This window comes from Vulpes lagopus, chromosome 4 (assembly GCF_018345385.1).
Source record: "Vulpes lagopus strain Blue_001 chromosome 4, ASM1834538v1, whole genome shotgun sequence".
In the NCBI taxonomy this organism is placed as follows: Eukaryota; Metazoa; Chordata; class Mammalia; order Carnivora; family Canidae; genus Vulpes; species Vulpes lagopus.
Window position 1 is genome coordinate 129,594,149 of NC_054827.1, and position 525,723 is coordinate 130,119,871.

Sequence of the window (525,723 nt, forward strand, 5' to 3'; positions counted from 1 at the left end):
GACAGATATTGAAGGATTTCTATCAAAAGTTGCTTCCTAGGATGGCTCCCTCACCTCTGAATCCAAGGTAACATGTTCCCATTACATCCCTTCATCCTTCTATCCCCTATCGCAAAGCCCACACCAGGCCCCAGGAAGCCAGGCTAGCATGCTCATTAGCAAGCTCACTCTCAATGCCCCCCCACTCCCCCCAAGAATGGGCTGAGGAGCAAGTTCTGGTGGCTGACAGCCCTACAGAGGGAGATACAATATTGAAAGAAACTGGTGTCCAGTTTCTCTAAGGAATATACCTGTGCACAAACCAGTCTTCCATTCTCTTCAGGTCTCCTAAAAGAATTCACCTACTTAAAAACCGACTCCTGTATGATCCCTTTGCTTTGAGAGAAGACTCACAGGAGAGCTCTGCTGCTGCTTCTGGATAAAAGCAGGTCATTTCAGCCCCCAGGGCCCTCCCCAGTGGCGATAATCAGAGCAAACTCTGCCTCTGCTTCTTTCCAGTCAGTGACCAGCCTACTGGAGACCTCCTGGGCTTCATGGTAGAAGGTCAAGGCAATTGATTCTCAGTGGGAGGATGCAGAGCTAAATATGGGATTTGCACTTAAAAGGGTATATTCCTTCTGTGAAGGAAACTAGTCCCCCAGGACATTCCTTAAGCTCTGGCTCTGAACTTCAGCCTCCCAGCTGGTCCCTCCAAGTCCCACTAGAGTTGGTTTGTGCATTGCCCTTTACTTTGAGCTGATGACCACTCAAAACAATCTCCCTGGAATCTCCCCTCCTCAGACAGGTTAAGGTCAGGTTGGGCCTGGGCTAGCAACCATTTCCTCTCCAAGCTCTGGCACAGGATGAGAGCCTGCTTACCACATCTTCTGGCCAGAGAACACTAGAACAGAGGACCTCCAAACCCTTGCCAAGTTGCTCCCAGCCACCACCTCTTCATGACAGCTAGGTGAGCCAGAGAGGATGATCACAGGCAGTAAGACATGCTGAGATGACCCTGAGAAATATACCCACCTCTGGACAGTAGCATGGCCCTATCTAGGGGGTTTGGTGTGGGAATGCTGATAGCACCAACTCCATCTGATGTCCATGCAGTGACCACTACCCCCCCCTTTGGGTCTACATATAACAGGTACCATGGAGATTAACATATGCCCCAACTGGAATCCAGGAAGCCTTGTTCTGATCTTCCTTAAAATGGTTTACTAGAGATAACTTAAGTTTCTTCCCCTCCTCCACTCAGGTGCTAATGGTACCACAGGATCTGTGCAGTCCTCTTGTTCTATAAGATCTAGAGATTAAAGTCCAGACTTGGTGGAAAATAGCCGCCACGTGGCCCCTAGGTTGTCTGCTACTCAGCCCCCATTAGTAAGTTACCCTGAATAAGACTGCCGAGAGTGTAGAGTGGCTGAATTCATTTTTCAGTCTTAAAATATTGTTTAGAGGGTACTTTACTGTCCCCTCTAACAGTTGGGGGCACATGCTTCTCTTTGACAGGAGTACCCAGCTATCAACTAAGAACTTGGGAGTCGTCCTTTCCTGGATCCAACCTGTAGGTGGACTAGCCCTGGTGACGTTTGTGCTCCGTGATTGCTAGAGCAGCAAGTGCTGTAAGGCCATTTTCTTAGTCTAGGCAGCATCCCATGATCACTTCAGTATAATCACTACCTTAACTGCTTCAGAGGGGACTCAGGACAGCATCTGGTGAACAGCAGCATGCAGAGTCCAGGAGATCATGCTGCATTCATGTTATACTGTGTTATGCACATTTATAAGCTCTTAAAACTGTCACACAACAGGATAAAGTGGTTTCTGCAGTTCACTTCCTTCCTTAGCAGTAAGGGATTAAGAATTAAAAGGGTTGGAGATGTGAGGGCACAGCAGCATTTACACTTTCCATTCTAAGACAGAAAAGCAGGAACAGTCTAGACAAAGTCTAACCTTGACAAATCTGATCCATTTTCCATGGAATGGCTTCAGTTCATATTTAAGATCTGTAGAATATATCTGTTTTAACATGAACAGCAAAAACGGAATAGCCTAACAAGCCAGGAAAAGGGGCCATTTTGTCAAACCCATTGCAACCTGGCACAAGTGTTAAATTTCAAGGCCTATGATGGACAAAAGCCATGATGCTTAAAGTCCTTGTTAGATGCTTAAGTCAGGATTTTACATAAGTTTAGTCTGATCACAGTTCACACTAAAGAAAATCTAGGAAAAAAAAAAAATCAGGCTTGACTTATCACAAGTGACCCTGATGAACTTGATTGACTTGCAGGTTGCTCTTAGCCCCTACCCACCTGGACCCCACAGAAGTAGAATCAGCCTCCAGACATGTGGACACGTGACTGAAGAATGAAGACCAGCAGAGGAGATCTGAAACAAATTCTGGTGTCCTCTGGCCACCCTCAACTACCTTTCCTTTCCTCTGGGCAAGGGGCTTAATAGTCCTCTCCCTTTGTCTCTTGGCCAATAGTTTCATCTGACCAGCATAAACACTGGCATCTCTTACTCTTCAGTAAGGACTACTCAGGAGACAGGAGTTTCCTAGAACAGTGAATACAGATTGAAGGAGGACAGCAACTCCTTGGAGATTGAGTGCCAAGGTGTACACACCCAGAGATAAGGAGGTTTCATATTTAATCTGGGAGAGTGCAAGTGATCAGGCTGTGCAAGATTTCCTTATTCTGCATGGCCAACTGACTTAGGCAAACCATGCCTGTAGATGAAGGTACATGTACAGCTTATAGTTGAGGATGATCTACAAAAGGGCCAGTCTACTTCTTAGGAGTATTGAGGATTTGGGACATCCCAAGTCTCTCCTGGCAGGTGTTCATGATTGTACTGTTATTGTAATCAGAAGACCCTTACATAGCTCTTTTCTGGGAACATCCTTCACCAGAGAGGACAAGGGGGTCCAGCCACAGATGATCACCCAGGACCTCCTGGGGTACCCAACAGACTTGCTCCAGGGCCTGCTCTTGACCACTCATCTAACAAGGCTAGTTACAATGCTTTAGAACTGACCCCTTCACAAGATTACTATAACAGTGTAGAGGTTAAGCAGCCAGTCCATCCAAAGGACTTTGGGAATGTGATAGAAGCACTCAAGTCTTGATTTTAAAAAAATAAAGTGGAAGTTTTAAACTTTGTTCCTAAGTCACCAGACGGATCTACCTTCAGGGATCAAGGACAAAGTCTAGAAAGATTCAAGAGTGACAGATCAGCATCATGGTGAACCACTCAAGGCTTAATATTGCCTGCCTCATGAAGTTGGGCAGGAAGAGGACTGATTAAGCTTTCAGTGGTCTTCGACTCAAACAGCCTGTGATTAAGTGTCCTTGAGGTAAGAAAGGATCTGGACCATCCAAGTGGGTCATTGGGCTTCTTGATCTAGATACTTGGAAAGCAAATAGGACCTTCTGAGGTGCTGTTCAAGTATAAAACCCCAAGGAGTGATTTTTATCAAGGCAGGGGGGTAAGTATTCCCAAGAGACCTCAGGAAGAACTCTTCCAGAGAACCACCTGCAGGAACAGTTCATGGTTTGGCAGTTCCTCAGAATACTAAACATGGAATTACCATCTGACCTAGAGATTCCTGTTAGGTAAACATTCAAAAGAATTGAAAACAGGGGCTCAAGCAGACACCTGTGCTGGATCACCATTCATCACAGTACTTAACAGCCAAGATATGGAAACCCTAGTATGCATCAGATGAATACATAAAGTGTAACCGACAAGATTGTTCATCCAGAATAGTCAATGAAGTTTATATGTTGGTCTAACTGGCATGGACCTTGAAAAAAAATTCAAAGACAAAAGAGTTGTCTGAAGTAATCTGAAATCTTGAGCGCAATAAACAAACTAGATTAGAGGCTTCCAAGGGCTGGGAAGCAGAGGCAATGGGAGTTTAATTGTTGTAGGATTTCTTTGTGGGATGATGTACAAACATCCCTAATTTGAAAATTTGCTCAGCATGGAGAATCTAACGCCCCTGAAAGATGGTTCTGTTGGCAAGTTGTGCTATATTTCTTACCACACACACACACACACACACACACACACACACACAAAAGCTACTCTTCTATTGGGGTGAACTATTTTTTAAAGCCTACCTGGTAGAGACTAACTTGTATGATGGGATCTGGAGGTAGTGCCTTTGGGAGGGAATTAGGTTTAGGTTAGGTCAAGTTGGTAGAGCTCATATGACAGGATTACTGCCCTTCTATGGAGAAGGGACGGGAACTCCCTACCACATGAAGGCACAGCAAGAATGCGACGGTCTTCAAGCCAGGAAAAGGGCCCTTACCAATTTGCCAGCACTTTGACCTTTGACTTCCAAACCACAACAGAGAGATCCATTGTTTAAGCTACTTCGGTCCATGGTATTTTGTTATAGAAGGCTATAGGAAGGTTAGGAGATTTCCTCTAATGTTAGGATCTGATGTGTGAGAAGTTTAGAGGTCAGCTTTTCCTTTAGAAAAGTAACAAGATGGCCCTGAAGAAACTTGGGGTGGTGGGGGGGGAACACCTTAGATCCAAAGAGAAGGCTAAAGGCTGAACTGCTGTCCCAACTACTGGAGAGCCAGATAAGGATACCGAATCTCCGTTTATAAGGAACAGAAGCCCAGAAGAGGCTGGAGGCAAGCCAGTACCTTTAGGAATAAGTTAAACCGGAATCAACTTCTTGATCCAGGCATGGTGTTAGCTGGTTGAGGATTAGAACTCCAGTGGGAGCCCAGTCACAGGAGGTTTCAACAGTTTTAGGACTTACCTTTAAGAGCTCCTCCAAGTCTCACTGCAGATTAGAAGGAAATTTTTGTGCTTTCAAGCAGGCAGAGGGCAGAATAATCATTCTGGAATCTACTCAGCTCTGTTTAACAAGGCCTGTAAACTATTACCAAAGCTTAATTCATCTGAATAATGGACAGTACACAACCCTCAGTCCCTTTAAGAGGCTTTCTAGCTCATCTGAAAGGTACTTGAATGGTGGGCAAGAATTTTCCAAAGTTAGTGGCAGACAATAAGCCAGATCCAAGAAACAGAAATCCAAGATAAAGGCCAAGATATTTATGCCTAGCCATATCCCATTCAAGTCTCAGGAAGTTCAAGACAGAGCAAACTTCAGAAGTTCTAGGATAGACAACCAAGACTGAAGAGAAGGGCTATGAGCCCGATTCCCCACCAAGAACCTGGTGAGGGGTTTCCCCAGCCATGTTCCTCTTATGTGCTCTGAAGCTGTATATCCCCTTCATGAGGAGACAAAAGTCCATGATGGCAACCCCCTGGGCTAAGACCTTCACCAAGCTGTATGGGGACTGCTCAGTGAAAAAGCTACAAGAGGAGCCTCCCCATGCACAAGGCCTGAATGCTTATTAGAAAACACTTCCTGCAGATAGGACATGATTACTTCTGCCTAGAAGTAGCAAGTAGAAGAGCGGAGGGACCAGGAGACCACTTAGCACCCAGCCCCCTGATCCTCATATCCCATGTGGTCCCTGTTAAGTGGTACTTGGTTGGGAACAAGTCCTAACAAAAGAGACCTTAGGACATCTGATCCTAGAAGTCCCTGGCTTGCTGGGACATTAAGGGACTAGAGTTAGGAGGCAGGCATGTGGAACACAGGAGGTTACAAGACTACCCCAGCTGGGTCCAAGGCATGAAAGGATTTATTTCCACCAACTGAGACCAATAACCAAATGGTTCATGGACTAAGTACAGCAACTTTACCCAGACTTCTTTCATTTGCTTTAAACTTCCCGGAGTCTCCTCTGGGGAGGTAAATTTGAGGCTTGCTGTCCCATCTCCTTTGGCTGCCTCTCAAATAAACCCTTCCCTCGCTGCATATTCCATGTCTCCGCAATTAGCTTTGCTTTGCATCAGGCAGATGGACTGAGATACACTCCTTCCTCAGCCTAAACTAGCTCAGCCTGGCCCTAGAGTTCAGGAAAGTCTTCACAGTGTGTGCCAGGGCAAGATTGAAGGGAACTTCACTTTCATCCTTACATCAACCTGGTGAGTTCACAAATATCCAGGTTAATCCTGGCCCAAGCCCAACCTCTGCTCCCTGGGGGTCCTGTTCACCACAGTCCAGGGGTGACCCTTAACTATAGGAAAAAGGAACCTGGTCCAGGAAGAAGTCCCATCTCTCAGAAGGTAAAGACCTGCAGGAGCGAGGTACTCCATTTTCCAAACCCAGAAGCTGATAGGTTTCACAACTGAAGGAGAACCACTTCCTGGAAGGTCAGTGCCTATAACCAACATCTAAAACCAGCAGCTCATTATGGACTCCATGGGACTTCTCCAGCTGTCCTAGATACGGGACCACTGATGTGCAGGACTCCCCACTTGCAGGTTATGGACCTATACATGAGTCCAGGTACATGAGGAATTGAGAAACAAGCCACAACTGAGTGCACTAAACTTTAATTCAAAGGAATCTTGCCAACTCAGTGGTGTCTAACTTGACCATATAAAAAGTGAGTCACCCAATGCACAGATTGCCATCCAAAAGTGAATGAAGACTCCTTGGCATCAAATCTGACATCACATTTGTTAGGGCAGATCTTAATGCTTCTTTAATTTGTGAAAGCGAGTAAAGAAAACCTCATTGCAAACAGAAGGCCCTGAGGGGTGCTTTTACTCATTACTACTCGCTGCCATTGGCAAACCCCAGCAGGAAGCAGCTTTACCTCCACACCAGCACAAGGAGCATTTCCTCCTTGCCTACCAATAACCCAGCCAGCAGGATCACCACAGCCTGAACTCCAATGGACTTTCATTCCAGATATCCCCTCCTGACTTCTACAATAAGGGCTCCTCCTCTTTCTCTGGATTTGTGCCTGTTGCTTGCTTATGGTTTGTGTGTCCCAAATTGTAATCCTATTCCTGAAAAGGATTAACACTTTGTTGGTAATCTGGCTATGTTAAGGTTGACTGATTACTGAGGTGTCTGCTGAATCTTAGTAGCACGGACCCCAAAGTGTCCTTGACATAGAAAGGATCTTGACACTCTAAGTTGGGGGGCAGGGAAGGCTTCTCTCTGGATCCGGATACTGAAGTAGTTATCTTCTTTCAGTGTGGAATTTCAAGCATGAAACCAAGCAGTGGATTTTGTCACCTAAGGGGGAAGGGGGTGTTATTCCGAGGACCCTAGAAAGATTTTCTACGTAGACCTACCTCCCGAATTAGTCTAAAGATTTGGCAGTTCCTCAAAATACTAAGTATAGAAGTACCTTACAATGAAGCAATTCTGTTATATACCCACGGAAACTAAATCAGGGACTCAAGCAGGTAAGTATCAGTATCAGTATTTACTGTATTCACAGGATCCAAAAGGAGGAGACAAGGGTCCTTACTATGGAGGAATTTATGTGCATGCGAGGGGTTTCTCAGCCACTGAAAGGAACAAAGTGCTGACAGATGCTACAATACTGATAAATCCTGAAGACAAAGTGAAATAAACCAGACACAAAGACAAGTGTGGTCTTTTTCCACTTCTACCAGTGTCCAGCAAGGAGTTATCAGTTGTACTGCTCATGTGCCCTAAAACCACATATTCCACAATGGTAACAAACAAGAACCCACGAAGAGGATGGGCCAGACATAAGGCAAGCTATCTGGCGATACCTCAGTAACAGAACTACAACAGTCATTCCTCCATGCATTAGGTCTGACTACACATTTGCAAACCCTTGCTATTATTCTCCGTGATTTAGACATTCTTCCTTCTACCTCAATTCAATGAAGTGGCAACATGACCCAAAAGCAGCATATGAATATTAGAGCTGAGAGAACAATCCTTAAGAAAATCCTGGTACCAGCCCTGGAATTCATAGGTCTCTTGTGGATAAACCATAGGCATTTCTGGCACTGGGGTTACAAGACAACCCCAATGAGGTCTGGCCAAGGACCAAAATGAGACCCCATATTTCCCAACCTCCTGTGCAACCAGTGTGTACTCAGTCTTACCTGGATAAAGACTACTATTTGGGGTGGGAGGGAATGAACAGAGGAAAACCTTGTTTCCTTCTTGAGTCATTCATGGAGGGATACACCAGTGAGCCACAAAATAAAGCCCAGTTTAATCCTGAGAACAGAACCTAAACTGAACCTGTAGTAAACCCCATCTACAGGGAAGCCCCACACTGACAAGTATGCCTGCTTCATCTCCTCTGGCACTATGAGGGGACACCACTTAATACAGGAGGAGCCCCATTCCCATAGCCCGGCAACTTAAGGCCATCAGTGATCCAAGGTCTGGAATCAAAAAAACAACTTGGCATCAAAGGCCACTGCTTTACCCCATACTGATTCTGTAGCTGATAACTAGACAGGGACTAATGTAATTTCCATGGGTGAGGTTTACACTTCACTTCCAATGAAGACCAGTATAGGTAAAGAGAAAAAGCAAACAGGGAATTAGAGGCTAGCAAAGACTAGTTGCTGGAGCTGACAAAAATAAAGCACCCTCAATAGTCTACATGGAGGGTTCCAAGTCCAAGATGGAAGAGTAAGAGGCCTTAGTTTTGTCTGGTCCCAAGAATTCAGCTAGATAGTTCTCAAATAATTCTGAACACCTGCAAACTCAGATCTAAGAAAATAGCTGCAACTCTACAAATAGAAAAGCAACCACTTTCTACAAGAATGACAAGATAGAAAAGCCTAAAAGAAAAAAAAAAAAAGCGGTACTGACTGCCAGGGACTTAATCAGTATCAACATAAGACGTCAAACTAGTTTTAGAACAATTATAATACTCTCTGGGCTTGGGGGGGGGGGAAGTATAGAAGATGCTAGAGAATCCCTTTCTAGAGAAGAACTAAAGTCTAAGTTTTATAGAAATCTAATCATGATTCACAGAAACATGAAAAACTGTTCAAAACCTTTAGGATACAGCAAAGGCAGTCCTACGAGGGGAAACAAAGGTCTCCAATATACAACCTAACCTTACACCTTAAAGATCTGGTGAAAGAATAGCAAATAAGCCTAAACCCAGCAGAAGAGAAGATTAGAACAGAACTCCATGAAATAGAAACCAAAAGAACATTAGAACAGAAGAGCTGGTTCTTTGAAAGAACATCGATAAGCCCCTCATCAGATTGAAGAGAAAGGACCCAGATCAAAAATCATGAAGAGGAGAGATCACAACCAAAGAACTACAAAATTGCAAGAACATTATGAGCAACTATATACCAGCAAATTAGGCAATCTGGAAGAAATGGATGCATTCCTAAAGATCTGTAGGCTACCAAAACCGAAACAGGAATAGGATATTTGAACAGACCCGTAACCAGCAAGGAAATTGAAGCAATCTTCCAACCAACAAGAGTCCAGGGCCAGATGGCTTCCCAGGGGAATTCTACCAAACATTTAAGGAATATTCTTCTGAAGCAGTTTCAAGAAACAAATGGAAGGAAAACTTCCAAACTACGAGGCCAGCATTACCTTGATCCCAAAACCAAAGACCCTACCCAAAAAGAATTACAGACCAATATCTCTGATGAAGTGGATGTATGCCAAGAGTCTCACCAGGATGTCAGCCAGTAGAATTCGGCAGTATGTTAAAAGGATTATTCACCTCTACGAAGTGGAATTTATTCCTGGGCTACAAGGGTGGTTCAGCATCCACAAAGCCATCAATGTGATATATTAAGAGGACAAGAACCAGATGATCCTCTCAATAGATGCAGCAAAAGATTTGACGAAGTATAGCATCCTTCCTTAAAACTCCTTACAGTGTAGGAATAGAGGGAATACATTCTCTATCATAAAAGCCATCTACAAAAAACCCACAGTGAAATTCTCAATGGGGAAAAACTGAGGAACACAGCAGGGACGTCCGCTCTTACCACTGTTCAACATAGTACTAGAAGTCCTAGCTTCAGCAGTCAGACAAGAATAAAAAGGCATCCAAATCAGAGAAGTCAAGCTCTTCACAAAGGACATGATCTTTTATGTGGAAAACCCCCGACAAAGACTCCACCCCAAAATTGCTAGAACTCCTACAGGAATTCAGCAATGTGGCAGGATATACAAATGCTCAGAAATTAGTTGCATTTTTATACATGAACAATGAGAAATTAAGGAGTCGATCCCATTTATAGTCGTACCTAAAACCATAAGATACCTGGGAATAAACCTAACCAAAGAGGCAAAAGACTGGTATTCAGAAAAGCTATAGAACATGTGAAAAATTAGAACAGATGGGAAAACATTCCCTGCTCATAGGTTGGAATATTAAGATGTCTACGCTTCCCAGAGCAACCTATACATTCCAACCAACCCCTAACAAAATACTATCAACTTCCCCACCCCCCAAGTTGGAACAAGTATTCCTAAAGTTTGTATAGAACCAGAAAAGGCCCCAAATAGAGGAATGTCGGGAGAAAAAAAAAGCTGGTGGCATCACAATCCTCGACATCAAAACAGTATAGTACTGGCACAAAAAGATCAATGGAACAGAATAGAGAACTCAGAAATGGGCCCTCACCTCTGGTCAAGTCTACAACGAAGCAGGAAAGAATATTCACTGGGAAAAAAAAGACTCCAATGGTGTTGGGAAAATTGGACAAAGGATGGAACTGGACCACTTTCTTATATCATACACAAAAACTCAAGATGGATGCAAGACCTCAATAGGAGACAGGAATCCATCAAAATCCTGGAGAACACAGGCAGCAATCTCTTAAACCTTGGCTACAGCAACTTCTTGCTCAACACATCTTCAAAAGCAAGGGAAACAAAGGCAGAACTGTTGGGACTTCAAGATCGAAAGCTTTTGCACAGCAAATGCTCAACTGAATTAAAAGGCAACCAACCTATGGAATGGGAGAGAGGATGTTTGCAAGTGATATCAGACAAAGGACGAGTATCTGAGATCTATAAAGAACTTCTCAAACACCCCTAAAAGATTGGAGAAATGACTGTTCAGGTCTTCTGCTTAAGACAACCTACAAATGGCCAACAAGCACAAGAAATGTTCCCGCATCACTTGGCATCAAGGAAACAAACCACAGTCACGGGATACCACCTCACACCAGTCAGAATGGCCAGAACAACTCGGGAAACAGATTGGTAAGGATTTGGAGAAAGGGGACCCCCCCCCCCTTACACTGTTGGCGTGAATGCAAGCTGGTTGCAGCCACTCTGGAAAACACTCTGTTTTTCAAAACTTAATAGAGCTACTCTAGGACCCAGCAAGCACTACTAGGGATTTACCCTAGATACACAAATGTAGTGATCTGAAAGGGCATTACAGTGTTCATAGCACTAATATCCACAATAGCCAAGCTGTGGAAAGAGCCCACCCGTCCAACAGATGAATGAAGATGTGGTACATATACACAACGGAATACTACTCAGCCATCGAAAAAGAAATCTTGCCATTTGCAACAACATGGATGCAACTAGAGGGTATTCTAAGCAAAATAAGTCAGAATTATTTCACTCGTGGAACTTAAGGAACAGGATCATAAAGGAAGAGGGGAAAGTAAAGGTCAGAAACTGCAAGATTCAATCATAGGAAATAAACAGGGTTGCTGAAAGGGAAGGGGTGGGGAGATGGGGCATCTGAGTGATGGGAATTAAGGAGGGCACATGATGTAATGGGCCCTGGGTGTTGTTAGACTGATGAGCCACTGACCTCTCTACCTCTGAAACCAACAGTTTGAGTTTAGAGACAAAAAACCCTTAAAACCCTAGAATGGTTCTCTTAGTAGGAAAAGAGTCTGGATGGAAAAAGTCGATGAAAGGCCTCTCCATGATTAAAGCTCTTTAATGAAGTGCAGAGATCAGAGGAGAGGTGTCTAGTTGTGAGAGCTGATCCAGGCAGTTCACAACGAAGAGCAGAACTATCTGGTGAATAGGAACAGTTTATGGATGGAGGGGATTAAATGCTCAACTAGCAGAATGCATATAATGGGCCAATAGGCCCCCTTCTAGGGACCAGATCTATGATTCCATTTTTTTTCCCTACTCATCCCCCTTTCCTAGCACTCCCACAAAGGAGGAGAGTGTACACCACGGAGAACAAGAGTCAGGAAGGGTTGAACATCCAGGAGTTTCCATGCCTGACACCAGGTGGTCATCTAACAAGTAGCAGCTTCATCCCACTCGTGTGGGAACTATTAGGTGTCCTTGGTTGAGCACATTGTCCATCCTGAAGGGTGAAACTTCAATTTGATCAGGGGAAAAAGGGCTCTCCTTCGGAGGGTCCTTAATCACTCCTTTAGTCAACATACTTTGCAAATCCAGGGATCCATCATAATCTGCCTGTTCTTTGGTGTAGGTCACAACATCTATATGCTCAACACCCCTGGGGATTACTGTTGAAAGGTCTAACGTCCTAAGCTAAGATGGAAAGGAGTTGGTCATTTTTAAGTACTAGAGGCACAGCCATCAACACACTATGCATGTCCTTATTAACAGTCTGCAGAGACTCCAGCTCAGAAGGTATAACAGTTATCAATCAAGTGAGATGAGAATCAGCATGTCCTGCAAGTTCAAAGATGGCATGAGTGTAGGAATTCCACATCCACTAGGGCAACTGCCAAGCCAAGCATGCTGCCCCCAAACCAGCTGCTGTATTCCTGCCCAGTGCCCCCATCCCGAGCAGCTGGCCAAAGCCTACATGAGATAGTGTCATTGGTCACAGCCCTTCAGGACATCAGGGATTACCAAGAAATCCCCTGAACTTATTCCCCAAATCTTTCTAGGCAGCCCAAGAAGCCCCTCGGACTGTGGCCCATCCCAGGCCTTGAGGTGCAGCGATAGGCAACTGCAGGAGGCAAGGTCTCCTGGCTTCACCTATTTAGAAGCTTCCATATGTATGCCCCTGGGAACACTGGGCACCTAGAGGCTACTGTTCATCTTACCAGGGGGGTCTTCAACTTTGGACGCTTTGTCCTGGGTAAGGTTCCACACATATACAAGTGTGAAAGTGAAAGGCTAGGGAGGCCATTCTTGTCTTCCCTATTTTCGACCAGTTACTTTATCTGTGGGACTCTCCAGTATGGTCACACTGGCCACCATCCCCTTTCCTTCTGTTTAAGGGTTAATGTGCCAATTTCCATCACAGCCCAGAACTTAGAAACTCAGTGCCAGTTTATCAACTCCAACTACGACTGGATGCAACCCCCTCCTCCCTCCTTTGCTCACAACTCTAGCTCCTATGGGTGACCCGGTCCCAAGAGCCCCCATATCCACCGACATGTCAAGATATTAGCTCCTGATTTATGCCAGGCACCCAGGTTTTAAAATTGCTCCTTAAAAGTTCTAGGACAGGTTTGTTGGATAGGACCTGATAAGGACACAGGTTGGCACTAAGCTCACTCAGTCACGATTCTCACAGGAAGGACTTGGGAGGCAGGATTCCAGACGGCTAGGCCTGGTTAGGTACGATGGGAGGCACTTCCTAAGTGACTTACTAGGAGAAACTGCCGCACCCTTCTAACCCACCTTGCCCAGTTGGCACAGCCCTCCCAGGATCGGATGTCTGATCCCTCCCCATTCTACTTTGTCCCAATCCTAGTACAATCTTGCAGGAGGGGTTGGTGGACCACTTAAGCTCTGTGCTGTGCAGAGCTGGCCACACTCCCCTGCCTGTGTCTCCTTCAGATACCCTGTCACATCCAGGGCTCCTTGTTTATAGACTAGGGCCCCTGGCTAGTGGAGAGACTCAGATACAGACTTCAAGAACAGGGGTGTCAAACTAAAAGCCCTACATAAAGGGAGGTATTTGGAGAAAGTTGGGCAGGGGGATGTTCCAAAATGTTAGACCATGAGAAACAAAGCCAACCTTCCCCTGTAGCTCTCAGAATGGGGGAGGAGGGGGTTCATTTTTAAAGGAGGCATTTATTCTTACTACAGTTCTTTTGAATTTGACTTTCTCCCTTACAGCTCATTCAGTTGAATACTTCACTTGAGCCCATCACAACCTAATAGGACCTAGATGCTCATGGCCAGATTGTGTTTTTCCTTATGGTCTCCCTGCCCTCCCACCTCCATTGTATCGGCTAAATGTTCCAGGACACCAAATCAGGTTTGGAAGGCAAGATGAACAAATGTCATGAGTAAAAAGGAAAGTTAGAATAGCATCCACTGCCCTCTGGGCCAACCTTATATCTGTAATCCATGGCCTTCTCAGGGCATCTTCATCCAGAGTGGAGGGGTTTTAATCTGACGCTAGAGAATTAGGCATGGCAGAGTTCCTGTGGAGAAATGGCCAAGGATGCAGGACTAGAACTTAAAACCAGGGCAAATTAGCTTCATCGAGGGGCTATCAGCACAGGAGTACAGTCCCCAGAAGTCCTATCTGACCACCAAGTCTTCAAACCAACGCACACTGGCCCCTTCCTGTCTTCCATCTTAACGTCTTTTATATAACCAGTTAAGGAGTAGATTCTGTGACCCAAACACCATCTAAAGGGGCTACACAGGATGGGAAGCTGGCTTCCCTGGGGAGCATGCTCTCAGCCTAACGGCATCTTCGTTGTAGTCTTGCAAAAATATTTCTCAACGGTGAGTCTGACCAATTTCTTTACAGCCAACAGTAAGAGACCAACATGTTTAAACCCCCCAGTTGCTCTATTCAAAATTCAGATTAACAGATGCTGAGGGCATCCCCACATTGAGACCATGCTATCCTCCCAGTGAGACCAATACACACAAAAGGGAACCCCTCGCCATTCAGCATACTTGGTCCACCAAGTTTCTTCCCAATGAGAGCAGATTCTGCCCCCCCCCCCCAAGGGATGCAGGACAATGCAAGGCAAGAATTCTTCTCCACGGTGGAGAGTTGCAGGTCTGAAGAGGATAAGGACCATTCAAGGTGTTCAGTTACTGCATTCAGAGTTTGTCTCCCAGGGAGCCCTCTGTTCTAGTGAGTGTATACCAAAAGCTCCTCACACTGATAACATTCAGGGTGTTTCCCTCCGTGAGTTATGCCTTGTCTCCTACAAGTAAAAAGCCCTGAAACCAGTTGCATTCATAAGGTCCTCTTAATCCAACACAGAGGAAATTGGTCTCATTGATCCTGAGACTCCAACACCATAGTTTAAGCATCTCTGTATGGTGACTGGTGATAGAGGCCCAGGAAGGCCCTAGCTCTGGTGAATTTAATAGTTGTGCCCCCATAGGTAGCACCACCTTAGCTGCAGCCCCTGTGAGACAAGCTAAGTCTTAAGACTGGCACAGATTGGGGACAAACTGGTTACCGAGACAGTATGTTCACTTGAACGAGGTCGTGAGGCCACCCCAAGTCAGCTTCTCAGCTACTCGAGCAAAGGATGGCACACCCAGAGATCCCAGACCAGGGACACCAAGGCTTAAGAGTGGTACCTCCATCATCCTGGAATGACTCCCCCTGCCTTGGCTCACAGAGCCAGTTTAAGTTGTGATCACTGCATCACCAAACAGGTTTCTCCAGCTAAGTTCTATGGTCAGATCACACTGAATCTATTTCACTGTGTCAATCTACCAAGAGCTCTGAAGATACCACCCAGTAGTATTCCTGCTCCATTCCAGGACCTCTTCTATCTTAAGTCTGACTTTTCTCATTGAGCATGGCCCCAGAGGAATCAGACTTGGTCAGTAGAAGATCCAGCTGAGCTCCTGCCTGGGCCACAAGCTCTGGTGTTGTGTCCTGGCTTCCCTACCTCCTCAAGCCTCTGCAGATTCTGGCAAAGAGACCCTCCTCAAAATTAGGGTGTAGACAGGTGTCTTAACCTAAGCCTTTCTCCCCCAGCCCAGCTAGGAGCCTTGGGCTGAAGGGTTGCAGCTAGAGACATATTTGATGCTCTAGATGTTAAAGACCCCAAATGGCTGTACAGGTTAAAACCAGTTGTAGCCACAGTAGAGGCTAACTTCACCCAACACTGCCACAGAGCAGTCCTTATACAGCCCATAGCTGCTAGTCATTTGAGCAGAGATCACCTTCGTAGCCACACCAAGAAGTACAGTCTTCAAATTGGCCTTCAGGGTCAACCCAATGACGACCAGGCACTTGGCAAGCAGTTAATAAAAGTCATATTATCCTGGAATCTAAGCAAGCTGAGCTTTACCATTACAAAATGGATTCATCTATTGGCATTGTTAGGAGTTCCTTGAGTGCATGGCCTTCTAGAGACCTCAAGGGCAAGAGGATGGTTTGGATTTAGGCAATAACACTTCATCCCAAGTACAGGAGGCTGACTGGGTAAGCTTCCATGAAGCATACTATAGGACCTTAAGGGCAGCCACATAGATCTGACACTAAGAAAACAAGAGCCAGAAGCCAGGGCACACAAGATTGGCCTTCCTTCCCAGAGAAGCCAATTGTTCTCACTACCAGACAATGGTGATTAAGAGGAGGTCAAAGGGCAGCAGTTCCCTCCTGTAGGGTGTGGGGGGTGCCCTATTCCCCCCTCCCATAGGGAGGTAGCTACTTTTTGACCCTTCACCCCTAGTATCCCTGGATTCCCCAATCACAGAAGCCAAGGAAGCTTCTCCTAGAGCTTAAGACACCACCCAAGACTCCAGCACCAAATTTCTAAAGAATCCCCAAGAAACAGCTAGTCCTTTAAGTCAGCTGAAGTCCGCACTTAGAACCCTACCAGTTCTCAATAAGCCAACATGCAGTCCCCTATGAGCATTTAAAAGAATGCTGGGCACAGCTGGGTTTTCTAAAAATGCACATAGCAACTGCCAAAACTAGCAAGATCCTCCTCTCCTCTTAACTGTACAAAGCAGTGAGAAGGCCTTGGTTCTATAGGAATGGTAAACAAGGAGCAAAACTCCCTAGAAACAAGGGTTTAAGTTCAGAATTTCAAGACCACTTTCATTTGTGGTTCTCAAAGTAGTAATTCAGTGGTCTATTCCATGGGTTCAGAAGTATTACAGAGGCGATGCACTCAGTGAAAGTCTTTGTACCCAGACTGGTCTATGCTGCCAAGTCTTCTCACTAACCTAGGGACCACAGTGGTTTAGGGAATCAAATGCAAATCGCCACCACATGCAGACACTGCTTTCGTCTGGATACTTGACATTAGTGAAAGACATGAGGCAACCATAAGGGGATCAGTGCCTATTCCACAAAGTCCCTATCCATCAACTTCAACTTGGCCGTGGCCACAAGAGAGCCAGATACTCCCAGACTCCAGTCAACTATAGATGATGTCCCTATAGGTGCACTAACTTGGTCCCTATTCCCATGCTCGTTTAGCACAGTCTACCCTGCAGGGTCAGCACAATGTTGCCAGGAGAATGAGCATTTGCTGCCAGTCCCTAGGGATGTGAGGATGCAGACGGTCCTCAAGCAGTAGTCTGGTGAAATTTCCTTGCCCACCACCTCCTGCCCCCCGCCCTCAGGAAAAGCACATGCCTCAACCAGGCCAGCCCTGCCTTCCACAGCCCGCTCTCTGGGTAGTCTTCTAGGACAGTCCTTGGCCCCTGCACCTTCCCCTGCAGCTGCCAGCCTTCATTCTACTTACCTTCTGTATATTCCTTGGCTGGGAATATCTGCATATCTCAGCACCTAAATTTGTAATTCCAAAGCTATTTCTGCCATAGGGGCATCTGGGTGGCTCAGTGGTTGAGCATCTGCTTTTGGCTCAGGTCGTGATTCTGGGGTCGTGGGACCGAGCGAGTCCTGCATAAGGCTCCCTGCTGGGAGCCTGCCTCTCTGCTTGATGTCTCAGCCTCTGTCTCCCATAAACATCTTTAAAAAAAAATTCTCCAGATCACAAGAGGTAGGGAGCAGCCCTCCCCAATCTGAGCTTACCCACCGTTATTCCATTGGTTATGGACTATCATTCCTTTTGCCACCCCTACAAGTCATCAACCTCCTTTCCCACGAGGGAATCCTGGCCAGGGCAGCAGTCAGTCACCAGCACCTAGACCTTGAGTCCTTACACAGACTAGAGTAGATCTAGGAACAAGGACTTAGGCACCAGAAATCCATGGGCCCTCATTGCCTGTTTAGCTGAGAGGTCTTGGGTTCTCAGCACCTCATCTGAATGTAACTTTACAGGTATAGTCCATGTGGACTTCTATTTGGAAAGCAGTGTGACAGTTTACAAAGCACTTCATCTTTAAGCCCCAAAAGCTAGTACACATTGGTGTGGTAGAGACTTAGTGATACGTTCTTTTGAGCAAAGAATGCATCGGAGGTGGTTCAAGTTCCTGTCCATAGGGCCAGAGGAAGTTTGGTACATGAAGTTCTTTTGAGTTAATCTGGAATTAGGCAAAATAGAGGACAGACAAGACCAAGTTCTCTTTGAGTCATTTGTGCATACAGTACTCCTAATGCAGATGATCAGAAATTGCTTTCATTTAGAGGTCTTGGGATCACGTTATAGATTTGGTCATGTTAGTGACTTGGTTTGCCATGGGAATAAGGGGCTAATTTGGCTGTAATAACCAGTCTGGAGCTAATTTGTTGACAGTGAAGATTTCTTGTATACTACTGCAGCACCATTAGTTCAGCCAATTCCCTTTACATTAGGCATATCTAGCCATTATTCTTAGTGAGCCAGTCAGAGGGAGTTGATTTGCTGCCTAATCAGACTGCTTTATAGGAAGTAGCTTTGGGACTCTATGTCCACTCTCCAACTTTAGGGTTAAAGCCAGTTCTGTCCAGGTTGAGAGTTTAGAAGTCCACTGTGCATCTTAGGTCTAGATATCTACATCAAGTGGGAATAAAGCAAAGCAGAAAATATTAGCATTTATTCACCCATAGCCATGTCCCAGGGCCCTCCTCTGGATGCTTAAATAGAAGTGGTTCTTCTAGTCACTGGGACATACTCCAAAAACCAAAGACAAAGACTATGGCACAGGGTAGTATACACAAGGATGTTATCACTTCAAGTTTGAGCTTCCAGTGTTAGGCCCAAACTCCCCCCCCCCCCCCCGCCCCCAAACACCCCTGGTAGCTGAGATTCCTCTGCAGACTTAAGGAGCTTGAGATGAAACTATCTTAGAGTCCGGAGGCCTGGCTGCAGGACTTTGCCTAGCAATCAAACAGCCGCTCTTGAAGACTATCACTACGTGTTTAACATAAGTATTTAGAAAGCTGCTAATTACAATTTCAGGCACTATTAAAGAGTACAGGTTAGCCCCAGCTGTCTTACTCCCTTATACATGGCAGGGGTCCTGGGAACTGGAGTTCGCAATTGCTGGTTCAGACGAAAGACTAACATTTAGCATACATGAGGCACATAGACCACGCACTTGATGCTTGAGGTCTCAGTGCTTAGGTACTAAAGGACTCACCACTCCTGGTGAAATTGGGCACCCCTGGGCTCAACTCACCCACCTGGAGGTTAGTTCTGTGCAGTACAGTCTAGCACGTATCTGTGTGGCTCTTGTACATCCCTGCTGCCACCAGCCTCACCCTGCCTACTCTGATGATCCTTAGCTGGTCCTCCCACTTCCAGCCTTGTTCTACCCAATGCACTCCACAAGGCCAGAAAAGTGGCCTCAAAATCTGACCTTCATCCTGTTTAACATATCCTGAGATGCTCCCTTCAGGGCCACAAAGATAGTCTGAACTTAAGACCCTCAGAGCCTTTTAAGAAAGCTTTAGGATCCCCCCTTGCACCTTCTCTGTGCCACTTCTATTACCAGCATTAATTGGGATGGACTGAGCAGTTTCCTGTCGGATACATAAATTCTTCCTTAAGGCACCCCACATACTTTTACTGGTCCTTCAGGTTTCAATTGGAGTCGTTTCTCCTGTGAAATTTCCCCAACCTTCTTAAATTGAGGGCACAAAGCCCCATGTTCCCTTGGCACTTCCAACTCCCTGGCATGGTGCCTAGCACAATAAGGCACTCCTGTTCTTCCAAGTTCCATACTTCCAGTACAACAAGCTTGTGATTATGCTTTATCCCATGACACTCAGTTTTACAGAGGGCTATAAAGCCCAATGCACACTAAACACTAGAATATTGTCCATTTAACTTTTCAATGGACACAGCCTTAATGCAAAGGGTATGCAGGTCTTTCATCTACTGTAGATGTATGGAAAAGACTTGGAAACGTCCATGTGTTGGTTTAATTCCTCAACAGTCAAAAATGATACTCAAGCATTTCAGTACTAAAAAAATAGGGTGGTTGTTGGGCACCAAGGAAGGGTTGAAGTCAGTGTTTCGTGAACCAATACTGAAATACCATATTCCACAATAAAGAGACCTTCACTGGAATGGCTGACTTTGTATCTGCTCTATGACTAAGCTCTTGTAGCTAAGTAAGCTATGTAAGCTATGAACATTTCTTAACACTTAGAATTTAAAAGCTACTCCCCATTGATTTTTAGTTGGAGAATCATTCAATTATCTACAACATACTTGGCAGACACTAGCTGCATGGCTAATGTGCACATGTCCTACTGCCTGACCTTTGTCATCTCTAACCTGCAGGGGCAAGTGTCTCAGGACCTACACTCACTCTCCCCTGTGTAAGTTCACTGAAGCTAACAGCACCATCCCCCAGTTCCAGGTGGGAGGAGGGAGTCTCAGATATTCAAATATCTACCAATCCTGAGAACTAACACCTGTAGCCCAAAGGCATTTAAAGATTCAAGACTCCTGTGTCTGGACAAGATTAGAAAATCTTGCTTTAAAAAAAACAAAAAAACAAACCAACAATCCAGAGAACTTTTCAGTAAGCTCTACACCAAACATGGGGCTTGAGAGCATGACCCTGAATATTAGGAGTCCTCAGCTTTTGCAACTAAGCCAGTCAGCTACCCCTATATAGCCAAAGCAAACTTGGAAAATAGCCAAGCTGGAGGCCTCACGATTCTGGATTTCAAGCGGATATTACAAAGCTATAGTGAACAAGACAGTAGGGTACTGGCATAGAAAGACCCGAGTCAAGGAAACCGAAAACCCAGACGTGAACCCCAAAACTATGTGGTCACTTCATCTTTGACAAAGCAGGAAAGGGTATCCGATGAGGAAAAAAATATGGGCAACCCAGATAGCAATATGAAGGCTGATACTGGGCCACTTACACCAGACACAAAAAAATTCAAGATGAATGAAAGACCTAAGTGGGAGGCTTGAAACCGTAAAAATCCTAGACAACACAGGAAGTAACCGGACATCGGCTGCAGCAACTTTCCAGGTGTTATTTAGCAAGTATCTTCTCCAGGTGTGTCACTTAGCATCTTCTCCCATTCTGTAGACCTTTCCTTTGCTATGTACAGGTTTTATTTTGATGAAATTTGCTTTTGTTTCCCTTGCCTTAGCATAAGGGGTTTAGTATAACTTCTAGAACTCCAAGAGGACCCAAGTAGTCCGATTAGAAATTAAGACAGGAAAAGACCTCCAGATGGCCAATAGAAATGAGAAACACCACAGATCAGGGAACTAAAAGTCAATACCACAAGGAGCTGCCCCCTCACACCTGTCAGAATGGCTAAATCAAGAAACAGGTGCTGGCAAGGATGCGGAGAAAGGGAAAGTCTACTGCACGGTTGGTGGGAAATGTAAACTGGCGCAGTCACTGACAAACAGTATGTAGGTTCCTCAGAAAGTTCATAGAAGTACCTAGTGATCCAAGAGTTGCACTACTAGGTATTTACCCAAAGGATACAAAAATACCAATTCAAAGGGATACATGCATCCTAGTGTTTATTGCAGTATTATCCACAATAGCCAAATAACGTAAGTAGCCCAAATGTCCATGGATAGATGAATGGATAAAGATGTAGTATATGTATACAATGGGTTACTCAACCAGCAAAAAAATTCTTGCCATCAGCTATGACATGGAGCTAGAAACCAGATGCTAGTCATGCCCGAGTATATATAGTGGTACTCAGTTAACTTTGACTCCAGAGTCCACTCCATCTCCAGCCTCCCTCCACCCTGCAGTCTCTGTAGAGCAATTGCTTGTAATAAGCATTACAATATGGAAATCAAGTTCTTGTACAGAGGCCTACTGATCCAGTCCCAACACCACCATTGGTAGGTATAGAACCTACCCAGGCAGAACAAGAGGCCAGGAATTCCTGGGCCCAGTTGGTCTTAAACTGAGGACACTGAGGCCAGAAAGCAGCTCCTGGCCATCTAGGAGCTGGCTACCACCAGCCTGCAGCTGCACTTGAATGCAGAAGTTCCTTAGTCCTACAGGCATGGCTGTGAAAGCATGGGGCTCACAGCCCCAGAAACCAAGTAGCTCCCAAACAGGACAGTGTTCTGGTGCTGGTTTAAAAGGTCACTCTAAGCTGCTGTATTGGAATATTTTATGATAGAAGCCAGTTCAGGGATGGGATGGGGACTAGTCATTTGATCATTTCCTTGGGGATCCTTTGGCAGGACACCTGTCCATCGATCTGTCTGTTCCCTAGTTGGTGGTTTTCAAGGGCAGGTTCTCCAAAATGAGTGGCAGACTTCTAGCGCCAATGCTAAAGTCCCTGCCAAAGTGCATGCCTGCACACTCAAGCATCTTGGTCTTTTCCCTTCTAGGGGGCCTCAGGCCAGCAGTCAAGGGCTCAGGGAGGGAAGACCTGCAAGCCTCTTACCTACTTTCATGTATTGAAGTGTATTCCCCAATGATCCACTCAAGGCTTTCCTCCCATCCTGCAGAGGGAACCATCAACTATCACCAGATGGAGATGGTCTGTTGCTTAAGTCCCTCAGCTTGTAGTACTTGACTACAGCAGCTCTCGTAGGTTAATACACCTTTGCCAGCCACATGCAGATCTGGACAGTGGGCCCCGCTTTGGGGGTTGGGTGGTCTATATAGAAACACTTGACCAGTTGGAGGAAGCAGAGGACCTGTTTGCAGAATGCAGGCACAAGGGCTCAGCTATGCTTGTTTGGCCAATTCCATTAGCTGAGCTACTGGTCTGAGCTAGTGGATTCTACGGTTTGCTGGAATGAAAGAAAGTTGCCTATTGTGAGTTTTGTGTTCCTGGAATGGTCCGGTTCACTTATTATATCGGGGGTGGGGGAAACAGGGAGAGGAACAAATCTAGACTGAATGAGCTCAGAGCCTGATGTGGGGTTCTATCTCACAACCTTAAGATAACCTGAGTTGAAATCAAAGTCAAATGCTTAGCTGACTGAACCACCCAGGTGCCCCTGGTTCATTCATTTTTCTTAATAAGGATGGTAGCTGGGTTCTGGAGAAAGCAGACTCAAGCTTGAATCCTGGCTGTAGACCTTTGCTTGGGAACTTGGGCAAGCCCTAACCTTTGAGCCAAAGGAGAGTATGCAAGGGAGGGCCTGACTCACAGGAACTGCTCCGAAGTTCGAGGCTAGGGAAGTCTGCAGTTCTAGCAAGCCTTACAGGGAGGGAGAGTTGAGGACAGGACTCCACCTGCCCTCAGGGCACCATTTCAGCCACTGTGCTGAGTATCAGACAGCAGAGAAGCAAAAATAGCTGTGTTCATTCTACAACTCCAGAGTTTAGTGCAAAGAGCAAAGACAGGCCAGGAAGTGGTGGGACCGGCCCAGAGCCTTCTCCACTCCAGAATGGACCCGGAATGAAGCATCAAGGCCTTGTACTGACACCTGGAAGCCGATCTAAGGGTTTTGTTGGGAGTTAGCCAAGTAACTGCAACCAGATTACCCAAAGCCAGCCTAGGAGTTTAAGCTTTAAGGAGTTACTTAAATAGGTTTTTAAGACACTAATTGATGCTTTGGAATGCAATGCAAATTCAGGTGATACTCTTCATTGGTCTGGTGGGGCCTTTTGTTCAATATTCTAAGAACATGTGGTCCCTATTCAAGTTCACTGTGGGTGTGAGGAGGCAAGTCAATCCAGCAAGCAGAGGAGTAATGTGGCCTTAGGCGAGTTCAGTTGAACAGACTGGCCTAGAACTGGAGCGTACAGGGAAGGCTCAGAAACCACAAGTGCAGCAGCCAGATGCTGTGCAGAGCAGTGCTACAGAGTCCTCCAGGTGGGCCCTGTGGCTAGGAAGGGAGCCAGGCAGAGCTACTGGAGAGTAGGACAGGGGCCGGGTCCCCCAGGGCCTTCGAGAGCAACATATGTCCCAAGCTTACATCTTAAGAGACAGAAGATGCCGGGGGTGCTGACAAGGTTTGAGGTTACTCTGGCTCCAAGTGGACACAGCAGTTAGGAAGTGGTTAAAGCAGCCCTATGGCAGGTGAGGTGGGTGGTGGTGGTCTTAGTCTGGCTTGGCCTCAGGAAGTGCCTCCAGGAATATTCCTACAGAGATGCCAGGGAGACAGTTGGTAATGGAGGGGAGGTGCTGGGATAAGTAGCTGGATGAACCACGTAGAGCAGGAGTCACTAGGATACTGACATTCAGAGTCCCTACTAGAAACCCAAGGCAGGTTGTTAGGAGGTTGTATTAAGGTGTATGTATGCAGAACCCAAGGAAAAGTGCTGGAACCACAGCTGATACTACTCCGTTATTACTGAGCCCTCACAGCTGAGACCACCAAACAGACCATCCCAGAGATGAACCAGAGGAATAATGCTGACGTCTCCCCACCCCCCCTTCAACCCTGGTAATCTTCTGCCAAGTCCTGTCTGTAGAAGGACTGTGTTTAAGCTAGGACCAGGATCCCCACACAAACTTCGGGTCCCCAGGTTAGCAGAATTTCCTAAACTAGCAGCAAGATCTTTTGCCAGGGTTTTGAGGTGGTTTTGCTTAAGTCTCCTTTTTAAACAGCATTAAGCCTGAGACCCTGTACACGTGTTAGAGTACCAGCTTGCAAGAGCTTGAGGTTAGTGCCAGTTTTACTTCCACATACATCCTTATGTTAAGCATCCTAGGGGTGAACTTAAGTCCACCTGTTCTGAATCCAAGTCCCATTAAAGGCTGATAATTAAATCCTGGTTTCTCAGGATAGTTACAGCCACCACTTGTTGGACTACTTGTTTCAGTAGTTACCCTTTGGTATGAAGGCTTAACCTTCCTTCAGGGTCCTTCGAGTTCACAAGACTACCCTCCCATCCATGGTTTCTTGATCGAAGATCCCATGTGGGGTGTGAGGTCAACCATTTGAACATCTGTGTGCCAGGTGTATACTCCGAATGTTTCAGAAGAATCAGGAATATGTTCCTAAGGGCTGGAAGCTTGGAATTTAAGAGAAGGTGGTCAAAGAAGCAAACCTGCATGGAGCAGGTGACACTGGAGCAGTTAGGTACTTGGGAAGAGTAATTTGAGGTAGAAAAATCGCCCAAGGCCCTGCAGGCAGGGAGCATTCCTGGAGCAACAAGGCGGACAGTTTGCAAGAGAAAGAAAGGAAGGTACAGTCGAGGGCAGTAGGTGGAGGCTTTCCTAACCCTTAGACTCAGCCCTTAGGGCCCAACCAGCCTTTTTTTTTTTTTTTTTTTAAAGGCTTTAAGCTCTGGAGACTTGAAATTCCCATAGAGTTTAAGGTGAAAAGTAGGTTTCAATTGAAAGGCTGCAACCTGGATAGCAGACGGAGGTGAAGGTGGGGAGGGTAGGAGCCGAGCAGGCCAGAGAGCAGACACCTGCCTAACTAACCCAAGGGCGCCTTCAGAGCTTGGCCCCGTGGGACTAACAGCCAAGGAGGCAAGAAGGGATTTGTCCAGACGGATTTTGAGAAAGAGGGACTTTGAGAAAAAGAGGCGTAGAAAGGCAAGGATCACCCTCCAAGGTTTCCCGCTGGAAAAGGAGCCTTCGGGCAACACCCGCCCCCGGTTAACTTAACGAGGAGCCGCTGCCTCCTCCTTCTGCCTCACTGATCAACGAAAACCCTGTGGCTTCCCTTCGCTCTCCTTGGCTTTTGCTTTCCCTAGAAGTCTCGAGATGGGAGTTCAGGCCCACCCAGGAGATCCCCAAAGTTTCCGCTGCCATCGGCTGTGTTAGCTCCCCCAGGTTCTTAAGAGCAGCAGCAGCTGAGCGGCGCCCGGAGGGCCGGCTGCGCAGACACGAGCACGAGAAAGGCCCCCCGGCCCCGTCCCGGCCCGACCCCGCCCCGAGTCCCCACGCGCCGCAGCCCCCGACCCAGCCTCGGGCGGCCCGAGCGCCACCGCGGCCAGAACCCGTCTGACGCCCGCCCGGCCCGCGCAGCCCCCTTTTCACGGGGCCGCGTGGGACGTCACTTCCGGGGCGGGGCCGCGCGGGGGGAGGGGCGGCCCGGTCCGCGCAGGCTCACGCGGGCTGCGGCCGCCGAGCCGAGCGCTTGACTATATATGGTCAAAGCTGGGGGCGAGCCGCGCGCGGGGCCGCGCTTCCGGGTTCGGCGCGGCGGCGGCGGCGGCGGCGGCGGCGGCAGCGCGCAGGGCAGGGCGCGAGCCGGCCTCGGAGCCCCGGCCTCGGACCGCCCCCTCCGCGCCCGGCACGCCCGGCGCCGCCTTCCGGCCCCGCGTCCCCGGCCCGGCCCGGCCCCGGCAGTGTGCTTCGCGGCGCGGGCGGCCCGGAGGCTCGCGGTAACAAGTGGGCGAGGATGCCGTACGAGATCAGTAAGTGCCGCGCCCGCTGCCCCGGGGCGGGCGCCCCCCGCCGGGCCCCTCGGCCGTCGGCGGGGCGCGGGGGCGGGGCGCGGGGCGCGGGCCGCGGGGGGGTCGGACGCGAGCCGGCGACGGCCCCGCCGCCCTCGGGGCGCCCGGCGGCGACCCCCGGCCCGGGCGCCCCGGACTTGCTGCTGCAGGCGGGCCCGTGGGAGCCCCCGGAGCCCCCGCCGCCCGCAGGGCCCGGCCCGGGGCGCCGACCGGGAAGTCGCGCGGTCCCCTGCGCTCCTGCAAACAGGCAACAGGTGACCGGCTGCGACCGGCCGGGGCCCCTCTCGCGTGCGCTCCCGGCGCCCCGGCCCCATCCCCAGCCCGGCCGGGGGCGACGCGGGGGCTGCCCCTAACGCGCCCGCGTGGTCCGTGTCTCCGCAGAGAAGGTGTTCGCCAGCCTCCCCCAGGTGGAGAGGGGCGTCTCCAAAATCATCGGCGGCGACCCCAAGGGCAACAATTTTCTTTACACCAACGGAAAGTGCGTCATCCTAAGGAACATCGACGTGAGTAGCCTCTGCCCACCTGGCGCTCGGGCGGGGCGCCGACCCTGGGCGCAGCCCCCAGGTTAATTCCCCTTCCCCTTCCCCTTCCCCTTCCCCTTCCCCTTCCCCTTCCCCTTCCCCTTCCCCTTCCCCTCCGCCCCCGCCCCCCAGGGTCTCCCGCCGGAGCCGGCGGCCCGGGCCGGGGCGGACGCCACGCCCCCGCAGCCCGGGGGGACCACACCTCGGAAGCCTGGAAGGCGGTTTTCGAGCTCCCCCAGGCCCTCTTCTGTCGGTTCTGGGGAAACTGAGGCTCAGATTAGCTCAGTGCCTAAGTATGGGGCCCCGGATTAAGGGGATCAAACACGCCCGGCTAGCTGCCGCCTGACCTCGGGGCACTTGCTGACTCGGGCCTCCGGGCCTCCGAGTCCGTGTCCTCATCTGTAAAATGGAGGTGGTGAGATGAGGCTCCCCCCGCCCCCACTTCCCTCTGACTGCCTGGGCCCACTGACTGAGATGAGGCGCCCCTCCGGCCCAGCACGCCGGGCACACCCCAGCGCTGGGTAAACGGCGCGTATGTATGATGGTCGTGAACACCCAGGGTCTCCGCGGCAGAGCCAGGACTCCTGCGCAGGCCGCTGCGCTCCAGCCCGGTGTGAGCCCCAGTGGAAAATCAGGAACCAGTTTACTCCCGTGAGTCATTTAGACAGACGTCCTGTACCCAGGCCCGGAATGCTTCTTGAGCCAATGTCGTGGGAAATCCTCGCAGATTCCTCTTACTCCTCTGTAATTACTGAAATGGCCCAGCCTGCTTGTTGGTCTCCCCACTGCTGCGTTCGCACACTGAGATCTTTCTTCTCCCTTCCTCAGCCTGAGTTGTAGAATGGGGGATGGAAGGTGGAAGTGCCAGCACAACCATCGGTGGGGGGAGGAGTTCTCCTGCCCAGCACTTAGGGGTTGGGCCATGCGCACAGTTTGTAGGTGGATGATTTTGATTGGTCACGTTCCCAGGGGTTGTCAACTTAGATTCACATTTGTTGTGATTACCCTTAGTTGGGTTGGGATTGTTGCTCTCAGATGCACTTGCCCTCAGGGGCCTCGCAACTGGCTAAGGGAGTAAAGGGGGTCTGTGGGCCTCGCCTTTTTTCCTGACCTGTGAAAGGAGAGCTCTGAGTGGTCTGAAGTGCTGCTGGCCCTCCGGTCATCTCTGGGTGATCCAGCCTGTCACTGCTGTCCCTCTGCTGAAGGACCGAGCTCCAGGTGGCAGTTGCAGTCCTGCCCCTGGTTGCTGGGCACCTCATATGAAAGGGTGGGCGGGTGTGAATGTTCACTGAAGGTGCTAAGAGCTCTTGTGCTAGTCACACAGATTCCTAGAAAGCTGATCTGGCCTCCCTCAGAACTGAGGGAAACCTCACTAGGGACTTAGGTGGGAGTGATCTGGAGCTTTCCCGGGTGAAGTCCCAAGATTTTGAGTAAATAAAAGTTGGATGGCCCTAAGCAGGTACTCACTTGTAGTCTGGCAAACAAAATGGACTCAACCATTCTCAGATCCAGCAGGGGGGCTCCCGGGTTTGGCCCTGACTGACGATCCCCTGACTGACGATCATGCACGTGTCGTGGCGGTCTACATGTACTTCCAGGGGGGAGGCCTCACGTGAGGTACCTACTGTGTGTCTGGTGCCGTGAAGGGTTCTTGCACTGCAGCATCTCCTGCAGCCCTGTGGGCCCATCGCTCTGCAGAGGGGTCGGGCCCGCAGGCAAGGGCGGCCAGTCATGGGAGCTGCTTCCCAACCGAGAAATAGTTCTCAGCAGTGCACAAGCACCCCCTTTGCAAACGTTCCCCAGCGTGTGAAAGCCATTCTGCTCGTTCTTCCGAGGTCTTTTTTTTTTTTTTTTTTCATGGTACCCCAGAGTTTACCATTCTTTCTTGAGGGCATGTCTCCTTTCCTCTCCTATCTATATGTAAGTTTCTGCAGGGCCAGGACAGCATGAGATGCTGCTGACGTGTTCCTCTTCTGGATGTAACTCAGGCACTTAGGCTCTTGTAGGATTGGGAGCCATTGGTACTTAGTTAACGATGGACACCATTTTTATTGGGGCACAGCATTCCTGGGAAAAAGACACAAACCCTTAGGAACGTTCAGGCGATAGGAAGGAAGATGGTCTGCCTATAATACAGGCTCAGCAGGGAGAGGAGGCCTGAAAGAAAGGTTGGGACCAGGTGAGGGAATGTCCCAACACCTGTCTGCTTGGCTTCCCCTACTTTGATGTGTCCAAAGCACGTTCAGGTTTCCCACATGTCCTTCCCCCAAAACAACAGTGCCGTTCCTCTAGCTGTTCAGGCCCCAAACCTTAGCCTTCTACTTGATTTCCCAAGTAGCTTTCTCTCCCATCCCGTAGTAGTTCATTCTTTAGTGGATCCTGGAGACTACTTTCAGACTAACGTCAGAACTGACATTTTTTCTGCCTGTTCTGCTTCCACCCTCATCTAAGCTACCATCCTCTCTGGATTGCAAAACAGAAAACCCAGACTGGTCTTCCTGATTCCATGCTGGCTCTCCTCCAGTCTCCTCTCAGCACGGCTGGACCAGTTATGTCACATATCTGTCTCAGGATAGGATATAAGAATTAACAGCACTCCCATCCTGGCCTTCTCTGCCCCTCAGTGCTAACCCAGAACGAGCCAGGAAGCAGGCCAGCACATTCTACAACTACGTGTGCATCTACCTATCTTCTGTAACTAGACTGGAAGCTCCTCGAAAGCAGCCCTTTGTTCTCCTCTGTTTCATTTGCTATTGTGTTCTCACCCAGGAAAGTACCTGACACATAACAGGTGCTCAATAGGTTTATTCATTGGTCAAAAGGCCTTGAAAGCCAAGCTGTGTCATGGAGATAATAGGCAGCCATCGAAGGTTTTACTGCTGAAAATAAAAGTTCAGCCGGCTTGAGGTTGCTGGACTTAATACTTTGCAGCATTTCCCCCTTCTTTCAAACCAAACAGGTATCTATGCCCATGTGACTTCCCAGTTGGAGCCACTGCTGTCATCCATTGTGTTGACTTAAAAGTTATTTTGTGAACCTAGCATAATGGTATTTCATAAGCTTGTAGAAAAGAGTGTTGCTTACCTATTTGCTTTCAATACATCTGTGGCCACACAGAATTAAAAGCATGCAGTGATGTAGCCATCTAGGAAGAATAATCCAGAAGGGAGGGCCTGGTATATTTCCGTGAGGCCAGCATGCCACTCACTGCCCCTACCTGTTCTGCAGAGACAGGCGAGAGTTACTCCCAATGGCAGTGAAGGAGCCTTTTCAGGATTCTGAACTGCCCAGCATCATGGTCCTGTAATAAAACAGCTTTGGCAAATGAACTTCCCAGCAGAGGCGCCTCAAAAGCTGCCAGAAGCAGCCAGCAGACCTGCTACAAGGGCAGGTTTGGAGCTCCCTTTTAAAGCAATCCAATCCCTAGATTCCAGAACCAAAACGTATATTTGAGAAAGTGACATATAAAATCAAATTCCAGGAAGTGAACTATCTGTTGCAGTTCAGCATGCTCTGCTTCAGAGCGCAGCATGAAACGCAGGGTTGTTGAACTTGAGTCCTGGGTTTCTCCAGGAGCAATCTGCTGCCAGCCATGTGCAGAAGGACCACCTGTGCGTGCCCACCCCCCGGGGGGTGGGGGGTGTACATGAAGGGACAGATGGCTCAAGAAGGATTGACATCGTCCCTTCTGTCTATTTGTACATGCCTCCTGAGTCCCTGCTGTGCGTCAAGGAAGGCCACCAGCCCTGGGGGGAGCACAGATACAGAGGAGGCCCCTCCTGCATGGAACTCCTGCTCTTGGGGGGTAGTGAAACCAGCTTCCAGGTGACAGAAGGGAGTGATGTATTTGGTTACCCCCTGGATGGGAGACCACAGGCAGCATGTGCACGAGGTTGAACCAGTGAGGACACGGGCTCAGACAAGGCCACGGAGCTGTTTGGGGCCCAGCTGGAGCTGTCACATGGGCAGTCATGGCAGGGGTTCCCTGAGCCTTACCTGGCCCAGGACAGGCACTTCCTTTCCACCCCCGGCCCAGCTGCCTTGCCCCTCCCTCTTCTGTACGAGTACTTATCAAGCATCTGCTTTGCTAAGCCCAGGAGCCTGTCCTCAGAGCTCGGTCTAGTGGGGAAAACCGACATGAGGGCATGGATGGGACGGACACTGCGGGGAAGCGTGGGTGCTGTGGGGCCCTCACTACAGGGTCAGTACTGTCAGGCAGGTGAGGCGGGCTTGGCTAGAGGTCCCCGGCAGGGGTTGTGGACTTCTGGGGCTGGAGCCCTGGGTGTGAGGGAGCTGAGAGTGTGCAGGGCCCAGGGGTGGGGGGCTGGGCAGCCCTGTTGTGGAGGCCACCAGGACAGTTAAGAAATTAGGCTGACTGCAGGGCACCTGGGCAGCTCAGTCGGTTAAGCATCTGCCTCTGGCTCAGGTCACAGTCTCAGGGGCCTGGGTCAAGATCCACATCAGGTTCCCTGCTCAGGAAGGAGTCTGCTTCTCCCTCTCCCTGTGCTGTTCCCTCTGCCTGTACGCACGCGTGTGTGTACTCTCTCTTAAATAAATCTTAAAAAAAAAAAAAAAAAAAAAGATGAAGCCGACCAATAATATGACCAAATCTGTAGTAGAGATTGTTCTATACCTAAGATTTGAGGTTTAAGATGAACACACTCAGCAAGTGCCTAACAGCTGATAGAACCAATCCTTGGCTCTTGGTGTTTCCCACACACATTCACTAAGCTCGTCCTGCTGAGCCCTGCCCATGGCCACAGTGCCCAAGATTTAAATCCGTGGTTATGAGGAGATTTTGCCCCAAGCTCCACCCCCTGAGAGATATTTGGCAATGTCTGAAGTTATTTTTGGGCTACTAGTACCTATCTGGTAAGTAGAGGTCAGGGATGTTGCCAGGTGTCTCTCAATGCACAGGACTGAGCTACAGGTTACCGGGCCCAAACTACCAGTAGTGTTGAGATTGAACCTTGGTGGGTAACTTTCGAATGCTCTGGTTAAGCATTTTAAAAAAGAATGTCCCGTGTGGCTTGGGAATAAGAGGGAAGATCCAGTTTGCCACGGAGCAGCAGGGAAGGTTTTTGGAGAAGGGAAACATTTGAGTTGGGCTTTGGAGGCTGAGTAAGAGTTTTCCAGGAAGAGGAAACTGTCCAAGTCAGAGACAGCAGAGACGAGAGACAATATACATAGGGAACCATGTGTGCACAGAGTGTGCACAGAGGTTGGAAGACCTCTGATTTGTATGCTCTCAGCACAGTTATGGGCTCCTGCACGTGGTTGGTGGTTTTGATGTGTTTCTTACCCTGTTCCCATTCGTAGAGGTAGAGAGAGGGACATCACACCCTTGGAGGTTAAAGAAAACAAGGTTGCAGCCTCATGCTTGAGGCCAGCGGAGAGGTGGTCCTGATTCCTGTTGGGTGGTGGAAGCCAAGCCTGTCCTGGGATGGCTGGAGATGCCTGTTTGGATCCCCATGCGATCCTGACCCTGTGACTGTGCCCCCACCAACCCATCACCCCCCACCACGGGGCCTTCTTACAGATGGTAGACTTCTGGAGTGGAAAGGGCTGTTTGTGCTTCTCTTCTAAAGTCTCAGTGGTGGAACCTGCCCAGCTTTGGTGGTGATATACCCCCTAGGAAGACCTGGATCCCAAGCTTTGTTCTACTTGCTAGTAGCTTCTACCCCTGGTTTTATCTTTGCTCCCTGGGATCTTATCCAGGAAATGGCTGTTCCTCTCCCCCACACCATCCCAGTGTGGGCGCTCCGGGCACTTAACCCCTCCTTCCCCCCTGCCCATGTTCAGCTGGTCTCCAGGGAACACACACTTAAGGCCAGTCCAGCATGCAACCCGGAGCACTGGCTCTGGTAAAGGAGCTCATGTTGGTTGAGCGCATTTTGTGCTGGGCGGTGGCCGAGCACTTACTGTACTTTATCCCATTTGGCTTTCTTATCTGTAAGAATAGGGACACGAGTCATGGGGTCACTGTAGGATTTAGCTTAGTTCATTTACAAGTATCCCTAGGGCCTCATGCTTGAGGCCAGCGGAGAGGTGGTCCTGATTCTGGACCCCTAGAGGGTCACCTGGGCTGAGATGGTACACATTGCCCTCCTTTTCACAGCTGCCCTATTGGCTACAGACTGTCTCCTAGAGATGTGGCCACCGAAGCCCCAGGAGGTGCTGGGAACTGTCCCCAGGCAGCCTCCCCCAGACTCCCCTCATGACTGCTCAGGAAGGCTCTAGGAAGAAGAGGGAAAGGTGGGGGACAGGCGGGGAAGTGCCAGTGTCCTGTGTGCGGGGGTCCCTGTGTTAAATGTGATTTGCTCCCGTCAGGAAAAGGTTGAGCTGGAGGCAGGAGGAACAGTCCCTTGGGGAGTGGCAGACCATGAGGGATTCCTGAGTGGCCCCACATGGTTCTGAAATGCTCAAACATCAGCCACATTGATGTGCTCCTCTGAATCAAAGAATCCGGCTAACGATGGTACCAATCATAGGTAAGAGACTAGAACTGAGGAATAAAGGCTCTTACCTGGCTTCAGGTCCCCACCCCCACCACTTACCAGCTGGGTAGCCTTGGGTACATCACCCTTGCTGTACCCAGTTTGCTTGTGAAGTGGGTTGCAAGCTTACCTTCCTGTGAGGCTTTAGAGGAATCAACAGAGTGAAACTTCCACAGAGCACAGTGGTTCAGGAATGGTTCTTGGGGTCCAGCCAGCCTGAGTCTTCTGGGGCATTTGGAGGCAGTGGTGTTGGATCAGATGCAGGCCCTGTTCTCTGCGGAGTCTGTTTAGTGAGAAGCCATGTGGGTGTAAGAATGGTACAAGGAGGAAAGTCGTAAGGCTGAAGGGATGGGAGGTGAGGCAGGTAGTGGGCATTCAGGGCTGGAAGAGATAGTTTCCAGTTGGAGCAGCAGGAAAGGATTCTTGGAGGTGACTTTTGCCTGGGTGGTAGAAGATAATTAGAAGGCGGCATTGAGGACTAGGAAGGAGGGAAGGCATTTCAGGTGGAGGCAGATGAAGAGAAGAAAGTCACTTAGTGATTTCACGGAGGGAGGAGTGAGTCATAATGGACGATGGACTTTGGATTGCCAGTTAGGACGCCAGTCCTCTGGGCGAGCGGGAGCTTTGAAGGTGGAATGGGGAAGTGCTCACTGATTGCTACTGATCGCAGGTCATATTTGTATGAAGCATTTGCTCACTACTGGATGTCTAGGGCCAGCTCAGAGGGGGTGCAGGGAGTTCTTGGAAGGAGTAAATGAGTCATACTTAGGTGTTCTTTCTCTCTTCAGAGGCAGCAGGGGTGGAGGGGGGGGCTCAAGCTTGCCGCTTGAAGCACACGTGTCTGCACGAACCCCACACAGGGTTACTGTGCAGTACTTTGAGTTTGTCCTTAGTCATCAATGAACAGAGGTCCCTGCAGATCGTGTCGGATACCCAGGTCCAGCTACCAGTGAACTGCTTTTAGGAACTAGAAGTATTTGGAAAGCCAGTGCTCTGAATGAAATGCAATCCTCCCAGAAGGTCACACTCACTTTGTCTGGTCTGAGTTTGGAGGAGCCCAGGACACTCTGGAGGCACCAGGGACCAGCAGCTGCTACAGGAGAGCACAGAGGCCCTTCTCAGAGTGCCGTGCCAACAGCTTCTACACTGGTCTGTCAGGGAGGCCGCACTGTGGATGGTGTGGTGACCTCTGATCCCTCCTGAGCCTGAGAGGACATAGGACCTGAAAGAGCTTTGGGGAGCCGGTGGCTTAGGTAGACACTGCCCGAGGAAGGGAGTTTCAGCATTCCCTTGGTTGATGTCTTGAGTCTCCTCCTGCAGGGTGGAGATTGGGACAATGTGGGGCATTTGGGGTCCTTTTCTGTTTGACAAGATTGTCAGAAGGAAGTCTGGTCCTGGGGAGGGGCCTCCACAGGTAGGAGCCCCCAGGCCGTAGTCCACAGGAGAGAGGGCCTCCTCGGGTTGGCCGTGGTGCCTCCTGTCACCTGGCTCCCACTGTGGCCAGAATGCCCTCACCTTGCTGTCCCTGCAGGTGTTTGTAGAGTCTGCAAGGCATGTGATAGGCCAGCCGTGTCCCAGAGTCTTTTGTCACACCTCTGACTGCATCTTTTCCTGTCTTCTGTGAGGCTCCCTGACCTCCCAGGCAGTGGGCGTGGGATGGGGGATGGGCAGCATTCTGGGGCTTATGCCAGGATCTCACTAGCCCTGAGCTATGCCCCTCACTTGGCAGTATTGCTGAGTGCCCACTGCCAGGCCCTGAGCTAGGGGTGGTGCAGGGGAGGGGCTTTGGTCTGGGAGGGCAAGCCTGAGGGGGGCCGGAGTGGGGGGTCCTGTGTGTGGTGCGGGGTCTGAGAAGAGTGCAGGCAGTGCGATTGGGTCTTGCAGCTCCTGAGGGAAGGATATTAGGCAGGGAAACAAGGTAGTCGGAGGTGGGACTTAGAGACAAGAAATAGAGACTAGTGGTACTAGTGTAGTCCCCAAGAGGGGTGGGAGGAACTAGATGGAACCTGGGGAGGGGGGCGGAAAGAGGTGGGTTTGGGAACTGTCAGAGAAGACTGGGCAGGGCTGGGCCAGGCCTGGGTCAGAGACCAGTCAATGGGAAGCTGTGGCGGGCTGTGTCAGCCAGCCCACATCCCCTTTAACACCCGTGGGGCCTCAGGTGCCAGGGCTACCCATTTTTTTTCTCTCCCTATAGAAGTGCAGGAAGTCCTGGGGGAGGGGTACCCCAGCTTCAGCACCCCTGGCTGGATGACTTCAAGGCATTCCTGAACCACCTCCCCAGGCCTCTAGGGAGGGGAGCCCCTGCCGTAACAGGAATATTCCTGTTACGGCAGGTGCACCCAGAATTGGCTTTCTTCCCTTTACTGGCTCATTTTCCTTCTTCCCTAGCTCTGGCCAAATAAATTACTCATCCAAGTCCTATTCTTCCCTGAGGCAGCAGGGGAGGGAGGATGAGTGAGGGGAGCTGCTGCCGCACCCTCACCCTCCCCACCCCCCATGAGGCAGGGAGTATTGGGTCCAAATAAATCCTTGTGCCTTGTAGACCTTAGTTGATCTGGAATGAGCTTGACTGGGCAGGACAACAGTGGGAACAGGAGAGCTGTCCTTTCTGCCTCTAGAAGCTAGCCTCCTTGTGTCTGCTGAGCAGAGGTGGAGAGCTTGCCACCGACTGCGATGAAGTCATTATGTTCAGCTTGGAGAATCTGGCCCCCTCCCTCGCTGGCTCAATTGTATTTGCAGTGCAGACAAGGGAGATGTCTCATCCAGCCTGGGATTCTGGTGCTGAGCCTGCTGGGGATGACCTTGGGTGTCCCCCCCACCCCCCCACCCCCCCGCACTTGCCACTCTGACCATTTAGGGGAAGGAATGTGTAGGGGCAGAACTTCTCCCAGGGGCATTGCCTACTCATCTTGCATCCTTGACCCTGTGCCCTCGGAGCCCACCCTTTTAAAGGCAGAGCCCAGTGGGGCTGAGTGCCAGCATAGGCAGTCCGTTGCCCATGGGACGTGTTTCTCATATGTAAAGTGGGCTGTTGGTACCCACTGTGTAGGATGTAAGATCCCTCAGTCAGCCTTGAAACAGATGCTTGGAAAGGATCTCAGTAGGGGTGGCCTGTCCACATTTGGTCAGCTTCTTTGCTGGCCACCTTCTTTGGAAGGGATCTTGTCCATGTTAGAGTGTTAGAATAAAGCAGTAATCTGGGTACGAGTGGGTTGGATTAGGGACCTGTCTACTGGATACCAAGTGTCTTTGTTTTATTGAGGTGTAATTTACATACAGGAAGTTTCATCTGCTACGTGACAGTGACAGATATGTTCAGTCCCATAACCACCAACTCAGTCCTGACACAGAACCTTTGCATCATTTCCAGAAGTGCTCTCTTAACCCCTCACCATCCGGGGTTGCTTCCACACCTAACACCTGGCAAGGCCCAATCGGTTTTCTGTCCCTTAAAGTTGGCATTTTCCAGGATGTCATAAAAAAAGGAGTCCTGCAATCCGGTGTTGTCTTTTGTGTCTAACTTTTTCACATAGCATAATGCCTTTGAGGTGCACTGGAGCTGCTGAGCGTGTTGGTTGGTTGGTACTATGTTCCTTTTTGTTGTCTGGGCTGGGGCACAGTGTTTCTTCAAATGCCTGTTGGTAGACATTTGGGTTGTTTCCAGTTTGGAGCTGTTAATGAGTAAAGCAGCTATGAATCTGCATGCATGTGTCGTTTTGTGGATACATGCTTTGTTTTCCGGGCATAGGCCTGAGGGTGGGATTGCAGTTTTTATATGTGGTAAGTGTATGCTTAACTTGATGAACAACTGGCCAAACTATGTTCCAGTTGCATCCTTTTACATTCCTACCAGCAATCCATAAACTTCCAGTACCCTGTGCCCCCCCCCCACCCTTGACACCCCACCTCCCCACCATCCTTGCCAGCATTTGGTGATGTTGGTCTTTTAATCTTGCTAATTCTGGTGGGTACGTAGTGGTACCTCGTTGTAGTTTCAATTCGCTTTTCCCAAAAGGCGAATGACATGGAGCACGTTTGCGTGTGCCTATTTGCCATTCACAACAATCCTCTTTGAATACCTGATACCTTTCTAATTTCATAAGCAGATATTTATCCTGAGATGGATTAATTTAGGAAGTATGTATATTAAGTGTCCACTGCATCACATAATGATGAGTGTTAAGTCTTATGGGTGAAAAGGACTTGGTAAACTTTTCTCTCCCCCCAAAAAACCATTAATTGAGCACCTACTATTTGTGAACTGCTCTGATGGTTGAAGAGATAAATAAATGCACTTGAAGCTGGTCACAGAAAAACTAATTGGAAGAGATAATAACAAGGTTTGGGACTACAAGATTTGGGACTACAGGTTTCCCCACTATCCAAAACCAGAGCATTCTATGAAACCTTACATGAGCGAAAATGGACTAAAGCAAAGAAGCAGTTACCGTTACTTTATACAAAAAAAATTGAGCATTTTTAGACCCCCCAAAAATCACCTATCCTGGTTTTTCTGATACCTTAGGACACATCTTGCTAACAGATGCACCAAATAAATGGAGGTAAAGCCCAGGTGCTTCCAGACACAGCTTGGAGGTCTGGCAGCTTGATGCTGAGATGCTGAGTGGGTCTCCTGGCGAAGGAGCCATGGGCGCCACTTGGCTGCTCCCGGGTGCGTGCTACCCTATACCGGCTCATCTTGCCACAAAACCAGTGCTGAATGCTAGTTGGGCTTTTTGCCTTTCTTCGTGGAAGTGAAAATCCTTTTCACTTTTCCACAGAAATCCTGTGGATTTCTTTCGGTTAGTGAAAATAGGTACTAATGTAGGTCTTTGGAAAAGTAAAGTTGGCATAGAGCAAACTTTGGAAAAGCAGGGGATACTTGTATCGTGTGTCATAACTGCCGTAGGGACATGTTAAATGCTTTAAGGGCACAGAAGAGAGGCTGTCACAGTAGCCTTCCTGCAGGAGATGGCTCTTCAATTAGGCCTCATAAGTAGGTGTGGCCCTGGCCAGGGGAACAGCATTTGCAGATAGACATGGCACTAACAGGAATGCCAGAAGGTGACTGGTGTTGGGTGGGGGTAGAATTTAGGGTCATCTTCTCCAGTCTCGGTCTGGTAGAATGGGGGATGTGCGGATCCTGTAGCCGGAAGGCTGAGAATAGTACAGGCTTCTGATCTTGTGGTCAGGTTGGGGACAGGTGAGGACAGTTGAGGGTCAGGCTAGATGTGCCTGCAGCAGCTGCCTCTGAAAAGCTGGGTGTCCACCCTGGGACCTGATGTGCCCTTAGCCTCCAGCCTGTGGGAAGCTGCCTCTTTCAGGAGCATAGAAAGCCGACAGTGGGAATTGAGGCTAGATGACCGACTCTTTATTCCCTCCTCAAGAAAGCCCGGCTGTAGAGACAAATTGAGAGCCATCTCAGTACGTGTGTTTCAGGTTTGCTGAGGCCACTCGACTGTGTGTGGAAGTGGGGGCGCCACAATCTACTTTTAGTAAATTAGATGTTAAAACCTTCTCGCTGAGTAGTGACGGTGCTTCTAGTCCCAGATGCTGGCCTTGTTTTTGCTGTGAGTCCAGCCAACCTTCCATCTGTGCTACAAAGCGAGTAGGAAGTCCACATTTCCCCGCAAAGGTTGGGACAAGGGGAGGCTCCCAGCCCCACGCCCCACCGTGCTTGCTGCTGGAGCTCAAAGCCAGGCCTCCGCCTCAGGCTGTGCGCGGCTTGGCAGCTGGGGCGGAGCTGCTTCTGAACAGGGGGACCACACACAGGTGACTCAAGAAAGCAGCCGCAACTGGAAGCTTCCCATAGAGAAACGTAGAAGAGTAGACTTTTTTGCAGTGAAACTTCATGTGTGTACTTCACAGATATGTAATTCACACACATTTGTGCCATGTCAAGGGCAGAAAAGCAAAAGACCATCATCTCAAGTTCATGACAGCCGTAAACTAAGGAGAAAGAGTTAGAACCGTAGATTTCTATGACCCAAAGATAGGCAGGCAGGCGGCAGGTGCGTGGGCAGGTAGTCGTACCGCTGGGATTTTTCTTTACGGAGGTTTTGACTTAAGTGCGTGCGTGTGTGTTAATTTTAGCCCCCAGATCCACTGATCGGGAGAGTGGGAGGCAACTGACTGCTTCTCCGTTCCTTGTGTTCATTCTGGTCTCCTCCCTGCAGAACCCAGCCCTTGCTGACATCTACACGGAGCATGCCCATCAGGTGGTGGTGGCCAAGTATGCACCCAGCGGGTTCTACATCGCCTCTGGAGGTACCTGTGTGCGTGCGTGGCTTACGGATGCGTGTGATGTGGCCCAGCAGTCCCTCCCAGGCAAAACCTGGCTCCTGGCTTGTCCGGTGGTGGGAGGTGGAGAGGGAGGGAAGGGGAGTGGGGGGCGGGGAGGATAGAGGAATGTGGGGGGGGGGGTTGCAGCAGGTGGAGCCAGTGTAATTAGTTTCATTTGAGGCTGACAGGAAAGCACATAAGCCGCCAAAGAGCCCCATTGCAGAACTTTGTCATTGGTGGCGTTCCAGCTGCTTCCAGCTCAGAGGTCAGCAGAAATGCTCCTGTGAGGTTGGCCAGGGGCCTTCACGGGTAGCTGTACCATGATGTTTGAGAGCTCATTTTGTGTGTGTGTGCACGCGCGTGTGTTTTCTGAATTGTGGCTTTGTCTGGTGTCACCTTTATTCATTAGCTGCTCCTTTCGCAGTCCCTGTCAATGCTGGCCTCAGGCAAGCGCTCCATTTCACTCTGGTCTGGGCCTTTGCTCTCTCTAGCCTGGCTTTTGTGTGGCTCTGTGGGAGGCTGGCTAGGAGGAGGGACACAAAGATCTTTACCACGTTGGATGCTTTGTTCACCCACTTCTTTGAGGTAGATGTGTTACCATTTACAGATGAGAGCCAGGAATCACAGAAGTTAGCGTGGCTTACCGGTGCCTCCCATTTATTCACCCATTCATTCATTCACGCGCTCAACAGATACTTGCTGCTTTGCCGGTGCCCGGCCCTGTCTCTGGCGGGCCTGGGCCTTGTCAGCCTCCCCAGAGAGGAATGAATTGCTGAGAGAACTAATATCCTGCCGAGAGAGGAGGGCTGGGATTCATGTGCCCGAGGGGCTGGTCTGTCCTACCGTTTGTCCCTCCCTGCTTGGGAGGCACTGGGAGGCATACCCCTGGAGGGTATGTCCCTTACTGCTTGGCCTTCCTTGAAGAACTTACCTTCCTGGGTCTCCCAGAAGCCGGACAGAGGTCCCCAGAGGGGCAGCGTATACAAAATGCCTAGGAGGGTCTTGTGCTGGTGGCACCTGACAGCGGGTGATCAAAGTGTCTTCCACTAAACCCAGGACATGCCAGGGAGACAGGCATGCTATGCTGGCTGCTGGCTAAAGCAGGCAGTCAGGGTTGTGTGTGATGGGCTTGGCTGGGAGTCTGGCCCAAAGTGGGCACTTAATGATGTTGGTGTTTAGATCTACTCCAACTCCATCTGTAAAACTTGCTCTAATTTATATGCCTTGATTCATTTTAGCTGTGCATTTTTTTTTTCCGGCCCTGCATGCCAGCAAAATACCTTTTCCTTGAAAGCCCCAAGACGTAGCCTTGGTTCCTTTTAAAATTATGTCGTCTTCTCATGAGAGAAGTGTGGTTGGCGAGGGCCCCACTGCCTGTTTGGCGTAGCTTCTCTGCCCTGGCACTTGGAGCTGCAGGCCCGGCTGCTGAATCACTTGGGAGCCCAGGCCTGCACTCCTGCATCCCAGGGCACGGTGCTTCATCTACCAGAAATCTGGGCTCTTCACATCCTAATGCTAAATCAATGAGGCAGGCTGGCACAGAGACCATTACAAAGGGCAATTCACATAAGTAAAGGATCAGTTTGACATTTTTTTCTCATGAAAGCACCCTGATTTGGTAGAGGAACTGAGGGAGGTTTGGGCTGCATGCAGAGATCATATTTACGTTTCTAGCTGGTCCTTTGAATTGAATGAAGACCAACCTTCACTGCAGGGATTAGGTCCTGGGCTAAAAATAGTGTGATTGTGTAGGGTTTGGAGTGAGAGGAGGGAGGCTGAGAAAGTGCTATGCTCTCTGGCTAAGTGGGTTACCTGTTACCTGGGGTTCCCCTGGGGTTGAGGTGGGAGTCCCACCTCTGGAGGCCTGTGGCTTGCTCCCAGTTGGGGTTCCAGCCCTCTATGGGACCTTTAGATTCCTGTAAGTCTGATGGTCGGTGTCTGTACTGAATGATGGAACCTTCCAGAAGGTCTGCTGTGTGAGAAGTCCATGCCAGGGGCTAGGCCCCCAGCCCTGAACAAAGTGGTCAGTCTTTGCCCTTGGATTGACATGGCCCATGGTACCCTGTTGTCTCATGCAGAGCCATTTCCAGGGCACATCCAGTTCCCTTTTTCTAGCCCTGTCTTCAGTGCTAGTGGTTTATGCTGCACGCTCAGTCCCTTGGGCTGAGAGTCCACCAGGGCTGTGAGTCCCAGGCTGCCCTCAGAGTAGTGCACCCAGGCTGCAGAATGGCAGATTTCCTAGAGGCGGGGGGCAGGGGGGGTAGTTAAGGGTTGTTCAGGTGAGGAACGTAGAGGAGAGACCAGGCTGCGGAGCTGAAGAGCAGAGGCCTCAGCAGGCACTGGAAGGCCCATCTCGCTCGCTGCTCCCCGTTGCTACCCCACCATGTTGCTAAGCTGCTGAGGAGAGGGGGCAGGGGGCAGGCTCACCCAAACCTTTCCCCCTTGGGGCGGTGTATTATCTGGAGGGGGAGATGCCTTCCCAGCGGTGAACAGAAGGTACTTGGTCCCCGTTGTCTCTGGCCCCGGGCAGGTGTCTTTATTATATCCCCGGCACTTAGCACGGGCCTTAACACCCGTGGGCACCTAGTCTGTTTTGTGACTGCATGGGGGCTGCCATCCTCATCGGGGCCCAAGTGCCTGGTCTCCAAGCCCCACTCTCTTTCTGGCCCCAGCTGCTTCCAAAAAGAATAAAGTGTATAAAAGCAACCTAAGTGTCCCTGAATAGATGAACGGATACAGAAACTGTGCTGCATATGTATACGATAGAATCGTGATGCAGTCTTAAAGGAGGATGAGATCGTGCCATCCCAGACACCATGGGAGACCCTAGAGGGTATTAAAGTAAAATAGACTGGGAAAGGCAAAGACTGTATGATTTCACTTAGGAGTGGAATCTAAGAAAGGAAAAAGAACAAACAAAAGCAGAATCAGACTATAAATACAGAGAACACACGGGTGGTTGCCAGCAGGGAGGGCCGGAAGGAGGGAGAGAGACATGGGCTTCCAGGAATGGGATGAGGGAGCCTGGGGATACAGGGAGCAGGATGGGGAACACAGTCGGGAGATACATCGGGTCAGATGGCAGTTACACCTGCTCTGCGCGCAGCGTAATGTATCAGCCTGGCGAGTTCACTAAGTTGTACACCTGAAAGTATGGGCCATTGTCAGCCCTCCTCAGAAGGGTTCATGGGGCAAGCAGGGCCCATGGGGCAAGCAGGGAGGCAGTGGGAAGATGACTGGTGCCAGCCTGGAGAGGAGCCTGAGCCCCCCCGAGGAGCAGGAAGTGGCTGGCAGGGCCCCGGGGAGGCAGGAAAACTGGCTCCGTCCTGTCCAGGAGGGTGGGACCCCGTCAGCCTGAGCTGTGGACGCTGATTCCGCTGGGCTGTAGAGCCCCTTGGACCAGCCTGAGCCTGGCTGACCACACGGTCTAATGTGTGCGTGAGTGTGAGCACAAAACCACGTGCACACGTGTGTCCTTCCTGCACACACACGGTGCTGCTCCTTTTCTGATGCTCTAGCCTCTGCCTCTTGTCCTTTCCCACTGGCCTGTTTATTAGGGACTTACCTAGTTCCAGGTCATCTTTGGAACTCACCTCCACCAGGCAGCCTTCTTGGACCTCACCCGGAGAGGCCGAGGGCCCCCGGGGCCCCTCAGGTAGTGCTCCTCACATGGCAGTCAGTCTCCCCTGGGTGAGTCCGGGTCTCGGGTGGCCTGCAGAGCAATGGCCAGCTTGCAGCGAGCACCCACAGCATAACCAAGTGCTAGGCTGAGACTGCACATATGCTAACTCGTGTTCCCTTCTCTGCAGCAGTCTGCTACCCCCACCCCAGGTGGCACTGTTGTTTCTCCTCTGTTAGGTGCAGTTGTAGGGGTAAGGTGGTGTTTGCCACCCATGGAGGGCCCTGCAACCTCTGTCTCCTCCCTCAGCTCTGCGGCCTGGATGGGAAGACAGAAGCTGTTCTGTGCTATAGTGGGCCTGGGGATCCTGGGAACCCACGGGAGCCTACCAAAGAGAGGACTTGTCCCCAGACCCAGTCTGGCCTGAGGATTTAAGCCTGAGGAGTTAGTGTAAAATCCTCCATCCTCATGCTAATTTGGAAAGGGCTATGTTGGGTTTGGTCTCAGATCTTGGTGACGGGATCCTGCTGGGAAGGGAAGGGTGTGCCTCTCCCTCCCCATCTCGTTCCTTTATTACTAATCCCTGAGGAGAGGCCTGGCTTCTGATCTGCCTGTAGTACCACCCTCCTGGCGTGCCTCACACTAGGATCCTGCTCACACCTCAGTCATCTGGGCTGTGGGATGCGCCTTGCCCTAGATGCTGTAGATGCGGGGGTGCCAGCGGGAGGGTGCAGGCAAGGCGCTGGAGGGGAGCCCAGGTGGGGGCTGCATGCAAATCATGGCCCGCGCCAGCCACACACAGCTCTGCTCCTTGTTAGCTCAGCCACTGCGCCGGAGAGGCAGCTGTCACTAGTATTGTCGTCACATTTGGCAAACGAAGAACTTCAGTCCCAGACCTTAAGAAAGCTGCCCAAGGCCCTTCTACCATTTTGATCCCCCCTTGAGATTACTAGCATTTTAGAACCAGACTGCTTCCTGATGCCTTGGGGTGTGCCTTGGTGTGTCTTGGCTTTCTGATCCCGCACAGGGCTTGTCATTCAGCTGATGGCTGGTGAACTGCAGAGGCCCAGAAGTGGTCCTCACAGAGGCCACAGGCTCTGCTTGACCAGTGGTAGATTTTGCTTACCTGAAACAGGTTCCTCTTCCCAGCTGCAGCCTGGGGTAACTCCAGCAAGCCTGTGAACCCCTGGACAGCACTGTGTGGGTGTGCCTTGTGCCCACATGGCCCTGGCCCAGTGATGAACCTGGCTCTCGCCACCCTGTTGTGTCCACAGATGTATCTGGAAAGCTGAGGATCTGGGATACCACGCAGAAGGAGCACCTCTTAAAGTATGAGTATCAGCCTTTTGCTGGGAAGATCAAGGACATTGCTTGGACAGAAGACAGTAAGAGGATTGCAGTAGTCGGGGAAGGAAGGGAGAAGTGAGTCTCTGGCCTTGGCCCCTCCCTGCCCACGTGTTTTGTCTTTGCTTTCCTCCTGGGTGTCCTGGCTGGGAGGGGAACAGTGACACCTGTGCCAGCCTGGACCTGGACAAGTGTGTGTGCATTCCCACGGGGCCTGGCCTCTTGGGGCCCAGGCACATTCCCTCTCTGTCTCTGACATCCTTGGTTCCTCACCTCCTGGAACATTCACGCTCCAGTCAGCAGGAAGGGAGAAAGTGGGAGGGAGCCTGAAGAACATCCTTGGGGTCCCTCCCAGCAGACCACACAGCCACACATGCTGCAAGGGGTTTGGGCACGTCCCTAAAGGTGGTGCAACCTTACATAGGAAAAGGGGACAAGTGGAGACAGGGTAGGGTGGCCCTCGGCAGTGGCTGTACTCAGGGGTCCAGTGACAAGCAGGGTCAGTACCACGGGTCAGGGCCCCTCCAGGGCACTACGGCTGTGGCAAACACTTGGACCTGGTAGGCACGCCCCTCGTTTCCCTTACTCAGAGGCTATTTTTACTGTGTGCTCCTGCAGGTGGCAGTTCTTCCACTGTTTCCAGGTCATCTGGTCCAACCAATTCCGTTTTCATTCAGTCACAAAGTAACCTCCGCAGTACATTTTAATTGGGTGTCCGCTGACAGCAGGGTATCCTCTCCTTTCTCAGAGCGATGGCAGCTTGTAAATACTGCCCAATGAAACCGTTAGGAAATTGATAAGCCCTGGCAAGTGTCTGTAGGGGACTGTCCACATGGGAGGCTTGTTGGCCATGGACCACGTAGACACAGACATCCAGTCCCTGCCAGGGGCGCCCGTGCTCGGATTCTTTGACAGATACGGCACATAGCCGAAACCACGGTGTGTCCAGCCGCAGCTGTGGTGGGTCTCCCCTCCACCCCCAAGCTTTGGCCAATCGGCAGCCCACATCTCCCCCATCACTCCCAGCGCTGATTGTTTTCTTCACGTGGTCCTCTCTTTGGGTACAGGTTTGGAGCCGTCTTCCTATGGGACAGTGGTTCTTCCGTGGGCGAGATCACAGGACACAACAAGGTCATCAATAGCGTGGACATCAAGCAGAGCAGACCGTATCGGCTGGCCACGGGCAGTGATGATAACTGTGCCGCGTTCTTTGAGGGGCCACCATTCAAGTTCAAGTTTACAATCGGCGTAAGTGGGACTGCCCCCTGGGGTGGTTTGCATGTGAAACCAGCAGTCTAGGCCTGCAGATACCGATGGCAGGGTTGTGGGCACGTGCCATTGATGCTGTGATGTGTGGATGGAAGTGGGGTTTATAGGGGAGCTTCAGGTGATGGGGGGACAGCACACTAGCCCCCGGCCCACGTGGCCCTGTGCACAGGCCAACAAGGGTGCTTTCAGCAGGGAGGGGCCCACCCTGGGAGACCTTTGTGTTTCTGGGGTTGCAGGGAGGGCGCATCTCTGATGCCCTGTGATCAGGAGAGCATACAGGCCTAGCAGAGCCTTTGTTAAAAAGGGGTAACCCAGGCTTGGCTCCGCCAACTAGAGACCTGCTGAGCCTCCCCAGTGGTGGAGCTGGTGAGCTTCAGGGACACCTGGACTTATCTCCTCTGGTGAGATGATGAGAGCAGGGTCACAGCTGGAATGTGACATGGAATGTGGAGAGTTAGATGCTTTGCCTGTAGAAGACGCCTTAGAAGAGTGTCCCAGCTCTGAACCTCCTCCCTGGTTGGATTGAGGGTCAACCTCAGCCTCACTTTTCCCATCTACAAGGTGGGTGTGGGGGACATCGATATTAGTGCATTTTAACCATGAACTTAACTGCACAGGGCTGCCTATGGTTCCAGAGCCATTCCCTGTCCTACCTCATCAAGGATTAAATGAGAAAATATCCTAAAAGTGACTCAGTAGGGACTGTTTACTTGGACGATTGAATGCAGTGATTCATAAACTGAGGGCAGGGTGTGGCCAGAAAGGATGATGCTGCTTCCTGAGCAGGTCCCCACAGGGTAGCACTCGGGCCGTGGTCAGAATTTCCAGTGCACACCTCAGCTCAGGTACAGCAGGGCTCTGCGGGGTCCCCTGCTGGTAGTGAAACAGACTCCATTCCATCCCCAGGGCCCCTGAGCCAGGGCCAGGCTGGCTGCGTGGAAAGCACAGCCAAGTTTTCTGTGCCCTGCGGGCTGTGCAGCTCGGAGGTCCTTTTGCCGTGGTTCTGTGGCTGCTGCCCAGTTGGTGGGCGGTGAGGGTTTTGTCCAAGGCTGTGGTTCAAGGTCAGTATTTACTAAGTGCAGGTTAGAGGTACTGTGGGATAAGTTAGATAACTGAACAGCCTGCCTGGCACCCAGGAGAGGGAGGAGTAGGGAGATAGGACATTTTTGTGGCAACAGGAAGCTGTCTCCCCCCGCCCCGCCCCCCCCCCCCCCCCCCCCCACACACACTGTTTGATTTCATTTGGTTGATCTGGGCCATAGGCCGGTGGGGCTTGAACCCCCACCCTGGGGGAAGAGGAAGATCACTTCCTCTTAGCAAATGTAAGCAGAGCCAGGTTTGAGTCCAGTCAGCGAAAGCCTGTCACTTCACCATACTGTCAGCCTTCTTCTTGTGCTCTCCTGGGAACTTAGCCGGAATATTCTTTCTCTTTCTGGCTTCCTTTCCAACATGAGAGCACGGCCCAGGGGTGTCAGGTACAGACATTTGCCCAGCTGGCACCTGTGTCGAGGATGGGCACACAGCCTTGCCCTCAAGCCTGCCTGTGGAGCCTGTCACCCATGGGCCCTGCGTAAGGACTTGGCTGCAGACCAGGAGTGGGGGACACTGGGTGGCAGCCCAGCGCTGCAGCTGTCTGTCTCTGTGACCCCTGGATGGGCTAGTGGTGTGTCTGGGTCCCCTCAGGAGATGGGACAGTGATGGCCCTCTCCCTATGGCCCCACAGAGCTGTGGGAAGATGTGAGATGCTGGTGAACGCCTGAGTGTCCATGGGGAGTTCTCTGGGCTTCTGTCAGAGAAGATTCTAACAGACTCAGTTGGCCAGTGTATAATGGATGGGAGAACACTTGGGGCCCTCCACACCAACCCACAATGCCTTGTAAATTGTTGACAACCGTGTGGATCAGTCTGACTTACCCACATATGTCTGCCCTGGACCCTGGAAACCCCAGGGTACAGCTGTAGTGGATGAATGGCTGCCTGCCTGTCTAGGCTCCAGCTCCTTGCTGTCTTCCTTTGACCGTGTTTAACACTGTGAGATAAGGGGTGAGCATGTCCGGAGCACAGAGGGGTTGCCCTCAAATTGCTGCCTTGAAAAAGAGTAAATTGTGCTCTCAAGTTCAGTATATGCTAAAGTAAAACGTTGGTGGTACAAGTACCCAAGGGGAAGTGAAAGCACTATTTCAGACAAACCAGAGTGACCATACATTCTCAAGTCAGACCACTTGTCCATCCTGCTGGCCTGAGTGGGGGTCGAATTGCTTTTCTTTTTTATTCTTGAGTTTACTGGCTTAAACCGGCTCCTCACGTGGTGCAGAGTGAGCGTAGACTTCTGGTTCTTCCAGAGCTGAGTCATGGATCAGCTTCACCCAGACTCTGCTAGGCCCTCAGGCGGTCAATTAGTGTTAGTTTTCCTTTTGCCTAAATGTGCTGTGGGCTCAAGAGGCTGCAGGAAGATGGGATGGAGGACCCTTTACACGGAATAGGCCCCGGCCCACCCACGTTACAGATGCCGTGGGCCACCTGGGGAGGTGGCTTCCAAGGGTCATAGGAAACCATATGGCATGGAGTCTTTGGGCCTCACTGCCTCTGCCTCTAGCATTCTGTGGACAAGGTCCTTTGGGGGACCTGAGAAAAAAGGGGCAGGTAGGCCCTTACCTACTCCTGCTTCTGCAGCAAGAATTTCTCCTTGCCTCTCTCGGCCCTGCAACAGATGCTTGGCTAGCTTGCCCGCCTTGTCTGTGCACCTAGCCCTCGGGGGCATTGGACAACTTTGAGTGCTCCTCTGGCCTTGTGCTTCCTCTTCTGTCGGCCGAGCAGGTTGGCTGCTGGGACTGATCGTGGATGCCCCTTATGGAGCAGGCCCTTGGGAAGACTGTGTCCCGTCCCACAGCCAGGCGTTACGGTCAATAGGATAGTTTGTCTCATTCAACGATTGCTCAGTCGGCACTCAATTACTTTGGGCCCGTTTGTCTAGTCTATGGCTGTGTGATCTGAAAGTGGAAACTTCCAGTCTGTATTTGTGAGAGCGGACTGAGCACACCTATGGCAGCGGGGACACCTGGTGTGTCCTCTCCACCCAGGCGTGCTGTGTGGTGTGGTCGGCTGCTCCCGGAGTGGCTGTACCCTGCCACCTACGTGCTCTCACCTATCACAGGTGGCTCTAGGTGCGGGTGCCCCACTTCCTTCTACACAGCGGAGGTGAGTTGAGCTAGAAATCCGTCTTGGCTATTATTAGAGGCATTGCCTTTCTAGACAGTTAATTAAAATTGGAGCTCTGATACGCAGGATTTTCTGGTCCTATTTTTCCTGTTTCCTGACTCACAATGGGGCAGAAGCAGCAATGTCGTTCCTTCAAATTGTATCAGGTGCCTGCTTTGTCCTGACCCCAGATGGGGCCCACACAATACCCTGCCTCATCCTTAGCCATTCTGCCTTCCACCCTTGCATCTGCTGGTCTTGCTTTTCAGAGAGCCATGGGTACATTAGTGCTGGTCATTCTGGGGGTTGGCAGGGCAGGTCTCCTCCTCAGCAGGCTGTGGCTGATGGCAGGGGAGTGGCCTGGCCAAGCTCACATGGACAAGCTTCCTGTCCCTTTCTCTAGAGCAAAGTGGTAGCTGAACTGGCCTGTCCAGGTGGCAAAAGAGGCAGGCAGAGGAGGGGGGTCACTTCTGTGCTTCTCAGCCAAGCTGAAGCAGATGAAGGATGTGTTGCTACCCCTCCAAGCCCCTTACGGGGAAGACTTCACAGAGTGAGGGCGAAGCCAGGTGTGGAGGGGACCGTCCACTGAAGGAAGGTGAGGCCGTTTCAGGTGAAGACGGGAAACCATTTTCAGAGCACCAACTATGGAGCTTGTGCTGACCTCAGGGAGGATGAGGAGGTGCACACAGGCATCAGAGCCTGTTTCTCCCTCCATGAACTCATGACAGGGAACAAGACAGGTGGGCAGGGCATTTCAGTATGTTAATAGCAATTGTACATCCAGGGGACAGCTGAGGCCAGTGAAACCAGGGAGGGCTCCCAGAGGGGACACCTGAGCTGACACCAGCTCGTCTGCCTGTGCTCGCTGGAGTCAGGCCATGGAGCCCAGTGGTGCTCTGACCCTATCCGTGACATGGGCTCAGGTACATTACTTATTACCTAATGGCTTCAGGACTCTGTTCTCAGTGTCAGGAAGGGGTGACTGTGGGTCAGGTGATGATGGGGGAGGGATAGTGACAGCAGGGGGTTCTAGGGAGGATCCACTGACTCGGTCCCGCCAGAGCTCTTGTTGGCTGTGACTGATGGGAGGGCAGGTGTGGACCAGAAACCGAGGGCCTTCCACATCGGGGGATGGCCTGCAGGGTGGTGCTGTGACTCTTCCAGGGAGCATGAGAAGGGCCAGGGGCTGTGAGCCCTAGCTCAGTGGGTAGTGGCTGGGCTGGGCCACCAGAGGAAGCCTGGCATGTGTCTGGACCCTCCCTGTACCTTACCCCTCAGACCCTTCCTTCTTTGTACTCAGGCCTTACCTCCCTGTGGAATAGGCTATTTTTAGCCCTCACTTTTTTGGTTAATGGGCTGTTCCCGGCTGTTTCCCTTTAAGTGGGCTATTTCAGGAGCAGACAGTAGTTTCCTGCTCATTTGGACTCTTGGCTCAAGCTGCGGGAAAAGCTGACAGAGAGGAGTTTCTAAAGCTAGAGACCTTGGGTTCACATAGCACCTAGTCCCGGGGAGGGGGGAGGAGGGGTGCATCTGCTGTTTCTGGCCCTCACCAAACCCAGGCTTGCCCAAAAGGCTGCCTTGTTCCGGGGCCTGAGGAGGGCCATGCCATGTCTCAGCAGAGGATGGCCACAAACCCTTCATACGCAATGCTCCCTAAACATCCGGGATGCTGAGTACTGTGAGGAACCAGATCCAGAGAGATGGAGGCAGATGATCAGGGGAGAAGGCCTTTCTGAGGAGAGACAGCAGCATCATAATGGGATTACTCTGGCCACTGGGTGGTTGTGGGCAGGTGCCGGGCTTGGGTCTCTTCAGGAGGGCATCCTAACTTGTGAGCTGGGCTTGGGGTATAGGAACATTCCTGAAGCCAGGGAAGCAGCAAAACTGGAGTGAAGTGATCTGCTCCATCTGTTGTGTATTCTTTGGGCATCCCAGTTTTTGGGGATAGGATCCCTACTTCCCTGGGTCATCTGTGGCCAGCTCCCTTGTAGCCTTGGGTGGATGGTACCACGGTGGTATTTGGCATTTGACCAGTAAGGATTGGACCTGGGTGGCTCTGCCACAAGGCGCCCGGCCTGCCCAGGCCCCAGAGGCAGTGCAGTCGAGTCGAGAGTTCTGGAAGAGAAACAAGAGACTCAGGTTCTCTCTGACCCTGGTTGTCTCCTAGGAGGAGCCTGGAGGCTCCCCAAGGCCTGTGCAGCAGTAAGGTGATGGGTGACTGGGGCAGTGTGGTGGAAGCAGACAGTCAGGAGGGCTAGAGAGATCCTGGTTTCGAAAGCAGATCCGTTCCACTGTGGTTTGGATTGGTGGATTGCACCTGCTGTGAAACATGGAGCACAACACCTCAGGGCAGGGAAGGTCAGCCTTGACACAGATGAGCACAACCAGAAGCTCAGGTCCGTGGCCTTGCTGTCACCCTACAGACCTGGCCTGGTTGAGGCTAGGAGGCAGGTGGGTGGCATGTTAGTAACAGGACTGCTCCCAGTGGTCACAAAACCAGGGCCACATTCAGGCTGAAGCCACTAGCCACCCCCCCTACCCCCCCGCATCTCTGTCACAGGCACTGATGACAATGCCCCAGAGGATAGGCTCTTCAGTCAGAGCACGGTTCAGCCCCACAACAGTGCTCGCTTAGAGGAGGCAGGACAGAAAGCCAGCTTGTGTGGATCACCAGTGTCACGGGGCTCAGAGTGCTCAGGCTTTTCTGTGTCTGCCCCTGCAGGGGATCCCTCTGAATGACATGAAGCGTTAGCTGCTTCTGGCCTTGTCAGCTGAGGGAAGTGATGGGATTGCTGAAGAGCAGGATGCGGGGCTGGCTTTGTGCACCAGCTCTGGACCAATTGCCATGGGGCCCAAGGTGCCTGGCCTAGAAGTATCAGCGGGTAGAGATGGCAGTCTCGTGGTTCCACGGGACCAGAGCTACCTACACCAGGGAAACTCCAACTTAGGGATGACTGTTCTGCTCCCCCTCCCGGTGGGCCTCTGCAGACACATGGATTCCTCTGATCCTGGCTCTGTGGCTCACCTCCTTAGGGTCCTGGCCCCCATTTCTTATTCCTGGCCTGGGTGTCTTCACCAGTGCAGCGAGCATAGTGTCCTTGGAGGGTTGTTATTACAGGAGCGCGACAGATGATGTGTTTACCTGTTAGTGTCCTGGGGCCGCCATAACAGAGTACTACAGACCAGGGGCTTCATTGGGAAATTATTCCCAATTCTGGAAGCCAGAGCCTGAGATCAGGTGTTAGCAGGCTTGTGTTCCCCTGACTCCTTCTAGATTCTTTTCCCTCGTCTCCTCCATCTTTACATGCTCTTCCCTCCCCACCCCCTGCCTGTGTCTGTTCCAATCCCCCTCAATTGGGACACAGTTGCATTGTGTCCCACACCAGTCATTGCATCAGGGCCGCCCTACAGACCTCACTGTAACTCGATTGCATCTGCACAGACCCTGTTTCCTAAGGAGGTTTCTGTGCACAGGTTAGCACCAATTCATGATTCCTCCTCGAACATGACCCAGACAGGTGTAAGCCTTTCTGAGAGCAGCTTCTGATTTTCGCTCAGTGCTTGGGCTTGGAGGGCGAGGTGTGGGCAGGGGATGGGCGGCGGTGGTCTTCCTGAGGTTAGGTGTTGATACCTGCCGAAGCCCTTGGCCCTTCCTACCTTGAGGAGAGTCAGTAGTTTGCTAAAGGGGGCTTGCAGGTGGGGAGGGGGCGGGGGAGTGTTTGGAGGATATTCTCTTAGGCAAACCCTTGATGGAGGAAAGTGAATTTACTTATTTGGGAAAGGGAATCATTCCTGGAGATCATTTGGAGTCTTACTCCCTGAAAATGCAAGACCATTGTTTAATTTCTTCGGAACCTCCCTAGGTCTGCTCCATCCTGATCCCTGATCCCACTGGGCACCTACTGTGTGTTGGCTTGGAGACTCAGGGAAGAGGCCTAGGGTTCTGGGCTGGGGATGAGGATGAGGGGAACCCAGCATAGCGACCAAGCGTGGGGAGGGGAGGCCTAGCGGGGGGACAGCCTCCTGGCACAGATGGGCCTGGGCCAAGGCAGGCAGGCTGAAACAGACCTCCCAGTGAGTCAGGAGCCGCCTCGGGCTTGTGTAGTGAAACTCGGAGGTCTTCCCATGGACTCCCACTTCACATTGGCAGCCGGAGCAGATGTTTGAAGCAGACTGCATAGTTCATAAGGAAACTCCTAGAACCTCCTGTCATCAGGTGAATAACCGTATGCATATGCTTTCCCGCAGGACCACAACCGCTTTGTCAACTGTGTGCGATTCTCTCCTGATGGGAACAGATTTGCCACGGCCAGTGCAGATGGCCAGGTGAGGCCCGGGGCCCGGTGCAGTGGGGGCTCATCTGACCGCCTCCCAGCTGTTCCAGGCAGACAGACCTCCCAGGAGGGACTAGGACTCTCCCCTCATCCCCCTCCTGGAAGCGCTCGGTTCCTGGGCTGTGTCATCACAGTGTGGGATTTCCATTTCTCTCCTTTTAAATGGAGCTGGAAACTCCGCCTGTTAGCACGTATTTCAGATTCCTTTTTTAAGAGTCACGGTAGCAAATTCTTGACGGTAGAGCCAGGAACAAGGAAGAACTCATTTCGAGTTCCAGCTGGTGAGAGCATCCTCCCACCTGTGACCCACATGTGTGTTATTCCTTGAAAGATCTACATCTACGACGGAAAGACAGGAGAGAAAGTGTGTGCCCTGGGAGGAGACAAGGCTCATGACGGAGGCATTTACGCTGTGAGTACGGATCTGTGTTGTGGGACTGTCTGTGACTGTGGCGGGGCCCAGGCCATGTTTGCAGTTGTTGGCTCACAACTTGGGAGATTAAAAGCGTGAAGTGTGAGGGGCATTGAGGTAGGGGCGGTGGGAGAGTGCTTCAGGGGCACACAGAAAGGGTGTCGTGGCCTCGAGAAACCAGCGCTAGGAGCCGGCACCTGGACACCGGTCCCTCCGGGTCCCTCCTGGGCTTGGCTTCTCCCTGCTCAGAAATGGAGGTGGTGGGTGGGCTGCTTTCAGAAGCCCCTTCCCCCTCTGTGCTTGCTGACATGTAGCCCATGGTTTCATTTGAGTAGATCAGTTGGAGCCCTGATAGCACCCATTTGCTCTCTGCTTCCGGAGACAAAACCTCTAAGATCTGGGATGTCAATGTGAACTCTGTCGTCAATACGTTTACAATGGGCTCCACCGTTCTGGACCAGCAGCTGGGCTGCTTGTGGCAGAAGGACCACCTCCTCAGCATCTCCCTGTCTGGGTACATCAATTACCTGGACAAGAACAATCCCAGCAAGCCCCTGCGGGTCATTAAGGTAAGGCTGCGCCAGGCAGGGGCTCTGCCTGGAGGGGCTGGCAGAAAGAGGTGCACACCCAGCGAGGGAAGGGGAGAACCTGCGTGAGGCTGAGTGGGGCACCAGTGGCCCTGGGGGTCTGGTCACGGGCAGGGTGCCAGTTGCTTTGGAATGTGTGAGTTTAGCAGAAAGAGGCTAGGGGCTCAGGCCCTTGGGCCATGGGGATTGGGACAGTGGCCCTCACCCTGCTATCAGGAGTCCCTGTGTCCTGAGGAGAAGAGCCAGCCAGGAGGGAAGGGCTGCATGCTGAGGTTCGGTCAGATGGCTGGTCAGCTGGGGAAAAGCTGGCCGTGGCTCCTGGAAGGTGTTTGCGGGCACACTGCGGGCGGCACAGTATTGGGACTGACCTCAGGCGCGGTGTCGAGGGTCTTCTGCCTCGTCTCCCCCTCCCCCCCCAAGGGCACAGTCCATGTAGGGCGGTCAGCAGGTCGCAGAGGCAGAATGGCATGTTCTCAGCCCATGCCACCCCATCTGTCTGTCTCCACAGGGTCACAGCAAATCCATCCAGTGTCTGACGGTGCATAAAAACGGCGGCAAGTCCTATATCTACTCCGGGAGCCACGATGGACACATTAATATCCTTTGACTCACAGAGCTGGCTCCAGGGCCACTGGCAGGAGAGAGGGGACTTTTCTGTCCCCATGGAGCTGGGGCCCCAGCCAGCCAGGTGGCGGCAGCAGGGCTCCAACCAGCCGCGGCTGCTCAGGCACACTGTGTCCATGTTGGGGGCCCCTGGATCCAGGCTGCAGCCTCCACCTGCTGGGTCACTTCTCCCTGTGCAGCAGTAGGTGGCTGTTCAACTCTGAAGGGAGCTGCTGCTCCCACCCGAGCCCCTAGTACTGCCCGGTCCCTCTCACAAGCCATGAGCCAGGAGTCTGGATTCAGTAGGACCTACAACCTGTCAGCACTGTCCCCATTTTAGAAATGGAGAACAGAAGCTCAGCATGTTCAGGTGCCTTCCCCAGAGTCACACCACTTGTCGGCAGCAGCTGGGACTGGGACCTGCATCTCCCTTCTCCTGGTGGGGTATTTGTGGTCCCAAGAGAATTTTCCCTAGAGGCATGTGAAACTGCCCCTAAGCCCCCACTGTGTGTTTACGCCCCTGGGGCTGGTATCCCCCTCCTCCCAGGACTGCTGTCTGTAGAGTGGGGTGCAGGTAGTCACCAAAGGCGCATCATCAAGCAGTTCTCTTCTGCTGCCCACAGTGGGGCCCTGGAGCTGCGTGAAAGGCCTGCACCTGTATGGACCGTGTCCTAGTCCACATGCTTCTTACCTCCTGGCAGGGGTTGTCCAGGAACCCCATGTTTCTCACCTCTGCAGAGCTGAATTTTCCCTGTGGGGCTTCACAGTTTCCGCAAGAGAGCTCCAGGCTAGGGAGGTCTCCCTGCAGTCCTGGGGTAGGAGGGCAGATAAGTCACCCTCTAACCCATAAAATGTAAGGAGGGGAGTGTTGGGGGATAGGGGGGTGCATTAACATGAGGGGCAAAGAAGGCTCTGCAATCTGCCCCTCCTGGTGCAGCATGCCAGTCTGCAGTCATGCTGTCTCAGCTGCCCTGCCTTGGCTCCCCTCCTGGCGCTACACCTCCCCTTCCAGATCTTCCCCAACTCCAACGCCAGTGCACCCTGGCATGACCTCTGATGCTCTCAGACATTTATGTGTCCTTGGGTATCAAGTGCTGGGGTCTCTCTCACAAGAACATGTCCGCAGTGGAGCATGCCCGTGGCTCTCGAAAGGTGACAAGAATCTTCATTTGAAATGAGATTTCCAGTTGTTTCTGTGGAAGAAAAATCTCATCACTTAAAACACCCCTCTTACCTGAGCACCTCCGACTCCGTCTGTAAACCAGCCCTGCCTGGGTGTGTCAGCTCCAGGATGCTACCTGGCGGCACCTGGCTGGCACCCACTGAGCAGGGCGGGACAGCCAGCCTCCTGCAGACGGTCGTGAGCTTGACAGCACGCCACAGAAAGCAGAGTAAACATGGGCTCAGCTGTGCAGCGCCCAGTGAGCAGCTGTTCCCTCACTATGGGAGCCCATCATGGGCACCTTGTGATCTGTGGGTACCCCTAGCTGGTAGGGATCTGCACGCCTCCTTCCTTGGCTCCCTTGGTCTTGTGCAGCACTGCTGCAGGAGGTCCAGTTCCGGCCTACTGATGGACTGGCTGTCTTGCAGCTTCACCGGAACATCTGTTCTGGAACTCAGACCTAGACTTGCCATGTAGACTTCCCCTCGGGCCCTGTGCTCACAGTCCTGTCCCAAGTAGGCTGCCCTGAATGCGGGACAGCCAGGCCTTCCCGGTGGGGCCTACCCTGAGTCCAGGAGACTGCTCTTCCTTAACCCCCGCCCCACATTACTGGGATTCAGAGACAGGGGAGAATGACTCCTTTGCTGGGAAGGGCCACACGAACCAGGTGTCCAGGATGACGGTGGACGAATCTGGGCAGCTGGTGAGCTGCAGCATGGATGACACAGTGCGGTACACCAACCTCACGCTGAGGGACTACAGGTGAGGGTGGCCGGGGGCCGGAGCATACCCTGGAAGAGGAGCCTTTTGCCTGCACTGCATGCCGCTCTCGAGGGCACTTTGCTCCTCTCACTGCTCCCCCCCCGAATACTACTCCTGTGGCCAGGCCCTGGGCCAGGGGTCAGGTTAGAGTCCGGGTGACCCGTGGGGATGGTGCTCAGTCTAGCCTCTGCCTGGGAAGCCAGGTGGAGCATCTCAGCCCACATGCCCTCCCTGTTCTGTTCCTCATCAGCAAAGGAAGGTAACAGGAGATGGACGAGAAGGCCCGGCGTGGCCCTCAAAGGCTTCTGACACATGGCAGGTGCTCTAAAGGACAGACAGGCACCCAGGCAATCCGTGGAAGTGGCAATGTGGTTTAGCTTGGCTCCGGTGCCTTGGATTGGCCATCTTTGGAGCTGGGGTAGTAGCTGTTAGCAAATAATCTATAGTTTCCTGTACACAGTGAGGAGGACGGAGAGCAGGGTCTGACTCGTGGAAGTATGGACTGGCACTTGTAGCCCCCACGCCCTTGCTGTCCTCAGTATACAGACCCCTGTCCTGGGCTTGCCTCGCTTGAGGCAAGAGGGGCAGAGAAAGCTCTGCATGGGGGAGGACGTGTTGGCGGCCCTCACTAAGGTGCTGCATGGGCCTCACTTGCCTGGCCAACTGGGCGTTAATTATGAGTTGGTCGAGCTTTATGAAAAGTGCAGAAAGTGTCCCAGAACCTGGTAACCAGGCCCTGGCCTTCCTCTTCATGCTGCCCTCTGGCGACCCTGCATTAGCACAGCCCCCATGAAAGCCTTCCCACTGCACATACTGCCTCACAGGACAGGGACCCTGAGGCTGAGCCATGGGGACCCCCCCCACTTGGCCCAGTCACATGGGATTTTCCTTAGTTTACTATTTTCAAGAAGTTTGCACGTGTGTGCGCATGTGTGTGGGTAAGATTTTTCCAAGAACGTGTTTTCATGGTATTAGCCAAAAACGAAGACACGATTTTCATCTGTGAAACCATTGATTCTTCCAAAGTATCACCCTACTGAGCTGAGTGGCTGTGACCATGGGAGTAGGAGGTGGGCTCAGTTCCTTCTCCACATAGGGATTGCCAGGGTGTGGCCAATGGACACAGGACGAGATCAGGAAGGGCTTTCCCAGGGGGTGGTGGACAGCCCTCACACCACAGCAGCAGAGGAGCCCCCCCCTTCCCCACTTCATCGCTTTCTCTACCCCCTCTTCGCTCCACCCCCAGCCCCTGCAGGATTTCTCCTCTCCCTGGAGCTGGGAGCTCTTTCTCATGGGTCCCAGGTTTTAGCACCTGGCTCCCTCGGTGTGGATGGAGCAGAATCTCCACTCGCCAAACCCTGAGTTGCTGTGGGTGTGCAGCGCCGAGCCCCCGTGAGCTGGACGTAACGCCTTTTCCCTTGTCTCCACCAGTGGTCAGGGAGTTGTGAAGATGGACGTGCAACCAAAGTGCGTGGCTGTCGGCCCTGGAGGCTATGCTGTAGTCGTGTGCATCGGGCAGGTACGGTCCACTTCAGCTTGGCTGGAAGGAGTGGCAGGGCAGCTGGGCGTTGCTGGTGGGCGGCCGCATCTGACGTGTGTCCTCCTCCAGCGTCCTGTTCGGTGGGAGCTCTGATGCGTGTCTGCCCGAGCACCCCTTGCATGTGTGTTCACTCAGTCTGGGAGGCACGGGGTCCTCCCCATTATACACATAAGGAAACAGGCACCGGGAGGGTAAGTTCTTGCCTGGGGTCTGCAGCTGACAGAGGGCACAGCTGGGATTTGAACCCAGGCAGCCGTCAGGCATCAGCCTCCTTGTGTGTCTGTCAGCCCTTGGGGCCTGCTGGGGGCCCAGCAGGAGCAATGCTGTCTTTCCAGCCCTGAGCCTCGGAGCTGTGTGACTCCATGTGTGTTCCTCACCTTCTCTGAGCTCTGGTTTTCCGCTCCCTGACAGCTCACAGGGAGGCTTACGAGGAAGTACACGCGAGGCTCCTTGGAGCCTTTTGTAAACGAGGCTGAGGCGGACAGTGATCTGGCGCACCCGGGGCCAGAATGGGATTTGGAATCCCAGCTCTGCAGCCTGGGTTCTCATTCAAGGCACATCCCCACACCTTTCCTTTGGAATTTCTGGAACAAAGTGCCCTTGGCTGAGACCCTGGCATGACCACTGACTGCATAAGCATACTGTTCCAAAGGAGGTGGCATCTGTCAGTAGACCCGGCATCTCAGGGTATAGATCAAGGAGGGCAGGTGTGATCGAGCCCCTGATGGGAGGACAGACAACCCTGCTGAAGAAAGCTGCCATGCAGGGTCCGCCACCCCTCCTCCATTCTGTGCACTTAATTGCTCCGGGGAGGCTGGTTTTGTGTGTGTCCTAGATAGCAGGAACTTCTGCCAAGCAATTACTGCCAGCAGCCTGGATGGGTCAGTGGGGGAACGGTTGGAATGAGTGTGCAGAGAGCCATAGCAGCATGGGGGCTGGGGGAGCTCTGAAAGGCAGCCTTCTAGAAGCACGGGGGCTGGGCTGCCTCTCCATGGGGTAGGCTCCGTGTCTCGGACCCCAGTTTCCTGTCCTGAAAGGCCCTCCAAGGCTCACGGCGCAGGAGTGCACGATTGTTCTGTGATGTGCCACTGCTACCCTGGCTCTCTGCCCACCCTGGGTAGGAGGCTTCTGTAGAACCCCTCCTTGCAGGTCCGAGGATCAGCAGAATGTGCTGGGAGGGGCCCGTGATTTTAGCTCAGGAAATAGCTAGGTTCATGTCTCACCTCTTAGGCGAGTGGCAGCAAATGCTTGTACCCCTGGTGCTTAGCTGTCAAATGGGTAAATCCACTTCCTGAGTCATCCAAGGGGCTGGCGAATGTTTCTCAGCCTGCATTTTCAATAGTAGATCTTATCAAGGGTGCTGCCACCTGTCTGCCTGGGGGTGGGGGTGGGGGCCTGCCTGCCTTTTGTGGGGCAGCTGGTAGCTTGGGCAGGGGTACAATGGGATGAAGCCAGAGCTGTCACAAATCTAGGCCATGCTGTCTGGGAGTAGTCCAGTGAGCTAGGAGCAGGAGGGGGAGAGGCACGTGGGGGGAGGGCACAGAGGGCCTCTTCTGTGGGCACCAGAGGGCAGAAGGTACCGGTGGTAGCCAGGGATTCTGAGTCCCAGCTTGGTTTTGAGAGTTGAAAGGTTTTGGGCCTATGATTCTCTCTGTACCTTGTTTTCTCTTCCATTACAGGGGTGGGGGAGGCGGTGATCCTGTCATCTCCAGGGGCGGAGTGTGTGTAGTACTATTAGCATGTGGCACACGCTAAGTGGAATTTAGCTGCTATTTTTGTTTGCTTTTATTAAGGACTTTTTTTATCCAGGGAAGCTGAGGCTTAAGACAAAGCTGTTCCCACAAGCAGCATGCGGCTGTGGGAGGATCATGCCCTAGTTTGTCTGTGTGCAGGTCCTCATAGGGTCTGGACACCGGCACACCTCAACCCTGCATGGGGACCCTGTCCTGCGCCAGCTGGAGTTGGGGAAGCAAGCAGGTGCTGGCTGGGGAAAGCCCGCATAGGCGTGGTGGGCTGGGTGCCTCCAGCCGTCTTGCTATCACCATCTCCTCCCACCCTGCTTCCAGGGACGAGGCGAGCTCTCGTGGGAGGCTGGTTGGGAGCAAGGAGCTTCTGTGGACCTGGGGCCCAGCTCTGCTGTCCGTTCTCGGCACCCACACCTGGGACCCTGTTTTCTGTCTGGAAGACGGATACCAACAGCATCTCCCCAGCTGTGGGAGACGCTCACAGGGGCGCACACAGGATGCTACAGGGCAGAGCTGCAAAGGGGGTTTCTTTAGACCTGGAAAGCCAGAAGTTAGAATCCTGCACTGTTCATTCCCTGTGTTGCTTTACAGCCTTGTTCTTCGCTTGTGTGAAGAAACGCTTATGTTCTCTAGAACCTCATGAGGGCGCCGTCCCACAAAGCTTGTTTACTGGGTAATGAGAGGAAGGGAAGTTCAGGTGTCCAGTGGCTTCCTGAGAAGTCAGTGCTCCTGGTGATGACAGGAGCCCATCCTTACTATGATTCTGTGACTAGGCACAGTCACTGTCCCTGATGGCTGATGAGGGAGGAAGTACCATGCAGGGTCACAGGGCCCCCACCTCCAGCAGGCTCCGGGTCAGAGCCCGTAGCTGGGCCGAGCGGTCTGTCCCCAGCCTCAGCACCCTGTCCCGGGCCTTGGCACCCTGACCGCCGTCTGTGATTTTCAGATCGTCCTGCTCAAGGATCAGAAGAAGTGCTTCAGCATCGACAACCCAGGCTACGAGCCCGAAGTTGTGGCAGTGCACCCCAGTGGTGACATGGTGGCTGTCGGGGGCACGGTGAGTCCCTGTCCCTCACATCCTCTGCCCCTGGCTGTCAGGAGGTTTGGGGGTGACATGCGCTGTGTGAGTGTCAAGCTGTCCCGAGGTAGAACAGGAGGGAAGTGGTGGGAGAGCAAGGGTCCAGCCCTGAGCAGGGGCTGGCCTGGGACGGTGCTGCTTGGCCGTCAGCCGCATGAGTGCTTGGGGCATGCGTGACCTCTCTCACTGAGCGAAGACCTGCATGGGTGAGCTGGGCTGGCTGGTTGCAGGTAGGACTCTGGCTAGAAGGTTCCTAGCACTGGCGAAGCAGCACTAACCCAGTGGTTCACGGCTTTCCTTCACTGCTGACATCTGTCCTGCACAGTGTGGACTCCTGCTCCCCTCAACTGAGAGCCGCAGGGACCCAGTGGTCCCTGCCTACCAGGCCGAATCCTTAGTGCTTTACAGACCAGCTCCCTTTGTTCCATCTGGCCCCAGGGGGCTCAGGTGCCCTGATAGAGGGGATTCTGCAGCCGAGATGACCGACCTTCGCGCCCCCAGGAAGGAAGCCAGCATTGAACAGCACCTGCCGTGCCAGAGGCCAGCCCAGGGGTCACTTGCAGGTGCTTCCTATGAAACCACCTGCTCCCCAGCCACTCAAAGACCCCTGAGGCCAGCTGCCCACCAAGAGGCCCATGGCTGTTCTCACAGAGCCACATGAAGGCTGATGAAAGGCTGGTATGTGGGCAGCGCTTTGCCCAGTACCTGGCCTGCGGGATGCGTCAGCTCTGCGCTCGCTGGCCACTCCAGTTGCTTACCAGGCAGTCCCGCCTCCAGCCTCAAATCATCCTTGATACCCTGCACCCAGCCTGTAGAAGGACCAGCCAGGCAGGCCACTGGGTGTTCTGACTGCAGGTCAGAGTGCCTGCTCAAGTGGGTGAGGGAGCCCATGGACGCCAAGTCAGCCACCACTGCCCAGACACAGAGGGCAGGGCTCATCGTCCTTACATCGTAGCTTCTCATCTGCTGTCATCCTTGGTGGCAGTAAGACATGTGGGCTTTACCGTTTCGCACCCACGTAAGCTGTTTCCAGGGTCAGATGTGTCCTGTCTGTGGCTGCCCCTCCATGGAGTGCTGCATCTCCCTATCACGCAGCCCTACCCCTGGACTGGGCAGCAGCCCCACTGGTTCCCACGGTTCCTTGGCGCTGCTCTCCTGCACGTGCTCTGCCCGGACACTGTCCCTATAGGCCTGCACCCCAGTAGTGCTGCTGGTCCCTTCGGGGCCCGTCACCCTTTCTTGCCCGAATACCTGCCCTCTGGCATGTCTTGAGAAACAAAATGCCTTCCCTTTTTCAGGGAGTTGTTCATAGCTGTGGTCCTGGGGCAGGAGGTCACAGTGAGACGTGGGGTTTGAACCTGGTGTTCCCCCTTGCAGGGCCATAGCACCGTGCTCTGCTTCTTTCTTTGACCTGTTACTTTTTTTCACTTGAAAAGAGATGACTATCTTGTTGTCCCTTCAGCTACCACCTCAAGGTCTTGGCAGCTCTCATCTTCCTGGTGCTCTGTGAACCATGGGCCTGTGAATCTCCGTGATCACACAAGACACATCTGTGCTTGTACCAAGTTTCCCCTTTGTCCCACACACACTAGTGGTCTCCATTGATTTTCATGGCATTTCAGCAAGTGGGTGTCCCATCGCTTAGCCTGGTGGTGGACATTGGTGGCTTGTGCCTTCCGTGATGACCTCTGTGTAGTCTGTGAACATAGCCATTTCCTTCCTTGGAATGGTTTCCTTGTGGGCAGTTTACTCGCAAGACCTGGAGCCCAGACTCCTGCTGTGGGTAGGCATCAGGTGGGCTTGTCACTTCCAGGGCATCTGTGCTCAGAAACCCTGCAGGGCCGACTGAGCTGTTCCTCTTGTGTTAGAGGCAGAGCCAGGGCTGTTTCGTGGACATAGCTGGGAGACCTTGGATTAACTTTGCCTCTCTGACAGCTCAGCGACCCCAAGAGGGCAGGCTGGTCCTCGATCGGCCTCCCAGGGCAGCCTTGGGCACTCACAAGGACACCACCTGTCCCTCTTCCTTCTGTCTGCCCATCATTTTTCAATCCCAGAACCTGGACGAGGCTCTGGAGGCATGAAGTTGGGTGTTCCCTGGCCTGGAGGAGAGGTGCCCAAGGGGTGTCAGCCTGGCTAGGCTCCCAGCACAGGCGGAACTGCCAGCAGAGCTGTCAGACACCCCTTCAGAGGCTCTGGCCGAGGAGAGCTGGGTAGAGATAGATGGGCATCCCGGGCTCCAGGGGACAGCCCATGGGCTGAGTGGCACAGGCCCTCTAAAAGAGCAGGTGTGCCTTCCCTATGAAGAAGTGCCTGGGTCACGACAAGGATGGGAGACAGCAGGCTGGACAGAGGGGTCTTGGTCAGAGAATGAATCTGTGCCCAAAGGAACTTGCTGGGTGCTGAGAAGGGCCGTGTGGCCGGAGGGGACAGAGCCAGACCAGGGGCCCTCACTGGAGCGCTTACACATGTATAGGTGGTTCTCCACGTTTGGCCTCTGGATACCTGGATTAGAACTTACTGGAGTGTTCATGAAAAAGGGCAGTCTTGAACACCCAAACATGCAGAATCAGAATTGGGGCGCCTAGCATTCAGCATTGTAGTGACCTTCTGGAGTAATACTTTCATGCACTGCTGAGTACACCGTGGGAGCTGCTGAGAGGTCTTAGGGGGGCGTCTGGAGCGTGTGCGCGCGCGTGTGTGTGTGTGCGCGCGCGCACATGTGTACATTCCTCTGTGTGCTCCCCCAGTGAGCACATCGGGAAGTGACTCACCGCCCCTCTGTCCTGCAGGACGGGAATGTCCGCTTGTACTCCATCCTGGGCACCACGCTGAAGGACGAAGGCCGGGTCCTGGAGGCCAAGGGCCCCGTGACCGACGTGGCGTATTCCCACGATGGCGCCTTCCTCGCCGTGTGTGATGCCAGCAAGGTGGTCACGGTGTTCAGTGTTGCCGACGGCTACTCGGTGAGTGGATGGGCTGCGGAGAGCATGGCTTCTCCCTGCTGTCATCAGCATTTGCAGAAGAACTTGTGGCTTCCTTGCTCTTGGAGCTGAATGCTGTGGGACGAGGCGGCGTACCCTGTCGTATAGGACCTGGTGGTTTTGTTAGTGGTGTAGAACAGCCGCCAGGAAGTTAGGGCCCTGGGTGGCAGCGAGGCCTGCTGTGAAGACAGGCTGGTTGGTCCACCTGGGCTGTCTGGCTAAGTGACTTCCTGGCTTTGGGGACCTGGTTTTCTTCTCAAGTCTCATAGCCATTTAAAGTCTTGTGAAGATGAACTCGGATCATCCGGCACAGCCTCGTGTGGGGGCACTGGGCAGTGGACTGGCGAGGGCAGACCAGGGTGCAGAGACACCTGGGCGTCGGAGGGCAGCCGAGGGGCGAAAGCCTTCCATTTCATCATGGAACAGACTTGGCAGTGGGAGCTGCACCCCGGTTCACAGACTGAGCTTTGTTAGGGGTTCAGTCACTTGTTGGCCAGAGTGGGGGGTTGCAGGATGGAGGGTCTCCGGTCCCTGGGACCTGCACCCCATCAGTCCCCCAGCACTTGGATGGTTTTGGAATGCAGCAGAGGCAAAAGAATTCACCACCCAGATCTTGCCATTAACATCTCCCTGTGTTAGGTTACCCATCCGATAATCTCGATTCTGGGTGTACTTAAAGTAAATTATAAGCATCCATACACTTCCCCATAAATTCTTGTGCTTATATGTTATTAACAAGAGTTGAGGGTTTTGGGGGTTTTTTTTGTTTTTAACCTATCTGATACTATAATGTTAATTCTGACAGAAGGAACAAGTGAATGTAGGACATAAACCTGTAGCCGAGACCTCCATCGGCCTAATGCCCCGCCTCCCAGGAGGTTTCCTTCTGTCCCTTAACTGCATTTCTCAGATTTTGTGTTTAACTCATTTTAAGTGATTTCCTTCATATACAACTGAAGTCTTGTTGAGGGCATGCCAAGTCAGCAGTCTACAGAGTGGGATCAACAAACACAGCATGAAACAGGCAAACTGGAGAAAGAAAATCATCAAGTCGACCCTTTCTAGGGATTAAGAAAATGGAATGCCCTGAAGAGAACATTCCTAAAGCGTCCTTGCCTAGCTTGCAGAGTCCTCGCTCTGGGCTGCAGAGTGGTGGGTGGGTGTCGGGTGGGGAGGCCGGCCTCCCTCTGCTGCCCCAGACACTCACTGAGTGCCACCCACCCTAGGCGGGGGCTTGAGCCCTCATGTCTGCACTGCTCTGTCTGCTGGCTGGGCCGAGCTCGGTGAAGGAGAGTGGGCACACCTGGCACCACAAGCTGCGTGCTGTGATAGAGGCCCTCTGGGCTCCCGGGGCCGCAGTGGCTGCTGCCTGATGCTGGGCCGCACCCTCGGGCGCCTCATCACGGAGCAGCGGGCACCTCAGGTCCTCATGAGGCCTCCGTGAGGCGTGCCAGGTGCCTGGCAGAGAAAGCACTGCATAAACATCGGCCCTGGTGGTGGTCACTGTGGGCCGGGGGAGATGACCTGCGCCACTCCGGCCCAGACCCTGACCTGCTACATCTCTGTTCTCAACCCGCCACTAGGAGAACAACGTTTTTTATGGACACCACGCGAAGATCGTCTGCCTGGCCTGGTCACCAGACAACGAGCACTTTGCTTCCGGTGGCATGGACATGATGGTGTACGTCTGGACCCTGAGTGACCCCGAGACCAGGGTCAAGATCCAAGGTGACTCTCGCTTCTGCCTCAGCTCCTTAGAGTGGCTGTCCCCGGGGCACGAGGGTCCCATCTGTGCTTCTGGGCTCTTGTTCTGTGGGCCCCTACTAGACCCTCAGAGGGATGGAGGACATGCACGTTCCTAGCGTGTGGGCAGGTGGTCTCTGTACCCCAGGCACGTGCCTTAGCCCATGAAGGGGGGAGGGTCCCTCTTGATGTCTGTTTCTTAGTCCATAACAAAGTACCACAGCCTGGGCAGCTTATAGACCACAGAATTATTGCTCATGGTTCTGGAGGCTGAGGGCCCAGATAGGGGGTGGGCAGTCCCAGACTTCTCATGGGGCCTCCCACACAAGGAAGGGCGGTGCTCCACAGGGCGCATAATGAGGCACTGATCCCCTTCGTGCCCTCAGCTCTTTCTTGGCATACACTTTTGAGGGGCAGACACAGACATTCAGACCCCAGCACTCCTCTCCCCCGCCCCACCCCTGAATTAACTTGCTGACCAGGTTCTCTCCACAACCGGCAGTGCCCAGTCAGAGTGTAACAGAGCCTCATGTGCACTTCACATTTTTTTAGCAGCCCCATTTAAGAATAGTCTCACCTGTTTGTTTGTTGGTTTTTTTTAAATTATTTTTATTATTTTTACTTTATTTTAAGATTTTATTTATTTATTCATGAGAGACACAGAGGCAGAGACATAGGCAGAGGGAGAAGCAGGCTCCTCATAGGGAGCCCGATATGGGCCTCCATCTCAGGACCCCAGGATCACACCCCGAGCTGAAGGCACATACTCAACTGCTGAGCCACCCAGGCATCTGTTTTTTGTTGTTGTTTTGTTTTGTTTTGTTTTGTTTTGTTTTGATAGTAAGTTTTATTTAGCCCAACATACATTTTCTACATGTAACATTTCTTCTACATTTCTTCTACATTTTTCTACAATAACTCACTTCAAGGGCTCTAGTCACATGTGGCTCATGGCCCCAAGAGGGACTGCACCTGTCCAGGGTGGATCAGAAATCTTCCTGTCCCGGTGCCACCTGTGACCGCACTTCTCTCCTGAACCACTCCTCCCTGGCCTTCATGTGCTGTCCACTCCCCATCGTCCTTATCTACCAAATGGGCAGCCTTTGGCATTAAAACAAATGGGATGATTTCTATTTAAAAATCCATCTGAGTCCACCTCTAAGGCCCCTGGCACCTGCTGTGGAGGGAGGGCACGGGCAGGCTGCAGCCCCAGCCAGATGGGAGGGCCAGGCTGGAGGCGGTATAGGACACATTCTCTGGGGCCTGCTGGTGTGTGAGGCTTCTAGTAAGACCCAGCAAGGTCACGATGCAGCTGGAGTCCGTGGGTAGAGGCGGAAACCTGAGGGGGAATCTGGTCATCTCTGGTGCACCTCTTACAGAGGGGTATTTCTCAGGGTATTCTGGTCACTGGTCCACTTCTTATAGAGGTTTCTCAGTCTTTATTCATTGTCTCTCCATCTTATTACAGCAGATGGACGAGGAAGCTGTGTATTTTCTGTGCATTGTTGCTTTATGCATCAAAAGAAAGACTTTTCACCCCTTTGTGGGAGGAGCAGTTTATCTCCCAAGGGACGTTTCTGATTGTCGGGATGGTACTGTGTCTGGGAGGGAAAGCAGGGATGCTGGGCTGAGAAGACCTGCACCCATCTTCCATCTTCCAGATGCTCACCCTTCTGTGAAGAGGGCCAGGGGTCTGATGAACAGCAGCCCACAGTCAGCTCTGAGGGCCAGTTGTTGGTGTTGGCACAGCTTATCCTGTGCCCCTAGTGTGGGGCATTGGGGGAGCGGAGATGCTGGGCTTCCCTTAAGTGCCTGCTTTCTCCCTAGATGCGCACCGTCTCCACCACGTCAGCAGCCTGGCCTGGCTGGATGAGCACACGCTGGTCACGACCTCCCATGATGCCTCCGTCAAAGAATGGACAATCAGCTACTGAGGAGCCCCCTCCTTTGGACAGACCGAATCAGGGACTAGAGCTTAACCGCAGCAGAACACGTCATTTCTCTAAATATTTCTGTAATGCGCCCCCATGCCCCCCACCCGCTCAGGAGGGAGGGCCTTCACTCGAGTGCCCTCGTCTCTCTGCAGGGTGTTCCTATCTGTACACGTCCTTCTGAAAGCTTTAGACAGTGACAGTTTGCACATGAAAAATAAAACAAGCACTTAAAACAACTTGTGGAGCGTAACTAAAACCCCCCCACCCAGCCCAGCCCCGGTGCAGAACATTCCAGAGGCAGAGCCTTGAAAGCACACAGACCCGCCCCCGCGGCTCTTGCTGTCTGTCCGGGGAGGCCACAGTGGCAGGCCGCCCCCGACCTGCAGAACGTCCTGTGCTGGCGAGACGAGGGGGCGCCCGTGGCAGCTCAGCAAAGCCTGGGGTTCTGTGTAGAGCAGGTGCCGCTCGGGGCCGGGGCGCGTGTGCCACACCATGTGGCGGCCTCTGCAGCCAGCGGGGCACACTCGTGAACCTTGTATTCACTGTCAGTTTTTGTGCTTGATTTCTAAGAATGGAATTGTGGGATTTTTTTTTTTTTTTTTTTAATGTATCTTAACTGTCGCCTGTCCGTGTTTACAGGCTAGCGCACCGAGGGCACCACTGTCTCCGGGTTTTCGGAGCCTGAGTTAGCCAGACCCGGGTGTCTTGGCCATCGTTTTGCTCTCCTGCTCTGATGTGTTCCTGTCTTTCTTTCCTCCTTCTGCCCCCAAGAGCAAAGGTTAATTTAAAGGCAGAGGTGACGTCACTGTAAACTAACCTGTCATGGTTTTCACCTTTTTTTTTTTTTTCAGTGCAGAAATTAAAAGTAAGTATAAAGCACGGTGATTTGTAGTTTTTTTGCGTGTGTTGGAATTACTGGTAAATGTTGGCTGAGAGCAATCGCTCCCTTTGCACTTGTGAAAACACTTTGAGCGCTTTAAGAGATAAGACCAAGAAGTGATTAAATGTCTTTCTCTTCACTGTGGATCGCTGACTTTGTGTGGCGGGCGGGGGGGGGGGCCTGCGAGGGAGGGGACGTGGAAAGCTGTGTCGGACCCTGTGGCTTCTCCCCGGCCTGCAGCCTCAGAGGCATAAGGTTCAGGAACCCGAGTCAGAAGAGAGAAACCCCCAGGAAGGGACCGTGACTTCTGGATCCTCATCCCAACTGCCAGAATGCTGTGTGACCCAGGCCACCTCACCTCCCTTCTCTGGGCCTAAACTTGTTTGTAAGCTGAAGACCTTGTACCAGATGTACCTAGATCCCACCTGATACTCCGTTCTGGGGCAGGCTGTGCCTTTTTTGGTACTGCCTTCAAAAGTAAGGAATAACATGCATTTAGGCATTGAAAAACCATTCCCAAACATTCATATTAATCATGAAAGATGATCTTGGCTAGAAAGATAACATTAACATTGTAAAGATGTCTAAATTTGCAGTTCCAATAAAAAACGTTTCCCCTCCTGGTTTCATCATACTATTCTACAACTCATATATGAAATGGACCTAAGAAAGGAAATGAGGATTAAGTGTTAGTCTAGAGCTGGAGCTGGAGCTGCCACAGACGAGTCCAGAAGTGTACTTCATGCCTGTGCATTTGGATTTGGGGACAAACGGCTTTTCATTTCACATCAATGGGAAAATGGCAAATTACTTGCTGAACAGTGAAGATTCAGTTACGTACCAATCTGAAAAAAGATTGCTTACTTGTCCTCACACCAGACTAAATTAAAAGTAGATCCAAGTTTTAAATTTTAAACAATGGAGTTTAAATAATACTAGGAGAAAAGTTCAGGGACTTTGTGTCACTTCAGACATGAGTGTAAGGATGACAAAAACTATAAGGGATAAAAGATTGATGCATTTAACTTTTTTTTTTAAGATTTTATTCATGAGAGAAGCAGAGGGAGAAGCAGGCCCCATGCAGGGAGCCTGATGTGGGACTCAATCCCAGAACCCCAGGATCATACCCTGGGCCAAAGGCAGTCGCTAAACCACTGAGTCACCCAGGGATCCCCCTTGACTAATTTTTAAAAGTGTATTGAGGCAGAAGAAAAAACTCTTGGTAAACAGATTTTTAAAACATGGCAAATGGCACACTTTCTACACATGCGAGGCCAAAGGCTGTATGTGTTTTGATGCTCAGCATAATTTCCCTTGAGTACATGGAATTTTTCAAATGGAAGTTTATCCATACATGGGAAGTTTTCAAAATCTGTGATGGAAAAATAAGTCATAAAATAATGCATATAAAGTCACCACAGTTATGGAAAAACATCACAGGTGAGGATCTTTGAAACCAACACTTTCAGATTGAGAAGACCAGTGAAGCTGGGGGCCAGGAGGACACCCACCAGCCAGCCAGGTGTCCCCTCCCTCAACTCCACTCCTCACTAGAGGCTCTTTCTAAAGCATAACTTGCCCCCAAGATCCCTACTATAGGAGGGAGACCTTCATGCTGCACCCTGTGACTCTAAAGGAGAATGGAGCGTACTTCCAGGCAGGGGTTGTTAAAGGCTGGGTGTATCCATCTCTGCTTCCACCCCTGATGTCAGAGATCACATATTCCAGAAAGGCTTGGCCATAGATGGAGGAGGGCCAGCAAGCCTGCAGAGGGTGGTGTGAACAAGTAAACCTTAATTCCATCCATCCACTGAGGTTTCGTTGTTAGCACAGCAGAACCCATCCCAAGCTGAGTTAACGCAAACAAAAACGAATGGTCTGCATGTGGGGACCATTCGTGTCTACAACAGTATGCATCAACTTCCACGGCTGTAAGATGGGGGTAATGGTACATGTCTCAGGGTCGTGTAGGAATTATGTGAGATACTCCAGGTAAAGCCAAAGTCGGTTTGGCCCACAGTAAATGCAGTAACATTATTGTAGATGTAGAAGGAAGTTTGCCAAAACTAACATATAGTAGTTGTGTGGGACACCAAGTTACCATCATCAAATGGAATAATATACAATGAACTGTGACCTGTGTCCTAGGAGGAAAATCTCAGGAGGGAAACAGAGGCAGGCTTCCTGGAGTAGGTGTTCTCTTGAAGCTGGGAGGAGGCTTTCAGAAAGCCAAACAGGAATCAGGTTGTGGCATCCTTGAAAAATATCCAAGAGTATTTGATATCATCATCCAATGTTCTTGTTTGGATTCATTCGTCTCTTCTATGGAGATAAGTATAAACTTCACATTCTTTAATACCAAAATCACTATTTTTTAAAAGATTTTATTTATTTGAGACAGAGAGAGGCAGAGGGAGAAGCAGGCTCCATGTAGGGAGCCGGACATGGGACTCGGTCCCGGGTCTCCAGGATCACGCCCTGGGCTGAAGGCGGCGCTAAACCGCTAAGCCACCAGGGCTGCCCTATTTTTTTTTTTTTTTTTTCTATTCTTGCATTAAGCCCCAGGTTTCTGTGAGAATCCTGTTTTCTGATTTTCCCCTGGCTATCACAATCCTGTCTAATATCAGGAGTTAGCAGCCACTAGGAAACAGAAACTGAGAAGGGAAGTTCTTTTCATAGGTTTACTGTAAGCCAGGATTGCAAGGGCTGCAGGACACAGAAAATCTCAGGAGAGGAAGAGGAAACAGCATCAACAATATACAGCTTTCCCCGAGATCTGGAAGTACAGCGTGGCTGTGGAACTTTTCCTGAGCTAAAATGGCCAAAAGCAAAGAAAGTTACCACTAATCTCTCCGAAATTTTTTTCTTTTTTTTTTTTTAGCATTCCCAGACCCCCAAATAAAACCTCCCTTAGGTGCTTTTCTGCTACTTAGGACACACCTTGCTGACATGCACACGGCACGGGGAGGTGAAGCCGGGATGCTCACACACAGCTCAGCTGGCCGGGGCGGAGATGCTGAGGGTACTTCCCGGGGGGTGCGGGGGGCGCCAGTCCTCGGCCAGGGGCGCGCTGCCTCCTCAAGGCTCCTCTCACTGCAAAACCAACGCTGACCGCTACTTTTTTGCTTTTCACCATTTTTCATAGAAGTGAAAATCGGTACTAATGTTGGGTTTTTCCCAAAAGCGAAGGGACATAGCACAAAGTTTGGAACAGCGAAGGACACCTGTTTGTGCTTTCCACTTGATGAGGTGACGTTTGGGGCCATCCACTTGCCTTCCTGCTCCTTCCTGAAGACCTTGTCACCACAGAAGTGTTCCTCCTAGGTGACTCATAATTCATTAATTTATCACCAATTTTTTATTTCTTCATGTATCATCATTTTAATAGAATCAATCCTTCTGTTAATAAATATCGATATAAATTAAAATTGTTGATACAATTAATTCCTAACTACTAACTAATTTTGAAAGGTAAAAAGAACCTTAGAAACCATTGACCTGACAGGTCCTGAGACTTTAGAGATCCCACGTCAAGGTGTGTGTGTGAAAAAACTCTCTTGCCTGAGCCAGACTAGCTCCAGTGGCCCTAAATTGGGCCTTTTAATTTGGATTCTGCTGCATTTTGTAATTGTGTATCTGATTGGTGTATACCTTCCACATCCTGGTTGAAAAAAAAAGAAAGAAAGAAAAGGAGGAAGATGACAGCCCTCTTGCCGGTCGGACTAGCGCCCCGCAGGTAGATGGCAATCACGGTGGGGGAGATGTGGGAGCCACTCCATCAGTTCACACCACAAAGCAGGTCTTCCCAACCTGATGGGTGGGCCAGTACTCTCCTTCCCATGTTCAGGCATGCGGAATCGAACTGGAGGCCAGGTGGTTTGCAAGGACTCAGGACACAGAGTGCTGGAGCTGGCTGCCCCCCCAGGCCTCAGGCTGAGCACCCCAGAGGGCAGGTGCCACTGCTGCTGCCCGAGGACAGAACAGACCGTGGGGCCGAAGTGAGCAAAGGGACTTGCCTGGAGGCTTGGCAGAGCAAAGGAGGCCGCCGTTGGACAAATTAAGCTTGAAGCCTGCAGAACCAGAAATAGTAGTATATTCCCAGGACACACCTTCAGCATCAGATGCTGATCAGAAGAACAGCTGTGAGTTCCGGATCTGCCTCCCCCTCTCAAGGGATCCGGGACAAGCTAAGCGTCCACCCTGAGCCTCCAGATATAGAATGGGCATGGCGAGATGCAGGGAAGCCAGATTTAGGGGTGACTTGTATGAATAGTAGGATGATTGAGGTACAAGTGCAGGGAACGATTATCAAGGACTTTATCCGGGATGTGTATTCTTGTATAATAAATAAATTAGCTCGAACTAGTACAACCTTCACAGAAGATCCTGTTCTATATCCCCCGTTCCCCCAAAAGAAACTGAAAGAAATATTGGCTGGAACCATCGTGTGGCCACATGGAGAGCCACATAAGCAGTCCGCAGGTGAAGACTGACACCATCTTACTGGCAACTGAATTATCATCATCAGCTTGCTTTCTATTTTTTTTAAGATAGATTTATTTATTTATTTATTTATTTGTTTATTTATTTATGATAGACATAGAGAGAGAGGCAGACAGAGACACAGGAGGAGGGAGAAGCAGGCTCCACGCCAGGAGCCCAACGTGGGACTCGATCCCAGGACTCCAGGATCGTACCCTGGGCCAAAGGCAGGCACTAAACTGCTGAGCCACCCAGGGATCCCCTCAGCTTGCTTTCTTATGATGTGGTCATGGATTAGACATCCCGGCATACCAAGGATGATAAGTCTGAGATATCTTATTTTTTAAGGGACTAGGAAGTGGGAAAGTTCACCCTTCTGGTCGCTCTGGGAGAACCACAAATGGCCTTGTCTTCCAACTTTTTGTTCATCCTAATGTCCTTTCCATGACATGAAAGCAGGGCAAGCAATGTGCCCCAAATAACTTGTATTTTTGACAATTATGCTTTCTTTGATTTAATCCTTCCTTCCCTGGCTCCCTCCTTCCTCCCTTCTTTCCCTTCTCTTCCTCTCTTCTTCCCACCTTCTTTCCTTTCCATTCTAGCATCCAGTTCATTGGGTGTGGGAAACAACACCAATAATATTTGAAGGTTGCAAAGTACTGTTCATCAAAATGAAGCCAATACTCCAGGTCTGGCCAAATGAAATGGTCGCACACCACAGTCCTTGGGCTGGGAGGAAGGCTGCATTTATCACCGTCTTAGCTACAAGACGCAAACACATTTCTGGGTTTAGGTGTCACAGACATCCTAGAGAAACACCACCCACTCACTTCTTGACACACAGATGTACCAATTCTTTGGCTTCTGCTGATACAACTTGTGAAATCTTCTCTGACTGGTTCTTACCTGTTCCAGTTTTTTCATCTTGCTTTCAATCAGAGCAAGTTTCTCCCAGACAGCTTTCGCTGCTGCCACTCTGCACAAGCAATGTCAACGCCAGCCCTCCAGCAGGCCACGTGCCCACATCTGGCTCTCTTGGCCTCGACACTATTGACAGTTTGGCTAGGATGCCTCTGCGTTGTGCTGGACTCTCCTGTCCACCTTGGGGTGTGTGATGGTGTTCCTGGCCTCTACATGCTGGATGCCAGTAGCACCCCGTGCTTCAGTTGTGATGACCCCAAATATCTCCAGACATTGCTAGTTCGGACAACAGGGTCCCTTTTTATTTTGAAAGAGCTAGGGATTTCTTGTTAGGAAGAAGAGCTTTACAACTCTGTGATCCTAGCAGCTTAATTCTCTGAAAAAGAGCATGAATAAGATATTTGACTTCTTCATTCATTCATTCAAAATCCACTCAATTACTTATTCACTCATGTATTCAACAAAGTATTCATTGATCGTATTATGTACCAGGCAACACATTGAGCTCTAGGGACATACTCAGGTTTGAGGTTAAAACACTGTTTGTCTTGTTTCACTGGGTTTCTAGAGAAGTGAGGGTGAGTATAAACAGTAGTGTTCTGGTAGAGGACACTCAAGGAGGGACATAGGGCCCAGCCAGGTGGGTGGGGTGGGTGGGGTTTAGAGCCTGCCTTCCATGTGAGGAGCCTGGCTCCTTTAATAACCACCTCTCACTCCCCCTGCCCGCTTCCACGTGGAAGCCCTTCTCCCATTTCTGGAGACCTGCAGGTGTCTCTGTTTCTGCCACCCCTGTTGTAGTGCTCAGCTGAAAACAGTAGAGAGCAGGTTGAGATCATGGCTGGGCCAAGGCTAAGCCAGCCTGCTGAGATCACTGGAATCTGGAAGGGTAACTGGCTTCTGGCAGAGAGACCAGGGAAGCAGCACATTGGCCAACACGACAGGCAGGCCCTCCTTCCCACACCGCTGCTACTTTCCCAGCATGCAGTCCTGTTTCCTGGCTTTCTGACCTCAAAGAAGTTGGCTGAATCAATGACAAAATGGCCAGAGTTGGCTAAAAAGGATGTTTTTTCTATAACTGGCCTTTGTTGTCAGACCTGCTGAGCACCTCAGGAGGAATGCCATCTCTCTTACTTCCTGCAAGCCACTTCCGTCATTAAGAGCGTGGGGGAAATGGCTTTGCAATTAGTATCAGGTGAGTTGGAAGGGTCAGTTGCTCCCGGTATGGACAACCCAAGGTCCCATACAAATCCCTCCTTGCCAGCAAATAAATGGATGTTATTATACTAGCTCATGGTTGGGATGAGATAGGGCTTGGTTGATGGGGCACAGTGACCTGGCTTCCCACTTTCCCAGCCTGATCAAAGCTTCCCTTGTCTCAATTTCTTCTCTTGGGAAAAAAGTAGTAAATTACAAAGATTTGTTCCAAAGAGGTGCTAAGAGGTAGTATAAATTTAGTTTTCTTCTTCTCCCCATGTCCCCAAGTCACTTAGCTGGTATCTCACTGTAGGCAAGCTCGTCCCCACTTGTACCCCAAGTAGCGTACCCCAAGGAAGGGTCAACTCAAGGGAATGTGTTTACTCACATAATGGGGCTTTTAGCTAAGTAGGGTTTCTCAAAGTGTGGTCCAAGACCACCTGCATCAAAACTCCTTCTAAAAACATGGATTTCCACTGTGTGGCAGTGTCTACTGGAATTAGACACATATCTACTCGGTAGCCCAACGATTCCACACCCAAAATGTAGAATGAAAGTCTACATTTCGCAAAAGATATGGATAAGAACATTTGAGCAGTGCTATTCAAAAAAGCCGCAAGCTGAGGTCAGCCTGGGTGCCATCAACAGAAGAATGGAGGGGTTGTCCACATTCAGGGATAAAAGTGAACCAATTACCCTTCCAGGTAACAACCTGGAATTCATCTTGTAAACATGTTGTGGAGCAGGAGAAACTAGACACAAAAGAGTGAATACAATATGGTTCCCTTTATGTGAAGTTTAAGAACAGACTAAGTTATCCACGTTGACAGAATAATGGCTACTTGGAGCGAGGGTAGGGGTTATTGACTGGGGAGGGGTCTTTGGGATGCTGGAAGTGTTCTTCACCTGGATCTGAATGGTGGTTAGACAGATATACACATATGTGAAAAAGCACGTATACTCAGGTGTGTATGCTGGTATATTACCTGTACCCGTATACCATATGTATTCTAGGGTGCGGATATACTGTATGTGCATACGGGTATCATGTGCATTGAGCTCTATGCTTAAGACTTATAAACTTTACTGTTTGTTTCACACACACTTCCCAGCTTCATTCCAGACCTGCCAAAATGAGAATCTCTCAGTATGGAGCCTGGGAATCTGCATTTTGTATATTCAGTGGTATTGATCACCGTGAAAGCTGATGACCAGCATCGTAGGCTGTGGAGCATGTGAGAGAAGTGGTTTCGTCATTTCCACAAATCACACCGGAACCCCTTTTCCCATCTGGGTTAAAATGTTTTGAAATTCTTGTAAGTCGGTCATTTGGGAATAAGATTGGCATGAGATTTCTCACCTGGAGATCTCATACTAGGATCCCGTGAACAAGATGGTCCCAATCTCCACCCAGGACAGAAGCCACACTCTCATGGAAATTTAGGCAACTCTTTTCCACTTTTCCTTAAAAATGGAAAATTGAAACCAACCATGTGTCCTTCTAAGTCTTAATGGATAATAATACATATTTATGTATTTTAAACTTATAATCAGTCTGTACATGAATCTGGGTTCTTGCCTCTTCCCTCCACATGCTACATAATCCCCATGTTCAGCATTATTAATAAAAGGAGGCAGGTAGGGCTCTCTTCTTTATGTGGTTTCATTGGATCCTTAAAACAATTCTGTGAGCAAACCTGAGACTCAAAAGGACAAATCAACTTGGCAAAGGTACACAGCAAACAAGTAGTGTCTCTGGGATTTCACCCTGATGTGTCCAACTCCACTAAAAACCGCTGTTGCATTACTGGGAAGAGTCTACAATTCCAGTGTTGTTTTTATTTGTTTTAACTTAGGGCCATGAGAATTTATCTTTGTCATTAAAGGCTATAAGTAGGGCAGCCTGGGTGGCTCAGCAGTTTAGCACCGCCTTTGGCCTAGGACGTGATCCTGGAGACCTGGAATCGAGTCCCATGTCAGGCTCCCTGCACGAAGCCTGCTTCTTCCTCTGCCTGTGTCTCTGCGTCTCTCTCTGTGTGTCTCTCATGAATAAATAAAATCTTTAAAAAAAAATAAAGGCTATAAGTAAACAATCAGATGCCTGCATCTCATCCAGCAAGTGGGTACATATGCTGTATTTCATGATTCCCCTAATATTTACTCTGTTTCCATTTTTGCCATTGCAGATGTCTTGATGAATGGGTTTTAACATCAACTACTTCATTTACCATTTTTGGTTGGGAAGGATGATCACAAATGGAATAACTAGAACACATTTTTAAGATGTAGGAACAATCTTACCAAACTGATCTCCAGAAACATTCTAATAAATTTGCATTTGGCCCAGGACGAAAACAGTGAGGGAACACCTATCTCATTCCACTGTTTGCCAACCATAACTCCCACTTTGCCAATATTGCGCTGCAATTCCACTTGCTATAGTGAGGTTGATATACTTATTATTTTTGATATTTTTACTATTTCTGCTTTTCTTTATATTAATCTTTTAGTCTTTGGATTGTCAGTGTGAGCTTTTGATATATCTCAAAAGGTTAATACTGTTTCATATTTATTGTAAATGGTTTATGGATTATTCTTTGTCTTCTAACTTTGTTTAGGTTGCTTTCTGGAAAAATGAGTTACATCTTTATGCAAATATTTTTTATGCAGTCAAATTTATCAGTAAATTTCATCATGATTTTTTTATTGCTTTTTTTAAAATTTTATTTATTTATGATAGTCACACAGAGAGAGAGAGGCAGAGACACAGGCAGAGGGAGAAGCAGGCTCCATGCACCAGGAGCCCGATGTGGGATTCGATCCCGGGTCTCCAGAATCGCGCCCTGGGCCAAAGACAGGTGCTAAACCGCTGCGCCACCCAGGGATCCCTTTTATTGCTTTTAAGCTAAAACAATCTTAGGAAATTTATTACCAAATCAGAGGAATATTCACCTATATGTTCTTTTGTGTTATATTCCACTTTTTATCTACACATCAACTGATCAGGAGTGCACATATGTGCACACACAAACAGAAGCATACTGCGAGGTTAGGATCTGTCTGGATATTTATTAAATAAGTAAATATAAATATTAAATAAATTGCTAATTTATTGGAAATTCCCTTTTTAAAAACAGTGTTAATGATGTTACCTTTAATTTATATTAAATTATTAGGCATAGCTGGGTCCATTTCTGGTATATTTATTCTCTCATTCCATAATCCATTCTTGTAGCAGAATTGCATTAGCTTTATAGTCTTCTAGTATCTAGTAAATGGATCTATTTTATTTTTTCCTTTTTCAAGATATCTTGTCATTACTTTCTTTCTATGTATTCTTCAAGATCAATTTCAAAGTTCCTTTGTCAAGTTAAAAATTACCCCATTGACCATGTCATTATTATTACAGAGTTAGTTGTGTGTGCTTGCCAAACATATCCCATTTAGTGATACTTACATAGATGGTAAATCTATGAAGAAAAGCGTAGGAAAGATCCAAACAAAAATTAGGATAGTGCTTGCTTCTGGGGAGGAGGGAAGTGATGTGTTAGGAAAGGTACATTGAGTCTTAAAGTATTGGTAGCAGTCCATTGCCTCACTCACGTGGTGGTACATTAGTTATCTATTGGTAATGACAATATTTCCCCCAATTCAGCAGCTTAAAAATATATACATTTGTTGTCCCGTGGTTTCTGTAGGTCTGGAGGGCTATAATCAAGGTGTGGTCTTATCTGAGGCTCTACTGGAGAAGGAGCTGGTCCCTGGCTCATGTGATTGTTGACAACACTTAAGTTTCCTACTAGCTACCATGCTGAGGGCCTTAGGGTCTTGCTGGCTATGGACTAGAGGCTGCCCCTAGTTTCCAGCCATGTGGCCAACTCAGAAGGGCAGCTCACAATACAGCATATTATGGATGTTACCATCTTCTGTAACACACACACACAATCACATATGCTCCCTCACTTTTGTTATATTCTCTATGTCTAGAGGTAGGTCACAGGTTCTACCCACACTCAAACGGAGGGATCACACAAACACATGAAAGCCAGATCATAGGGCCTTCTTAAAAGTCTATCCACCCTAGATGGTTACATGGGTGTTCATTTAATTATTTATTAAACTGTGTGTGTGTGTGCACGTGTGTATAATATTTCTAAACCTGTGATATGTTTCACAATTTAAGACATTAAAAACTGTAAAGTATGTTTTTTGATCAATTAGTTTGGATCTTACTGTGCCCAGGAACAGCCAAGCAAAAAGAATCTCATGGCATAGGTGACTGAATCTGAAATGAAGTGGGGAAGTGACTCAAGTGCTCAGGAGAGCTAACTTTTTCCTTTTGAGATACTTTGAAGTTGCTACGAACTCAGAGGGCACTCTGTATTGTACTTGGGACTTTTTGAATTGTTTCAAAATTATTTCGATGCCTAGTTTTATTTGAAAAAAAAAAAGGAAATTGCTTTAACTTAAACTAACTTAAACAAACTAATTGACAAGTTTTACAATATTTACCATGTGCACAGACCATGTCTCCAAAGGTTAAATCTTCTCTAATATCCCTTAATAAAGTTTGGTGGTTGTATTCATTAACCTCCCTCACCTCTTTTGCTAAGTTTATTCCAAGTGTTTCTGTTTTTGTTGCTGTTATGAATGGGATCTTTGTCTTTAAGTATGATTTCTGCTTCCTGTTGCTTTTCACCAGGAAAATGACTGAATTTTGGATATGTACCAAAATTTTTGTTAAATGACTGTTTTATAACAAAAGTCTCTATTAAATAACTAATGGCTCTGCTCCCATATTAATTTTAATTTCTTTTTTCTTGGGTTCTCTAGGTACATCGTGGTGACATCTGGGAACTCTGGCTTTTTTTTTTTTTTTTTTTTTTTTGCCTCCTCTTTACCAGTGGCTATAATCCTGATTTATGTCTCCTGGAAGCAAAGTTCTTAAAATATGTTAACCTTCAGAGTCAGATAAATCCAAGACTGTTAACAGCTTTCTTGGGCAAGTCACTTAACCTCTCTGTGCCTCAGTTTCCTCTTTCGTAGCCTGGGACCATCACGGACTTTTCTGAATTGGGTAATTGTGAGGATAAGAAAAATACCTACTTTTAGCGTAGTATTTGCCTCAAAATACAGCACATGTTAGATAAAATGTAATTGTTACTACATTTTAAGAGGAGCTTACATGAAAATGGCAAGAGACACCCGGGTTATTAATACCGAGCCGAGTGGTGGGAGCAGGCGTAAATTGATGTATGATGGATGTTGCATTTCCTTCCTCCAAGGAGCCATGCTAGGTGCTTTCCAAGCATCTTCTTCATCAAGCAACAGCCTTAGGGAGGTGTAATGGCTATTCTAGCATCGCATAACTCACTTGGAGGGAAGTGGGACTCAAGCCCAGCCCGCCTTGCTGCAAAGCCTGTGCTCATCGCTGCCGGTCTATTCTGCGGGGAGCATCAGACATTCATTCTGCCCAGGGGCTCTCCACTTTGGTCAAACGTTAGGAGCATCTGGGGATCTCTAGCAATGTATCCATGTCTGAGCCCCACCACAGACTAAATGGATCTGGCTCTTTGAGTGTGACTCCAACATTGCTATCCTCTCAAGGCTCCCTAGGAGATTGTAATGGCCAGGGTTGAGGACCACTAATGGCTCCAGTGTGGCCTCTATAACATTGACATTTCAGGCAGTAATCATGGAAGTCTGGAAGTCTGGCCCCACATTTCCAGATGAGTTCAAGTTCATCCTCCCTGTCTTTGCCATAAACGAATCCATCCTTGTTGCCTGTGAGGATTGATTCTATGCACCAACATAGCTGGGCCACAGTGCCCAGATATGTGGTCAAACACTGTCCTAGATGTTTCCATGAAGGTGTTTTCTGGATGAGATTAACATTTAAATCAGTAGACCTCAAGTAAAGCAAATTGCCCTCCATAATGTGGGTGGGCCTCATCTAATTAGTTGGAGGCTTTCAGAGGAAAAAGACTGACCTTCTTTGAGCAAGAAGGAACTCTGCAACAGACAGTCTTTGGGCTTGGCCTGCAACTCTCCTCTGAGTCTGCAGCCTGCTGGTCTGCCCTACAGATTTTGGACTTGTGCTTCCACAAATCATAAGAGCTGATTCCTTGATACACATCCTATTGGTTCTGTTTTTCTGGAGAACTCTGACTAATCACTACCATAAAGGAAATTGACCTCTTATTCCACACAAACATAAATAAAGCACCCTACTTTCATTTTCCTTTGAAAAACTGTAACTAGAGAAGGGATGACACAGAGCCATAGATTTTCAGTCTAGTGGAGAATAATACAGATCACTCGGTCCAACTGAAACAGAGGCATGAAGGTAGAAATAACCCTGGGATTATTCTGGCCCTCCGGAGACAGTCGGTAGTGTCTGGAGACATTTTTGTTGTTGTCACGAGGTGGGTGGGGGATGAGGGACAGGGGTGTGGGTGCAAGGGTGCTCAGGCACCAAGTGGGCAGAAGGGCCGGCGATGCTACTAAACATCCTGAAATGCACAGAATTATTGTTTAAGCATAACTACCCAAGTTGCGAAACCCTAGTTAGGATGGAGAAAGAGTTAGTCATTAAGGAAATTAGCTTCTCACCCTGTGAGAGGAAGGAGGATTGCAGTCAGATCAGGAAGGAGTCCTAACGAGGCAACGGGAGTCTGACGGGCGGACTGGACAAGTAGGCAGGACAAATATTACTGGAAGGGCCAAGCAACTTCAGGCAAACTCTTGAGAAACCAGCCCTACCGTGGAGGTAGGCCTGGGAGTCCAGCCAGCGGGAACCTCACGGGCATGATGTGGCTCAAATCAGGCTCCTAAGCGGCTGTGAGCTCAGACGTCCCCAAGGCGCCAGGTCTGAGCACTCGACCAGAGGCGGTGAGTAGCTGTCTTGTGTTTTGTGGCTGCAGCTTGTATGGTTGTTTTAAATATCGGGGAGCCCTGTGAGCAGAGCTGGGCGGCCGGAGCTCTCTCTCTCCAGGGTGCTGACGACGGAGGCTTCGCATCCTCGCTTCTCGGGAACTGGGCTACCCGGGGTGGCCGCCGCCTGTGATGTTCTGAACACAAGGCTGCGCCTAGACAGCCAGCGCTCAGTAAGCGTGTTTTAAAGCAATCACGAAGAAGTGGAAAAGGTGAATTCGCGATAAGCAAGTGGCACTTCAGTCCCTTCATCTGTAAGGTGGGGAAGTGGTCGTGTAAAGCCAAGTGGGATGATCGAGTGACGGGAGTGAGAGAGTTCACGTCCTGGAGGATGTTTCCAGGATGGCGTGAGAAACAAAGAAAACCAGAAAAAGCACAGCTGCATTGAGATGAATGGCAACCAGCACACACGCGACCAACGCAACAGAAGCAGGTTGGACATGCGTGTTGGAGGGCACGTGAATATCCAGGGAAGCCTTTGAATTAACCGTGAGCTCCATGTGAGACAAGTGCCCTGTGCCGCTTTTAATGAAACTCGAGATTCCACTGGAGCAGAAGAGGAGCTGGAGGGAGAGGCAGAGCTGGCCTGCTCCGTCAGGCCACCACATCCGAGGGCACAGCTGGGGGACTTACAGGGACTGCTTGGCAGAGGGACCCAGGGCCCTATTCACTCATTTATTCATAGGTGCATCTGGCAAACAGGACTGCTGCATTCCCCATAGCTGCTGTAACGAATTACCCCAAATTCAGCAGCTTGAGCAACATACATATGTTATCTTAAGGTTCTGGAGGTCAGGAGTCCGAGATGGGTGTCTTCAGGCTAAAATCAAGGTGTGAGCAGGGCCACGGTCCATTCTGGGGGCTCTCAAGGAGCGTGCATGCCCTTGGCCTCATAGCTTCGTGAGGATGCTCCTATTCCTCGGCTCAGGGCTCCTTCCCCATCCTCTGAGCCAGGCGGGGGTGGGCAGGCTCCTTCCCACATCACAGCTCTCTGTCTCTCCTCTGCTTCCCCCTTCCATTTTTAAGGATCTTTGTGATTACATTAGGCTCGCCTGGATAATCCAAGATAATCTTCCTATACTAGGGCCAGTTTATGAGCAACTCTAATTCTATCTGCGACCTTAATTCCCTTGTGTCACATAACCAAACCTAGCCACAGGTTCAGGCGATTCACGCGTGGAGTCATGGGTGGGGAGAGAGAATCGTCATGCAGTATTCTTTTCCTAAAGATTTTATTTTTTTATTCATGAGAGACAGAGAGAGAGGCAGAGACACAGGCAGAGGGAGAAGCAGGCTCCATGCAGGGGAGCTCGATGTGGGACTCGATCCCAGGATCCCGGGTTCACGCCCTGAGTTGAAGGCAGATGCTTAACCACTGAGCCACCCAGGCGCCCCTCGTCACGCAGTATTGCAGAAGCAGACTCGCACAGATCAAATCTGTGTCCTTTGAGGGTCAGCGGTATATCTCCGATGCACAAGGAACTTCTGGAAATTACCCAGAAAGACAGGAATAACGATGGATGAATGGGGAAGAATATTGATGAGCAAATCACGGCCAGGGAAACAGGAAGCCAAACTGATGCTTTGAAGAGTTTCCACTGAAGCGAATTCCCAGAGGCTTGAAGATAAAACCAGTGCACCCATTAGACTGGTTCCAGTGGGAGACTGGGTGACTCACTGCTGAGTGCAGGCCCCCGTGTGTGAGGCACAGGAAAGGCTACTGTTAGGGACAATGAGGTCTGAGCAGGTGATGCTCAGTGTTGGGGGGGATGCGGGCGTGGGTACCAAACTCGCCGGAGATGAGGATGTGGCTGGAGCAAACTTTCTGAAATTAAATAAAGTCGTTATTATCTAGAGCCCAATAATTGGAGCCAAGCAACCCCCGCCCCCACCCCCCGAGCCCACAAGGGGACATCTATGAGCACATTCACTGCTGTGCTGGCCCAGAGCTGCAGGCTGGCGAGGTCTCCGTCCCGGGGTAATGATTTCCTAAGTCCAGTGAAGAAGCTGGTACCATTTCTCCCATTTTACAGATGAACAAACTGAAGCTCAGGGAAGTTAGAGTCACTTGACCAAGGTCATACTGCTCATAAATGACAAGGTGGAGACTCACATCCCTGTTCCCAAGTCAGTGTATTTGTCCACGAGACCATCCTCTCATGACAGAAGAGGTGGGATTGTCGAAAAGCCCTCCTTCCTGTCACTCTCAGCCCTCCTTCCCATCTTGTATTCCTTCCTTTGTTCCAGATAAAAGCAAGAGAAAAGGCAACAATGACAGGAAAAAGAGATCCGGAAGGAGTGAGGGTAGAGGAGTCAGTCAGTTTGCCCTCCTAGAGCTCTGACGTACCCTCACCACCCCCCATGATATTTTGCATAATAAAAATTCCTAAAAGAAAACTAACAACGAACACATATTAAAAGCCCAGTTTACGTCTCTGTTGGTTGATCCTCACAGCAACCCCGTGAAAGCTTTACAGGAGACAAGAACAGAGACCAGAGAGGTTAGGTAACTCGCCGGGGTCACACAGCTGGAGCAGGAAGCCCGGCCGTCGGAGGCTGTGCTCCACTCCTGCAGGAAGCTGGGTTAGTCTGGGAGCTGCGCCGTGAGGCAGGCCCACCAGCCTGGTCTGGTGCCCGCTCTGCTCCGGGCCAACTTCATTTTGGATGGGTCACTGACCCACCCCCAAGCCTTGGTTTTCGTGGCATCGGGTATGGGTGAAGACGGTGTTCTCTCCTACTGCTGTTATGAGGTGTAACATCTGCAAGGTAATCAACAAATGATTGTCAGTCATGTGTCATTGTTGTGGAATTAATTGCACACGTGTTCCCTCAAAGGAACAGAGCCAAAGGCACCCAGACAGAGTGTGGGAGGCTGTGTTCTGTGTGCGGGCCCTTTGGGGTGGCCAGAGGATCCCCAAGGAGTGGATGTTGGAGGGAGGGTGGTGATTGCATTTAGGAAGCAAGTGAAGGAGCGGGGGTTGAGGCTCCGGGCCCTGGCAAAGAGACCAGGTGGGTTCAGCTGACTTATGCGGGCCTGGAAAATCCAGCCAGGGTTGGCTCTGGATGCTTGAATGAGGGAGAGAAAGACATGGGAGAGAGCCAGCCCCCAAGCTTTGGCACCTGACAGATCTGACTTAGAGTCTCTCCTCATCTCAGCCCTCGTGTGACCTTGACACCTTCCTTAGACTTTCCTTGCTCAGACAGGGGCTCTTGATGGTACCCTTACAAGGCACCTGGAAACTCTGGGAGATGAGCTCAGGCCTGCAGGGTGCCTGGCATGGGCAGTGGCTCAGAAAGCCCCACCTGCCCTGCCAGCTGAGGGCCCAGAACACAGGGGTCTGAGCTCAGCTGGCCTTGGACGGAGTCTGTCCTCGTGACCACAGACAGTGGGCCCCATTCACCTGCTTGGGTTTACTGATTTCTTCTTTACAAAACCAGGAAGAAAAACTGGTGATGTTCCTTGGCAAATCCCCCCAGGGCTTTTGGTCTATGCAGTTAATTCTTATAATAAAGACATAGTCTCTCTCTCTCTCTCTTTTTTTTTTTTTTTAACTTGACTCTTAGAAGATCAAGATGGGTTTTTTAATGAAATGTTAAAAGTCAGAATTGGGAGAAAATAGCACCAGACAAAAGAGGGGAAGACTCTAAGATTTTATCTGTTTCCCTGTGTTCCCATCTTGCTCCAGCAGAGGGATAGAGCGTGTTTTTCAGCGGACGCATGCGTACAACAGACAGCAAGGACCAACATCGTGACTGACCTTATAAATGGAGCACTGGTTCTCTGGAGCCCTTGCAGCCTTTCCCCAAGAAGTAGCCAGGCTTCCATTTTCATACACGAGCATTTAAATAGTGGAAACAGGGAAAGGAAAATGAGTCATCATAAAGCATCATGGGAGGAAAGCATTGGGATGGAAGAGCTTGTCAGATGTTCACTAGATGGGCCGATGGGGTGCGTTCCTATGTCCTCTTTGGGCCTCCAAGTGGACAATCTGCACGGAAGGAGCCTGGATATAATTTCCTGGCTGAGGACCTCGGCTCTGCTCTCAGTACTGCTCCGATCTCCAGGATGACAGTCACTGCCAATGATTAACAGGCAGCGCACTGGAGCAGACCCTGGCAGGAAGGTCATCTCAGTGCAGGCTCCGTACCTGGCGGATTGCCTCTCCTTCCTCTGCACCCTGGCGCTGCACTTCTTGTGACTACATTTGACTTCATAACCTGGTGTTTGGAAACATGGGTATAAGTGCTTGGTGCTCGTGGTGTGGGCTGGTCCTGTCCGTATCTGAGTGCTGCTCGAGAACACGCTCCAGTAACAGTTGAACTAGCCTTTAATTGCACCTTTAGAACTAAATCACTGAACTTTTCTTGGGCACTTTCTATAAGTCAGACACCATGCTGACTGTATGGGGTGTAGTAGTGACAGAGACAGACACACAGTCCTTGTTTGCCCCCAAACAAGGACACAGCAAACACCAGGCAGCAGCAGAGTGATCAGAAAGGGTGACAAGCTCCAGGAAGGATGCAAACCAGGGGCTGGATGGAGAAGAAAGGCAGGGCTTGGCGCCAGTGTAGAGAGGTCCCCCAGTGCAATGGGAAGCTGGCGATGACCATACCGGAGAGGTACTGAGAGCGGTGGCAGCCGGGTGACAGAAGAAATGATGTTGAGAGACAGTTTGGGTCTGGAGCCAGTGAGTATTACTGGTGCACAATGAGGTTGAAAAGGAAGCAGAAGGAACCACGATGCTGCTAAGGTTTCTAGCTACCCAAGGAAGGTGGGAGAGCTGCTTACTGAGATGTTGGGGCAATGGGGGACCCAGGATGGGGGATAAGTTTGGGAAATTCAAGAGTCTATGATCCATCCAGGTGGTAATGTCTAGTGCACAGTTGGATGTGCCAGTCTGGAGCTTAGGGGAGTGTTCTGGATCAGATAGACAAATTTCAGAGCTGTCAGCCTACAGATGCCCTGGCCTTCAACACGCAAGTGATCTGGCTGGGAGCAGTGTTTGTAATGAACTGTAGCCCGTATCACAAAACCAGGATTTACATTAGACAAAAAATCAGGCAAACAGAGGGAAACCCACCAATTCTGTAGCAGGGAGAGGGGTAGTGTGAGGAAAGGACTTTTGAACTGAATCTTGAAGGATGAGTACATGGAACAGACATCTAAGCTGAGGGACAGCCTGGGAAATGACTCATAATCTCCAGAGAAAGAGGAAATGGTGCATGCAGCATGGGTGGAGAGCCAGGAAACAGGGTGCTAGAGAGTTATGTGTAAGGGCCAGCTTCCGGAGAGCCTTGTGTACCACACTGCGTGTCCCACCTCAAGCAAAGTGGATGACCAGGTGCACCACCCGAAGCTCTGGCCATGGGAGCTGTCCTCCAGCCATCGTCTTTCAGGCCACCTCCGAGTTCCTGTAGGTCAGCAGTAGACCATTTTGGCTTGCACCCATGCCAAGCTGATGCACCCATGATCCAAGCTCAGATGACTGTCTTGCTCTGTCCACTGGTGTTATGGAATGAATTTTTGTGTCCTGCCCCTCACCCCAATTCCTCTGTTGAAGCCCTGACCTCCACCATGACTGCATTGGAGATGGGGCCTTTATGGGAGTGATTAAGGTTAAAGAGGTCATAAGGGTGGGCTCTGATCTGATAGGATTAGTGTCCTTGAAGAAGAGACACCAGGAAGTTGCCCTTTCTCCCTCTCCACCATGTGAGGACACACCAAGAAGGCAGCCATCTTCAAGCTAGGACAGCTTTCACCAGAACCCAACCCTGCTGGAAACTTGATCTTGGACTTTCCAGCCTCCAGAGCTGTGAGAAAACAAATTCCTGTGGTTTGTGCCACACATTTATTGTATCATTGTTATGGCAGCCTGAGCAAACTAAACTGGTCAAAGGGAATTTCTCATAAGGCCAAAGGTATGCACTATGGGAGAAGCATCAGCTAGCTAAAGGAGAAGCAAAGCCAAGGGAGAAGCATCAGCTGAGGGAGAAGCATCAGTGCGACAGAGGCAGAGGACCTAGGGTCTGGGGCACCTCTTCTTGCAGTTTGCTTGTGCTCTCTGCACCTTCAACCCCATGTGTACCACCTCCAGCAGGGCCTACCCAATCCCAGAGAATGTCAAGGTCATGAGTGGCCACATGCTCAGATGATGTGTCATGCTCAGATACAGTTTCTACCAAGACCCAGCAGCCATACCAGAAGCTGTTTTCAGACAGTGCACAGTTCTCTGCTGCAGATGCTATGGCCTTGCTCTAGACCCTTGGTAGTCTGTCTGCACTGTGACTCTCTGCAGAGATTCCATGTGGCATCCTTCTCCACAGAAGCTTATGGTTCTGTGGGACCTGCTGGGCTGGACAACACAGGGGCAAGGCTGCTTATGCCTCTCCCTGGGCCCACTACACAGGCTTTCCCTACCTTGGGTCTCGCTCAAACCTTCCACATCTGATAAATAGGTGATCCTTCCATGTGGAATGTGTGTCTCTCAGACCTGGGGAGGGCTGTAAAAGGTTGTACTTTCCCAGGGGTAGGAGATACAGGTACAACACTTTGTCCTTTAGAGGGATTTTCCAGCATGCCCCAGACCAGTGAACCCTAGGAGCTTCAATTATATGACCCTTGGCTCTTTGGATCCTAGACCCTTGGATCGTACCTGGTTTACTTCCCCGCTTTGGGAATGAATATGCTTTACCAAGTCACACAGAATTAGTACCTCAAGCTTTTCAAGTGCACTTAACACAATGCCGTCGTCATGGTAAACCACTGCGGTGTCCTGTGGAATGTCCGGATGGTCTAAGTCCTTTCAGAGTACATCACAATAACAGAAGAATGAGTTGATCCCTAGAGGGAGACTATACGTGGGTACCATTTTGTTCCATGTAGACATAAACTGCTTCTGATCCTTCTTTCTGATCAGCATAGAAAAAAATGCTAGTTGTCAATTAATAGCTGCATTCCACACACCTAAGGCTGTATTAATCCACATGAGAATACTTGCCATATCAGGAAGTAACCGCAGTTGGTGTTCTACTACTTGCCTAAGTTTCCAAAGTTCCAGGGTCTTCTTCTATTATCCATATGGTTCCTGTAAGGTCACCCTGGTGAACCCAATGGGGATATGATAGGGACCACCACTCTTGCATGCTTCAACACTCTGAGGGTGGCATTGACCTTTGCAACATAATAACATAACAAATACTATGAATATGTAATATTGTTTCTCATTTATTGTCTTGGCAGGAAGTGGAAGCTCTTGGACTTTCTTATGCAATAACTCTCACTCTGGGGGATCCCTGGGTGGCTCAGGGGTTTAGCGCCTGCCTTTGGCCCGGGGCATGATCCTGGAGTCCCAGGATCAAGTCCTGCATCAGGCTCCTGAAGCCTGCTTCTCCCTCTGCCTGTGTCTCTGCCTCTATCTCTCTCTCTCTCATTGATAAATAAATAAAATCTTAAAAAAAAATAACTCTCACTCTGCAGATCAAAGAACCCATATAAGAGTTCTTCCAATGGTCCATGCATCTTTCCTAAACATATTCAGGACCCAGGGAAATGACCACAGGGTGGTATTGTCGACTCAATGTGCCCACTGTGTGACATACCTGGGCCAGGACTATACTGACTACTTGGTTCCTGTATAGCTTATTCTAATGGGGGACTGTGACGATGCTGGACATCAGCACCAACCCAGATCCTGTATCCAGTGTCCAGTTGCTAATTTTCCCCAGTGTACAGTTACCTGAGTAAATGGTCATAACCCCTTTGGGGATTAAATGAGGGAATCCCTACCATATCCCCTGGCTTTCCCACCTGAAGGCAGGAGGAGGTGCCCTTGTATCAGATAGTCAGTGGCTGAGTCTGGGGACCGCCCCAGCCATCTGCTGGAAGTGAGGGGTTCATGAGGGGGTTACAGGATTAAGGCAAGTAAAGGAGACTTGACAAACACTTTATGGAGAGTGAGATGCCAGGAGCGTTGACCTATTCGAGCATGGCACCATGTTTTAGGGATGAAATCCACAAGCTAGGCTAGCTAGCCCATCCACAGAGACAGTGGAGAGTCGGCCACCTAGGCTTGGGGTTCCACCAGAAAACCATGAAGAAGGATGGGGAAAAGAAGGGTTTAGGACACCATAATGGGACCTTGAGTTAAAACCTGGAATTTGACTCAGATGAGAATATTATAGAATAGGGATGGCTGCCAGACCTCGAAGAAGCTGGAGACCATGGATCACAACAGTCAGAAATGGAGCAAGATGAATACGTGTTGGATTTGCGTCCTGTGGCTGCCATAACAGATACTGGTTTTCTTGTGGTTCTGGATCTGATGCTCCACCCGTAAGGCTCACCCGCCTTGCCTCCGCCTACTCTTGGCCCTACCAGATTCTGCCTTTACCTAAAATGTTATTATTTTGTTCATCATAGACATAGTGACATTTATTTTGACTTTTTAAAATGTTGCATTAGATATTTATCTTGGTGATTGAGGTTTTTGGTATCTCCTGAGATTTTGCTGCCAAGGCCAGTGCCTCGCCTACCTCACCTCAGCCCCAGCTCTGGGAGAAGGAACAGCTACAGCAGTAGAGGAAACACAAGAGCATATTGTCTTGGAAGCTGAGGAAAGAAGGTTTACCAAGAAGCTGATACAATAGGATGAGTGTCAACATCAAGCCAGACAGAGAAGGTCATAAATTACACAATCTCATTTATCTGAGCTGGTTGTACTATTGAAAAAGGGAAAATACCCTACATGACCAACTGGTTAAATGGTACACGGCCGTCTAAAAGAATATAAAACAACCATTAAAAATGATGTTAATCATGAAGACAAATATTCTGGAACGTAAACTGGAAAAAGCCAGATGACAAAGTATAAACAATGTATAGAAACAATCATATGAAAAAAAAAAAAAAAGAAACAACCATATGGACCTATACGTGTGCAGAGTAAAAGCAAAATAGTTACATACACGAAGCAAAGAGTGCTTCTGTATATGATTCCACTTATATGAAACTACAGGGTGCAAACTAATCCACAGTGATGGAAAGTAGAGTAGTGTCTACAACGGGTTCACAGATGCATATTTGTGTCAAAACTAATATAACAGGGACCCTTAAAAATATAGTAACACAGAAGCAGCGATACTCTTGTTTATTGATGTATTTTTACACTGGGTCAGCACTGTGAGAAGACATTTCATATGTGATGTCTTTTAATCCTGACACGAAGTTTGTGGGTTAAGTATCATATTTTCCATTTTACAGATAAAGACATTGAGACTTGTACAGTGTCATGCAGTGTGTGAGAGCAGGAACGCAAACTTTGCTGGCTCTCATCTCTGGGCTCCTAATTGTTGTGCTATGTATTTGGATAATAATAGTAACCCCACCCCCCAACAGCTGGCTGGGAGGGACCCATAGATCCTTGGGAAGGGGTGTTGTGGCCGCCTCAGACAGTCTATTGGAACAATATTATTGATAAATAAATGTTAGCTGTTGCTAACAGCTTGGAACTCACGATCCATCCTTTCCATTGATAACCAGCAAAGACTCGGTGCCTTAGAGATGGTGAATGGATATGACCATTCGGAGCTTCTCAAAGAACGTATTTTAGGAATGCTCGCCTTCCAGAAGTACCTGGCCCCTGCCGAGCCAGGCTGCGGGAATCTCTGGTCCAGAAACTTGCCCTAAAAGAAATCCATACCATTTTCATATTTTCCCCTTTTCTGCTCTCATCACTGCCACCCTTGTGATTAAAAATGTCAATCAGTAAAGGATGAGACTGCCATTTTAAATTCGTCTCTGAGTCACTGGGCTCAGTAGGGACTCGGTGCTGGCAGCCCCAGGTGCAGAGTCCTAGGACCCGATGAAGGAGTCGTTAGTTCCACCTGGCTGGGTTGGACGCATCTAGGAAGGAGCGTCAGCTCCTGATTTGGATCAGGTGGCGGTGGCCAGGCAGAGAAGCAGAGGAGGTGGGCCGAGGCACACAGGCCAGGTTGTGTCACACACTCGCATGGCAGAGTCGAGTAAAGGCAAGCAGGTGGCACCTCATTCTGCAAATCCACTGCCTGGGTCTCCCTGAATGCTCATGCCTGGACTCAGTGGGGAAAGTGGGAGGATTCATGAATGAGGTCTGCTATGGCAGGCGCAGGGGACATGTTCAAAAACCCTGCCTTTGCTACTTCTTGGTTAATGTAGGCTGGGAAGGGAAACTGAGACCAAGTGGTTGAAGGTTTGCATAGTCTGCTGAGAATATAGGCTTTTCCTACACCAAAGATTTCTAGCTTAGTTTCTCCATTTTATTTTATTGATTGATTGATTTTTAAAGATTTTATTTATTTATTTATTTGAAAGAGAGAGAGTGAGAGAAAGAGAGCACAAGTGGGGTAAGGGGTAGAAGAGGGAGAAGCAGGCTCCCCACTGAGCAGGGAGCCCAATGTGGGGGGCTTGTTCCCAGGACCTTGGGATCATGATCTGAACCAAAGGCAGACGCTCAACTGACTGAACCACCCAGGTGCCCCAGTTTCTCCATTTTTAAAACAGAAAATACCATAACCAGAAGATTTCAGGGTAGAGGTTGAGGATTTATTTATTTTTTTTTAGATTTATTTATTTATTCATGAGACACACAGAGAGAGGCAGAGACACAGGCAGAAAGAGAAGCAGGCTCCATGCAGGAAGCCTGATGTGGGACTCGATCCGGGGACTCCCTGAGCCAAAGGCAGATGCTCAACTTCTGAGCCACCCAGGCATCCCAAGATTGAGGATTTCTTGAAAAAAGCAACACTTAGGTTGAGTTCAGAGAGAGGATTATGACCCAGAGAAGCAGGAGGGAGGGAGGAGTATGTTCTGGATATACTCATTCTCTGCTGGGAAGCCTTCTGAGCAGTAAGGAGGCAGGCCAGGGCCGGGCAGACCCAGGGCTCTGGCAAAGCCAGGCTGTGGTGTCACACCAGGGCTGGTGTACAACCACACATCTATCTGACTTACTCATCTCATCTGTTGCCAGACAAACAACCTTAGTAATATCTTATCTAAAGTAATATCTTAGCTTTCTAGTAATATCATGTAACACAAGAGATGGAAGTCAATCAGGATAAGCCATGAAGAGTAACAACTTGATTTTCACGGAGCACAGGATGAAGAAAAGGGGAAATTGAGTCAGACATTCAGAGAATCATTGGCTCTCAAAGAGGTTGGAGAGAAGAATGTGTTATCAAAAAGGATGGGGGGCATGGGTAAGGTTTCCTTAACTGCTCCACAATGCCTGACTCCGAGTTTTTCTGTGTCACAGCGCTTGTCCTGCTCAGAGAGAATCGAATTTTCCTTTCCAAAAAAGGGAATCTCGGCTCAGCAGGCTTACAAATGTTGCCCAGGGTCATAGGGCTAAGTCCTCAGAATTGGAACCCTGCCTGGTGTGTCTGAAGCCAGAGTCCCTGTGTTGCACTATCTTCCCGCAAGACCCTTCCTGGAGAGTGTGAGGGAGGATGACAGTGCCTTTCCAGCCTGGTCTGAGGACGTGGGCCACATGGTGACCGAAGCAAAGCCAGGTCCCCTGCTCCCCGAGCACCAGGCCTAGTGTTCCAGACCCAACGTGGGTTGTGGTCTCCTGTCATCCTTGGAACCGCCATGGGAGTGGGTCACACTATTCCTGGCCTCACCCTGTTCTAAACCCCCATCATGTCTCATGTGGATCAGACTGTGTCTTCCTGCATCCACTTCATCACTGTCATCCCCCTGGCCCCCAGTGCTAACACCCCAGCGCTGCATGGCGGCCTGAGAGACTGGCCTCATTGTCCCCCTCAACCCCCTGCCCAGGTTTAGAGACCTTCAATCCTTCCCATTGCTCTTAGGATTCAACCCCACATCCCTAACCTCATCTACAAGGCAGGCCAGGCCCAGCACCGCAGTCCCTCCAACCGTCACACACAAGCACCTTCCAGCCCAGGCCTTTCTGCCTGCTGTCCCTTCCCCGTAGACTGGCACACGACCCCCACCCCACAGACACGTAGCAGACTGTCACTTCTCAGCTTAGGTCAGAATCTCCTGATGCCTCTTATACCACCTTACACCATTTTCTAGAATTTTTCATAATTGCACCTAAGCACCTATCCAAGTGTGTGGTTGTTAATGTCTGATTCCCCATGATGTGTAAGGACCAGGAAGGCAGGGTCCTTCTTTGCCTTGTTCAGTTCTGAGACCATAATGCCTAGAACACAGTGGGCCTGACATGGAGCGGGTGCTCAGCACACACCGTTGAATGAATGAATGAGTGAATAAACTGGGGCATGAATGGGTGAACCCCAAACAGGACAGCTGCATGTCTCCTCTCCAAGCCCCTGTTTTACCTCTGTTAAAGTATGTCGGAACATTCTATGTCTGTGACTGTCCCCTACCCCCACCCATGGTGCATTCCGAGGTGCCAGGAGCGAAGCCTTATTCATCTCAGTATCCATGGTGCTCAGGGTTGAGAACAAAGTCAACCTCAGGATATGTGGCATCTTCCTCCTCTGGCTCTGCTAAGTAGCCACGTCACTCTGAGTCATTTGTTTCTTCATTTCTAAAATGAAGTTCTGCAGCATGATTCCCCTGATCCCTTAATTACTGGGGCTGATAGTCTAGGATTTCGTAACCAGAAGCATTTACTGTTTCCTTTAGAAACAAAATACATTTGGGGAATTCCTGTTAGCATCCTGCCGTGCCCAATGAGAGGTGCTTTGGAACCCCTCAGAGAGTCCATCTCCAAACACAGAGCTGTCTTGGGGCCCAGGGAGCAGAGAGGCCTCCCCTTACTTACTTTGGAAAACACACCACACATCCCACTGGTCTTTAGCTGGTCAGGAAATCTGAAACTAATTAGATAGGATCAGTAAGCAACTCAGCCCGATTTCAAAATGCTTTCGTGCAATTAGGCTTGGCCAGGAACTAAAGGTCATAAGCCAGCCTATTAGCCACAGGAACCATTGAATAATAACAAATCTGATCTTTATAATGCTGCTTAAGGCTTGACTTCTCAAACAGAGACGAGGTTTTATTCCTTTTTTCTAATCTGAGAAGAGACCAGAGGGAGTTAATGGCAGGGGTGAGCGTGGAGAAACTAGCCTGCTTGTGGAGCTCATCTGCACCCCCTTGGCCCCCGATGCCCCCCCCCCTTTGAAAAGCCTCTTCCTCAGCTGCTGTCACAAATCAGTACACGTCTAGAGTCCCGTCACCCCTCAATCCAACCCCGCTAGGAGGTAGGGTTGCTCACTTCTCTGTCCCGGGCACAGCAGACAAAGAGTCCTGTTTGGGATCTGGCAGGTAGCGTTGGACTCTTTGAACTCACTCTCAGTAAGTGAAGAGTCAGCATTTGTTCCTCTAAGCCTCAGTTTCCAAATGTGTAAAATAGGGATGATAATGACCTCCCACAGTGGCTTGCTGTGGAAATCATGAGGTTACTCACATGACATGGCCTGGTGGAGACTAACACATGTGAGAAGCTCAATGAGGATAATTCTTTTTTTAAAAAAAAATATTTTATTTATTTATTCGTGAGAGACACAGGCAGAGAGAGAAGCAGGCTCCCTATGGGGATCCTGATGGAGGACTCGATCCCAGGACCCCAGGATCATGACCTGAACAGAAGGCTGACACTCAACCACTGAGCCACCCAGGCATCCCAACAATTCTTTTCTTGGATGCTGACCTAAAAGACCAGAGGGCCTTTATATTTATCTAGTCTAGGGTTTCTCAAAGTGTAGAACTCAGGATACACTTTAGTTGTTCGTGCACGTGAAAGCTTTTATTTACACGCTTATTTTAATGTCCATTAGGTTGCGTGAGTATCATTGCTTAACGCCATGGTCCTTAACCACGGCCACACATTACAATTGCCCAGGGAGCTTTTAAAATGCTCCAGCCCAGAGCAGGGCCTGACTTTGAGATTTTAGACAACATTCTGCAAGCACATTTCACATTAATGTGAACAGCCAGGATGAGAACTACTGGCTTAAGGCAAAGCTCGGTAAAAAATAGAAATTACTCAAAGTAGCATATCAACAAGGCAGCCAGCTAAGGCTGACGTTGGGGAAACACAGATAAGCCAATATTTTTTGAGGGCCACATGTCAGGATCAGCTGCGGGTGGGGTGGTTTGGTGCTTGTTAAATTTCAGATGCCTTGTCTCCTGCCGGGTCCATTAAATCAGAATCATGAGGGGTGGACCTGGAAGACCTTTGTTCTCATCAGCCTACCTGGCCCTGGTTCTCTGGAAGGCATTCAGGAGTCACTCATTTTGTAAAGGTTAAGGCCATGCTCTGAAGGAAGGGAGACACTCTGTGGTCCGCCCAACATAAGAGAGAGGGGGACGCTGACCAGCTGATGTCAGCCAATCACACTTTGATACTTGGGGGGTATTGAGCCAACACTCACTCCAGGGCAGCAAGGGACACAGATGATGTAATTCTGGGTTCACTAGGGGGTAAGGCTTCCCTGAGTGTGTCCCACCCAGTTCCCTAGGACTGGAAGGAGGCAGAAAGGCAGGATGAATGCCCCTTCTGGGAGCAACTGTAAGAATCTGTGCAGCAAAAGTGTTTCCTAGGTGGTAACTTTCAGGTAAGCTTCATGTTCAGACAGGTAGTGGGATAGTGAATAACTCCCCTTCTAGAACCTCCAAATTTGCTGCCCAGAAGGCATGGATGGATCATCTGGAGAATTCCAAACCTACTTATCTCTGCTGTGCCTGGTCGCAGTAGGAGCTGGGAGATTGTGGAGGAACTGAAGAGGAAGGGAAACCCTTTCACACTGAGTAAATCCCCTGGCAAGGGTCTACACTAAAGGCAGCAGGCAAGCCAGTGTCTGAAGCTCGAAAACGGGTTCTTGCAGGATGATCAGGGGGATGGGATGCAAGAGTGGATCTCAGGCTCTGGCACAAGATAGGGAGCTGATAATAACAAGTGGTTACTTGTCACAGGACAGACGTGGTGCAAACTGACTTCCCCCTTTGCTATGCAGTCAGTGCTCGCTAGGCTGCAGAGCCCAGCTAGCTTGTTTCAGGGGCTCTCCTCGGTGCCTGTAAAATGAGGCTTTCAGTTTAACTCAGTTCAAGACACCTTGGCTTGAGAGCATTCCAGGAAGTGCTGGCCTCTCTTGGCTAGGATGAAGCCATGTGGGGAGGGGGTTGTAACCTGTAATGGGGCCAGAAATGGGGGGGACCTCTGTTCCTTTGAGCATCCCTTCTCGGGGTCTCATCCAGTAGAATCCTACCTGGTGGCAGCTCTTGATTTTATTCTAGCCTCTGTCCTCAGGGATGGTACTTGCCAAAGCTGCTTCATGGGTTGCCTTTGAAAACAGATGAGATGATATAAACTAGTAACCAGAGTAAATAATAATCTTATTGAATGTAACAATTTACTTACTTACGTACTTCCTGGTGGGTGGATGGATGGCTAGATGGACGGGTGGGTTGGTTGACCAATTATGATGACTTTGAGAACTGCAGATGGGAAGAGCCATGGGGAGCTTTGTTGTCATGGGAGAAGTAGGGAGTGTCCTAAGCTGAGAACCAAGAAATGCAGTTTAGTTGTGACTCATTTACGACTCCTTGTGTGACCTCCGGTTACCTCTCTGCCCTTTGGTCTTCTCATCGTTAGTATAATGTGTGGGCTCCCCACAAAATTCTAGGGAGGACTACCTCTGATGATAAATGTGATAAATCTATAAATTGCAGAGCTCTATAAAAACGTTACTTTTTCCAGTTATTATTTAATTTGCATTATGTCATCAGTTCCCCACAAAGCACCTGTGACACAGGGGAGTAGCATCTCCAAGTCCAGAAGGTGCCAAAGACATCCTTTCACATCGCTAATGCTAGCTTTGCTTGAGGGGTCATTTCTGGGCCACCCAGCCACATTCCTGCAAAGATAAACCCAAGTGGGAAAAGTGCCCATGGGAGCCAGGAGTCCAGACACCCAGAGTGAAATGGAGTCCACAGTGCCTGCAAACCATCCCTGAGGGAAATGTCCACCATGACTCCACCTCCCTCTCCACTGGGTGGTTCTGTCATCATGCATTCGTGATTTCTTCGTATATTAGTTCCTGTTTTGTCCATTTCGTTTTAGTGTCAGCGCCCTTCTACTCTTCCCAGAATCAAGTGTGTCCAGAACCGTGTCTGTTCCGGGAGCTGCCAGTCTTGGAGGGGGGTGTGTGTGGGCTCAACTGTCTCCCCCCAAAATCACGTTGAAGTCCTAACCCCCAGTATCACAGAATGTGAACTTAATTGGAAATAGGGTCATCACAGATGTAAACTGGTTAAGATAAAGTCTTCCTGGAGAAGGATGGGGCCTAATCCAAGATGACTGCTGTTTTTATAAGGAGAGGACACACAGGGAAAGGCCAAGGGAGGACATGCATGGAGGCTGGCGTATGGCTGCGTGCCAAGGAACGCCAAGGGTGGCCAGTGACACCAGAAGCTAAGAGAAAGCGGAGCAGCTTCCCCCCTAGAGCTTTCAAGGCAGCACAGCCCTGCCACACCTGGCCTCAGATGTCTAGCCTCTAGAACTGGGAAAAAATAGGTTTCTATTGTTTGAAACTCCCCGGATCACACAACGCGAGGTGATGAATGAAGTCAAGGAACTGAGGGCTCTGATTTCCAGCCCTGCCTCAACTGCCCACACTGGCCGTGCCTCCTTGGGGAGGTCTCTGGACTGCACATTTCCTATCTGTGAAAAAGAGGGAATTGTGTCGGGTCAGTATTTGCCAAACTTGCTGATAATTAGAATTACTTGGGACACTTATTAAAATTATAGCTTATGGGGCACCTGGGTGGCTCAGTCAGTTAAGCGTCTAGCTGTAGTTCAGGTCATGATCCCAGGGTCCTGGGTTGGAGTCCTCCACGCTCAGCTGGGGGCCTGCTTCTCCCTCTCCCTCTGCCTCCCCTTCCTGCTCATGCTCTCTCTCTCTCTCTCTCTCTCAAATAAATAAATAAAATCTTTTTGAAACGTAAAAACATAAAACTATGGCTTATTAGACCTTTCCTCTGGATTTTCAGAGTCAGTGGGTCTGGGGCAGGGCCAGGAATCTACATTTTTGAGAAACTCCAGATGGTAGCAGTAACTGGCACTTTGCAGTCACTGCCTTCTCTGGTGTTCTAGGCTTCTCAAGGGTGAAGCTTTGCCTCTTGACCCCATGCCCTCTATTGCAAGCCTACCATGGATGGTGCGTGTTGAAATCTCTGTCCCCTACCCAGACTGCAAGCCCAAGAGGGCAGAACCACATCTGTACCTCCAGCACGTTGCCTGGAAGACAGCCAGTGTGCCTAGGAGTCATGTACTGAACCAAAGGATAAATCATCTTTCCTGCAGACGTCCCGCTCTGGCATGTGTGATCAAGGACCTTGCAAGCTCTTGTTCTCAAGCTGCAGATGTGCCTCCCTGCTGCCAGTCTGGACCAGTCCCTGACTCCAGTCCACTCTTCATGCTTTTTTGGAGGAACACAAATTCAGTGTTCTACTACATTTGCAGACGCAGTTCTAAGTCACTGGATCCTACGGAGTGAGTTCCGGGATTCTTCCCATTTTATAGGTAGGGAAAAAACTGAGGCTTCCAGAGTTTGAGTGACTTGCTCAAGGTCACAGCCAGTGTGGAGGCTCTGATCTAACTTAGGGGGTCCAGTGTCAGCACCTAGATCTCTCTGTCCCACCACCGTCCCACCACTCACAGTAAACCCTGTGCCAAAGGGATCTCATCCAAGCAACTGGACCAGCCCATCTTTTGTCCCGCTTTCCTCTCTGGAAAGACCTGTCAGGCTTCTACCCACTTGCTGCACTCTGGTAGCTCCTCTCCCTGTTGGCCCTTCTCTCTGGGCTGTCCTGCCGGAAACTCCGTTCCTTCCTACACGGAGAGCTGTGCCTCTGGGGAGTGAGCCTCTGGTGTGCGTGGCCATCATAGCACACGTTTTAACTATTGTACCTCGCCCACCCAGCATAAGCCCTCTCTTCCTTCGTGTCTTTGCTCACATGTGACCTCCTGGGTGAAGGCTTCTAGAACCATATTTTAAAAATTTGCAATGTCCACCCCACAGCCCTCTATGCCCCCTTCTTTGTGTTTTTTGCATGGCACCTATCCCAATCTAATAAACTATCATTGAATTACACGTGTGATCTACCGTCTGCCTCCCCTCCCTCGAATGTAAGCTCCACGAGGACAGAAGTTTGCTCTGCGGGATTTCATGGGTCCACTCCCAGTGCCAGGAACAGTGCCTGGACCACAACTCGCACTCTCCCAGGGCTCGCCCAGCGACGAAGGAGCACGTGCCTCAGTGCTGAGTGTGTCTCCCTCCGACGACTGTGAGCTCCTTTCAGGAAGGACTTTATCTGGTTCATGTCTGGACCTCCAGCAACGAACTAAGGGCCTGGCTCTTCGGACAACCTCAGGAGGCCTTGCCCAAATAAATGAATGAGGAAGTGAGTGATCAAATGAGTGAATTAGCAGGTGGATTTCTTTTCCAGAGTGGTTTGCTTTTGGCAAAATGCAGCGACTACATTTCCACTCGTAGCCTCGCCTGTGGCTGCTCCTCAGGCTGGAATGCACCCCAAACACCACCTCGGGGACATTTATAGCCTTAGGAGGTCATTCGGGGTCGTACAGGTGGAACGGAGGGGCCCAGCGCAGCTAGCCGGGGCATAGCACCATCCACTGGATGTCAGTCTCTACTCTGCTCCTCCCTTGCTCCTCTGCTTTCCTCTTCCCTGGAGGGAGAACTGGGCTTCCCCTCACTTTGTGAGAGGAACTTCCCTCCTCACCCCAACCCCACACAGGAAGTGCCTTCTGCTTGCTCAGCCACCTCCAGCAGCGCATGTCAGGGAACAGAGAGAAGGAAGGGGGCGGTGCTGCAGGTGACTGTCCACCCCCCCACCCCCCCACCCCCCCACCCCCGCTCCCAGAGCCATCCTGGCCCCATGGCAATTGGATGTGCTGTCCTGTGTTTTTTCTCCCCGTCGCCTCTCTTGGGCCCAAGCTTCAGCAGACCCAGGAAAGCAATGGTCCACCTCGGAGGGCTAAGGTGCTTGTGGGCGTCCCCTCCAAGTCCACTGCTGGTTCTCCACCCTGAGCATTGTCACAAGCCAGGGAAGGACTGCTTGCTGGCTGGAAGAGAGGTGAAGGGGGAGTCTGGCAGAGTTGAAGCTCACAAGCTGGTGCTCCTGTTGGGCGAGCAGGTCCTCTCTTGCTGCAGAAACCACTGGGCATTTCCCCTCCTTGGTGCAGAGGAGTGGACCCTGGGGGCTTCCCTGGAGCAGTGAGGAGTCTGTGCTGCTTTGGCAGAGGGGTGAGCCTGAATGCTCGATGCACAGCTCAGAGGATGTGCAGCGGGGCCAGGGAGCTGGGACCGGCAGCCAAGGCCCCCAGGTCAAGAGGATCTCAGGAACGGTCATCAGTCTGGCTGGGAAGAAGGCCTGTAATCTCAACCTTCAAGATCAGAGCCAGCACAGGAAACAGATTCAGAACTGCTAACTGTACAATTCGAAAGAACACATAGATTCTCTTCATTTTTTTTATGCTTCCTTAACAGTTGCCTAATTAGCTCGTTGGCCTGATTCATCCTTTTCTTCAAAGAAACAAACTGTCTTGCTCCATTCTTTGATCTATTCATTCCTTTAAGTAGCATATTGATTTCTTCCCATTCACTCTTCTGCTAATTAATTAATTAGCTAATTAATCAATGCAAGATATTTATCAGGTGCCACATTTCAGGCTGTATTCTAGGTGCCAGGCACAGCGGTAAATGTGACTGGATGGCTGAGTAGGGTTTCAGGAGGAAACCGAACCCACTCCAGACAATTCAAGTGACTTACAGAGCTGGGGGTAGGGGTACAAGAACAGCTGTAGAATGGCCAGGATCCCCAAGAGAGCGATAAGCCATTGCCGCTGTCCCTGAGGGCAAGGCAAAGAAGTGGCATTGAGAAGCAAGGGTGGAGGAAGGCCCCCTGCAGGGACGTGTGTTTGGTGTTTGGGGACCCCATCCCCTCAGCTATTGCCAGAGCCGCCAGATTGGCAGTGGGGGAGGGAGTAGCAGGGAAGAAGTGCCCACCTCCTTCTCTTCCCATCCTTTGGTTTCCAGGGCTGATAGCTAGTTTCATGGAAGTTGACCAATGCCATCCTTCAGGCTTCCCAGGGCAAGAGCAGGACAGAGACCGTGAACACTGGAGCCAGGGAGGCAAGGAGAGTGACCAGCCCAAGACCCATTCCCAGCTGCCTGGGCTACACATTCCAGCTGCAGGATGGTGATCAACAACCAGGTAAATATTCAGCACATGCTGACTGGTGCCAAAAGAAAACCAGGGCGGGATAGATGGAGGGTATGCGAAGGTGATGAATTATGAACTTGGGTTTCATATCAGGTGATCGGGGGCAGGGGGGCTCCCCAATGGATCTTATTTGAGTGGAGACCAGAGGGAAGAAAGTTAGGAGTTCTTTACAGACCTGGGGGAGGGTGTTCCTGGCAGAAAGAGCAGAGGCTCTGAGCCAAGAGTGGAACAGAGCCACTTGAAGGCACCAAGGGAGCCGGTTGACCAGAGTGGACAGGTAGGTGGAAGGAAATGAGGGGGACAGAGTCAAGTATGAGTCATCAGGGTCAGAGGCCGTAGCCCTTGCTAAGGCCTGTGAATGTAACCCTGAGCCAAGGGGGTCAGCAGCTATGGGGTGGGGGAGGCATTTTCTGAGCACAGGGGGACCAGATGCAGCCTACATTATAAAGAGCACATAGCTGCTCTGTGGGGAAGTGGGGGGCTGGGGCAGGGGGAGTGGCAGGGAGAGCAGACAGAGAGCCCTGGCAGTGGCTCCTCCCAGACCTGGCAAGACAGCTTGGACTAGGGCTGAGAAGTAGGAACTGATGGGGGGAGGCGGTCAGATCCTGGATCCGGGAGGCGAGGTGTGGACGGCAGGTAGGATGGCGATGTTCCTTACAGGGATCGGAAGACTGACTTTGGAGGAGCTGGTTTGGACGGGGAGCAGGGGAGGGGGGCCGGCTGTGGACCTTGCGAGTTCGAGATCACGGTTATCCAGTCAGGTGTGCTGATTGGTCACGGCCCTGCCAGGGCCCGCCCTGGCCTCAGACACATGACTCCCCTCCAAGTGCTTGCTCGGCTAGGAACTGACCTGGCCACTTCATCGGCTTCATTTGGTCACCTTAATTCTGAGGATCCGTTTAGGACCCAAGTAAGTGTCCATGTCACGTGGGCTGGCCAGGAACGTGGGACACCTGGGCTGGGATTTAGTCGTGGGAGTCGTCAGCATGCAGGTGGGACCAGAGCCGCCCAGGAAGCCAATGCAGAGAGAATAGGGCGAGAGGGAGGACGTGGCCCCAGAGAAGAACGCATGGAAGGCGGCCAGGGAGGCAGGAGAGAACCAAGCAGCAGCTCCTCGGAGGAGCGCTTCCAAGTCTCGGGAAAATCCCAGCCAGCTGGCGTCTGGCCCACAGCCCTTCCTTTGACATCTACGGGCCACACGCCGAGTCTCCCTGCAGATCACAAATTCACCCAGACCTGCTCCGGGCCGCCGGAGGCTGCTCCATTCTTGTTTGTCAACTCTGGTCAAGTTGAACAAGAACCTGGGAGAAACTGAATGAACAGCTAAGTATAAATACTTACTTGGACCCTCTGAATTTCATAAGTGGTTGACTTGTAAGTGCTAAAAATAGGCACAACTTACCAGTCTCTGCCAGGTGTGCAGTATTAGGTCCACACATTAATCCCCACGGAGGGACATGTGGTCGTGTTTATGATACAGACAAGGAAGCTCAGCTCAAGGAGGTTAACTGAATTCCTTACGCTCACACGGTTGGCTGGTGGCAGTTGGGGTTGGAAGCTGGGTCACTGTGGGTGTCAGAGCCTCGCTCTTCCAGCCTAAACCAAACCCATGAGCTGAAGGAGGATCTCAATCTTCGGACGTTCCACTCCACTTTTTTTTTTTCTTCTTCTTCTTCTTTTTTTTTAAAGATTTTATTTATTTATTTGAGAGGAAGAGAGAGAGCACAGAGGGAGAGGGAGAAGCAGACTCCCTGCTGAGCAGGGAGCCCGATGTGGGACTTGATCCCAGGATCCTGGGATCATGACCTGAACTAAAGGCGGACGCCTAACCAACTGAGCCACCCAGGCGCACCCCACTATTTTTTCTTTTTTAATAACAAGCTGGTATTTCAAGCTTACTTAAAATGGTGATCAAACCATTGATCATGCTTCTCTCTAAGGGCTTGAGAGGTCAGAGTAACAGTTCCATGAGGGCTCCTGTCAGACCCAAAAATGAAACCAAGCAAACACGTGATAGGCATTCACGGAGAGTTCTGGAAATATGCAGAAAACATGGGGAGCAGGCAGGAGAACAACCTGGTTAGGGGGTCCCTGATCTCCCACTGCTGGACACTGAGTGCCATTGCCACGAGACTCTCGCTAGATGATGCTTTGCTTCCTTGGTGGTGCTCGCTGCTCTGTGTCAAACTCAGGCCCAGTGCTGGTGCGATCCCCTCCCCGGCAGCCAGTCTAGGCCAAACACTCTTGACAGAGGTTTCTGAGGGCAAGAGAGAGCTCAGCAGGCACTGCGGCTTCTCTGATCAGTTCATCACCAAATATACATTAAGTGCCTACTATGTGCTGGACTCTGTTCTGGGCGCTGGGGTAACTGCAGTGATAAGAGACAAGGTACCTGCCCCCCCCCCCATGGAGTTGCATTCTGCAGGGGAGAAAAGACAGGAGCCCCAAAATAAATAGAAAAGAGAACTTCATGTATTACATAGGTTGAAGGAAATAAAAGGTAAGAGAGAAAGAGGGAAGGAGGGAGAAAGGGGACAGGGAGATGGAGAAGGACTCAGAAAGGGAGGGAGAGTGGGAGGGACAGGCAGACAGGCAGACTTGGGGTCAGGCTGGGTTCAGTTTAGGCAGGGTGATGCGAGAAAGCCTTCCTAAGGAGACGTGCAAGATAAGACCTGAGGGACAAGAGGGAAGCAGCCCTGTAGAGGTTTGGGGGACAGATCTCTGGCCAGAAGGAGCAGCCGGTCAACAGACCCCAAGACAGCAGAGCCTGGGTGTTTCGGAGGACGGGAGGAGGCCACAGTGAGGGCCATGTGGAGGCCGAGGGAGAGAGTAGAGTGAAAAGTTGGAGAGGCAGACATGGACCTTGTCACTGGGGCCCCTCCTGACCTTCTCAAGTCCCACAGCTGGTGGGCAGCAGAGCCAGGATCGGAAGCCATTTGGGGAAGAAGCAATCCCTTGCTCTTCTCGTATCACTTGGTAGAATGAGGAGGGTCTGGCTCTGGGTGCAGGGAACAGCAAGCCAGGACTTGTTGGAGGAAAGCCACGGGAGGCTGTAAGCAGGGTGGGTCCTACCCCCGGGTGTTTGCAGAGGAAGTCACTTCTGCGCCACTGCATGGAGAGTATCTGCGGAAGGGGGGGTGAGCCGGGCAGCTGTCGGGAGGCTGTGGCAGGTGGTGCCCCAGGGACAGCTGTGCCATCTGCCCAGGATGTAGTCTAGAGCCCAGGTGGCGAGAGTTGCTGGGATTCGGGCAGGCACCAGGAGGGGATTTAGAGGGAGGAAGGAGTCTGCTTTTTGGCCTGGGAGGAGGCTGGACTAGGAGAGGCCTGACGAAAGAGGGGATCTGGGCAGGGCTGTCGGAAGTCCAGTGTGCATATGGAAGGGTTGAAGGTGACAGATGAGTCTGGATGAGGTTGCCCAGGGTGAGAGGGTAGAGTAGAAAGGAGGCCATTAGGCTGGGTCTTGGGCTGCTCCACCATTGGCGGTCTCTCAGGGAAGGAGGAACAGCTGGGCAGACTAAGGAAAAAGCAGCTAAGGGAAAACCAGGCCAGTGTGTTGATGGGAAGACAGGACAGGGAAGTTTCTAGAAGGACCCAGAAGGAAGAGGAATGGTCACCTTCATCAAAGCTGCTGAGAGGGCATAGGGGATTGGTGAGGGACTTTGGAAGATTGATGGCCTCAGTAAGAGCAACTTGAGCTGTGTGACAGGTCAAAGCCTCTGCTGGAGCAGACTAAGGAAGTACAGAGTAGAGACGGTGAATCCTCTGGGACATTTTAGCTATGCCAAAGAGCAAGGAAATGGGGTGAGAACAGAGGGTCATGGGGTCAAAGGAAGGTTTTTTTTTCTAATTGAAGTGAACTTCAGGGAACATAAAATTAACCATTTCCTACATCCACAGTGTTGTGCAGCCACCACCTCTGCCTAGCTCCAAAACATTTTCATCTTCCCAAAAACAAACCCATTAAATATTGGCTTCCCATTGGCCCCCTACCCCAGCCCATGGCCACCACTGACCTGTCTTTAGTGTCTGTGGATTTTTCTCTTCTGCACATTCCATTTAAATGGAATCATGAACAGGTGAATGTTTGTGTCTAGGTTTTTCACCTCAGCGTAAGGGTTTTCCAGGTTCTTCCACACTGTAAACATGTATCAGGACTTCATTCCTTTTTTGAATGAATAATCCATGTGTGGATACATCACAGCTGTGTGTCCATTCATTAACTAATGGACGTTGGGATTGTTTCCACATTGCAACTACTGTAAATAGCACAGCTTCGAGCATTCATGTACAAGTTCTGTTTGAACACCTGCTTTCAATTCCCTTGCATATGGACCCAGGAATGATCTTGCTGGGTCACAGAGTAATTCTATGTGTGCTCTCTGACAAATCATCAAACCGTTTCTCACGGTGGCTGAAGCAGTTGACATCCCCACTAGCAATGTAGGAGGGCTCTAGTTTCCACCCCCCCAACCCCCCATCCTTGCCAACACTTCTAGATTGATTGATTGATTGACTGATTTGAGGGGGGAGGTACAGAAGGGGAAGGAGGAAGCAGACTCCCTGCTGAGCGTGCAGCCCAATGCGGGGCTCCATCTCATCACCTTGAGGTCATGACCTGAGCCAAAACCAAGAGTCAGATGCTCAGCTGCATGAGCCGCCCAGGTGCCCTCCTCTACTAATTCTTAGTTTAGTTTTTGTTTTTTGATTGGTGATATCAAGACATCTTTGTATTTAGCCTAGAAAGATTCAGTAGAGAAGGAGAAATTGATGATACTGAAGGGAAACGGGATAATTGCTGGAAGAAGACCCTTGACTTGGGACGCCTGGGTGGCTCAGCGGTTAAGCGTCTGCCTTTGGCTCAGGGCATGATCCTGGAGTCCTGGGATTGAGTCTTATATAGGGCTCCCTCCGTGGAGCCTGCTTCTCCCTCTGCCTATATCTTTGCCTCTCTCTGTGTGTGTCTTTCATGAACAAATAAATAAAAGCTTAAAAAAAAAAAGACCCTTGACAAAGTGAGAGGGATGTGTCTAAAAGACCCAAAATGGCAGATCCTCCGATGTGAGAAGTCTTTTGGATGCTGCACTGCCAGAGAGAGAGAGAGAGAGAGATGTGTCTGACACCAAGGTCTCAAGGCTCACTCTGATGGGATTGTCCTCTCTGGTGAGGGGCTTCCCCAGAGAGCAGCAAACAGAATGTGGGTGGAGGGTGGAATTGTGGGTCTTGCTTTAAATGTTAATTCTCGTCTATAAGTCATGGTGCTTTAGGCAAGTGGGGTGACTTCAGGAACCCCAGTATGCTCGGCCATAGAATGGAGCTAACAAGAGCTTAGTGGCTGCTCTTAGGATTAAATGAGGCTGCGTATAACCAGTAGGCGCTTACTAAATGCAGATCCTGTCCATTGGCTCATCCTTCTGGCTCGATTGTGAATTATCCGATGAAAGTAAAAGATTTATCCTTTGCAGACTTCTCAGTATCTAGCATTGTATTGGCCACGTAATAGGTGCTCCATAAACACTGGAAAAAGAATAAATAAATAAACAAGAATAAAAATAGTGATCAACAAAGAGACTTCCCCAAACAACAGCAATACTGGGTGCTTGCTACACGGCAGGCAATTCCAAGGGCGGCATCTCATTTGGCCTGTATTACATGACCCTGAGATGAGCATTCCCTTATCCCCACCTTGCAGGCAGGTGACTTGTCCCCTGTTACCTGGCTGGGGAGTGGCAGGCTGGGATTCAAGGTCTGACATCAAATCCCAGGCTCTTAGTCATCACATTATACTATCTATCCAGATGCTGCTAAACCAGCAGTTGAATAATCCTGGCATTGAGAATGACTTGCTGCAGCTAAAAAGAAGTCAAGAGAGTGGTCCGGTGACTGACTGGGGAAAGGAAGGGCTGGGCACCAGCTGGAGAACTGCGGGAGCTTTGGAAAGACTAGGGGAGCGATCGCATTGCCCAGGTGTGTCTGCACTTCCTTATGCACACCCCGGGCACAGGAATCCTCCTAGTGTGTCAGCCATCGGAGGGTGGTTGGTAAAGACACCTGCAGTAGATGCTTCGCAGGGGTCAGGTGATTTCTTCTCGTCCTCCAGGGCACCCTTTTGTCAGCCTCAGGGTTGGGAAACTGGGAAAATGGGATTAGCCATGAGCAGGTTTCCTGGGTGCTCTGAACTGACACCAAGAGAACTGGATGGGCTGTTCCAGGTGTCCCGAACAGTGCCACCTCCCAAAACCTAAGCACGTGTCTGAACCAGGCACAGGGTCCCTTTTTCCCTGGTGGGTGGGACTCCCGGGTGCCCATCCTCACTTCCTATATCCTCAGCTCTCTGTGAACTGGTCAGGAGGACGCTGTCGGGCTGCTTGGGTTCCTCATCTCTGTCCCTCACGTTTCTCTGCCCCTCCAGCCCTCCACTTATCTCAGAGTCCCAAAGATGGAGTAGGATTCCCAAGTGGGCGTCTCTTTCAAGCTAGAGGGACAGGTCAGGAGGACATCGTGGTGTTCCTAAAAGAACGACAATGGCAGTGCCCCTGGGTACAGCATGTCAGAGGCGATGGCTCTCATGTATGTCTCCATGGGTTCATGGTTCTCCTACATCGACAGAGTAGCAAGTGCAAACACCTCGTCCCACTCACTTGGGCTTAGGACCCGATCAACATGCATCCATTTGTGTCCTGCTTTATAGCGGTTGCGTGTCATGTCACTTAACCCTCGCCACCGCCTGGGCAGGTTGGTCCCGCGCTGGCCACATCGTCATGTTAGCGAGAAGCCCTCGACACCCAGGGAGGTCGGTCCGATCATCAGCAGTGGCTTCGAGGGAATACCTCTGCCTTTGACTCTGGTCCAGAACTTGTTGACCCTCACCTGGCATGTTTTTAATAAGCTGAACTAGCCATCACTAGTTCCCTGTTAATCATTTATCTCTCGCCCACCCGAGATAGGCTTCACGGAATGTTTACAGTAACAGCTGGATGCTGTTTAATCATTAATGCTGCTTTCTTTCCCAATTTCCCAGGCTTATATCAGACTATATGGGGAGCTGGGTTATCTATGAGGCATGTTCTCTTTGCTCTTTAGACTGTAACAGGCCAGGGAAGCCCCAGGAACCGGGTGAGTTATGCTCACACACTTGGATTGGCTTTGGGGATGTTTAAGAGTCGAGACTCTCGCAGAGCAGCTGGAATAAGGCAATTGAAAAGCGAGGGATTTGACAGTCACTTTGGTGAAGATTAAGTGAGAGAATGCACGCGAAGGGCTTAGCATGGTGTTTGATAAATGTTAACATGAAAATGAAGTTGATTATGAGTGATTATGGCGAAGGCAATCATTCCAAGGGCTGCTAATCCAGTAATCTCCATCTGCCTTTCCCCTTCCTCCCCCCTCCCTCTCCTCTCTCCCCTTCTCTCCCTCTCTCTTCAAGCTGCCCTATTTTCCATATTCCTGTTCCATATGTTTTAGGGTTAGCTTTAGCTCCATGCCAAGGTCAGCAGAGACTTAACCCTGAAGATTAAGGATGAAGTCACAGCCAAGTATTACTCAATCGAAAATGTGGAGGGAGTAGGAAGTCTGTGGCATTTCCTGTCCAGAGCTGTCAGCCAGGGGCTGGTTGGCACCACAGGGCTTGCGCAGCAGGGTGGACAGTGCACAGAGCAGCACCTACAGGCACTTCAAGGGAGGTGGCCTCCAGCTCACACGAGCCAGCTTTGGGAGAACACGACCCCCTGTACGGTCTGCCGACCTTCTGTGGTGTACTCTGTCAACAGGCCCGTTTCTTTGCCTCTGCCCTTCCATCCAACACAGGCTTACGAGTGAGGATGTGACATGAAGCTGTCTGGGCTCCGATCCAACCTCTGTGACAGGTTAGGTGAGTGAAGGTACTTCTCCAGGCCTTGCTGACTTGATTTCCATCATGACTGGCCATAGCGATCCACACATGGTGCCTTGAAGGTTTTATGATCGGTAGCAGAGGTGGTTTTCTAAACATTTAACCCCCGGCACAGCCAAGGCAGGGGCCAGATAGCTAGGAGCCGAGTCCTGGTGCTCTGCTATGGTAGGCATGAACTCTGTAGCTGCTGGACTCTGGCAGGTGGGCACCTGGGCCAGAGGCAGGGCTATTCATCAGTGGGTGCAGCACACTTTGACCTTTAAGAACCGGCATGGCCACACTAGTGGACACTTATCAGAGTGTTAGATTAGAACAGCAGCTATTTCTGCACTATTACTGGAGATTGAAAAGACAGGGAGGGAGCTGGCAGTTTCAAAACCTCATGCCCAGAGCTTACATTTATACTATATTTATTCATTATTCTATTCAAGCCTTAGAGAATTATTTTGAGGCAGTTTAGGGTTCTCTTCTCATATACCCAATAGTTTCCCCTCTTTTTTTCTCTTAATAAGTTCTAAGACACCATTTCAGAATGGTGTTTCACGAGGCTCTGACAAACGAAGTGCCTTATGTGTGCTCCACAGAGGCCATTTGCTGTGAGTTCAGTGACAGTGGTGATCACTTAGCATTTATTATGTGCTACGTCTATCTGGACTCATTTGAACTTCACAAGGGCCTGTGAGATACGTCCTGTTGCTGTGCCTCACTTGACATAAAGAAACAGAGGTACAGAGAGGTTAAGTCACTCGCCGCAAGTCACACAGCTAGTGAGCTATAGGGCTGGTGTCTGAACTCATGGCTCCATGCTGCCTGGGGTGCAAGCTGACTGCATTTGGCCTCGTGCTATGTCTGTGGGCAGCTTCCTACCTGGGACATGACGTCTCAGGGATGGATGAGGTCACTGTCAGCTCTGTGGTGGTCTCTGTAGGGTGAGGCACAGAGTCTCACCTTCATGCTCACCTCCTCTATGCGACTGTTCCTTTTGAAATCTGAATCACTTCCTTCTGTGTATGGGAAGGAGAAAAGGCGTTCTAGGCTGAGGGGCAGCCAAAGGAGCATGAGAATGGCCTGCAAAGGGAGGTCCAGTGGGCTGGAGCATCCCGGGGTGTGTGCTGGGATGAGTCAGGCAGGGTCCTCCAGGGGAGGGCCTCGGACATAACATTCGAGTGCTGGCCACAGAAGCTCACCAACCAACATACTCGTCAGGCTACACAGATGACTTCTGGATCTCAGAGCCCGTCGTCCTCTAAGAACTAAATATTCTTCCAGAATTGTATTTTGTATCTCTACTTGGCCACTTGATACCTTATGGACTTAACTGAAAAAAAAAATTTAAATTTAAAGCAATTTTTAAAACTTGCTTTTTCTAGTTACAGAAGTGGAGTTTTTCCAGTGTCAAAAATTGGAAAAACATAGGAAAAGAAACCAGATAAAAATGGGCTAAAATACTATGGCCAGGTAGAAACTGCTGTCTGTTTTGCTGCTTCCAGGGGGTCTATTTTCTCTGCACATAAATATGTGATGTGTCCTCTGCTCACCTCAGCAGCCTGGGGCTCCTGCTGCCCTGTGCTGGGCCAGGACCCCTTGCCTTCTCCATGCTCCAGGAGCATTCTGTATGCTCCTCCCAGATTGGCTCTTCTAGAATGGAAGCTCCATGAGGGCAGGGCAAAGTCTGTCTTCCTCTTACCTAGGTAGTAGGGGCTTAGTGAATAATTGTGGAATAAATAATGTATAAACATTTAAAAATTTTTTAATTTTACATTAAAAAACACATGGGCAGGGCACCTGGGTGGCTCAGTGGTTGAGCATCTGCCTTTGGCTCAGGTCATGATCTTGGGATCCAGTCCTGTATCTGGCTCTCTGCAGGGGGCCTGCTTCTCCCTCTGCCTGTGTCTCTGCCTCTTTCTCTGTGTCTGTTATGAGTAAATAAGTAAAATCTTTTAAAAATAAATAAATAAATAAATAAATAAATAAATAAAATTAAAAAACACATGGGCATAGTTTAAGACCTTATATCACATAATAGCATGGATTTATTAGTAAGTGCATCTATTTCTAATGCTAATGGATATTCTTTCATAGATCCTCCTCTGCTTGTCAAGTAAGATTATGAGCATTTTCCCGTGATGTTAAATATTCTTTAACATATTTTATAAATGCTACATGAGTAGCATAGTTTCCATATATGGATGTACCATAACTCATTTAAACTTCCCTGTTAGATATTTTTCCTTTCTTTTTTTAAAAAAATGATTTTATTTATTTATTCATGACAGACACACACACACAGAGAGAGAGAGAGAGAGAGAGAGAGAGAGAGAGAGGGAGAGGCAGAGACACAGGCCGAGGGAGAAGCAGGCTCCATGCAGGGAGCCTGATGTGGGACTCAATCCTGGGTCTCCAGGATCACATCCTGGGCTGAAGGCGACGCTAAACCACTGGGCCACCGGGGCTGCCCCTAGATAATTTTTTCTATTGTGAATACCATTTGTTAACAATCTCAGGCTGAAATCTTTGTCCACGCTCTTTATTACTCCTTTAGGATAACTTTTTATACATGGAGGGGTTGGGGCCTACATATTTTTATGGCTCTAGAAACCTATTTCCAAACTCCAGAAACCTGCCCATTTTTCTACTTCTGACCTGCCAGGGATTCTGGTTACAATCTTGGTGAATGTTTCCAATTTGACAGGAGAGATTGGCATTTGGTTTTAATTTACACTGCTTTTATTTTCATGTCTTGAAGACAGAAATTTTGGTGTTTCCAAGATGTGTGGCACCATAGGAATGACCATCTGAACAAGAATGTTCTGGGGAGGGGCCTGTATTGAATAAGCAACATGGCAAGCATGGGAAACACACCAGCCCAGCCATCCTTCAGATGGAGACAATGAGGCCAGAGAGGAGTATGGAGGCGCCTAGATCTCCAGGGGAGCTGTCTGCACCACACCCCCCACCCCATCCTAGTGTCCTCACCAGGCAACCCCTCCATTTGGAGCCACCTCCCCTAATTATGTATTGGTGACAGCAAGTGTCTAATGATTTCTTTCTTTTTTCTCTTTCTCAGGAACAAGGAAACCCAATCCAAAATCTGAAACATAAGCCATGAAGCTCAGTGAAAAGGACTCAGCACATTCCAAAGAAAGTGATTTGGTGAAAGAGAAATTGGTCAGTCCTGGTTTCCTTCTCTCTCCCTGTTCTGGTAACACTGGGGCAGTCCCTCCTGGCACCCTCGCTGCTCTCTGGGAGATTTAGATGGAGGCAAGGTCAGGCAGAGAAGAGAGAGCAGGGGATAGAAGTAAAGGTATGTGGGAAGTTGCCATGTGAACAGGAAAGCATGTGGCTTGAGGAGGTACAGGCCACTGATTATATTGTACTTTGGTTGATGATGATTATACTGTCTGCTGGTGGCCTTCGGGACTTGAGCGAGGGTCCCCCACCCCAGAGATCATTTCACAATGAGGGAACACAGATGTGTGACAGTGATGATGTCTCTATCCTTGAGGATATGCTGAAACCCGTCCCCCTGCCCCACCACGAGGCCCAGTCCACCTGCTCTCTCCTCCAGGACGTCCTGGGCACTCAGAGAGGCTCTTACTCCTCAGGACTCCTTGGGCCTTTTAATCCAGACTCAAAAACCAAAGCCAGTGGCACCTGCTCTGGTCTGGCCCTTTACACGGGTCTCTCCTTCGGTTCTCTCAGCCACACAATGGTGAAGATATCACTGCCCTTGTTTCACAGGTGAGAAACTGCAGCTCAGAGAAGGATGAAGCCACTTGTCCAACGCTCCATAGTTAGAGTGAAGGGAAGCCAGTCTTGAACCCTGGTCCCTCTGTGCCTCATCTGTGATGGGTGCAGAAGCAACCAGGACTCAGAAGAAACTATGTCCATATTTTTAATAAACCTTATTAGCAGGACAAATATCAATTCAGGTGTATTTATCAAACCACCAGGGAAGTGTGGAATTGGAAGACTGAGAGTGACTGTCCCCACCCACAGGTGTGAAACGGAGCTTCAGGGAGGCTCAGCCACCATCTCAGGTCATCCAGGGATGTGACAGTGATTCCCTCCAAGGACACACTTATATCAGGTTGCGTCAAGGCTCTGCTGTCTAGGCATTTGGTGTAATGAAGGAAGGGGATTAGTCATCTTAATAATTCTGCTTAAATGATATTCAACTAAAAAAAAACTACCCCCCAATTTTTTTTCCTTTCCTGGTGGAAAATTTTATCTTGTCCAAGCTGATTTTCTAGCTTTAGGACATCATCCAGAGGATAGTTTGAGTTCCGTTCCAGGAGTATCTACCTGGCCCCTTCCCTGAGCCAGGTGAGAATCCAAAGAGGCTCAGGACACTGGATTCCCCTAGTCAGGCCACCAGGACAAAGCACCACATGCAGGGGGCTTAACACCAGAGATATACTTTCTCACAGTGCTGGAGGCTGGAAGTCTGAGATCAAGGATGTGGGCACAATTGGTTCCTTCTCAGGCCCCTGTCCTTGGCATGTAGATAGCCATCTTCTCCCTGCATCCTCACATGGACCTTCCTCTATGTGTACCTATGTCCTAAGCTCTTCTTATGAAGGTATCAGTCATAATAGATTAGGGTCCACCCTAGTGACATCATTTTACCCCACTCTCCTCTTTAAAGACCCTGTCCCCAAATGCAGTCACATTCTGAGGTACTGGGGGTTAATGGTTCACCTTATGAATTGCGGGGGGGACCTAGTTCACCCCATAACAGACACACAAAGTCCCTGCCCTTGGTGAGCTCCTGTCCGGAGGCACAGGCCCACATGAGGACAGACAGTTATAAGTAAGGATGGTCACAGCCAGTACAGTTGTGAGCATCATACAGAACACAGAGGGGCGGGGGGGGGGGAGCCAGGGGAGCTTCTGGGGTGATCTGGTGAGAGATCTGAGTACTGATGGATGAGCAAAGTCATGGGTAGTCAGAGGGCAAGCCTGAGCAAAGGCCAGGAAAACCTGGCATGAGTAGGTACTCAACAAATAATGGTGAATGGGTGTGTGCATGCAGGATTAAGTATCAGAAGAGGATGATTGTGTCCCAGCCCCACGACACCTGGGAATATTTGTCTAGTGACCACATCCTTGATAGAGTTAATTTTCTCAGGGTCTGCTGGAGAGCATGGGGCTATAGGCCAAGCAAGTATGGGAATGGCACTGCCTCTCCCAAACTTCACTTCTTCCCTGTCATGTCAGCCTAGCAGCTCCTCAGATGGCTGTTAGAGGACTCATGATATCAAGGGTGTGAACACATTGGGCCAAGGGCAAATTAGCATAGACATGTTCTGGAGGTGAGGAGGAGGGTGCTTGGGGAACAGAGAAATCTCGAGTAACTGTGGTCCAGCCCAATGAGCTGTAACACATCGTGCTCAATGCCGAGAGACCAAACATGAGCACTGGAACAGGCCTTGGCAATTGTCCAGGGACATTGACCTGGCCCCCAACCTCCTTTTACCACCGAGGACACTAATACCCTAGCAGGGCTCAGATCTTTCTACACAGAGTACACATGATGGCCTTTATTTAGAAAAAAGTGAGAGCATTTGGGTCCAGATATGGCACATTATCTGGGGACAAGGTGACTTAAAAAAAATAATGAGTATTCATTGCACGCTTGCTGTATGCTGTGTGCTGTCGTACTTGTGTGGCTCTTCTACATGCTTTTCGAGTATAAACTCACAGAATATCCCACAAGTGAGTCTATGAGGTGGTGGCAGGGTTGTGCCCATGTTACAGAGGAGGACATTGTACCACAGAGAGCCCAAGTGACCTGTGCAAGGGCTCACAGGTTGTAAGTGGCTGAGCGGAGGCTCAACCCCAGGCAGTGTGCCACCACGTCTGGGTTTTAAACCACTAAGCTGTGGCAAAGCAAAGGGACAGCTCCTATCACCTTCACCAAGGTGTCCCAGAAAGTAGAGCTGTTTGCCATCCGGAAAAGCCCTGGGAATTTGAGATCACTCTCCTGTCCCCAGGAAGGAAGTGCAGTTAGCAAGAAGCCCAGGCTCTCCAAATAGCTGGAGCGCTGGCCTGGAACTTGAGCTCAACTTTTAGGTGTGTGACCTGGAGCAAGACACTGCTCACCCCTGGGTTGGTTTGTCGATAGGCTGGGGAGAGAAGTTATGGAAGAGGAAGTCTTCAGGCCAAGCACTGCCTCCAGGCTGCTAGGCCAAGAGGGGACATGAAGTCTGCACATGTCCAGTCTTAGGAGATGGGATAGCCTGTGGTGCAGGGCTGGACCAGGGGCAACCGCTGGAGGATGGTCTCCTTCCACCCCTGGGATCTGCATACCCTCTGGCATCCACCCTCAGAGCTCTAATTCAGCAGGTCTTGGATCAGGGAGGTTGAGTGAGGAGAGGTGTACAGGGACAGCTCTGCCAGGGGCTCGCGTCCACACTCGGAGTCTGCCGGTGGCTGGTGGCCGTGCTGTGCTCCACTGGCAGGGCCTTTAATGCTTGCTGGCTTTGGAAGTTCTCACAGCACAGGGGTGTCCCAGACACCAGGGACCTTCTTCCTTTGGTAGTTGAACTTTAAAAAAAAAAAAAAAAAGAGTTTATTTATTTATTTATGAGAGACACAGAGAGAGAGGCAGAGACACAGGCAGAGGGAGAAGCAGGCTCCCTGCGGGGAACCTGATGCGGGACATGATCCCAGGATCATGACCTGAGCTGAAATGCACATGCTCAACCACTGAGCCATCCAGGCATCCCTGTAGTTGCACATTTGTGTTGACCTCTTGCTCTTGGGGCCTACTGAGTTTTCAACCCCACTGGGGAAACATGAAACAATTTTAAATGGCAGAGAGTGGGGGAAGATCACTTGATTCAGTTTGAATTTTAGCAAGATCAGGTGAGATGTCCTGTTAGTCACGATGAAGCCAGAGATAACCCATGGAAGGGCCTGAGATAAGGGGGGGAGAGAGGGAAGGAGGAAATGGAAATGAGGATGGACTTAAAGTCCCCGTCAGGACCGCACCCTGTAGGTCCCCAAGACACAGGGAGGCAGCTGTCCTGGCCCCTTCCCACCACTTCCCGTAGCTCAGGGTCCAGCCATGCTCAATTATTTTGTTCCTCCGCCTACCTCCGCCTACCTCATCTATGCCTGTGGGTCTTGGTTCAATGACCCGCCCCCCATCCCCACCCATGCCCCTTCTCTGCCTGCATATTCCCCGGGCTTACTCAGGAATCTCCTCTTCCAGAAAGTCTTCTGCGATCCAGCCCTAGTTTCAATGTCTGCGATCCACTAAACCTAGTTTGCTTGCTTCTTGTGTCTTTGTGGGCTTGATGCCTGCCTGGCCTTCTAGGGCTTCTGCATTCCCCAAACATACCATCACCCGCTGGCCTCTGTCCCTGCTCTCTGCCTCTGGGAGCAAATGGCCAAGGCACACTGTCCTAAACTGTCATGATTAAAGATACTTGTCTGACATCTGGGGCAAATTGGCCACATGGTGAATTAATTCTCATGATGTCGAGTATGCATTGAGGGCTCCTGCCTCCTTATTGATTTCCCTACAGGGGCAGGCGAGAAGGTCTTCCCCCTCCAGAGCCAGTGCTGAGTGAGCAGGACAGTGGAATGGCCAAGTGGCAGATCATTTTTCTTCCAAACCCAGAGCCTCCCCATTTGTTCCAAAGCTGCAGGGCGGCCATGCCCACGTCCAGCAGGCTGCTCAGGGGCTGTGTGTTTTCTGTTTGAGCCTCAGAATAACTACGGGATGGACAGTCCCGGATGGATCAGTCTTCTCATAAATGTGGTAGCTCAGAGAAGCAAAGTGACTTGGCTAAGGACAGGGTTAGAGAGGCAGGGTTGGGGCCCCACCAGGCATCCCCTGCCATCAGGGACGCTCCGTTCTGTCCCAATCCTTAGACACCCTGGGTTTATGCCCAGTGCTCCCTCTCTGCACGCTGGCCTTGCTGGGAGGGAAAACCAGAGGATTCGTGAGAAGGCAAGTTTCCCTTCCATGACTCTTGGGTTGCCCCTCTGACTGGGAGCGGGAGACAGCCCATGGTGCCCATTTCCTGTTCATACGAGACAGAACTGCCGCATTTCCTGCCGGGTCCCCGCCCCCTCGTGGACTCTGCCTCTTGCTCAGAGATGCCCTGGCCCGGCTCACAGCCTGCGGAGCATGGACTCCCGGGCCCGGGCTCACCCAAGGGCTGCCAAGCGTGGCCGCACCCCAAGAGGGACGCCGGGCAGGAGGACCAGAAAGGTAAATGCAGAAACAGGCCTGTGGACCTGCCATGGGGCTCAGAGGCCCAGCGTGGGAGGCTGTGCCTGCCTCCCTCTGCTGCCTGAAAGGCCTGGGGCCCTGGTCCCCGTGACCTTGGCTGTGGAGCTCTGGCTCTGGGGCTGCAGTTTCCCTCTGGCAATGTGCCTGTGCTTACGAAATGAGGCCACGGCAGAGAACTGCCTTGCACAGGCTGGGTGGCGTCCCCTTTTCCCTCCCTGCCCCCACAGCAGGTAGCCTCTGTCCCTGGGGCAGGTGATGAGAAGTGGTGGGGACCTGCTGGCCAAGCAGGGGCAGGGGTCCTGGGAGAGGCTCCCACCTGCCCTGTCTATCCTCTGATGGGTGTGGACAAAGGGACAGGGATCAGGGCTGGAAGCAAGGGGCCCAGGGACAGATAAGTGACTATGGAGCATGGGCATTTTGTCTAAAATGCAGCTTGTTCTATTGCTGAATCTGATACAGTTCAGCCTCCTCTTACAAACAGTAAAAGATTCTGGCCCCATAGCTGGCAATGTCCATCCCGGTGGCTTATAAACCCCTTTTCTCACCTCCATCCGATCACTAGCATTTACTGAATACCTTCTCTGCAGTAGGCATGGTGCCTGGAAGCAAGACCCCCACCCTCAAAAAGTAAGACCCTTGCCACTGACCAGCCTCTGCCGCTAACGCTCATGGGCACAGTGTTAACTCAGCGTAACAGCCTAGGGGGTGGGGTCTGTTATCATCTCCACTTTCAGATAAGAATATTGAGTCACAGAGCAGCGATGTACTGGCCCAAGGTTACAGGCCTAAGTTGCAGATCCCAGGTAAGACGGAGTTGAATCAAAGAGAAACGTAGGGCAGCCTGGTGGCTCAGTGGTTTAGCAGTGTCTTTGGCCCAGGGCCTGATCCTGGAGACCCGGGATCGAGTCCCACATCGGGCTCCCTGCATGGAGTCTGCTTCTGTCTCTGCCTCTCTCTCTCTCTCTCATGAATAAATAAATAAAATCTTAAAAAAAAAAGAGAGAGAGAGAAAGAGAAACGTAAACATGAGGAGTTGGAGCTTTCAGAGAAGAGGCTGGCAATGGGCCTTAGATACAAAAGTCTCTAGAAGGGGGAATTTCAGGCGTACAGGCTAGGCCAAGAGAGACGTTGGCATCTGACCTGAGCAACAGCCATTCTGGGTGGCAGGCTGCAGCAGAAAGAGTAAACAGCCCTTCTGAACACTCCCTGTGTGCACGTAACATTCTAAACATCCTCATCCAGCAACACAGTGAGTCCGCAACAACCTGCACAGCCAGTGGTGTTATTAGATCCATTTTACAGCTCGGCAAGCTTGACCGAGAAAGGTTAAGAAACTGGCTCAGGTTCTCACAGCTGAGTGGTAGAACCATCCAGCACCTCTAGCACTGCCCCCCATGCTAGAGGAGACTACTGAGGTGGGCAGAGCAGGGAGTCGGCTATCGGGGTCCAGCTTTCCCTTCCAAACAGTGTTTGACTGACACAGTTGCCTGAACTGTGGGCCTCGTCTGTTTTGTTGCCGGTGAATCCCTGGAGCTTTATCAGGGCCTGGCCTGATAAGCACACATGTGCTAGCAGAGATGATAGCAGAGAGTGGATTCTAAGAGCACCTGGGTCCCCTCCATCTGGAGAATGGCCCATATTCCCCTGGCCAGCTTAGGATGGCAATTGCTCCCACTGCCAGCTCCTGCCAGCCAGGCAGCTTTTGCCAGGGGGCCTAGATGTTTCTGCTCATGGTCCTGTCTTGATTGTGACCATCCTTGGATGAGGCCAAAGGAGAGGATTACATGGAGGCAGATGCCTCGTTCTCCGGGCTGAGGCCTGTATCTCTCTAGAGGTCCTTGTCCTGAGGTGCTCAGACTGGCCTGCAGATCGACAGCTGAGTCTGGAACAGCACGTGCAGTGCTGTGTGTGCGTGCATGTGAGCGTGTATGCACCTGTGCAGCTGTGAGCAGCCTCAGGCCCTAGACACTGTTCCCAGATGGAGAGCCGGTGGGGGAGAGGCAATGGGATACAGGGGGACACTGCATGGGCTCCAGCCCCCATCCCAGACAGCACCACGGACCCCTCTGTGCCTGTTTCCTCACCTATAAAATCAGCATAACATAGTACTGATCTGAGGATTCCATGAGACAGTACCCCAGAAAGTGCTCTGAACAATGCCTGGCCCACACCTCTTCTAAGCGCCAGCTGCTACTGCCGGTGGCTGAGTCTGGCTTTGCTTTTTGCTCCGATGTGGTTCAGAAAGTGGCCAAATTCAGCTGACATAATAGTGTGTGGCTGCTTGCGCAGCACCCGCTAAGGGCGTCAGGTCTGCGAGTGCCTGTCTGTTGCAGCCGTCAGAGGCGAGCCGAGCTCCAGGCCTGCGTGGACAGAACTCACCCAGGACGCCTGCCTGCGCAGGTGGGCCCAGACAGGCAACGCACCTGCGGCAGCCTCCCCAGACCAGGGGACAGCCCGGGTACGTCCGGTGGGCCCCTAGCTGTGTGCCCGACTGCCGGATCTGACGTGCTGTCCTCTTCCTTCCCAGGACTGGTCCTGCTTGCTCCTCGTGGCCTCCTTCGTGGGCGCCTTCGGCTCCTCCTTCCTCTACGGGTACAACCTGTCGGTGGTGAACGCCCCCACTCCGGTGAGTGCCCCGCGGCTGCGGGATGCGCCCGGCAGAGGGCGCTGCGGCCACGTGCAAACTTCGGGTGCTACCTGCCCAGCCGGCTGGTACCTGATGCTGCAAACCTTGGCAGGCTGGTTCTGTAGCAGAGGGTCTGGGAGAGCGGGAGAGAGCCAGAAGGGGAGATGGGAGACACAGAAACAGTGGTGACAGCACGGGGTGTTCAGATCCTTGCCGAGTGTCCTGGGAGAGCGCAAGGCAGGGAGGGGGGGTCTTGGGAGGCCCAGGGGCTGATCCTGAGGGACTTATTCCTCTGCATAGACTCCGAGGAGCCAGAGACCTCATGCATAAACATTTTCCTGATGTTCTTTTTGTGTTTATGGCTTTTAATCATAGCTAGAGGTCACTTGGGTATCTGTTGGGTCAGATCGATTGTTGGCTTTTGTGTCTGGAATCAAGACATTAGGCATGTCAATCAGGAAGAAGAGGCTGTAAAGCAACCAAAGGTGTTTATTTGGGATCTTAGGGTTTGCAATGTGAGAGGCGGGGAGAGGATGGAGATTGACATTGCGCTTGGAATTGCAATGGGGAGTGCAGGGTTATAAGGGCAGACCCCAGGAGGCTGGGTAGCTCGTTTTGAAGGAGTTGCGATTGGTGCTGACAGAAGAGTTTAACTGACCACCTAACGCAGGATTGGCTCTGGAGCAAACGAGTGCTACCTTCTCTCTATTTCAGTCCACAGTAGAGGAGGTCTTCCAAGAGGTGGCCAATGTGCAAGTGGCAAGTCATAATTGATAAAAGTCAAGACTTCATGGTGTTCCCAGAATTCAAACAGGAGTCAATAGGCTCTGCCTCCTCAATATTCTCCCCACCCCATTCTGAGGGACTCTCTTAGCAATACTTACTTCCCTTTTGGAATGTCCTTTTACAAGTGCGTTTCCCTAGGCCCTCCTAATGCCTCCCTGCCACTTTGCTGGTTTGGTTTGGTTCTGCCTACCTAGACTATTAGGTCTAGGTGCTACCCATTCCTGGGGGTGCTGGCTTCTGTTTGACCTACCTCCACCCTTTGGGGGTAGGGTGAAGGATGTGGGGGAAGGCTTCCTGGAGGAGATGATGCCTCAGTGTCATCTTAAAGGCAGAGGAAAAGTTGGGATCTGTGAAAGGTTTGCAGGAATGCAGGTGTGATGCAGTTGGAGCACAGGAGGCCTTTTGGGGAGCATAGGGCAGGAGCTAAAGGAGCAAACAGAAGCCAGATTAAAGACTTTCCGGGAGGCTTTTCAGGCTTTTCCTTGTTTGGGGGTCCAGTACCTCCATGTGCAAAACTGGACAGTTGGGTCTCAAAGGGTTCCCAGGAGCCCTAGGCCTTTTTAAAATTCAGATATCTTTCAAAAGTCCCACTATTAAATGTCTTTAATAGCTGGTTTGTCCAAACTAGGAAAATAAAAAACAGTACCTATATATGTGACAGAAATATAAAAAAATAATTACAACTTTGAAATCTAGATGTAGATGTTTATTATTCTATTCCCTTACTTTTCTATGCATTTGAAAAGTTTTAAAACATAATGTCCAAAATAATTACATCATTACATCTCTACAAATGTGTCTACATATATGCAAGAAGAGGGAAGTTTCTAAATCATGCTACTGAGCCTGTCCTGTTCAATGTTGTCAGCAACTATGTGGACAATAATATAGGAAGGACGTCTATGATGTTTCTTGGTGGATGAGCTAGAAGGAAAAATGAATGTGTTAGGAAATGACACATGTTAGAGTCATGGGCCAGGACAGTTCTGATTTCTGTGTTTTGTTTGTTTGTTTGTTTGTTTGTTTTTTACTCTGTTAACTCTTGTACATTTTGGGGTTCTGTGTAAGTTGATTTGAAAAGCGGATTCTGACACTAAAACCACTTTGAAAACCAGGGGCCTCAGCGGCCTCCTCGAATTCTTGCAGCAATCAGTGGCTTTGACTTTGTCATTGTGCATCATCCCGACACGGGGACCTGATTTGTCCATACTTGTCTTTAAAAGAAGATTAGAAGTTTACACTCTTGCTTTATCTTGACCGTTCAGCAGAAACTCCAGCAGAGGGTGGAAGACCTTTGCACTCATGGTTTGTGGAGCAAAAAGCCTTGTGAAACTTGAACCCTGAATAAAATGACGTAGGCAGAAAAACCTAAGTTCACACAACAACATTGGGCAGAAGAGGCAGGATCAATTCGGTCATTCATCCATTTACAACTTGTTTGTAATTAATAAACCTTATTTTTTAGAGCAGCTTTAACGCAGTTTACAGCAAAATGGAGCAGAAAGTTCAGAGAATCCCCCCACATCCCTTTCTGCCCACCCCCCATGCACTGCCATCTCCGCTATCAACGTCGGGCACCAGAGGGGTACGTTTGTTGTCATCAGTGAACCTGCCGCGCTACATCAACATCACCCAAAGCCCACGGTTTACATTGAAGGTTGACTCTTGGGCTTTATCTTCTATGAGTTTTGACAAATGTAGAATGACATGTACCCACCATTGTGGTATCTTACAAAACAGTTTCACTACCCTAAAAATCCTCTGCTCTGCTATTCCTTTTTCTCTCCCTACTAACCCCTGGCAACCACTGATCTTTTTACTGTCTTCATAGTTTTGCTTTTTCCAGAATGTAATGCAGTTGGAATCACATAGTATGTGGCCTTTTCAGACTGGCTTCTTTCACTTAGGATTATGCGCCTGAGCTTCCTCCATGTCTGTACATGGCTCAAAAGTTAATTTGTTTTTGTTTTTTTGTTTTGTTTTGTTTTTTAAAGCTGAATAGTATTCCATTGTCTGAATGTACTAGTTTCTCGAGCCACTCATCTGCAGAAGGACATCTTGATTGCATCTTTGCTTTGACGACTATGAATAAGGTTGCCATAAACATCCATGTGCAGGTTTTTGTGTAGACAGAAGCTTTCAGTTCACTTGGGTAAATACCAAGGAGCATGATTGCTGAATCACATGGGAAGAGTATGGTTAGTTTTGCAAGAAACTGAGAAGCCACCTTCCTAAGTGGCCGGGCGGTTTTGCATTCCCAGCAGCAATGCGTGAAAGTTCCTACTGCTTTCCATTCTCACCAACATTTGATGTCGTTAGTGCTTTGGATTTGGGATCTTCTAAAATAGATGTGTCCTGGTATCTCATTGTTTTCAGTGTAATTCCCTAATGACACAATGATGTTGAATACCTTTTCATATGTTTTTTGAAAAGACAGGAATATCTTTTCATATGTTTACATATCCCTTTTGGTGAGGTGTCTGTTCAGGTCTCTTGCTCATCTTTTTTTTTTTTTTTTTTTAAAGATTTTATTTATTTATTTGACAGAGAGAGTGCACAGGCAGGGGCAAGGGGTAGAGGGAGAGGGAGAAGCAGGCTCCCTGCTGAGCAGGGAGCCCAATGCAGGGCTCAAACCCAGGACTCTGGGATTATGACCTGAGCTGAAGGCAGATGCTCAACCAACTGAGCCGCCCGGGCTCCACTTGTCTATTTCTTTAATTGGATTATTTGTGCTGTTATGGTTGTGGGTTTTTTAAGAGTTTGTTGCATATTTTGGACAACAGTTCTTTATTAGATGTGTCTTTTGCAAGTATTTACTCCCAGTCTGTGGCTTATCTTCTCATTCTCTTGACATCGTCTTTCCCAGAGCAGAAGTATCCAGTTAGTTGATGAGGGGTATTTCAGTGTCTGAATATAATAACGGTTCATCTATTTTTCCTTATAGGTCTCTTAGCTTTTGCCTTATGTACCCTCATGCTCTGTTGTTAGCATATACACATTAAGGCTTGTTATATTTTCTTGGAGCATTGGTCCCTTTATCAGTATGCAATGCCCCTCTTTTTCCCTATTAACTCTCCTTACCAAAGTATTCCCTGTATAAAATTAATATAGTTATTATTGCTTTCCTTTGATTCATGTCAGCATGGTGTATCTTTCTTCATTCCTATGCTTTTAATCTGTATGTGTCTTTATATTTTAAGTAGGTTTCTTGTAGACAACATATAGCTGGGCCTTGTTTTTTGATCCACTCTGACAATCTCTGTCTTTTAATTGCCATATTTAGTTCATTGACATTTAAGGTGATTATTGACAGAGTTGGGTTAATAGCTATATGATATGTTATTGTTTCCTATTTGTTGTGCTTGTTCTTTGTTCCTATTTTTGTCTTCGACACTTCTGCCTTTTGTGGTTTTAACTGAGCATTTTACATGGTTCCATTTTCTCTTTCCTAGCATATCAATTTACCTCTTTTTTACCTCTTTCTTTTTTTTTTTTTTTTTAACTTTCTTTAGTGGTTGTCTGAAAGTTTGTGATACACATTTTCAACTAATCCAAGGCTACTTACAAATAATACTACCTTGCTTCACTAGTAATAACACTTCACTTTATAATAGCAAAATATTTATAATTCCTCTTTCCCACCCCTGTACTATTCATTTCACTCACACATAAGCATTTTATATAGATAATCAAATACATTGCCACTATTATTGTCTTGAACAAACTGTTATCTGTTAGATTAATTAAGAATAAGAAAGAAGGGGCACCTGGGTGGCTTGGTTGGTTAAGTGTCTGACTCTTGGTTTCAGCTTAGGTCACAATCTCAGGGTCACAAAATTGAACCCTGCATCAGGCTCTGTGCTCTGTGTGGAGTCTGCTTAAGATTCTCTCTCTCTCTCCCTCTGCCCCTCCACCCTCAAGTAAATAAATAAATCTTTAAAAAAAATGAGAAAAAGTTGTTCATTTTACCTTTACTTATTCATTCTCCTGTGCTCTTTTCTTTATGGAAATCTGTGTTTCCAAGCTTTATCTGGTTCCTTCTCCCTGAAAAACTTCATTTGACACTTCTTGCAAGGCAGATATACTGGCAACAAATTCCCTCAATGTTTGAAAAAGTCTCTACCTCTCATTCACTTTTGAAGGATAATTTTGCAGGATACAGAATTCTAGGCTAGCAGGGTTTTTTCCTCCCCACCTCAGTATTTGGGTATTTTACTTCATCCTCTTGCATGGTTTCTGAGAAGTTGGGTGTGATTTTTATCTTTTATCTGCTATAGGTAAGGTTTTTTTCATCTGGCTTCTTTTAAGAGATTTTTTTTTTTTAATCTTGGATTTTCTGAAGTTTGAATATAATATGCCTGGGTGTAAAATTTTTTAAATTCAATTTGCCAACATTAGTTTCAGATGTAGTTTTCAATAATTCATCAGTTGCATATAACACCCAGTGCTCATCACATCACATGCCCTCCCTAATGCCATTACGTTTTTGTTGTTGTTGTGTTTTTTGTTTGCTTGTTTGTTTTTACATTTATACTGTTTGGTGTTTTCTGAGCTTCCTGAATCTGTGGTTTAGTGTCTGACATTAATTTGAGGAAATTCTCAGTCATTATTGCCTCAAATGTTCCCTCTGTTCACACCTCTCTCCTTTCTCCTTCGTGTGTTCCCGCTATGTGTATATTACACCTTTTGGACTTTTACCACAGTTCTTGCATATTCTGTTCTGTTTTTTTTTTTTCTCTTTGTTTTTCAGTTTTGGAGTGTTCTGTTGTCATATCTCAAGCTCAAAGATTCTTTCCTTGGCAGGGTCTATTCCTCATTTCTGTTACTTGATTTTCACTATTGGTTGATCTTTACCATTTCTTTTTGGTTCTTTCATAGAATAGCTATCTCTGAACTTACATTGTTCATCTGTTGTTGCATATTGTCTTTTCCCAATTAAGCCTTGAGCATATTAACCAATTAAAAAAATTCCCAGTCTGATAAGTCCAATCAATATTCCTGCCTGCCATATCTGACTCTGGCTCTGATGCTTGTTTACTCTCTTCAAACTGACTTTTGCCCTTTAGTATGCCTCATAATTTTTTCTGAAAGATGGAATGATGTACAGGGCAAAAGGAACTGCAGTAAATAAACTTTTAGCAGTGTAAGCCATGAAGGGAGAAGAAGCATAAGACTATAGTCTTATGATAAAGTCTCAGTCTTTTGGCCAGCCCTTAATCCTAGACTATGAACTTCATCAGTGCCTCTTAGGTCCTGCTTACTCCCTCCTTAGGTGAGACAGGATGACTAGAGTAGGCTTGAGTTGGGCATTTCCCTTCACCCAGATAGATTAGGTTCTGATAAAACCCCAACAGGTAGATTAAGCTCTGGTAAAATTGTTTCTCCGGAGGGCAGGCCTTGCAAAGAACAGAATGCCTTGATGTATTTCAGAATGATTCTTTTCCTCTCCTCTGCTGGAAACACGAGGGGATTTCTCTTGGATATTCGCCATGAGGATCTTTGATAGAGTTCTTGGTGATAAAACTCACAAAAGTGTATGCAGGGGCTGTGACTAGGCACCCCTAGAGTTTTAACTCTGAGCTATGTCTACACTGAGCCTCGAGCAATTTGTCAATCACAGTTCAGGTTTTCCTACCCTAGTATTTTTTTCCTTCAGGGGTTTATGCTATGGATTTTTGCTCTAGTAAGTTGTGATTCTCTGTCTGTCTGCCTCTTCAAATTTCAGGACAGAAGTTTGCCCTCTGACTTCATTTCTCTGATTGATCTAAGAGTTGTTGATTTTTCAATTTGTTCAGCTTTTTACTTGTTAGGACAGATTAGTAGCTTCCAAGATTTTTACATGCTGGACTAGAAACCAGAAGTCTCTTTTAACAAATATTTACTGAGAGCCTACCAGGTGTTTAATGTTGGTGATCAGGAAAGGCAACATGGCATTTGAGCTGAGTCATGAGAGATGGGGGAGGATTTCCATGGGCTTCAGGGGGAGAGCCTGAGAGCTGAAGCATATCCAAAGGCCTGGCCATGCTGAAATGCTAACATGTTGGGAATAGTTAGTAGAGGTGTAATATGCTGGTATCCAGAGGAAATAGGGAGATGGAATGGAATAAGAAGTGGAAAAGTAGGATGGAGCCAGAAGCAAAGGGCTTCAAATCTTAAGCAGCAGATTGAGATTTAGTCTATGGGCCCTGGGGAGCCATGGCAGGTTCCTGAGGTGGGGGAGATATGACTTATCTTTTAGAAAAAAAGAACTTTATTGTCAGTGGGAAGAACAGAAGGGCCCAGAGCTTGGAGGTATTTAATGGGAGAGACGATGAGCTGAGTTGAGAGGGTTTGATAAGTCATCCTTCTAATTCAGGAGAAGAGATTTCTGAAGATCTACACATGGTTAGGGTGGCTTTTAAATTTCATAATATTAATAATAAATTTTAAGACAACATCAATAACAACACACATGAAAATATCACATGTTAGGTGCCAGCCCTTCCTCCAAGCACTTTCCATGCATTTGTGCCATGCACCATTATGACAGTCCTATGAGGTGTGTTTCATCATTATCCTCATTTTATAGACGAGAAAACTGATGTGTACTGTTAACTGGCTTGCTTGCCCATGGGCACACACAATAAGTGGGTGCCAGAGTATGACTCTGGCCTGTCTGGCTTCAGGGCTCACATGCTCGAGCATTAACAGTGTCCAGTTTTAGGTAAAAGTTTTGGGTTTCTTCATCACTGGACATATTTTTAATCAGGTTCTTTTCTGTGCCAGCCAGATTCACAACATGAGACGTAATGTTGTGGCTCTACTTTTGTGGCTAGCATGCCCTGCACACTGTTCAGTCATTGTGACAGTGTGAGACATTTTTAGCCTGGTGTCCTCAGGCTTTGGGGACCATGGCTCATTATACACATTTTAGAAGGGCCAAGAGAGCCCTAAATGCAGTGCAGTGCCCAGCCTGCGTAGACACAGAGGCCTGGGAAGAATCACCCTTAACTGCTTTCCAAGATCTACTCTCCACTACTGAGGGGGACACAGAGTTGATCACTAGCCTGTCATCTCTGCAATAAAATGCACATGCCAGGCACATAGAAATTCTCATAGACATACTAGCATATTAGTCTATTCAGGCTGCTGTAACAAAAATGTCACATACTGGGAAGCTCAAACAACTGACATCTAATTCTCATGGTTTTGGACGTTGGAACTCTTCAGTCAGGGTGCTGGCATGGTCAGTTCCTGGTGAGGAGCCATCTCCTGGCTCACAGGTGGCTGCCTTCTCATTGTTCCCTTGTGGCAGAGACAGTAAGCAAGCAAGCTCTCTGATGTCTCTTCTTATAAGGGCACTAACCCCACCGTGAGGGCCCCATTCTCAGAACTTCATCCAACCCTAATCACCTCCCCAAAGCTCCATCTCCAGATACATTCACACTGTGGGTTAGAGCTTCAACTTGTGAATTTGGAGAGAACACCATTGAGTCCATAGCAGTTAATTGTTGACTTTCATAACCATGTCATGGATGAGGAAACAGAAGTTAAAAGTTTAAGCAACTTGCTCAAGGTCACACAGCTAGGAGGTGGCAGGTGGCAGAGCTGAGATTCGTACTCAGATCTATCTGAATCTGAGACCCATGCCGTTTTGGCCACTTCACTATCCACCATTGCCAGTCTCCAGAAGTCAGGCAATGGGGGAGCCTCAGGATGGTAAAAAGGCAAAGGATGATTATGGGGAAGGCCTAAAGGACCCACAATGAGCCCAGTGGGCTGTTTACCTGTGATACCTGCTACCAGAATGACTGTGCGGGCTTTGTCTATGGCAACTCTGGAGTTTTAGGGATCAGTTCTGATGATATTGGGATGGTATCACCACTAGAGACCTACCAGTACCTGAATCCTGCCCTTAATCCCTACTTCCTAGGGGCTCTCCTCAGAGAGGGCTCTACATCTGACCAGTGTGAACCAGAAGAGAAATGAAGGACTGCTTTTGTATTGGCCAGGCCAGCACCGAAGCCCTCCCCTACTCACTCCCATGAGGTTGTGGGTCAGGAATCCCCTTTTGTGCTCTGTCTGAAGGGGTGACACAGGTCCTACCTGACATTTCATTTCTCTCTCATGTTACTACTCAAATGCAGAGAGGATAGGCAGGCAGTAAATCCCCCTGTACCTGGGCTGGGTGTTCACCTTGCTTGTATCATGTGGTTAGGTCTTGGAGATGGCAAGATGGAAGGACACATGTTCTTGTTTTCAAGACCAGCAGTAGTAATAAGATGTGCTGAGCAGAGATATGAACGCAGGGCCAGGGAAGGACATTATTCTATCTGGGGAGGGCAGGGGCTGTGGCTTGAGGGAGAGAGTACAGGGCTTTCTGGGAATGGTGAAGAGCTGGGGTTCTGGACAGCAGGCTCTCAGGGGTGGACGGGGAGGAGGCTGGGAAGGGAGCCAGGGCCAGGCCAAGGAGAGTTCCAGAGGCCAGAACAAGAGCACTGGCTAGCATTGCCTAGCCTTCTGGTGCCAGAGCAGGGCTGAGGGCCAAGGCTCAGCCTGGGAGTCCATTCCAGGGTGTGAGTCACCCCAAGCAGGAGTCCCCATCCCCAGCACACAGGCACCTCTGCAGGGGGGCAGTGATGAACCCCTCATGAGTGGCTGTTGGAATAAAGGAGGACTGATGGAGGAGCTCAGTCCATGTCTAGCAATCACTTGACACTCTCTGCCCTTTGCAGTGGGCATGGGGAGGGGTAAGCAGGCAGCCCAGGGTCCAAGAGCCCAGGATGAGGGCAGAGACCCCAGCAACTGTAACTTAATACAGGTGGAAAGGGCCCACACCTAGGGGTATTTTTTTGTGTGGGCTCTGGCACTTTCGAAGGAGAAACTGATCCTCGTTTGCACAGAGATGCAGATATTGGGGGCAGAGGGTATCTGCCCACCGAGATGGCAGACAGAGGCTGCCACGAGGGGTGCTGATGAAAATCAGTCACAGTGGGGACATGGACCCAAATGAAGGGATGCTGGTTTAGCGATGACATAAGGCCCTGAGGCCTCTGCCAACCAGCTTTGCCTCCTCAGCAGTGGGATAATTGGGGTGCAGGTGGTGGTCAGGGGGAACACAGAGGGGCTGCAGGCCATGGCTGTTTGCCACGAGGGCAGAATTTCACGACTTGAATAATCCACGTGGTAGCAGACATTGGCACTGGCTGCTGCCCAGCCGCAACTGCACAGATGCTCGGTGCTTCTCTCTCCCCAGGTATTTGGAAACTTTCTGGAATACAAACAATGGAAATGGTTGGTTGCAACCTATGAGCACTGACTACGCTTGTCTGTGTTAGGAACAGTTTGCGGGGCATAAGATTTCATCCCCCTTACAATCCTGTGAGGGCGCCATCACTCACTCCCTTTCATAGATGAGGAACCTAAGGCCCAGGGAGGTTAATGTATCTAAGTTCCTGGGGTAGCTTGGGGGACCCTTTAACCCCTACTCCTTAAATTTTCATAGGTTTCCCCTCAAAACAGTCCCTCTTGAATGTATATCCTGTCCACACCCCATTTGGAAGAGAACACCCATGTGCCTTATGCATCCATGAGGGGTCCTTGGCCAACTTTGGACAATGGGATATGAGCAGAAGTGAATATAAGGCACTTGAGGACAAGCCCTTGAAGATATATTCCAGAAGGTTCTCAGTTCTTTCTTCCCCCAGATGGCATAGGTACAAGATGTTAGAGAACTGTCTGGGAGGCAGTAGGCACGCTAGACAGAAGTCTTTACTTTAGCCACAGAAGCTTCAAAGTTTCTGTGCTGTGATGGTGCATCCACTGCCATGACTAAATACCTCAGCACCTACCTCTCAAGCCAGTCTAGCCTGGCCCACTGCAGGGATTCTAATTGGTTTACCTGTTTCTACTGTGACTCCTACGGTTTATTCTCAACCCAAAGGCCCGAGGGATCCTTCACAAACTGAGGCAGGTCATACTGAGCCTTAGCTTAAAACCTTTGACAGCCACCCAGCACACCTAGAAACCAACCCAGATTGCTGTGGCCTATACGCTAAGGGGTCTGTGTCTAGTACCCACTCAGCTCTCACTACTGACACATTCCCCACACTGCCCCTTCTTATCCACGTGATCCCCCAGTGCTACTCCTCAAACACACATGCACATTGATACCTTAGCACCCTTGCACTGGCTGTTCCCTTTGCTGGAATGTTCTTTCCCACATTCATTCCTATGCTCTTTCCTCTGATTACTTCTGGCCTCTGTTCAAATGTCCCCTTCTCAGAGATGTCTTTCCTGACCAGCCCATCTGAAACAGCACTTTGCCATCACTCTAGCTCCCACTCTAATTTATTTCTCTTTGCAGTATTTAACTCCATCCGAGATATCATATGTTTATTTGTTTCTTGTATATCCTTTCCTTTATTTTAAAATTTAAGCCCCATGGAGACATAGTCTTCACCCTAGAAAAGGGTCTGGCACACAGTAAACCTTTATAATGAATATTTGCTGAATCATGAGTAAATGTATAAATTTTAAGATTTTTAAAAAGTTCTTTATGTGTAAATGCAGTTCTAAGGCAAGCCCCCTATATCTCCTCACCCTTGACCAAATTGCCAACTGTCCTGTGTAAAAATTCCAGTGCTGCATTGGTCACATTCACACAGACAGGGATGTGAATGCAAGTCTGTCTACTTCTAAAGTTTATCTTCTTTCTTCTTCACCAAGCTGATCTGCTGGAGCTTTTGCAGACTTTTGGCTTAGCAGGGTACAAGGTCTTTGTCCCAACTACTCTGTTTTATCTTTGTAATGAGAAAGCAGCATTAGACAATAAGTAAATGAATGAGTGAGGCTATGTCCCAATAAAACTTTATTTACTGAAACAGGCAGAGGGCCAGATTTAGCCAATTGGCCCATTGTTTGCTAACCTCTGAGCTAAAGGTTCTAGGAAAGGAGTGAGGCTCCAGTAGATGCTGGTGTCATTAGGAGCCAGAGAGCTGACTGGCTTAATGAACAATTAATCCATGAGTGGCACATTTTCCCAAAGATGTTATATTTCTTTGTATTTTTTCTTTTGTCCATTTATTGCTACATATCTAAGCCTTTGTCTTTTCTCTCTCCATGACTAATTCTAACTGGCATACTTGCATCTGGTCATCTATCTATCCATCCATCCACCTCTCTACTTTCTCTACTTATCTGTCTCCTACCTATCTACTTTATCTATCTATCTTTGACCTACTTTATCTATCTTTGATCTACTCTATCTATCTATCTATCTATCTATCTATCTATCTATCTATCTATCTATCATATACCTGCCTACCTATCTAAAGCATTCTGATGCCTTTGTAAAAGGCTGTGCATAATCCAGGGCTAATTTACACACCAATCAAATGTAACATGATGGCTGAAATTTTTAAGCAGTCATGCATGCAGGCTAAAGATGCCAATCTGAAACCTGGTGAATGGCCTCTGATTTGTGCCATTTTAAGCCTTGCTCTTTAGTAGGAGAATGCTTCTTGCTTGAAATCTGTTTCATTAGTACTGCTACAATAGTCTGGGGTTGCCAGAGTTGTGGTGGGAGATTTCCCCTTGGTGTCTGAGGGCCCCTGGTGTCTGGATCCCACCTGAGAGGCCACTGAGTGCTGGATGGGGGTGTCAGAGGCAGGACGGGAGTTTCTAGATTTCTGGGGTTGCTGCTGGGAGCCAAGGTGGGTGCCAATATTTGGGAAGGCAGAACTGATGTGACTTGGGTGAGGTGAAGTGTCAACCAGAGCATGAGTCAAAACTCTTCTTGCTCTAGGGTATTGTCTGGAGAGCCTCCAGGAAGACTATGAAAGCAGTATTCTAAAGAAATGCAAGGTTTGAGCCTGAGTGAACAATACAGAGCCCAGGCCCCACAAAGATGAGGATAGAACCAAAGGGGATGGGGCTCAGGTGTAACCAAACCAGAGTAGCATCTGGTGAGGAAGGGTGGGTCAGCAGGTTGAACCCACAGGTACATGTAAGGGGCCAGCTCAAGCAGGATGACCACTGGGGTGGGCATTAAGAAGAGTCACCAAGAAGGACCAACACTGAGCTAAATGAGTGTGTCAGATAGGAACCATGAATGACAAGGGAAATGAGAAAGCAGACAGGGACTTCTGGGGCTAGGAGGACAGACAGGAAGGTGGACAGGAGGGACCATTTAGGGCTAATTCCAAGATGGAGAGTGAACACCTGGCACTCATTTTCCCATTCCTGGCCTATAATTCAGACGAGTGCTTGGAGGATTAGCAAAAGCACAGCAGATAGGATCCTGCATGTCCAAGTGTCATCCCACATAATCTTGGTCATTCTCTTTCCCCAGTGCCCAGAGGGGCTTCTGTTGCAAAGGTTTGTAATGACTTCAGATGTTGACTACCCAGAGGTAGGCCAAGTTCAAGATTAAGAACACAATTCTCTAAAGACTTCCCTCATGTCACACACCAGCTGTAAGCTTGGGGATACCAGGGCCACCCATACTTCTTACAACCTGGGGAGTTCCCATTACTCTCTCAGTTTTGATAAGTTCCTGGAACGACACAGAGCACTCATGAAAGCTATAACAACTACAGTTTTATTATAGCAAAAGGATACAAATCAGAACCAGCCAAAAGAAGAGACATAGGGTGAGGTCTGGGGGTTTGAAACACTAAGCCTCTGATCTTCTCTCTGCAGAGGTAGGATGCGTTACTCTCCCAGTAAATGGACATTTAACAATATGCAGAGTCCTGTCCTCCAGGGATGCTCACCCAAGCCTCTGTGTCCAGAGTTACTAATGGAGTTTCCTTACATAGGCATGATAGATTGAGTCAATCCTAAGGCCCCCTTCCCTTCTTGGAGGTAGGGCTGATACCACCTGGCGTGAAGCTCCAACCCTCTGATCATCTGGTTGGCCTTTTTGGTGGGACCGGCCCCTCACCTGAGTTATCTCATTTGCATAAATTTCTGGGTTGGGGCTGAGAGGCCCACCATGAATAACAAAGAACCTCTGATCACTCAGGAAATCCCAAGGGTTTGGAGGCTATTTTCCAAGCACAGGGACAAAAGCGACCCCAAATCTCAATTATCTAACTATATATATATATACATGTGATATATGTCATACACATGTATGTTCTCAACCTAAAAATACCCAAAGATGTTTGTTAGATGAATTTATAAACGAGAGCAGGAAAGAGTGAGAAAGGAAGAATGAAAATGAGAACTTTGGGCTCATTCATGAGGACTTAATTGAAACAAAACCAGAATCCAACAAAAGTAGTAGTGAATGGTTTGACTTACTCATTGTCCCATTGATTTCTGAGCTGGTGACATTTGGTCTTTTCTTGAGACAGGAGACAGAGTTTGACCTTTTCGGTGTTAGTACAGTGGACCCCCCACGCATCCCCCATCTGTGGTTCCACTTCTATGGTGTCAGTTGGCCTCAGTCAGGAGGCCACAGATACTTCCTGTGTCCTGGAAGTCGACGATCTTCCTCCTGACATATCTTCAAAGGACAAGAGTGGCCTAATGCTATATCATGGTGGCTCTGTCACTCACCACATCTCATCTCCCCACCCAGGCATTTCATCATCTCATGTCATCACAAGAAGGAAAATGCAAGTACAGTACAATAAGGCATTCTGAGAGTGAGTGAGGCCACATTCACATAACTTCCATTATCATGCAGGATTATAATTGTTCTACTTCATTATTATTATTACTGTTTTTAAAACTATTTTAAATTTTTTTAAAAAGATTTATTTATTTATTTGAGAGAGAGAGAGAGAGAGAGCACATACAGAGGGAGAGGGAAAAGCAGGCTTCCTGCTGAGCAGGGAGCCAGACATGGGGCTCCATCCCAGGACCCTGAGATCATGACCTGAACCAAAGGCAGATGCTTAACTGACGGAGCCACCCAGGCGCCCTTCATTTTTGTATTGTTAATCTATTACTGTCCCTAATTTATAAGTTAAACTTCACCATAGGTATGTAGATATAAGAAAAAACATAGTACATGTAGGATTCAGTACTATCTGCAATTTCAGGCATCCGCTGGGGGGTCTTAGAATGCATTACCTGTGGATAAAGGGGGGGGCTACTGTACTTAAGCCCAGGGCTTCAGCAGAACACTTAATTTGACTCTCCATGAGTTCCAAGCAGAAATGGCATATTTCACCCTTTTCTTCTACCCTAAGGGCAGGTAAACAAGCAGTGATAAAGAATAAAATCATCTTTCTACAAGAGCAGAGCTGCCCCAATTAGCTGCAGATGTTAGATGCCAGTCAAAGGAAAGATTTCAGTGAACTAGCAGAGAGCCCAGAAGGGAGTTCTGGTCCTTTCAATTAATCCCACCCCATGCTGCTGTTTTAGTGAGTGCTCCAAGAGCCCCAGCACTTTGAGGGAAGCAGAGGCACATGGCAGGGCCCCTCCCTGTGGCCCAGGCCTGCTCTCAGGGAATCTGGCAGGGCGTGATGAGCATGGATCATATCAAAGACATTAGTGCTGGATGGGCTGACAGGAAGGTGCAGTGGGGCTCTGCATCTTGGCAGGAGACCCCTGGGATTACAGGAGAAACCTGTGCATCTTGTCATTACAAGGAAAACTTTCAATTGTTTTTTTGTTTTTTTTTTTCTTTTTACTGGCAATTATTTTGATGAAGCAGGTATCTCTGGATAATTTAAGTGTGGAACAAGACTGCCTTTAATTTTTAAAATCAAGGTCTTTTCCTTTTGTTTTTGTTTTCTTCTGTCTCAACCTCTCTCTCTTTTTCTTCTTTTTTTCTTTTCTTCTTCTACTTCTTTTTTTTTCTTTTCTTTTCTTTTTTTTTTTTGCCTCACCTTGTCTCAGTAGTTATATAAGCCAAACAGGCTTCTCTTAGCAAAAACAAACAGCACAAATTTAAAATTCTATAATTGAATAATAAAACTACTGCTATGAATCACTTTCTATCTTCCTCATTTGTACAGCAGCCCACATGGAAGGCACTGTGATAATAATCCCACTGTACAAATACAGGAGCCTGAAGGAGGGAGACTGGGTAGTTGGCCCAGGAGGCTGAGCTCACAGGCGGTAGCCCATGTCTGAAGAAGAGTCACAACCTCAGCCCAGCCTGGAGGCCATTTTTAATAGCCTTTATCTAAATCTACTCTGTTTTCCAAAGATCATTCATATCTCCTGTTTTGTATCTTTTGGGAGGGGCTTAATATTTATATTGTAAGTATTTTTCCATGTTCTTGAAAATCTCCCATCACCAGGATCTCTGATAGTGCACACTGAGGCATCGTGTGGGTGTCCCATCTTCCTAATGTGGGTCTCTTAGATTGTTCCCAATATTTCTCTAGTTATAAAATGCTGCTACACTGTTTAAATCAGGCGTTGTGAGTCATTGTTTGGTTTGGTTGGGATTGAATCAGGCTGACAGAGCCGCTGGCTGACAGGAGGAGGTACCTTTCCAGGCCTGCAGGTATTGGTGTCTGTGTGTTCTAGACTCCGGGTACCACATGTGCCTGCTCCATCCTCTCAGGTCCCCAGCTTATTGGAGCTCAGAAACCTGCATATTTGATTCAGAATTTTCCCATTTCATAAATATTCTCTGAAAAAAAGTGCCTTTGTTGAACCTAATGGAGAAGGAGCCATGGCCCCATCAGGGCTTAGGGGGAAGCTCTGTGTAGAGGGGTGAAGGCAGTGGTTGCTGTAGCCAGACAGAGAGAATAGAGGATAGGTTACCCCAGCAAGGCTTACAGTTGGGAAAACTTGGAAGGGCGCATATCAGAGTTGGGACTGCTGGTGAGAACAGTCCCAACAAGTATAACTAGAAACATTCTGTTTCTGACCCATCGGAGAGAGGTGCTGAGATTTACTGAGTGCCTACTACAGGCTGGACATCATTCTGGGGACTACATACCTTCACTTAGTCCTCAGGGGTCCTATTTGCAGGCTAGGGTTTTTATTCCTTTTCTATAAATTATTCCAGAACTGGTGCTCAAAACCATCACCCTGAAATTGGATTGGATCAGATATCCTATGAAAGCCGCTGATGCCTCCAGACTGGTTTTTAGAAGCCATAAGCAATTTAAACAGTAGTGAAAATTCTCATTATTTTTATTGATGATAATATAAACCAGAGGACCTACAGAAAGGAGTAGGAAGTGTTATTTCAGAGTAAATGAGAGACATGTCAGTGTGAATGCACTGACCCCCTGCAAACACAGCTATGCAAGCTCTCAAAAGAACGTTCTAGTAGGAAAGAGGCCCAGGATTAAAATTTTCATTGAATAACAAAGTTATTTGGGAGTGCATACACTCTGCTGCTTCTGCCTAGGGCCAGATTTGGAAAATGAAACGTTCTTTCTTCATTTCCTATATGATCAAACTCAAAGGTTCCCCCTCTTCCCATTGTAAAAGTGATTGGCGGAAGAACCCAGGGAGCTCTGAAAGTCTTAACTTGCCTGACTATTGCTTGCAATTGATGCATCCTCTTCCATTGGCTTCAGTTTTCATTCTGGAAGCCAGCTGTGGGGAGTAGAATATACCCGTGTGTTTCAAGTACAGTCAGTTAGCTGAGCTCCTCCCGGAGAATCACACAGCAGGGAGAGAAACCCCAGCAAAGACATGCAGACTAAGCATCAAGCCATGTCAGAATGGGACCTGGGCATTGTCCTTAGGGCTGGGAGCTGTGTCAGGTCCCCAGGATCACCCTTAGATTTGATAGCTCAGTAGGAGGACCCAGCATGTCAGGACTCAGCATGCCAGGACTCACTACTCTCCACCCATGGCTTGGATTTACTCCAGTGAAAGAATTCAAAGAAATGCAAAAGGAAAAGGCACATGGGACAAAGCCAGAGGAAGCCAGGAGCATGCTTCCAGAGTCTTCACCCTGTGAAGTCACTTAATTAGTCCTCCAGCAACAAGTATGACAACACATGTGGAATGTTGTCCATCCAGGAATCTCATCAGACACTGAGTTCAGCGTTTTCATGAGGGGCTGGCTGGTCCCAACTCTGGTCGTGTGCACCACTTCTGACTCCCAGAAACAAAGCAGGTGTTTAGCATAAACCAGACTCTTTGCTTAGTCTAGGCATTGTGAGCCACTTTTATCAGCTCTGGGAATGGTGAGAACCCTCCCAATATCCCGGTTCCCCGACACCAGCCTCAGGCCAACCCTGCATGCTGGTCTTTCAGAGGAGAGCGGTCTCAAGAGGCCTCACCTTTGCTAGTCAGGTGACATCAGGTGGCACCCCTGGGCCTGCGGAATTTTGTCCTTGTGTGATCCTTATTTCAAGGAGCCTGATTTGGTGGTGGGCACTTTTGTTAGGACTTCCATACTGTTTTCCTCACTCTGTCAGTGTGCTCAGTGGTGTAGACTGTCCTTATAAATCTGGAAAGAGTTATGGGCATGGCCTGCTTGATTATGCAATGTGTGTGTACTCTGGCCCAGCCACCAAAGTGTGCTATTTATGTGCATTTTTATAGCACTCCTGAGAATATTTTTAGATGAATTCATGACAGGCTGTGTGTGAATCAGTGAGGACCATTAATATTGTAAAGCAGACTATGACGTAATTTGCCTCCCATTGCCTGGCAATTTCCTGCCATCATTTGGAGGTGTTCTGAGCTGGTCTTCCTGGCTGGGAATTGTGTGCTTTCAACTGGTTGCCAGAAGTTTGGCCTCCGAGCTGTTGGCTGGGGAACTGATGGTAAATTATTCATGGGATTCATAGGCCTGAGAAATAAACAAATCTAGGCCCTTTATTTTACAGATCAGAAATAATGGTATCAACACTGCCAGCAGCCACCCCAATTTCTGACCTGTATTGTGTGTTTCCTGTGGACTCAGCTCTGTGCTTTGTATTCATTCTCATGACAAATCCTCACAGTAACTCTTTAAGGAGAGAAATGATTTAACAGATCAGGAAACTGAGGCACAGAGAGGTTAAGTAACTTACTCAAGATCGCCCAGCAGAGAAGTGACAGAGCTGAATAAAGTGGATTCCAGGGTCCTTAACCACTGAGAAGTCTGCCCTCAGAGGCAGAACCACTTGCTGGATGTCACAGAGGACTCAGTGGTGCTCTTCACTCAGTCTCCTTAGCTTTAGCCACGTAACCTCTCATTTATTTCCTTGCAGTTTAGGCTTACGTCAGTCCTTGCCATAATATAAATGCTCCTTTCTGAGTTTATGAAAGAATTTTCTTAGATTCACTGTTCCTTGCCCGCTCCAGGCTCTTCCCGGCTGGGCCAGCCACCTCCAGTCTAAACTTACTGAAATAACTCCCATGTGCTTCTAAAGCACCAGTTAGACTCCTGATTCCATTCTCAGATTCTCCAGCCACTCCCCAGCACCCACACGATTATGTGTGGACTCCTCAGGCTGACAGCCAAGGCCAGTTATGACCAATTTCTGGGTCTTCAAGGATTCTGTTTCCTCTGTTGATGACTGTCCAACCGAAGCCCACCTCTACCAGCCCTTCTTGCTCACCTGATCTGGTGAGCATGGCATGGCCAGGTGTCCACAGCCTTTCTCAGCTTCCTTCCTGCTATCACTGCACTTCACTCCATGTTATAGTCAGACGTTTATTCTACTGTTACCCACTAGATTGGAAGCTCCTTGAAGGCAGGGGGCCACAGCACTTGTATCCAGAAGACAGGATGGGAATCTGGGCCCCCTGCTGGTAAGGAAGTGGGTGTTCTGTAGAGCCAGAAAGACACGAATGGGCTTCTTGGAAAGAGACCCAATGGAAAAGGGCAATGTGGAATCCCTAAATGAGAAGGCCCAAATCAGGCCTAGAGATTAGTTAGCAAGTAAGCTTAAAACTATATTTTATTGTAGAATACTTTTTTCAAATGGAGACTTGCATTTGAATTTGTTTCCCAAAACATAAAAGGAAACCTCTAGCTGAAGGCTCGTATTTCCTACTCATCCTTTATGACTTTGCTGAAATCTTCCCTCTTTCTTAAAGACTCATGGAACAGTAATTTTCATGGCATGGGCTTTGGAATCAGGTTGTGGTCGTTGGGTAAAGTAGCTGCTCTAACAAGCAACCCTAGGGGCACCTGGATGGCTCAGTCAGTTAAATGTCTGACTCTTGATTTTGGCTCAGGTCATGATCTCAGGGGTCATGAGATTGAGCCCTGAGTGAGGCTCTATGCTCAGTGGGGTGTTTGCTTGCAGATTCTTTCCCTCTGTACCTCCCCCGACTCAAGTTCAGTCTCAAATAAATAAATAAATAAATAACCAGCAACCCCTAAGTCTCAGTGGTCCAACACAGTGAAATTTCATTTCTCATCTATACTACCATCGAGAGCAGGTGAACAGAGGTCTCCTACTCCATGAAGTCATTCAGGGACCCAGATTCCTTCATTTGAGTGGCCCTACCATTCCTAAGGGCTTTAGAGGTCTCTGCTGGTTAATCTGTGAATGATCAGACTATAAGGAAAGGGAATGAGTGAGGCACACGAACTCTTAACACCTTGGTGAAGGTCACACACACCACTTCTGCTCATACTCTTTTGGTGAGATGTAGCCACATGACCACACTCAGATACAAGGCACTGAGAAATGTGACCTGGCAGTGTAACCAGGAAGAGGAGGAGACCCAGACATTATGAACAGAGGTGCGGGGAGGTGGGGTGGCTCTGTCATTCCACTAGATTCTCTCTGGCTTTCAGGTGCATTCCTCAGGAGCAGTTTTCTGCTCTTAATGAAACTTCGCAGGATGGCTGCAAGGGTTAAACAAGCTGAGGTATATAGATGTCTGCTACTTAGGTGTCAACCATTATTCATTCTATGTCCCTTCTTCTCTCCTAATCCAGGCTTTCAATATGCAACAGAAGTACCAATATGATCATCTTTGTATTTTCCATAGTAAATTGGAATAGAGTAGTGATTAAGAGATGGGCTCTGGATTCCAGCTACCTGGGTTTGCATCCAGACCCTCCAACATGCCAATGGCATGACCTTAGGACAAAGTCCCTTATGGATGCATCCCTATGGTTCCTCATCTGCCCAAGGAGAAGTTGGATGACCCTCCAACATGCCAATGGCATGACCTTAGGACAAAGTCCCTTATGGATGCATCCCTATGGTTCCTCATCTGCCCAAGGAGAAGTCAAAAACCAAGACCTAGCTCATAGGGTTGTGGAGGGGATGGAATGGGTTCCTATGTGTCCAGTTCTCAGGATAGCGCATGGCATATTGTAAATATGTGTGGGTTACCTGTTTTTATCATTACATGGTGACTGACACACAGCAGAAGCTCAATTTAAAAAAACAAATGCTTACTAAAACACCTGTTCTGTACAATGCAGTGCAAGTCAGTGTTCACATATATCGGGTCCACATATCTCAACTCAATGAACATTTGTGTAATGAATTAGCAGAACAACCCTCATCACCTGACTCCTATCATAGAAGACTTCAGGCTGCCTTTCATTCAGGCCTTTGCTGAATTCATCCCTGAAGAAGACAAACATTTAGTCATTAAAGCCATCACTTTGAAACCAGCTTTTAGGACTTTTGGGAAATGTGTCTCTGCAGGGGGCACAGCTTTTTGGCAAGTCTTTCGGCCTTTTCCAGCCCCCTGCAGGGATTTCTGTCCATACTCCATCTTCCCCAAGCTCAGATATGAAATCTCTGCAGGGATGCCCAAAGCAACTACTAGGAGTGTGCTATATGAAAGCTGCTCCCTTTCCCAGCAGGCTCCTGAATGCCTGAAAAGGCAGGAAAAAATAATTTCTTCCTCAACAGCATCCTTCTAGTTTCTGCACATCAATTCCAGGAAACTGGTTGTTGCTGCAGGTGTGCTAAGAGGCTCTCTAGAGTGTGTGTTAGCAAGGCTCTTTGCAGGTGGCTGTGGTTGCTTGAATCAGTGCGGGATTGCAGTAGGTATCAAGGTGACATCCAAGAATGACCTTCTATGTGTGTTGGGTGGGGAGCAGGGAGGGACTCCTGATTATTGAGCAGCAAGAGAGGTGCCTGTCCTGTCCTGGATACTCATTCCTTACACCAGCTTCTCCAAGGGTTTTGACCCTGTGAATGCTCGCTCTCACTCTTGGGGTCCTATATGCCTGCCTTCCTCAGGCCTCTCCAGCCACTGCCCTAACAGTTCATCACACTCTTCTTCCCACTATGTTCTGTGTCCCTTGGTTGTCATCCTTGTACTTCAGGGCCTAGCAGAGTGTCTAGCCCCTAACACAGACTTCATTAATACTTTTAAATCAATAAATACACCATTTTACTCAGCTGCTTAACATGGCCAGCTGTGAAGTTTGAGTGTGAAGTTTGGAGCCTGGATAATGGAGTTGTCCTTCAGGGCTCGGACGTGAGGCCGACCTCGCACAGCCCTCCCCTCCTCCACCTGTTAGCCGCGTGACCATGGGCAAGTTGGCAACTCTTGGCTCCCTCCTCTATCATTGAGGCTTTCTGCCAGCAGGGTTGCTGTGAGGCTGAAATGGGATAATTCACGTGTTTTGGTAGTTTCAGCAGTTGGAAACAACAACAGCGATTTTGTCTGATTGAAGCTAAAAGAGTTGTTGACAAACTAGGGAGAAGCTCGCAGGATTGTTGGCAGGGCTGGTGAGCCGGCCTCGAAGCTTTGCAGCCTGGCTGATGCCCCACCTCATACCCAGGGGCCACCAGTGTCCGTTAGTTTACAGGTGGCACAGGACACGGGGGCATCCCTGCTGTCTTAGTGGTCCCCAAACCCAGTCTGGCCTGTGTTCCCTTGGCTGTGGAAGGAGTCCCAGCCCCGCCCCTGCAGAGCCCCTCCCACCGCAGAGCCCCGCCCACCACAGAGCCCCGCCCACCGCAGAGCCCCGCCCCCACAGAGCCCCACCCACTTCAGAGCCCCTCCCACCACAGAGCCCCACCCACCGCAGAGCCCCGCCCCCACAGAGCCCCACCCACTTCAGAGCCCCTCCCACCACAGAGCCCCACCCACCACAGAGCCCCACCCACTGCAGAGCCCCTCCCACCACAGAGCCCCACCCACCGCAGAGCCCCACCCACTGCAGAGCCCCACCCACCGCAGAGCCCCACCCACTGCAGAGCCCCTCCCACCACAGAGCCCCGCCCCCCAGAGCCCCACCCACCACAGAGCCCCGCCCACCAGAGCCCCACCCACTGCAGCCTCCCACCGCAGAGCCCCACCCACTGCAGAGCCCCACCCCCACAGAGCCCCTCCCACCACAGAGCCCCGCCCCACAGAGCCCCGCCTCCCGCAGAGCTCAGGCCTCTGATTGGCTGAGCTCAAGTCACGTGACCACTGGCTAGCTGCCGGGGATGCTAGGGGAGCAGGTGTCTAGTGCAGTCGATCTAAATAGGGAGGAGTGGACTGTGTGTTCCCCCAGCGCTGTGGAGCATGAAGTTCCCCAAAATGGGACGGGGTTCCCCATGCAGGGGAGCCAAAGGATGACAGGCGGCCACAGAGTGCGTGGACACTAAGGGTCAGCGCTGATGTCCAGCCACTGCCAGCACGCGACTCCTTGGTGAGCTGAGCGCGCAGCAGCTATGGTGGCCTGGACCGGCTGGGGTGGGCTAAGTGGTGACAAGTATTTTGGAGCTGAGGCAGGGTCAGTTCCTTCTGAGGCCTGCGAGCAATGAGTCTGTTCTAGGGCGGACCCTACCCTGTGCCTCTTCCCATCGTCTTCCCTCTATGCATGCCTCTGTGGACCCTTTTGATAAGGACGCAAGTCATTTTGGACCATGTCCACCTTAATGAACTCATTTCAATTTGATTACCTCTGTAAAGAGCCTGTACACATTCTGAGGCACAGTGGGTTAGGATTCAACCTACAATTTGAAGCGGGGGAGGGGAGACACAGTTCAGCCCATAAAAATGTGTTCAAATTTATCCTTTTTATAAGGACACAAAGCAGATTGGGGTAGGATCTCACCCTACTCCAAGATGACCTCATCTTAATTAATTAACATCTGCAATGACCCTATTTCCAAATGAGGTCACATTCTGAGGTTCTGGGAATGATTGGCTTAGTGAGGGGCCTATGCCCAGATCTGGGCCAGTGGGATATAAAGAGAGGATTGCTAGAGGCTTCTGGAAAGATTTTGGCATCAAGAGACCCTTGAGAGGCCAGGATTACTCTCTTCACTCACATATGTGGCCAAAAGGGTTTCTAAAAGTCACCCTGTACTTGTGAGTGGATGCAGCCTTAGGACCAGGTCAAAACTGTGGAGAGAAGAGTGAAGCAAAAGGAAGCACCTGGATTCTCACCATGGTACTGAGCCACCAGATCAAGCTCAGCGCTCTTGTGAGTCTGCACCTACATAAGCTGGTAAGGGTCCTTGTTGCTTAGCTGTTTTGAGTTTTGATACCCTGTTATATGCAGCCAAGAGCATCCTTAAATGGTACAGTGCATTATCCCCTCCAGTGGACTGGAGTATCGCTGAGGTCTGGAGGCCCAGATCTGTGTCCAGCTCAGGTCCCAGTACTCAGGCCATGCTTGTTGAATGAATCAGTGGATGATGAGTGTTGTGTGCATTAAGGTGTGGAAACATCATCGTGTTTCAGAATAGCCCTAGTTGTTGATAATATATTCTGTCCTCGCTCCATACTATGAGCCAGGTAGTTATGGAGCGAGAGAGAGAGAGAGAGAGAGAGAGAATGGGAAGAGAATAGATATCTCATAGGGAGAGGATGCTACCCCTCCTCCCTCATCTCCTGCCATCAGCCCATTTGCTTGGGCCAGAAACCTAGCAGTCTTCTGTGTTCCTCTTAGACGTCTCTAACACCTTCCCTTCCCAGATCCGGAGTCAGTTGCCCAGTTAGTCTTGTCCATCCTATTCTTGAAACAATCTCAGGTCCAGCCCTTCTCTCTACTTTCACTACTTGGTCCAGGCCACCAAGATCTTTGGACTGTTGCTGTGCCCCCAACATGCTGCCAGCTTCCTTGTTAGCTTCCTCTAGTTCTCTTGCCACTCTGAAGCCAGAGCAGTCTGCTAAAGATGGAAACCTGGAAGGTTTCCATCCTCCCCTTGCTTAAAGCCCTCCAACAGTTTCCCACTCCATCCCCCCCGAAAAGTCCAAGTGACAAGCAGATTCATTACCATGACCGGTAAAGTCCTATGTGACCTCCCTTTCCTCCCCCTTCAACTCCTTACAGCCCCTTCTTCCCTCCCTTGTCCCATTCCACCCTCACTGGCCTGCTTTCAATTCTGTGGACACTGTAAGCTCTCTTCTGCCATGGCTTCATGGCACATGCTTCTCCCTCTGCCTAGAATACTTCCCCACCATTAAAAAAAAGGTTTCAGGTTGTTGGGATGCATTATAGTTAAAAAAGAATATATAAAGTACATACATATGCATTGTGTACACACACAAACGGAGTTTAAAGAATGATTATCTACCTATCATCAGCTGAGAATAAGAAGATTAAGAACAGAGGATCCAGGGCAGCCTGGGTGGCTCAGCGGTTTAGTGCAGCTCTCAGTCCAGGGTGTGATCCTGGAGACCAGGGATCGAGTCCCATGTCAGGCTTCATGCAGGGAGCCTGCTCCTCCCTCAGCCTGTGTCTCTGCCTCTCTCTCTCTCTCTCTCTCTCTCATAAATAAAATCTTAAAAAAAAAGAATAGAGGATCCTGCCAGGTGTCCCACCCCAGATCATTTCTTCCACTACATCCCAGGAATGACCACTGACCTGACATTTGCAATAATTCTTTGTTTTCCTTTGTAGTTTTACAATCTTTTTAAGATTTTTATTTGTTTATTTGAGAGAGGGAGTGCAGAGAGAGAGAGAGAGAGAGAGAGAGAGAGAGAGAGAGAGAGCATGAGCAGGGGCAAGGGGTAGAGGGAGAGGGAGAAGCAGACTCCCTGCTGAGCAGGAGCCCAATGTGGGGCTGGATCCCAGGATCCTGGGATCATGACCTGAAGCAAAGACAGATGCTTACTGACTGAACCACCCAGGCACCCCTGTAGTTTTACAATCTACTTGTAATTCCCCTCCCAAAATTTATATTTGCATAATTTTGAATTTATATATGGCATCATACTATATGTATTCTTTTGTTTCTGCCTTATTTTGTTCAATGCTATTTTTTGTGAGATTTTATTATGTGTGTTTGCATGTTGCTGTACTTCATTCATGTTTGCGACTGTAGTGTTTCATATGATGACTATTCCACAATTTATTTATCCATCCTACTGCATGGGGACATCTGGGTTGTTTCCCATTCGGTGCTTTTATAAGCAATGCTACATGGAATTTTGGGTAGATATGTCCTAGGGCAAATGAAAAAAAGTTTTTTAGTGGAATTTTCTAGAAATGGATTTGCTGGGTTGTAGGTTTGGGGCATCTTCACCTTTTTTAGATGATGCCAAACTGTTTTCCAAGATGGTTGTACAAATTAAACACAGTGCATGAGAGTACACTGCTGATCACTCCTTGGTCTTACCAGACCTGTTTGTTTTTAGTCTCCTAGGGACTGTGTTAGCTTCACCCAAGCACTGGGCACTGCGCCAAATTCTAGCGTGACCCTCACAATAGCCCTGAGACATTAGTGTCATCATTCCCATTTTGCAGATGAGGAAGCAAAGGTCCAGCTGGTTTAAATCAGCAAATTGTTGTGCTGGGATTCAAGCTCAGGTCTGTGCATCTAGAACCTATGCTTATTCTGCAGTGTCAGATGCTGCCTCTGGAAATGTTTGTGGGCCTATGTCCAGTATCAGTGGGTACCTATGAGCATCTTGGGGATGAAACTCCCTTGAGGAGAGCTAAGTGCCGTGACCTTAGTCTTTGGTGCACATCAGAATCAGCCAGTCACCATCCCAAGTCCACTGAATCAGAATTGGCAACAATGGGGATCTAGACAATGCAAAGTGGTATCTTATTATGATTTTAATTTGCTTTTGCCTGTTGACTAATAACATTGAGCATCGTGTCATTAACTTACTGGTCATTTGAATTTTCCTTAGAGTCCGTTCAAGTCCTTTGCTCATTTAATTGGGTTGTCTTATTGACTTGTTAGAGTTCTTTATGTATTGTGGATATAAGTCTTTTATAGTATATGTGTTGCAAATATGTTATCTCAGTCTGTGGCTTGTCTTTACATTTTTTTCAAGTTGTCTTTTGAAAAATAGAACAATTTAATGTTGCTGAAACCCAAATGAGCTTTTTGTTTTTGTTTTATGGTGTATCTTTGCCTACCTCAAGGTGGGAAAGATTTTCTGTTTTATCAGGTATGTGTATTTTTAACACATTTCCCAGTTGGTACTGCTGTGCACCAGAGCTGGGGACCCCTGGGTATAAATGGTCACCCCAGGTTTGGGGTCAGATCTGAGTTTGACTTCCATCCAGGTTTGCCACTTACTGAGCAAGTCACTTTGTCTCTCTGAGCTTCCCTATCTGCAAAATGAGGCAAAAATAGGGCCTGTCCACAAAATTTGTTTGAGGGGTTCAATGAAATAAAGCTCAAACAGAACTTAGCAAAATGCCTAGCATGCAGAAAATGCTCTATAAAAGCTGTTTCTGTTTACATACTGGCTGGATTCAAGCAGCAGGATGCAATAACATGGTTTGTTGTTTGTTTTCAGTACATCAAGGCCTTCTACAATGAATCGTGGGAAAGAAGACATGGGCATCCAATAGACCCAGACACTCTCACTCTGCTCTGGTCTGTGACGGTGTCCATATTTGCCATTGGTGGACTTGTGGGGACTTTAATGGTGAAGCTGATCGGAAAAGTTCTTGGGAGGTTAGTGGACGCCATCTCTGCTTGGGGATCCTCTCTGTAATGTTCAAAATATGTCTGTATCATAGTCAAGATCCCAGGAGAATTCCATTTAGACAGTCCAGCTGGAGAGATTTTAATGCCAGAAGAGCAAGGGTGGGGGGAGACAGGGCACCTGAGGTCAAAGAAGAATAGAGACTATGGACAATGGACTGACAAGCAGGAGCTGAGGTTGTAGAGAGCTGCATGGACAATCAATAGATATTGTCCAGACAGGGAGGGACTAGGGAAGTAATACCCTGGCTTCTGTTTCCAACCTGCTGCTGTGCCACTTATTGGTCAAACCCAAGTAGAAGCCGGAAACACCAGGAGCCTTGCTGGCACAGTCCAGGAGGCTCAGCTCCCAGTGCTCAGAGCAGGATTGGGAGGGAGGAGATGGATCTGGCTGCAGGAGCAAATGGAGAAGGTTCAGCACACTGTCTTAGTGATTGTTCCAGGTAAGTCCATAAAGGACAGTGTTTTGTCAGATGACTGAATGATAACTTATTAAACCAATCTCCCATGGACAGACATTAAGGTTGTTTCAAATCTTTTGTATTACAAATACAGTTGCAAAGAGTGCCCAATACTTCCTGTTGAACTTTCCCATCCGGGCCCTCTCCAGTCAGATCCTCTTTACCTCCTGGGCTTCATTTCTCAGTTATTTCTGTCCTAGAAACTTATCTGAGATCAGATCTATTATCAATAAATTTCCCCAGTCATTCTCTCTGTATCTTCACTTGTAACTTCCTGGGGGATATTAAAGTATTAGTGGAAAAGTAGAGTCCCTGCAGCATTCGTGTCTGAACTTGACTCATGGGTCTTCCAGTTTCCAGTTGTGTGCCTTTGGCCAAGTCCTTTAATTATTTGAAGCTCAAACCTCCTCCTCTGTAAAGTGCCCTGTAGGAAATGTTAGAGGGACTGGAGAAAATGAGTGGAGTGAGAAGAGTCTGTTGACAGAAACTCAGTAAATAGAAGCTGCTCTTATTACCATCCTCCTCCTCATTATCCTGACACCCATACACAGGAAGTGCTCAACAGCTCCCCCTATTGCGTTGACCTGAATTGGAAAGGAGATTCAACAGACTCCAGAAAATCTTTCCCCTCCCCAGGGCTACAGGAACACTATTTAAAAAGGTGCCACCCCTTCCTCTACCCTTGGCCTCACATCCCCAACAAGGAGCAAGTTAGACTGACGGTGTTTCAAAGCAGGCTTTTGCAAGGCTGGGGCAGGGAGCCATCCTGAAAGCATGCATGCCATGCTCATGTGGCCCCCCCAGCGAGGCAGGGAAGGTGCTGACACTTTCCTTGACCCAAAGACCACTTCCAGGTGGCAACTAATGGGAACTCCATACTCCAGAGAAGTACACCTATTGCATAGTGGAGGGAGGGCTGCCATTTCCAGAGGTGCCCCAATGTATCAGACACTCACGCACACTCATTGAATTTTCTCCACTCTCTGGGGTCCTGGGTGGGGGATGGAGTTGAGAGCTTACACAGAGCCTGAGCTCTGGTTGGAATCCACTCCATAGCATCATGTCCCTTCCACTATGCCAAGCAGATCTTAAGGAGGAGTCTGCTGGCAATGGTACTGTACAGTCCATGACTGTTTGACCTCAGGTAAGTGACCAGCTGGCCCCCAGATTGTCATCATGGACCAGGGTTCATGAAGTACTGTTGCCAAACCCCCAGCCTGGGCCCATTTCTGACCCCAGTTCTCTTATCTATTCTAGTTAGATAGAGTCACCCTCGGCCCCAGGATTCGTGGTCATGACATATGCTTGCCTTGTGCCTGGCCATGGCACTTATACTCCAAGGCTGCTCCATAAGGAGTCTCTGAACCCAGGTGGATGGTAGAGGGAAAGCCACGCTGCTGTCGGGGTCTGGAGGTTGTGGCCCAGCAAGTCCTTACTCCCAAGCTTGCCAGGTGTGTGATATGGGACTTTGCCACCTCACCTTTCATCCAACACTTTTCCCTCATGTAAAATGAAGGCAATGAGAGTGACTTTGCAACTGTCAATAGCAGGGTGCAAAAAAAAAAGAACAAAAAACAAAAAAAACAAACAAAAACAAAAACCTGGAGTTTTTGGAAGGAGTGGGAAAGAGACAATGTTTCAAAGAAATTAATTTTCTAAGTGAAGGAGGAGTTCTAGGCTGGAGAAAGATTCTATCAAAAGGTGTTGGTCCTTTTGCCCTGGCCAGCTGCCAATTCCTTTTCTCATCATTATGTGAATAAAAGTTGAACATAGATGAAGTCTCAGCTTGAATGGTAACTCTGTTGGGAGGAAAAGGAGCAAAACCCAGAGAAGTCTGCTACCATTTATTCACTCCCTGCTACATACGAGTGCTTGACTTTCCATACCTCATTTACTTCTACAACTCTGTATTGTTGTCCCTGGTCTACAAGCGTTGAGTCCGAGGCCCTGAAAGGCCTAGCAACTTGCCCAAGGTGACAAGAATGAGGTTGATCTGACATTCAGATCTGGTCTGTTTGATAAGAGCCTGTGATTTTCCTATCACATGGCATCTATTAAAACTGCTTCTTGATACCTCATTATTTGTCTCCCAGGGGTGCTGTTGGGGAAAAAGAAGAGGTTGGGCTTAATGTACAAGGCTGGTATGGGGTCCAGTGGAAGGGACTCAAAGATGTGGCTGGTGGCGGGAAATTTGGGTGGAGTTGGGGGACCTCGGAGTCAGGTGAGCCTCGTCATCAGAGGTCCAGCAGGGGGCGGATCCTTGCTAGGACTTGTTGAACTCATCTGTGATTTGGGAGAGGAGTGAGGACTGCGGGAGCATGAGGGGCCAGGAATGGCCTCTGTAGATGAGTCACCCCATTATCTGGTCTCAGGGGTACAAGTTCCTTGTCTCCTGGAATCTCTGACTTGGAGAATTCTGGTTGAATCCTTCCCCTTCTTTGAGGTCATCTGACCTCGGCTTAAATGGTTCTAGTGACCGAATCTTCCTTCCCTCATGAGACAGGATTGTGACCATGTTGGTGCATGGATCTGGCTAGGGGATCCACAGTGCTTACAGCTCATGAGGCCATGTATGAGTTACTCAAGTTCTCCAGGCTTTGTGTAGTGGCAAAATGAAGATAAAACAATGCCCGTCAGAAGGTTGTTGTGAAGATGAAAGGAGACGGTGGATATAAAGTGCTCATCTCAGTGGTTGACATGGAGTCAGTGCCCACCTTACATTAGCTAGTGCCAGTGTCATCCTTGTCCCCGTCCTCATGAGCTCTTCCTGAGGTGCGTCATCCCATCACTCAACAGAACTGGTTGTGAATGTGTTCTTCCAGTCTCTCTGAAATTGGCCTCCTTACACATATCATTGGATCTAGTTTTTGCTTCTAGAGCAGAGCAGAGCAGAGCAAATATGCAAAATCCATAGGGAAACTCCCTCGGGCTTTAAAATTAGATCCTCAGGCATATTCTTGAGCAAGCCATATAACCACGTTCATCCATGCAGCAAATATTTTTGCACATTGACTGAGAGCCAGGCACTGTTACTGGCACCTGAGTGTCAGTGACAAACAGCAGAGCCTGAGCCTGCTGCCTAGCCATGAACAATCCATTCTGCATGTCACCATGGCCTTTGGAAGAACTGCAGCTGGGTGGATGGGTAGTAGAGGCACAAGAAGAGGCAGCTGGTGCCTCTTTCAGTTTTAAATCTGGGTAAGTAAGCCCACCTAAGGGAGTGGATATGAGGATGGCGCAAAATACTGTTTACAAAATGTGTCACATCACTCATGCCTGTGACAGGAACCCAAACTAAACTGGCTCAGGCCCAGAGGGAACGAATTGGCTCACATAACTGGAATATAACTCAGCTGAATCCACCTGTTTTCTCTGTCTCTCAGCTCTGCCTTGCTCTGTGTTGGCTTCTTGCACAGGCTCGCTCTCCCCGGTGGGGGCAAGATGGCCCCAGCAGCTCAAGGTGACACTGTTCTTGCTCAGAGTCCCCAGCACAGACTTCTCCTTCCAGTAGTTCTAGTAAAGTTCCAGGCCTGAATCTCATTTACTTGTGTGAGGTTGCATACCCTCAGAGTTTTTCAACCAGGGGCAATATTTTGCCCTCAGGGGACATTTGACAGTATCTGAAGGTATTTCTGGTTGTCACAGCTCAGAGGTGCTACCAGCATCTAGTAGAGGCCAAGGAGGCTGCTAAACACCCTGCAGTGCACAGGACAGCCCCCACCACAAAGAATTTTTGGGCTCCAAATATAACTATTCCCAGATTGAGAAATCCTGGTGAATAACATTCTAAATTTAATTTAAAATTACTGTATTATGTACCCATTCCTGGAGTCACAGTGGGGTGGGGGCGTGACCATGATGAGCCCCCACACAGAGTTAAGGGCAGGAGTGTTTCTTGGAGGAAATTCAAGGGACTCCCACCAGAAGAAGGATGATGGGTATTGAACAAGCAGTAACAACCAGCCTCCTAAACATCATGCCAGGCAAATAGCAGGTTCTCAAAAGTGTTTTCTCCTCTTTTTCTACTTCAATTATTTTAAAATGTGTCTTTGCTTTATAGAAGTGGGAATGAACATTAGCTCTCTAGGTTCCTGGAGGATTCTGAAATGCACATGGCAAGCACATACTAGGCTTGAACAACAGAAATTTCTTCTCTCACAGTTGGGGAGGCTTCAAGTCCAAGATCAAGATGGCAGTGGGGTTGGTTGCTCCTGAGTCCATTCTCTTTGGCTTGCAGGTGGCTCTCTTTGTACTATGTCCTCACACAACCGTTTTGCCTAGGCAGGAGCATGCCTGGTATCTGTTCTTCTTGTAAGGACCCCTATCCCGTTGGATTAGGGCCCCACCCTTATGATCTCACCTAACCATAGTTACCTCCTTGAATGCCCAATCTCCAAATACAGTCATGTTGGAGGTTAGAGCTTCAACAGAGGAATTGGCACATAATTCATTCCATAATAGAATATATACACTGGTTCCTGAACCATCTCTTTCAGGCTGGAATTATCTTAGGAAAGCGAGTTCCCCAGAAGCAGAGCCTGCAAGGGAGCTTGGGATGCACATGTTTTGTTGAGGGAGGGCTCTTCAGGAGTTCCCTCGAAGGTGATGGAAGCAGAAGAGAGAAAAGGGGAAGAGAGCCAAGCCAGGCTGTGCTCTCAAACCCAGGCTGGCTTTGCACAGGCATCTGGAGCATGAATTATACCCAGGAGCTGTCCCATCTGGGGCACATTCTCCTCCCACCACTATCCAGTCATTGGCTGCAGGCTGCTCTGGAGGAGGGGACCACCTTTTGGAGAAGGGCCAACCAGGAGCCTTGAGCAGCCACATGGACAAAGCGGGGGTTGGGGGAGAGCTGAGGGACAGAGAGGCACCCACCAGGATTCTTGATACTCCACCTCCATTCTGCTAGCCTTGAAGCCTTGCCAAGCACTGTGAGCCTTGCCATGCCAAGGACTGGGAGAAGGAAGCCCATCCTGGGGTTCAAGGCAGACAATAAGGAGAAAGACTGGGCATGGTACACGTGGGCTTCAGGAAGGCAGAGTTTCAAAATCTGAAACAGAGTCAGCCAACCCTAAACTCGTAGCAACTTTGGTACAAGTTGTTTCTGCACCATCTGTTTGTCTGATTATGGACACGACCTGTTTGGGGTTACAGATGCATGAGCTAGAAATGACAGTTAAAAGTCAATAAATAGTCACTCCTGCCCCACACTGCCCGCCGCACATCTGTTAGAACCAAATACTGGCCTTCACTGGGCTCACGTAGGACTTTCTGTTTCCCTCTGTCACATCACTTCGCATTTTGTGCTGTTACCACTTAATTATATTTCTGTCTCTTCCCTGCAAGAGCAGTTCCTTGATGCAAGAGCCACGTGTATACATGAGCCCTAGAACCTGGTGCAGAGGCTTGTACATGCTAGGCAAGCAATAAGGGTTGTTGGATATATGGAAGGACGGATGGAGGAATGCTTGATATGTGAGGGTTTTTCTATTATAACTTCCCAAAGTGGCCACTTTTCTTTTGCTTACATACTTTCATTCACTCTTGCATTTATTTTCCCAACAAATATTTATCAAGCACATGGTATATGCCAAGCACTCAGGAGTGAACAAAGTGAATAAGGTAACAGCTCTCCAGGCAGAGGGAACAGCAGCTGCAAAGGCCCTGGGGGATGAACAGGCTCATGTTTGGAGGTAAGACAGGATGTCAGTGTGGCTGGGGCCAAGTCAATGAATAGAAGAGGAGGTAGAGAAGTCACAGAGATTAGATGCAGAGGGCCTCATAGGGCAGGGTTGGGACTTTGGCTTTTCTCTGAGTAAGAGGGGAGTTACTGGAGTGTTTTAAGAACTAGCCTGACTTACAGTTTGAAAGGCTTGCTGTTAGTGCATCTGGGGAGGCTGGTTGGGAGCATCTTGCAATCATCCAGGTAAGGTGACCTGATTTGCACCAGGTTTGTAACAAGGCATAGTGAGAGGTAGTGAGAAGTTTATGAGTTTGGGACATATTTTGGAAGTAGAGAAAACAAGCCTTACTGTTGTATTATATGTGGGGAGTGAGGGAGAGAAATAAAAAATAATGCTAACATTTTTGGCCTGAGCAACTACGAAGATTGTGGTGTGTTGTTGCTGTTTTGGTTTTGGGGTTTTGTTTTGTTTTTGCTTTTGCTTTTGTTTTGAAGTAGGGAAGACTTTAAGAAGAATAGGGTTTTTTGGGGGAAAGAGGAGCAATATTAGGAACTCAGTTTTAGGTATATTAACTGTGAATTGCCTGTCAGACCTCCTAGTGAAGATGTGAAGTAAGCAGTTAGCTATACGGGTCTAGCACTCAGAGGGGAGTGCAGAACTTGGCTGTAAGTTTAGATGTCATAGTACATAGGTGACACTTGAAGCCAGGAAACAAGATCACTTAGGAAGTGTATAGAGGCCAAAGGAATAGGCTCAAGGGCTGAGGCCAGGAGCCCCCCCAACATTGAGAGGGTTGGGAAGATGGTAAGGAGGCTGGTAGGAGCAGACCGACCTGAGTGAGGGCTGGAAAGCATGTGAAGGAAGGAATGGCGATCACCTGTGTTCAGCGCTGCTGGGAAATGAAGATAAAGCCTGAGCTCTGGTGGTGGGTTTAGCAACGTGGAGATCTCTGGCTACCTGACAGGAGCTGTTTCAAAGGCACAGTGGGAGAGACAACCTCTGGAGTGGATTTAAGCGAGAAGAATAGCTCAAGATAATGAGCATAGATGAGTGTAGTTTCCTTCTAAGATGGCAGCTACAGCACGTTAATGAGATGTTCCAGCAGAGAGGGAAAAATTGGTAGCCAGGAGCAAGAGAGGAAACTTGCTGAAGCAAAGCAATGTTCTTGTGCCGGTGAGAGGGGGTGGATGGGCCTCAGAGTGGAGCAGGGACAGTACGTCCATAGGAACATGAGGGCAAACGGCGTATGCGTACAGAACCAGGTAGGTCTTTCCAGGTAGAGGGAACACATGACATCCTCTCCAGATTGCTTCTGCTTTCTCAGTGGAGTACAGAGCGAGGTCATCAACTGAGAAGGAGGATAAGGGGACTTGAGAGAGATGTGTGAAATAGTCCTATAGATGAGCAGGAGACTGAATAAACCAGGGAACCACAGAATGGCTGCTAGGAGTCCCAAAAGCCCACTTGAGATTGGGTTCATGAACTTGAAGTTGACACCAGTTAACATAATTGTGGATTGTTCTCCAGCCACATGCTCTGTGGTGCATGTGTGAGGTAGGTCAGGATGTAAGCAGGGTTGGAGGTTGCCAAGTGCATGTAATGAGGGCAAGTGGGTCAGTGGGTCAAGGAGTTGAGGGGGTATGGCTGTTTCAAATGATGGATCATGGAATTCTGGCCGGGTAAGCAGGAATGGATGGAAATGAGGAGGGTGAGGATTGGGGGAACAAGGTGTGATCCTGGTTTATAGGCCAAGTAGCCTAAAGAATTGTTGGAAGGGTGAGTGGTGGCAGCCCTATCTCCAGAGGCTTCCCATTCCACTAGGCCTTTACAAAAGTACTTTCTAAACCCAAACTGAAATAGTATTCCCTGCATCTTTCACCATTTGGTCCTGTGCATGGAGCTTAAGCATGACCCAGTGGAAGCTCTCACATCTTCCCTGAGCCTTCTCTGGTCTGGGCTCAGCGTGCTGAGTCCCTTGGCTGGCCATTCCTCAGGTGACAAGCTCTCCATTCTCCTCATCACCTGATCACTCTTCATCGTATTTGGCCCCTTCTGCCGAGAGCTGATGATCTCCTGGACTGCACCAGAAGATTTTGCCCTATAGGAAGGCTCAGGACAATGCATCAGGTATCCCAGGTCGGGTTCTCAGGGGTCACTGGAGCTCAGGAATGGCACGGCCCTGGTCTCCCTTGTTTCTGTTGCTGTGTTCATCTCTGGGGAGGAATGGAAACACAATCATTAAAATCTCTGTGTCTGAACCCCAGTGACTCAGCTTTGCAAATTATTTGCAAGTAAGGTTTCCATCCTCACTGGGACAGTGTCAGGCTGGGGGTTATTTTGGGAAGGAATATATTAATAGGATGAACTCACTTAGAGGGCGTGCAGCCTTGTTTGCAAATGTTTCAAGTCAGACCAGAATGTGACTTTAATATTATCTACATCACACAAAATAGACCATCACGTCCAGTGCAAGAGCTCAGGCTAAAGCACTTGGTGGCATCCTTGACTCCTCTTTCCCTCCACTTCTGTCCAATCCATCTGTAAGTTCCATCAACTGCCTTCAAAGCACCCCAGGATTTGCCCACGTCTCACTACCTCCACTGCTACCATCCTGGTCCTTATCACTATCAGTACTTGCATGATCCATTGCCAAAGCTTCCCAGCTGGTCTCCCGTATCCACATTTACTTCTACAGCCCATGGTCAACATAGAAGACTGCATGATCTTGTTAATATAAGATTTCACTCAGGCCCATCCCATCCCTCTCCTTAGAATCTTCCAGGGGCTGCCTATCTCTCTCCAGGTGGGAACCCAGGTTGTCATGGTACCTCATACAAGACCCTCATGAGCTCTCCTGCCAGTCTCTCCACCTTCCTTCTAGTACTTGCTCTCCTCTCCTCCTCTGCCGCCAGCTCTGCTGGCCTCACTGGCATACCTGAAAATAGCCCACATCTGACTCTTGTACCTCCCTGCCAAGATTGCTGCTCCCCGATATTCATATGGCTCATCTACATTCCTTCTTCAAGTCTATGCTTAGATGTCACCTTCCCAGATGTCTCCCTGCATAAACTTCCACCCATTCCCTGCATTAGTTTTCTCTACAGCATTTGTCACCATCTGACATGCTACAAATGTTTTATTTTTAATTGTTTATTGAGAAGAACATAAGAGCAGGGACTTAGCCATTGTCACAGCTATATGCCAGACCCTAGTTCAGCACTCAGTCCACACCCAAATGTGTGTTGAGTGAATGAATGAATGTAGATTATTAGAATGTAGGATGAATGAATGATTATTGAAAGAATGAATGGCTGTGAGTAAATATGGCAGCCACCATTGTGGATAGCTTAGTTTCAGGGCTCCAGTGATGTTAAATCTCCCATTTAAGAGTATGTAAACTTGACCAAGTTCTAGATCTGTTTCCTTTACATGGGAAATAGGTAGCAAGATTACCTAATTCATAGTGTCCAGTGAGTATAAAGCACTTAAAATAGTGCCTGGCCTATAGCAAGTACCCGGTATCTGTTAGCTATCACCAGGAATTTTATTTTATTTCTTTTTTAGTTTATTGAGGCTCCAAATAAGTTCTAGGTGCCATCCTCAGCATTTTTCATAAATCATCTGATTCTTAGAGGAGCCTTACAAGGTAGACATTGTTATGTCCATTTTACAGGTATGGAAACCAAGGCTCAAAAAATGTAAGAAATCTGCCTGAAGTTGTTGAGTTAGCATGTAGCTGGGCTGTCCAAGTGGGAACAGTACTGGAGGTGGATTCAGGAGAACAACATTTTTCCTGCCAGCAGACCTAGAAGCTAAAGGAAGACTGAGAACAGGCCAGAGCTGGGACAACAAGGAGGAAGCCTGGCTTACCATGACTTGCCTCCTAGAATGTACCCCTTCATTTACACAACAGAGATACGGGGCACCTGTATGTGCCAGGAACTGGTTTAGTGGCTGGGGCTACAGTGACAAGACAAAATCTTTGCACACATGGAGCTTATACTCTCGTAGAGTGCATGCCAGCATAAACACAAATAAATGTGGGCTAATATCCTGTGTTGTTGGGGCTATAAAGAAAAATAGAAAGGGGGTAGGGTTATGGGGGATGGGCCCTGCACTTGGAGGGAGTAGCCACAACAGATAGTGTCAGAGGTGGCATTCGAACCACTTGAGTGAGCTGACACTCATACAATGAATAGAGGGGCTCCCAGGACATGGGTCATGAGGCACTCCCAAGAGATGGTGGGAAGGCTCATGAGCATGAAGACACTAGTATCAGATGGTGTGACAAAGGCCATTTCATGCAAGGCTTCATAGGCCTCAGTGAGGAGTTTATCCTCAGTGTAGTGGGAAGTCACCAGAAGGTTTTCAGTTAGGGGAAGTATGTCAGTGTTTGCTTTGAAAGGCTCTCCTGTGGACCATGAATTATACAGCAGCACAGGAGCCACCCAAGTCTCTTGCAGTTGTCAGAGCATGAGATGCTGGTCTGCACCACTGCGGCACTGTGGATTGGAAATGCAAGAAGTGTGTTGCTCTGAGATTTATTTTGGAAGCTGTGTAGGTATGACTCAGTGATGGATTGCACGTAGGTTGGAAGGAAAATAAGAGATGTAAGTATTATTTTATTCCCAGATTGTTGGTCTAAGCCACTAGAGAGTGGAGGCTTTATTTACTCAGATGGGGAAGACTGAGGAAAGAGGGGTTTGGATTCATTTGTTGGGGGTGGTTAGTAGTGGGAGCTCAAGAGTTCCAATTTAAATATGCATGGCTGGAGATGCCTGCTGGACATGCAAGTGGAAATGTCTAGGAGGCAGTTGGACATGTAAGTCTGGGTTGAGATGAGTCACGGCCAGAGATATATTTGGGAATTGTTGCCAATTAAGGTAACAGGACTAGGTGAGATCACTCAGGGCGGAGAGTGTAGAGAGAGAGGAGGACAAACCAGCCTCAAGACTGGGGAGAAAACAGGAGAGGACAGGATCCCAGATGTCCCAAGAAGATTCTGTTTCCAGAAAGAGTGCACAGTCAACCATATAAGATGCTGCTGAGAGGCTGTACTGGGGGAGACAGCGTTGTCAGTTGTGTGTGTCAGAGTGTGTGTTCCCGATGATCTTCACAAAGGCAGTCTCCGGGGAGTGCTACCAATGATCTAATCAGAGTGGGACAAGGAAAGAAGGGGAGGTGAGCAGACCATATTCTTTAAGGAGTTTCGCTCTAAAAGGAAGCTGAGACAGGGACAGTGGCTGCAGAGGGAAGAGGGCCAAGACACAGTAGCTGTGGTTGTATGGGAACGATGGAGTAGAGGAGTGGATTCTCTCTGGTAGTGGATAGCCAGTGGCTCTTACCTTTTGGGGGCAGTTTTAGCCACTTGCCGGGGGCCCCCCACCTTGTAACACCTCCACCTCATCCTCTGTGAATTGTCCAGTTCACAAAAGCTGCAGGATACAGGTGTAAAAGATGAAATGAGATAATTTATGTAAAAGCCATGCTCTTCCTCGACTCTTCTAAAGGTCTCTTGCTGAGTCTGCATCAAGGATTGAGATTCTCTAGGGATGGACCCAAGAGTCTCTCTTCTTATGCGCTGTTAGTGGATCTGATGAGCAGCCAGCCTTGAGAATCACCAACCAATGCCAGCATTATTGCTACCAATATCACGATTATCTTTCTAGCGTCAAAGGTCCAATTTATCTGGAGCAGGGGCATAGGAGTCAAGGTGTAATTTCTGATCAAGTCCTTTATTTCTCTTTGTCTCTGGGTTATGAAACCTATTGTTTTGCTCAATATCCAAGAACCTTCTGAGTCTGGCCTCAACATTCTTCTCTTGCCTCCCCTCTCTCAACAACCTCTTCACAAACTTGACTTACACTGGACCCTGCACCCACACGGATTTGTGCTGTGAGGTCTCAAGGAGTAGAACTGGGGCCAGAGAGGAGCTACAGGGAGAACATTTTGGCTTGTGAGAAATCACTTTTTCACAGACAAGCTGCTACCATACCTGAGATGGAAGGCCAAAAGGCAGGGGCAGCACTCCTGGAGCCCATGAGCCAGGCCCACTTGGTGGAGGGGGGCAGGTTGCTGACACGACAGAGAAGGCTGGGGCCACAGAGCAGATGTACCTGCTGCAGTGGAAGCAGGGAGACAGGAGGGAGGTACCCAGCCTCTTTTCCCCAGGGGAGAGTAAGAGCGGCCTCTCATTGGCCAATCCTACCAGAGAGCTGGGAAGCAAGGGAGTCTGGGAAATGTAGTTCCCTTTGAGACAGGAGAGCAGAGAAAGGATTCCCTGGATAGACAGGCAATTGAGAGGCACAGGTCCCACGTACATACTCTCAGCCCCAGTATCTCTACTCCTTTTTAAAATTTTTATTTATTTGAGAGAGAGAGAGAGAGAGAGAGAAAACCAGCGGGGGCAGGGGAGAATCAGAGGGAGAGGGAGATCCAGACTCCCCACTGAGTAGGGAGCCTGATGCAAGACTCCATCCGAGGACCCTGGGATCATGACCGGAGCTGAAGGCAGGTGCTTCACCAATTGAGCCTCCCAGGTGCCCCTCTTTACTTCTAAGTGACTTCTGTGTGACAGTTTATTTTTCTGTGTTCCTAACTAGATTTAAAACCCCATGAGGATGAGAGATGACTTCCTCCCGATGGTAAAGCCATTGTCTAGCACTCACTAAATATTGGCTAAGTGAATACGCTGGTGAAAGCTCTTGCTGTGAGAGTGCAGGTCTGCCCACCACCACCCTGCTCTCTTCTTACTGCTGACAGTTCCTCAGAAGACTGAAGGGAAGGGCTGTGAACAGTGCACAGACGTGGGGCACCAGGATATTCACACTATGCTTTGAGGTCTCACTAATTAGTACCTTTAGGTTCATCTTATTGAAGCCTGACTCTGTGACCTTCTGCATCAAAATAAGGGAGGTCAGCCTAGATTGGAATTTCTATTTTAAGTCTTGGCTAAATCATAATTTTCCCCTCATCTTGACATCTATTTAAATTAATTTTTGACAGTGATATTGTATTTATATTTTGAATAATTAATACATGTGTATGGTATAACTTTCAGAAGGACGAAATGAATGTAAAGTAGAAAGTTTCCATTGCATTTCTCTTCAGTCAGATCTCCTTCCTAGAGGCAATCTGTGATGCCACTTTATTGTGTATCTCTTTCAAGGTTTGTGTCTGTCTTTGCATGCATGCACACATGTGCGTGCACACACACACACACTTCTTTATTGCACAAATTGTTGCATATTCTACATAAAGTCCTGTACCTTGCTCTTTTCATCTAACAATATATCTTGATCTTCCCATATCAGAATATAGAAAGCCACTTGTGCTTTACTGTGTGCATAATGTGCCTTCATATAGATGTATCATAATTTATTTTTTTTGATGTATCATAATTTATTTAAATAGTCCTTTGCTAAAGGACACTTGGGTTGTTTACAGTTGTTCACCATTGAAAGTTGTTCATCAACATAGAAGATGTTGCAGTGAGCAATCCTTGGACCATCATCACTGAGCTGTGAAAGTAGTTAGCTTTGGGATTCCCCAAGAAGATGTAGGAAGGGGTAAAAGTTTAATGGAAAGTTTGAGATATGTAAAAACTAGTGTGAAGAGCCCTGGCCTGGAATTTAAGGGCTCTAATTCCTAAAGGTAATAACAAAGTCCCTTTTAAGTCCCTAGGTTTTTTTTTTTTAAGAAAATAATTCAATATTTATGAACTCATTGAATTATTAGGGGAAAAATATCCTGTGGAGAAGCTATGATGTGTTTCTCCAGCTTCTTGACTCACTAGTTGTATAACAAAATAAATTTCCAATTTGTCTATATTCTGGTTAGCTTATCTATAAAATAGAGATAAATAAAGTACCTACCTCATAGGATCATTTTGAGCGGCAAATGAGCTACTCATGTAAAGTGCTTAGAACAGGGTTTATCGCATAGCAAGAGTTCAGTAAATGTGAGCTATTACGATTGTTTTGTAAATAAGGAAAGGAAAACACAATCAAGTACAGTCACCTAGCTCATAAAAGCTACAACTGGTACAGGGACCCAGGTCTCCAGACCCCCAAACAGGTCACACTTCTCAACTATGACATTTTGGGGATATGTTCACAGAATAGTGATAGTAATCCTGGCACAGAGCAGCTAATAGTATTATCGCCATAGGAATTTGGCTGACTGTGTTCAAGGGGATTAGTTCAACCTCACAGATAGTGCTGTAGTTCATCAAATTGAAGAGGTCATCATTTATAAGAAGCATTGTTACATGAACCGCAGAGAAGGAAGGGAGGGAAGGAGGGAGGGAGGGAGGGAGGAGGAGGGAGGGAGGAAGGAAGGAAGGAAGGAAGGAAGGAAGGAAGAAAGGCAAGCAGGAAGGCAGGCAGGCAGGCAGGCAATAAGGAATTGATAATATACAGTAGTGCATCAGGGAATTTATAGATCATGACAGCACCTTTGAAGGTGATCTAATCAGCCCCAGTGGTGAACCCAGAGGGAGGAAGTGCCTTGCTCAGGGTCACACAGCCAAAGGTGCCAGTGGGGGCCCCTGGGGCTCTGGCCCCTGTTCCTGACCCTTAGGCCAGTGCTCTTCCCGCTGTGCCTGAGTCTGGCTCTGCTGATCATTCTGAAGGGCCTTACCCCTGCTCCTGGGACGAGTTGGTTGACATCCTCATGGTGGGCCTCCTCATCAAACCACCCATTTTTTTTTTCTAGGAAGTACACTCTGCTGGTCAACAATGGGTTTGCAATTTCTGCTGCGTTGCTGATGGCCTGTTCTCTCCAGGCAGGAGCCTTCGAAATGCTCATTGTGGGACGCTTCATCATGGGCGTGGATGGAGGTGAGCCTTCACCATGGCTGGACAGGGGTGGCAACACATTACTCAGGGGTGTTTTGAATTTGAGTGGAGTTCAGAGCTGTCACATGACTGGGCTTCCTCTAGTATGGAGTTACTAGGGACCAAAGATGCAAAAAAGTCTGCATAAAAGAGGCCAGTCCCATTAGATGGACCACTCATGGGGTCTATCATACTAATTGAGAAACACTGAGTGGGAAAGACCCAAGTCAGTTCCATAACTTTTGCTTTGTCATCTTCACTATAAAATTCATATTCCAAGCTCATCTGTGGTTCCCAGGGAGTTTTTAATGATGGTTTTATTTCCTGTTTGGGCTTCTGGCTTATTTATTCTTTCATATATTCACTGGGCATTCATTTTTGAAGCATCTGCTGTGCCTGGCATTCTTCTCCATGCTAGGGACACAGTGGTGAATGAAATCCCCCAGTCCCTACCCCTGCAGCTTACATTCCAGTGCATGGACAGATATAACTAGACACATAAGGTAGGTGGGGGCAAGCCCTAGGAGAAAAATGAAGCAGGACAGGGGGATAGTGTGGACTATTTTAGATAGGCCAGTCAGGGAGGACTGCTCAGTGGAGGAAACATATGAGCAAAGACTGGAATGAACCAACAGTGAGAACCAAGTGAGTATCAGGGGGCTTGGGATTTTGGCCAAGAGAAGAGTGTATTGGCCCTGAGGTGGGAGTCATGTTTGGTACATTAAATCATGGCTGGAGCTTGGTGAGCTGGGAGAGAGTGTTTGCAGATGAGGTTAAAGAGGGGCCGGTCATATCACGTAGGACCTTGTAGGATTTGTGCTGAGGGCAATGGAAAGCCAGAGGAGGTTTGAGAGGAATGTGACATGAGTTGGTTTTGTGTTTCAATAGGATTCCTCCTGCTTCTTTGTAGAGAATAATGTAGAGGAGGGCAGGAGTGAAATCAGGGAGCCAACTGTCCAGGGGAGATAGCCATGGCAGCGAGGTGCAGCCGGTTGCTGGCTGTGGGGTGTGAGAGAGTAGGAACCTCAAAATACATTGCTAAAATCAGCCAACCAACCAACCGACCTTGCTTTCTTTCTAAATACCGCAAGTCTGTAAGGTATTACCTGTACGCATTTGTGGAAAGAATGCAAGCTTTTGGATTAGAAATCCCTACCTTTGTGTCTGAGCTCTGCTGCTTGCCAGTGACTGACTTCTGACAAGTTGCTTAATGGCTCTGGGCCTTGGTTTCCCCATTTGTAAAATGGAAATAACGATACCTACTTTGAAGGGCTGTCATAAGGTTGACATGGTGATATATATATATATATATATATATATAAAATCTGCCAAATGCAGTTGGAACCTGTGAGCTCATTAAAGGCTAATTCCCTTCCTTGCTGATTCCTGCACAATGAGAGTGAGCACCAGGCTTCGGCAGTGAGCTGTACAACAAGTGTACATCAGGGAGAGGTGAGCAGGAGAGTGAGTGCCTGAGGAAGGCAGAGGAAAAGACTTCCTGTCCCTTACCTGCTTGGATGGCAGGAAGTATTTCCAGATTAGTTATAACCAGACTTGGGGTAAAATTATTCCTCTGTCTCAGTATTCAAGTAGGAAGGAGTTAGCTATAGAAATGTTAATTTGTAAGAATAATGCTTGGAGTTTTCTTTTTAAGAAATTTATTTTTTCTTGGTGTTCAATTTGCCAACATACAGCATAACACCCAGTGCTCATCCCGTCAAGTGCCCACCTCAGTGCCCGTCACCCAGTCACCCCCGTCCCCCGCCCACCTCCCCTTCCATCACTCCTTCGTTTCCCAGAGTTAGGAGTCTTTCATGTTCTGTCTCCCTAATGCTTGGAGTTTATGTGGTGTTTTATAATTAACCAGTCATGTTGGTGGTTTCCTCTGCTCTGATCTCCTGCTAATGCTGAAGGACTGTTATTTTGTCATTTTGCATCAAGGACACTGAGGCTTAGAAACATGGGACAGTAAAGTGGTTAAGGCTGAGGGCTGTACATTCTACACTAACTGGGTTTTCCCACTCACCTGGCTTAATTTCATTACTTTGTATCAGTTATATTTTGCTACATTAAAAAAAAAAAAGCACCTGAAACGTAATGGCTTAAAGCAATAACCTTTGTGTTGAGCTTATAGTTCTGTGAGCTGCTGGGACAGTTCTTTTTTTTTTTTTTTTTTTTTTTAAGGATTTTATTTACTTATTCATGAGAAACACAGAGAGAGGCAGAGAGAGGCAGAGAGAGGCAGAGACAGGAGAAGCAGGCCCCATGCAAGGAGCCCAATACAGAACTCCATCCCAGAACTCTGGGGTTACTCCCCAAGCCAAAGGCAGACACCCAACCACTGAGCCACTGAGCTGTCCCTGGTGGGGTAGTTCTAACGTGGGCCAGCTCCACTGCTCTCTGCCGTGGTGGGCTGCAGAGCAGTTAGCAGTGGGGGTACTGCAGATGATCTCACTCACTTGATTGGTTGTTGGCCACTGGGTTGGTCTCAGAGGATCCCAGCAGGGCCAGCTCATCTCTGCTCCCCGTGATCTCTCAGCCTGTGGTAGGGGGATTCTCAGAGTGCTGCAGAGTGCTAATGGGAGCAAGACTCCACAGGCAAGCACTTGCTGAGTCACTGCTCATGGCACATTTGTCAGTGTCCCACTGGCCAAGCCAAGTTCCATCCATGACCAGGGGCATCATTGATGTCAGAGGAACCTAAGCCCCAGGGATGCAGACTCCAGAGGTGTGAACCCGTGGGGCCACACAGCAGCATTCTGTCTTGCTGTCTTAGCCTCTTTCCCTGACTTGGCAAAGGGGCTTAATCAGAAGGCCTCTCTGGTGGGGTATGCAACAATTAACTGATGGGAGCATGTGGCAAGCACTTCGTACTTTCCAGGCCTACAGTGCCTTCCCCCAATGCCAGGAATGGTGATGGGATCATTGCCATAATTGGTGCTATTATTTTTATTCTCAGCTGATAAAGTACAGATCCTGGGTGTGGACAGAAATGTCTGGTTTCAGAGGCCCTGTCTGCTTAAAACAAAGGCTGGGGGAGATGCCCACCAGAGGCTCCTGAGGGCCTCCCTTTTGGGCAGGTTTAGATTTTATCCATTAGCCTCTTTCCAGTTGTTTTGTCTCTCCACCTATTCTGGGGGAAGGCGACACTTACCGCACAGAACGTCTCTCTCTGAGTTTCCTTTGTTAAAAATAAGCTGGAATTGAAGAGAGGTGCCATTTTTATAAAGCCCCATATTCAAGTCAGATGTCTGTTAGGACCCTTTTCTGATAAGTTTTTCAAAAAAAAAAAACAGGAAAAAAAAAAGGGTAAAAACAAGGAGGGGAGAAAAAAAACCTGACTCCTCTGACTTCTGGAGCCTAGCCTATTGGATGTAGACCAAGACATGCAGGCTTTGTGTCACTAATTCTCATCAAACCCTCTCAAAGCAGAGACAGGGAGTTGCAGGCATTTAAAGTAAGGCCATTGGTCAGAAAGAAGGGAAAATTGCTGGCCCGGAGATGAACTGGCTGTCCTGCTTGTAATAAATAATTGAAAGCCAAGTAATAAGTCTGGAGGATTTTTGGAAGGCTATGCTGCTCAAGCTAGGTTTGTGGGCAGTATTTGGGACCATAGTAGAAACCCAGGACACCTTCCCCAAATGTCCTTCCTCTAAAAAGCTTGGAAAACAGATAAACACACTTTTACATTGAAACAACTTGATGCAGCATGGTGTGAGAGACAAAAAAAAAAAAAAAATCCATGCAGATTATAAAGTCAAAGTAGAAGAGTACAGAGGGGTTTTGTGTTTGTGGAAGGTTGCATTGGACAGGTTCCTGCCAAGCCCTCCCAGGACCACACACTCCCCAGGTGCAAGTCCATGTCCACTGCACTAGGAGCTCTCCCGTGGACAAGCTCATCTACCGAATTAGCTGGTCTCGGTGGACAGATTTGAGCAGGAGCATTTAGAGAAGCATCTGACATGGAAAGAACATGAAATCAGGGTCAAGGATGTGACTTTAAGTTCTGGTTCTACCAGTGACTTGACAGGTGACTGTGGGACCACCATTTCACCTCTCTGGGCTGGTAATGTCATCTAGAAAGCAAGGAGGATTGGACTCTAGTAGCTGAGGTCGCTACCAGCTCTAAAAATCTGTCTTGGCTCCTTTTTGTACTCACCTTGGAGCTACTATCTTGAATATTCTCTTAAAGCTTCTGCACCTCACATGCCACACACAGCTGTATTGCTCACTCATTAAACATCACAGAATAGGTGATTGTGAAGTAAGAGTATAGGGCAGAAACACCAGCCCTCTCTCTGGTGGGGTCAGCTCATGTGTACCTTACCCGAGGACCTCCCCGCCAGTTATGTCCCAGCACGGGCTCCCAGCAAGGGTGTGGGCTGCTCTTATAAGCATATTATTTATTATCTATCATAATCCTGTCTAATGCCTCAAAGATGTTCACATCCTCACCCCTGGAACTAGCTTACATGGCAAAGGGACTTTGTAGATATGATTAAGTTAAGGACCTTAGGTGGCGAGTTTACCCTGGATTATCCAGGTGAGTCCCATAAAATCACAGGGGCCCTGATAGGTGAAAGAGGAAGGAGGAGTCAGAGCCAGAGAAAGGAGACATGAGGGTAAGAGCGGAGGCTGTAGTGATACAGAGGCAGGGAGGGACCATGAGCCAGGGGGTGTAGGTGTCTCTGGAAGCTGGGAATGGTGAGGAAGCAGACTTTCCCCTAGAGCCTCCAGAAGGATCACAGGCCTGCTATCACCTTGATTTTAGCCAAAGTCCCATTTTAGACTTTGGACCCCCAGAACTGTGTGATAATGAGTTTATGTTGTTTTACATCACTAAGTTTGTGGCAGTTTGTTACAGTTACAGTAGGAAACTAGCAAAAACACTAATAATATTTATCATTACTGATTTGAGTCCAATTTTAACCTGACAAAGAGCATGTGAGGTGTTCAGAAGGGTGGATTCTGGCCTCAGCCCTGCTTCTTACCAGCTGGGTGACCTTAGACAGATTTCTTTACCCCTCTGAGCTTCCATTTCCTCACAAGTACAGTACAGATAGCAACAAAGCTACCTGACAATGTTCAGATACTATATAGGGGTGTGTCTCTGTGTGTGTGTGTCTGAGTCTGTGTGTATATGTATGTCTATCCATGTGTGTATGTGTGTCTGAGTATCTGTGTCTATGTATATTATGTGTGTGTGAAAAGAAAAAAATTAAAATATGCAATTAAAATAGCATGTGAATCAGGAAGGCAATAAGAGAAGTTGGTGTATATTAAATTCTTTGCGTTGTCCAGGAAATACTAAAAGTACTAATTTATATTAGATTTCACTAAAACACGGATTCATGAAATGATTTCTGGAGCAATTATTAAAAGAAGAGAAAATAACATAGAAAAATCAAATGACTTAAAAATACTTTATCCAGAAGAAGGCAAGAGAAGAGAGAAAACAATATATTCCAACTTAAATTGAATTTAAATAAAGACTTAAAAAAACAGAATATAGAAGAGTGCCACATAGAATAGCAAATGGTAGGATGTTATATTTAAACACAAGCATATCCATAAATAGACTTAATACTCCAATTAAAAGGTAAAAATGGTTGCCTTGGATATAGCTTAGATATAAAGATATAGGAAGATTAAAAATAAAATCATAGGAAAACCCTATGCTCATAAATCCAGTACTGCAACACTGATTACAGACTAAGTAGATTTTTTTTTATTCATGAAAGACACAGAGAGCGAGGCAGAGACACAGGCAGAGGGGGAAGCAGGCTCCCTGTGGCGAGCCTGATATAGGACTCGATCCCAGGACCCTGGGATTGCGTCCTGAGCTAAAGGCAGATGCTCAACCACTGAGCCACCCAGGTGCCCCTAGACTAAGTAGATCTTAAGGCAAGAAGGAGGCCTGGAGGCATGAGAGAGATTTCATGATGATGAAACTTTCAGTTCTAAAGTTGACATGCACATCATATAAAGTATCAAAATGTGTAAACTGAAAATGAGTATGAATTAAAAATTAGCCAAACTAAAATGAGAAATACCGTTTCAGTAACTGATAGAACAAGTGGACAAAAACATCAGTAGTAGAAGGTTTGAGCGACACAGTGAACAAATATGAGCTAATTAATATATGTGGAACATAAACCTCCGGGTGTAAAACACGCATTCCTTTTCAGCATTCATGGGCCATTTATAAAAACTGATCATATGATGAGCCATAAAGCAAGTCTCAACACAGTTCAAAGGATTAAAATTAGGCTCTGTTCCATGACCACAATAGAATTAAGTCAGAAGCTAATTACAAAAAAAAGGAAAATTCTCATATATTTGGATATTAAGATGTAAGTGGCATGTACACTAAAGATTGTGTACTTCTGAGTAATCAGAGGGACAAAAAGAAGTCATGATAGAAATTTTAAAATAGTTTGGATTAAATGATAGTGAAAATACTACTTAAGACATATCCAGGCTTGTGGAATACAGCTAGCTAAAGCCATGTTCTGGGTAAAATTTATAAGCTCAAATGCAAATATATAAAACAGTAAAGGCTAAAAATCAATGACCTAAGTTTCCATCTCAAGAAATTAGAAAGGAGATTTTCATTTGAGAGTATCAGCAAGGCCAAAGTTAAGTTATTTAAGAGATGAATAAAATTGATAAACTGTTTGTGAAACTGTTTACAAGGAGAGAAGGAATTAATAGCTAATATTAGGAATTAAATAGATCCTGAAACATTAGAAAGATAAGAATATATCGTGATGTGATATATTTGAAAACATAAATGAAATGTACAGTTGCCTAGAAGGAAAAAACGTAACCAATAGTTATGTAAAAAAAAAAAAAAAGGAATATCTGAATAGTCCCATTCTATTAAATAAGTTGAACACACAATTAAAAACCTTCCAACAAAAGAGGTTCAAGTCTTAAGAGAGACTTAAGAGAGAACAATTTAAGAGAGAACAATGCCAACTCTGTATAAATATTTAAGAGAGAACAATGCCAACTCTGTATAAATATTTCCCAACTCATTTTATAAGATGAGCATATCCTTGATACCATATCCTATTAAGAACTTTATAGGAAAAAAATACAGGCCAATATCATTAAGGAACATAGATATAAAAATCCTAAATAAAGAATTAGCAAACAGTTTCAACAATAAACATAACAATATTTCAACAATAAAACTTAAAAAAATAATATGTCGAGATCTGGCTGAGTTATTCCAGTGATAGAAAATTGGATTAACATTTGAGAATGAATCAAGGTAATTCACCATGTTTACAGAATCCATTTTAGACAAACTCATATGATTATTTTGATATATGCAGAAAAGCCATTTGATAATGTTCAATATCTATTTATGGGGAAAGAAAAGTAAAAACACGTCTAGCCAACTTGGAATAGAAGGAAATTTTTTTTTTACCCAATTATTTTTTTTTTAAGATTTTATTTGTTTATTCATGAGAGAGAGAGAGGTGGGGGCGGGGGCAGAGTCACAGGCAGAGGGAGAAGCAGGCTTCATGCAGGGAGCCCGACGTGGGACTTGATCCTGGGACTCCAGGATCACGCCCTGGGCCAAAAGCAGGCGCTAAACTGCTGAGCCACCCAGGGATCCCCAGAAGGAAATTTTCTTAAACTAATGAAGGCTACCTTCCAAAACCTACAGCAGTCAACATATTCAGCACTAATGTGTTTATAGGTTTTTCTCTGAGCTTGGGAGCAAGACAAGATACATGCTGTCACCACTCTGAGTTAACATATTACTGGAGGTCCTAGCTAATGCAATGAGGCAAACAAAAAATTTTTAAATATAAGATATAAAGATTGGAAAAGATGAACTAAAACTGTCATCTGTCACAGATGTCATGGATGTTTAAAACATCTAAGAGAACCTATAAATAAACTTCAAAATAAGTGAGTGGATTTGGCTACCAGAGTCTCTGAATAAAAGGTCGCCGTACCTGTATACTTGCGGTGCAATTTGTAAATGCAGTGTCATCTTCCTGTATAAGGTCAATACGCAAAAAGTTGCATTCTTATGTAGAAAATTGTTTTCTTATGTAGAAAATGAAATTTATAAACCATACCATTTAAAATGTTATAAAAATCATTAAATGCCTAAGAATAAGTCTAATGGGAAATGTACAATGTCTCATTTCCTTATTATCTATACAAAATCTATAAAATATTATATAGAGAAATTAGACACATAAATGGGAGGTATTTTGTGTTCATAAATTGGAAGACTGCACATGATAAAGAGGTTCCTTCTGTATTGATCTATAGGTGTCATGGAAATCCAAGCAGGTTTTGTAAAATAGAAATTGCAGGCTGCTTCTAAAATTTATATGGAAATGCAGACTGCTGAGAATTCATGAGATAATCTTCCAGAAGAAGAAAAATGGGGACACTTAATCTGGATATCAACACTTAGAGAGTTACAGTGGTTCAGACAGTGCAGATCGGGGCAAAGATAGAAAAATAGATCAATGGGATAGGAACAAGACTTCTGAAGTTGGCCCATACATATATGGACACTTACTTATGGCAAGGGGGTAGCTGGAGAGCTGAAGGGAAGGAGTATCTTTTCAGCAGATGATGTCAGGTCACTTGGGGCCCCCAGTGGTTAGGAACTGCAGACCCTGGCAGGCTGGTCCTCGGCTGTGATTGTGCTTAATGGGAACAGGCCTCAGGAGCCTTATGGGGCCTGGAGACTCCAAGATGAGGCAGATGTTGGTATGCACCTGTGTTTTTGTGCTTGGAAAATTTTATGTGAGATTTGTTTAAAACAGAACGTTTCTATGTGTCACATCTTTCCAGAAACATGGAATCCTGGGGTAACAAGGAAGGGAAGTAATCATCTTGGCAACCATAAAAGAACCCCTCCTTTACTTATGTATACAGTCATGAAATTTCTACAGTGATAGCTTAAGTAATTATTTCTCCAGCTTAGCTGTTTATGTAAAGCAGAGGCTTATGGTTCAGTGTTCATATGTGTATTTTCTGCTGCTGCTCCTCTTTGGAGAATTGTGTTAGGGATAAAGTACAGACTGCACCGTCCAGGATGGCAAATGCTGCATCTTTATTGACACTCTGACATTTTAATTCCATTAAAAATGAAACTAGAATACTGCTTTACGTCATACACACAATCAATCCCAGGTGGATGGATTGTGGCTCTAAGATGAGAGATAAAACGGTAAATATTCCAAAAGATAACATACAATATATTTCCACCATATTAGGATAGGAGAAGATTTCTTAAACAGGACAGAAAAGCACTAAAGTAAAAGAATTCATAAATTGGACTACATAAAATTAAAGACTTTATACAAAAAAAAAAAAATCACCATTAATGAAAGGACGAACCAGAGAGAGCAGGAAAATATTTTCAGTGAATGAAATTGACAAAGGGCTCCATACAGAATACATTAAGAACTCTTACAAACCAAAGTAAAAGGACAAAAAAACCTCTTACAAAAATAGCTGAGAGATGGAACAGGTATCTTCACAAAAATGGCCAAAAGATATATAAAATCACATTAGTATTCCTCAAAAAGTTAAAAATAGAACTCCTCTATGATCCAGTAATAGCACTACTGAGTACCCCAAAATACAAAATACAAAACACTAATTCAAAGGGATACATACACCCCTATGTTTATGGCAGCATTATCTACAATAGCCAAATTATAGAAGCAGCCCAAGTGTCCCTCAGTAAATGAATATATATATGGAATATTATTCAATCATCAAAAAGAATGAAATTTTGCCATTAGCAACAACATGGATATAGCTAATGAGTATAATGTTAAGCAGAATAAGTCAGAGAAAGACAAGTACCATATGATTTCACTCATATGTGCGATTTGAGAAACAAAAAAGGAAAAAAGAGAGAGACAAACTAAGAAACAGACTCTTAACTATAGAGGATGCACTGATTGTGGTTACCAGAGAGGAGAGGGGTGGGGCATAGGTGAAATAGGTGTTGGGGATTAAGGAGAGCATTTGTTGTGATAAGCACCAGGTGACGTATGAAATTGTTGAATCATTATATCGTACACAAGAAACTAATATAACACTGTATGTTACTAAGTGGGATTAAAATAAAATAAAGTAAAAAGATAAAATATACCACTAGTAGTTAAGGAAATGCAGATTAAAACTACAACTGGTAAAAATTAAAAAGACCACAATAATGTCAAATATTGGCAAAAATGTGGAGCGAAGTGTATTTCATGCATCTCTCATAAAGGTGTAGATTGGTATGATAATTCAGGGAAATTGGCTTTCTAAAACCCAACAAATGTATCATATGATTGCTATATATATACATGTATATATATATATGTATGTATATATATATAAACTTGCATACATGTGTGCCAGAAGACTTGTGTAAGAATGTTTATGGGGCACTATTAGTGTTAATCCCAAACTAGAAAGCACTGAAGTGTCCATCAATAGGAAGGAGGATGAAGTGTGATACACTCATACATTGGAATACTACACAATGATAAAAATAAATTAGTTACATGCTACAACATGGATGCATTTCACATCCATGAGAAACATAAAAGAGATGAGAGACAAAAGAAATGCATCACCTATGATTCCATACACAGAGCTTTGGTGATAGCAGGCGGGCTGGCAGTGACCTTTGGGGAGAAGAGGGAGGATGATGATTCCTAGTAAGCACAGGATGGGGGGCTTCTGCCGTGCTGGCAGTGTAGGTTGATTCTTGCCCTGGGTGGGGTTTGCACAGATGAGAGGCATTTGTGTGCATTTGTGATGATTCACCAGACTCCATTGTGCAATTTAAGGATGTGTGTCATATTTTAATTTTCAAAAGTTAAGACTTATATTTAGTCAAATGCTTTGGACTGGACTCAATTTTTTCTGCACCCCAGTAGGAAAATGCACATATCCAGTTGTCCCTAAAGTATTTCCTTCAGCATCTCTGATTTCCCTAGAGAATATTTTCTGAGGTCCTTTCTGCTTTCAACAGCTGAAAGCTGCTGCTCAAATTGAACTCTAGGAGGAATTGGAAAGCTAAGCTAGCCCCATGTGAAGGGTTGTGCCCCTGACTGCTCCTCGGGTACCATCAGGCCATGCAGCCTGAAGAGGGAGAAGGCATTCTGGAAGCTATGGCAGGCTCAGTACATTGGAACTGTTGTTGATGTTTTAGGTAAGAGCCAGAGGCACACTGCCCTCTGCTCGCTTCTCGGAGTCTCTGCCCCCATCCAGCTGGCCACTGCGGCCTGTTTCCATGGACTACAGTTGTAACCAAGGACCAGCCTGCTGGGGTGTGCAAGTCCCAATCACTGGTGCCCCACCACTGGGCCTTTCTGCAGCCTGGATTAAATAAATAATAGTATGGTGACAGTGTCATGGGGACTCATTCAGTACATGTCAATTAACGCCTGTCCTGGGACTGGCACTGCACTCTCACCATCACTACCACCACCACCTTCACCACCATCACCATCATCACTACCATCACCACTACCACCACCTCTACTACCATCACCTTCACCATCATTATCACCATCATCATCATCACCACCAATACCAATACCACCTCTACCACCCTCACCACCATTACCACCACCACCACCACCACCACCATCACCATCTCTACCATCACCATCATCATCATCACCGCCATTACCAGTACCACCATAACCATCATCATTACCACCAACCACCACCATCATCACCATCTCCTCCATCACCAACACCACCACCACCTTCACCTCCACCATCACCATCATCATCTATTTCTGCTTCTCTGAAATTTACCTCCAAGCCCCACCTTATGGATGAAATGATACAGGCATGTGAAAGCATCAGCAGTCTGTGCAGAATGCTGCGAGCGGTGTTGTGGCTACACTGTTGTTCTTGTCAGAGCACGGCAGGAGGGGCTCTGACCAGTCTTCCTTGAGGACGATGGCCTTCTCCTTGACCAGAGTGCTCCTCCCTCAGAGAAGGCAGCCCTCTCAGCCGCCGTGTTTCCTTCACAGGCATCTCGCTCAGCGTGCTCCCCATGTACCTGAATGAGATCTCACCCAAGGAGATCCGTGGCGCTCTGGGGCAGGTGACTGCCATCTTCATCTGCATCGGTGTGTTCACCGGGCAGCTGCTGGGCCTGCCTGAGCTGCTGGGGAAGGTAAGCGTGGCTCACTGACCCACTGTGACCCTTCTCATTGTGCACCATCCTCTCGGCTCCCCGGGTCCCTTCCAGGACCAAGGGTATTTGGAGGTGAGTCCTGCCTCCAAATACTCATCCCTGTGTCTCAGAATTCCTGAGCACTCAGGTCCTTCACTTATTATTGGAGGAAAGTTGTTGAGTTCCTTCAATTGTGTTTGATTTTGGGGGGTTATTTTTTAGAACATAAAGAATACGTAACGAATTCAAACCTTATGGAATGTTCAGATCCACCTCCCCAATAGCTGTTGTCAACAGCCCAATTTGTATTGATCGAGGCTTTCTTCTTTGCATATACAAACCTATATAGACATCTATAGTTTTGTTTTTTGTTTTTAACGGAATCATGCCATGAACATTGTTCTGCAGCTTGGTGTTTTCATTTACTACAGCTCAGGCATCTTTCCAAGATGTTCTGTTCCTTTGCCTCAGTGTTTTTTTCCTAAGTAAATATGTGATTGCGTGATCTTCTTGTTTTGGAAGCAGGAGGGCCTGACTTTTGAATCCTGGTTCAACAGTTGATTTGCTGTGTAGCCTTGACAAGGAAGAAAGCCTCACCCAGGTTGGGGTGGGGAGGGCGGGATCAAAGAAGACTTCCCAAAAGAGGTGGCCTCTAAATGGAGCTCTGCAGGTGAGCAAGAGTTAGGCAGGTGACAATGGGGTTTGGAGAGAAGATATTGCAGAGAAAGGGATAATGGAAGAGAAGGCCTGAGATGAGGACTGGCCCTGCCAGGATTCAAGTACCTTGAGGGCTGAGGGGAGAACCTGTGTGGGGAGTGTGAGAGGCGAGGTGCCTGTTTGCTGAGCCCCAGTAGGCTTCATCCCGGGGGACTAGGGAGCCCAGTGGCCCTTGAGAAGGGGAGTGACGTGGCCAGGTCCAAGTTAGGAGGTGGCTCTGGGGGTGGGGATGGTGTGGACTGCAGTGGGAAGGGTAGGAAGGGAGGGGAGGACCCAGCAGAGACTGGAGAGAGGGACAGAGGTGGTGGCCCTGGGGAGAGGGGACGGGGATGGAGTCCACAGACTTGCTGCCACCAGGATGAGGGAAGAACAGCATGGCCTTCCCACGTACACTGGAGGATCCAGAGGGAGGGAGGAGATGGACCACTGGTGATGGGGGGATGCCCACTGCCCACCACGGCCTGGTGCTTGAACAGAGTACACCTGGCAAACCCTGTGAGCAGCACCCCTGTGGGGGAGGCTGGCGGTAGGAGCAGACATGACAGTGCACAGTGCTTATTTTCTATGCCATCCAAATCCTCACAGCTACTCTGTGAGCAGCTCCCCTCCGCAGCTGTGGAAGTGGGAGCCGAGGGAGGTGAGGTATAGAATTGACTCATAAAAACATGGAGCTGAAACCAGGACCCGGGTCTGTCTGCGTCTGTCTGCTTGCAGACCCACGTAGGGGGCATGTCTTACACAGCTAAGAACAGGGCACGCTGTGTTCTCGGGGAGTGTGAGCAGGATTGTGACACTGATTCTGATGTGCGGCTTCTTTCCCCACATCAGGCAATGCTCTGATACCGGCTGGGTGTCCTCTAATTCAGCTCAATTCTCACATCATCTACCTGGACACAGTGTCAGACCCCACGGGGTAAGGGCTCAGTCCCACAACACTGTCCCCACTTCAGATGCCAATTGCAAGTCCAGGTTGTCACCTGCGCTGCTGACTGACTGGCTATAAATCAGTGGTTCCTACCACCTCCTCCTTGGGTCCAGTTATCTGGTTAGAACAGCTCATAGGACACAGGGGGCCAGTCGACTGACGAGAATGCTGGTTTATTATAAAAAGATAGAACTCAGAAGTGCCAGGTGAGAGAGACACACGGGGTAAGAGATGTGGAGGGGGCGTAGCTTCCCTGCCTTCTCCAGGGCGGCACTCTCCCAGAATCTCCATGGGTGCACCAATCTGGAAGCTCTCCGAACCCCATCCTTTGGGGGTTACAAAGGCAGGGTTACAAGGCAGGCAGGGTTGTTTATTGTTTAGACCATTGGCCCTTGGTGTCAGAACTCAGTCTGCAGCCCCCTCCCTGGAGGTTTTGGGTCACTTGGCTCCACTGGCACCTAGCTCCCTTTTTTTTTTTTTTTTTAAGATTTTATTTATTTATTCATGAGAGACACAGAGAGAGAGGCAGAGACACAGGCAGAGGGAGAAGCAGGCTCCATGCAGGGAGCCTGATGCGGGACTCGATCCCAGGACTCCAGGATCATGCCCTGGGCCAAAGGCAGGCTCTAAACCGCTGCGCCACCCAGGGATCCCCACCTAGCTCCCTTTTTAGGTGCTTTCCAGAAGACACTTCATTAACCTAAACTCAGGTGTGGCGAATATCAAGACACTTTTATTACTCTGATCACTTAGGAAATTCCAAGGGTTTTAGGAGCTGGGTACCAGAAATGGGAGAAGACCAAATATATGCTTCTCTTTATAAATCACAGTAAGACAGAAAGAGCTTAGGTAGGGAGAGGACAGGGCCCTTTAGTGCCTGAGCCTAGCGACCCTAGAGCCAGCTCCTGCCTCATCCAGGGAAGGTTTTATAAGCTGAGGAGTCAAGCATGGCAAGATTAGTGGGAGCTGAATGACATTTATCATTTAAAAATAATTTCGAATGTTTGCTAACACTTTTTATTTTCTATGACTTTTTATACTTCACCTGACCCGGGTCACTTCAGAAGCATCTGCTTCTGCTCTTTCATTATCAACCCTCTTGGGTTTATGGCCATAGTTTTGTTTTTCTCTTGCAAAAACAAAAACAATTCACACTTTACATTTGTGGTTGTCACATGCGTGATGATTTCTATAATTAACGCAAGCACATCGAAATAGTCTCCTTACCAAAGTGAGATCCCACATTAAAGACTCTTTTGCTTTTTGTTTTTAAAATATTTTGAGATTCTAAAAGTCAACATTATGTGTGTGTGACAAAAATAAAGGCAATGTAACAATGACAGCCTGTGTCCCCTAAACATAAAAATGCAGTTTAAAGCCAATGAATACGACTGTTGTCCTCCTAGAATAAAAAAGGAAATAAGTATCTGCCTCCATAGAGGCTAAGCTTTCCCCTTTCAAGATTAGTTCCAACTCCTCATCACGCTCTCCTCTTGTAAATCAGTGTCAGGTCCTTTCTGCCACTGGGCTCCTGTCTTAGCTCAGGCTGCTGTAACAGATGCCATAGGCTGGGCAGCTTACAAACAAGACAGTTTGCCCCTCTCACGGTTCTGGAGGTGGGAAGTCTGAGATCAGGGGGCCAGATCTGGAGAGGGCTCACTTCCTGCCTTGTGGGTGGCCACCTTCTTTCTGTGTCCTCAAATGGGGAGAGAAACCTTTTTCAGGTCTTTTCGGATAAAGACTCTGCCCTTATTACTTAATCACCTCGCAGAGGCTACATGTCCTAGAGTCTCCGGCTTGGGGTTAGGTTTCAACATATGAATTTTGGGAGGGACACAGACATTTCTCTGTCTTGCCTCTTCATTCCCTTACTCCTTTACTCATTCAATAAACTCTTCAATACTGAGATGGATGCTGTAGCTGTAGCTTTGGGCAAGTACATGAACTGGGCGTATTCTTATTCTGACATTTAGAATGCTCCTGCTCTGCGGTGACCTTGTGACTAGGCAGGTCACCCACGTCCATGAACCAGAGTCCTCCTTGGTAGCAGGCATGCTTGCAAGTCCCAAGTCCCCAAGCTCCACTCCAGCATGACTCTCTGGGGAATGTGTTTGGCAAACAGTGACACTATTCAGCATGTCCCCGGAACAGACACCTTGCACAGATGCCTGTCCCATGCTATTATTTCTGTTTGCTTCTGCATCTTTTCCCTCTGGTAGATCTTGTCTTTCTGATGTGTATGTAAACAAAATCCAGAGGTTGCAAGTTTATTCCCTCATTCAGCAAGTATTTAGAAAGCTGTTCTGTGTCAGGCTGATTGCTGGTGGCCGTTCACAGAGATCAGACTAGTCCTTGCCCTTGGGGAGTTCATAGGAAACACAAGTAACCAAAGATCACCAGCATGATGGGGGAAAGGTAGGGCACTCTCCTAGGACAAGGTGCCAGGAATGGTTAGTTTTTCTGTAGAAGTGACATTTAAACTCATGCTTTGAGGATTAGTAGGATTTACCCAGGCCAGGCTAATGGAGATAGAGAGGGGAACAGAGGCAGGAGAGTGTTCCAGGCCAAGGGGACAGTTTAAGTGAAGGCCCTGTCCAGAGGCAGAAACCCCAGGGGGGACTGGGAGGCACTGAAAGGGAGAGTAGGGAGGCACTGGGAAGGTAAGCAGAGGCCATATCCCGAGGGGCAGGAAGCCCACACACTGTGAGTCCAATGAAGGTGGGCCTGTGGCGGCCAGGGGGACATGCCCTGTCCAGTGGGAGCAGCTCCTATTGTTTGCATGGCAGATACTGGGCTACAGCTGATAGATTTTTCTGATTTTCAATAGATGTTAGAATCAAGTATTTATGTCATATTTTTTTTTTATTTTTAAATATTGGAAACCAGTTGATCTTAAAAAACAAAACAAAACAAAATAACCTCCCACTTATGGGCTGGATCCTGCCTGTGGGTGATTTTCATATACTTTGATGGGGAGCATGAATACCTGTGGAGGCTTATCTTTATTCAAGAGCCCTGAGCAATCTTCCATGGGTGGAAGTAAGGCAACAATAAGATAAGATGTGCATTTGAGAAAAAGATGCCTGGTGGCTCCATCAGTTAAGTGTCCACCCCTTGATCTCAGCTCAGGTCTTTTTTTTTTTTTTTTTTTAAAGATTTATTTATTTATTTATTCAGAGAGAGAGAGAGGCAGAGACACAGGCAGAGGGAGAAGCAGGCTCCATGCAGGGAGCCTGACGTGGGACTCGATCCTGGGTCTCCAGGATCACACCCCGGGCTGCAGGCAGCGCTACACCGCTGTGCCACAGGGGCTGCCCTCAGCTCGGGTCTTAATCTCATGGTCATGAGTTCAAGCCCCACATTGGGCTCCACACTGGACGTGGATCCTACTTTAAAAAAAAAAAAAAAAAAAGGGATCCCTGGGTGGCGCAGCGGTTTGGCGCCTGCCTTTGGCCCAGGGCGCGATCCTGGAGACCCGGGATCGAATCCCACGTCGGGCTCCCGGTGCATGGAGCCTGCTTCTCCCTCTGCCTGTGTCTCTGCCTCTCTCTCTCTCTCTCTGTGACTATCATGAATAAAAAAAAAAAAAAAAAAAAGGCTCGGGCTGCCATGTGGAGAAAATGTTGGATCCCAGTCAAACCCAAGAGACTGCACTGGTCCAGTGAGGAGACAGCTTGGATTAGAGTAGTGGCCATGGGCACGGGGGCAAGTGGACGAGGTCCTCTTGGTGAGTGGTGGGGTACAATGTCCAGGGGAGGAGAAGTCAGGATAACTCCTGGTGTCTGGCACATTCCCAGGGAGAAGGGAGTACCAGATGCTGAGCTAGGAAGCCCTAGAGGAGAAGCAGCTTTACAGGAGATGGGATGACCAGGTCATTGAAATGAAGTGCCCAAGTCACAGAACAACTTGAAGGCAGAGCTGATTTGAGAACACAAGGATGTGGATTCCCAGGCAGAGGTACTCCCTGCAACACTAAGCCTGGTGCTGACCAAAGGCACGGCACCGGCCTCTGGCCTGAGCCAGCTGAGGTGCGCCATGCTCCCTAGAGGCTGTCTTTTCCCATCAGGTTGGACTTTCCAGAGTCTTGGACCTGGCTAGAGGATATATAACACAGCAAATGTCTTCTTTTCAAATCCATGCTCCAGGAAGATGGATATTGGGCTTCTGGCACGGGGAGGAAGGTCAAATGGAAACTTTTTATTCGTCTTTGTGGGCATTTGTGATATTTTGGCTTCGTGAGACCCACAGTTATTTCTCTGAGTGTCAGAATTTCATTTTCTCTATTTTCATTGTACTTCTCATTTACCTTCAAAGACAAAGACAACTGAGCTTGTGGAGAGAAAAAAAAAAAAAAGCAAAGAGAGCATAACTGACTTTCCGTGCATGCAATTGCTTTGAAATGCAGAGGCTGGAGGAAGCAGTGGGAAGACTTTCAGAACAGACCGCCAGAAGGCAAGGCAGAGAAGTAAATGTAGGAATTAACACTTGTGCCGCAAATTTAATCAAAGACACATCGTAAAACATGTGGGAGTTGAACAAATATGTGACATTTTATGCTTCTAAAGGATATTTTAAAAACATATTAATTAGCTATTTCTCCTGCAGTGAAAAAGAAGAAAGGAATTTGGGTGAACGTTGTAGGCAGAGGTGCGAGAAGACCGGGGAACAGCGTGGGCCTGTCCATGTGTGGGTCGTTTGCCTGAGTGGGGAGGCCAAGGGTGGGCATCCGTTCCCGGTGAGCTAGCAGGCCAGGCCAGACCCAGGGGGGGCCCCAAGTCCACCACTGTTCTCATGGGGACACACTCCACAGACGACTTACATCCATTTTGATCTTCTGTAGAAATATTTTGCACTCAGCTCAGAACACTTGAAAAACATAAAGAAGGAAGTAAAACCACTTGAAATTCTGGCACATGAGAGGAAGCAGGTCCTTTGAGTATTTTGGTCTATTTCTTTCTATGTTTCTATATATCTGTTATGCAATAGCGATCAATACTATGCCTAGCTTTGTGTTTTGCTTTAAAAAAAATCACTACTGGGGTTCCAGGGTGGCTCAGTTGATTCAGCTGTTGAGCCTTCAGCTCAGGTCCTGATCCCAGGGTCCTGGGATTAAGCCCCACATCAGGCTCCCTGCTCAGCGGGGTGTCTGCTTCCCCTTCTCTCTCTGCCCTTCCCTCCCACCTCATGTGCTCGCTCTCTCTCAAATAAAGAATTTTTTTTTTTTTTATGATAGTCACACAGAGAGAGAGAGAGAGAGGCAGAGACACAGGCAGAGGGAGAAGCAGGCTCCATGCACCGGGAGCCCGACGTGGGATTCGATCCCGGGTCTCCAGGATCGCGCCCTGGGCCAAAGGCAGGCGCTAAACCGCTGTGCCACCCAGGGATCCCAAGAAAATATTTTTAAAATAAATTAATTAAAAATCACCACTATGTCAAAATCATTTCTGCATATCACTTAAAGACTCTTTATAAGCACATTTGTAAAGTAAAAATAAATGTTCAGCATTCACATCATATTCCATCACAGAGGTACACTGCCAACATTGTACATTACTGAATGCCTTAGCCTTTGAGTTTTCACTGTGAATATTATCAAAACAAATACCTTTCAGAAATCTTTTTCTTTAAAGTTTTAATTTAAACTTCAGTTAGTTAACACAGTGTAATATTAGTCACAGGTGTACAATATGGTGATTCAACACTTCCATACAACACCTGGTGCTCATCATGACAAGTGCGCTTCCTACCCCCACCACCTGTTTCTTCCATCCCCCCACCCCTTCACGAATCTTTTAACTCGTTTCTATTAACCTGATTTTTATGATTATGATGTACCTCTACCCATTATATACAATATGGAAGAATGTGGAAAATAAGAACATTAAAACTTCTATATTTTACCATTTCTGGATAAACATTCTAACAGTTTTAAACTTTTCTTCCCATTATTTTTAATCATAATCTTGCACACACACATACATTTAGTTCACTCCATGTATAATTTTTAACATGCTGATTATTTTGCCACATGTTGTGAAAAAAGGCATTGAAGTTAATTGGCATGATAATTTTAATAACTGTACAATATATTATGAGTTACTATAGTCTGTTTCATTGTTCTTTTATTTTGGGGACATTTGGATTATTTCCAGTGTTTATTAGTGAAACACTGCAATCTGAAAACTTGAGATGAACAATCCTCTACATAAATCATTATTCAACTCTTTAATTCTTCATGTGGTTTAGTGCCCCAGAAATGGAAACAATAGTCAAAGAATATAAACTTATTTAAGGCTTTTTATACATATTATCAAATTTTTCTCCTAAGAGACTGACTTTTCCACCAACAGTGTTCAAGAGCAAACGTGGCACTTTGTCATCCATAAGCATTTAAATAACTCTGGTATCTTATAGGAAAAATAATATAGTATGGCCTTATATTATTTTAGTGCTATAAGAAATTACCACAACAGATGGGCACCTGGGTGGCTCAGTTGGTTGAGCATCGGACTCTATTTCAGCTCAAGTCATGGTCTCAGGGTCATGAGATCAAGCCCCACATCAGGCTCCATGCTCAGCACAGAATCTTTCCCTCTACCTCTGTCCTTCCCCACACTTGTGCTTGCTCTTTCTCTCTCTCTCTCTCAAAGAAAAACTATGGAAAAGCTACTGACTCTATGTGGTAATCTGGAACTGTCTTTTGCCTTCTCATAGTTTCTTTTGTTTGCTTACCTAGACAATTCACATGAGTGATTATTGATAGCATTTGCAGAGACTGATGCTTTGTCCCCTCCTTTCTAATAGTTATGCCTCTTACCTCTTTACTGATGTTCACGTCCTCTTGCATTGGCCAGGATGTTTCAGTGTTGACTGTAGGGAGCATCTTTGTTCTTCCTGATTTATTGGGAAACCTATTATGTTTCCTATTGGGTATGTTAATTTTTATTAATTTAAAGTTGATATTATTTATACTGGTGAGGAATTATCTATCCCATCTTGGTTTTTATAGACTACCTGCAATGTGTAAAATATCTTCTGATTTTTATTAAGCTAATGATGTTTTTTTGTTACCTGACAATTACTGGATGTGTTAGAATATTAGAATGTCTTATATTAAACCATCCTTACATTCCTAGGATACATCTTCCCTGATCTTTGTGGAATATTTTTATATGTTGTTAAATTTTATTTATTCATATCTTATTTAGTGTTTATATACTTAGGTCCATAGATGAAATTTGTCTAGAGTTTTAAAGTTTAACCCATATTTTTATCTTCTTTTATCTTTTACTCTTTCTAGAGCAGTTTCTGTAACATTAGTTGGTAATTAAAGCATCAGAAGAACTCACTAGTAAAACAGTCTAAACCTAGTCTTTTCAGGAGGAAATTCTTTGAAGAAACTTTATCAGCTTCTTTTTTAATAATCTATTTTCTCTTGGGTCAGTTTTGTTCATTTCTGTCTTTTTCAATAAAGTTATGTATTTTATTGACACAAATATTCATGCAGACATACATATATTATATGAGTTTTAAAGTTCCATATTGATATGTCTTCTCGCTCAATTTAGTTTTACTTACTGGATTTTCTCTCTCTCTCTCTCTCTCTTTGCTCTCTTTCTCTTTTCAAAAAACAAGATTTTCAAGTTGTTGCCTCTGTTATTTCATAGGCTAAACTCTGTTATTCATTTTATTGCTTTTGGGTTTTATTAATTTCTGTTTTGTCATTATTATTCATACGATTTTCCTTTGAACAGAGATTTGCCAACATTCCTGAGATTGTAATATGCCACTTTCTCAATATAATTCTTTTCTAAATAATTCATCGTTTTGATTTCATATTCAGAGCAATTATTTCAAATAATGTTCTCAATCCTCAAGTAGATGTGACTTTGTTATTGTCACTCATTGCTAGTTTTGTTTTGTTGTAGAAAGAGAAACTAACCATTGTGTCTCCCATTCTGTGGCTGGTTTGTGATCAACCTGGGTATATTCCATGTTTGCTTAAGGACAGTAGTTCTTTCTTATACCATTACACCATATAGACCTGGCATTACAAAATGATCATTATTTCATCACAGTAATTATTGTTGATCTACAAAAACAAAACATCTCATGCCAGAAAAATTCCCCATGAGATTAAAAAGGGGTGAGAAAATGGGATTCTATAGCAGAAGAATAAAGTCCAAAGGGAAGGTCATGGAACAGCTCCAGCTGCAGCATAGTATGGTGTGGGATGGTACAGTGTGGGGCGGTATGGTACAGTGTGGGGCAGTGTGATACAGCATGGGGCAGCGTGGGGCAGTGTGGGGGTATGGGGTAGTGTGGGGTGGTGTGGGGCTGTGTGGGGCAGTGTGGGGCAGTGGGGTACTGTGTGGGACAGTGGGGTACTGTGTGGGGCAGTGGGGTAGTGTATGGGGCAGTTTGTGGCTGTGTGGTACAGTGTGGTGCAGTGTGGGGCAGAGTGGGGCAGTGTGGGGCAGTGTGGGGTACAGTGTGGTACAGTGAGGTATGGTGAAGTGCACTGTAGTGTGGTGCAGTGGGGAGTGGTAAAGTGAGGTGTGGCGTGGTGCAGTGTGGGGCAGGGCAGTGGGCGTGTGGGTTCCGGTACCAGACCAGTCCCTGCATCACTACCTGTGCACTGTGGGATTTTGAGTAGGTTACAGAGCCTCTCTTGGCCTGTTTCCTCACCTCTTCAATGTAATTATAATGGCCTGTCTCTTGGGGCTTTTGTAAGGCTTGAAGAAGGAAATGCATGTCAAGCACTTGGAACAGTGCTTACAGCTGGTGCTAAATTGATGTCAGCCAATATCTCATTTAATTCGTGTAGCAATATTATTACTTTCTATTCTACAGATTAAAAGCTCAACCTCAGATGGGTTTAATAATTACCCAGCTGGCTGCAGCAGGAAGGCGGTCCTAAGCTTCCTGGCTTTGAAGCCTGTGACCTCTTTGCGGTAGAACCAAAGTCCTGACTTGTTTTAGGGGAACCCCAAAGCTTAGAGTTCTGGGATAGGAAGCCAGGCAGGGCTGTCCTCTCCAGTCTCATAATTTTCTCAAGTGGGCCCAACCCCTAAATGCATGAAAGTGCTTATTTTCTGTGAGCTTTTGATCCATAACGCTCTGGACTTCAAGCCCTGGAAGAAAAGAGAGCTTGATTTTTATAAGAATATGAGAAGAAACGTATTCGTCTATGTTAAAGTGATTTCAAGCCCCACACAACCCAACATTCTCTCCTGATAAGAATCGTCTTTATTGTTCAGTGACTTCGAAATCACACTTTTCCTCTTTGAAATGAAGAATCTCATTTTGGGCATGACCCAGATGCTTTCTATAGCTGGAGAAAATTCTCTGCTGGGTTGGGAACAGCCACAAAATGAATTTCCTTTGAAGGGAAACAGGAAACAAGAAAATTGGAGACTGTCACCCCTGCATTCTTCTCTCCCTTCAGAGCTCTGCACAGGTCGATGCCCGTGCACCTTCAAATGGCCCTCAGAGATCCGAATCTTCTCTTTTGGATAATCCAGCCTTTTCAGATGGAGCCGTTCGAGTCTTGTGAGCTTCCGGAGTCGGCTGTAATACATAGTCTGCCTCTTTAACAATAGGAAAAGGAATTCTGTTCTGTGTGGGAAGCAGTAGAGCTAATGTCTGAAAATTGCCAGGGTTAGGGTTTAGTTGGTGACAGCCCACAGCTGTGGCCAATGTGCTCTTGTTCTGGGCCCCTCAAAGTGCGGCTCCTGCCCAGACCAGTTCCTTCTTAATCTGGAACTCTGGGGGCAGCTCAGCAATGTGTGCTTTAACGAGCCCTCCAGGTGCTTCTGATGCCCAGGCGAGTGATTCAGAGTGGGGACCCTGAGTCCAACAGCCAGGTTGGGATCTCAGCTCTACTACTCACTAGCTCTGCGACTTTGGACAGGTTACTCACCCTCTCTGTGCTTCGGTATCTTTGTTAGTAATACGAAGATAAATGCACACAACTCACAGAGTTGTTGTGAGAATTTATGTTCTTGGAACAATGCCTGGCTCTGAGAAGTCAGTTCCTTCATGTTAGTATTAGCTCTGTTTAGCTCCCCTGTGTGCAGGGTGTGTGCTGGACACTTGACATGCACGAGCTCTTTCCTGTGAGCCTTCAGAGTTGGTTGTTCTCACATCAGTCTTCCCGAAACAATCCCTTCTCAGATACTCTCTTTGTCCTGTTTTGGAGTCAAGTGGTCCTTCACCTGCTCGTCTTTCTCAGGAACTGAGGTCAAAGATCTCATCTTTGAATCATCCTGGGTCTGACTGTGGTGTCAGGGACACTGAGATGCTCCCTAAATGTGGAAGGAATGCAAAACCTTCCTTGACCTTGGAATGACGAATACCCCAATTCATGAATTTTCTTTTTTTTCCCCTAAAGATACATTTTTCTTGGGGTGGGGGAGGGGCAGAGGGAGAGACTCTCAAACAGACTCCCTGCTGCGTGCATAGCCTGACAGACATGCGGCTCTGTCTACTGATCCTGAGATCATGACCTGAGCCAAAACCAAGGGCTTAACTGACTGAGCCACCCAGACACCCCCCAACTCATGAATTTTCCAATGCTTCTTCACTTCCAAGAATGCAAACAGACCCTCTGCTCACCTGCTGTGAAGTGTGTGGGCAGCACTCAGGCCACTGAATACCGAGAGTGCTGCTGTGACCTTGGGCAAGTGACCTCTCCTGACCCCAAGCTCCTCATCACTGAGAAGATGGGCTTGCAGTGAAGTCACCCTGAGGCTCCTGTCTCCTTGAGCTTCTGGTTTGACGATTCATGTGGTGTGGTGATGCATGTCTCTGGCCTGGGGCCACTGGAGCCCCTCAGTCAGCCCAGCTGGTATCTCAGTCTACAAGCAAGGAAGGTTGGAGGGATATAGAGATAAATTTAATAGTTCTTGAAGCCATGTCATCTGGAATCTTAAAGAAGTCTTTGAAGCTTGCCTGAACTTTGTTGTCCTGTCTTCAAGACAGCTTCAGGGGAGAACAACTAGTTGGGCTGCCCTCTGAGTGGTGGCTTGGAGTGGGTGTTAGAAGGTACAGAATTCCTAGCCCATGTAGGGAACGATGAGAGGTTCTGGAGATGGCTTGGCCATGAGGCTCCTGCCCCATGACTCCCATGGCCCTACCAGACAGGCTGGAATTGCCTTGGAGTGAAGCCTTGAAGGCAGAAGGATTCAGCAAAAATCAGGCCGAGAGCGGGGGCAGTGTCATCAGACCTGGGCCCAGAGCTCCAAGAGTTGACATCTGCTGTGGTCCCCTCTGTTCTAAGCTCGGTTGATGTGGAACCTGTGCAATGGAATCCATGCAATGACCCATGATTTAAGCACCACCAATATCATCCCCATCTCACAGGTAAGAGCACGGGGATGTAGAGAGATTCAGGGTCACCCAGGTAAGCAGGCAGCAGAGCTGGGTTTGGACACAGGTGCTAGAATCCTTACTATTGTCCATTTCAACCTTGGCCTTTCTCAAGCAGATGTCAGTTCAGTAGAAGCACTTACATCAAAATGCTCCCAGCCCCTGGTCAGCTCTTACTGTCTGGTGGGCCTGGCTATAGCATGTTCCTATCAACAGATGCTTCTGGACAGCAAGGGTGCACACTCTCTCCCGCTCCAGGTGTTCAGCCATTTTACCCTCGTCCCATTCCATGGGGATGCTGGGAAGATAAGAAGATGGATCAGAAACTCTGTGATCCACACATTCCTGCGCACATGTGCAAAGGACCCTACCATCTGCAGCCTCCAGGGCTCTTTGTGTAGCAGGTCATCCTCACTGGGGGGCTGTGGGGTCAACAGACCCAAGTCTCAGAGACATGCAGCACCTGACTCTGAGCTACTAGCTGCCAAGGAGGACTGTGCCCCCAGCCCCTGGCCTACAGGCCCAGCTTTGTCCACTGCACTGTGTAGTGGCTACTTGCTCTTGGAAACAGGTTCTGAGCTCCACCATTCCCAGTGGCTGAGCTGGGTGCCGACAAGTGCTCCCATGCTCTCCCCACCACCACCCAGGGTGGGGGCATGGCACAGGTGAGAGGATTGAGGCCCAGGGAAGCTGAGCAACCTGCCCAGGATGACCCATCACTCACACAGCAGAGGGAATATGAGAGGGTAGACTGGGGCACCAAAATATACAAAGCGCTTACCTTGCGTGAAGCAGTGGCTTTATCCATAACCCTGCTGAACCTCGGAAGTACCTTGTCATCCCCATTTGACAGGCTAGAACATGGAGACTCAGAGAGGAACCTTGAGAGGAACCACCAGAGCTATCCCACTGGTGGTCTTGGACACAGTCTGAAGCTGGGTAGGGGCAGGCATTACCAATTTGTTGTAGTGTGTGAGACCCCTTAATGTCATATTCAGTCCTTCATCTATCTGTGAAGATAAGAGGACCCAACTCACCTCTCCTCTTGTGAGCAGTCCGTGTGCCTTCCACCTAGAAGACTCACAGCAGGTGCTGCTGAATGAATGGGTGAAAGCTTCCCTCCTATTTCTGAGAAGGGCTTCCCAGGTCAGGAACTGTGTAGAGCTCTTCACCAGCATTGTCTAGCGTGATTCCCCACAACACAGAACAAGCCTACCGGATACGACTGCTGTGATTATACCCATGTTGCAGGTGAGCAAAATGGGTCCCAGTAGAGTTTGGAGAACTTGCCCAAGGCCACACACTAGTAGAAGTTCCAGCCAGGTAGTCTGGCCCAAACCCTTGCTCCTATCACCCTTCTGTAAGCAGGACTCTTACCCCAAGGCTTCCTCCTTCTGGGGAGCTGCTGCCCAAGATGCAGGGTGCAAAATTTGGGGTGCTCAGAAGCACTGCATCGAGATCTGGTTCATCATTCAGTACCCTCTAGTGTTCACAGCCCTCAGGAGCCCACACCTTGATTTAAATCACTTGGACAAATTCACGATGTATTCATTTGTTTGACAAACATCTATTGAGCTCCTACTGTATCTGGCACTATCCAGCAGTGGACCAAAGAGACAAGGATCTCTGCCCTCATGAACCTTTAGTGGAGGACACAGATCAGAGACAAATGAATATATGAAGTGAAGCAGAACAAAAGTAAAAAAGGAGGGGAGGGTAGAGATGGGGGCTGCTCTAGACAGGGTGGCTGGTGGAGGGAGCCTCTGGGGCTGAGAGGAGTAGGAAGTGGGAGGGGGGCGCGATGACTGAGGCACATACCCAGAAAGCCCTTCCTGGGGATGTCAGGGCCCTTCCCCAGAGATGCCTCTACTGGAACTCTCTCCTAACCCAGCTTTTCCTACCTCCCTGCTGCTCCTGACCATCTCCCACCAAGTCTTCCTCTCGTTCAGCCCCTTTCTCCCTTTTACCCCTTTCTCCAATGATGCCTCCAAATCCAGGTTATTATTGCTCCTTCTTCAGATCGCTGCAGATGACTTGACCCTATAATCTCTACCTCCTGTATCCATGATGCCAATCAACTCATTTTGCACAGATCACCCGGTATTTACCGAGTGTCCACAATGCACCAGACCCTCCCCCCTGCCAAGAGATGAGGCAGGCGAAGTTCCCACCTGCAAGGGGCTCACTGCCAGAGGGACAGTGCCTGGGCAGGAATCCCAAGGGTAGGAAGACCGGGGGAGCAGCCCCAGTGCAGGAGACAAGGGCCAGGGAAGCCTTTTGGAAATGGTTAGGGGACCACTGGGTAGCCAGGAAGGAGGGAGGCCAAACAAGCAGCCATGCAAGAAACCAAAACCGAGAAGACTGAGAGAGCACTGGGCACATGATAAAACTGACAGTGGCTCCGTAAGACTGCCAGGGCAGCCACCAGAGATGAGGGGGACAGGTCACCTGGGGCCACACTCACATTCTCCTCGCTCCCCCTCATTCCTGTCATGTCAGTCCTGCCTGCAGAACCACTCTCCTCTGTGCTTTGTGGAGGTCACATCAGCACCCCCATGGGAGGGCCCAGAGCCTGGAGAATGCCCCAGCTTGGAACTCATGAAGTTGTAGATTTCCTACCTTTGCTACTTTCTAGCTGCATAACGTGGACAAGTTCCTGCTGTTCTTTGAGTCTCACTTTATGTATCTGTAAAGTGGGCACAGTAACGCATACTCAGTGAGTTAATGTAATCATTGAAAGATGCGCTGTAAAGTGCTTAGCGCTGTATTCTATTATAGTTGGCATCTGGCAAAGTAATGGATCCTGTGTCCACCACATGAAACATAAATTCCTCAGTCTGGCATTCAAGGCCCCCACATTCGGGCCCAATGTCCAGTCCTAAAACACCTAGCCTGTAGCACCATCCCACCAGCCTTACTTTTCTGAATGCCCCTTCTGCTGTTCCGCCATCTCATGATCCTCCTGCCTTCCCCTCTGCCTGGTACCATTTTATTCTCTCTTACCTCTTTCAATCCACGTCACTTAACCTTTAAGAAAGGCCCAGCTCCAGCAGTCATAAACTCAGAAAGGGAATATAAGTTAACAGCCTTTCTGAAAATAGAAAGGAGAAGCTAAACACCACTTGAGCTTGGCCCGATGCTCCTGACAAAAGCTTTTCACTCGCTCTGTTGAATTCCCATAATAGCGTCTTCTGGGCCTTCTGTTTGATAGGGCAACATTGGGACGTGCCCTTTCTTATTGCTTCCCTCTGACTTCACATTGACTGTAATCCCTTCAGGGGCTGAGGCTCTCTGTTTCGGATTTACCTTTCTCTCCCTGCACTGCCTGGTGTGGAGTAGACATCTCTGATATTGTTGACTAAGGAAGCATTTCATTGGGGAGGCTAAGCAGCCTCTTTCATTAGCTAATTCGATGGAGGGCACTCTCAGGGGCTAGGGAAGGTAGAGCTTGTTTTCCAGGCGTGAGAGCCTATTCTGTTTCTTCCGTGCCAGTCTGTGCAGTGTCATGGAGGCTGAGAGACTTGGTAGGCAGAGGGCCCCCGGGAGATGCAAACCCAGACACTGTACTTCCATAATTAGATGAGGCAGATGTTGCTTCTAGCAGATTCCAAATCCTAATATTGGAACAATAAGACTCCTCTCACATGTAACTTGACCTCTGAGCTTCTCAAACCGCCCTCACTGATAACGATTCTCTTCTATGCTTTGAACACCGAGGAGAGACTATCACCCTGTTAGCCTGGCTTCCTGCCCAAGAGAGCTTGGTGTTGAAAATAAGTGATTTGAAGGAAATCATCCTGCCTCATCTTGTGTATGTGCGCACGTGCACACACCCCATCCAGCTGTCACTAAGACCTGGTGATGACTCAGTACCTCCCCGAGACCAGAACATTCGGGTTGCTCAGGCCCAAGCCAGTTCCCGTTGTATGGCTGAATCAGAGCAAAGGAAAGTGAACCTACAGACCGGGGATTCACCACCCAGAGTCTCAAATGCTAGGCTGATAAAATACTCTAAGGAAAGTCTGTAGTATACATATCATAGTGGGAGACGGAGGCTCCAATAGCACCCAACCTCTGTTTGAATGTGTCTAGTAACAAAGCTTTCACTACTTTTAGAGCAGTGGTTTGTAGGAGGAGGTGGTATGCATCAGAGTGGCCTATGATACTTATTTTAAAAAGTTAGACCTGAGCCCTCACTAAGACCTCCTGAATTAGAATCCTTAGGGAATGTCTGATGGACTTGGAAAGGTTAATACCTACCCACACACATTTGGAACCATTGAGAAATGGAGGTCGGACCTGTTGTGCATTGGGATTCAACACAAGGTCTGGCTACAAGAGCAGTAAGCCAGCCTGCCATTCTCCTCAAGGGAGCAGGGGGTCTGCAGAGTCAACACACACTCACCTAGGGGTGCAGCTAAATCCTCATCTAGGGGAAGAAGCAGAAAGAGGCCATACTCCGTGCACATATCAGCCCTTACTAGATTAGCCCACCAGCCACTGTGGACCAATGGCTGCCACCCAAAAACCTAGTAACCTCACTGTTGTGGGGATAAGTAAGGGATGGGGCAGAAGGACAGGAGTATGTAGGCAAAGTCCCTCTTCATGCAGCCCAGAACACGCCAAGTCTGTCCTCCCCATTCCACCCCCACCAGATAAAACACAACAACCACCACAACAGGAAACATTAAAAAAGAAATAGACGTGGGGCACCTGGGTGGCTCAATGGTTGAGCACCTGCCTTTGGCTCAGGGCGTGATCCTGGAGTCCTGGGCTCAAGTCCCACATTGGGCTCCCTGCAGGGAGCTTGCTTCTCCCTCTGCCTATGTCTCTGCCTCTCTCCCTGTGTCTCTTATGAATAAAATAAAATCTTAAAAAAAAAGAAATAGACGTTACATGGACATGGGCTCCAACATCACCCACTCACTGGCAGACCCGGGGGTGTCCTCAGGTGCTACTCTCTGTCCTACTCAGAAAGTGACGACAGGGGGACAGCTGTGAGAATAGTCAAGCTTGGGTGGTCAGGGAAGGCTTCTTTGAGAGGTGGCATTGAAGGTGACTGGTCAGAAGGACCAAGCTTACAAAGATGGGGAAGAGGTCAAGGCCAAAGGATGGCAAAGACAGGAATGAGTGTGGCAGGTTTAGGAAGAGAAAACATGGCTGGGGACTGGAGTGAACAGCGAGGGTGGTGTGAGACAGAGGTCAAAGAAGCAGACAGGGGCCAGATACAGAGAGAAAAATGGCTTGAAAACTTTTGTTTTCAAAAAGAAAAAACAAAAAATCTTTTGCTTCCATCCATGATTAACCCTCCTATGCCTAAACCACCAAGAGACAGACGAAATATATGAAACAATGGTTTTTAAGATTGGATGGCAGTCAGAGCAAGCTAGCAGTCCTGAGAGAAGGGAAACACGTGCCCCAGCAGCAGGATCGGGGCAGCGGGAGATGCTGGCGGGGAAGGAGCTACAGAGGGAAGGAGACAGAGAGAGTCAGCTCTGGATATCAGCAAGACACAAATACAAAAACAGCAGGAAATCTATTGCGTCAAAAATCATGCCATGGCATCACTCAGAGTATATATTTAGAAGCTGGTATGTCTAGAAGGAACAACAGAGCTGGCCTAGTCAATCTTCTCAGCAGGCTGATGGGGGAACTGTGGGAATGACTTACTCAAAGACACAGCACGGACTGGCAGCAGTAATGACAGTCACCGTGATTCTGTCAGTCGCTGGAACAGCACCAACTCCGTGACAGACACATTCTAGGCACTTTGCACCTACTGACCTGAGTCATCACAACAACCCTGCAGAGTAAGTACATTTGATTGGCATCACACCCATTTTGCAGATGAGGAAACTGAGGCACAGAGAATTTAAGTAACTTACCCAGGGTCTCTCTGCCGACGAGCAGCAGAACTGGGACAAGAATGCAGGTGTCCTCAATCAGTAACCCGCGGCCTTCCCAGGGGATTCAGGAGCTCTGGCTCAGGGCAGCCAGACCCCCTCAGCCTGAGACTCCCCAGCCCCACACCAAGGCTCTACACCCCAGCCCTGCAGGTGCTCTCACATGCGGTCAATGCATTTGCTGCCAGCCAGTGATCTCCAATATAATCAGCTTCTTGGCCAAGCTGAACTCCAACAAGAAAAGCAGGCCCAAAGAAAACATGAACCCAGTGCCACATCAAAGGGGCTGTAACAGAGGCACATGCCAATGGAGTGTCAATGAGAGGTCCTTTAATTCTGCGGGTATCAGGGCAGGCCCACAGGGAAGTTTGCAAGAGGAAGCAAGAATTTGCCAGGCAGGCCAGAAGAAGTCAGAGGGCTTCCATGCAAAGGTAACAGCTTGTGCAAAGGCTCAGAGGTGTCAGAGAACAGGAGCTCTCTGAGACAGCCTGGGCCCTCTGGGGATGGGAAGGGGCAGGGAAGGAGCTGAGGCTGCAGTGGTGGCCACATGGAGTGCCTTGAGTGCCAAGCTAAACAGTGTGAACCTTATTCTGGTAGTTTCTTTCCATGACAAGGTGTGGCCTCTCCTGAGACACCTAGACACAAGCTGTGCTACACAGCACCTGGCAGGCTTCACTGGCCCAACCAGCCTTTTCTCTCAGGTACCTCCACCCACCTGCTTGCTTGAGTCACATAGAAGTAGGGACGCCCCTGTGCTGAGTGGCTGGTGACAAGCAACAGTGCCGGAATATAGCCCTTGGTTTGAAATCTCTGCACTTTCTTTGGCTGTGATCTTCTAACATTTAATATATTTGAAAGATCAGGGGAAAGGGTGAGGCTCTGAGAAGACCCTTCGATAAAAAACAACAATACCAAGTGGAGCCTCTGCTCACCGGAGTGTGGCAGATACCCAATGGGCTGGGACGTGTTGACCACAGCTTTATGAATAGGGGGCATGTGGCAGGTAAGAAAGCTGTGGCTGAGATTCCTTGGGAAGAGCCTAGTGCAGGCCTTCCCACCTACTACCCTGTTTCTCCTGTTACTGTCCTCAGACCTGCCCCATCCTTCCGGACATGGGCATGGACAGAGTGAAGGTGATGTGAATGAGTTAAGGAAAGGAGATCCCAGCCTCACTCTGGAAGTCCAGCTTCACACCTTATGTGTGCTAAAAGTCAAGGGCACTCAGAGGCAGGGGGGATGGGACTGTGTACCTTGATGCAGCCTAGCATCTCACAGATGAGGAGACAGCACCCTGAGACAGAGGGGTGCCATGCTCCTTCTCGGCGGGCTCAGCAAAGGGCCACCACGGCTGTCTGTGTCTGGGGTAGGAGTACCGGGTAGCCAGCAGAGGCCCCAGGAGCAAGAAAGCATCCACAGAAGGGAGGCAGTGGCTGGTGAAATTCAGTGGGGGCCACTGGGAGCAGGTGTGCTGGCCCTCAACTCCTAGACTTCCTGTGTGGGTCTGAGACATGAGTTCCATATACTCAAGCAGACTCCAAGTCATAGGCTAACTTTAACCCACTCCTCTATTAGGGTGGGCAGCAGGTCTAACCTTTGATTAGGATGGGCCACCTACATTGGCTCAGGACCATAGCAAAGGGAAGAAAGAACCAGCACCTATTGGCTCTCACCTACATACCAGGCTCATGCTTAGGATGTCACCTCATCACCTGTATTACCCTCATAGCAACCCTGCAAAATAAGTGTTCATCACCATCCTCATTTTCTTGCTGAGACAACTGTGATTCCAGAAAGAGTAAGTCATTTGTTCAAAACCCCAGAGCTTGTAAGGAGAAGAACCAGAATTTTAACTTGGGTCTAACTCCAGAGCTGAATGGAGCTATGGAAGGGAGAGGATGGCATCCAAGGTCACAGAAACCTTGGTAGCCTGGGCTGGTCCCTAGCCCTTAATAATCATGCCTCACACCATACATATGCCCCAAATTGAGGTCATCAACAGGAAAGGTGCAATTCACATGGGTGTCCTTATGCTTTTAAAGCCTTAGAACAAACCATATTTGTCTTCCTTTCTTGAGTTTCACTTGGAGGACCTAGCTGATGGTAGATGACCCACAATGAGGGAGGTGGAGGGAGTGCCAGACAAAACCATGGTGTGAATGGGTCTGAACAACGAGACCCAAAAACCAGGATGACTCAGCTAGAACACAGAAGGCTGACAAAGGGATTAATAATGGGATTCAAGTGCAAGGAGCTTTATTTAGAAAAGAATGAGGCTACCTAATTCCCTGGGAAAGAGAAGGGTGATCTCTATAAACGTAAAGTCCGGGAAGTTGGGTCGGCCTCAGCAAAGTGCAGCCAAGGAGTCCCCTGTCGGTCCATGACGCTAGTGTGGGAGTTAAGAGTGCCCCGTGCTGGGGTTGGTCCCTATTCAGCCATTTAGAACATCCGTGACTGTGAATGCATTAGTATATTCTCCGTGCCTCAGTTTCCTCAACTGTAAAATTCAGATGAAGGCAGGGGGTATTGTGAGGATGAAACTGAGTGACTGTATATGAAGCACCCAGCAAATTAGAATGTGCTTGGTGCTAGTCTCTTACTGTAGGTTGGCCCGGGAAGGTACTCTGCAGGTCAGCAACCTTTAAAAATTGCGTGGATTTCTCTCTCCCAAATGGAGAAGGGACAGTCTTGATTTTATGGAAGATTTTGCTGCACGATCAACTGGTCTCTCCACCTCGGTATTCTTATCAGTAAAACAGGAATAATAGCTTCTGACCTTACTTTTGCATAAGATTGCTTGAAAACTAAGCAAGGCACAGGACAACGAAACCCTTTGAAAAGCAGAAAAATGTTGTCGGAAAGGGGGTGAGGATCTGGCATGTCTTAAAAAGCAACTATGGGTCACTACTCAGGTGCTTCCCTCACATCTGGAACTCTCAGAAGCTTATTGAGAGGCAAGTGTTATGCCCTTGGAAGGTACTATTAGTGTTATTTTTCACACAGGAAAAGGCAAAAGTACTCCTAAAGCCAACGTTCTGGAGATCCCGGTTATTGTTCTGTTGAAATAAAATCAGAACCTGAATATATACAAAAATAGCAATTCTACAACAATGTGTTTGCTATGGTGAATTGAACAGTAGTAGCAGCTGGATTGTGCTCTGTAGGGTTGAGTAGTATCAATTTATGCATGATCTAGAGTGGAAGGGTGACAGATAGACCATCGGGGAGGCAGTGTAGACACAGTGGGGTGCAGGATCTCCACCCAGAGCTCTGTAAAGTTGAGGCCAGCAGGGTCCCTCTCTGAAAGGTGCTTATGTGGATGGCAAGGTCAAGGGATTCTATGCATATTTGTTGACCAATGCTGATTCCCATGTAGACCCAGCTCAAAAAGGGAGGGTGTACACACGTTTCACCCAGCATACCTCTGAAGGTGAGCTCATTTCCATACTGTTTTTCCTTATGGAATGGCTGATGCCTGCACCAATATAGATGTTTTGGTCATAGCCAGAGCCATTGGAGCTGAGCTTGAGTGATCTCTGATGAGTTCTGTTTAGGACCCTCCATGGAGAAGCTGGACTGGTTGCACCTGATATAATCTGCGTGGAACTTCTCTATTCACCTAGCTGCTGCTGGAATGGCATGATGTCAGGAATAATGTCATGGAAGGGGCCCTGTACAGGAATCAGAAGAGCTAGGCTCTCATTCAGCTGCACCCCCCATTTTCCCACATGACCTTGCATGAGTTGCTTGACATTTCTGGCCCTCAGTTTTTTGGGGTTTTTTTCCTTCCTTCCTTCCTTCCTTCCTTGCTTCCTTCCTTCCTTCCTTCCTTCCTTCCTTCCTTCCTTTCTTTTTTGATTTGAATTTTTAAAGAGATTTTATCTATTTATTTGAGAGAGAGAGAGCAAGCATAAGCAGGGGGAGGAGCAGAGGGAGAGGAAGCAGATTCCCTACCAAGCATAGAGCCAGACTCAGGGCTTGATCCCAGGACCCCAAGACCGTGACCTGAGCCAAAGGCAGACGTTTAACAGTCTGAGCCCCATGGGCCTCAGTTTTCTCTTTTATAGACTGGAAATTGTAATAATATCTCAGAGGGGAATATTATTTATGGTATTTCAGCCCTTTAATAGGATACCACTTGGGAAGTTAGAGCATTAAAAAAAAAAATACAGTACTTTAAAAGCAAGGGTGTGTTATTTCATGGTTCCATCTCTAGCAGCAGCATTGGTGACGTGTCCCATTCATCTTACCCAACATGCACTCAGTCAGCAAGCTTTAATTGGACACCTGCCATCCGCCAGGCGCTGGGCCGAAACATGAAAACACATGGCAGGGGAATGGCCCCAAAGAGCTCAGACTAGTCAGAGAGACACTCCCAGAAAGAAATCCGTTGCTACACGAGGTAACGAATGCTTTAATGGAAGTCTGTAACTGGTGGAGATGTTATCCATGAGTAGGAATGCTAAACTTGGAAAGGTAGATAGGTGCTGTTTAGGGAGGGGCCAGGCATTTCCTGGAAAGAACGTGGCTAATGCAAGGGCGTGGCATCAGCCCGTAGAGGCAGGGAGGCAAATGGATGGGCAGGACCAGAGTGGAGGCTCCTGGGCCATTGTTCACCTTGCAGAGAGGCTGGCATTGTAGAAGGGTTCTGATAAGATAGGGCTGTATACTCCTGCCTAAGAGATTTGGGCTTGATCCTCAGGGCAGTGGGAAGCCCCTGAAAGGTCTTGGAGAAGTAATTTAGAATACCACATCCACCCTCCGGAAGGATCACTCAGGCTGTGAGGGATGGAACAGAATGGGGAGGATTTGGGGACATTGGAGATGTCGCTGTAGGAATCCAGGCAAACGGTGGGAAGAAGGCCCCCTAGATCCAGGGCTAGCAAGAGAGAAAGAGAGGAGATGCATGAGAGAAAGACTGAGAAACAGCCAGCGGGGCCATAGCAGGGCAGGCGGCCAGTCAGGTGGCAGTGGGAGGGCTGAGGGTCAGTGGCAGGCATGGAGACACTACGTTTCTGAATGGGGTTGCTGGACAGGTGGTGATCAAGGGACAGGCCTGGGTTGGCTGGGAGATGAGAGACGCAGTGCTCCGATGTGGAACCAAAAGTTATTAGTAGGGCTGCTGCCAGGCAACTGGAATTGAGAGGAGCCCTGGGCAGAGATGAGGGGTAGACATGGACATTTGGAGGCGTGGGTCTGCAGGTGTGTCCTCGGTCGGGTTTCCCAGCAACAAGACCCTGGGATGGAGAATGGTGAGCAGGAAGTGGATTGGGAAGTGGGCTTAACTCAATACCTGTCAAGGAGTAAGGGAAGTAACACTCAGCAAAGGGGTAGGGGAGCTGCCCTCAGTCATATGGAGATCTTGGCCCAGCTCTGGATTGGGAGGGCCCCTCCAATTTTCCCATTTTCAGACAGGAGGAGGAGAGGCAGGCCTCTGTGCCCCCACATCAGCCAGCCCCTGGGTGCAGGTGGGCAGTCTTGGTGGAAAAAGCATCCTCTAAGAGTGCTCTAAGAGTCTCCTTGGGGAGACCCAGCTGTGGTCCCACATTCAACAAACACTCCTGGCAGCTGGAGGATGAGCCCCTCAGTTCTGGGTCCTGCACCACCAGGCACTGCAGGTGGAGAGGAAGCCCTAGGCTCTCATTGCCACTGGAGCCACCTGGAGATATGAGCAACCTGACACCCAGGCCACGCTCCCAGACCAGAAAACTCAGATCTCTAAGTGGGAGAGACAGTACACACCAGCAGTTTTTAAAACTCTCTGAGCAATTCCAATGTGCAGCTGAATTTAAGACCCTCGGCCCTGGGGGAAGTGCTGGAGATAAACAGAAAGAAAATTGGGCTCACATCCCCGGGGTGCTTGAGGGAGCTGGAGGAGAACTGGGAGAGTGGCCTGGAAGGCCAGGCCTGGGGTGCAGAGAGAAGTGGTTGCCCGCAGCAAGAACCTGCATTTGTCATGCCTCGGGAAGGGGTGGCCCAGCCATGCTTAAATGTACCTGGGATTGACTTTAATCAGGCGACAGGCATGGAGACACTGCTTTTGAAAGGAGTTTATTATTCACTGTTCCCAAGCACAGAGCCAATGCCACCCCATGCAGGGCCACAGAGCAAGCACCAGGGTCTCTCAGGTAGCAGAAGGAGGGAGGGGAGAGACTTTATTTTGGTTTCTGCATCAGTAGTGAGCCAGGCAGGGTAGACAAGCTTGAGCAAGTTTAGGACTTGCATAGTTGGACTGATTTCAGGTGGGTTCTGGGCTGTGGGGGCTGTCTAGCTATCTGGTACCTGACCTTCTGGGAACTGGGGCAGCGGGGTGGGAGGGTGAGGGGTAATATTGACTTATGTGTGACAATTGGATAAAGGAGGTCACTGCAGGGGATGGGCTCTGGTTGGTTTGCATGTGAAAGACATGCTCTAGGGCAAGTTGTTGACTAGGACCAGCCTTAGCCATCCCTGGGAGGGGCAGTCTCTGCAGGATCAGTAAGGACCCCAGATGCCAAAGCACTGGAAAATGCAGAAAATTAAAAGCGTGATTAATAAGCCTGCTCTGTGGGCTGTCAGCTTGGAGATTGGAGATTTTAGTAGCAGTACAGGGCGCGACTTCCGCGACAGTACTCCGTAGCCTCGACCCTGGATTCCTTAGTGCTGCAGAGGACAGGAGCCTTTGGAAGAGATGCGGACTCCCGCATCCAAGAAACTCCACGTGGAGTGCTCAACACACATTTAGCTGTTACTATAATCAGGTCCTAAATATGATGAAATAGAAAAATGCTTCCTTCCGTCCCCCCATTGGCTTTGTGAGGTAGGCTTCCTTCCTCCCCTTCTTGCCTCAAGCAGCACCGAGCTGCTGGCCCTGGAGCCTGTCCTGTGGGTGGCGTGCGCACCTGCTGACCAGCATCCCCATCCCTGCCCTGCTTGTCTGGGGGAGGAGAGCACACTGCGATGTGTGCCCTAACAACCTGACGTGGGGTAAGACCAATGGTTCCAACTCTACTTAAGATTTTGTGCTGTCTCATCGCAGTCCAGGAGGATATGATTTATGGAAAGGCCTAGAGTCATCGACAGCTTGGGGAGAACGCAACTCCGAAGTCTATTTTAGAAAGGAAACCTTGCAGTTGCAAGAACAAGATAACTGAGTTCTTGTGCGACCCCCTCACCTTGCCTGAGAGGGAGTTGGAAATCATCTTGACCAACAAGATGATACATTTTTCTTTCCTCCCAAGTAAAATAAGCAGGTTTAAGAACTCTGACCTCACGCTCTGCCGCACACAGGAGGCTCTAACCGGCCTTGCAAAGGCTCATCTGAGATTGACTTTGCGTAGCACCTTGTGGTCCTGCGTTAGGCGAGAAATACATATTCTTTAAAACACACCTTCTGTTTTGAACAGCTCCTGAAAAGGAAAGTTAGAGGCTGTCCTCAGGTTGCCCAGGGGCCTGTGTGAAGGTGATCAATGGGCACAACAGCCCCTTCCCATACTTGCTTGTTTCTCCCAGAGACACTGTGCCAGGCATGGGCTCTGTCCTCAGGAGGCAAGAAGTCTACATGGTGTTACAAAATGCTGAGTCCTTGGCTCCATGTGGGACCAAATGCCCAGGAGCACTGTCAACGGCCACTGAGGATTCTTTGGCCTGAGGCAATGGAAGAAAGTCAGATCCCATGTCTGGTACCCTGGTGACCCCTCCCTGGTATCTGAGGCACCTGCGGTCAGGCTTCGTGGATCAGAACTCAGGTTCTCAGACCCAAGACCTGGTGTTCAGTCATGAATATCTGGAACCATATTGTAGCCTCAATGAGCCCTGTAACCTCTCTGTGCAGCAGTGAATATTTTTGAATATTCATGAATATCTGGAACCATATTGTGGCCTCAATGAGCCCTGTAACCTCTCTGTGCAGCAGGGAATATTTTTGAAACCTGAGTGTGATCGTGTTCTGTACCTCCGAGGGCTATGTTGAAATTCAAGAAGATTATCTATGTAATGGGCTTCTCATCACAGTTGATAATAAAAACCACTCTTTCCTGTTGAACACTTAGAGTTGCAGGGTCCTGTTGAGCTCTTGTTATATCCATTAACTCATGTAATACTCCTGACCCATGAACAGGTAGTAGTGTTACCCCATCTTACAGATGAGAAGACTAAGCATAGGCAGTTAGGTTGGCCAGAGAGAAGGGGGAAAAGAGGTAAAATTCAAATCCAGACAGCTGGGATTTCATAGGAAGCAAGTTCGTGAACTCCACTGTTGGCTAAGCTCAGCACCTCCTGAGTAACGTGGCACCCAGGCTCTACTCTGGACAATCCTGCCATTCACCCTCTTCCATCCAGACACCATTAGCATCCTGAGTTAGGGGTCACCCACCCTGACATCAGTAGTACCCACTTTACTCCAGAAGTGGAGACCAGACCAGCCACCAGAGTGATGTCTTTGGGAAAGAGTCCACACGTCTTTGCATTTAAGACTTCACAATCACAGGCTGTACCACAGACTTGGCTGGTCATTAATAATAGAAATCCACTCACTGTGCTCACTGATACCGTGACACCAGAAATGCTGGACCATAGATTCAAGGAAGTAGGTGTGCAGACCCTTCTACAGCTCCTGGTTGTCCTCAAGGACACGTCCAAGCTGCATGGAATGGCAGTAAAGCTGTGCATGACCAGCCTCCATGAGCATCCTCTGGCCCTACGTTCCCACTATGGTGGGTTGTTTCCCAGTGAACCTGAATGGATCAGGCCACAGTGCTACATGCTGTTCCATACTCCAGGACTGCCCTTCCAGTTTCTCTCCTCTTCCCAGCCTTTGGTAGCATTGAGGATCACCCCCTGGAAGCCCCCCAAAATCCTGTGGGAGGAACTTGGCTTGATTCCCATCTGCACAGCAACTGGCTGGCAGGCCTCAGCGTGGGCTTTTCTGTCTCCACACCTGGAACATGCAGCAACAGCTTTGGCCTTTCTGGCTGGCGGGAGGTGAAATAAACCAATTGTGTGACAACCTCACACTATGCTTGGCACATAGTAGGAGCTTAATTGGGTTAATTCCCTTGTCTTTCCTCAACCCACCCCCCAGCTTTCTGTTTTTGCTTTTACTGAGGCAGCAGGTAAACGCTAAGAAGAAACAAAATCAGCAACAACATACACACACCAAGTAGGCATCGCGAAAATCCCACTTGCATGTGAGTCATTTTTCTTTCTTGCTCGGTCTTAAAAGAAAGAAATGGAGCTGTAACTCATCTACCATAAAAGCCATCCTTCTAAGATTTTTAGTATATTCACAAAGCTGCATAATCATGGGTCTTTTCTAATCCCAAATATTGTCATCATCCCCAGAAAGGAAGCCCATTCCCGTGGGCAGTCACTGAGTCACTGTCCCTGAACCCGTTCCCTCCGCCCACCCCCCCACCCCCCAGCAACCACTCTTCTGCCTTCCATCTCCCCCTGGTCTCTCACACGGAGTTCTCCACCCATCCCCAAGCTGGTGTTGGCCTGGCCAATTCCTCCCACGGCGGTGGGGACATCAAAGGAGCTTGTGAAAATAAATCATTATTATACACAGAAAAGGGAGTAGGATTGAGGATCCCTTTACAATCAGGACCTGGTTGTTGGCCTTCTGTGAGCCAGTTGGCCCACTCCATGCTTCAGGGGTCTCTGCCTGCTGGAACCTCGTGCAATCTGGGAACTGGGAACCTACCAGTGTCTCTGGGCTCAAGGGCCTCCTTAGGGAGCTAGGCCTGGGACAACATGACAGTGAAGTTCTGCCCCTGGGGGTTCTCAGAACCTGACCTGAAGCCACCTGAGCCTTGGCCCAACAGCCAAGTGTGAAGTCTTTTCAGGTCTGAACGTGCCTCTTTGTGGGTCTCTATTCGCTTTCCGAGGAAATAGAACATGTCAAGAATTTAGCATTGAGCGTTTTGCTTTCTCCCCATCAGAACTGCCTCCTGTGGGCATTCTCTTCTTGCAGAGGCACAGTGAGAGCTTTGTTTGTAAACTTGGTTAAAAAAAAAAAGCAGCTCAAGAAGACTGCTGCTCAGGTCAGCATAGGAACAGCTCCGGCTGCATTGAGCTGCATTAAGACCACGGGGGCTGCATGAGGTCATCCAAATGCCCCTTGAGTGGCCCAGGCTCACCTTCCCAGCCCTGGACAGAGAAGAATCCCCTGCCTAAGGGGCAAGCTGTGCCCCAGCCCCACCACACCAACCCGTGGGAATCAGGGAAGCTACAGCCACTGCCTTTGTATGTCCTCAGACAAGACTACTATGGGTCAGGTCTTATGGGCCGCAGAGGCATCTGGGAGCTGGGACCAGCAGAAACAGTAGCTTCTTCCATGCATCTACTGTGTGCCAGGCCCCACAGCCCAAACACTATCCGATCGCACTCTCAGGACAGCCTGCGAAGTGGCTGTGGTTGTCCCCATCCACTGGTGAAGAGACAGAGATTTCCAGGGGCTGTGAGCGTGGTTTCCCCCAGGGCTTACCATGATGCCCCAGGGGTCATGGCATCAGCTGGTCCTGAGATCCCTGAGTGGCCTTGGGCCCCCTGAACCCCACAGGTGGCTCTGAGGACTGGCCAACCTCGTGCATGGAGAACGCCATACACGTGAGGCTGGTGCTAAACCTGTGTCCGGTCTTGTACTCAGCCTTTGTTGGTGGGAATCACGCTGGTGCAGTAGGGACTTCTGCAGAGGGCCAATGCTGTTTGGCCTAGGGGCCGAGCCCCAGCAGGATGACTGAAGGCCACAACCATTCACTGGCTGCCTCTTTCTCCCTGCAGGAGAGCACCTGGCCATACCTGTTTGGAGTGATTGCTGTCCCTGCCTTGGTCCAGCTGGTGAGCCTGCCCTTCCTCCCTGAGAGCCCGCGCTTCCTGCTCTTTGAGAAGCATGACCAGGCAGGAGCCGAGAAAGGTAGGAGCCCATGGCCTTTCATATATAGCTCAAGCCTCTTCACGGGGGGCAGCACTGTAGGGCACGCTGGGAGCTGGGTTCATTCCTCTCTGCGGACACTGCACCAGGTGCCCCTGGACACCTGTGTTGCTTTATCTTCCCAACAGCCTGCAGTGGGCACACAGATCATACAGGGATCCTGGAAAAGCCAGGACAGAGCTGGATAAGACTCAGGTCTGCTCACATCTGGGCAGTGTCTCCCCATTGCCATGTCTCAGGTGGTCCCAACCACAAGACAATAGGAACCCAGTTACATAGCGGTTTAGGTCTATTTGGCTCTCTTCCCCACCTCTCTTCTTCACTTCCTGGTTCTGCTGTCCTAAGACTCATAAGGAAAGGAAACATGCAAGTGCAATATGAGCACCTATAGCCTGCCAGCATGGGCTGGGCACCAGCAGCTCCGTGAAGGAGACACAGAGCATGCCCATTTTACAGGAGAGAAACATGATGTGCACGATAGGGCTGGGGACTGGTTTTAGGTCACTTTCCTTAGATCCCCTGAATGATGAGGTGCCGGGTCAGATGCAGAGCATTCAGAATCAGAGGCATTCCTACAGGGCCCTGAAAAGGCAACCTATTTTGCCCAGACATAGACAACTGGAATGAACAATGCATCCTTCTTGTAAAAGGAGACAGCTGACAGCACCTCTGTTACGCATGAGGGGCTGGATGAACCAGTGCTGCTTTCACATCCCCAGCTCTGCTGCCTGACCTTATTCTAACCTTCCTGAGCCTCGGGATCCTCATCCGTAGAAGGAATTAATATAACCCTCCCTCTGGGCTTGTTATGATGATTAAATTAGATGATACATATGAGGTTCATAGTAGCATTTGTTGTCATTATTCTGAGAACTCTGTCCATTTTCTTATCCATTCTGTCCTCTGGTGTAAATTTCACTAATGTCCACATCTGAGAAAAAAAATTGAGAATTATATAGTCCTTAGTTTACTATAATTTGTGCAATGCATTTTAAAATCCAAACAACCTAAGCATTTTCTGAATTAACAAATGGGATACTAATAATTGCATCTCTTTGCCTAGCAGGGTATGGTCAGGATCTATTTTCTCATTTACAGCATTCCTGTAAAATGTGGAATCAGATGACATTCTCATTACCTTCACTGTTTACACAAAAGAACTGAGTGAGGCTTACAGGGCTGAGGTGACCTGACCAAGGCTGTGGTTTTCGGTTTTTGGTTTCTGATGCCTTTATAAAGATAATGGGAACTGCAGATCTTTCTTTAGCGGAGTGCCCATGGTCACAAAATTTTCAAGAGCATGGCAGTAGGGGTGGGACTTGATCCTGTCCCCCTCCAGGGGATTCCCGTTAACAGCCCTCCCCCATCTTTTTTATTATTCTTATTGGAGTTCAATTTGCCAACATATAGCATAACACCCAGTGCTCATCCCTCCCCCATCTTACAGCTCTAAGTGTCAGGAGGAGGACTGGAACCAGATGTTTTCCTCCCACCCTGCTCATGCACAGAGACACCAGTGGATCGTGTTCCAGGGAACTTTCCACGGGACCCCTGGGGAGGCAAACCATCCAGAAGTCAGGCTGCTGAGAAGGAGGCTGGTTGTCAGAGAGAAGGCTCTGGAGCAAAACTACTGTGCCTGAGAAAGAGCCAAAGGGAACTGAGTTCCAAAAGTAGCCAGATTATGGATCAGTGGAAGGTGGTGATTCCTCCAGTTCCATCCCTCCTGGCTTCATCAGCAAGAACTTGGGAAATGCATCAATTAAGCATGGTTGGAATGGGCAGGGCATGTAAATGCCTGAGAGTGAAAAAGGTTTATTTCACAGCACAGTAGGGAGTGAGAGAGAAGTCTAGTTATAAAAAATGATAAATATTACACGTGTGCTTTAGACAAAGAACAAAGATGTTGTTGGCCTTAGGTTGAAAGAGAATTTTGAAATTTGCATCTGTGCTAATAAAAGTGGAATTTCACTCCAGACGTTCAGCAAACAACAGATGTTTACTGTACTGGGCTCTCTGCCAGGTGGATGGGGAGAGAGGGGAGAGCAGGATAGCGTCCCAGCCCTCCAGGAGGTGAGGGCGAGGGTAGGAGAGATGGGCAAACTCGTGAATGGCACATCTGTGTTGAGAACTGTATCATTCTAAGTACCTCACATATATTAGACCATTAAAGCCTCCCAACCATGGAAAGTAGATCACATTATTATTCCCATTTAAAAAAAAAAAAAAAGACAAGATAACTTGATCAAGGACACAAAGCTAACAAGTGGTGGCACTGGGATTTGAACATTGACAGTCTTGCTCTAGAACCTCTGGCATAAACAAAACACATTCTATTACCCAGCACTTACTTAGTTTGGCACTGTTGGAGATATGCCTTGTCTGATCTGTTGGTAATTTGGGGACAGAGGCCCTGCAGCTGTCAGCTATTGCTTATAATAATGCTGCCCATCAAACCACCTCAAAACTCACTGGCTTAAAACAGTAGTATTTATGATTCTCAAGTGTATGGGCCAGCAGTGGACTTCTGTTAATCTCGATAGAGCTCGCCCTTGCAATGCTTCTGGTCTTAACAGAAGTTCTCTGGTGTGTCTGGTGGTCCGCTGACTGACCTAGGCTGGCCTCAACTCTGTTCCATGGGCTCATCTTCCAGTGGGCTGGCTCAGGCACATTCTCATGGTGAACTCAAGAGTTCCCAGAGAGGAAGTAGAAAACACAAGTGTTTTGAGTTTTTTTTAGGATTTTATTTATTTATTCTTGAGAGACACAGAGAGAGGGGCAGAGATACAGACAGAGGGAGAAGCAGGCTCCCTGTGGGGAGCCCAGTGCAGGACGCAATCCCAGGACCCCAGGATCACGAGCTGAGCCAAAGGCAGACTTTCAACCACTGAGCCATGCAGGTGACCCTACAAATGGTTTTTCAAGCTTCAAATCAGCTAAAAATCCTATTGGCCAAAGTAACTGACATGGTAAAGCCCACTGTCGGGGGGCGTTGAGGTTGGTACACAGCTACAAAGCAAAGGACACACATGTAGGGAGGTCGTGAATCAGGGCCATGGATGCAACCCAACCATATCACAGCCCCCTTGCAGGATTTCCCACCCTACCCCACCCGCAGTTCATAGTTCTAATTTGGTCTCAAGTTACCGGTGGCCCTCTTGTTGGAGAGGAGTTGAGGAGAAGCCCCCAGTGTCTAAAAATAGGGAAAAGAGCCCAAACTTCCACTGTGAGAAAGGGGGGATATTGAATTGATAGAAATTAAATATTAGCATAGGCAGCGTGATAGGGCAATAAATGCCTCAGTCATGAGGATTGGGAAAGTGGCATTGAGCAGGACCCTTTGGGGTGTAAGAGACAGAAAATGCAGCCTAAGCAAAAGGGAAACTCTTAAGTCATGTCCCTGTGAGTGGTATTTGAGGTCACCAAAAATTAACACCCTGCTCTCTGGCCCAAGTTTGACAGCAATGGAAATATGGATGCAGGAGCAGAGGCGATGGGATGAAAATGTTACTTTCAGTGGCCCATCCAGGAGGAAGGTCATATCAGGAGCGAACCATAAGAGTTCTTCCTCATAATAGGGAGGGAAGGGACTGGAATTCCTTCAGACACAGTGGGGTCCAAGAGCTAAAATCAAGCTATGAAGGCTCTCTCTCTCTCTCTCTCTCTCTCTCTCTCTCTCTCTCTTCTCTCTCTCCAAATCCTAGACCTTTTTAGGATTCATTGGCTTTATTCTTAGACAATCTCTCTCCACTTGGCATCAAGATAGTCCTGAGCGGTTCCAACTTTATAACACTGTTTTAGGGGGACACAGATTCCCTTTTTACATAGCATATACCTCAACCCCTGCAGGAAAGAACCCTAATTGGCCCTTATTAGGTCACATAGCCGTCCTTGAACCAGTTGCTTCCCTGGGAATTAAAATTCCTTGAGTGGCCTGCCTGGGGATTACTATCCCATCTGGTAATTGGGGGGTGGGGGCTGTGATGTTTGACTTACCCCTCTACTAGAATTACAGGGACCAGGGGAGGAGAGCTTCAAGAAAAAGATACAGGCAAGAGAGGAAGGGGAATAGATGCCCATCGCCAGAAGTGATACCTCTGAAAGCTCCCTTCCTGGGAGTGCTCCATCACCCCTCACCTGTGGTCCACATTGGTCTTTGCTGCCGGAATCCCAACCGGGCATTTAGACTTAGTGGAGAGTTCAGAGGTAGTGGTGGTTTTGTGGATACGATGGAGTGTGTTTCTGCAGCAGCCAGTGACAGGCTAGAACCCTGGCCTGAACAGAAAAGGGAGACTGTCACTGTTGGCCACCACTGTAATTTGGGTTGGAACCATGCTCTAGGGGAAGATTGTTTCTTTCATCTTTTTTGGAGAGAAAGGTATGTGGGTCAGGATTCAGGTCCACCACCTTATGATAGAAAACCCAACGGTAGTGTGTTAGACCAAATAGAAGTTTATTTCTCTCTCACGCATAAGAAAATGTTGAAGGTAGGCGATCTATGTTCTGATCCTTTGTGGTGTCAGGGACTTTGTTCCTTCTAATCCCTCTATGTGCCATCCTCAGAGGGTTGCCTCAGGGTCCAAAGTGGCTGCTGTCACAGCTGTATTCCAGCTAGGAGGAGGAAGGTGGGAGGGAGGGATCGCTTGCCTGTCTACTTGAGAAGTCTCCTTGAAGGCTCGCACACTCTGTGTATCTGTTTGGTCAGAATGTGATCATGTGGCCTCTCCTATCTGCCAAGGAGCCTGGGAAATGTCATCAATTAATACCCTGTAGCCACAGAGAGTTAGGACTGCTCCTGAGGAAGAGGGAAGAAGGAGTAATAGCATCTGGCCCCTGGTACGTTGGAAGTACTGTTGCCTGGGACCAGTAAGACCAACCAGGCTGAGGCATTTTGGGTGCTCTGAAGGCTACTTTGGGCTCCTTCCAAATGGCACTATTTTAACAGCCCTATGATACTTACATAAAGGTGAGGCTGAATGAGCTCTGGACCCACTCAGCTAAGCCCTGAGATTAATGGGAACTACCTTCATTTATCACTCCTGAACATTCCACGGCACTCCTACACCCACCCCGTGAGAAGGTCTTCCTCCTTCCAGTGAAAGCAACTGTCTGCATCTCGCTACATTTCTAATGATGCCTAGTGCCTTAGGGAATGTCATGAGGCCCCTTCTCTGTAATATGCCTCAGTGACCTGAGCTGGACGAAGGGGCTGTTCCAGGGGACAAGGTCACATGCCAGGTAGATGGAAGCAGGTCCCCGTAATGGCCCTTGATGGAGACAGCTAGCCTCAGTTTCTTTTAGCGAGGGGTGAATTACCCCACCTTGGCTACCAGAGGTCTGGTTTTTATTAAGTCAAGAACTATATGCAAATGAATTCATGTCAGAGGAGAATTGCAAACATGAGCTTTTCCGAAACCATTACAACAGCTGGCCTCCAGAGGAGCACAGGTCCCGTGGATGGCCAGGTGTGAGGCCCAGACTGTCGGGCACGTCCATGTGGCGGCAGAGCTAGATGAAAGCCCAGAGCACGCACAGCCTGGAGGTCTCGGGTGTCTGCCCCAATGCACCCACCATGATGTGAGCATCCCCTGTTCTTTCTGCTCTCCTGGCATCCTCCCCAAGCCCCTCCTGACTCACGGCCAGGATGGCTGCCGTCCTGTCTGCCTCCAGCCTGTCCAGTTTCATAAAGAGATGACACTGACAGGCTCTCCAGGGGAAGGAAAAGCAGCCTTATTTGGGGTGACAGATTCAGAACCAAATGGGAGAAGCCACAGCGGGTCACCACTAGAGCGGAGATGCAAGATGGAACAGGCTGCTTGTAGAGGTGTTGAGCACTGGGCGGGAATGGGAGGAACCCGTGGAAACTGCTGGAAGGTGGGGCTCAATCATGCCCCGGTGCCCTACCTCCCAACATTCTGTAGGCCTTGGTTTCCTAATCCGTGCCCTGCCTCAGGGCGAGGTAGTCAAGTCAAGGAGAATGGGGGGGTGAGGGGGGGCGTTGTCAACTATAAAGGATTGCACGCATACAAGGGGATTGTTTGCTTCTGTCCTTTCTGCGTCACCTCGCCTTTGAAGAACAGGATTCTGCTGGCTAACGTGAATGAATTTTTTTCCTCTGGGAATAAAGAATTTGTTTAATATTAGAGGGAAAAAAATCACCCAGCTCTTCAGCCCTCTTACCAATCAGCTGTCATTTATACCAGAACTTTTTCAGTCCTTTTGCATCACATTTCCATCATGTTTACATGGGGATCATCACTCGGATTCATATATGAGGCTGCTTTTATCCCCAGCCCCCATCTTGTGTCCTGAGCATGTCTCCTCATTACTGCTTGTATCTTGTCATGTGTGGCTGGCAGAATGAGGGCCCCCAAGTGTGTCCCCATCCCAATGCTTAAAACCTGTGAATGGCACCTGACATGGCACAAGGGACTTTGCTGATGTGACCGCCTTAAGGATCTCGAGGTGGGGACAGTTGTCTTGGATTGTCCAGATGAACTGAGTATCATCACAAAGCTCCCTGTAAGTGATCGAGGGAGGAAGGACAAGGTCAAAGAAGGATATGTGGCCGTGACAGCAGGTGTCAGAGTCAGAGGAAGACTAAGAGTGCCCTGTGGGTGCAGGACGGGACACCTCTCGAGGCTGGAAATGGCCAGCAGGCGGATTCTCCCCCGGAGCCTCCAGAAACATCACAGCCCTGTGACACCTTGGTTTTAGTCCCGTGAGACCCACTGTGGACTTCTGACGTCCAGGACCGTCACATAAAAACTTCCTGTTGTTTCAGGCCTCTAGTCTGGTGTTTTACAGCAGCAGCATAACATCAGTTTAAATAAGCAAAATCTGTTCAGGCTGAACTACAAATTTATCTTATTTTTAAATACTGTTAAATTTTTTTTTTTTTTACTTGAACTTTCAACATTGCTGGGCATTCTGATTGTTTCTATTTTTCTTTACAATAAGTAATTGGGCGAAAGGTCTCTGGGCACGAAGCTTTCAAAGATTTTTCTTTCCAACACACCATCCTGTTGCTGTAAATTGTCAGGTGCCTCTGACCTGCCAGATGCTCTGCTTTCATGATCCCTGGGAGTCACAAATCTTTGGGACACCGAAAATTTCAGGGAGACCTGTAATCAGGGTTGAACAGCTCGCCTGCAGCCCCCGATAAAATAAGGAATGAGGTTCAGATTCAGCTTGCCTCTCTCTAAACCTGGGGTCATTAAAGTACATTGTGCTCCCTTGTGTGTGTACACGTACAATTGTAATTGTAACACACAGTGTGTGCAGACAAGTTCATTAGCACAACATAGCTGATCCCTTGGTTGCTGCACTTAAAGCCCAGAAAATTGCCTCTGCAATATTATGATTTCCTGTATTTGAGCCAGGCTGAAACTCCACACAGGCACCTTTAACAGCAGAAGATGGTTAAGCAATTGTGTGTCTGTATTCTGAGCTGAAAATTCTTTCTCCCAACTTGATTCACTTGTTTAGCAATTATAAAATGATTGTAGCATCATGAAGGCATCCTTAGGACATAATGCTCAGTGGGGGGAAATAGAACAGAAATAAATCCACGGGCAGCCCCGGTGGCTCAGCGGTTTAGCGCCGCCTTCAGGAGTGATCCTGGAGACCTGGGATCAGGTCCCACGTCGGGCTTTCTGCATGGAGCCTGCTTCTCCCTCTGTCTCTCTCTCTGTCTCTAATAAATCAATAAAAAATCTTAAAAAAAAAAAAAGAAATCCATGTGATCACAAAAGCATGGAAATAGTAGAAGCAAGTAGGACAGCCTGGGAAGAAGGCAGGGAGAAAGGGATTTTTTTTTTTTTTTTTTTTTTTTTTAGAGAAACTTGTTATTAAATTTAATTTTCTTTAAATACATGCCTTTGCCCCACCCTCACCTGCTCCAGGTGGGGGCGAGGACACCCCCCTCCCTCCATTCAGGGGCTCCCACATATAAAGCCTGAGATGGTGAGGAGAAAGTATAAAAATACTATTTACAAAGGGGAAGAAGGTACCTGTTGCTGCCCTAACCTTCAGACACCCCTAACCCCAGGCCCCTTGCTCCTTTAGAAAAAAGCCTTTAGGAATTCATCTGGATATAGAACAAGCCCTTCCTCTAGGGGGGGCACTCAAACCTCAACACGGAATAGGAAGCTTGGAGATTAACTGAGGAAGAGAGTGAATGGATAGCACCTCAGACTCCAGCAGGGAGTGGAAAGCACGTGCCCTCCTCAGGTGGAGATCACCGTTTTGTGAGAGAGCTGTGCTTTGTGCTGGGCGGGCTCTGGATAAGGGAGGATGTCTGATGTGCCCCTGCAGCCTCCTAACCACCAAATGCATCCACCAAAAACAAAGCCATGTGCCTAGGAAGGAAGCCCTGGTATGGCCAGCCCCTCCCAGACGGCTCTTACCTGGGGATACTTGGCACACGGCGTCCCCTGGGAGATGACGATGACAAGGGAGAGGGGGAGGGGCAGTTTTAGTGCCCTGCCCCCTAGGAAGAGGGCACCTGAACCTGGCAGAGGAGGAAACCTCCTCCCAGGTCCTCTCCCTGCCTCAGCCAGCACAGTTAACCTGCTCTAGGAAGACCAAGCCCTCCGCTGGTCGTGCTCTGTTGTCATATTTATTGTGTGAGCCCGATGTGTGACTCCTGAGAGTACCCCCCTCCATGCCCCTGGAGTAATTACCTCTCAGGACTCCCTTTCCCCTGGCTGGAGACCCTGCTCATGGGCTGGCTGCCAAGCAAAGGACCAGGTGCCTTCCTACAAAACATCCAAGGGTCTAAAGGATCAAGAAAACAGCTCAGAAACCACCCTGAGTTCCCGGAGCACAAAGGCACATCTTGAACTTGCTCATACACTTCATTCCAGACTGAATCCCTTTAAATTGAGGGAATCGTAAAGGGTTCCAGCCAAGCAGGGGATGCTTTCTGTATTGGGTCTGTGGTTGCTGCCAATCTTGTGCAGCCCTGAGCCTACTGGGGGTCTTCATGCCTTAAGAGCTGGGGGAATTGCCTGGAGCCCCAATTTTACAGCACAAGGCAGGTCCAAGCCCTCTTCAAGATGTCTTGGAAATGCTGAGCATTTCTGGGCTCCAGGCTGTGGGGGGCACCAGCCTCCCTGTGTGCTGCTCTACCTTGCATCATAAACACCCCAACCTGAACTTCAGGAAGCTTTGGTTTCCTCAAGCACCATAGCAGCAGGCACGCAGCCCGCAGCCCTTAAATATTTCAAGGCTATATTGAAGATTTCGGGAGGGACTCCAGGCCTGAGGTCCCTGCGGCTCAGCACCCTCTTCTTTTCCCTCTCACCACTGCTCATGGTCCCCTCTGCCTTCTGGGTGGCCCTGGAGCTCGCATTCCTCCCCTGCTAGCTTGCCTTCCCTTCCAAAGCTGGAATCAGACAACGTGCAGATGTTCAGCAAACACCTTCCACTCCAGGTGTTTGTCAAAATACTTTCTCAGCCAAGTCACTTCTCTCCTTCCGAGACACTCTGGTGTCAGCCATTAAGTTTACGTGCTTTTCTTTCCTTTGTGTACCTGGTAACCTCACTGCTGCTGTTCTGATGCTGCCTGGCTGTCTGGAAGCGCCCGGGTGCCACAGTGCCACACTCTGGGCCCGGGGTGGATGGAGAGGCAGCCGGGCTGGGTGCTGCCCCTGCCTCCCCGCACGGTAACCGTAAGTCCAGGCGAGTTGCCCATTGTCTCAGACATGTCCTCAGTGTCCCCTCCCCCCACCGCTGTGAAATGAGAGGAACACAGTGCTTATCTCCAGGGCCCAGAAGGATCCTCAGGTTGAGATCACAGATGTGAGAATGCTCCATGATGTGTGAAAACATGTGGTAACACAGGGTCAGTGATTATGATCATGTGGCTGAAATCAGCCAGTCAACAAACATTCGTGGTATATCAAGTAGGTCCTGGTTGAAAGGGTGGAGGAAACAACCTCCCATAGAGGCCACGAGTACCCTGGGCCCAATAATGGCCTCGGGGTCCTGCAGATCTTTGGGCATCATGAAGATCCTTCCACAGCATTCTGTAATGTTGGGCCTGCCTCAGAGGGCCTTGAGGAGGACCTGGAGATGCTGCCTGGTTGGAAATAGTTGTCTTCCTTTTTGGTCCAGCTTATTCCCATGGAAGCTCAATGCTTCTCCATGGAGCTCAGACTCCGTGTGAGTCACTTCTGTGTCACTCTGGGATCTCTGGGAAGTGGACACCAAGTGGGACTAAGCGGCACAGATTTTATTGGAGTTAGTGGCTGTATAAGAAACGTGGAGGGAGTCAACAGACCATGATACCAGTTGGACCCTCAGTGGGCAAGAGAAGGGTGGGGCTGGAAACCCCCTCAGTCTCAGGGGAGTCCTGTGTCCCTAGAACAGGGATGCCTTGGTTTCCCTGCTGTGTCTGCAAGCAGTCCCTGCCATTGTCTGCAAGAGTCCCTGAAGAATATGGCCTGGACACATGGGGCGATGATTTGCAGAGCACAGCAGCTGTGGCCTTTGGTCAGTTCTATCCCTGTGGTCAGAGGTCTACAGGCACATCTCTCCAGCCACCACACAGATAGAAGCCACGTGCTTCTAGAACCATGCACTCAACTAAGAAGTGAGGTGGAGCCACGCCTTCCCTGAGGTCCCCAGCAGGGTTGGGATGGCCCTATATTAGTCCAGGGCTCTCCACAGAAACAAAACCAACAGGGTGTGTTGTCTGTGTAAATATTAAAAATATGTAAATATATTTTAGAAAGAGAGAGAGAGGTTTATTTCAAGGAATTGGGTCATATTATTGTGGAAATTGGCAAATCCAAAATCTGCAGGGCAGGCTGCTGGCCTGGAGACCCAGGGAAGAGTTCATGTTGCAGGTGAAGTCTGAGGCCATCTGCTGGCAGATTTACCTCTTCTTCCTGGGAGTTCAATCTTTTTAGTCCTTCAGCTGATTAAATGAGGCCCATTCCCATTATGGAAAATAATCTACTTTATTCAGAGTCCACCAATGTAAATGTGACTCTCATCTAAAAACTCTCTTCACCAGGATATCTGGACTGATGTTTGACCAACTTATCGTTAACCCTAAAAATCGTGGGGGTTAGGCCTGCCAACAGCCCACACAGTTGAAAATCTATATATAACTTTTGGCTTCTCAAAAACTTAACTATTAATAGCCAACTGTTGACCAGAAGCCTTACCAATAACATGAACAGTCAGCTAACACATATGCTGTATGTTATATGTATTGTATACTGTATTCTCACCATGAAGTAAGCTAGAAAAAGGAAAATGTTATTAGGAAAATTATAAGGAAGAGAAAATTCAAATAGTGCCATAATAAAAAATCCATGTATTAGTGGATCCACGCAGTTCAAAGGTCAACTGTGTCTGGGTGCCATGGCCCAGACACGCTGACACATAACATTAGCCAGTCATGGTCCTGCGTCATCCTTCCCTCCCCTAGTCATCCCCCCGGCACTGGCCATGCTGTGGTATCACCGCCTGTTTCTGTGACTCTCCTTCTCTCCTTCTCCACACAGTGATCCTCTCAAGGGCAGAGACTGTGTTTCCTTGAGTGCCATGTCCCCGGCCTCCAGCACAGACTTCCATTGGCTATGCACTGTATAGACAAGGCTTTGGAAAGAAATAAAAGCCTTGAAAGTGTGCTTCAATCTGTTGAAGACCACTCACCTGTTAAAGGTCATTAAAAATACTGAATTTTCCAGAATTCCTTGGCCGGTCAAAAGCAAATGGGCCTCCCTTTTCCATAGATAAGCAACTCAACCTAGAGATATTTGGGAACTTGCTCAACCTGGCCACTTACAGAGCTGGAGCTCAAAAACCAGGCTCCCTGACTCTCAGGAGGGAGATTCTTGCAGCTACTTCCCATCTGGACTCTCACAGGTCCTCTGTGATAAGGATGGAGATGGGGTTCCTGCAGAATGGCCCCACTTTCTAGGAGGCAGCATATGATACTTGCCTCCTCTCAGGACTCACTGACTGAGAGGCTGCCACTCGAATGAGTAGAGGGGGATCCATGGCTGTACCTGGGCAACAGAACACATCCTAGAACAGCCACCCAAATATCCCATGACTCGTTCTTCATAGACTGGGCACTTAATGAAATGGCAAGGATGTCGATTTTAATATTCTATGAACCAAGGAGCTCCCTGCAGGGCAGAGAGGAAGGGAGACTCCTAAGCCCCAGCTTTGACTGGGCGGTCTGTGGATGAGACACAGCTTGCAGAAAATGCTCAAAAGCAGAACATGTGCATCATCTGAGCATCCCTGCTAGTTATTTCCCAGGCATCAGTCTCATTAAGCCCTTCCAGATGACAGATACCGAAAGAGACCACGGTGTCCGGTGTTACACACTGGCCAGGGGCAGGAGCCCCACTCCTGTCATATGACCTGTCTGGGCTGTGGTTTCTCCACCTGTATAATCAGGACTGGGTGAGAGGCTTTCTTCAGGTTGGCGCAGCCTGGGTTCTGAGGTCAGGACCTGGCATGTTGGGACATAAGTGGTATTGGTCCCAGTGCTCCTGAAAAACAAGTGCTCAGGGTCTGCTACCACCCACGAACAAGCTCACACAACAGGGTAGGCACAAGTGTCATTGCTGGAGTGGCCTACTTTCCATCTAAGGGACAGTGAGATGGCACAGAACGTTGCACACTGAATAAGTTCAAAATGATTTCTACCATTTAATAAATCACTATTATGTGCTAGTGTGGGAGGCAGAACCACATCCCTCTCCTCTGAAGGATGTCCACATCCTAATTCCCAGGACCTGTGGATATCACAGGTTACACGACAATGGAATTGAGACCCCAGATGGAATTAAGGTTGCTAATCAACTGGCTTCTGGGGAGTTGGGAGACTAGCCTGGATTATCCAAGTGGGCCCCATGTAATCACAAGGATTCTTTGTTGTGGAAAAGGAAGACAGACGGGAGAAGAAGGGTTTGGCCCAAGGTTGCTGGCTTTGTAGATAAAAGAAGGAGCCACAAGCCAAGGAAAGCAGGCAGACCATGGAGCCTGGAAAAGGCTGAGAAACGCATCCTCCCTAGAGCCCCCAGAAGGGACACACCCTGACAACACCTTGGCTGTAGTCCATTGAGATGCATTGTGGATTCTGACTCTGATCCAGAGCTATGAGATGATAGGTTCATGTTGTCTGAAGTCACCATATTTGTGATGATTTGCTACGGCAGCACTCGGAAAGTGGCAGAGGTTGAGTATGCCACATCCACTGCCTTAATCCTCACCAGAAAAGCCTCCAGGGTTTCTGCTCCTTCTTTTATAGATGAGGAGACAAATATGCAGAGGGATTCAGGCACAATATGTCGAGAGGATGCTGGAGCTGCTGGCGTGAATGCGGGTGGTGTGACTGCCATGAAGGATGCCAGAGCCTCAGTCTCGAGGCTGAGCAGGGGTCTCCACTACTCATGGTGCTGGAGGTTCCACCAGAGGCAGAAGAGAATCTTTCTTCCTCCTACCTCTGGACCTCCATCTGCACCTCTCATAGGTGGATCTACCAGGAACCAGCTAGCATGGGAGTCCAGGAAATATGGACTACAGATCACACAGTGACTGGGGACTCTGTCCCAGTGGGCAGACTCTGACACAGCTAGGCAATGTTGGGATGCTCCCGGTATATCTCACCTCAGCCCTTTGCACAGGCTCTTGCGGCCGGAAGCCTCCTCCCCCAGATATCTGCACACTTACCCCTTCTCCCCTGCTCCAACACTCCACGTAGGTCTCTGCTGAAGGGGCATCTGCTCAAAAACACCTTCCCCAATTACAATAGCTCAAACAGCATTCTCTTCTCTTCACTGTCCCTCACCCTGGTTTATTTTTCTTCTGAGCACTTAGTACCTGAAATTGTATATTTATATGCTAATTTGTTTAGCATCTGTTTACTCCAGGAAAAGCTCCCTGAGAGCAGAAACTTTTCCTGTTTCGCTCATTGCTGAAGCCCCAGGACCTAGAGCAGAGCCTGGCATGTAGTTGGTGCTCCCTGAACAGTAATTCGAAGAATGAATGAAACCGAGTACTCCTAACACCCAAGTGTGTTCTCTGGTCTCTGCAGCACGCTGCTCCTCCAAGCTCTGTGCTTCATGCTATGAGCCACGTCTGACTAAAACTTCCTTGAACTGGAGCCTTCACAAGCATGAAGAGCCTATGCCTTTATTGAACGCTTTGCAAAAATTCCTAGTTTTAGTCAGACACGGAGATTCTCTGAACAATGTCTAACAATGAATTCTCTGAAGGCTGTCCTGTCTCTAAAATCAAATCTCAAGCACTAGTCACGGACATTAGGGTGCTGTAGAGACCTGTCTTTTGTTGGAATACAGTAGGTATTCAGTAAATAATACAAATAAATGATGCCTACTTGAGACACAGGCAGAGGGTATCCTAATTCTGTGCAGTGATGTGAGAGAAGGGAGGACAAATGGATTGGTCATGTGCTAAGGGCCTGGGGCACATAGGCACATGCCTGTTTCCTCCAGCTCTGAGAGATTATGTTCTTACCCTCATGTTACAGGTGAGGCTAGGGAGGTGGGTATAACCTACCAAAAGACACTCAGTTAGGAGGTGGTGGGCCAGTTCTTGAACCCAAACTTAACTGGAACCAAAGTCTGGATCTTCGTCTTTTAGCAAGTACTTCCACTATTTCTACCTCAGAAAGCTACTACTGATAGCTGTTGTTCATCGGGGATAATCCCCCCTGGCTTATCACCTAATAGACACGTCAGTTGATTCCCTTGCATACCTTCTGAAGCATAGAGTAGCCTTCTATGAATCTAGTCTCGTTTGCGTTGACACTAGTCGCTCTAATTCTTTACAGAAGACAACTGAGGTTTTAGCTGCCAGGTGACTGCCCAGGTTGCAGGCAGAGAAATCTGTTGTGCCCTGGCTCTCTCAACCCCAGTGTGACCCCTTGGCCACCTTGCTATTTTGCCCATTTCAGAATCACAGCTGGTTGAAGATCCATTGACTGTACAGCTGTAGGTTCATGTCTGGCTCTCTATTCTGTTCCACTGGTCTGTAGGTCTGTCTTTTCTATGCCAGTACATACTGCTTGAATTACGGTAACTCTGCAGTATATTTTGAAATCAGGAAGCATGATGCCCCCTGCTGTGTTGTTCTTTCTCAAGGTTGTTTTGGCCATCCATGGTCTTTTGTGGTTCCATGTGAATTGTAGCGTTATTTTTTCTTTTCCTGTAAGATATGCCATTGAGATTTTAATAGGGATGGCATTGAATCTGTTGATGGTTTTCAGTAATATGGTCATTTTAACAATATTAAATCTTCCAACCCATGAACCCAGTGTGTCTTTCCATTTTTTTATGTCTCCTTTAACTTTTTTCATCAACGTTTTAAAATTTTCAGTGTAAAAGTCTTTCTCCTCCTTAGGTAACCTTATATTTCTAAATGTTTTCTTCTTTTTGATGCTATTATGAAGGGGATTATTTTTCTAATTTCCTCTTCTGGTGGTTTATTTTTTGTGTACAGAAATGCAACTAATTTTTGCATATTAATTTTGTATCCTGCAACTTGATTGAATCAATTTGTTTAATTTTAGCAGTTTTTTGATAATGTCTTGGGGGATATATATATATATATATATATATATATATATATATATATATAAAATCATGTTGTCTGCAAATAAGGCCAATTATACTTCTTTTTCAGTTTGGATGCTTTCCTTTCCTTTTCTCACCTAATTGCTCTGGCTAGGACTTCTAAGTGGAAGTCATGAGAATATATATCCTTGCCTTTTTCTTGACCTTAGAGAAAAGTCTTTCAGTTTCTCACTATTGAACATGATGTTGGCTATGGGCCTTAGTGTCTTCTGGATACAGGATAACTGAAAAACTGGGTATCTTTATGCAAAACAAAGGTTGGACCTGTACCTTACCCCATATACAAAAATCAACTCAAAATAAATTACAGACTTAAATGTAAGACCTGAAGCTATAAAACTCCTAGAAGACAACATAAAGAGAAAGCTTCCTAACATTGGTTTTGGCAAGGATGTCTTGGCTATGACATCAAAAGCAAGGCAACAAAAGCAAAAATGGATAAGGGGAACTCTATCAAATTAAAAGGCATCTATCTGCACAGCGAAGGAAATAATCAACAGAGTGCAGAGGTAGCATATGGAGTGGTAGAAAAAATTAGCAAACCATATATCTGATAAAGGGCTAATATCCAAAACAATAACGAACTTTTGTAATGCAATAGCCAGAAATCTAATAACCTTATTTAAAAATGGACAAAGAACTTGGACAAAGATTTCTCCAAAGAAGATATACACTTTACCAATGGATATATGGAAAAATTTTCAACATCGCTAATGATCAGGGAAATGCAAATCAAAACCATAGGGGGTTGTCACTTCACACCAACCGGATGGCTAGTCTCAAAACACAAAAGGCAAGTGTTGGTGAGGACGTGGAGAAATTGGAACCCTTGCACACTCTTGGCGGGAATGCAAAATAGTCCATTTCACAGAACCAAACAGTGGAATAGTGGTTGTCAGGGGCTATGGGGGAGGGGAAGTGAGGAGTTGCTATCAATGAGTATAAAGTTTATACAAGTTGGATAAATTTGAGACATCTGCTGTACAACATTGCGCCTGTACTCAACAATACTATGTTGTGTACTTAAAAATGTGTTCAATGCCGGATCTTATGACCAGTGTCCTTACCATAATAGAATAATTGTTTAAAACTTTGTGATAATAAGCTAATCATCCACTAATGGAAAAAAAGAAGGGACAGCTATAGAGATCCTATCAATATGAATGCAACTGCTGATTTCATTGCATGCAAAAGCAATCACTGCAGAGTCAGAATGCCAGCAGATCTCTAAAGAGCACTCTGGGGAAAGAGGACCTTCTGTTTGCCTAATGACCTGACCTAACCTCTCGGACAAGGGTTGCACGATATGAGATCTGCTCTCTGTGAGAACCTCCTCTCAGAATCAGCCCCTAAGTCATGCTTCCGCTGACCCTGGCACTCAACGCCACAGGAATGCCAGCTCAGCTGTGTGACTTAGACACATCACTTCATCCTTCTGAGTCTCAGTTTCCCCACCTGCTGAAAGGCAAGTAGGAGCAGTGGACTTGTAGGGGTTTCATGACTCTCCAGCAGACCCCTCATTCAGCACCATCCCCCTGATTGGCAGGGGGTTGTATTGTCTCCCACTAAAGGACTCCTCCTGAGCAGAAACCATGCCCTTTTCTTCTAACACAGGATACCTTTGCATCCCCAGCACATAGCAAGCCCTGAAAAGCTGCAGGTTAATTGAAATGAACTAAATTTGGTTCTGTTGGCTTCTCAGCTCTGTGGTTTCTTTTCATCATTCTTTGAGGTGTGTGCAAAGAAAGATCAACTTGGAACACTGACTCTCTCACTTTCTACCCGGGATCTCTGGTACATTTCCCAATTCCTCTGAGGCTCTGAGAACAGAACACCCTGTTGTCTCCATAAGGTCTATAAGACACCTAGCCCAAAGGCTGGCACGTAGTAGGTGCACAATAATGTTAGCCTCCTCTCCCCTGCTTGGTCTCTTGACTCGCCTTGTATGAAGATGAGTCTTTCACTGGTCCAAGATCTAATTACATAACACCTTCCTCTCCTGGCCCAGAAACTGGACACACTGCCCAGGGGCTTTTCTCTCCACTTGGGAAATGCAAATTCTCGTTCCTTTTTCAAGTTCTTTGGAATTAGTGATCAGAACATGGCCATGGATATGAATGAGGTGTGAGCCATAGGAAGCCTTTACTTTAAAGTACAAGGGTAAGGGTGGGAGCCTGAGGGGGAGACAACTCACATAGATCAGATGAACTATTTTAAGTGACTTGGAGATTCAAGAGAACAGACCCCTCCAGGAGGGTTATTTTCCATAAGCAAATGTCTTTTTTATATGGACTCACTGACCATGAGTTTCTAAGGCCCTTTCCTCTCTCTCTAAGGACAGCTTGTTAAAATTGAAAGTGTCTGTCCTGTCTGCTCCCCACCCCCTAGATGCCCTGGTCTCATTCTCTCCCAGGCTTCCATAGAACCAGCACACTTCTTGGGTTCTCCACTTGCCTAAGAGACCTTGTCCTTCTTCCTGTTCAATGCCTGAGTCCCCCCCATAGCATCTCTGACAGGTAGTCATCATGCCTCTCCTTGCATACCTCCAGTGATGGGGAGCTCACTGCTTATGAAGCCTCCCAATCTACCCTTGGCCATATCAGAGCTCATCCTTGATCTAACACATCACAGCTGCTGCCATTGGCCCTTGTTCTGACCTCAGGGACAATGAGTCCCAACCCCATCCACATCCAGGCTTCTCCTCCCAGAGGATCCCCTTTTCCAGACTAAGCAAATATGAGGAGGGACCGGTTACATTCATCCAACATGGTCTGAGTACCTGCTGCATGCCAGGCCCTGAAAAAGACCCAGCCCCTGGCATGAAGTGTCATAAGCCTTACACCAGCATGAGTGCCTGTTTTGATCTGGAAGGACCACAGTGATGACAGGAGCAGCAGTGACAGCCATTCGCCAGCCTCCGGCACCCCCAAACACTGCACTACTTTGTGTTTTGTCTCCTCCCTGCAGAGTTTCCTGCCCCTCTATGAGTGGGTCCCAGAGACAGATTCCAGGCCTTCCCCTAGAGACTGGAAGGAAGGCAATGTTACTTAGGGACTCTCAATGCAAAAAAGGATGCAAGAGTTAGCTCAAACCAATCTCCTCTGGGCTTCCAAAGTATAATGAAATTGGTGCTGCATTACACCTTAGGCATTTGCCTCACTCTCATGTAAGTGATAGGCAAATGGATGGGTGAGATGAAACCAGAGGATGCTTCTAGGCTCTTCAGGAATTTGGACTATGGAATGAAGACTTAGGGGGAAAGGTAGGGAAGGAAGGAAGGAAGGAAGGAAGGAAGGAAGGAAGGAAGGAAGGGAGGGAGGGAGGGAGGGAGGGAGGGAGGGAAGGAAGGAGAGGGGAGGGAAAGAAGGAGGGAAGGACAGTGTTTCAAAGATCTGAAAGATCAACTTGAAAAGTTGATCTTGGGTTCTAAATTCCCAGGGAGCATAACCGAACATCCAGAGCAAAGCTTTCAGAGCCCTTCCCCGGGTTCTATTCCCAGCTATCCCATTTACCAGTGGTGATAGTAGTGGTTTCCTCTGGTGTCCTCATCACACCATCCTTCTGTTCACTATGATTTCAGTCCAGGTGTGGGACAGTCCTGGTGAGTGCAGATGCAGGCTGATATTTCCTGCACCTCCAGCACACCAGGTGCCTCTCTGCAAACCCAGCCTTCTCTGTGGCCAAGATGTAGCTCAGCATGTCTCCAATGCAGTGTGCATACATGGGAGTTAATGCTTCTGGTGGCAAGAGTTGGTGGACAGGTGCCCAGCCTCCCCTGTGGGACAATTCTGGGAGATGTTCCATGTTCTACTCACAAGTCCAGCAGAACTGACCCCTTCATCCATAGTAGGCTCCTCAGTGACGTGCCTTGAGTGGCTTCCCCTTCCCAACTTCACTCTTCCTGCCCCCTCACACCTGCTTTCTGCAACCATCATGTGTATCAACTTCTTATACCCAATCCTTGTCTCAGGCTCTGCCCTCAAGGATCCTAGTTCCCCTGACCATGGGCAAGTTGCAGAGTGGGAACACCAGCAGAGTCTCCTTCAGGGGACAGTTATATGAAAATTAAATGAGAAAAGGCTTATGAACCATGTAGAATCATAGCTGGCCCAGAGGAACTCTCAGCAAGTGTTAGCCGGTATCATTGCAGTATTGACCTTAATGGTGACAAGACCTCAGAAAGAACCTCAGGAATCAATGGAGATCCAAATGGAAGGCGGCAGCAGGGCTGGTTGAACTTAACACATTTGGAATTTGGAATTCATCTTGCAGTCTCATCTGCTAGGGATACAGACAGCGTCTGGGGGAAGGGGAGCTGCAGCAGGGAGATTTCCACCCTCCCAGAGTCACTCAGGTGTTCCTGCAAAATCAGGAGACAATGTTGCCTTTTATGTTTTAACGACCATGATTTAGCAAAACCCACCAAAACTCTTCATTTGGAATATCTTAAAACAGGAACACTCTTGAAACTGTTTGCTGGGGTTTTGTTTCCCTAATGTGCAAATGGGGGAGTTTGAACTGGCGGCCCGTGTGCATCACTTGGTGTCCCTGGCCACAGAGTGACAGCACCATTCCCACAAATCTCCTTCCACAGAGCAATCTCCTTTGAAAAGCTGCTACTTTCTCACTCGCCTTAAAATGCGACTTCTGTCTTGAAGAGGTTGATTATTTTATATCTTATGTTTTAGAAGCTCGGCCAGGCAGCCTACTGTTGACAGTCTCCAGAGCTGACTGTGGGCTCGGATCTGGAGCAGAGGGGGCTGCTATCCTGTCTTTGTGCGGGCACCTGAGTTTTACCTTAATCTGTCCCTTCTTTGGAGGACTCTTTATAAGCCGCCCATGCATTCATCAGGATTAATTCAGTTAGAGTCCAACGCTACCATTCCCAAGTCCAAGACTGACCAAGGGGACACGTAAGCTGAATGTGTCAATCGCTCTGTGCTGAAAGCAAAGGTGAGGAGCACGCTCAGCTCCTCCTGGTGGTGGAGCCCCCCACCACCCTCCCAGCGGTCCATGAGAACACTCCGGGGCCTGTCTATAATGAAATCTTGTAACAGTACAAACAGGGCTTCCAGTGTCTTCTACTCCCCCCCACCCCATGGATCCCACTGCTGTCGGTGATAAATTCAAACTTCAATCCTAGTCGCTGCTGAAAATAAATGCTTCAGTGAAACCTCCTAGTTTTTAAGCACTGAGCCCTGCTCTGGGCAGAAGAGGAGCTCGGTGCTTTGCCAGCACACTAATGCGAAGGACCATGGCCCTGTGATCTGCCTGGAATCCCCTTGCCACCTTGTCACAGGCCCCTCCTGGTCATACAGGGAAGGCTCCTGGCTGCTGTGCACTTTGCTCTAGCAGGACGTGATGAATGCTGACAGAGCTGTCAGGTGCAAGGGCTACCTAACCAAGCGCCAAACGCCAGGGACATACAACAGTAGGGGTTCTCTCCCAGTTCAGGAGACCAGGAGTCCAAAGTCAATCCATCAGCAAGACCTACTTCCTCTCCTGTCTTCCGAAGTGTGCCCACCATCCTTGGTGTCCCATGGCTGGCCCTGCATCTCTCCGGGCTCTGCCTCCATCCTCATGTGGCCATCTTCCCTGTATCTGTCTCTGTGTCTCTTCTCTGCCTCTTCTTAGGGTCCCCCTGCTCCAGGGTGACCTCATCTCACTAATCCCATTTGCAAAGACCCTGTTTCCAGATAGGGTCACATCCACTGTTACCAGGTTAGGACTTTCACATCTGTTTATAGGGGACACCATTCGATTCATGATGGAAGGTTATAGTGTTTTGTACCCTTTGTTGGGCTAAAAAGGAAGAAAGAAGGAAGGGATGGTGAGGGGCATAGCAAGTGCCTCCTGGAATAGTTAACAGACCTCTAGTGCTCGTTGCCCACTAAGAGCAGTAGTGTTCTGAGGACCTCGCGTGTGCTGACATATAATACTGCCGACGGCCCCGATGCTGCTGTGTCCATCTTACAGATAAGGAAACTGAAGCGCAGAAATATCAAGTGCCTCAGCTGGCATCAGACTAGATGACAAGGAGAAAAACGAGGTAGTGTGGCCCCAGAGTCGGGGCTCAACCACCCTGTCACACCAGGGCACACCTGGTCACAGGTGCAGGCAAACCAGGCAGGTGTTATTGCACCAGACGGTCACTCCAACCCCCCACCCCCGGAACCTGAGGAAGCAGGGGTGCATGAGGCACCCGAGACGGGCCCAGGTGCCAGGCTGGTGGGCGGCAGATGTCAGACAGAGCCCGGTCAGTCTGTCCCCACCACCCACCTCCACCTTCCCTCTCTGCCGCACAGCTCTCCCCATTTTGCTCAGGCTGTGGCCCTGGTGGGCATCGGAGGGCCCGATGTGGGCTGCAGTCAGCCTTCAGCTCTTTGTCTGACTTGGTCAGGCACAGGCACGCTTCAGGCACCGCCTCACTAATCTGGAAGCCCGAGGGACATGAGGCGGACCCTGTCCAGAACACCTGCCCTTCTTCATTTATTTGGCCTTGCCGGTGTGGAGCTCGGCTGGCCATCGGGAAGGAAAGGCGCTCTACGGGGCCGGCTGTGTCCAGCTCATCACCGTTTCCCTAACTGGCACTCCAGCCGATTTCCAGATCCCTGAGCCATCCAGGCTCCGGCCAGGCGCAGGCTCCCGGGCCCATCGGGTGGAGGTCACGGCCTGTGTTGTCCACCCGGTACAGCTAATACGTGGATGTGAGCCGCCGCCCCAAGCAGCACCCCAGCACCCCCCACTGGACGGGAAGGACCACCTCGGGGTCCTTCGCGGCCAAGCCCCGGGCAGCTGTGCCCACTCAGGCAGAATTAGCTGCCAGGATAGCCCTGTCCTCCACGCTGTGCACCAAGAGAGGCGGCCTCCAGGAAGGGCCTCTTCTAGAAGCCAGACTGACCTTTGGGGAAGCTCAAGCCCCCCCTCTCCCACCCAGGCTCCCCAAATGACATGGGACATGCAGTAAACACTTCCCGGGCGCCTTGCCTGGTGTATGCCCACCACCTGCTCTGCAAACTACAGCCTGCAAGCCAGGCATTACACAGGGTACAGAGAGGCTGAGCTACTCAGCCCTGGCCACCCAGCCGGACGTGGCGTAGCAGGGGCTGCAGCCCCAGCAGCCTGGCTCTAGGGCTGTGAGCTTAAACACTAGGCTGTGGCCACTCAGTTGGAGTGACTCCTGTCCCTTCCAGCCCTCCCTCCCAGACCTCAGATGGCACTGGGCAGACACACCCCAAATTTGCCCTTATTAGGTGTTACGTGATGCTGGCTTCACTTGTCTCTGCAAGGGGACAGTATGGGTGTCGCATCTGCAGTGAGCAGGGCTCGGGGCTGCTGCTCTGCATCCTCGCCCTGAGGAGCTGTCATTATGACTGGAGACAGAGGTGGGCTGGGGTCAGCCCCACCTTGCAGATGAGCACTCTAAGGCTTGAGAGGTCAGATGCTTTCCGGTGTCACACCAGAAGTGAGTGGTGAGGGTCGGGGGGAGCCACCGCCGTCTAAAATGGCTCTGTATTTGTTTTCTGTGGCTGTTCTAACAAATTACAACAAATTACCACAAAGCTAGCGGCTTAAAATGATACTGGAATAGATGAAAGCTATTCAGTCCTTAGTGTTTTAGTTTGAGCTGCTGGGTCAAGCCTTATCTGAAGCAAGACTTTCTGGCAATTCCTTTAAAAAAATGTGTTATCTGGGATCCCTGGGTGGCGCAGCGGTTTGGCGCCTGCCTTTGGCCCAGGGCGCGATCCTGGAGACCCGGGATCGAATCCCACATCAGGCTCCCGGTGCATGGAGCCTGCTTCTCCCTCTGCCTGTGTCTCTGCCTCTCTCTCTCTCTGTGTGACTATCATAAATAAATAAAAATTTAAAAAAAAATGTTAAAAAAAATGTGTTATCTTACAATTCTGGAGGTCAGAACTCCAAAATAGGTCTCACTGGGCTAAAACTGAGGTGTTGCAGGGCTGCACTCCTTCTGGAGGGTCCAGGGGGATATCGTCCCTTGCCTTCTCCAGCTTCCAAAGGCACCTCCATTCCTTGGCTCAGGACTTCCCCATCTTTAAAATGCAACCCGTCCATTCTCTAACACCTCTTCTCTGACAGTGACCTCCTGCTTCCCTCTTATGGGGATCCTTGTGATAACATTGGGCCCACCAGATAATCCAGGATAACCTCCCCATCACAGAACCCTTAACTTGAACTTGATCATATCTGCAAAGTCCCTGTGGCCATATAAGCTAACATAGTCATAGGTTCCGGGGATTAAAATGCGGACTTACTTGGGAGGACATTTGGGCTCTTTCTGGATTTCAGGGTGTGATATTTGCCTCTACTCCCTGACCAATGTCCTCCACTGGGATTCTTTCTCCAGGCCACAGGGAATTCCTAGATTCACTCCCTCTGTGACACATGTCACATAAAATTAAAATAAAATTTCTTGATGTACTTCTGCAGGTTGCAAGTAGGTGCTCCAGCAAATATGTTTAGGAAATGTGGAGCGAAACAAAATTAAATGGGTGTCTTTGTGCAGGACTTATCAGAATCTTTAGTAATCTAATGTGAAGTTTTAACCAAGAGAGTGTACAATGATACTAAATCTCCTTGACCAAAGAATTTTAGTCTATGGAGCTTCTCTGGGAATTGATCATGGCAAAATGCATGTTAGAAGAAGCAAGTGACTTTGATGGGGACGCTGCCTGTGAAGGGTCTGTCGCTTTTGTTCTTGCAGCTCCCACACTTGGCACATTGCCTGAGTCAATACATGCTGCAGATTGGCTCTGGACAGGGCCACGGTTTCTGTCAACCAGCCCTGAGCCCATCCCTTTAAAATGCTGGTGCTTCCTCCTCAAGGCCTGTGTGTTCCTCAGGGCTGGTCAGAGTTGGGAGTCTGCCAGCAGCCTGGGGCGCCTGAAGCTCAGCTGTCCTGCAGGTGCCAGGGCCTGGCAAAGCCAAACCATTCCCCCTCTGCCCCGAACATCCCAGATGGCCTCAGCTGGTGGGCTTTGAGGCCGAGGCAGCGGAGGATTCAAGGCCATGTCTCCACTTGACCGCAGGAGTGTGGCCACCAGAGAGAGGGAGGCACTAGAATCTACCACCAGAAGCCTCACGGAGGAAGCAGTGTACCCCCTTCCTGCCCCACAGGATTCTGTGGCCAGCCAGGTGCACGGGCAGGCCGGGTCACAGTCAGGTCCTCATGGTATTGGTGGGCCCCTGGCGGGGGCCTGAAGCCCAAGAGGGTCTCCCGCCCAGGATGGAACCTGTGCCAGGCCCCTATGAGGCCGAGAGCACATCCATGGTGCCTCGGTTTGTCACCGCTGCTCTGCTCTGTGGGGTGGCTGGGCGCTGCGGGGGCCTGTCATCTGTCAGCCACACTGTGGCTGATACTCAGATACTGCTCAGATACTGGATCCCTCACTGATTGCAGTTTGTCAGCACTCACTCTCATTTTCCTCTTCCTGCCCACTCTGTCACAGCCCCTCTGTGTCCCAACCTGCTCCTCCTCCCCTGTCACCCCACAGTCTCCATTATTACTCTTCATGCAAAGCACAGAAGTTGAGGGGTGCCTGACTGGCTCATTCAGTTGAGCATCTGGCTCTTGATTTCAGCTCAGGACAGGATCTCAGGGTCCCGGGATCGAGTCCCGTGTCAGGCTCTGAGCCCACCAGGAAGTTTGCTTGGGGTTCTCTGTCTCTCCCTCTGCCCCTCCCCTCCCTCCAGCACATGTTTTCTCTCTCTCTCTCTCTCTCTCTCTCTCTGTCTGTCTCTCTCTCCCCCCATCCACCTAAAATAAATAAATAAATCTTTAAGAAAAAAAGGCACATTAATTAATACGCCCTTGGTACCTGGTTCTAAGGGAAAGACAAAATAATAATAGTACTAATAATAATTGTTTATTGGACACCACTAAATGTGCCAGGCACTTCACATACATTGTTTTCATCCTCAAAAACAACCCTGGAGGGAGGCCTTATGATTTCCACTTCATAGAAGCACAACTGAGAGGGAAGCACACAGGTCATGCAGGGGGGCGGGCATGGGTATGCACCCTCCATGGCCCAGGTACTTCCCACTGTACCACAGTGTCCCTGGAGTAGCCCCTACCTGGGGACATCGTGGGGTGGGCATGGCAGGTGTGTGGACATGTTAAAACAGCCAGGGCTGAAAGTGGGGGTGTCTGCTCTGGGTGAGGTCCTCCCAGGAGGAGCCAGAAGCCTGTTTGAAACAGGGATTCTGAACTGGGGGTGACTTTGTCCCAGAAGACTTTTGGCAGTGTCAGGAGACATTTTCTAAGTCATTTTTTTATTGAGGTATAATTGACATAGGGATTTAGTGTCAGGTGTACAACGTAGTGGTTCCATATTTATATATAACATAAAATGGTCACAATAGGTCCAGTTGACATACGCCACCACACAGTTACAATTCTTCTCCCATGATTACAGCTTTTAAAATCTATTCTTTTAGCCACTTTCAAATATACAATACAGTATTACTAACTATAGTCACCATGCTGTACGTTACGTCCCCAGGACTTGTTTATTTTATATCTGGAAGCTTGTACGTCAGACCACCTTCACCCATTTGCTCAGCCCCACCCCTCACTCTGGAAGCCACCAGTCTCACCCCTGTATCTGTGAGTTTGGTTTGGGCTTTTTTGGGGGTTTTTTAGATTCCACATGTAAGTGAGATCCTATGGTATCTCTCTTTTTGACTTATTTCACTTAGCATACTGCCCTCGAGGACCACTTGCATCATTGCAAATGGCAGGATTTCCCTCTTTTTACAGCTGAGTAATATTCCATTGTGTATATATGTGTAAGTATATGTCTATGTGTGTGTATATTTCTGTATCTCTTCATCCATGGGCAGACTCTTAGGTTATTTCCATGTCTCAGCTATTGTAAGTAGTGCTTGGAGACAGTTTTGATCATCCCAGCTGCAGAGCTGCCTCTGGCATCAGGTGGGTAAAGACCAGGGATGCATCCCACAAGGCACAGGACCACACCTATCACCAAGAGTTATCCAGCCTAGGATGTTAAGAGAAACCCAGCTTTCAGGGAAGGGAGTGGGTTTTCTAGCTGGGTCTAGGTCAGCTCAGGTCAACAAACTCAAGCAGCACCTGTCCCCCAGTTGGCACCAGGAACTGGGCCTCAAGGTGCTCACGGCAAGTGGCAGGAGGAGGTGGGAGGGGAGGTGCTGAGATGGGAAGGCAGGGGGGACAGGGACAACCCAGAGTGGCTGGGCATGCTTTCCTTGCCACATGGTCATCTGGGAGGGAGGAGAAGAATAGCCAGGCAAGGAAAGGCAGGAAGGGCATTCCTGGCAGAGGGAACAGCATCGCCAAGTGCAGGCAGCCAAGAAAAAGGAAAGATGTGTAGGAAAGTGTGTAGGAAAGATGAGCCGGTGATATGTTCAGGAGTGATGCAGCAGGGGTGGGAGCTGAGGGAGAGCTGTGGGCCAGGTGCGGAGCCTGGGCTTCACCCTGCTGAGCGGAAAGCTTGGCAGTGGGGGTGGCTGGTGGCTGGTGCTGCAGTGTGGTGGACGTAGAGGGCAGGTTTACAGTAGGAGCTCTATGGGGCATGATGAGACCGGACCAGGAGAGCCCTTAGTGGACTATTGTCACAGATCAAGAGAAGGTAATGAGCACCAAAGCAGCTAAACACTTCAAAGGTCAAGAACAGAGCTAAGTTGATTGATGTTTTGCTGTCAAGCAGTTTGATCATTGTTGCAGGCCAGCTTCTCCAGGAAGTAGGTGCTGGGGAGGAGGTAGGGGTGCCAAAGGTTCATTGGAGAGGCACCCTGAGAAAGCAAGAGGACAGAAGCAGGATTGTACAGGGGAGCATCGGACCAGGATACCACCTGGCCGAGTCTCTGCAGGCCCAGCAGGGAGCTCTGGAGCAACGCTTGCGCATTATAGGTGTCCCCCCCCACCCCATGGAAACAGCCACACCCTTGCATCCCTGCCACACCGAGGGATGGGAGCCACTGTGGGAACAGCATCACTGGCGCTTCAAAGTTCAGGTGAATATCCACAAAGCCCAGAGTAGGGGCTGTCTATAACCACACACTCCCAGCCAAGCAGGGCGTCCTTTCCTGAAGGCGATCCGAGTGGGGCACCCCCGTGTCTGCCGCGATCCCTCACCAGATACTCTTCCTCACCCAGTCTCAGGAACCTTGTAAGAAAGTGTGTGGAACAAGTAGAAAGAAACTATATGAACACATATACAACAGGAAATTAAATTGATGCTTTAAAAGAAGGAGATCACAGCCTTTAAGAAAGGAGAGATTTTTTTCCCGGGAAACTCTGTTAAGAGCAGAACATCAAATTTAGCAAGAGCGTCCTGGCAGCCAACGTGAGAAAGGAAAAAAAAAATAGGCTATAATATTCTCTTTATTTTACATGAAAGGCATGTATGTCAGGAAGGAGAGAGAGATGTTCCTGCCCTAAAACTTTAGGATCACTTTATCAAATAAATGTTGCATTTTGAACTTTGAGAAAGTGTTAGCAATACTATGATGTAGTGAATGATGTAGAAACGTTAACTCATTCAGGTACTTGTCCCATTTATCCTTAATAAAATGCTAGGAAAAGTATTAAGTCATAGCTTACAAAAGAAACACTCTGAAGCCGTTTTCAATGTACTACTGGAGATAACACTCCAGAGGCTTCATGGGCTTGCTTTTTGTAGAATCTGGAGCAAGTTTAACAACCTTTTCTCCCCCTGCTACTTAAGAAGAGCAATTTCACATGCCCTGAGGTGCAGAGCAGTGTTTTCAAGGATGATGCCCACTGTGTCTGGAATGGACTGTCCACAGGAGCCGTCACCAAAGCCACCTTTCTCTGTAGGAGGATAAATACCAGAGCACTGAATATTTAAATCCGTGTTCTAAAAGTGTCTCCTATTACCTGATTATTATGCTCTCAGGGGTCTAATCAGTCAGCCTACCTTTGCATATATATACGTGGAGGTTTGCACAATTAAGGGCTTGGTAACAAATGACAGGTTCGCTGAGGCTGGAAATTTGCCACGTTCAGCCTGGGAAAGGCATAAGTCACGTGGGTGAGTTTGAATCCCAGGGAGATTAGCTCTTTGAGAATACATCCCCCCACGGTGCCTGTGTTTCAGAGGTCGTACGGAAAGGGCCCTGGAGGTCATTTAGTTCAGTTCTCCTTCCAGTGATGGAATCTACTCCCAGCATCCTGGCCATGTGGCCGGCAGTCTGACCATCCGAATGCCTCCAACAAGGATGAGCACGCAGGGCCAGGCACACATTATTGAGGTGCTCAATAAATATTTATCCAAAGAGCATCTCCTGTGTGCAAAGCTCTGTGTTCGGGTTTAGCATGTATACACCGTCCAGTTACTACTGGAGCTCTGTGAGGCAGGAATGGTCACAAACAATGGACAGATGCGCTGTGGTAGTAATGGGACTTGAACCCTGGACATGCTCCTCTTTGCTCTGGAACCATGAGGAGACCCGTGTTCTCTCCTGGCTCTTCTCCTAGCCAACCAGGTGACCTTGGGCAAGTCACTGCACATCTATGGGCCTCTGTTTTCCTACTTTCAAACAAAGGCTTGGGACTTTGTGGTTTCAAAGGCCCCTGCCAGCTCTGCCCCTGACAAGGTGTGTGTCTGGGTGGTGGAACCAGCCCTGCAGAGCCCAGCGTTAGACACAGCAGACATCCTAACCCCTGCTAAAAGTCTGCGATCGTCCCTGTTTGCAGCCTTCCAGACTTTCCTGGGCAAAGCGGATGTCTCCCGAGAAGTGGAGGAGGTCCTGGCGGAGAGCCGGGTGCAGAGGAACATTCAACTGGTGTCCGTGCTGGAGCTGCTCCGGAGTCCCTTTGTGCGCTGGCAGGTCATCACTGTGATCGTCACCATGGCCTGTTACCAGCTCTGCGGCCTCAACGCGGTGAGTGTCCCTGCCCAAAGAGAGGAGCTGGAGGGAGGTGAGGTGTGGTGGGGCAGGGCCTGGGCCTTGATACCAGGATCCAGTCCCAGCTCTGCCACCTGCACCAGCTCTGCGCCATTGGGTAGCCACATGATCTGATCCATTCTCAGTTTCCTCATCTATAAAATGGGCCGACGTAATACTGAAAGAAATAATCCATACAGAGTGTTCAACGCAGCAGCTACACAGTCGCCCCTTAATAAATACTGCCTATCATTATAATTTATGATCCCAAACCTCAGATTTCTTTATAAAATGGGTATTGGGATGTTGTAAGTGAAAGATGATCTAAATTAAAGTACTCTGGGCTGGCTTCAATGTGCAACTTTGGTCTAAGAAGACCTCAGGCTTGGAAGGAAAACTTTCTCGGGACCTGAGCTGATGTGGGCAGGGATATCGGTTTAGGGGGTCTTCCATGCCCTAAATACCCTCTGACAGATGCAGCTGCTCCTTGTCTCCTAGGGAGTCCTAAAGGTGGAATCCAAGAATCCCAGGACCAGAGAGGCAGATTTGGGATCATTATCATTGTTGCTTGTGAAAAACAGTGGGTCTGCCTCAAGGAGGGATGAGTTCCCCATTTATGAAGGTGTGCAAGCCAGCTGACAGGACAGTGTAGAGGTACTTACACAGCTCAGGAGAAGCAGGGCTGCCCAGAGGAGGGAAAGGGGGCCCTTCCAAAGAGCCCCGGAGAAAAGGGCCCTGGAAGTCATTTAGCTCAGTTCTGCATTATGAGCCTGGCATCCCCTAAAAGTCAGCAGGCAGGGTGTTCAGGAGGTGTGTGGAGAAGTGACATAAAAGGGGAGGTATCACTGTCCCAGAGAGGGAAAGGTGACGGCATGGAAAGTTACAACCATAGTGTTTTACCACATTTCAACTACTCTTGATTCTGTTTTTGGAAACATTGGGATGAAATGAAATCATCTTACAACTTATTTGTTTTTACCTTTTTCCTTGGTCTGGTTAAAGTCAGCAAAAGGAGGAGGGCTCAGGACAATGGCACGGCCTTAGACAGCTCCTGCTGTTTCCTCCTCTTTGAACTCCCTGTTCTGAGAAGGTAGAGAGGGAGCAGACCCGTTCTCAGAGCTAACATTTGGAGTCGTAAAAGGCACATATGGAATCTGTATTTAATGAGGCATTTAGCTTGAGAACCATGACATTTCTAAACAGAATTCTCTTCCTCTCCTTGGACAAAAGTTTCCAATTTGCATTCCCTGTACAACTTCCTATATGAATTCCACTAGAGTGTATCTGTAAACCCCACTGCATCGGCATAGGATGGGGAGAAACCACCTCGTCCTCTCCAAGGACCCGCAGTGGGGAGGTCTTAGCCCCCAGGAATCCCCCACCCACCTCGTAGTGACTGCCTTTCATCTCTTTTGTTATTGTCATGAGCACATTTAACATGAGATCTACCTCCTTAACTAATAATTAAGTGTACAACACAGGATTGTAAACTGTAGGTGCATTGTCATATGGCCCATCCCATCTGCAGAGTGTATGCATCTTGCTTCACTCAAACTTTGCACCTGTTGGTTGGAAGCTTCCCATTTCCTCCTGCTACAGTCCCTAGCAACCGCCACCCTACTTCTATGAGTTTGGCTGCTTTAGATACTTCACGAAAGTGCAAGCATGCAGTATTTGTCCTTCCATGATCAGCTTATTTCCTTCAGTGTAAGGTCCACCAGGTTCATCCGTGTTGTCACGCATTGCAGGACATCCTTCTTTTCCAAGGCTGGATAATATTCCATCATGCCTGCATGTAGCACATTTTCTCTATCCATTCATCTATCAACAACATTTAGGATATTTCCACACCTTGGCTACTGTGATCTGTGCCGCATTGAACCTGGAAGTGCAGATATCACTTTGAGATCCTGATTTCAATCTGGATAAAAACCCAGAAGTAGGATGCTGACTCATATTGCGGTTCTGTTTCTAATTGAGGAACTTCCATACTGTTTTCCAGAGCGTCTACACCAGATTACATTCCCGCTGACAGTATGCAAGCATTCTAATTTTTCCATTTCTTCACCAACACTTTTTTTTTTAAAAAAATATAATAACAGCCATCCTAACAAATGTTAGGAGATGTCTTGCTATGGTTTCAATGTGTATTTCTCTGATGATTAGTGATGTGGAGTGTCTTTTCATGTCTGCTGGCCATATGTATGTCTTCTTCCGAGTGATGTCTGATCAAGGTCTTTGCCCATTTTTAGTAGAGTTATTTGGAGGTTTTGGGAGCTTTTGTTTTATCTTATTCTGTTTTGCTATTGGGATGTAGGAGTTCTTTATATGTTTTGGTGATTAACCCCTTATCAGATATATGATTTTCCAATATTTTCTCCCATGCTGTAGATTGCCTTTCCACTCTGTCAATTATTATTTTTTTTGCTATGCAGGAACTTTTTAGCCTGATGTAGTCGCATTTGTTGATTTTTGCTTATGATGTCGTATCCAAAAAAATAATGCCAATATAAGTGTAACAAAGTTTTTCTCCTATATTTTCTTTTTTCTACAGTTCTTATGCTTGAATCTTTAATCCATATTGAGTGAGTATTAGCATCCAATTTCATTCGTTTGTATATGGCTATTCAATTTTTCAACACCATTTATCAGACTATCCTTTCTTTATTGAATATTCTTGGCACCTAAGAATATTGACCATATGTGGTCAATTGAATATTCTTGGCATCTAAGAATATTGACCATATGTGGTCAATCAGTTGACCACATATAGGTTTATTTCTGGGATCTCTATTCTGTTTCCTTAGTTTGTATGTCTGTATTTTTGCCAGTATCACACTATTTTAATTACTGTTGCTTTGTAATATATTTTGAAAAGAGAAAATGTGATGCCTCCAGTTTTGTTCTTTTTCAACATTCATTGTCTTTTGTGGTTGCATATGAATTTTAGGATTTCTTTCTATTTCTGGAAAATATGCCATTGGAATTTGAATAGGGATGGCATTGAATCTGTAGATCATTTTGGGTAGTGTGGACATTTTAATAATATTAAATCTCCTAATCCATGAATGGAGTATTTTTCCATTTATTTGTGTATTTAATTTCTTTCCTCAGTGTTTTGTAGTTTTCAGTACAAAAGTCTTTCATTTCTTAGTTAACTTTTATCTCCAAGTATTTTTTATGCTATTGTAAGTACAATTATTTCCTTAATTTCCCTTTCAGGTGGTTCCTTGTTTACTATGTAAAAACACAACTGATTTTTGTATGTTTATTCTGTATCCTGCAACTTTACTGGATTTGTTTATTAGTTCTAACAATTTGTGTGTATGTGTGTGTATAGTGTGTGTCTGCATGTGTGTGTGCTATATTCAGGGTTTTCTGCATATAAGATCGTGTCATTTGCAAACAGTGATAATTTTACTTCTTCCTTTCTGATTTGGATGACTTTTCTTTTTCTTATCTAATTGCATTGGCTAGGATTTACAGTACTGTGTTGAATTGAAGTGAGAGCGTGGGCATCCTTATCTTGTTCCTGATCTTAGAGGAAAAGCTTTCAGTTTGATGAGTATGATGATATTATGATATGATGTTAGCTGAGTATGATATAAGCTCTGGGCTTGTCATGTATGGCCTTTATTATGTTGAGATAGTCTCCTATTTATTGTTTATTTTGGGTTATTTCTAATCTTGGCATGCTTAACCTGACATAGAGCAAAAAGCTTTGGACCCATATCCAGTGGCCTGGCTAACTATCTCCCTGTGACCACAAGCCTGCAGTGGGAAGCATAGTCCAATCATTCCCCCAACTCAGCCTCTGTCTGCTCAACTATAATAATAATAAAGCATATATTCATTTAGCGCTTAACATGAGCCTGAAACTGTCCCCATGGCAGTCCTATGAGTTAGACACCACTGTTAGCTACAGAGACATTGAGAGACTTTCCCTAGGTCACACAGCTACAAGTGGTAGAAAGGGGATTTGAGCCCAGCTATTTGGCCACAAGGTCTGGCTGCTTGAGCCCTGAGCAAGGAAGGTCCCCAAGGCCCCCTTCGAGCATCCCCATATGTGTCACTGGGCTCTGTCCTCAGGTCATTCCTAGGCAGCCAGTGGGACAAGTCTTACCTCCTCTGTTTTACATACAAAAGGACAAACAGCAGATGGCAGCCACCTCAGCCTTAGAGCCTGGCTGTCCTGTGCTTCAGTCCAGGCAGGCTCTCTCCCCCTGTACCTCTTGCCTCTAAATCCAAATAATACATGAGACCAAGAAAGAATGGTGTCTACCAGATGAAGACTTCAAATGCCCTTTAAAACTTGCTTTCTTCCCTTAATTTTCCCAGAAACTATTTGGGAGGACATGCTCTAAAGTTTAAGACATTGCAAAAACTTCAATGCATCTCCCCCATTTATCACTTTATTCCAGCCCCAAATGTCCTATGGGGTAAATGATGCCATCCTCATTTTCTAGAAGAAGAAGTAAGGTTTACAGAGGGCCAAGGACTTACTCAGGGTCACAGTGGGAGCGGTGCCTATGCTGTCAAACTCACACTTCCTGGCCCCAGGTATCCTTCCCTGGAGCACCTGCCCAGGCTTGGCCAGCCTGTCTCTAAGACTCAGATACTTACACTAACCTGGCCATTCTCAGCCTCAGCATGCACATTTGGGTCCAGAAAATCAGAAAATTGTGAGGGGGGCCGTTCTGTGTACTATAGAACATTTCACAGCATCCCTGGCCTCAACCCGCCAGATGACAGTAGCCTACCCCACCAGTTTTGACAACCAAAAATGTCTTCAGACGTTGCCAGATGTCCCCTGTGGTTAAAATTGCCCCAGTTGAGAATCACTGCATTAAACGAACATTGCATTTTGCTCAATACATTTTTGCTAAGAAGTCCATGAATAGTTTCCACATACCTTAGAAGTCAAGCGAAAGTTGGATGTAACATTTAGTTGCTTCTGAATTCCTTTTCAGTGTGGGATTGTTTTTTTTCCCTCCTTCTCACAATGGCTTTCAAATTCCCTCCTCTAAAATTAGACCTGTCACTTAAAATTCCTTGTTTTATGCAACTGCCTTCCTCCTGAGCAGTTTGTCCTTTGCATGAAAACCAGATTTTTGTGTGAATGTTCAGTCTCTCACCAGCAAGGAGCCTCCTGGTTACTGACTCCATCCCCTTTCCTGGGGCGGTCACAATAGCTCCTATGCCCCCACTGCCACTCCTCTCACTATGACTGTCCTTGTGAATGGAGACCACTCTCATGGTCCCTGTGCCGCCAGAACCCAGAACTGCCCATGGCACATGGGAGACATCTGAATATTTGGGGAAGGAAGGGACAGGTGAGAAGAGCAAGGTGCAGGGAGGGTGCTTCTACCAAGTCCTTGCATTGTCACACCTAGTGCAGGAAAGTCATGGTTTTCTGGAGACTTCCTGAATCTTCTGGAATACCAAGGATTTTGGTGGTATCAACACCTTGGGTTGCCCTTCCTTCCTCCAGATTCCTTCCCTCTTGAACAGAGGAAGCCAATCATACTGACTCCTCTGGACCTCAGTTTGCTACTATAAAAATGGGGATGACAGAAATCAGTCTGCAGAGCTGCCGTGGGGATTATACAAAATTGTGTACGTGGACTGCTCTCATCAGCAAGGCTATTTCTAGCACTGTGTTCTTGTCTCTCAATGCCACACATTTTCAAACTTTGCTGCTTCCACTATGTAGTCTTGGTTGGGAAGCAAGACCCTGGAGCTTAAAACAAGAGTAGAGTGGCACAGAGTGCAGGCTATGAATGAGCCTGGTAACAGCCCGTTCTGGACTCTCAGAGGTGTTTTATGGCCCCCTGGGGTTTGTCCACTTGGTGGGTGCCCTGTGTGTCACAGCGTTCCTGGGCATCTGTGTGTCCCTCTGGCCCATCACCTATAACGCTGTTGTATAATGCCTCCCTTTGCTGCTACCCCAGATCTGTGAGGCCGAGGACGCGTGCGTATTGTTCCCCCACATGTTGTAATGTGTGTTGTGATGTGTACCTAACAGAGTACCAGACATCCTACACCCTCCACAAACAACTGAATGGCAGGGAGGCAAGGCTGGGAGAGGGGAGGGACGGAGGGAGGGAGGGAGGGAGGAGGGAGGGAGGGAGGGAGGGAGACAGCCTGAGACAGGACACCTTCCCCCATGCTGGCCAGGAGGCCTGTAAAGATCCATCTCCTTTGTCCAACCATCATCAAGGTTGGACCCTGGAGCCCAAATCCTGTTTTGCACAAAACTTCTAATCACAAGTCCAGAAGCATTGTAAATAACTTCTGTTTTGAAGTCTCCTCCCAAATAACGTACTAACTCAAATCACAAGAATTGCCTGTTCCGTTACCTTAGTAGCTGAGACCATCTCACTGAAAGAACTTGCTCTGTCCCCTAATGGAGAGAATGCTACCCAGACCCCCTCTGTGCGGCCACCCTAGCATTGTGGTCAAGAGCACATGTCCTGGAGTCAGCTGCATTCAACTCCCAGCATTGAGCTTGTGGGCTAAGGGGCAAGTTGCCATGACTGCTCTGTGCCTCAGTTTCCCCAGCTGTAAAGGGGTACTCTCTCATATAATGGCAAGAAGATGGATGAAAGGATGTATATAGAGCCCTCAGCACAGGGTCAGCCACACAGGTGGTGCTTGACAATCTTAGCTACTATCTTGTCAAAAGAGCCCTGCCCTGAGACCATGGGCACCTGGGTTATAGCCCGTACCCCACACCCCCTGCCTCCCAGCTCTGGAACCCTGGGTAAGATGCTTAACCCCTCTGCCCTCAGTCACTGAGATGTAAATGGGCGTGTGACTCAAAGGTGGTATCAGCTGGTTGAGAGCTGGGTCAGGTTGAGGTTGTGTTTTTACCTGTAAAGGGGGGAGCGAGATGAGGTAATCAAATACTCTTAGAAAAGCTTTAAAAACTAGCATATTCTGGGGCGCTTGGGTGGCTCTGTCAGTTAAGCATCCAGCTCAGCTCAGGTCATGATCTCAGGGTGTGGAATCGAGCCCTGCGTACAGATTCCTTCCCTCTTGAACAGAGGAAGCCAATCATACTGACTCCTCTGGGCCTCAGTTTGCTACTATAAAAATGCTCCCTACTCAGCATGGAGTTTGCTTGAGGTCCTTTCCCTCTCCCTCTGCCCCAGTAACCCGTCCCAAATAAATAAATAAAATCTAAAAAAAAAAAAGGAAAAGACTAGCATGTTCTGGCCATTCTTAAATTTGAGTCCTTATTTTGTATCTTTCTGGATTTCCATGAAGAGTAAGGGACAGGGGAGGGAGCTGCTTCTCCCTGAGCACTGAGAGGCACCGCAGATGGGTCATCTAGCAGATACTCATGTGCACAATCAAGGTGTGACATGGGCCCCAGGGGAGGCGGGAGAGTCAGTCACTCATTCCCTAACCTCTATGGTCAGGTCACCTCTGTGATCAGGTCAAAGGGGGCCTAATGGGAACAAGGGGTGACACTTACTTGAGGGGACTGGGGCCCAGACTCTCAGGCCTTGTCAGGAGAGCGGAGTGTCTTCCTTGGAGCAGGGATCCTGCCTCTCTTTGCAGCAGGGATGCACTGTTCCCTCCCAGCCCTTAGACACACTGGCCCTGACTGGACCCCCACCCCATTCCACCTCAGGAGGGGAAATCAGCTGCCTCCCACCCCAATGTAGCAGAGGTCAGGAGAGTGTTGGGAGGGTCTGAGCCGACATCCCAGCTCTGCCACTTTGAGCTGTGTAGTCCTCACTGAGCTGAGCCTCACTTTCCTCATCGGTTAAATGGGGGCAAAACACCTACCTCACTGGGTTGTGGGAGGATAAAATTGGGGCATGTGGGTGATAGGTTTGCGGAGTACAGTACATAAGCCCCTTTCTTCCCCTCTGAAATTCAGAGCGGATTAGAGAGACTGGCACAGGAATCAGATAGATGGGGATCACAATGTGCCCTCTACTCAGGGCAGAGCTGGACTGGAGGGGTCCAGAAACTGCTGTGAATTCTGCATTCCCAGATTTAAGGCACCTACCCTGGTCCCAACAATAGGAAGCAACCCAACCCCAGGTCCAGCTCCACTGGGCAGGGCCCTCCCCGCAAGGATAGGGCAGAGGGGACCTGCAAACTGCCTGCCGGAGGCAGGTACACAGACAGCCCAGTGGGAGGCGTAAATGAGCACATTAGTGCCTCTTCCAAGGGCCCCTCTGACCTTATCCCTTATTCCTTATGTGGTTACTTGTCCCTTGGGCTGAGAGACAGGTGTGTTCCCCAGGTAGGAACAGGAAATGAAAGGAAAGGGCGTCCCATCCCTTCAGTAGGTGAAGCACTGGCAGGGCTCCTGGGACATAGTGGTTAATAAATGACAAGATCTCCTCTGTCCTCTATACTTCAAAATAGATCCTGTGCGTGACCACCTGTATGTTTACAACTGTCTCCCTCTGACCTCTGCTTCCACCTTGGTGCCTGCCTTCTCCAACCTCTGTCTTCTACCAACCCTCATGATTACATTTCTAGCTCACTTAGATAACTCAAGATAATTTTTTTTATTTTGAGTTTATTTATTCATGAGAGACACACACACAGAGAGGCAGAGACATAGTCAGAGGGAGAAGCAGGCTCCCCAAGGGGAGCCCGATGCAGGACTCGATCCCAGGACCCCAGAATCAAGCCCTGGGCCAAAGGTGCTCCAAGACCCCTAAACCTAACCGCATCTGCAGAGCTCCTTTTGCCGGGTAATGTAACCTCGTCATGGGCTCCTGGGATTAGAACATGCACATGTTTGGGGGAGTCACTGTTTGGTGACTACCCCCCACAAGCATGTGTTAAGTCCATTCTCTACATCCATACTCTGCAAGAATCACCTTGTTCTGGGCAAAGGCAGATAAGGTGGTTTCTTGCTCCTGAAGTTAAGCCAGAGAGATGGGTTAAAACACATCTCTGAGGACGAGGCCAAGTGCAGTGAAGGCCGTGTGCATATATGGGAGTCAGGGCGGTGGGTGCATAGAAGACGAATCCCATCGGCCCGCTGCCCTGACAGCCCCAGCAGAGCCCGAGCAGTGGAAGAACTGAGGGGCAGGGAGCAAACAGGCCTGGGTCTGCACCCACTCCTTCCCTATCGGCTGTGTGTGGTCTCTCTGATCCTTAGGCAACGTCACCTTCACAAGCTGTTGAGAGAGTTGAAAATGAGTGTGCCTGTTATGCTCTGTCTCTAACACACTGTGTCAGGAGTTAAGAAGGAGGGCTTGGGGCCATTAGAGGCAGCCAGTCAAGAAGCAGGCTGAGAAGCAGAGCCAGAGGTGCTTCCTCCCCAAGGCATGTGCATAACTGGTTTGACATTTTCCTTTACCAAAGAGCAAGGGTGAGATTCAATAGAGAGATGGAAATCTTCTAGAATGATACCCACCATTTATGATGTGCCAATTCTGTAAGAAATGCTTGGAGTATCCTGTGTGGCCTAGTCGGTTAAGGGCCTGACTCTTGATTTTGACTCCGGCCATGGTCTCCAGGTCTTGAGAGTCCGCTTGTCCCTCCTCCTCCCCTTCTTCCCCTCCCCCAATGTGCACACAAGCTCACTCTCAAATAAATAAAAAATTTTTTTAAAGATTTTATTTATTTATTCTTGAGACACACACACACACACACACACACACACACACACACAGAGGCAAAGACACAGGCAGAGGGGGAAGCAGGCTCTGCACAAGGAGCCCAATGTGGGACTCGATCCTGGGACTCCAGGATCACACCCTGGGCTAAAGGCAGACCCTTAACCACTGAGCCACCCAGGCGTCCCGATAAGTAAAATCTTTTAAAGATGCTCTACTTCGTCACTTAAAAAAATTTTTACAACCACTCTGAAAGACAGATCGTTTTACCTTCTTTAGAGACACGTAGTCACTTGTCTACAGGCCCACAGTTCACCAGAGGCAGCATTGGGGCTGGAATCGGGTGTGTAGGCCTCCAGACTGCTGCTCCTTCCAGTCCCCTGTCCCCCTCCATGGGAGGAGGCCTCCATGGGAGGGCACGCTCCTTGGGAGCACTGCTGCGGGACACACTCCACCTTTCCTGGTGCCTCCATGGTGTACAAGCCCTCAAACTGCCTGTTCAAATAAACCTCAATGGGAGTAGAGGCAGTACCGTCCTGCTCTACAGGATGCATCAGCAGAAGAGAAATGGCTTCTGGAGCCAGCAGAACGAGACAGGCAGTTTGTGTGATGGGCAGGCCTTCCCCCCACCCCCTCCAGGGACAGGGCCAGCCCAGCAGGACCTCCGCACAAACCCTGGAATGGGGGAGATGGTCCAGAGGGCTGGTTTCTGCCTGTTGATGGATAAATGCATTTACCATGAAGTGACTCTAGGGCCACTTTTATAAGAGCCCCCCACCCCCACCCCACCTTGAGAGTTTTGTTTTATGCACCATGACTCCCTTCACTAACACTGAAACCCCTCAGGGAGGCCCAAGGCAGTGTCGCTACAGGGAAAATTGGAAGCAGGGAAGGTTGCAGGGGTTGTGAGGAGCCAGGAAGGAGGCCACAGGGGAGGCCAGGGCACAGCTTGCGCAGGAGAACACATACCCACTGGGATCGCAGGCTCACCGCTCTGGGGTTCAGGCTGAGGCAGAAAATAACATTCCAGCAGAGTAGCCTGGGGCATGAAAGGGATCCCAAGAGCCTTGGCTATTAAACATCAATGAATCTGAGTAAAGATTAAGAATGGCATTTAAGCCCCTCTGACCCAACTCTGAAGATGTGCTGGAGATCACAGTTTCCTTCCAAAGGGAAGGAGGTTATACAAACAAATCCCATGAAGACTGGGCTTTCTGGAATAGTTTTAGCTTCTGGCATAGCCCTAAGAACTATAGGAATTAATGAATTTATCGGGGACCCTGTACTCTGTGAATGTGGAAGCAAAGACAGAATGTAATAGAATGTAATTAGAAAGTTCTAATTTGGGATCCCTGGGTGGCGCAGTGGTTTGGCGCCTGCCTTTGGCCCGGGGCGCGATCCTGGAGACCCGGGATCGAATCCCACGTCGGGCTCCCGGTGCATGGAGCCTGCTTCTCCCTCTGCCTGTGTCTCTGCCTCTCTCTCTCTGTGCGACTATCATAAATTAAAAAAAAAAAAAAAAAAAAAGAAAGTTCTAATTTATCAGCTCAGTCACATGTGGGCCAGACACAGGCAAGAGGGTCTTTGTTTTACGAGAACATAAGAACCCATTTTGCCGGCGAGCTCACAGAAATCCTGGCAATAATTTTTACTGGACTCTGAATGTGCCTATAACTTTAGGAACAATTACTCCCGTCACTAAAAGATAAGCCATCTATAGATACGGGTAGGTCCTAAATTACATCTTCTCCCCCAGCGCATGAAAAATGTTTTGCTAAACAGATGCCGGTACCAAGACAAATCTGTAGAAATGAGAGCTTTTTCCAAAAAAAAAAAAAACGAAGTAAGAGTCAAACGCAAAGAGCATGCCCAGCTACCGTCGGGCCTGACAAGTTACAAGCAGCTAACAAGCTCTAATGTTTCTCTTAATATCGGTCAGAGTATAAACGCTTCCAAGGCCCTGGAAGGTGGCGGTTTCCTCATCAGATGTCGTACCAAGGACACCTTGGTGTTCTATCATTTCGCAGACTCTTGCTCTTTAAGGAAATGGCTGGGATCGTGAGGGCACAAGTAACTCGTGTCCAGCCGATGGACCCAAAACGTAAATAGTGCACAGTGACAGTTCCTGCCCAATTCTGACACCCCACAGGAGGGGCCTGGCTGTCCTCCTTGCCTGGGGAGGGGAAGGAAGCCCAGCAGCACAGAGTGAATTGCTCGAGGTCACACAGCTCAACACAGAGCCGGTCCTCCAACCTCCAGTCAGTGACCGTCTGATGCCCTGTGAGTGTCAGTAGAGCTAGGTTTGGTCTCAGTGGTGGAAACCTCCACACTGACCTAACTTCGCATGAGGAAATTGGGAAAAGTGGCACCGCAGTCCCAGGACCACACATCCTGGGCAATCCCGATTCATGCCTGTTGTCCTGAACTAATTATTAATACTCTCAACAGTGCCCACCTTTGGCTAATAAGTTACAGAATCACTGTAGTGAGCAAGGACACAAGCTCCTTCTAACTTCTTGCTCTAGCGTCTGAACGGGTGGCTTCCATCCCAAAGCAGGGGCCCCATGTAGGGTTTGCAGGTTGTGTGTTATACAATCCCCAGGGCATCATTCATGTTGTTCCCATTATAGGTTTATTGTGACAGCTTTCTAGTGGATGACAGTAAAGTATCTGTAAAGAACCTTTCCTGTTTCTCAGTTACCATGGAGGCTACCATGCTGTCCTGAGGTCACCTAGTGATCCGAGAGGGCTGCTGAATCTCCAGCCATCACGTTCACCATCTGGACAGCAGAAAGGAGGAAGGGCAAAAATGGGACCCCACCTCCTTGGCGGAAAGCTCATTTTTAGGAGACTTCCAAGAAGCCTCACCCACATTTCCGTGTGCATCTCCTTGCCACAATTAGCTCAGCACATGTGGCTCCCTGTATCCCTGTCAGTAATGAAGAAGAGACAAAGGTGGGAGGAGGAAGAAAACAGATAGTTGGCCACACCACAGAGCTCCATGCTGGATGGAGCAGCGAATCTCAGGGACCGCCTTGCACCTGAATTTAATTTTGGAAATAGATGCCTTTCACTGACTCACCTTTGTTTTTCTTTCCTGCCTTACAGATTTGGTTCTACACCAATAGCATCTTTGGCAAAGCTGGGATCTCACCGGAAATGATCCCATACATTACCCTGAGTACTGGTGGCATCGAGACGCTGGCTGCCATCTTCTCTGTGAGTAATCTGGGGTCATTCCTGAGAGCATCCCGGGGCCATGGGGCCCCCAGGCAACCGTGCTTGCCTTTACCGGAGTATGTCCTTGGTTGCTCTGAAGGTGTCTGATTTTTAGGATGTTTCCCCTACCTAGAGAATATTCTTACTGATAAGTTGCTCCCCTACTATCTTTCTTTTAACAAATAGCTCCCTTCTCTGAGCTCTCACCTGGTCACAGCCGATACGATGGGACGAGCACCCAGTGAAAAAAGGGACAAGGGCATTTGTCCTTGGAGGTCCAGGACAGAGTCCCTGTGAACCTAAGGTCCAGTGCCATGACCTGAAAAATGTTTCCAGAGTATGAGTGTTCATCTTTCTATCCCAAATATGTAGGAGTCTGCAGGCAAAGGAAGAGAGAGAGGACGTTCCAGTCAATCGGTGTAACAGAGGGTGTTACACCCTCTGATAATAATGAGCAAAAACGTGCAAAGAAAGACACAGAGCTTATCATTCTGCCTCAGCCTTAAAGATGCACACTACCCATGCTTCCACGAGGGATTTGGGAGACTTCAGAATGTCCCAGAAATTGTACCGGTTTGGGCAATCACACCAAACCAGGTTGAATCCTGGCTCTGGAATTTCTTGGCTGTGCAATGCTGAACAATGCTCTCAACCTCTCTGAGCTTCAGTCTTATGAGATGTCCCGCCTCTTGTACCTTGTAGGTGTGTGGTCTGTGCCTCACATTTCAGGCGCATAGTCCACACTGGGGCTTCTTCCCGAAGGAGAGAGAGGAGGGTAGAATCAGAGTGAGAATCAGATCCTCCTTCATGGGGGAGCTCATTTATTTCCCCTCTCTTGCTCCAACTTCTGCTGACAGGATGGACACGGTGCAAACAGGCAGAGGCTTCCAGTTGCATTTCTGACTCGCTGTCAACAAAACGCCTTATTTTGCTCCTTGCTCGTAATGGGTCATTCTAACGAGATGCTTCTAAAGATGGATGTCAGGAAGGGTCGAGGGCCCGCGTTCACCTCCTCCTCTCACTCACAGTCTTTCTGTTAGAGGAAAATATCTCACCATTTCACAATCGGAGTTTCACAAAATTCTCGTTCCCCAGTTGTGGTGATTCATGTTTACATTGATCCATGGAAAAGCACAGTCAGTCTGGAATGAACGTGGTGGGAAACCACAGGGTTTGCTTTGGGGGAGGGGACCGGCTGGTAAAGTATTTTGTTGTAAGAAATCATCACAAGCTCAGGTGCACAAGTAACATTCAGAAGAGTAGAAAGAACCAAAGGAGAAATCTGTGATCATACCTCCCAAGGCCATTTGGCTTTTCTATGCGCAGGTGTGTGTTCTGTTCTTCTGTGGTAGTCACTCTGCTTTGGCGCACATGACCTCGTGCCAGACTTGCTTTTCATTTCACTTTCCTTTTTCTCATCTGAGGCGTGTTTTGTTGACGTGTAACGTATATACAGAAAAACATGCTGATCAGCGCCCCTGTGATCGAGCGCTGGCTGTGCAGGCTCTGTGGCTCTTCAGAAACCGGCTATATGGCAGGTTCCCTGGCTGCTCCCTGCGGGGTGGCGCTGTTGAGTATCTGCCCTCGAAGCCTAGATGGCAAAGCCACTCTGCCTCGATTCTGATCCCGTCTCCATCCCTTTGGAGCTGCGTGACCCTGGTGAAGTTATTCAACAGCTCTCTGATTCAATTACCCCATTTCTATAATAAGAACACCATTCCTCTCCAGGGTGGCTCGGTCAGTCGAATGTCCGACTGATTGATTTCAGCTCAGGTCATGATCTCAGGGTCCTGGGTTTGAGCCGCGTGTTGCACTTCATGCTCTACAGGGAGTCTGCTTCTCTTTTTTTTTTTTTTTAAAGATTTTATTTTATTTATTCATAGAGACAGAGAGAGAAGCAGGCACCACACAGAGAGCCTGGCGTGGGACTCGATCCCGGGTCTCCAGGATCACGCCTTTGGCTGCAGGCGGCGCTAAACCGCTGCGCCACCGAGGCTGCCCGGGAGTCTGCTTCTCCATCACCCTTTGCCCCTCTGCCCGCTCGTGCGTGCTCTCGCTCAAATAAATAAATAAATAAATAAATCTTAAAAAAAAAAAAGTAAGGACACCACCTTTGCCTCATAGGGATGGGGTAAGGATTAAGCAAGTGAATACTGGAGAGCAGTGCCTGGCAAATGAGGTGGGCTCACAGAGTTAACTCCACCATTTGTCAGTAAATAAGGCTGTGATGAACATCCTTGTAGAGAGGAGGATTTTACAGGGACTCTTGCAATTTTCTGACAGGCGAGAAAACCAAGTGCCAAAGAATTGGCTTTCTCAGGATTACATAGCCAGTAGGGTCAGAACCCAAGGGAGTGGGGAGAGCTGATATCGGGGGCCCTCACTGCTCCCCAAGGCCCTGAAGTGCCTTAACCTGGGATCTCATGGATGTTCATTCACATCACTCCTAAAAGTCCAGTTCTCATCCTCATTTGAAAAAGGAGCAGAGGGTGATGATGCTTTCAACCCCATCTCCCTGACTCCAGGTGCCCACCTTCCAGCCCCCTCTCTCTGGCCAGTGGATCATCTTCGTTACAAGCTGACAATATTTGACAGAGTATTTCTTATAAGAACTAATCCCAGGAAGGAGGGAAAGTGACTTCACCATCCTGGGAGAGGCAGAGAGGACCTTTGTAAAAGACTGGGAGTTGGCCTGTTGCCGCCTTCAGCTGTGGAGCAGGATGGGTCACAGTCACTCGGAACATATGTGTTCTAGGGGTGCGGGGACTGCCATGTGGGCCCACTATGGGGAGTGGCATCATGATGGAGTCATTCATTCATGCACGCATGCATTCCACAAGCAGCTCTGGCATATCCGTATCATTCTTGTGTTAGGTCACTAGTGAATTTGTGTTTTAGAGAGAAAGATCCAGAAACAGACACATACCACGTGCAACATTGGCATGAACTCTCCTGGGAGAGTTCCTGGAAGAGGTCCCAGAAAGGTGAGCCCTGAAGGCCCAGCAGGTATTAGCCAGGTGAAGGGAAGGGAAGGGAAGTGCATTGGGCAGCCTGTCCACTGGCCTCATGCACATGGCCCCAGTCATCTATACCCCTCCCAGTTTATCATCCAAAGGAACTGGAGATCCAGAATAGTCCACTGGGAGTAGTTCTTAACATGGTTGCCTTTTCCCTAATCTCTGGAGTACCTTGAGATTAACTCTAGCATGAGGCTGGGAGTCTGAGATGGAACACTGTGTTGGGGGAGAAAGAGCCTCTGTTGTAGGACCCAGCAGCTCTGGATTCCAATCCTAACCACCCATCTACTAGCTGAGTGGCATGGGGAAAATTGCCCAACATCTCTGAATTTATTTGTCATCTTTAAAACAAACATAACCAGGCTTACCATGGTAAGCAGAATTACCTCCCCCCGCCCCGCCCGCACCCATGGTGGTCCTGATTCTTGGAAGCACGAGTATGTCACCTTACCTGGCAAAAGAGGCTTTGCAGACATGATTAAGTTAAGGATCTGGAGATAGGGAGGTCATCATGGATTAGCCAGGTGGCCCAGTGTCACCACAAGGGTCCTTAAAAATGAAAGAGAGAGGCAGGCATCAGAATCTGAGAGGGAGATGTAGTGACAAAAGCAGAGGTTGCAGTGGCAGTTGCTGGCTTTGGTGGAGGAAGGAGCCATGAGCCAAGGAAAGCACATGGCCTCTGGAAACTGGAAAGGCAAGGAACGGCCCCCAGAAGGAACACAGCCCTGCCAGCAGCTGTGATTTTTGCCCCCTGAGACCTGTGTTAGACTCTGGCCCCCCAGGGCTGTAGGAGACTGCGGTGATCTGCTACAGCAGCCACAGGAGACGAACGCACAGCCTCGCACAGCTGTCGTAGAAGCAAACCGCACAGTGCAGGAAGGCCCACTGCTGCATGCCTGACAGTCAATATGCAGCAAATCCCATGGTCTTTCCAAAGTTTTTACTACCTTGTTTCCAAAGATACGGACACGGTTTCATCCAACCCTGTGAGGCAATTGCCCATCTTTCCAGTTTGCTTTCTTCTTCCTGAGATTTTGACAGTCTGTTAAAATGGCTTTGGGACCTAATAAACTTGAGAAAGACATTTTTGTTCATTTGATTTGCAATTATTCTTGGCTCCTGGCATTGCTCATTGGCTTGGGCAGCTGTAAATAATTGCATCTTGCAGAAACAGCTGGTTTTCCAAATTGACTTTCTTGGCACGACATGAACTTTCCAAGTGAACGTCCACCAAGTGTCACCAGGGCCACACAAGCCTGAGCATCAGCTGCCACCCAGGGTGGCATCAGGGGAAACATAATTCACATAAGTTCTTCTGGCTTCTTATTCTTCACAAGTTGTCAGGAATGGACTATGCCATAGCGTTGAAGTTTAAAAAAAAAAAAAAATCCTACCGGTTTCCATCCACCCTCTGCATCCCAACAAACCCACGATTTCAGAAGCAAAACTTTAGGGTTCACAGCTACGTCTTGAGCTCCTGGATCTGGCACTTGTTGGGTAAGAAAGTGGGTACAGGCAACAAAGCAGGATGGTGGATGTCTGGGCTCTATGGTCTCATGGCCCTCGCTCACTGGCTGGGTGACCTCGGGCCACTTACTTAACCTCCCTGAGCCCCTGTTTTCCCCAAGGAAAAGTAGGGATGATACAAATCTATACCTTAATAGGTCTTACCATGAAAAGTAAACAGTAATTCACAGCACTTGTATTCAATAAATGTTAATTATTGTTAGGGGTTGTGTTGTCATCCCTACAAAATGTATATATTGAAGCTCTGACTCCCAGTACCTCAGAACATAGCCATTACAGATGTAATTTGCTAAGATACGATCATTCTGGAATAGGGGGACCACTAATCCAATATGATTGCCATCCTTATTAAAAGGGGGGAATTTGGATACAGACACACACTCAGAGAGAACACCATGTGGATTTTGAAGGCATGTTGCAAAAGCCAAGAGAAAAGCCTAGAACAGATCCTTACTTGTGCCTTCAGAGGGAGCACGGCCCTGTCATGGCCTTGATCCTGGAAACCCAGCCCTAAGAACTATGAGAGAAGAAATGTCTGTTATTTAGCCATACTGCGTGTGGTCCTTTCTATGGCAGCTCTAGCAAACAAATACAATATTTGTTGATTATTAATGTTCCAGAAGAGAACCAGGCGTATGCTATGGAAAAAGCTGAAAATACCCTGCAACCTTCTGCAACAATTAAAAGATGAAACTGGGCCAGAGTGCTTATTCTTTCAACACTCGGCAAGTGCTAGTTGGGCCTCTGCTTCGTGCCAGGCACAAGTCTGGGCATGTGGGGTGCGTCCATGGACAAAAGAGACAAAGGCCCTTGCCCTAGAGAAGGCGAGCCCCTAGTGGGGGACAGATAATGAACGGCAGGATGAGTAAGTTAAGCGTATGGTGGTCTAGACAGGAAAGGATGTGGTGAGAACCGTTGGTGCCAATCGAGGGGCACTGAGAGGTGGGCAGTTGTTGTATTAAATTGTGGTTAGGCTCAAGGAATGAGGAAACTGTCACCCAGATATCTGGGCTGGAGTTGGGCTGGGCTGGATTAACTCAGGGATGGATAGGTCTGTAGTGGGGGCAGACCCCCACCCATCAGGAGTAGTGACCTTTGCTGGAGAGAAGCAGCCAGCCAAAATGTGCCTGGCGAAAGGGAGTCAGGACCCAACACCCTGGTCCCATTTTCTTCCTTCCCTCCTTCTGACTTCTTACTAGTGCCCTGTCTGCTGACACCAGCTGGATGCTGAGGGCAAGGGGGCCTGTTGATCTGTGCCTGCAGGTCCTCCTCCAGGACAGAGAGCAGGTCACAGCAGGGATCTGGAGAAGCAAACCAAGCAGGAGCCAGTCGGCAAGACTGAGGCCAGCAGGTTGATGGGGCGCCCCCAGGGTATAGGAAGCAGAGCACCATGGTGCATTTTAGAAGGATCCCTCTGGCCTCTGTAAAGACAGATATGGGCAGGGTGGTAAGAGCAGAGCAGGGAGGCTTGAAACGAGGCTCGCTGATGGCAAGTGATGTGGAGCATTTTCTCATGTGCTTGTTGGCCATGTCCATGTCTTCCTCTGTGAGATTTCTGTTCATGTCTTTTGCCCATTTCATGATTGGATTGTTTGTTTCTTTGCTGTTGAGTTTAATAAGTTCTTTATAGATCTTGGAAACTAGCCCTTTATCTGACACATCATTTGCAAATATCTTCTCCCATTCTGTAGGTTGTCTTTGAGTTTTGTTGCCTCTTTCTTTTGCTGTGCAGAAGCTTTTTATCTTGATGAAGTCCCAATAGTTCATTTTTGCTTTTGTTTCCCTTGTCATCATAGATGTATCTTGCAAGAAGTTACTGTGGCAAGTTCAAAAAGGGTGTTGCCTGTGTTCTCCTCTAGGATTTTGATGGAATCATGTCTCACATTTAGATCTTTCATCCATTTTGAGTTTATCTTTGTGTATGGTGAAAGAGAGTGGTCCAGTTTCATTCTTCTGCATGTGGATGTCCAATTTTCCCAGCACCATTTATTGAAGAGACTGTCTTTCTTCCAGTGGATACTCTTTCCTCCTTTATTGAATATTAGTTGACTATAAAGTTCAGGGTCCACTTCTGGGTTCTCTATTCTGTTCCATTGATCTATGTGTCTGTTTTTGTGCCAGTACCACACTGTCTTGATGACCACAGCTTTGTAGTACAACCTGAAATCTGGCATTGTGATGCCCTCAGCTATGGTTTTTCCCAGTGAATCATCAGACAGAGGGTACCCTAACTCTGGCATCCAAATGACTGAGTTCAGCTCATTCTCCTTTACAAACAACATTTTCAATTGATAAATCACAATTCTGCAGCATTTCTATGGGCCACAGAGTGGCAGGAGGAAACAGCCCCCACCTCCACTAAAATGTTAGAGTCATCCCCCCATTTATCTAACAAAACTTACAGGCACTTAGCAGCGGAGAGGCCACATGAAACAAAAGAGGAACCAGATTTCTCCTTTGGTCCCCAAAGTCCCTGGGGGACGAGTAGCAGCCAGGGCTCCATCCTCAATGGGTAGCACCCACAGGGCCGAGAAATCATAATTCAGTTGAGCAGCTTTTCATATTTGGTGCCCACATCACTATTCAAGAAAGTGCTGTGTAACCTGTTGCCTTGAGAGGAAGCATGCATGTGGGCATGGGGGCTCTCCTGGTTCTGAGGGCTCTTCCTCATGGGAGGAGCCGGGAGGACCAAAGCAGACAGGTGGTTTTGCCTTGGAAGCCCATTCCCCTGCTCCCACCCACTCCCAGCTCTGATCATTCCTTTTTATCAGGTGATTCTATTTCTGAGTTTGGCCAAGGACACATCTGCAAGCAAGTTCCTTCCCCATTGCCCACCCTCTGGCTCCCACAATGTGCTTCCTTCTGATGCTTTATTTCCCAGGAAATGTCTTCTGATTCCTTCCTCATCTCTCTGTTAGCTACCTTTGGCTCCCCTGCCTCTGGGCAGGTTCCACCAGCTCCACCCAACAGAGAAAGGTGGAGACTCACACTGTGTTCCTCTGTCCCTCTCTGGAACTCCAAGTGCACGCCGCCCCCACCCGCTCACCTGTCCCCCAGGCTCCCTGGGCTCCATGCTTCTGCTGGTGGAGCACTGGTTTCTCAGTCAGCGGGCCACCCAGTGGTTCTTCCTCAACTCCTTTTCTTTAAGAGCTGAGTTTTTTCCCACTTGCCCAAAACTGAGAACAGTTTAAATTTGTGCTCATAAACCTCTTAAGAACCAATCACCTTTTCCTTTTTTGAGAAGGGAGAGGGAGGTTTGTATTTCCCTTAGAAGCTCTAGAAGCTATGGCCTTGACCCAAGGAAAAACTTTTCCCAAAACTTGAGAACTTGGAAAAGTCTAGTCTAATGCCAGCCTTTCCTTCTATTCCAGTTGGCCCCTGTCCATATCTGATTTTGCACATCAGTTAAAATATCTCAAGATCATTTAAATTTATGTACTTAAGGATTGTGGACCACCCTAGAATGATAATCATTTAAAAAGTAGTTTTTTCATTGCTTACAACTTTGGCCCAAACAGATGTACAGATCTCATACATTCATCCTTTTTTTTTTTTTTTTTTTTTTTAAGTAGGCACCACACCAAACATAGGGCTTGAACTCAGGACCCTGAGACTCGAGTCACATGCTCTACCAACTGAGCAACCCAGGCACCTCTCAAACATTCATCTTTTAAATAGAAATTTTTGAACAAAGTTTGTTTTAGTGGATTTTTTTTAAGATTTTAATTATTTTATTCATGAGAGACACAGAGAGAGAGAGCCAGAGACATAGGCAGAGGGAGAAGCAGGCTCCCTGCAGGAATCGCAATGTGGGACTTGATCCTGGGACCCTGGGATCACAACCCAAGCTGAAGGCAGATGCTCCACCAGTGAGCCATGCAGGCGTCCCATCAACGGATTATATTTTATTTTTAATTTAGACAGCCTGTTCTAGGTGGAAAATTGTTTCTGAGACCCTGTCTTCTGAACACAGACTTTAAAACTCCATTAACTTCCAGATACCCACAGCTTTCCAAAGTCTCACAGAGATTTGTGAAAGCAAAGATTAATGCTTGCATGCTTAAAACAGAACTACTAGCAACACTGAAACTTGGCATTTCTTCTCATGCAGCCTTTCTTTCTCTTCTCTGCGAGAGACCTGAGTCAGCAATAGTAAAACCATTCCTGTTCCTTTCTCCCATTCTTCCAGAAGTAAAGTCTTGGCAATAATACAGTTTCTACCTGGAGACTCAAGAATGGCTGTGTGGCAAAGGCTCCTCAGGACCCCACCACCACCCCCCAAATCATCAAGATCAAGGGCAGCCATTTGGGATACTAGGGTGCTGGCCCCAATCTGGGAGGCATCCTGCGCCTCCAGGTGTTTGTGTGTGTGTGTGTGTGTGTGAGACAAAATAGGCTTAAAGAAATGTCTGTGGTAGTTGTCATCCTGTACCCCAACAATCCCTGGTCTTCATGTGTCCCACTAGGCTGAGTGCCAGCCCAAAGCAAGCACCCAGTACACAGTTGTTTGAGTAAGACCCAATTAAGGCCACTTGAGGAAAGGTGTATCTTTAGCCCAGACAGAGTGCTCTGCCCATGCTGGGATCCACACCCTCTGCTGGGGGCAGCCAGGTGACAGAGCCCCTACCAACAGCCCTTCCTCCTTCTGAGCCCTGCTGCCAGCCATATGACCCCCGTGCTTGCGAGGAGCACATCAAGCCAGGCAAAGGCTGACTTCATGGAAAGAGCAGATTGGAAAAGACCCAGCCTGGACTAGGACAGGAATAACAGGGTATCCCTTAGGATCCTGTTGAGGAAGGAGCTCTTACAAGGCTCTGTGGTCCCTGAGATGTCAGGAAATCTGCCAAGCACGGAGTATTATTTCATGTCCTTTAAACTTAGATGGACACAAAGAATACAACAGAGACAGAGATTGGCCTATAAAATTCATATAAAGTAATACCTATAAAATGCTATAAATGCACATTAAGTCAGCTTTGAGTCACATTTGAAATAAATGACATATTAGACCCTATTTTCCTTCCCTCCATCCCTTCCTCCTTTCTTCATGTGTATTTAATCATCGAACAACAACCTGCCAAGCTCTGCTCTGCATCAGATGTGAGCTCCCCATGTTAGTTTGCTAGAGCCGCATAACAAAGTACCACAGACAGAGGGGCTGAAGCGACAGAAAACTATTGTCTCACCGTTCTGGAGGCCAGCAATCTGACATCCAGGTGTCAGAGGGCAGATTACTTCTGAGGCTGTGAGAAAGAATCTGTTCCAGGCCTCCACCACAGCATCTAGTGCTTTCTGGCAATTGGTGGTGTTCCTTGGCTTGTAGAGGACCACCCCTGACCTCTGCCTGCATCCTCACATGTGCGTGTCTGTGTCCAAATTTCGCCCTTTTATAAGGTCACCAGTCACATGGGATTAGGGCCCACCTTAATGTCCTCATTGAATTTGATTACCTCTTTAAAAACCTGGTTTCCATAGGTAGCCCAGGTGGTTCAGCGGTTTAGCACCACCTTCAGCCCCAGGGCCTGATCCTGGAGACTCGGGATCAAGTCCCGTGTTGGGCTCCCTGCATGGAGCCTGCTTCTGTCTCTGCCTCTCTCTCTCTCTCTCTCTCTCTCTCTCTCTTTCTCATTAATAAATAAAATAAAATCTTAAAAAAAGAAAAACACCCGGTTTCCAAGTAAAGTCACATTCTGAGGTAGCAGGTGTTAGGATTTCAACATATCTTTTTTGGGGGAGGACACAATTCAACCCATAAGATTCACCAAGGGCAAGGACTGTTGTCTCCTTCCCAATGCTCCTGTGCCACAGCCTCACACAAAGGAAGGAAAGCCTTGGGAGAGTGCATATATCCTTCTGATAAATCTGTATGTGCCAGTAAGGAGAGGCAGTACAGCTCAGAGGTTAAGAGCAAGACTCTGGAACCAGAATGCCTGGACTTGAAACCTGGCCCTGCCACTGTGTGACCTTGGGCTGGCTGCTAAACTCTCTGAACCTCTATATACCCATAGAAGTGTTATGAGGATTAAATTCTTACTATATGTAAAGCACCTATAACCATAGCTGGCACATAGTAAGTGCTGTGTAACGTTCACTACGTAGTAATCAAGACAGCATGGTGTTGGCATTAAGGACAGCCATATAGATCAATGGAACAGAATAGAATCCAGAAATACAAAAGATGCCAAAGTAATTCAATGGGGAAAGTTAGTCTTACCATAATACCAAAAGACTAAATATTCACATGGGAAAAAAGGAAATAACCCTAATCTCATGCTACACACAAAATTAATTCAAAGTGGACCATGGAATGAAACATAGAAGCTAAAATTCTAAAACTCCTAGAAGGAAGCGTAGGAGGAAGTCTTTGCAACCTTGGGGTATGCAGAGATTTCTTAGATGGGACACAAAAAAGCATGAATTTTTTAAAAATTGATTAATAGGATTTCATCAAAATCAAAAGCTGTGGCTATGTAAAAGAGTTTGTGAAGGGAACGGAAAGGCAGGTCAGACTGGGAAATATTCACAAAGTATACATCTCACTGGGGACTTGAATCCAGAAGATATAAAGGACTCTTAGAATACAACAAAAACAGGACCAACAGCCCACTTGGAAATGAACAAAAGGCTTGAGCAAACATTGTACAAATGAAGCTATCAAAAGTTTCAATAAACACATGAAAAATTGCTCGACACCGTAAGGCTCCAGGGAAATTAAAACTAAAACTCACAATGAGATACCTCTGTTCACCGTAAGGATGATTAATACCAAAATGTCGATAATACCAAATGTTGATGAAGATGTGGAACCACTGGGAATCTGACGTGGTACAGCTCCTTGGGAAACAATTTGGCAGTTTCTCATAAAAATTTTACCCATACACTCGAAATATTCTTCTCATGAGTATTTACCCAAGAGAAAGCAAAGCACATGTCTACACAGAGCCTTGGATCCCAATGTTTATAAAATTTTAGTCAGAAAAGTTCAAACTGAAACAGCCCAGACATCCATCCGATGAATGGAGTAACACTGTGGTATATCCATTCAATGAAATACTACTCAGCACCAAAAAGGAACGGTATGTGCAACAGAGATGATTCTCAAAAGTATAGCGATCACCGGGGCACCTGGGTGGTGCAGTTGGTTAGATGTTTGACTCTTGGTTTCAACTCAGGCCCCAGTCTCGGGTCATGATCTCAGGGTTGTGGGGTGAGCCCTGAGTCAGACTCCCCACTCAGTATGGAGTCTGCTTGGGATTCTCTCTGCCTCTGCCCCTTCCCATCTCCCCTCCTGTGCGCTTGCTCTCATTCTCTCTCTCTCTCTGTCTCTAATAGACAGATAAATCTTTTTTTAAAGTATAGTGATCACCAATATGGAATTCTAACCTAACCTAGTGTCATGGAAAGCACATCAGTGGTTGCTTGCAGCTAGGGAAAGGGGCACAGGGAACTCTGGAGTGATAGAAATGTTCTGTATCTTGATATGGTCATGGCTTTACAAGTGTATAAATTTGTTAAAATATACCACACTTGATCTTAGCCAAAAGGCCAAGAAGCGATAAAATATACCAAACTGTACAATTAAAATCAGTACATTTTATTGAATCTACGAATTGAATCTAAGTCAATAAAGTTGGTTTTTAAATAATAACCATGACAAAAGGCCTTCTCTTTATTAGCCCACCAGCAGTCCTAGCACTGTGGGGTGGGCAGGAGGTGTTGGGTACAGGGCTGCTGAATGACTAAATAACCCTTAGCTCAGAGGTCCCCAGAAGAGATTTCTTAGAGGCTGACAGTCCATCTCCAGCTGATGTCAGTAACCGTCAGAGGCCATTGTTCATCTTCAGCTAATGTTTTCACTAATGACTTTAATGTTGAGTGGAAATACTGTCTTCACCCTAATCCCTTTCGACAGGCTGCACTTTAAAACAATTTAAAAGAGGAAGAGATGAAGAAAGGAGCCCTGCAGACTGGTTGGGTTTCCCACTAGGATGGACAGAGTTGTTTTTATCCCTTTCTTTCTCACAGCTATTTCTTTGGGGTCTTCCTAGACACCATCAGAGACTATTTCCAAATCAAGGACAATGTTTCCAGCTCTACCTTGGTTCATCAGGAGACTTTAGGGAAATGAAACTGCCAGATCCCCATCCCCACCCCAAAGCATTTGATTGTTGGTATCATGATGTAGAACAGTGATTTTCGGTTGGTTTATATCTGGGGCATACTTGCTGAAACTGAAATTGTTGGTGGTGCCTTTGAAGAAACTAAAACAAACCAAAAGAAAAAGAAGACACAGAACACTGAAGTCAGTAACAAGTACACAGTAATCTCAGGGTAACAATGCAACACATGTTAATCTCGGGACAGCAATTTAAGTGCTCGGTGTCTCGCAGTGACTGTGATGCTTGTCGTGGCAATTTCTCTTGTCATTTCTGTGATCTGTCACTGGGCACTGTAACCCTAGGAGACAAGGCCGTCACCACACATTCCAGCTATGAGCAGCCTTCGTCTTCCTTGCCAGCGTAACGGTGGGGAATGGGGAGGCCATCCTGAGATTGTAGCAGAGACATTCTACACGGTGAAGATCTGCATGTGTGGGTATCAGAAATCAGCAGGGGTAGGGGAAGACTAACGATTTGTGACTCAGGGCATAGTGTCTCCAATGCCTTAGCTAAGTCTATGTTTTAGACTTTTTTTTTTTTATTAAAAAAAAGAAGCTTACGGTGGAAAATTTGGAAAAGACTGGAAAATGATGATTAAAAGAATAACCACATATTCCCACAAACAGTTAGCCATTATAAGCTATTTTTTGCATAAATTTTTCCAGGGTATATCAGTTTAACAGAATCATAATTGACCAAACTGTGTACATAAATATATGCGAGATACAGCTCTGTGTCTGGCTCTTTTCCCTTAGAGTCGTAACCTGAGGATTTTTCTGTTCTTTAAAATTCTTTTAAAATACGTGAATCCCTACATAATTGTCATCTGGATATTCCAGTATTTATTGAAGGATTCAATTGTTGGTGTACTCCTAGATGCTTTCTATTTCCTCATTAGTATAAACTACAGTATATTTGAAGATCTTTGTCCATAAATCTTCTACCAAAAGTCTATTTTCTTAGGATAAATACAAGGCAAATGACTGAATGGAAGAGTATGTATATTTTTCAGCCATCCCTGCAGTGTGAGAGAGCACGTATTCCATTTGCTTATCTCCGAATAGCAATAGAATGTGGCTTTTGACAAATCCCAGAATCTCTGATCCTGGGTGTCGCTGACCTTCCCCATTCCCCACCCCAACCCCCAACCCAGGGGCCCAGTTTCGTTATGCATGTTGCTCTCGCCCTGGCAGCTCCTATCTGGACCTTCCCTTTGGTGGAACCCAACTCATGACGGTTTTAGGGGGAGAGATGACTTGGATCCTGGCCCTTCTTTCTCTTTAGAACTTTCTCGGCAATTGCTGATCTTTACTGCTTCCGTGGGTCTCACTGGGCCTGGCTTCCCACTGAATGACCAAACTATCTTCATCCTCCTCCTCTGCAACCACAAAAGACTTTGTAGATGATCCCAACTCTACTTCCTACTAGCCACATGGCTTTGGACAAGTTCCCAAAACCTCTGTGTCTCAGTTTCGTTACTTCTGTAAAACCAGACAACGAATTGGTCCTACTTTGGGAAAGGCTTCCCAAAGGAAATTGTGGATGTTTTTGTTTGGTTTTAAAGATTTTTTAATTTATCTGTTATTCATGAGAGACACTGAGAGAGAGGTAGAGATATAGGCGGAGGGATAAGCATGCTCCCCAGAGGGAGCCTGAGGCAGGACTCAATCTCAGGACCCTGGGATCATGCCCTGAGCCAAAGGCAGATGTTCAACACCTGAGCCACCCAGGTCCTCAAGCTGTGGATGTTTTCCAGCCAGTGGCCATCAGCCAAGCATGTTTTCCACTCCAACCCCTGACTTTCCACACCAGAGCCCCCCGGTCTCCTCACTGTTTACACCACAGTACCCAGGCAACACCCTGTGGCCTGTCCTCTGGGCACTTGGCTGGCCTAGAGCTGTGCCCACTCACCTCCTGAGGTGCACTTGGCCAAGTGGAACAGCAGCCCACGCTGTCTCTGGGAGAGCTCGCCCTGCTCAGAGTGGGGTGTGAGGAAAGAGGAAAAGGAGGAGGGCTCTGGGTTCCTGCAGCAAGACTCCTTCAGCCTTGAGGGCAGGACTGTGACCATTCAGCTGAGCAGAGGTCACTAACAGCCCTATAGCTGTGGGACACTGGGCCAGGGGACATGGCTTCAGGAGCTACAGTCACGTGGACTTCCTGGTATCACACGCTAGAATGAAACTGACCCACCCACACTCAGGGAGAGTGGAAAACACCAGAACCTTCTCTGCCCCCTCCTACCCCTGGGCCCCTGCCTTGGGAGCCTGCCTCTATAACATCTAAAACACAGGGGCATTAGAAGTCGAGAGCACTTTCTTTCCATGGCAGGCTGGCACCAAAGGGTGGGTGAAGGGCTATAGCAACCATGTCCATTCGGTTCCTTTTGCAGACCACCTGGCAGGTGACCCCACCCTTCCCTAGAGAGGAAGATTAGAAGGAAAGGGGAGTGTGTGGACACTCAGTAGGTGCTCAAGATGGTGATTTTCTTCTCCCACCCTTTCTCTTTTTTTTTTTTTTAATTTTTATTTATTTATGATAGTCACAGAGAGAGAGAGAGAGAGGCAGAGACATAGGCAGAGGGAGAAGCAGGCTCCATGCACCGGGAGCCTGACGTGGGATTCGATCCCGGGTCTCCAGGATCGCGCCCTGGGCCAAAGGCAAGCGCCAAACCACTGCGCCACCCAGGGATCCCATTCCCACCCTTTCTCATAAAGATCTTTGCCTCTCTGGCTGTGGCCATAGAGAAAATGGCTGGGCTATCTGAAGGTCAAAGCCACCCTTTAACCATGATCCCTGTGCTGGTTCCCAGTCCCAACATTCCCTTTCTCCTGCTACTAGAAGTGAAGTAATAACCATCTGTCCTTTGCCTTGACCTAGGGCTTGGTCATCGAGCGCCTGGGACGGAGACCCCTCCTCATAGGTGGCTTTGGGCTGATGGCCCTCTTCTTTGGGATCATCACCATCACACTGACATTTCAGGTGAGAGAATGTGCCTTTCATGCCCTGAAGGAGGTCAGCATGGAGCCAGCCTCTGGCTTTGGTGCTCTGGGGCCTTGGCTTGGGAAGTTCATACTGTCTATGGACAACTCTTATGATATGGCATTCCAAGGGGCATCTCGGCTAGAAGCTGCTGGATGCCCTCAAGGAGGAGGGTTTAGTAACAGGTCCTTGGACTGGAAGACAGACACTGGATATATAGTCCTCTCACTGCCTCTAGTGAGCTGCCTGAACTTGGCCAGAATACGTCTCCTCTCTAAGCTTCAGTTTTCTCATTTATGGAATAGAGAAGACTGCTCCAGACACCCCTAAGATACCTCCTCTGGCTCCCACATTTTAGCACAGAGCAGCTGGAAGTGCCACATGAGGCACTTCCACAATTATCATATCATTGCCTGTGGGTTCCAGCAGGGGCTCTGCTCCTCAGGGCCCCAGCTCTAAAATGAGACTATTGTCCCTATGCCCAGGGATGTTAGGAGGATTAAATGAGAAAATGTAGCTACAGTACCTGGAAGGGCACCCAAATGTAGGTTTGGGGGGATGGACTATGCTGTACCTGATCCTGGTGAAAGTGGTATTTTTCCCTTTTATAGAGACAGGAAACTGAGGCATAAATATAAATGCAGAAGTTGCTCAAGGCTGCACAGCTAGTAAATGGCAGAACTGGGATGAGATTCCGGGATCTTGGGGTTTCCATCAGCCCCCCCTGTGCTGCTCACGACAGCCTGCAGTGACTGAGCACTTTCTTGGTGCCTGGAGCCTGTCTCAGCACCAAGTGAAGCACGAGGCAAGGTCACGGTAGTCAACAAATCTTTGCACTTTTCAAAAATGAATCCCTAAGTGGAAAGTTGCACATGTTGATCATTTGCCAAATGTCTTAATGTCCCAAAAACCTCTAGAAAAAGGCAATATTAGCTGAGTGGTGCCTGACAGCACCTGTCCTTCAGAAAGGTGGTGCTACTGGGCACGCTGACCACTCAGGAGGCAGAAACATCTTCCTTGGGGGTGATGTACTGGCAGTGGCTCCTCCTTCCCAACTGCCGACCAGGGTTTTCTACCAGACAGGATGCCCCTGCAGGCCCCTCAGACTGACCAAGCTGGGTCCCTCACTGGTTGGGTGATGTTCTGGGGCATTGTCTTTCTGCTGCTGTGGCAGACGTTTGGAAGGGCTGTCTGGAGCATGTGGGTCCCCCTAAGCCTGACTTCACAAGGTCTCAGAGCTTTTCCTTGCTTGGCTGCCCCCATCACCCTTTATCCTATGTCTCAGTGAGTCACCCTCCTCTATGTTCCCAGGGACCCCAGGGGAAATCCTGCAGTAGCACTTATCACAGGATTGGCTTTCCCTGTTGACTCATCTTTCTTCTCTAATACAGTTGTGGGAGCAGGGCCATGCCTGTATCATTCCTGTGTTCCCACCTCCTAGCCCAGTGCATGGCACCCAGGAGGAACCAAAAACAATCTGCCATATGAATGAATAGATGGATGGATGGATGGATGGATGGATGGATGGATGTTGGATGGATAATGGGCAGATGGATGGATAAATGGATGGGTGGATAGGTGGATGGATGAATGGATGGATGATAGATGGGTAGATCATGGATTATGGGTGGATGGGTGAATGCATGAATAGATAGATGATGGTTGGATAGATGGATGATGGATAGATCAATGGGTAGATGGATGGGTGGATGATAGATGGATGAATGGGTGGATAGATGGATGGATGGTGGATGGATAGATGGATGAGAGTGAGTGGATGAATGGTTAGATGAATACTGGATGGATGGATGGATGGATGGATGGATGGATGGATGGATGGTTAGGTGGATAACTTAGTGTAGCAGTGAGCCATGAAGTGTACAAGAGCCTACAATGCTCCTCTCGATCCTAGATCCTCCTTCATCAAGAGGTGATAGACTTGGGCATGGAAGGGCTGCTCTCCCCATCTCTCCCATCACCCTCTACTCTGAACATTTGCTGCTCACTCCTGTGCTGTGCTCTCCTGTTCCTCTGTGCCCTTGCTCACATAGAACCCTCTCCTGGAACCTTTTCTCCTCTCCTTTTCCTGTTGTGTGATCCCAGCTCAGCCTTCAAAGGTGAACATAGTCTCCTCCCCTCCCTGAATCTCTCTAGATTGGGTTCACATGCCCCTTCTCCTCCCCCACATGCTCACCATGTCCCATCATTGGTGATACCATATTCTAATTATCAGCCATTCAGTCTGCTACTACAGGGGCAATTTCCTAGATATCTTTCAATGCCCAGCACCGAGCCACCCTGACCCTGCCAGACAAGCGACAGCCCCTTCAAACATATTTAATGCTTACAGTTAACTTATCTCATACCTATCAGGACAGGAGGGGTAGAAATGTAGTGTTTCACACAATAATAGAGATTAAGAAAAATTTTTAAATGTGATAATGCCTATAAAACTTCCCATATTGCCTGTTCAGACTACACACTCAAGCAGTGTTGGTTACTCATTTATTTACCACCTGCTGTATGCTGAGGGCACTGATAAATTCTTGGGAGCCATCAAATTCTTTCACCTCACATTTATAAAATAGGCAGATAGAATGGCTTGGGGGTTATCATTATCTCCATTTTATGGACACTGAACTGGGACTCAGAGATGTGAAGTGATCTCCTCAGGTCATGCAGATAGATCAAGGAGGAGTTGGGGTGAGAACCCAGATCCTCTCTACCCCAGTACCTCCTTCCCTGCCCACACCTTTGCTCTTTCACAGGACCATGCCCCCTGGATCCCATACCTGAGTATTGTGTGCATCCTAGCCATCATCGCCTCCTTCTGCAGTGGGCCAGGTAAGGCACACCTCCTTCCCCATGGGCACCAGTGAGCTGGGGTGTTCTCGCTGGGCAGATGCAGTCCTGGAGGAGCAAAGCCCAACTGGGAATGGAAGGGAAAAGAGAGTCCCCTTCCTGTTTTAACGCAGTGCTGGCTTTCATTTCCATCCCACAGATGGTAGGTAACAGGTAACAGGATCACCCAGAGTTAGATGGCTGATAACATACTGCAACATGACAGCTACAATTAACAGTTGAGAGCTCTGAGCCAGATACACAAGCTGGGATGAATGAGAGATACTCAAGTTGCCATCTGAGCCCATGGAGAAGTGACCATTTAGCGTGGAAGATATTTATGATATTAATAATAATGATAATAGTAATGTCTGAGATTTATTGATCGCTGGGTGTGTGCTAGATGTGGCCAAGCACTTGGTGTATACTAGCTCTTTTAAGACTCATGGCAGCTGTAGAGAAGGCGGGGCTGGGAGCAACTTGCATGGAGTCACCTGTGGTGGGATCGCCTGACTCCCAGAGAGAGCCCTAACACCGCCTTGCACTGTAGCTGCATGAGGGTGGAGTCTCTCAAGTGTTCTCAGCCTTGGTTTCCCCAGGACTTACTTCCAGCCCCAGCTCTTTCCCTAGTAGGAAAGTCCTCTCCTCCCCATCTATTAAATGGCCTTGCCATTCCCTGGCTCTGTGTCTGTGTCCTCAGGGGCCCCCACCAGAGAGGGCCCCCTCAGCTGGGACTGAAAAGGGTTCAGGGCAGGGCTGACACTTGCATACATCTGGCTGACAGGTGTTGCTGTGGTTCTTTGTTTGGGTTTCTGTGTTGATGAAAACAACGCTACGTTTCTATCAACGCATAGAACTGGATTTCTGTTTCTCCGTGTTGCTGCTTTTCATGGGCCGTCATGTTCGTGTCCTGTCACATCCGTGATGGATGAACAGCATCTGTCCCCAACTCAGGACAGCAGGGTGTTATAGTGAGAGGCAAAATGGGCTGCAGAATGACTGGGGGAGAGCATCAGACACATACACATGTGTGTACACACCCATACCGTGTTGTGATGGTGATCAGAGGGCCAAGGAAAGTGGAAACACCCTCTGGGCGCGGCAGCAAATTGACCGGAGGGCCAGGAGGCACATGTTGCCATTAAAGCGATTCAGGGGGTATTTGTGTTCAGTCCTACAGGGCCCCCGTCATCCCCTCTGTGGGCAGCATTCATGTGGGCACCCCTGCAGGGGGCAGCCAGAGGCCCCACACTAGGCCTTAGAACACTGGGGAGCAGACCAGAAGGACAGCCTCTGCTCCCATGGGGCTTACAGGCTGGTGTGGAAATCCCACTTGACACATCAGGCCCAGTGGGTCCTCTCCTGACCTCTTAATCTAAAATCAGCACCCACACATGTACATGCATGTGCCCGCCCACACGCACACATATGCGCACATGCAGATACACATGTGTGTACACACATAGATACATGCAAGTGCACACATCCACATGCACACATGTACACACACATGCATGTGTGTACCCTTCAGTTACACATGCGCACAGAGACATGTATGCACATTAGTGTTTTTTGGGTTATCGTCTTCCATAACAGTTTTTCCCAGGAAGAACCATGAATGTTCATGCTGTATGTCACTGGACATCTTCCTGTCTGCTTCACAAGTAGGCTAAATTGGACTCATCCACACGCCCTGTGCTTTCTTGACCAAAACCACTCAGCTTTGCCTTGTGTTTTGTCCCAAGCCCCTCACTCTTCCTAGGGTGGTGTTAATTTTACTCCCAATGTGGGCAAACATGGTTTCCTTCTGATCACAGAACCTACTAAGTCTCTGGTGGTTTAGACTCTAAGCTCTTCCTCAGGATCTGGGAGCCTCCAGGTGGTCCACCTGCCCTCCCTAACCCCAGATCAATGGGGGCCCTCTACCCTCTACTCTCCAATCCCCGCCATGGTCACCCAGCAGCCAGACTTCACCCACTACGAGATTGGCCAGGCTTTAGAAACTTCTCTTGAATTCACATTGACAATGTGCAGCTTAAACCCCAGGGGAATAACCTGTCTAAGGGAGGCAATTGCTCGGGTGGGAGATCATCTTAACTGGACAAGAAGAAGTGGATCCCAAGAGGAGCCTCATTGGGAAAATGTGTCTCAGAAATGCTGATAGATAAGGGGCTGAGAGACTCCCCGTTTTGAGGCGACCCCTCCAGGATTAAGTGAAAAGGATATCCTCCTGGGAAAGAAACCAGGAGTTTGCCTGAGGTAGCTTATGTGATGAGCAAATCAATTCAAGGAGGCTTGACAGGAAGTTGAAATTAGGCGAAGGAAAAAGAGAGGAACAGGGTAGGCAGTTTCCTGCTACATATTTTATCTGTGCGCATAACCCCGAGGCAGTGGCTGTGACAGCTAATAAATGAGGCACCATAAAAGAGCTTTATCTCTGAGGGAAAGGAGATGCCACCAAAGCATTTCAGTTACAGTGTGAAAAATCTTATGATGTGGGGGCTCTGTGCCTGGCACCAAGTGAAACCCTCCCAGGGAGATTCCCATGCTGGTGGGGAGGACAGACACAACATGGAGTATGGTCACTGCTCTTATAAGGTCACTCTGCTCTAAGTGCTCCAGAAGGCTAGATAGAGCCGCCCTGATGGGAATGTACCAAGTGCCTAGTGAGCTTGTGACCAATACAGGGCTCCCTGATCTATGATGTTGATTTAATATGCAAAGACGGCCCACCCAGTTGCATTAAGTGGTCCAGAGCTTAGATGGGGGTCAAATCAGATGACTCGTTTCCCCTCAGAAGTTAGGAAACTATGTGCAAAGCAGAATAACAAGTAAATTAATTTCTAACCAAGCAGAAATCACTGAGTAGGAGCAATGGCATGTATACATTAAGAAGTTAGACCTACAAATCAAGAGCTATATCCTGACACCAAATCAGTGTGTGGCCCTCATTTTTGAAGTTTGCTTAATGACAATTAAATGGGAATGTCTCACAAAAGCAGGTTAAACAAGCAGTGGTCATTACTCAAGATACATCCACATCCCTAGAGTGTGTTTACACAGCAGGTGAGCTCTAACCCAAGTGAGCACTGCTAATGGGAATTCTTCACAGTCCCATTGCAAGCAGGAGACCCAGCTTCCACACCTGTTACCATGTGGGATTTGGGGAGATGCCCTTTATAAAACCAGCCTGTAAACTCTTAACTTATTATATAAATTTGAAATTAGGTCAAGGTCCGGCAGGAGAGTACTGTTGGCTGGGATTTTAAAGGGAATTGCATGAACATCCTGTTTACAGAGATGTGGGCACAGTGAATCAAGAGAAAAGATGTAGGCTCCTGAGCAACAGAAGTAGTGGGAGGCTGCCACCATCCCCTTGGGCCTGAGCAAGCATGGAATAGACTAGTTTTAATTCCAGTCCATTTCTCTGTAAGAAGAGAAATTAAATGCAAAGAAATAAGATCATATCAGGTAAAACTAAACTTTGAAGCTCCATGACCTTATTTTGTATTTAAAATAAGACAAAATCAGAGAGGGAGACCAACCATAAGAAACTCAACTCTAGGAAATAAAGTGGGGTTGCTGGAAGGGAGAGGGTAGGGGATGGGGTAACTGGATGACAGGCGGAGGGCAGGTGATGGGATGAGCACCCGGTTTTGTATAAAACTGATAAATCACTAAATTCTATCTCTGAAACTAATAATACACAATTAAATGTCATTTAATTTATTTTAAATTCAAAAATATTTTTTTGCTCCCACTCTCACCTCCAAGAACCAATTTTTATCCCAACTGAGAATGCATGATGTAGAGAAAGATATGGTTTCATGAAGTCTTTTTGTGTAGGGCACTCATCTCTGGGAGCATAAAGAGCAATAAGAACCATCCCAACCAGGAGCTTGGAGCCCAGGATTAGAGGCAGGTCCAAGTAAAGAAAAAGAAGAAATGAACTCTCATGGAGTTGGGAGATGATAGAAAGTTGAAGCTCAGAGAGGTTAAGTGCTTTCCCAAAAGTCACACAGCTGGCAACCCAGAATTCTAGTTCAGGGTTGTGTCAGTCCAGATCCTGAGTTCTGAAGACCTTTAATAGGCTACCAGGTGTAAGAACAAGAGTTACTGTCCCCTTTAAGGTCCTTCTAGCCAGCCTAAGAATCAAACTGGCATGAGAAAGATTAATAGGAGAAAGTCAAATTTAATAGGATAAGAAATCCACACAGATATGGAAATTCAAAAGACAGGCAAAATGAGGCAACGAATAACCCCAAAACCTAGTGAATTGAACAATGACTACTTATTACTGCTCCCAAGTCCATGGGTTGACGTGCTGGCCATGCCACGCTAGCCCAGGTTTTGCTCATCTCCACTCATGTCTGTCTTTGGCTGGCAGGTTGGCTGGATGCCAGCTGCTCCAAAGTGGCCTTGACCACTGGTCTGTCGTTGAGAAGGGAGACCTGGCCACATGTCTGTCACCACCAAGCAGATTAGCCTGGGCTTGTTTACTGATGGTAGCAGACCTACAAGAGAAGAAGTGTGCAAAACCTCCCGAGGCCCAGGCTTAGAACTCAATGTCACTTTGGGACAAAAACCAAGTGACAAGGCCAGCCCAGGATGAAGGTGTAGAGCAAGGAGACTTTACCTCTTATGGGAGGGGCTGCAAAGACCTGGGACCCTTTACAATCTTTCCGGAAGTTGTAACCCTAGAATAGGCAAGAGATGACAGTTATGGGCTCTCATCTTAGAAATATAGATAGATAGATGGATGGATGGATGGATAGATAGATGGAAGTAGATATCATTCATTCATTCACCCATTTCACAAGTAGTTATTGAGTGCGTGCTTTGGAGCAGGCATCCTTCCAGGCCTGGAGATATAATGGTCACACACACACACACACACACACACACACACAATCTGCCCTCAAGGGAACTTATCTTGAGTAACAGAGGTTAGGGTCCTACTGGGAGGATATGGCACACTCAAACTGGGGTAACTGGAGGAATGGTTGAAAACAAGAGAGAGTGTAATAGTAAAGGCAGATTATAGGGAAATATCAAAGACCTGATTATTTAGATGATCTCAGCTTACAACACTAACTTCCAGCATCCACCCCTCCACCTATTGGCCATGCAGAGAGCAAAACAGTTCACTGAAAGTTAATTCATCAAAAGTCAACACACTGAAGGTCAAATTGCTGAAAGCCAATCACACAGAAAAATAATTTGCTGGATTTTTCTTATTTCTATATCTATCGAGAATGTATAGAATTCTGTACAGAAAAGAATGATTCTTAACTGCTTTTATAGATTTCTGTGTTGTTCATTTTGTCTGCACACGTGAACTTTGAAGAATTTTCCTCTTTTTTTCCTTCCTTCCCTGTTGTTGTAGGTGAAGGTTTCTGGGGAGTGGGAAAGCACAGCTGAGTGGCATAAAGTATATTCTCATCCACAATAAGAATACATGTCTTTCTCCTGTTCTAAATCCATTTGGTTTCAGAGATTCATGTTAAAAGTAACCAGATTTGGATAGCAAGGATATGTCAACACATTTATCTTAATTTATTTTATTCTGTGTTTGGGAAACAAGAGTGTGGATAGCAAAGGTTCCGATAGCCAGGGCTTCCTGACTGCCCAGAGATTAAGGTTTTTCTTAATATATTCTCTTTTTTTTCTTTTTTAAAAGATTTTATTTATTTATTGTAAACACAGAGAGAGAAAACCACAGGGGGTGAGGGGAGAGTAGGGGCAGAGGGAGAGGGAGAGAGAGAATCTCCAGCAGACTCTCAGCTGAGTGAGGAGCCCCATGGGGGCTCAGTCTCATGACCCTGAGATCATAACCTGAACCGAAACAAAAAGTGAGACGCTTAACCCACTGAGCCATCCTCACACCCTTCTTACTAACATATTCCTATTCATTCCTGCATTTTACGTTTTTGGCTTGGCTGCATTGACCTTGAGCCAAACATGTGACCTTCCTTGGTCACTTCTTTGAGTCCTGCTTCCTAGCCAGGATGGGAGACACACTCCCTGCTGCCCCAGCTAACACACAGGAAGATGTGGGGCTCCAGAGTGGCCCTCTGTGGATGCTTTGGAACCTCAGTCCACTTTTGCCAAAATCTACAGTGATTTGGGCAAAGCCGTGTCCCACTGTGGGTCTCAGTTTCCCTGTGGGTGAAATAAGGGGCTGACCCAGATTAAGAGTTCTCTAGCTGAAAAGAAAAAAAAAAGGGAGTTCTCTAGCTGGGAGGCTACCCTTCAGAACCCCCATCTGTGGTCAAACATAACCCCAGGGCCCTGTCCAGCCCACTGGGCAGGCAATAGGAATGGCATTATTTTTTAGATTTTATTTATTTATTCATGAGGGATGCAGAGAGAGAGAGGCAGAGACACAGGCAGAGGGAGAAGCAGGCTCCATGCAGGGAGCCCGACGTGGGACTCGATCCCAGGACTGGGATCACGACCTGAGCCGAAGGCAGATGTTCAACCACTGAGCCACCCAGGTACCCCCCAGGAATGGCATTTTAACATGTTTTCTGAACGATTCCTAAGCCACCAGCCCAGCCCAAACCACTCATGTCTGTGGAAACTTCCAGATGTAGTGACCAGCTCCATGACTGCCCAAAGACCCACACTCAGTGAACTAGCCAGACTGAGCACTGACCATTGACGTCTCCAGCACAGACCCTCAGATAACAGTAAAAGTCACAGTGACAATGATAACAATGACAGTGTGAGCGGGCGTGTACCTAGCGGGCGTGTCAGGGTCTGTGCCCGGTGTCTGACTCCAGCCAGCTCTCTCAGCCCTCACACCAGCCCCATGGGCAGACCACGGCTCTCCCACTGTGCGCATGAGAGAGCCCGGAGCCCACCCCCAAGGAGCTCTGCTCTCCAAAGTCACACCTAGCAGATGCTCCCCAAGCCAGCGGGAGGGCAGCACTTGTGCTCCGAGCTCCTGAGTAGGGTGAAGAGTGCACCCCCAGATTCGCGTCCCCTTGGAACCTCCGAATGTGACCTTGTTTAGAGATAGGTCTTTGTAGCTGTAATTAGTTAAGGATCTTAAGATGAAATCAGCCTGGATTTAGGGTGGGCCCAAAATCCAATGACTGGTGTCCTCTTAAGATGAGGAGAGGACACAGGGAGACACACAGAGGCGAAGGTGATGTCGAGTGACATGGGGAGAGTCACAGAACAGTGAGGACTCCTGGCAACACCAGAAGCTGAGAGCTTCGGGACTCGGGGAGAACGACCCCTGCCCGCCGACCCCCACCACCACCGACTTCAACTCTGGTCTCCAGAACGGGGAGAGAATACACTTCTGTTATCTCAGGTCACCAGGTTTGTGGTGATCTGTTTCTGCGGCCTGAGGCAACTAGCACGGCACCAAGTTGGCAGGAAAATATTCCCTTACCCCCCAGACAGCCATAGGGGCAGGGCCAGTGGGCTTGGAGATGGGGGGCTTGCATCATCTGGCACTCAACGCCAAGCAGGAGGGTGGCAGGCTACTTGCCCGGCTGAGATGCACCTTCTGCTTATTCAAGAAGGCCAAGGCGAACTTTTAAAATTGATTATTTTCTTCCTTAAATTGAGCGCCTGCTCAGCTAGGTACTTTGGCTCATTCACCCTGGTCCTCACAGCACCTTGCAAAGGAGACACCGTATCCCCAGCGAGGACACCTCTACTCTGGGGAGCCTGCCTTGCCCACATCACCCCCCTCCCTGTGCAGGTGGCCCAGCAGGACTTGAACCCACGTCTCCCCAGCTCTGAGGTCTCATCTTTCCTGCCATTCTCACCTCCTTCATTTTTCCAGACATTTCGTTTTCCTACTTATCTTTTTCCCACAGTCTACGGCAGGCTTAATTAGTGAGCTTATCTCCTGAAACGTGAATAGGAACACGAGGCAGTGCTCTTTGCGATTTTTCTGCCACATTCTCTCCAGAAAGGATCCTCCCTCAGAAGCGATCCCAAGCAAATGGTGCTCTGAGGAAGAATCTGAGCCCCCCAAAGTTTCACCACGTAAGCCTGGATTTTCAACAGAAGTGTGGAAAATTCTGGTCCTGCAGTCCCTAAAATGAGTGAGGAGCTCCCAGCTTCTAGGCCCCCCTGTGTCTGCAGGCAGCTTCCTCCTCCTGAACAATCCCTGGGAGCCTGGCAGTGGGATCTGACACTTAACTGTTCCTCATTAACCGCTGAGGTGAGAGCCTGATTCTCCGTCTGAGGGTGTTCGTTTCCTGTGGCTGCTGTAACCCAGGAGCACAAGCAGGAGCCTTTAAGGGACAGATATGACAGATATGTGTTCTCTCACAGCTCTGGAGGGGCGAAGTCGGAAATGAAGGTGTGGGCAGGGCCCTGGGGGAGAACCTGTTGCATGCCCCCTCCTGGCTTCTGGGGCCTGCTGGCTTTCCTCAACTTGCAGCCACATCCCCCGTCTCTGCCCCGTATTCATGTGGCCTTGTCCCCTGGTGCGTGCCCCGCATCCCTCTGCCTCCCTCCTGCAGGGGTACCTGTGATGCACTTAGGGCTCACGTTGATAATCCAGGGTGAGATCACGCACTGACTCACGCCTTGTGCCATATGAAGTGACTATCACACCCTCCAAGGGCTAGGAGAGGGGGTGAGCGGAGCACCCCAGCACCCCTCCCTGTGATTGGGGGGTTTAGGATCCTACAGTAGCCTCCCTCCTCCTCAACTTCCTCATGCACCGCTGATCTCAAAATAGCTGAAGGAGCTCAAGAGCAGTGAACTAACCTTTGCTGGTCTTCCTTGTGCAACGTGCATACAGAGACATTGGCATTTCTGCTTCTCTTGCTTCTTGGTCCTGAGTCTAAGGGAAGCTCGTGTTTGAACATGTTTGAACACCCTGTCGCCCATGCAGTGGAGATATGAGCTAGATGTAATGCAGGTGCCAGGCAAGGAGCAGTGACCTCTGCTCAGGGGGGTCAGAGAGCGTAAAAAGGAGTATGTTCAGTGTCTAGATCTTGAGGAGTTAGTAGAATGCAATTCTTGGAGACTGGTCAGGGTGAGGCAGGGCTGTGCTTGATTCCTGTGGCCACCACTACAAATGACCACTAACTTGGTGGCTGAGAACCACATGAGTTTCTTCTTTTTTTTTTCTTTTTTTTTTTTTTTTTTTGTGAACCACATGAGTTTCCTCTCCTATAGCTCTGGAGGTCAGAAGTCTGAAATCATTTTCTCTGGACAGGGTTGTTTCCCTCTGGCTCTGGCGAATTTGTTTCCTTGTCTTTTCCCACTGAGACCACCCACACCCCAAATCTTGTGTCCTCTCCTCAGTCCTCAGAGCCAACAGCATGGCATCTCCTCTTGTCTCTGATGTCCTGCTCCCTTTATATAAAGACCCTATGATTACACTGGGCCTTCCTGGATTGGATAGAATACTCCAGAATAACCTCCCCAGCCCAACATCCTTAACTTAATCACACCTGCAAAGTGTTTTGTCATACAAGCCAACATGTTCACAGATTTGGGGGATTCAGATGTGGACACCTTTGTGAGAGATTTGGGAAGGGGCAGAGGAATGGGACATTTGGTAGTCATGTTAAAACAGCCTGTAGGAGGCCAAGAGTAAAAGCTTGGGGGAAAACTAGTTAGGTTTCTCATCCTGCAGGGAAATGGTGGTGGCCCCTTGGCCAGGGTTGCAGTGGAGGAAGCGATGAGAAATGGTAGATTCCAAATTACAGTAATATTGTAAGTTTTAATGGGCAGATTGCTTGAGCATGTTGGATGTGGGATGTGGAGCAAAACCAGAGCCAGAAGACTCCATGAACAGTGCTTCTGTTAACAAAGGTGGTGAACGGGAGCAGATTAGGGGTTGGTCCTAGACATGATAGCATAAACATGACCATTAGCCATCCCAGGGCACCTGAGCTTACATGTATAAAGTACAGGCCCCATCACAGTGTGGCTGGTCCATAATCTGATGCCAAGGTGCAGTTTGGGATGAGGGATGTTTATCGGGGGCCCTTACCCATTGAAGGGAGCCATGGGGTGGGTAGGGGAAGACGTCGGGCTGTGATGCAGGCCCAAGGACAGCTCAGCCAACCCCATAGGGAGTCTGCAGCTGAAATGAGCCATCAGATCAGGCCATGCTGTGGCCCAGGCCTTTCCACCACGCCGTCTGCAGTCACCGGAAGTGGGCCACCCTGAGAAGGGTCTGCGCTGGGGCCAGGTGGTTCTCTACAACTAAGGCTGACCCTACTGGGACTGATGGCTGGAGTCATCTGCTAACAACACTCCTTCCCTGAAGCCTGATCAGGACAGTGCAACTCCATGCCTGTTATGCCCACATGCCCTTATCTGCAATTCCAAAATTCAGAAAAAAATAATTACTTTTCAGTTGTTTGGCACCAGAACCTGTCCTGAGCAGATGTAAGCCTCTTTGCTATCTTTTTGTCCCATTTAGTGAGACTCTTGATGATTCTTTCCTTAAAGCTCTCTTCTTCCTCAGGCTCTGGGAGGTCTGTTTCCTACATCTTCCCCTACCTCTCTGGCCACCTCTCCTTTGTCTCCTCTCACTCTCATCGTCTTCCTGTTCATGGATGCTGGCACTCCTCAGGTTCTGCCCTTGGCCCATGCACTTCTCACTACAAATGCTGTCCCAGGATGGGTTTCTCTACTAATCATGTCCTGTCCCTTCTCCTCTGGTGCCCCCACTCTACCTGCACTTCTCTCTCAATTCCAGACCCAGGCATTTACCTCCCTATAGAACAGTTCTACATAGAGATCATATAAGATCCTAAAAACTGAAGTTGCCCAGTCAGAAATCATCATTTCTTCCCTAAATTTGCTTCTCCTCCTATATCCCCTTATTTCAATGTATGAAGCCACCAATGACCTACTTGCCCTATAGGTCATCCTAAGCTCTCCAAACCCCTCATTCCCCACTCCCACACAGGCACTGATTTTGAGGTGGGCTCAAAACACCATTGTCAGTGCTCAATAGGGAAACCAACACATCTCAGCAGAGTACTGAGATTAGACAATTATTGTCATCACCACTACCCCACCACCACCATCACCATCACCACCACTGTCACTACATTATCATCACCATCACCATCATCACCAATACCGTTTATGGAGCACTGATGTTGGGCCAGGCACAGGGCTAAGTATATGACCCACATTACCTCCTCTAAAAGAAACTTAAGTTAGTTGAGACAGAAAGTGAGGCACTTGCATTTGCAACAAAAATGCACATGGACTCAGAGTCCATAGGCTGGGGCTGGTGGGGAAACAGACCTGAGGGGAACACCACTTCCACCTTCATTTCTTCTCTCACAGTGTCAATGACCGGACTCTCACGGGAACCAAGGGAATTGGCATTAACCTTATTTAAATTTGCATTTTCCCAAGTGAGATATAATTACGTGATCATGATTCAGTTCTCTGAGGTGTCAAAAACAAGCTTCTAAAATGGAAAAATGGCCCACTGTGTGCACACACTATCCATCATTTCATCTGAAAGAGGGCAAGTTCCCATTGATGAAAGTACCTGAAGGATTTCTGCTCAGGTCCCCATATTAGGGGCAGGATGGCCAGCACTTAGGGGGATTTTAGGCAACCAAAAGTTGACCTTTAAGGAGTAAAACGTGATATTCCCCAGGGAGCCAACATGAAGTAGGGAAGGACCTTGGCTCAGAGCCCCTCCCATGGGTTCAAGTCCTCAGGCAACCATCAGTGTGGCCTTAGCCTTCTTACATGCTCTAGTGTCAGTTTCTCTACATGCAAAATGGGTCTTGGATGTCCTGAGGACAAAGCAAGTGTGGATGTGGCCCTGTGTGTAGACATCTAAAGGGAAATTCTTCCAGGCAGAGACAATAACTAAGGCAAGAACCTGCCTGCCGTGTTCCAGAACAATGCTGCCTAATAGAAATAAAATTCACACCATGAATATAACTTAAATTTTTCTAGTTGCTACATTAAAAAAGTAAAAAAGGAACTGGTAAGATTACTGTTGGTAATGTATTGTATTCAGCCCACATATCCAAAACATCATTTCAGCATGGAATCATTATATAAAATGTGTTAATGGGGTATTCCAAATTTCTTTTTTTATCCTCAGCCTTTGGAATTGGTGTGTACTTTATACTTACAGCACATCTCAGTTCAGCCTGGCTCCACGCCAAGTGCTCAACAACCACATGAGGTGAGTTAGTGCAGTTCTAGAAAGAGCAAGAACATGTGTGTGGCTGGAGGAACAGGAACAGGGTGGAAGGAAAAGGAACGGAAGTCAGAGCAGCAAGGAGATGTAAGACACCATTAGGTTAGCTGTTGGATCCCAGTGCAGTGGAAAAGTGTTTGGGGGGCTTATCAGAGGGCTGTTGGAATCTAATTTCTATTTCAAATGCTCCCTTTGACTGCTCTGGGTAAAAGATTGGAGGAGGTGCACCCCAAATGTCCTCAGAGACCTGCTCTGCGGCGAGTCTTTCAATAGTAATGATAGTAGTAGTCATAATAGTAGTAAAAGTGGTGGTAGTGGTGGTAATAGTAATAATATTTGTGGTGGTGGTAGTAATAGTAGTAGTAGTGGTGATAGTGGTTGTAGTAGTGGTGGTGGTAATAGTAGTAGTAGCAGTAGTGGTGGTAGTAGTAGTTGTAATGCGACAGTGACAAGCAAGTACTTTCACACCTATCACCCTTTTAGATCAATGCGCCCATTTTATGGATAAGAAAACCAGGAGCCTGAGAGTAAGTAATTGCCCCCACACATAACAGTTAGTATCAGAGAAGGGACTGAGGTCCCTTCCCCTGGGCCACAATCCCTTCCCACCCTCCTGAAATGGCTGGTAGGAGGCAGAGGGGTCCCAGGAGAGGCACCCAGCCCTGCTCAGTTCTCTGCACTGTGTCCCTTCATTTGGGAGCCACATGCTTTGAAATACTGTTTGCTAAGATGGTACAGCATGGGCTGTGGGGCCAGGTTCCTGCAAACTCGAGTTCCTGCAGGAATCTGGGGCTGTCTCATCAGTCTGGTGGTGGCAGATCTTCAAACACTGCCAAACACTGAACCAGCTCCCACCCATTTCCTTCTCTTGTGTTCTGGAAAGAGAGTAGGAAACTCATTCCTGCAGCATGACACTGAGAGACAGGCATGGGCTTGGGGTCCGATCAGGCCACCCTTCTGACTACTTGTGACACCCTTGGAAAGTCACTTAGCTTCCCTAAGCTGCATTTCCTTGTCTGCAAAATGAGGACAGCAGCCTCCACCTTGTTTAGTGATAGGCACAGTGCTTGGCACACAGAAGGTGCTTCCTTCCCTGCCTCCCTCCCTTATCTTAAGGCATGTTTAAATGCATTCCATAACAACACAAATGATAAATTCAGAGTTCTAGAAAGAAATAATAAATGTTCTGATAGAAATTTGGTTTTTCACAAGCCCTCCAAGATGATAAACACATAGTAATTTAGTGATGCCATTACATGGCTTTCTGGGGAAAATTCTAGAGCCTCAGCACTACTGACATTGGAGCTGGATAATCTTTTGTGGTGCAGGTCGTCCTGGGCATTGTGCGATGCTGAGCAGCATCCCGGGCCTCTACTGCCCAGTGGCCAGTAGCATCTCCTTTTAGTGGAAACAACCCAAACTGTCTCCAGACATGGCCACATGTCCCCTGTAGGCCGAACTTACATCATCCTGTAAGATGCTCATACAGGGTCCCACAGCCAGTTTCAGGCCAGCTTGTTTTCAAGTCTGAGCAGTTCGTTCACACCCTGCGCTCTTCTTAACCCTGCTCCACACCCGTGAAAGGCTCACAAGACAGTACCTAGCACATCTAGAGCCTGGCCAGGCACATAGTAAATGTTCAGTAAACACTAGCTCACCTCCTCACCAAATCCATTTCATCCAAGAAGATTCTTAGGGTCCCACACTCCACAGTTACATCCCAAAGTGTTTATAATCAGAATAGGAAAGGAGCTTAAAATCTACTAGTGATCTTCTCTTGTGTTAGGATACCACACCGGCAGGGGTTTGACTCAGTAAGTGGGGGGAACAGGGGTCACTAAAACAGCAGAGGATGAATCGCATGCTCTTGCTCGCATGCTGAGAAGAGGCGGGAGCTGGATCTTCAAACCCATCTCTTTGTCTTCAAGCCGAGACCTTTCTGAGGCACCCTGTCTGTGTGAGTGGGGCATCTTTTAGACGTCTGTATTAGGTTCCTGTTGCTTTTGTAATAAATCACCACAAACCTAATGGATCAAATCAGCACATATATTATCTTAGTTCAGAACTCAGATGTCTAAATGGGTTGGCAGGGCCGTGTGCCTCCCTGAGGTTCCAGGGAGAATTCATCCCCCGGCTTCTCTGGTTTCTCAAGCCTCCTACACTGCTTTCCGTGGGTGCTGCCCCCCTCCACCTTCAAACTTCTGTTTCTGTAGTAACATCTCTTCTTCAGACCTTGATCCTCCTGCCTGCCTCTCTCAAGGACCCTTGTGATGAAACTGAACCGCCTGGATGATCCAGGATCTTTGCCATCCTAATCTCCTTCACTTAATCCCATCTGCAGAGCCCCTTTGCCCTGTAAGGTGACACATGTACAGGTTCTGGGGGTTGGGACACAGACTTCTTTGGAGGGAATAATTCTGTTATAGCCTCCTTCACGCTCTAAGTTTGCATGAGGGGAAATAAAAACTGAGAAGATGAAATGGCCTTTCCTCTCTTTTATGCCTCCCATGGGCAGCTTGATGCAGTCGACATGCTCCAGGCTTCACACTGACACAGCAGGTTCCCCCGACAGCCCCCACCCCTCCCCGCACTCTGCAGTTCCGGAAGCCACGCTTGGAAGACATGAAAGTCTTCACTACATCAAACAAGCCTCCGGCGAGAGAACTGGTTCTGAGAGCACATCAAACCCAATGTGTTTTCCTGAGACAGTGGCAGCCTCTAATGGGAGGTCTTACCCGCCGCCGAGTCTCATTTATCAGACCCAGTCAGGGGGAGCTGGCCCATGCCAGTTCCCTGCCTTGCCCCTGAGCTTCTCCATCTGTGCACCCAACTTCTTTATTTAAATAAAATATGGGTGAAAATATAAAATCAAGCCTGTTAGAATTATGTCTGAAAGGGGCCCACAGGGGCTCGCCTTATGAGAAAAACAACGCCTGCTTTAGTGATGGATTTTGCCTGCGTTGGCTGTTTACAGTGTATTTTTTGCTCTCTTACTTATTCTGTTATGTCTCAAATTAATTCATTCAACAAAAGAGTCTGAACACATGCCCAGTGCCAGGTCCTGCGCTCTGTACTAAGGATGCAGAACTAGAGTCAGAGACATTTTCTTTTCATCTGGAGTTGATCATCTAATTGAGAAGACAGACACTCAGACTGACCATTACAGATCAACCTGGGAAGTGTAAATATAGTGAACTTGACCGTCATGTCTAAAAGAGAGGAGTTGGAGAGGTCAGCTATATAGGGAAGTGCATTCTTGGTTTAGAAGGATTTACTGAGTACTCCGTACGTTGATCTGGGCACAGCAGTGTGGTCTTTGTTCCCAGACCTTACATCTCACAGAAGTGGGGGAAGGGGCCCCCCAACAGATGCATATTTATAGAACCCTGACTGATCAACTAAATAATACCTTACCATGAGTGACAAATGCTAAGAAGGGATAAAGTGAGGCACTAGAGTCATGGAAGGCATGGCAGCTTCAGTGAGGGTCAGTAGGAAGGTCCTCGATGAGAAGCCAGCACTGGAGGCAAGAATTGGATGCTATGAAGGAAGCAGCCCTCTGAGGATCATGGGAAGGCTGTGCAAAGGTCCTGAGACAGGAACTTACTTGAAAAGACCAAGAGAGGCCAGAGTGTTGTCAGCAAGGGAAGGAGATAAAGTTAGAGAGATAGCAGGGACCAGTGATGCAGGGTCTCACAACTCTCCTAAAGAGTTGGGACTTTCTTTTCTTTTTTATTTTTCCATTCAATTATAATTAACATACAGTCATATTAGTTTCGGTTGGACAATATTATGATTCAACAGTTCTACACATTACTCAGTGCTCATCAAGATCACTGTACTCTTCATCCCCATAACCTACTTCAGTCATCCCCCCCCCACCCACCCACCCACCCACTTTGTTCTCTGTATTTTAGAGTCTGTTTTTTTGTTGTTGTTATTAGACATGTCTCTTTCTATTCTGTTTGTTCATTTGTTTTGGTTCTTAAATTCCACATATGAGTGAAATCATATGATATTTGTCTTTCTCTGGCTTATTTTGCATAGCATTATACCCTCTAGGTCCATCCATGTCATTGTGAGTGGCAAGATTTCATTCGTTTTATGGCTGAGTAATATTCCATTGTATATATATACACACACACCACCTCTCCTGTATCTATTCATCTATCGATGGACACTTGGGCTGCTGCCATATCTTGGTTATTGCAAATAATGCTGCAATAAGCACAGGGGTGCATATACCCCTTTGATTAATATTCTTGGTTTCTTTGGCTAAAATACCTAGTAGAGCAAGTACTAGATCATATGGTAGTTCTATTTTTAATTTTTTGAGGACCCTCCATCCTGTTTTCCACAGTGGCTGCACCAATTTACATTCCCAACAACAGTGCACAAATGTCCCTTTTCCTCCGCATCCTGGCCAATGCTTCTTAGTTCTTGTCTTTTTGATACTAGCCATCCTGACAAGTGCAACCTCTTTGTGGTTTTGATTTACATTTCCCTGATGATGAGTGATGTTGATCATCTTTTCATGTGTCTGTCAGTCATGTATGTGTCTTCTTTGGAAAAATGTCATTCAGGTCCTCTGTCCATTTTTAAATTAGATTACTTGGTTTTTTGGTGTTTGTGTATTTTGGATGTTCACCTCTTATGAGATATATCATTTGCAAATATCTTCTCCCATTCAATACATTGTCTTTATGTTTTATTGATGGTCCCTCACTGTGCAGAAGCAGGGTTTTTTGGTGTAGTCCCCATAGTTTAATTTTGCTTTTGTTTCCTTTGCCAGAGGAAGCATATCTAGAAAAATGTTTCTATAGCCAATGTCAGAGAAATTACTGCCTGTGTTCTCTAGGAATGTTATGGTTTCAGGTCTCACTTTTAGATCTTGGAGGCCTCGGGTATGCCTGAAGCTCCCATGGTGCACCCGCCAACCTCAGAGAGGCTCCCAGAAGGGAGACATGAGCTTTGAGCTAGGGCTTCAGAGATGATCAGACTCAGATTTGAGCTTGATCTTTCTCAAACGAATGAGTGCACAATCACCTGAGGTGGGAAAGGAAGCTCGTTGGTAGGATTCCATGGAAGAAAGCCAGGTTGACCTAAAGTCCAGCCCCCATTGGAAGGGCATGGCCCAAGAAGGGACAACATGATTCCTCACGAGGCAAAGCAAACAAGGGGCCTAAAGCCAGGTTCCAAGCCAGTCCTGCCTGGGAAACATGGGGCTCTAGTTCCTCTTTCCCTGTTTCTCACCTACTCGTTTGTGTGTTGGCTAAGTCACTGACTCATTTCTAGATACTGCCCTTCATTTGTTCATGTGATGGTTCACCCATCATCCCCCCTTCACTGAACACTCCCTCTCCAAGCACCTTTTCTGGGCCTGTCACTTCATTGCTCATAGATCCATGGGGATAATAGGCAGCATCCTTGGGGTGCCAGGGCTGTGGGTGCACAGAGGGAGGTGTCAGCAGCCTGGCAGGCAGGGGACAGGTAGTGACGTGCAGGGAGTCTGAAAAGGTGGGAAGGAGGTTTCCAGGGAGACAGGGGGAAGAAGGGGTTTTCCACGGAGGAGACCACCAGGTATGGGCCAGGCTCATCGAGAGCTGTGGGTTCTCCTCCTCTGTTGCTGTCTCAGCTGCTTTGTCCCTTTCCCAAAAAGGCTGGAACTTCACGTGGCAGGAGGAACCCAGGCTGTGGATGTGGGCTGGCCAGGAAGCTGCGGGCCAGCTCGAAGGAAGATTTCTGCTCCCCACCCACAGGAGCCAGGCTGAGCGGAGCCCATGCAGAGGCCTGTGAGTCACAGCCGAGCAGGGGGGACCATGGCTGGGGCCGCTGGTTCCAGGGGGAGCTTTTAGCTCAGCATTAATGCCTGCCACAGCAACAGGAGCTGGGGGCAGTGCAGATTTGAGGAAGACACCTGGAAAAGAAAAATAAGCTCATCCCACTGCTCAGAGAAACTCCCAAGAAAAGTCAGGAAAAGGCACAGAGCCTGATGAGGTTGCACATGCACAGAGTGCTTCAACTCGGCCACATGGCACTTGTTCCAGCTTCTCCAGGTCCCGTTTTAAACATCTGAATGTGGGCTTCCTTCTCTGCACTCCCTTACTCAGCCTCAGCACTGACGTGGAGGGAAGACCAGATGTCAAACCCTATCTCTGTTACGTATTAGGGGAATGACCTTGGGCAAGTCGCCTCACCTTTCTGTGTCGGTTTCCTGGTCTGTTACTTGGAAATAACATTAGCTACCTGGAAAGAGTTTCAGGCACATGGGAATTAATCATGATGACTGCATACACAGCCACACTGTCAGTGCCTGGCACAGGAGGCTATTATTTTATTTAAGTTCACCTGGACTGAGAGGATTTCAATGGAGAGTCCAGTAGACCTGGGTTCGAATCCCATCTCTGCCACTGCCTCACCAGCTGTGGGACCTTAGCTAAGAGTTTTTACCTTGGGCCTCGATTCTCTCATCAGGAGTGTGCTCAGACTCTACCTGATAGCCAAAGCACCATCATCAATGGCACCCACTGACCCTGAAGAGGTCTGGGTTTGAAAACCAAATCATGTGTTGTCCCCACTCATCAATAAAGTGGGCCTGACAGCGCATCCCAGGGAACTCCTGGAAGGACAAACAAGGAGAATGCAAAAGAAAACTGCTGAGAAGCCTGCAAATGCCCAGCCAGCCCCACCCCCCAGCCCACAATAGGCCCACCCATAGTCACATTCGTGGAGGCATCAGACTGAGAGCTGCGAACAAGGAGCAGTTTCATTCTACCACAGATAGTCATGAAGACCATTTGCAGCACAGAACAGAAGTTGATAGAAATGTCCTTCTCCTTCTCTCTTGATCTCAGCGCTGCTAATGTATTGAGCTGCCCACAAAGGCCACCTCCTGCTCACTGCAAGCCCCCGAGCCCCCCTCACATTCCAAGCCCTGTGCTTCCCCATCTCCTCTTCTCCTGCCCAGTTGTTTCGTACATAGGTCAACTTGGTCTCTCAGAAATATGTGCAACTTGACATCTCCTCTTTCCCCTGTCTACACAATCAACCCTTTCAAGCAACTGGGAAGTACTCAAGCTGAGATACCATTGGGGTGACCAGTCAGCCCTGAGAGTGCCTGAGACTGGATGTTCTGTTTTTAGAGTTGGGACAAGGTGGTCAGCCTAGATGTCCCAGGAGTTTTGATTATCAATCAGTAGGAGTTCAGAAAAGGGAAAGGCTGGTGTGGGTCTCAGTCTCGGGCAGGGCAGGACTTTGAAAAACTAGGATGGGTTTCTCTAGAAAGGGACCCTTACACAAGGACTCAAGGAAAGCAGCTTATTTGGTGATGATCCCAGGAGGTATCAGAAGGGGAGCAGACATGTAAGGTGGGGAAGGAAAGACAGATGAAGGAAGAGGCTCTACGGATCAAGTTGCTTCCATGGGCGAGCAGAGCAGAATCCAGCCAGAGAACTCCGAACAACTGTAGGAAGTATATGTATCACAGTCACTCTGATCCCAAGTCCCTATAGTCAGTCCTGGGAAGGAAGAGGTGTCAACTCTCCAGCCCTTCGGCTTGGCTCCTGGAAAGGCAGACAGAGCCCCCCCCACTTGTGGTGCAGGCAGGCAGGGCATATGGGGCCAGCAATGAGATACAGAAAGCCCATGGGATAGAGGTGGACCACCACCCGCCTCTGCTTGGCCATCTAGGGTCTTGAGCCAGAGAACACCATGCATTCACAGGATTTGAGATACCATGTAGCCCAGGGACTGTGTCTCCTTCAAAGCTGTAGACCCAGTGCCCAGCACAGCACCAGCTCACTTCAGGGGCTCAGTAATTTGGGTTCACTGAATAGATAAACCAAACCATTCTGCAGCTGGGAAAACCAAGACCCAGGCTGAGAGTGTGCTTGCCTTCAGTTATGGGTGTCCCCAGGGTCCTGGACCTTATTCCAGGCTGCCTTATCACCGCAGCACCCATACCAAAGACCCGTCCTTAGCCACAGACCCACACTTGTCTGTTTCAACAACCCAGAGTGCCCATGCAAACAAGGAAGAACGTTAAAGCTTAAAGTATGCCCACAGAGAACTTACCACCAAGCCCTCTGACCTCTGTGTTCATTGGAATATAAGCTCCTGATCCCACTTAGTAACAGATCATCAGTGTGGTTAGCCCACCCAATAGACCACGTCACTGTGGGTTTGTCCCAATAGATTTTAATTGTGCTTTCTGACCTGCTAATTAGCTGTCCTCACTCATTAGGATGATTAGCTCCTCATTTTTAATTAGAATTGGCAGAGTCAGTTTGGCTTTATGTGGCCCATTTGCTCCTAAGGCTCTTCAAAAACATCCTCTCTTCCAGAAACTCCAGAGTGGACATGTTCAAACCTAAGAATTTGATGTAGAAGTCCAGATTAAAGAAATTCCACTAGAATAACCATTCCACTGTCAAACCATGCTAATTGGAAGTCAGGAGGGGACTCATTTTGTGTTTCAGTGGAGAGGAATTTGGGGAAGAATTTAACAAAGTCACACTCTTGATCCCATGCAAATGCAAGATAGAACCACAGAGGGCAGCTGTTAATGAGACTGAGAGGCACTAATTGTTTTTTTGCAAACATTTTCCACATTTTCCCAGGTTTTTTTTTTTTTACATTCTTAGCTGTCATCTCCCAACCAGTGTCCCCGTCTGCCTCTACTCTCCCTCTGTAACCCTGGCTCTACTCTATAAGGGACCACTCTCCAGAGCACAGTCTCCCTCCTGCTAAAACTTCATGCCTACAAACTCCTGACCCCCCCGAGCAGGACAGGACTGATCCAGCCTGGGATCCAGCCAGCTCTGTATAGTCCTGTACAGACATGCCTCTGCTGCCCCCAAACAGACACCCTCTAAACCCACTCCCATGTGTCCTTCCCCTGATAATTCCTTGACCACGTAATGATTCTCCACTCCCTTAAAAGGCCCATTTATTAATCGTTATTTCTTATTTATTCATCCATTCACTATTCAACAAACGTCTTTTAAGGAACACAATTTGCTATGGGGAAGGTGACAGTGAGCAAAAGAAACATGTTACCTGTCCCCAGAAAAGCAGGATAAGCAAGCAAAGGAATAAAGAAATAAAAAGATAATGATAGCGACCATGGGAGATATGGGGGGGGGGGGGGGTAAAGGGACCTCCATTTAGGCACACACTTGAGTCCCATTCCCCCTCCTGGAGGAGCCTCCCTTTCATTTCTTTATGAGACATGCTCTGTGTGGGCAAGACCCCACCTTGGGTCAGGACCTTTGCTGGTTACCTGCCTGGACTGTAGTTAAGCTGAGAGGAAGGGAAGAAAGGTGCCACCGTGTACAAGTCACATACTGAGGGCCAGTCCCATGCTGAGTAAATTGCCCATATCCCGTGTGCCCTGAAGTCCCTCCGACGCTGGGTGCATTTCCAGCAGTGGGCACCATCTGAGCAGGATGGGAGCTAGAAACTCCCAGAAAGGACAGTGCACACAGCAGACAGGGCAGTTGGGAATTCTGAAACAGGGAGTCTCACTTCTCCTCTCTGGCCTCAGCCTCCCCATGTGGAAGGTGGGGATGGGGCTGGACACTTGAAGCCTGGTTTTGCAGCATCTCGGAATGCAAAAGAAGCAAACTGCCTTTGCTCCCTCAGTTCAGACCAAGCGCTTCTGATGACTTGTAGCTCTTCTTTACCTGAGATCAGCAATGTCTGATGCCATCTTCCTATGGAGTTTATCCCTCCCTTTCTAAAAGAGTTTAAAACCCCACAAAGGGCAACCTTTTCAAGAATGTGGCACATAGGAGGTACTTGATACATTAACTCTTTATTTATTGCTGTAATTGCCCAGGAGAGATGTGGTCCAGGAGAAAGTTAATCTTATGGTAGGTCTGTTTGACTGTTTTGACTCAGTGGATTTCCAGATGCTAAAAGCCCCGGAGGACCGAAGCAGAGCCTGCTCCTTGCTCACCGCTAATGTTCCAGTGCAGTGGCTGGCACATAGTCAATACTCAACAAGCACTTCAGTGATGGCATGATGGAAAGGAGAGCTTTAACAGTTGATAGGATTGAGCCTTTACAATGTGTTCAGCACAGTGCTTAAACACTCATTTGATCCCCAAAACAATGCTACAAGGTAGGCACTGTCCTCATTTTATAGATGAGAAAATTGAGAGCCATCAATATGACTTGTTCATGGTCCCACAGGCTGTGTGTGAAGAGTTTATCTGACTCCAAAGCCAGTGCTCCTGGCCACCAATGTGGCCGCCTCATTATGGTAAAAATTTGCCATATGCCAAGTAAGTGCTACAGCTGGCTTCACTGAGATGCCAAGTAGCTCATCAAGTGCCCAGATTACAGGTGGGGAAACTGAGACTCGCAGAAGGACCAAAGCCTCCCACCTGTTGGCCATGGAGCCACAAGTGCCCACTCGGAGTCAGGACAGGACAAGCCTCTGCCAGAGGTTCTGGGGAGATCCTGCCACATCTCCCATCCTTCCCTACCTGGGAAGCACACACCCAAAGAGGTGGACACCGCCTCTGAGGGCTCAGACCTGCCTTTTCCCCATTTGGCTGAACAGGCATCCTCCAAGGTGAATAGCTTCCGGAGCAGATAGCCACCGCCCCAGCAGCACTGCTCCCCTTCCCACACCGAGTGCATTCTGGTGCCAGCTCCCTGCAAGCTGCAGGTGTGTGTTCTGTTGATACACTCCTGGTTGTCATCCTAAAACAAACCTGCTTGGGAAACAGTGCTTTTGCCCTTTCTCCAGTGTCTCCTAGAGGATGGGCAGGGGAGAGGGGCTTTTCTCTGAACCAGAAGCTCCTGGTGACGGGTTGTGGGGCCTTCTGTAAGTCATCTGGCTTCTCTGTGCTTCGATTCCCTCAACTGCCAAGTGGATATTAGGATACCTGTCTCCTAAGGTAGTTACATGAACTCATCATGCAGACTAGTAGATTCTGACAATGCCCAGCACGGGGCTTCTAGTGCAAATGTTGGAGGAAAATGGATGCATGAACAGACAAAAAAAGACTAAGTCTAGTGAGATAAACACAGCAAAATATCCATGAGGAATTTTCAAAATTATTATATTAAATTGAAAAAATTTTAAAGGTATTTTTAAAACTGGTGCTTGCAGGGAAAATGTGTTTAAAGGATTGAGTAGCATATGGGCACACCTGTGGGGATGATAAAGGGGATTTAAGAGCCCTTATTAAAGGACTTTTAAAATTGGTGGTAATGGTTCCATTAAAAGAAGGTAATGATATGAATTATAGAAAAATTTGGACAGTTGACCTTTATTTCTTGTATACAAAAATGAAATACAATTTTATATTTTACCCAGATACCCGGCAAGAGCTAGAAAACAGAGGACGGGGGGCAGGGGCAGGAGGTGGCGGAGACTGCAGGCCATGTGCAAGAAAGCTGCCAGAAGCAGAAATGACAGAGATGCCTGCTGGAGTACTGCAGGTGCACATTGCCAAGCAGGTTCCATTTGGTCCTTAAAACAATGCCAAAGAGGTAGGGGCTATTGCTGCCTTCATTCTGAGCTGGGTTTTCCACAGTTTCCCGAGAGCCTCCATCTGGTGGCTCACCCACCCTCTCCGCACATCCTTCAGTTACCCACACCCTTACCAGCATTTCCTAAGATCCACTCACACACAAACTACACATTGGAGTCTGCTTCTGGGGGAAGCCAGAATAAGCTAGCCAAATAAAATAACAAGTAACAGCCAAATAGGATAACAAGGTATGTTGGCCTAGAGACATAACCGCTTGGGGCTTACTTGCAAAGTCTAAGCCATGCCACACTACTAGGCAGTGGTATGAGTCCTTGATGTGACGAGAACCCCATGCGAGTTATGCCAGGTACAGAGTGGAAGCAGTAGCATGAATCCACTGTCATCTTTTTATCCTTTTAAACTGAGAAGTACGGTCAAAAGAAGGCAGGATTTTGGGATGCCCGGGTGGCTTAGTTGGTTGAGTGTCTGACTCTTGATTTTGGCTCAGGGTTGTGGGATCAAGCCCCATGTTGGGCTCCATGTTCAGTGGGGAGTCTGTGTCTCTCCCTCTCCTTCTGTCCCTCCCCCTGCTCATACTCTCTCTCTCTCTCAAATAAATAAAGAGGCACCTGGGTGGCTCAGTCAGTTAAGCATCTGACTTCAGCTCAGGTCATGATCTCTGGGTCCTGGGATCAAGCCCTGAGTCAGGCTTTACATTCAGCCAGGAGTCTGCTTGTCTCTCTGCCCCTCCCTACCCCACTAGTGCATGTGCTCTCTCTTTATCTCTCAAATAAATAAAATTTAAAACCTTTTTAAAAATAAAATAAATAAATCTTTAAAAAAAATTTTAGTTGAAAGAAGGCAGAATTTTGAGTCTGAAGATCCAACTTTGCGTCCTCTTTTGTGGGGCGACCTGGTCAAGTGGAGGCTGGTCATGCAGATGGCAAATGGATTCACCCAAGACAGAACAAAAGAGAAAGTTTATTGAATGCACTGCAAGGGAGCAGCGGGCAAGAGAGCAGAGGAGACACTGTCTGCCACGAGGGGTGGTGGGGGCTATAGTACTGGGGGTAATGAGGAGGTTTGGGAATGTATGAAATTTTCTGATTTTGACACCTGCGCCCAGGTGTAAGTAGCCCGTTGGTCAACTGGGGCCTATGGCTCTTTCAAGGCGGGTCACTTAGGGCACCTGTTTGCATTCAATCCAAGGGTTACTGTGGGCCCGTGTGCCTTGGTCAGGTTTCCATTGCTCAAGCCTGTTGCCTAAAAGTAGCCTCTGTGTCTTCCACTTACAAGTGGGACCAGTAACTTCAGCCCTTCCTCTTCTAGAGTCTCAGTTTCCTAATCTGTAGTGATAGTTTGTAACTCAGAGTTTGGTCATGAAGAAAGATCCGTGCAAAATCTTTTTGTAAACAAGAAGATCTGAAACCAGAGAATTTGGAAAAATTTGTCAAAATCCTTTACTAGAAGGGATTTTTTTTTCAATTGCTTTTTAATTTTGAAACACATTATTATAAAATGAGCAGCAACTGCATGCCTACCACAAGAAATACTGATACCTTACCTTGAGAAAACAAGTTATCAAGAGATTTTAGGTAAATATGGTCATGTAACATGACCTTATTACAGAATCTTCCTCCCACATATACCTAATCTGGGTGGCTCAGTTGATTAAGTGTCTGCCTTCAGCTCAGGTCATGATCTCAGGGTCCTGAAATCAAGCCCCACATCCATCAGGCACCCTGCTCAGTGGGGAGTCTGCTTCTCCCTCTGCCTATGCCTCTTTCCTTCCTCATACTCTCTTTCTCTCTCAAATAAAATCTATTTTTTAAAGTTTTTTTTTTTTTAAGCAACAACCAAACAAACTTTACACAGGAAAAAAAAAATGGCCAGCAGCAACCAATAAAGAATATTCTAGCATAGTACATTCTGTCTCAACCCTTCAGAAACAGCATTGACCAGGGAAGGGGATTCAAAAACCCCTAAGAGCCCTTACTAACACCCCTGATTTGTGGGAAAAATAGAGTGAGGAGGTGAGTCAGTAATCCTGAGAAAAGATACCTTCCCCCAGAGCTTCTCAAAAGGCTTCTCACTTTCCAAGACTTTTTTCTAATTTGAGGAGACCTGTTGAAGCCCACAGATGCTAAGTGTACTCCTGACCTCTGGGAATGGGCTCTGGTACACGTCATTTAAAATCTCAGAGGCTAGAATAGAACCCAGATGCTCCAGAAAGGCCTGCCAGCAGCCCCCACCCCGTTTACTCTCTACCTCCAGCATGCCCTCCATTCACGGAAAAGTACTGAAAGACATATTCATGCCTCAAACTGTGATTTGAAAGACACCCTGGAAGAAGATAAGAGAAAGTGTCAGTGATGAATCACCATATCAGAGAAGGTGGAAATCTGGATGGAGTTACTCACTCTATGTAAAGACAGACAAAGAGCATTGGCTTAAAGAATGTGCCAACATAGAACAAGTAGAAGGAAGAAGAGACAAGGGATGTCAAAGATAAGGAAGGGAGAGATTACCCAGAGCATGCAAAATCTGTGTGAAAACAAGAGAATAAAGTCATTCAGGAGATGAAAGATACGGAAGAGGGACAAAATCGATCCAACATAAAGATAATAACTGTCTCTGGGGTAGAGCCCAACAAGTAGAACAGAAGAGTTCTAAGTCTAAGGTGGGAAGTAAATGGAGAATGGATCTATGCTTGAGAGGGACATGCTATGTCCTAAGAAAGACTATTACAGGGAGACCAGCACTAGACACATCATAGTGAATGGTTAAGTTAATAGTTTCAAGCATAAGGAAAGATTTCTTCGGGGCCTTAGGTGGAAAAAGCCAATCATCTAAAGGAGAAATATTAGACTAGCTCTAGGCTTCTTAATAGCAACAGTCAATATCAATGCCAAGTACCAAAACAAGTGGAGATCATCTCTGGATAGAAGGTTTAGGGATGACTTCTGTTTCCTTTCATACTTTTCTATGGTGTATGCTTTCTTTAATTGTTAAAAATGGGTAAATATTACTCATGACAATCAGAAAAATATAGTAATACTATTCTCATCTTGAAAAACAACACAAAAATAAAAGGCCTACCAGAAATCCCTTCTGTTTTTTGTTTTGTTTTGTTTTCGGTTTTGTTTTTGTTTTTCATGAGAGGCAGAGAGAGGCAGAGACACAGGCAGAGGGAGAAGCAGGCTCCATGCAGGGAGCCCGATGTGGGACTCGATCCTTGGACTCCAGGATCACACCCCGGACTGAAGGCAGGCGCTCAACAGCTGAGCCACCCAGGGATCCCATCCCTTCTGTTTTTATATCGACCCCATTCTTTCTCATTTTACCGTGGATTAAAGAAACAGTGAGAGGCTCTTAGGAAACTAAACTATCAATGCTGGCAGACAAAGAGAAGCAAACTAATTCCAGGATTTGGGAGGGCATTCAAATAAAACCATGAAGGCTTCTAAGTTCCCTTCCCATATTTAAAAAATTATAAGCATCTTGGTCTTACTTGCATCACAGTGGATTCATTAAGACTCACAGTGGCAGTCACTCACCCTTGAGGAGTTGGAGTCTCACTGATGGTAGCATTTGAGGAAATTAGTTTCTTAGGCCTCAGTTTTATACATTAAATGGGAAAAATAGTAGTCATAGCTATCACATAATTGTGGTAATTAAGTGAAATAAAGCCCTGAAGAAACAAAGATACATGCGGGGAGGCAGGTGTGTCAACATTCTCTGCGTCATTGTGAGCTGACGTGCCAGCGTCAGAAACATTAACAGAGTTATCCACAGATGCTTCCAAAACACACCTAGGGAAATCAGGGAAGGTGAAACACCAGCCTTCAACCCTGTTCAGGCTCCACATAGCTGTGAACTAACCCCCAAGGATAAGCTGCAAGGCTCACAGCAGTGTTAGCTGCCCACCACTGTGGGACCACCCCAGTGCCGTCAACAACTAAGTGTGTGACACAAACACTTTCAACAACATCTGCTCTCTACGGACCTAAAGGCTGGTTTTAGCACATTTCAATGTGTAACCATTGTTCCTGCACAGTTTGATAGATACCTTCAAGATATGGAAAGTCTACTTCCAGCTAACAGGATATCCAATCTTTTCAAAATCAAATTTTGAGTGTCTAATTCAAGTAAGTAAATATCGATCAAGTATCTACTCTCTGCCAAAGAGACCAGTGGGGAGGCTGCCTGCCCTGGAGGGCTCATGGTCTGGCGGGGATTGGAGGGACAGTCCCTTCTGAGACGTTTTGATGTGTTTTAGTCCAAGGCTTGCTGGCAGATTAAAGGAGTGATAATGGGGAAAGCTCTGGAGAGACAGGCTGGAGTTGTCCCGGCTCTGTGACCTTGGGCTGCGTGGTTGAACTTGATGATGAGTGTTACGGTTGTGTCCAAGGCTCACAGTGAAAGTTTTGCCTCCGTGGGGTGACGTCTCTGAATTCTTCCCCTTTCTTCCATCCCTGCTGCCACCACACAACCCCAATACACAACCATGGCCTCCCTCCTGCATTGCCTGGCAGCTTCCCTGCAGCCACTCCTCCATCCTGCCAGTCCCCTCTCCAAACAGCGGTAATGTCTACGAAATGCAAGCAGATCACATCAGCCCCTACTTGAAACCCCACATTGGTTTTCTTCGATAGTAGATCTCTCCTTGATCTATAAGAGGCTGCTTAATTGGTCCTTCTCGCTTTTTCTGCTTCACACTGTTCCTCTCTCCCCTTGCTCAGCTGTCCAGACAGAATGGTCTCTGCTCTAGACCTTGACCCAATCCCTTTCACCTTCCAGGACCTCTGCCCTGCCATCCCTCCCCCCAGCAGTCTTCCCCAAATCTTAGTGAGCTGTGTCGCTTCCTTCAGGTCACAACTCTGCCATCACCTCCCAGAGAGACCCCCTTTGCCATTACAAAAGCAGGCTTCCCGCATTGCTCACTGCATTCCTTCTATGCTTATCACATGTTGAAATTACTTATTCATTCACTTCTTTTTTGGTAAACAAGTCATCTTTCTCCCCACCACAACCAGATGAGGGAAGTCCATGAGGGCAGGACATTGTCCCTGTTGTCCACCACTGTGGGACCACCCCAATGCAGTCAATAATCATGGTCGGACCTTTCAGTGTCTCCTTAGAGTTTGGTAAAGGTCCCTCAAGCATTCGCCTGTCACTCCCCTTGTCTGTGGAATGCCAATGTATAGATCTGATTGGCAGAGTGAGAACCCCATTGGGGGAGGGTACAAACAGGCCTCCAGTGGTCATGCAGAGCCCCAGGTCTGGGGTATGGGCACAGGGCCCAATCCCAGGTCTCACTGAGCACTAGAAGAGGAGACTGTCAGCTAGGTGTGGTACCCTGCAGACATTTAGAAATGTGTGCAAGCAGTTCAGGTTGCCACAGTGACTAGGGGAGCTCTGGCATCTAGGAGGTGAGAGGTGACAAACATCCTGCAATTGCACAGGACAGCCCTCAAAATAAGGAATTCTCCTCCTTTAATGCAATCACATTTCTACTGAGTAACCACTGCTGGGGTGATGAGTGGGGCCACCACATACCCAGTCACGGGAAGATAAGGAGGACAGAATGATAGTCAGTTGGGCAGAGGCTTCCATCCTTTCAGGCAAGGATTAATGGGGAAAGGGGCTGGGATTTGGAGATTGTACTCCCAAGCCTGAGTTCTGGCTCTGCTACCCAGGGGTTGGGTAATCTTGGGGAAGTCCAGTGACCTCTCTGGGCTTCAGTTTTCTCATCCAGGTACAGCTGCCAGTACCTGACACACTGAATCAGTAAATGTCAGTTGCCTTGTAAATCAAGTTTGTACATATTATACTCATTTTGTAGCGGATTTCAGCTTGATTCAGAAAGCATCTGGAGAGCCAAGAGGATGACTCACCTCTCATTTGGATGGGCCAGATCAGGGAGATGGTTTGTATACTTTTAGGAGTCATGGGCTAACGCCAGCATCCATTCTTGAGACTGTCACTCACCCAGGCAGAGCCGGCTCCTATGAAGAGGGTGCTACCCTGCCGTCGGAGGTGGATGCTGGCGGCATGAACTCCTCAGTGTGATTCACTCTGTGCCCTTGCCCTGACATTGCAGGGGGCATCCCATTCATCCTGACCGGCGAGTTCTTCCAACAATCCCAGAGGCCAGCTGCCTTCATCATTGCGGGCACCGTCAACTGGCTCTCCAACTTTGCTGTCGGGCTCCTCTTCCCATTTATTCAGGTATGACTGACCCGTGGTCTCTTGCCCACGGGATGCCCTCTGATTCGGCAGCCCTCTGCGTGAGGGGTGATCCGCAGACCAGAGTTGAGTCTCTCAACTGGAAACTCACACTGTTGGCTGCAGGAAGGCAGAAATGGGCCTTGGCTCCAACCCTGAATCCTCTTTCTCCTGCCTGCACCTGCCAGGAGCTGCCACTAAATGCAAAGGACTGCCTCATTGCCAAGGGTCTGCAAGGAAACCTGGGTTAGAATCTCAGACCTGCACTTTCACAATGTGCTTATCAGGGTGTTAGGCAAAGTCCATGTCATAGTTACAGTGCACACCGCAACATGCCATGCATATGACATCCTTGTTGTCATCCTCATAACCAAGCTCATGGGGTCGCTGTCCCAAGGGCGACCGGGGTGGACAGGAAAATGTAAACTTGGGAAATGGATACAAGTTCCTTTTGTGTAGGTGAAGAATCTATTCATTCACTCACTCATTTATTCAGCATGTATTTATTGAGTCCCTGCTCTGTGCTGGGCACTGTTTCAGGCAGTGGGGATACAGTGGGAACAAAAACCCGTGTTCTATGGTTCTGAGCTAAAAAGGTAAGCAGAGACCTGAGTGAAGTGAAGCAGCCCAGGAATGGAAAAGTCCAGGCAGAGAAACAGCAAGTACAAGGGTCCTGAGGCAGGGCCATGCCTGGCCTGTATAAGAAACAGCAAACAGGCCAGTGTGGCTGGAACAGAGTGAGCAAGGAGGATGAGGAAGGCAGGGAATAAGATCAAAGAGTTCTCTGGGAGCAGGAACACAAAACACAAGGATTTATTTATTTATTAAAGTGTTTTTTGTTTTTTGTTTTTTTTTATTCATGAGAGAGGCAGAGACACAGACAGAGAGAGAAGCAGGCTCCCTGTGGGGAGCCCGATGTGGGATTCGATTCCAGATCATGGGATTCGATCCCAGATCCCGGGATCATGCCCTGAGCCAAAGGCAGACGCTCAACCGCTGAGCCACCGAGGCATCCCAACAAGGATTTAAAAGTGGGCCCCCAGCTGCATTCCAAAGAGGGTCAAGCTTCTCTGCTCTAATGCCCCCAGAGCTCCCACTGCCCATGACAGAGGTGATGTCAGTGGAGGTGAGAACCCATCAGATGTGAGAGGTGAGAACCCACCATCCCTTCTCAGGGCCTATTTCAACTCTCTCGCCTTCCCCTCAGCTAATAGTCTGCCTGTTAATTGACTAGCTTCAAGCCCAGCATGTCACAGAGACTCTGCCACAAGCGTAGCTGAGTCCAAGGTCAGCAGCCCCGGCCACAGGCCCACATGGTGGTTACTCCTGCTTTACAGAGCGGTTACTCTGTGCCACGTCCCCTGCACGTGGCGTGGCTTTTTCTGTGCTCAGATATCCATGCAGCCCTGAGCTGGGGTGTCCTGTCTTTCTCACTTTGCTATAGAGAGGCTGAGGCTCAGGGAGCAGACACTGTCAGCCTGAGGTCCTGCGGTCACCATCCAACCCGGCCCCTCTGCCCCACAGCCTCTTCCTGGTGGACATTCTCTGTCATTCATCAGTCTCCAAGTTAGAGGCTGACTCTCCGTGTGACTTTTACAGCATCTCTGACCATCTTAGCTACAAGCACCCTGCCTCTGAGCGTATGTGCCTTGGGGGCTCCTTGGGCCCGACACCCATTTCCTCCCATCCTCGGACACCTTCAGCAGCAGGGCCAGAACATAACAAGTAGTCTTTTCAATTGACTTCAACCCTTAAACAGTTTCTTTGTCTTTGGTTCAAAGCCAGCAGAGCCAGGAGTCAGTAAAATATTCATTATTATGGGGAAGGCGAACTTCAAACCACTCCTTTGTCAATGCACATCCCCCTACCACCCTTATAATTTAAGTGAAGAAACTCTAGAGCCCTCACCCGGCCCAGCACTAAGCTTTCTGTCACTGTACCCTCACACAAAACACGCCATCTCCCTTTCCTGCCGCAGTTTGGGAGTGGACGGCACAGATGTGCACGGTGACAGTGGCATTTGCTGAGCGCTTGCTGTGTGCCAGGATCCTCTCAACCCCTGTCAATGCTGGGAGGTCATGCCTTCGTGTCTCCCTTGTACTGACCAACAGACTGGAGCTCGGAGAGAGGCAGCCAGTCCCCAAGGTCACCCCCGTGGGAAATGACAGAGTGGGATTTGAACCCAGTCTCTCATCCTCACCTGTAAGACAAGGTCATACAACAGGTGATTCCATCCTACAGGTCCATTTTAACTGGGCTTGAGGAGTTAATTGATGTTTAAACACACACATGCACACACACAGGCACACAGGCGTGCTCTCTCACACACACAGGCACGCATCTCAGAGAGGTCTCCAGCAGATTGGACTCATCTGACCTTTATTTCATGCTGTTGATTTGGCAAATCACAGCCCATCTGTGGCTTCTCCCAGACAGAGAAGTCCTGCTGCCTCTGCCTTGAGATGCTGCCTCGGACTCAGTGTGCGGGGTGAGGGGGGGACAGGCTTGTGCTGAGTCCTGGGAAGCTGTGCTACCCCCGCCTGCACAGCTGGATTCCTCGTCAGGGAAGGGGTGAAGGAGAAGACAGCGACCACGCCAGAGCAGGTACACGTGCAGTCACACCATCACACAGAAGGTCGTGTTACTGCCACGCGTCAGTCAGGATGGGTTGGGTTTGCTGCAGGAAGAAACAGCCCCCACGTCTCAGTGGCTTTAAATCACCCAGGATTATGTCTTACTCATGCCAGGTGTTCATTGCAGGGGTTGCTGGAGCTTCTGTGTCCGGCTTCCCGACTCAGGCCCTGCAGGTCAAAGGCATGTGGCAAGCCTCATACCCATCCATTAAGGTCATGACCTGGCAGCGACACAGGTTACCGCTGTCCAAATTCTCGTGACTGAAAGCCACACCTTACCCCAGGGGAAATGCAAACTGCCTCATGTTCAGAGGGGAAGAGCCAGAAATCTTGTGTCCTTCCCTAATGATGGCCATAGCCCGATCTGAGGAGGGAAGTCAGGCTCAGCAGGCTCAGGACTTGCCCAAGGGTCTGGACCAGTGAGAGGAAGATCATGGTCACCCCCATGGATGTCACCCCCATGTGCCCTTTCTTGGCCCACAGGGCTATTGTGTGGGTCAAACTTTTTACACAATAACCCAGTTCTGAGTCTCGACCAGATGTTTAGGGGATCATGTTCATTCCAAGTGGCTCACTTCCAGCTGAGTGCCCAAGAGCCTGGGAGGTCTCCGGGGCGACAGCTCTTCTTGGGACACCCTGTCATGATGTGCTGGAGTATCTGAGGGACTCCCAATGGTTAGAATGTCCCTCCTGCAAGAGCCCCAGGGGAACCCCTGAGCATGCTGACACTGTCACTGTGATTAAAAATGCATCCATTCACACCATAGGCGTGATCTCATGTTCCAGGATTCACAGAGTTAGCCTGAGGGCCTCATGAAGCCTGGCCTGGAGCAGGGGAATCAGGTCAGTGCCCAGCTCAAGGGCTCAGGGCCAAGAGGCATGCCCCCTGCTCACAAAGCTGAGGCCCCCATGCACACTCGACACAAGGCTGCATGTCTGTCTTTGAACACCCAGGCCAGCTGTGTCCTCTCAGATGTGTCAAGGGCATAGGAGTCACAGGAGAGCTGTGGGCACCCATCCTTAGAGGCTTAGGTTTGGGGTTTGGGACAAGGCAAGGAGAAGTATGGGGAGCAGCAAAGAAAGAAAAGTGATGGGGGAGGACCTGGGAGGCAAGTCTCTGACCCCTGAGCTATTGGGCTCAGATCTGGTCACTGCCTTTGGCATTTTGAGGCTAGAGCTGGACAGATCTGCGGCTCCCACACCAGAGAGACCACCTGACCTTGGCCTTGGCCTTGCCTGGCAATGTCTGCAGCCACACAAGGGACATGGGCCTGTGGTCGGGGGAGCCAAGGATGGATGGATAGAGAGACAGACAGACTGATGGATAGCTAGAGGACTGGGGGAGGAGAGGGGACAGCTTGACTTAAGGACGCTCATCCAATGCTTCCACCCAAATTAGTCCAGAGGTGGGAGGAGGGCATTGCAGGGCAGATGGATTGAGGATAAAGGGGAGAAGCAGAAAAACAGACGAGGGAGGATCGAGGGAGGATCGTTGCCAGGTCCAGTGACAGGTCAGGAGGCACGGAGCCTCGGGCAGGGGAGGGCTGGGGGGAGACTGAGGACAGATCAGTGCCACCTGCGCTGCCCTGCCTTGGCCCCGGAGCCCTGCGGTAATGCATCAACTCAATGACATGACCCCATGACATCATTTCCCTGGGCATCTTTCTGCTTTGCGTGCCAAGCCCCAGAGCAGACGTTATACGTACATTTTCTCAGGAGTCCCTTGCAGGGTTCATGACGTCAGTCAGTGTTTGAAGACGATGACTGGGTCCCTCTCTGGGGGCAGAACACAGGGCCAGCCCTCTGTGGAGACAGTCACTGACACTCTTCCCCTTCCTCTCCTTCTCCTTTTCCTTCTACTTATTCCCCCTCCCCCTCCTCCCCCTCCTCCCCTCCTCCTCTTCTCTCCCTTCTCCTCCTCCTTCCCCCTCCTCTCCTTCCTCTTTCCCTGTAAAGTTACAAGAGGATTCTAATGACCAATGATGCAGGCTCATCGCAGACTATAAAGTGGTGAGGCCAGGCATGTTCATGGCTTAATGACACCATTTCCTCCCTTTCTTCCAAATCTACGTGATTTTTCATATGTATAAAAATCAAAACCAATTTTTTTGTTTGGTTCTTTTGCTCTTCTCACCTGGCATAATATCGTGAGCCTGTGGGTATTCCCAAGGCAGATTCCCTCTGAAAGCCAAGCTCCTGGCAGCCAGGGCATCTCCAGTGTCTCTGGGTTTGGGGACCATTCAGGACACGTGGAAGGTGTGATCACTGACTCAAGCCCAGCACCCTTGCTGGCCACCCTGATGGAGAGACACTGGCCAGGTGTGGCCACATTCAGATTTTGTGACATGTCAGCCTCCTGACCCGGGATGGGGAAGGTGGCAGGGATTTGTTTCCTTTCTGGATGGGGGCTTGCCAGGGCAGAGGCCAGGCTCAGGGGCTGCTGTTGGCCGCAGCGATGGCACTAGAGAAACACGGGATGTACAGGCTCTGGTTTGCACCCCCGCCCACCCAGACCCTCCCATGGGCACAGCTTCTGCCCCTGCAGACTCCACAGGGGACCATCTCCCTTCCTCAGCCCCTTCCAGAAGTCATCTCAGTGACAACCCAGAGCCTGAGTCTGCTTGTGCTGCCTCGACCAAGTACCACAGACTGGAGCTTAACAAACAGGAATGTGTTTTCTCACTGTTCTGGGAGCCAGAAGTTGCAGATAAAGGTCTTGGCAAAGTTAATTTCTTCTGAGGCCTCTCTCCTTGGTGGTGTAGACAGCATCTGTTCCCATGTCTTCACATGGTCGTCCCTCCACATGCATATGTGTCCCTATCTCCTCTTCTTATAAGGACACAAGTCACATCAGGGCAGAGCCCATCACAGGACCTCGGTTACCTAATCCTCTCTTTAAAGACCCTCCCTCCACGTGTAGTCTATTCTGAGGTTCTGGGGGTTAGAATTCCAACCTACAAATCCTGGTGGTGGATACAATTTATCTTGTAACAGCCACCAAGTGCAACTTTGCAAGCATCTTGATCTTTTCATTTTTTTCCAAAATGTGTCAATGGCAAATGTATTCCAGCCCCCAAGCAGGGACCTGCAAGGAGCCTGGACTGCTTCCCCAGAAAACACATATCAGAGCCGGCACACTACAGACAGTGACATGACCCAGAACTTCCGCATCAGCAGGGGGGCCTTGAGCTAGGCCCTTGACTGCTCCAAGCCTCAGTTTACCCATCTATAAAATGGAAAGATCCTCACTCTCGCCTAACCCATGGGAACGGAGCATGCTGAGGTCATGAGCAGACACTGGGGGCCGCCTGCCTGGACTGCCTCACTGGTGGTCCCAACCACCCCATCTGCAGGTCGACCTCATGGGTCGCATGAGGGCTGAGTGAGTTCACCCAAGTGAAGTGCCAGTAGTACGTGGCACAGAGCAAACACCGCAGAAGCACTAGCAATTGTTGTTGTCACCTTCTTGGACTGGGATAAGGATCAAAACGAGCCAGGCTTCTGGGACAGATGCTGCTGGTGCCGCGTCCACATCCACTCACCCTGACCTTCTCTACAAACAGCTCAGAATCCTATCGCCAGCCCGTGGCCTCCCTGCGCTGGGCTTGCTCTCAGCCTGTGGGAGGAACAGGCAAAAGGTTGGGACAGCCCGCAGCCGGTGGGGTCAAAAGATAAATACCGAGCTTCCTCCTCCTCGTATGTGTGGGGACAACTCTGGTGTGTGGTCTGTGTCTCCCAGAGACCCCGAGAAGAAGCACTGAGTTCCAGCTGGACACATCCCTTTCTGTCTCAGTCTCCAGGGCTGCCGTGACCAAGCACCACAAAGTTAGTGGTTTACAGCAATGGAAATGTATTCTCACACAGTCTGGAGGCTAGAAGCACAAAGGCAAGGTGTCGGCAGAGTTGGTTCCTCCTGCAAGCTGTGAGGGAAGGCTGTGTTCCAGGCCCTTCCCTGAGCTGCCAGTGGCTTTCAGTTCCTTGGCTTGTCTGCATCACTCCGATCTCTGCCTCCGTGGGCACATGGCCTTCTCCCTCTGTCTGTCTCCATGCCTCCTGTAAGGACACCAGTGACCAGCTCTGAGGCCCACCATAGTCTCGTATGACCTCACCTCAACTTGATTACACCTGCAAAGACAGTCTCCAAGCAGTGCCACATTCACAGGTCCTGGGGTTAGGGCTGCACCATATCTTTTGGGGGACACAACTGAACCCACAACTCCTTCCCTGTCCAGAGTGACTGTCATTCCAGTTTGCCAAGACTATAAGCCCAAGACTATAAGTCCCACATCTCAGAAAACCACCTGATCTGGAGCAGCCCAGGAGACTTGGTCACCGCCTCTCCAGCTCAGCCCCCTCCCTGAATCCTCTCCCACATTAGTTATTTGCTCCCGTCTGAGGCTCTGTGTCTGGGGACACCCTGCCTGGGGCAGTGCCTAGAACACTAGAACCATCCCCAGTACAGAATAGCTTGGTGACTAGTAGCTGCTGTAGCTGTTTCTTTTCCTTAGTCCCCTTATTTGCCAGGCACTATGTTAGACATAAATGAGACACAAGAGAAAATGCACAGACTTTGATGTCAGACAGCTTGACCTTGAATCCTGACCACGCCTCTTGGCAATTAGGTGAAGCACATGCTGGTCAAATTTGTCAACTGTGACTGCTCTCTGACCTGTGATTTTCATGTCTATATAATAAGAGAATTGCCCCAATTTTGCAGCGAGGCTCCCGAAAGAATTAGAGATGAAAGTCAAGTCTTGGGCAGCAGTGTCTGCTCATGGACACTCAGGACCGGCTGCTCTCATGGTCATTAACTAGTACCGTAAAGGTTGCTTCTTGCCGTGTGGTCCTAGGGACATTTGGGAAGAGGAGACAAGTCAGAAAAATCAATTCATGGCGAGTGCTAGAAGCTTACACCGCCACTAACTCACTGAGCCACATCCAGTTTGAAAGCCACAAACTTTCAAAGTTTGCCTTCTCCCCCACCCCTTTCCCTTCTCTCCCACACCCTGCCCCTTCCTGCAAAATGTTCTAGATGTGCATGGATGGAGCAGGTTGCCTTGACCCCTGGGGCGAGTAATATCACTGTTTCTCTGCCTTAACCTCAAGCTACCTTTTCCTTGGGTCCTTGGTATGGTCAGCATCAGTGCGTCCCTTGGGTCATTGGTTGTACAAGCCTACAGACTACTCAGCCTCTGCCATTAGCACCAGTATTTTCTGGTTCAGAGAAAATTGCATGCAAATATATGCCTGCTCGATTCCACTGGAGTTATGAAATTTCATTTGAGTTCAGTAAAATCTGGAAGGGAGAAAATGATTCTTTTCAACATGAAAATTATTGGGTCATATCCCAAATGCCTATGCAACTTGAGGAGGAAGCCGATGCAGATCCAGGATCATGGGATCTAAAAGCAAATAAAACTGCCCCCCTCGCCTCTCTGGAGGGTCCAGCTGACATCCTTGGGTCTCGAGGGAGGAAGGGAGCATCTTTCACTAGCTCCATCTCTGCCAGCACCAGTGTGGAGGCACAATCGTGTCCTAACATTTCAGAGAGAACATCGCACTGCTCAGGGGGACAGGTGTGGTTTGTGTTTCACAAAAGGAGGTAAAATGGGGTGTAAGTGGGCTGACCAGTGCAGGGACATTTCAGGCTAAGACTGAGGGAGTCAGTGGGGGTGGGGGTGGCGGGGAGCAGGAAGATGCTGGCAGAGGCCCCAAGCAGGCCCAGAGCAGGCAGCTGAGGGACATAGGGAATCACAGGTGGTTGTGAGGGAGGCCACCCCAGCACATGAGAGGGATTTGGAGTTTTTCCAAAAGACTCTGGGAAGCCACTGCATGGTTTTGAGACATGATCCATTTTGTGACTTTAAAAGAAGTTTTTGGCTGCCTGGTGGCCACTAGATTCAGGATAGGGGCAGGCAATATGGAGGCTAAGATGACAGAGTCCAGGACGGCATTTGACCGTGTGTGTTGGGGGTGGCAGTGGGGCACCGGGAGAGAGGAGGCTGAGTACAGATGAGTGGCGCGAGGAGATTTCTGGAGTGGTAGAAACATTCTACGTCTTGACAGAGGGCAGTACGCCAATCCAGACTCACTGAACTCTACACTTAAGATCTGGGCAAGTTACTCTACATAAATCCTATCTGGATCTTTTTTTAAGTATATTTTTTAAAAAAGGAATAAGATGTTTCAGGGTAAAGGCATCAGGACTCAGGAGCAAAGACAGGTGGAGAGGGAGGAAGTAGTCAGAAGTGATTCAGTTGTCCGTCTTGGCCAAGGGAAGATAGCAGCGGGTGTCTGAGAATGGGTGGGAAAGAGCAGGCCTGCAGGGGAGAGGGGCTGCGAGTGGGAGGCATTGCCAGGGCTGTTAAATGTGGCTTCCAGCCGGGCATGTTAAACTGAAATGCCATCAGGCAGCCACGGGGCTGTGTCAACCTCATAGGTTCCTGGGCCATTCCTACAAGATCCTAAGTGTACATATGACAGTGACTCAGGAGCCACCACACAGGGCAGAGACAGAAGACATCATTTAAAGACCCCCGCTTCCTTCCGGCTTCCCCTAGGCACATCTTAGCATTTCAGGCCGACTCTGCTCCAACAGTGGAGCAGCCTTGCCTTTTTAAGCTCTACAGAGTTGGAGGTACAAGCGTAAGGCGCTTGACTTCCCATCAGTTCTTAAGTGGCAGCCCTTGCACTGACTCACTCAGGAGCCTGGCGTGACTCACCAGTGAGCCAGCATTTCATGGGTCAGGGTGGAAACCCAGCAGAAGGATTCTATTTTTATCACATCGTGAAAATCTAACTTGAACCAACTTTGGTCCCTTCGTTCTTCTCCACGGAAGTGCTCTCATTTCATTCATTTATCCACTCATTCAACATATTAAGACAGAGCTTTCAGTGATGCAGGCAACTGTCTTGGGCTGGGATATAATGCAGAGCAGGTGATATGGATCCCACCATCATGGAACTTACAACCCGGGGCCCGTGGACTCCAGATGGCCTTTGGATGAGTTTCAACAAGACCATGACATGCCCCCACTCCAGAAATGGCATTGAAAATGTCAAGTGTACAAAATTTTTTCCCCTTTTTGTGGAGAAGAGGACCCGTAACTTTTTATCGGCTTCTCAGAGAGGCATGTGGAATGTCTCCACCCTCACCTGTACTCCCTTCCTCGATCTACTCGAGTCCTGAAACAGCTGCAACCTCTACACCTCTCTCATTCTTCGAGATTCCACTCATTGGTGTCTATTGAAATATGGCTGAACACACCATACTGCCTTCCCCCCATACCTGGGATCTTAGATATACTCAAAATAAAAGGTACAAACTGCTGGAAAACAAGATGGGGTCCCAAGGGTAGAGTTGTAATTATGAGGACAGGTCTTAGAGACCGGATGGGATGAACTGAAGGAGAGAGGCTGGCCCAGAGTGCATCCAGGACAGGGCTACTGAGAAAGTGGAGGTGATCCCAGGACATGGTGGATAAGGGGCTGGCTCAGGGTCTTCACCAGGGAGTGGTCAAAGAAATGACGGAAGGAAAATTCTCAGACCTGCAGAAAGACCAGTCCTCAGCATGAATGGTCCACCTCATGCTACGCAAACTGGGTGCGAAGGATCCCTTTCTAAATGCAGTGATGTGCAATTTAAGAACACAAAGTTAAAAGAAAATCCTAAAAGTTCCATAGGGAAAACTCAGATACCCTAAAAAGAAATGATAATCAGGTGATGTCACCCTCCTCCTGAGCAAGACTGTACCTGTAGCGTAAGGGACACTGTCTTCAAAGTCTGGAGAGGAAACTCTAATTTTGAAATTAGAAGTCTGTACCCTTCGCATATGAGAGAGAGGAAAAGGCATTTTCAGACATGTGAGACTCAGAAAGCTTACTACACGCCTCAGCCACCTGTGACCTAGGGAACTGGATGTACTGGGTGTGCCACAGCTCCAAAGCCTGGCCACCAGGAGCCAGTATGGTTAAGAACACGGAGTCTGAACTTGCGGCCTACTGCTATCCAATGGGAGCCCTCAAGCAAGGTGTGTAATTCCCGGAGTGCAGAGAACTTAGCTCAATGTCTGGCCCAGAATCCTCAACAGACACGGCTCAGTACTGATACCAGTAGTAATGTCAGGAACGCTCCCAGCTGTGGGCAGAGGCTCATGTCTGCAGCAGGAGCGCGTGGTCCTGTTTACATGTCTGTTGCAAAGACTAATCATTTAAAATATCCTTTCTTCTTGACGTAGACATTCCCAGTAGTGATTAAAATATTTGAATTTGCACAGATTTCAATTAAATGTTCTTTATTTCAAAGCAGAGACATAGGTGGTATACTTATTCATAGTCATAAATGATACGAAGAAAAAAAGTAAAAAATAAAAATAAATAAATGATATGAAGTCAGGGCTAGGGGTATTTTAGTCTCCCAGGCTGCAGTCTAAGCAACAGAAATTAATTACTCTAGGTTCTGGAGCCTAGAAGTGCAAGGTCAAGATGCCAGCAGGGTTGGTTTTGTTACCGACCTTGGGGTTCTTTGACTCATGTGTGTAGAAACAGACATAAGGCCAAGGATGGTGCGGGAAGTATTTTTTGCTAGCTCATCCCCCAGCTGAAGAAGATACAGAGAAAACGGATACAGGGCTGCTCCCTGAACAATGGCCAGGGGAAGTTTTTGAAAGGGCTGAGGTGGGAAAAGAGTCCAAGCTCTTAGGAGTAAGGAAACATGGAAACATAAGAAGCTGGGGACATGGATGCAGTTGCCAAAACTTGCTTCTTCATACATCATATGCTTTATTTGCATGTTAAATCTCTACCTCAGGCATGATTTTTAGCATTATAATGAGGGGAAATTCTGTAGGAGGCCAGGACTAGGGTCCAGTGCAGCTCTGACTGGTCTGGTCTGGTCCCTAGCTGGAGCAGGCCGATGTTTAAGTTGGGCCCTGGAGTTTATTTCAAGCTTCTGGCTTCCTGCTTCCTGGTGTCATGCAGCACGTGCCAGGTGGGCTAGAGAAATGGGTTATCTGAGGGGCCCGAGGTGTTCTTCAAGTTCATGTTCTACAAAAGAAGTACCTCAGAAAAGACAACTGCAAAGGAGCAGACATATATTTAAAAAGCTTTCATTTTGAGACAGACTAAAATTGTAAGGAGATTAGGGCCCAAAGGCAACTTCATCCCAAGTTCTGCTTTTCTGGCAGGCACCTAAGAATATCTATCTGGTTCAGTTTCTAGTAAGGTCTCTCTTCCTGACTGGCAGACAGCCACCTTCTCACCGTGGCTTCACATGACTTCTCCTCAATGTGCACAGAGAGGGAAAGAGTGATCTCTCTCTCCCTCTTCTTTTAAGGCCACCCATCCTTTGGGATTAGGACCCCACCCTTATGACCTCATTTCATCTTAACTGCCTCCCAAAAGCCACATCTCCAAATATAGTGACATTAGGAGTTAGGGATTCAACATATGAATTTGGGGGCCATATAAGTCCATAGCAACAGGCAAACTTAAAAGACAGATTGATTTGTCAGATTCAAACTTGATGGGATGAGCACTGGATGTTATGCTGGCAAACTGAACTCCAATTAAAAAAAATATGTAAAAAAAATCTGGCTGACAGATCAGTTGATTTGTTCACTCCATAAATATCCACTGAGCACCTACTATTATCCCTGTGCTGGCCTGGGTACTGGGCCACAGTGATGAGCAAAACCAGATGTAACCCTGCTGCCTCATGGAGTGTACAGTCTAGCAGTGGTCAGTCATTCATCAAGCAACCACACCACCTAACCATGAAGGTAGCATCAACATGCAGGGAAAGAGGACAGAACCAGGGGAGATTATGACACATGGGCCCTGCCTGAGGCATGCAGGCACCTGGAGGAGAGAGACAGGAGCTAAGGAGGTGGAAAATCACAGGAAGAGGGAAAAGCAAGTCAGCAGAAGCATGGTGAGAGGTGGGAGGTGGAAGGTAGGAGTGATGAAGACCATGTGGAGGAAGCAATAGAGAGGAGGAGACCTTACCGACTCTCCAGGGCAAGCTAAGGAAGTGGGTTTTCATCCTGAGAGCAGCGGGCCACAATTGAAAAGTGTTAAGCAGGGGCGCGGCATGACCAAGATATGTTTTTGCAAGTCTCCCTGGGCTGCCTTGCAGAGAGCAGACAGGGAAGAGGCCACATGGATGTGGGACACGGGTGGAGAAGGTGAGAGGCAATGATTGCTTGGGTGAAGCAGGGTTTGACAAACTGCCTACCACCTGATTGATTTTTCCATAAATAAAATTCTACTGGCACACAGCACAGCCTCGCACATCCATTTATGGATCATTGTCTGTGGTTGCCTTCCCACATGGGCAGAGGCAAGTGGTCCCACTTGGCCCTAGCCACGTGTTGGGCTGGACTTCCAGAGTGGGCATGCCAGGGGAGGTGACACCAGGGAGGTGTCTGAGGAAGGAAGCCCGCTGGCGCCTAAGGTATGCGTCCCATATGATGGCTGAGGGGACAGGAGGCGTCACGGGTGACTTTGAGGCTTCAGCGGACAGGGTCCAGCCTCAGACACCCTCATATGATGTGTAAATATGAACTTAAAATAATGTTCAGCAAGTATAACATTTTGCTTTCGTGATGGCTATTTTTTTATATGCCTAGTTTTTCAAAAAGGAAAACAAAAGACTGACATTTCCTCATGGGTCCCAGAGTTTGAACCTTCTGAGAATGTGAGAACGTCTCCTGCAGACACCTCATCCAGCACCGATTGCCTACAGAGTCCATGTCATATGCATGGTCACCATCCGGGAATACTGATATAGGAATGGAGAGCTACAGAAGCCCATTCAGAGACGGTTTCTCAAGCAGTTTTGTGATTGTCTACTTGATGTTCTTTGTCTCTCCTTTCCACAGAAAAGTCTGGACACCTACTGTTTCCTGGTCTTTGCCACAATCTGCCTCACGGGTGCTGTCTATTTCTATTTTGTCCTGCCTGAGACGAAAAACAGAACCTTTGCGGAAATCAGCCAGGCATTCGCCAAAAGGAACAAGGCAATCCCACCAGAGGAGAACACCAACTCAGCTGCATCTGATGCTAAGGTGACCAGAAAGCCCGAGCCAGACCCTGCCTCCACTCTGGACAATTATACCAAAAATGGGATTGTCTAAATGGATGATCTCAGCATTTCAGGAAACCAAAGTTTTCCCTACGTGGTTAATAGTATCAAGTATTTAAAAATAAACTTTTACTAATCTAACGTCACAACCATTTGGGTTTTATTCATAGATGAATCTCCAAACTCTTCTGGAAGGCAGAAGGGATCAGCTTATATTTCAGTAGACACACCCTTCTTCCATTTGGATCCATGGCCTGTCTTCTTCGTGACTTCGCCCATGGTTTCAAAATGAAATTGGGGAAATAGCACTTGATGGCTTTCTCACAGGGAAGCTATAGTTTGACAGAGAGGACACAAGTGATGGGAAACCACAGGTAGAGGTATTGGTTCTGGCTCTCCCATAAGCAGCCTCGAGCTGCCCTCAGCCTGGATCCTGAGGCCTCAAGGGACCCTGGGCTTCGGTTCTAGATGAAGGTTTTCAGAATTCAGTGGAAAGACTCTCTGTACCTCCTAATAAATGCCTGTTACCAACATCTGGCTCAACTTTGTGGATCTCGGGCTCAAGAAGCTGATACCAACCCACCATCCTCAGGCTCTGCCCCTCCCAGGCTGTGTCCATAGAGCTGCAGACTTCCATCCCCTACTGTCTTCACCTCAGAGTATCAGATATATCTCAGAAGGTATAAAGAGGATCAAGATGTGGGAGAAGTAACTTTCCAGTAGCTGGGGCAGGGACCCCAAAGTGAGTTCTGTTCAATTGAAAAAAGAATATTAAGAATGACTCAGGGCGCCTGAGTGGTCCCATAGGCCAAATGACCTTTAGCTCAGAACATGATCCTGGGGTCCTGGGATCGAGCCCTACATCAGGCTCCCTACTCAACGGGAAGCCTGCTTCTCCTCTCTCTCTATGCCCCTGCCCTGCTTGTGTGTGCTTACTCTCTCTCTCTCAAATAAATAAGTAAAATCTTAAAAAAAAATTACTCGGAGGCTTAGCCTAGTCTTGGTGGAAAGACAAGGCAGAAGAAGGCCAATGTCATAGCTCAGCCAGTAAAGCTGAGGGCAAAATCTCCCTTCCTCTGCCCCTTTGCTTTCTATTCAAGCCCTCGACAGATTAGTTGAGGCCCACCCACAGTGGGGAGAGCAATCTGCTTTACTCAGTCCACCAGTTTAAATGCCAGTCTTTTCTGGAAGCACCCTCACAGACATGGCCAAAATAACATTTAACCAAATATCTGAGCACCCCATGACCCAATCAAGTTGACACATAAAAAACCATTACAGATAGTGAGTTCACCATTACACGGAGTGCTCAGGCAAAGGTTGGGTGATTGCCTATCTTGATTGTTATTAAGGAAATCTAAGTGTCACTTGTGGAAGAAGGTGTTAGGAGTAGACATTGAGGATTCTTCCAACCCTTGTGTGCTAGGGCTGTTTGGTTTGGAACAATGTGCAGCCCACCATGATAATCCATGCCTTGTGGTTTGAGTGATTCCCTGTACTTGCCTTCAGAATGAAACAAATTCAAAATGCTCACATATAAATGAAAGTGCACATGAGTCAGCTTGCACGTGTTAGAATTTAAGTAACAGTAGGAGTGGGCTGGAGAGGAAATCTCTGGACATAGCAACACCCTTGGAACCCCTCAGCCACAATGCCTCAGGCTTTTCTGACCATTCTTGACAAGGACAACCTTAGCCAAAATCTGAATTCTGAGTTTCCTTTTCCACTGAATACTCTGTCCGCACTGAGCTTCTCCTTTGGTTGATTGCCAACTCAATGCACCATACTTCCCAGCTTTGGTTTCACCAAAAGATCTGGCTACTAGGTAGCTAGTGAGGACACATCAGTGAGCAGGAAAGTACACTGCCCTTACCTGCATCCGCTCATGCCTACCACAGAAGACTGAAAGTCAAAGAAGCATTAACAGTGAAGTGTCCCCTCAGGACCCAGAAGCCAGGAGACATAGCAATATAGGAACAGGTCACAGGACCACTTCATCAGGGGCCAGTGAGGGGTGAGGATGAGGAAAGCCTTCCCAAACAAATGATGGTGATGAGATGTGGAACAGCATAACTAGTAGGCAGTAGGCTCGGAGTTACTCTTACATGTTTCCACATTTGAAAAGTCCACAGAGCAACCTTTGTAAATGTTTGAAAGAGAAAACAGAATGGTGCCCATAATCTCACATGCTTCCATGTTCCCCTAACACTATCACTCTAATTTTTATCCATCTCCATCCATTTCTGGCCTTGATTTACATTGTGATAGTCACAAAACACATAAAACAATGATTTACAATTCTCTTGTCTCTTAGCCCCTATTTCTCCCACTTTCTGTTCAATCAAACGCAGCATCTCCATTCCAAAGCCTTTCGATCACTCTCTAACATCGGCTGCAGTGAACTCTGCACGCACAGAGTTGTTTTACCGATGCTGATGGAGAGTGGAGAGTGGGGAGGCAGACAGATGGGCATTCCCTTGAGCCTTGCCACACAGGCCCTAGTGCTTGCTGACAGGTACTAACCATTTACAGCCCCCCATATCCATTTGTGGACCCTAAAGAAATCACTGCTCAAGCTAATAGACCTCTGTCCCAACCCCTGCCCAAAGATTAGGGATTAAGTCCAAGTCTTACTGTTTTACTTTATCCTTTCATCTCTAAGCCACGAGGGCTGACATCTCCTCTTTTCGGGTTCACTGAAAGAAAAGTAACTCTTCCAGCCTCTGGGTCTGGCTAAGATGAAATGAGCACACTCCGCTCTATTTCCCTCACTGATGATGATAACCAAAGCCCCTGGATAGAATACATAACCCAGATCTATGAAAAATAAATGATAGCAGCAAATGGAGGAAGCCCATCAAAACACACTATATGGCAGTGAGTTTTCTGCATTTGTTTTCCTCTCATATCTCCTGACTTAAACTCCAGGACAGGCCAATTCCCAGAGCCACACAGTCAGTGCCACAGAGGAAGCTCCAAGAGAAAGCTCCCTGTCTGCCCAGAGGCACGGGGGGACGGGGCGGGTGACCCTCTGGGGAAAGAATATAGGGGGAGGTGAGGGAGAGTCTTTCAAGAGTAACAAGTTTCTCCCTTTTCTGGCCTTGAGGCCAGCTCCTGTCATGAAGCTGAATTCCTGGCGTTGGCAGCAGTGGCAGCCACAGAGAATGGTGGCCTTACTCTTGCATATATTCACCTGCTCTGGGCCTTATAAGCTGGTGCTTATCTTTAAAATATGAAGCACTGGGGATCCCTGGGTGGTTCAGCGGTTTAGCGCCTACCTTCGGCTCAGGGTGTGATCCTGGAGACGGGAGATCGAGTCCCACATCGGGCTCCCTGCATGGAGCCTGCTTCCCCCTCTACCTGTGTCTCTGCCTCTCTCTCTCTCTCTCTCTCTCTCTCTCTCTGGGTGTGTGTGTGTGTGTGTGTGTCTCACGAATAAATAAAATATTTTAAAAATAATAAAATAAAATATGAAGCACTACGCCAGGAGGGCAGGAGCCATGTCTGTTTGACTCCAGCTAACATAATACCTGGCACATAGTAGGTGCACAGTAGATCTTGGTTGAATGGAATGGGTAATGAGGTAGGCAGGGAAAAAATGGTCCCCAAAGATGTCCAAGGCCTAGTCCCCAGAACCTGTGAACGTGTTACCTTACATGGCAAAAGAGATGCTGCTGGTGTGATTAAGTTAAGGATCTTGAGATGGGGAGATTGACGTGGATTATCCGGCAAGCCCAGTGCAATCGCAGTGGTCTTCATGAGAGGGATGCAGGAGGGTCAGAGTCAGAGAAGGACATGTGACTTCAGAGGCAGCAGGGGAGGGAGGATGAGAGGGGGAGAGAAGGGAGAGGGAGAGAGAGAGAGAGATTTGAAGATGCGACACTGCCCACATTGGAGATGCAGGAAAAGGAGTCACAAGCCCAGGAGCGCAGGCAGCGTCCTGGAAAAGGAAGGGGAGAAAGGGAAACAGACTCTCCCCTAGAGACTCCAAAAGGGATGCAGCTCTGCCAACATCCTGGATTCATCACTTCTGGCCATTAGAACTCAAAGATAATACGTTTGTGTGGCTTTACGGCACCAAGGTTGTAGTGATCTTTCCGGCAGCAGTAGGCCACTGATACAGGGAGGGGTGAGTAAGCAGGGCACAGGAGGGTTCCCTGGAGTGTGAGAAGAAGGTGGTAGAAAGTCTTTTCATAGTTATTTTTCATTCCGAAGTAAATATCACTGGACTCCTTTTCTATGATTCGAACACTGTCCCAACCCAGGCCAGCTGTTGCTTGGGTTTCACATCGGGCTGCTCCTCATGGACGTCTTGAAGACCTTCTCTCCCGCCCCCTTACCTCAAGACCTCAAGAGTCTGACTTCTCATCTCACATGTGTAGCACCTCGTGGTCTCTTCCTGCTACGAGCTAAATTGCCTTTTGCAAGATGTGGCTGTCGTAACGGCAGCATGGGCCACCGCCTGGGACCCTACAGTTGACACCACACCCTGGGGGTGCAGGGCGGTGAGCAGTAAGGTACCTGGGGTCACAGCTTATGGACAGGACTGCTCAGCCATGGCCTCTGCTCCAGAGTCAAAACTTCCGTGTCATTTAAGTGACTGTCATTTGGAGTTGCTCTGACTCGTGACTAAGCCTAAACTCAGCTCATTCAGGTCATAACAGGAAAGAGCCCAAGGCAAATGAGAATATATGAAGTAAAAAAGAAAGAAAGAAAGAAAGAAAGAAAAAGACTGACTTCTCTTCCTCTCAAGTTTATGACCTGCTTTCATATTACTGCCTGTGATGCTGGAGGTAGCCTGTGGAGTGAATCCTGGATTCATTTCATCTGATTCAAGCCCTGCTCTTCCAGCTCCAAATCCAGCCAAATTTGGTATTCCTGTGACCACCTATGGGACTTCAGAAATATGGCCCCAGTCCCTTGTCTCCAGAACAATGGCTGTGGCGTGTGCATCCCTTCCACTGTAACAACCAGACACCTGCTGACCTGTGGTGGGCTGAAGCATCAACAGCTCTGGTGAATCACACCTCCCGGGTTGCTTGTCCTTGTGTGATCTCCAACCACACTGAGTCTAGACATGGCCACACAACTCTCTGGCCACTGAGAAATCAGAAAATATGACACAAGCAGAAGCTTCATAAGCACTTGTGCTCTGGGGATTTCCCTCCTGGAATGCTGATGGCATCGTGCAAGAAGCCCAAGGTACCTCTCTGAGGATGAAAGGTGCCGAAGGGGAGGGGCCTGCTATCTCCACTGTCCCAGCCGAGCCCCGACCCAGTGACCCTGCAGCTGTATGAGTGAGTCCGGGAGATGGTAGCACAAGTATCACTCAGCCATTCACAGAATCACAAAGAATAATAATAGGCTGCTGTTGCCTTAAACTGCCATGTTTCGGCAAGGTTTGTAAAACCACGTAGAGAGAGCTGATATAGACCATTAGCTCCCGTTATGGTTTGTCATTACTGAGTTACATGGCACTGCTTAGAGCCCGTATCCCAAACAAGAACAGAATCAACATTCTCTGGGGTCAAGTCTAGCTCATTCACCCCACGAACCTTTGTTGAGCACCTAGCATGCACCCATCCTAGATACTGGGGATCCAGACACAGATGAAACCAATCTCTTCCTTCAAGAGGCTGAGAGTATGTTGGGAAAAACAAACCACTGAGGATCAGCAGAAGTCCAGTGGTCCCTCTATGTAGAATGTCTTTCCCCTTCTCCTCACTTTGGGGGATTTCTGTTCATCCTCAAGGACCACGCCGAGGCCCCCCGGCTGTAGGAGTGCCGACCACACTGGCTCTCTCTCAGGCCCTCCATCTCGCGCACGTGGCTGGGTGTACAGGTGACACCACTTTAGGTAACTACCCTGTGACCTCACCACCATGCCCCTCACTCTATAAAAGCTGTGAGTTATAAAGTCTGGACTTTATGGAGAATCGCGGTGCGGGACCTGGATCATTTGTCCACCTATCTTCCCCGTCTGCAAGTCACCCTGAATAAAATTCTGCCAACGATACGGAGTGGCTTGCTTCGGTTTTCAATCTCAAAGTTTCTTCTCAGTCAGGAGGCTAACTTCCTGTCCATCCTCTAGCTTCTAACACCTGCCCCTGAAACTCCTTCTCTGCTTCTGCAGTCTTGGCTGGGTTCTTTTCTTTTGCTTCTCACAGAAGCCTGTGTTCACCTTTATTCGGGGATTTAACACTGCATCACCATCATGGTCATCTTTTTTTTGCTTGGATATCTCCCCAACGAGATTCTGAGATCCTACAAGAAAATGACTGATGCGTCTCAGGATGCCGTACTCCTGGCAAGTGCTCATTACACACTCACTGAACAAATTAATATCCTGACGAAGCCATGAAGAGGATATGTTGGGACCCCCCGCAGAGTGACTAGCTGCGCTCTAGGGTGATTGGGCCAGATGCTTCCAAGTGGTAGCATGTGAGCCTCATCTCAGTTGTAGTATTAGGCATTTGTCAGGCTGAGGAGAGGCAGAGAGGAATTTGAAACAAAAGGGCCAATGACTCTGGAATGTCAGCCAAATACAGTAGCTATGGGTACAAGACTAGGAGACCACACTGGTCGGTGGTTTGAGTCTGAACTGTGAAAAACCATGAGTGTGGCAGCCACACTACTTCCTAAATATGCTCAGGACCAACCCTGCCCCACACCTTCAATTTCTAGCTGAACACAGGTCTATGCAGACAACACCCTCTTCTGATACTACTTCTCACTGGAATAAATGAGGGGACTCTAGGGGGGGTCCGATCATTATAATCAGGCATATTCCCATTTCCTTTCCACTGAACATTTATTCACTGCTTGTGAACCCCAAAGGATGGAGGTCTCATTGAATGACAGGGGCTTGGCAGCTGCACACACTTTCAGATATTTGCTGTAATCTACACTAAACTGTAGATATAATTATCCTTATCAGAATCTTGTCCCCTGGCAAATCTGTACATTAAGTCAAGTAAATTTCCTCTCGTTAAATCACAGCATTTGGGGACTGCGGTTTGTCTCAGCCAAGAACCTGGAGCTGGAAGTAATAAAGGCCAAGGCAAAAAAGAAGTTAGGTTCTCAGCAGGACATGTGGGTGGTGAAGACAGAGGCAGAATTTCAGAAGTGTGCTAGGAGCCCAAACCTCCAGCAGCTCCATGACTGGGCCTCTTGAATTTAGAGCATTCCGAGGGAGCTCTCGGAGCAGCAAAGAGCATCTAAAAGAAGGTATTTTCAGCAATGAAACAGATACTTCGGAAATGGCCTTTATAGTTTTATCCTGTGAGTGAAACAAAAAAGAGCAGTTTTGTGCTGGAACCATGGTCAGTGTTTCACACATGCAACCCCCCCTTGTTTCCACAACAGGACGGTGAGGTGAGCTGTGAACACGCTCATAAAGTCCATTTCTTTTTCTACCGTGAATCTAATGCAATCTAATTAAAGAGCTTGGCCTGGAGCCTGGGGACCCTGGACATGTCCTCCTACCTGCTGAATCTCCAGCAGCTACCACTGTTCCTTGCACACAGTAAGTGCTAAACAGAGAGCAGCTGAATGAATAAATCGTGAATATGGTAATTTGTTGAAATCAGGACATTTTGACAGATATGGGAACCAAGTTTAAAGATATGAGAAATCACGAGGCCAGCAAAATGTGGCCGACACCTAATTGCAGGGAACACACCCAGCAAATGAATGTCTGTCAGTTGAATGAATCCTGACTCATACTAGCTTAAAACTTAAAGATGGAAGTTTTTCATTTGCTAAACTAGAAGTCTAGTAAGGCAACTAGCTTAAGTCTTGCCTGGATTCAGGGGCTCAAGTCACGTCACTCATGGTTCCAGCTCTGTCTCTGTCGTCTCTTGGTTCTGCTGCCCTCTGCTTGGTTTTCTCTGCTTGAGAGTCCCACTATGGTGGACTCCAGTTGCCCCCAGCCTTGCATGTTCTCAGCCTGGCCACCCAGTGAGGGGAAAAAAATCCCTCTCCCAATGTATTATTTGTCGATTACTTTGGAACAAAACTCCCCAAAACTTAATGGCTTAAAAAGAACAGCCATGTCTCTGCTCACAATTCTGTGGGTCAACAAATCGGGCAAGGCTCAGCTGGGCAGTTCTCTGGATCCACGTGGTGTCCTCTGGATTCAGTCAAGCATTTGTGATCAGGTGATGTCAGCTGGGGGCTGGGTGGGCTCAGATGGCCTCATGCACGTGTCAGAGGCCTCAGCCGAGGGGGCTAGAACAGCTGGGATGGTTGAGCCCCTCTCTACACGGTCTCTCTCTGCATGAAGTGTTTCCATCTCAGCCTGGCTTGCTCAGAAAGCTTCAGTGTTCCAAGAGAATGAGAACAGAATCCACAAGCCCTCTTGAGGCTGAGGCTTGGAACTCATACATCTCCTCAGCTGATCAAATCAGGTCCTGGAACCCGCCCCAATTCAAGGGGAATGGATTCACCTCTTGATGGGAAATACATGAAATCACATCACAAAGGGACAGATACGAGCTGTGGTGGTGGTGGTCAGCTTTGTAAACAATCTACTACCCTCAGTGTCTACGCATCAACCTCACAAAGATTCTTGTTTCCCTACTTAGGTCACATGCATGCATGTCCCCCAGGCAGTCCCGGTGACCAGGGAGGATGAGTTGCTCATATGCTCAACCCAGAAGTGATGGGCAGAGGGTGGTATAATTGGAATGGCAACTCTTCCAGAGCCACCTAGAATCAGAGAGGGACTCCCCAGCAAACCAGAAGAGGATGGAAAGTGTGTTCAGGAGACAAAGCGAAAGCTAGCAAGCTCCAAGGCAGGCTCTGTGCATCATGAGGGGATGGTGATCAGCCATGAAAGCCTAAAAATAAAGCTAGAAGCATCAGTGGGCATTGGCCATTGGCCCTCTCAAGGTTAAAGATGCCCTGACCCATAGACTCAACCTGTCCAATCGCTCTTTAATTATGGAAACAAGTGCACAATTCTCAATGTCAGCTGCCAGAAATAACAAATATTTGTGTCCCCTAACTCTCATGTCTTTTTTTTCTCGTTCCATAATGCCTTGGTGGCCTTCTCATTAGAATGATTTCCAACAAGCTGCTCAAACCAATTGGAACTCTTATTTTTCTCAATCCTTTATTTCACAGCAAAAATTGGCAAATTATCATGCCTGGTTTATAGATCACTCTCTTGTGAGGACAGTAGGGATGTGTCACCCCCACTCCCAAACAATTCTCAGGTACCAAGAATGTTACATCTTTAAGGCTAAAAGCCAGACTGTGCTGAATTTACAAAGTTCTATCCCTTGAGGCATCTTGGAGGTGCCTGAGCTCCACTGTGTCTCTGGGTACTGTCCCCACTTGACGTCAGAAGAAACTAAAGCTTCAAGAAGCAGCTTGCCCAAGGTCATGAAACTGTGGACCATGACCCATAAAGTGGCTCCTCCTCACTCATTAATTACAATCCCTTTACTCACAGGACTCTTGGCATGGTCTCACTCTGTGCCCGACGTGCCCCAAGCGCTGCTGCCGAGAGGATGGGGAAGAGGAAAATCTCCAGCTATCCTGGAATTGGCATTCAAGTGAAGTGCATGGCAAATAAGAACAAAACAAACACATAGGTCACACACAAAAATCTAATGGTGATGAATTCAGTACGAAGAATCAGAACACAGTGTCCAGGTTGTGACTTCAGATCGAGTGCCTGGAGAATGACAACATGAGAATAGCATCCTACTGTTACCCATAGAGCTCAAATGCCCACCTGCAAAATCCCTAAATCTGTTGACAGGACAAAATTATCTCTAGAGCATCATCACGCACAACACATCCTGTGGATAAAAGACTCGGTGGGCTGGGTTGGCGTCCTACAGGTCAGGATCAGGTGAAACCATGAATGCTTGCAGCAGAAGCTATAATTTATAGAGCCGTGCTGGGTGCCTAAAATGAATTCTCTCTCCTGCTCATGATGACCTTGCCAATGCAGGTGTTGGTCTCCGCATTTAACCAGTGAGGGAACTGGCATCCACGAAGACATTTATCCCAAGGGAAGTGGGAGGGAACAGGTCATGTTGAGCATGCAGGCCAGGCTGAAGCACGGTTTGGAACCCTCTTCCCCCTGCAGACTTGAGCCCCCTGCCACCATCCTCTTTCCTCTCCCTCCTCCCTAAGGGCTCTGCTCCCCTCACAATATTCCAGAGACCCCAGCCCCACCTCCCTTTGTGGTCTTCTCCCAGATGTCAGCAGTTTCTGTTTGCATGGGAAAGGCATCTGGCTTCCCATGGCCAACCCATTCCCTCCAACTCTCACTAACTGGGTGTTCCCCAGCCTCTGTTTCCCAGCCTCTGAGCCTAGTGAATCAGCAGCCAGGACCCCTGGGCCTGGGAAGGGACTAGAGAAGGAGGAGGTGATGCCCAAGGACTTCCCTCCCATCCCATCCTTTTGCCTCAACCAGGAAACTTTAAGGCACAAATTACTTGCCCGTGTGTACCATTTGTATTCTGAAGTCCAGGACCTGCCCAAGATATCCTAGTGGATGAGCAACAGAGTTTGTATTTGAGCCTAAATACTCTAAGTCCTAACCTAATGCGCATTTCACTGTGCTGCACATGTCAAAACTATAAAGGAATTTTCTCACCGGGGGGATTTAGAGTCAACGTGAGGCGCACAGACCCTCCTCTTTTCTTCTCATAGCATCAAGAGCCTCCCAAGAAACTCCACTTGGCCCAAACCCAAATGTTGCCCACCTCCAAGGCTTCAGGGAACCACCAGTGTCTGATCATGTGGAAACAGAGGCAGAAGAGAAATTATTAAATTCCCTTACCACTTACAGCCCGCAGACAAGTCCTTGAAACAGGCAGAGTGATCTTCCTCTAGGGACTCAGCTGCCTCCATGTTAATACTGTGCTGAGGGCAAAAGGCAATCCTAGCCCGACCCCCAGGATCCTGTGACTCTACTAGAATCTGTAAAAATTTCCTTTGGAAACTTCCTTCATCTCTACCCCCACCCAAGATACATATTGACAATCACCCCCAGGCGAATGACCCACCAACGACGTGCATCTGAAGGGTTTTGTGACTAGGGTTTTACTGGAAGGTAATAAATGTCCTTTTCCTAACAATAGCTAGACCCCTCAGGGTCCTGGAAACCTTGCTTTGAAAGTTCCTTAGACATTTATACCACCCCTAATCCCCTAGGAACTTGAAAGTTTATAAATCACCACCCCTCACCACCCTGATGCAGCTCTTTCTGCCCACAGGTCCTGTCCCATGCTTTAATAACACCACCTTTTTGCACCAAAGACATCTCAAGAATTCTCGGCTGTTGGCTTCAAGCCCTAACATCTCTCCTACATCACCAGGGACAAGATAGAACTGATCTTGTCTGATCTTGTCTGATCTGCTGGGCTGGTCCAAACCAAGGTCATCATGCTGCCCCCTTCTTCTGTGTGAATGGTGCTCCCGGGGGTTGGGCAGGGCAGCCCTGACCCTAATCAGCTAAGACCCAGGGGAGAGATTCCTAAGCCAAAAGACAATGCTCTTCCGGGCCTCCCACTGCTGCTGACCTTGGCAGTGTGTTGTAAAAGGGGAGAGAGCAAGCCTTTCTCAAAGACTGAATTCATGAGGCTTCGTCCAGTATGTGGGCGATCTTTATCTGTGGGCTTGAGATACCCGTGGAAGAATTCCAAAGTCTTTCTTTTAAATGTGCAACCAAAAAAAAAAAAAAAATACAAAATAAATAAATAAATAGATGTGCACCCACACTTACCATCTCAGGAAGTGAAAGGGCGTAAAAGAAAGGGCCCTATGGAATATAAATAATAGTGAAAGGGAATATAAAGGAAGGGAAAAGAAATGTTGGGAAATATCAGGAAGGGAGACAGAACATAAAGACTCCTAACTCGGGGAAACGAACTAGGGGGGTGGAAGGGGAGGAGGGCGGGGGGTGGGGGGGAATGGGTGACGGGCACTGAGGCAGACACTTGACGGGATGAGCACTGGGTGTTTTTCTGTATGTTGGTAAATTGAACACCAATAAAAATTAATTTATAAAAAATAAAAAAATAAAAGAAAGGGCCCTATGGACCGGGTAGGACTCTAGAATGGGAGGGATTGCTCGTGGGTAGGTGACAGCTAGGCACAAATTTTACCAGCACGCTCTGTCTCTGCCTCTTTCCATCTTACCATTAACTCAAAACACTACGGTTAGGAGCACTCCGCCTGTGGCCAGCCCTGGGGATGGGAGAGGCCTCCAACACACCCTCTGCCTCCCAGAAAGGCAGCCGGCACACAATTTCAGCGCCAAGGGGTGAGTGCTGGCATGGAGGGAAGCCAGAATGTTATGGAATTAAAGAAGGGCACCTCAACGGCGGCGAGAACCAGAGAAGGCTTCCTGGAGGAGGTGGGCTCTCACTAGAGGGAAGCACACAGGTAAGGGGAAGAGCCTGCTACCCAGAGCCCAAGGGCATGTGATGCAAGAGAGCATGCATGTGGCCAGTGCGGTGGAGCGCAGGGTGATTTAGAGGGTGGGAAGGTGGGTAAGATTCCAGACCTTGCACTCCTTTGTGAGGAATCCGGACTTTAAGCTGAAGTCGAGCAGTGACCAAATGTACTTTGTGAAATCCTAGACCCCAGGTGCCTGGGAAAGAGCGGCTCCTTGGTCATATGCGTCTGGGAAATCCTCCTACTCTTCGATTTTCTTGGAGGGATGCCCTGGGTGCCCATGGGGCACAGCAAGTCAGCACGTCCAAACCAGAACTCCCATCCTGCATTACACCTGTTCCCCCTGCGTTACACCTGTTCCCCCTGCGTTACACCTGTTCCTCTTCTGTCACCTTGACTCAGAACAGCATCATCCCCACCTGCCCGAGAGCCATGTGGACTCTGCTGTCTTCCCTCCACCCAATCCTGACAATGATACCTCCTGAAAGGGCGCTCCTCCTTCCTGTGCCCCTCCCCCCTGCTCCGCTTGACCCCGGCTTCCCGGCCTCCCCGTTGCCCACAGGTACCACTGCAACAGCTCCAGGACTGCTTTCTCTCAAACCACCATCCCAACTGCAGGAGAGCCATTCTTCTAAAGCACAGATTAGTCACATCCTGTCCCTGCTTACAACACCCGTGACTCCCCACTGACTACTCACCCCCAGGACTCTCCTGCTCCTGTCCCTCTCGCTCCTGCCCATGCCTCATTCCCTCTGCCTTTCAAAAAAATGTTCATTCAAATTAAATTTAAGTAACATACATAAGTATTATTCGTTTCAAAGGTAGAATTTAGTGATTCATCAGCTGCGTCACAACATCCAGTGCTGGGGCTCCTGGGTGGCTTAGTCAGTTAAGGCTCTGCCTTCAGTTCGCGTCATGTTCCCAGGGTCCTGGGATCAAGCCCCACATCTGGCTCTCTCCTCAATGGGGAGCCTGCTTCTCCCTCTCCATCTGCCATTCCCTCTCCTAGTGCTCTGTTACTTGCTCTCTTTGTCAAGTAAATAAATATTTGAAAGAAAAAAAAAACCCAGTGCTCATCCCATCACATGCCCTCCTAATGCCCATCACCCAGTTACCCCATCTCCCACCCACCTCCCCTCCAGCAACCCTGTTTGTTTCCTATGGTTAAGAGTCTCTTATGGTTTGTCTCCCTCTCTGTTTCCATCTTATTTTATTTTTTGTTCCCTTCCCCATGTTCATTCATTTTGTTTCTTAAATTCCAAATATGAGTGAAGTCCTATAATAGTCTTTCTCTTACTGATTTATTTCACTTAGCGTAATACCCTGTATTTCCACCCATGTTGTTGCAAATGGCAAGATGACTGAGTAGTATTCCATCGTATGTGTATGCTACATCTTCTCTATCCATTCATCTGTCAATGAACATCTGGGTTCTTTCCGCAGTTTGGCTATTATGGACATTCCCGCTATAAACAGTGGGGTGTGGGTGCCCCTTCAAATCACTACGTTTGTTTCCTTTGGATAAATCCCTAGTAGTGCAATTGTTGGGTCATAGGGTAGCTCTATTTTTAACTTTTTGAGGAATCTCCATACTGTTTTCCAGAGTGGCTGCACCAGCTTGCCTTCCCACCAACAGTGTAAGAGGTTCTCCTTTCTCTACATCTTTGGCAACATTTGTTGTTTCCTGACTTATAATTTTAACCACTCTGACTGGTGTAAAGTGGTATCACATCGGGGTTTTGATTTGTCTTTCCCTGGTGCCCAGTGATGTGGAGCATTTCTTCATGTGTCTGTTGGCCATGTCTACATCTTCTTTGGAGAAATGTTTGTTCATGTCTTCTGCCCATTTCTTGACTGGATTCTTTGTTTTTTGGGTGTTGGGTTTGATAAGTTCTTCATATATTTTGGATACTAGCCCTTTACTTGATAAGACATTCGCAAATATCTTCTCCCGTCCCATAGGCTGCCTTTTAGTTTTGTTGACTGTTTCCTTTGCTGTGCAGAAGCTTTATATTTTGATGAAGTCCCAAGAGTTCATTATTGCTTGTTTCTCTTGCCTTGAATGCCTTTCCATCCTTTTCCTGCAGGAAAACCCTAGCTATCTCCAGGGCTACCTGTCCTTGGCTTGTCCTCCGGGGCAGCTTAGGCCCCTTTCTCCCCAGCTCCACAGCCCTGCAGTCTCAGCATCCTCACATGAAAAGACACAATCCCTACATCAACCCTTGTTGTGAAGAACAAGGAGAGAGAATTCCGCTGTGCTCGAAATGAAGGAGACAGTCCTGGCTTAGGGGTACAGAGGACAGTTCTGCCCCCATTCCCAGAGTGGCCACGGGGAGCCTCCTCAAGGCCGACCTCAAGAGTTCCTCAGGCCTTGCCAGCCAAGCCCAGCCTCTCAACAGGAAACCACCTGCCTCCCCTACAGCTGACTGGCTCCCACTGTGGCAGCTGCTGCAGAACGTCACCAAAAGCCCCAAGCCTGTGCTGTAAAGTTTGAACATGATCAAAAGCCCCTGAAAGACAGGCATGTAATATGCCAACGACCAAGGACGGACTACAGCTGGCCCCAGGGTGCAAAGAACCTCATCAAAATGGAAATAGATTTGCTGAGAAGAGTCCGGCCTGCGTTTAGAGGGATGCTGTGCACAGCTGCTGGAAAAGGAGTGAACATGAAAGCCGAAAGTCAAGTCCCTGTGCCAGCCGGACACTGTGACAGCCCAACTTCCACCTGGCCAAAGACAGAACCGTGGGGCCAGCGTCCCTCCCACAGGTGGTGAGCTTTCTGCGCAGTGCCATCATGGCTTTGAGCCAACCTCGCTGCCAGGTGGCAGGGTAAAGTAGAACTGACAAGGGAAGAAGGAAGAAGCAAGGCCGGGGGCAGAGTGGGGCTCACAGAGGGCCCCAGGGTCCCACCTCACTCATGGGGCAAGGAGGCTTATTATGATTTCAGTCTAGAACCCAGAGAGTAACAAGAAGCAGTGGCAGCCTTTCTGCATAAAACTGTCGTGGCCACTGACAGCTGGCCAAGGACTTGGGCGATCGCAGATTCTAGCCAAATCTTCCATCAGCCTCAGGCTGACGTGGGACAGCCTGGCCCCCGCCCTCTAACATGGGCAGTGAGATCCCTGCCTGTCACATCTGCTTACTTGAGCTTGTGGAGTCTTCAAGCAACCAGTCAGCTGACAGGGATCCATCAGGCACAGATGCTCTGCACTGGGAGTGCAAGGGAGCAAGGGGCACGGCACCTGCTACTGCAGAGCTCAGTCCAGAGGGGGAGAAAGCTGATAAATAGACAAGCAGAGTCTGTGACCAATGTCAGAACAGCTATGGAAGCTCACATGAGAGCTAGCTGGCCCAGTATTAGCAGAGAAGGTGATGGAGATCAGAGGTGGCTTCCTGGAGGAGGAGACACCTTAGGGAACCTTGAAGCCATGTGGGAATGCATAAGATAAATAAGGGAGAAAGAACATTCTAGAAGACAGAGTGAACAGAGGCACCAAACATGAAACATCGTGGTGTGTTCCGGGGATGTTCAGCACTTCACTGTGGCTACAGCCCAAGGACGAAGAGGAGAGGGCCAGGTGACCGGCTCCCGAGAGGTGCAGAGGCCAAGAACGTGGCTCGGAGAGGGCCTCCCGTGAACATGGTCCTTCATGAACCAGCCGCCCCTGTTTTTCCAGAGTCATGATATTTCTGCCTTTAGTCCACACACCAAAAAAGCTGGATGTCACTTAGGTCTTGGGTTATTTTAAGCAACAGGGTCGATTTTTCTGTACTCAGATCCCAGCACTGAAGCTCAAACTGCACATGAGCATCTGATGATGCCAGGTAGGTGGATGTCGGTCAGCTCAAACCGTGGGTTGAGAAGGGAGCTCAGGAAGAAATCAATGATTTTGGTCCCTCCCAGTCCTTAAGAATCTTAAAAGCCCCTCAGATGTTTCTCCAGCCAGTCAGAGCATTTCCCGAAACGCTATTTTGAGCCAGGCACATCCCCTTAAGTGGCTCTTGCCAGCCTGAGAGCCAGGCAGCAGAGTGCTAGTTTCCCAGCTTTGAAGAGAAGGATCAATAAGGGACAAGAAAGCCCATTTTCAGGGGTCTCTGTGCAGCCGGGGCCACTGCATGGTGTGCCCCCAACTCTCCCCACTTCTTCCTCCTCCCACACACATGCAAGCCTTACCCAGGAGGTAGGGGTGGCTTCTCCACTATTCTCTCCTAGAAAACCCAATGTAGCCTGACCTGACAAGGAGGGTGGGAAGAATTTAAAGACTGCTGGGTGTCCTCAGCTACTGAGCTGAACGCTCTTTATATGCTCCCTCGTTTGGAGCGCAGAGCCCCAGAGCAGCCTCCGCAGCCTGAGTTCGAGCGCAAGCTCCGCCACGCCCTCACTTCTATCAGCCTGCCTTCTCTCCCTTGCCTCAGTGTTCCTCATCTGTAAAATGGGGATGATGGTGCCTACGTCTAGGATTTCAGTGAGAACGCAGCAAGTTAATAAATGCAAAGCGCCCAGAACAGTGCCCAGCACTCAAGAAGCACACAATAATTGCTGGCCAGTACTATTACTAGTTCGTCTGTAAGATAGAGTGGAAGTTCCCTTATCACAAGCAGCTGATGCCTGTGGCTGGTAGGCTTGCTGGGCTGTGGAGGAGGAGCCCAGCCTCTGTGGAGGAGGATGCTTCCTCTGCCAGGTGACTGCAGGAGGGATCGCGTGACTTTGGTGAGCCAGTGAAACGGGGGTGGCAGTGATATGCGTCCCTTCGAAGCAGAAGCGTTGAGAGGCAGCTCGGGGTTCACCATCTTCCTCTTGTCCTTCTGCCACAAAATCTGCAGTTCCCAGGGAGAGCCTGTCCCGGCAGCCCAGCTTCTGGAGTGGTCCTGCTGCACGAGCAAGAGATAAACTTTTGCTGTTGTAAGCCACTGAGATTCGGAGTTTGGCTGTTACCGCAGCAAAACCCAGCCTAGCCCAACTGATTCTGTAGATTAATTAAATCAATGAAGTTAAGGTGGAAATGAACAAGCGATCAGCGTGACACCTACCTTATTTTGAAATGCAAACATGCATTCATTCACTTTTTATGGAAGTCAAGACCGTTCCTTTCAGGGTCATTTGGTTGATTGGACCTTCATTTTGTCTTTCACAAGCCCGCCTCTGACACTCGTGGAGCAATCTGAATGTAGATTTCTTTCTTTCTTTTTTTTTTTTAAATTTATGATAGTCACAGAGAGAGAGAGAGAGAGGCAGAGACACAGGCAGAGGGAGAAGCAGGCTCCATGCACCGGGAGCCTGATGTGGGATTCGATCCCAGGTCTCCAGGATCGCGCCCTGGGCCAAAGGCAGGCGCCAAACCGCTGCGCCACCCAGGGATCCCTGTAGATTTCTTTCTTATTTCTACTAGGTTTAAAAAGTAGTCTACACGGGCAGTCCTGGTGGCTCAGCGGTTTAGCGCCGCCTACAGCTCAGGGCGTGATCCTGGAGACCCAGGATTGAGTCCCACATCAGGCTCCCTGCATGGAGCCTGCTTCTCCCTCTGCCTGTGTCTCTGTCTCTCTCTCTCTCCTCTCTGTGTATTCTCATGAATAAATAAATAAAACCTTTAAAAAAAAAAAAAAGTAGTCTACAGATGTCTCTCCCACTTTGACAGCAACTGCTTTAGTGAGTCCAACTTTCAGAGCTTTATAAAGGAAATCAACTTTCTTTCATGAAACTCATTGTATTTCCATACTCAGGTTTCATTGGTCTCTGTAGGATTTAGTTCAATTATGAAATTACTATGACACCCAGAATAAAGGGATATAAATGTATATGTGGGGTCTTGTCATGGCCGCCCTAGAAACTAATTCAATAACTGAGGTCTCCTCTTTCTCAGCCCAGGACCACCCATCACGTGACCACGGTCCTCCTGTGGTCCTCCCGGACACAAAACTGTGCGTGTCCCCAAAGAACTATGAGAACTGCAGTCCTGTCTCTCCATCACATTAAGATCACAGGGATGGGACTGTTATCATTTTGCAGTAGACAAAACTGAGGGTGGGGGAAGTAACTTTTCCAGATAAGAGTAAAAATGACTGACGGGTGTGAGGCTTCCATAATTCATAAGCAAAATAAATAAATAAATAAAAAATCACCCATGTGATTGCAAATAACTCTGAGTACAAAAATGAGACCAGCAATTGCAGCAGCTGCAACCTTGAGGTTAAGAAGGTCAAGGACCTCAGAAGATCAATTCCTCATGAGTCACTGGGACAAGACAGCAGCAGTAGACACTCATCCATGCCAAGGAAGACCAGGAGGCACACAGCTGTCCCGAGCCTACAGCTGTTCTGAAATTGGGCTGGGCAGATGTTGAGGGCCCCACCCTGAGAAGCAAAATGCTTCCTGAAGATGCCCTGGTTCTGCTCCTCAGCAGTAGCTTCCAGACCACTGGTTTTCCATGGCCCTTCACTCTACATTTTGGAAAATCCTGTTTTCCTCCCAAATAAGTCATTGGAGAGTACTCCAATTCAGGGACTGTGCTTCGTCCTTAGCCTGCTTTCTGCACGTAGAACTGAGGAGGCCCAAGGGTCCATTTTAGTCTTGAAAAGCATAGGGTTTAGAGCTCCTATGAAAGTGGAACTCTCTCAAAAGCTTCACGGGTGTTTTATTACTTTATTCCAAGAGGCAATAACCATACTACGATCCTTTCAGATACACCCCCCTCCCTCTCTTGACTTAACTGTGAGCACTTAGGCTCTCCAGCTTCTCAGGCGGAGCCCACTGTTCTTCCTCTCTCTCTATTTTGTCCACTTGAAAGATGTAGTACCTAGTAACTTAATTGAGTCAACAATTTAACAAAAACCATGACAGCTGCACCCTTGATTTGGCCTTAGCCGTGATTTCTAATTGGCATTTGTATCTCGGGCCTTCTACGTTTAGAGATGACAAGCAGCTTTGCCTTCCAACCCTTGAGCCCCAGAATTTCCAGCACTCTCCATTCCTGTTCAAACCTGCTTTCAGATTAGCCCTTTTTTTTTTTTTCTGAGCTCATTTCTTCCCTACAGTGGCAGTAAGGACATGGGGCAGGCATTCTGTTTCTCAACCTCTCCTCCCTCCACAGCCCCATATGCTCCTTCGACACATCATCCACATCCCTGTTAATCAGACAGCAGTTTTACCAACTATTTTTCTGCTGCATGACACACATTAGCTCCCCAGTGACTTCTTTTTTGCCCACCAACTGGCGCCAGAGACGATGCCACACAGTCGACTTTTGTAGAATGCAGCTCTGCAGTCCTGGTACACTAATACAATATTCAAAATTCTCTATGGGAGGTGTTCTCCCCATTGAAAGCTCCTGGTGTATGAGGGGAATATACTCTGGTTTTGCTGTTCGTGTCGTTACTTTGGTTAAAGCAACGTGGGGTGATGGGAAGAGACATTCTGGCACTAACTTGTTTGCTGTGCCATCACTGTAGCATCTACTAGGGCCAGATGCTTATACACAGTATCTCCAACCATCACAGAATCGATGTCAGCCTCCCCGCCTTCCAGAAGGGAAAACTTGGGCTCAGAACCATCAGGGACTTGGCTCAGAATCACTCATATTATAAGTGATTAATCATGAATTAGAACAAAGAGGTCTCCAGGCCCTGGCCCTTTCTGTAACTATTCAGCTTAAACAATTAGCTTCCCTCCTGTGATCCTCAAGTTTTTCCATCTGTAATGCTGGAAGGTTAGACTAGAAAATCCCTAAGGCTCCCTTTATCTTCGGGGCTCTTTTTCTCTTAAAGATAAGAGTAACAAAGCTCCTCTGCTGTGAGTACTTTCCAATTCACAAGCCCATTCATTAAGTCTGATCACTGCAGGCAGAGCCTTCCTTGAAATGAGAGATTGACAACCCCAGGGGAGGAAATAGCCCTCTTTACATAATGATTCCCACTATGATTTGGTTATAAATAACCCACGGAGAAAATGAGGCTTCTCGGCAGGCTCTGATTGTAGTGGGTGTTGGGATGCGTGGCCGTGACTGCACAAACACTCTAGGCTGATGGGGAAGGTGCCACTTCCGGTTCAGGGGGCCAGGCACTTCTGCATAAGAGAGTATTTGGGTGACCTGATAGAAGCCCAGAGCCACCTGATGAACACAGCAAATACAACTAACACAACCTCAGGCCTACTTCTCAGAAGTTACAAGACAATGGGATTGCACGGCCACTGTTCGCTGATAGACACAAGGGTACTCCAGGGGCACCTGCACCTGCATCACACACACTGCTGGGGTGTGTGTGTGTGAGCCAGACCCGTCCTGGCTGAAGTCCCTCCAGAGGACAGAGCGGGGACAGGGACAAGCATAAACCTCATCCACTCCCCTTCCTGAGCTCTCAGCAGCCTCTATTGATGCAGCCATTCATACACCCATTCCATATACTTCTGCTCAACCACCTCTCGGTACCCCTCCCTGGGCTGGCACTCTGGGGACCGTGGAGGTGAAGCTGAAGAACACAGGCTTTCTGTGAGCAGTGACACCCAGGATACACATGAATATAGAATAACAGCGGGGACATCGCCTGGCAGGTAGTGCCCAGCACTGTGGACAGACAAGGCAGGCAAAACTCCAGGGAATCAAAGATGTTTTCCAGGAGGGAACAATGGGATGGGTGATATGGAAAGCAGCCTCTGGACAATTCACTGGACTGGCAGTTGATGATTTGAATCCGCCCTTCAGATGGTTGAAGTCACTAGTCCAGCTGGGGAGACCTAGGCTTGCAGATGTCCCTGCCAGAGCTCACATGCCTGCCCACCAGCTCCTGCCAGAATCAGGAGTTTCGGCTAGTCCTCGTCGTGGTCCTGCTGTCCCTACCTTCACACTTGAGTTCAGAGCTGTCATGCCAAGAGCATGTGATTGGGACAGTCACAGCAGGGTGTCGATCCAGGCTCTGCCATTTTCTGGCTACAGGACCAAATTGACTTAACTAACTCCCTGAGCCTCCTTATATGTAAAATGAGGCTGGTGATACTTAGTTTACAGAGATCTGGGAATTGAAATAGTTCTTGCTGGCCCCCAGGAGGGGTTAAGTTCTGCGAGGGACCTCCCATGACCTCCTGTGCCAGCTCTTGCTGGTGTAGTGAGAGTACCCTTGAGGGCAGGTCCCTTTTTGACTCACTTCTGAATCCCTAGAGCTTGGAACACATCCTAGGAGCTGTTAGGAACCCAGGAAATGTTACTGTGAGAGACTGTATTCTTGTAGACTCTATTGTTATTCGGCTCCCACTAGCTCCCGTGCCCCCATGAGGGCGGTATGCCTCTCACCCCACTGCTCTTGGGTTTGGCTGTGTGCTGTTGCTTTGGCTACTGGAGTGTGAGTAAACTTAGTGATACTACATCTCTGCAGAGGTATCAAATGTCCTTGCTTGGTTTGATGTGGCCCCGTGTGACTCTGTCCTCCAAAATGGGATAAGCATGTCTCAGACAGCTGCTGTCTTTTTCCTGGGTCTTCTAGTGAAAGCCAAGTGAAGTAGGCATGAACCCAACTCACAGCCTGGACCCAGGCCCATCAGAATCTAGGAAAGCCCTGTAGGGTCACATAGAGCCTAGTTCATCCATGAATGTGAGAAGTAACAATTTGTTAGCACTGAGATTTGGGGACTGTTTGTTACTCAGCATTATCACAACAAAGCCTAACATGTTACATAAAGTTAAGTCAGTACTAACAATGTGCCAGGTATTATTCTAAGGGCTTTATACAGAGTATCCCATCTAATCCTTACAGCATTACATGGGGTGGTATTATAATTATCCCCCCTCAACAAATGGGGAACTTAGGCATAAGTTACCCCTAGGATCATATAGCTAGTAAGTGGGAATTCCAAACTAACAATCCAACTCCAGAGCCTGAGTGGCATAACCCCTATACCACACTGCCTCCTGTAATGAGTCAACAAATTAATAAATTAATCTCTATATTGGTCAACCTGGGGCTTTGCCCTGAACCCCCAGACACTGAACCTCACCCATTTGGCACTTCTGCTGCCCTTCCTGCATTGTGCTGATGAGACACCTCACCCCCTGAGCCCCATTTCCCAGCCCAGTGTCAGCCAGGGTCTTGCTTCCTGAGGACAAAATTCCAGATAACCCCACTAGACCTTCAGGAAGAGACTCTATCCCTGGATTCTCAGATCCCATAACGAGAAACTCTCATGCTAGCTGCTGAATTGCTGGCCACCCACCTTACCCCTGAACTTCTAGAATGAGTCTCTAAACCTACCCAGTTCTCATTGTACTAGGTCCACCTGTTAAGCCTGCTAGCCAGTCAGAGACTGTATCAGTCAGGGTTCTCCAAAGAAACAGACTCAGTAGGGTGTGTGTGTGCGTGTGTGTGTGTGTGTGTGTGTGTGTGTGTGTGTGAAAAGAGATTTGTTAGCAGGAATTGGTTCATGCAACCATGGAGGCTGAAGAGTCTCAAGATCTATAGCCAGCAAGCTAGAGACAGACATGAGACCCAGTTAGCACACAATCTTCAATCTGATGGAAAGTATTTAAAAGAACCAAATTAGCAGTGGAATTGACCACTCCAAGAAAATATGCCAATTCTGGGTTGTCTGAGATTTGATCACAAATTTCTCATCAGTTGGCTAGATGATAAATCCAAATTACCAATTTTTTTAAGATTTCATTTATTTATTCATGAGAGACACACAGAGAGAGGCAGAGACAGAGGCAGAGGGAGAAGCAGGCTTCCCAAGGGAGCCCAATGCGGAACTCGATCCCAGGACCCCAGGATGGCGACCTGAGCCAAAGGCAGACACTCAACCACTGAGCCACCCAGGCATCCCCCAAATTCCCAGTTTTTATTCTGATTCATACTGAATATTGCTGATAGAAATCATCAATGAATAACAAACCTGGCAATCACACAATGAAGTGGTAAATTGCTAAAAATAACACCCTTCCCCCAAACAGAAAACACAGTGGCAGAAGATATCGGTGAAATTTGATACGGAGAAAAGAAGCTGATGAATAAATGACATCTTCACTGTGAAGTTTTTGAGGAAAATAATTGATTCAATAAAAACAAATTTAGTAAGATTAAAACAAGAACACGGAAAGTAGCTGTAAATGGCTTCCTTGTGCCAAAGAGAAAAATGATCGATGCATTTAATTTGTTCAGTGCATTTTCCTCTAGAAAATACTTGCTAGGGGAAAATTTGCCAATGTTGATAGACTTATGGTTAAAATGTTTGTTTCAAAAAAAAAAAATAAAATAAAATGTTTGTTTCTAGAGCCACAGCATCTTCATCAGTGTCCAATGGTAGGGACAAAATATCTGTTTATCTTTGCTCTTTGGAAATGCTCTTCCATCTTCTCATGTTGCTTTTCCCCACCTTCTCTCCTGTTACCGGCCTATCATGGGCTCATGTAGGTGCTACGTTAGCTACACGATATTTCCTGATGCTGCATCTAGACGGGAACTCACCCTCTTTGAATTATCCCTGTGCTTTTTCTAACTGTCTCACTGCATGGAGAGTTTTCAACCTGTACCACAGTTAATGGACTTAAGCCACACTTCTTCCCCCCCGAGCTCCACACAGCCTGTATCCTGCCCACCTGGGCAATCCCGGGGCCCAGCTCACAACCCTAGCACCCAGGATTAATCAAAAAAAAAATTTTTTTTTAAGATTTTATTTATTTATTCATGAGAGACACACAGAGAGAGGCAGAGACTTAGGCAGAGGGAGAAGCAGGCTCCCCACAGGGAGCCCAATACAAGACTCGATCCCAGGATCCTGAGATCATGCCCTGAACCAAAGGTAGATGCTCAACTGCTGAACCACCCAGGCGTCCCTCGTTAGTCAACAAATTACAGAGGGATGACCGGGGGTGGAAGCGATCACTTGCACACCAGTATGAATTTATGTCCATGTGCCACCTTTCCCACAGAGACCTGCCTTTTATGTGTGCAATAAAATCATTGATCTGTCAAAAGTTCCCTAAACATGATAGCAGGTGGGGCAGATGTTGTTGGGGACTGAACACCCATGTCAGAGTTTGGAACTCTTGCCTCCTGTGTGACACATATTCCACTGAGGTACCTGGTCAGCCCCATTCATGTTATTCCTCTTCCACTTCCTGCCTCCAGGTTAACCAGGACCCCATGTTCTTTTGAACCCCTGGCCAAGGTTGCTGGAGGAAGGCATGGCTGTGGGGAATGGGAATGGTCTGGGAACAACTACAGGTGATAATGTCAAGGTCAGGAAACAGCTCTTTGTCACCTCAAACAATTGTTGAGGTAGTGTTCAAGAAAGATAGGGATGGATTGACGTCTCTGGATGGGATATCTCGGGGCGCTCCCCTAGCCCCCAGCCTTCAGGGCTAAGGGAGCATTAGCCACGCAGCCAAATGAGGCAGAGTATTTAGTGGGGAGAGTGGGCTCCTGAGCCTTACTGCCCAGTTCTGAATTTCAGATCTGCCCATACTCGCTATGTGACCGTGGACAGGTCACTGGACCTCTCTCTTCCTCAATTTTGTCATTCATAAAATGGTGGCGTTAACTGTACCTACCTCCTGGCTCCTTTGTGATCATTAAGTGAGTTAATGTTTATAAAATGTTTAGCACGTAGCAAGCACAGAACAAACCACTGTTCTCATAACCCTCTGCTCTGGGTGTTCTCCGGCGCCCCGAGGTACTCCATGGACATGGAGCGTGAAGGTGCCCTGTGCTTGTGTGGGGAAACATGACTGGGAACTAGGGGCCTGTGCTCCCACCAGATCAATGCGTCCCTCCCCCCCTTCTGGACCAGCAAACCCTTCCCTGGCATCTGGCGATCAGGAGTCAAGGGGGAGTCCCTCCTATTTGTATGCAAAGGCATTCTCCTGAGGATCCGTCAACCCACCCATCACAAAATGCTTTTGGACTCTCAGGGAGAAAATTTCAGACACCTGCAGAGTGCCTAAGATCAAGAGAAGCAAAACAAAGGCACAGGGGAGCTCACACTGAAAGTTGACCCTGGAGGAGCCAGGAGGATCTCCGAATCACCAGGCAGGAGAACCCAGGCCCCGAGGGAGCCATTCTCCGTGAGGCTCCAGCCTTGGCTTTGAGTGGCAGTGAAGCGAATTTCTGGACTGCGCTGCGCAGCAGGGATGCTGGGAGCACCTGTCTCAGAGCCCCAGCTGGCGCAAGGACTCAGTGGCTCATACCCAGAAGCCCCGGTCACAGTGCCTGGCACTGAATCAGTAGTCAGGCAGCACTGGCGACTGTCTTGGGGGGTGGAGGTCCCAGACCCAGACCTCTGGTCCTCACCCCCACCTGGATGGCCCTGAGCACCCGCACAGACTATGATAGCAGGTCATGGAAGCAGAGACCATGATGCCAGTCCACCTTTACTCCTGGGCACAGAGTGGGCAATCCATACATCTTTGGAGCGCCTGGTTTATTCTGTTTGGCTGGCAAGTTATCGTCCTCGCATTCTTTCCATGGGGGAGCAGTGGCGAGCCACACAGACACTTCTTAGCTGTGTCATCTGGAGCGAGTAGCATGACTTCGCTGAACCCCAGCATCCTTAGCTGTGCAATGGGAAGGGGCTGACGCACTTATAAGGCTGCTATGAAGGATCAGCGAGACCACTCTGTACAAATCCCCATGTGGCATCTGACCTGGATTGAAGTCGAGTAAATGAGGCTTTTTTACCTTCATAATGACCCTGTGATGGAAGCATGATGGTTTTCTTTTTTTTTTTTTTAAGACTTTATTTATTTATTCATGAGAGACACAGAGAGAAAGAGAGAGAGAGAGAGAGAGAGAGGCGAGACACAGGCAGAGAGAAGGGCTGGCTCCATGTAGGGAGCCGGACATGGGACTCGACCCCGGGTCTCCAGGATCAGGCCCTGGGCTGAAGGTGGCACTAAACCGCTGAGCCACCCGGGCTGCCCGATGGTTTTCATTATTTGAGATGAGGAACCCCGACTCAGAGATATTGAATCATTTACCTAAAATCCCACAGCTGGGACTTGAACCCAAACCTCCTGCTTCCTGACGTGGTGCTCTTTCTTCATGCCAAATTATTATACTGAAAGGGAGGGGCAGGAGGAAGGGGACAGAGAGGCACTTACAGCTGTAGGCTGCAGCCCCTCTCCCTGTAGGAGGGCACCGCAGTAACGGAGACCCAGTGCCTCTGAGCTTGTATTCATTTCATTTTTTTTAAAGATTTTATTTATTTATTTTTGAGACAGACACATGAGCCGGGGGAGGGGCAGAGGGAGACGCAGACTCCCCATGGAGCAAGGAGCTCGATGCAGGATTTGATCTCAGGACCCCATGATCATGACCTGAGCCGAAGGCAGAGGACGCTTCACTGACTGAGCCACCGGGGGCCCTCATTTCATTTGTAAAGTCCTCTTCTCTTCTTTGACAATGGCTTCCTGCCACTTCACTAAGAAAGTCCTGCTCTCTCTCATGAAATAACAAGACAAAGAACAGGCCTTTCAGATGCCAGCCAACTGCCCGTACCCCCCACCCTCACCAGCCCCCTCTCACCCCGCCCCTGCCACCCGGAGAGTTGGGTTTCTCAGCACTAAATGACCATTCTCAACTCCTTTCAAAAAGAACTAATCAGGGTCTTAAAAATCCCTGAGCATCTGTAGTTCATCCACAAACAACTCAGCAATACTCCATCTTTATCGGGGGAGAAGGTAGGAAAAGAATAAATCTCACCAGCTTATTTTATATAGAAAGGACAATTGGCCATGAACTTTTTTGCACCGTGATCACCTTTGGAAAAACCTTTCCGAGAACAGGAAGCACCTTCTGCCTCCCAATGAAAGGTGCAAATGGCTGTGGAAGGAGCACGGATCCGGGGGCCTGGAGACCTGGGTTCTAGATTCCTACGACCTTGCTGGGCTTCTTGGACCAGTCCCTCAACTTCTCTGGGCCTAGTTTCCACATGCACACAATGCAGGAAGGAGACAAAATGAGTTTCGATCAATCAGCTTTCAAATTTGCTGAAAGTACCTAAAACATTGCTAAAGAAAAGAAACAATGGTGGCCATTTCTGTCCAGAAAACAATGTTCTCGATGTTTCCCTGAGCCCAGTATTGTGTTCATATCCTTACAAATGGGACACATGCGTCCCCAGGCCCCAAATTGGGAATGGCAAAATGACATCTCCTTAACAGTGTCAAAGCAAAAGTCTGATGGCTCTCTCTCCGCTGTGAGTGGGCAGGGCCACGCTTCCTTTGAGTCCTCCCCCAAAGTGGCCTAAAACTCTAAAACTCCAAGGGGTCCCATAAGAACTCAGGAACATTCTCTTCTTAGATTCCCACGCCCCCCCCACCCCCCACCCCCGGGCTCAACCATTTCTCTCCTTATCACGCTTGACATCTTGCCCTGATTCTTCTTGGTCCAGTTGTGGCTGAGTCTGATTTGCTGTTGGCCCACTCCATCCCTCTCTGGATATTGGCTCCTGAGCTCCTGGTTTCTAGAATGGAGCACCCAAAAATGGAGCAAGCATAGGACTGCTGCATGGACACAGAGAGGCCTGCCCTGCTTTCCGGTCTTGTGGATACAATCGCAGAGTTGATAGTGTTCAGATTCTCACTGTCGACGTGGCCTTCCATTCCGCTTGCATCATATCACAGAACCCTGCCAGTTGACTGCAAGGTAAGTCCAGTTACTAATCCCCTTTTTTAATATGGAAAAACAAAACAAAACCTTGGCAGGTAACTTGATCTCTTTGACCTCCAGACCTCATGAAGTGAGAAGTTAGTGAGTCAGAATTTGAATGGGAGTGATGATTTCAAAATATGTCCACAAGGTATCAGAATAAACCCATGGGACTTAATGCATGTACGTAGCAAGGTATAGAAATAGAGAGATGCTTATGGGTATGTGTGCATGCACATAGGAGTATACGTGTGCGTGTATATACCTATATCTACTTCCCAGCTCTGTCCTTTGAGGGCGCCTAGAAACCAACTGCCTCAGTAGCAGTAACACCCCAGTGCCCAAATCTTGATTCCTAAATATCATTCTCTGCTAAAAGGAACTGAAACTCCTTAAAGAAATGGTTGATTCCAGAGCTCAGGCAGGAAATATACAGGATCAGTCTGGAGTGTTTGGGCCAAAAAACAGCAAACTGCCCAAGGACTAATGGCAGTATCTCAAAAGGACACCGGGGGATCTGGGTGGCTCAGCGGCTGAGGGTCTGCCTTTGGCTCGGGTCATGATCCTGGGGTCCTGGGATCGAGTCCTGTATCGGGCTCCCCCCAGGGAGCCTGCTTCTCCCTCTGCCTGTGTCTCTGTCTCTATGGAGAGGAAAGGATTATAACCTATTATAAAATCTAGGAGTCCACAAGTCTACACAGGTATAAATTAAAAAATAAATAAATGCCCTAACAGTAAAAAACACCAACAGTAAAACAATGATGGACTTTTTCTGCACACACTGTCTGGCAATCACAACAATGATTGATTCAGGGAAGGATCATTAATAGATGCTAAAACCAGTGGGTAAAAGCTTGAGGAATGAGGGGGTGTTTTCATAGTTTCAAAGTGTCTCTCCAAGGGATACTTGTCAAGTATCTTTGTATCAAGTATCAAGGACCTTTACAGCAGACACTGCCATAGCCCTGTGGTCACAGGGGACACTGCCGGTGGTGGGAATTGACAGCTTGTGCCCCAAGATGATGCTCTGGGAGGGACACGGCATTGCTTCAGTGGGATTCCTGCCCGAAGGTCATAGTGGAATCTGCGCAGGAGCAAACACCAGACAAACCCAAACTCTAAGGACTTGCGACCAAGTGACAGGGACACGTCATTCCTGTCATCACACAGAGCCAGGAGGGGGTGAGGGTGGTGAAGCATGGATTTTAAGGAAGTGCTTGTTGCTCGCCTGTTGTCACGCGTTCCTCCCATGCCATGTGGTGGGTAGGGAGCAGGCATTATGACCACCTTCAAATTTAGTGTAGGTCTCTGGGTGACCTTGGATGAGTCTCTGGACATCTCTCCTCCCACCGTGTCCTGGGTCAGCTGGAAGGGACTCACCAGGGATTTATGGAGCTCTGGGGGAAATATGGAGGCACCTTGCTAGTTATAAAAGAGCACCCAGGTGTGTTGCAAAATGATAACACTCACTCCCTGTGGGGCTTTCAGTCCTGCAGGCTTTTGATCAGACCAAAATGTAAGGACCACCACCCTGCAATGGGCAATACCCACCCAGGGCTTGCTGCGTAAACACCTACACACTCACTCAGTCGTAACACCTAAGACGTGTGTGTGTGTGTGTGTGTGTGTGTGTGTGTCCAAGGTGGATGCTCCATAGAGCATCTCCTCCACACCAGACACTATTCTAAGTCAAGAAGACTGAGGGCGAGACAGAATGAATCTCAGTTCTGGTGGCCTCAGCTTCTAGGACGATGTAGTTCAACCCAAGCTAGGAACCTCAAAGTCTATTTAAAATGTATCAAGCCTTGGAGTTCTTTTAATGAGGAGAAAGAGAAAGAAGAAGAGCACCAAAATAAGCTCCGTGTTATACACACTTATTTAACCCTCATCCCAACCTTTGGGGTTAATGCATCCATTTCTCAGATAGAGAAACTAAAACTAGGGTTGCTCGGGTGGTGCACTAGGTAAAGCATCTGACTCTTGAGTTTGGCTCATGTCATGATCTCAGGGTCCTGGGATTGAGCCCCACGTCGGGCTCCATGCTCAGCGCAGATCGGTTAGAGATCCTCTCTCTCTCTCTCCCTCTCTCCCCCACAGTCCCACTCTCTCTCTCTCTCCAATAAATAAAAACATCTTAAAAACAAACAACAAAACCTAAAACTAGAAGAGGGGCCTAATTTAGATAACTAATAAATGCTAGGTAACTAACATTTATTAGTTATCTAATAAATGGCTGAAATTTGAACTCGCAGCTGTGGAGCTTCAGAGCCCTGGCAGTGGTGGCTCTGTGGGTGCACTGCTGGGACCCAGATCCACCAGCCTGGCTCAGGGCCTCTCAGGGCTGGATAATTCCTTGTGGTGGAGGCTGCCCTGTGCGCTGTGAGATGTTTAGCATTGGCCTCTTCCCACTAAATGGCAGGAGCACCCCACACCCGGTTGTGACAATCAAAAGTGTCTCCAGACATGGCCAAATGTCCCCTGGGGAACAAAATCTCCCCAACTGAGAACCACTAGCCCAAGTGTAAACAGTTGTCCCACCACTTACTGTCGTATAACCTGGATAAGCAACTTAAGCCCTATGTGCCTCAGTGTCCTCATCTGTAAAATGGACAAATGACAGTATGTGAGGTTAATGTGAGGATCAAATAGAATCAGGAAGGCTAGGGTGGCTGGGTGACGGGCATTAAGGCGGGCACGTGATGTGATGAGCACTAGGTGTTATACTATGTTAGCAAATTGAATTTAAATTAAACATATATATAAATGTAAAGGAAAGCACTTGGCTGTCCACATAAGGGCTCAGGACAAGGTTCCTTTTTTCCACTGCCCTCTGCTGCCTCCCCTCCAAATATGAAAGAGTGTTCAGAGCAGGTGCACAGCAGAGGTTGGCTTACATACAGAAAGTTGTCACTGGAAAGTGTCAGGTAACCAGCTAATTAACAAATGGACAAGGGATGTTCTGATCCCCGCATTAGTGACCTGCTAACTGGGAATGTCCTGGCAGCCCTTCTCACCACTGCAGGGCAGTGAGGATTAAAGACTCCACAGCCAGACTGCCCAAGTTCAAGCCCAGCTATGGAACCCTGGGATCCTAATGCTATCATTTCCTCGTCTGTAAAATGGGGGTAATAAAGGTGCCTGCCTGGCAGTGAGCAATGAATGAATTAGCACATGCATGGTACCCAGAGCCCAGTGCGGCCCATAGTACCTGCCGTTGCTGCTATTCCATTCCTAGAATAAGCCTCTCAAGGGTCTCCAGCCACACTGACCACCTCTATTTTCTCCTGGGGTGCCAAGTATAGTCCCATTTCCAGGCATTCACATTCCCATTCCCTCTGCCAGGAGCACTCCTCCTCCTAGACATTAACATCCCCCGACCCTCCTCCTTTGTCTGGGTCTCTATGCATACCGCCTCTTCTGAGACACAGCACCCAAAATAAGACAGCAGCTCCCGACCCTGCTCACTGTGCTGTTGGTATCACATCAATCATCACTGCCTGACCCGATATATCAGAGTCTAAACAGTACAGCACACACTGCAGAACAGTACAGCGTGGTCGTGTTCCTCCCCTTGTCTCTCTCCTATGAAAGCAGAAGTTCAACACACCAGAGTATCTAATTGGTGACTACATTCCTAGAACAGTGACCAGCACACGGTAGATGTAAATAATTATAAGAAATGATTAGAGATATTTTGCAGAAGGGATTTTCAAAGTCCCTGCATAACTCATTTTCCTAACACGGAAACTGTTGGAACTGGGGCCTAGAACAGGTTTGCCACAAAAACAAAACAGAACGAAACAAAACCTTGCTTTATTATAACAGTGGGTCCTTTAGAACAGATTAGCTCTACTTAAGAGACTTCCAAACTGTGTTCCCTGAAACTGTGGTCTCCGGAGAGAAGGGAGTAAGGAATTAAACCAAGCAAGGATTCACAGGGTCAAAGACATCGGGAAGCAACGCAGAATTCTTTCCTGCTTGGGGATTCACACTGCACAGAAAAGCTCTAAGAAGCCCTGTAGAGAAAACACTTATTTGAGCAAGGTTTGCTGGGCTTACTTCACCCGAGACCCCACCCATAATATCTGCATCATGAAATTTGAAAAACAGTGCTCTAGTAGAAGTGTCTCAACTTACAGAGGCAGACAGAAAGTACGGCCCAGAAAGGTGATTGGAGTCACTCAAGGTCACACAGCCAGCTTCTGAATCCTAGAGCAGGGCACTTCTCATGACTCTCGAGGTTTCCCTAGTGGTCCACACAAGTGATAGGTTCACCAGAGGCCAAAAACTGAGCACAGACCTCAGCTTCTATTATCAGTTTGGCTAAATCACTAATGAAACTTAAGGTACCAAATAGGACTTGCTTTCAACCTCACCATTCCAGAGGTATTCATTCCACAAATATGGATTAGCCATTATGTGTCAAGCACGGCACGTTTTGTGGTGAACTAGACACAGTCGTTCAGTAGATTGACAATAAAATTATCCCTAAAGAGACCAAAATTGATTGAACTGTCCTTGATAAGCCTGCTTCAGAGTAGGGACTTGTAAGACATTACATATTCAGATCTCATTTGCTTCCATTAACAACGCTCACATTTAGATCTAGTGGTAATAACATGCTCTCAATTGGAATGGTTCTGGAATAAAAGGTTCCCCTTTCCTGTGCAGGCTGCAGAGAGGAACCAAAAGCTAGGAATTCATTGGGCTCTTTTTTCTGTTGAGCACCTCAATCAATAGATTTTCCCATTTCTGATTCATTCAAATATCATCTCTGGCTCCTCGATTTTCATTAAAATGTGTTTTCTCATTTCCTGTTGTCTACAAATGAAAATGACTATTTAAAAAATGAGATTTGTTCTTTAAAGCATATCAGCTCACACATTTCAGAGCCTTTCAGAAATGTGGAACTAAAGCCACGTAAGTCTAAAACACTACAGATTCAAGACTGAGAAAGATTCGGCTATTATTCTGTATGACTTTTCAATGAACTAATAGCATCTACCTAGGAAATGGGAAATATTCTTGTATGTTATTTTTAAAAAGGAGATTCCAAATGAGAAAAAAGGGATCCCTGGGTGGCGCAGCGGTTTGGCGCCTGCCGGGCGCGATCTAGACCCGATCGAATCCTCGCTCCGTGATGGAGCCGCTTCTTGCTAGCTGTTCTCCTCTCACTGTTGCACAAATAAAAATAAAAAAAAAATTAAAAAATGAAAAAAAATATGATTTCAGCCAGAAGTCCTATTTGATACTTTGTGGCACTGAAGCCAGCTCTCAGCACAGACTTGAGATGTGTGTATCTAAAAAAAAAAAAAAAACAAAAAAAAAAAAAAAGTACACACATGCACACACACACAACAAAACCTGAGAACTGGATGCTCTTCACGGTCCTTGCTCCTGTGTGTACCTGTAAGGACAACTTGTATGCAAAGAAAATAGAGATGTGCTTCCAGACCAAGCCAACATCTACCCTGATATTAAGGATGCTCTCATGGTTTCTCCAGGAACTATCCTGAAAACCAATCTGGCAAAGCAAAGATAATCACCCCATAATCCACATAATTTGTGTTTATTAGACACCAGAACAAATCAGAAAGAGTTGCTCAGCTGTTGTAAAGACACACACAGAGAGCAGAAATTGCATAAACAAAGGGCCACAGGAAGCTGGATACAGGAAAGCCACACACACACACCCCATCAGTGCAACACACACATAGAACCTGTTGTCTAAAAATCAACTGAACAAAAATAAGTCACTGATCAATCCATTTGTTTAAAGGGGGGGGGGCATATTTTTTTAAAGACCAGCTGCTTTTTTTTTTTTTTAATCAAACACCACCTTCTCTTCTCTAACCGAACCATTGGTCCATTTCTGCTCGATTGGGGTATATTTGACTGAGTTTATGTCAAACACTTCTGCCAACTCCTCAAACAGCAAATCAGTCTGGTGAGGCTTCTCAGCACACGGGAGACTACAGACACAGACACAGAAAATGTGATCAACTGAGCAGCACTGGAGATGTATCTGTGAGTGTGTATTCCGCATGCTGGTTAGTGTCTGTGCAGTTATGTAGATCCAGGAGGGGCGCTTCTTAGGCAGTTTAATGGATTCCGTTTGGGGTGAAAGGTGTTATTTTGCCCAACGAAATCTCCCCCTCGCAGTCCAGCTCCCAGAGGGACTCGGCAGCAGGGTCACCATCGGGGGACGCCTGAGAGATCCGGGACATGCGGTCGAAAGGGCTCTCCTCCTCCTTGTCCACCTCCCCGTCCCCCGGGGTCACGGCATTGGGGATCATATGGATGTAGGCAGCTGCGACCTCCTTGTGGAGGACGGTGTCCTGGTTGTAGGAGATGAGCTCATTGCTGATGTTCACTGTCTCCACGGGGGTGCGGGCGCACAGGTGGCTGCACCCCAGCAGCTGCGCAAACACCTTCCGGAAGTCAGCGTTGAAGGCGTAGATGACCGGGTTGAGCGAGGAGTTGGCCCAGCCGAACCAGACGAAGACGTCGAAGGTGGTCTCGCTGACGCAGGGGAAGCCCGCCCGAGGGCCCTCGGGGCGTCCGCTGCAGAAGGGGACCATGCAGTTAAGGATGAAGAAGGGCAGCCAGCAGCACACGAAGACCCCCATGATCACCGACAGGGTCTTGAGGACTTTGGTCTCCTTCTTGATGGATGCCCGCAGGCTGGTGTCAGGGGCACAGGCTGCGCGGCTGCGGCAGCTCTGCGCGTGCTCCGCGGCGCGCTCCAGGGAGGAAATCCTGCGGATCTGCACCTGGGCGATGCGGTAGATGCGCGTGTAGGTCACGATCATGATGGCCACGGGGATGTAGAAGCTGATGAGCGACGAGGAGATTGCGTACGTGCGGTTCAGGCTGGAGTCACAGTTTTCCGCCCTCGCCTCTGGCTCCCCGGCGTCCTCCCAGGGCGTCCCGTTGGCCAGGACCGAGGGCGGCTCCGCTCCGCCCCAGGGGTCCGCCTTGTCCCTGTGCCAATGCAGCTGAACCGGGATGAAGGAGATGAGAATGGACAAGGTCCAGGCCAGGCCCACCATGACCAACGCCACACGCTGGGTCATCTTGCGCTCATAGCGGAAGGGCCTGGAGATGGCCCAGTAGCGGTCCACGCTGATGACGCACAGGTTCAGGATGGAGGCGGTGGAGCACATGATGTCGAAGGCCACCCAGATGTCGCAGAAGGCCCCAAAGGGCCAGTACCCGGCCACCTCGGCCACCGCCTTCCAGGGCATGACCAGCAGCGCCACGAAGAGGTCGGACACGGCCAGAGACACGATGAAGACGTTGGTCATCTTGGCGCGCAGGTGGCGGCTGCGCACGATGGCCGCGCACACCAGCACGTTGCCCAGCAGGGTCCAGACGATGAGCAGGGTCAGGAGGCCGGCGGTGACCACCTGCGCGGGCCCCAGCGGCGCCGCCCCCTCCGCGCCCCCCGCGGCGCCCCGCGGCGCCCGCTGCTGCTGCCCGAACCGCGCCCGGTACGCGGAGCCGTTGCGCCCCGGCGGCAGCATGTCGGGCTCGGCGTCAGGGGCGGGCTGCGCGCGGTCCCAGCTTCGGCCTTGCGCCCCCCGGGTGACCCCATCGGGCACCCGGGGGCTGGCGCACCGGGACCCGCGGCTGAGGGATGCCCGCGCCCCGGGGGGCCGCTCACCGTGCGCCGCGCCGGGGCCCCGAGTGCGCGGGGTCCCCTCTCGCCGCCTGCGGTGCCTCCGGGTGGGTGGCTGCGTTGCGCCCCTCCGGCGCGGGCGCTGGGCGCGGGAGGCCGGCCGGGGCGCGCCGGGCGGCGGTGGCTGCGGCTGTGTCTGGTTCGCAGCCGGAGCAGCGGAGAGCCAGCCGGCACCGAGGGGGCGGGGGCCGGGAGCGACCCGCCGCGGGCGAGCGCGGCGGCGCTGCCTGCATCCCGGTGTGCGCCCCGGGCCCGCGCCCCCGCGCCGCCGCCCCACCTGTGCCGCGGCGCTCACTCTCCGCGCTCCGCCCGCCGCCACAGTCTGGGGGCGACTCCGAAGGCGGGAGGCCACCTTCGGGCCAGACCCTCGCCCCGCGCCAGGGAGAACACGCCCTGGGGCGACCAAGAGGTCCCCGACCCAGCCCTGGTGCCCTAGCCCCAAACACATTTGGGGAACGGGGAGGCGGGCTAGGGATGGAGGAAATCCCTGGCCTCTGGACTGGGAAAGCGTGTTTGTGAGGCAGAGGGCAGCCTTGGCTTTCTCCCAGACCCAAGCCCCCAACTGAGACTTCATTCCTGGCTTGTGTGACCTGGAGCGCCCCAAACTTCCCTGGGTCTTGGTTTTCTCACCCACAAAATGGGCTAATGATTCCTCCTCCTCTCCGGTTCAGTGAAATCAGTCATCTAGGGAAAAAGCGTGCAGGAGGCCTGTCTCCTAGGAACCACTTCTCTTAAACTATCCCCACCCCACTCGTCCATTCTAAAAATTCAGGCTCGGGGATCCCTGGGTGGCTCAGCCGTTTAGCGCCTGCCTTTGGCCCAGGGTGCGATCCTGGAGTCCCGGGATCGAGTCCCACGTCGGGCTCCTGGCATGGAGTTTGCTTCTCCCTCCTCCTGTCTCTGGTCTCTCTCTCTCGCTCTCTCTCTCTCATGTCTATCATAAATAAATAAATAAATAAATAAATAAATAAATAAATAAATCTTAAAAAAATAAAAAATTTAAAAAATAAAAATAAAAATTCAGGCTCAGCCTGACCTCTTGGGAGAGTCTTTATGCCCACCATCACCCCTGATCTTCTTCCCTTTGGGGATAATTTTGGATGAACCAGGAAGACAAGGAGGAGGAAGGGAGGCTCCAGCTAGCTGGAAGCCTCCTCCCTGCTGGACATCTTCAGTCTTTCTCTTTTATAACCTTGAGAAAGATGGATTAATATCTCAGTGCTTGACAGAAGTGAAAATTGAGGCTTGAACCGGTGGCCCAAAGTTTTGAAAAGAATGGCAGGAAGCCCTGGAGAGGAGAGCAGTGTTCCGGGCTCTTAACATGCTTCCTCCCTCCAGCAAACAAGTTCTGCTTCTGAAGGGCCAAGTTTCTGCCGGGGTTAAGCTCAGCTGAAGATAGCTGGGGAGAGAACAGGCTGAGGCATCCAGCCACCCTGCCCTGAGGTCCAGAAACAGGGACTGGACTCTCACATCCCCTCCGTAATCTCTCTCCCCACTCAGACCTACAGGCTCCATTCACCTCAGCCCCCATCTGCACCTGCAAATGTCCCAGCTTTGAAGACTCAGCCTCCTTGGCCTTCTACAGCCTCTTCTCCCTCCAATCTTCTCTCCCTTCAGCACTTTCTGCTGCTGGAGGCAACAAGACCATCTGTCCAGGGTCCTGCACCTAAAGCTGGAGAGTCATACTTACATCCTCTCTCTCCCCATCTCCTAGGGGCAGGTCCACTCCTCTCCAGATGTCCCATCCAGGACTGTGTCTCCTCTAACCTGTTTCATGGTGGCACTATGCTAGCTTCCAGCTTCTGTCCCAATCCTCTGTGGCAGGCAGAGTGCTCCTTCTCAGATGCAATTGTGATCATGTCATTCCCCAGATGGAAAACCCCCGGTATCTCTTTGCCATCCCTGATCCTTAGACTGTCAGGTAAGCTCTTGGAAGTCTTTAACCATCTTCCCCTTGTTCCACATCTTCTCCTGCCCCTCCTCCTCCACATACAGCCTGGACTCAAGCCACTACCACCACAAAACACAAGCAAGCAAGCAAACGAAAAAATCCTAATTGTCATTTCCCTAGTGGGTCTTACATCAATCCCTCCCCCTGGAGTGACCTCCATCCCATCCCAGTGTTCCTAGAGAACACCAACTTAGGATGTCAGAAGAGGACTTGGGTTTTAGAAACAGGTTTGAATTTCAATTCCTCATATTTTTATTTGGCAAATGCTTATTGAGCACCTGTTATATCTCAGATGCTGTTTTATTCACTGAGAATACAAGGGAGGATAAAAAATATAATGTCCCTTCCCTCTACAAGGTTATAGTCTAGTATTGGAGATGGACTTTAATACAAGAATTATCCAAATAGGGCAGCCCAGGTGGCTCAGCGGTTTAGCACCGCCTTCAGTCCAGGGCCTCATCCTGGAGACCTAGAATCAAGTCCCATGTCGGGCTCCTGCATGGAGCCTGCTTCTCCCTCTGCCTGTGTCTCTGCCTCTCTCTCTCTCTCTTTCTCTGTCTCTCTCTCTCTCTCTCTCTCTGTGTCTCTCATGAATAAATAAATAAAATCTTTTTAAAAAAAAAGAATTATCCAAATAAATGTACAATTGCAATGGTGACGGGTGCTGTGAAGGAAAAAGTGTAATCATGAGGGGTGACCTAGACTAGATATTTAGGGAAGTCCCTTTTGGGTTGAAACCACAGTTGCGTGGACCGAGGGGAAGACAGAAGGAAAGAACAGGCAGGAAGAGCAGGCACTTGCTAGCTGTGGGAACTTGGGCAAGTTTTTTTTTTATCTCTCTGTGCATCGGTTTCCTCCTCTACGACACAGGTTAGTAATAGTAGGTTAGAAGGCAAGGGAGATGAGGCCAACACGTATGGTGTGCAAGACCCTTCCTTCACCCTCTGGCTGTGCCCTGGGTGCCCTGCAAGGGTTTCTGTAATGGAGCCAGAAAGTGGATGCACTATTGGACCTGAGAGGCTAGAGGAGGAAGGACTGGTCCCAGAAGGAAAAGACTGTGTTTGTCTTCAAAGCAATGAGCCCACGGGTGGCAGGGGTGGAGGATGGAGGGGGCTGGGGAGGCCTTGCAAGAACCTTTGTGGAAGAGCTGAGGCATGAAAGAGAACACAGGAAAGGCGAAGGGAATTTTAAAGGACCGCCTGTTGCCTTCACAGAACTTAAAAAAACTATTTGAATTTGGGGATTCTCTCTTGAACACAGCACAGCTGAGAGCCTGGGCCACATGGATCATGGCTTTGCGAGTTGCCTGGAGCGCTGGACTACACCGGGGCCTCTCCCTCCTCTGACAGCTCACCTAAGAAGCTGCTCTCCAGGAAGCCTAGCTGGCTTGTGGGCTGAGGCGCCCCCCCTGCCCCCCCAAGCTCCAGAGGACCCTGTGATACCTCGCAATGCAGCAGGATGATGCTGTATTGTTACCAGCCATGGACGTGGCTGCCGGCTCCTCTAGACTCTGAACTTCTGAAACCAAGGAACCATGTCTTATCCATGTCTGAATTCCCCAGGCCAACACAAAGAGTGGGTGCTCGGCAAATCTTTACTGATGGAAGAGTGGAAAAAGAGGGCTCCAGGCCCAACACTGTGACAGTAAGGGACACACGCTCACCACACATGATTGCATTTGTTTTCAGCCAGTTCTGACTCCCTGAATTTCATCTACTATTCATTCATTCATTCATTCATTCATTCAGCAGGGCTTTGCTGAGGACCTAGTATGTGGAGAGTCATAGCCCAGGTCACAGAGGCCTAGACCTTCTGGACTGAGCAGGTCCTGCTCCAGCAGACCCCTGGGTTGGCTTATAAGGCACCAGTTATGACACTGGAGGAGGAGGGAGGGGGAAGGAGGGGAGAGAGAGGTGGAGGAAGAAGGAGGAGGTAGGTGGTGGAGGAAGAAAAGGAATGAGGAAGAGTAGAAGCCTCTAGATCCATTAGTACCCTAGTCTTTGCAGTTTCAAAAGCCAGTAACTCACCCTTTGGTGAACGCTTCCCTGAGTTGAACTTCCCTTGTCACCTGCAACTGGAACAGCCCAGCCAAGCGCAAGGAACAAACACGGCTCAGTGGTGGCTGAGAACACGGGGATGGTCTGGCCGTTTGAGCAGGCAGCTTGGGGAAGGGCCACACAGAAGAGAGGACACCGAGCTGGAGGGTGCATGGAATCCACCAGCATTCCAGGTGGAGGGCACGCCTAACAGAAGGAACAGCGTGCGCAAAGGCTCAGAGGCACAGAGCTTCATGTGTGAAAGGGCAGATTCTTCAGAACTCTAGGGCTTTTCCCTCTGTTACACACAAAAAAAACTATGTTCCTCATCATTTTTGGAAACAAGAGTTTTCTATCAATAAAACGCTATGCGTGCAAAGTAACGCCAGGCAGCCAGGTTGCCATAGCCCGTGTCTCTCCTGTCTTCACGGGGAGGGTTCCTGGAGCCATTTGTCTGCTGAGGATGATGGTTCCGTGTGAGCAGTGGCTGACCTCTCTCACCCGGGCTCTTTCCCACATTTTCCAGAAATCTCTCATCATCCTGGGAAGCCAGACTCATCAGCATGGACTCTAAGCAAGCAGGTGGCCGATAAGCTCCCTCTCTTGTGTCATCCCAGCCACAGCCCTGCTCCAGAGGAAGGCATCAAGGAAGGGATCCTCCCCTACATTTGGCTCCTGCAAAATTGTACTAAGAGGATTTGCTTAGAACATTTTAGCATAAAGGGGGTTTCCCTAAGCCAGTCAGCAAATATTCTTCTGTTTGAACTCACTGATCCTCCTTCCTCCGAAGATATTATTTTCAATTGGATTTGCTTCATTGAGACAAATAGCAAAATCCACAGGAGTGACAGCCAGGATTTTGGTGCTCCTGCCACAGCTGGTATCAAAAGACTTAACTCTTTTATACCACACAAGCCTTGGTCCTTGGTTACAGGACACACCTGAGCTCCCCAGGGGCCAGCCTTGCCAGTGCGCTCAGCTTGGCTCAGCAGAGCTCAAGCAGAAAGGTAGAGATGAGCCACTCACATCCATCCTGTGGCCTCAAGCACAAGACCATGGATGCTGACCTGGAGGCTTCCTCTTCAAACCCAAGCATCAGTCCCTAGGTCTCCATTCCCTCCCAGCTCAGACACACAGGAGACATGGAGATGCAGGTGTGTCGACAAGACACAACCACCAATGTGAAGGGGCTCTCACTGGCCAAATTTGGGACAATATGAGCATCAGAACTAAAAGCGATAATAATGGATTATAATCTATTTGATAAAATGAGAATCTATGGTGATAAAAAAGGAATAGGAAGGAAGGAATGAGAGAGGCAGGAGAATGCCAATTACTGTCAAAGGAATAACAAAAAAATCACATTTTAGGGGCACCTGGGGGGCTCAGTTGGTGAAGCATCTGCCTTCAGCTCAGGTCATGATCCCAGGGTTCTAGGATCCAGCCCTACATCGGGCTCCCTGCTCCATGGGGAGTCTGCTTCCCCACCCAACCCCCCGCTGCCCGCCACTGCCCCTGCTTTTGCACTCTCTTCTCTCTCTATATATGTGTGTGTGTGTGTGTGAAATAAATAAATAATAATAAAATCTTTTAAAATATTTTTAAATATATTTTTAAAATCACATTTTGCAACCATATGGTAATAACTGATTTAGACAAAAGTCATCACCTAGTACAAGGTTAGAGAGGAACAGAAGGGATGAAAGGGTGGTAACTTTATCGTCAAGAAACCTGGCAGGCCCTGCCTTAACAAGTAAAGACTTAACATGACCGGGATAGAACAGATGGACACCAGGTACCCTCTGGTGGGACACACCAGGGCACAGCATCCTTACCTAGTATCCTTGCCGCCCTGAGGAAACAGCAGACATGCCCAGACAGAGGAACTGTCAACAATTGACCTGAACTCTTCAAAGTACTGATGTCCCAACAGACAAAGGAAAGACAAGGAACTGTCCCAGGTCAGAGGGGACACACAAGCATTCCAGTTGGATCAGGGGACAGACCCTCGAAGAATGTTATTGGGACAGTCAGCAAAATGATCATGTGGACTGTATATTCTACTATTATTGGCAATTAAACCATTGACAATTGATAGTTACTGACAATGAGACCACCGTATGGCATCGATCCTAAATTTGCTGAATTCATTCACCTTGTTCTTGAAGAAGACAAGCTGAAACACCAGGGGGGAAAGAGCAGGATGCCTGCAACCGCATTTCAGTGCTTCAGGAAGAGATGAGTGTGTCATATCATATCATATCATATCACATCATGTCCATGTTGGAGAGAGAGAGCAATGTGGTCAAGAGCATTCGGTGGGTCTGGTGGAGGATATGAAAGTTCACCATCCAACAACTCTCCTGTAAGTTTGAAATTATTTTTTAAAAAAGAAAATTTAAATAAACATATTGATTAGAAATGCTTTCAGCGGTGAGTAACAGAAAGCCTGCCTACTCATGGCTTTATGCAATAAAGACATTTAATCCTCTAACATAAATGGGAAATTCAGAGGGAACAGGCAAGGTGCTGGCACAGAAGCTCAGTGACGCAACCAAGGACTCAGATTCTTTTTACCCCATGTTCCACCTTTCTCAGTGTTGTGGTTTTGTGTCCTTGGAGCCTCAAGGTCCCAGGATGGCTATTACAGCTTTGGGCCTCATGACCAATTTCAAATTCCAGGAGAAAAATGGGGAGAGGCTATCAGGGGGTGTTTTCTTAATGTGTCTCTTAGCTATCACCAGTGAAGAAGACCCTAGAAGGACCTTTGTCTTGTTAGCCAGAAGCAAACCCCATGGCTGCCCCTGACTACAAGGCAGACTGCAAACTGTTTCAAGTACCAGCCCAAGGGACACAGAATGCCCATGCTTGGCTTAAACAAACCAAAATTCATCACCAAAGACTGGGCACTTGGCTTCCCCCACCAAAATCAGGGTTTTCTTAGCAAGCAAAGGATTGTCGCTAAGAGGGCAGTTAACAGTGTGTGCCACAGTTAATATTTGTGAAGCTCCTGCTCAAGTCAACATTGTACCAATGAGGACTCAGTCCCAACCCCGGGAGCTTGTAGTGTGTGTTCTTGAACAATCCCCATAACTCCCCCTCACAGCTCTCCATCCAGAGCATGGGAAGTCCCTTCAGAGCTCAGTAGGAAAGGATGCTGCAGTGTCACCTGGGTGGCTCAGTGGTTGAGCATCTGCCTTTGGCTCAGGTCATAATCCTGAGGTCTGGGATCCAGTCCCACATCAGGCTCCCCACATGGAGCCTGCTTCTGTCTCTGCCTATGTCTCTGCCTCTCTCTCTCTCTCTCGTGAATAAATAAATAAAATCTTAAAAAAAAAAAAAAAAGGAAAGAATGCTGCAAAAGGAGACCTCACTGAGTTGATTCAGGTTTTTCCAAAAGGAAATACAGAAATAATTTTTTACCTGCCCAAGCAAATACCAAATAAATATGTGCCTTTTCTTCCTGAGCTTTCTGCCGTATTGAAACTATCTCCCAGCTCCCTTTTTTAAAAAAGATTTTATTTATTTATTCATGAGAGACACAGAGAGAGGCAGAGACATAGGCAGAGGGAGAAGCAGGCTCCATGCAGGGAGCCCGATGTGGGACTCGATCCTGAGATCACGCCCTGAGCCAAACGCAGGCACTAAACTGCTGAGCCACACAGGGATCCCCTCAGTTCCTATTTTTATCTCAAAAGATCATCAATGGGGCACCTGGGTGGCTCAGGTCATGATCTCTGGGTCCTGGGATGGAGCCCCGCATCAGGCTCCCTGCTCAGCGAGGAATCCGCTTCTCCTTCCCCCTGCCCCTCCCCCTGCTTGTGCTCTCTTGCACTCTCTCTCTCTCTCTCTCTCTCTCTCAAATAAATAAAACATTTTTTTAGAAAAAGATCGTCATCCATTTCTTTGTCCATTCAACTATTATTATGAAGCTCCTCCTCTGCTGGCAGAGGAGACACAGCTGGGGACTCAAACAGGCATTGTCCCTTCTTCTTGAGGCTTATAGTAAGTGGTCAGACAATCCCACACGTAATTGTAGGATTAACAGGTGCAATAGTCATGATGAAAAAAAGCTAGTTTGTGTCGTGAACGTTAATAACACAGACGCCAGAACTGATCTAGGGGTGAGTGAAGACTTCCCGGAGAAGCTGTCGTTCGGTTGGAGATCTACCAGAGGAGTTGAATTAACTAAGTGAAGGGCAGAGGAAGCAGCAAGTGCTAAGGCCCTGAGGCAGGAGGGGACATGCCACGTCCAAAGAACTAAAGAAGCTGGTCAGTGTGGTGGGGCACAGAGCAGAAGTGAAGCACAAGGGAAGGCTGGAGATGTGGGCAGCAGAGACCACAAGGACCCCTGGGGTACCAAGGCAGGGATTTTGCTTTTCATCTCAAGCACCGAGAAGCCATCAGAGATGTTACACAGGGGAAGGATAGAAACTTATTTGCCCTTTTCAAACACTGCTCTAGCCACAGTAGGGAGGGCAGACTGGTAGGGCCAGGGATGCATTTGCATGCAAGGATGCATGCAAGGGAGCGAGGAGGCTACTTCAGGAGACCCAGAGGAGATGATGGTGCATCGGAGTGGGCAGGGGATGCAAGTGGAGAGAAGCACATGGAGCCGAGAGATTTGTGAGTAGATGTGACAAGTGTGGCTGTGGCTTAGAGATGAAGCACAAGGACCATGTAAAGACAGCCCTTGTATGTCCAGCGTGTAGAGGCCAGCGCTATCCATGGAGATGAAGACAAGGAGGGAGAACTGGCCAGAGGACTGATAACTCTTGAGTTTGGGGTCAGACTCATTCAGTTTAATGTGCCTCTGGGACATCTAAGCTGCCGGAAATAACCCATAGGGAGCTGGGAGGTCAGGCTGAAAATGCACATTTCAGAGTCAGCAGCATCTAGATGGTAAGTAAGCCAGTGGCCATGGGCTGGACCACCAAGGAGAGAGGAGTGAGAAGCCAAGGGGACACAGGGCAGCCCCTTGAAAACTGCAACACCACCTGCGCAAGGAGAAGGTGAGGAGCCTGCACCCCAAGAACAGGGGTCAGAGAGATAGGACAAGCCCCACGGGAGCATGTCATCAAAGCCAGGACCCTGTGCCCGCTGCTCCTCCCTCCCCTCTGCAGACGAGGAGACCGAAACATGGAGGCACTTGATCAGTGCCCAGGCCGCCCAGCTTTTCCTGGGCAAACAGCAATGACAATCCTAGGGTCTCATTAGCTCCATTTCCTGCTCTCATGTGAGGCACGAAACACAGGGTAAAGGCACCATGCAAGTTTCTGCGGCCGCTCTAACAGACCACTACAAACTTAGGGGCCTAAAACAGTACAAGTTTATTATCTTATGGTTCAGGAGGTCAGACATCCGAAATGAGCCTCACTGGACTAAAATCTAGTCTTGGCAGCGCCATCGGCAGAGACCGTGGGGGACAATCCCAGGTCTGCTTCTTCTGGCTGCTGGCTGCTGCCGGCACACCTTGGCTTGTGGCTGCATCACTCGGCCTCTGCCCACCCTCTGGAGCCCAATTTCCTCCCACCCCCCTCTTATAAAGACCTGTGTGATTATATTTTGGACCTGCCCAAATAATCCAGGATAATGTCCCATCTCAGGATCCTTGACTCAATCACAATGACAACGTTACTTTTACTGTGTGATGTGACATATACCCAGGTTCATATACACAGGGATTAGGACATGGACATCTTTAGGGGACATGGTTTGCTCTCCCCCAGGCTCCCCCGGGGCCATGTAGAGGACCAGTGATCTGAAGATTTTCTGGAGCAGCACCACTCCTGTGGGAAGACATCTGGTCTACACAGCAACAATCCCTGAGGCAGAGACCTGGGATCATCCGTGTGGCCTTAACAGAGCCTGCTGCGTGCCAGACTCGTGGGCTCTACACGCATCATCTCAGCTCATTATCCAGTGACACTTCAAGGTGTGCACTTCTGTTGCCACTGACAGAGGAGAAAACCAGGTGCTCACAGCAGAGACCCAAACCTGGCCTCAAGCCTCGTCCCTTGCCCTGCCCCACACCTTGGAAGCTCCATTCCTTGGGGACCTGGTGCAGGGGCAGCTCTGGCTCTATGTGTACCTGCAGGACCCTTCCCCAGAAAATCCCACATTCTCTTGCAGGAAACTTGACTTCTTTCAGGGTTGAGTGTAGCAGCCAAGGAGCCCCGATTCTTTTTTCTTTTTTCTTTTTTTTAAGATTTTATTTAGTTTTTCATGAGAGACAGAGAGAGGCAGAGACAGAGGCAAAGGGAGAAGCAGGCTCCCCATGGTGCCGGATGCAAGACTCAATCCCAGGACCCCAGGATTATGACCTGAGCCAAAGGCAGATGCTCAACCACTGAGCCATCAGGCCTCCCTGGAGCCCCCGATTCTAACACTGGGAATGGAGCTCTCATGTGTTTCTCTGGTTCATGGATGGCCTGTGGCCTTAACAATCATCATGACACATCACCTTACACTGTTGCAGAGGCTGCATTCTGGGGACTGGCCCAGTCAGGGAAGGCGAGTGCTCCTCCAATCGTCCTGGAGTCCTGCTCCTGCTCTGCCACCCGTGGGCACAGCCACCCTCCCTCGCCCTGTCACTCTGTGTGGCTCAGTCCTGCACAGTGGGTGGGCCTAGTGCCCAGCCACCAGGTGGGAAGGGTGAAGGCCTGACCGCCATGGAAGCAGGGACACCTGTGATTCCCTGGTATTCCCTCCACCATGGGCCTGGTTAAGGGGATGTGCTCACAGGACAAGCATTCAGATGAGGAGGAGCTGGAGGGCGCAGTGGGAAAGCATGACTGTGGACATGTGGAAATGGCAGGATCCGGGGGTGAGGCCCTGTGCTGCAGACCCCGCCCCTCTCGGGCTTATCCCTCCACCAGAACCCAGGGCCCCCGCAGCTCCAGTCCCACCTCCTCCCACAACCACTTCAGGCAGGGAGAAAGGCAGGCCTCTTCCTCATCAGTTTCTATCAGGGATCACAATCCTTCCAGAACCATCCAGCAGAGACCCCTTCCCTCTCATTGTCAAGACCAAGGGCCAGCAAACTTTTTTCTGTAAAGAGCCGAGGAGTAAATATTTAAGAGCCACGTCTCTGCTGCATAATCTTTTTATGTAGGTATTTGGGTGTTTTTTTTTTTAAATCACCTTTCAAAATATAAAAGCCAGGGCACCTGAGTGGCTCAGTTGGTGAAGCATCTGCCTTCGGCTCAGGTCATGATCCCGGGGTCCTGGGATCCAGCCCTACATTGGGCTCCCTGCTCGGTGGGGAGCCTGCTTCTCCCTCTCCCTCTGCCTCTGCCCCTCCCTGCTGGTCGTGCTCTCTCTCTCTCTCTCTCTCTCTCTCTCTCTCTCAAATAAATAAAATCTTTTAAAAACAAAATGTAAAAGCCATTCGTAGCTCACAGGTGGGAGTTTGCAGACTCCTAGCCTAGAGCTACTCACAGGCCGTGCTCTGAACCAATCTCCAGCCAAGGCAGAGCGGGCTTATTATGTTTGACTTAGACCAATCATCCAAAACCAGTGTTCAGAAACATCTGCCAGAGATACCTAGGCAGCACTTGCCCGTTGTCAGGAAGAATCCAAGCTCCACCTTCTTCCCCAGTGGGAAGAAAGAGCAGAAGCCACTGTAAGGGTCTGTAGAGGTGGTCCCACTGCTCCCTCCGCCGGCCAGAGCAAGCCGAGGAGCACATCCCAAGGCTGGACTCTTTATTAATATCCAGGCCTAAAGCGCCACCTTGTGCCTAGAAGCAGGCGGAGAATCTCTGCCAAGGCGTTAAAAACTATTCATGGAAACCGCCAGCCAACCCTATCCTGAGCACCCCTGCGTCCCCGCAATTCCTCACCCCTGCAGTAGTCCAGGGTGTGAGGGCGGCCACCTGTGTGGTGAGGCCTGAGGGAGAAGGAGGCTGGGCCTCTACCCTCACAAGACAGATGGTTGTGTCCAGAACAGATAAGCATAGATGAATAAGTAAATAACTAATGGTAAAGGGGCCAAGGTGAAGCATCATGGGGAATCTGTTTAGACAGGTGTCCGGGCACCCCCTTACAACAGAGGGGCCTCCACACATGGCCTGAGGGAGGGAAAGAGGCTGATCCATTTCAAGGAGCCAGAGAAGCACTCTCCTGGGGGTGACATTAGCACGTGCAAAGGGCCAGAGGAGCAGCATTTGCAGTGTCCAAGGCAGAAGGGAGCTGTGTGTGGCTGCAGCAGGCCTGCAGGTGGGGACGCCTGGGGGAGGGGGCAGAGGAGGGGACTGGCCTAAGAAGAAGCCGAGGTCGGGGAGGCCAGATCGTGAAGATCCCCCAGACCAGTCAGGAGATTGTCCTTTCTTCTAAAAGCAACGGGAAGCCAACGGAGGGTTTCAGCAGGTGACTGGATTTCATTTACGTTTCTGAGACCATGAGCCATCATGGTTGTTAGTGACGTGCCTGAAGCAGCAGACCACAACTGTCACTCCTCCTGAGCAGGAAAACACGGCCTCATCCTCTCCCGTCCCCTCCCCGGGGCCCCCTAGGGTCTGCTCTTTGGAGGAGCTAGTGTCCCCGACCCTCCACCGCCCCAACCTCCTGCCCTGGGCGACTCTCCTTGCCAGGGAACACCCTGCCACCTTGTTCCACCAAAGGCTCTTGGTGGGGACAAGATGCCCCTTGGGGGGCAGGAGGTGGAGGTGGTGGGCAGGGCAGGGGAAAGGAACAATCTTGTTGAAACTCGTTCTCAGCTTCCCTAGGCCTCACCTGGGAGTGCGGACAGCCGTCCCCAGCTGTGGGGACAGGGCAGGAGTCCAAAGCTGTGGATGGGGCACAGACGGGGCGCTTTGCACCCATGCCCTCGCTGGCGACCCTTGAGGCGGCTGCGGGCCAGCCAGGTCGCCCCGTCTTGGCCCAGGTAGGACTCGGAGGAGGGGCACCTGCGCCCCCTGCTGGTCGTGCTCTTTGGCAGCAGGGTTCCCATCCGGAGAAGAACCAGTTTTCCAGTAGCTTCTGTCCTTCACTGCTTTAAGCCAAGTGCAGCAATTCATAACTGGGTAAAAGGGGAACTATTCTCTCAGCTGATGGGTTATTCTGTGCATATATCCTCAAGCAATTGTTTGACGGATTTTTTTTTAACCAAATTGACTTTCTTTTGAAGACTATATGGCTAGCGGGAAAAGGCGACAGGTTTCTCCAAGTCATGATAGCCCACCGCTACAGTCTACCTGCCTCGCACGGTCCCTAGCATGCTGAGTAGAGTAGTCACGCTCACCTGGCGGGGGGCGGCCTCACGGGCAGATCCCCAAGGTTCCCTGCGAGCTGCCAGGGTTATGCAGCCTGGAAGGCTCCTGACTGGCGCTTGCGTGGTCAAAGGAATCTGATCTGACCTCCGGGCACAGGTGACTAGCAGGTGCTGGTGGCATCTCGTTCCAGAGTTTGCAAAATGTTTTGTGGGAGGGGTGCCTTTTCTAATGCACACTGGGCACCCCAGGGGCTGGGTGTGACCCCCGGTGCCCAGCTCCAAAGTTCTTGCCCTGCCACTCGGCCTCAGCAAGAGCAATGATACTCTTGGAACATGAGTTGAAATCCTTGGTTGAATGAGCTCAAGCTGGCAAATGCACAGGCTCATCCTGTACGAGGTTGCAACAGGACAGTAAGAGATTTTCCGGATGCCCTGGGTGCCTAGGGCATCACTCCCCACGGTGCAAAACTACACAGGAAGGCACATTGATGTTGAGTTTCCCGATGAGCACAGAATCATCCAAGGGGCAAGAGTTGGGGGATCTTGACAGCTAATGGCATCGAGGTACCCCACCTGGGGTGTCTGCCCACTGAGGGACCAGACAGGGTGCCTTTGACACCTTCCTCCCAACGACGGTGGATGGATGTTGGAAACTCACCTTCTCTGATGACCCTAGTTGAGCTTCCTTACGTTGACTTTCATTCCTCTTTCTTTTACATGTTGTTATTATGAAACATCTCAGGTATATAGAAAAGTCCGAAAATATAGTGAATGCCTCTGTACAGGTCACTTTGCCAGAAAGATCAAGCACCGCAGATACAGCATGCACTCAGCTGGTTGTCCCTACCCTGGTCCTGCCTCCTCCCTCCTCGCCAGCCCACAGGTGACTGCTACACTAAACTTTGGGTGCATTCTTTCTTCATATGTGTTTTTCTTTTTAAAGATTGTATTTATTTATTTATGACAGACAGAGAGAGAGAGAGAGAGGCAGAGACATAGGCAGAGGGAGAAGCAGGCCCCCCTGCAGGGACCCTGATGTGGGACTCAATCCCAGGACCCCGGGATCATGACCTGAGCCAAAGGCAGACGCTCAACCATTGAGGCGCCCAGGTGTCCCTCATATGTGTTTATAATTTTGCTACACATGTATCCAAGAAACATCAGATTGTTTTGTCTGTTTTATTTTTTTTTAATTGCATTTATTTATGATAGTCACACAGAGAGAGAGAGAGAGAGGCAGAGACACAGGCAGAGAGAGAAGCAGGCTCCATGCACCGGGAGCCCGACGTGGGATTCGATCCCGGGTCTCCAGGATCGCGCCCCGGGCCAAAGACAGGCGCTAAACCGCTGCGCCACCCAGGGATCCCTGTTTTGTCTGTTTTAAAATGTCGTATTGATGGTGTCATGCCAATGATACTTACTTGTCAACATAGCATTGTAGTGTTACTGCGTGTAGTTCCAACCCATTCATTTTTCACTGCTGTGTAATATTCTGTTGTGGGAATAGGCCATAGTTTATCCAGTCTCCTAACTGATGGATGTTTCGGCTGTTTTGACTTCGGCTGCTTTGAATTACAAGCACTGCTGCAGGGGAAGTTTCTGAACACCTCTCCTTCCACATACAGGTGAGGGTATCTCTGGAGCTCACTCCAAGGAGAGGGATGGCCAGGTCTTAAGGAATATGTGTCTTCAGCCCTCCTCGGTATTTCCAGTTGTTCTCCCATTTGGCTTCATCAATTTCGTCTCCTCGAAGTGTGTGTGCATCCCCTTTCCCTCACATCTGGCCAACCCTTGGCACTCTGATGAATGGGAAATGCTATCTCCTTACTTTTTTGATTTGCATTTTTCTTATTCTAGCCCTGAGGGCTTAACTTTAGTTTATTGCACACTCTGCTTCCTCATCGGTGAGTTGCCTTGCTATTACGGTAACAGATTTTCCTTCCTGCCTAAGCTGGCTGAGTGAGGAAGCTTGACTATTTGTAGGTCAAAGCTGCCTGGCTGGAACAGCCAGCCCTGAGGCTGCAGGCTCTACATTCAGGGCCAAGAGATGATCCATCCTTAAGATCACCCCTCACAAGTTCTGAGCCCCGCAAGCCTGCTGACTTTTCCCAGCTACGGTGGTACCCCGTGGCCACCCTGAAGCCACCACACCTGGATCAGTCATTCCCAGCGTTACTATGATTCCCTTTATCTCCGGGCAGGGCCATAACCCCACAGACTGAGGCCCTAGGACTGTAGTAGGGCAAAATCAATGCCAACCCTTGGATAAATTTGCATTCATGTGCAGTCATCTCACGCAAGGTAGTTTATCAACACGTGCAAAGACTTTGCCATGAAAATGCTTGCCACAGTGTCATTTATAATTGCAAAAGGAAAAAGAAAAAAAAAGAAAGAAACCATCAAATGTCTCTAAATGTCCAACATCAGAGTCTAGGTAAGGAATGGTACATCCCTCCACAGAACCTACTTTGAAGTTGGCCAAGGTCGTATTGCAGAAGCGTACAAGGAATGATGTTCAGGGGTCTTGACTTGGGGTTCGTGGACTCCCGAGGAGATGCTTCTGGAAAGGAGTTGGCATCACCTGAGATGCTCATGGAAGCATCCTGAGCCCCACTCCAGCCCGACAGAACCTGAACTTCTGGCTGTGAAGGCAGGAATCCTAATAGACTCCCACATGCTAAAGGATGAGAATCAATGCCATGGGGGTGCTAAAATCGTTAAGAAACATGCTGGTGTATTTAAGAGAAGAGGAAACTAGCTACATGCGAATTCAATACATATAAAAACAATCCTATTCATGTGTATGTGCCTATGTGTGTGTGTGTGCGGGTGTGTGTGTACAATAGGTACTGAGGTACCAAAAACAAACAGCAATTACTGCTAGATTAGTTTTTCAAGGCATTATTAACCTTTGGGACCAGCCAATGCTTTGCTGTGGGTACCATCCTGTGCATTGTAGGATATTGGGCAACATCCCTGCTGTCTTCCCACTAGGTGCCTGCAACACCCCAAGTAGTTACAATAAAAAAAATGTCTCCAGACTTTGCCAAATGTCTCCTGGGGGACGAGAGGCCCCAGGCTGAAAACCACCACCCTAAGAAGAAGGCATGATAGACACTCTTTTACTTTTAGTTTATCTGCCCATTGTGTTTAGTTTTTTTCTGGAAAGAACATCAAGTATTTTAGTCGTGTAAAAAATCTGGTGCTTCTTAATGCACCATTGCCTGTGCTGTCAAAAAATAACAAAAACAAAACCACTCAGATGAAAAGATGTTCACATTAGCATTTATGGTTAAGTAAACTAATTTTATTATGATCTTGCAATAATTATGGCAAAACACATACAAAGGCATTCCAAATGTCACTATTCCTTGAGAGGCTTTAAAATCTTTATAACCTTTGGAACAGCATCCTGATTTTAAGTATTTGTCTTATAGAAGCAATTATACAGGAAATGCTTTACAAGGATAGTTGATTCTTGCAGAGTCCCTTATAAAAACCAAAAAGTATAAACCTTCTAAAACCAACAATAGGAAACTATCTATGGCACATCCATTTGGTAGAGATCAAAATGATATGTACTAAGAGTTTGGAACAATGTGTAGAAAAGGTTTATACTCTATTGTTAAGTGGAGGGAAGTGGATATAAAATCAAATTTGTCACATCATCACTAGCAAGTATAACAATGATAACAACAACAAAAAGAATCCTGTGCAGGCACACAACTAAGAGAAATACGAGGTGAGAAAAAGTGATTGTCCATTGAGCAATGGCAGCCGAGATGGTCTTTCTCTCTACCCTTCTAAAATGTCCCCATTTTCTGTAATAAGCATGTATATATTTACAGTGAGAGAGAGAATAGTAAAAATTTGTTGAAAAACTCAAGATGATCACAAAAATGTGCCAAAATTTCAGTAAGAAAGACGTCTCCATATTGACCTATGTGCTAATTTCCATCCAGTTGATAAAAAATAACTTTGTTCAAAAACTCACACATATTCAGAAAGTACAATGTGAACCAAACATGACTGTATCTACATTGATCAGCCCTGGCAAAGATAAAACGTACAACTCAGATGGTCAGCGAAAGTTATAGGTAGTAGTAAAAAAAAAAAAAAGAAAGAAAAAGAAAGTTATAGGTAGTAACATGATAACAGAAAACAATTTTTTGAAAAACAAACTGGATAATCTTTTCTCCCGACCGGAGATCACATTCTCCTAAGACAAAGGATCGCATTTGAAAGGAGATAATAATTGGGGTTTTATTAGAACGAAGAGCCAGGCCAGATTTCAGCCGCCTCCACGATGCGCATCTAACTTGCTTCCATTCATCCGGGACAGCCGATCCCAGCTCCCGGGAAGAACGAAGAACGATCGGAAGAACGAAGAACGATCGGGTGCAGACAAAGGCAGCGCTCTTGCATTTGTCAGGCAATGTTTGCCAGGCCTGGCCCTTCCCAGGTGGCCCCGGTGAATTCTCTTGTTAGGTCACTCCTCGGGCTTTGAGGTGGACGCAGACTATATCTTACCATAGACCTCAAAGAGAGAGGCAGCTGCATGCATTCGGTAGAAAATAGAAAAAGGCATGGCCAGGTTGACCACAATTATCCAAGGTTCAAAGCCAAAGACAATTTCCTCCAATCCGTTGTCGTACTCAGGGCGGCAGCCAAAGGCGGGAGGAATCCAAAGCTGCAAGAGAAGAGGAGCTCGTGCCAATAGCAGCCTCAGAAGCCCCGCACAGCTCCCAGGCGCTGGCCTGGACTTGGGGACACAGAGTCACCCCTGTCTCTGCTCCGCATTTCACGTCTCCACGGAGCCCGTCAAATCCACGCAGCCCGCCTGACCCTTCTCTCCCCCTTGGCCCCATCCTGAGCAAATGCCATTCACACCCGCCTGATTCTCTCCAGCCCCACAGCCCTCACCTTGGTCGGGTCCTCAGTATCCCCTACCTGATCTGCCACCATGCCTCCACGTGCCCGCCCCCGGCCCGTGCCAACAGCAGACACCTTCCATCTGCTCCTGACCCCACTGTGAGAGTGATCTTTGTAAAGCACACATCTGACCCGTCACTCGCCTGCTTGTCACTCTCCAGCGGCTCCCTTGGCCTTCCGGAGAAAGTCCAAATTCCCCAGTGACCTGTCCACGTCTCCACGTCCCTCACCAGGCCCTTCACTCCAGCCTCTGAAGGCCAGATGTTCCTTTCTCCCCCAACTCTTCAGGCTTCACTTGAGCCTCTTCCTGTATCATGGGCTCCCTGTCTCCCTTTGACGGAATCCTACCATCTTCCAAGTCCTGAGACACCACTCCTTCCAGGAAGCCCTCCTTGATCTAACTAGTCTGGGTAGGAACTCCTATGCGTTCCCACAGCCCCCAGTGTTCTCCTCAGCAGAGGTCCCAGTTTATCTCACCACACCGCCTTCACACACCAACATGGGTGCTCAGAGATCCCAGCCACATGGGCCTGGGCCGGTGGGTTCCACAGTCTCCTTTCTGGCTTGACTTAGAGAGACAGCCCAGGACCAGCCCACCTCCCCCCCCCCCCGCCCCCCCATCAGGGGAGAGGAGCTTTGAAGCCACTCCCGGGCTTGTGGCACTTACAGACTCTCCTTTAACCCCTCCGAGCCCTCAGTCTCCCCATAGGTAAGATGGGAACACTGACACCTATTTCCCATGGCTCAGATGAGAATAAAATCCCACCTATGTTTGCAAAACCAAAAGCCATAACCTATTGTCACTGCTGCTCGTGGAAACCACACACTGGTCACCCCTTGGTCTCCCTGTCCCGGGTCCTCCTCCCTCCACCCCTGCACGGTGGCAGGCAGCCTCTCGTGTGACATCCCCCACCACCAATCCCACCTTCTGGAAGTCACATCCTTGTGGAGTCCCCTCCCCGTGGTCCAGGCTAAGCCTAGTGACTCGCCTCTAACATCAGAATATGACAGAAGTCATGAGGTGTCACTTCTGAGACTAGGTGCCCAAAGGAGTGTGGAGTCCACCCTGTTCACATCCACCTGCAGGAGAGGAAGCCGGCCGCCCTATTGTGTGCTACCCCATGGCCAGGTGCAGAGGGAGGCCTCAGCCCGGCAGCCGCAAGGAACTCACACCCTCGGCCCAACAACCCACCCGGAACAGAATCCTGCCACCAGCCACGTAGGCAGGTTTGGAAAGATCCCCCCGCATCAGCTCTGCGGCCCCAGTGGGCTGTTTCCTGCCAGTGAGAGACCCAGGCTGAGGCACGAGCTAAGCCGCGTTGGACGCCTGACCACAGACACCTTGACAGAACAAAGACCTGCTGTTCAAGCCGGAGCGTGGGGTAATTTCTTATGCAGCAGGAGCTAACTGATACCGGCTCTCCATGCAGGTGTTAGCTCGTATCCCCGCCCCACTGCACTCTCAGGCTCTGCCTCTCAGGGCTCCTCCCTCCCCTCTGGCTGTGTCTTCCTGGCTCCTCCTTGGCTCGGCCTCCCAGGGTGGCTGGAGGACTCATCCTTGGGTCCTCTCCTCTCCTCCACAAGTGACCCCTGGATGAGCTCACCCAACCTTGGCTGTAAATACCAACTATTGGCCGATGACTCCCCGGCCTGAATCACCTGCCTGCTCCACCCTCGAGGACCCCCTGGGCCAACTTGGTGTCCAACTTGTGTCTCAAACTGCCCCCCCTCGCCATTGACAACATCTTCCTCCCTGTTGCTGTCAAAACTCTAGGTGTCATCCTTGTTTTCCTTCTCACCCTCAAAACCCTCCACCTGCCACCCAGCCCATCAGTGAGGCTGGAGGACTGAGCCTCCACGACGCCCTGGCAGCTGTGCAGCCATTTCTGCCCCTGAGCACCTGCCAGGCCACCACTCCCCACTCCCACCCGGACCATCGCAGCAGCCTCCTTCCCGCCTTCTGGCTTACGCAACACCCCGCACATGTCCGTTCACCGCTCAGCTGTCAGGCTAGTTTCTTATGTCAGTAAGATCACGTCCCCACAAGTCTTCATAGAGTGCTTAAAATGAAATCTACCCCCTACCTGAGATGATAAAGCCCTCTTTCTGCCTGCTGATCCCTCACCAACCCCCTAACCCCACTGCCCGGATGTCCCACACGCCCAGGGCCCCAGTCACATGGCCCATCACCCTTTTCCTCAAATGAAACAAGCTCCTCCCTTGCGGCCGGCCTTGGATGTTTTCTGGAACCCTCACTGCCAGCTGCTCCCTGCCTGTTGGCACCCAGCCCCGATGTCACCACCTAAGAAAGCCCCTCCCACCAACTTGGGCCTTCAGACCTGAAACAGCCGCCAAGCGCTACCTCACAGCCTCTCTGCTCATTCTCTACAGAGCACACATCACTATAAGGTGTGTCCTGCTTGGCTGCTTGTTGCCAGCCCTTCCACATGGCTTGCAAGCCCCAAGACCGGGAAGAAGGCCAGACCCCGGTCACATTGCCCCCCATCGCTCATAGCCATGCTGGCTCTTGGTAGACACCCAGTGGATCTATCTTCAGGACAGAGAGGGAGGGAGGGCAGGAAGGAAGGAGAAAGGAAAGGAGGGAAGATAGGGCAGAGACAGGAAGGACAGAGAGCGACCCTCCTAAAATCCAGATCTTTATGTCTGCTGTCAAGTTGGCTGGAGATCTTGCTCCTCACCCCATTAGGAGGTGGGTCTATGTCCCCTTCCCTTGAATCTGAGGGAAGCTGTCACTGCATGACCCATAAAATGGGGCAGAACTGATGCCACACAGCATCCACACCCAGGCTGGAAGAGACTGGCACTTCCAGTCTCCCAGCAGGTTGGCTCCAGGCCCCTGAGCTGCCACATAAGAAGCCCTGAGACCCCCTCTCTCCATGCTGGAGAGGCCAGGTGTAGATACTGCAGCCAAGCGTCCTGCCAAGCCCTCCCGGCCACCCCCACCCCAGTCACCAGATCTTGGATCCTCCAGTCCAGTCCTCCCACCAGCCTCAGTTGATACTGTGAGGAACAGGAGAATTTCCCAGCCAAGCTCTGCCAGCATCTCTAACCCCAAGGTCATAAGACCTAATCAAACAGCTGTTTTTTGTTGTTATTTTTGTTTTGTTTTTTTAGAGAGGGAGAGATTGCGGAGGGGGGGGGTAGTTCTTTAGAGAAGGAGAGAGATGGAAGGTAGTTCTCTAGAGAGGGAGAGAGAGAATCCCAAGCAGGCTCCACACCCAGTATGGAGCCCAATGGGGGCTCAATCCCATGACCCTGAGATCATGACCCAAGCTGAAACCAAGAGCCCGATGCTTAACCAATTGAGCCACCCAAGTGCCCCAAACAGCCATTGTTTTTGTCCTACATCTGGGGTCATTTGTCATGCAGCAGTGGGAAACCAAAACATCGGCCTGTTGGCCACGTCCACCTGGGTGTCTCAGAGGCACCTCCCAAATGCACACGACCAGTTCTAAACTCAGGGGCTTCCTTTCATGCTGAGCCCCTCCCTGAGCCTACCTCCCCGTCTGAGTCCCCACTCTCCATGAATGGCGTCAGCGTCTCCCCAGGAGCTCAAGTCAGACATTCCCCGCCCCCCACTTCACACACTACCACAGGGCTGTCCCTGGGGACATTATGCTGAGTGAGATAAGCCGGTCACCAAGAGAAATCCCTTGTGATCGTACTTACGTGAGCTGGGTGGAGATAGGAGGTAGGGTGGGGGGTGGGGGTACGGGGGGCTGTTTCCTGGCTACCAATTGCAGTTTGCAAGGTGGAGAGGTTTCAGACACGGGTGGGGCAGTGGCTGCACAAGAGTGCAGAAGGACTGCCCGCTACAGAACTGTATGCGTTAAATGGTTAAAATGGTAAATTTTATGTTATGTGTTAGTTATTACAATTTAAAATTAAGCTGGATTAAAAAGAAAAGAAGCACGAATCAGATCCTGTCCCTACCGTGAACCCCTCCGATGGCTTCCTGCTGTGTTCAGTCTTCTGTCCTGGCTGTGGCCGTGGCTCCGCGTGGTGTGCCCGGGGCCTCTCCCGCGTCCTTCCCTTGCTCACCCTTGCTCACCTGTGGGTCTCCCTTCCTGCTGCTGGAGCGCTTCCAGCACGTCGTGCCTGGCTCTGCATCCCCCTGTGCCTGTCATTTCTGCCCAGACTTCCCCTACCCTCACCCACCACCCTCTCCCAGAAGAGGCCCTCCGAGCCCCCTGTGTTCCCACCGCACCCTAAATTCCATCGTCCCCCCTCCACCCTTCTATGCCCACTGCTGCTGTCCCCACACAGATGTGCACACAGGCCTGAAGCCACAGCTTCTGTGCCTGCACTGGTCCCAGAGCAGAGCAGATGCCCTCCCATGGGATCAACCGCAGGTCTGCAAGTGCTGTCCATGGAGTTGGCTGAGGGCGCCCTGGCCATCACCCTGCAACGATTTCTGGCCTCTGGATCACTCCCAAGTGAACAGAGGCAGGACCTGGGGACATCAGGGGTGGAGCGCAGAGATGAAGAGCCAACACGTGTCCCCCTCCTGGGACAGAGCCCTGAGTCTGGCCTCTGGGTCCCAACAGACCATCAGTTGCCACTTGATTCTATTATTGCACCGCTGTTCTTGTTCAAGCTCGTCTAAAAACGCAAGCCAAGTGTCTCACCAGCGGTCAAGCAAGAGCCCATGGGGAGAGTGGCTTTACTGAACTTGCTGAAAAGAGATCTATCATCCCTCTCGGTGTGTACAAAAACAATACACGGTAGGGAAATTCTGGAACCAGCTCTGACTCTATCCGATGAGCTGAGAGACAAGCCTGGGATACGAGCCTCACATAAAACAAGCCGCGCTGCAGTCACTCATCTCCGTCTCTCTTGTTTCCCTGATTAACTCCTCCATTCACTGCTGTGCCCACACAGTGCCCAGGATACAGCAGCTGCTCCGTAAACATCTGTCCCTTCTGGGACCCCCTTCTTCCTTCAGAGCTCCTTGTAACTCTCTGCCGACCTGGAGGGGGACCGAGGTCCAGAGGACCCAAAGCAAGAATCAAATTTGATTGGCAGACATGTGGCCATTTCAGCTTCAGACAGACTGTATCAACTTCTTGGCCTTAGAGTGGTATCAAAATCTGCAGTCGCTGGGCATGCACCCCATGAAATCAGGAGGAAAAAGCTCAAAAGCCAGTGACTGACGGGAAACAGTAGCTGGCAGCAGAGAGCTGACCGTGACAACAGGCAGGTGCCCTGGATGGGGCGTCCCCGCCATCCCACCAGCCACGGTCATTGTGAGGCTTGTGTGGTGCCAGAGGCCACCCGCCTTCCTTTCTGCCAAGCCCTGCCTTCCTCTGTGAGTCTCTAGAACAAATCCTGACAACACACAGTGCCTTTTGCTCCTTTCTCTTCTCTCCATCCCTACAGCCACTGCCCTGGCTCAAGTTCCCAACATTTCCCATCCAGGCAGATGCAGGGCTTCTGTTTGGGTGTCCCGGCCCTTGGTTTTCACACTCTCCAGCCTCCTCACACCAGCTGCTAAGGGGATCGTTCCACAGCACAAACCGAGGTCCTCTATTGCCTGCAGCATAAAGACCAGACTCGGCCAGGCTTACGAAGTTCGCTCAAGCCAGACCCACTAACTGGACCCGCCTTCCTCTTTCCCTGCACTTCTTGATGTGTATGGAATTCATGCTAAAGTGCTCGCTGCTTCCAAAATAGGTCATGGTGTCTTCTGCTTCTGTGTCTGAATATTATGTGCCCTTTGCCCCAAGTGCTTTTGCTTGCCTTGGCCACCTGGTAAACTTCCAGCCATTTCTTGACTCTGAGGCAGCCAAAACCAAGTTACTCTACATCTTCTATGTTGCCACTTCCCATCAGAGGCTGGAAGGCAAAACTTCCACTTCCCCAGTCTCTCTTGCAGCTAGGGGTGGCCATGCGAAAGCCACTGCCTGGCACTAGTACTTCTCTCCTTCATGTTGTAAGCCCAGACATGATGTTTGGTGCTGCTGCAGCCACCTTATGACCACATGGCAACAAGCACCGCACTAAGTGGGGTCGAGTGGAAAGATGAACAGTACCTGGATCCTTGATGATAGGGTTCAACTACCAGGCCAACCCCAAGCAGCCAAACTTCAGAATTCTTACCTTTAAGACTGAAGATACTACTGGCCAAGCTTTCTATTCTTTGCAGCCTAAAGCACTGCTAAGTGAGACTGGCCCTCACCTCAAGCATGCCCAACTCATTGAAGTCCCTCCTTAGATCCATGCTCCCATTACACCTTGCACATCCTTATCACAATGCTTGCCCTACTCACTATTTTTCCCTTGTGTCCCTCCTCCCTATACTGTGACCTCTCTGGAAGAGACTGTTGGGGAAGGTCATCAAGAAGACATGACTGCCTATTGACCCCTGAGCTGGACCGGGGCACTCAGAGGCTCCTCATCCCCATCCCTTTGTCCTTGGAATGTGGGTTCTGCTTGCCTTTTTCACTCCTAGGGGCTGCTGCAAGGACACAGTCCTGAAATAACCATGTGGTGTTGAGAACACCTGCATGGTATATGTGACCAAACTTGGTTAAGGCCTCTCTCTACATATAAACTTTCACAGTTTGGCAGGCAGGTGCACAGATCCACTTGTCTTACTGCTGCCTAAGACAGGCCTCGTATGTAAGTTCCCTTTGGTTATGAAAACCGTCGCCTACGAAGCTGGAGTGGCTTGCCTCTCTCTGCTGTCTCCACGGGGGTGGGGGGGTGTTTCAGATCACACCTAGGAAGGTGGCTAACCTACAGACATTGAGTCTTCTCAGCTGCAATCTTCGGCCCCGACCCCAGCCCCCAGCACACAGCAGTACTCACTAAGTGGATTTATAGAACAGAGGCCCTCACTCCAGTCTCATTTTTAACTTTACGCTTAAGTCATTTTGATAATAAGCTGCCTTCATTCCTTATTTGAAAAAAGCAAGGAAAATAGGTTGGTCATTTTTAAGTTAAATAACTTAATGCAGATTACCGAGATATTGCAGAGGAACAAAAAGGCTGTGATATTCCTCAACACTCTTCTCTTGGCATCACCCCGCAGGAAATGAGGGCGGCAGCCTGGGCCTGGGGTCCCTTCCTGGCTCCCCTCCTCTCCCTCCCTGTCACAGGCTTCTCTCAGATGTGTATTTCCATTGACTGTATGTGGCATGTCACTGCCCAGGGAAGCCACGTCCTCGGCCACAGCTCCGCTCTTGAGGCAGGAAGAGGCAAGGGATACGGTATTGCCGTTGCAGACTGTGACCACCCGCAGGGTTCTGATGTCTTCGGAGAGCTTCTCTGGCTCTCGGTGAATGGACTCGATGATGAAGAGGTTCTGGATGTACTTCTCGACAATCACCAGGATGGAGTAGGGCAGGTTGAACCAGGTGTAGGGGGGACAGGCTTCAGCACAGAGGATGGCCAGGATGGACCCCCAGGAGATGAGCCAGGAGCCAGAGGCAGTGCCCACCAAGAGGTCCGCGTCCAGTTTGCGGGCCGGGTTTCTGGACTCATCTAGTGATCTCTCGTCTATCCTGTAAATCCGGATTCCAAGCAGCCCGGCGGCCCCCATGAGCATCAGCAAGGCGATGGCATACAGGTAGAACATGATGAGTGCCGACTCGCTCTTGGTTTTGGAGCGCCCAATCTGAATCAGATAGACCACCACGACCCCAATCGTGGCAGCCAGCACGGTCAGGCCCAGGACCGAGCCTGCCATGACCCCGGGGAACTTAAACTGCATGTTGTGGTTCTGTTGACTGTCCACATTGCGCCCAATGTTCTTCCACAGGACGTAGAGCATCGTGGAAGCCAGGATCTGGTACTCTATGTTGAAGGGGTAGAGGTAGTAGATCCCCTGCGAGATGGCAGAGCAGAACGTCGGGGGCGAGCAGTTGCACGGAGGCGTGTGGTCATCCAAGACTGGAGGCAAGAGGGACATGCGTGTGAGGGCGGTCAGCATGGTCAGTGGGCAAGTGGGCAACACACAGGAGTATTTTCACCAAGGATTCGCACGTGGGTTTTCCCATCGGATTAAAGCTCTGTTTTGTGGCTTATTGCCATGTTTAAGATCACCACTAGAAAGGGAGGTGGGCGGGGGGTTGGAGTGACTGGATGATGGGCACTGAGGGGGGCACTTGGCGGGATGAGCACTGGGTATTATGCTAAGTTGGCAAGTTGAACTCCAATAATAAAAAAAATTAAAAAAAATAAGATCACCACTAAATTGACAGCCACAAACATCCCCCAAAGAGTACTAGCTGCAGGAATCCTATTTTATCCCTACATCAGCCCCTATGAACAGTATTGTGGGAATTTATTTAGCATATAAAGATGTTCACAAGATTTTGCTGAACCAAAGAGGCTGGCTAAAGAGGATAGAGTATAATTCCTTTTTTTAAAAGATTTTATTTATTTATTCATGGGAGACACAAAGAGAGAGAGTCAGAGACACAGGCAGAGGGAGAATCAGGCTCCATGCAGGGAGCCCGATATGGGACTCAATCCTGGAACTCCAGGATCACGCCCTGGGCTGAAGGCAGATGCTCAACCGTTAAGCCACCCAGGCGCCCTTGATTCCACTTTTTACAAACTATAGATATATAGATGATAGATAGATAGATAGATAGATAGATAGATAGATAGATAGATAGATAATAGATAGAGAAAAAATCTGGAAAGATATAAGTGAAAAGGTTAACAATGGTTATCTGAGAGTGGAAAAATGGTAGGCAATTTTTCTTTTCTTCTCTTTTCTTTCTTTTTCTTTATCTTAGTAGAAGAAAGTTCTATCATGTCTCTTCCCTCCAGGTTTATGGGGATATAATTGACATGTAACATTGTAGGTGTGGGGTGTCCAGTGTTACTTCTCTCCAGGTTTCGCTTCCCTAAATTCTCTAAACTTTCTATGTGAATGTGATTTACATGCGTGATTTTTTTTAAATTGTTGCGTTCTTCTAAAGATTTATTTCTTTATTTTAGAGAGAGAGAGTTCATGCAAGTGGGGAGAGGGGTAGAAGAGAAGCAGACTCCCTGCTGAGCGTGGAGCCCAACGCGGGGCTGGATCTGACAACCCTGATATCATGGCTGGAGCCAAAACCAAGATTCGGATGCTTAACCAACTGAGCCACTCATGTGCCCCTAAATTATTATTTTAAAAAAAATAACTTTGTGAGAGAAAATGCCCCTTTTCATCAGCAAAGATTTTGCTCTTGAGAATATTTAATACTAGCAAGTGTAGTGTGAGACAGTCACCATCAAACACCAACGGTCGGTGTGGGAGTTGGCACCACCTTCTAGAAGGCACTTGGCAATGGTATAAAGAACTATTTCATAACAAGGAGAGAAAACGCTGTAAATAAATAGTAAAATATGTAACAAAAGCCTTAAAGATGATACAACCATAGTCTCTGACCTATGATTCAATCTATTGTAATGGACAAGTAAAAAATGTAATCAAAGCATTAGGTAGAATTGTGTGTGTGTATGTGGGTGTGGGTGTGTGTGCGCCCACAAGAGAGAGAAAGAGAGAGACCTCAGTGTTCAACAATTTAGAAATTGTTAAATGAATTTTGGTGCCTCCATACAATGGAATAGTAAGCAGCCATTAAAAAGTATAATTAAGTTGTGTTTTAATGATACAGGAAAAATATTCATGTTACATAACAATGGAAACAAGTAGAAAAAATTGTATATACAGTATTTTCTAAATGCATACCCCAGCTCAGTACTCAGTCATGAAATCGATTTGGCAGGTAGCTGCCAATATATTTTTTCAACAGAATGGACTCCTTGTGGAAGAGGACAGAATGGAATAGAATGACATCAATAAGAATAGAAATCTGAGTGTCTCTGATACGGTGAGGTTATTTCATGACCTACGTGTGCACACACACAGGTCTGTGTGCATTTGGGTTGCAGTGTAAGTTGTATTTCTTATTGCAGGCTGAAGTCAAAAAGAAAGATTGAATTTATATAGTATGACCTTCACTATAAATAAATAAATAGGACACTACAAAGAACTAAGCCAATATTAATAGCATGTGACTGCATTTCTGGGCAGGTACTATTGAAGGTTTTTTTTTTTTTCTTTACACTTTGTCATTGTTTTAACTTATGATTTGCATATGCCAGGTATAAAATCAAGTGGAAAGCCCTGTGGCAGCACAAATCACCTCACCTTAGCAGAGTACTGCAGTTTTGAATTCATAAGGAGTTTCCCCCAACTCGTGACTCAGTACGCTACTACGTAAAAGCCAGGGGAAGGAATCGAGGAGAAAGGCTCAGATGAACAGAATGTTAGAACTGATGGAGTCCTTTGTGAATGTATCCAATGCCATCTTGCTACAGAGGTTTCCGGAGACAAATTAAATCCTGGTTCTTCAACCATTGGCTTGCTGTGTGAACCTGGGGCTAGTTACTTAACTCCTCTGTGCCTTGATGGCTTCATCCGTATGATAAGATCAACACTGACTACCCCACAGTGTTTTGGGTGCAGAATTAAATGAACCACGTGGTGGAACTAGAACAGTGTGCCAGGCACACAACAGACGTGTATAAGTTCGTTTTTGTCATTGTTTTCGCTGCTATTACTGTGATGGACACCAAGGAAAAGAGAAGTGCTTCCCCAAGATTTGGCTGCTAGTGTGGAGCAAGGGTTGGAGGGTAAAGAAATAGCATGTGCCCCTGATTTCATCATCCCCACCCAACTGGTGGGGAAACAAGTTTTCAGGTTGCCCTCAGGGTGCCTGGGTGGCTCAGTTGGTTAGGTGTCCAGCTCTTGGTTTCAACTCAGGCCATGATCTCAGGGTTGTGAGATCAAGCCCAGCATTTGGCTCCATACTTGATGGTGACTCTGCTTGAGATTCTATCTCTCCCTCTGCCCATCCCCACTTTGCTCTCTGTCTCTCTCAAATACATAAATAAATCTTTTTAAAAAATAGTGAAGTTGCTCTCAGTCTCTCAGTGATGGCCCTGGGTCATACAGTGAGTGTAGATGTGTAATACATCAAAGCTGGAAAGACTCCCTGCAAGTGCCTGGTGCAGGTCCCCTCACTTGATGAATGAGAAAAGGGAAGCCCAGAGAAGTTGAATGGCTTCCAAAAGTCATACAGCCAGTATGTAATGAAAACTAGACCCAAATCTGGGATGTCCAGTTCCCAGGACATTTCCCCTCCACACATTCCTGTCAGCCCATCCCACTGCTCTAATAGAGAAGCGACAGGTCATAAATGTTAAAGAACTTGGAAGGAGGTAGACTGGTGGGGTCTCAAATAGGAGCAAGGGGGAATAAAGATGAGCCAAAAGTGCAAGCCCAGTAGAGTTAGATAAAAACTTCAAACAGGGGATCCCTGGGTGGCTCAGCGGTTTAGCGCCTGCCTTTGGTCCGGGACGCGATCCTGGAGTCCTGGGATCAAGTCCCACATTGGGCTCCCGGCATGGAGCTTGCTTTGCCTTCTGCCTGTGTCTCTGCCTCTCTCTCTCTCTCTCTCTCTCTCTCTCTCTCTCTCTCTGTCTATCATAAATAAATAAATAAATCTTTAAAAAAAAAAAACTTCAAACAAACTAAAACCAATTAACAGCAACCCTTCGACTTCTTGGGTATTTTAAAGCTATACTTTTAGCAGAATGAACCGGTAATAGAGGCTTAATTAAAAACACAATGACTGCCAATCTTCTATAGCTGTAAACAAAGACATTCAATTCCACACCAAACTGTACCGTGAGAAATGGTACCCTAAATGATACCCCTTGGGTCTGACAAGCCCCTGAGTCACCGAAGAAACCACTAATTATGCTCAGCACATCCTACTTATGGAACCAGGATGAGGGACTTAGGAGGTTTTGAAAGATTTTCAACAACAGATGATTGTCTGGCCAACATTGAATTGGGTGAACCCTGCCCCTCCATCTCTGAACATTCTGGTCTCTACAGGTTTCTGAGAGGTTCCAGCATGGGGGCAGGGCAACTCTTATCACTCACCTATTGTGATGTTCCCAAAGCCCAGGGTGATAAGCCGTTCCTTGTGCTCATTAAGTTGGTGCTTTGATTCATTCAGGACACCATTGGTCCACAGGAGCAGATTGGTGAACACTGAGTGGATCACCCCAAATCTGAAAAACACAGGGACTCAGTTATTGAACAGCCCTGGGGAGCTCCAAGCCCCATGGGGTGAGATGGAAACATTGCATGTGCATGCATTCACACGCGCACTCACACATACACACACACGCCTCCTTCTTAGCCATGATTCTAGTTTCACCAGGCAGCTCAGACTCTGGGTGGGTCCCTGTCGGGGGAGAGGCAGTTCCATAAGAACTTCCAAAACCACAGTCTGGGCATTTTGTCATAATCGTGAACTGCCAGTACTCAATTCATTGTCAATGGGATAAAAAGAAACTGGGTCTTAGAAGCAGGGGTCCAGGGGTGGAAACTTACTGAAACCACGCACCAACCCCACCATACCCCAAATCCTTTCTTCCAGAAGGGAAGAGGAGAGAACCATGAGGGAAGTATGAAGGGCTACACTGGAAATGTGGAGAGTTGGGCATGCCCTTACTATTGTCTGGCCAACCCAGCAGTCATCCACCACCAGCTCTGTCTGCCCACTAACCTCTAAAGAAACTGAAACAAGTCAGAGACTTGCTCTCCGGTCTCCCCTGCAGCGAGGCATGGCCACTCTAGCCAGTGGGACGTGAGGTCAAGACTACTGGGCACTACTGAGAGCTTCTACTTTTATGATAAAAGGGATGAGAATAAGAAAAACCTACTCACTGTCCCTCTCACCTTTATTTCCAGCCTTGAATACAGACATGAAGGCTGGCCTTCTGGCAGCTATCTTGTGACCATGAAGCAACCAGTATGGGATGAAACACTAACCCATTGAGAATGGCAGAGCAAAAGCATAAAAAGCATCACGCTGAGTTTCTGGAATCTCAGGTTCAGGGATTAGGCTGAAGTCACAAATAAAGGCAGTAGCTGCCTTGGGGTTTGAAGAACTAGTAAGCAGCAGGGCTGTCCCAGTCTGACCCCAGGGCCTGCCCTTACCTCAATACCACACCCCTAAGAGGGAAGAAGATGACATGGAAGGTGGATGCTGGACTCGGGCACAGAAGAGAGGTCTGTGGGGAATATGGTTCCAATGGGATCAGAGTGCATCTCAAAACCTCCAGGCTTCCCATGCCTGTGGTTTAAGATGTATGCACATTGGTAGTCTCCAGGCACTTAACAGTGGGCCTTGCAGGTAGCAGAAGCAGCAAACCCTGGGGATTTGGGAGAGGTATCCTTCTAGCATGCATCACTGATGGCTCCTATGGTGGAGAGCACAGGCCCCAGAGGAAGCACGCCCGGACCCATCTAGCCAAGAGCATGCTTGTCCACGATCTGCCTGAGGGAAAACTGCTACACCTGTGTTCTCAACCTTGACCTTTCCTCTCCTCTGAGTTTTAACACCAGCTGATCCCTCTCAGGCTCCCACAAGTGACTGCAAGCCAGACTTCCCTCATTTGAACCCTGGCTTCCTAGGGCAGCTGCAGAATAACCAGGCACAGGTGGATAAGGAAACAGGTGTTTGCCCATCTGCTTGCCCCTGTGCTTGCCCAGTTCTATAGACTGTGGCCAGCCTGCCCTGGGGCATCTGAAAGGCACTGGATAGATCCTTGGACAAACGTAGACAATGCTGTTTGCCTCGGGCTAGCTGCCTTTTCTTTTACTTATAATGCACACAGCTCCCTTTTCTTCTCTTTCCTGGGCCAAATGGCACCGTCCAATCCCAGGCCACTGAACCCGATGAGACAATGCCCATGCCACCTGCAGCTGGAGCCTGGCGTGCCGTGCAAGCTCCCTGAGAGCTAGCAGCCTCCTGTTGGTCTGACCTGGAAATTGTCCTACACACTAAAGGCAGACATCACTTCCTCATGCCAGGTGGCCTTGCTCATACTTGAGGCTGATAGTCCCAGACCACAACAAAGACAAGGCTTCCATGAGCCACTTCTGATCTTGGTTTATGTTCTCAGTTCTGCTTGCAGAACTCCTGTTCCTCTAAACCTCACCTTGGGGAAGAGAAAGGACTCCAACAAGTTAAGGGGAATTCTTAGATCAGGAGAATAGTCCCAGGACATACTAAAAGCATGGAACAGTAAAATGAATATTGGCTCAAAAGACCAGGGGAGAAAAACCCAGCAAGTCCACAAGTGGTAAATTCTGAAGCCTTCAGGGCCTGGCAGGAAATGAGAATGAATAAAGGAGATCTGGGGCACATTAGGGAGTGGTGGGGTCTGTAGCAAATTGAAATGACAGCCTCCACTCAGCTCTGGCCCTTTGCTGCATGCCAAATCTTCTGAGTTTTCTAGAGAAGTCTAAACCTAAAACCTAAACGTGATAACTAAAAAATGTTTAACATTTCACCCTACAAGTAAAACAAGCTAAATCGAGCTCTATGCCTCTCCCTGTCCAGGTTAGCACAGGGCCCCAAGACACAGAGAGGCTTGTGTCCAGTCACTCAGCAAGCAGGGCCAACACAGCATTGCGTCCCATCCAGTGAAGTCCCCTCAGATGATAGAGCTGGGTGGTAAATGTCTGGGTGTGTGGCCTAGAGCAGTGCTGTCCAAACACTGACAGCGCAAGACACAGGTGTGAGCCACATGTGTAATTTTAAATTTTCTTGTAGCCACATTTTTAAAAAGTGGTAAGATAAGGAACAGATGAAAATAGTTGGAATAATTTTCTTGGAAACCCAATCTATCAAAGACACTATGATGTTAACATGATCAATACCAACAAAAAAATTATTATTGGGATATTTTACATTCTGTCTGCCATCCTAGTCTCCAAAATCTGGTGCATATTATATACTTCCTGCATATCTGAGTTGGAAGTAGCCACAGCTCAAGTTCCCAGTAGCCACATGCAGCTGGTGGCTGCTGTACTAGACAGTGCAGATGCAGAAAGCAAAGCCAAAGACCCTTTTCTACCTGGTGGGAAATGGGCCCAATGTCCTGAGGCTGCTATCACAGAAGTGACAAAAGCAAAGAGAGAGACCCCACCAGCACAGCCAGAGAGCCATAGCAGTCACAGCAACACATGGACATCCCATTGGATTTAAAGTTGACAGTCAGAGCCCCCCGGCTCTGCACAGGCAAGTTGTCTGACCTTGAGCTTTTGCTTTGTTTCTTTGAGCCTCGGTTTTCTCATCTGATGAATGGGACTTACAGTCGCATGGGCCCTAAGTGACAGGACTAGCATGAGAGAAGTCCTCACAAGTAACACGCATAAAAGAAAGTGCTTTCTACGTGGGCAAGTCCACTCCACTCAACTAGGAGCTTCTGGGTAGAGACAAGAGGCTCAGTGCACACCTGTTGAAAATATCTCATCCTTTACCCCAACGGGTCTACTTCTAGGATATTCAACCAAACAGATCATCAGAGGCGTTTAAAAATATGTTTGACCAAAGATGTTCATCACAATATGATTTATAATAGCAACAAAACTTTCAGAAAGATTAAACGTTCCCTAATAGGTGTTATGGACTGGCTCGTGTCCCCTCACAATTCCTCTGTTGGAGCCCTGGCCCCCAGTGTGACTATATTTGCAGATGGGCCTCTAAGGAGGTAAGCAAGGGTAATTGAGGTGCTAATGGTGGGATCCTAATCCAATAGAGGAGGAAGAGACAGCACAGCTCTCTGTCCTTGAGCACAGAGGGAAGGCCACGTGAGGCCACAGCAGAAACCAGCCCTGCTGCCACCTTTATCCTGGACTTCCAGCCTCCAGAACCATGAGAACCACGTGCTTCTGTTGTTCTTGCCTCCCACTATTCGGCATTCCATCACCATAGCCCGAGGAGACTGACACAACAGGGCGCTGGTGAGACAAACTCTGGTAGTGGCACACTGGGCTGTCAGGAGAGGCCATGGGGTAGACAAACACCGATGGCAGGACATGAGAACAGAAAAATGAAAAGAAGAAGCCGAGCAAGAAGAGCAGGATCACAGCTGCAAAAAGAAAAAGAAGGGGCACCTGGGTGGCTCAGTCAGTCAAGCCATCTGCCTTCAGCTCAGGCCATGATCCCAGGGTCCTGGGTGGAGTCCAGCATCGGGCTCCCTGCTCAGTGGAGAGCCTGCTTCTCCCTCTGCCTCTGTCCCTGCCCCCTGCCCATGTGCCCCCCTCAGAGAAATAAATAAAATATTTTTTTAAAAAAGGAAAAAGGAATAAAAACTATATCTATTCATGAAAACAAGACTGGCCCAAAGCAGACCACAATGTTAATAGTAGTTACCGTGCTGGGTGGTGGGGATCACTCTGGCTGCTATAACCAAACAATTATTTCTCACAGTTCTGCAGACTGGGAGTCAAAGTTTGGTTTTGGTGAGAGCCCTGTCCTTGTGCTTCACATCGCCTCTCCTCTGGGTGTGCAGACAGAGATGCAGAGATCTCTGGTGTCTCTCTTCATATAAGGGCACTAATCCCATGTTGGGGGCCCCACCTTCAGGACCTCATCTAAACCTAACTACCCTCCAAAGGCCCTGCCTCCAAATACTGTCATGTTGAAGGTTAAGGCTTTAACATATGAATTTTGGGGAAACACAAAATTCATTCCATAACAGTGGCATTAAGGTGATCTTTAGATCCTATTTGATCCTTACAAGTCTTCTTAGCTAAAAATTATAATCCTGGGGTGCCTGGTGGCTCAGTTGGTTAAGCATCTGCCTTCGGCTCAGGTCATGAACCCAGGGTCCTGGGATTCAGACATGCATCGGGCTCCCTGCTCAGTGGGGAGTCTGCTTCTCTCTCTCCCTCTGCCCCCTCTACCCCTGCTCATGTGCTCTCTCTTTCTCAAACAAATAAATAAATAAATAAATTTCAAAAATCTTTTTTAAAAAAAGTATAATCCTTAAAGAGCAGAGTAGCTGAAGTGAAACTCACTCCCCAAAATAAAGACAGCAAGTGCTGTCCTCATGCTGGGCATGTAGCCCACCCTTGCCAAGGGGAGGAAGAGACCATACACATACTCCTCGCTCCCCAGCATACAGAATGGGATAACCCAGGACAGAAATCCCAGGCCTGCCACTTGCGTTCTGGAGACCAGGGGCAAGTCCCCTAAACTGCTAGAACCTGCAGCCGCACCCCATCAATGCAGGGAAGCATAGTTACCAAGTTACCCCTTACAGAGCCCCCATGCAGGTTAAATGTGAGATTGGGCATGGATGTCTTTGCTGTGCTCGAAGGGACAACTAAAGTTCTCTTTGTTCTGTTCTTGAGGGCTGGACCTCATTTGTCCTTGATTTGTCCATTTGACTGCATTTGTCCATTACCTCCCCTGGAAGCAGAAGCATCGGTGCCCCTTTGGGCCCCTCCCCTGCTCCTCCTGCAGCAGAAGGCCTGGCTTCTCCTGTTACTGCTGGGGTTAAAGATCACTACCAAAGCCACCACTCAGAGCCGTGGAGGGATAGCACAGGCTGCCAGGGCACAGCTCCTGGACCTCCCACTAGGTGCCTGGGATACCTTGGCCCATCAATCCTACATATCCCCAACAGGGCCTGGCAGTGGGCTCTGCACACAGCAGTAGCTCAAAGATGCTTAACTGCTTGTTGAGGCTGATCTTTTCTGCATAACGAGATAGGTAAAAAGTTATTTCTCTAGCAATAGTCAAGCAAAATAGTTCTGCCCAGTGGTCATCCATAAATCAATCCTTTAACCTGTTGTCATTTCAAATGGTCCTGGGGGAGTTGTCTGTTCCTCATTTTTTTAAAAGATTTATTTATTTATTTATTTATTTATTTATTTATTTATTTATGATAAACACAGAGAGAGAGAGAGAGGCAGAGACACAGGCAGAGGCAGAAGCAGGCTCCATGTCAGAAGCCCAACACGGGACTCGATCCTGGGACTCCAGGATCGCGCCCTGGGCCAAAGGCAGGCGCCAAACCGCTGAGCCACCCAGGGGTCCCCTGTCTGTTCCTCATTGATATGAGTTCTTTCTAGGAAGCAAATACTAAGGGTAAGTGATTCACTGGTATGTGTGCATCCAGGACTTTCTTACATGTTAACAATACTTCCCATCTTGTTAATTCACCCTATCTTCCTATAGGTTCTGTCCGTTGATCCTCACAAGCACTGAGAGAAAGGTGACGATATAATAACCTGACCCCACATTTACTGAGCGCTTGTTATGCACCAGGCACACACTTAGATCAATTGCTTCATTCAGTCCTCCGAGGTTGGCTCTACTATTACCTCCATTTTACAGATGAGGAAAACGAAGGATCGTAAAGGAAAGTGTCTCAGATGGCAGCATCAGAGTTGAAACCTACATTGTCCTACTTCCATGCTCAGGAAGAGGCAGATGGTTCAGGGTCTCCTCCCCAGGCCACAAGCGAGGGCTTTGCTTGTCAGGATGGAAGGAAGAGTTGGTTTCATAGTTACAACCCAAGCACAATGGCTGTGATGAGTTCATTTGTTCTAGACATACACCGAATTCAACAGTAGAACAATTCCCATGACTTTTACCTTTCCAGTGTTTTGAAGGACTGGATGACATCCTTTGCATGCCCCCAAAGGAAATACACCTAGGAAATGAAGAAAGAAAAGAAAAATGCATCGGTGAAAGCCATCCTTGTATTTGTATGCTGAGAAGCTAAGAAACGTCCAGAAATGGAATGGGAAAGAAGATGCTGGAGAACATCAGAGACCTCCCATCCCAAGGGTGCCAAGTCTCCGGATTCATCTCAGGTGGCAGTGGCGTCCCTGGGTGGGGACTGTACTCCAGGAGCACAGAAGTGAGAACTGATTAAGGAGGCTTCCAGGTTTGGGAGGAAGAGCTGCCAGGACAGGTGCAAGCTGTCAGCAGGGACGGGCCTTGGGACGTGGCAGCTTGCCTGTCATGATCCCTATTATCCCAATTCTATCACCCGAGTTAGGTTCCCTCCAAGAACTATCCACCGAACAGTTCCTACACCAGGGGCCTGAAATCAAATTTTGAGTGCTTTAAGTGAAGAGCAGATTGATTCGGGCTGGTCCTTCATTTCACTGTGTGACATGCGCCACCAGACAGACCCCTGGCCTGCCTGCAGCACACTACAGGGACTAATGATGGGAGGTGCTGGGGTGGGACCTGTGGCAAATCCTGGGCAAGTCGGGGGACATTTCTCCGTGTGTTTTCCCTTCCATGAAACAGGGATGATCACGGACCCTTCGTTGGAGATATTATGATCAGTTAAATAAGACTATCCATGCAACTACTTAGAACAGTGCCCCGAGTGGGTGCATTTTCAGTAAAATTCTCCGCCGTCAACTTACTCGCGCACTGGCACTGACTGAACACCTCCTACGTACCCGCTATTATTTGAGCTCCTAAAACATTCTGCGCTTTATTTCACACACAAACACACCCACTGCGTACCAAGCACTGCTGGGCACTTCATAAATGTGTCTCATTTAACGTTCATCTTGCAATTAAGTGCTATAAGAAGAAAAGCATACAGCACAAAAGAAAATTTACGTACACGTCCTATCCTTCCACATTGTTTTAGCTAAGACTTACTGGCCTGCCCTGAGAACACTTTCAGGACATGGTTCTCGAAACATCTGACAACTTCAGAAACAGAGAGCAGTGGCTCCTGGAGGAGATGACATCCAGCCCAACAATAGCGAAACAGTTCTGTAAGTGGACTTATCCATTATTTCCAAGTTAGCTTCTTAATTGATACTTTCATAAAGAGTACATAGCACCACAAAAAAAAGTTTACAGTTTTTTTAAGTGAAACCTCAGAATAGAAAATTCCGCACCTTCTCTGTAAAGCTTCCATGAGAATGTACACTTGAGTACAAGGGAGAGAACCCAAAAACGGCAACAAATGTTTCAGTTAATGGGCCCACAGATGCATTGTCTGTACACTTTCTCCTTTCCAATTTTTTCTGTTAAATGATATTTTAAAATTAAATATTTTTTAATTACCATGTAATCCAGCAATCCCACTTCTGGGTATATATCCAAAGAAATTGAAAGCGAGGTTTCAAAAAGATATCTGTACGCCCATGTTTATGGCAGCATTAATCACAATAGCCAAAAGGCAGAAGCCACGCAGGTGTCCACTGATGAAGAATAATCAGAAAGTGGTCCAGCCATACAATGGAATATTGCTCAGCCTTAAATAAGAAGGAAATCCTGACACCTGCTATCACATGGATAAACCTTGAAGACAATGAGGTCAATGAAACAAAGCCAGTCACAAAAGGACAAATACTGTATGATTCTACTTATCTGGGGTTCCTAAAATAGTTGAATTCATAGAGACAGGAAGTAGAAATAGTGGGTACCAGGGGCTGGGGGAAGCAGGAATCAGTAGTTAGTGTTTAATGGGTTGGAGTTTTAATTTTGCAAGAGGAAGGGGTTCTGGAGACTGGTTGCACAGCAATGTGAGTACACTCAACACTACTGAGCTGTAGCTAGGACAGCAGACTTTATGTTATATGTATGTTAGCACAATTTAAAAATAAATAGCATATAGTTTTAAAATAATGTCTTTCATTCTCCAGTCGCCTAGTGCAACACATCTAGAGCAACAAAGGCACGCAGCAAGTGTCCACTAGGTACAGAATGTTTGATGAAATGGCTGATAAAATGCCTTAAATTAGGAAGATAGAGATCTGCAACCCACCAAGTAGCAGAGTGATTATTTTGAAAACTCACATCTGTCCAGGTTATTTCTCTACCTAAAGCCTTCAATGGCTCCCCATTGCCCTCAACATAAAGTTTAAGCTCCTGAGTGGCTGTGAGCCTTGACCAAGTGCTCACTGCCAAGTACTTTATACACATTAGCACCATTATTCTTCACATCAACCCCGAGAAGTAGGTCCTTCACAGATGAGACCCATGAGACCCAGAGAGGTTAAGTAACTGGCCAGAGTTCACATTGCTGATATGAGCCAAAGCCAGGTCGCCTGAACAGAGTCCACCCTCACAAGCCCTACCCTGAATCACGGCTCTGTCTGTATCCATTGCCCCAGCTCACTTTCCCCCACAGCCCCACACGTCTTCTCCCCAACAGGTGGGAAGACCACACATCCCCCAAATGTCCTCCTGTGATGTCTCTTAAACACCATACCCCTCTTTCACTGACAACTCTGGGGCTCTTTCTAGTAGAAACCAGCCCTCACCCCAAAGCTGGCAAGAGTCCTCCCTCGTGCTCCCTTGTCACTGGGTAACTTTGGTCAAAGCATCGAGCCCCCATGCTGTCACTGTGTTATGAATTTCTCCCCACCTAACTGACACGCCTGTAGGGCTCAAGTCACAACTCTTCACCATGCACTGCCAGTCTTGGGAACAGTATTTGCTGAGTTCTGGATGAAGGCAGGAAGGAAGGAAAGTGGGAGGGAAGGAGGGAAGTTCGTTCTTTCTGGTCTCACTAAAGCTCTCCACATTATTGCTGGTATTACTATAAGACTCTGTCATCATGGGATTTGACTTCCCTGTAATAAAAAGCCAATCAATGAATTGTTGTAGTTTTCACAACGAAATACCACAGACTGGGTGGCTTCAAAGGCCAGAAGTCCAAGATGATGGTGTGGGCATGGTTGGTTTCTCCTGAGATCTCTCTCCCTGGCTTGTGGATGGCCATCTGCCTCCAATGTCCTCACATGTTCCTCCTTCTCTGTGAGTCTGTGTCCTAATACCCTCTTCTTATAAAGACACCAACTCTTTTGGATCCGGGCTACCCATATGACCTAATTTAGCCTTAATTACCTCCATAAAGTCCCTATCTACAAATATAATATTTCAGTGACCCAGAGAAGTGACCATAATGGCACAGCGTTTCTTCTGGGGATGATGAAAATGTTCTAAGATTGATGGTGGTGATGGTTGCATAACCCCATGAATATACAAAGCCACTGACTTGTACACTTCAAAGGGGTAAACTGTATGGTATGTGAATTACAGCTCAATAAAATATATTAAAATCCCCACCCCCCAAGCCTTTGCTGGTAGACTCAAGCTTGGCAAAATTTCCTGACTCTCCATGACAAGTTTTGCCTCATAGGATTCTCACAAAGACAGCCAAGGGGACACAGAGACCCATTTTACAGTGGAAGCAGCTGAAACAGTGAGCCTCAGAGAAGGATTCAAGCCCACCTCATGCTGCCTGCCCCCTACACATCCCATTTCATACACATCCTGGGGATGCACATAACAGAAGCTAAGGCAACATAAATAAACATCTTAGGGTTTACCTGCAAGAGAGTATGTACTGCATGTGTGACAGGGAAAACTCCTTCAGTGGCTGATAAACATTCAGCAAATCCAACGAAGTACCCAACTTTAAGGCATCCCAGGATGATGGTAATGGCTGCAAACAACGTGATACTACCTAAATTGGGGGTGGGGGTGGGGAGAGCATAGAAACACACACATATAAGCATTGATATGCATGGATGTCATTTCAAAATAAACCACATTAAACCTTCCCATACATAGTCAAGTGATTTTGATCAGGGTGCCAAGACCATTCAGGGAGGAAATGGTAGTCATTTCAACAAATGGTGCTGGGGGACACCTGGGTGGCTCAGCGGTTAGGCACCTGCCTTCGGCCCAGGGAGTGATTCTGGAGTCCCGGGATCGAGTCCCATGTCGGGCTCCCTGCATGGAGCCTGCTTCTCCCTCTGCCTGTTTCTCTGCCTCTCTCTCTGTGTGTCTCTCATGAATGAATAGATGAAAATCTTTAGAAAAAAAATGGTGCTGGGAAAGTGGATCTCTAATTACAAAAGGATGAAGTTTACCTTACCTTACTCTATATACAAAAATATACTCCAAATAAATCAAAGACTCAAATGTAAAACCTAACATTATAAAACTCTTGGAAGAAAATACAGAGGAAAATCTTTACAGTGATTTATTGACGATGACAGCAAAAGCACAAGGAAACAAAATTAAGATGGATAGACTGGACTACACCAAAATGAAAAAACTTTTGGGCATCAGAGGACACTAGCGACCCACAGAAGCGGAGAAAATATTTGTAAACCATATATCTGGTAAGGTGTTAATATCCAGAATCTATAAAGAGCTATAAATCAACAACGAACAATAAATTTAAAAAACCCAATTTAAAAATGAGCAAAGGGGGATCCCTGGGTGGCGCAGCGGTTTGGCGCCCGTCTTTGGCCCAGGGCGCGATCCTGGAGACCCGGGATCGAATCCCACATCGGGCTCCTGGTGCATGGAGCCTGCTTCTCCCTCTGCCTGTGTCTCTGCCTCTCTCTCTCTCTGTGACTATCATAAATAAATAAAAATTAAAAAAAAAAAAAGATAAAAATGAGCAAAGGACTTGAATAGATGCTTCTCAAAAAACCCCACATATAAATAGCTAATTAACACATGAAAAGATGCTCAGCACCACTCATCATCAGGGAAATGCAAATCAAAACCACAAGGAGCTAGCACCTTACAGCTATTAGAATGGCTGCTATGAAGAAAAAAAGGAGAGAAAGAGAAAGGAAGGAAAGAAGAAAAAATAAATAGATAATAAATGTTGGCAAAGATTTGAAGAAATGCAAACCCATGTACATGGCTGATGGGAATGTAAAATGGTGCGACCACTGTGAAAAACAGAATGGTAGCTTCTCAAAAAATTAAAAGCAGTATTTCCACATGATCCAGAAGTTCCACTTTTGGGTATATGCCCAGAAAGATCAAAAGCAGGGACACAGAGGCACCTGGGTGGCTCAGTGGTTGAGCATCTGCCTTTGGCTCAGGTCATGATCCCAGGGTCCTGGGATGAGTCCCCCATCAGGGTCCTACAGGGAGCCTACTTCGCCCTCTGCCTATGTCTCTACCTTTCTCTCTGTGTCTCTCATGAATAAATAAATAAAATCTTCAAAAACAAAAGCAGGGACACAAAAGGATACTTGTACATACATATTTATGGCAGCATTATTCACAACAGTTAAAAGGTAGAAACAACCCAAATGTCCATTGACAGATGAATGGATAAACAAAATGTGGTCCATCCATACAATGTAATATTATTCAGCCTCAGGAAGAAAGGCCATTCTGACACATGCTACAACACAGGTGAACCTTGAGGACATTATACCAAGTGAAATAAACCAGTCACAAAAAGACAAATACCATTATGATTCCACTTAGATGACGTTCCTCAGAATAGTTAAATTCATAGAGACAGGAAATAGAGTGGTGGGTGCCAGGGGCTGGGGAAGGGGGGAATGGTCAGTTGTATAAGGGTACAGAGTTTTAGTTTTGCAGGATGAAAGGCTTCTGGATATAAATTGCATATTGTCATTGTACTTAATGCTACTGAACGGTACACTTCACAAACAAGTCAGTAAACTTTATGTTATGTTATATTTTACCATGATTAAGTAAGTGTATGTAACAAGACAGTATTGGGTCCTGTTTATCATTGTTCCTACCCAATGCATATCTCAGGGTCTGACAAATGATATACATTCAACAAAGATTGACCAAATAATAGAAGCTTCTCCCCGAAAAAAGATCAATCTAAGAGTGTCACTGATCTACTAAAAAAAAAATCTCAGTTCTCTAAACCGAAAATCCTGCTCTTGAGAGAACAAAGATGAGGGGCATATGGGTATTCAGGAACTCTCTGTATTATCTTTGTAACTCTTCTAAAACTTCTCCAAAAAAGCAGGTATATTTTTAAAACTGATAGGAAGGGGGTTCCATACCAGAGGCATAGAAAGTGCCCACACTAGGAAAAGTGAACAAAGGAAGCATCCTTTGATGCCGTATCCAGCGTGGTGTTGACCAAACAATAAAAACAAATGAAAAATATGAATATGAAAAAAAGACTGGAAGGAATTTATAAGATACATTAAAAAGAAACTTGTAGCAAATGAAAATATTAGAAAGAAAAACAGTGATCCTGGAGACTTCATCATCAAAGTTCCTAATCCTTCTCCTGGGCCAACATTGACCGCCATTCACACGTTCTCTCTCACGAATGGGAGGAAACTGGATCGTGTGTGACATGCATTATGGTGAGAGAGAGAGGACAGACTCATAACACCGAGCTATAACATTACAGCTCCAGTCCAAGAAGCCTCCAGTGAAAAGTAATGCAATCGCCTGGCTCCTTTCCATTGCTCAAAGTCTTATAGAAACAACTCTAAGTCACATTTTTTTTTTTTCCATTCTGGAAAGCCCCCAGTGAAATAAAAAACTCAGTAAGAGTGGAGATTCAATCCCAGGGCTTTGAAATGGTTTGACAAATGCACAGTTCCTTTTGATTACAAAAGAAATAGCAAAATGAGGTGAGGCAGCCTGGCTGGTGTGGCGAGAGCACAGGCTGTAGCTCTGGGGACCCAGGCACTAGTCCAGGCTGTGCCACCGATGGCATGTATGAGTTCAGGCGAGTCACTCCTAGCCTCGGTTTTTCCATCTGGAAGATGAGACTGGTCCCCGGCACTGGTTCTCACACTTGAACATGCATCAGAATCACCTCGAGGGCTTGTTAAAACACAGATGGCGGGTCTCCACCCGCAGAGTTTCTGATTCCATAGGTTTGGGTGGAGCCCCAAAATCTGCATCTCTAACAAGTTCCCAGGCGGGGCTGACACTTGATCTGGGACCCCACCTTGAGAACCACTGGTCTAGAACATCTTGATCACTGATATTTCAAGAGTTATGATAAATATATCATATACCTTCTCATTGTCTTGAAGTCCTTTCTTCCTTTACCCATCCATTTATCTCTACAACAAATATTTTGGGGACTCCTACTATGCATGTGGCATTTTGCCAGGGGCTCAAAGGTAAACAAGACTGCTGGAGAAGCAAAAATACACATGAGTAACACTGCATAAAATTGGGGTGTGCACAAAAATACGGACATGCAAACTGGCACCAGACTTCCCATCTGCAGCACCGGAAACCAGAAACCAGTGGAAGAATAGTGAAAGTCCACTTCAAGAACAGATTGCAGCTCAAGAACCCTATTTCCAGCCAAGATGTCACCTGCTTGTCAGGGCAAAAGACAGAAAGCGATTTATAGATAGGCCAAACATATAATTCCTTCAACAAAGATTCAATGAGCAGTAACTATGGTCCAGCCACTGTCCCAGGCACTGGAGACATAAAAAGTGCAATAAAATGAAGTGTCCGTCCTTGGTGAGTTTAAAATTCTAGTGGGGAAGACAGAGAATCTGCAAATAAATAGTAACCACAGAAGAAGTGTCAGGAAGCACTAAGTGCATGAAGAAAAGTAAATCAGAAAGAGGATTAAAGTCAATGATGGGTAGTCAGGAAGAACTGTCTTAGAAGGTGACAGCTGAACAGAGAACAGAGGAGGGGTGGGGGAATGTCGTCCACACAACTCACCTGACAAAGGACATTAGCCAAACGGCCAATGAACCCAGGAAGAGTCCTCACAATTGGGGAAGATGAAGAGGAGAGGGACAGTGGTGAACAATAAACTTAGCATCAGACTGGAGAGGATGATGCATTATAATGGAAGGAGGGAGGGAGGGTTTAAAATGACAGGATGGGTGGGTGGATGGGTGGGTGGTTGAATAGTTCAGTAAATAGATAAATAAATTAATAGGAATGAAGACAGGATAAGAGAAATTAAATTCAAATAGATGAAGATAAACCCACTGGAAGGGTGCCTCAGTGTAGGATTTCTTCTGGGGAATAAATAAGAATGGAGTAATATGCATCTGATTGTGGGAATGAAGAGAGGAAAGACAGTCATTAGTTTAGTAGAAAGACACAATAAAATGTTCAAGCAGTCCGAAGAGCAAATGTGTGCAAAAGGAAAATGGGGGGAACAATATGTAAAAGAAGTCATTATAATCATCATAAAGAAAAACGGGAACAAAGTCAAGTATGTAAATCCTACCAGTGAATGAGAATGATCTAAATCTCCCATTAATTAATCAACAAGTTGGGGGACCAGGGGTCTGCCTTTGGCTCAGGTCATGATCTCAGGGTCCTGGGATGGAGCCCCTCATCAGGCTCCCTGCTCCTCCCCCCTGGCTCGTGCACACACCCTCTCTCTCTCAAATAAATAAATAACATCTTTAAAAGATAGTCAACAAAGATGGGAATATTGAATAAAAACAAAACCTAGCTCTTTTATGAATCACGCTTTTCACTTAGTGGCAATGGCAGAAAATCAAAGTATGGACAAAGAGGCAACCTGAAGGGGAAGCAGGAATAGCACTATTGATGTCAGACCATCTGAAATTTAAGTAAAATGGAGTAAATAGGATAAAGAATCCCTTCACCTTTATCATCACACATGAAAAAGAAGACATAATGTATGAGGAAGATACAATAGTCCCTTGTGTGCCAAATAAAATAGTTTTATCCTTGTATATTTACCTACTTTATTTTTTTTTAAGATTTATTTATTTGAAAGAGAGAGAGGAGGGAGATATCATGCACTCAAGTAGGAGAGGGGCAAAGGGAGAGAGAGAGAGAGAGAGAATGTCAAGCAGACTCCCTGCTGAGCATGGAGCCCAAAGCACGGCTCTCAATCCCACAATCCTGAGAACACAACCTGAGCTGAAATCAAGAGTTGGACACTTAACTGACTGAGCCACCCAGGCACCCCTAACATGCTACATTAAAGAGATAAAATGGGAAATTCTAGAACTAGACAGATTTGATAGAATGAAACATAAGGAAGGGCACAGAAGTATGAAGTCACACAGCCAATAAAGTTGGTTTTATAATATCCCTTTGTACACCTCCAAAAGAGAATATATAATTTTGGAAGTCAATGGAATATTGACAAAAACCGAGTAAGCTCTAAGAAGACAGTAAGGCTGTAGTGGTAGGAGCTCACTGTCTGGCCTCAGACACTGTTTTCTATCAATTATTAGTTGATGATTTCAGGCAATCACTTAACTTCTCTGAGACTCGGTTTCCTCATCTGTAAAATAATAACAAGACTGTCTCTCTCATAGGGATGCAGAAGAGATTAAATGAGTCACTGCATGAAAGGCACCTAGAACAGTGCCTCACACGTAGGAATTCTCTATACAGATGCTATCATCATCATCATCATCATCATCATGACAGTCAACCACAAAGAAAAACTTAATGCATTAGAACCATTTAGAAAGTTTCCCAGCCACATAACTTGAGACTAATCCTGTAAGGTCTAGTGTTGGCAGAGGGAGACCCCTCCTCTGTCTTAAGCACCCAAATCCCCCCTACAAGTCTGGAATCTTGAACTGTATGGTCTTGGAGGTAGACATTTCCACAAATCAGTGTACAATCCCCCCTCTTATGCAAGAATGCTTCCCAGTGCATCATGACTAGTGGCCAACAGGTCTGTATCCAGACATGCCCAGGGCTGGGAGGCTCACCATCTCTCAGAGAACATCCTTCCATCACCTGCTGGAGCTTATATTAGAATGTTCTTCCTTACGCTGGACTGCAGTCAGCCTTCTGGAACTGCCATTCTCTTCCCTGGAGATTTTGTCATTATTCTCTCATCCGTCCCTCCGTCCATGCCTTCCCTTGATGATTCAGTAAATGCCAGCTGGCACTTGTTACTTGTTAGGCACTGTGCCGGGAGCTCAGGATATAAGGGGGGGGCACATTCAGACAGGGGCTCTACCTCCAAGAGCCCACAGTCTGGCAGCCGATGAAGTGAATAACACAATATCCTGCTTGATTAGTGTTAAGAAGAAAATGTAGGGTGCTAGGAGAACATACAGCCTGGGAGCCACACCTGGTCTGAAAGGATAGGGAAAGGCTTCCCTAAATCCCTAAAGAAGTGGCTCTGTTTTCTGGAAACCAAAGGATGGTCTGGGGCTCACAGGAGCGAAGCTGCCTCATTTTCTACCCTGCTACTCCCCTCTCCTCTTGACTCAATAGCCTTTGCTTCCTCCTGGGGTCACCCTTCTGCGGGTGCCCATGCGATGCTCAAAAGGGGCCAAGGCACCCATGTGTAGTCTGACTTCCTTTCCAAACAATGCCAAACCAGCCTCAGCTTTTGGGGCAGCCCTATTATCTTACTGATGCTGAAATCCTGACATTATGTTTCTATTTTCTATTAGACAAAAAAAAAAAAAAAATCTCATCAAGAAAATATATCTGTAAGAAAATGCATGCTGTTAGGAAGAGTCCCTCATAGTGACCCCAGGTGGGGTCTTGGGGATCGCTACTCTCTTTCCTGAGGGAAGTGCTCAAAAACCCTGAATGTTGATATGTTCCAGAACTTCACTGGGTGTCACTGTCATGCTCAATTCATGTACTCAGTATATTCTTTTTTCATTTTTTAATGATTTTCAAGGGTTTTTTTTCTGGACCCCAGAAAAAACAAAAGTCCTCTGAGGACCCTCCCCTAAGTCCCCAAGCCTGTACCCCCAGGCTACTCTTCTGCCCCAACCCATCCCCTGCACTTGCACATCAGAATGCTGAATCATTTATCTCACAATAAGACATTTCTCTGACTATGAGCCAGAGGCTTCTAAGCATTTTATATATATAACTCAACAGAGTCTCTTAACAACCCTATGTGATAGGTGGTATCATCAGCCCCATTTTACAGACAAGAAAACTGAGGCAGAAGTAGAGCCTCGTGCTCGGGGTGGGGGCATGCTCTTAGCCATCATGCTCTGCGGCCGTCACTGTCTGCATCATCCTCGCCCTCCCCCGCACCCCTCCGTGCAGGGCCATGCCTGATTGTCCTGCCGTCCCCAGAGCCCCGCCAGTACTGGGAGCTCAGTCCAGGCTGTCAGGCAAAACCGGATCGACATTTCGGCCCAACCACCACCAAAGTGTCCATGCTGTGCACTTGGCTCCTTTCTCTGTTGCTCTCTGCACGTTCCCAAGATCCTTCCGCTCAATGAAGAAAGCAAAAAAGAAGTAGACTTTTTCCTTCTCTGACACCTGTTGCGATCATGCCATCCGCCCTGAAGCAAGGAGCTCATCCCTCTTCTCTTTCTCACTGTTTGAACATTTCCAGTGATGGGGAGCTCAGCCCTCCTCCTGAAACCCAGCTTCCTGGGCTGGTAAATGGGGCTCATGGCACCCACCTCAAGAGTCACTGTGAAGTTGGAAACATGTGGTATTAAAGCTCGTCACAGAGATGACAGATCGCATGATTCCATCCAGAAGAAATGTCTGGACTGGGCAAACCTACAGACAGGAAGTGGACCCGTGATCGCCTAGGGCCAGGGTAGACTTAGAGGTATAGGGGATGACAGCTAAAGGGTACAGGGTGGTACCGTACCCTTTTCGAGATGGTAAAAGTGTTCTCCAATTGACTACGGGGGGGTGGCTGCACCTACCTGTGGATATACTACAAACCACTGACTCCTGCACTTCAAGTGAGGGAACTGCAGAGCATGTGGACCTTAACTCAATAAAGTGAAAGAAATCTCTGGGACACACTCTTGCAATCCCTGTGGCAGAGGCAAAAGCCCCAAGAAACAAAAAGTGTGTGCAAGAGGCTCTGGCTGCAGGAGAATAAGGCTGTGAAATTCAGGTGAACAGGCCTCCAGAGGAGGGAGAGCCAGGTGAAGCCCAGACCAGGGCTCACGAGCTTGCACCTGCCCCAAAGTCAACAGGGTGGGCTGGGATCCAATGGGACCCACCCGACAGCCCCTCCTCTGACCAGGTGCTACCCCGTGACAGCATCCAGGATTCTGGGATCCTGGTATCATCCCTGGTGGTTTCTCGGGAGTTCTGGCTGCACTTTCAGACCGTGGGACCCCTGGGTGCCCAGACTGTCGCATCTTTACCATCTTTACGTCCTGTAGCCTCTGCCCCTCCTCTCATCCCCTTTTGTTGCTCTCTGCCACCATCCCCCATGGTACCCTCCCCCTCTTCACACGCACACCAATCTCTTTTATTGACTTTCACTTACTCACAGGTGGGGACAGGCTGTTTCCCAAACCATGCTCATGTTCCCGACCTTTATGTCGACAGCCTGTACAGCCACCACCCTGAGGCTGGCCTTACGTAACAGCTCACCTCTGTGCCTTTACTTCCCGTCCCTTAAGGAACAATGAGCAGCCCATACCCAGGGGTGGCAGGCTAGACAAAGATGTATCATATACATGGGTGCGTCTCATTCTAAGAAAAAGGTATTATGCAAAAATCTGATCTAATAAAAGGAATACATTTGGGAATGATTAATCACAAGCACTTAAAAAAGAATCGCTGTGACAAATAATTGAGACAATGCTTCTGACATACCTGCATTCCGAACTCACTCAATAAACACAGCTATTATTCCTATTGGCGTTATTCCCATAATTTCGTGTTACTAACACTTCTCTGGACTTGAGAAAGAACAGTAACAATAACAAGATCCTACACCGGTAGGGAAGCCACTGTAGTCTTTTAAAGGGACTAGAAACAGAAGAGAAACAGGACCCTGGAAATTCACCGGATGAACCAGCTATTTGCTGGGCTTGCACGTCACTGCTCACACTGGGCTGGCATGAGATCCAGGCTGCTGTCATTCCTTGCAGAAAAAAAAAATCAGTCTCTTTCCTTAGCAAACAGAGGAGCTGGATGAATAATCCATCATTTCTACTAAATATTTCAATAGGTCCATATTTTTTATTCCAAAGGAAGTGTTCACTTTCTCACACCCAGTATGCGGACCAGAAAGTTTTCTTTTTTTTTTTTTTTTTTTTTTTTTTTTTTAATTTTTATTTATTTATGATAGTCACAGAGAGAGAGAGAGAGGCAGAGACAAAGGCGGAGGGAGAAGCAGGCTCCATGCACCGGGAGCCTGATATGGGATTCGATCCCGGGTCTCCAGGATCGCGCCCTGGGCCAAAGGCAGGCACCAAACCGCTGCGCCACCCAGGGTTCCCCCTTTTTTTTTTTTTTTTTTTTTTTGAAAGTTTTCTGCTCAAACAAATCCCTCACAGCCCTTACCAAGACCCAAAAACTTTCTCCGGAAAATGTGAATGTCCTGAATCCCACAGCCTGGCTCTTTCTCGGCACCCCAGACTTCCAAAGCTGCCGCAGAAGCCAGGGCAGAGCTAAGTCAAACCTGTCTTTCCAGCTATGATTCCAAGGAAAACCTCACTCCTGGCTGGGGTCGAGGCACTTCCGTTGGCACCCCAAAATTCTTTCCTTTCAGGACAATTAGCCTCTGGCTTCTTTGATTAACTCTCAGCTCATTTACAGGGATCATAGTGCCTTGCAAACTGCATTCACTTGATGCAGCTCTTCCAACCCTTTCCTGAAAAGCAACTGGGAGTCTCATTTTACTGATGAGGAAGCAGGGAACTAAGAAGGTGAAGGTCCTAGAGCTGGAACATGGAGCCAAGCCTTCCAGGCCAGCACTATTTCCATTTTCCACATACCTCATTTGAATGGTTATCAGGATTATCTAAAGAGCCATCATGTACTGAACACCTACTACGTGCTCTCTCTCTCTATTGCCACATTTATTCTATCACTTCTTGGTGTCCTATAGACCTCTCAAAAGTAACATGCCCAGAGCAGAAACTTGATTCTGCATCCCCACCCCCACTCATCCCTCTGTCTTCTTAACCTTGGAAAATGGCATCAGCATTCACCCACTGACTCGGATGCCAATGCTTGAAGTCTTCCAGGAGAGAGGGAGAGACAAGGGAAGAGCAGGGAAGGGAAGGGTGGAGGAGGGAAAGGGCAAGGACAGAGGGAGGAGGGAAGGGGAGGAGTGAAGGAGAAAGGAACAAAAGGAGGAAGAGGGAGGAAGGAGGAAGGGAAGAAGGATGGAGGAGGAAGGAAGGGAGCGAGGGACAGAGAAAGGATCCCCCCACTAGAGGAAAGCATAGGTCAAAAGCCTGTGTATGTATTCTTCAGTCTGTGTAAATCAATATTTTCAAAACAACATTTCAAGCTTATTTGTTTATGTGATATGGCGCTGAATTCCCCACCATTCAGTCACAAAACCATGAGTCTTCCTAAAACAATCATTTTCAGAACAGGAATCTGGGACAGCCTGGAGCTGTGTCTACTTTTTCCAAAGGCAAGATGAGCTAGACACAGTCCCTGACCCTAAGAAGCCTCAAATTTCAAATCTCATCCAGGTGACAAGGCTCACATCCAACTAGTCATAACACAAGGTGGAAGTTGGCAAGAAGCAAAACTCTCTCTGCGGAGAGGTGTGGTACCCAGGGCGGAGGGGAGGAGTGGTTCCTGCCGGGTGGGGTGGAGAAGATGGCACTGCGGTCACACCTTTGAAGGGATGTGGGTGGCGAGGAACGCATGTGTGCCGGGCGCCCAGCCTGCACCCGGGCAGCAGTCACTGGTCCTACAAGTGTGGGATTCCCATTCTCCACCTGGTGAAACTCAGAGTGGCCGGATTAAGTCACTGCCCAAGGTCACACAAAGACCAGGAAAGCCGCACTCTACGGGAGATCGAAATTCAGACCCGTAGACCATTCAGGTAGAGACGGGAGATGTGTCTGGTCCACACGGAGGGAGATGTACCCCTCCTCTCCCAGACAGGGGTTTTCTCCAGGCACACTCTCTCCCCCCTCCACTTCCTCCCTCCTCCCTTCACCCTCCACCCTTCACCCTCCTCCCCTTGACTCCAGCACTGTCTGCCTCCCTCTTAAGAGCAGAAGCTCCTTGGGGAGGGGCAACCTTCCTATCTTGACAATGTTTCAGTCTGCTAGGAGTCCATAGCAAGTGCTTCCACCCTGCACCCCAATATTTATCACTTATCCATGACTCTGTCGGACCAGACTGCATGCTCTTGCGTGCTCTTAGCATCTACTCTACCCCAGACCCTGCCGTGGCTCTAGGATTGAGAGAGGGGCATCACAGAGCACCCCCCAGGGTGCTGAGGGGTGGAGGAGTGTGGTCAGAAGCACAAACAGCAGGGGGAATCAGAAAAGCATCACTGGGGTTGGGTGGGGGGACCCCGTGAGGCCTGAGCCCTGCCTTGGAAAGCAAGGCAAGGGGGAAAGCACTGCGGGGAGGAGGGAACAGAGTATGCAAAGCTATGGAGATGGGAAAACTTGCGTGGGAACTAGAACCTTTCAGACTGGAGCACAGGATGAGGGCAAGGGAAGGATAAAACTGGAGGCCCTCTGGGGACTGATCCTCGAGGGCCGGGAACGCCAGGATAGGGAGCCCCCCCCCCCCAGGGGTCGGTGGAACCTCGGCAGGAAGTTCAGCCAAGGAGAGAGGCGAACAGGTGCAGTTGTGTGGCTCCCAGGATGAAATGCGCGACGGGAGGAGGCTGCTGCAGCAAACCAGGCTTAACAAAGAAAGGGAGAAGGAAGGGAGGAGGGGCGAGCCAGAAAGGCGTCGGGGACGCGGGGACGCGGGGACGCGGGGACACTCACCGCGGAGCCAGCGCGCGCCGGCGTGCGTGTCCTTGGGGCGGATGAGGCGGCGGTGCGCGGCGCTGCGGTGCACGTACCACAGCATCCAGAGCAGCTGCAGCAGCATGAGCGCCGTGAGCAGGCACAGCAGGTGGCTCTTGCCCACGCCCGAGGCGTGCACCGCCCAGGCCAGCAGGAGCAGCAGCCCCGCCACGAACACGATGAGCCCGTACTGGCTGCTCAGCGCCTCGGCCAGCTTCTGCGGGACGCCGGCCCGGACCGCGCCCCGCCGCCCGCGCGGGGGCTCCGGGGGCTCCGGGGGCTCCGGGGGCTCCGGGGACTCCGGGCGCCCCGCGGACCCCCGGGCCGGGAGCCGGGGCGATGGGCGGGTCGCGGGCCCCGCAGACACCCTGGCCGGGGCGCTCCGGGCCGCCCGGGGAGAGGGCGGCGCCCCCTGGCCCTCGGGCATCGTGGAGTGACCCGCGCGGGGTCTGGGTCCGCGAGCGGCTGCCCGGCCCCGGCCCCCAGCCCCCGCCCCCCGCCCCCGCCCCGATCCCCTCCCCTGCGACACCTGCGCTCCCCGCTTCTGCCCCTCCGCCCTCCGTCCAGGTGCGCCCCCGGCCCCGGTACCCGGGCTGCCCCCCGCTTCCTCCCCGAGCTCCAGGATGCGCCCCGCGCACTTCCCCCGCGCCCGGGACCCAGGCCAGCGCCCCGCCCCCCGACCACGGCCTCTGCTCCCACTCCGGGCCCCCCGGGTCCGCGGCGCCCGCCCAGCCCTGCCCCGCCCGGCCCTGCCCGGCCCTGGCTTGGCGGGACTCTGGCAGGCGGCTCCCGGGGCGGGGTGAGGGCGAGGGGTCACCCTGAGCCGCGGTCCAGCGGGGCGCCCGGGGTCCGCAGTGCGAGCCCTGCTCAAGCTGCCCCAGGGCGCTGCGTCGCGCACCCCGAGGTCTAGGGGAGCCTGAGAGCGCCCGCGAGGGAGTCCTGCCGGCCGGCCTCCACCCTGCGCATCGCCGCGGTGTGTTTCATCTGTGCGGGTCTCTCTGGGTCTGGCTGGCTGGCTTCGGGGTGTGTCTGCTTAGGGCAGGGAGGGGAAGGTGTCACAGCGCTCGTCCCTGCATCCGTGAAAAGGAGGAGGGGGTGTCTTGGTGATTGTGTCTGTGTCTGTCCGTCTAGTGTACCCGTGTGTCTGCCAGGAGATGCCCAGATGGGGACAAGACAGGAGCCACTTCCCAATAAAACAGATCGCCCCTCCCTCTTCTGAGAGAACCAGGAGCTGCTTCTGCACTGAGCAGTGCTGGGAGTGGGGGCTGCCAGGCGCCCCTGGAACGTGGAGGCCAGAGCGCCTCCCTCTGCACCCACCCCTACCCCCAGCCTATCTGAAGCTGAGCGAGTCTGCCAGCGTGTCCCATTCAGATGCAGCTGAAGAGGAGATTCCCTCCCCCAGAGGTTTCTGCAAAGGAACAATCCTGAGGGTGCACTTGGCTGAGACCAGGGGAAGGAGCCAGGAAATTGGTAGGGGGAGCCTCTTGGGGGACTGCAGCCTGGAAGAAGCTCAGGCGGGCCTCTTGGGTGAGCCCCCTGTGCAGTAACAGAGGTCTCCTCACCCAGGAGACACCGCCTCTCCCTCTTGGTTTAACGCTCTGCCCTTGCTGTCCTGAAATTAATTTTTGGATGACGAGACTCACGTTTTCATGTTGCAGTGGATCTAATAAGTTACATACTGGTTCTGACTGCCAGAGGGTCCTGCCTGCAGTCGGGGGGTGGGGTGTGGAGAGGGGAACCCTGGGCCAGGAGGGAGTCAACCTGGGGGACCTGTGTTGCCTCCATTCATTTTTTTTTTTTTTTTTTTTTTTGCAATCCATTCATTAACTTAAGGAAGTCAACACTTATTTATCCAACACTGGATCATTTGCCCGCTCTGTTCTGGGTGCTGGGGTTCAGCTATGAAAGACTGCCCTCAAGGAGCCAGCGTTCTGACGGAGACGTGCTGAATAGACAAGTGTTTACCGAGAGCGCCCTGGGAAGCTAGAGAGCATCAAATATGAGACTCGACTCTGCCTTCTAGGAAACATGGCCCATCGGGGTGACTGGAGCGAGCAGCCCCTGGGAGCAGGACTGTCTGGAGGGGAGGGGTGGATGAGCCTGGATTTTGCCAGAAGGGTGATAGGTTCCCAGGGGTGGCAGCACCTGCACAGTCTTTATACCTAGCAGTTGGAACTGGCCGGGAGACCAAGGGCAGGGCAGCGGAGGGCGGCTGGTCCAGAGAGAGGGTGGAACATGTGCACAGAAATGAGTGTGAAAGGCAGGGAACCTGTTCATTGTTATGAAACTTAAGAGTGTCTTTCAGCTGGGTTTCCCCAGACCCAAGCCAGGTGGATGCTCAGTAAATAAACCACAGAGTTAATGAAAGTGCATATGGATGGACGCTGCGTGAAGAAGCAAGCCGGCTGTGGGTCTCGCCAGATCAGCAGGGTGTGCAGTCAGCGCTGCATCCACCCCACTGTGCTCTGTCCCATTCCTTTGCTTCAGATTCCCCCTTAGATCATGTTGTTCATTCCCTGGAATATGTATACATCTGTGGCCTGTCTCTCCCGCTCTAACGGAAGCTCTATGGGAAGGACATTGCCTGTCTTGTCCACGGCTCTAGCTCCAGCACATAGAACAGTGGTGACCAGCACATCATGAGTGCTCATTAAATATGTGTTGAATGTGTCCCCTCAAAATATGTCAAAGTCCTAGCCCCCAATACCTGTGAACGTGAACTTATTTGGAAATGATCGAGTTGAGGTCATTAGGGTGGGCCCTAATCCCATACAACCGTGTCCTTACAAAAAGGGGAAATTGAAGACAGACACAAAATAGAAGGGAGATGACGTGAAGACTCAGAAAGGGTGCCATCTACAAGCCGAGGAACAGCAGAGGCCACCAGAAGCTAGGAGAGAGGCCTGGAACAGACATCTTGATCTTAAACCTCAAGCTCAAGGATTTTTAAAAAATTTTTTTATTTATTCATAGAGATACAAAGAGAGGGAGAGAGGCAAAGACACAGGCAGAGGGAGAAGCAGGTACCATGCAGAGAGCCTGACGTGGGACTCGATCCAGCGTCTCCAGGATCACGCCCTGGGCTGCAGGCAGCGCTAAACCGCTGCACCACTGGGGCAGCCCGTCTCAAGGATTTTGAGACAATACGTCTGTGTTGTTCAAGCCATCCAGTTGGTGGTGTTTGTTATGGCAGCCCCAGGAAGCTAAGACACCTGACTTCTTCCTTCTGGGGTCCCCCGTGGGCTTGTCCAGCTCTGCATCCCTCTATCCCCCCTGCTTTAGATTATTATTAACTGCCTTTCCAATGCTGAGCTTCCTACAGGCAAGAACCATGTCTGATCCATTCTGCCTTCTAGCATCTGTTTTTTTTATCATATGATGTTTTTTTTATCATACGTTGAAAAACGTGTAGTGGGTGCCTCCCAGGTATGAGGCCAGGCCTGGGGACAATAAGGTGAAGCCCATAGTTCATGCCAAATGCCACGGGACTCTGGGAGGAAGAAACAGAGAAAGAGAGAGGGAGAGCTTAGTGCCTGGCAGATGGCAAGGACTCCATGAATGCCCCAGGCTCCCATAAAATCCACTTTTGCTTGTATTTCAATTTTACAATGCACATCACTTCATGATCTCTTTGTCATAAATCAGTTAGTGTCAACATGGATTTGTAGGGAAAGGCACTATCAAAGAGTAGGTAGGTAGTGAGTTCTAAACCAGGCTGCGAGGTTTGATCCCTGAATCCATTATTTCCTGCTTGTGACCCTGGACCAGTTACTAAACCTCACTGGGCCTCAATTTCCTCATCTGTAAAGTGGAGCTCTTCATAGTCACCATTCTTCAGAGTTCTATGAGGACAGTACAGGCTGATACACGGGCAGTACCTTGGAAGGTGCCTGCCGAATACAATGCACCTAAGACACGTTGTTATTTACTGAGCACCTACGAGATGCAGGACGTGGAGCTGAGACTGAGTGGAGAGGTGCCTGGCTGGCCATCAAACATGTGCTCCCCTTCCAAGGTGTGGAACTGTCCCTGGGAAGTGGCTGTCCAGCTAGGGACTCTGATTCCCAGTGTCCCTGCATCTAGACGGAGCCAGGGGACTAAGTTCTGGTCGGTGGATTACAGGCAGAAGTGATGACACCAACTCCCAGAGCACCGTTGGGAACTTGATGCTAAAGATGGCAGAGTCTGGGGGCGCCTGCGGGGCTCAGTAGGTTAACCGTCTGCCTTCAGCTTAGGTCTTGATCCCCGGGTCCTGAGATCAAGCCCCACATTGGGCTCCTGCTCAGCGTGGACTCTGCTTCTCCCTCTCCCTCTGCCTGCCAACCCCCTGCTCAGTCTCTGGCTCCCTCCCTCCCCTTCTCTCTTTCTGTCAAATAAATAAATAAAATCTGTAAAACATAAACCAAACAGATGGCAGAATCTGTCAGCCTGAGCCCCCCAGTGGTGAGGTGGTGAAGTGGACGCTCCCTGCAGAAGCCAGGCCTCCCTGTGAGAAGTGAACTTCTCTTGTGCTCAGCCCCCATAATTACACAGCTCAGCTGTCGCTGCAGCCAGCACTGCCTTAACTCCTTTAGAACACAGAGAAAAATAACACGCACCCCCCATCTGAAAGTCAAGTGGGGCTCCCTTTTCTGTGCTACATCGATTTCTTTTGAGAAGCAACAAAATGTAAGTTTCTGGACACATAAGAGAGAGCCCGAAGTCTGTCCCCTTTCCTCTCTACTCAAGACAATCCTCAAGATTGAGAGATTTACTCATCTTTCTGCCTTCCGCTGATGTAAGTTGTTCAGAGGTCAGAGCCATACACGACCCTGTTTCTTACGGCTGCCCCAGCTCAGGGGGTGGACAGACATGGGGCATGAGAAACGGTGAGCCCGGATGGCCTCCGGGCCCCCAGCTTTGGCCTCCTTCAGAGCATGTTACTCCCACCCACAGTCCATTGATCACGTGTCATCTCAGTGAAGGACCAGGCAACTGCCGCCTAGGGACGTCAGTGCCACTTGGATGCTGGTGAGACATGGACTACCCAGAGGGGCAGAGCCCAGCTGGGAATGCTTAGTTAGCTGCCACAAACAACACGAGCAACAGGACCCAGGGCCAAGTGGAAGATTTTGCTCCCAGTTACCTTCGGTGGTGGCTATATAATCCCAGAGTTTCTAAGAATAAAAGAGGTGAGCAGTGTTAATTAGTTTTCTAGGGTGGCTACAATGAAGGACCACCAATTCGATGGCTTAAAACAACAGAAATGTATTATCTCATAGCTCTGCAGCCTGGAGGTTGGAAATCAAGGTGTCACCAGAGACACATTCCCCCTGAGGGACCTAGGGGAGGATCCTCCCTTGTCTCTTCTAGTTTCTGGTGGCTGTTCCTCATCCTGGGTGCCACTTAGCTTCCAGCTGCATGACCGAATCTCTGTGGCTGTCATTGTCACACGGCCAACTTCCCTCTGGGTCTGTCTCTCTCCTCTTTGTATGAACACCAGTCATATTGGATTAAGGGCCAACCCTACTCTACTATGACCTCATCTTAACTTACATTGTTATTACATCTGCAAATAAGGTTACTTTCACAGGTACCAGTGGTTAGGACTTCAGCACATCTGTGGGGGCGGGGGGCACAATGCAACCCATGAGAGGCAGCCTATTAAAGCGTTATTTGATCTAAATAACTGGAAAATCTCTAGGTAGGGTAAACTGAGATCTATCTTGAATCAGTACAAGAGATCATCAAAAACTCTCACTCGGTGTCCCAAATCTGAGCAGACCTGGAGTCTCCAGATGAAGAAGGGGCTGCCTGGATCTCCTTGAGAAAGGCCCTGCAGCATTGCCACAAACATCCTGTGAATCTTCCTCTGAGCCTTCCCCAGAAGGACCCACAGCATTATGGCATGGTGACCATCCCTGAGGAGAGGTCACTACCGCATCTATTTTCTTAACTTTTCCTTTTGAAAAATGTTGGATTTACAGAAGAGTGGCGAAGATAGTAGAGATGTTTTGGTTCACCCTCCACTCAGCTCCCCTCACCTCCTCCTAATAGCTCATACACCATGGGACCTTTGTCAAAACTAAGAAATTAACGTTGATACAAAAGTATTAGCCAAACTACAGTCTTTATTTGAATTGAACTACTTTGCCCACTGATGTCATTTTTTTCTATGTGGATCCTTTGGGAAACACTAGAATGTGCTCTGAATGAATGTTAAGTCTTGGGCATTGGGTGAAGTCCATGGTCGTGAATCAGAAGCAGTGTGTCGTAGAGGACCATGACCATATAAATGCCAGCAGAAGCATCATGGGAAGGAAAAGCAAACTCATCTTCAGAGTATGTGTCTTATCCAGGGAGAACAAATCTCCACTCCCTTCATGATGGAAGGGATCTGATATAATCAAACGTCCACCAGGCAGCTCAGTGGCGGCCTCCGCTGTTGGCAGCAAGTTCTATCACAACCTAATCAACTGCCCAACATAGCAACCCTTTTGTTGTGCACATGGATCCGTGGGTCAGCATTTGCAGGGGACACAGTGTGGGTTGCTCTTTCCTCTGCTCTACGGTGTCCAGAGCCTTAGCAGGGAAGACGAGAACAGCTGGGAGTGACTTGATGCCCAGGGCTGGAATCCCCAAATGTTTAATTCACATTCTGGTGCCCAAATGAACCCAAAGGCTGGGCTCAGCTGGGTTCCCACGAGTGTCCTCTTTATGTGGCTTGAACCTCCCACAGCCTTGCCGCTGGGCTCTGAGCGGAAGCATCCTAGGAGGGGACACCGGGACAACATGCATTCCAAGACAACCAGCAGCAGCTGAATGGCCTTCATGACCTAGCCTTAGCGGCCACAGGGTGTCATTTCTGGCACACTCTATTGGTGATGGCAGTCATAGGTACGTCCAGATTCAGGGGAAGGGAGAAATGACAAAAGTTCCAGAATGCTCTTCAGATCATCACAGCAGAGTCTGCACTCAGCACCAGGGTCAACCGGGTCAGCTGTGGGGAGAGGATTCTGCGTAGCCAAGCGCTTGCCCCTCCTCTCCCCCACCCCCAACATGCCCCTTGTACCCGGCCTGTGCAGCAAACACTGGGTGGCTAGGCAGCGGCTGACAGACACGCACAGAACATGCTGTTTCACCCCCTCTTCTGTAGGGGACGCCGTGGGTGAACATTCGTGTGACTCATGCTTCACTCTGGATCCACGCTGAGAGACCCCTCCACGTATTACTCCCCAAACCTCCTTGCCACTAAGTTACCAGTTCTTCATTCCAAGTCACTGACCAGTCAGCCAAACTGGTAGCCCTGAGGTCATGGAGATTTGCACTCTGGACATCTCTCAATCCAGATGAAGCGCCCAACAACATGTACCACTCAGCATTCAGTCTGCTGGGAGGACTTTCCTTCAGCACCCTCCCGTCGGGGTCGCCTCTGGGTGGGGCTGTGATGCTACAGCTGTCTACGCAGCGGGTTGGTGCCATCACATCATGCAGAATCACCTGTAGACTAAGCCTGAGCCGCTTCCCTCCATCCTGAGAAAGGCCCCCATGGGACCACAAGTGTGCTTTAAGGAGAGGAGACAACGCAGCCGGAATTGATCTCAAAGGCCCCTGGACCACCTGTTTCCAGCCCAGGCCAAGTTCAAGTCACATATGCTCTTTTTCTACTCCGTAATATAGTACTGCTGTGCGTGCCCAACCCTGAGTTTGGTGATCAGATGACATCCGGTTCCTGCCATAGGTAGGTAGGTGTCCATTTCTCAAGAGCTGGTCCTTCCCCTTCAGGGCCTGACTCTGGTGGGTGAGCTTTCCAGACTGAGGAGTCAGCCCTCAGCCCAGATACTCTGCCCAGGACGAAGTCCTGAGCCTGGTCCTGTAGCTCCAGGAGGTAAAGATTTCTTTAAACGCTCCTGAGAAGACCCCCTGCCTCTTGTTATTTGCAAATGGTTCTAGGGGAAGCACCTCAAGCTCAGACCAAAAGGGACAGCCAGTGCAAAATGAAGAGTACGCAGATCCCACACTTCTTCTGGGCAGGAGACAGGCAGAGAAAAATTGCTGAATTCCAAACTGTTTTCTTACAGAAAAAGGTGACACTGGGGTGGGGGTGGAAGAGAGCCCAGAGGGTAGAGCCTGAAGCTTTGACACAGTCCCAGGAAGCAGCACTGGCTCCTAATCATAAGAAGGTGATATGCGCCCAGCTGGATTTCAGATTTCTGTGGACCAGCGACTGTGTGCCTTGCTCGCCGCTTTTTGAATGGGAACGTCCTAGTGGGTGTCCTATGCCTGCCTCACCACTGTATGTCCCGTGTGTAACTGGCCGGTCACTTGCCGGTCACTCACAGATCATCACACCTGCACGCACCTGTATTGATTTAGACGATGTGATCCTGGAGCCCAAGCCTGTGCCTGGTGCTGTCATGAGATGCGGCTTCCCAGGATGGATGGCTTTTGCGTGGGGGAGGAATGCAGAGAATTTGTAGCCAGAGACTGGCAATTTTATTTTTTTAAGATTTTATTTATTCATGAGAGACACACACAGAGAGAGAAGTAGAGACACAAGTAGAGGGAGAAGCAGGCCCCCTGCAGGGACTCTGATGTGGGACTCAATTCCAGGACCCCAGGATCATGACCTGAGCCAAATGCAGACATTCAGCCACTGAGCCACCCAGGTGTCCCAAGATTGGTAATTTTAAAGTTTTTTCTTTTTAAGATTCTATTTATTTATTTATGAGAGACACACAGAGAGAGGCAGAGACACAGGCAGAGGGAGAAGCAGGCTCCATGCAGGGAGCCCGATGTGGGACTCGATCCCAGGTCTCCAGGATCAAGCCCTGGGCTGAAGGCAGGTGCTCAACTGCTGAGCCACCCAGGTGTCCCCAAGACTCGTAATTTTAAAACACGGCCCCCACCTTCCTTGACCCTCCTCCTTTAGGATGGGGGAAACTATGTCCCCTTGGACTTGGAGTCTGCGACTACTTGCAGTTTCTGAGCCCAAGCTTTAAGTGGAAGCTTCCATCTCCTGTCTCTGGGACACAGTGGTGAGCAGAGGGATGCTCCCAAAGAGGTCCACACCCTGCTTCCTGGAAGCTACCAAAAATGTTGCATGATATGGCCAGAGGAACGCTAAAGATGAGTTAAGGGTTTTAAAATAGGAAGTGTATCTGGGGTTGCCCAGGTGAGCCTGGTGTAATCACAGCGGCCCCTCAGCAGAAGGGGAAGGTGGAAGAGAAGGTCAGGACGATGGAGGGATGTGAAGCTTTCAGATGGAGGAAGAGCACCATGAAGCAAGAAATGCAGGTGCCTCTAGAAGCTGGGACCGGCCTCACTGACAGCCAGCTCAGAATGGGGAGCTCAGTCCTGGGACTGCAAGGAATTAGGCTCTGCTAACGACCTGAAAGTACAGGAAATAGATTCTCCCCCTGGAACCTCTGGGAAGGACCACGGCCCTGCCCACACCTCGATTTTAGCCCCGTGAGACCCATACCAGACCTCAAACTACGGAACTGTACGACAATCAATTTCTGTTGTTTTTAGCTGCTGTTTGTGGGAATCTGTTAGAGCAGCAACTGAAAATTAATACCGAAGCTCCCCTTTGGATCAGAGAGCCTCTGCAGGGGGGAAGGTCCTGCTGCCCCATGGGGGGGGGGGGGCCCATGCGGAGAGAAATCGCAGCCAGCGCCCTCACCAGCCCCGAGGGAATCCTCTTGGACGGGGACCGTCCAGCCAGCCAGTCGAGTTGCCCCATGTGGAGTGGAAACAAGCTGTTCCTGCAAATTCCTGTTCGAACTTCAGACTCATGAGCAAAATAACAGCGGTGGTAGTGGTTTTAAGCCCGTGTAGTGTGGTTCGTCACGCAGGTGTAGACAACCAGAACATACAGACGTGTGTGGAGATGAGATGTGCCCCAGGAGTCGCAGGCCTTTAGTACTGGCCACTGTGACAAGGACAAAGGGGTTATGAGAAGAGTCTGGATGGCCTTGGGAGAGACATGGTGCTCAGGTGAGGGAGGGGGCAGCGGGGGAGCAGTGGCTGGACTGTGGGTCACTCCTGCCACTGGGGGCACGTGGGCCAGGTGGGACCCAGACCCTGAGGTCCTTTTAGACTCTTTGTAAACACAAGGGAACATTAAATATCCTCCTTTACAAACATATCTCATAACATACTTTTTAAAAGAAGAAGCACAGCTGGAGATTGTGAGCACAGGGAGCGCTTCGATGGCGTTGTGCTGCGAGGGAGACCAAAGAAAATGGTCCATAATTGGAGGAGCATGAGGGAACCTGACTCGGGGTGTGCATTCAAAGAAGGGAAATGGGACAACAGATCTGTGTGCACATGGGAATGATGCATCTCAAGGCACCATGGATATGCCCCAAGTGAGGTTTATTAGAAGGTTTGCAAAGGCTGCAGCTAACACGAAAAGCTAGTTGCTCACGCTGCTTGACGGAGCAGCCACGGAGGCCCCCTTCCACCTGAATGAGGGAAATCGTGGTCCTCCATGTGGGGAGCGGAGTCTGAGACTCAGGGGAGGAGGGCTTCGCAGTCGGCTTAGCACCAGTCCCTGGCCAGCTCTGCTCTCAACTCCCCACCATGCTCGGCCCAGAACCTGCAACGCTCCACCTTTGGAATCAGACTTCAGTGTGCAAAATACTCCTGCCGCTGTTTCACGGAGTTATTTTTAGGAATTCCATGTTCCTAGAATCCACCAAACTCTTTCCCACCTCAAGGAATATGAAACGGAATCAGTCTTTCAAAAAAACTGTTTTTAAGTAGAGGGCATTTGGGGCGCCTGGGTGGCTCAGTAGGTGATGCATCTGCCTTCGGCTCAGGTCAGGATCTCAGAGTCCTGGGATCAAGCCCCACGTAGGGCTCCCTGCTCAGCGGGGAGTCTGCCTCTCTCTCTCTCTCTCTGCCCTTCCCCCTGCCGACTTGTGCACATGGCTGCATTCTAATAGATGGATAAAATCTTTAAACAAACGGAAAAAAAAAACCCTCTTTATGTGGACGGCATTTATCCCGACTGGGGCAGCTGTGGACAGCACCGAATCACTCGTCACCCAGCCCCAGCCGCTCCCCCTAGGCTAGGAGCCCCCCTGCAGAGACATGGCTGTTCAGCACTCCCCAGTCCCTTCCATTGCCTCTCTGGCTAAAGAAACCTTTTTTATGGTGCATAAAACCCAAGGGCCCCGACAGAGCCAGGGTCTTAAATCCTGCTAGTCTCCTAGCAAGGCTTCGATCCCCCAAGCTGGGTCCCAGACATAGATTGTGGCATTGAGGAGGGGCCGGGGAGGAGTCTCAGTCTGGTTTCTATCCTAGTGAACAGTTAGATTCTATTATCTCTACATTCCCTGCTTGTGCTGAGAGGTCTCTCCCCAAACTCACTGGACCAGGAGAACTCCTGACCCAGGCCTGACATTAGGATGACCCGCAGGACCCTTCACATAGAACCACAACCCTTGAGCAGCAGGCCTGGGCAACTGCGTGCAGGCCGGGAGAAAACTTGGACTTGACACTTGGGATGGTCAGTCAGGGACATTTTTTCAAAAAAGTTTTTGAAAGATCGTATTTATTGGGGGTGAGGGGCAATAAACAGACTCTGTGCAGAGCTGGACACGGGGCTCTATCTCATGACCCTGAGATCAGGACCTGAGCCCAAAGCAAGAGGCCCGTGAAACCAAGAGTCAGAAGCTCAACCGAGCCACTCAGGCGCCCCAGTCAGGGATATTTTTAAGAGCACACACATGCTTCTATCATATCCCTGGCCTTCATGGTAGAGACTTGCAAGTGTTGATTTACTCTTTACCCTGCAGAGCAGTGCTCTCCCACAGGCTTGTTTAGAAGCACTGTCAGGATGGCCTGATAGCATTTTTATTTATTTAGTAGTTATACTAACAGGCAAAGACCCACAGATAACATAACATGGCAGTTATTTAACAGAAACAGGGACCAGGCATGATCCAGTTTTAAAATTATTAAACTGTCTTTGCAACTAACAGGGCCATCTTACCATCTTAGTGGGCCACACCACCAGCATTTTGCTGACTGGGTTTTAACAAACTACATACAGAAAATCCCAGCCTTAGATTTTTATCCAAACAGTAGATCTACACTCTGCAATAAAAGATGGGGTTTGGGGTGGGGCTGGGGGTTGGAGGGAGGATAGGTGTTTTCTTGCAGACTCTAGCCAGATATCAAGTTTGTGGGCTCTGTCCCAGGTCCCTCCAGTGGGTCAGAACCAATGCTCTTGTTACCGGGTTCTTGTCTCACTGAGTCAAAGAATGACTCTCATGGACACAAAAAGGGTGAAGTAAAGTGAAAGTTTATTTAGTGGAGGTGAGAACAGAAAGAAAAAGCCCTCTAGAGAGAAGGGTCCCGAGTGGGTTGCCACTGAGGGCTTTTATGGTCAGGGGTGGGTATGAATGTATGTATGTATGTATTTATGTATTTATGATAGTCACAGAGAGAGAGAGAGAGAGAGAGAGGCAGAGACACAGGCAGAGGGAGAAGCAGGCTCCATGCACCAGGAGCCTGACGTGGGACTCGATCCCGGGTCTCCAGGATTGCACCCTGGGCCAAAGGCAGGCACCAAACCACTGCACCACCCAGGGATCCCTGGTCAGGGTTTTATAGAAAACTGACCAGAGAACTTACATCTTCTTGACATGACCACTGATAGCACCATGATTACGTCTTTGAATATCTCATCTCTGAGGCTTAAGACAAACGAGGTGGTCTGTTTCTGTCTCCTTATCTCTGGTTTCCTTACCTCAGACATTTCTGGGGATTTTGGGGGAGCTGGATCACTTAGCCCCCTACCTATCTTCCACTACCTAGCCCTGCCGGTCCCTTACTCTCATCCTAACTTCTAGGGTTTGCAACCTCAACTCTGCACGGGACCCCCCCATGTCACTGACTGACATGACTACCTGCCTCTGACCTGTCTGATCTTGTTCCTGACTTGTCATGAAACTCTCACGTGTGTGTGCCCAGAGTGGGCTCGATTCTGCTCATTGATCATGCCCGCCTTTTCCCATTCCTGATCCTGAATCTACTTGGTCTTTCATTCCTTTTCAATTACCATGAATGGAATGAGTGCCTACTGTGTCCCAGGCACTGTAACAGGTGTTTTGTAAGCATTATTCCTATTATCCACAACCCTACAGAACAGATAGCGTTCCCACTTCACAGCTGGAGAAAGATTACTACTCAAGGTCTGGTAACGGCAGGTGCAGGGTGGGATCCAAGCCAGAGCCAAGTGGTGACTGAATACCACCATCATCAGCTGAAGCCCCTTCTGAGGGGGTGGGGTGAAGATCAACACCAGGCCTGTGATATTTGGGTTTCATATGAACGTATTTGCATTTGTAGGTGCAAATACTGTCTTCCTGAGGTCTTTGAAGAGCAGAGCAGACTTCTCTAAGAAGGAGCCCTATTCCTCTAGTTAACTCGAAGTGTTAATAGCTGAAAACAAACTTTCCAAAATCTGTAGTAACAAAACCCACAAGAGTTATAAAAATACTTTATTTAAATGTCAAGGAAAAAATTACACATACTTAAAAATGATTAAAAGTGCTTATGTTAAACAAATGCTAGAAACCCAATAATTTACATGTGATAAAATCTAAAGTGACAGGAATACACAAAATGCTTTCAATTGGTCCTCTCACCTAACAAAACTATTATAAAAATGAGATCTATAGTAATTGCTGAAGCTGGGTTAAAGGCACAGGACATGATCATTCCTTTATATACACCCAGTGATCGTATACAACCAAAGAGTGAACACTTTATCTGCAATTTGGGGAGGACATCATGTATCTATAACGAAACTCAGCCAAAATGTTTACATTACTGCTTGCTCCAACGATTCAAACTGATCAACAATGCAAACTAATTACTTCTGTTTTAAACAGAATTTGAATTTGATTCAATTACTTGAGTTTAAGAAAAGGCAAATGAACTTGAATTTATTCTGATTTCAACCATACTGCAAAGTTTACTTTTTCCAAGGAAACCACTCACTTCCTAGATAGAAAGACACACTGTAGCGTTTCCATTAAGTCTGTGATGCTTCCAGCAGCCTGAAGGTCTAAACCTGAAAGAAAATCAACAGTGACATCCTAAGTGAGACATTCTACCTTCTGCTGCTGGATTTATTGTTAAAAGCACAGTTTAGCCCACAGGCCTACAACACCTCTGGCTGTCCATTACCAGATGTAAATTCACATCAGCAATACATCAAAAGCTCATGAACATGTGTAAGAAGTCAAAACTGAACGACCAAAAATGTGATGACCTCAGGAGAAAGGGGAGAGGCAGGACACGTGGTCAGAATAGGTGACTTCTTGTGACAACAGACTTGAACTGGGAGAAAGGGCTAGTGCGACGCCGAGGGCCCCAGACATACCACAGTGTGTGCAGGGGACTCTCCTCACAGTGCGGTCAGGGACATGCCAGTGACCCCCTGCAGCCTGGCAGCAATGAGTTTATGTCTGTTTCTCCTCTATGTGGGCACAGTGACTCTCCTTTAAAACTCCAGAGGGAGCACATGCTAACAGCTAACAAGCTAAAGTCGGTTTTCTAGCACCCCAACTATTTATTTTCTAGCATCCCAAGTATATTAGCGTCTACTTCTTTGGGCCTGTTTTCAGGCCTGTAAACTAAGTATGAAATAGATTTCCTCCTAGCCCTGAAGTAAGTGACATGAAAGTAGTGGCTGTCTTGGTCCTTTTTGCCATGTCCCCAGCACCTAGAGGGAGAGCTCTCAACATGTATTTATGTGACAAATGAGTCATGTGACACTCAGGAAACAGACCCTACTGTGAAAGGCAGGGACCCAGGGGGGCAATTGTCTGCGGGGAAGAAGAAATTCTGTAAGTAACACAAAAGGAAAAGGTTGATGTGTCATCTGTTATGAGGCAGCCAGAGCAGGTTAGAGTGCCCGTTCCCTCTACGTTCCCATTCCATCAGAGCAATCTAGCCTGTCACCATGTATGTATTAGGTGAGGGAGGCTGACTTCAGGAGAAAATGATCTACTGTGTGAACTTCTCTGTTCTGGAAGGTGCGAACCCTGTCTCAATGACGTCTCTGAATGGCGGATGCCTTGCCTAAGAAGCAGGCATAGAGAAAGAATTTATGCAAAAGGGAAGGGGTCACAGTCCTTTTTGTCTGAGTTCAGTGAATGAATAGTCGACAAGTTGGCCTGCACCTGAAAATTGTCTTAGAAGACGCTGTTCCGATGCGTTCAATATGAGACATGCCATTCCAGGGCTCCTACCTTTAGAAATCATCCAAGGAGTGAGATGAGCATCACAACCCCCATGAATTGCGTGAACAACAGCAACGGTGTGAGGAAGGACCACACGTGCCACAAAGCAACGTTGAAGCTGAAAAGGACAAAGCACACATGGTAGGCAACTCCAGATGCAATCTATACACATATCCTGCTGTGGAGTCTAGATTTAGAGAACCCACTGTTGACTCGGTTTGGGGAAGTTCACTTAACCAGCAACTTTATACGTATGACACGTTTCTCAGAGATGTGATTTAGCCGACACTGGAAATATCACAAACTCCTCCAAAAGCACTGGGAGCTGGTATCGGTAGAGGTCCTCCCATGAGAGTGGGCCCAAGAGGAACCCAAGTGTCTAAAAGTCAGCATCTGATGGAGCAGGAATTACAATGGCTACAGCCTGCTTTTACGATCCACATGCCATCAAACGATCATGGTCAAGACAGTTTCAAATATTTTTTTATTAGAAAAATAAAGCATCTGCCTTTGGTTCAGGTCATGATCTCAGAGTCCCAGGATCGAGCCCCCACATCGGGCTCCCACCTCAATGGAGAGTCTGCTTTCCCCTCTCCCTCTGCCCTTTCCCCCCCATTCATGTTTGCTCTCTCTCTCTCGGCTCACCCTCTCTCTCAAATAAATAAATAAAATCTTAAAAAAAAAAAAAAGAAAAACAGAACGAAAAAAAGTAATCACTTATAAGTTGCTATTAAATTTCCTATTGAGAAAAACACTATTCCGGTCACCTAGGTAAAAATAAGATAGCTTCTAAGTGCAAATGATTTTTTTATGGACTGAATTTCTAAGAGCAGAAGTTAATTAGAAAAAACTATAGTCAATTAAATCAAGGTTTTATTATGTAACAGTTTGATAAGCAGGACTTTAAACAGCTATAATCCTACTATTCTAAAAACTAACATATTTGGGGTGATCTTGCTCTTACAATGTAAAACAGAACACCTGGCCACCCACGCCACTGAAGGGTTAGTAACATCCACATCACAAGGTAATACATGTCAATTACCCTTAAACTTCAACTACAGAAAATTCATCATAAAAAACATGCATTTAAACTGAGTATGTACAAAAGCATATGGTTTTTCCAAAATCAAAATTCAATTAGCATAGAAAAAGGAAAAAAGCTATAGGAATATACACAACACATAGAGTAGTTTTTCTCTCTGGCTGGCAGAATCATGCTGATTTATTTCCTTTGTGTTTTTCTGTAATAGATTTTTCTTCAGAGAACAAGTATACTTTTATACATATTAAAACAAATCAGTATTTTTCATTGAATAAACACCCAGGAGACACGTGTGCACATGCGCACCAGACTCATATTCCAGAATGTTAAAAGCATCATTAAAAACACCACCAAACTGGAAACCGGGATTCGGTGATAGGCCGAGATGCTAACCAGCAATGAGCAGCAGTGATACACAAAGCAGATCTAACGAAGAATGGGGTGAGATAGGATGAGATTAAGGCAGCAGCAAGAACAAAGGTGAGGCTCTGCACACACTCTATGAAGCATGGTCCCAACTGCAGCTCCACTCATGGCAATGGATGGGTTTTTCTTTCACGATACAGGAAAGACAGCAGCTTTCCACTTGTTTCTAAAGTTTTGAACATGAGAATAATAAACAGCACAGATAAGGTGTAAACAGCCAAATGTAAATGAATACATAATACATGAATCCATTTCTATAAAGCTCAAAAAAATTGACAAAACAAAAACAGTATTTAAGAGATGCAAAAAAGGGGCACCTTGGTGGCTTAGTGGTTGAGCATCCGTCTTTGGCTCAGGTTGTGATCCTGGGGTCCTGGGATCAAGTCCCACATCGGGCTTTCCTGCAGGGAGCCTGCTTCTCCCTCTGCCTGTGTCTCTGCCTCTCTCTCTCTGTCTCTCATGAATAAATAAATAAAATCTTAAAAAAAAAAAAAAAAAAAAGAGAGAGAGAGAGAGATGCAAAAGAAAGCAAATCCCACACAGGTCAGAGCAGTGTCTGTCCCTGGGCAGGAAGGACGGTGCCTGGAGAGGTGACGGAGAGAGGGGGACAAAAAGGGATTCTGGCGCTGGCACCGTTCTCCTTGACCTGGGTGGGCTCTTGCCAATGTTCCTCTTAACTTGTTCAGCTCCACAACTTAGGCTTTTCCACTTTCTGTATGTATTATATTTCACACTGAAAATGACTGAAAAAGCAAAATATACGAAATACACACAGCGTGTCACCATTTGTGTTTTAAATAGATAAATACATAAAGAACCTACTGGAAAGGAACTCCAAGACCAGCAATGATGGGAGGCCATTTTCTCATTATTCCTTTTCATTGAGTTTTGTACCATATACATCAGTACCCAATCAAAAAACGTTTCATTCCTATTAGTCATTTCAAAGTTAACTTACCAAATTCCAGCCGCAATGAAAGTAGCAGTTGTAACGGGTATCAAGGTGGGATACTTGACATCATAATCTTCAATTCCACAACACCACTCCAGGTAGAGGATGCAGTAACATGCGATCGACAGACTGATAAGCAGCAGGGCACCACCCACGACAAACCAACTGCAGAGACAAAAGCGACAGGAGGGTTGACAGCACTGAGCAAGTCAGCAAGTGTCTTAAACGTTTTCACTGAGAGCCTAAAAATCAATTTCCACAGCTCCTCAACCCCAGCTTTCAGAAGGCCTCTGTCTAAAGGGAGGTGGAGTGAGACAAGAGGAGGCCAGCAGACGCAGCAGAAGAAAGCAGGGCCTTCAACACACGTGTGCTGCACACACGCCAAAACCACCACCCAGAGCACAGGTGTGTTCAAGGCTAAGTGTCTTCCTTAATGATATGGGACACGCCGCAGCTTGGTCTCTTTCTGAAGATCTGAGTGTGAGAGTAAGAAACAGGTACTGCGAACACCTCCAAGTCAAGGAGGGTTTCTGGGAGTACTGACAATCGATGTGGAAGATGGTTTCTTCAAACTGCCTCTCAGAACAGACTGCTGAGGGAGACACACCCATTTTGAGAAAGGGCTCCAATCCTCCTCTTGAGGGGCAGTGTCTTTTTTCTCACTTCTAATTCTACCCAAGACCCGAGACTCTGCATGTGAAGGTGGCCTCCTGGGCCCCTGCTGTCAAGGCCAGATTTGGGGAACAAAGCCCTCTCTATCCACCAACATCCCCAGCCCCCATTATCTTTCCCTTCTCTTTTGGGAGAAGGCCAGTGTTCCATGTGGACAAGACGGGTCACAGGGGGGCTGGAACAGTCAAGTCACACAGCCGCTGAGTACACGTCCAACCAATGCAAGATTCCAGATTCCTTGAAGACATTGAAGGATGCCAAGTTCTGGGATTAATTATGAGAGAGAGGAGAGCATGGCAGTTAAAGCAGGGCCTTTCACATGTGCCGGTCTGGCTTTGGATCTTAGCTTCAGTATGACTAGCCTTGTGACTCTGGGACAATTCCTTACCCTCACAGTCCTTTGGAAATGTCACCAACACTTACAGAATCACTGTGAGAATCACACAGTTGCTCAGAGAAGCGCTTCCCACACAGTTAATGCCCAGTAGCAATCAGTGTCATTCCACTGGGGTGATCCATGAAAAAAAATTTTTTTTCATGATCTTCTTCAAAGAGGCCTTCAAAGACCTCTCTTCTGCCACAGTGTACATTCTCAACAGGGGTGATATTGCCCCCAGAGTGAAGACATAATCTTACTCCTTCTGCGTGTACAAAGCACAGATATTCACACAGTAGATAAGGGAGTGATTAGGAATAACATGGCTTGCAAAGCCTCCTTAGGACGTGCTAACAAAGGCTAAGGAACACTGTGCCAGAGTTACAGTGACCTCCTTGCTTGGTCAGAATCCTTCTGTTCATCCGTATTTAACGTCACACAGAATCCTAGTGTGGCCACAGAGTCCAGATTTGGTAGCAGACAGACACAGCTGAAGAACCTGCCTAAACCAAAACAATACTGCAAGTCAGTGGCCCTCAACCCTGGCTGTGTATGAGTCACTGCAACAGTCCCAAAGGAAGCTAACTTGCCCTGGTTTCCCAAATTGTGGCGTGGTGGCTCTGAGGAAGTTGCCTGGGCATCTGCAATGGTAATTTTTGTTGTAGTTTAATCAGCTCTCAAGTCCCTACACACAACCAGCAATTTCCTAAAAATGGAGATTTCCAAAGCATGGTGATGATCCGCTTTAATGTTGACCTGTCTCTCCTGTCTTTGAACACACAGTCTTACAACCTTGCATAGATTTAATCTTTTTTTTTTTTTTAAGTAGGGGGAAGGGGAGCAGAGAGAATCTTAAGCGAGCTCCATGCTCAGCACATAGCCTGATGTGGGACTCGATCTTACGACCCTGAGATCATGACCCGAACCAAAATCAAAACTCCACTGACTGAGTCGTCCAGGTGCCCCTAAGCTTGCATAGATTTATTTTTTTTTTTAATTTTTTTAATTATTTATTTATTCATTTATTTATGATAGTCACACAGAGAGAGAAAGAGAGAGACAGAGACACAGGCAGAGGGAGAAGCAGGCTCCATGGACCGGAAGCCCGATGTGGGATTCGATCCCGGGTCTCCAGGATCGCGCCCTGGGCCAAAGGCAGGCGCCAAACCGCTGCGCCACCCAGGGATCCCTTGCATAGATTTAAAAACCCTAAAGCCTCGAGCTTCTGAACTTGGGCTAACAGCAGGACAAGTAATAAGAAATCACCTCAGGTATTGGAGAAATAAACCGTTTGCAGAGAGCAGATCGTGGCCTGTACTCCCTCTTGGGTACTGCTCTCATCCCAGGACTGCTCAAACTCCTCACTGCTTACTGAGGCCCTCGGGAAGAATACAGTGCTACTCAAAATCCTCAGCCTTTGAGTGTCTGCTCATGCTTTTCTCTAAGAGGACATTTTTTTTCAGGCCAGGCCTGTGACTTCCACTTCCTTCTCTTGCTCCACAGCCCTCCGTCCAGATTCTGAGTCCTGGCTCTGCTGCATGACAGCGTGTGCCCCTGGGCACTCCACTTACTACTGCAGCTGCCCCCAACATCTTTTATTGTAACAAATTATCCCTCAGCTCACCATTTCCTTAAACTAGTGAGAATACTTAATATAAGGAGACAAAGAGGTAAATCCTGTGCATAAACTTACACAGCACACGCCACATGACTGATTTATCTGTCTTGAACTAGAAGAGACAGTGAGAGACTAGAAATGTGCCTCATTCATTACTGTCACCACAGCCAAACACATCTCAGACTCTCATGACATATCTGAATAACAAAGAGACAGCTGCCCCTGGTAGTGTGCAAAGTAACCACTCTCTCTTTTCCCAGCCCAGGTTCTAAACCAACTGAGGGACAAGAAGGAATTAGGCTAATGAGGTCAACTGTCAGCTTTTTTCACAGATGGGAGCACGAGAAGGTAGCTCTGGTGACCAGACATACTCGCCAGGCTCCAAGTTGTCAGGAAAACCTAGAGACCCTCTCATCTGGGGGCTGCTCCCATAAATGATAGCAGAGAAGAGCAGACTGGAATCTGTGCTTCCAATGGGCAACTGGCTCCCAAGACAAAGAAGGAGCTGAGCGACATGCGCCTGTTTCTTCATCCTGGACTCGGTCAGGGAAGGAGCAAGGAGGGCAAAGGGCAGGATAATAGGAGTGTTTGAGGAAAGCTCCAGCTCATGGGAATGAGGAAAGAGAGGCCCAAGCTTTTTCCCTCCAACAGTTTAAATAAAGTCCCATATGCTTCCTTTCTCCTAACTGCATGCTTTGTGCACCTCCCGACTCTCGCCAGTGGTCACTGCTCTTCCTGAAGGCTTCTGAAGAGAAGATAACACGGAATCAGAGAGTTCTAGGTACACCTTTCTAGCCCGGCTGCTCTTTGCAAACAACTGTGTTCATACCCTATGCAGACCACCACCCCTCCCTATGCCTGCTCCACTGCTCACCAACCTCTCTTCTTTTTTCTTCTGTTATGGGGCAGGGGCTCCAGAACACTCTCCAATGTTCAGTGAGAACTCAGGTCTGATTCACAACCTTGTCTCCCATGTCAGCTCCTGAGATTATATCAAGAGATCCCTATCCTCTTGAATGAGACGATGTGACATCCAGCCTCAGCTCCCAACTCCTCCCTCAAGTGAGGTCAACTCTAATTCAACCACTCCCTGTAGTTACCTTTTTAGCTGTAACTGCTCTCTGAAAACAACCTCTGACCTGGTTCTCACCCACCCCGTTCCTCACGCCGTCCTCCCAGTGCTCCTGCACTTTATCTTCAGAGAGACCTCGGCAGAATCTTTCTTCTTCCACCTTTTACAAATGGATTAGATTCTTCTTAAATTCACTACGTCTGCCATCTTACAACATGCATGTGCTGAAAGGCATGCTGAAATACTTTCCAGGCTCATCTGTTCTGCTGTCCATGTCCAAAGCACACACTCTCTTCTTCAACCTTTGTATCACTAGCACATCCAACATGGCACCTGGCAGGAAGTAAGAGCTTTCTAGGCATTTGAAGAATTCAACTGACAAAACAGAACATGAAAAATAAGATGGTGATGCTTAATTTTACAAAGCTAAGCAATAAAGTTTTCTCACCTACTAGTGTGGAAGTTTTCTTTAATGGTTTTAAAGAAGTCAACATAGTAGGTCACAACGATGGATGCCAAAATCCAGAATCCAGAATGGATATTAAGTCTTGGAAGAGGTTTCTCCTTTTGCTCAACAGCTGTAGAGGCTTCTGCAAATAAGAGAGATTTCAACTTATCAAGTCACCATAGATTTATGAGGAAAAAGAACATTATTTTCAGCCAGATAAATTAATTTCCTGGATCTCTCCAAAAACCAGATTCTTTCCAATTAGAGTACCAATTTCTTCCGTACAACCACCGAAACAGGTTTATAAATGCAGAAATAATTAATAGGAACCTGCTATAAAACATGTTCAATATAGGCAACTTCTTCCCCCTAAACATATTTTAAAATCAAATTCATAATTATTATCATCTTTTGGGAAGAATGATACCATCTGCCAGTGTAGGAATTTTAGTTTTTATGTTTCATATATCGCCTAGGAGAGCAATTAGTCTTGTTAATTAAGAAAAATGTGGACAGCAGACATTACAGCACAAGATGGACTTGTAATTCCCCCCAAAATACTACTTTTAGCTATGTAGTTCAATTATTGCAAACAAACACAACCTTTTGCGGCAGCTCAAAAGTGGCAAGGGCACAGTGGAGGTCTAGTCTCAGCACAGTACTGTCTAGACAGGTAATGGACAAATCAAATTTCTTCCATATGAGACCTAATCTGAGAGATAAGGTGGCTGGGGTTTTGTCTAATGCATCATTTCTAAGAAGTTCCCCAGATGAGTGACATGCCCATGCCCGCTCTCTCAGTTCTTGTGAGAACCACTGGGATACATCTGAGGTCCCCAGCCTTTAGCAAACTATCAGAGTCCCCAGGAGACCTGTTTATAATGCAAATTCTGGGACACAGCCTGAAATGTATAAACAAGCATGCCTGACCATGATGCTTTCTGTTTATTTTTAAAAGGGTAATAGGGATCCATGGGTGGCTCAGCGGTTTAGCGCTGCCTTCAGCCCAGGGTGTGATCCTGGAGACCCAGGATCGAGTCCCGTGTCCGGCTCCCTGCATGGAGCCTGCTTCTCCCTCTGCCTGTGTCTCTGCCTCTGTGTCTATCATGAATAAATAAGTAAATAATTTAAAAAAAAAAAATAAGGGTAATTGGGATCCCTGGGTGGCTCAGCAGGTTTGGCGCCTGCCTTCAGCCAGGGCCCTGATCCTGGAGGGCCTGATCCTGGAGTCCCAGGGTCAGGTCCATGTCGGGCTCCCTGCATGGAGCCTGCTTCTCCCTCTGCCTGTGTCCCTGCCTCTTTCTATGTCTCTTATAAATAAATAAAAACATCTTTTAAAAAAATAAAAGGGTAATAAATGCACATAACTTACAACATACAGAACAGAAAGATCTAAAATGAAATCTCTTTCTATCCCTAACCCTCGTTTCTCAACCCAAAAGCAATGACCCATCAGCTTCTACGACTCCTTCCATATTCTCCGCATTTACAGCTGAACAGACCTCACACGTCCCTGGGCTCGTACCCACGGGGTGGCATACCATCCTTGGTTCTGCGCCTCCCTCTGAAAACCACCCACGGTGGTACAAAGAAGTCCGCCTGCCCTGCCGCGTGTGAATCATCCCAACGTACCAGCCAGCCCTCTGCTGCCGGGCAACGAGATATTTTCAGTCGTTCGCCATTACAAGCAACGCTGAGGTTAAACACGTTGCACACATGTCCTCAGGTTTTGGTAAGAGTAGGATTCTTTGGTAGATTCTTATAAATGCAATGAGACGGCTGTTTTTTTGTTTTTGTTTTTAATTTCAACGGCTATTACCAAACAGGTGTTAAACCAGCTGTCCTGGGATTCCCGGAGCGCAGCTGAGATGAAGATGCGCAGGGCTAAGAGATCACCAGGGATCTTTCAGGGAGCTAAACACCCGACTTGCAAAACTACTTGGCAAGCCTTGGAAAACCAACCCCGGTCCCTCCAGCCAGGGCAGGGCTGCGGGAGGCCCGCGGGGCCGGCCATTTCCGGGCGCCTCGACTCCGGCCCCCCTCGGGCCGCGCCCGGCGGAGCGCCTCACCCGGCCTGGCGTGGCCCTCGCGGTCCGGCGGGGCCTCGGTGTCCGGCGGGAACAGGTACCGCCGCCGGAGCTGCTCCCGGGCCCGTGGAGCGTCCATCTTGGCGCCGCCCAGAAGCGCGGCGGAAGTGACGCGAGCACCGGAACTCCACCGTCACTTCCGCCCTCGGATTCCCAGATGGTCGGTGTCGGCTACGGCGAGAGGGTGGGGGTTCTGCCGTCTTCGTGTTGGGGAGACTGTAGGGTAAGGCTGGCTTAGCCACCTGCGCCGCGGTTCGAGTACGCAGACATGATTTGAGTTTCAAGATACTAATCCTGCCCGGGCGTGCGCACGCCGAGTCGATTCCGACCTACGGAAGCTCAGAAGGACCAAGCTTACGGATGCCCCCTAACGTGTGCCGGGCAGGGATGCGCGGCTCCGCGACCCCGGGGTCGCCGGCCTCCTCGGACTCCCCTGTGCCCAAAGCATCTGGGCCCCGGCCTCGCCCCTGGTCCTCCTCCTCTGCAGGAGACGCCCGGCCAGACTGGAAAGGCCCGCAGGCAGCCCCAGGAGGAGGAAAGCCCCGCCGGCCGGGCCCAGGTGCCTGCAGCCAGCTGAGTCTCAGGCTTGGCCCCTTCGACCTGGAGGGGCTCGGGCAGGAGATAAACCTCGCTGGGCCGATGTCGTCTTCGGCACCTGGGGGGGCGGGGGGATACCTGCTGCACCTTGGATCTGTTGTGGGATTTACGGGGGCAGCACCCGTGTGTGTTCCAGGTCAGCCCCCCTCCCTCTGACTCGTGACAAATTGCCCCCGCTGGGGACGTGGGAGCCAAAGTTGCACTTGGCCAGAGGACTGGTGATCCCCATCACTCACGGCTCAGCAACTGAAAAAGACTGTCACTAATTTACAAGCTTTTCTCCATCAGTAGTCCTGCTAATTGCTCTCCTACCCCACCCGCCCTGCGCATCGCGTGTAGAGAAATGTGCCGAACCACCGAAACGTTTACTGAGCACCTACTATTTGCTGGAAACTGTTAACGCCGCGCTCAACAATGGAGATAAAGATGAAGACGACATGGTGTTGCCCTTGAGGAGCTCCTGGACAGAAGATAACCGCAGAGACCTGCTACAGCATAGTGCAGTGTTTATAAATGTAGGCAGTGTTTATAAATTTAGAGTCGTGTGCTATTAATTCAGTCACCATTTTCTAAGCAGCTTTATCTGTTAAAGTGCTGAGGACAGAGGTGAGTTAGAATCTAGTGCAGGAGTCCATTTCAGTACAAGGCCATAATAGAAATACTGTATTGGGGTGATGGGGTCACCAAATAAAGGACAATGTGCAGTGCTGCGGGTGTGGGCGGCAGGGAGAGCAGTGTGAGGTGGATTTAATACAGGGGTGGATAGCCCAGAAAGCCTCCACCCAGTAAAATTTGAACTGGTAGGCACTCTGGTATCTTCTAGAGGTCATGAGTATTTGCATAAGAAATGTCATAAATATTCAAGAGAACCTCCAGTTTCTGCTGGTTCTTTCATTTCTTCAGCCTTTCTAGCAGACCCGTAGGAGCAAAGGATTTAACAGCTGGGCAGATCGTATGGCCTTTCTACACAATACCTCCTTTTTTGTTTGTTTTTGTTTTTTTTTTCTTTTTCTTTTCAGACTCCGCCATAACCGGGGTTCATCAATTCAAAGCCAACTGAGGTCTCAGCCCTCCCCTCTTCTCTCGTACAGAGTTAGAAGCCTTGTCAACAGGAAGTGAATTCCTCCTACCAAATACAGTGTTCTGTTGATTGTCTCCCTGCAAAAAGGTCAGTGCTGGGTCTCCCTTGTAACTGAATATTCCCCAGAGCATTGCAGGGATTCCAAGGTTTCCATATGTAGCATGTTCAGGTCAGATCCGGTTTCCCCTTTGATGGTTTCAGGGCTTTTGTATTTGGATCTGAAATCCTTTGAGCCTTTTTTCCCCTGATATTTTTAATGGCACCACTCGCACACCATATTGATGATACTTAAAAGCAGGTTGGGAAAAGTCCAGAATTTAATGAACACATCTTCAATTGCTGGGGCCAATTAAATAAGTTCTTAACTGTGTGTTCTGTGTACCTTAATAGATAACCTGATATCAGATTGCTACCAACCAAGGAATTTCATTTTCAATGTCAATTACTTGGGGGGGGGGGGTGAAATTGACTATGACCTTTGCTGGCTCTTCTTAGCAACAGGGTTATGTCAAAGGTGTTTATAGATTTTTGAATCCTGGCTCCTTTGTGTTGGGTCCTTGGGCATGTTATTTCATTGTTCTAAGTATCAGTTTCCTTATCTATTAGACAGGAGGTACCAGAGTGAAGATGAATATATACCAATCACTTAGCCTAGTGCCTGGCATGTCCTATGCATTCAAACAGGTAGTTACTATTCACTACTACTTAGCTTTTTCCAGATCCTGCTCACCTGATCAGTTATTTATTCCCTTCTGCTTGGGCTCCAGAAAAGATTCTTATGATTTCCCTTTGCTTGTGCTCTCCTACCTGATTGTGGGTAACAACCATATCTTAGTAGCTCCCCAATGCCTTGCAAACACCTGGCACATAGCAGGAATTCCATTACCCGGTTTTCACCTTGACCCTTGACCATCATTAACTGGGTCACTGTGGACACACAGTGTCCGCATTGTCTGCTCTCTGGTAGTTCTGCAGAGTTCTCATGAGGGCGACCCTGTCCTAGGGGAAGACACTGGCCCCAAACCGACCTGGCAGTCCTGGGGACTCGGGCTGGGGCTCTTGGGGAAGAAGACCTCCTTTGTTGGTATGGTCAGTGTGGTCTTGGGGCTGTAAGGTCAGCATGGTCTTGGGGCTGCAACCATGCACACTCAATGGAGGAAGCCTACCTAGGAAGGAAGCTCTGAGATGCAAGCCAAGCCAAGAGGTCACATTTGTTGGTAGCATCATTTCGATTCCTGACTCTAGCCAAGCCCTGGTTAACCTAGTTAAGAACGTGAGCTCTGGAGCCAGCTGCCTGGTTGACTGGCATTACTGATTCTGCAATTACTGGCTATTTCGACATTGGGCAAGCCACTTGACTGCTCTTCTGCCTTAGTTATCTCACTTGCAAAATGGGTTCAAAATAGCATCTACCTCACAGGATTAGGTAAAGATCAAAAGTATTAATACCCGTAAAGCACTTAGAACAGTATGTGACCCAGTGAAAGCCCTCAATAAGTCTTACCTGCTGTTAATAATACATTGCTGAGATGCCCCTGATTTTTGAGCCAAAAAACCCCCCAAATATCATTTTTTTATAAACTAATGCCATTGGGATGCCTGGGTGGCTCAGCGGTTGAGCTTATGCCTTTGGCTCAGGGCATGATCCCAGTCCTGGGAACGAGTCCCACATTGGGCTCTCTGCGAGGAGCCTGCTTCTCTCTCTGCCTCTTTCTGTGTGTCTCTCACAAATAAATAAGTGAAATATTAAAAATAAATAAAATAAAAACTAATGCCATGTAATTGGTTTTGTGTTACCTGCAACCCTGAGTCCAGACCAGTGCAACTCTGTTTTCGCGCTGTGGCACATAGTTGCTCCTCAGCTCAGCTAGACAGTGAGCATCTCCAGGAATGAATTAAGACATGCAGGGCTCTATGAAAAGCGTCTGGCCTATGGGAAGTACTCAATAAATGTTAACTTGTGTCACTTGGGATACTGCCCTTTCAGAAAGAAAGCCAGTTTAAAAAAAAAAAAAGTCTTAATTATATAAACAATGCAATGAAATACGGGTCTCTCTGCACAAGTCCGTTTCCCTGATGAAAGCTACAGAATGGGGATCACTATGTAAAAAGATGATGAACAAATTTTTGAAGGCTTTTGGTCTGTGCTTTGAAAAAGTGGGCAGACTGCACAACTTCACGCTCCCACCAACAGTGGGCAGCAGAAGCTGTCTTCAACATTTGCAACAACTGCTTTATCATTTTGGTAAATTTGTCCTAAATGATAATGGAAAGGGGGTGTTGCTGTCATTTTATTTATTTAGTTAGTTATTTTAAAGATTTGTTTATTTTAGAGAGCATGCGGGGGTGAGGGGGAGGGGCAGAGGGAGATAGAATCTCAAGTAGATTCCCTACTGAGCATTGAGCCTGACATAGGCCTGGATCTCATGACCCTGAGGTAGTGACCTGAGCCAAAATCAAGAATTGGACACTTAACCCACTGAGCCACCCAACCATCCTGTTTCCCTGTTTTAATTTTATTTTCTTTATTAATAGCTTTTTTTTCACACATCATCTGTTTGTACATCATTTTCCTTTGAGGATTTTCATTCTTGTTTTTGTGAGTCAGAGAAGCCTTTGAATATCAGATCTGTGGTACTTTTGCTTTTGTCACTTTACTGTTTGCCTTTTAGATTTGATCATGTTCATGCCTATGTTTCATTTAGTTTTGTGTTTCTTCACTTGCCATAGCTTATGATGAAGGCAAAGTTGGGATGAGCCTGCCTGGGGGAGTATAGAAGGGAAATCCTGGCAGGTGGGAAGTGCTCAGCCACTTTGAGGACATACCACGTGACAACTCTACTTGGATCCTCTTCAGATGGACGTAGTCCTACCCTGCCTGTTTGTTAGGCAACTAGCTATACCGGGAGAAGTTACTTAGTTAACCACAGCTAAAACCAACCCTAGACAGCCTAAGCAAAATAATAATGACAGTAATGACAACCATAACAATAACTATTATAATCATAAAATACATGAGCAGTTTTTTTTTGTTTGTTTGTTTTTTAAGAAGCTTAGTGGAATTCCTCTAAAGTATTTTACAAAACTGAAAGCAAAACTAGGATTTCAGTCAGGTCTCAGTGAGGATAGCTCCAGGAGCACACACAAGACTCGGCTTTGAGGACACTGTGTGTATAGAGGATGGCGGTGTGAAATCCTTGGCCTGGAAGTTTGTTTAAAAAACTTTACATGGGGGACACCAGGATAGCTCAGCGGTTGAACATCTGCCTTCGGCTCAGGGCGTGATCCTGAGGTCCAGGATCAGGTCCCGCATTGGGCTTCTTGCAGAGAGCCTGTCTCTCCCTCTGCCTGTGTCTCTGCCTTTCTCTCTGTGTTGCTCGTGAATGAAAAAATAAAATCTAAAAAAAAAAAAGCTTTACGTGGAAATGTCTTTATAATGATGATCTAAATCACCAGTGCTAAGGCAGGTGGAAACAAGGAGTGGGTTCCTGACCAAAGGAAAGTTTGACCAGGAGAAAAACCTATGATATCAAGGAGACACCAGAGTTCACATCCTGATTCTGCTAACTACTCATATGACTTGAGGCAAGTCACTTTAGCTCTCTGCATGTTGTCATCCATGAGATGGGTACAGTGACATCGCCCTTCTAGATTAGTTGAAAGATTTGGGGGATGTACAGATACAGATATAAAGGGCTTAGCACTGTGCCCAATATATGGGAAGACTCCATATAAAGGGACCCACGGTCATCGGGGAAGTGGAGTCTAGAGAGTAGGGCAAGGCAGCCAGGGAATGGCTGTGGTCAGTACCGTGGTCAGTACCATGGTAAGTACCAGTGGAGCAGCAGCAGGTCCTAGCAGTGCAGCCTTGAAGGGGTGAGGCTGTGGCCTTCCTGTAAGAAGAGGTCAGGCTGTGGAGCAGCAAGAGGATGGATGCTGATGGAAACAGTGGCCATTTTTGACCAGCACCTTACGTGGAGTGACTAATCCTCACAGCAACCAGTCACTAGCATGACTTGTTCCATACATGGGGATACTGAGGTACGCAACTTTGTTATTCTGGAATCCGAGGAAGCTTTAATTTAGTCTCTTGATATAAGGATTAAATTATCCATTTGGTAGATTTATTGTAATTGCTGAGTAAATACCTTATTTTGTCAGAACCAAAAGGCCCCTCATCGCTTGGGTCTTTGCTGCCTCACAGCTTGGGAAATGGAGTGTGGACGTGAATCCAGGCAGGTTTGGCTTCAGAGCCTGAGCTCTGAGCTGCCGTGATAAACCAGCTCTGATGACTCAGCGTGTCTCAGGACATACACTCTAGAAAAATTGGTACCCAGGGCTCATTCTTGCTGGAACCACAGTGCTGGACCACTTCATTCATTCAGCTAGATACCAGGAAGGGAGTATGTGGTGACCTGATTGCCCTTTTCCCACCCAGACCCGTGGCAGACATTGCTAATCATTCATAGCATTTCTTACCATTCCTTTGGGGAGGGCCTCCAAATCCTGAAGAATACCAGAAAATTACCATCAATTGACCAGCATTAATAGACCAGACAAAATCTAGTTGCTATAGCTAGCATGAAGTCTTAGGCATGCCAGACAGTAGTACAGAAGTGCAAACTGGGCATTGCTTTTATGCTGGTAAGAATCAGCCTGTCATTCCTTTAAGGGAGTCAACACGAGTACTGATGTCGTGAAAGTCACAAAAGCAAATCTATGAACACACACACTTTGAACAGAGCAATAGAGAAATCCTCCTGCCAACCTCAGGAAAATGAAGGCATTCCAAGGTTGTATTGGTTGGGGACTCCTCATTCGCCAAGACTGAGTTGGATTCTGTACCCCTCGGGCATCACCCCAATACCATGGCCACAACTTCCGGGGAAACCTCACGTTATAAAAACAAAACACGGTGAGAAAATCCCAGCCTTCTGAGATTGGTGGTGGAGAGCAGAGCCCCCACTTGCGAGGCCACATCACAAATCACTGCACCAGGGCTCTGATAAGGATGGAATGAGACCTGGTTCCAGGGACGGACACAGCCTGGCACAGAGAGCCCTCGAGATCAGTGCCTGACGTCATGACAATGATTTGGAACAACCAGCACCCTTAACCCATGATTCTTAAACTTGTTCGAATACTACCCAACTCTTCAACTACTGAACAGCATCAAAAACTACTCCCAGATCATGGAATACCAGGTATGTTTGTGGAGTATCATGAAATATGGAAAAATTAAGTGAAAAATAACCCAAGTGCTATAAAAGTTTATGCCCACTCTCATAGCACCTGAGCTAGAATTGCGTGCATGGTGACAAATGCCAAGAGGCTGACAATTTTTTAGGGGCGGACACCTTAACATTGAGAAAGTTCTGTTGCCTTAACTTTTTTTCTGAAGCCTAGAAGAGGGATTGTCATTTCAATTTTAGCTGTAAAATAGCTCTCTGTTCAGCATAAAATTGGTCGGAGCAGAGCTGCCCTATAACGTTACCATTAGAATCCCGATGCAAACTTGATGCCAGGTCCCAGGAGCAGTGCTGCTGGAGACTCCCCAGTAGAGCTGAGGCTTTACCCACCTTTGATCTACAGTAGGGAAATCTAATCTATGGACTACCGAGGGCCTCCAACACAAGTCGGCCTGAGGTCACTGGGAAGGCAGAGCAGCAAAGGTAGGGTTTCAGCAGCTCACAATACCTTCTCTGTGGCCAAACAAAAGCCTGACCTCTGAGCCATGTCTGACCTTTCAACTCTGACATATGAGTTTACTCAGCAATAACAGTTTAAACTACCAAAGGGGCAGTTTCATCATTTATATCAAAGGGAATAAATTAAAGCTTCCATGGATCCCATCACAAAAAAGCTAGATGAGTCTTCACACTCACAAACAAGGAAACTTCTCTTTTACCAGCACATACAACTGCTTGGTACCCAAGACGGATAGTTAGAAGGGAGGGCTGACCCCAAATCACACAAGTTCAAAAATCTAGTAAGTGAGCTGAACAAGATCTTGATTTTCTTTAAATGCTAAAAGGGCAATAGTAGAGTAAGAAGATGTCATTGTTTAAGAGGGGGGATTGCTGTACTGACTGAACCTCACTCAAGACAAATCTGCTGTGAAAATTTGGGAGATACCATTTTCAACAACTTGGTAATCTAGCTGTAACCACTCCCACCCCACCCCCTGCCCCATGATTTGACAGCACTGAATTAACAGAGCTGTTCTGAGAAGATACAGAGATGGAAATTTGAGAAACACTACATTTCAGTGTACCTTTGGGCAAAACAAACTCATCTACCCTCACGCGCGGAAGTTGGCTATGTTCACTAGTAAGAGCACGCAAGAAAATCGATGGGCTGCATGTCTTAAAGTTGAAATGTAGTCAGTGACTCAGTGGTCCCTCTCATTGGCAAACTCAGCAGAAAGGGAAAAGTATCCTACCTGTACCAGAAGGCTTGTAGAGGACGCCGATTTCGTCAGTAATCCAGCCCCCCTGGGGAAAGCCAAGCGTGTCATCAACAGATGAACGGATCAGTGCTGGGCATCCATAAAGACAGTGTAAACTCCTGCTATGAAGCAACGTGGTGAATCTCACGAATGTTGAGTGAAAGAGGCCAGGTACTGCCATAGAATTCCGCTTACCTGAGGTTCAAAACCTGGCCTAGCCAATGCATGCCAACAGAAGTGAGCATATGGCTGCCCTTGGGCTACAGAGTCTGCTTTGTTGGCTTGGGTGGTCGTGGCACAGGTGTGTGCGCTTTGTGAACCTCATTGAGCTGTCCATTTAGGTTTTTCTACCTTTCTGTATGGATGCTTCAGTAGAAAGTTTACATTAAAAATGTAACTTATCTAGGTTTGTCGGGCAATTTAACAGTTGCATCCATGTCCTGGAGAATGTTGACACATGAATTATAAACTAGAGTGCTACTTCAGAATCGACCTGGATCTCGTCATTTTACCAGTGCCACACTGCCTGGTACCGGCCACCTGGGCTCTTCCTGCTGTGGGCCAGTCACTTGGAGAACACTGTGTACTGGCAAAGCCAGGTGCCTGGAGGGTGGGGACTCTGGCCGAAGCCAGAGCCTCAGACAAGCAGGGGTGAACCTGCCACCTGGGCATACTTCGTGTGCTTGAAGGGGAAATATTTGCAGACGTCTGCTATATACCCAGACACCTGTGTGCAGCATTTTAATTCCATTCTGTCTACCCCAGGAGTCAGGGCAGACAAAACCCCCAAGATTCGGGAAGGCTACATAACCAGCCCAGGAGGGGCCCTCAGCTAGTAGGACACAAAGTTGGATTCATCGTTGGTTCCACTCTGGCACGCAGAGCCCCACTGAGAGCATATCACCTTGTGCTGTCTCCAATATTGGGTGGGGGTGGAGGTCTGGAGGTGACAGTGGGTGCAGTGGCAGGAGGAGGAGAAAGATGACATAATATAGAAAGTAGGTGAGAAGCACCTTTCAATAATCAATTCAGGGGGCTCTTAATGACCCAACACCCTCTACCTCTACCCCAGGCCCACATCCAGTAGACCAGTACAACCAATACACCTCCATGACATGCTCCTGAGCTTGCCTCAAGGCTGTTTGCCTCCCCTTCCCTAAAGACGGTGTGGAGCCTGGCCCAGGGTGGGAACTCTAGAATTACCTCCTTAGTCCTTATGGCTTCTCTCGGTTTCAATGACAAGAGCCCCGGGGCTCCTGGAGGATTCAGGTTCAAACATGTTTGTGAGAAAAACAAAAATGAATGCACACAAGACATTGGGAAACGGCAGTGCACACAGCTGACAAGTGCCAGGCAGTGCCAGAAAGGTGTCCCATATGAAAACCGCAGTGTCAGAATGCATCCCTGGTGGGTTTAGGGACGCCCAAGGGCCACACCCAGCAGACCAGCATGGAAATAGGCAGAATATGGTAGAGTTCGGTCTTACACTCGACATGGACACAGTGAAGCTGTAAAGCCAGATACAAATCATTAGAGGGTCACTAAATTCCCCAGGGCTCCAGTGTTGTGCTGGAGTCCAAGTCAGGCAGGCGACCGCCAGAACCAAAGGGTGGTCTCTGTGCAGGGACTGGGGATGGTCTGTGGATCACGCTCACAGGCAGACCCATGGGCGCGACTGCACGCCGGGGGAGGCCTTAACACCGCCAACTGCACCGGTGAAGACCCCTCTCTGACACGGACCATCAGAACCAGCAGAGCTGGCCCTGCTTCCTCACCCCCATGGAGCTTGAGGGGAAGGAGGGGCCACCCCCTCCATCCCTCAGCCCCAGCCCCCGGCACTCTGCTAGCATTCCTGAGCAGCAGTCAGCCCCGCTTCTGCCCTATGCTGCCAGCGAGTTCTAACCTGAGAACCTGGTTAACAGGATGACAGAAACAAGGACTCTGTCATGGTAGAAGTCTATGTTGTAGTCCATTTTGCTACATTTGCCCAAATTTGCCTTAAATGCATCCCAGTAAAGGGGTGCCTGGGTGGCTCAGTTAAGCGTCCGACTTTCGGTTTTGGCTGGGGTCATGATCTCAGAATCATGAGATGCAGCCGCTCAGTGGAGAGTCTCCTTCCTCAGTGGAGAGTCTACTGCAGATTCTCTCCCTCCCTCTGCCCCTCCCCCATCCTCCTTTTCCACCCCGTGCTCACATGCTATAAAAAATTAAATAAATCTTTTCAGAAAATAAAACCCAGCACAGCTCTCAACCACAAAATGCTATGGAGCTTGCACTTGAACGTGTGACTGGGGGGAGTAGGTTTACACCCCTGACCATGCCCAGGGAGGACAGGGAAGCAGGAAAAGCATCCTGTACTGCACTCAGAGGAGTTGCAGCTGGGCTCTGCTCTGTCCCTAACGAGGTATGTGGTCCGGGTCAAGCCTCACTTTACCCTTTGCTTTTCAGAATGTCTAAAGCTTCTCATGGCTCAAAAATTGCTACTGATAAATGTACAGTAGTGACAGCTGGGTTTGAGGCACCATGCTGTGCACTCTACATGCATCAGTTCATTCACTCACAGACCAAGAGGAACCTGCAGTGCCCCCTTGTCCAGATGAAAAAAGTGAGGTTCTTTCACTATTAAAGGACCAAGCCAGGACCAGACTCCAGGACCAATTCCAAAGCCTTCATCCCAACACAGTGCCCCTGAATCCCATCATCACAGCGGCACATCCCCTGTTGAGCTCAGGGGCTTGAGTCTGGAAGACAAGCTGGCTCCTCGGGCTCTGTCTGCCTTTTTGCCCCCACTCCTGTTAATCCCCCTCTCACACTTGCTCTCACCTGTAACGAGGGATTAATAACAAATGTTACCAGCTCTTAAGGGCTCTTGTGGGCAAAGCCTACTCAAACATCAACAAGTGGTACAACACAGCTCTCCTCCAGCACATCAAACTAGGACTCAGAATACTATTTCTGAGAGCATTTCGGTCCAGTCAGAATTCTGTGACAGCAACACAGCTAAGTCACAGGCTCCGTCTCACCTGGGTGATTTCCCAAACGTGGTTACGGGCCACGCTCCCAGTGTCTCAGGCTGAAGAGGGGCAGGGCCATGGTTGAGGATGGGCCAGACCCTTACGGAGAAATCTCTCAAGAGTGGGCCTTCCGGAGAGGCACCGATCGTTAAAAACAGGACTGTCCTGACCATAACTCACATATTTGAATGACACAACAAACCCACAAAAACCTCTCATTGAAACTGTGTAGAAGTGATGCACTTAAATACTTTTTAGTCTGAGCAAAGGAGGCATTTTTTTTTGACTCCTCACATTTTTAAAAGTTTTCCATAATAAAAGTATTCTTTAAAGTACAATAATTTTCACCACCACAGATTTAGAATTTTGGATAAGAATATATTTTCTCTTAAAAGTTCTACCAAAAATAGACTTTTTCTTTAACTTAAAAATACAGCTTTGGAAAGCAAAATTGGGAGTTGTTACACGTCATTACATATTTTATAAACAGTAGTGAAAGAAATCAACAGGATGGATTAAATTTTCAAATATAAAAATGCTCATTTCAAAAGCTTGACTTTGTCCTTTAGTAACTTAAAGGTGGGGTTCTTGCTGATTTTCTTGTTAAAGATGGTCAGGAGCTCCTCTTCCGATCTGTGATGTTCATTCGTGACTGCGTAATACTGCGCCAAGACCTTCACAAAGAAAAACAAAAATCAAATGGGTGATTTTTCCTGAAAATCTACCTAGAAGTACCCAGAAGTAGGCCAACAGTAAAAAAATGAAAGAAGCCCAGGTGTTGATCACACAGGTGTGTTCTGCTTATGGAAATCCAGGCAGCTGTACATACAGGAACACCTGCTGCATGTGTGTCACACAGTGACACAAAATTAAAAGCAAAATCAGAAGAAACCATTGCTCTGGAATAAGCAAAAGAGCAAAACATCGAGAACAGTAATTTTCAATGTAACAGAATACTGTTCTGGCTAAGGAACTATGATGGGATCCCGCCCAATTCCCTCCCATCAGCCCTGAGGGGCTAGTGAGCAGCTTGAAAATCACCAGGATACAAATGTGCAATAGATAAGAAATTAAAGAAAAAAACCAAAAACTATACATCTTACAATAAAGAAAGGACTCTCTCCAGCTTCTATACCAGGGTTTGTGCACCATACCTTTTTCCTCAGCTTTTTGATTGCTAGTTCATTGTCTGGGGCCTGTTTCAGAACTGCTTTAATAGTTCCCTTCCAGTTGAATTTACCTACAATATAAAGAATAACATGTAAAACATTTGGTTTTAGTGTCACTACCAGAGGGATAAGGAAACCCTCTGTGTGACATTTATTTTGCTACCCAGGAAATGAACCAGCCCTGACACTACCGAGTAGCAGGTGCCTGACCTGTCAGATCGCAAGCCTGACTCCCCTTCCAGGAACTTGCTCTTGGAGGGAGTGGATCAGGCAGGCATCCTAAGTACCATCACCACTATGATAATAAAGTAGGAAGAATAAGTTACTCAATTCCAAGACTTCTGATCAAGACTGTAGTAGGGACAGATGCACAGGTCAATAACACAAAATTAAGAACCTGGAATAGCACCACACAAATATGCCAAGCTCATTTTTGACAAAGGTACAAATCAATTCAAGGAGATAAAAGCCTTCCCAACAAATGATGTTGGCACAATCATACACTGTTGGGCAAAAAAGCGAACCCTGTACTAAATCTCGTACTTTACATAAAAATCTACTCAAAATGGATCACGGACTTAAGAGTAAAATACAAAACTGTAAAACATGGAGAAAAATCATTGGAAAAAAACTCTTTCGGATCTAGGGCTAAAGCCAAGAGTTCTCAGATTTGGCACTAAAAGTGTGACCTGTTAAAGGGAAAATTACAAATCAGGCTTCATCAAAACTAAAAACTTTGCTCCATAAAAGATTCTGTTAATGGGGTGCCTGGGTGGCTCAGTTGGTTGAGTGTCTGATTCTTGATTTTGGCTCAGGGTTTTGAGGTCGAGCCCCTTGTCAGGCTCTACAGGGAGCGTGCAGCCTGCTTGGAGGTCTCTCTCCTTCTGTCCCTCCCCTCCCCCACTCGTGTGTTTTCTCTCTCTCTCGGAAAAAAAAAATTTCAAAAATTGCTAAGAGAATAAAAAAACAAAATACAAACTGAAGGAAAAAAAAAAAAACTTACAAATCATGTATCCCACAAAGGATTAGTATTTAGGACTGGATATGTAAAGAACTCTCAGATCTTAACAGTAAGAAAGAAAACCCAATTTGAAAATGGGCAGAAGACAGGAACAGATGTTTCAATAAAGAGATACACAGATGGCAAGTAAGTACATGAAAAGATGTTCATCATCATTACAGATAAAGTCACCCCAAGCTACTACTACACACTTAGCAGAATGGGAAAAAACAAACAAACAAAACAACAAAGAAAAAAACAACCACCACCAAAGCCTGACCAGGACGTGGGAAAACCAACCGAGTGCATCTCATGCTGCTGGGGCAATACAGAACACTACAGCCATCCAGGAAAATGCCAGCAGTTTCTTTAAAAACTCAGTGCAGTCACCACACCACACAGCAACGTGCTCCTGGATGTTTCTTCCAGAAAAAGTGATGGGTGTTCCACACAAAAACATGTACATAAATGCTGACACAGCTTTATTCATAGCAACCAGAGACTGGAAACCACCCACAAGTGTCCTTCTAGAGATGAATGGTCAAACAAACTGGCCCATCCATGCCATGTGGTGTTCCTTAATGAACATTAAGACTGGATTACCAATTCCTACAGCAACCTGGATGTATCTTCAGAGAATAAGGCTGAGTGAAAAGAGTTAATCTCAAAAATTCACATACTAAATGATGCCACTTGGGTAACGTTCTGCAAGTATGAAATGACAGAAATGGTGACAGACTAGTGATTGCCAGGGGAGAACTGGGCATGGCTCCACAAGGACCCACAGCGGGGCTCCCCGTGGCAGTAGAAACGTCGTCCATGACCAGTATCAGTGTCGGCACCCTGGTGGAGATTCCTAGCTGTATGGGGTATGACTCCTGGAGGAAACCAGGAAGAGAATATATGGATAGCTAGGTCTCTAGTATTTCTTCCAACTGCTCGTGAATCTACCATTGCTTTAAAACAAATGAATTTTAAAAAGCCTCGCATGTTCCAAGTCAGGAGTGGGTGGGTTCCAAGCTAAGATATCTAACCCAGCTTAGGCAGTTACTGACCCTGCATTAATAAAGCCCTGATTCCCATTTGAATCCTGCAGTCTCTTCTTGATCAGCAGGACCCCAGGGAGCAGCTCTGGAGGAGGCAGCATTTAGCAGAACCATGAAGGCCAAGGATTGGATTCTGACAAGCACACGGCCTGGCTCAGGGAGCCGGTGGCCACAGAGTTCCAAGCAAGGAGACGCAGGGAAGAGCCAGTGGTGGGAGGGAACAGCTCAGTGTGGCAGGCACTTAGAGGAGAGTGAGAGGAGCAGAGGCAGGAAAGCAGGGAGAAGGGAAAGGGAACAGTCTCAGAAAGCCATACAGGGTTTATCTTCTGCTCCAAAGATCATGTATTTCCAGTCCAGACAGTTTCACCCATAAAGCTAGAGAGAGGTTGGAGGGTGGCCCACAGAGCGCTCCCTGGTTCCTCGGGAGCTGCACCCTGAGTCTGCCTTCAGTCTTCCCTTCATCTGGAGGGGCCGATCTGCAGGTAGGCCCTGGGTCATCTCCCCTCTACCCCAAGAGGGCAGACCTCTCCAAATAATGGCAGTGATACCTTTTGCAGGAGATTCGTGGTCCTCTGGTTCTCCACCCTCTGAGGGTCCTGAGAACTTTATCTTTTTCTTCTTAGATTCTATGTCATCTAGGTAAGTAAAAAGATTAAAAAAAAAAAAAAAAAAAAGATGAGCATTTCTGGTAGCAGCTACCATTCAATGAAAGGCATGCGTGGCCAGGACCTGAACACCCGTGTCATCTTGCCCACTGCCCAAGCAACCCCACCCCATGGGCTCCTCCTCCGCGTCATAGGAGCACATGGTGAGGAGAGGGGAGTGCACTTGCCTAGCCTGAGCCCAAAGCTGTCTGCCTTATGGTCCAAACGTGAGGTCTAACAGATTTTACATGGCCCCAACTCACTGGTTCACAACATACTTGACAAAGCCCAGAGCATACGCTAGCCACACACACCTTCCGAGTGCTTCTGCTTTCTCTTCCCGGGCCGGGCTTTCCTGGACTCCTCGGCATCTCCCTCCTCAGCTCTGTCAGCGGCTCCCTTGGCCTCACCCGCCTTGCTCTGGCTCTTCTTCCCTGCAGAGGCAGGGGCCTCCTCTCCAGCCTCCTGGCCTGTTTTGCGCTTCTTAGGCTTCTGACCTTTCGAATTCTCTTGGTGGTTTTCTAATTTTAGTTCTTTCTTCTCTTTCTTTCTATTCTTCTGCCTTTCTTCCTTCCTTTCTCTTTTATTCTTCTTTACCTCTGCTTGCTTTTCTGTGGGGTCATTTGTTCCAACGGCTAGAACCTTGGCAGAGAGCTCTGCGCGGGGCGGGCTGGCCACCTGGGTGAGTGGCTGCTGGGCTTGACCCTTACTGACTGCTTCCTTATTACAAAGCAAAACCGAGAGACACGTAAATACTCCAGACTGTTGTTCACATCACTGCATGTGTCAACTGAGCAAACTGTTCAAGAAAAAGGTCTACTACTTACCATTTTATAACTCTGACCACCCCCAGCCCCCTGCCAAGAGCTAAAACATAGCAGTAAGTATATCAAATGCAAAATAAACTTCCCCCAGCCCACACTCCACCCTGCGTTTAACAGACATTTTCATTCTACTGGAAAAGTAAAGAATCCTTATGTCACTTAAGCTAGACCTTCAATTCTGGCTCACTCTTCGCCTTTCTTCCTGATAGAAGATGAGTACTCAGGTGTGGCAGAAACCACAGGATTTGTGCATCTGCAGACCTGGGTTCAAGCACCAACTCTGTGAATTACTAGCCGGGTGACTCAGGGCAAGTTATTTATCTGCTCCAAACCGATTTCCTCACCAATAAAATGGAAAGTAATGTCATGTGCTTATTAGCAGCTTGTGATGCTCAGTAAGGAGTAGACTGAGGCGGCGGCAACCGCTGGACTTCTGCACCTAAGACCTGTGCCCCAGTCCCATCTTCATTGGTTACCAGCCAGGGGACAAGCGAGTCACCTCCAGTCTTCCTTTGGGAGACTGGGTCACAAGGAGGGAGCTCCTACTCCAACCCCCCCAACTGAGCCGAAGAAAGGACTGGCTTTGATTCTGGCCTCATTCAGTGCTCAGCCCTGGCCGCGAGTGCAGCCCCTAGGAGAGGGACTGCAAAACTAACTGGCTGCCATGTTCCCAGCAGCTCAGAGAAGTCAGTCAGGCCAGGTACATGGGGGCAGGCAGAGAATGAGCTCAGAAACCAGACTCAGGAGGAAAGAAGAGACAAAGTCGCCTCATTCCTGGCCTGCAATTTCATTCCTATTTTAGAGTCAGGCACAGTTATGCCCACTGAGAGCCACAGACCTCAGCCTGCCTTCCACCCAATCCCGACCATGTCGCTAGCTGGTGCCTCCCCTCTGCACCCAGAAGACAGTTGCCCCATCTGGCAGCCACTCTGTAACAGGGGGACGAACTCCTTTCCCACCTTTTTTCTACTTCAATACAGACTCTCTCTTCAGTGACGCCTCCGCTGACCCTCTTTCCTAACAGAGCCCCTCCCACCTCCCATCCCTCCTTCTGCCTTCTATCTCTTCCTTGTGCTTCCCACGCCCTGTCCTGCTGTTCTGGCCCAGACCCACATGTGGTCGCCTGTCCCACACTGGAACGTAGCTCTGCAATGGCAGGACTTTGGCCTGAGGACAGCTGCCTGCATAGGGACCAGGCACGCTCTGTGCTGGAGCAGACAAAGCAGCCCAGTAGAAGAGGACAAAAGGCCTCTAGCTGGCTGGATAAACACCAAGAGGCATGAACGAATGGGGCCACAGGGCCGTTTGCTTTTGCCACACACAGAGATGTGCTGTGAAGTCCATAGGACAGAGGCAAAACAGCAATAAGCCATGTTTTAGAGTTATAGAGTTCAGTTTATCATAAGCTACATACTGGTTATTCATTTACTTCTTAATATGTTCAGTTTCAAAAGGGAAATCAGAAAAAAACTTAAAAAAAAAAAACAAAACTCTGCAGTGTACTAAGTAATTCCAAATCTTTGATTCTCACTTAAAATAATGGAAGTAACCTTTAAAAAGCAGGTGCCACAGAAATGCTAATTAAATGACTGGTTACAGCGTTCACTTCAGCACCACACGTACTACAACTAGAATAATGCAGAGAAGATTAGCACAGCCCCATGCAAGGGTGGCACCAACGTGACTAGTTCTAAGATGCCAAAGACCCAACCTGTATGTTCTGGAAGAGACAGATGCCAGGACAGTGTCACGGTTGTCCCAATGTGCTGCCCAAACTATTCTGTGTATGTTAGTCAACTCCTGGCAATATGAGTAGAATAAAATACAGTCAGAAAATCCCACTGTCGTTTTTAAAACTACTAATGATATAAGTCTCCAAATGGGATATAAGCAAGGTGCAGGTGGAATACATGGGGAAAAAATTTTAAATTAACAGCATCACCAATAAGGTGGCCATAGGATATCAAACCGAGACTCTCTGCATGTAATCCACATCCAGGGGTCTCTCAGATCGAACCTGATAGGTGACAGACTGAATCACGTCAGTGGGGTTCTCACTCCCCAGAGGGAAGGAGACAGATGCTCAGCAGGTACCCACTATACAAAACACCCACAGAAAGAGGTGCTTTAATAGCTTCAGCTGCTTTAATGCCTTATCATATACGGGGCCTTCTGTGGGCCCCTCACCTAAAAGAACACCTCATCACTCCCATGTCCTCAACTGTTTATTTCTCTTCATGGCACCGTTGCCACCTGTGATATTTTACATTTTTTGTTTAGGGCATGGCACAGATTAGGTGCTCACCAAGTACTGAATAAATGCATGAATGGGACTACCCGCTTTTCTTTAAGACAAGGAAACTGAGGCTCAGAGAGGTAAAATAAAGTGCCCAAGATCAAACATTTGGCCAACAGCACAGCAGGGATTCAAACCAGGTCTGTCAGACACCCAGAGCCCCTGTTCTTTCCATTATATCCCACTACCTGATTTCTAACCCAAGTTGTCTCATGTTAGCTGGTACTGTTATCAAACATTGGGATTAAATACCTTTCTCTGCACAATAAGGAAATCTTCTCTGCAGTACATTCAGTTTATTCTTCCCCATAAATGAAGGCACAAAGAGGCTCTCTGCAAAAGAAGGCTGTCTTGACCTCCAAAAATAAGACATTCCCATTTCATTATTACTAATCACTTTTGCCACACTACAAATCTAAAATTAGATCCGACTTACGTTGCTGGAAGCTTCAGAAAAGATATTCCACACCTGCTCCAGAACAGATTCATTATGGACTTTTAAACTGTTCTTCATCCAGTTCTATAAGGCACAAAAAGAAAAACAAACCCCACTTGTTCCATTTTGACAGGTACAGGTAAATGCGAGCTCAGTCACCAAGGGGCCACACATCCCCTCCAGTCAGGGAAGGCAGAGCAAATACATACCTGAAATTTTGCCCTTTTCCTGGGAACGTTGTCAAAACCACTAATTTGCTCTAAAAGTTCCCTCACTTTGGGGCTGACATTGGGTCTTTTTATTAATTCATTAATTTTCTACAAAAAAGGAAGATGAAACAAAAATAATAAACAAGTGGCACAGGAGCTTCATGAAAGACAAATTAAGCATCCTTCCCATGGCTAGAAGTTTCTCATTTCAAGGCTAGATTTTATTTATTTATTTATTTATCTATTTATTTTTAAAGATTTTATTTATTCATGAGACACACAGAAAGAGAGAGAGCGAGAGACAGAGACACAGGCAGAGGGAGAAGCAGGCTCCATGCAGGGAGCCCGACGTGGGGCTCGATCCCAGGTCTGCAGGATCAGGCTCTGGGCCGAAGGCAGTGCTAAACCGCTGTGCCATGCAGGCTGCCCCTCAAGGCTAGATTTTATATTAACATCTATGCTTACAAATTCACCAGTGTACTAGGAGTCTTTGCCAGAGCAATTAGGCAAGAAAAGGAAATAAAGGCATCCAAAATAGAAGTAAAATCATCTCTGTTCATAAATGATTTTGTCTTAACACGTACAACACCCTAAAGATTCCACAAAAAAACGCTATTAGAACCGATAAATTCAGCAGTCATAGGATGCAAATCCACACTTGAAAATTAAGTTCTAGATTTCTATACACTAACAATCTAAGAAGGAAATTAAGAAAACAATTCTATTTATAATAGCATCAAAAAGAATGAAATACTTAAAAATAAACATACTTGTTAAGGAGGGGAAAGACTTGTACACAGAAAACTGTAAACATTATTGGAAATAATTTAAAGACACAAATAAATGGAAAGACATCCATGTTTGTGGGTTGGAAGACTTAATAACAAGATGGCAATACTAACCAAAGTGATGTACAGATTCAAATGTAATCCCTATGAAAATCCAATTGACATTTGTGGTTTTTTGCAGAAATAGAAAACTCTATTCTAAAATTCACATGGAATCTGAAGGGACAATAACTATAACAATCTTGAAGAATTAAGTAGGAAGTCTCATGCTTTCTGATTTCAAAGCTCACTGCAAAGTTAGAGTAATCAAAAAAGCATGGCACTGGCATAACGATGGACATACCAACCAGTACAATGGGGGACCCAGAAATAAACCTCGCCTATATGGGCAAAGGATTTTCAAAAAGAGTGACAAGACCATTCAGTGGGGGAAGACCAGTCTTTCCACAAACAGTACTGGAAAAAATGGGTATCTACATGGAAAGGAATAAAGCTGAACTCTAACTGTATACAAAAATTAACTTAAAATGGATCAAAGACCCAAACTTAAAAGCTAAAAACAATAGAACACTTAGGAGAAAACAGGGAGAAAGTGCCATGACAATGGATTTGGCAATGATCTCTTGTATGTGATCCCCAAAAAAACACAAAGACAACAAAAATTAAGTTGGACTACATAAAAATTTTATAATTTTTTGTACATCAAAGACACTGTCAACAGAGTGAAGAGGCAGTTCAGGGAATAGGAGAAAACATTTGCAAATGATTTATCTGATAAGGCATTCATATCCCAAATATATATAAAGAACTCCTAAAACTCAGAAACAAAAAACAACCCAATTAAAATATGGGCAAAGGGCTGGAATAAACATTTCTCCAAAGAAGATGTTACAAATAGCCAATAACACATGAGAAGCTACTCATCATCATCATTAGGGAAATGCAAATCAAAACCACAGCAAAATACTCTGTTATACCCCCTTAGGATGCCTATTTTATCAAAAAAGCTGAAAAATAAGTGTTGGGGAGTATGTGGAGGAATAGGAACCCTTGTGCACTGCTAGTGGGAGTATGAAACAGTGCAGCCACTATGGAAAACAGTATGGTGGTTCCCCAAAAAACTTAAAAATCCAGCTATTCCACTTCTGGATACATGCCAAAGAGAACTGAAAGCAAGAACTCAAACATATTTGTAGACCCATGTTCACAGCAGTATAATCCACAATAGGCAAAGGCTGAAGCAACTGAGGTAACTGTCAGCATATGGTATATAAACAAAATATTGTCCATCCATACAATGGAATATTGCTCAACTTTGAAAAGAAAGGACATTCTGACACACGCTGCAGCATGGACGAAACTGGAAGGCATCATGCTCAGTGAAATAAGCTAGTCACAAAAAGAACAAATACTATGTGAGTCCACTTATATGAAATCCCTAGAATAGTCAAAGTCCTAGAGACAGCACAATGGTGGGTGCCAGGGGATGGGGGAGGAGGAGATGTGAAGACGTAGTGTTTGACAGGACAGAGTTTCAGTCTGGGAAGATGAAAAAGTTCTGGAGATGGGATGGTGGTGATGGCTGCACAATGTGCAGGTACATAATTGTGTACTTAAAAATGGTTAAAATGATAAACTCTATGTCATATATAATTTGCCACAATTAAAAAAAAAAACTTGGGAAAATAAAGAAAATAACCCAAAAGTGATGAAAAGAATCAGACAAAAATGATATTACAGACAAGGAAATTACTTGAGGACCAAGGTGACAGGCAGCATTAAGATCTAATAAATAAATCTAATAAATAAATAGCAAGAACAGAACAAAGATGAAAATTAAATTAGTGACCTAGAGAAAATGCTGATGGCAATCTCAGTGAAGGCAGAGGAAAAAGACAATTATTATAGTTTGGAAAGAACAGTACGTAAGAAAGATGGTCACTCACAAGCCAACAAAAGGACAAGTAACAACAAACAGACAATGTCCCTGTGTTAGGAAAGAATGAAAGCTATATATAAACAGACCAGGAAAAAATGGGTCCAGGATACTAAGAGGAGGATGAAACAAAGATTTTCTAGGCACTCAGGCAGAACAAATGTAGATAGTGACACAAACATCCATAAGGAAGATGCCAAGTGGGCTGGGCACTTGCCAGAGTGGCAAACGGTGTCAGAAGAGAACAGAGCATTAATGACAAAGTTTGAAGGAAAACACTGTGACCCAAGCAAGCAGGCGATCTCTCCCTGACCGTAATATCCATCTGTGGGTAAGCAGAGAGACATCTAGAAGGATACTCATTAATACTGACAAGATTCCAAAATTTTGTCTCTAAAACTATAGAGTTTAAGAATTTAAAGAAAACACAAAACCCCTGAATCCACTTCCATCAGAGAGTTCACAGCAGGCTGGATTTATTCTCCCAGTGTATCACATTTAGTCTGTTCCATCTGTAACTTGTCAACTAGGGGTTTAGGGAGGAATCAGCTGGCTAGTGGACCGGGGGACCAGGACAGAACCTGAAGGAGAACTCTTGTCTATAATACAGAGACGCTGCTACTAAGGCCTGACAGTTTACAGCAGAGGGTAGCAAACCTTCTGCCCCAACTACTCATCACCCTTGCAGCTCTAAGTAACATTGGATGATACGTAAACAAATGGGCATGGCTGTGGTGGACCGTGGTTTGCTGACCCTGCCTGTAGAGAATTTCATTCAACATAGGACAGAACTCATACACCCAAGTTCCTCAAGCTTGAGGCCTATAGAACATTATCTGTTTCTCAAGGGGGATTAACATATAGCATGAGCCCAATAGTGAGGCTTATGCCACTAGCCTATGTATCTTAGTTAGGAGAAGTTTCACTAGCTTCTCAATCTGCACTGGGCAGATTAGTCCTTTGTGGATGAAGGACTTTCCCTCCCAGGAGCTTGCTGACTCCGTAAGCTAGTGAATACCAGAAAACTCACTTTCAACCCCTATCATCAAAGGGAGTTAACTATTATTTATTTGGTTTCTAGAATAGAGAATTTCCACAAAGACGGCATTTGTCCTTTTTATCTCCTACCTTTTATTTTGATCCTTCCTTCTGCTATCCGTTCAGTAAGTGGTAAGTACCATTCTGGAAGGTATACCTGTCAATTAGGGATTTTGCTGCTTTTGCCATTTTTACTGTGCATGTTTCCACTTTATTTAAGTAGAAAATTCCTTATACTTAAAGCAGGTAAGTATTAGAAAGCTTCCATTCAGTTTTGTAGCCAAGGGAAAGACCGTGAGAATTCTAAATTGTTTCTGCAAGTCTGCAAAGCCTATGGATTAAAGACAAAATACACTGCAACTGTATTAAACAGAGAAAGAACTCTGTCATGATTTAGTTGTTTAACTTCAGTCTGTTCCAAGACATGATGTTTCTGCATCTCATCTGCACATATGATGCATATATTCTTAGGCTTCCAGAGAAAGTAGAAGATATCAGAAGAAGCTACCTGATGAACCAGAAGGGCCTTACCTGAATCCATGCCTGCTGTTTAACATCACCTTTGTGGGTTTTACCTTCATAACCTTTGCCACCATACTTTTGTTCTTCACTGATGCACTTCACATGGTTTTTGTAGTCATCACCCCTTCAGAGTGAAAGAAAGTTCTACCGTCAGACTGATTCTCCAACTGGAGGCTCCATCCAATGCTCACAGGCTGCCCCTACCTTTTACATTCCAATTTTACTATGCTTATAACCTCATCAGGCACATTTTTCTTCTTCCAAATTATTCAATATAAAGACCACCATCAAACTTTCCATCCTTTTTTTTTTTTTTTTAAAGATTTTATTTATTCTTGAAAGACAGAGAGACAGAAAGAGAGCGAGGCAGAGGGAGAAGCAGGCTCCATGCAGGGAGCCGATGTGGTACTCGATCCCGGGACTCCAGGATCACACCCTGGGCCAAAGGCAGGTGCTAAACCGCTGAGCCACCTGGACTGCCCTCCACCCATTTTTAATGTACAAATGTCTTAAACTCAATTGAAAGGCAGTATTTTTTTAAGTGACTATATATAGTATGTAAGAAAGAAAAAAAATTATCTGCAATGGAGTGGCTTCAGCTTAAATAACAATATCTGTATGATTTTCTGGTAAGATAGTAGGCCATCAATAATTAGTTGTAGAGTAAGTTAAAAGCTGCAGTAAAATGGTGGTATCTTATCACTGAAAAGTTCTACATCTGTGAGTCTTGGTAAACAAGGAGACTCAATTCTGTCTCATATGATCATTTTGAAACTGCAAGATCCTTGGGAAATGTCTGGGACTAGGTTGGGGGCAAAGTCCCCCAATAAGAAACAACCCAACTTTCACCTGTTTTATGGATCAGGTTTCCTCCCAGGATTAGGTCTGAACAAAGACTTTAGCAGTTGCCAAAACTGCTTTTAAAAAAAATCACTGCTCTAGAATGAAATTAAAATGGACTGTTAGCAAATGTCATCCAAACACCACAGAGGACACTGAAGCAAATGCACCAAAAGCTGCCTTTGCACTTAACCCATGTGCTGAAGGAGACAGAGTGTTAAAACTGTGGTGAGCCATCAGCAAATAATGACCCACCTTAGGAAAGAATTGATAAGCATGTCAAAGACCTGTCTCACCCCCAGTCCTTAGTCCTCACCTTTCCAGAGACCCCTCAGTGGAAGTACCTGACACACTTGGGGGCCAGGAGCTCACTCTTACCATCACCCTGAACTTCTAGGGGGACCTAGTCTCTCCCCTTTCCCCTGCTACTGTGAATAAGTCAACTCATTTTCTGGTTTATAAATCCAGCTCTTCAGTGTGACCAGCACACCACACTCCTCTAAAGCCTTACTCTGGGTGGTCACCTCTTAGGGTCTGGTAATGGCAGCAAGGAGGTGTCGCTGAGTGCCACTGACAGGCCACATGCTCCAGACATCCCCATCCTCCTTCCCTTTGTCTTCTCTTTGGATTGTCCTTAGGAAGCAAATAGGCTGTAAAGCACTTTTTTTTCTTAATTTCTTTCCTCAAATTTGCCTCTATTTTTTTTTTTTTTTTTTTTTTTTAAAGCCTTCATGGGGCCAGGGCTTCTAAAACTGGTCTGGACCTTTAATATGATCTACATGAATTATGTAGAACTTACCAGAAATCTTTACCACAGTCAATGCAAGACAGGCATTCACAGTTTCTGCAAACAGCCACATGCTTTTCCACTTGTACTTTCTTCACTGATTCACCACATGCATTGCATGTAAAAAATACCATTTTTACCTAAATGGGTAAGTATCTATTCTCTATCCAAGATAGGTTTGAAGTCTTGTCCTAAGAGAAAATTAAAAGAAAGGAAAAAATAATTATCATTGTAATCTGAAACTTCTATTCCCAATAAACCATCATACAGCTCACTTTTCAACCAGAATTTCACACGAAAATAGCTACAAAGAACAGAATCAAAGTTGATTAGCAATCTATATAAAACTCTACCAGCATGTAAGTAAAGTTATAATTAACAGAAATAATAGCAGACATCTGTTAAGCAGATGTTTACCTTGTGCAGGGCCTATTCTAAAAGCTTTACAGGTATTAAATTTAATCCTCACAGCAACCCTGTGAGGGGAGGTCTATTATTGTGTACAATTTGCAAGACAAATGGAAACACAGAGAGATTAAGTTACTTGCCCAAGGTCACACAGTAGCAAAACCAGGATTTAAATTTGCCAGGCTGGCTCTAGGGGAGAAGTTTTAGGGGCATTAAGCAAAATGTCCACCTTTTCTAATAAGGTGAAGCTTGCTTTGCCCCCCCTTGCCCTTAGATGTGAACTGCCAAATTACCTCAGATCCCCAAATACAAGAACAACATAGTAAGGGGAGCGTGGGGAGTTTAGGAAGGTTTAGAAAATCAAGAGGTCTAGACGTTTCTCAAAGCACAAAAACATTCACATAGGCATGACTACATAGCCACAGGTGTTAAATATAAGGATGTGCTCTTTGGTCTTAGTGGACAAGGAGGAGGTGAGGGAGAGGCCTCCTTCATGTCACTTCTCCAATAAAGAAGTGGAATTATATATATCAAGGTGTCCCAGCTGCTGGGTGCTGAATTACTGGAAGGCATTCACAAACCTACGTGTCCCAAGCACTGCCCCAAGATTTAGTATATGTTGCAAATACATAACTACCATTTACCGATTTCATGGAGACCCTACTGTGCTCAACAAAACAAATTCATCTGAAAGTGTTATGGAAGTCACAGTAACTTTCCATGGCTACAGAATTTTTTAATCACATCCTTAAAGATTACTGTCATTTTACATTAGAAATAAGTTTCAGAGCAAAAATACTGACAACTGTTTGACCCACCATCTTCTCCGTCCTTATAAAGGCGAAGGTAAGGGTCAAATAAACTGGTGCACTTTGATTTATACAGAAATCCTTCAGCACGTATGAGCAGTTGGGTTCACAAGAGAGTTTCCATGCACGAAATCACTCTCTCTTCCACTCCCATATTCTGGGTCACTGCCAGAGAGGTCACACATAAGGAAGTTTTCAGGGCTGTTCCCTTCCATTCAGCCTTGAATGGAAATGTACATCCTGGCCTCAACCCCAGGTTTACAAAGGCCCAGCCATCGCTCTTGGAAGCCCCTTGCCCTGTGGGGCACTGTCAGATGTCAGCTTGCCTGACATTCCACATACGAAAGCAGGTCCACGGCTCTGTGTTCCCCTCCGCAGCTTGCCATCAGCTTGGCAAGGGAGGGCATATGGTCAGCTACCGCCTTGCTAACACCCAATCTAGAGGGAAGCAAACGTGATTCTTCTGGGATGTGAGGCAACTGTGACCATCTCTCATCTGGTTATCATAAAGGTTATCACATCTGGTGTCAACTAGTCAGGAGTCCTGGGAAGTTGCTATCACGTGGACTATGACTCAGCTCCCCCCAAGCTTGGCATTCTGCACAGATGGATGCTCAATCAATGGCAGGCAATGATATCATCGGCCACTCTGCCTCACAAGGAGAGAACAAAGGTCAGACAAGAACTGACGTGTTATTCAGTAGTCTGTGGGAGCACTTTTGTGTACAAACTAGAGCAAATCATTTAGTCACCAAGAAATGGATGGCCATCATAACCACAAGGTACAAGCAGCTGTGTTAAGACAAATTATCTGCTGGAAATTTTAAAAGCACTTTTGTTATGAAATCTGACCAGGAAAAATACCCCCTCAAACTTAAGCTATGGCCTAGAGCTTTTTGACTTTCATTGCAGAGGTCCATTCTGTTTCTCGATCGAGGGGGTGAGAGGAAGGGAGGTTTCGGCAAGCTTTGAGATCCAACTGGGAGATTCAGTCTGTCAAGGAAGGTCAGGAATGAAAGGCCTGGGAAGGACAGCTGGAAACAAAACGTATCAACTGAAAGAAGCCAGTGATGTTGACAAAAAAGATGCTTGGAATATCTGTGCAAAACATGTTCTCTCTCTGGGGATTAGCCTACATGGTGTAAACATCAATTCAGAAGAGGATTAGAATTTGGTCACATGTCCACTGGAAAAATACCCCTTCAACGATTTTCATTTGGTCTTTTGTGGCAAATGTTCATATTTAGAAATCTAGTGGGTTTTTTTTTCTTTTTAAGCAGAATAGGTAGCTTGTGAAGTAAGTCACAACTCTGTCTCTGAGAGCCTCAGGTTCTTAGAGCCACTGATGCATTTCTACACTTGATCTGAATCAGTAACAGTGTGGCCACCTGCTTGTTAATGAGATAAGGTCTGTAAGGAGCTTACCCCTCCCTTACTTAGAGCCCCAAAGACATCCCGGCACTAGCCAAGAGTCACCTTGATTACACCTCTTATCTGAACACCTTTCCTGTGTGCAGTAAACACTTGTGTGTCTGTCTGTAAGGGGGGTGGAGTGCAAAGAACAGCAAGCTCCGAACCACCTAACTGCACATTGGACACGGTGGCCCAAGTCTTAGCAGGCTTAAGACTGCAGAAGTGTAAATGTTACAAACTTACAAAAAGACGCCTTCTGAAAATTCAGTCCCTCTAATGGAAGAGGGCAAGCACTGCCTTAAAAATTTAAATTTACACAAATCTCACAAAACTAAGTAAATGTGAAAGAACCTTAAACTTTCAAATGGATGTTTTTGGTAAATGTGTAACACTTATACTTTTGGCAATTTGGAAAGCAAGACGTTACAATACCCTGTCTACAGGGCTCAGATATTACATATTTCAACTTTTAGCCCACCATGTAAAGACATGATGGCATGCTTCATGGGGCTAAATAAAGATCCCCTTTTCCTTTCCTGGCTCAGGATAGCCACAGAGATTTTTTAAAAGATTTTATTTATTCATGAGAGATGCAGAGAGAGAGAGAGAGAGAGAGAGACGGGCAGAGACACAGGCTGAGGGAGAAGCAGGCTCCCATGCAGGGAGCCCGACACGGGACTCGATCCCAGAACTCCAGGATCACACACTGGGCTGAAGGCGGCGCTAAACCGCTGAGCCACGGGGGTTGCCCAGCCACAGAGATTCTGTGTGCTCTTCCTTCTAGAGATGGGGACCCATGAAAAGAGAAAGCAGTGTTCGTGGACTGGTCGAAAGCATACTCAAGTTCTCACTCCAGTTAAGTCACTGTGATTCATTTCGGCAGACCTCTGGTCAATGCCGAGTGTGCACTGGGATCCATATGCACCTGGGTGCCTTCCCCAAAGGAGGCCAGTCCCTGTGTGAGCTTCTGACTGTCCGTTCACCTTATGAGCTTCTCAGCACATGCTACAAGCCAAGAAAAAGATGATGAGTTACAGAACACGATCGCTAGGCTCTCCATAAAGCTGTACTTTATACTAACAATCAGAATTGCACCCAACACCTCTACAACAGGTATGATCACATTACCACCCCAGCATCTGTAAGAGATAGTGGAGGCTCAGAGAGGTTAAGTGATTAGGCTGGAGACATAGGGAGTGGCAGAGGTAGCCTGAGACAAGCTCCTGCCCTGCCTCCTCTCTCTTGACTTGTCATGTTTTTGGCCGTTTGCTTGGCCACTACTCGGTGAGCACAAGCCGGAGGCCCCCATCCCAAAAGAAAAATTAAAAAAAAAAAAAAAAAAAAAAAAAAAGCAAAAACAGCAAAGGCTCTACAGTGACCTTCCATTTTACACTGAGCAGGGATACCATCCTTGTTACAACTGAGGTCAGGTGTCAGAAAATGAGTCTGAGTTGAGGGGAGCAGGCAGCAATAACAAGGGGCTGGGAACTTATGAGGGACTTGGGACACCTCAGGGGTCCTCTTACCAGGATGGTGGCCCTGTTCGGTTGAATGTTGTTGACTCAGGGCCAGAGATCTGAGCTGGAGCAGGCATCTACCAATGAAAAATGACCTCAAGCTATCCTAACTTCCCAGATTCTGTTCTTCTATAAAATGGGTCCAAAATCTTATCTTAAGAGCTTTGTGTGGAAGATAAGAGATAGGAAAGATTCATCCTTACCCAACAGTAGAAAGTATTTCCTATGACCTATTAATTTGCCCAACAATGCCAGTACACCTGGTCCCCTCCTAATCCCATGTCTCTTTAAACATGACCCTCAATCACTCATCTGGCTTCATAAATTCACTCATGTCCTCTGGCTCCCTGCCCAATGGGGACCTACTCCACCACCCTGTTACCTGATACAAGGGCCTCATATTTAGTTCTAGAACTGGGTTCTAGAGTTCTTTTTAAACCTTCCTGCCTCTACATTTTTATATTGTTTATTTTTGCAAACACTACACTCCCTATTCTTTAAACATTCTCGCACAGGCATGTAGGCGCAGACCTAAACCTCAAACAGCCCACCTTATGGGGCAGGCTGGCAACCACCGCGCAATTCCCAGTGAGCCCCACGACCTCCGACAAGTCACTGTCCCGTCTTAGCCTCGGGTCCTCCCATCTGTGAAGCGAGGTGCCAGGAGCCCCTTCCAGGGGTGAAATTCCAAGACACGAAGGGTATGGCGCGAGGGAAGGACAGAGGAGTACACAGTCTGCCTTGTGGCCTCAGCCTGCGGGGTGACGGGGCTCCCCATGTGCACTCACCCCGTGAGGCAGGTACATCTATGTCCACCTAACAGATGGGCGCACCGAGGCGGGGCCGTGGGGCCGTGGAGCCATGTCCCCCGCCTCCCCAGGACTACATCACCAGCATCCCTTTGGGTGTATCGGTATCCGTGCAAGTCTAGCGCGGGTCAGACGCGCTGTGCTAGGCTCTGGGGCCTGGGGGGTGCTGGGTGAGTCCCAAGGAGCCCTCCCAGGGAGGTCAGCGGTGCAAGTACCCCCCACGCCGTTCCCCAGTCTCCCCGGAAGCAGGTGCTGCGGGCAGCCCCGTCCTGGGTGGCCAACAGGTCTGCGCGCGTGCAATCCTCGCAGCAGATCTCAGGTTCTGTGTTCGTCCCCTTCGTAGACCGACAAACGGCGGCGCAGGAGGACTAACTCGCAGGTCACACACGGAGCTAGAGGCAGGCCTGGAGTCGCGGGCGGCGGCCGGGGCGCCCTCCGTCGGTCCCGGCACCCCCAGGCACCCGGCCCCAGGCCGCCCCCGTAGGGACGCAGCCCCCCAGGCCTCGGGGAGCGCGAGCTGGCCCGACTCGAGGCGGCCGCAGCCCAGCCCCGCGGGGACCCTGCGCGAGGACCTCCCGCCTCCGACCAGGCTCTTCGCTGCCCGCGGGACGAAGGCCACGGGAACGGCCCGCCTCGTCCTTCCGCGGGGAAAGCCCCAGGAGGGGTGTAGCGGTGGAAACGCCGGCGCCAGCCCACCGCCCCCCCAGCCCCAGCCTCCCGGGGCGCCGCCCCTCACCTCTCCGCCGGCGCCCGCCAACGGTTTCAACCCGCCGCGAGGAGCACGTGGAGACGCAGCCGCCCGTCCCGCGCCGCAGCCGCCTCCCTCCGGGCGCCCCCCGCGCCTGCGCCGTCCCGGCGGAAGTGACGTCCCCGGAAGCCGGAGGCGGATCCGGCCGGCCGAGGGGGCGTTGTCGGGAGGGTTCCGCGGCCGGCGGCGCCCGGCGAGCGGCGCTGAGGGCGGCCGGCGGAGAGGCGGCGGCGGCGGCGCGGGGAGCGGCCTCTCCGGTAGGTGCCGTCTGGCGGGAAGGCCGGCCTGGCGAGGGCGCGGCGCGGGGAGCCGGCCTAGGCCGGGGCCGCCGCCGCTCCCGCCCCGGGCAGCTCGAGGGTCGCGCGGCGGCCGGCGGCGGTCCCGGGCTCCCCCCGCCCCGCCCCGCCTCGGGCGGGCCCTCGGCCTCCGTGGGCGGCGGCCTCGGTCGGGGGCAGCGCCCGGGCCCGCGGCGGCCCAGGTCCCGTGTGAGCCGAGCGCGCGTGCCGCGGCCGCGGGGACGCCGCGCGGTGGGGGTCGGGGCCGGGGCCGGCGCCGGGGGAGGGTGATCCCGGGGCGGCGGCGGGGGGCTGCGCCTGAAGGGCCCTGCGTCCGTCTGCCCGGCCCGCCGACGGCGGTTTTCCAGCGGCTGCGGAGGCGGGGGCCCGGCGGCGGCCTCCGGCGGGGTTTGCGCTGGAGCATCCCCCGCGCCGCGCCGCGCCGCGCCGGGCCCGCACCCGCCCTCCTTGCCGGGACGTCCGCCTGGCCCCGGGGCGGGGGGCGGGGAGGGGCAGGATTCAGGCCGTCACTGAAGGGATTCACCGGAACGGACAGGGCAGAAAACGCTGTTCCAACGGAAGTGACTGGCAGCATGGCCTGGAGGTTCGAAGAGCAGGATGCTTGAGGCGCTTGGTCCCCTGCGCGTCTGACTTCAGGTGCTGCCCCGGGAAATCCCCAGGAGGGGGCCTCTCTGGAGCCTGTCTCTGTAGGCCAAGCTTTCAGCCTTCATTCGGCTCACGTGTCTCTTCCTTAGGAAGTCTTCCCTGACCCTCCTCCTCCAAGTTGATTTGGAGTTCCCTCATTTGGTATCTCCAGGACAGCGGCCTTCTCGTCTCCCGGAGTCCCGGGCACGAGGGTGCCAGAGCACGTGGCCCTGGGGGCCCCAGACACAGGCTGACAAAACTCAAAGGCCGAGAGAAGGGTGGTGATGAAGCAAGAAAGGGATTCATCTCGGGGAGGCCAACGCGGAAAGACAGAGGATTGGCGTCCCAAACACGGTCTCCAGAGCCAAGGAAGTGCTTCCAGGTTTAAATTCAGGAAAAGATGGGACAGAGGTTGGCGGCTACATGCAGGTGGGCGGTGAAGGTCGGCGGTTGTTGTCCTGGGGTCAGTCACACCAGGCCCTCCTGGCTCAGGCCGCCGTTACTGCTTGAGGGGATAGTTTTGGTTTCCATCAGGGGATGCTTTGCCCGCAGGGTCTTCTGCCTGAGTTAAGAGATGAGCTGGAGAGAAGAACTTAACAGTTAGAAAGTACAGAACGAAGTCAGAATGGAAGGAGATGAATTGTTCTTCCCCTCCCATAGATGGACGCTTCTTGAAGGCATGGGCGGCCATGTGAGTGGTTCCCCCTCGGACCCTCAGTGTCTGGAGTGTAGGGACACTGTAAAGTTTGGTGAAGGCGGTGAAAAGCTGAGGCAGTCTGCGGACTGCAGGGAACAGATCTCACACAGTACATCTGCATTTCCTCCTCGCAACAAGGCCTCGCACATTAGGCACACGAGATCAGCTCTACCAAGTCGGCCTTGTAGCGTCGCAGTCCGTGTAGAGCTAAGACCAGAAGCAGGCTTGCTTGCTAAAGCCCTTGCTTTTGTCATGGGGTTTTAGGGGGGTGGGAGAGCAGATTAGGAATAAGCCACTTGAAAAGCATGATGGCCAAAGATGAAGGTAGGTCCACTGTAAGGCAGGCCAGGTGCTGAGTGTGTGAGCTGTGGCCCCTTGGACAGGTGATCCATTAATGGCCCCGGGGAATAAACTTCTACAGATTCTTGGTGTTTGACCAAGTGTTAGTAAAGGGTTCCCACAGAACAGAAGGGTCTTTGCTCTGGGAGTCCTCTCTATGGGATAAAATTTTATTCTGGTTCTTATTTCCTTTAGAAGCACCTCTTCATTCACACTTATGCTTTTTCTTAATGTTTCTCTCCCTCCTTTTTTTTTTTTTTTTTTTTAAGATTTTTTATTCATTTGAGACAAAGACAGGGAGCAGGGGGTAGGGTTGGAGGGAGAGGGAGAAGCAGGTTCCCCACCAAGCAGGGGGTCTGGCATGGGGCTCAATCTCAAGCAAGATCCCGGGATCATGACTTGAGCTTAACAAACTCACGTCTTAACCATGAGACGCTTAACCACCTGAGCTACCCAGGCACCCTGTGTTTTTCTCTCTTTTCCCATATTTTCATTCCTTTTGATACCATTCAGTCCATCTTTACACCATCACACTTTTGGTATAGATTTGTAGCATTTAAAACAGGAAGATACTGGGGCACCTGGCTGACTCTGTTGGTTGAGCATCCAACTCTTGATTTCAGCTCAGGTCATGATCTCAGGGTCATGAGGTTGAATTCCGTGTTAGGTTTTGTGCCAAGTGTGGAGCCTGCTTAAGATTCGCACTCTACCTCTCACTCTGCTCCTCCACACCTCATTCACACATGTGCTCACTCACTCTCCCTCTCTAAAAAATAAAATACATTTTTTTAAAAAACGGGAAGATGCTTGAGAGATTATTTAACCTGGTGGGGAACCCCTCCATTTTTACATGTCCAAAAACTGAGGCCCAGAGTCTCCACCCATCCAGAAACTATATTAAGCTCCTGGATTGAATAGCTCCTGGATTGAAGCTCTTGTGTCCAGGGCACTCTTCTAGGTACAGAGATACACTGATTGAGAAGACAAATGGAATCTGTGTCTTTACATTGGGAGATTTGTGTCACTTGTCACACAGAGTAGCTGCAAAAGTGGAGGAGCTAGGTTTGTGCTCTTTGTGTCACATCATGACACCTGCATCACACACATTCATCCTCACAGATGCTGTCCTTACCTGGACAATCTGACATAGGTGGTCAACTGACAGGGCAACTGATTTGATCTAAGGAAAGCCTTTTGTCGGTCACATGTACCTAAGAGTATGGGTAAAGGGCTTAGCATAGTGGCTGGCATGTTAGAACCATTTCATAAATAAGTGCCATTTAGTATTACTGTTCTTAGGTACATGATATTTATGGTTGTGATTCATAGGATACACAAGGAATATGAGATGTAAATTGTTTTTCCAGAGCTCTCTATAACCTTGTTAGGGAGGTAACAGGATTGACATCATGAAGCCATTAGAAAACTAGGTGGTACAGAAGAGTTATGATTTCTACAGTCAAGGTAAATTGTGGAAGAGCTTATAACTGTGCATGTTACTTCTATATAGCTGAAAAATGTCTAAAGCAGGTTCAGAATATTTGCTGAGTTTTAGCATTTAAGTCTATAGAAGAAGGTTTTGTGTTGTATATTTAATGTCCTTTTTCTCATGGGATATAGCATAGCTTAAGAGCATGGGCTCCACGGATACGAACCAGTCTTTAAATCCTGGCTTCAGGGGCAGCCTGGGTGGCTCAGCAGTTTAGTGCCTGCCTTCAGCCCAGGACGTGTTCCTGGAGTTCCGGGATCGAGTCCCACGTCATGTTCCTCACATGGAGCCTGCTTCTGCCTCTGCCTGTGTCTCTGCCTCTCTCTATGTGTGTGTCTCATGAATAAATAAATAAAATCTTAAAAAAAAAAAAAAAAAAGAAAATTTAAAATTAAATAAATAAATCCTGGCTTCGGAACACAACAGTTTTATGATCTTGGATTAGTTACTTAAATTCCTCATTTCTTACTTTCCTTACTTATAAAAAGATGAAAATAGAATTCTGGTAGCATTGTGTTAATGGATAGAATGTGCATAGCAGGGTTCCTGGCCCATAGTAAATAATTGGTAATGAGAATAAGCCAATAATCCTTTTCTTTTCAAGCAACTGACGGGGTAAGGTAGGTAACTGGTTGCTCCATCATTTGACTGTTAGGCTCCCTTGAGGATTCAACAGGGGACGGTACCCGACCACCTGACATAATGCTTCCCTTTCTGTATTCTTGTTTTGGGTGATAATTATCCTCTCCCACTGCTTCAGTGTTGTTCTTTATAGGGATATCACCAGTTTTCCTTGTATCTCACCCTATCTCAAACCAGGAGATCATGCCAATACTCTAAACTTTACATATCAGAAAATAAGCTTTCCATAAAGAAATAGGGGAATCAGAATAAGGTGTAGAGTTGGGGGTGAGATGGTGGGGGTGGGTTTTAGAGATTCAAAGTTGAGGGGTCATACAGTTGGAGACATTTAGCAAAAAGACACGTTTGGAAGCAGTGATCAAAGCTAAAATTTCACATTTAGGAGTTGTCTGCTTAGAATAGATGAAGGCCGAGAATAGAGGTGATTGTCTAGGGAAAGAAAGGCTCAGGGGCTGAATCTTTTTTTTTTTTTAATTTCTTTTTATTGGAGTTTACTTTGCCAACATATAGCATAACACCCAGTGTTCATCCCATCAAGTGCCCCCCTCAGTGCCCGTCATCCAGTCACCCCACCCCCCCAGCCCACCTCCCCTTCCACTACCCCTTGTTCGTTTCCCAGAGTTAGGTGTCTCTCAGGTTCTGTCACCCTCTCTGATATTTCTCAGGGGCTGAATCCTAAGGGACATTATTAACATGTGGTACTTGCAAAGGAAGAAGTACAGCGTAGAGATGGATCAGGGGCGTAGTAAGAGGACCTGGAGGGTTCTGGGGAGGCAGGATGTCAAGAAGGAGGAGGGCAGGCCATACTCTACATGCTGCAGCACAGCTGGGGAGATTGGGCTGAGTAAAGGCCACTGCGGGCAAGTCTGTTTCAGCACAAAGAGAATGGCAGCAAGACTGCAAGGGGGGAAAGGAGTCATGAGAAAGCTAAGTGGGATGTGTAGTTGCTGTTTGGGAGGTATAAAAGAGGCCTGTGATGTATATATGTACCTAGCAGGAGGATTTTGTTTTGCTTTTTTTCAATGTGGGATGATCTTGGTGTGTTTGTAGGAGCTGGTGAGCTGGTAGGGGACAGAGTGAAGCAGTGAAAGAGCCTGAGGATGGGACTCCTGAGTGGCTCAGCAGTTGAGCATCTGCCTTTCGCTCAGGGTGTGACCCTGGAATCTGGGATTGAGTACCACATCAGGCCCCTTGTATGGAGCCTGCTTCTCCCTCTGCCTCTCTCTCTCTCTCTCTCTCTCTCTCTCTCTCTCTCTCTCATGAATAAATAAATAAAATCTTAAAAAAAAAAAAAAGAGCCTGAGGATGAAGCCAAGTCCTGGGGGAGGCAAAGCTGGATGGGGTCAAGGGGACAAGAGAAGCTGACTTTGCAGAGAAGGCACATTTCATTCTGTGAAGCTGAAGGGATTGAGCAAGAAATTTGGAATTGAGTAAAGAATTTAAAGGCACTCAGATTATATCAAGCTATCCATGGGCTCAACCTTCTTAGTGAAGTCAGGGTTGCAGTCACTTACAGATGAAGGAGACATATGTGGTGGGAAAGATATGAACAGAAAGGACTCAAACTCTATTGTAGGAATATAGAGGGAATCAAAATAAACATTATTAACTTGCTAATTAGTAATAGAGGTTAGCTAGTGTGGATTTTAATGATAGAGTATCTATCTGCTCTATGCCAGGCAAAGATGAGTAAAATGGTACCCTCTGAGCTCATAGCCGAGTTGGCAACACAAATGATGGAACATAGCAAGTTATCTTGCGGTAGTATGTATGGGGTGCCGTAAGATCACAGAAGAGGAACCTCAGAGTCGGACTTGAGGAGGGAACAGTGGAGAAGAAGGAGCAAGTTTCAGGATGGCAGGAAAGGCTTCTAGGAGTTAGTGACAGCTCAGCTAAGCCCTGATAGGGGAGTGGGCCTTACCTGGGTAGTGGGAAAGTCCAATGTAAATAAAGTATTCCCAGGACAGGAAGTATCAGAACCAAAGCTTTTTGGAGAGAAGCAAGGCAGAGGTCTATAATCTGCCTGCTTCAGAATCACCTGGAGGCTTACAGTAAATGTAGATATCTACGCTCCACACTAGACTGAGCAGAACTCTGCATAGTATCCAGGAATCTGCATTTTTATCAGACTTTCCAGGTGTTCCTTAGAGATGACATTTGTTGAATAGTTAATGTCAGTTGCTGTTCTAGATGTTCACGTAGGCTCTCACAGTTGTCTCAGTAACCCTTGGGATAGGATGACGAAAGTGGACATTGAGAAGTCATTTGCCCAAAGTCATATGGGTAATAAGCAGTGACTAGGGTTCTAAACTGTCCCCAACACAGCTTGTTAGGGAATCACAGGTAGTTTGTTTGACTGACATATAGTGGGCACACTGGGGGATAAGGTGATGGTGATGATGGTGATAATAGAAGAAGGTAGTGGTGATGATGGTGATGACAATGATGATAGAAGAAGGAGCCGTGTTAAAAAGCTTAGGTTTTGGCTTCATGGTCTAGTGACTTTTTCAATAATCCTTATGTACTGAGGATGAAAGCAAATAAAGCAGATACTGGCTTGTCAGGTTTTTACTGTACCAAACTGCCACTTTAACCTCCATAGGCTTGTCCCAGTCTGCCTTCATTTCTCCCCACTGCATTTCTTCTAATAATCATGTCTCACTGGATTGTGCACCTGGGCATGTACCTATGCCTTCCTCATCTGTGTTGTGTATTCAAGTGTCTAGCTCTAACTACTGTATTTATTTAGTTGTGTGTCGTGTATGTGTGTGTGTGTGTGTGTGTGTGTGTGTGTTTCCTTTAGTAGAATTTAACCTTCAGGAGTTTGGGGATTTGGCATGTTTTCTTTGTTGTTGGAGCCCTAGGACCTGGCACATAGTAGTCACTCAGTAATAGATGTTGAATATGTGAAACCTTCTAATATTGACCCTCTCATCTTCTCTCTCTCTCTCTCTCTCTCACACATATGTCCTACCACTTACTTGGCTTCACCACTATTAAGCTCAGCAGGCTCTTACGCTTTCTAATATTTCTGCCCCAGGTTCCTGCGAGACAGATCTCTGCTACAGTAGTGTCCTAGCAGAGAGGTAAGAAGGAACAAATATATTTGGGGCACTTGGGTGGCTCAGTCAGTTAAGTGTTCAACTCTTGGTTTCAACTCAGATCATGATCTCAGGGTTGTGAGATCGAGCCCCACATCAGTCTCTGGGCTTGGCAGGGAGTCAGCTTGAGATTCTCTTTCTCCCTTTCCCCCTCCCCCCTGCTCATGCTTTCATGCTCTCTCTCTAAAATAAATAAAATCTTAGGGAAAAAAGGGAACAAATGAGTAGACATGCTGCTTTGTGATACCTCTTTTATTATTATCCAGTGGTGCTAGTTTAACTTCTTCCTTATGTCCCCAGATAAGCTCCTAATTTTCCTACCTTCTGATTCAGTGCCCCATACACGGGTGCTCAATACATATTGATGTCATCCAGTTGGCTTTTTTCTAACTTACAAGTGTCTATGTATATGTTTCATTGAACTTTCCCTAAGGAGAAACGAGAGAAGTGCACATAGCATTATCACGGTCACATTCTACATCAGCACTCTCAAATATGGTGGCTGTTTAAATAAATTGAAGGTTTAGTTCCTCAGTCACTCTAACCACATTTCAAGCCCTCAGTGGCCACATGAGGCCAATGGCAACTGGACTGAACAGTGCAGATACAGAGTATTCCATCATTCCAGATGTTTTTGTTGAGCAGCACGGGTCTGATACCTAAGACAAAATTTTTATGTTTTTTTTTTGTTGTTGATTGGTTTGAACTTGACTGACAAGGAATCATGATCATGTCATGCCTGTCACCTAGGGGTTTTGGGACCATCAGGTCTCAGTTGTATCACTGAGTCACTGTCTCATTCACATTCTTTGTCCTAGGTCTCCTGGCTGGTTGAGCATGGACCCGGTTGCCACTCACAGCTGCCATCTCCTCCAGCAGCTGCAGGAGCAGCGCATTCAAGGCCTGCTCTGTGACTGCATGTTGGTCGTAAAAGGAGTGTGCTTTAAAGCACATAAGAATGTTCTAGCAGCGTTCAGTCAGTATTTTAGGTACGTATTTTAGACTCTGTACAGAGGAAAAGCTCTTCTAGCATGGTATATTTTGACTAATTTTTTTTTTCTCCTTGGATTTCACTGTCCTTATTTTTGTAGCACATATGTGAGTTTTTTACTTTTTGTATTTAGAGTAACCTGAGAGCAGAAGAGTTTTAATTAAAATATATTTGGGCTGATTGAGAGTGTTTTGGCACTCTGTCTTTGATTTTAATAGTTCTAATTAATGTCAGTCTTCTCTATATATTTCCTATCCTTTTAGTATAAAAAGATTGAGGAGTAGAATTCCTGGTAAGAACTTTTTTGTGATAATTGGAGGGGAAACATCCCACATACTGTTTTTTTATTGAAATATTTTAGTATTTGTTTTTCATTTGAATATTCTAAGAAAATAGGTTTGGATTCAATTTACTTATTCCCATAATTATTTTTAGATTATTAGAGTTAAGTATTTTGCATACATTTCCTGATTAGCTGAGATTCATCTCTCTAAGCACTAAAGATCTTTTTAATATCTCCCCCCCCCGCCCTTAAAATGCATACCATTTTACTGTTCTAGTAAACAATATACAGAAGGTGATTCAATCTTTCCTTGGTAATCTGGAGTCATCAGATTAAACCTCAGCTCTCATATATGTTACAAGTACGTATTGTAATGGGTGAGCTCACTGAGGTAGGCAGTACTTTTTGTCCTTAGGCAACATGGACCCAGATTGGGCTTTTCCTATCCCATTTTAGTTTGTACTTCCTTTAGGTAAGAACAAAACTGAAGATTGTTTTGGGGAAGCAGGTGATCTGGTTAGACACGGTTAGATGACATGTCTTCAGTGAACTTGCATGACCAGTCACCTAAGTAAGCTTGGTAATTTACACATAGTACAATTTCATTCACCTGGGACTTGACGTGTGCCCAGAGTAGAGTGCCTGGGCTTTAGAGGTGCCTCTCTTCCCTCCTTAACTCATAGAGCTTTACTTTTTCTCCCTGCTGGTTCATGGACCATTGGGTTACTGAGAAACCTCTAACACATCTGATTATAAAATGAGTGTATATTGTGTCCTGAGAGTTGTCAGATCTGTAGAGATAGAAAGTAGAGTGGTGGTGGCAGGGGCCTGAAGAGCTGGGCAGGGGGAGACGGGAGTTAGTGTTTAGTGGGTCCAGAGTTTCTGTTTGGGAAGATGAAAGATTCTGAAAATGGTTGGACATCAGGGTTGCATAATAAATGTGCATGTACTTAATGTCACTGAATTTACAGTTGGGACTATATTTTTAGGCATGAAGTTTTTAAACACTTCAAAATGGATCAAATGTGGGGTGCCTGAGTGGCTCAATCAGTCAAGTGTCTCAGGTCTTGATCTCAGGGTTGTGAGTTCAAGCCCCACATTGGGCTCCACTTAAAAAAAGAAGAAGAAAAAAAGATCAAGTGGTAAATGTGTATATTTTGCCACAATTTAAAAATTAAAATAAAAAATGTATCAAACGTAGTTGTATTATAGCTATTTTTATTTTTAGACATTTTTAAGGCACTTAGATGTGGAAGTATTTTTGTTACATGTTTTATGGTCTGAAATATAATTTATCAGACTAGACATCAAATACTGAAAACTGTGTCTCCTTTACTATACTTTATCTGTATACAATTAATAATACGTATAGATGATTATATTTTTAAAAGAACAACCAGTATTTTTCAGAATTTTACTTTGAGATCTGTTTGGAAGGTTGAATATTCAGCACACTAATTGAATTCATCTGAGTTGCTTTATTGATTGGCTTACCAAAACTTTTTAAAGGATTAAAATGTACTTAATTTTAAAATCTTGGAACTTAGAGAAGGATAGTACTTTTTAATATTAACATGAGCATTATTTATAAGGAAAAATTGTCATACTGTAAACAGATATCCTTTCTTTTATCAGGAGCCTCTTTCAGAACTCTTCAGGCCAAAAAAGTGATGTTTTTCACTTGGATATTAAAAATGTAAGCGGCATTGGTCAGATCTTGGACTTCATGTACACATCTCATCTAGATCTTAACCAGGACAATATACAAGTAATGCTGGACATAGCACAGTGTTTGCAAGTTCAAAATGTTCTCAATCTGTGTCACACGTTTTTAAAATCAACCACTGTGGAGCAACCACCTGGTGTGTCTTGTAATAATGCATTCTCCCTGCAGAGCGCTCTGACTGCTGATGCTAACTGTGTCATAAATGAAAACTACCCTCCTCATTTGCTGCAGCAAGAGTGTCCTGCGGATATTCCACAGAGTAAAGTTGTGGATGAACCACATACTCATACTCCATCGTCCGTTAATCTCCATCACTCTGCAGGTGAAGCATCCAAACAAGCACCCGACACACTGGATGGCAACTGTGCAGAACTGCCTTTCAGACAGCCAAGTTACTACTACAAACTCAGAAACTTCTACAGTAAGCAGTACTCTAAACAGCCTGCATGTCCCAGTCACGAGAGAGTCAGCGAGCAGCCCTTCACTTTCAGCACGTCCACAGACCTCAGTGCCGGGGAAAACCAGCCCTGTGCCGGCAGTCATCCCGAATGTGTCCTGGAGTCTTCAGAGCACTTGCCTTCCCACTTCTTGGCCCAGCCGTTGAGTGAATCTGCCCCAGATCCTGAGTCGGACAACACGTGCCAACTACCAACCAGACAAATGAGGCTCAAAAAGGCCATTCACCTTAAGAAGTTGAATTTCCTCAAGTCACAGAAATGTGCAGAGCAGACACCCGAAGCCAAGACGGATGACGATTCAACAAAGAGGATAGAATGTGCTAGCACAGATACTGTAGAGAAAGCTAGCAGCCACAGTGCTGGAGAGAAAGAAGGTGAGGAACTGGTGAGTTCGGAGCAATTTAACTGCATGAACGAAATGGAGAGGCCCGAAGAGCCTGCCGCACTGGAGGAGCAGTCCCAGATGCTTCAGTCACAGAGACAGTACACGTGCGAATTGTGTGGAAAACCATTTAAACACCCCAGCAATCTGGAGCTTCACAAACGGTCTCATACAGGTACACTGATTCAGTGCCCACAGGCAAAAGGGAAGGACCTGATGCAGATGATCAGACACTACTGCCTGCTCCTGCTTTTGTAAGAAGTTTTGCTGTTGCTTGATGACGTCATTGATAATCTGCCCCCCCCCAAATCGAAGGAGCATTAGCTTCTTTTTTATATTATACTTTGGGTGATTACTTTTAAAGAATAATCTCAAAGTTCTTAAAGTTCTGTAGACGCTTTTATAGAGCCAGCTTAAAAAGATGGTACATTTTTTTTTTAATTATGGTTTTATATGATAAACTTTCCATCACTCTAAAAGCATAATAAATCATTCCGATGCACTGAAATGTACTCTAAAATGGATAAGCTATATTTGCTTTTTAGAATTAGAGTAAGTTTATTTTTTAAAGCATGATGCTGTAGGTTCATTCAGATGTAAGTAATTTAGAATAATAGTAAAAGTGCCCTGCAAAGTGATTTTCATATCAGATTTTTTTTTAATTGTGGTTTAGTAGGAAGAGGTAAACTTTTTATAAGAATCAACTTTAACCATGTGATATTTTCAAATGAAAATGCTTCCACTTTGAACATTGAATTTTCAAAGTCTTATTACCTTAATTCATACTTCGTCCTCTTTCCAAGAAGTTTATTTTTTCCAGGTGCTCTTTTGAAGGTGTTACATAGTACATATATGTTGTGTTTCACAATACTTACATGTTACTTTTGTTCCTGTAGTTAAACTTGATGACTCTAATACAGGTTCTAAATTAATGACAATTTATAGCATGAGAAGTAATACGCTAAAGGATGGTTATAGTGTGACCACTTTAAAGTGCTTATGTAATTGTGGTTACTGATCTGACATTCTCTTATCACTTTGGATTTCCCATTTGCTTCAGTGCTTGCTACCTTGTACTACTGAAAGACTTACTGTAGATGGAAGCCTTCAGAAGTGTTCATGTATTTGAACATAAAGTGCTGTCAGAAGTAGTAGTAGTTTAGAATTACTTTCTATGAGGACGCTATCAGTGACTCAGTTTTGCCCTTGGAGAAACTTGATTTAGGTCATTTCTATTTGCATGAATTTCCTAGAGCCTCATGATCATTAGAAGTTTTACTTGACAAACATAACCAGTTAGCCTTAAAGAAAACAAAACTTACCTTGTTTCTTCTGAAAGAACATCTTTGGATGCCAGTGGTCATACAGTCACGGCACAGATGTTTACCAGGACTTAAACCAAGAGGAGCTGCACTTCTCAGATTATGGTCTGGAGAACCCTTTTAGGGGGTCTGTGAGGCCAAAACTGGTTCTGTCATACTCTGTGATGTCACTTGCCTTCTTTTCCGTCTCCCACAAGTGTGTGGTGGAGTCACCTAATGGCTGCAGCTACTCTGGTGGCCAGTGAAATGTCTGGCCACAGGCTGTAAAAACTACTGTTTTCATTTTTGATGTGGGCTTTACCAATAGGTATAGCCCATGCAAACAAGAGCTCTTTAGGGTCCTCACTTAGTAAGAGTGTGAAGGGGTCCTGGAGAGTAGGGTTACTGACTTTGGTCACTAGTGAATGGTGGCCTCTATTTTTCAAACTGTTGTAACTTACACTGGGGTCTTTCACTTAACATTATCTGTCATCCCCATAATTTCAGACCTAAGTGTAGTCACCGAATACAAGATTTATGTGATTCTAATTACTCAGGGTCAAAACCTCTGTCTTGGCCATGAGCAAGCCATTGAACCATTTTAGGAAAAGATCAATACAAATATATCCTGGCAGGAGCTCAGAAAGCTGGCAAACCAGCAAACCCTAGCAACACAGTAAGAAGGGAAATGCTAATTTTTTAAAAGAATCTTAATGAAACCACTTGATTTGAGGGGAAGGGGAGGAAAGGAAGGTTCTCAGTCCTCAAGGCCTACCAGGGTTTCACAGGTGAAAGTGATACCTTCAAGTACATTGTCTATCTGTCAGTGTGTTCAGAGATGCTCAGTTTCTTTGTAGCAGAGTCCACTCTCTGCATCTGTTCCATACCAGAATGCAATTACTCAGAGTTAAATCAGAGGTGAGAAGTGGGCAGGGAAGCCCATCTCCTGGGCTGAAATCCTGTTTCTCCCATCAGTGTGTGTCAACCAAGGCTGAAAGGCAGTGGAGAGGGTCTCTTTCCTGGCACGTTTGCAGGAGGACCACTCTGTTTTGGGCTCCACTGTGTGTCCGCCTCGTTTGGTGAGAACGAGTCACCCTCTTGTGCCAGGAATTGGTGATAAAGGGGTCAGGCTAAAGGGCAGGTGAACAAGATGCTGCTGTTGACCAGATCATCTCTGCTTGCCACCTAAGGGCGCCAGAGAGAATTACAAGGGTGTAGAGACTGCTCATTTCTAGACTTTGATGAAGAGGTGATGCTCCCTTTTGAAAGGACATAGGAGATAGTTTAAACATTTTAAACAAAGTTATTGTGCAAATATGAGTGCTGATTTTACAAGTTGTTATTTTGTTTTGTTTTGTTTTAGGTGAGAAACCTTTTGAATGTAACATTTGTGGGAAACATTTCTCTCAGGTGGGAATACTCTTATTTACTATTAATAATTGGAAACCTGAAACCCAGTGTTTTTTTATTATTATTACAAATAAGACATACGTTGGACTTGTGAGAGAAGCCTCTGATGATATCTGTAACTTTGACTTCATACGGAATCAGGAGAAAATAATTTTCAAGAAAAACAAATTTTTAGTTTATTGGGGGGAAAGTAGTATTTTTTCTAAGCGTATGAACTCTCACCCCCTCCCTTTAAGAATAGGTCCAGTCCTAGTATATTCCTTCTCTTTCATGAATAAATGAGTGAAGTTTTTGGTAAACCACAGTGAGCCCACACCTGGAGGCTGCATGCCATGCTGGGCCAGATCCAGAACACATGTCATCTTAGTCTTATTGGGACTAAAGTTGTTAGAAGGTGGAGAACAGAGCAAGCAGTTCTTGTTCCTGCTCCAAACGCCTTTTAGCTGACCTCTGATTAGAGCTCATTTAGGCATATATTAATTCTCTCAGGCAGCCAGCATTTGCTGTACCCTCCTGTGGGCCATGTGCTGACCTGGGCACTGGACATAAAGAAACCTAGAGTTTTATTTTTGTTTTGTTTTGTTTTTTTGAAACCCAGAGTTTTATTAATGTTTTAGTGCAAATGTTGACTGTAGACCAGTGGGAACCTACTTCTGAAGTAGGAGGAGGTAACTTGCTCTGCCACAGGCGGGCCCTGGCATTCCAGAGCTGCCCAAGAGCAGCCACTGCACTGCTGTTTTTATACCTGGCTGTGGTGGGTGCAGTGAATCCTGTAGTAGCGGCTTGTACGGGTGCTGCTCCCCAGAACGAGGACTCCAGGCTGGGCCTTGATCCAAGAGTAGAGCCTCTAGGTCGAGAAGAGCTAGGCAGCAAGTCCTCTCCAGCGCATAGAAACTCAACAGCAGCACCATGTTTTGACGTATTCCACATGGAGCCAGCTCTCCCCTTCCTCCTGCACATCCAAACCTCTGCACTCAGTGACTTTTACGCCTGCAACTCCCTGCAATGCTGAGATTCCCCAAGTCCTAACCTCTGCCTTTTGCATCTTTAGTCCATACTTGCCATCCACGAAAACACCTGGCACCCTCTAAATGTTCAGTAAGTTTTTGCAGAACCAAGGGGAGTCATCAGCCCTCCAGCTGCCATGCACTTGAGGCCTTGCTTCTTCATTGCAGGCTCGCCTGCAGCTTCCAAGCTGGGCTTGTGGAGCCGGGCAGTCCGCATTTGGATCCTGCCCCAGGCTTACTCCTCAGTGACCTCAGGCAAGCAGCCTCACCTTTTGGCACTTTAGCTTCCTTGTCTGTAAAGCAAAGGGGATTAGATGGGTGAACATGGCAGGTGTGTGGAGAGTACATGAATCAGTAGGAGTAAGAACTGCCTGGAACATAGTTAGTGTTCAGGGACATCACCATTTTTCCATCCTGGTGCTGGCCCTTCTGTTCTTGCAGACCAGTCTTCCACCACCATCTTAACCTTACAGCTTTGGAGTGGGGGAAAACCAAAGGCCTGGGCTAATGACAACCATAACTTCTCTGGGCTTCATTTTTCTAATTCTTAAAAATAGGGATCATACTACCTCATGTGAGCATTAGGAGTGAGTGGAATGATGGCCATGAAAGCCCTTCATCCATTTAAAATGTGGTAACAGTGTAGGTTCTGTCCTCCTTGCTTGAAATCCTTTTGTGACCCTTCATTGCTAATCACAGAAAACCAGACATCCCAGCATGTGTAGTCCACTTTCAGCCTCCTCTCCCGACACCGATGCCAGGGCCTGCCCACAGAGATTCTGATTCCGTTGCGTTGAAATGGGGCTCCAGCGCTGGCATATTATTGTATTACAGTGATTTTGAAGTGTGGCTAGGGTTGAGGACCACTTTGTCCTACACTTGCCCTCTTGAATCCTGTCAAGGGTAGCCCTGGCTGACAGGCACTAGAGAAATCTGCCTCTGTGTTGGTGTCTGTATTTTTGTCAGATTTTTGTGAATGTAGGATTATGTATAGTTGCAGTTTTCAGATGCATATTGCTGTTTTATTTCATTGCGAAATTGTGAATTTTTTTATGAACAAGGACTTCTTTGAAAAAAACTTCCTTCAGCAAGTGTTTGCTGCAAGCCTCCAGTGTCCAAGGACCTCTGCCACATGTCGGGGAAATCTACCTAGGGAACAGTGTGGGCAAAGAAAAGAGAGTGGTCATTCCTGCCTGGAAGAAGTGGTGTTTGGGGTGGGTGAGGACCTGAAACGTGTTAAGAGATTGTTTAGGTAAGCCCCGAAGACAAGCAGGCATTTGATAATCCTGGGATTCTCTGGTGTTCTAGGACAAGAGAGCTGTCAGGTTGTTTATGTAGGGGTACTTGGTAAGTAGCACCCACTAACTATCCTTCACCTTAAGCCAAGCATACATTTCTTAGAATGAACTGGAGTAAATGTGGTAACACTGGATTGGAATGCTCTCATGCTGTTGCTGGCATGTTTGCTTTGGTAGAAGTGAGTTTGTAAATATTTTCCCTTCTGGAAGACTGGCAAGCAAGAAAACAGATTTATCAGTGAGAATTCCTCTTTTATGCTGGTTACTCAATTTATATTTAGTAGAATCCATCTTGGGGAAAAATAAAAGTTAACCACAACTTTGATGATAAGTCTGTAAGCAGTATGATACATGAGCTTTGAGAGCTACCGTAATCCGAGATTGCGACAACAGACTGTCCGTCTCTTAACATCATTCTGGACACGGTCTGTGTGCAGATCTCAGCCCTTAGGAGCCCTGCATACTTGAGAGTGTGAGTGAGACTCTGTCCATAGTGCCAGGGTCCCGGTCCCCGAGTGCGGTAGAACCTGGATCAGTGGGTGCACCCAGAGGAGAGGTAAGGTAGGGGCAGGTCTGCATACCTGTGATGTGAGAAATGGGAGGAGGAAACTGGGCTGGCTTTGAAAGAGGAGTAGAGCTGTTTGGTCTCTTCAAAGGAGCAGACATGGAAACTTGGAGCAGACGATGCAGTGCCTTTTGGCAGTGCTGTCCAGAGAGGGGTGCCCCAGGGCCAGGGCGCAGGGTAGGGGACCTGGAGATGGATGTGCTCCCCCAGGCACTGACATGGCCTGGCGCTATGGGCGACAGGATGAAACCCCACCCACGGGGAATGTGCAGGAAGAAGAGTATTTCAGTGAGCTTCTCCTGAGTCATGAAACTTCTGGCCCTAAGGTAGAGTCCCTACACTCCCAGCATTGAAGGCCCTGCTGGCAGTATAGTGCTCACTGCTGTTTAGGTGACAGCTTTATGTTCATCTCCAGATTTTTTTCCCCTGTTAATTTTATTATTTTGTGAAATCCTAAAGTCCCAAAACTCCTAAACTAGAAGACTTTTAAGATCTGAGGTCCCTTTTATATCTAAAGTGGTATGATTCTTTGGCTATTTTTTTCTATAATCAGCTGCCTTCAGAAGAATGCTCTGATAGGGAATATATGCTTGGTTTGTCCATATTTAAATGTTCACATATGTAGTAGAAGGAATTATTTTTTAAGTTACTCAACAAATCAGATGTTAGTTCTTTTCTAAAGCAGTTTTTCTGTGCAAAATCCTGACAGCTCCTCCTAATTTAAAATATTTGCTTAGAAGGAGTAGAGCCTCCTTCACTGCTAATACACTGTAACATAGCTAGACAGCACAGCCACACTCCCAACCTTAGAGTCCACAGAGGGGCCTGGGTGGGAATATTTGATCCCAGCTATAGGAGCCTAGGCTGATTACTTCCTAGTAATCAGCGTCTGTTTACAGACTGTTTACTTTTCTGTAAAATGCGATACTATGACTTTGTAAGGGAATTGTGCTGACGAGGGGACAGTGTCTGCAGCTGCCTGGTAACCGATATCCTACTAATCAATAGTTACCACTTGTTAGAGCTGTCACATATCCAGCTACAAATAATCTCTAAGATGCGGACTCGTTACTTAGCCCATAATTGGTACTAGAGTAATTCAAAGTTTACCAAAAATACAGTTACTTGACTAAAGATCAAATCGTCTGCCTTCCGGTTTGCAATGTAATTTGGCATAAATCGTTATCAGCATCATTGGACTTTTTTGCCCGAGTCTTTCAGTATCTAATCTACTTTTACACCATTGGTCAGATCAATATGTCCTCCTTTATCTGGCAGGAGATTTTCTTTATACATTTCTGATATTAAATAGCTAAAAAAAAAAAAAAAAAAAAACATTTGTAAGGGTTTGTTTTACTGTTGCTTATTGCACTCTTTTAAGTGAAAGACCCTTGATACTTGCTTTGGAAACAAGTAATTGTTACACTTGACTTAACCGGAAAAGATGCAGCCCTGCTAAGAATTGACTCAGAATACATTTCAGTCATGACACATCGTTTACAAAATAACTTGAAACAAGAAGGACCTAATTTAACAGATGAGCAGATGGTGCTATTCAAATTGTTACATAATTGATGAGCTTTTTCTGGAATTTGGAATTGACTGACTTAAAACAGTCAGTGGTGCATTATCTTACCTCCCGTGAGCTGTTTCCCCCACGGCCAAGTGACTACTGAATCGTCAACACAAGCTAGTTTATTCACAGAAACTTATGAGAGTGTAGACTCACACAAACCAGTGTTCATTTCTGGGCCAATCGTGTAACAGGAGCAGCTCTTTCATTTATCTGAATCTGAGTCTTTCAGCTGGAAAAGAGAGATGGCTCTAGCAGTGACTAAGTGGTTTGGTGATGCATGTAAGGGCTAGCAGGCCAAATGCAGGCTGCTGTTGACATTTGTTGTTTTATTATTGTTAGTAGTCATTCTCATAAAAGCTGGGGATTTCCCACTGTTTTGCCAAATCTTTCCCTTTAGTTATCTGAAATAAGCCTAGGTTTTTTCCTGAGCCACATTTATCACATTCTGAAAGATAGTACATAACTCAGTGATTTCCCAGAGCCTGACACAGAGAATCTCTGTGTTCTGTGATCTAAAACTCACAGGTCGCCCTTTCTCTGCTTGTAAGTTTCCACGCAGAAGTGGACCTCAGACCATCCCCAAACTCACAGCCATGAACTATCTGTGTATTTTATTTAAAATCCAGTTTGCATATTTACAAAGCCAGATTTGTTAGTTGGGTGTTACTGTTCGTTCTCCCTTTTTGGCTTATATTGTGCATAATGCCTGTGCATTATTACCCTTGGGTATATTCATTCATTTCAGTGTTTTTGTAATAGAACACTATAAAAAAATTAGGTAGGGGATGTGGAAGATTGAGTCTATTAAGTTAAATTCCAGCAATGGAGGATTTTATTTTCAAATCCTAATTTGAAACATTAGCCAGGAGCTTTTTTAATACGAGGCAATTGCAGTTTTAATTTCAGTGTACTTTAGGCAATTTCCTATTGACTTCCTATTGATTATTACATCAAATCTATTTTGTGATCTGCATTTAAATAAGTTATTCTTTGTGAGGCCCTGCTAGTTTCAGAAATTAGGAACATAAGAGGCCCTGCAGTGAACCTGCTGCTATAAAGTTCCTGATGTGCATTTTTTGCACAACGGTAAAAAAAAAATGACAGCCCTGTCAGGGAGAACAGCAGCACTGCCGGAGGAAGTCCTGTTTGCACATGTCATACCTATTTATGAACAAAAGCATGTTTTTATTTTTTTTTATTTTTATTTTTTATTTTTATTTATTTATGATAGTCAAAGAGAGAGAGAGAGAGAGAGGCAGAGACACAGGCAGAGGGAGAAGCAGGCTCCATGCACCGGGAGCCCGATGTGGGATTCAATCCCGGGTCTCCAGGATCGCGCCCTGGGCCAAAGGCAGGCGCCAAACCGCTGTGCCACCCAGGGATCCCCCAAAAGCATGTTTTTAAAAAAGAAGAAATCCTAAAATAATGAAGTATAGGTACTACGTTTTTTCCCCCTCAAGGGACACTTGGATATACATGGTCCAAGTTAAAAACTCCAAATAAAGCATCATAAGGTCTATTTAAAATACAAGCTTGGCAGTCCCCAAAGCAGCCTCCACGGTGTGCAGGGCCCATTTAAGAGAGAAGCAGCACAGTGCATGCCTGAAATGGGACAAGCCAGGGGCGCACGTGGAGCAGGCGCTTTTGCTCAGAGCACAGGATGGAGATGCATCTGTGTTCAGCAGATTGCTGGGGCGGAGCTACTCCTGGAGTTAGAATTGGGCTGGTCCCAGATCTCCTTGCACATGGTTGCTTTTGAGTTGTGCATATGTAATCTTCACTTGGAAAGTTGGACCGGGACCTGCCTCAGCCTGTCAGTTTTCCTTTTGAATTATATGACCTTTAAGAACACTTTTCATTATCGGTATGCTTTTTCTCCCCTGCTTTCTTGCAGGCAGGTAACTTGCAGACTCACCTACGTCGGCATTCTGGTGAAAAACCATATATCTGCGAAATCTGTGGAAAGAGGTCAGTGCTGGGCTTATGCTTCCATTTGTAAGGAACAACTCGTAGTCTGTCTTTGAACTCCGTGTTCTCTGAGCCACTAGGGCTCACTCTGTCGCTGAGGAACACATGTAAATCGTCCGGCTTTCCATGGGATACGTGATGAGAAGAACAAAAAGAATGAAAAATGTTAATTAAAAGAAAGAAAATCTAGGACAGGAGTCTTACAAAATGGGATTTTATATGAAACAAAATTATTTTATACTGAAATTTCCATTCATTCCAAGAATGTTAGCATAAACGTCCCCATGGAGGTGACTGTCTTATGGGGGAAAAGAGACTTGCAACTGAAAGCTTGGGTGTCAGGAGAGAGGACCAGAGGAGGTAGCCCTAGCTGAATCAGGGAAGGGCCTTGAGAGCTCAGCATCGGAGGAGGGGCCTAAGTGGGGGCAGGGCAGGGTCCAGAGGGACCCTCCTCCCCTCACTGGGTCATTTGTTGGGAGTGCACATGCTCTCGAGTGGTTGCATTCAGGCAGCAGCCACCAGTCATTGACATGACAGCGATTCAGTCATTCATTTATATAACCTTTCAACATTTATTTGGTACCTACTGTGTGCTGAGTGCTATGAGGGGAACATAGAAATAAACAGTACAAGCTCTGCCTCAGATAAGGTCATCCTCAAGGTGGTGGGCAGGCATGGGACAACTAAAGTCAGAGTCCTCTGATGCAGCATGTGCCTGGGGATGCCAGCAGGAAAAGCAGCACTGGTTCGGGTCTGGGAAAACCACTGTCCCTGCAGGTAGCAGAAAACAAAAAAATATGAGCTGCCCAATCCTGACGTGTCTCCCTTTTCTGCTGTGGCCACCTGAATACTGATGACCCCATTCAGTGCTGGGGTACAGCATACCGCTCACTTCCAGTACCTCTGTAGTGTGCACCCCTGGTTGTTTCAGGTGGTTGTGTTGCTTCACTGTTGGCCTTGTTTTACACGTCTTAAATGGAAGCCTTCTGAACTCCATTTAAAAGTAAGGCATGTATTTAAAATCAGGTCTATAGGCAACATCTCCCCAGTGGAACCAGCTAGACAATCAGGTATGGTGGAAAGGAAGCAGAGATTTATGTCGGAGAGCCTGGCTTGGAATTATTCCCTGAGCCAAGTAGTCAACCATCTCTGCAGAAAGATGAAACTAGGTAGAAAAAATAGTGATAACGCCAAAACAGAATGCACATTTCAAATGAATCAGGCCACTTCTGATTACATTCTGAAGGAACAAAGGTAGCAGTTCACCTCCTCCCTCAGTGACTTGCAATTACAAAGATTTGCAGCAATGTAGAAAGAAGTTCTTGATTGGATTTTCATATTACCTTTCAGGTTTGCAGCTTCTGGTGATGTCCAGCGTCACATCATCATCCACTCGGGGGAGAAGCCACACTTGTGTGACATCTGCGGCCGAGGTACTGCTGCGGGTTTTTCCCTTTCTGTCCTGAAGACTACCGATTGCAATGTTCTCGGTCCTTCCGCTGAACACCTGTTATGGTCTCTCCAGGGTTCAGTAACTTCAGTAATTTGAAGGAGCACAAAAAGACACACACAGCCGATAAAGTCTTCACCTGTGACGAATGCGGCAAGTCCTTCAACATGCAGAGGAAGCTGGTCAAGCACCGAATTCGGCACACGGGGGAGCGGCCCTACAGCTGTTCTGCCTGTGGTAAGTGTCTGGAGGGCATGGACCAGACGGTCACCCAGCCATCCCCGCTGGGGGCAGACCCCAGTCTCTCCCCGCTCTGTGGTTGGCTGTTTTGGTGTCATGCGTAAATCATCCCTGTTATAGATAAAATGAAGGTGGCGCTGTTTACTGCCTAACGTGGTCTCTGGTTCGTTCCTGTGTTCACATATCAGACATTTACTCCGTGAGTTGCCTCACACAGTGTCTGTGAGGTGTCCAGAGCGCTGGGGACAGCCTACTAAGGCTACTGAGAGTCCCAGGTGCGTGCTCCTGGTTCAGGTCGGTGGGGCGTAGACAGTTGAGAAAGTGTGGGAGAGCGCAGTGTGCAACAGTGGGCGTCAGCATCACGCAGACCAAAGGGCCGGGTGTGGGGGCTGCAGGTTGACTATCCTGCAGGAACATTGAGAACATGTGATGGGGTCAAGAGGGAGGACTTCTTGAGATGCTGTGTTCAGAAGCAAAGGTCCCTTCTCCGGGCATTTGATGCAGCGGTGAAGTCTTGGGAGGCGGGGGAAAGCTGGCGACCTCACTGTCGAGGGATGTCATTGCTCACGTTAGGAAATGGGGACTCTGAGTCAAGTCACCTGTGACCTATGATCACAGTGTTTGAGCCTCTGAAGAACTGTGTGTGTGCATGTGTGTGTGTGTGTGTGCACGCGTGCCTGGGACAGGTGGTTGGCAATGTGAATTGAGTCACTGAGGAACAAGTGAGTGACTGTGTTTGTGGTTTCCCAGTTAGAACAAAAGGGGAAACTGTTCAGGCTCCACAGTGGGAAGGCTGGAGCCGAGCACTACACAGAGCGGCTCTTTCTAAACAGGGCAGGACTTCTGGGATGTAACCACAGGTCTTTGTTTTTATCTCCCACTTAAATTGTGTACAGATTTCCTGGCAACTCCATGACTATTCTCATTACTCCTTATCAAAGTAAAATTGTGTTGGGGCACCTGGGTGGCCCACTCAGTTGAGCATCTGACTTTGATTTCAGCTCAGGTCATGAGACCTGAGATCAGGGTCATGAGATCGAGCCTTGTGTTGGGCTCTGCGCTCAGCATGGAATCTGTTTCCCCTCCCCCTGCTCACACTCTTTCTAAAATAAAATAAGATAAAGTAAAATAAAAGTAGGATTACTTTAAATCACAAATGCAATCTCAAGTCACTAAAATGTCAGTTCCAAATTATATTACAGTTGCCAACTTGATTTAAGGTTGAATTTTCTCTTCCCTCCTCCGCTAGAACTTGTTGCTGGCCTAGGACCCGGGCAGAGGAGGAAGTAGAGGCCCTGCTGCCACACCTTATGCTTCTAGCCATTCCCCTCCCTCACTAACCATGGTTTCTGACCCTGACAAGGTCATCCTGGAACCAGGGGAAGAAAAAAAGAGCAAGAGTGTTCGTTCTTACAGGACAGGTTCAAAATTTTGTAACAGCTTCATTGAGGTAAAATTCCCATACCATAAAATTTACTCATTTAAAGTGAACAATTCAATAGTTTTGGTATGTTATTCACGGAGTCATAGAACCCTCACCATGGTCTATTTTAGAACATTTTCATCGCCCCAAAAAGAAGCTCCCTGCATGTTAACAGTTACTCCCTGCTCCTACGCCCCAGCCTAGGCTACCATTAATCTGCCTTCTCTCGGGATTTGCTTGTTCTGGACAATTTACATAAATGGAATCCTACAGCATGTGGGCTTTTGTTACTGACTTCTTTCACTTAGAAAATCTGCTGTGAACACGTGTATGTAGTTTGGGCGTGTTTTCATTTTCTTGAGTTCAAAAGATGGGCTCAGTTTTAAGGTGGCTTCACATTCTGGGCTTTTTCAGGGAATAGAGCTCCCCTTCCTCTGTTTCCCCTCCCCTCCTCACGCACAGCCCCCCTCGTCCCCCCCGCCCCCGCAATGTCATTCTTGTTCCAAAGATTTCCTCTCCTACCTTCCCCTCTCCCTTTCCCCGCATTTCTCTGCACTTTCTCAGGTGCAGATGTTTATTTTCCTCAGCCCTGGATCCTAGCTCCTTATTCCCAGGAGACTTTCTTTGTTGGGGTCTCCCTGCCCCTCTGTGCAGACCTCTCAGGCTGGATTGAAGATGAATCCTGGCAGCTCACTTGCAAGCATGACCTTTGTCCAGTCTGTGGAAACACTACAGGGACTGCAGGCCATGGCCATGCAGAGGGACACCATCCTGTTTGCACTAGTGCGGTGGATTTCCTATGCGGGAGGCAGGTGCCACACCTTACCTTGCCATGAGGACGGTTGTGAAGTCTGGCCCCCCTGTCTTGACTGTCTCCTGGGGGGACCTCCACTGTGGCTAAAATTCATATGCTTTAAGGACCCCAGAAAAGATGATTCCCATTTGCCCAGTAATTTCCACTACTGAGAATTTTTCTGAAGGAAACAGTGAAAAGAAAAATATTAATTGAAAGTGAAGTAAAGTAGCAATCAGGTGGAAGGCACCCAAACGTGCAGTAAATCGAGGAATGGTTATGAAATAGCTCCTATATACAACCATATGTTGTATAGACAGTGCAGCAGACGGTGAAAATGCCTTTACTGTGACGTTACGTGAAGGAGACTGAGCCTGACTTGCAGACAAAATGAAGACATGAAGAAGACTCACCACAGTGTGCCTCAGTGTTCTGTGGGGGGAAGAAGTGCCAAAATGTAACTTGTGGAAGTTGACACCTAGTTTGTTCAAAGGTGTTTTTTTTTTTAATGGCCCACCGCTGGCTGATGAGGGCAGGATGGCCTAGTGTTCACACGCATAAGGGAGAAGTTGTAAGTACGTGTCCTCATACCTGCGTGACGTATTATCTTCTGTGAATACATGATGTCTTCTGTAAGGTTCTTTATTGGTTGTTTTCTTCTGACCTTCTTACCTACTTTAATCATGGAAGTAGATTCCCTACCTGTGTCATATACACAGAAAGGAAATCGAACTGAGAGAAGTGTAGGTAAAATTACATTATGAGTGAAAAGATGTTTCTGAATTCTAGATTGGCCATGTTAGGTTTACAAAAACTTAAGCAAGCCTGGCCAGTAGAGGCAGGCACCTTGGCTTCCCAGAGAGGTGCTCCTGTGCAGGGAGACAGGGTCTCTTGAAGGCTCGCCCTGAGGTACCCACAGCCAGGTCAGAGAGACGCAGCTCAAGAAGAACAGAGGAGTCTTCCAGAGTGAGCAGGTGACGGCAGGAGGAAGAGGGATGTCCTTCCAGAATGTCCTCTTCTAAAAGGATCCCATTTTGGGCAGCCCCAGTGGCTCAGTGGTTTAGCACCGCCTTCAGCTTGGAGTGTGATCCTGGAGACCCAGGATCGAGTCCCACATCGGGCTCCCTGCATGGAGCCTGCTTCTCCCTCTGCCTGTGTCTCTGCCTCTCTCTCTGTCATGAATAAATAAATAAAGATAAGATAAAATAAAATAAAATAAAATAAAATAAAATAAAATAAAATAAAATAAAATAAATAAAGAAAATAAATAAAAAATAAGTAAGTAAATAAATAAATAAATAAATGGATCCCATTTTCATTTTGCAGGAAAATGTTTTGGGGGATCTGGTGACCTCCGCAGGCACGTGCGCACTCATACCGGGGAGAAGCCGTACACATGTGAGATCTGCAGCAAGTGCTTCACGCGCTCGGCGGTGCTCCGGCGCCATGAGAAGATGCACTGCAGGGTGAGCACAGGCCGGGACGCGCTGCATGAGCTCACTCAGGCCCTTGAGACCCCCGACCTGGAGAAATCTCAAGGCTCAGATCCTTTTGCCCAAGATGTGTCCGTGACCTTGATGCCCGTGTCGGTCAAGCTCCCCGTTCACACCGTGGAAGACTCAGTGACAGAGTTTGACGGCCATGCCACCAGTTCCTACTGCAAGTTCCGGCCGATGGTTCAGCCTCATGCAGGCGGTGAGCCAGAGAAGGTCAGTCTGGATCCTGGCAGGCGTGCCAAGCCCCCGCCACAGCCAGCACAACATCAGGCATATGCTTACCCAGACGTGGCCACTGCGGCCGGCGACCAGCCACTGCAGGCCGACAGCCTATCCCTGGGCCGCTCGTCTCTGGCCGCCCTGGACAATCACTGTGGTGATGCGCCAGGCAGCCGCGGACCTGCCACACCGTACAGGAACTCTGAAGGGCAGTTCTTCTCTAGCATGACCCTCTGGGGGCTGGCCATGAAGACGCTGCAGAATGAAAACGAGTTGGACCAGTGATGTCTGGCGGTGGCATTCTCTGAGCCCAGTGGACTAGTATCTGCGCTTTGGGGGAGAGCATTTTTTCCATGGCAACCCTTTCTGACCAGCCCCAGAGGAGTTGGACCATCACTGTGCTGGTGGTAACAGAACTGGAAGCATGCAGAGTCCCAGGATTTGGGTCGGAGGCTTGGCAGCAACTCGTGCAGGAGGGGAGGAATGGACAGCCCGAGAAACCATCCCACTGACCTTGGCTGGCACAACAGTGCACACATTAGGTCAACTGCTGTCCATTTCAGTCACGCTAAAGGGAAAAAAACATATCTAGTAATATAAATATTTTTGCATTTTTTACATTGAAATTTGTACAGTTTGTATTTTTATTTACACAAAAATTTTATTTGTATATGAAACTCATGCTATAATTTAATTTGAATAAATGAAATTGACTTTCTATATAATGTGTTTCCTCCAGCATTTTTATTAATTTAAAGATCATAGTGGTATAAAAATAAGTATCAATAAGGACTCGTCCTACAGGGATGAGTCCTAGTTCAGTTCAGCCACGAGAACAGGACGTCAGTCCTGGCTGCCACTTATGGTTAGGTCACAGGCAAGCTCCTCAGCCTCTCAGAATCTTCTCTGGGTTTTCTTTTCTACAGTCTGAGGTAAAAGCCTTGCAGCACCCATACAGGGCGCAGTGACCTCGTCATCCCCGGTTGCTTGGCGGGGCTTCCTGAACATGTATTTCCTCCTTGCCTTCCAGCAGACCTGCCGGCCTCTGTGACACGAGGTGTGTCCATGGGGCTGTCCCTAGACTATCAGTGAGCTCAAGCACGTGGAAATGCAGGTCCCCATGTGGCACAACGCGAGTTCTTACCCTTGAAACTGCACAAAGGACCCTGTACAGATGCCGTCACTGCCCGTTTTAACTCCAAAATACAGTACCAGCAGTGAGAGAAGCGGGCAGGTGATGGTGCTCGGGAAGGCAGTGTGGTTGCAGACTCAAATGTGCACTTTGAAGTCAGACTCAGGTTCGCCTCCAGGTTTTCCCCACCAGGACCGGCCCTCTGGTCCTGCAGCTCTGGAGCAGCGAGCATATAGTATCCCCGTCTTACAGATGGGAGAACTCGAGGTTCACATGGGCACAGCCCCGTGGTCCAGCTGAGAACCGGCTCGCAGGTGTGCCTGGGCGTCAGCCTGAGCCACGGTGGTCACACACAAGTGAGGTTCTCCCTCCTTCCCCCACTTGCCCTCCACAGCTCCCGCTGCCTCTTTCCCGCTCCTCCCTCTGGTTTCCTGGGCCCAACAGCCCTCATCCCCCCCATCCAGCGATCCACTCATTATCTGTCCACTCATGTCCCTGTCCACCTCCTTCCAGGCTAAGCCCATGGCCCGTCACACCAGGATCCAGCCCCCAGCCTCTGTGTCAAACCTACGTGGTCGGCCTCCAGCCCTGGCTCCCTGCATGTGGCTGAGCCCGGCTGGTGAGAAACAGCTGTTGTCTGCTTCCTACTGCAGCTTGTTCCTGTGACATAGGCCGCCGCAAGGCCTTCCTCGCTGCCTTCCACCCCACGCTTTCCTCGGCGACTCTGCTTTGTGCGCTTCATCGTCCTCTCCAGCCTCCACACCTCCTTGCCCCCTCGTCCTGCTCGTGACCTGGCTCCCTTTTTGTCTGAGAAAGTAGAAGCAAATAGTGAGGAACCTCGCCTGCACCTACCAGCCTCTCTGGTCCACATCTGTAGATTGCACCCCCGTGTAAAGCTGCAGCCCTCCACACACACACCCCATTCCCAACTTGACAGCTTTGTTTTTCTCATCAGGACTTAACCACTGCCTGACCTATAGATTTTTGTTATCGTGTCTGGATGTGAACTCCCTGGATTTTTGTCTCTTGTTCACTCCTTTATCCCCTGAGCCCAGCACAGGGCCTGGCACTTGATGATGCTCAGCAGATACTTGTCAAAAGAAAGTTCTTGGGCAGCCCGGGTGGCTCAGCAGCTTAGCCCCGCCTTCAACCCAGGGCGTGATCCTGGAGACCCGGGATCAAGTCCCACGTCAGGCTCCCTGCATGGAGCCTGCTTCTCCCTCTGCCTGTGTCTCTGCCTCTCTCTCTCTCTCTATCCTCTCTGTGTATTCTCATGAATAAATAAATAAAATCTTAAAAAAAAAAAGTTCTTGAAATATCAATAAATATCATTTAGTCAAATATTGGACCTCCTGGATTGATCCTCTGATTTTCTTTTCTCTCTAGAACCCTGTTCCATCAGACAACCCTTGTTCCCAGTACTCCACCAAGGCAAGTGGTGTCCAGGTCCCCATTGCTAACCCAGGGGTCCCCATCTTGGTTGACTCCTGGGCAGTACTGACAGTCCAGCAGTGAATTGATGCCTCCTTCCTCCGTGAGACAAGAATCAGGACATGTCCCAGAGAGTCGATCCCTCTAGATTCCCATCAACTCACTGGCTGCTCCATCTCAGACCCCTTCTCCCCTCTCATCAGTCCACACTTGGAAATTGGGGTGGCTCGGAGCACAGGCCCAACCCCTCCCTGTCCTTGCTGCCTCCCTAGGGCACCTCCTCAGGTCCGAGTTGTGCTTCGGTGCTATTTGTTCATGACTCCCAAACTCCTGTCCTCCAGAGCCTCCCCAGGACTGCCCATCATCCTCATCTGAATATCCAACAGACCACTCAGACTGAAAACTTTCCAAACTCAGCTCTGCATTCTTGCCCCTACTCTTACTGACTTTATTAAATGGCAGGCTCATTCCCATTGCTCAGACTAAAAACCCTAAGAGTTGTCCCATGTCCATCGAGAAACATTAATGGAGCACCTCCTGTATGCTAGGTACTGGGTTTGCTTGCCTGAGGCTCAGAATAAGACCTGGTGTGGCTGAGGGAGCTCCCTTTGCATAAATCTGCTGGACAAAGACAGGAATTTGTTCTTGTAGAATAAAACTCCAGGGAAAAATTAATTCCAAAGCTCTTTTAATCCATAGTTCCTGTCTCTTCCGTTTCTCCCCTTATCACTCTGCCCCAAAGCCTGAACCGAAATAAAGAAAAACGTATAAGGGGTGAAAAGGCTTGGAAGTGTGTGAATGTGTGCTTGGACAGTAAATTATCTGACAGGGACAGGCCTTGATGTTGTGGGGTGCACCTAGCCTGGGCCACCCACAGCAAGAATAAGCGTCCTCCCCTCTCTGGACATCAGTGTCCTGACTACTACAGCATGAGTAGCTCCAGCTTTAGTGCTTTACGATTCTCTGAAAACAGCCTGCCCGGGGTGAGGACTGCCTTTCCTATAACAAAATTGCAGAGCAGAGGTCAAGAGATTGGGCTGCTCTCCAGAGGAACCCAGCATCATAAGAATGTGTGAGCTGGAAGGGACCTTAAAAATTATGGGTCTTCCAATAAAAATTATTAAAAAAAAAATTGCAAAAAAAAAAAAAAAGAAATTATGGGTCTCAACTTCCTGTGAGCTCAGCTTGGAAGGTTTCCCCTGTGACATCTACTGACCGTGCAGATTTGGAACTTTTAGGCAAGGCCTAGGAATCTGCCTTTCAGCAAGTTTCCCAGATGGCTCTGAGGCAGGTATTGGAAGGACAAGACTCACAGAAACCCTGATCTTGTCCAGATCCCTCGCTGGATTGATGCACTGAGATGGGAGGTGGTTCGCCCAGGTATGGCAGCAAAGATGCACTGTGCTTACCACGCGCCAGGCAGGACAGTACATGCTTTACAGGAGTCAGCTTGTGCAAACTCCATAACAAAACCTGTGAGGTCAGTCCTGTGATCCCTCCGCTTACGGATGAGGAAAGTAGCCCCCTGAGGGGTCGGGTCCCAGGGTCCCAGGGTGACTGGGCGGCAGGGCCCAAAGCCAGGATCAGACCCAGCCCGGCATGCAGGGCTCGCCTGCGAGGTGATTGATGGGCTTGGAGAGAACACAGCTTGCTGCCATGATATTCATGAAAGTCAGAGTTCATCTCTCCGTGGGAGCTTATGCACCCTTCCTCTATTTTAATTTCTTCTTTTTTTTCTGAGTAGCATGGGCAGCAGAGAAAACTCAGAAAATACGTACAAGTAAAAGGGAAAAATAATTCCATCAGCCAGGGATGATGAGGATGAGGATGAGGATGAAGAACCTGATCCTGCCCTGACAACAGCAGCTAACACCTGCTGAGATCTCTCTCAGGCGCGGCCTGGCTCAGTGCCCCTTCAACGTTCTGTGTTGACACCTTGGCTTGTTCCCTCCAGCCATCTCCCTTGGCGCTCAGATACAAATAAATCTAGCTACTTACACATTCTCTAAGTGGCTCATACCATGTGCACTCCCTTGCCTTTTCACATCGCAAATGGTCACAAACCTCTTCCCTTGTCACAAAAATGTGCGTTGCCGTCAGCGCCCTGAACCCGTGTCCTGTATTCCCATCCCACTTGCCCTGAGCTTGAGGACGTTCCCGAAGGTCCAAGCACGCCCCAGGGACCTAGACAAGCCCGGTTCCCTTGAACGTAGGTACAAGCAAGTCGGTGGGCCCTCCTGGGCTGCTGCTGTCGGGTTTCCTTCCAGCCACCAGATGGCGCTATAGCCCCCCACAAAGCGGAGACCCGGGTGGGGTGACCTCAGCCCTCCAGGGGCCTGGGCTGCTGCGCATTCCTGCAGCACCCGGCAGGTGGCAAAGTGCATTCACCCTCCTGAGCCCCCTGGAGCCCCCCAAGCGGCTGCTGGCAAGGCAGCGTCCTCTCTCCCCAGTCTGGAGGGATGCGTCCTATGAAGGGAAGTCACCGGCTCATGGGTCTCTTGTCCTTGCTGAGTGTCCTTCCGTATCCCAGACTCCAGTATTCACGCAGATGCCCCCCGGGGTTGGGGGGGAAGGGGGCACCCTCACAGCTCTAAGAGGAGACCCCACTCAGCAGCCTCGTGAACTCGGTTCCCTGGGTTCTCTGTGTCTCTGTACAATTGAGCTTTAAAAATAGCTTTACCTGGTGGGTAACCCTTGCGAGCATGGTGCTAAGTGAAGGAAGCCAGACCCAAAGGGCATGTGTGGGGCGATTCCATTTACATGGAATGTCTAGAATAGGCAAATCCATGGAGAAAGAAAGAAGAGAAGGAAAGAATGAAAGAAAGAGAAAGAAGAAAGAAAGAAGAAAGAAAGAAAGAAAGAAAGAAAGAAAGAAAGAAAGAAAGAAAGAAAGAAAGAAGGAAGGAAGGAAGGAAGGAAGGAAAGAAAGAAAGAAAGAAAAAAAGAAAGAAAGAAAGAAAGAAAAGAAAGAAAGAAGGAAGGAAAGAAAGAAAGAAGAAAGAAAGAAAGAAAGACAGAAAGAAAAAAGAAAAGAAAGAAAAGAAAAGAAAGAGAAGAAAAGAAAAGAAAAAAAAAAAAAAAAAAGAGCAGATGTCCGCAGCTGGGGGACGGGGTTATGGGAAGTGGCTGCTCACAAGTTTGAGATTTCCACTTGAGATGATGAAGTTCTGGAATGAAAAGAAAGTGCTTGCTGTGGACTGAATTGTGTGTCCCCCCTCCCCACTAAAATGAGATCTTAAGGCTGGGGGCCCATCCCCAAACTGGTATCCTTTTGAAAAGAAAAGACCCTGGGGCAAATCGGGGAGTAGGGGCCAGGCTTCGCCTCCGCTCCCCCGCAGTGGCACCTGCAGGGTGCGTGGATGTCCAATCTCCCCATATCTCTGGGACAAAAACCTCCTGCTTGCCTCGCCACCTCCTGAGGACCCTCCAAACCAGCGGGGCCAGGCCTGCAACAGGCGGACAAGTGGGAGAAAGGAGTTTTGAAAACCCTGTCTCTCTAACAAAACCCTGGCTCTTAGAACGGATCCTCTTAAGTCCCTTGGCCTTTGTCTTCGCTCCTTCCCTAATATTCCTAACCTCACTCCTATCCCCACCCAAGGCAGTTGGAGGCTTCAGATTATCATGGAGGATGGTCGTGTTCTCAGGAGCGAAAGAATAAAATTATTAATTTTCAAAAGAGCACCCTTATGGTTAAACATAAGTAGTGTAAAAGCATAAACCCAACTCAGCCTGGGGCCACTGGGAGTACAAAATAATTCTTGTTGGGCCACCGGTGGCTCAGTGATTGAGCATCTGCCTTTGACTTGGGTCATGATCCCGGGGTCCTGGGATCGAGTCCCTCATTGGGCTCCCTGCAGGGAGCCTGCTTCTCCCTCTGCCTAAGTCTCTGCCTCTCTCTCTGTGTGTCTCATGAATAAATAAATAACATCTTTTAAAAATAATAATAATTCTCTTCTGAGGACATGCAGACCCTGTCCTCGCCCGCGGGCCTCAGTGGGCTGCTCTCTCTGCCGCGATGAGCCAGCCTCCCTCCCCGTCATCCCCTCCAATGTTCCTGATCTGAAAAATGCATCTGTTCTTTGGATTCTCTTTTGAACCAGTGAGAACATCTGCCTGGTTCGCTCCCTGATTCATGAGTTAAATAAAATCTTTAATGCATATGCATAGTCCCATCTGTATGAGAAGCAGGATTTTACCTTTCTTTGAAAATTATTTTTAACGGTCTTCTGAAAGGGTCTAGATGTAGACAAAAATGTTCTTGTTTACTATCGATGCCTGTGTTCGGTAGATTTCCAGGCACAGGCTGTATTAGCTTGCTAGGGCTGCCGTGACGAAACACCACGGACGAGGTGGTCTCAACAGCAGATGTTTATCCTCCCAACATTCTGGAGGCCGGTGGTCAGAGATCAGGGTGTGGGAGGGTTGATGCCTCCTCGCCTCGCCCTGTAGACAGCCAGCTTCTCCCTGTGCCCTCGTATGGTCGTCCCTCTGTGTCTGTGTCCTGGTCTCCTCTTTTGTAAGGACGCCAGTTATACTGGATCAGGGCCCCCCGAGGTGACCTCATTTTCCCTGAATCACCTCTTTCAAGGCCCTGTCTCCAAGTACAGTCATATTCGGAGGTGCTGGGGACTAGGACTCACACCTGAATTTGGCGGGGACACAGGTCAGCCCGTGACATAGAGCAAGAGACAGGGTGGGCCGGGGGCCGGGGCACGGAGAGGTGGCCGGGAGCCCTGCTGGCTGAGCAGCCGAGGCAGCCGCTCTCACACCCCCAGGGCCTGGCACCAATACTGCGCTGGGTGACCCAGTTCATCAGTCTGCCTGTGATTCCCAAACCGGAGACGGAATGAGTGCAAGGCTGGGGACACACAAGTCCAACTGCTAAATGGACCATTATACTCTTGGTCTCCCCAATTCTCAAATGGCCAAGAGATTTTCTCAGGGCCCTCGGCTGTCAACTGCCCGACCCTTCGACTGTAGGAAGGAAGGCAGAGAGAATGGACTCTGGGCTCTGAGGACAGACGCCTCCTCCTGCTGCTGGCTCACCTCCTGGTGCTGCTTTGGCCGCCGGGTTTTCCAAACAATCGTGGCCACGGAACCGTTAATCCATAACAGGCCACGTGGAAGCCCAACCCACAGAGCAGAAGGATCTAGACGCTCCAGCTCAGGGAGCCTGGGGGCCAGAGCCCTGAGTGCAAGGCCCCTCGTCACTGTCCCCACAGCCGCGGGCCCCCAGAGGGGGCTCGTTGAGACCCTGGGGGACTCCAAGGACAATAGTGGGGAAGCCACCAGTCTGAGCGACAGAAGAGACTGTCTGGCACTGCGTTTCCTGCCTTTTGAGCTCCTCTACGTGAACACAGGACAGTTCCATCATTTTGTTGTTCGTTATCAAGACCTGCCTTGCTCCCCCAAAACTAGAAGTACAAATAAATTTTTGTACTTCTGAAGTATATACAAGGAGAAATAGAGGCAGGGGATAAGGTGAAACCAGGGGTGTGGTGGTTCTATAGAAACGTAGGACTCTATGTTTGTGTCTGCCCCAAAGTCATATGGTAAAGCCCTGACCCCAGTGAGGCTGTGTTTGAAGACGGGGCCTCTACCGACATGACTGAGCTTTATTTTTTTTAAATTTCTTTTATTTGGAGTTCAATTTGCCAACACATAGCATAACACCCAGTTCTCATCCCATCAAGTGCCCCCCTCAAGTGCCCGTCACCCGGTCACCCCAAACCCCCTGCCCACCTCCCTTTCCACCACCCCTTGTTCGTTTCCCAGAGCTAGGAGTCTCTCATGTTCTGCATGACTGAGCTTTAAAGGGTCATAAGGGAGGGCCCCTGATCTGCTAGGATTAGTGTCCTTGTAAGAAGACACACCAGAGAGCCCCGCTCCCCGCCCCGACGCGCACCAAGGAAGGGCTGCGCACATAGCAGGCAGGAAGGCAGCCCGTCCCACGAAAAATTACGTAGAAGTCCTAACCCTCAGCACCTCAGACTCTGATTTATTTGATTTTTTAAATTTTTATGTATTATTTGAAAGAGAGAGAGAGAGCACAAGCAGGGGGAGGGACAGAGGGAGAAGCAGACTCCCTGCTGAGCAGAGAGCCCGATGCGGGACTCGATCCCAGGACCCTGAGATCATGACGTGAGCCGAAGGCAGATGCTTCACCGGCTGAGCCACCCAGGCGCCTCTCTCTGATCTTATTTGGAAATAGGGCTGTTCAGATATAAGAAGTCAAGTCCGGATAAGGCCATAGAGGAGTCGGGTAGGCCTGACCCAAAGCCAGCATGCCCCGCATCGCCACGAAACGGAGAAGTTTGGACACAGGCACACACAGGGAGGACACCGTGTGAAGACTGGGGTTGTGCTGCCACAAACCAGGACGCGGCCAGAGGCTGGGAGGGAAGCGTGGAACACAAGCTTCTCCGCACCTTCAGAGAGGGCCCAGCCCTGCACCGCCCCGATCTAGCGCCTCCGGCTCCTGGCCTCCAGAACTGCGGACACGGTCCATTTCTGCTGTTTAAGCCCGTCCATTTCTGGTACTTTGTCCTGGTGGGCTGAGGAATACCCGCATGGTCCTGCCACTTAACCACGAGCCTCACCTTTAGCCATGAGATTCCTGGCGGCCAAAGCAAAGAAGGAATCTGTTACTGGAATCTGAGTGTTTCTTGTGCGCAAAGCGGGCTGCCTCAGTGGACGTGCGAGGTCCGGGGCGCTCAGAGCAGTGCCTGGCACCCAGGAGGTGCCTAAAAATAAATGCTCCCTGACATCTTTCGTATTTTTCATTTTTCTTTTTTTTCATTTTTTTCCCCTCAAATATCATCACTTTGGAAAACGGTAGACCAGAAGCTGACGAAGTTCCCCTCCAGCCCTGTGGTTTTAGATTTTATAACTGTCTTCCAGTGGCTAATGTCGGTTTTCATTCCAGAGAAATAGCTGATAGGGGATCCATACGGGCTGTGGGCCCAGGCCAAGCCACAGGGCCGGGCATAGCCAGGCTTCCCAGGCACGTGTGACGTGACGGTCCCCGGGGTTTGAGGTTGTGGCCGGCCAGGTCAGCCACAGGGAGAGGGTCGGGAGGCACCCACGTCTTCTCACTTGGCTGACGGAAGGGTCCTCAAGTGATTTGTGTTCCCTCCGCTTCCTGCTGTGCCACCTCGGGAAAAGTGCACGCTCTCTCTGGGCCGTGTTTCTTCCTTTATGAAGTGATGGGGTTGGAGCATCAGAGGTGTCCAGGGTATCCCGTGCTCGCCCAGCCCCACCTGCCCATTGATCGACCCCTGGGTTCACGATGGCTCCAGGATCCTTCTCAACACCTGGCTCCAAACAACGCCAACCGGTCCAGCCACAAGAGGAAGGTCTTTGATAACCCAGAGGAAATAATCCCCCAAAGCCCCTTCAGGGCGTGCATGCTCTCAAATTTCCTCATTTCTGTTGGGGGCCCCCAGGCCCTGGCTCTTCTTAGCCTCTGTGCTTCTGTTCTCACAGTCTGGAGGGTCTTGGAGGTGGTCCCTGGGGTCGGGTGTCCATCTCTCGCTGGGTTGTGCCTCTGCCGAGCAGACGAGTGTGGGGGCGCCTCTCTGCAGGGCACAGACCCAGATGGGCCGTCTTGATGAGGAAACAGAACCACGCTCACCCTCTGGTCCCTCCACCCACGCCACATACGCGCACTTGCGCTGGCAGCGTAGTAAGAGCCCAGAAATAGTTGCCGATACTGTCACACGAACAGACCCGGGCTTGTAGCCATTAGGATGGCTACTCTCAGAAAAAATGAAATGACCAACAGTGCTGAGGTTGCAAAGGAATCAGAGCCCCGTGCACTGTGGGGGGGGGTCCCCACCGGGGACCACGGCATGGCGGCTCTTCAACAAACTTAAAAATCAAAATTATCACCTAATGTCTGAAAAAACTACAAATGTATCTGGTGAACCCACTCCCAGGGATGCGTCCGAAAGAGCTGAAGTTTGGGTCTCGAGAGAGTTGCACGCCCGTGTTCAAAGCAGCGCTATTCAGGATGGGCCACCAGGTGGAAACAACCCAAGTGTCTGTCCACGGATGGGAGACGCGACGCCTGGCACGTCCACTCGGGGGGATGTTGTTTGGCCTGAAACTAAGGAAGGAAATCTTGTGGACGCCACCACGTGGGTGAGCCCTGCGTGTGACTCCACTTAGCTGAGGTGCCTGGAGGAGGGCCGGAAAGCAGAGTGGTGGGCACCAGGGCTGGGGGGCGCGATGTGGTGGCGACAGTCGTTGTAATGGGGACGGAGTTGCAGTTTTGCAAGAGGAAAATGTTCTGGAGGTGCAAAGTGATGACGATGGCACCACCACACCTAGCAGTGGTTAAAGACAGTAAAATGTACGTTATGTATTTTTACCATTCTTCTAAAAAAAGAGAGAGAGAAGCACACACAAAAAAACGGGGCACCTGAGTGGCTCAGTCGGTGGCTCAGTCTGACTCCTGATTTCGGCTCAGGTCATGATCTCAGGATTGAGGCGACATGGAGCCCCAGCTCGGGCTGCGCGCTCAGTACCGAGTCGGCTGAGATACCCTCTGTCTCTCTCTCTCTCTCCCCTTCCACCCCCTAAAAAACTAAAGAGAAAAGCACTTATGAAAAATGAATAGTTCTGGACTTTAGACAAGGTCTTTGTGGGAACACCCCTGATTGGCCTGGGGAGAGGGCTCGGACCCCGAGCCTGGCAAGCACCCCCAGGCCAGGCAGAGAAGGGCTTTCTTCTACAGGCTGGAAAGGAGCAGTGTGGGGTGTGATGGTCGTGGCGGTGGAGGAAGGGACCGTAGGTCGGAGGCCGTGGTTCCGGGCACCTACCGTCCGCCAGGCTTTCTCAGGAGGCCGCCGCCCGGCACCGCACACCGGGCCTGGCTGAGAGCGAGCCTGCCGAGAGGAGAGAGGCTTTGCTCCCGTCTGGTCCGGTCAGATTAGGGGACACGCTTGGACCTTAAGGGACAGACTGGCCAGTGGGGACAAACCGTTCCGCTAACCTTTCATGCACAAAGAGTGGGAATTGGATGGTTTGTCACTGGCCTTGTCACAGTAAACAAGGGGACATCTGTGAGTCAGACCTGAGTCACACGGGAAGGCTGGTGCTTTGCAGCAAGCTGTTTTTCCAGAACACAAAACGGTGGGAGGATTTCTAAATCCTTGCTATTTTCTGGGAGCACAGGGCTCAGGTGAAATGCAACAGCGCAGATTGGGATAGGATGGAACCGGGACGTGCTGTGGAGACGTGCTACCCTAGCTGTCTGTCCGCGGCGCAGAGCAGACCCTCGGTAACAGTCGCTGCGTGGCAGGATGCAGGCGGGGGCTGGTGGCGGGGCGATGACAGCGTCGGAGGAGCCTGAGGAGGTGGGGTCCGAGGTGTTGCGCTGGGGGCCCGAGGCGCGGGTGGCCCTCGTACGCCTCACAACAGCAAAACAGTTACGAGGGCCGGGAGGGCCGGAGAGCCGGGGTTCGTTGGGTGCACACGATGTGCGGGGTGCTCTGGACAGTCCCACGGGGAAGGCAGAAAGCTCTAGTGATCCCGAGCAGAGGAGGCTCGGGACAAGGACGTAACTGCTCCCAAAGCTGCTGAAAGGTGGCGAAGACGGGATGCCGGGCCCTGCTCTGGCGCCGCCTCTCCTGGGACCCCCTCCTCTCTGTGCTGCCCTCCCCCCTGCTGGTGCCCGCGCTGATGCCAGGCTCCAGCAGCCACAGGCTAGCACCCCCGGGGCGGCCTCGTGTGCCCTGCAACGGCCCCGGCAAGCCGCCTGGCATCTCCCGGAAACACCCCAGAGGATGCGAGTGTGGCATCCGAGCTCTCCAAACAGACCTCCCACCCGTACAGACAAAATGCTGGCAGACCGGACTCCCACCCAGCTGCACCCCGATCAGAGACCGGCTCCATGCATCAGCCTGGCTCCCCGCGGGCTCAGGCCGAGAAGCAGGACAAGGCCTGGGGTGGTGGCTGAGACGCTGGCCCTTCCCGGAGCCCTGGCCTATCACCTGGCAGGGAGGGACAGTTCTTCCAGGCCCACCTGGGACCTGCTTTAGGACACCTGCCCCGGTGCCATCATCACTCACTGCTCCCTGCACCTCCTCGCTCCCTGGTTCGGGGGGACACCGGAGAGCGGGGGCTGTGCGCTGCCCACTGTGACCCCCACCTCCCTGGCTCCTGACCGGCGCCCCGGGGTCCTGTTCATGGTGATAGATACGAATGTGCTAGAACAAAGGGCTCTGGAACCAGTCAGGCGAAGGCGCAGGCAGAGGTTCCCGAGGGAGCCAGTCTCTGCCCCACAGGCATGTGGATGTCATGCTTCCACACTGAACACACGAGCGAGTGTTCAAGCCGTGTGAAAAGGATGGTGGGCTGGGAAGACCCCCCGCGGAGGCCCACGGCCCAGGCCCTCATCCACAATGCCCAGAGCAGTTCCAGAAACAGACACGATGGCCCGTGAGCTCCTGCCGCTTGGGAAGCAGGTTCATGCAGGGAGACCCTCTTGTATAAGGGGTCATCGCCATACGCTTGCCTCGGCCGCTGTTGCTCATTTAACTCAATTTTTGAGATACGGCTTCCTCGTGGTGGGAGCCCAAGGACAAACCCCCGCGGCAAGGAAGGCTCCTCAGACAGCTTCCTCTCCCATGGGGGGGCCAGTGGTGCTACCGGGTTTTTGGTTTTGTTTTAAGATTTTCTTTATTTATTCATGAGAGACACAGAGACAGAGAGAGAGGCAGAGACACAGGCAGAGGGAGAAGCAGGCTCCCCGCAGGGAGCCTGATGTGGGACTCGATCCCAGGACCCCGGATCACGCCCTGGGCTGAAGGGCTCAACCACTGAGCCACCCAGGGGTCCCTCTACCAGGTGTTCTTAAAGCGAGCCCTGCCCCCAGGCCCCCAGGAGGGGGTGCGGGCACCGCAGGCGTGTTGCACGAGCAGCCATGGCCAGGGCCGGTACAAGTAAGTTTCTGCCCCGTCAAACCCCGCCCCGGGGAGACCTGGGCAGGTCTGTCACTTCTCAGAAGGTGCAAAATGGGGCATTATCCCAGGACCAAAGGTCTGGCCGGGTCAGCTCTCCTGCCCAGTTCTTGGGTGCAGAGGGTGCGGCCCGACTCCACCACCCGGTCCCGTCTGGCAGGTGTCTCCCAAGCCCCAAGTGGGCCCGGCTCCCCCAGCGTGGAGCAGCAGCAGGACAGTGTTCCGGAGCGGGCAGCTCAAGTTCACCCTCAGCCATGAAATGCCCCCCGCATGGGCCCACCTCAGCCATGAAATGCCCCCCCCCGTTCCTGGGGGGGCCCACCTCATCCCCACCACCCCAGTCCCCAGAGCCCATGGCTGCTGGCAACACCGGTTCGGGCCCTAGCCCCCAACAGGCCACCTGGCACAGATGCTGTCTGTGAGCCCCATGGCCAGCTGCACGGGGTCCCCAACAGGTCTAGGCCCTCACCCCCAGAGCCTGTAAATACCACCGTGTAGAGCAGAAGGGACTTTGCAGATGTGATGAAATTAAGGCTCTTGAGTTGCAGAGGCTGTCGGGGATTACATGGCTGGGCCCTATCTGTCATCACAGGGATCTTTACAAGAGGGGGGCAGAGGATGCTGCAGGCCCAGTTCTGGGGTCGTGAGGCTGATCTTGGGGAAGTTCCGGTTTTGTGGGAAGAGCCAAGTGGCAAACAAGGAGCAAGGTATTTTCAGAGAAGGACAGGGTGGCACAGTCAGCTCAGAGACAGCTGGTGTGGGGATGAGGTAGGAGGTCAGGGTGCCAGGTCCTGAGCCCCGTGCGTGTGCGTGAGGACACGTGTGCACACATGCATAAGGTACTCACCTACGCATTAGCTCAAATCAAGTATGACAGGCAGGCGGGATCACACGCAGGCTTTGGCTGCACAGATACCCTTCCCACAAGGGACTGGAACACTCTTGCAAGAATCCGGGGTGTTTCTCTGCCTTCCCCAGGGGGCTGTTGCCATTTGTTCATTTATTGTCAGTCAATAAATAGCTCCAAACACTCTCTACTCTGATTTTGCCGTCAGTCACCTCAGTTGAGCTCTGTAACCCTCCCCCTCCCAGGCCACGATGCCCACCAACTGGCAGGACTCCCCCGCAGGACAGCCTTGCCTGCTCAGGAGGGAGCCACCCCATTGCAAGGGAGGTCTCCTTGCTAGGCATCCCCTGATGCCCCAGGGGAGAAGGATCACCTGGCAGTTGGCAGGTGCCACCCCCAAGAGTCAGAATCACCTGGTCCAGGAGGGGGCCCTGGGAGTGTGTGGCCACAGCCTGTTTCCTGGTGATTCTCAGAGTTTCGGAGACGCTGCATTCCCGTCGAGCTCCTGCGCACACAGCTACCTGGGGTGGGTTAGACGCAGAGTGGAATCCAGCAGCTCGGGGTGGGCCGCAGTCGGCATTCCCAGCCAGCTCCTGGGTGGCACTGCCGGTGCAGAGAGCGTGCCCGAGCAGCGAGGCGCCACAGGACTGGCCTCCCTCGCCACCTCGGATGCCCCCTGCGCCCAGTGACAACTGCTTCCCGCTGTGCCCTTCCTGGGAGCAGGGAACATCCGAAGGGCTTCACACACAATGTCTTGTTCAATGAATAATAGCCTCCTTTTACAAATGGGGAAACTGAGGCATGGAACGTTAGGGACTTGCCAAGGGGTAGTTGGGACTCAGACCGTGCAGAGTGGGAGTGTGAACCCTGGCAGTCTGACGCTGGAGCCCACGCTCAGAACAGCAACGCGGGAAAGGACTAACATTTTCTGGGTGACTACTGCGTGTCGGAGGGGTGTCCTGTCCTGTAATCCGCATCGCAGTGCCACGGTGCACCTGTTAGTGACCTCAGTTGACAGAAGAGGGCACTGAGGCACGGGAATTTACCAACTGGCCCCAAGTCGTCAGTCAGCGCCAGGAGGCAGGGCTGGGCTCAACGTCTTCGTGACGTCTCTGCAGCCCCCTGCACGTGGTGCCCCATGGAGGCCGGGGTCTGAGATCAGTCAAGGCACGCGGGGCTGCGCGCTGGCTCACAGCTCCAGGGGGGACCCTTCCTGGCCTCATCAAGCGTCCGGTGGCTCTGGCTGCACCACTCCGATCCCTGCCTCCATTGGCACATGGTCTTCTGCCCTGTGTCTGTCTTTTCTCCTCTTCTTACAAGGACCCGGGCCATATTGGGTTAGGGCCACGTCCCTGCGTGACCTCATCTTAACCGATGATGTCTGCAAACACCCTGTTTCCAAATGGGGCCAGGTTCTGAGGATCCCAGTGGATGGAAGTTTCAGGGGGACGCTATTCCGCCCAGTGCAAGCCGTCCATCTGGTCTTGACCCCAGGCTCTAGCACAACACAAGAAGACAGGAGAGGCTGCGGGAGCCACCAGCAGTCCCCGCAGCGCCCAGAGTGCAGTCATGTGTGGGGCCAGCTGGGCAATTCCGTCCCGACAAAACAGGGACACTGCCTCTCGGTGACTTCACTGACCTTTCTCCAATCCCCTCCAGGCTTTTCTCCCTCATCTCTGGTTGGAAATTCCTAGGCTGTTGCTCATAAGAAGTCAGAAGCAGGGCAGCCCTGGTGGCTCAGCGGTTTAGCGCTGCCTTCAGTCCAGGGCATGATCCTGGAGACCCGGGATCGAGTCCCACGTCGGGCTCCCTGCATGGAGCCTGCTTCTCCTCTGCCTGTGTCTCTGCCTCTCTCTATATATGTGTCTCTCATGAATAAATAAATAAAATCTTAAAAAAAAAAAAAAAAAGGAAGTCAGAAGCAAAGGGTAGCTAGTGGCTCCAAGGCAGGAAATGTCACTAGTTAACAAGCCTGGAAGTGTGTCCATTGCCTGGTGGCCAAACAAATATGATGATACTGGATGTCATTTCTTGCCTTTCAAATTACTTAAAGTTTTGCTTTTCTTTCTTTCTTCTTTCTTTCTTTCTTTCTTTCTTTCTTTCTTTCTTTCTTTCTCTTTCTTTCTTTCTTTCTTTCTTTCTTTCTTTCTTCTTTCTTTCTTTTCTTCTTTCTTCTCTTTCTTCTCTCTCTCTCTCTTTCTTTCTATGGTAATCGCCAGTCCTGGCAAGGATATGTTGAAACAGTGACTTTCATGGGATGCTCATGGCCCCCTTTAGGAAGTAACTTGATAACATTTTCCAAGAACTGCCAGGAGAGTTGTTCCATTTCAATTCAGTGACTCTGCTTCTAAAATTCTCTCCTAAGGACATAATCAGAGATGTGGTCAAATTTTCCATACGAAGATGTTATTACAGCATTTAGAAAACCGTGGTAAAGAATAAATTGGGACTAGCTTCAATGACTAACCAGAAGAGACTGATCAAGTAAACAACAGCCTGTCAGCCTGGTAGAAAATGTTTACAGAGAGTCTGTACTAACGTAGAAGAGCACCGAGTTGGGTGAAACGAGATATGTGAGTGCCCGTCCGGCAGGACCGCGACTGTGTACAAAGATGCCCACAAGGCAAGGACTTGGGGGGCTAGTGACAGTGAACATCCACATCTCTCTAGAAGAGGAAAAACCCTAGTATGACAGGGGGACTGTCTCTGGGACCAAGGGGTCCCCAGCAGGGTGGGAGGTAGCAGCCTAGAAATTATCCCCAAGGACCAGGAACACTCGAGGGCCACCCTGGTCCCCACACCTCCCCTCTGGGGTTCTGACCCCCTTCCTCCTTCCATCCTCCACGCTGCAGGCAGAGCCATCTTTCCAAAATGCGATCCAGTCATCCCTCCCATCTGTCATGCCACAAACCCTTCCGTAGGTAGGTCCTCACAGGATAAATCCAAACCTAGATGGGAAGGCCAGGTTCTTTGCAGTCAGCTAACCTGTGTTCGCAGCCTCCTCCTTCCCCGCCAGCCACAGGCCATGCGCTTGCATTGCTCAGCACCTTTGCCGATGCCCTTCCCTCGGCCCCCAACCCACTGCTTGCTTATTTACTCCTAGGAAACTCCTACACATCTGCCAAAACCCAGATCCATTCCCATCACTTTCTCTGACTCTCCCCAGGTGAGTTGGATTTTCCCCCCTTGCTTCTGCAACCTTCCATACCACCCCCATCCCAGCCATCACCGGCTTCCACCGTAACGATTCATTTGGCGTCCTTTCTCCTCCAGGCTGAGCACCTGAAGCACAGGGACCCTCACTTCTTCACCAAGGCCCAGCATGGAGCCAGCCCGTACTAAAGACCCACTAAACGTTTGTTGAATGGCGATTACATAGCTTGGCTGACCAAGTTCCAGATCAATTTACTCATTGGAATGACTATCACAAGTAGGAAGAGGGACCCTCATTTAATCCCTTGGGAAGCCAAGACTGGCAGGGTTCAAGAATCTGGGGAAGACAGCGGAATCCGAGGAAGCAGAGCTGTGTCATCTGAATCCAAGGAGCTCGAGCTATTTATCCAATACCTGTATCTGCTTCCCGGGGCCACCAAAACGAAGTGCCACAAACCAGGGGGCTGGAAACAACAGAATGTTGTCCTCCCACAGTTCTGGAGGCCACAGGTCCGAAATCCAGGGGTTTTCCAGGGCCGAGCTTTCTCCAAAGGCCCTTGGCGAGAATCCTTTTGTCTCTTCCAGCTCCTGGTGGCTCCCGGTGGCTCCCGGTGATCCTTGGCTCGTGGCCACATCTCTCCCGTCTCTGCCTCCACTTTGCGTGCCTCATCTGTCCTTCCTCTGAGCATCTTGGATAAGGACGCCGACCGGGGATTGAGAGCCATCCCAGGTCATTCCACCTGCAAAGCCTCTTTTTTCCAAATAAGATCTCATTTCCAGGTTCTGAGAGGTTAGGATGTGGGCGGCTTTTGGGGAGCCACCTTGCAACTGGTGACATATACCCACAGCCACCGTGTTTATGATTTGTTTTAATTCATTTCTTTTCTGTGCAATAGATTTCATTTTAACCCAATCCAGTTTTATCAGCGTTGACATACGGTCCACATGCGGTGGACCAGGCCTGATAGAGCCCCAGAGAGGAGCCATGTGGGCCCCTCCCCTTGAAGGGTCCCCCCTCCTACAAGAGGGGCTGCAGGCAGGGGCAGCTGACCCTCCCTGTGGGCCTGGGATGGGGGTGAGGTTGCCAGAAGAGGTGACCCTTGAGCCCCGTCCGGTAGATGAGAAGAAGCAGCCAGGGGACCAGCCTGTCTGGGCACTGTGCTGTGAAGGACCCAGGCGGCGCGCCCCAGCAGAGTCCCCCCGACTCCTGGAGGAAGTGCAGGCGCCCCGGTCACGGAGGGCCCCCCGGAGGCTGGGAGCTGGGCTCCATGAAGTGGACCGAGTAGCCCCAGGGGCTTGGGGGGGCCCTCCTCCCTTCCCACCCGCGCCCACCACGGGCTCCCCAGGACCCAGCACAGGCTCAGCTCCCTTCTTCTGGTCCTAACGGAAGCCCTCGGGCTGTGGCTGCTTGGTGGTGCCCTTGGGGCCTCTCCAGGACAGGGACGCTGGGCGCTCCTTACAATGAAGAAAAGTGGCCCCCCAGCGCGCAGCGGTGCCCAACGCCTGCTCCCACTGGCCGTCCTGCGTATGTGAGCTATTTTAAAGGTCTTCTCAGTTCTTCCCTCCTTCCCTACGCTCCCCCCGGGGCCTCTGTGATCCAGAAAAGACCATCCAATGAGACGAAGGGTGAACACTTAACTGTGTCCCTGCCTTTGGGTGAATCCTATCCCTGAGATCCTATTCCCTAAGCATTAATGTGACTCTTCCCAAGAGCGCCAAGTTCACGGGGACCCCCTCCACCCCCTCCACCCTGAGCTCCTGGGCTCCAGATCCCGGAGGGTCCTCTGTGAGATGCTGGAAGGTAGAACTACGTCCCCACGCACACTGGCTTCACTGTCCCTCCACGCTGGCCCCAGCCTCCAGCCTGCCCTGCTTCGGGCTCCCACATCAGGCGCCCCCTCATTCCCAGACCTGCGGAGATCTTTCTTACCCCGACAGGTGTGCCCCTCAGGGCTTTGTGCTCGGCTCTCCCGCTTCCTTCTGTGCCTCCCCTGGCTCACCTGTGAAATGGGGATAATGATCACCTTTACTTCATTGGGCTTTTTAAAAAAATTTTAAAATAACATCAAATTTACCATTCCAACCATTTTTAAGTGTGCAATTCAGTGGCATGAAGCACATTCACACTGGTGTGCAACCATCACCACCATCATCTCCAGAACTTTCTCATCTTCCCACACTAAAACTCTGTCCTCATTAAATTGTTCACTCCACGAGCCCCTGCACCCACCGCCTCCCCTCCGTGTCTATGAATTCGACTGCTCTGGGGCCCTCACGTAAGCGGAACCGTCCAGTATTTATCCTTAAGTGATCGGCTCATTTCGTTTAGCATCGTGTCTTAAAGGTTCATCGATGTTGTAGCACGTGTTAGAACTTCCTTTTTGAGGCTGAGCCACATTCATTGTCCAGAGAGACCACAATTCATATTATCTGTTCACCTGTCGATGGACACTTGGGCCTTTTCCCCCTCTTGGCTCGCGGGAAGAGCGCTGCTATGAACGTTCATGTGCAAATATCTACTTGATCCTTTTCTTTTTTTTCTTTATCAATTCTTTTGAGTAGAGAGACCCAGAAGTAGAATGAATGTATATCCAGGGGTAGGACTGCTGGGTCAAATGATAACTCTAACTTTTTGAGGAACCACCAGACTTTCCCACAGCGCCTGCCCCATTTTTCCTTATGCTCCGAGGGTTTTAGGTGAGAAGTGAAGTGGCAGGCAGAGCAGCCCTTAGCAAGGATACAAGATCAACCAGTGTTGGCTCATTTCAGTGTCACCTGCCTGTTGCCTCCTGGGGCTCCCCGTCCCCCGCAGTGGAGCCGAGCTCCTTCACCTGCATCCAAGGCGCCCTCAGCCTGGGCCTCTCCAGCCGCCCCAGCACCTCCATCTGCCCTGGCTCCCCCTGAACCCTGGCTCTGTTGGGTGCCCCTGACTGGGACTTCTTCGAGGCACCTTGAGTCTTGGTTTGTGCCCAATTCCACCGGCCAACCCACCTGCTTTGCTCATCAATATTGTTATGTGCCTTCTCCTATAGGGAGGTTGTCCAGACTCACTAGGTGTCCTCCTGGCCTTTTAGTGAATCCCTGAGGGTCTGAGAAGAATAGGAAGGAGGAAAAGGCCTCAGACCCTGAGGCTGGGAGCCTGGGTATTTTATTCATCTCTTGACTCTGCCAAAGCCTCCCTGAGGATACGCTGCACCTGGTCCTTCTGTCCCAAAGCCCTCCATCAGGTGTGAAGTCAGGTGTGAGTTCAGTGAATGAGTGAGTGAGCAAATACCTCTGTAGCCATTGGCATGCACTCTAGTTGAAGGCCCCCTCCCCTGTGTATAGGGGTGCGGGGTGCTGAGCCACGAGGCAGTGTGCTGGGGAGGCTCGTAGCATGAAGCTGCCCTGTGGCCTCAGAAAGGTGAACTACATTCTCCAGGGCTCACCTGGTACCTGTTGAGATCTTGTGAGCATCAGAGGTCATGGGTGTGACCTTCTCTCTGGATGGCCCCCCTCGGATGGGCTAGTGAGGGGGACTCTTCCCCATCCTGGGATCATCCCCCCGGAGCTTACAAAGGGGCACACAGCCCCAGCAGGCCCACTGTCTACAGGCCCCAGGAGGGCAAGGCCAGGTGTCCCTTGAGCACACGCACCTACACACAGATGCAGGGGAGCACCTCACTCACCCAGAGAACTCCCCCTACATGGGCCAGGCTACAAACCAGACTTGCCAAAAAAAGAAAGAACGAGAAAGATTCTGGGTTTGAGCTTCCCAGACGGATACTGCAGTCTGGTGGACATTGCTTGTGGCCTCCTAGCTCCTCATAAAAAACCCTTCCACTCTTGATATATAAGGGTTCACGTCCCATGAACATGGCCCAGTCTGGGCTCCCAGTCTTCAGCAGCTGCAGAGGGTGATGGTGAGCACGTCTGGAGTTTTCATTTCCCGCAGGCAGGACCCTGAGCTTTCAGTTCATTCCATTCATCCCTCCCACGGCCTCAGGAAGCGCAGAATTTGAGAGATGAGGAAACTGAAGCTCAGAGAGGTTAATTAGCTTGCTCAAGATCACATAGCTAATAAATAGCAGCACTAAGATTTAAGCCCAGGCAGGTGGCTCCAGAGCCTACACTTTGACCTCCAGGCGACGGTGCCATCGAGGCTGAGGGGGCTGGTCTGAGAGCAGCAAGACCCGCTAGGGAAACTGAGGAACAGAAAAGCTATAAAGAGGAGATGAGGGCTGAAAAGGCTGGCGGTGTGGGGCTGTTTAGTGGAAGGACTATAGGCATGGGGGGGTGCCTTCCTTCTCCTCTGCCCCCTCCCGCCCGGGCATCCTGAGCCTCCCGGCCCGCCCAGGTCCCTGCAGCAGAGGGGAGCATCTTCCCTTTCCAGCCAAGCAGCCAGGGACAGTCTCTGGTTCTCCTGTGATCCAGGCGTGCTGTGGCCTGGAGGGTGGGCTCCCTGCGGCGGCAGGTCAGCTGGCATCCCGGCCTCATCAGCAGGCAAGGCTCCGGGGCCTCCATGTCCCATTAGAGACGCCAGGGGAGGCGCACCTAGCAGGGCAGTGGGTTGGTGCTTGCTGGGTGGATATGGCCTAGTTGCTGGACTCCTCGGTACCAGTGCCTCAACTGGGAGGCCTGCTGTGCAGCTGACGGCTCTCCAGCCCTGCAGTCTGTGGGCCTGGAGGCTTTGCCAAATACGGTCGGCCTCACTGGTTTGCAGCGAGGTGGCCCATTGGCCTCTTCTGCCTCTTGTAGGGTCGCCGTGAAACCTGCCTACTAGGCATCTGCAAAACGCCTTACCAACGTCTAGGGCAATAATCATTCTGAGCCAGAGTGCTGCCTGTCTGTGTCCCGAAGCCACCCTGAAGTTGACAGACACGCCGAGAGACTGCCAGGGTGCCTGTAGGGTTTGGAAGCTCCCTGGAAGGTGGGCCATGGAGCCTATCAGACACGCCGCTATCCTGCGAGGGGTCGTGCGGGAGCCTCCCTAGTCCCACAGGGTAGGATCCGAGCTCTGGAAGGGAGCACAGCCCCACGCCACTCCTGAGGCCGCTCCAGAGGGTCATCCCTCCAACTCCCTCAGCTTCAGGCCACGCTTCCTCCTCCCCCTGGATGTCCTCCAGTCCTCCACCCTGAGGTGCCTGCCAAATCTGCAAGGCCCACCACACACCCTTGCTCTCTGAAATCTCCCCTGACTCAGGCATTCACAGGTCCATGGTCCCCTCTGATGACACGCCCCTGAAATGTGCTCCCCCAGACACTGAGGGCCTGGAACACAGGGCTCATCTCTAGCCACACGATCCAGAAACTATGCCTGGAGCACAGCAGGCCCTCACAAAGTGCTGGACAAGTGTGTGCATGAAGATGTGGGGTTGTAAGCAACCAGGAGACTTTGCAGCCCCCCGGGGCCAGCGGGGTAATCCCAGCTCTGCCCTTCACTAGCAAAGGGGACGCAGTCCCCGGACTTCACCTCTGCAAGGCTCTGCTCTCCGGCTGAGAAGGGGGCACAGAGACTCTCTCCTGGGGTTGGTGGAGGGTGAAATGAAGGAGGTCTAAAGCATGCTGCGCAGAGCAGAGCCCAGGGCGGGCTCCCCTTCCAGGCAGGGTTGAGGCGTTTTGTCACTTGAGGTGGAAAAGTCACCTAATGAAGAGGTTTAGCCAAGGTTAAGAGCAGGGACTCTGCAGCCAGGCTGCCTGGGTCCCCGTGCTGCCACTTGCTCGCCGGCCGGTCACAGGTAGATAATTTCTGGGAGCCTCGGTGCTTCTCAGTGAAAGAGAGTTGACGACGGTTCCTTCCTGTTGGGTGTCAGAGAATCACAGGGGCTCGTCTTAAATTAGGGGTCGAATGAAAGATTGAATCAGGGGCGCCTGGGGGCTCAGTCGGTGAAGCGTCTGCCTCTGGCTCAGGTCATGATCCTGGGGTCCTGGGATCGAGTCCTGCATCCTCGTCCTCTCGTAGGGCTCCCTGCTCAGTGGGGAGCCTGCTGCTCCCTCTGCCCCCCCGCCCTGCGTGTGCTCTCTCTCTCAAATAAATAAAATCTTAAAAAAAAAAAAAGTTTAAATCATCTAGATTTTGTGAAGCACACAGAACAGCACCCAGTTGGAAGGCATGCCACCAGAGCGCTGCTGAACACATGCCCCTGCGGGAGGGCTGTCCCCCGGGATGACCCCCATGCCATCTTTGTCGTCCCGAGATGGGACTCCTCCACCGGCCCTGCCGGCCCCCCGGGGAGGGAAGACCCTGCATCTCTGTATGAGGGACTTTGCTGTGCAACTCACAGAAGTGGGCTGAGCCCCTTGCACAGGCTGGAGTCCAAACGCCAGGTTTATGGTGTATGAGCCCTATTTTTTTTTTAAAGATTTTATTTATTTATTCATGAGACACAGAAAGAGAGAGAGAGGCAGAGACACAGGCAGAGGGAGAAGCAGGCTCCACGCAGGGAGCCCGATGTGGGACTTGATCCTGGGACACCAGGATCATGCCCTGGGCCGAAGGCAGGCACTAAACCGCCGAGCCACCCAGGGATCCCTTATGGGCCCTGTTTATCACCGGTGAGGGAACAGCTCGGGGATGCCACCCAGGGCAGAGGCAGGGTGAGTGGGGGCCACGGGACCTCAGCCTCGGCCTGCAGATGCGTGTGCAGGAAGGAGGATGCTGAATGGTGAGGCGGAGATTTTGACAGGGGCTCCTCCCCCACCCACACACCCCGAGCGCCACGAACCTTCCAGCTCTCTTCTCCTGTCCCATCTCCATGACAGTTTTCCCAGATCCTGCCCACTCCCCATAGCATAAAGCAAAACGTCAAAGGGATGTGAATTCAAAACCCACTTTCACTTGCATGCTGCTGTGTGACCTTGGCCAAGTCACTTACCCTCTCTGGACAGCTTCCTCTTCAGAGCAGGGGGAGATGATGACTCTTCCCAAAAAAGGAGCACTGAGGGGATTTGGTGGGTCGGGGGGACACGGTGATGGTGCCCTCTCAGAAGCAGTTTGCCTCCTCAGACCTCCCGGCCTCTTCACCCACGTGGGCCACCTCCGCCTCAAACCAGGCTGAGATGCGCAGGCCAGGTGCCCGCGTCAGGATCCCGCCCACCTTGTTGCATTCCCCGCAGCACCCTGCTGTGCCCAGCAAGTGCTTGGGATCGCGCACCTGTCAGCGTGGGCTCCCCACAATGGGGCTTTTGGAATTCTTTGACCAGAAGCAGTGAATGTCTGCAGACGTGCTGAGGGGCCCCCAGTGGGAGGTGTGGGAGAGGCTGGGATCATGGGGGGCCGGGCCGGGGCGGGGGGTGCAGCCAGCCCCCCAGTGGCAGGGCAGCTGTCAGGTGAACACAGTGCGCAGGGGTGGGGGCAGGTGGGGGAGAGCCGGTGCTCACCAGGCACCGGCGACACAGCTGGGCGCAGGGCCAGCGCCCCGCCCACGACGACGAGCCCACTTAGGCTGTTGGGCTGAACCCCTGCATCCTCGGGATGCTGCCTTATTTGGCAGAAAGGTCTTTGCAGATGGGATTAAGGTAAGGGTTTCCAGGCGAGATAATCTCGGATAATCCAGGTGGATTCTAAATCCAGGAACCACTGTCCTCACGGCAAGGAGATGACAGGGAGAGGGAGGCAGAGCCTGAGTGCCCCTGCCCTGGAGCTTTCGGAGGGAGCACAGCCCCACTGACACCCCGACTCGGGGCCCTGGGCCCCCAGACTGGGAGAGAGCAGGTCCCTGTCCTTGTAAGCATCTCCACCTTGCGGCATTTGTCATCACAACCTCAGGAAGCCAATGCCCAAGCTTTGTGATGCTGCATGAACCCCTAACTCTTACGTGTTTCAGCTTCCTCCCTTACACAATCATCTCAAGGATTAACCGAAGTATTTAGGCTGAATCATATTAAATTGCCATTTTTACAAGTCAGAAATAATTGGATGTTGGTGGCTTCATTTCAGTCAACCTACTGATCCGTGCAAAACACCTAGAACAGCATCTGGCAAGAAGCGAGTGCTCAGCAAACATGGGGACACACCCTCAGGGCAAGAAGAGATTACGTGTCAACTGAGGCTGGCAGGGCCCATGTCTTGGGGTGGAGCGGCATTCATGCTGGGCTCTGAGGGACAGCTAGGAGCTAAGATAAAAATGGGGCTGCTTGGGGAACCCACCCCCCTCCCGGGAGGTGGGGCAGGGAGAGAGACTGGCTCTGGCAGGTGCCAGTAGAGGACACAGGCAGCTCACCTGGGCAGAGGGGTGCAGGGGTAGTGTGGCTTATAATCACAGAAATTAATTTTCTTACAATTCTGGAGGTCAGAAATCCAAACCAGTGTCAATGGGCCAAACTTGAGGTGTCAGCGGGGCTGTGCTCCATCTGGAGGCTCCAGGGGAGTCAGCTGCCAGAGCCACATGCCTCACAGTCCTTGGCTGGTGGCCCCTTCCTCCTTTTGCAAAAGCGGAAACTCACCGCCTTCTGTGTCAGATCGCCTGCAGCCTCCCTCTTCAAAGGACACCTGTGGTTATATGTAGAGTCTGCTCACATAACCCGGATAATCATCCCATCTTTAGAGCCTCGGTGTAATCAGAACCATGTATGGTGACATGCCCCATTTCCAGGGATCAGGACCAGATGTCGGGGCGGCCATTACTGAACTGACCACAGCTCCCATTCTAGGTTCCTCCTGCTTTGGCCCCTGCCCACCTCTGCAGCTTGAGCTCCTCAACTTCCCACATGCTCCACCATGCCCTGCCAGTGGCCTTTTTCTTCTGGAATGCTCTTCTGCCTTCTACAGGGTTCCTCCTTCTGGAGACCCCAGGGGTAACCTCCCCAGTGGCATTTCCCTGGCTGTGCCTCCCTGGTGCCCCCAGAACAGTGCATCTGCACCCCTCACTCATAGCATCCAAACTCCCCCAAGTCTTTCCAGACCATCATGAGAAGGACACATCATAAACAAGCATGTGACCTTGAAGGTAGAAGGTTAGAAAGAAAGGGACAGGTCAGGTGAGAACAGTTGGAGGTGCTGAGAATGTCCAGGACAGACACAGGTCGGGGCAGAAGAAATGCACTTTCTGATGGTTGATATGAAAATTTGGAGCTAGCAGCAACTGAGGTCTCAGTATGTCCCAGCCACATGATGGCTCAAGTGTAGCCCTTGCAAGTTCCCTAAGAGGGAGAAACTGTCATCAGGTCCACTCTGTAGATGAGGACACTGAAACACAGAGAGTTTCAGTAATTTCCACAAGGTCATACAGCTAGCGACCTAGGGCAGTCTGGCTCTGGCAACAAGCATTGTCTGGCACGATGTCATAGAAAAGAGGACATGCGGGTAAGCCTGGAGCTCCAGAGCACAGACCCAGGCAGACGCCAGAGCTCTGCAGAGGGGAGTGCCCAGGGAAATGGCTGCTAGAGTGACAGATGTGGGATCTCCCCAGGCTAGCCACGTGATCACTGTTGGTACACAGTAGCTATTATTGCCCATGACAAGCACAGTTGCCAACAGTAGGAAAATATGACATGATGGGTGAGCTGGGTCCCCCCAGTAAGATCCATACTCAAGAAACTGGGGTCATCTCCTAGGAAGGAGAACAACCAGAGGTCATCCTTCCAACTCGAGGATCCCCAACTTTATAGGACATACACAGACACCAGCAAGCACTGATCTCAGGGGAGCATTACTGTGCTTTAAGAGGGGAAGGAAGGTCTGGCAGCTGGAGCATTATTGGTTGGGGGAGAGAGAAAGAAGGTTCTAGCAAGACTGACCAAGAAAAAGGAGAGAAGACATATTATCAATGTGCAGAATGAAAGACAGTATGTCATACAATCTGACATACATTAATAGGTTAAAACAAATAACTCTGGTCTCATAAATTCACCCATGTTTGATAAATTCTCATCCATTCACAGATGAAATGGACCAACATTTGAGATCTACAAACTACCAATTCATTCACAAAGAACCAAATCACCTGAAAGTCTTATATTTATCATAGATTTTCAATGTTTAAAATGTGGAACAAAGAAAATCCCAGGCCCAGATGGCTTCATTGGCTTATTTTACTAAACACATAAGGATGAAACAATTGTTCTTCAAGAAAACTGAAAAAGGAAAATACCAACTCACTTTATAGGATCAGCACTACCTAATACAAAAACTAGCCAACATTACAAGTTAAAAACAGAAAACAAAAAGGTACAGACCAAGATCATTCATAGACATAGATGTGAATGTCAGCAAAACATTAGTAAGTCAATTCCAGCAATATATTAAATGAATAATACTATATCATGACCAAGTGGCGTTTATCTGGGGAGTTCAAGGCTGGCTCAGCATTTGATAACCAATCACTATAACTCACCATGTTAAAGACTAAAAAGAAAAGCTACAAGATCACATCAACAGATGGTGAAAAATTTTTTTTACAAAAATCAATATCCATTCATGATTTTTAAAAAAAACCCCAAACTGAAAACTGTTAGCAAACTAGGATAGAATAGAACTTCCTTAATTGGGAGAAGTGGTATCTCTAAAAATTCTGTAGCTAACTCACACCTAATGGTAGAAAAGTGAATGTTTTCCATGCTCAGAATGTGAAAAAGGCAAAGATATATACACTCACCATTCTATTCAACATCATAATGGAAGTCCTAAATAGTGCAATAAGATGAGAGAAAGAAACAAAAGGGCATAGAGATTGGGAAGGAAGAAATAAAACTGTCACTATTTACAGATGACATGTTTATGTAGAAAAAGCCTCTAGAAAAAACAAGTAAACTTAGCAAGGCCACAGGATACAGGGTCAGTAATGAAAACTCAATCGTATTTCTGTGTTCTAAAAATAAACTATTTGAAACTAAAATGTAAAAAAAAAGTACTATTTATAATTACTGTTCCCCAAAATAAATAATTAGGTAGTAACATAGCAAAATATGTGCATGATCTGTATGTTAAAACTGTAAAAATACTAGTGAAAGAAGCCAAAGACTAAATAAATGGAAAGATATACTATATTCATGGATTAAGAGTCAACACTGCTCAGATGCCAATTTCCTCCAAATTGATACATAATTCATCCCAATCACAAACTGGGCAGGAGTTTTGGTAGTAATTAACAAGCTGATTTAAAAGTCATAAGGGAAAAAATTTAGATGGAAAAGCAAAGTAACTAAAAACAGCCCAAACAACTTTGAAATAGAAGAATAAAGAATAAAGCTGGAGGCTGATGCTACCTGATTTAAGGACTGAAAACAATCAAAATATTGTAGTATTGGCTAAAGGACAGGCACATAGATCAGTGGAACAGAATAGAGTTCAGAAGTAGGTCCACAAATATATGGTCCCGTGATTTTTGTTTCTGGTAAATGCCTTATTGAGATATAATTCCTATACCATACAATTTACCCATTTAATTTTTTGAAAAGATTTATTTTTTTAAGATTTTATTTATTTATTCATGAGAGACACACAGAGAGAGGCAGAGGCATAGGCAGAGGGAGAAGCAGGCTCCCCACAGGGAGCCCAATGCAGGACTCGATCCCAGGACCCTGGGATCATGACCTGAGTGAAAGGCAGATGCTCAACCACTGAGCAACCCAGGTGCCCCAAAAAGATTTCTTTCTTTATTTTAGAGAGAGAGAACATAAGCAGGAGGGGCTGAGGGGGAAGGAGAGAGAATCTCAAGCAGACTCCACTAAACACGGAGAGTGACAGAGGGCTTGATCCAAGGACTGTGAGATCACAACTCAGGCCAAAACCAAGAGTCAGACACCCAACCCACTGCACCTTCCAGGCACCCCCAATTTACCCATCTTAAAGCATGGTACATTTCAATGTTTTTCAGTATATTCTCAGAGTTGTGCAACCATTACCATAATCAGTTTTAGAACATTTTCATCACCCTCAAAAGAAATTCTGTACTCTCTGGCCAAGATCGTATCTCCCCGCTAACCCACACCTCAGGCAACCACTAATCTACAAATCTCTATAGATTTGCCTATTCTGGAAATTTCATGTAAATGGAATCATACAACAGGTGGTCTTCCAAGAACAGCTGCCTTCACTTAGCATAATGGTTTCAAGGTTCCTTCATATTGTAGCATGTAGCCTTTGTTCCTTTTTATTGGTGAAGAATATTCTGTTGTGTGGATATACTGTATTTTATTTATCGATTCATCAGTTGATGAGCATTTGAGTTGTTTATGCTTTTTATCTATTAAGAACAGTGCTGCTGCATGCATTCATGTGCAAGTTTTTGTGTGGCCATATGCTGCTATCCTCTTGGGTCTATACCAAGGAGTACAATTGTTGGGTTGTATGGTAACTCAGTTCAACATTTTAAGGAGCTGCCAGACTGTTTTCCATGGAGGTGGTACCATTTCCCATTCCTACCAGCAGAGTGTGAGAGTCCAACTTCCCCACATTTGGGCCAACACTAGTCATTAATTGTCTTTTTAATTATAATCATCCTCGTGGGTATACAGTGGTATCTCACTGTGGTTTTAATTTGCATTTCCCTGATGACTAGTGATGTTGAGCATCTTTTCATGTGCTTTTTGGCCATTTGTATATCTTCTTTGGAGAAATATCAATTCAGATCTTTTCTTCGCTTTTAATTGGGTTATTTGTCTTTTATAATTGAGTTGTAAGAATTCTTTATATATTCTAAATACAAGTCCCTTATCAGATATATAATTGATTTTGACAAAAGTACAAAGGCAATTCAATAGAGAAGAAATAACCTTTTCAGCAAATTGTTGGAATAATTGGGCATCCTTATGCAAAAAAAAAAAACAAACCTCAACCTACACCTCACATCTTATACAAAAAGATTAACTCAAAATGGGTTGTAGGCCCAAATGGAAAATGTAAAAAACCATCAAATGTTTAGAGGAAAGCATAGGAGAAAATCTCTGTGGTGTCAGTTCAACAATGAATTATTAGGTAGCAACTCACAATAAGAAAAAAACATTGATAATTTACCTTTATCACAATTAGAAACTTTTGCTCTTTGAAAGATGCGTCTAAGAAAATGAAAAGAAAAGCCACAGACTGGGAGAAAATATTTGCGAATCACACATCTAACAAAGGATTTTGTATCCAGAATACTAAAGAATTCTCAAAAGTTAACAATGAAAAAATAAGCAACCCAACTTTTAAAATGGGCAAAAATTTGAATGGACACTCCACCAAGGAAAATATATGAATGGCAAACACATGAGAAGATCCTCGACATAATTAGTCATTAAAGAAAGGCAAATTAAAACCATGACGAGGGATCCCTGGGTGGCGCAGCGGTTTGGCGCCTGCCTTTGGCCCAGGGCGCGATCCTGGAGACCCGGGATCGAGTCCCACGTCGGGCTCCCGGTGCATGGAGCCCGCTTCTCCCTCTGCCTGTGTCTCTGCCTCTCTCTCTCTCTCTGTATGACTATCCTAAATAAAAAAAAAAAAAAAAAAAAAAAAAAAAAACCATGACGAGATACCAATAAAAACCCATTCGAATGGCTGAAACACACGCCACACACACACACACACACACACACACACACACACACGGCAGTACCAGTGCTGGTGAGGTTGCAGAGCAAATGGAACCTGTGTATGTTGCTGGTGAGAATGGCACACCTTGGAAAATAGCTTGTTTCTTACAAAGTTAAACACATTTATCATGTATCACAGAAATCCCACTCCTGGACATGAATCCCAGAAAACTATGAAAACTAATGTGTCCCACAGAAACCTGTACGGCAAGGTTTGTAGCAGCTCTATTCACAATAGCCAGAAACTCGAATCCACCTGAATGTCCCTCAGCGGGTGAGTGGGTAACTCTGAGGTGTCCACACGATGGAATGCTACTCAGCAAGACCGCTGGGCTTCAGGGACGCACAACAACACGAGCATGTCTAAAATCGACCGTGCTAAGGGAAAGGAGCCAGACCCCAAGCTACATACTCCCTGTTGTGGACTGAGTTCTGTCCTCCCCAAACTTGTATGTTGAAGCCCTCACCCCAGTGTGACTGCATTTGAAGGTAGGGTCTTTAGGGGGTGACTAAGGTGAGATGAAGTCATGTGGGTGGGGCCCGGACCCAGTGGATTAGTGTCCTTACAAGAAGAGACACCAGGAAGCTTGTTCTCTGCCTCCATTATGTGAGGACACAGAAAGTGGCCACCTGATGGCCAGGAAGAGGGCTCTCACTGGAAACTCAAGAAGCCATGTCTTACAGTTTGAGCTGCTCTAACCAAATGCCATCGACTGGGTGGCTTATAAACTACAGACATGGATTTCTCCCATTTCTGGAGGCCAGAAAGTCCAAGATGAGGGTGCTGCTGGAAGATTCAGTCTGGTGAAGGCCTGCTTCCTGCTTGACAGATGGCACCTTCTGGCTGTAGCCTCACAGGGTGGGAGGACACGGAGCTTTCCTGGGTCACCTTTATAAGGGCATTGAACCCTCATGACTAATTGCCTTCTCCCAAAGTCCCCACCCCCTGATGCCATCGCACTGGGGATTAGGTTTCAACCCATGAATCTTAAGGAGACACAAATATCCAGTCCATAGCAGGCTGGCACCCGGATCCTGGGCACCGGCCTTCAGAACTGCGAGAAGATTCACTTAGGATGCCTAAGCTCCCCAGTGTGTGGTATTTTTGTTAGGGCTGAGTGTCTGTTCTCTATGATTTCATTTATATGGCCTTCTGAAAAAGATAAAGCTGCGGGGATGGAGAACAGACCAGTGGTTGCCAGGGGGTTAGAGACAAAAGGATTGAACTACAAAGGGAATGTTGTAAAGGGAATTTGGGGGCGGGTGCGTGGAACTGTTCTCTGTATTCTGACAGTGATGGTGGTTGCACAGCTCAGAACTGGACCCCTTCAAAAAGTGAATTTTGCTGTATGTAAATTTTAGAAAGAAACAAAAATGTGCTACCTATCACAGGAAAAAAAAGCCCCCCTCTGGCTGTTGTTTGGAGAAAGGACTACACAGGGAAGGGTAGAAGCAGGGAGTGCACCACGCATCCAGGAGGCGAAGATGATGAAGGTGAGGCCAGATGCCATGGGGGGGGGGGGTCAGACTGGGGCTGTGTTTGGAGGTGGAAGTGACAAGATTCGCTGATGGGCCGAATGGGAATGCAGTGAGACAAGGAGAGGAATTGGCAGTGACATCTGGGTGTTGGTTGAGCATCTCCCAGTTGGAGAAGATCAGGAATGTGGGGGGACACGATGTTCAGTCCATACGAGTGTGGACTCCAAATAATTCTGTCTTCATCCCTGGAAGCTGTGAATGTCGCCTTCTAGGAGAAAAAGGACAATACAGATGAGATCAAGCTGAGGTCGGCGTGGGCCTCATTCTGGATTGTCCAGATGGCCTCACGTAATCACCAGGGTCCTGTGCAAGGGGCAGGAGGAATCGGGGGCACAGGAGAGGTCGGGGTGACAGTAGCAGAGATCAGAGGCTGCTCTTTGAGGGTGGAAGGAGGGCCCCTCGACTGAGGAATGCAGGAGGCCCCTGGAAGGTAGAAAGGCAAAGAGACAGGTTCTCCCCCAGGAGGAACCAGCTGTGCTGACACCTTGACTTTAGCCCAGTGAAGCTGACCTTGGGCTTCTGACCTCCAGAACTGTCGGAGAATAAATGTGTATTGGTGTAAGGCAGTGAGTTTGTGGCAATTTGTTGCAGCAACTGCTGGAAACTAATACAGTCGGGATTAGGCTTGACTTTGACGGATGATCGCACAGAACAGTGGCTCAACGACGAGAGCTGGAGGCAAAGTCTGGAGGTTAACGGGCCGGGGCTGTGGGAGGCTCTGCTCCATGAGGTCCTTGGGGCCCCAGCAACTTCCAGCCCCCAGCTGCACCACCCAGCCAGGGCCCTTGCCTTCAAGGTCCAGGGTCAGAGAGGACAGAGGCAAGGAGTGGGCACCCAGTGTCCCTCACGGATGGCAACCAGGAGCCGCCGTGCAACACTTCTCTTTCCAGAATGCACAGGTGGGGCACACCTCGTTGCAAGGGAGGTAAAACCATGGCACTTTAAAAATCTGAGCAGACGTGTTCTTTTATAAAAGGAAAAAAAGAAGAAGAAGAAGGAGAGAAAGGGTGTTAGGGAATAATGCACATTTCTGGTATACCTAACCAACCTGTGCGAGCCTGTGTCAGTTAGAAATTGCTCAGCCTCAAGGAAGAGAAATCCTACCCAACAGGGCCTGAGGAAATAGGGCTTTTGTTTCCTCCGAGAACAAGAAGTGTTTGCTTGCTGATGCCATGTGGCCACTTGGGAGGTGACTGCATTTTGAGGGGTGGTTTCCATCCTCACACTTGAAGCCTCATGGACAGTAAAAGGCTGCTGTGGCTCCAAACATCATTTTTGCACTCAAGCCAGTAAGAAGGATGAAGAGTCCCACTAGCCTGTATGTCCCTTGTCAACAGGAAAACAAAAACTTTCCTATAGAAGCTCCCAGAATACACGCGGGTCATGCTCGTTGGCCAGAACCGAGTGTCACAGCCTCTTCAGCTGGAAGTCCGGAAAACCAAGTATTTCGCTTTCTGGCCTTCTATTAGGTAGTAGATCAAAAATATCAATGGCCTTTGACCACTAATTTCACTTCTGGGAATTTCAACAGAGTCGTGCGCAGAGAATGGCACAGGCCCGGAGACGCCTATTACGGGGAGGCTTCTGACTGTGGAAAGTCGGAACCATCCTGCGTGTTCAACGTGTGTTGTTTGGGGCCCAACCAACGCGCCGGTTGTTCAGTGTCCAGCCCAGCACCTCTGCTACTTCACCTGGAAAATAGAAGAAAGTACGATTTACCTTTTAGGATCACGATGAAGACCAGAGATAAGACGCAGAGCGGTCCGGCCCACGGCTGGAGCTTTGTCAACGGTGATGCATCGGAACCTGCAGCCCTCCCACCAGTCGCCCCATCTTTTGCCAACCAAGGCAACGTAGAACTAGCCTCTGTCAATGTTGCCAGGAGTTTGTCTTTTAGGTCTCAGGAGAGCGAAACTCTCTGTTCCAGTTCTCTAAACTCAGGAGGGGGACGCCTGGGTGGCTCAGTAGTTGAGCATCTGCCTTTGGCTCAGGTCGTGATCACAGGGTCCCAGGATCGAGGCCCGCATCGGTCTCCCCGCAGGAGGCCTGCTTCTCCTTCTGCCTGTGTCTCTGCCTCTCTGTGTGTGTCTCTCATGAATAAATAAATACAATCTTTAAAATCAATCAATCAACTCAGGAGGGAGGGTTGCCCTGGGACCAGTGCGGGCAGCACCAGCTTTGGGGCAGGCTGTCCCTGGGTCACATGGGTGTTGATGACTTCCCACTCTCCTGTCCTGCGGGGGCGACCCTCGGCCCCTCTCCCATACAAGGGGCTGTCGTATCTGTGCCCCGGGCCCGGTATCTGTGACCCAGCAAACCCCAAACAGATGCGGGTTCCCTCGCTCCTGACAACAGATGTTAGAGGAAGCGCACTCCCCTGACCTGGGGGTACCCGATATCAGCCGCGAGAACACCGTAACATGCTAAGGGGTTCTGTTCTGGCTGGAAGATTCCCTGGCCTGAGCCAGCCAGCGCTCCTGGCTCAAAGGTGACCCAATTATTAATGAACACTGCAGAGATGAAGCTAAGACATAATCCACCCCTGAATGGATTCGGAAGGAGCAGATAATGGGACGATAAAATTAATCTTGTAGAAAAACACAATTAGCTGTATCATTTATAAATCTCCTCTCCTTCCCCGCGGGGTGAAGCGGGGAGCAGCTTAGCCTGAGCCGTCGGCAGCCTGGCCTCCATTGCACACGGATGGATGTGTCTTTTGCTGGGAAAATATTTTCATTGTGCCTTCAAGGGGCACTGCCAGAGGCTTGAACACAAGCTCTGACAGCTAAGATGACCCAGAGACCAGAAGGACCGCCGTGGCCATCGGCCGGCCCAGGCGGATTCCTGGCCTAGCTCAAGTCACTTCCGTGCACCATGTCCCATGGTGGGCCTGGAGGGCCCTGGGCAGGTCCCCGACTGCGCCCTCCCGGGGTCACCAGCCAGAGGGGAAGCTGGGCCCAACCCCAGCTGTGCGACCCTGAGCAAGCACTTCACCTTGGTAAGTCCTCAGTTTCCCCCCCGTGGAGCCTGTAAGGTGCCTCCCTCATTCCCGGGGCTGGGGGTGGAGGGGTGGGAGAGTAGATGAAAGCCTGCACAGCACCCCTGTCCCCAGCTCGGGGCAGGAAGCGGAAGCTGGGGTGACTCCACGGCGGGGGCGCATGCTGCACACCGGGTCCCGTTAGCCGCAGAAGACAGGAGGGCTTCCCACGGGGCTCCGCGGTGACCCTCACTCCTCAGGCGGCCACTGGGCTCACAGAAGGCAGGTGACTCCCCATCGGGGCTGGAAGGTGACGGGATCCAGGTCTGACCCCGGCCTGGCCTGTGTGGCTTGGAAGCCTGCCACGCAGGGGCCAGAAGGTGTCAGCAGCCGGTCCTCTCGTGCCTCGGAGTCACGCTGCCCCGTCCCCAGCTGCTCATGCTCCAGCCATTATGACCTGACCGGGTTTTTGTGGGTTTTTTGTTTTTTTTTTTGAGACCAAATTCACATGCCGTGAAATTTACCATTCACTGGTTTTTAGTATATTCATGGAGCAACACAGCCTGCACCCTCGTCTCATTCTAGAACATCATCATCCCTGGGGAAAGAAGCCCCAGGCCTGCTGGGGGGCGCCCCCACCTCCCATCCCCCCACAACCACCATGTCCTTTATTGTCTGCAGGCCCCTGCCTCCCCGGCCACCGCACACCAGCTCCCACTCCTGTCCGTGACCGAGCCATGCTCCGTGGGACGGCGGCCCAGTGTCCCGTGTCCCTCGTCGGTTGGTGGGCATTGGGTGGTTCTGCCCTCTGGCTTTTGCGATCGATGCTGTTATAAGTGCTGTGCGCCCCCGTCTGTGTGAACGTGTGCGGGGTGCGTGTCTAGGGGTGCAACTGCTGGATCCAGCGATGAATCTGTGTTGAACTTTCCGGGGAGACACCACGCTGCTTCCCACGGTGGCTGCGCCGTGCGACGCTCCCATCGGCCGCGTGTGAGCCTTCCGAGTTCCTCACATCCCCACCAACACCTGTCACCGCTGCCCTGGGCCCTCCTGTGTCGCCCTCTCTCTCCCCGCCGCCTCGGCCCTCCACCCCACCCCACCCCTTCCTCAAGGCCCGTGGCGCCACCGAGGGTTGCTGATGGCAGGGCTCACTCCTCGGGACTGCACCGTCCCAGGGGCCCCCATGAGCTCGTGTGTTTGCCTCAAGTACGGCAAAGGCTTCACAGCGTGGCATGGGCCAGGCACCTGCTCATCCCCTCTGTCTGTCCCTCGGGCTCCCCTCCTGTAAAACGAGGTATCGGATCAGATTAGGGTCTCAAACTCAAGTGCCTGCAAATGCCAAGCAGGTTAGGTGACCCAGGGGAGTGAAGTACAAGCTCATCGAAGGCAGAGGTGAGGCAGATACGGCGGGGGGGGGGGGGGGGGGGGCAGCCATGATCATTTTGCTGCTGGTTTTTGCCATATGGGAATGCTTGTGTTATTAGATCACTCAGTTTTTCAAAAGAAAGTAGGAAATCTGGCTGTTCTGTGAAATCTCCCTGCTTTCCAATATTTCCAATAAAAGTGATTTTTTAAAGAAGATTTTATTTTTAAGAGAGCACGAGCAGGGGGAGGGGCAGAGGGAGAGGGAGAAGCAGGCTTCCCCCTGAATACGGAGGCCAACTCGGGGCTCGGTCGCAGGACCCTGAGATCATGACATGAGCTGAAGCCAGATGCTTCACAGACTGAGCCACCCAGGTGCCCCCCAATAGCAGCAGTTTTTAAAAATGCAAACAAGCAAGACACATCTGTGTGTCTAGTATACCCCACCCTGCAGGACTCCGGATTGCAAGCCTGGGACCAATGAGCCTGAGACCTGAGTGTGCCAGGACCACCTGGAAGCTTGCTAAGCCAGCGCTTCTGATCCAGCAGGCCCAAGACGGGGCTGAGAGTTTACACGGCTAACAAGTCCCCAGGGGAGGCGGGTACTGCTGGTCTGGGGACCCCACTCTGGAAACCGCAGCCCTGGACCAATGCTCCGTGTATTCCTATCCAGCTCGGAGATGCAGGTTAGAGATTCTAAAACCCAAATGCAGGTGCTCGACTCGAGGGGAAGAGGTGTCCTGGACAGGGTGTGGACGAGGAGTTAGCAAGCTCCCGTGACGACCACCCAGCAGAGACCAGCAGCGCCGGGTGGGTACCATGTACCCTCACTCTACGGAGCTTTAATCGTGGAGATCCACGCCCGGGAAGGGCTCTGAAACTCTAAGGGGTTATTTTAAAAATTGCATCTGATGTCAACATAGTAGATTAAGACATAAAGCCTAAAAGCCTTAGGTCAGCTCTTCGGGCTGTGGAGTTTCTGCGTTCGTTTCCTAGGGCTGTGGTAATAATTGAGCGCTGCGGGGAAGGAGGACTTCTCCTCCTACCCTTCGAGGCCCACCAGCCGGGCTAAGCGTGAAGCTGAAAAGCAACATTTAATTACATGTGCTCAGAGGCCCAAGAGTAAAATGGAGACCCAAAGAAATGACCGAGCAGGAAGTTTTTTTATGCTTTTTAGGCAAAGAGACAATACAACTGTGAGGACTTGACCAGACACAGAAAACTCATGTCCCGGAGCTTCAGTTAGTGAGGAATTCCCAAACGGAATTTGGGCCGGGGTAGTAAGTTAAAAAATGATCAGGTTTGTTTCTACAGCTTTTCCGGCTCTAAATGTCCCATCTCCGGTGGTTAGGATGTCTCTTCACCTCTTGGGGCAGAGAGGGTACCTTTCATGGGGAGATTTATTCCTGCTTTCAGAGGACAGAGGGGGTCTGAGTGTCCTTGCGCTCACTGTCTCTTAAGTAACTTTCATGTAAAATAACCAATGCCGGGACATCTGGCTGGTTTGCAGGTTGAGTGGCCAACTCTTGATCTCAGCTCAGGTCTTGATCTTAGGGTTGTGAGTTCAAATCCTGAATTGGGCTCTATGCTAGGCATGGAGCCTACTTAAAAAATAATAATAATAATCCATGTCGATGTGGTATATTTTGGGGTGGCCTGACTTTGGCCCTTGTACCACATATGGGGGGGAGGCGGCATAAAACAATGGAAACCTATTCTCTCCCAGCTCTGGAGGCCAGAGGTCCAAAATCAAGGTTTTCAGTTAGGGCTGTGCTTCCCCGATAGCTCTAGAGCAGGATATGTGGCTTGACTATCTCCCAGTTTCCAGGGGCTAGTGGCACTGCTCGGTGTTCCGTGGCTTGTAACACATCACCTGGCCTTCTCCTTTGCGTCTCCCCGTGTCCTCTCCTCGCCTTAGAAGGATGCCAGGCATTGGATCTCGGGCCCACCCTCAACCCAGGGCAATGTCATCCCAAGATCCTCAACTAATTTTATCTGCAAAGACCCTATTTCCAAAGGAGGTCACATTCTGAGACGCCAGGTGGACACGGAGTTTTAGGTGACACCATCAACCCACAACGGCCTCCTTGCTCTTTTTTCTTTCTCTTTTTTTAACGTCATTCTAGTAAATGTGGCAATTTGGGTTTTCTGTTCATAGCAAATACTGAGGAAGGGGTGAGCAGGGGGCACGGACACAGGCAGTCCCCTGGCAGGGCTGGAGGTCGCAGAGCTCCCAACTGCGGAATCGGCGCTGAGCAAGCCCAGGAGCCTGGGGACATGGCGCGCGACACATGAGGGCTCCCGGCTCCAGGCAGGAAGCTGACCCGGTTCTTCAAGAAGAGATACGATTCTTTACAAGGTCCTCTGCTTCAGAAGGCAGGGCAACGTGCCTTGCATTTTTAGAATAACTGGTCCAAGATGAAGGAAATTGGACCTCGTGAGGTACAATGTCAATCTTTTGGAAAATCCACTTACAAGGAACCCCCGCCCAGCTCTCCATCTGGACGGGAGAAACTGGGAACCTGCCCGACAGAGAAAGGGTTATAAATTATAGATGTTAAAAAAAAAAAAAGCATGCCACAGCCGGAGGCCCCGGGTCTCTCAGAGCGCGTGGCCCGGGCTGGGATCTGATCCCAGCGGCGGGCGGCGGGCGGGGACAGCGCGGCTGGAAAAGCCCCATGAGGTCACCGCCAAGCGGCCCGCAATGCAGCTCAGCCTGGCTGAGCGTCTCCAGGTCTCCAGCGCACTCCACTCCGGGGAGCCTGTGAATTCTAGACACTCTCTCAGGGACCCTGGCTCCACAGAGCGTGGGATGAATTGCACTCATCCATCTGTGGGCTTTTAAAAAATTCAATAATTAATTCAAGCGTACGCTGGTGGTGTTATTAGAATTTGGCCTTTCTGTGGTTCTTTACTTTGGCAGAGTGCTGTTATAAGCCTTCACTGGCTAAATAATTTAATCCGAGTTATTGCTACTCGCTGGAAACCTGGTGCAGAAGCTGGTGCTGGTGATCGTGGAATGCTCCGGAACCCGGCAAGGGCCAGATGGAGTGACGGGGCCGTCATTCCCCAGGTCACGCACCTGCAAGGCCTTGACCTCCACCTGTCCTCCATAATCCTGACTCTGATTCGTCCCCGGGCCATCCTTTTCATGGTGACTGTGACCCATGAGAGGGGGACTTCTAAACTAGAAGAGGAGTAGGTTATCATTCTAGCCCAATCCCCTTATTTTGTAGAAAGGGAAACTGAGGCCCAGGAGGGGCACCCCCCACCCCTGCTCTGCCCAAGGCCACACCACTAGCATGACTTGCTTACCAACGATTAAGGGAGTGACAGCAGCATGAATGCAGGCCCCTGGGGGTAATATTCAGACTCAGGGAATTCCACCCCCATCCCTCCACCCCTACCATCCCCCATCCCTCACTCCCCCACCCCCAATCACTCCCATCCCTCCACCCCCCTATCACTCCTATTCCTCCACCCCCTTATCACTCCCATCCCTCCAGCCCCCTACCATCCCCCATCCCTCCACCTCCCTGCCACCCTCATCCCTCCACCCCCCATCACCCCCATCCCTCCACCCCCCTACCACCCCATCCCTCCACCTCCGTACCACCCTCATCCCTCCACCTCACTACCATCCCCCATCCCTCTACCACCTCATTCCCCCGTTTTGGGGCCTCAGTGGAACGTGGACCTGAGAAGAGGGAACCAGATACATAGCTGGGTCTTCCAGACCTGCGGCGCCAGCATGGGGCAGGGCTGGGCTTGGGCAGAGTCCACTGTCTGGACTGTCGGGCTGTCCGGAGTCACACCTGAGTTCTTGAAGCTTCTGGTTTTCTCCTGCCAAAGAGTCTTCCAAGCATCTCCTTGACAATCATGTCACCTAAGCCTCTGTGGCCTGGTCTGAGAGACAGATGAAGAGCAGAACCTGCCCCCAAGGTGGTTTGAGGGCATCGAGAAAGCACCTGTCAGGACTCCCTGAATCCGTGATTGCTAACACAGTCATTTCCACCAATAATGGTGGTTCCTTGAGCTGGAAGATGGGAAGGACCACACCTGCCCCTTCTACCTCAGAGTTTTTGTGAAGCTCAGAAGAGAAAGAAGATGGCAGAGCCAAGTCCTTCCTGCTCATCACGTAATTGTCACCCCAGAGGAGGCTCAGGGTGAGCTGGCTTCTTCACGGTGATACCTGTTAAGGCCCCAGGGGTCACGGCGGGGGCTAAGGGGATCAGCTGAGGGGGATTTAGGTTAGGGGGACTGTTTGCTGAGGGGTGCCCAGGCATGGGGAACGGCTGAGTGATATACACGAAACAACAAACAAAACTCAAAGACTCCCAAATCCAACACACACGCACACACACACACACACACAGTTGTCTTTACACACATAGTGAGTCACCAGATGACTATGAGCCCCATGATGCTACTTACTCAGTTTCTCTAAGGACAAAGACACAAAATGTTGTCCATTCATTTCTTAACACATACTAAGTACTCAGGACATGGGTAAGTGCCAGGGATGGAGCACAAAGGTAAATCAAACCCTAAAGCCACTCGGAACCGGATTTATGATTTTGTCTATATCTTACGTATCTTTAAATAAGGTTTAGAGTTTTCCAGAAATGATCGTTTGCAGCAAGGTTAAATCTAAGAGGGAGAATGTCGTGGCAATGTCATGGGCACCCCTGCCTTTGACTTGAATCAGACCACGAATGTTCTTACTACACACTCGAGCTTGGCTTTACAAACCTGACATTTAAATGTCTGAATCTACTGTGTGTGTAAAATGAACAGATGCCTATTCAGTTTAGTGCACGGCGTCTGCGTCCTCGGTGTACGCCAGGCTCTGTTCTAGTCTCAGGGGATGGCAACATGAAAGATTACATTGCCCTGTCAGGATTTGCTCAGGTTCAGGAAAAGGTATAAATACCTGAGCCCAGCAGGAGAGAAGCATAGAGAAGGGCCCAGTGGGGCTCAAAGACGAGGTGACGCAGGATCTAGGCTTAAAGGAGGAGGTGAGTTTGCGAAACAGACCGGGGATGGGGGACACATTCCAGGCCAAGGAGACAGCCTTGGCCCAGGCTGGAGGCGGGTGGTCTGGGATCGGGGTGGCAGGGTCTGGAGTGTAGGGGTCAAGGAAAGACAGGGAGGACTGCCCAGGTGAGCCGATGCTCCCCATCCGCGGGAAGATCCAGAAGTCTCATTTCTCTCCCTTGTCCACATCAGTATCCCGACCCGCTCAGAATGAAGGATGGGCCAGACAAACGTGAAACCGTCAGAACGGAGATGTGTGCAGAATAGGCAAGTCCAGAGAAAGTGATTAGGCAAGTCTTCAATTTCTCACAACCAAAAAAAAAAAAAAGGTGGTAGACGTGTTAGCTAACTTTGTGGTAGAAATAACTTCACGATCTATGTGTGCACGGAATCATCAGGTTGTGCACCTTAAACGGACACACGGCTGTGTCGGTAGGTAAAGCTGGGGAGAGTTTTAAATAGAAAGGGTGGGGGACCGGGGGTGGCAGGGAGACGGGGGGTGGCCGACCACGGGGACAGGGCTTCGTTTTGGGGTGATGCACACGTTCTGGAATTAACGGTGATGTAGCACAGCCCTGTGAATGTGCTGAAACCCAAACAAAGCATGCACTTCAAAAGGGTGACATTGTGGTGTGCAAGTTCAAAAATATTAAAAACAAGACGTGGGTGAAGCAGGCCTGGAATCCACACAGTCAGGCCTTGGAACGACACGCAGGACCCTCCTCCGTCCTCCCTGCAGCCGCTGCAGCGGTTGGGGCAGCTGCGGGGTGAGCCTCCCCCCTGCGCGGGCTCCGCTGTGCCGGGTGCTCCACGGCCTGGGCCCCGCATTTCCTTCTCCGAGCTGCGGGGAGGCTCGCCGGGCTCTGGGCGCTAGTCCGATGCCCACAACACGCGCCTGGCCCCTCACCCTGGTCCCACAGAAACCACCAGAGGTGGAGATGAAGGGGGGCCGAGGCAACGGCCAAAGTAGGCGCCGCTGCTTCAAAACATGCTCACTTAATGCCCACAGCACCACTGAGGCACAGAGAAGTTAGCAACTTGTGGGAAGGCACACAGCAAGGGGGTGGGAGAGGCAGGACTGGCCATCAGACTGTCATACGGCCCGACCCCTCACCCCCTGCAGTCTGGACTTCAACCTGTGGGCAAGGGCATCACTGAGAGGCCTGACCTTGGAAGTGGCAGGGAGGGGACAGCAGCCTGCTGCCCTACCTGCAGGGGAGGAGGGTGGACGGGGCAGGGACGGCTGCCCTTGTCCAAGAGGGGTAGTCTGTGTCCCAAGTCAGTAACCCTGAAGTGTCCTTCAGAGTCATTTAGAAAGACTTGTCAGAAGTCCTGCAAGGGGGCCTCCGGGGAGAGCAGGCCCTGCTTGTCTCACCATGTGTGTGCCTGAGGACCTTAAATCTGTCCCTGAGCCCGTCCCACTGCTGTGGCTCCGGCCCCTCCAAGCTAATCTCTTGCCCAGACCCTGCCCCCTGCACCCCCATAGCCTCTGGGGGTTCTGAGTGCCCTGAACCGCTGCCGCATGCAGGCTCTGTGCCCAGGGTGGACCTGATGGTGGCCCCTAGAGTCCGTGCGCCACCCCGGGACCTGTGAACGTGTCCTTGGGGAATGAGATGAAGGACCTGGAGAGGAGAGCCTCCTGCTGGGTCGAGTGGGGTGGGGGTGGGGTGGGGGGTGGGAGTGGGGACCCAAATCCATTGCCCAGTGCCTTCATGGGAGACACAGAGAGGAGGCAGCATGACCGCGGGGGCAGAGAGCCTAGATGGGCCACAAGCCCAGGAACGTTGTCCCCCCCAGACCCAGCAGGGAGTGTGGCCCTGCTGATACCTGGGCTTTGGGCCTCTGGCCTCCAGAGCCCTGAGACTCCACATCTCTGTTGTTTTCCGCTCCCAGTGTGTGGGTCAGTTAGGGCAGCGACAGAAATGACATGATCCTGTGCCTGGCATGTCACTCCCTCCCCACTGCCTGGTGCTTCATCCACAGCCTCCTGCCCTGTCTGTCCATCCGTCCGTCCTGGCAGTGAAGGGGCCACTCTGGTGGGTCCTCTGCTCCACCTAAACACTTGCCATGTCATCTCCCTGGTCCCTAAGCTCTGGTGGGCGGGCCGTGGGTTTGCACATCTGCATTCTCTGCGTCCTTCACGGGCCAGGCGTGATTTGGACACCCCCGCACCCCAACGAATCCACAAAGTCCCGGTGAAAACCCAGGACAGCACAGGCAAACAAGCAAGCAGCACCGATTGTCCCCTGCTGTCTCTGTCGAACCATGGGTCCTTCTCGTCCTTGTCCTCAGTTGACAGTCTTTCAAGGAAGGAGGAGTACACATGGAGTCCAGGACTGCCAGGCCTGCAGCTCCCTGGAATTCCAAGCACAGTGTGCGTGTGGCCTGTGTTGGGGTCTGTAAAATGCTGGCACCTGAGATGGGGACAAAGCCACTTCCTCCCCGAAGCACACATGGTTTCTCCTGCCTGGTGAGCTCAGACCAGGTACTGACCTAGGCTGGCACCTGAGTGGATTCTAACTACTGTTCCTCACCTGCTGCAGGAAGTATCCAAGCGTCAGCAGGGAAGCTCCACACAAGGGGTTGGGGTTCCACACAAGAAACCCCACACACAGACACGCAGTGGCACCGCATCAGTGCTGTGGTATAAAGGCCTTTGCCAAGAAGATGCCCGCAGCCAGCACCTGGCCGGAGGGGGGCCAGGACCTGGGCACCTGCCTCCCCCAGGCTGCCAGGGGTACTGTCAGCAGCCCTGCTGCGGAGCTAGGGCGCGGGTGGGAATCCAATGGCCTCTTGTATGGAAGGGGTGGGGCCCTCCTGGGGACTTGGGATTCAGGGTGCCCAGGGCCAGGTTCCTGGCCTGGGCTGCGAGGCTGGCTCAGTGCATTCCCTGCAGGTCCTGGAGCAGGAGAGGCAGGCGGCTGAGGGAAAAGGCTGGGGTGTGGAAGTGGGACTTTGGGGACACCTACTCTGGGCCCCAGCACGGCCGAGACAGACAGGTGTCTGCAAAGGCCCAATTCCCCGGCCGCCGCCGCCTCCAGCTCCTGCCTGGCCCCCGCGCCCCGCTTTCCTCATCTGGGGGTCCCGCAGCCAGGGCTGGCCCCGCGTCCGCAAAGTGACGCCCTAACCGGGGCCGCTCCTCTGCGACCCGGACGCTCCAGGCAGCGGCTGCAGGGAGGGGACCCCTGCTCCCCCCGGCGAGCAGAAAGGGGCCGCTGGAGCTGCCCCCTCCCTCCAGCGCCGCGCAGCGCGCCCGGAGCTCCCTCCGCCCCGACCCCTCCCCCCTCCCCCCTCCCCCTGCGGCTGCCCCGGGGCCCACCACGCCCCGGAGCCTCCCGCTGCGCTCCCGTCCGCGCCCCCTTCCCGCAGGGCCGCGCTCACGCGGGGGCCCCACCCCGGGGGTCGCTCCATCCCTCACCCCCCGCCCCCCGCCCCCACCCCGGGGTCGCTCCATCCCTCACCCCCCCGCCCCCACCCCGGGGGTCGCTCCATCCCTCACCCCCCCGCCCCCACCCCGGGGGTCGCTCCATCCCTCACCCCCCGCCCCCACCCCGGGGGTCGCTCCATCCCTGCCCCCCCGCCCCCACCCCGGGGGTCGCTCCATCCCTGCCCCCCCGCCCCCACCCCGGGGGTCGCTCCATCCCTCACCCCCCCGCCCCCACCCCGGGGGTCGCTCCATCCCTCCCCCCCCGCCCCCACCCCGGGGTCGCTCCATCCCTCCCCCCCCGCCCCCACCCCGGGGGTCGCTCCATCCCTCCCCCCCCGCCCCCACCCCGGGGGTCGCTCCATCCCTCCCCCCCCCGCCCCCACCCCGGGGGTCGCTCCATCCCTCACCCCCGGGTCCCCCCCGCCCCCACCCCGGGGGTCGCTCCATCCCTGCCCCCCGCCCCCACCGGGGGGTCGCTCCATCCCTGCCCCCCCGCCCCCACCGGGGGGTCGCTCCATCCCTGCCCCCCCGCCCCCACCGGGGGGTCGCTCCATCCCTCACCCCCCGCCCCCACCCCGGGGGTCGCTCCATCCCTGCCCCCCCGCCCCCACCCCGGGGGTCGCTCCATCCCTCACCCCCCCCGCCCCCACCCCGGGGGTCGCTCCATCCCTCACCCCCCCGCCCCCACCCTGGGGGTCGCTCCATCCCTCACCCCCCCCGCCCCCACCCCGGGGGTCGCTCCATCCCTCACCCCCCGCCCCCACCCCGGGGTCGCTCCATCCCTCCCCCCCCCCGCCCCCACCCCGGGGGTCGCTCCATCCCTCACCCCCCGCCCCCACCCCGGGGGTCGCTCCATCCCTCCCCCCCCCGCCCCCACCCCGGGGGTCGCTCCATCCCTCACCCCCCGCCCCCACCCCGGGGGTCGCTCCATCCCTGCCCCCCCGCCCCCACCGGGGGGTCGCTCCATCCCTGCCCCCCCGCCCCCACCGGGGGGTCGCTCCATCCCTGCCCCCCCGCCCCCACCGGGGGGTCGCTCCATCCCTGCCCCCCCGCCCCCACCCCGGGGGTCGCTCCATCCCTCACCCCCCCGCCCCCACCCCGGGGGTCGCTCCATCCCTCACCCCCCCGCCCCCACCCCGGGGGGTCGCTCCATCCCTCACCCCCCCGCCCCCACCCCTGGGGGTCGCTCCATCCCTCACCCCCCCGCCCCCACCCCGGGGGTCGCTCCATCCCTCACCCCCCGCCCCCACCCCGGGGGTCGCTCCATCCCTCACCCCCCGCCCCCACCGGGGGGTCGCTCCATCCCTCACCCCCCGGGTCCCCCCCCGCCCCCACCCCGGGGGTCGCTCCATCCCTCACCCCCCGCCCCACCGGGGGGTCGCTCCATCCCCTCACCCCCCGGGTCCCCCCCGCCCCCACCCCGGGGGTCGCTCCATCCCTGCCCCCCCGCCCCCACCCCGGGGGTCGCTCCATCCCTCACCCCCCCGCCCCCACCCCGGGGGTCGCTCCATCCCTCACCCCCCCCGCCCCCCACCCTGGGGGTCGCTCCATCCCTCACCCCCCCGCCCCCACCCCGGGGGTCGCTCCATCCCTCACCCCCCGCCCCCACCCGGGGGTCGCTCCATCCCTCACCCCCCCGCCCC

General features: G+C 48.8%; 7 protein-coding genes across 20 annotated transcripts; 3 read left to right on the plus strand and 4 right to left on the minus strand.

The window, feature by feature from the left end:
* The first annotated feature begins 26,190 nt into the window (after positions 1-26,190).
* On the plus strand, positions 26,191-68,272 carry WDR1 (WD repeat domain 1). The gene is made up of 15 exons (XM_041752636.1): positions 26,191-26,386; positions 26,807-26,928; positions 39,620-39,710; positions 44,619-44,766; positions 45,756-45,936; positions 53,404-53,481; positions 53,821-53,901; positions 54,237-54,470; positions 54,997-55,084; positions 56,859-57,015; positions 58,447-58,534; positions 61,247-61,357; positions 64,168-64,341; positions 65,943-66,087; positions 67,930-68,272. The coding sequence occupies exons 1-15, from the start codon at positions 26,371-26,373 to the stop codon at positions 68,034-68,036; spliced, it is 1,821 nt and encodes a 606-aa protein (XP_041608570.1). The 5' UTR covers positions 26,191-26,370; the 3' UTR covers positions 68,037-68,272.
* Positions 68,273-82,245: 13,973 nt separating this feature from the next.
* Positions 82,246-322,283, plus strand: SLC2A9 (solute carrier family 2 member 9). Of its 10 annotated transcripts, none has more exons than XM_041752340.1 (14): positions 82,246-82,404; positions 102,580-102,712; positions 113,677-113,777; positions 121,385-121,483; positions 148,799-148,959; positions 163,850-163,974; positions 176,010-176,155; positions 205,829-205,961; positions 235,329-235,516; positions 248,224-248,334; positions 263,915-264,016; positions 266,785-266,860; positions 296,622-296,749; positions 310,260-310,993. In XM_041752340.1, the coding sequence occupies exons 3-14, from the start codon at positions 113,715-113,717 to the stop codon at positions 310,512-310,514; spliced, it is 1,587 nt and encodes a 528-aa protein (XP_041608274.1). In that variant the 5' UTR covers positions 82,246-82,404; positions 102,580-102,712; positions 113,677-113,714; the 3' UTR covers positions 310,515-310,993. The 10 variants fall into 10 exon arrangements, with proteins under 10 accessions (XP_041608274.1, XP_041608275.1, XP_041608272.1 ...); XM_041752338.1 differs by lacking the exons at positions 82,246-82,404; positions 102,580-102,712 and adding exons at positions 109,784-109,834; positions 110,525-110,588; XM_041752337.1 differs by lacking the exons at positions 82,246-82,404; positions 102,580-102,712 and adding exons at positions 109,785-109,834; positions 110,488-110,588.
* Positions 322,284-344,145: 21,862 nt separating this feature from the next.
* On the minus strand, positions 344,146-346,035 carry DRD5 (dopamine receptor D5). The gene has a single exon (XM_041753363.1). It carries the CDS (start codon positions 346,033-346,035, stop codon positions 344,611-344,613), a length of 1,425 nt encoding a protein of 474 aa, XP_041609297.1. The 3' UTR covers positions 344,146-344,610.
* Positions 346,036-363,855: 17,820 nt separating this feature from the next.
* OTOP1 (otopetrin 1) lies at positions 363,856-399,053 on the minus strand. The gene is made up of 6 exons (XM_041751400.1): positions 398,606-399,053; positions 386,537-386,673; positions 382,817-382,875; positions 376,295-376,425; positions 371,306-372,234; positions 363,856-364,078 (listed from the first exon to the last, which is right to left on the minus strand). The coding sequence occupies exons 1-6, from the start codon at positions 399,051-399,053 to the stop codon at positions 363,908-363,910; spliced, it is 1,875 nt and encodes a 624-aa protein (XP_041607334.1). The 3' UTR covers positions 363,856-363,907.
* A 13,052-nt stretch (positions 399,054-412,105) lies between these two features.
* Positions 412,106-422,703, minus strand: TMEM128 (transmembrane protein 128). Of its 2 annotated transcripts, none has more exons than XM_041753312.1 (5): positions 422,550-422,703; positions 420,481-420,622; positions 416,301-416,459; positions 413,881-413,989; positions 412,106-412,697 (listed from the first exon to the last, which is right to left on the minus strand). In XM_041753312.1, exons 1-4 carry the CDS (start codon positions 422,644-422,646, stop codon positions 413,890-413,892), a joined length of 498 nt encoding a protein of 165 aa, XP_041609246.1. In that variant the 5' UTR covers positions 422,647-422,703; the 3' UTR covers positions 412,106-412,697; positions 413,881-413,889. The 2 variants fall into 2 exon arrangements, with proteins under 2 accessions (XP_041609246.1, XP_041609247.1); XM_041753313.1 differs by having other exon boundaries at positions 420,481-420,619; positions 422,550-422,676.
* An 11,358-nt stretch (positions 422,704-434,061) lies between these two features.
* LYAR (Ly1 antibody reactive) lies at positions 434,062-453,059 on the minus strand. Its single transcript, XM_041752755.1, has 9 exons — positions 452,935-453,059; positions 447,255-447,433; positions 445,625-445,739; positions 441,332-441,439; positions 441,123-441,206; positions 437,881-438,286; positions 437,471-437,557; positions 434,862-434,947; positions 434,062-434,381 (listed from the first exon to the last, which is right to left on the minus strand). The coding sequence occupies exons 2-9, from the start codon at positions 447,374-447,376 to the stop codon at positions 434,247-434,249; spliced, it is 1,143 nt and encodes a 380-aa protein (XP_041608689.1). The 5' UTR covers positions 447,377-447,433; positions 452,935-453,059; the 3' UTR covers positions 434,062-434,246.
* A 47-nt stretch (positions 453,060-453,106) lies between these two features.
* ZBTB49 (zinc finger and BTB domain containing 49) lies at positions 453,107-479,385 on the plus strand. Of its 4 annotated transcripts, XM_041752751.1 has the most exons (9): positions 453,738-453,878; positions 453,977-454,295; positions 460,953-461,123; positions 463,044-464,149; positions 466,639-466,685; positions 473,026-473,099; positions 474,450-474,532; positions 474,625-474,786; positions 478,332-479,385. In XM_041752751.1, exons 2-9 carry the CDS (start codon positions 454,267-454,269, stop codon positions 479,003-479,005), a joined length of 2,346 nt encoding a protein of 781 aa, XP_041608685.1. In that variant the 5' UTR covers positions 453,738-453,878; positions 453,977-454,266; the 3' UTR covers positions 479,006-479,385. The 4 variants fall into 4 exon arrangements, with proteins under 4 accessions (XP_041608686.1, XP_041608687.1, XP_041608685.1 ...); XM_041752752.1 differs by lacking the exons at positions 453,738-453,878; positions 453,977-454,295 and adding an exon at positions 453,107-453,203; XM_041752753.1 differs by lacking the exon at positions 453,977-454,295 and having other exon boundaries at positions 453,194-453,878.
* Positions 479,386-525,723: the final 46,338 nt, after the last annotated feature.

Coding starts and splice junctions, on each gene's coding strand:
- WDR1 (XM_041752636.1), top strand. Junction 39,711..44,618: donor GTTCTACATCGCCTCTGGAG/GTACCTGTGTGC, acceptor TTGTGTCCACAG/ATGTATCTGGAAAGCTGAGG. Junction 45,937..53,403: donor AGTTCAAGTTTACAATCGGC/GTAAGTGGGACT, acceptor GCTTTCCCGCAG/GACCACAACCGCTTTGTCAA.
- SLC2A9 (XM_041752335.1), top strand. CDS start 118,753: ATGGACTCCCGGGCCCGGGCTCACCCAAGGGCTGCCAAGCGTGGCCGC. Junction 118,837..121,384: donor CGGGCAGGAGGACCAGAAAG/GTAAATGCAGAA, acceptor CTTCCTTCCCAG/GACTGGTCCTGCTTGCTCCT. Junction 176,156..205,828: donor TGCCTGAGCTGCTGGGGAAG/GTAAGCGTGGCT, acceptor TTCTCCCTGCAG/GAGAGCACCTGGCCATACCT.
- DRD5 (XM_041753363.1), bottom strand. CDS start 346,035: ATGCTGCCGCCGGGGCGCAACGGCTCCGCGTACCGGGCGCGGTTCGGG.
- OTOP1 (XM_041751400.1), bottom strand. CDS start 399,053: ATGCCCGAGGGCCAGGGGGCGCCGCCCTCTCCCCGGGCGGCCCGGAGC. Junction 372,235..376,294: donor CTTTGGGAACATCACAATAG/GTGAGTGATAAG, acceptor TCTTGCCTCCAG/TCTTGGATGACCACACGCCT. Junction 364,079..371,305: donor TGTTCCTCTGCAATATCTCG/GTAATCTGCATT, acceptor CTTCTCTTGCAG/CTTTGGATTCCTCCCGCCTT.
- TMEM128 (XM_041753312.1), bottom strand. CDS start 422,646: ATGGACGCTCCACGGGCCCGGGAGCAGCTCCGGCGGCGGTACCTGTTC. Junction 416,460..420,480: donor GAAAACTTCCACACTAGTAG/GTGAGAAAACTT, acceptor TTGTCTCTGCAG/TTGGTTTGTCGTGGGTGGTG. Junction 413,990..416,300: donor TTCATTGCGGCTGGAATTTG/GTAAGTTAACTT, acceptor TGTCCTTTTCAG/CTTCAACGTTGCTTTGTGGC.
- LYAR (XM_041752755.1), bottom strand. CDS start 447,376: ATGGTATTTTTTACATGCAATGCATGTGGTGAATCAGTGAAGAAAGTA. Junction 437,558..437,880: donor AAAGCAGAAGCACTCGGAAG/GTGTGTGTGGCT, acceptor TTACTTACCTAG/ATGACATAGAATCTAAGAAG. Junction 434,382..434,861: donor TCAAAAAGCTGAGGAAAAAG/GTATGGTGCACA, acceptor TTCTTTGTGAAG/GTCTTGGCGCAGTATTACGC.
- ZBTB49 (XM_041752751.1), top strand. CDS start 454,267: ATGGGACAGAGGTTGGCGGCTACATGCAG. Junction 461,124..463,043: donor GCGTTCAGTCAGTATTTTAG/GTACGTATTTTA, acceptor TTCTTTTATCAG/GAGCCTCTTTCAGAACTCTT. Junction 474,533..474,624: donor GTGTGACATCTGCGGCCGAG/GTACTGCTGCGG, acceptor TGGTCTCTCCAG/GGTTCAGTAACTTCAGTAAT.